At 38.0% G+C, this 576,716-nt stretch overlaps 2 protein-coding genes across 11 annotated transcripts; both read left to right on the top strand.

Moving 5' to 3' along the window:
* The first annotated feature begins 122,368 nt into the window (after positions 1 to 122,368).
* On the top strand, positions 122,369 to 561,816 carry TAFA5 (TAFA chemokine like family member 5). Of its 10 annotated transcripts, none has more exons than XM_060684146.2 (5): positions 122,369 to 123,849; positions 271,572 to 271,721; positions 382,466 to 382,593; positions 423,336 to 423,393; positions 460,485 to 462,868. In XM_060684146.2, exons 1-5 carry the CDS (start codon positions 123,729 to 123,731, stop codon positions 460,529 to 460,531), a joined length of 504 nt encoding a protein of 167 aa, XP_060540129.1. In that variant the 5' UTR covers positions 122,369 to 123,728; the 3' UTR covers positions 460,532 to 462,868. The 10 variants fall into 10 exon arrangements, with proteins under 10 accessions (XP_060540129.1, XP_060540130.1, XP_060540128.2 ...); XM_060684147.2 differs by lacking the exon at positions 423,336 to 423,393 and adding an exon at positions 430,290 to 430,336 and having other exon boundaries at positions 122,488 to 123,849; positions 460,485 to 462,174; XM_087874260.1 differs by lacking the exons at positions 122,369 to 123,849; positions 423,336 to 423,393 and adding exons at positions 218,090 to 220,012; positions 430,290 to 430,336.
* A 370-nt stretch (positions 561,817 to 562,186) lies between these two features.
* On the top strand, positions 562,187 to 565,836 carry LOC148112939 (uncharacterized). The gene is made up of 8 exons (XM_060684144.2): positions 562,187 to 562,438; positions 562,990 to 563,054; positions 563,230 to 563,335; positions 563,438 to 563,533; positions 563,661 to 563,741; positions 563,989 to 564,070; positions 564,561 to 564,871; positions 564,988 to 565,836. The coding sequence occupies exons 1-7, from the start codon at positions 562,187 to 562,189 to the stop codon at positions 564,584 to 564,586; spliced, it is 708 nt and encodes a 235-aa protein (XP_060540127.2). The 3' UTR covers positions 564,587 to 564,871; positions 564,988 to 565,836.
* Positions 565,837 to 576,716: the final 10,880 nt, after the last annotated feature.

Raw genomic sequence — 576,716 nt, 5'->3', positions numbered from 1 at the left:
CTTTTATTATTTTTACAAATAATTCAAGGTGGCAAATACCTAATACTTCATTCACCTATTTCACCTTTAGAAATGAAGTAATAAATAAATTTATTTATTTACATTCATTGGTTTTTTTTTTAATTTTTAAAAGGCTCATTTTTAAATATACTATGATAGGTTTAACTGGATCAGAGCAATCAGGAATGATAAAACTAGTGGATAACCTAAATTCTAATCTATACCTTAACAGAGCAGAAATAGAATAGCTTACTTTGTATACTAAGGTGTATACACAGATTTCTCAGACACTTCTGCTTTAGTTGGTTGTTCCTATTTGAAGTCCTGATAAACTTAAAGATGGGATCATTACACTATATAGAAGGAACACATTCAGGGAACAAAATCTGCAAACATTATTGACAAGCATGTGCAATACTTCACCAAATACTTCTTCCCTTGAAGAATGCATCACAATAATCCAAGTGAGAGATGATGAGAGCATGAGTGACTGACCTCACGATCTAGAAAAGGGTGCAATTGGTGCACTGCATAAAGTTGTGCAATTGGCTCTTGTAGCCGTGACTGCCACCTGCATGTGTTGCACAACTCATCCATATGCCCCTAAAGATGATTGTCTGAGCCCTCTTCCCGAGGAGAGACCATGTTGAACGGGGCCAGTTGGATGACATTCTGCAAATGCAATAAGTGTGGAGGAATACTTAACATTTCAGCACTTTTACTGCCACAAGGCAGACCTTAATTGGGGCTTTAACCTGTGTTCTGTCCAATTTTGGCTGCCATCAGCCAATCAATGTAGGCTGGTGACCCCCAGGGGGAGGGCCTTCTCTGTGGGGGCACCTACCCTCTGGAATCAGTTGCCCCCAGAGATAAGGAGAATCCAAGACCTTAGTGCCTTCCGCCGTGCCCTTAAAACCCACTTTTTCCAGCAAGCCGGGCTGGCTTAAGAAGAAATTTTAAATGTTTTTAATTGGTTTGTATTTTTAATTTTGGGCCAAATTTATATATATTTTAATTGTTTTTAATATTTGTATTTCATGTTTTTTAATTCTGGCTGTACACCGCCCTGAGTCCTCAGGGAGAAGGGCGGTATATAAATTTAATAAATAAATAAATAAATAAATAAATAAATAAATAAATAAATAAATAAATAAATAAATAAATATTCTTTGTTTTCCTCCAGTAGCACTCTAGTTATCTCTTGACCAGGGGTGAAATCCAGCAGGTTCTGACAGGTTCTGGAGAACCGTTAGTGGAAATTTTGAGCAATTCAGAGAACCGGTAACGGAAATTTTGAATAGTTTGGAGAACTGGCAAATACCACCTCTGGCTGGCCCCAGAGTGGGGTGGGAATGGAGATTTTGCAGTACCCTTCCCCTGCCATGTCCACCAAGCCATGCCCATCAAGCCACACCCTCAGAACCAGTAGTAAAACAAATTGGATTTCACCACTGCTCTTGACCCTCTTCAGCACCCTCAGTTCCTCCGTGAACCACAGGGCCGATGGGCTAGGAGAGAGCGCATAAGTACAGCACTATCCAGGATTTCAATCTCTCTCTGATTCAAGGTTGTGGCCAGTGACTCAGCATGTAGGAGTTCCAAACGTTTGAAAACCAAAATACTTATTTAGCCTTATCCACTATGGGGCTCACAAAAGAAATTCTGATGGACCCCATAACACTTCTGGTGACATTTTTTTTTTACTTCCTGTCACATAGGAGTTTCTCTACTATGAGTGAAGACATAAGGGGGATAACTGATGAAATGTGAATTCTGACAGAAAAACAAAAGGCAGACTTTGCATTATAATAATGATGCACATTTTAATAATTTGGTGACATTGCAGTTAGAAGTGAACAATGTTCGTCTTCATTTCTAAAGTCCAAAGTAATTATGTACAGAATTAAGGAGATAAAGAGAAAGTGGCCACCTTAGTTATCAAAATTAATTTGTTTAGGGCATGCTTCATTACTTCAAGTTATATAAAGAATTCTAAACCAAAGAATTGCCTTGCTGATTGCCTTATTTATTAACTGACCCCTTTTCCAACATTACCTGCAGGATTGCTACATTTGGTAGCACTCATTGTTTTGCAAAATAATGTTATAGTGTTTTATTATATAAATCCGTAAAATATTTGTGTTTTATTTTTACAATAACTCAGTTTTTGTCCATAACCTTTTTTATCAAGCATATGTTAGACATTGTTTGAAGTAGAAGTTATTTTAATTGCCTTTATCTCCTTATATAAAGAGACAAACAAACAGGCCTTTTTTGTGAATGTAACAACATGAGTATAAATTACATTGCCTAGTCCTCATTAGTGCTAAACACCAACAAAATTTACTTGAAATTTCCAAGTGATCAAAATACCATTGTCTTATTTCAAGGTGAACTGTGATTCCAAGAAGTGGCTTTGAAAAAATGATACGTATACTCCGATTATTCAAGGATATGGTTTATCAGACATAAGTACAAATACGTTTTAAAGTTAAGGATTAACTGAAGCAGTGTGTTGTAGCATCTGTAGAGTTGCTAGAGCTATTTGGAAATATCTGGTGAGCACCTCCCTGAGGGAGCTGGGACAAAATTAAGACAGATAATTTGTTGATCCAGACTGGAGAAATCTTTCTGGAAAAAGGAGAGATTGTAAAACAGCTCACATCGGGGGTGGGTTGACCCGGTTCGGACCGGTTCGCAAGAACCAGTAGTAAAACTGGCGGGAGGCTCCGTCCACCGACCCAGATGTCATCAGAAAGCTTCTGCGCATGTGCGTGGGTACTACTTACCTTTACTACTGGTTTGCAGTGGGGCCACGCGCACGCTCTCCCTTTGCTCGTGTGTACACGCGCTCTTCTATGCAAGCACAGAAGCGTTTTCATGACGTTGGGGTCGGTGGGCGGAGCCTCCCGCTGGTTTTACTACTGGTTCTATAGAACCGGTGCGAACCGGGGGCAACCCACCTCTGGTGCACATGCGAACGAAGCGAGAGAGTGCGGCCCTGTTGCAAACCGGTAGTAGAAGAAAGTAAGTAGAACCCACCCCTGGCTCACATGTACTTTTGTAGTCTCTCTTTGCAGGTAGACTACAGGAACTAATGTTTTTGATGTTAGTTGGGTGTGAGTGGCTGGGAGTTAAAGGATCCCATCTAAGCTCAAAATGATTATGTGACCTTTATGGAGAAAAATCTCACCTGAAGCTTACCTCTTAATCACCTTTGGAATTAATTTTTGCTAATTTTCAAACATTAAAAAGCTTTAGGAGGGCAAGTTTTATGCATTTTGCTGGGTCAGTTTCTGGCACTTGTTAGTGAAAGTAGTTATAAGTATGAATTTAAGGACTTAGAAATATTATTTTTGTGGAAATTATTTTTCAAGTGGGGAAATAAATGGCAAAAGGGTGATTAGAGTGCTGTTTTTAGAAAGTTATAAATGGTCTGAGGGTCCAAATGGATTTGAAGTGAGATTTTTAAACTTAATTATAAGAATCCTTCCCATGGGTAATGGCTGAGTTCTGGAGGGAAATGATTGGATGGTCCTTTGAAAGTTGGACAATAGAGGGAACTAGAAGGAATGAATGATTACAATTAAAAGAGAAGTACATTTAAATTTGACTCGCTAACAGAATGGAGCAAAATACACTAACACTGGATATATTGAAGGATATTTTTGAGCAATGGACTCAGAAGTTAATTTTAAGAATGTCTGCCATTATAAATAGATTGTATGTAAATTACATTATGCAAGAGAAATAAGTTCTGCCAGACAAGGCTGAAATTAATTTGAACATGGATTTAAAAATGACACAGTGCAATAATGATCTAGGAAAAGATGATATACTGAAAATGGAATGGAATGGAATGGAATGGAATGGAGTGGAGTGGAGTGGAATGGAGTGGAACAGAACGGAACGGAACGGAACGGAACGGAATGGAACAGAACAGATTAACCTCGGGGCTCTTCTACTTCAACTCCCTACCCAAGGCAGGAGAACCTATACCATCCCAGACAAATGGTTGTCCAATCTTTTCTTGAAAACCTCCAGCAATGGAGCACCCACAACTCTGGGAAGAAAGCCGTTCTATTGATTAATTGTGAAACCAGCTGATGCCTTAATAATTAAAAGAGATATACAAGTAGCTAATCAGAAGAATGACTTCGATAACTTTCCTATATTCTGGCTTATCGGCCAGACATTTGAGACCCATTTGAGACGTGGTGGGCTCCCATTCTTGCTCCAACTCTGCCAGCTTAGCAGTTCAAAAGCATGTAAATACAAGTAGATAAATAGGTACCACTTCAGTGGGAAGGTAAAAGTCACATGGCCATGGAAGTATCTTCAGACAATACTAGCTCCTTGTCTAGGAAACAGAGATGAGTACAATTCCTCTAGAGTCAGACACAGGAGAAATCTTTACACACATACACACACACACACACACACACACACACACACACACAATCATGTATGCTAATATAACAATGCAAGAATAACACACACAAACACACATCTATAGGATAGCTCCAACTGGCGCAGAGTGCGGCCGCGCAGGTGGTTATGGGAGCAACATGGAGCTCCCATGTAACACCTCTCCTGCGCGAGCTGCACTGGCTCCCGGTGGTCTTCCGAGTGCGCTTCAAGGTTTTGGTTACTACCTTTAAAGCGCTCCATGGCTTAGGACCTGGTTATCTACGGGACCGCCTGCTACCACCAATAGCCTCCCACCGGCCAGTACGCTCCCATAGAGAGGGGCTCCTCCAGGTGCCGTCGGCCAAACAATGTCGGCTGGCGGCCCCCAGGGGGAGAGCCTTCTCTGTGGGGGCACCTACGATCTGGAACGAGCTCCCCCTGGAGATACGGAGGATCCCGGATCTTCGTACCTTCCGTCGCACGCTTAAAACGTTTTTATTTCATCAAGCTGGCCTGGCCTAAATCATCTCCTCTTTTAAATTTAAATTTTAAACATAAATTTTTAATCTGTTTAATTATGGGGTATTTTAAAATTCAGCCTAAATTATTTAATTTGTTTTAATTTATTTTAGATTTTGTATTTCCTGTGTTTTATCTTCTGGCTGTTCACCGCCCTGAGTCCTTCGGGAGAAGGGCGGTATAGAAATTTAATAAAATAAATAAATAAATAAATAAATATAGCCCTCTTTTTAATATATTCTTATTTTTTCTTTTCTATTTATCTTTCTATTCTTTTTTATTTTCTTCACTTTCTAATACTTTTTGTTTCCTTTCTTTAGTTTCTATTAGCTTTATCTTTTTAACTATAATGTCCACTTTTCTTCTTCTTAAGACCTAGGTAAGCTTTGAATGGTGGGAAGAACAAATGTTGAAAACAGTTTAGTACCATCATGACACAACTTCTGCTTGTTTTACAAATCTCAAGTTACCCACATGCAATTTTAATAATCTAATAATGCATATGAGTAAGATCACTGGTGAAATTCAGCTGGTTCGCGCGATCTAGTGGTGGAAAGCTCCACCCACCCGCCCAGACGTCATCACGTCCCATTTTTGGCCCTCTGCGCATGCGTGGAAGAGGCGTGCACGCTCACATTTGCGAACCGATTGCAAAGGTAAGTGAATACCACCCCTGAGTAAGATGCAAAGAGTAAATCAACTTCAGTATCTAGTTCGGTGCATTTATTTAAGCCTTCAGAAAAGAGAGACCAGTATGAAATAAATGTTAAGATGTTTGGCATTTAAAGAGAAAGGATGAGTGAATTGCGAAATAAATATATGAAGGAAGAGTGAATGTGTTTAGAGAAAAGGAAAAATTTAACAAGTCAGAGTTGGTGTTGTTTCTAAGAGTCTCAGAATGAGAGAGGTGAAAGCAAAAATCAATACATAAAGTGATTTATATACACTATGAGAACAATAATGATTTGCAAGGATATAAAGATACAGAGAGGCACACTGAAAGCTCTCACTATAAAATTATTTTATCTCTATTTCCTTTCCTTGTGCAATGTCCTGATTTTGCTTTGCTTTGGTTTGGTTTACCAAAGAAAATAGCATGTTGGTTATGTTTTTTGTTTGTATGTATGTATGTATGTATCAGTGGTGTGTTGCTCCCAGTTCTATAGAACCGGTAGTAAAATCAGCGGGACGCTCCGCCCACCCGCCACGATGTCATCATGGGTGATCTGCGCAGTCCCGTTGCAAACCTATAGTAAAGGTAAGTAGAACCCACCCCTAGTATGTATGTATGTATGTATGTATGTATGTATGTATGTATGTATGTACTATACTTATATTTTTTAAGATACTTGCCTTGAATTGTGAGATAGGCAGCAAACACAATACATTCAGAAAGTATTCAGAACCCCTTCACTTTCATCAATTCTGTTATGCTGCAGTCTGATTTTACAGTTGTTGAAATTCATTTTTTTTCTCATAAATCTACACTCAGTACCCCATAATGACAAAGTGAAAACAGAACATTAGAAATGTGTTCTGCCCCAGCTACGTATCCCAAAGAACAGAGCACACACAAACTCAGAATAAAACTCAGTTTACTTCAAAACTGAAAACTTCATTGGCCCCCATGGAAAGGGCCTGCAACTTGGGCGTCCTCCTGGATGCATGGCTGTCTTTAGAAGAGCATATGATGGCCGTGGCCAGGGTGGCTTTCTATCAGGTTCACCTGATATGCCAACTGCACCCCTTTCTGGATCGGGACTCCCTACGCACGGTCACTCAAGCACTCGTCACTTCTCGTCTGGACTATTGTAACGCTCTCTACATGGGGCTCCCCTTGGGGTGCACCTGGAGGCTCCAACTGGTGCAGAATGCGGCCGTGCGGGGGATTATGGGAGCGACAGGGCGCATTGGCTTCCAGTGGACTTCCAGGTGCGCTTCAAGATGTTGGTGATCACCTTTAAAGCGCTTAGGGCCAGGGTACTTACGGGACCGCCTTCTGCCACCAATTGCCTCCCACCGGCCAGTTCGCTCCCACAGAGAGGGCTTCCTCAGGGTGCCATTGGCCAGACAATGTTGGCTGGCGACCCCCAGGGGGAGAGCCTTCTCTCCCTGGGAGAGCACTCACCCTCTGGAACAATCTACCCCCAAAGATACAAGTGATCCCAGACCTCCAGACTTTTCGTCAGGCCCTTAAAACCTATTTTTTTCAGTTAGCCGGGCTGTCCTGATTTTATGGTTGGTTTTAAAATTGATATTGATTTTAACTGAAATGTTTTAAATTATGGGCCAAATTTTATTTAATTATTTTAAATCTATTTTAACTTTGTGTATGAATGTTTTATATTTGGCTGTTCACCACCCTGAGTCCGAAAGGGGAAGGGCGGTATAGAAATCTAAAAAATAAATAAATAAATAAAACGCAGTCTTTTGCAAATGCAGGCTGTTAATAAAACGTTCTTAACAACCTGCCCGAAATTCCACAGATAAGATAAAGTCTTACAAGAGTTGGCAGATAGCCCAGAAGCAAAGTTTGCAGAGAAAATCCAAACTCAATGATCAGCGAACGAACGAACACACGTTGTTTCCTGCAGCTTTTTACAAGCTATGTGCAAATTTAAATAGGCTAAGGGAGTGACCAATTAGCCCCAAGCCTTACTCTCGAGGAGACCTCCTCCTGAGTAACCACTCCTGCCTTTTGGCAGTTCTGCGTGCTCGTGCATTGAGAAGAGGCTCCTCCACGTCATCCTCTTCACTTAAAGGAGCCTCTGGAGGTTCTGAAGGCCCTGGCTGAATCCCTGCCTCTGGCACCACATCTTCTTCAGCCTCCTCGTTGTCCGACTCGAGCGCCGGCTGCACAGGCTGTTGGCGCGACACCACACCAGCTTCCTCGTCGTCGGGATCAGCAACAATCTGCGCAGACTGCTGGCAGGCCATAACAAAATGTTTGTAAATTTATTAAAAAGAAAAAAACTGAAATATTACATTGGCGTAAGTATTCAGACCCTTCACTCAGTACTTTGTTGAAGCATCTTTGGCAGCAATTACACCCTCGAGTCTTTTCAGCATGACGTATACAAGCTTTGCACACCTGGATTGGGAGATTTTTCTGCCATTCTTCCTTGCAAATCCTCCCAAGATCAGGTAAGTTGGATGACCGTCAGTGGACAGCCATCTAAAAATACTTTTTGAATGCACTGTATATGCTGCCTATCTCACAGTTCAAGGCATATATCTTTAAATATATAGGTACATGCATTCATACAAATAAAAAACATAACCAACATGCTATTTTCTTTGGTAAGACAAAAGAAAACAAAGCAAAGTCAGGATATTGCACAAGAAAAGGAAATAGAGATAAAATAATTTTATACAGAGAGCTTTCAGTGTGCTTCTCTGTATCTTTATATGCTTGCAAATTGTTCTTGTTTTCCTAGTGTATATTCTTCTTCTTATGCCATATCCGTTATCGGACGTTGGCAATCATGTTGGCAATCCTATTTTTGTCAACAGCCGGATAAAAAAGTGCTGCTGAGTTTTGTCCAAACCAGTCCCTTAGGTTTTGAAGCCATGATGTTCTTCTTCTGCCTGGGCCTCATTTGCCTTCAATCTTTCCCTGGAGGATTAAGTGAAGGATGCCGTATTTTTCTGGGTGTCGCATCACATGTCCAAAATATTCTAACTTTCACTTTTTAATGGCTTTGATGATTTCCCTTTGCTTTCCCAGGCGGCTTATCTCCTCCTCATTTGTGATTTTGTTAACCCGGTTTATACATAACAGTAGTCTGTAAATCCACATTTCAAATGCTTCTAGTTTCTTCAAGTGGTTTTCTGTCAGAGACCAACTCTCTACTCCGTAGAGCAGGATAGAAAAGATGTAACATCGGACAAGCCTGATTTTCAGTTTTAGGCTTATGTCGTGACTGCAGAAGACCTTTAGTGTATATAAACCACTTTATGTATTGAGTTTTGTCTTTCTGAATACTTTCTGAATGCACTGTAAATGTAAACAATAATAATAATAATAACAATGCAATACCAGGTGATTTGAAGAGAAACAGCTAGAAAAGAATAACAAAATATTGTGATTTGCTAATTGAAGTTAAGTGACTATGGAGGAAGAAATTGTACCAATAGTAATAGGAGCCCTTGGAACAATACAGAAAGGACTGCCTAGGTACATGGAAATTTTGAATTTATGAGACCTGAATAGCGTGACTTTGCAAAAAAAACCCACCTTACTCGAACTGCCTATATACTCAGATTTAACAGCTCTTAATCCTTGGTTAGGACTTAAACTATTAAGTTTTTTACCAATACCAGACTGTGAATCGAATTGAAGATTCTGAAGATGTCTCTGTGGTCATGTGGCTGGCATGACTAAATGCCAAAGGCACATGGAATGCTGTTACCTTCCCACCAAAAGTGGTCCTATTTTTCTACTTGAATTTTTTACGTGCTTTCGAACTGCTAGGTTGGCAGAAGCTGGGACAAGTAACGGGAGTTCACCCCGTTACACAGTGCTAGGGATTCGAACCGCTGAACTGCCAACCTTCTGATTGACAAGTTCAGCGTCTTAGCCTCTTCCCATTTACAATAGTAACAGTTAATAATTTATGCAGGCAAGTGTTATTAACACAACAAAGGTCAACAGATATATTTGTGAAAGCTCAGTTTTATTTCTTGTAAAATATACCAGATGATGGTATTAGGCAATTAGTCATTTGGTCAATGAATACTTTCTTTATTGCAAAATGTGAACTTGATAATCAAGCATTCCCATTCCTGCTTGTTAAAAAGATGTAACAAATGCTTCTCTATTTCTCTCTGTGGCTATTCTGTACTATCAAAAGCTATTTAGCCTCTCAAAACAACCATAATACAACTCTTCAAGAAAGACCATTTGAGTAAAATCTATCATTTAAAGACATTGAACCTACAACTAGATACAGGAGGATTAAAGAGAAATAATATTGCTAGGCTTTTAAATGAGTCTCATATAATAGTTAATAAAGCTGGGGATATAATAAAAGGTAAAGGTTTCCTTGTCAGTCATGTCTGACTCTTGGGCACAGTTCTCATCTCTGTTTCTTTGCAGATCAAGCCAGCATTGTCTGAAGACGCTTCTGTGGTCATGTGGCCATCACGGTTGCCCGCCAACGTGCATGGAATGGTGTTGCCTTCCCACCAAAGTGGTACCTATTTATCTACTCATTATCCGCATGCTTTCGAACTGCTGGGTGGGCAGGTGCTGAGGCAAGAAATGGGAGCTCACCCCATCGCTCAAGTTCAGGTCTCGAACCAGGGCTGTCAGTTTTCTCGCTGACATGCTCAGCGTCTTTAATCACTGAGCCATCCTGCCCCCAGGGATTGTAGTAAGAGATTGTAATTTATGTTTGAGAGATACTGAGTGAAAGCTAAAACAAGGCTGTTCCTTGCATTGTCTGCAAGAAATTGTGGGTGGTCATATAAGATTCTGTATTCCCCCCCCCCATGTAATAAAACAATAAGCAATTCTTTTTCTGTTTTATTTTTTTCTCTTATGTTGCATCAGTATATCTTTGCAGAAGAGAAGTTAAAAATGGAGCAGTCAGTAGCATGTTCCAAATACTGGGCACAGATACAGTCTTTACACATATTACAGAAGACACATAGGTATACCCTATTGGGCTATATCCATATTTTTTTTAATTATACTGTCTACACCTCCCTCTTTACCATTCTAACTCTCTTCAGTGTTTATGATTTGTTCTTGTTGGATATTAACTTTATAGCATTTGCTTCAGCTCCACTCTTTAATGGGCCACTTTCTTCTATTGATTATGTGATGGATTGTGTGTCATCAAGTTGGTTTTGACTCCTGGAAACCACATGAATAGATTTTCTCCCTGGTGATCTGTGATCTGTCCCTAATCTGGTCTTTCAGATACCCCAATGGTGCATTCCTTCTCCTCCTCCTCCTCCTCCTCCTCCTCCTCCTCCTCCTCCTCCTCCTCCTCCTCCTCTCATTTCCAGCACTAGAACTATTTCCAAACAGCATCACCAAGTAAGATTTTGTTGTTGTTGTTGTTGTTGTTGGATCTTAGTCTATCAAAATGTTGTATATTTTCCTACAATTCATCCATAATTCTTCGATTAACAAAATTGACTAGAGAAACATGAAATCATCCCACCGATGTATAGAGTCTATGGTTGAATAGGCCATAACAAACTAATTTACATTAAGGGCTTTTTCCATCATTAAGAATATACCGCACACCTTCTCTGTTCATCAACTCCAATCAACAAGATCAGATGACATTTAAGCATATCTATTATTTCTATTTGTTATAATTTCCTAGACATCCAACATACTTTTAATTTTTTTTTATTTCATTTGTCAATTCTGTCTGTTTACAATTTACTTCTCTTGCTTTCCAAATCATTAAAGTCCATATAGGTATTATCCTCTACCATTCATCATAGTTTTGATTAATTGAGCTCATGCAATGGTTTTATGAAGATAAAATGATGTAGATTACTTCAATGGCCTTGTTTCATATGCAGCAATTCAGGGCAATAATAAGAAGAGTACTGATCAGCAAATAGGATTGCATTTAGGGCAATATGCCACAAGGACAACCAAAAGCCAAGTTTGCCCAAAATAGACTCACATTATTCTATGCAAATTAGAATCTGCAATCCAGAAATTATCAGACTGCCGTTCTATTTCTTGCAACTCACCAACTAAGAGTTATTTGTCGTATACCGACACAAACTCAAGCTGCAGCATCAGATAATGACTCTCATAAACTTATGACTCTCATAAACTTTCTATCCTGATATAGATATTGGCTTTGCAGCTCTTCTGGTTATTGAGAAGACAAAAGTCTTTACGTCCCCACCAGATGGAATTTGGATGATTTATTTCTTTCTAGAGCACCCAAGCACAAGTTTCAATTTTCATAAATTGTTCATATGATTCTTTTGGAAACAGACTCGTTTCTCATTAGACAGATACTCTTTCAAGATCCCTCCAATTTTTCTCTCTTTGAAAAAAAGTGATTTATTCATCTAGAGTTATGAATTAAAAAGGGAATTTTGATAAACTGACCAAAATGCTATTCTCACAATGCTGAAGCTATAAGCATGCTTTTACATGCTTAAAAGTTTTATGCCTGTGTGCAAAAACAATCATTTTCACATGTACAATGAGAAAAAAAGAATCTTAAATTGATTGTATATTATATACTTCTTTTGCAATTAGGAATGGTATTTGTCTGCACTTTTAAACCACATTAAGGGTAATTATAGTTGCAGTTCTATACCAAAGATTAAGTGCTATTTTCTTCAGTGAGGCTGATTTCTGAGAACAGAAATGCACTGAAAAATCTCTAAATTCCTAGCATATAGAATCACATTTATTTTGATACATATGTTACCAATTTATGTGCTCTATAATAGGGATGCCCAAAGAATTCAGCCATGTCTCAAGTCAAACATTTGTACAATTGGAACTGAAAAGATTTGGAAGCTATCTGAATCAAACCATGGAGCTTCTAATGCGGAGCAATTGTTAATTGTCCTTTGCGCAGTTGTGACTTACCGTGTTTCACCAAGCCATCACTGGGATGATGTAAAACCTTTCCTAATTATTGTTATTGTTGGCATCAGAACTGCTGGATGATTCTAGAACAGGGGTGTCAAACTTGCATCGTCATGGCAGCATCACGTGATATATTGCTACAGTTTTCCCCCTTCACTAAACTGGGCATGGGTGTGGCCAGCGAATGATACATCTGGCCCGTGGGCCATGAGTTTGACAGCCCTGTTCTAGAAGATGCTCTGAATTGCTAGTGTGGAAAAGACCACTGTGAATCTACCAAAAAAAATTGCTAGTAATTTAGAGAGACACTGAAATACAGATAAGATGTCTGCAGAAATTGTAAGTGTGAAAAATAGTCATAAGTCACTTTTTTCAGTGCCATTGTCCATAGGAGCCTGGATAGCTCAACAGACTAAGCACTGTAATTTAACACCAGCTATCTGCAATTAAAGTAAGATCGAATCTCACCAGGCTTAAGGTTGACTCAGCCTTCCATCCTTTCTAAGGTAGGTAAATTGAGGACCAGTTTGTGGGGGCAATAAGCTGACTTTGTATAAAGATATACAAAAGTATGAAGGCTATTGCTTAACGCACTGTAAGCCGCCCTGAGTCTCCGGAGAAGGGTGGTATATAAATCAAATTTTTAAAAAAAAAGTGTAACTTCAAACAGCGACTAAATGAATGGTTGTAAGTCAAGATCTACCTATATGTGTATATCAGTGATGCAGTTCAAGTAATTTAACAACTGGTTCTCCCTAATGACTGGCTGGGTAGGTGTGGCAGGGGGATCATGTGACTGAGTGGGTGTGGCCTACTCAATGTCACTCACAGCAAGGTGGGCTGGCGCAGGCAGGCTGAAGTGGTGGTGGTGTTGCTCGGAGTCTTAGTGCAGGAGCGAAGCACCCCTTTACTTCTCTTTGCACAGCAACAGCATTCTACCTTTGTTGCATATATTTGCACTCAAGGCAGCCCTCGCCTCCCTCCGCTTCGGGCTCGGAGCTGTAAGCCAGGAAGCACTGCGGTGGAGAAGTGTCTGGGTCTTATTCTCTGGCACTTTATCTCTTGCTGGGTCTCGCTGCCTGACAGTCAGGTTTTTAAAAAGATTTTTGTAGCAGGAAATGGTGGGTGGCTACTTCCAGCCTTTGTTGGTGTAGTTGGGCATGCCTTGGTTGCTCAGGGAGACATGCGACCTGCTCTCCACCCCGAGACACTGGCCTGCCATGTTCGCGGCTGCAGCCTCATGACCTGGCCACTGATCCAACGAGGAAATGGCTGATGCTGCTGCTGTTGCCAGGGTCATGTGGGGCAGGGTTGCATTGTGGCTCAGCATCATAATGGGCTCCAGGAGGAGGAGGGAACCCTGTCTCCCACATTGTGAAGCATGCTAAATTTCACTGTGCTGCGCAAGGTGCTGTGAGAGCAGCGGGCAGGCCACTTCAGCCATGAGGCTGAGCAATTTGTCAGGTCAATGGGCAGGCCATGAGTCCATGGTGGCAAATGCGTCAGGCCAGGGTCTCAGGAAAGAGAGCACCTCCCCAAGTGACCGAGGCATGCCCAACTGCACCAACAAAGGCTGGAAGTAGCCACCCGCCATTTCCTGCTGCAAAAACCTTTTTAAAAACCTAACTGATGGGCAGCGAGACCCAGCAAGAAATGAGGTGCCAGAAAATCAGACCCAGCTACTTCTCTCCGCTGCAATGCTTCCCGGACATGGCTTACAGCTCCAAGCTCCAAGTGGCAGGAGGCAAGGGCTGCCTTGAGAGCAAATGTACCGCGATGAAGGCAGAATACTGTTGTTGCGCAAAAGCAAGTACAGGGGCACTTCACTCCCGCACTAAGGCTCCGGCCATCACCACCACCACTTTGTCTGCCTGCACCGCCCCACCTTGCTGCAACAGCACCATTATCTCACTCAGCCAGCAAGGGCTGCGCTACTCCTAGCACCACTTCTTGTACCATCCTCTATGGCGGAGATTTCCAGCCCCACCCGGAAGAAGTTTCCCTTCCCCGCCATCACTCTTACCTTCTCAGGCCAGGCCAGGAGTGACTGAGAGGGGAGGGGCGAGGGGTGGGGCCAGCCAGTGGTGGGATCAGCCGGTTCGCTGAACTGCGTAAAAAGTTAACCAGTTTGGCCGAACTGGTGCGAACCGGCTGAATCCCCCCCGATGTATATATACATGAAGTACATATGAGAAACTTTTAAGTAAGAATTTGTCATTTTAAAAAGTATGTATTAGATATAGTTAGGCTGACTAATATTGGCAAAAATACATTATTATTATTTTGCTGTTGCATTGTCTATGACATTTGCTTCTTTCACACCACTTAAAATAGTTTAAAGATGTTTATGGATTCTTAATATTTTTTTTAAAAAAACGCATAAATAATTAAACATTGATTATAATTTTTGAAGTATTCTTCAGGGAAATTTACTTAGAAAAGGACATCAGGCAAACGCATCTAAAAAACCGATAAGAAAACACTGAGTTCAAAATCATCTATATTTCATATTAACGTTCTGTTGCCCAAGAGGTTTTGTTTATCAGAGAATGTACATATTCTTAAAGGGGTGTTGATTTTAAAAGCAAATGTTCAGAAATGAATTTGAATGTTGCCTTAATAAAATAGGCTAGAATTGTTCCACTCTGCCCATTTCAGACAACTGTTTGAGTTCACAGAACACTTTATGCATTTGCAATAAAAAAATATAGGCCATGAGTAGCTATGATGTTTACCTTGGTGGTCTCTATAGAATGCAGTGATGATTGTGAGAAATAATCTTCTGGGTTTGATTTGGGTTTCTATGATCCAAATCCATGAATTCCATTGCTTAAGATAGAAAATAGATTCTGAAGAACTGGCACTGAAATATTAAGGATGGTAGAATTGGTTTTTCTAAAAAAGATGCTGCTTTATTTGAAATATGAAATATGAGGGAACTATTTCCAAATAGGAAATAAAATGGAGATAAAATTCTATCCCACTACCATGCATGGATCTTAGAAACGGTTGCAGAGCTTTAAAACTAATGTTTGGAAGCTGAATGGTAATCCACACAAAACATAAATGTTGTGTATAAGAAAATTAGTCACTCCAGAGACTTATAACTGGTGTTAAATGGGTCTCTGTGCCTCTAAAGTGCGATGCAGACTCATCGCAATCTAAAATGGCTCAAATGGGAATAATGGGGATGGATTTTTTTTAAATACCTTTGTCTGGAATACCAGCCGCAGTCTGACTTGACTTGCAGTTAACTGATCCCTTTGCTAACTATCTTCTACTGAAATAGTCTATTCATGTCCAACTGGATTACTAAATTAAGGGGGTTCCCATTTAAAGATTATTTGGATACATCAGGTAGTGCAGAACTGAGTCCTAAAGCAATGTGTGTGTAGGCTTGTGTGTGCATGCCATTGGTCAGAAAGTTTCTGAGACCAAAGCACTGTTTTTGACCTTTAAACCAGTGATGGGATTCAGCCAGTTCGCATCACTTCGGGAGAACCGGTTGTTAACTTTCTGAGCAGTTTGGCATACTGGTTGTTGGAAGAAATCATTAGGGCAGAGAACCGGTTGTTAAATTAGCTAAATCCCACCACTGCTTTAAATCCTTTGGAAGCACCTAATTTTTTTGGGGGGGTGGGTGGGGGGGAAAGCCCAACAAGTCTGTGCCCTCCAGCTTTGTTCTTGCTGTTGTTGTTGTTTTCTTTATCGAAGAAATGTGGCTTTCTGATTCAAGGAGGGGATTGAGCAGGGGTGGGATTCAGAAATTTTAGCAAACGGCTCTCTGCCTGGTTGCTGGGTGGGCGTGGCGTGGCCTACTCAGCCTCCTGCACCACAGAGGGGGGGCATTTTCACTCTCCTCAAACTTTGGAGGCCCTTTGGAGGCTGGAAATGGGCCCATTTTCGGACTTCTGGTACTTACAGTAGGTCCATTTTTTGCCCTCCCCAGGCTCCAGAGGCTTTCTTCGAGCCTCCAGGAGGGCAAAAATGGCCTCCCCTGGTCTCCAGAGGCCTGAAATGGCCCCTTTTCCGGACTTCCAGAATTTCTGGTAGGCTCATTTTTTGCCCTCCCAGAGCCTCTGCGTGGGCCCTGCACTTACCTGGCATCCAAAAGGGGCTGTGTGGAGATTCCTGGGAGGGGAGGGGTGGGGTGGGTGGAGTCAGCCAGCCCTTGCAACAACCGGCTCGGTGAACCAGATTAAAATTAACATCCAGTTCGCCTGAACTGGTCTGAACCATCTGAATCCACTCCTGGGATTAAGCAAGGGAAAGCTTTTGGAAGCTTTTCCTCCAGCTGCCACCTTTGTATGCAGGCAGCTGACTTCCCCAATGCTAGCAAGAGCCAGCTGAGATTTGCAGTCCTGATGGCCAGCTGATTGGGGCAGAGGGCCAGCCCACAAACCTGGTTTCATCAGCCAAGCATGGACGCTTGTTTGGAAACCTCTTCAGCATTGGAATATGGTTCTGGGTCCCGATCTATCTGAGTTCTTCCTTCGGCTGGCTTTGCAAACCTTTTTGCTGTATGTCTTCTTTCTAGATCCAGCTGGGTGGAGGGCCTCCCAGAGCTTCCCCCATCCATGAGGTATCCCATGTTTATTTATTTTTATTTATTTTTTATTTTTGTCAAACATGTAAGATAACAGATATAAATATTAACATGATTACGAATACAGGGTAAGGATATGAATACATGGGGACAGTAGGGCAGGGATGGTAGGCACATTAGTGAGCTTATGCACACCCCTTACATACCTCTTAGGAATGGGGTGAGGTCAACAGTAGACAGTTTAAGGTTAATGTTTTGGGGGTTTGGGGAAGAAACTACAGAGTTAGATGGTGCATTCCAGGCATTGAACACTCTGTTGCTGAAGTCGTATTTTCTGCAATTGAGTTTGGAGCGGTTTACCTTAAGTTTGTATCTATTGTGTGCTCGTGTATTGTTGGGGTTGAAGCTGAAAAAGTCATTGACAGGTAGGATGTTGTAGAAGATAATTTTGTGTATCATGTTTAGGTCAGACCAAAGGCAGCATAGTTCTAAGTTGTCTAAGCCCAAAATTTCAAGCCTCGTGGTATAAGGTATTATGTTGTGAGCAGAGGAGTGGAGGACTCTTCTTGTGAAATATCTCTGGACTCGCTCAATTGTATTAATGTCCGATATGCAGTGCAGGTTCCAGACAGATGAGCTGTATTCGAGAATTGGTCTAGGAAAGGTTTCATATGCCCTAGTTTGTAGTACAATATTACTGGAGAAGAAGCTTTGTAAGATTAGGTTAACAACTCTTAATGCCTTTTTGGCAATGCTGTTACAGTGAGCTCTGGCGCTTATATCATTAGAGATGAGTATTCCAAGGTCCTTGACAGAGAGAGGTTCGTCTACGAGGTCGTATCCACCCTGCTTGTATTTTGTGTTCTGATTTTTTTTTGCCAATGTGTAAGACAGAGCATTTGTTGATTGAGATTTGGAGTTGCCAATTGTTTGACCATTCTGGTGCATAGTCAAGGTCTTTTTGTGGGATAGCAGCATTGTCGGTTAATAATTCACTTAACCACCTGTGTTTTGTTTAATGATGGTGTCAAGGAGAACACAGGGTAGAGGGTCATTAAGGAGACTGTCTTCACTTAATGATTGTCGCCACTTGTGACCGCAACAGGCAGAGTTCATTACAGTCATAGGTTGAGGATTACCTGTACAATATCTTAGCCCTTCAGGAAAAAGACCATCAGAAACTCCAGCTCACTCTATCCAATGCCTGAATGGCTTAATTTGATTTCCAAAAGTCTGTATATGAAACTTAGTTTCTTGAAAATAAACCAAACCAATAACACTCTTTGAAAAGCCTCTGCTCCCAGAGGTTTGATAGGACGATGGTTGTGAAAATAAAATGAAGATCTCAAAGTAAACTGAGTTGACCTCCTGGAAAAAATATGGAAAATAACTTATTTAATATTAATAAGTACATAAAATACAATGTGTAAAGTAGTAAAATATTTGTCAGAGTGTCACAAAAAGAGAGAGCTTGCTTTCTGCCTTACAATTTTATTGCTTGTTTGATTTATACAAAAAGAATATTCTTAAACAGTTTTGGATTATAAACAGGGAAATATGATTGGCTCAGAAGCTTTATGTGAGTCCAAATCTCCATGATAGAAATCCAATCTTCTGCATTATATCCAATCTTCTGCACTATAAACAGACTGGTATAGTCTGTTTCTTCTTCTTTTTTAATGGCATGTACTGAATAATAATTCCACGAATATGATTTAAGTCTCAGTTGGTTCAGCATTCTGTGTGAGCATGTGAATATTAGAGGATAAAACCTGAAATGAGTCAGCACTTCTCCATTCCCCTATCAGAGCCTTTAAACGTGATGCCTTTCTAAATATATATATTCAGAAAGCACTTTGCTAGGATTTATTACATACTTTTTTTCCCACGTGGTGATCATCTAAGAAAAAAAGTACCAGGAGAAGCCTATTATTCAAGTACTGCAGGATGCTGAGAAAATCTACAGAAAATTGAAGTGTATTTTTTCCTCCATTTTATAGCATCTTTTTTCAGTTGGTGGATTAAGAAGGGAGAAATAGAACTGACACTGAAAGATATGGTAGTTCTGAGAAGCGGGAAAGTGGCTCCGACCATTAATTCGTATGACTTCCATTTCTGTCACGATCAGATTCATAGAACCAATGTAAGTCTGTAGAGCACACATTCATTTCTGTCGCAAAGTCCATTTTTGTGGCTGCTCTTTCGCTTTGACTCATACTATGAAGCTCACATTTAACTTTTAATTAAATCTCCGGAATATGAGATGATATAAAATGTTACATTTATCAGTTTAATTTTGAAGCATTTACTGAGTACACAGCAATGCCCTATCATTCAAATGAATTTCATTTACTAGGAACCACGATTCATTCATTTATTTATTTTTTCTGACAGTGGCTTATATTTTCATACTCAGGTGGTCTGCTCAAGAAAAAGGTTAATGAATGAGGTCTAAAAGCAAATGTATTTTATCCTAGTTCTTGTGTGGTGCTAAACATTTCAAGTAGCTATTAAAAGTTTTGAAAAAGGGATCATTCACTCAAGAAATTGGCTTTTCCAGACACACTGCTATTCCCACTTTCAATATCTCTTATTAGAACAAGCATAATAAAAAATCTACCAGAGTCTTAGGTAAAGTTACTACAGTTGCATGTGCGATATTCATAATTGTGTTCAATTTATGGATCCCCGTTCTTCCCCCCAACAACCCCAAATCTTTAAACTAAGCAAGTAAAATGAAGGAAGTAAAATCAAGGAAGTAAAATCAAGGAAGTAAGCAAGTAAAATGCATCTCCGGATCCCCGCACAAATGGATAGCTGCGTTCCTGTCAAACAGGCAACAAGTAGTCAAAATAGGAAGTGCCCTATCAAACCCAGTAAACAGCGGTGTCCCCCAAGGCAGTGTTTTAGGACCCACACTCTTTATACTTTACATAAATAACCTTTGCGATCATATTATAAGCAACTGCATTCTCTTCACTGATGACGTAAAATTATTTAACACCATGAACAATGCTGCTGCCCTACAAAGCGACCTTGGCTGTGTCAGAATGATCGCACAATTGGCAACTCCAAATCTCAACCAACAAATGCTCTGTCTTACACATTGGCAACAAAAATCAGAGCACCAAATACAAGCTGGGCAGATACGACCACGTAGATGACCCCCACTCTGTCAAGGACCTAGGAGTGCTTATCTCAAATGATCTAAGCCCCAGAGCTCACTGTTACAGCATTGCCAAAAAGGCATTAAGAGTTGTTAACCTAATTTTGCGAAGTTTCTTCTCTGGTAACATCGAACTGCAAACTAGGGCATACAAAACATTTGCCAGACCAATTCTCAAATACAGCTCATCTGCCTGGAATCCACACTGTATATCAGATATTAATACAATTGAGTGGGTCCAGAAGTATTTCACGAGAAGAGTATTCCACTCCTCTGCTCACAATAGAATACCTTATGCCACCACGCTTGAAATTTTGGGCTTGGACAATCTGGAACTACACCGCCTATTATCTGACCTAAGTATAGTACACAAAATTGTCTGCTACAATGTCCTGCCAATCAATGACTACTTCAGCTTCAACCACAATAATACATGGGCAAACAATAGCTATAAACTCAAGGTAAGCCGCTCTAAACTCAATGGTAGAAAATACAACTTCAGCAACAGAGTGGTCAATGCCTGTGTTGTGGCCCCGCCCTCTGAGCCTGTCCCATCGGAGGAAGAAAGCTCCGAGCATGAGGAAGAGGAGTCAGCCAGGCCTCCCTCTCCAGGCCCCTCCCCTCTGGCATTGTTTCAAGTGCCGGCCGAGGGAGAGGAAACAGCTGCTTCGGATCAGAGTGATAATGACACATCATTCCTGGACGCACGCCTCCGAAGGCGTGATAAACGTTTGCAGCAGCTGGGGAGGCGTGCTAGGGATTAGAAGTGAGTCACTGGACCACACCCCAGAGACCACACCCCAGAGACTATATAATAGAGGGTGGTGGTCAAGGATCTTTTGTGACAAACAAAAGTAAACCTTGAATAGTCACTAAAGCCTCGTCCGGAGCTGCTGGGAGGAATATTATTCCTGTTTGGACTTTCTTGAACGTTCGTATCTTATCTGTCTGTTTGTGAAAATAAAGTCCCTTGGCAGACGGTGTGTCTATCGCTGCCAAGAGGGAGATAAGAACTGGGTGCGTTCCAAAGTGTTTCCTTAACCCTCGGCTGGCTGTGTGGTGTGTGTGTGGGGACGGGGACAGATCAGCCTGGGATGCTCTACCCGACTCCGTTGTTACATCCTCAAACCCCCAAAACTTTAACCTTAAACTGTCTACTGTGGACCTGACCCCATTCCTAAGAGGTCCATAAGGGGGAATGCATAAGCACACCAGCTTGCCTACCGTCCCTGTCTCTCTGTCCATTTATTTGTACTCATTACCTGTGCTTATGTCCATGTTTATACTTGTACCTGTTATCTCGTACATGTTTGACAAACTAACTAACTAATTAAATAAATAAATAAGTTTTCCAGGTGAAACAAATACCTATTGATAAGTGCTCAAATGATTGTAGACGAGCCAGCTCTTTGGAACAACTTCCTGATTAAGGTCAAGCTGGTCCTATTTATTCATTCAAATGATGCTGAATATGAACTTTTTGAAGGAGCTTTTATGGATAGAGTGGATGCTCCCTGGATCCTTTGTTATCGCTGTTGGGTTTAGGTTTATTTTTATTTATTTGTTGATATATTGTTTATATTTTAACCAGAAGAGTTTATGCTTCGTGCATTGCTTTGTTAAAGTCCTAGAAAGTTAAGCTATAACCAAATCCAATGAATTAATAAACAATTCATGGACAGTTTTAGAAAGCATTGCTCCAAAACACAGTTACAGAATCAAGTTAGAAATAGGGAGCAGGAATGAACAAGAAGTTGTTCCATTAGTTCTCTGGTCTAATTTCAAAAGCTTTCTTCAAGAGATCAGTTCAAACTTCTGACAAGAAATATCTGTATTTTCCCCCATAATCTGCTGCTTCAGTGACAGAATGTTCAGATGTAAAAGACTGACTGACAAACAGACAGACAGACAGTATCTGAAGCAAATAGATATTGTAAGGGCTATAAGACCACAGCACCACATAGCTCTGTTTATTTGGAATTTAACAGTATTATGACGCTGAAGAGGACTTGAATAAAGTATTTTGGGAGATAAAAATGTCAATGGATCTAACAAACAAATCACAGTGGTCTTTTAAAAAAAAATCAAGAAAGGATAAAACATTTTTGGAAGCACAAAGCATTGTAGGGTATCAGGAAGGTAAGTATAGAATAAAAGTGTAAAATACAGAATACAGCATAAACAATCCCAAAGCTGACAGATATTGGCAGTGATGCTTTGCATTTCTCTCCCACTTTAAGTAAATTACTTGATTATGTATTGACTGATGCCAGTTTATACTGTGCTATATGCATGATTTTATAGGAAACAATTCTGTGCCCGATTCCAGCCTAAATGAAAGTTTGGATACACATACTGAGTTTGCATCTAAGAAAGTTGTTGCTAGCAATCCTTCTCCATGAATTACACACTCCCAAAGATTTATTATTTATAAGCTCAGTAAAGTGTCCTCAGCTAGATCAATGAGACTCACTATGGTCAAAGGATGAGGGGATATGTGAGGATTCATTGTTTTCCAAAGACTGGACACACCACAGCATAGAAGATAACTGTACAAAATGCTTCATTGTAGTGCACATTTTTCATAGTAATAAATGGCTGTTGCCCTGAGTTGACTCCAATATCCCAGGTTTTGCAAGTTTATGTAGCCATGTAAATAAATCTTTAATGGTTAGTCCTTATAAGAAATAAAAATCTTAACGTTTGTAAAATGGCGGACAACATTTGTCTCTGTAATGTCCTGTGGGATTGACCTTGAGACAGCAAAGAGACGCAACTAGGGGAAACAGTCAGATTAAAGGCAGACGAAAGCCTGCAGCAGAAGAATTTAGTTTCTTGGGCTGTAAAGTGGATGTGGGAAGATGTTGGATGCTTATCCTACGGTTGGGTAGGTAATATATAGAAAACTATGTTCTGTAACTTTAACTGCTACAAGATGACTAATTGGCTGTGCTAAGCAGACATAAAAGAAGGCAGGAAGTTCATTCACTTCTGCTCCTGCTATTAGAAGGTTGAACTGCTGAAAGGAACTGTGTCTGTGTTACTGAAGAGAACTGGAATTGTAAGCAAACTATGTTTTTGTGTTGAGCCATGATTATTTGAAGAAGTGTTATCTTTGTTTTGAGAAGCCAAGTTTGTTTTTTTTTACTACAAGTAAAGATTGTTTATTTTTCTTTAAACGTTCAGAGTCTGTGAGTATCTGTGTGTTCTGCTTAGCAACGTATCTATTTGCTGTCTGGTCCGTTGCACCACTTTGCAGAGGGCAGTTTTACCCTCAACAGAAGAGATACACTTCCAGACTTGCATGATTGAGGTCAACCTGCTCACTGTAGGTTTTGGTTCTGGTAATTGACTCTTGCTTGCCTGTAATAGCTGTATGTTGTAGATCCCTGATGGCGAACCTATGGCAGCACCCTCTCTATGGGCCCGCAAGCTGTTGTCTTTCATATTAGCAAATATATGAAATCATCATTGCATGCTGTCATTGCAAACCATCATTATTAGTCAACATTTTTTTATACATAACATGAACTTACCACTTACTTACTATCCTTTATTTGATTACTTGTAGGGAATTAACAAATAGGACAGAGAGAGAGAGAGAGAGAGAGAGAGAGAGAGAGAGAGAGAGAGAGAGAGAGAGAGAGAGAGAGAGAAAGAAAGAAAGAAAGAAAGAAAGAAAGAAAGAAAGAAAGAAAGAAAGAAAGAAAGAAAGAAAGAAAGAAAGAAAGAAAATGGAAATACCCAGATTTTAGTCTTTCCATAGACATGGAAGCCAGCTGGGTAACTTAGCAGTACTCAGTCTAAACTGGGAAAAATATCTGTCCATCAACCTGCCCTTAACCAGGATTGTAGATGATAGTCTATAGCTTTCAATGACTTCAGTACTTTAACAGAGGGGTCCTTAGAGATGCAATCTTTGGTATATAGAGAGAAGAGCAATGGAGAGAGCACATTGTGTTAATTGTCTGGGTGCTCAATCTGATTTTCCCTAGCTTCATTTGCTGCTTCCTATCTGTCAAAAAGTTAATAACACACCTACAAGTATGGACAGATAATAGTTAACTGAATCAGTTTAGAGTGAAGAATTTCTGGAATGATGGTATTGAGTGCCAAGTCTACAAAAAAGGACCTATGCATAGGTCCTTGTGGATCCAAGATGTTGCAAGAAATAGTGCAGTGGCATGTTGGCAACATCATCTGCCAATCTATTTGCTCAGTAGGCAAACCTCAAGGGATCTAACAGTGGACGTGTGATGAGGTGGGCCAGCTTTTTCTTTGCTACAATTGTTTCTTTTTTATTTTAAATTTTTAAAATATGTTTTTAAAAATGTTAATAAAATTAAAATAGTAGATTAAAAAGGCACTAAAGCTTTCCATCAGGAATTAGGAAACTACTTACAAACTTGACAGAAAAAAATTCTTATATACACCTGTTCTCCTAGGACAACTGAACATGTAGTCTATTTGCAATGTTAAACATTGACTTTGCAATCAATGCTAAGCAATGTGCAAATATGAATAATGGTCTCAGAAGGCTTAGAGATGAGAGAATAGCCTTTTTGATGAAACCGCAGTCAGCACCTTAAGAAAGGACACTGAGTTTGTACATACTTCCTTTTGTAATTGCTTTTGGATATTTCTTTGTTAAACATTTTTTTAGCCTTAGGAACATTTGGATTTACAAGTTTTACAGCACCATGTGAGTTTCCTTTAACCTTTCGCAAAAGAAAATTAAATAGAAATGTACAGATTAAAAAAAATATTTTGGAATAAACAGTGATGAGGTTTTAAGGATTTGTTTATAGATAATAAATGGGATGTGGGAAGAAGAGGCCATTAGTTTCATTTTAAGAGAATGCAATGTCAGGATAGCCAAAGAATGACAAAATGTAAAATAATCCAGCCAAAGTTCAGTTCTTTATTTATATACACTGTATAGACAGAATCTTATGAAATGGAACCTATACTGCCCTAACCTAACATGCATCCTGGGAGATTCTAGGGACTGGCTATTTGAAATCTCTTCCTCTTCCCACTATCCAGCTCCAGACTGTGCTATCTTTTGCGTTGACCTCCTCTTTGGAATGTGCTCCTTCCTTCCTGGGAAACTGCTGCATTACTGTAGTGCAGGGCTGTCAAATTGGCGGTCCGTGGGCCGGAAGCGTCCTGCGCTGGCCACACCCACTCCGTGAACGGGAAAATCATTGCAAAATGTCACGTGACAGCAATGTGACGCACCGAGTCTGATACCCATGCTGTAGTCCATCATATTACCTTCCCCTTCATAGTCACAGTCCATCACATCATTGTGTTTTTCAACATTCTCTTTCTCCAAATTCTCAGGGAACTGATCAATCGGGGTAGAGATGAAAGTGCAGGTGTAGTGTCTCTGTCCATATCTGATAACTCCTCCAAGTCAGGTGGCTTGTCCTACAAAACAGCTACAGGATTAAAAAAAAAAATCCACCTCCCCACTCTCCCTTGGGAACTCAATGCTCAAAGTCAAAGGCTGAGAATCTCCTGCCTTGGCATTTTCCCACCTCTGGAGCCCACCGCAGTGAGAAAAGAGAGACCTCTGAAGGTCAATCTGTAGTCACCTCTGTCTCTGACACCCCAACTCTGCTTCAATTCCTTTAGTTACAATACAATACAAGTTACAGCTCATCCAATGTGATTGGGACTCCTTGCCTTACCAGCTCATCTCAAACTGATGAATAAAAGCCACGTCATTCCATCTGCCGTCTTCAGCTAACAACTGGAAATCCACAATGAACTATAGTTTGGATTTATGAATCTCTAAATCTCCCAAGGAAGATCTCATAGTTATTTAGTTATCAGATCATTGGCTGCTGTCATTAGAAGGGCCCATTTTGTGCCAATCTCTTTCGCTGGCTTAATAAAAAAATTATCCTGGTGTGGTCAGATGGGAACTCAGTGGGTCTTGTTCAGAAAGAGCCTGCAGTGAATAAGTTAATTGGTTCACATCTCCTTCAGCAAGTTGGCAGGGGAATGTATAAGCACTGCAGGGGTGGGCTTCAAAAATGTTAGCAAGGGGGTCTCTGCCTGGTTGCTGGGTGGGCGTGGCCATGGTGGACGTTGCCTTGTCAGCCTCCTGCACCATGGCCAAGGGGCATTTATACCCTCCCGGGCTCCAGAGACTTTCCTTGAGCCTCCGGGAGAGTGAAAACGGCCTCCCCAGGCTCCAGAGGCCCTCTGGAGGCCTCTGTAATTTCCCAAACTTCCTGTAGATCTATTTTTTGCCCTACCCAAGCCTCCTGGGAGGGGAGGGAAGGGGGGCAGCCAGGAATGGTATTTGGGGCTTCTCCAAACTGCACAGAATCTTAGCTAGAGGTTCTCCCGAACCCCTGCGAACCCCCAGCAGCCCACCTCTGAAGCACTGGCTGCAACATTGCCATCAGTATGGCTGCAGGCTGCTGGACCTGCTGTAAAACTACCTCCTTGTGGCTTATAAATTATCGATCTGTGCATCCACTTGTTGCTGGTGGTGCTCCAGTAAGGCTGCTGCTAGAAGGCTGTGGCCTTATTGCTGTTTCTTGAAGATCTGTGGCTGTGCTTGAATTTTCCTTCCTGTTTTGGGGATTAGGAGTCTGAGACAGGATTGATGTCAGGCCTAACCCAAGAACAATCCATCCAAAGTTCTGTTCTTTATTTGCATGCACCTTGTAGACAAAATCTTTTCTTTACTATGTTCTTATTTTTGTTTCTTTTATATTTTTCTCTTTTCTGCACCTTCTAGTTCTCTTTTTATTATTTTCTTTTTTTTGTTTTTATCTTTTTAATTGTAATTTTAATAAAATTACTATTAAAAAAAGGAATATTCTGTCTGCGTCTATTGTTAATAAATGTTCTGTCGCCGTTCCACTCACGCACCCCCACAGACGGCCCGGAGTTAATAAGCCACACGACAAAATTCTTTGAAAATAAAGCTGGCAGCAACCCAGTGGCTAGCTGCCAATTCAGACTTTACTCACACAAAACAAAGATTAGACTGCCAGCATTCCGATAAAACAGGCAGAGTTTTCAACAATACAAGGATTAATCCAAATGCAGTCTGATAAAGCAGGCAAAGTCCAGTAACGCAGAGATCATGGATTATTTCTAGTTTTTGCTCATCACAAACTGAACCGGCCACCACACCCACATTTATACCCTGTGGGGTGTGGTCCAGTGACTCAGCTAATCTCTGGCACGCCTTCCCCTCTGCTGCACATACTTCTCCCTGCGCCTCTGGCGAGGGTCCAGCCAGCACTTATCTCCTTTGTTGCTGCGTCCACCTGTGGCTGCGGGGACGTGCTTGGCTCTGAGCCTATCGTTTGGCCTTCGGTGTCCTCCAGAGGCATTGCCAGAGAGGAGGGTCCTGGAGAGGCAGGCCTTGCCAACTCCTCTTCCTCACTCTCAGAGTCTGCATCTGTCGATAGCCCAGGCTCAGGCAACGGAGCCACAACAATAAAAGGACCAGACAGTGTGTTTTTGCTAAAGTCAAATCATCTAATTGAACTACTGAATCCTTACAATAGTAACAGTAACAGAGTTGTAAGGGACCTTGGAGGTCATCTAGTCCAACCCCCTGGTCACGCAGGACACCTGTACTAGGGATTCGAACCGCTGAATTGCTGACCTTTCTGATCGACAAGCTCAATGTCTTAATCACTGAGCCACCTAGTCAGGCAATAGTAGTCACTTAAGACTGAAACTTTAGTCAGACTTCAAAATTTATGAACTTTTTCCTCTGATGTTAGAATTATGCATTCATCTTTAACAAGAACATAAAACAGACAGCGGAAATGGATAAGACTCAAATACAGTCAAGTGACAGCTTGTTTTTCTAAGAAACCCTTGATAATTGTAATTTTTCCCCTCAGTTGGCTAAGCAGACCATTCCTTTCTTGTCATGGGCTTTGACTGTGACTCGATTTAAATCAACTTGTTTATTTTCAGTATAAAACATGCAAAAACAGGGCTGATTTTTATATTTAGGTTTTCAAAAACATCCCATTGCTATTTCCAATGAATTTATAATAAAACTGCTTGTCACAAACAGGAGAAACCTGTTGACAATTCTGTTCTGAGAAAGTAATTCACACCTTTGAATGTTCAGATAATTTGCAAAAAGAATATTGAAAAAAGTAAAAGAAAGAAACCAAGAATACAAAGACCGTGTTGATAGATTAAAGCTTAAAGCAGAAGATGCAATTAATGCAAAAGTTATCTCTCTATAAAAATCAAACTGGAACGATGTTTTTGAATGCTTCTTCTTATTTAATGAACAATCTTTGGTTGTGTAACTTTAACAGGAGTTCAATATTCTGCATAAACTTATATATTATAAATGAAATCAAAGCACATAAATGTTAGTTGGTATAAATTATGTTGCTCTACAGCTCCATTGCAATAATATCTAAGTCAAAACTCAAAAGTTGTTCTGATTGTTGTTTATACTGATATGTTGTAACTCTAATTGTCAAACATCTAACTTATCAGAACTGCACAGTACATGATTTACTGGTAAATCATGTACCAATTCTACGCGGGAGAAAACCTGAATAACCAAAGAGATAGATAGATAGATAGATAGATAGATAGATAGATAGATAGATAGATAGATAGATATTCTCTTACTTTTCGTAGGTTTTATGTGTGTTTTTCTTTTAGCCAGGTTTTTCCTACGTAGCCAAGATTTTTCTACAGCCCTAGCTCAGTGGAGTCACATCCATTCAGTTCTGGGCTCTTTTTTCTTCTGGCAGCCAGCAGGCTCTAGACTTATATAGATCTAAATCTTGGCTACATAGGAAAAACCTGGATAAAAGAAAAACACATATAAAACCTACGAAAGAAAAAAGAAAATAGATATTGTACCTTTACAGGGAGGATACATGAGATGTGGGTGTGGCTTACTGATGATGGCTAACGAGCCAGAAATAGTCTCTCACTAGGCAGCATAGGGCAGCATAGGGCCTGCTGGCTGCCAGCAGAAAAAAGAGCCCAGAATCGAGTGGATGTGACTCCACTGAGCTAGGGCTGTAGAAAAATCTTGGCTACGTAGACACACACACACACACACACACACACACACACACACACACATACTGTATATACTGTATACAGTATACACAGTATATACAATATACATACATACTGTATATACAGTATGTACAGTATATACAATATACATACATACTGTATATATATATATACAGTAAATATATATATAAATTTTACTATTTAAATATAGTAAATATATATATATATATGATTATTGAAGCCTGAACTCATTATATATTGGCCTATGATATATATAATATGGGAGGCCAAAGCTAATCTCAAACTTATTCCACCAAGCAGAATTTTACTGAGAAGGATCCTTTTTTAAAAAAGTTTTTTTATTTTTATTTTTTTTACAAACATATCAAATCAACGTATGAACAGTGTGGCATCTGGGTGTCATACATTCTCATACAAGTAAAACTAGTAAAATTGATCATAGTTATTACATTCAATAACTTATATATTTCTAATAATGATACACAATTATAAATTGCAATCTGTCATTGTTCAATTATTCCATATTTTCTCTTATTGTTACTTTATTTTATTATATAAAAGTGTCTACACTAACATTCCCCTTTCTCTTATTTCTATCACTTATTCTAACTTTTAATCATTATCACCTTTAACTAAAAAAACATTTTCTTTCTATCCTACCTGGTTTCTATTTGTGTCACCTACCTGAAACAAGAAAAGAAAAGAAAAGAAAAGAAAAGAAAAGAAAAGAAAAGAAAAGAAAAGAAAAGAAAAGAGAGAGAGAAAAGGAAAAGCAAATCAGAACAACAAAAAAAAGAGAAATCATTTATCCATCATCTCTTGCCCATTTCAATACTTTTGTTGCTATGCTTTTTTTAAATTTGCCTCCCACCTTCCTCTCTAGGATCTTTATTTCTATTATCTCTATCTATAACTGCTTTTTGACTATTCAAAAAGGTGGTATTTCTCCCACCTGTACCCTCTTCCACTGACAAATTTCCCAAACTTCTGTCCAAGCCAGGGGTGGATTCTAAATTTTTTTACTACCGGTTCTGTGTGCGTGGCTTATTTTGTGGGTGTGGCTTGGAGGTCATGTGACTAGGTGGGCATGGCTAGCTGGTCAGAGTCATTTCTGGAAGGTCCTTGCACTTACGACCAGTCCTCACACTTACGACCTGACTCATTTGTTTGCTTTTAACATTGATCAGCTGTAGGACGGCCCTTTGAAGCCCCGCGGCAAGAGTTTAAACAGTTTTTTCCCCTCTAGTCATCAGCTGGGACTCAGGAGGCAGCAATAGATTGGGGGTGGGACCAAATAAAAGGTAAGAATAACGTGGGGGGTGGGGAGGTGGGAGGGCAGGGGGAGAACCGGTTCGGTGACGTCATATCGTCACCACTACCGGCTCGGCCGAACCGAACCGGGAGGAACCCACCACTGGTCCAAGCTCATATTTCCTTTCCAGACGTATCTTCCAAATCCCTTAATACGTTTGCCCCCTGGTTTAATTCATCAATCACTGTTATTTTATTATGGTCGCTTCCTTATCTTCTTCTTCATTTCTCTCTTCATTTCTTCTGTTGACTCACCCTTTTCTGGGCGTCTTGATCCTTACTCTTCATCCCACGTATGTCTTTTTCCATTTTTTCTGTGATCTCCTTAAATCCTTTCTCCATGATGTCCTTTGTGTTTTGAAAAAGTAATACCATCTCCTTTGAAGCTTCACTTATTTCTTCCTTAAAATGCATCTTATTTTATTTTTTTAAAAAAATCAACTTTTGTCTAACAATCCAAAAAAAACTATTTATTCAGTCCTTGAGTTGCCCTTCAAAAGTACACTAGTCCCAGTTCTTTATATCCCATAGGTTGACAATCAGTTTCATTTAGATAATCCCGGAGGTTATCAAAAGCCTCTTTGCATCTCCTTTACTAGTTCAATCTGAGAAGGAGCCTTTATATTTCGAGCCACAGCCAGAAAGATGCAATCTCTCTCGGTAAATAAACTGAGATGGTGGCTCTGTTATGAAATTATCTTCATAAATTTTCAAGTAAAAGGAGGTTCCAAGCATGTGATCAAGAAAAGGTCAGCATCTCCTGAGAAATCCGGGAGCTGCTAAAATGTCTGATGCAAGATGTGATTCATGGCCTCTTAAAAACGTGCTCACTTCCTTGCTTTTCCACTCTCTTTATCTACCTAGGCCAGGGGGCTGCAATCCGCAGCTGTGGAGCCACATGCGGCTCTTTGGGCCCTCTGCCATGGCTCCCTGACCCATCACTCATTGGCGCTGCCCCTCACCCCTCTTATTTCTTTTTTGGACTCCAGCCCAAAGCGGCAGGAAGCAAAGGCTGCCTTACACGCAAATGTGGCGTGAAGGCAGGTACAGGGCTGCTTCACTCCTGCACTCTCCTCCCCCTCCTCCTCTCGCGACCCTATGGCCAGCTGTGGCTGAGCCGGGAGCATGCGCACGCGCGGGGAGACCCTCTTTAAGTGAGCTGCTGCCTGCCCCGTGGGCGCCTTTCCTGAGCTTTGGCACTCACTTGAGGAGGGTCTCCCTGCGTGTGTGCGCACTCCTGGCTCAGCCATAGCCGGACAGGGTGTCATGAGAGGAGGGGAGAGGAGGAGGATGGTCACCCGAAGGGAGAGGGAGACACACACACACAGGGAAGGAGAGAGACATAGAAACACACACAGAGTGATACACAGAGACGGGGTAAGAGAGAGACACATACAGAGTGATACATAAGGGGGGCAGAGAGAGGAAGATAGGGAGAGGGGAAGAGATAGATAGATAATGGTTTTGTGACTGGGTAGGCATGGCTAGGGGGGGTCATGTGACTGGGTGGGATGAGTGACATCGAGTTGGCCACACCCACCCAGGTTTTGTGGCTCCCGGTGCGCCTTTTTTCTGTGGGAAATAGGTCCAAGTGGCTCTTTGAGTGTTTAAGGTTGCCGACCCCTGACCTAGGCTATCTAGCTCAAGGGCCCCTGAACCTTTTATCCTCCCAGCATTGTGCTTAGCTATGAACAGTTCTGGGCCCTATCATCAGCACAATGAGTTTCCATCATCCCCTTGTCTGTGTTGCTGTGCTGCTGATTCTGGAAAGGTATTTTGCCCCCTATTTCTTCCTCCAACCCAGTAAAGATTTGCTTCCCAGTAGAAACTTAATTCTAAATTGCACAACGCTGCCTCTTGAAGCATCGTGGCTAACTGCTTGAGTTTAAAATATTTAAGTATGTGACTCCCAACTGAATTCCACTTGAATAAGTTTGCTCTCCTTCCTGCTTGACCTCAATTAGTTGTAAATTGGTGTTAAAAGTATCATGTCAGTAATTTTGTAGTGGATGTATTTTCCCCCCCTTTTTTTTCTTTTTCGCTCCACACACCCATCCTATATCAAATAGCCTTAATATGTAGGTTCCGAGTATCAAGTGCTACTTTTGACTAGATAGATTTAGAACTACCTTAGAACAACTAAAATATCATGATCATATCAAGTCAATTAAAAACTGTTTTACCCTAAATGGATTGTGCCCACAATTGTCATCCAAGTTAAAAACAGATTTCAAATGACTTGCATTGAATTAAGAGCAGAGAATCCGTTCGTAGATCATTTTTATTTGATGTTTATTTACATCATACTGCAAAATCTCCATTTCTACCCCACTCCGTGGGAAGGATTCTGTAAAATCTCCATTCCCACCCCACTCCAGGGGAAAGGATACTGTAAAATCTCCATTTCCACCCCGCTCCAGGGGGAAGGATACTGTAAAATCTCCATTCCCACCCAACTCCAGGGGAAAGGATACTGTAAAATCTCCATTTCCACCCCGCTCCAGGGGGAAGGATACTGTAAAATCTCCATTCCTTCCCCACCACACTAACCTGCTTTCCAGTTCCTGTGCAGGTCAACAAAAGAAAACCCAGCCAATCAGCTGGGACTCGGGAGGCAGTGAATAGATCAGGGGCAGCCAGAGGTGGTATTTGCCGGTTCTCTGAACTACTCAAAATTTCTGCTGCCAGTTCACTAGAACTGGTCAGAACTGGCTGAATACCACCTCAGCCCCTATAGAGAAAAATATGCACATATGCTTATTACTTACGCAGTTAATTTTAATTTCCCATTTATCTACAAAGAAATAAAATACAAATGATAAAAGATATGCATTGGGTTGGAAGAAGTTTAAGACCTTTTAACAAGAATGCTAGATCATTTGATCAATGATTGAAAAATTAATGCAGGAGAGAAAACAGGGAAATTCCTAGAAACCAATTTCCAAAAATACATGTGATCAGATTGGATCCTGCCTCTGGCAATTGTGTGCACAATTAACCATCATTCCATCCTGTCCTTGGAAACAAATTGTACGTCTTCCACAATCCTTCCAGTGATCCTATCCATCCATCTTTTCAGTTCTCCTTGTGCATTTTACTTCCCTTATCTTTGTCAAGCATAGCTTTTTCCTAGTCAATCATCTGCCCCCGCCCCCAATATATCAAAAAATATGTGAATTTCAACTTGCTAAATAATAATAGAGTTAGTTTAGTGTAGTGTTCAAGCATCACACTAGAAACTAAGAGTCCATGGATTCTAGTCCTGTTTTAGGTACAAAGACATTTACGTGACCTTGGGCCAGTCACTCCCCTTCAGCCCCAGGCAATGACAAGCCATCCAAAATCTTTCCAACTGCAGGGACTAGCCCAGAAGTCAACACCGACTTGAAAACACAAATCATTATCATCACTTGAACCTAGAAATTGAAAATGGAAGGGAAGGGAAGGGAAGGGAAGGGAAGGGAAGGGAAGGGAAGGGAAGGGAAGGAAACGGAATGGAATGGAATGGAATGGAATGGAATGGAATGGAATGGAATGGAATGGAATGGAATGGAACAGTAAAGAAAGGAAAGGAATGTAATGGAACGGAACAGAATAGACCCGATACGATTTGAGAAAAGTGGCTGTCCAGTCTCTTCTTAAAAACCTCCAGTGATGAAGCATCCACAATTTCTGAAGGCAAGTTATTCCACTGGTTAATTGTTCTCACTGTTAGGAGGTTTCTCCTTAACTCCAGGTTGCTTCTCTCCTTGATTAGTTTCCATCCATTGTTTCTTGTCTTGCCTTCTGGTGCTTTGGAAAATAAGTTGACCCCCCCCTCTTCTTTGTGGCCGATTCTAATTTCAACCAAGAGCAAGCAACTGATTCATCTTGCATTCCATAGTTACTCTCCAAATTCACAGCATTATCTATCTTTTTTCCTCTTATTTATTCTCCAAGTCCAGTAAAAAAAAAAAACTCACTCTTTAGAAAAAGCATTACTTTAAATTATTTTCAACTTTGTTGTCTTAGAAATATCTCTATACTTCATTATCTTGTCTACTCCACATTGCCTTCCTCTCTAGCATTAATCTCTTCTTTACTTCTCCAGTACTCTGAGAAAAATTAATCCAGCATGTAAATTAATTACTATCCATCTCAAGTGAACGTCAAAGTCAAAACCTACATTTAAAATGAAGATATTAAAAAATAGTGCCAATCTGTCAGCATTAATGTAATCAGTACCCAAGCAGAGATTTCATAGCTCTTGAAAAAACAACACATATTTCAGATCTCCATATGGCTTCAGTTATCTACATTTATTGTATTACTAGGAAGTCTGTAGTGATGAGTTATTTTCCAAGGTGTAATATTGGTGTTCATTTAGGTGTTCGTTTAGTGACCATTCAAAGTTACAACCACACTGAAAAAAGTGACATGACTGTTTTACATACTTATGACCATTGCAGCGTCTCCATGGTCATGTGATCAACTTAGCAACTAACTCATATTTATGAAGGTTGCTGTTGTGGCCTGTCGGCCGCCGGCCCCTCCAGCACTCAAATCAGAGGAGGAGAAGGCATGGGAGTCAGGGTCAGCATCAGGGTCAACCTGAGAACTCCAAGGGGGAAGAGGTTGTGGAGCTGGCAGAGAGAGAGGGGGGGCGGAGCCTGGGCCATCTGTCAGCCCTCAGATGGAGAGTCAACAGCCCCCAGGTCTGGAAGTGGCTGATGAGGAAGAGGAGAAACAGCTGGGTCCAGTGTCTGATGCACAGATGCACAGAAGACAAAGGAGAGGAGAGCAGTGGAAATCCATGGGCCGATCCCTGGGAAGGAAGAGCCACCCCTGCTGGCAAAGCCGCACCCTAACTCTGGGGATAAAAGGCAGGGGGCAGAGCTAAATAGATGGCAGACAACTATTCATCTTCTGGCCGGATGGACTTGTTAGCCTGTGGTGAGAAAGAAACTTTGTGCTGGGGCTGCCGGCATTCCTAATTAAAGGAATCTTTGAGTTCACTTCAGAGGGCTTGTCATGTTTGGGGAGCTGGGTCAGAACAGATGCAGTGTCCCGGAGTCATGTGATCCCCTTTTGCAACCTTCTGACAAGCAACGTCAATGGGAAAGCCAGATTCACTTCATAACTGTTATTAAATTAACTGCAACGATTCACTTAACAACTTGTCAAGAAAGATCATAAAATGGGGCAAAACTCAACCAACAATTGTCTTGCTTAGCAATGGAAATTTGGGGCTCAATTGTGGTCATAAATTGAGGACTACCTGTATTTCAGGACTTGTGACTATATATATATATGTTTTCATAGATTTTCACGGGTAGAGGTATGCAAGTTTTGGTGTATTCGGGTCTTTTCCCATGTAAGATTGAGAGTATTTTACGAGTGGGACCTCATAGAAACGTCGCCAAGATACTTAAAGATGGATACAATTTTGCATGTATACTACTTTCACAAAAATGAAACTGATAGATATTAGTTCTACAGAATATTTTTACAATAAATATGACATTTATTTTCCAAAGAAAAATAAATGTCATATTGTGCCAATGTAATCAATATATTTCTTTATGTATTCCCTTTTATTTTCTTCAGTTAGCTGGACATCCATTATAATTATGTGACAGCTTGTTTGAATAATGTTACTGCTATTGAAGATTTTAAAAGCGACAAACTTAGCTTGGAAAGAGGGAAATATGTGGAGAGGTTGAGCTTTTTTTTTTTTTTTAATCAGCAATTTTATCTTATTTTATGTTTCAGAATCTTGTGTGTGCTTTTGAGCTTTTTACACCCATTATAAGAATTTAAACTGTAAGTTACCTCAGAGGCCGTTTCTGGTGGAAAGGTGATTTAGAAACACTTCACAAATAAGTATAAAAAACATACTCTTTGCTTTCCAAAGTAATTTATGATTCATTGAAATCTGAATCACAAAGGCATCACAATTTATTTTAGAATACTTGCTTTAAAAGGGTCTGCTCTCACATTAAAAGGACTATTGAAATAAAGAAGTCCATTGAGCTAAAATAGGGCAGAGTTTAAGCCTGCATAAACAAGATCAGCGCAACTGAATTAACAATGGAGATTAATATATTTTGGACTCCCATTTGCTAAAAGCCCCAGAGAGAGAAACATGTAGGCCTCACAAAAATAGTTTCTATTTTATGAACTTCTATATCAATTTTTTTAAAAAATGGGAATTATATGACAGTATAATGACAGTATAATTGTAGTTCTATTTTTACTAGTATATTAATATGGAAAATGATTCCAAACACTCATTATTGACTACTAATATAAAGCCTATCAAGCAATTCAAAAAGATCATGATCTTGACCTCTTTGGGGAGATTTTAAAAGGAGATCAATCACATTTTACAGATTTTGAATTTTTTTATTTTTAAATTCAATTGCTTATTTTCTGCATTGGCTCTTTTGCATCTTTTGGTGGGCAATTTTGAGGATGCTATGCTATCCTCTCCTTAACTTTGCTATCTTATCCTTATCAAAGATACTGGGGAAATAGTTAAAAATCTGTTGTAATGAGTTCCTTGAAAATGTCCACATAAATCTTTGCAGAGTAAATTCATCTTAACTTTCCCTCCTATTTTTGTCTCATTATGTCCAAGAGCCTTGGTAGTACAGTGGTTTAATGCACCCTGATATTAACACAGCTGCCTGCAATTTCTGCAGGTTCGAATCTTACCAGGCTCAAGGTTGACTCAGCCTTCCATCCTTTCTAAGGTAGGTTAAATGAGGACCCAGTTTGTGGGGGCAATAAGCTGACTTTGTATAAATATACAAAAGTATGAAGGCTATTGCTTAACGCGTTGTAAGCCGCCCTGAGTCTCCGGAGAAGGGCGGCATATAAATCAAATTTTAAAAAAAAAATGTGTTCATACTTCCCTTTACTGTATATCCTATGAGAAATGTGTGATTCTTTTGCATCTTGAAAAATTTCAACATTCAACTCCATAAAAGAATGTCATAAGGAAAATGGTGAGAAATTTCATAGGCATTCATTTTTTTCCTTTAGGACTAGAAGTTGCAACTAGTTAAATTTGCTTAACTATAAGGAAAAGCTTTGTATAAGACTTATACAATAATGGAACAGTCCACCAATGGTGATCACAGGTTGTCCTTCACTGATGTTGGCTAAATAGTTTTTTATAATTTTTGTGAATTATTTACACATAGGTTGAACTTCACAGTTGTATGGTTCTTTGGAATTTGAATCGTATCTGTTCCATCTTTGAAGTTTCGTATATAAAATTCAAATAGAATCTTGACTAATTTACTTCTAATATTTAGATCATAAAACATAAATAGTAATGTATTTCAAAAGTGACTTTATTTATCCATATGTATTCACATGTATGCAGTTGTGTGTAGGTATTTATCTGAATTCGAAGTATTGGACCCGAGCTAGGGCTTAGCATGATTACTTTTTCTAGTTTGTGTCAAAAGAGTAAATTGTATTTCATCCAATTTTGTATTAAACTGCATTATAAAGAAAGGAGATAAAGCATTCCATTACTGTCTATCTTCCTTCACTAAATATGTATAAAGTGTCTTTTACTCTAAGATATAATTTTTTTATTAAATTTAATCTAAAACACTCAGTTTAATATTTTTAAAAAAATTTTTTAATTTGATTTATATGCCGCCCTTCTCCAGAGACTCAGGGCAGCTTACAATGCGTTAAGCAATAGCCTTCATACTTTTGTATATTTATACAAAGTCAGCTTATTGCCCCCACAAACTGGGTCCTCAAGACCTTAGAAAGGATGGAAGGCTGAGTCAACCTTGAGCCTGGTGAGATTCGAATTTACAGTAATTGCAGACAGCTGGTGCTAATCACAATGCTATCAGTCTGTTTATTTTGATGCTTTCTTAGAGTAGACAACCTGCTGCAAAATTTGGACAATATATCGAAGTAAAATAGAATTATAACACAATTTATGTATTCATTTGGATTCAGTCTCCTTAAAAATTCAGACTGGTTGAAATCTCAAGCGTCCTATGATGGGAACATGGGAACTGTGGTGGACCACAAATTCTCTAATTCCTGCACTTAACTCTTCCTCAAACAAAAAATAAAATAAAAATGGCACTCAGATATATCAGGTGGGCCACAAATTCTCTAATTCCTGCACTTATCTCTTCCTCAAATAAAAAATAAAATAAAAATGATATTGCACTTGATGGTAGTTGAAGCAAGAGACAAAAGAAATATCTATTAGCAATACCAATCAGATTACTATGCATAGCTCTGTCTCTCCTTAGACACATCTCTAATTATAGCAAAACAAAAATTAAAGCTATTGACTACTTTACAGTGATGTGGTCTGAAACTATTTGATTTCAGTCATTCACTTTCTAGAGGCACTTATCCTAGACTATGAGAAATAGTTTGCAGATACAAATCCTGAAGAAATGTAATTATAAATTGGATGACCTGTGATTTATAACAAGCAGTAGTGGCAATAAAAGGCAACCTATATTCTCTGGATATTCTGGACTGCTTGAACTCCCATCAGTGGTGGGTTGCCCCCGGTTCGGATTGGTTCACAAGAACCGGTAGTAAAACTGGCGGGAGGCCCCGCCCACCACCCCGGATGTCATAATCAGCGATCTGAGCATGTGCAGAAGCAAGAAGCAGAAGCATGCGCAGAAATAAGGCGCGCGTGCAATCTCATTGTACATGCGCAGAGGTAAAGGTAAGTAGAATCCACCCCTGACTCCCTTCAAGTTTCAGCCAGCTCAGCTAATCAAAAGAGATAATAGAGGGTTTATTTTGAAATGTGTGGAGTGTACCAGCTTGCCTATTTCTGGTCTTGAAGAAAGGCCAAACAAGAGTCTTTTTAAAAAGTTCTTCCAGAATGAAAAGACCAATTAGGTGAAAAATTAAATGATGCAGGATATTATACATATATGACCCATGGCGGCACAGTGGTTAGAATGCCGTATTGCAGGTTAACTCTGTCTGCAGCCAGGAGTTCAATCCTGACCGGCTCAAGGTTGACTCAGTGTTCCATCCTTCCAAACTCAGTAAAATGAGAATCTACATTGTTGGGGGCAATATGCCAGCATTTTTAAACCACTCAGAGAGTGCTGTAAAATACTGTGGAGCAATATATAAATCTAAACACTATTGCTATATAGAAGAAATAATGATGGGAGAGAAATATTAAAGTTAGGAATATAACATGAGATAGTCCTTGAGGATGGTAGCTTCACAGAAGAAAGTAAAACTTTATTTACAAAATAACATGATAATAGAGAAACCTAACTTGCTTAAGTCTAACTGTAGTTAAGGATCTGCTGCAGGCTTTCCTTCTTTACAAAGAGAGCATAAATCAGAAGATCTGGTAGTGAGACAAGAAAGAGGACTGAAATGAGAGAGAAAGCAAGTAATGAAAGCCCTGAGAATACCAAACTGCCAAACCAATAGTAATGAAGAGTCATGGGGGGGAAATCAAAGTAAATCAAGTGGACAAACAAAAGTGATAAAAGTATAGATTTCCTCTCCTTCTACATCTATTGACCTCTTGGTCAATAGGTATATAAACACAGAAAGCCTATGCATGCAAAGATGAAGTCCAACAAATTATTCATTTTTCAGCAAGATACCTGAACATCCAGGAATTTAGTTTTAGATGAATGAGATTATTTAGTCTCAAGTTAGTCAAGTGTCAGACCTGACTTGGTTGCCTAATGGATAACCTCTTTTGGGAGAGATACTAGAAGATTGAGATTTTATTGCTCTTCTATTGCATAATCAGTTTTAGAAGGTTGTAGCATAACAGATTTCTATTCTAAGGAGACTCTCAAGACTGATGCTTCTTATGAAAAGCCATTGAGATCATCTAAAATATTGGTATGAATTATCTTCATGGTATTTTTTCCATGCTCTTTTACCTTGTAATCTAAGTCACCTGAGGCTAATGAGATGTCAATACTTAGATGCTGGAAATTCTTTGTATGGGCAGATTTCCAAAATGTGTCAGTTTCTTATTAAAACACAAGTCAAAATTTTCACTGAGTCTTAATTATGAGTTTTTAAATAACAAAGGTACTAAGACTGAGACTGTGAGTTTCATGTGCAGGAAAGAGGTATTACTTCAATTTCTGAATAGGTCTGAAGTTTACCCCAAATGGTAATATTACAGTTTAGAGATTTTCCACGATTCACCTTTATCACTAGAGTCATTTTGCTGGATTTCTATGGATTATTAGCTGTAATTACTTCTGAACAGGGACAGTTTTGCAATGAAGAACTACCTGAATTATTTTTACATGTTAGAAATAAAATGATATTGAAAATGATTTGGAAGCTTCAAAACAACTAGAATTCTGATACACACAATTCAAAATGAACCACATATTGTTTAGGAAGGGGCTCAGTTCAATGTGCTGTGCAAATTTGACCCTGATGTCTAGAGAATGACTCTTATTTGAAGCTGTTGATACACTGAGATGTACCTTGAAATTAAAGAGCAGCATAAACATATACAAGTATAAATAGAGCATGTATATCTGCTTTTCTTCTGTCTGTCCATATGATGCCAACTCACTGGCAGAGAAATTAGGCTCACAGAGTTGCGAAAGAGTTGGACTTGGTCTTGTTGACCATCTATTGGCAGAGATGCCTTGAGTATTATAATATTTATAGTTTAGAATATACTGTATTGAGTTCCTACACCCCCACATACAGGGTTTCTTTCTTTCTTTTTTGGAGGTGGGCAGCCTAGAATTTAGATAAATAAACAGCTCCATGTTTCTGACATGAACAACAAACACATGTATAATCTTCTCCCACACATTCTAAATTTAAGCTCAAAAAAGATGTAAGGGAAATAATAAATATTTATGATAAAATATAAGCAAGAAATGAAAGTTAAATTATAAAATATGTTTGACATCCCCTGTATAGAATGTATATATTAATTTTTGTACCATGCTATTGGCGACAGAATTAATAACATACACACATGCATACCTTAATTGTGTGAAATGCATTTTCTAAATGCCCTTCATGGACTTGCCATAACAGTCTTAGGTAAAGGTAAAGGTTCCCTTCGCACATATGTGCTAGTCATTCCTGACTCTAGGGGGTGGTGCTCATCTCCGTTTCAAAGCCAAAGAGCCAGCACTGTCCAAAGATGTCTCCGTAGTCATGTGTCCGGCATGACTAAATGCCAAAGGTGCAAGGAACGCTGTTACCTTCCCACCAAAAGTGGTCCCTATTTTTTTTTACTTGCATTTTTTACGTGCTTTCGAACTGCTAGGTTGGCAGAAGCTGGGACAAGTAACGGAGCTCACCCCATTACGCGGCACTAGGGATTTGAACCGCTGAACTGCTGACCTATCAATCGACAAACTCAGTGTCTTAGCCGCTGAGCCACCACATTCCTCTAATAGTCTTACATAGTCCTAAAAGGACAAGCCAGTGTTCAAATTAAATATGACTATTTCTCCAAAAAAAGTAAAGATTTCAGATAACCTGCATACATAATTTGAATGTAGACAATGTTCCATGTATATATAGATATATACATATGCATACATATGTGTGTATGTGCAGAATGAAAAATAAACTAAATCCTTCAACAAATTGAAAATGGCATTGGAAAACTCTTAATAGTGCATTATCCCTGACTAATATTCTTCCTTCTGTAAAAACATGCAGCCTGATATTATGAAATGCTACATTACTGCTGGTAATCACAGATGAGTGGGGAGATAAGGCTGATTTTCTATTATGCATGAAACCATATATTCCATTACTGAATCTTTGTAGATGTTTCTTTGTTCTTCTGAGCTTTGCTATCTCTTGCTATCTGTATAATAGCAACATTAACAGCAAACAACTTGTTTTTATTCAATCCAGCTAATGCAATATTTGGCAGTAGTCTTCAAAACACGGGCACATACTCAGAACCGTGCTTTTCCCATTCCTCCTCTTCTCCTCCTTCCCCATTGAGGTTGCATGATTATTTGTTGACGTAAGATAAAAGATAAAAGAGCTAATAAGTGAGTTTTTCAGATCTCTGAGTGGGGACATTTGTCATTTGAATAGGGAGTTCTGTGCCTGCAGCAGAATGTAATTTGAACTTCTCAAGATTTTTAAAAAATAATAATAATAACCAATTTGGCTAAATATGCAGTTGAGAATGTGCAGTACCTCTACAATTAAAAGGATATATACTCCTTAATTTATCCAAATACATCCTAAAAAACTGTATGGTATAATTTTTCATCTGGAAACCATCTTTATAATGCCAAGAAATTCCACATTAACATCCAGACCTTTTTCTCCTTAAAGTCAAAACAATATACAGGTAGTCTTCACCTTATGAGCACAATTGGGAACAGAATTTCTATTGTTAAGCAAGGTGGTTGATAAGCGACTTGTGTCCAAATATACAAGCTTTTTTGTTTGTTTAGTTAAGTAAATCGCTGCAGTTAAGTCAATCATGTGATCATTAAGCAAATCCAGCTTCCTCTATTGATTTTGCTTGCTGTAAATCAGCTGGGGAGGTCACAAATGGCAATCACATGATCCTGGGATGCTCCAACCATCGTAAAAACAATTCCTGTTTTAAATCCCTATTAAGATGGAGCATGGAAAAAATATTGTATAACTCAGTAGTGCAATAAATGTTGTAGGGTTGATATAAACAGGATGATGTTTGGTTGAAAAATCAGCCTGCCACTTATTTTTAGAGCAGACTAACCAACTGTTTGTTTCTCACAACTCGCCTTGAGTCTTAGTACTTCATTTTAATATCGCTCACTGAACAGTATTGAATTAAGTTATGGGGAAGAGGAGGATCTCTGTCTCCAAAAGTCTTCTGGGCCCCACATAGATTTCGCTGCCCAATTTTGAATTCAATGGATATCAGATCAGAAGTGGGTTTCAGCGGGTTCTGACCAGTTCTGGAGAACCAGTAGCAGAAATTTTGAGTAGTTCGGAGAACCGGTAAATACCACCTCTGACTGGCCCCACTTCCATCTATTCTCTGTCTCCTGAGTCTCAGGTGATCAGGAGGAAATGGGGATTTTACAGTATCCTTCCCCTGGAGTGGGGTGGGAATGGAGATTTTACAGTATCCTTCCCCTGGAGTGGGGTGGGAATGGAGATTTTACAGTATCCTTCCCTTGCCATACCCACCAAGTCACACCCACCAAGCCATGTTACGCCCACCAAGCCACACCCACAGAACCGGTAATAAAAAATTTTGAAACCCACCACTGTATCAGATACAAGGATGAGATGGTCATAAGCCACTTCTTTCAGGTGCTTTGAAAGAGAAGTGCACTATTACTTAATTACTTAATTTCTTATTTTTAATAGTGTATCGGTAGTGCCAGGCATTGAGGAAAGATACTTGCAGATCTTTTTTTTCATTATTATTTTTACTTATTATTGATACCACATATGGCTAACTAACTTGACCAGTCTTTGTTATTATGCACCATGATACTATAATATTTCAGTGTTGGAACATATCTTTTTGATGTTCAGGAAATACCAGACTGAGTCTGTAGAATCTCTAGGTTTAAAAAATGGATCTCACATGTAAGGTAATGGGAGGTAACATCAAGACAGAGGATTCATTTGTAAACATATATTCCTCTAATATTATTAGGAGCTTCTTCAGGCCTGTAGGATGCAGTGCTCACTGATAAGTCATTTTCTATCTGTATTACGTAATGCATTTGCTGTTTTATTGATTTTGTTGCTAATTTCTGGAAATTTTTGTTAATTATATTAAGCTAAGTAGAGCAGAATAAAGTGCAATGAAAAGGAAAGGGAAGGGAAGGGAAGGGAAGGGAAGGAAATAAGGGAAGGGAAGGGAAGGGAAGGGAAGGGTAGGGTAGGGTAGGGTAGGGTAGGGTAGGGTAGAATAGAATAGAATAGAATAGAATAGAATAGAATAGAATAGAATAGAATAGAATAGAATAGAATAGAATAGAATAGAATAGAATAGAATAGAATAGAATAGAATTCTTTATTAGCCAAGTGTGATTGGACACACAAGGAATTTGTCTTTGGTGCATATGCTCTCAGTGTACATGAAAAGAGAAGATACATTCATCAAGAATCATAAGGTACAACACTTAATGATAGTTATAGGGTATAAATAAGCAATCAAATCATACTAGGAAACAATCAATATAAATCGTAAGCAAAGGAAAGGAAAGGAAATAAGGGAAGGGAAGGAAAGGAAAGGAAAGGAAAGGAAAGGAAAGGAAAGGGGAAAAAAGAGGAAAGATACATGGTATTCAACTTTCTCCTGCTTCATGTAATAAACTAGAAACCTGTTTGTGCAATGAAGGTAGCATACAGAGGACAAGCGGGCAATTATATACACTCCCTCCTTCTTTCACTTTTTTAGTCTGGCTAAGATCTGTAGAGAGGATGCAAATATGTTCAGCTAAAATAAATTACAGAATATCAAAACACTACTTGAAACATTTTTACTTCTGTTGAGCATGTACCTGAATTCAAGATGAGGGTAATTATCCCAAGAATACTTCATTAAAACAAAAAAGAAAGGGAACACGTACTTCTTTCCTTCGAATCATAAATTCATAGGGCTGGAAGAGAGACTTTGGAGGACATCTAATCCAATCCCCTGACCAAGGCAGGAGACCTTATACCATTCTGGACAAATAATTATTCAATATATTTTTGAATACCTCCAGCAATGGAGCTTCAGGAGGCAACTCCTTCCTGTCACTTTCATGTCAGGGTTGCTAAAAAATGGCACTGAAAAATCTTAATGCTGGAAGCATGGGAAATTCTTGAAAATTGTAGCCCTGCCAAAATATGTGACAATATTTCACCCTCTGTGGTTAACCACAGTTCTTAACCACAGAAAAATTTATTGTCCCACTCTTAGATTTATTTGTAACTAAGTTGACCACATAGTTCAAAACTTCAGTCAACTTGACACATTTTTTGAACTGAGAACTGCAACACAATATCTGCAATAATATGGAATTATGCCTAAAAGATCTGAGATGCAGAAATCTAGATAACTGGTAAGGTAAAGGTAAAACTTCCCCTCGCACATACATGCTGGTCATTCCCGATTCTAGGGGGCAGTGCTCATCTCCATTTCAAAGCCAAAGAGCCAGCGCTGTCCAAAGACGTCTCCGTGGTCATGTGGCCGGCATGACTAAATGCTAAAAGCGCATGGAACACTGTTACCTTCCCACCAAAGGTGGTCCCTATTTTTCTAGTTGCATTTTTTACGTGCTTTCGAACTGCTAGGTTGGCAGAAGTTGGGACAAGTAACGAGAGCTCAGCCCATTACACGGCATGAGGGATTCGAACCGCTGAACTGCTGACCTTTAGATCGACAAGCTCAGTGTCTTAGCCACTGAGCCACCACGTCCCTAAATAAATGGTAGATAAGACAAAAACATTTTTCTATATTTCTCTAATGGTACATAGAGATTGCCTTGGAAATGTAATCAGGTATATAAAAGTCAAGTTCTCCTAAACATAAAGATTGAACTAAATTTTCTAGTAGTTTTATTTTTAGGTTATAGTTGGGAACTATTTCCCCTTGTTTTTCAAGAAGTGCCAATTGTGTGCTGACAAATGAATTTTTAAATTATAACCCAGTGATCTCAGAGCATCTTCCAAAACATCTTAGGTTTTCTTCACTGCCAGTACACCAACTAATTGTAGAAAACAGCCAAGCCACATATCTAATGTTAACAATAAGCTACAATATCTTTCAAGAAGCTTCTACATATGTCAGTTTCTGTTTGAGTGGATCCATTACATGAATGACAATAAAATATTATTGCACTCTTGGAAGATTCCCTTGCCTGCCAGTGTGTGGGATGAATAATGTGTCCTTGGTGCTAATTACTGACAAGTATTTATTATATTCACTGCATTTATTCAGGATGAATTACTTAGGTTAAGAACCAGCCTTTACTTTTCCATTGAACTTAATAAGAAAAAGAAGCTAACTCAAAGCAGGCTAGACAAATTCTCAGTCATAAGATTGTGGAATAATGAACTTTACTCCAAAGCAGAATGGTTTGTAAGCTACTATAATATATTCATGCAAATATATGTCTCACAGAAATAACTCAATGAAACACAGAGAAAAATACTGGATTATTAATAGGGTACTTTCTTTCAATTTTTCAATCTTTCAACCAGCCTAAGAATGAGTACATTTCATTGTCTAAAAGTCATCCAAGAAGTGAAGAGAATCTAAATTCTTATTTTTTTTATTGCAGAAAAAAAAGATGGCCTTAGAGATAGCATAGCCTTTTATTTTATTTTTTTCTCTTTGAGTCTAACTCTGCCACCAATTCTCACCTTGAAAATCAGGAGAGAGAACTCAAATTTTCATCTTGAAAGTAGAAGCAGCTGAAAACATCCTGAACACGTTTTAATGACTACATGCTTTTTGATTGAATCCAACTCACATGCTTAGTTTGAAGCCCCAAGTTTGTTTGGATTTTTGTTGTTGTTGTTGTTGTTGCCTTTGAGTCTGTTTTCATTCTTGGTGACTGCCTGGACAGATCCCTGCAGTTTTCTTGGCAAGATTTCAGATGTAGTTTGCTGTTGATTCTTCCTAGAGCTGAGAGAGAGGCTCAAGGTCACCCAGATAGATTTATGCTTAATAGCAATAGCACTTAGATTTATATACCGCTTCAACAGCATTTTTACAGCCCTCTCTAAGCAGTTTACAGAGTCAGCTCCCAATAATCTGGGTCCTCATTTTACTGACCTCAGAAGGATGGAAGGCTGAGACAACCTTGAGCCTAGTGAGATTCAATCTGCCAAATTGCAGGCAGCCAGCAGTCAGCAGAAGTAGCCTGCAGTACTGCATTCTAACCACTGCGCCACCGGGTGGGGCTAGAACTCATGGTCTTCTGGTTTCACCATCTCCCTCTCTTTTTTTGGCCCCACTTCCTTTTTTTCTTCTTCCGCATTTGCTATCTCTAGAAATACTACAACTAATCATCAAATAATCACAAGTAATATAGAAATGGATATGTCTGGCTAACATAAAACAATCTGTGTGTGTCAGTGGTGGGTTGCCCCTGGTTCGCACTGGTTCTATATAACCAGTAGTAAAACCAGCGGGAGGCTCTGCCCACTGTCCCTGACGTCATGAAAATGCTTCTGCGTTTGCGCAGAAGAGCATGCGCGCGTGCTTACTTTGCGCACATCCGCATGCAACCCTATTGCGAACTGGTAGTAAAGGTAAATAGAACCCACCCCTGGTGTGTGTGTGTGTGTGTGAGAGAGAGAGAGAGAGAGAGAGAGAGAGAGAGAGAAGAGGGGAGAGAGAGAGAGAGAAGAGGAAAGAGGGAGAGAGAGAGGAAGATAGAGAGACAGAGACAGATAACAAATGACTTATATAACATTTAATTGCTCCAAGCCATCTGGGACCTCAAACCAACTGAGGTAGTGCAAAAACTGTCAAGGAATACAAATTGCATTCATCTCTTCCCCAAGTTGAGTGTTTACTGATTAGTCAACTCAGTACCTTTCCTCAGCTCTGGTGAGCCACTATACTTCTTCTGTTTTGGTTTAAGGAAAGGGAAGAAGAAGAAAAATACTACACATTCTTCTACACATTCTTCTTCTGCCCAAAACAAATTAATAAATAGATCAGGGATGTCAAACTTGCATCATCATGGCATCATCATGTGATGTATTGTGACTTTTTTCACAATAAAACTGTGCTAAACTCGCTAAACTCTGCATGGGCGTGGTCAGCGTGTGACGCATCCGGCCCATGGGCCGTGAGTTTGACAGTCCTGAAATAGATAATTAGTTGGACATCTGAAATGGTGTGTCACAGCCTGAATTTTCTCCCATGGGCAAGAATGTGTGGCTGATGTATTACTCTGGGCATGTAGTGCCTTGATTATTCTGAGGTACTTCTAATAGAAATGGGTCACAGTTCAACACAGTGCACAGGCATCTTCAATACTTGTAATAAGCAAGTATCTATCTTTACTAATCTGTGGTTAATTGTAGGCAACAGCAGCACTTCCATCTTACTAATGTATTTGCATTTTCTCCTATATTTATCGGTATATATTACAATCAGCAGTAATATAAATGTATGCCATTTTTTCAGTAATTATTTTTATATAGTAATGCGCTGATTGCATTTTTTTTCCATGCTGCTTTCCTTCCTTCCTTTTGGAAAGGAGTAGAAAAAACAAAATCCCCTTTTCTTCCTGTTTGTCAGGCAGCTTGCTTTACAGTGCCCATAAACCACTGGTTTATCATTTGAAGACACTGAAGAATTTCCTCTCCAATCTAATTATACTTTTCTATTGTTCTTTCAACAGCATTCTTTTAACAGCCAGTTCTCCTTTTCATGCATGGATATATTTCGATCAAAAGTCTTTCTCAGAGGAATCATGACTGAAAAGAATTTAACTTTGGATCATAAATATTATTCTGAGTGGTAAATCCTCCTACATTATGTCAACCAAAGATTGGCTGAAAGAGAGCAAAGGAAGCTGATTGTGTAGGGGAAAAAAAATCAGCCAAGCTTCAAAAGTCACTGAAGAGTTTGGATGTTCTTCCTTCGGGTGAAATCATTCTAGTGCAATAAAGCAAAATAAAATCATTTGAAAAAAGCTACTGGTGTGTAATGAGGTTACAGACTGAGATGTCTGTAAACAGAAAGTATCACCAGTTAAGTACTTTTTGTTTAATTCAAAGAATATTATAAGCAAAGATCTTCTGTATTCTCTCTGAACAACTTAAAATTCAATGCTTGTTCATACTCAGTGCCACTCCACAACTACTAAATGAAATTGGCTTTGATAAAAAATGTTTAATAAAATATTAATGCTCTCATTAAACTCTGTGGAAGTGTTTCAGATTCCCCCCAAAGAAAAAAATAGGGTTAAAAGAGTATCTTAGATCTTTCCAGCGAACGCAATAGGTCTTCTCATTGCCTACAGGTATACAGGGATTATCACAAAAGTTCCAAGGAGCAGAGAGAAATGGTTCTTGGGTGATAAAACTTATATGCACACAGTATCTCAGGTTGTTAAACTGTACTACTAGGTGGTGAAACCTTTGCACAGCTAAAAAGCCATGGGTAATGTCAGGTCAATTGTTCTCTGTGATTCAAGGGGCCAAAAGACAGGATGGCTTATGCTCCACACAAGGGAGAATATATATTTTACCTTTAAAAAAAATACTTTAGCAAAAGAGAAGAACAACTAATGTGAATAGCATTACAATCCCCAAAAAAACTAATTACGGGGATTTTTTGAGAGGGTAGGAGGAATCTGTCTTGTGCTGCATTTTGAATGATGGAGCTCCAATAATTAGATAGTTAAACTTGAAGAAATAAAAGAACAATTAATTATGGAAGCAGAGCTGAGAGATATTTTGGAGCAGGATAACAATTAATTCCTAAGAAACGCTTTCATCTGTTTAGAGGTCTGGCACATTGGACCTGACCTCTGCAGTCTTCTCTCTCACTTTGCTCTCTAAATCTTCATGAAGTGATCTGGATGTATTCAAGTTTGTGTGAATATGGAAAAGGGCTCTATGTGACTAGAAGCTTAATAAAGCAAGGTTCCAAAATCACCTACAGAATCATAATCTCACCGAGACAACTCGGTGAGTATAGTTCTATTTCATATTAGCACAGTCAATTGATGAAGGGAGGAAAATCAAGGTTGGAATAAATAGGATGCATAAACATCGTAGGCAGGGTCATAATGTTTGACCTTGTCCTTTGTTTAAAACTTTTTTTATTCAATAATTGTTCCTACTGGAAAGCCAGCTTGTTAAAACAAACTTCTTCAAAAGTTGTTAGTGAAAGGGAAGTAAAATGAAGTATGGATTGTCCTTTTGTTAACTCAACCATATTGGAAGAAAATAGCTCAAGCAAAAGAGAATTTTATCCTGTATTTCACAAACATCTATACAATGTATGACGTTGATATTGTTTAGATTGCTAATAATGTAAAAAGATTATAATGACATCTTATGATTTTAAAAAAAACAGTTACAGCATTTTTAAAGAGGAAAATATCCTCTTTTGTACAGGGTTTTTATTTTACCGTTCCATCTTTATTTAGGGGTCATTAAGCAATTCATTCGATATCACAATTTCTTAAGCAGGAGACCCTATACTATTTCACATAAATGATTGCCCAGCCTCTTTTTGAAAGCTTCCAGTGATGAAGCATCCACATTGGAGATAGATGATGTCGTATCCCACCCCCTCTGTTGAGAGAGAGTTATTCAATTTTGACATATTGATCCCTCTTTTAAACCAATGGTCCTCTCTGTCCAAAATGTGGGCTTTGCTGTCTTCAAAAGAGTGGCCTTTGTCTTTTAAATGCAGATGGACTGCTGAATCTTGTCCTGGTGGGTTTGTTCTCCTACGTTCTGCATTTATGAAGTGGTTGTTTTGTTTCCCCAATGTACAGATCTGCATGTCTTGCTGCATTATATGGTATATACTATGTTGCTCAGTTTGTGTCTGGGTGTTTATCCTTAGGGTGAACAAACTTCTGCCTTAGTGTATTCTTAGGTTTAAAGTGTGCAGGTATGTTATATTGGCTGAATATCCTCCTGAGCTTTTCAGATATTCCTGCAACATGTGGAATGACAATATTTTTTTGTTTATTGTTCTTTGTCTGTAATGGAGGAGCTCCTGTAGGGTCTTTTTTGAGATTTGATGAAGGCCCACTTGGGATAGCCACATGTTCTGAGGGCTTCCTTGGTGTGTTTTAGTTCTTTTTCTTTCCCTTCTTTGCTAGTAAGCCTTCAGCTCAGTGGTGTAGGGTTTTGATAACTCCCATTTTGTGCTCCAGTGGGTGGTGAGAATCAAAATGTAAATTTTGATCTGTTTGGGGAGGGTTTTCTGTAAACTTCAATGTTAAGGTTTCTGTCTTCCTTAATGTGTACTGCACGCTCCAGGAAGGCTAGATTATTTTTCTTAACATTTTTCCATGTGAATTTGATTTATCTGTCCACAGAGTTGATATGTTTGGTGAATGATTCCATGCCCCGCTGCGAACCAGTAGTAAAGGTAAGTAGAACCCACCCCTGCACACACACACACACCCCGTCAACTATGATTATGTGACTAACCACAAGAATGATTAATAAATGGCTATCTTGGTCTGGGAGCACAAAATCAGGACGCATGGTCTGCAAGGTTGTGGAGAAAAAAAGGCAAGATAGTAGAAATGATTTTGTAATGCAAGCCCCTTGAAAAAATAATAGTGATTTATTAACTCGCTTTCCTTGAATCCAGCCTATAATAAATGAATGGTTTAAAAAGATAGAATTGTCTATTAAACCAATTAAAGGTGAATACATGCATTATTTTAATATAAACCCTATGCACAAATGCTATTTAATCTATGTACATATTTATTTGTTTACTTAGTATTTGAAGAACATGTTTTATAGAATAATCCTAAACCTGATAATTAGAAGCAAATGCACTGATTTCAATTCTTAGATTGTATTCCTAGAATCATTTGTTAGGAAGGAAACTGTATTAGAAAAAGTGGGTTTTGTATAGAAATAAGAATGTATATAGTTGTGCTGTAGGGATATATATTTTTAACTGACAGTTGGCTGCACATTACTTTTATTTCCATTCCTCTCATAGTTGCCTGTTGGGATGTAACATGCATTGTGATACCATGAAAAAACCCTTGCTTGCACATTTTGATGCAACATTGGCACTTAAATGCAAAAGGTTCTTGACATCACAATGTATGTTTTTACATTTTTAATGTTCTACTGTGTGATTTCAAAAATCTGAATTTTTGTTCCCATTTAAATACATAAAGGTCAAAGTTTTACTGTCCAGTCATGTCTGACTCTAGGGGGCAGTGCTCATTGCCATTTCTTGGCCAAGGGAGACAGCATTATCCGAAGACATTTCCATGGTCATCTGGCCAGCATGACTATATGAGAAGATGCATGGAATGTTGTTACCTTTTCACCAAAATGGTACCTATTTATCTACTCACATTTGCTTTTGAACTGCTAGGTAGGTAGGAGCTGGGACAAGTAATGGGGCTCAACTCATCATGCAGCCCTCGGGTCTCGAACATGGGCTGTCAGCTCCAAGAGACAAACTCAGCATCTTTAACCGCTGAAATATTGCATCCTTTATTTAAAGGTATGGTTATAGCTTAACCTTTTAATTCTATACGTTTGAAATACAGGAAAAGAAAAGTTTTATCAAAGTCAATTTGACAAGAACATGGGATGTTATGTAAAAAAAAGTTGCTATCATGTACATGCTATCATGTGGAAAGCTAAGCAACATAATTTGCTTCATGGCACTAACTCCACTTATAAATTGCATGAACATTGTCTGAATGAAATAAAGAAGTTATAATTTGGGCTTTATATTATGTGAAAAATCATGACACTGTCAATCTGCTAATTGCTAGCCTACCCTGTGCTTCTTTTAAAATCAATTTATTTTCCAGAGCCATTCTGTCAATAGTTAATTAATGGCTCTTGAAAATTTTTCATATTAACACCTGTTCTTCAATAAGAAAGATGAAACCTGAATATGTATAAGGAAACCCTATTTTGTTTTATCCTATTCACATATGATCATAATTTTAATTGTAATTTACATTACAATTAGAAATACAGAGGGAAAAAAAATAAAAATAGAACTATATATTTTTATTACTATTTAACATATATTCTTAGAGGGATTGCTCTCAATTCATGGTCTTCCCAAAGTACTTTTCAGTCTGAATTTAATCACTATGGTCACTTTTTTTTTTTTTTTACTGAACAGTGGAAGGTAATCAATTCATTCAACAGCTTTTTTTCTTTTTGCAAGCAGTTTTGCAAACAGTTATGCATAGCAACAGATGATAATCTATCGCAGATGTGATATAATTGTGATTTAAAATGGAAATGCAAATTAATAGCAGTGTATTTGTAACTATTCAAAATAAAAAAAGAACAAAAAATAAATATTGTACAAATTATTTTATTTCTCAATTTGCCATAATTTAGATTGATAATGAGAAGGAAGGACTCACTGGAGAAGAACCTAATGCTGGGAAAGATTGAGGGCAAAAGAAGGAGGGGATGACAGAGAAAGAGGTGGCTGGATGGAGTCACTGAAGCAGTCGGCGTGAGATTAAATGGGACTCCAGAAGATGATAGAGGACAGGAAGGCCTGGAGGAATGTTGCCCATGGGGTTGCGATGGGTCGGACCTGACTTCGCAACTAACAACAATAAGAAGAAGATTGATAAAATTTTAGTTTTCATTACATTTCCCAGAATTTCTTTCATCTGTATTTTAAAGCAAATTATACAATACATAACAGTTCATGTAGGTTTGTATTGACCACATTTGTTCTTTGCCATACTTTAACATCTTTATTATTTATTTATTATAATACAGATTATCATGATCACTGGCAAGTCATCAGCTGAAAGCGTCAGATCTATTCAATTAAACATACCGTACCTCAAAATTCCACAATTTTGCCAATTTGGCATAGTCAAATACTGTGCTGTTGTTCTGTTTGTATTTCTCTCTACAAAATATCAGTATAACATTAAATTTATCTTATTTTACATACAATATACTTTATCACCATATTGAATTAGCATAGAAAGCACAAAGGTATTTTCAGTATTTTTTTTAAAAAAAATATCTTTATTAAATATTTACAGTAAAATTAACACAATAATGATTGGAAAGCAATATAAGGAGTGAAATATAGAAACACATAAACACAAGACTAAAACGAAACAACAAACATGATTAACCGAGAGTTAAGCTCACTCTCCAATTAATATTAACTAATATCATCCTAGCCAAACATTTCAATGCAATCAAGTTCTTTTAACTATCTACAAAACAATTGGCCTGTTTTTATCAAAATTATAAAGAATTATAAAGCCTAGTAAATATCTAGTTAATCTAATGAGACGATCTTATCACCCTTCTCCTAGGTTTAACCTTCTTTTGAGCCAGACAAAGCATCTGTCCCAACTTCTATTATATACTGAATCTTTCTTGTCTTTTAAGATATACGTTAGCCTGTCCATCTCAGCACATCGGAGAATCTTGTTTATTATCAGATGGTAAGGAGGCGTATCTGCATCTTTCCACAGTTGAGCAAATGCCATTCTCGCAGCTGTTGAGACATGGACAAATATTTTCAGTAAATTTTTATTACAGGTATTTATCTGATTGCATCCTTGAAGGTGAAATGGGGCTGAAAACTGTCATTTAATTAAATCTCAATGGCTTTTGATTTATTAGATAAATACAGCCCTGGAATTTTGGGCTGTGTAACATGTTTATTTAAAGAAAAAAGTTTTATTTATTTTTTAAAAAAATCTTCACATAACATAATGCTAACATAAATAAATGCATAATTATACAATAATTGTATAATTTAAATGGTTGTTTATGACAAATGGACTTTTCAAAAAAGCTGACTTTTAAAAAAATAATGATGCACTGGAAAAAATGCCTTCATTTATCCAGCCTATTACTACAGAACCCACTGGAATTTATCCTAAGCAGAGGCTGAATCAGGACAGGTGTGATGAGTGGTTCCTATTTAAAATTAATTATACCTATAGCCCAGAAATCAAATATGACCCTTAGTTGTTTCAGAGAAAATATTTCATCCCAGAAGGAATAGATTCCCAAATGTGGAAGCAAAAAGAGCTTATGATAGTTTTTAAAATTTGCTCTGTGACAAAATTTAGCTCCTTTATTATGTAGAACTAGTTTTTTGCGATACAATTTATAATATTCACAATCCAATTACATTCTTTCACAGTGCCATTTTATGAGTGTCTATTCAAAATGTCCTACTGTGAGTTTCCTTCCAGGGACAGGATTTCTGCTGTTAACCCTCACTATTCCTATCACTGTGGTTACAATTCATACTGGCATCCCAGCATCTGCTATTTCTTTCACAACTGGAAGAAAAACTCTTCTATAGACAGAAAAAGTCCTTTTACTTCAATGAAATGACATAGAGCATATAATAAAATCAATATTATGAATAAGCTACTCCATATTTATTGAATATTTATTATACAGTACTGTTTTTCAATTGCTAATTATGAAATTGGTCTGGTGTGATTCTTCGTAAAATCCTAATAATAGTTTTAGAGAAGCAGAATAATGTTATTATTATTTCTGGGTACACTAACTATGTCAGTATGATGCATGCATTTATAGTTATAATTCAGGTAATAGTATGTTGACTTGCAAAATTTATTTGTTTGCTTGTTTTATTTATTTGTTTGTTTATTTATTTATTTATTTGTCAACAAATACAAGGAAACAAGTAACAGTACAGGCAGACATGGACACATGAAAAAAAATGGCACAAATAAAAGGAAATAAATAAGAAAAACATAGCCATAAACACATAAAATGATTACATATAAATGGGGACAGTAGGACAGGGACAGTAGGCACGCTGGTGCGCTTATGCACAGCCCCTTAGGGACCTCTTAAAAAACATGAAAGGTCCACAGTAGACAATTTAAGGTAGAAGGTATGGGAGTTAGAGACACTAACAATAGGATCAGGTAGAGTGTTCCAGACATTTACTATTCTACTGCAGAAGTCATATTTCCTACAATCAAGATTAGAGCAAATTACATTGAGTTTGAATCTATTGATAGCCCTTGTGTTATTGTGGTTGAAATTAAAACACTCATTTACAGGTAGGACATTTTGGTAAATAATCTTATGAACTAAACTTAGGTCGGAACGTAGACGGCGTAGTTCGAGGCTATCGAGGCCTAAAATTTCAAGCCTGGTGGTATACGGAATTTTATTTCGAGCAGAGGATTTGAGTACTCATCTAGTAAAATAACTCTGGACCCTCTCTAATGTATTGATGTCTGAAATACAGTGAGGGTTCCAGGCAGGTGAGCAGTATTCAAGGATAGGTCTGGCAAAGGTTTTGTATGCCCTAGTTTGAAGTATAGCATTACCAGAGAGAAAACTGGTATGACTGACCTCCTGAGAAATCACAACTCTGGATGGCTCTCAATAATAATTATTACTGATTATTAATTATATGAGTGCCTCTATTAGTTAAGCAATGGGGAGCATTCGAGATCAATATTCATGTGACCATCTGTTGATGACCAAGATATATGGAAGACTGTGACATGGAATGTCAAAGAGCATACAGTATGGATCATGAATTAATTAATAAAATTAAAGAAACATATATACTTGGGGAACAAAGAGAAATAGGAAGGATGTGAAGAACTGAATGAAGATAATCTGAATGTATAGAATAATGTTGAAGAATACATGCATGGATGTGTAGGTGCAGAAGTAACTATGAATGAAGGGGTAGAATTTATGGCATAAATTACTGTGTCATCTAAATTGTCATGGGAGCATATGAGAATAGGAATTCAAAAGTGATGCTAGTTGCATGCTATACACCAATGAATGATTATACTGAAAGGTTTAACAATGAGTCTGGGGAAACATTGTGCAATATTATGAATGAATGTGATCCAGTACAAAAAATATTCTGTTAAATATTGATCTCCTGTTAGAAGAACAATTGATTCAACAATACATGGACAGCTCATAAATACACAAACAGCTCATATTTTATGTTCTGTCTCTCTGATGAAACGTAATTGTAAAACCAAATCTTCCAATGTACTTTGTAATGCTGAAGAGACGATTTTTTTCCCAGTGTATCAACTCACCCATGTACACAATTTTCATGCCAAGAGATGGATGGAAGGGTGGATGAATAGACGATCAATACACATATCCTTGCTAAAGGTATACATAAAAACCAAGCTACATTTGGCTGTTTGTCTGTCTACATATATAATTACAGTGGTGGGATTCAGCAGATTCAGGCAAATAGATTGGTAAATTGCTGTATGGCCCCACCCCTTCCTGCCAGCACCTTCCAGGAGTCCCCACATGCCCCATTTTGGCACCCGGGTAAGCGCAGGGAGGCCTACTAAGCCCAAAATGGGGCACGGGGAATGCAGCACACACACCCCATGGCCCATTTTTGCTCCCAGGGGGGTGCAGGAAGCCGAGTGCTGCCTGTCATACCCCCTGGCCACACCCACCCAGTCGGTCATTAGGGCAGAGAACCGGTTGTTAAATTATTTGAATCCCTCCACTGTATAATTACCATGCAATTATGCTACATCATAAAGTAGAATACACTGACAGTTGGCTGGTAGGGAACTATCGTGTCAAGTTAGATTTCATGGACAAATGCTCATTATCACCGTCTCTCTATAATAATAAGCTACAGCACTCCCAAGGACATTGCAGTAACCTCTCAGATCCTTCCATCCATCTTATATATTGTCCTCCCTTCCTCCACTGCCCTCAACTTGCCAGCATAATCATTTTTTTTCAAGTTTGCAATACACATTGAGGGTATGTAAATTTTTTGCTTGCCGATCGTTGCCTCAGGAGAACAGTTGGGTTTCATGTGAACAAGGATGGATGGATTGGTCTTTCTTGCAATTCATGGTGGTTTTAGGAAGTTGCTATCTCCAAATCCATAATTCAAAGCCATCTATCTTTCTCCTTGTCTTACTTTTTTTTATATAACCACTGGAAGTCTGTTGCTTTAACTGTTGCTTTTGCTATTTTGAAATGTCCTTATCATGCACGAGCTTGTCAATATATAGGATTAATATCTTTTTTAGTAAGCACAATGTTCATCAATATCTTATTCTCATCTAAAGAACAAACATAAACTAATGCTCTTCCATTGCTTTTTCATCAGTTTTAAGTCTCTAAAACTTTCCCTAAAACTCTAAAAGTTTCTACATTGACCTAAGAACGTAGAACACAAAATCATGGGGCTTGAAGGGACCTCAGAGGTCTTCTAATCCAGCCCCCTTCTCAATGAAGGAGAATTTACTCTTTATTTTCTTAACGATTAACCCATTTATTTTCATTTCCTTCTGTGGATTTATAATAAGTTCTTTACTATTGAGTAGCAAAATTATTTGGGTCCATATCTCAGCTACTAGACTACTAGAAGACTATTAACACCAACTAGCAGTCAGAAGACATGATGAAAAGTCCTGAATTTGGTAACACATGGACAAACTTAACCATAATTTCAATTGGGAAATTGTGAGCATCCTAGACCAAGCCAAGACCAAAAATGCTAGAAAAATCCTAGAAGCCTGGCACTCCGGCAAGTCAGCTATGAACAGGCACACAGAGATAAACAACTTCTATACATTGTTGTTGTTGTTAGTTGCGAAGTCATGCCTGACCCATCGCACCCCATGGACAATGTTTCTCCAGGCCTTCCTGTCCTCTACCATCCTCTGGAGTCCATTTAAGCTCACGCCTACTGCTTCAGTGACTCCATCCAGCCACCTCATTCTCTGTTGTCCCCGTCTTCTTTTGCCCTCAATCTTTCCCAGCATTAGGCTCTTCTCCAATGAGTCCTTCCTTCTCATTAGGTGACCAAAGTACTTGAGTTTCATCTTCAGGATCTGCCCTTCTAAAGAGCAGTCAGGGTTGATCTCCTCTAGGACTGACCGGTTTGATTGCCTTGCAGTCCAAGGGACTCGCAGGAGTCTTCTCCAGCACCAACGTTCAATGGCCTCAATTCTTTGGCGCTCATCCTTTCTTATGGTCCAACTTTCACGTACCACTCAATAAAGAATTAAAAAGTCAAAACAGCTCCTCACCAGCAATCACAACCAGATGAGCAGAGAGCAACATCAAGATTAACATTAGATCAACAGTCAAGAAGCAAATAATACCCCTATCAAGGAACTACCAACTTAGACAAACAACCTAACAGTAAACAACAGTCCAATCAAGGAACCACTAAAACCACTCCCACCAACACTGACAGGGCAAGCTACTAGTACATAAAATGACAGCAAGCCCCACTCTCACCCAGCACTGATAATGTTATCTATATTGGTAATCAAACATATGCAAGAAAACAACCAAGAACATAGAGCAGCAAGGGATCCAGAGTTCAACCTGAGCTACAAATATTTTCTTCTATTTCTTACAGTAGCTTTTTGTTCATGTAAGGATTCCTCAGAAGAATAAGGTATTAGGCATTTCTCCCTCCAAATATGGCTTTATTCCTTTTTGCAAATCTGACCAAATTTCTACTTGGGTAACAAATTAGTGTAATGATTCATTAATATGCACATTGTCTTGTATTTCCCATCTTAAATATTGTTTTCTATAGCCCACCCAATCTGATCCAGAACTATTACCATTCTCATTTTGTTGTTGTTTTTAGTATTTCAGTGATGATAGATTTGTAGTGCTCTTCTACTTGAAGCTGTTGTGTTGCTCCATTTTCAGAGTTCGTATTTTAACAAAGTATTTCTGTATAACTTTAACGTAACATTTTTGAACAATTTTCTATTTTCCGTTAATTTTATTTGCCTCCATGAAATCTCCTCCATGATTATTCTTAACAGGAAAAAAATCCATAATTTTGATTTTCTTGAAAAAAAAAGTTCATTTTGCTTTTCTTGTTATATTCCTCCATTTGTTGACAGTCTTGACTGAGATATCCTTCTTTGTGTTTTCTTGCTTGATATTGAAAGTCAGAATTCAGCCACTGTATACTTTTCTTGTTGGCCAAGGCTTTCATTTCCCATATTTCTCTGGTTACAGTGAAAGTTTGTTTTGAAAGCCACTTTTTTTTTTCTTTTAATTTTTGGCAATTTTTTTCTGCTTTAAAGTAAATTGGCAAATATGTCTACAATTTGAGAAAACAAAGAAGATTCCTACAATTTGAACAAGGCAGATTCCAAGATAACATAGTGCAAGATAGACTCTGTGTATGTGGAACAGGTAAAGTAGTAAAGTCAAGAGTACTTGACGGCCGTGACCAGGAGGATTTTTCATCAGGTTCGCCTGATCTGCCAGTTGCGTCCCTTTCTAGATCGGGACTCCCTACGCACAGTCACTCATGCCCTCGTCACCTCCCGTCTGGACTATTGTAACGCTCTCTACATGGGACTCCCCTTGAGGAGCACTCGGAGGCTCCAACTGGCGCAGAGTGCGGCTGCGCGGGTGGTTATGGGAGCAACGTGGCATTCCCATGTAACACCTCTCCTGCGCGAGCTGCACTGGCTCCTGGTGGTCTTCCGGGTGCACTTCAAGGTTTTGGTTATCACCTTTAGAGCGCTCCATGGCTTAAGGCCTGGTTATCTACAGGACCGCCTGTTACCACCAATAGCCTCCCACTGGCCAGTACGCTCCCATAGAGAGGGGCTCCTCCGGGTGCCTTCGGCCAAACAATGTCGACTGGCAGCCCCTAGGGGGAGAGCCTTCTCTGTGGGGGCACCTATGATCTGGAACGAGCTCCCCCCGGAGATACAGAGGATCCCGGATCTGCGCACCTTCCGTCGCGTGCTTAGGACTTTCTTATTTCATCAAGCTGGCCTGGCCTAAATCTTTTCCCCTTTTAAATGTAAATTTTAATTTGTTTTTAAATTATTGGGTATTTTAAATTTGTCTCACCCAAATTATTTAATTCGTTTTTATTCTATTTTACATTTTTGTATTTATGTGTTTTATTCTGTGGCTGTTCACCGCCCTGAGTCCTTCCGGAGTAGGGTGGTATATAAATCCAATAAACTAAACTAAACTAAACTAAACTAAACTAAACTAAACTAAACTAAACTAAACTAAACTAAACTAGAGGATCTGGCATATTATATATTGGAATACTGGTGCTTTGTTAAGTATGTGGATCATTATTTATCTCTATTCCTCAATGACAGAAGGAACTAGAACGTTGAAAGGAAATTGAATTTCCTCCTACAAGGTACCAAACACATTATGACATGGTGACTTGCTATCTTTGCAATTAAGGCAGCCAAGATAAAGGGGGATGGGATATTGCAATCTGGCTGACATAAACCATCATATTATGACTATATTTTCTTAGGAATTTGACTAGGTCTACAACTTCTCTTTGTTAACCATTTTAAAGTATCATGTTCAATATTACCGACAGGATTATTACTGCTTAGATTTTAGATTTAAATTTTAATCTTTGTAAAGTATTGGTCTTAGATTTAAATAATATCTTTGTTTTAAGATGTACCGGAGTATAAGAGTATAAGATGTTTTCGGAGTATAAGAGGCTCCAGACTATAAGACGCACCTACCTTTTTTGCTGAGGAAAACAAGAAAAAGAAATCTGCCTCTGCCTCCCAGCAATTTTGCCTCATTGCATTAAACAGCAAAGAGCCTGCTTTACTTTCATTTTTGTTTTCAGCTTGATTAGCACAAGAAAAAAAAATCTGCTCCCAGCAATTTACCTCCTTGCAGCAAGCAGCAGAGGCCTGCACAGCAATAGGCAATGGCACTCCCTGCCTGAAACAGCTGAGAGTCAGGGACAATCAACTTGTGCTAATTAGGCTGTGCTGAAGCTGAAATAGGCTGTTTCTTCTTGCTGCTTGCTGCAAGGAGATAAATTGCTGGAAGGCAGAGGACAAAGGGTGGGGCCAGTGGGTGGGGGCCAATGGCAAACTCATCACTTTTTTCTGGGTTTGAGCTTCAAGTTCCTTCTAAACCGACTGATTTTTCTAATGCCATCTGCCCAGCTGCCTTAATCTACCATTCCCATCTGCTTTCATCTTTTATCTCCCCTTCTATCACAAAAATGACTGTAACAGAATCTTCTGCCAGCAACAGAAGTGACACTAGAACTAAAACCTTCCCTCATCCATGTGGCGTCCATGTTGAGAAGCGGCAAGTGTAATGGAATTAGTTTAACTTCCAAAACATGATATATGGCCTTAATATTGCCAGCCTAATGAATACAAAAAATATGGAAATTAAAAAAAATATTTAGGAAGGAGGTAAAATATAACAAACTTCTACATTAAGGTTTTTTATATCATAGCATATAAATAAGAATGGGCTATCTATATATCTATATCAACAGACAGACAGATAGACAGAGAGATAAACACATACCCTGTTTTCCCCAAAATAAGACAACCCCTGATAATAAACCCAATCGGGCTTTTGAGTGCATGGCAATAAGGCCAAGTGCTTATTTCAGGGTTCAAAAAAATATAAGACAGGGTCTTATTTTTGGGAAAACATGGTAGATAGATAGATAGATAGATAGATAGATAGATAGATAGATAGAGAGAGAGAGATAGATAGATAGTTAGATAGATAGACAGACAGATAGAGCTACAATCTTATAATATTAATTAGAATTACAATTAGAATGGGACTGGGACAGAATTTATTAAATGTAATACCACATGAATTTCAGGGAATGAATTTCAGAAAATTTGGAAGAGATTTTCAAGGTAAAGTTCTTTGGCTATATCCATCATTTATTAAGAGAGCTGTCCCAATAATCTCTAAACTCTCTGGAAATTTTATTCATTGCATTTATTTATTCTGTTCAACATTTATGTGAAGCCGCTGGGCGAGATCATCCGTGGCTTCGGGGTGGAAATACGCTGACGATACTCAACTGTACATCTCCACCCCAGGCCATCCCAATGATGCCCTTGAAGTGATGTCCTGGTGCTTGGAGGCTGTGCGGATCTGGATGGGGAGTAACAGGCTTTGACTCAACCCCTCCAAGACCGAGTGGCTGTGGCTTCCGGCGTCCCGATATAGCCAGCTGGCGCCATCGCTGGCTATTGGGGGCGAGTTATTGGCCCCCACGGAGAGGGCTCGCAACTTGGGTGTCCTCCTGGATGCACGGCTGTCTTTAGAAGAGCATATGACGACCGTGGCCAGAGGGGCTTTTCATCAGGTTCGCCTGATTCGCCAGTTGCGTCCCTTTCTGGATCGGGACTCCTTATGCACAGTCAGTCAGGCACTTGTCACTTCCCGCCTGGTCTACTGCAATGCTCTCTACATGGGGCTCCCCTTGAGGTGCACCTGGAGGCTCCAGCTGGTGCAGAATGCGGCTGCGCGGGGGATTATGGGAGCGAGAGGGCACTCCCATGTGACACCTCTCCTGCGCGAGCTGCATTGGCTCCCGATGGACTTCCGGGTGTGCTTCAAGGTACTGGTTACCACCTTTAAAGCGCTCCATGGCATCGGACCTGGGTATTTGCGGTACCGCCTTCTGCCGCCAATAGCCTCCCACCGGCCAGTACGCTCCCACAGAGAGGGACTCCTCAGGGTGCCGTCAGCTAGGCAATGTCGGCTGGCGACCCCCAGGGGGAGGGCCTTCTCTGTGGCAGCACCTGCCCTCTGGAACGATTTGCCCCCGGAGATACGGAGGATATCAGATCTCCGGGCTTTTCGCCGCGCCCTAAAAACTTTTTTCTTCCATCAAGCAGGGCTGGCATGAAAATCCGTCCCCCCATTTTTGAGATATTAGATTTTTTAATTGTTTAATGGGTTTTAGTCGTAAGGTTCTTAATTTTCGGCCAAAGGGTATAATTCTTTTAAATTTTTTAATTTTGTATTGGATGTTTTTTACTTGGCTGTGCACTGCCCTGAGTCCACCAGGAGAAGGGCGGTATACAAATTTAAATAAAATAAATAAAAAATAAATAAATAATTTTTCACACTCTTTTCACATTTTATATTGAAAACTAAACAACAAAATTAATTAAAACATTAAATATTTCAAAATATTTTTAATTGCTCATAGTTTTAATTTAGAAATGGTTGTATTGATTTTGTTTCCTAAAATCTTAATATTTTTTAGAATAATTTTATTTTATTCTAAATAATATTTATTTATTTTAAGCATGATACCCCAATTGGAATTTACTATATTTTTATTGATTGGCCTAAGGCTGAAAAAGACATGCATTCAAAGGTTTACTTCTAAAAACAAATCTGTTTTATTTTAATTGTCAGTTCAAGAGAACATTCCAGAAAGTAAGACAGACAGGTAAAGGTTAAAATGACTCAGCACCAGACAAGGCTGCCATACTTTTAATCAAAATTCCCCAGATTAACTCAGTGAGTGGATCAGAATATATTCTCTCTTGTAGCAAATTATAAAAGTAAAAGTGAAGACATTATTCCTCCAAGAAAGAATATTGAGAATTACTCTAATAAACAACTTCAACATAATAGGTTGCGTAAAGAAAGGAGGAAGTAATGGAAATAATGTATAATATAAATTGAACCACCATACAAATTAAAAAAATGGATCAAGAGCAAATGAGAATGATGAACTGAAAGAAAAATTCAGATGGTTTCATATAAGAAAGAACATAATGGTAGAATAATACTGAAAAAAAAAATCTGTGTGACAATGAGGTGAGCTTGTACCAATAATGAATATATTTTTATTTATTTATTTATTTTATTTTGTCAAGCATATATAAGATAACAGATAAAAGTAGAAACATGATTATGAATACATGAAATGGATAGAAATAAAAAGGGTACATTACGACAGGGACGGTAGGCGTGTTGGTGTGCTTATGCACACCCCTTTCAGACCTCTTAGGAATGGGGTGAGGTCAACAGTAGACAGTCTAAGGTTAAAGTTTTGGGGGTTTGGGGAAGAAACCACAGAGTCAGGTAGTGCATTCCAGGCATTGACCACTCTGTTACTGAAGTCTTATTTTCTGCAATCGAGTTTGGAGCGGTTTACCTTATGTTTGTATCTATTGTGTGCTTGTGTATTGTTGTGGTTGAAGCTGAAGAAGTCATTGTAGCAGATAATTTTATGTACTACGCTTAGGTCAGTCTGAAGGCAGTGTAGTTCTAAGTTGTCTAAGCCCAATATTTCAAGCCTGGTTGCATAAGGTATTCTATTGCAAGCAGAGGAGTAGAGGACTCTTCTCATGAAATATCTCTGGACTCGCTCAATTGTATTAATATCCGATATGCAGTGCAGGCTCCAGACAGATGAGTTGTATTCGAGAATTGGTCTAGCAAAGCTTTTGTATGCTTTAGTTAGTAGTACAATATTACCAGAGAAGAAGCTACGCAAGATTAGGTTAACAACTCTTAATGCCTTTTTGACAATGTTGTTACAGTGGGCTCTGGCACTTAGATAATTAGTGATGAGTACTCCAAGGTCTATATACATATACATATACATATACATATACATATACATACATACATCTATATACATAGATACATACACAGACAGACAGACAGATGATAGATAGATGATAGATGATAGATATAGATATAGATATATAGATATACATCTCTATCTCTGTGCCTCTTGCTACGAATTACGAAAATCACAGATGGCAAACAAAGAAAAGCTATTCAAATACCGTTTTCCCCAAAATAAGATATCCCCTGATAATAAGCCCAATCGGGCTTTTGAGCACATGGCAATAAGGGCAAGCGCTTATTTCAGGGTTCAAAAAATAAATAAATAAATAAGATAGGGTCTTATTTTCGGGGAAACACGGTAGGTAACTCCAACCTAAGGCCACAATCATAATCATAAGTTTATTTGTCAAGCATATATAAGATAACAGATAAAAATGTAAATGTAATTTGAATACATGAAAAGAGTAAGTAAAAAGGAATGTTAGGACATGGACAGTAGACACGATGGTGCACTTATGCATGCCCCTTACAGACCTCTTAGGAATGGGGTCAGGTCAATAGTAGACAGTTTAAGGTTAAAGTTTTGGGGGTTTGGGGAAGAAACTACAGAGTCAGGTAGTGCATTCCAGGCATTGACCACTTTGTTACTGAAGCCTGATATTTTCTGCAATCGAGTTTGGAGCGGTTTATCTTGAGTTTGTATCTATTATTTGCTCGTGTATTGTTGTGGTTGAAGCTGAAGTAGTCATTGACAGGAAGGACATTGTGGCAGATAATTTTATGTACTATGCTTAGGTCAGACTGAAGTCAGCATAGTTCTAAATTGTCTAAGCCCAAAATTTGGAGTCTGGTGGCATAAGGTATTTTATTGTGGTTAGAGGAATGGAGGACTCTTCTCGTAAAATATCTCTGGACTCTCTCCATTGCATTTATGTCCAATATTGCAGTGCAGGTTCCAGACAGATGAGCTGTATTCAAGAATTGGTCTAGCAAATGTTTTGTATGCTCTAGTTAGTAGTACAACATTATCAGAGAAGAATTTATTATTATTTAAACATAAATAATAATTTAATTTAATTATTTAATAATTAAATTAATTTAATAATTTAAACAATTATTGGTCCTTCAGTCTAATGCAACCACTTTCCTTCCTGAATCTCCCATTTCTGTTTCCTTCCTGCCAATTTTTTTTTTAAAGTAAGCACCCATGTTATTGCTTAATTAAAAATAATATCCTTTTCTTAGTATGCCTCTAGTGCACTGAACTCTTAGAGTGTATATCAAATGTGGCAAGGAGTTTAAATTGGAGATGGGTTGCATTAGACAATTCCAGACAATTTTGGTGAATTAAAAGCCATGGCAATAACCCTATTCCATATCAGCTTCATGTTACATGCCAAACGAGAGCAACAATCCTATCTTGGATTGAATCTTCTTTTAATAGGATCTCAAGTTAATGTGTGAAATAGTGCATTAAAGGATCTGGGGTTTTTTAATAAACGGAAAGCGATTTGACCTCACAGAAGTTCAGTGCATTATAATTCTTAGACAGCCATCATAGATAGATAGATAGATAGATAGATAGATAGATAGATAGATAGATAGATAGATAGATATAGATATAGATATAGATATAGATATAGATATAGATATAGATATAGATATAGATATAGATCAGTGGTGGGTTCCTCGAACTGGTAGCGGTGACGATATGACGTCACCGAACCGGTTCTCCGCCCCCTGCCCTCCCACCCCCCCACCCCCCCATGTTATTCTTACCTTTTATTTCATCCCACCCCCAATCTATTGCTGCCTCCTGAGTCCCAGCTGATGACTAGAGGGAAAAAAACTGTTTAAACTCTTGCCGCTTCAAAGGGCCGTCCTACAGCTGATCAGTGTTAAAAGCAAACAAATGAGTCGGGTTGTAAGTGCGAGGACTGGTCGTAAGTGCGAAGACCTTCCAGAAATGACTCTGACCAGCTAGCCACGCCCACCTAGTCACATGACCTCCAAGCCACACCCACAAAATAAGCCACGCCCACAGAATCAGTAGTAAAAAAAATTAGAACCCACCCCTGATATAGATAGATATAGATATAGATATAGATATAGATATAGATATAGATATAGATATAGATATAGATATAGATATAGATATAGATATGATATATTATATATAACCAATAACTGCATAGCAGTTAACAGAACGAAGATGTCTGGAAGGCATATAATATGCTCTCATAATAACCATGGTAATGAAACAAAGTACAACAAAACGAGCACTCCAAAGACTTGTGAAACCATTAACCTGCAAATGATAATTGAAAAACTAAATTCAAATCATAACCAGTTAAGTCATTTAATATAGTTTTTAGATTACATGTGTTAAAGTCTTCCATATTTATAATATCAAAGTAGCATTTTCCCCAATTAAATAGGAAACTTTCTTTTCTTTTTTAGAAATATGCTTAACGGGGTACTTCCCAGGGGAATCAGTTGTCAACTGAAAATGAATGAAAATGAATGTTGATTCATCATTTGTCAATTTTTTTTAATATATTCATATCAGCACATCTGCTGCCCTACATTCTTGCCTAAAAAGGGGGGGGGAAATACTCAAGTGTGAATTCTTGGGGAAAAAAAGAGATTTTTCTTACTAATGTAAGACTTTCCCAAAATCAGGACAAAACCAAAATCTAATTGTATGTTAAATATACAGCCAGCTTATTTAATAAACATTCAAGGGATGATTGTTTGACGATGTAGCAGAGACTGCTAATAAGTGCTGTAGAAAAGGCAAAAACACTGTAATGAGCATTGGACTGCAAATCCACAGAAATAAAGATCCAGAATTCCCTCCAAGGTTTGCTATTTTCAAAAACATTGTGAAAATGAAGCTGAATGCAATATTCAAAGGGGCAGGCAGTGATGTCAAAATGCCAGATGCAACTAGGTCACAAGCGCCCTACCCCCTTTTTTGTGTGTGCACATTAGGAATGCTACATCTGCCACCTTCAGCGCTTGTTAAAAAGCCAGGATACGACTTGCATTTCAAGTAGTCATTGTTAGGAAATGAAAGTATCATTGGCGTGGTTTTGATAATTAAGTTATTGAAGTATCATCTGCATCATATGTGTAATATTGTGTAATGGCCCATTTGAGAGAATGGGGCTTAAGACAGTCTGGATTCAAACTGATGATGGATAAGATAGATAGACAGACAGACAGACAGACAGACAGACAGACAGACAGATAGATGCTTGGATGGATGGATGGATGGATGGATGGATGGATGGATGGATGGATGGATAGATAGATAGATAGATAGATAGATAGATAGATAGATAGATAGATAGATAGATATGATGGATGATAGGGAGGGAGGGAGAGGGAGGGAGGGAAGGAGGGAGAGAGAGAGAGAAAGAGAGAGAGAGAGAGAGAGAGAGAGAGAGAGAGAGAGAGAGAGAGAGATGATGGATGATAGGATGATAATGGTGGGATTCAGCCAGTTCGCACCACTTCGGGAGAACCGGTTATTAACTTTCTGAGCAGTTTGGCAAACTGGTTGCTGGAAGAAATCATTAGGGCAGAGAACTGGTTGTTAAATTACTTGAAACCCACCACTGAGGGTAGGTATGTAGGGAGAGAGAGAGAGAGAGAGAGAAAGAAAGAAAGAGAGAGATGATGGATGGTAGATAGGTAGATAGGTAGATAGATGGATGGATGGATGGATGGATGGATGGATGGATGGATGGACGGACAGACAGATGGATGGACAGACAGACTTTTGAAGATTTTTTTAAAAATTGTGGTAAATTTAAAAATCAGTATTGAATATATCTAAATTTCATTAATATAAGGTAGTTAATTGAGATTTGATTCTGAAATATGATTTATTGCAGGTTCATTGTTTTTAAAAAAGTCAAATAAAAATCAGTCTTTTTATAATTAAATAGATGTTCAGATCAGTAAAAGACTCTAATAGAGTTACGTTTTAAGCGAAACATTTTAAAAGTACCATTAAAAATGATAGAGGAATTGGTTTAAACTGATTGTAGTTATTCACAAAGTTTGAACAAAGTATACATTCTGGGATAATACTGCTATTGTTAAATCTAATTAGGATGACAACCATTAATATATTTCATTAAGAATATTGTTTCTCTCTAGAAATATATTGCAATGATAATATTCTTGTATGCTAATTTATAATTTCAACTAACATTTCTAATTACTACGTGCTTCTTTTTTGCATTCCTGTTACCTGCTGCTTTCTTCAGAAATTAATATACAAAATAGGTATCTGTATTTTAATTATTGTTGCCAATTAAAATACAAAGTGAAATTTACCTGGAATTCCTTACTTGTTAGTTGGATAATCGCTTTACATATTTGTGAATATATAGGACAGAAATAGGACAGAAAATAAGTTATTTTCAACCTAAAAATGATGAGAAAAAAAATAATACTGTTCAAACAGTCCAGGAAATTTAAGTTTAAATCTTGTTAGAATCATTTGTATTTGTGGTGTTGAATTAAGATTTCCAGTACTTCTTTTTTCTTACAGAGCAATTAACTTTAACCCCTTGATGGCAGGGAGCTATAAAGTAAAGTTTCTGCCCAGGAGCAGGTTTCAAAACCTATCACTACCGGTTCGCTCATGGGCACTCGTGTGCTTGCACGCATGTGCCATGCTTCTGCGCATGCGCAGAAGCGTCCAGGCAGGTGGGTGGAGCCTCCTGCCGCCGCCGCTACCGATTTGCCCAATCCGGGGTGAACCTGTAGCAACCCACTACTGTTTCTGCCCTCTAAACCCCAAGCTCTACATGGGGCTACCCTTGAAAAGTTTTTGGAGATTACAGTTGGTCCAAAATGCAGCCATGCGAGCTGCCATGGGTGCACCTAGGTACACCCACATTATACCAATTCTCCGCGAGCTGCACTGGCTCCCTATTGGTCTCCGGTCACAATTCAAGGTGTTGGTTATTACCTTTAAAGCCCTACATGGCTCAAGGCCAGGGTATCTTCGAGACCGCCTTCTACCGCATAACTCCCAACGACCAGTAAGATCCCACAGAGTTGGTCTCCTCCGGGTCCCGTCAGCTAAACAATGACGGCTGGCGGGCCCGCGGGGGAGGGCCTTCTCTGTGGCTGCCCCAGCTCTCTGGAACCAGTTACCTCCTGAGGTCCAGACCACCCCCACCCTATTGGACTTCCAAAAAGCGGTGAAGACCTGGCTTTTCCGGCCAGCCTGGGGCCGTTGATCTCGCTCTTGTGATCTGGCAAGATCCGGCCATGAATGGTATGAATGAGTTTTAATGTTTTTAATTTTTAAATGTTTTTTATAATGATTTTAAATGCATTGTGAGCCACCCTGAGTCTTTGGAGAGGGGCAGCATACAAATTGAATTAATAAATAAATAAATAATAAATAAATTGCTGTAATTAAATAATAATAAATAATGTAATTAACTCAGCCTAAAAAGGAAGAACTTGCAGATGTATAATAGTGGTTAATGAAATTCAATACATTTAGGCAGCATTTCTGAGCTAGATAATATTTTGTAGTATAATCTTAGTGGATTTTAAATGAGATAAGATTATCAATACTGCTTTTATAAAATATTTATTTAGATATCTTAAATAGATATTTTGTATCAATGTGTTTTGTGTCATATATATTACACAATTACAATCTAATCGTGCATCTATTTCCATATTTCTCTAAATTATATTTAAAAGCATTCTAAGTCTTAAACAGGCTGGTTATATTACTTCTAGTTCTATTTTAAATATATGATATACACTGTGATTTAGGAATATTTCAGGGGTGAAATGCTCCCAGTTCGGACCGGATTGCCCGATCCGGTAGTGATGGAGGCAGGTGGTTTGGAGAACCAGTAGCAAAAATTCCTGCCCCTCCCCCGATTGCCCAGCTGAGCCATGCAATCATCAGAGGTTTATTTTTTTAATTTTTAAAAGCATTTTTTCTACAACCTCTTTGGCCGAAAAAAATGCTTTTAAAAGTTAAAACAAAAGCCTCTGATGATCGCACGGCTCAGCTGGGATCATCAGAATCTTTTAAAAGCATTTTTTCTACAACCTCGGCCGAAGAGGTTATAGAAAAAATGCTTTTAAAAGGAAAAAAAGCCTCTGCCGATCAGGCAAGTCAGCTGGGATCGTCAGAGGCTTTTCAGCCAAAGAGGTTGCAAAAAAAAAAAATAGTTTTAAAAGTTAAAAAAAAAAAGTTGGCCACGCCCACTCAGTCATATTACTCCCACACACCAAGCCACACCCACAGAACCGGTAGTAACAAATTTTACCTTTCACCACTGGAATATTTACTCTTTGTTTGATTGTCCAGCAATCCCTAAGTAATATTGAAACAACCATCATATATTTTGTATGTCCTTGAATTCCATATGATTAACATAATTCACGTTTATCCTGGTAAAAATGATCTAAAAGCCTAGGTTTTTAAAATAAAAAATCCCTATATTTAACTAGTATAGTCATATACTTTCCTATAAATGATGTGGGTGAAGAGAAATTCATTTTTACTGCATTTCCTTTCTGTCTAGTGAGAGTCCTATTCCTGCTTTATATATTTTCAGAAATTCTGCTGTTTCCTAAATTTATGGGCCAAAGAGAGTATCGCTCCCTGAATATATACATACAGATTTATCACTATCAAATTTTTTATATGACACCAGACAAAGAAAATACATAGTTCCTACACATTAGCAGTGATGCTCGAATTTCAGGAGGTGGTTGATGGAAAATAAACTTAATATGAATTACCAAACAATTCTTCCTGATTTATAGTCAATATTCCACTGTATTTTTTTCTACTTCTGAGCCAATGAGATTAATGCTATCCCACATTTGGTTGCCTGTCAAATTCAAACAATGAAATTACAAGCTTAGGTTTTTGGTTTTTTTTTTTACTGTTAATTGTATAAGCTACAATAATGAAGTAGAAGAATAACATCATTGGAAACAGTATGTTCGGAATCCTAAATGCAAATAAATCCATAATGAATTATGAATGGAGAATATTGGAAAAACTGTCCCCATCTCAATATCTTAGAAACTAATGGATCTGCTAAATCATTCAGAAATAAGAAACATATATAAACAGAAGTGTTGAAGAAAATGATCCAATCTTTCACTTGGAAAGCACATCTAAAGTCAATGCGTCGCCAGTTGCGTCCCTTTCTGGATCGGGACTCATTACGCATGGTCACTCATGCCCTTGTCACCTCACACCTGGACTACTGCAATGCTCTCTACATGGGGCTCCCCTTGAGGAGCACCCGGAGGCTCCAACTGGTCCAGAATGCGGCTGCACGGGTGGTGATGGGAGTGACGTGGCGCTCCCATGTGACCCCCCTCCTGCGCGAGCTGCACTGGCTTCCAGTGGTCTTCCGGGTATGCTTCAAGGTTTTGGTTACCACCTTTAGAGCGCTCCATGGCTCAGGACCAGGGTACTTACGAGACCACCTTCTGCCACCAGTAGCTTCTCACCGACCAGTTCGCTCCCATAGAGAGGGGCTCCTCAGGGTGCCGTCGGCCAAACAATGTCGACTGGCGGCCCCCAGGGGGAGAGCCTTCTCTGTGGGGGCACCTACCATCTGGAACGAGCTCCCCCCAGAGATACGGAGGATCCAAGACTTACACATCTTCCGCCGCGCCCTAAAAACGTTTTTATTCCAACAGGCTGGTCCGGCCTAACTCTCCCTTTTAAATTGGGTTTTAAATGTTTTACATAAATTGGATGTATTAAATTTGTTTTTTGAGCCTAAATTATTTAATCTATTTTTAATAGCTTTTAACTTTCGTATGTTATTTGTATTTTTATCTTGGCTGTTCACCGCCCTGAGTCCTCCGGGAGTAGGGCGGTATACAAATATGATAAAATAAATAAATAAAATAAAAAATGGGAGGTTTACTTTGGCTCCAAACTTGACTGCAGAAAATAGGACTTCAGCAACAGAGTGGTCAATGCCTGGAATGTACTACCTGATTCTGTGGTTTCTTCCCCAAACCCCCAAAACTTTAATCTTAAACTGTCTACCGTTGACCTCACCTCATTCCTAAGAGGTCTGTAAAGGGTGTGCATAAGAGCACCACTGTGCCTACCGTCCCTGTCCTAATGTTTCCTCTATTCGTATTTATTTTATGTATTCAATTCATGCTTATTTATATTACTGAATACATTCTTGACAAATAAAATAAATAAATAAAATAAAATCAGCAGAAACCCAAAGGTGCTTTTTCAAGAGGCAACTGGACTTATTGGTTTTTCTTTGAAGATGTTTCACTTCTCATCCCCAGGAAGCTTCTTCAGCTCTGAAGTTGAGCTCTGAAGCTTCTTGGATGAGAGGCGAAATGTCTTCAAAGAGAAACCAGAAAGTCCCATTGCCTCTTGAAAAAGCAACTTTGGGACAACCATGACCTGGATGACTGAGAATCTGAGCCCAGACCCTTTCAAGATCCTGTAATAGAACCTTTCTTCCTAAGTTCTTTACTGATACCAATCTCACCAACTGATTCCAACTTAGTACCTTCCCGATCTGTTGCATTGCATCCTCAGGCTTGTACGATCATCTACAGTGGCCATTCTTCCCACTTGCTGAGGTTCTGGTGCTGCCTTTGGGGCAAAGGAAGATACTACACCTATTTCTTTTCCCCTCATCATCCTAGTCACTAGCAGATTAGCCACTCCACATATCTGATGAAGTGAGCGGTTGTTGTCTAAATGTTATGACTTTCAATAAAATTTCTTTGCCTGAAAAAGTGCTCCCAGAATCCTTCTAACTCTTGGGTACATAGACTAATATAGCTGTCCTATATTGTCTTCAACCCCTAGGTACTAATAAGGAATAGATAAATGAGTAGCAGCAAGTTATCAGTGATTGGGACAGTAGTAGCTTGGTCTATTAACTGATCCATCTTTCCTCTGCATGTTGATGAGGAGCTTGTAAATGTCTCCTGAATAGGTGTTTCATTGAGTACCTCTTGCCTTAGCTTCACAAAGAGCTTTTAGAGAGAAGTATAAACAAGAACCATCAAAATAATGAAACAAAAATGCATTAGCTGTTTAGAATGCAGGTAAATAACTACCAAACAAGTGAAAACAGAACTCTCTCGAGATGCAGGAATAGAAAATACTGTTTATCTGGAGTACATTTGTCATCAAGCTAGTCCAGATGCTGATATGTATGATTGCACTCCGGGGAATCTTTTCAGAATGTAGAAGACCCATTTCCATCTATTCGCTAAACGTAATGCTTGTAGGACCGTAAATACAATTCTTCAGCAGGAATTTACATGGAGTCAGCCACAGCTCCCTCTCAAATTCCATGCAAAAAGTGGTACGCTTTTTTCGCTTTCCATCAAATGTTGCTTTGATTCAGAACTGGTACACAGGTATAAATATCCATTCCCAGCAGTGTTCCAGACAATTTAAAAATATCTCTACAAACTGATATTCAAATAACTACTTTGCTATAGCCTAACTAACTTATTCTTGGGAGCCTGTTTTCATTGGCAGAATGCTCAGACTGCCGGGGGCAGTCGAGCTGGCCATGCCCACCATGGCCACACCCATCCCACTCCACCCCAAGATCAAACACAACCCTGATGTGGCCCTCACTGAAATCGAGTTTGACATCCTGGTCTATGACTTCTTTTCAATGAGAGATAGCTTATTGCCTTCCATTGCTCTCCTCTCCTCTCTATGCATACACGTATCTGGAATGGGCCCAACTGTTCGTCCCCCTCACTCAGCTCAGGCTCCGAAGACAGCTGCCTCTCCACTTGGGGCAGACAGAAAGCCCTGGCTGTTGTGGCCCACCAGTGGCCTGCGTGGATTGTTGCTGATCCCAACGACGAGGAGGCTGGTGTGGTGCTGCGTCAGCAGCCTGTGCAGCCGGTGCTCGAGTCGGACAGTGAGGAGGCTGAAGAAGAATATGGTGCCAGAGGCAGTGATTCTGTCAGGGCCTTCAGAACTTCCAGAGGCTCCTTTAAGTGAAGAGGATGAAGAGGAGGAGCCTCTTCTCAATGCACGGACACGCAGAACTGCCAAAAGGTAGGAGTGGTTCCTCAGGAAGAGAACTCCTTGAGAGTAAGGCTAATTGGCCACTCTCTTAGCCTATTTAAGAAAGAACGCAGCTTGCAACAAGCTGCAGGAAACAACTTTAGTTCGCTAATCATTGCGTTGGGATTTCTCTGAAACATTGCTTCTGGGCTTTCTGCCAACTCTAGTAAGACTCTAACTATCTTATCTGTGGAATTCTGGCAGGCTGTTAAGAACGGTTATTAACAGCCGGCATTTGCTAAAACTGTGCTATTTGAGTAAACTAAGTTTTGTTCAGAGTTTGTGTGTGCTGTGTTCTTTGGGATCCGTAGCTGGGGTAGAACACTGGCTCTGCATCTGCCTCTGCATCTGCTTCCTCACCAGTGGCTTCCAAAGGCTCCGAAGCTGGCCCAGGCTCCCCCTCCCCCTCTCCTCATCTGACTCTGCTGCTAGCTCTGCTGGCAGCTGACTGGCCACAACATGTATGTAGCACACATTTACAAAAACAGCATCAAAGGACCAGAAACCAGGGGTGGGTAGTAAGAATACATGAAAGTGATTCATTGCATCCCAGAACTTGAATAAGAATGAAGGTGCCTGTGGTTTCATCTTATGGAAATTTGACAAGCCATAGGCATGTACTTCTCAAACAATGTTTAATAAGGTTTGCTATTAGAGATACTTCAGCAGTAAGTAATATGGTTTGGACTTACTCTCTTGCCATTATATTTGGGTCTAAAATCCTTAGAATTTTCTAAAATTACTACTTCTCAATGGGTGTACATGCTTTTTTCCCCTATTATATACAGCAGAGTGTCAAAACAGGTATCTTCCATAGGTTTTTGTTCAGACCTTCCAACAAAGCACATTGGTTTTTCTCTGTGCTAATTCAAAAGAAGGCTGTTTTAAACTTTGTTGTTAAAATAATCTGATCTTCTGAGTGCCATAATTAGCATGCCTTTCCCTACTTAGCTAGCACAGCGATACAAACCTATTCTGCTTTTAGTATTCCTACCGCTCTCTACTGCACTGGTAAGACCAAAGTTGGAATACTGCATCCAGTTTTGGTCACCTTGATCAACTGTGGTACACCTCTATAGAAAGAGTATAGATAAGAGCAACAAAGATAATTAGGGAACTGAAGCTAAACCATTCCAGGAACTTGGAATGTCTAATCCAGTGATGGTGAACCTTTTTTTCCTTGGGTGCTGAAAGCGTGCGTGCATGCGTGACAGTGCATGTGCACCAGAGGTGGGTTTCAGCAGGTACTGACCAGTTCTGGAAAACCAGTAGTGGAAATTTTGAGTAGTTGGGAGAATACCACCTCTGACTGGCCCCACCCCCATCTATTCTCTGCCTCCAGAGTCCCAGCTGATCAGGACGAAATGGGGATTTTGCAGTAACCATCCCCTGGAGTGGGGTGGGAATGGAGATTTTACAGTATCCTTTCCCTGCCACGCCCACCAAGCCATACCACGCCCACCAAGCCACATCCACAGAACCAGTAGTAACAAATTTTGAATCCCACCACTGGTGTGTGTGTGCCAACACCCATAATACATGTCTGCGAGTCCCTCCACACTCCCCCTGGCCATGTGTGCACAACCCCCATTTTGGTGCTAGCAAGCCCCCCTGAAGCCTCCTGGGACCAAAAATGGGGCACAGGGGGGGCACTGTACCCCCACCCCATGCATGCACATGCGACCCCCACAGATGCCTTCCAACAGAGAGTCTGGTCAGTGGGAGGCACGCGGGCATGCGCGGTGGAGCTGACCTGGGCGCTGGCTTGCGTGCCTGCAGAGATGGCTCTGCCTGCCACCTGTGGCATGCATGCCATAGGTTCACCATCATGGGTCTAGTCTAATGAAGAGATGGACTAGAGGTGACATGATAGCAGTCTTCCAACATCTGAGAAGCTATTACAGAGAAAAAAAAAGGGGGGGGGGTTTTGACATATTCTACAAAGCACCTGAGGATCAGAAAAGAATGGATGGAAGATCATTAAAGAGAGATCCAACCTAGAATTAAGAAGAAATTTCCTGACAGTGAGAACAATTAATCAGTGGAATAGCTTGCCTTCAAAAAGCTGTGGGTCACTGGAGATTTTTAAGACAGATTAGACAGCCATTTGTCCAGAATGGCATAAAGCCATGATTGAGCAAGGTATTGGACTAGAAGACTCCAAGGTTTGGGAAGACTCCAAGGCCGCGCGGGTGGTTATGGGTGCAACATGGCGCTCCCATGTGACACCTCTCCTGTGCGAGCTGCATTGGCTCCCGGTGGTCTTCCGGGTGCGCTTCAAGGTTTTGGTTACCACCTTTAGAGCGCTCCATGGCTTAGGACCCGGCTACTTATGGGACCGCCTACTACCACAAACAGCCTCCCACTGGCCGGTACGCTCTCATAGAGAGGGGCTCCTCCAGGTGCCGTCAGCCAAACAATGTCGACTGGCGGCCCCTAGCGGGAGGGCCTTCTCTGTGGGGGCACCTACTATCTGGAACGAGCTCTCCCCAGAGATACGGAGGATCCCGGATCTGCGCACTTTCCGCCGTGCTTTGAAGACACTCCTATTCCAGCAGGCCAGCCTGGCCTAATTTTCTCCCCTTCTTTTAAATATTTTTAAACTGAAATTTTAATTCATTTTAAATTATTGGGAGTTTTAAATTGTCTCGGGCAAAAAAATATTTAATTGGGTTTTAATCATGTTTTAACTTTTGTATTTATGTGTTTTATTTTGTGCCTGTTCACTGCCCTGAGTCCTTCGGGAGTAGGGCGGTATACAAATTTAATAAAATGACAAAAAAAAAAAAATGAAATGAAGGTTTCTTCCAAATCTTTTATTCTGTTTTTTTGGTTTTGCTACTATAAGCTGAGAGTGGATGAGATGGGAAGCCAACAGTTATCTGGGCACATGTTACTGCTGCTAAAAGACCCTAGTTATTAACTTGCCCAAATCAGGGGGTTGCATCTGCAATCAAAAACAATTGTAGATAGCCACTTGCAAACATGCAGTGATGGAAATGGTCTCACCACAGAACCTAATCTTAAAAAGAATATATCACACATCCTGTTGTGATCTATATAGTGTTCTGATCAAGAACTAGAAGATTGGTATTAAAATTAGAAATCCACCTTTCTTCTGTCACACCAATTGGACATTGTCATTACCTATATGAAAGGAGTGAAACAGATTACAAATAAGGCTGTTACTCTGGAAACAAAGCATTGGGCAAAGGTTACAGATGTAACTGCAAAAGACAATTAAAGGTAAAGGTTCCCCTCGCACATATGTGCTAGTCGTTCCTGACTCTAGGGGGCGGTGCTCATCTCTGTTTCAAAGCCGAAGAGCCAGCTACCAATTTATTTTCTAAGAATCCTTCTGGAATTTACATGGGACAATAACATTGCCAGAAATTTACATAATGCTTGAAATTAAAGTTTTGCTTTTCAATGTGGTAGCTTTCTTGGCTTTTTTCATTAAACAATAACAACAACTAATAAAGCCTAAAGCAGCAATGTAAATAATTTGGTTCAAATCAAGGGAAGTGATCACAAAATCAATGACATTTAGCCACAATAGGTTGGTAACCAATTACCAAAAACTGTAACCAGTCCATTTTTTTCATTTTCTTGATATTTTCTTGGGTTGCTATGTGTTCTTCCTTTTTGTTTTATTTTCAACATTGGTTCAGCTATTGGGGCACAGTCCTCAAACAAAGAAGGGCATTATTGGGGAATCACTGTTGAACAGCTCAAACTCATTACTGAGTTTTATTACACATCTATTATTATTTATTACGCATCTGTTACCTTCTGAAAATAGTAGCTAAAAGTACTTTTCTGTTCCAAAACAGAAAAGGACTTTTCCTTCTTTATAGTTGTCAAAGGTTTTATAGTTAGCTATTTATTTTTATTTTTAAAATGTACGGGTATAACATTTTCATTGCTGAAACAATCCCACTGCTGAGTTTTGATTCTCTTGGTCTCTTGTGGATATTCTCTACCAGAGCTGAAAAAACAAAACAGAAGAATGAGGCCAACTACTTTCTAGGTTATGCATATCACTTATATAGCTTTATTCTTATTCTGATCCATTTTATATTCCACGTTGCCTTCCAAATTTCAATGATTCCAGGGTGGCTGGAATATTATATTTCATTTTTAGCACCAAAAGTATTTATTTCTTTTTATTTTCCCCAAGCAAACACAGAAGAACTATGAATGAGGAATAACACTACATGCATGTAGTATGTTGAGCCTCGGTGGCGCAGTGGTTAGAGTGCAGTACTCCGGGCTACTTCTGCTGACCGCTGCCTGCCTGCAATTTGACAGTTCAAATCTCACCAGGCTCAAGGTTGACTCAGCCTTCCATTCTTCCGAGGTGGGTAAAATGAGGACCCAAATTGTTGGGGGCAATATGCTGATTCTGCTTAGAAAAGGCTGTAAAACATTGTAAAGCGGTATATAAGTCTAAGTGCTATTGCAATGTTATATATGAACCTTAATAGTCTTTTTAAAAAAAGTATTCCCAGATGGGTTCATTATTTTGGATCAAGCCAAACAATGTTTTGGAGGACAAAGATTGTACAGATGAAAGTACATGTTATATTAAATATGCAGCATGCAGCTGTCACTTTTCTCAAATGTAAGAATGAAAGCTCCTGATCCAGATTAGGACATGAAGCATGAAATGTAAATCTTCACTTCAGATACTTTCTAATTTTTTTTTTTTCTTTCATGGAGAAGAGGGTTGAAAGTTCTAAAAGCAAATCTCTGGACAAGGGATCTACTTTAACCATTTATTCTTCATTTATGGAGTTTCCATATAGATCAAAGCTCATTTGCATGCACCAACTTTGTATATCTGTACACAAAAGGCTTTCCACTTATAAGATTGATGCTTTCTATTTGACCTGTACAACTCAAGTTCTTACCTGACTCTTTCTCATAAAAGAGCAAGGCATATTTTTTTAAAAAAATGTTTTTATTATACATTTTCCTTTATAATACATCACATTTTCCATTTTACGACAGTCCATCTCTTTCCGTCTCTTTCCCTCTCCTTCCCTCCTTCCTTCTATTCTCTCCTCTCCTCCCCTCTCACCATTTCCTCTCCCCTTCCTATTCCCTCTCCTTTCCTCTCCTCCCTTTTCCTCTCCTTCTCTCCCCTCTCCCCTTCTCTACTTCCCTCTCCTTCCCTTTCTCCTACTCCTCCCCTCCACTTCCCTCTCTCCTTTCCCCTCTCTGCTTCCCTCTCCTGTCTCCTTCCTTCTCCTCTTCCCTCGGCCTTTCTCCACTCCTCTCCTCTCCTCTCCTCCCCTCCACTCCATTCCACTTTCCTCTCTCCCTTCATCTCTCCACTTCTCTTTCCTTCCATCTTTTTCTTTTCATTGTATATAAATTTCCATTTCCCTACAGTGTATTTTTCAGATACAAGGCATATTTTCTTAAAGACCAATTTGGTGAAACTGGTTGGAAATCAAAAGACATTGCCTTCTAGTCTTGCCTTAGGCACAATGCCAGATGGGTACCTTGAGCCATTCTCTCTTTCTCAGTCCTGGGAAGGGGGCAACAGCAAGCCAATTTCCAAAAGTTTGCCAAGAAAACTGCAGGGACTTACCTAGGCATTTGCCAGGAGTCAACACTGACAAGAACATACACAAAAATCTTCTTAGCTGTAGAGATACAATACTTACATAATTACATAATTTTTCTATTTGTTGAGTCAAGTTTAAGTTTATAATGTTTCATGCAAGCTATAGCCTCAATATTTTTTTTACAAAATTATATAACCAGATCTTTTGCATCCATTTCACCATTTACTTTATAACATTATTGGTTATATAGGGATCATAATCCCATATCTATAGGGATCATAATCCCATATCTTTACTTTAAAATAAATGCTCACATGCTTACAGACAAATACCAGCTACACATCTTATGTTGAATATAAGGTACAAATTAACCAGGAGAAACAATTTGGGGCATTACAAGCAAATGAATTGGGAGTAGCATTCAACATGCTGCAATGCTTTGGAGACTATAACATAGCTTTTAAAAATAAGAAACTACCAAAGTGATTCTTGTGGAATAATCCATGGTAGCCCATAAAAGAAGCATTAGTACCAACACTACTTTTATTGTAAATTTACAGCAACAGAATTTTGCAAGTCTGAAAACGTTTCGCCTCTCCTTTATTTTTACTTTCCCGAAAACTAGGGGGGAGGGGGTCCCTTCTGTGATGCTTCCCACATTTCTTTTCCTTCTATGGGCTAAGGTTCCTTTTTTATTATGGTTGTCTAGGCTGAGTCTCTTCTTCTTCCTCCTAACATCTTTCCCACGGACCATAACAATAACTCACCTGCTCCACTAAAGAAACTAAACATCCACAATGGATTCTTCTTTGTAAGTTGGTAGAGTATTAAGTAAGCTGTAAAGAAATTTGAGTTGGCCCTAAAGGTATCATGCTGAAATGTACTAAAGATGGCTTTTATTATTATGCTTTCCTCTTCACTATCAATGCCTTCATCATATTCCATCTACCAACATTTCTTCCATCCATTGCTATCTGTGTTTAGTTTCCCTCACCTAACTGAAAGGCACTTAGCACAAAGACCTCTTTTAGAGGAGATGGAAAAAGGCAAGGATTCATTTCTTATTCAGCATAGAAATGCTCATTGTGTTCCTTGCACTTCAAAAATGCATTAGTCTTTTCTACAGCAAACTGACTGTTATTTCTAGGAAGATCTTTCTTGCCTCAGGGCACTGGAAGCAAATCCTTTTTTTTTTTTCACTGTGGTCAGGATGGTTTAAGTGCTTTTATCAACAAACAACATTTCTCTTTTTGAAATCGGGGTCCTGCCCTTCTTTTTATCGTATAGTATCAGAATTGTAGTCTCAGTAACAACATATTTAAGGAATGTGGAATATGATATAGCAGTCTTCCAATATTTGAGGAGATGTCACAGAAAAGAGGGAGTCAAACCTATTTTCCAAAGCAACTGAGGGTAGGACAAGAAGTCATGGATGGAGGCTTCCAGAAATTATGAGTGTTCCATCGCTGAAGGTTTTTAAGAAGAAACTGGACAGCCATTTTTCCAAAATGGTATAGGATCATCTGCTTGAGCAGATGTTGGACTAGAACAGCGGTCTGCAACCTTAAACACTCAAAGAGCCATTTGGACCCATTTCCCACAGAAAAGAAAATACCGGTAGCCACAAAACCTGAGTGGGCATGGCCAATTCAACCTCACTCACTCTCATCCAGTCACATAACTCCCCCCCCCAGCCCGCCTCCCCAGATTTTGGGAAACAGGCATATATATATATATATATATATATATATATATATATATATATATGTAGATCTTTGGTTATTCGGGTCTTCTCCCACGTAAAATTGGAAGTGTCTTGGCGACGTTTCAACGAAGTCTCATTCGTCATCTTCAGGCTGGTGTTCTCGGCTTCGTGCTTCCAGGAGCAATGGAAGCACGAAGCCGAGAACACCAGCCTGAAGATGACGAATGAGACTTCGTCTACACAAACACACATACAGTATATATACAGTATATATATATATACAGTATATATATATATATGTAGGTCTTTGGTTATTCGGGTTTTCTCCCGCATAAAATTGGAGGTGTCTTGAAGATGACGAATGAGACTTCGTTGAAACGTTGCCAAGACACCTCCAATTTTACGCGGGAGAAAACCCGAATAACCAAAGACCTACATACAAACACCCGCGAAAACTTCAGAAAACATATATATATATATATATATATATATATATATATGTGTGTGTGTGTGTGTGTGTGTGTGTGTGTGTGTGTGTATGTATATGTGTGTGTGTGTATGTATATATATATATATATATATATATATATATATATATATATATATATATTGCATAACATCATAGCATAGCTTACGTAGGTAAAACCTGGCTAGAAAGAATATGCATATCTATCTATCTATCTATCTATCTATCTATCTATCTATCTATCTATCTATATCTATCTATCTATCTATCTATCTATCTATCTATATCTATATATATATATATATATATATCTTTGGTTATTCGGGTTTTCTCCCGCATAAAATTGGAAGTGTCTTGGCGACGTTTCGACAAAGTCTCATTTGTCATCTTCAGGCTGGTGTTTTCGGCTTCGTGCTTCTAGGAGCAATGGTTGTGCCTCATCATTGGTGTGGGTTTGAGTCTGCTTTCAGCGTGGATGTGTGGTGGTGACATCCTGTGCGGCCCTCGTGAGTGCGGATCTGGTGTCATTCCTCATGTTAGGGACTTGTTTGTCAATAAGGGCAGGTTTTCAAATGGCTGGTAGGCGGAAGGTATCATCTCGTTTATTCATGCTGTGTGGGTGTTTTTCTATCTCAATGGCTTCTCTGATTATTCTGTTGTTAAAGTGTTCAGTTTTGGCAATAGTTCTCTCCTCCTCTCTCTCTCTCTCTCTCTCTTTCTCACTCTCTGTCTCTCTGTCTCTGTGTCTCTCTCATTTCTCTCTTTCTCTGTCTGTCTCTCTCTCTTTCCCTCTCTTGTGTGTGTGTGTTCCCTCTTGAACCATTTCCAAACAGGCGAGTTTTTTGGGGGGGGCTGATGTTGTGCTTTTTTCTTCTTTGGGTGCTTTTTATCATATGATTTAAATCAAGAGTCATTTCAGGTTCCCACATAAATGAAGCTCTTTCATCCTTTTTAACTGTGCAATTTAGCATGTTTCACAATGTAGGAGATAGCGTCCCCTCCTCCTCCTGGAGCCCAGTATGATACGGATCATTGGCTGCAGCCGGTTGGGTCAGTGTCTCAGGGCAGAGAGCAAGTCACGCATCTCCCCAAGTGAGCTGTGTGCAGCACCAACAAGGGCCGGAAGAAGCACCCGTGAGATGAGGCAAGTACTGGGGCACTTCACTCCCGCTCTGGAATATGGAATGAATCTCGATCCCCCACCATCATCCTTACCTTCTCAGGCCAGGTGAGGCGTGACTGGGAGGGGAGGGTGACGGGCAGGGCCAGCCAGTGGTGGGTTCAGCCAACAGGGAGCCACAGCAGGGGGACAAAAGAGCCACATGCTGCTCCAGAGCCGCAGGTTGCCGACACCCGGACTAGAAGACCTCCAAAGTACCTTCCGACCCTGTTATTGTGTAATTCTGAATAAACATTTCAGAGGACAAGAACAGAAGAGAGATTTATTCTTTGGTTCAAAACTGAGTAACAATACATAGGACTCTGCAAAGACTTTAAAATCTACTGAACTTCTACTTTTATTCGTTTCATAGGAAACAATGTCTACCTTTTTCAAATTACATAATCATATTTTGATATGCCATTTATGAGCACAAATCTGTAAAATATTTTAGTCATGCCTTCTTTTAACAGAAAGTTTTTCCAATCCTAAGATAATTCTGATTTCTACTCTTTTCTTTTTGCCTCATTTAGTTGTCTTTATATCTGAGAGAATAATATATTAATTTAATTGCAATCATCTGAAGTGAAAAACTGTGCACCATTAATCTTTTAGCGACAGCGCCTCATGCAATTAAATTCCAAAGATATATAATTTCTTACTAAGTAAGATTCTTTTATTGCACAAATCACAAGTTAAATTTATCTGTTCTTAGAGGCACTTTATGGTAATAAATTGTATCTAATTTTGTTTGAGTATTTCAAATATGTGGATTTTCTGATTCATATTTGGGCCTGAAATTGCCATGACAAAGTTAATTAATCTTGCTAATAAATATATCAAATAGAAAGTATTGATTGTTTTATTTCTGAAAATGACACAATTAGAAATACTGATGGTAAGAAATAGAGGATGATATTTTTCTCTATACAATTCCATATATTAGAGATAGACAACAGTTAATGTTTTAAACACAAGTCATCAGAATGACATGTTTTAAAGAATCTAAAATATATGGGCATTACTTTCTGACTCAATTTACTTTACATTTTTTTAGTAAAATAATAAAAAAATACATGTATCCTTGATAGGAACATGTAAGGAATCATGATTTCCACTCCAAAACAATTGCAACTTTCTCTAATTATTATCTAATTAAAATGGGACTCTCTAAAAGCCAAATTGTGACCATACTTCAGAAATTGTGTTTAACAAAACTTGTGAAAATTCCCTTCAAGGAATCTTTGATTCTTCCCTTCAAAGGTTTTCTTTATGAATAAAAAGTGGAACAATTGTTTTCCAAATTGGCAGCTGCTTTAGAAGGTGCTTCTAGAAGCTTCCACGTGCCTTGTTACTTTCTTTACAGGGAAAAAAAAGTAAAGGAAACTACAGAAAACTCAACTTACAACCGCAGTTGGAACCAGAATTTCCATTGCTAAACAAGATGATTGTTAAGCGAGTCACAACCAATTTTGACTTTGCTTATTGGAAGTTGGCCTGGGAAGCTCACAAATGGTGATAACATGACCATAGGACACTACAACTGTCATAACTATACGCCAAGTGCCAAGCTTCCAAATTTTGATCGTGTAACCTTGGAAATGCTGCAACAGTCATAAGTGCAAGGACTTGGTTGTAAATCATTTTTTTCCAGTGCAGTTGTAACTTTGAATAGTTGCTAAATGAATGGTTGTAAGTTGAAGATTATTTGAACCTGTCTGTGAGAACATATGTGGAGATTATCTGGAATCACCCTAGAAAACAGCTATATGAGCATGAAAAAAGACACAGTTGCTTTAATTATTCAGAGTGACTCCAATGTATCATAAAGCATCTCTTTCAAAGCATTTCTCCAGTCGTAATGTTTATTCACCTATGGAATTATTTTACTATGTACCACCACCACTATGTATAAAGTTTACCGTATTTTTCGGAGTATAAGACACACCTACCTTTTTTTGGTGAGGAAAACAAGAAAAAGAAATCTGCCTCTGCCTCCCAGCAATTTTGCCTCGTTGCAGCAAACAGCAAACAGCCTGCTTTACTTTCAGTTTCATTTTCAGCATAGCTTGATTAGCACAAGAAAAAAAAAATCTGCTCCCAGCAATTTATCTCTTTGCAGCAAGCAGCAGAGGCCTGCGCAAAACAGCTGAGAGCAAAACAGCTGAGAGTTGGGAGGCCAATCCAATCAACCTGCGCTAATTAGGCTGTGCTGAAGCTGAAACGAGCTGTTTCCTCTTGCTGCTTGCTACAAGGAGGTAACTGCTGGGAGGCAGAGACCAAAGGGTGGGGGCCAGTGGGTAGGTGGGGCTACATTTGGTGTATAAGACGCACCTAAATTTTCACCCCCTTTTAGTGGGGAAAAAGGTGTGTCTTATACTCTGAAAAATATGGTAATTTTAATATATAATAAATGAAACAGCTCTAATGTTTGTTCAACAGTAATTCTTCTCAAAGTGGTGGGTGCAAGTCCTTCATGCACTACAGTCTAAATTGGGAGAATAAATTCAAATGCTTATGTTATAAATTTGAGGAACTAGTGCTTTATTTACTTCTTCATGCTTTAACATGTATAAAAATTGCTATTATATACAAATATTTTCAGCCATTCCATTATCGCATTGTATCAATGTAAGAAAATGAAAGAGATATGGAATAATGAACCAAAGATAAATAATGTAAAGGCAATTCAGGTAGTACTTACGACCAGTTGCATAGGGACTCTTCAATTGTTACGATGACAGCCACTCCGCCTGCTGTCACACCAAGTGCTTGACAAATGGGCTGTAGTTATGGCAATTAGCAGCCTCCCACAGACACATGACTGTGTTTTATGACAGTTCTGCCAAAAACTGGCATTTGCTTCTGGTTTCTGGCAATACTGCATCCATAGCAAAACATTGATTTTCTTAAAGACTATGGCATTCATTTTATGATCAGGGCAAAAAAGATAATAAAATCAGGTCTGTGAAGGGGGTGACCTGATTTATTGTTGTGAGTTATGACTATGATGAGCATGTCCATTAGAGTGATAACAACGCTATAGAGCACTGCACACCAGAACAACTAGACACAAGAACAGTTTTTTCCTGAATGCCATCACCTTGCTAAACAAATAATTTCCTCAACACTGTCAAACTATTCACTAAGTCTGCATTACTATTACTATTAATCTTCTCATCATTCCTATCACCCATCTCCTCCCATTTATGACTGTATGACTGTAACTTGTTGCTGTATCCTTATGATTTATATTGATTGTTTCCTAGTATGATTTGATTACTTATTTGTTCCCTATGACTATCATTAAGTGTTGTACCTTATGATTCTTGATGAATGTATCTCTTCTTTTTATGTACACTGAGAGCTTATGCACCAAAGACAAATTCCTTGTGTGTCCAATCACACTTGGCCAATATCTATCTATCTATCTATCTATCTATCTATCTATCTATCTATCTATCTATCTATCTATCTATCTATCTATCTCTATCTATCATCTATCTATCTATCTATCTATCTATCTATCTATCTATCTATCTATCTATCTTAAGAACTGCCTGTATTTATTTTTTCAGGGTTATCACGATTGTCAGATGACTTGATTTTGTACAACACAAAAAAAGAGAAAAGGAAAGTAATGGCAACTCAGAATTGTTTGGGTTATAAAGTTAGTTGAAGTTCTCAATGTGGGAGAAAACAGATTACTGTATCTATAATCCCAGTAATTAAGATGGAACTATTGTTGTAGACTCCAGACATGCCAATTCAAAGTCATGGTTATCCACCTTTAAGTCTGGTTTTAGTAAATTCAGGGAACTATATATCCTGGGGATTGTATATGGAAGTGCAGTTTTATATTTTAGACTTCTCAGGGTCTTTTAATATCACCATCCTAGAAGTCTTCTGGATTATCTATCTGGTTTTGATTTCACAGACATGATTTTATGAAAACTCAGGTGGTGATAGGGAGGAATTTTATTTTATTGCTATATTAATATTGTTTTGTTTTATTGCTAAATTAATATTAATATATTAATATTAATATTGAACTGCATGCTTCCTATCATGGAAAGCCTACATTTTAAAAGACATGACAAATGCTATGAAAAAAAAATAGAAATAAATCATGTTGACAGGCAATGTAGAATATTTAGGGGGAATATATCATTATGTTAAGATGAAAATTCATATTTTTCTGCCTTCTAGGGTTTTCATAGAATAACTATTATAAGCCGCATAAAAAGCTACTAGTATGAAGATATCCCTTGAATAAGGGTTGAATGAAAGTTTTTCATTTTCTTAACGTGGAAAGCTTCATAAACCACTTTTTTTTCAGGAATGTGATAATCCTGATGAAATTACTTGACATGTTAGATTACTTATTTTGGCAGCCATCATTAAAAACCCAAAGGTACTTTACACAACCAGATAAGAATATCTTGCTTGAATAAACTTGTTGATTACCCACATATTGAACTGCTCATGCTAATAAAAACCACCACACTTTCTGTTGATCTCTGGAGTGCTCAGTGTTTCTTTTTCATTTAAAATAATATTACTAAACATTCTGTACACCATTCTCATATTTCCCAGCCTACTGCCACAGCATATGTTCCCAATAACACAAACTCCCTACAACATAAAACAAGAACTGCTTATTATTTTTTCCCCAACGTCCTCAGTTAGCTATTTTCTTGGAAAGCTTCAGTCTCCTACAACATTGTAAAAATAGACAAGGTGACAAAGAAATTACATATTCATAACTAAAAGTAATGTGCCAAATTTATATCAATTAAGATGAACTAGTGTAAATAAAATCTTTGCACATCCAGCAGTGGGAAAGAATCTCCAGCCTCATCCAATGCAGTCCAACGTATTCTCAATAAAAATGGATAAGACTATATATTGCACATATGTCTGTAGAATATGCTGTTCTGTAAACATATTTTAATCACATTAAACCTTGAGGTACTCACTTTGAGTTAAACTCCCCAGTTCTATATCTGATACTGACAATCTGTTGAATATTTCTAGAAATGTGAAGCATATTATTTTTAAATAATGCATAATGTTAATCTATTACACGCACACATACAATGTATAGAATGAGTTATTACAAGACCATGTTTTCCAGGTATACAGTACTTGAATGACCAGTCCATGCAAAAAATGCTTTGTGATATTACCAATCTATTGAGAGATGCAACAGGAATGGCACAACAACAGAGATTGTGTCTGTGGAGACTTTCCTACTTTAGAACCTCTTGCCTTTGATTAAGGCTTCTTTCAAAGGCATTCAGATGATGATTTAGGTTTTCTGACACATATGGATGATTAAATATTTATCCTATGATTAAATATATATATATATATATATATATTAAATGGTTTGTCATGAATGCAACTGCTTGAGGACTCCTGGATTGGAGCTGAAAGGCGAAAGGAATGCAGTATGCTCCCTCCCACATGTTGGGTAAACCAGGTGCCTCGATAGAAAAACACTTAATCTCTCCCCTGGCTCAAGATGATGAAGAGAGGAGAACTTGTGGCTCAGAGGTTAATACAACTGCCTAACATGCAGGCAGCCCAAGTTTGAATCCAAGTAAGAGTATGGCTAGCTGATGAGAGTTAAATAGCTTGAAATAGATCTATACTATTTCTATTTCTATCTATCTATCTTTCTTTATTTCTATCTATCTATCTATTTTGCTAGCTTATTTATGGTTGATTTTTTTTTTTAATTTGATTTATATGCCGCCCTTCTCCGGAGATTCAGGGCGGCTTACAATGCACTAAGCAATAGCCTTCATTCTTTTGTATATTTATACAAAGTCAGCTTATTGTCCCCACAACTGGGTCCTCAATTTACCTACCTTAGAAAGGATGGAAGGCTGAGTCAACCTTGAGCCTTGGCGAGATTCGAACCTGCAGTAATTGCAGGCAGCTGGTCTTAATAACCAGCTTAATAACAGGGTGCCTTAGACCACTGTATTACCAAGGCTCTTTATTTGTGTAATTTGTGTTGCATTAGTCTTGCTCATATATACATGCCTTAGAGTTTTTAACAGTCTATACATTTTATAAATAAAATGGTAACATTGAAAAAGACATTATCGGAGGTGCAAATGTAGAACTGATTGTTATAAAACCGAAACTCAAAATCTTCAGTCTCAATTCATAAAGACACTTCAGTAGGTGACATAAAAATTAACACTTACTGCCTCTGAGCAGCAATAACTGGAATTGCAGTCACCACTATGATGTGGATTTAATCTAAATTTGACTCCAAGTCAAAGCTTTAATCATTACATTATTACATAAAGATATATATTACCTTTTCTTCCATCTATAAATTTAAAAGAGAGATTCCTTGTGTTTAAAACCAAATATTTTGACAATGCACTGATAATTTGTATCTTTCTTTTTCCTTATTTGCTCAAATCTTCCTGTTTTGAAAAACAATTTAAGCAATACTTTCCCCATGATTTAAACAATTTTGTATTATTTGTTAAACAATACAAGATTTTTATTTTCTTTTACAAATGTATTTTTTTCCCTAGATTTCCTCTATCTTTAATCATTTATCTTTATTGGTATGGTGGTTAAGGTGCTTGTCCAGAACATGAGTTCTTGTCCCATTTTAGGAATACATATACATATGTATATGTATATGTATATGTATATATGTATATATGTATATGTATGTATATATGTATATCAGTACATCAGTACCCCTATTGTACAACTTAAAAATTAATCCTCTGTAAAAAGTTATACTGAATATTTTGAGTTCATGCAAAATGGTCCCTCCATATCCATTGCAAAGATGCTTCCAAAAGAAAGAGGATGGAAATTATTTCCAAATGTGATAAATATATGGGCACTGTTTTTTAAAAGTAGGTGGTTTTGCAGGAAAATAGCTTGGAAATCTTGCACTAATTTCATACATCGTTAAGCCTCAAGCTGTCATCAGGTTCTACCATTATAATTTCATTCTATCCTACCTATGGAATAGGATCACACATAATACACATAAGCACACACTCCAATGGCAGCTGGTGAATTTAAAGACAACAACTTAGATTTGTCATACCACTAGAGCACACATATCCCAAAGGTGCTTTTTCAGGAGGCAACTGAACTTTCTTATTTTTTTCTTTAAAGACGTTTTGCTTCTCATCCAAGAAGCTTCTTCAGCTCTGACAGGACAGTGGGGAATGGAAGGATTTATATTCCTTGCAGACAGCTGGTCATTTGCATCCTTTTAGAGAATCATTGAAGGACTTGGAGTTTTATCTGTGGCCTCAGGGTCACCTGAGTAGTGCTCCTGGTTCCTGTACTCTGCAATTTTTCTTTTGGAAATCCAATCCTATTCTCACACCATTCCAAGAGTGTTCATCCCAAATTGCTAAAAGTCTGTACAGTTTCTCAGTCATCCAAGTCACAGTTATACCAAAGGTGCTTTTTCAGGAGGCAACTGTTCACTTTCGTCTTCAAAGAAAAAAACAAGAAAGTCCAGTTGCCTCATGAAAAAGCACCTTTGGGACAACCATGACCTGCATGACTAAGAATCTCTACAGCACACATATTTTGTGTTGAAGGGGGAAAACTTCTGAATAATCATTAAATTTATATTTCAACTAGAAGTCCTTAAAGATTTGAGTCCTTAAAGATAATCATATAGTATTTTTCTTTTCTTTTCTTTTCTTTTCTTTTCTTTTCTTTTCTTTTCTTTTCTTTTCTTTTCTTTTCTTTTCTTTTCTCTTTTCTTTTCTTTTCTTTTCTCTTTTCTTTTCTTTCCTTTCCTTTCCTTTCCTTTCCTCTTCTTTCCTTTCCTTTCCTTTTCTTTCTCTCTTTCTTTTTTCTTTCCTGACTTTATTATTTAAATCAGCTTATTGCCCCCACAATCCGGGTCCTCATTTTACCTACCTCGAAAGGATGAAAGGCTGAGTCAACCTTGAGCCTGGTGAGATTTGAACTTGCAGTAATTGCAGGCAGCTGGTGTTACTTAACAGTGCTTTAGTCTGCTGCGCCACCAAGGCTCTTTTTTACTCCAGTTTCCATATTTCTCCAACATTTTTATTATGCACAAATATAAAAATATAGCCAATGCATTTAATGAACTTTTACCTTTTTTGCTACCTTATGTTGAAGATACGCAGCCTTTAGCATCTCATCACATTCTTTATTATAAAGATGATTTGGATAGAGAGATGGGTGGCATACTGGCATATAAGTTTAATAAATAAAATACTGTAGATGGCAGTGTTTATTGCAGAAATTTTTCCTTTACATTTATTTATTTTTCAAAAACTTACTTTGTCCTTTATTTTGGTCATTTCACTTTTAGCATATAAATGGTTCTATATAATGAACAATTTTCAGAGTCATATGAAAAATAGGGGAAGTGATCTTATATTTTCATCAGAAAATGCATTTTTATACACTATTTTCTTGGTTTTGCTCTTGAATTTTCCTTTATAAAGCAAAGTTCTAAGCAGAAGCTTTTTTTTTTTAATCCTTGTGAACATCTTTCATATTTGCCCCTTTTTTGGATTTTATTTTTCCCATCCCAGCTGATGTTAAACGTCAAGCAAGACCATCTTCACTGATAAAGTAATTTCTTCCAGCGTTGCTTTTTTTTTTTATAACAAACTTTATTAAATTATCAAACAATTATAAAAACAATTAAAACCATAATAAGATATTCATATACATAGATCATATCATATATTTGACTTTTCATTTCTATTTTTTTTACATATCTATATATATTCTTCTTATCTACCTATTATATATTTCTTAACCTAGTCCCAGATTCATTTTTCTGACGGTGAAGTCATTGTTGGTATTTATATAAAGTAAGCATGGAAATACACTCTCAATTATCAATTCTCAATTTAAAATTCAGTATTAAAGAAAAGTAAAATTTAGTACTCATTAATATTATCTGTATGCTTTGCTACATATATCCTTATCCACTTTCTTTTCGCTTAATCCAATCGTACCACTTGTCCCATACCTTAAAATACTTTGAGCTTTCCTTATCCTTTAATTTCAGTGTTAGTTGATCTGATTCCGCACATGCATATCGGCTTTGCTTTTGATGTGCAAATTTTTCTATTGTGTTTTTATTAAAACCATCTACTGTATCTGCTGTAGCTTTTGTTTTTATAATGACAAAGTCACTAAGTCATTAACTCTGTCTTGGCTCACTGTGCTTCTTAGAAGAAAGATAGTTTCCCTCTTCTTCAAAGTGCAGAAACATCTTTCGGAATTTCAGTAAGGAGACGTTATTGAACTCCTGTTCAATGTTCTCTTTCTACCAAATTCTGAAAGGCATGCCACTCAAAGTTTGCATTTTGCTCGTGTCTTTGCAACTCTTCCCTTCAGATCCTTCAAATCACTAACGCCTATCTTTGAGAAGGTTCGTTTCCAAAAAGAAAACAAAAATAATGTTGTGACTGCTGGTATGAATGGGCAGCCACATAGCTGTTTTGAGAATCTATGGGTGCATCCAGTATCTTTTTGTATGAACTGTAGATCAGAATGGTAAACTCCAAATGACATGTAGCTTTGCTTTTTTCTTTTTTTTTCCTTCAGTGCCTTGGTTTTGCAAATGAATTTATCCAGACGTGCTGCACGGTATTCACAGCATTTCCTCCTCTAAAGAAAACACACCTGGTTTCAGTCCATTATTAGCTAGCCTATCACAAGCATGTGGCTCTGGAAGTAAATGTATTTGGAGGTCTGGATTGGTCTTAGAAGATCGGGGGGAGGCACTTCCCCTGGACTAATACATAAAATCATGTCTGATCATGTGATGTTTCAATTAACAACCGTATTGCTTAGCAATCAAACTTCCTGTCTCAATTGGGGTTGTAAATTGAGGTCTATCTATAAGGGAAGTCATTTTATGATCAGTTGGCAATCTGGAAATTGGCATGCTTAATGCCATTATCCTTTCGAGTGATAGTTCAATAATAAATTCTGTGTTTAAAAATTGATTTGATGAGAAAAGAGATGTTTGTCATCTCTTTTGAGAGGTAATACATATCGCATCACTCTCTCTCTCTCCCTCTCTGTCTAGGCAGGTGAAGAAACAGAAGGAAATACTATGACAAAGAAATTAAGGCATGCAATAAGAAAAGGAAATATAGCTAAATCTAATTCATTCCATCCCAATTGGCATACCATTCCCTGCTTTCACTATATCCATACACTTCCTTTGGTTCTTTATTCTGTTACCTTATATTTGTGAGATTTTACAAAACCTACAGAGATGTGAAATTCTTTTTGCTGTGACTTTAGAGGATACCACTAAAAGTTAAATAAGGTCTGAAGGTAAGCTAGACAATATAAGAATCCAGTTTCTGAAAAGAATTATTGTGAAAAACTCAACTATAGTTTTTACAGAAGGTGAAATAGAAATGAATGCAAACTGAAGATCAAATTATGGGCAAATGCTAGTTTTAAAAAAATCTGATAATTGACTGATAAGGATGAAATATATTCTCAAATACATTTGGAAAGCTTTTTTGAATGTTTCTGAACTCTTTTTGGAAAATTTTTGGAAAGCATTGTTTGGCTGATATTTTATTCATGTTTTGTTAAAAAGCCCTCACAAATTTGATGCAACAAGATGGTATATCCTACCATCTTTCATTTTTAAAAGATACAATATAAAAAAAACCATTAGGTCACACATTTCATTTCATTTTCATTTTATTAAATTTGTATACCGCCCTACTCCCGAAGGACTCAGGGCGGTGAACAGCCATAGAATAAAACATATAAATACAAAATTTAAAATAGAATAAAACAAATTAAATAATTTGGCAGAATTTTAAAACCCCAATAATTTAAAACCAAATTTAAAATTTCCATTTAAAAAGGGGAAAAAAAACTTAGGTCATCTTATTGATGAAATAAGAACATCTTGAGCACGCGACGGAAGGTGCGCAGATCTGGGATCCTCCGTATCTCTGGGGGGAGCTCATTCCAGATAGTAGGTGCCCCCACAGAGAAGGCTCTCCCCCTAGGGGCCACCAGTTGACATTGTTTGGCCGACGGCACCCAGAGGAGCCCCTCTCTATGGGAGCGTACTGGTCGGTGGGAGGCTATTGGTGGTAGCAGGCAGTCACGTAAATAACCAGGTCCTAAGCCATGGAGCGCTCTAAAGGTGATAACCAAAACCTTGAAGTGCACTCAGAAGACCACCAGGAGCCAGTGCAGGAGGGGTGTTACATGGGAGCGCCACGTCGCTCCCATCACCACCCGCGCGGCCGCACTCTGCGCCAGTTGGAGCCTCCGAGTGCTCCTCAAGGGGAGCCCCATGTAGAGAGCATTACAATAGTCCAGACGGGAGGTGACAAGGGCATGAGTGACCATGCGTAAGGAGTCCCGATTTAGAAAGGGACGCAACTGGCGGATCAGGTGAACCTGATGAAAAATCCTCCCGGTCACATTGTTTTTAGTGAGATTGGCAGGATGAATACAAGATGACTTTTGCATTGGGGAGTGAAAATGATGGAAATGACTGTAGTCCCTAATAGTTTCAAGAGCAGACAAGAAATAAAAATCTACTCTGGAATCAGTTCACAAATCCACCTATTGTGACATTAGATATCTTTTAGTGCAATGCTGGGAAACCTTTTCGGCACTGAGTGCTGAAACGGGAGCGAGCGCACACACATGCGTGCTGGAAACCGGAAGAGCAGCCGCATGCGTGCGCCAGGTGGCTGCTCTTCCAGTTTCCAGCACGTGCATTCTCATCTGCCACCTGGTCTTCTGATTTCTGGTGTGCATGCATGCACGAAGACCAGCGGCCAGCATGCATGCGCATGCCGGAAACCTGAAGAGCATCTGCCCAGGGTGCATGTTTGATTCTGGTTTCCAGGCGGCTGCTCTTCCGGTTTCCAGCTCTCCCACGTGCATGAAGACCAGCTGGCCGGTGCGCCGGAACCCGGAAAAGTAACGGGCAACTGCTTGCATGCCTGGGGAGTGATCTGTCCCCGTCTACACACACACACAAACACAGCCAGCCGAGGGTTAAGAAAGTACTTGGCACGCACATAGGTCGTTATCTCAAACTTGGCAACAATATAAGCACCGTCTGCCAAGAGCTTTTACTGCAACAGATAACATAAAATTACATACGCATTGCAAATAGTCCAGCAAAACAATATCCCTTTGGCAGCTTCAGACATTGTTCAAGTGACTAGCCAGAATTAGTTTTTGTTCGTCACGGAGTTTTACCAGCCACCACCCTCTCTTATATAGTCTCTGGGGTGTGGTCCAGTGACTCAGTTCTAATCCCTAGCACGCCTCCTTAATGCTGCAACCGTTTATCACACCTTCGTTGGTGTGCATCCAGGAACGACGGCTCTTCTTCTTCGTTCTCATCAGAGACACCTGGCTCCTGGCTAATCTCCTCTCCCTCGGCCGGCACCTGAGACAGTGCCAGAGGGGAGGGGCCTGGAGAGGGAGGCCTGGCTGACTCCTCTCCCTCATGTTCGGAGCTTTCTTCCTCCGATGAGATAGGCTCAGAGGGCGGGGCCACAACAGGGAGATGGCTCTGCATGCCACTTCTGGCATAGATTTGCCATCACGGTTTTAGTGCCATAGAACTTTGTTTTCTACTTGTGTTCTTATTGAAATCCTGCCCAGCCTTCAAATGTGTTCCAAAGGTTTTGAGCATATTTTGAGAATATATATCTGAGGAAAGAGGAAAATGTACAATTACAGTATAGAAGAGGATAGGAAAAGGAAAAAAAACTCATCGGGGAATAAAAATATCAGAGTAAATGCCTTCCAACTTGGTATTCCTGACTAAATAATTATATGGCGCCTGGAAGCAGTATATGACTGCAATGATTTTCTAATGTATTTTCTAGCCGCCAAGGTATAAACAGACATCCTGCCTTTAAAACTGGGGTGGTTTGTAGGCAACATGACTAATAGGCATTGATAGTCTTATTCTCCATTGATTTGTTTGGTTCCTTTTTAGAACCGATGCTTTCATCTCTGTATACAGCTTAATTTGTTCTTAGAAAATAATGTGTTGTTGATCAAATAAAGCATGCAAAGGAAACATTGTTCAAAGGGGCATAAGATGCCCTCTAGTACCTTTAGTATCCTTCTAGTAAAATCTAGTCCTATCACAGACACATAAACTCAAAGAGGCAGACTAATAGCCCAAAGTTAGATATTTCAATTATCCTAATAGAAGCAGTCTTTTTATTGTAGCCCATTGGTAACCAGCACATTGTGACAGATGTTCAGTGGGTGACTTTGGGACAAACATCATCTATGGCCTTATTGTACTACCTAGGTAAGATTTAGTGGGGGAAAATAGAGGAGATAGTATTATGTATACTACCTTGAATTCTCAGAGAAAATGTGAGATATCTGTCTAATGAATAAATAAACACTTTATGTTATAAATCTCACTATAAGCTACAAGTTTCTTCCTAACCTCAATTTTATCTCTTAGAGGTATGTACTGCTTTATTGTAGTTGTATGGCCAATTCTTTAAGAGAACTATTCTTTTACACCTTAGTTAATATTAAAATAATTCAACCACATCAGAGGTAAAATCCAGCAGGTTCTAACAGGTTCTGGAGAACCGGTAGCGGAAATTTTGAGTAGTTCGGAGAACGGGCAAATACCACCTCTGGCTGGCCACAGAGTGAGGTGGGAATGGAGATTTTGCAATATCCTTCCCCTGGAGTGGGGTGGGAATGGAGATTTTGCAGTATCCTTCCCCTGCCATGCCTACCAAGCCACGCCCACAAAGCCAGTAGGGAAAATTTTGGATTTCACCCCTGAATCACATGATTAGGGGTCAGATACAAAGTTTTGATTATAGAATTAGTATCTATAATAGGTAAACACTGATGTTGTAAGAAATATCCTTGCAATAAGACCCTGCCATATGACAAGAGAATCTTATTTTTTAAATGAGAGAAAACCACAACTAAATGTGTTCATCCTTTAGCAAAATAATCCAATGAGGACAATAAAATAATATTATGAGAATGAAGTTAAAAATCACAAATCTGTGAAATAGCTTTTAACTCTTACAGATATCATTAAGTTCTATATTAAAGAAAAAGGGAACAAATATACCCGGGGACTATACTCCTTATTGGCAACACTATTACACTCTTATCATCTTAAATTGTTCCATATAAATAGTTTATGCTTCCAATTGTGAAGAGAAGCTTCATAGTCCTTACAGGACTACAAATTGTTGTGCAAAGATTCCATACAGTCCTCAACTTACAACCACAATTGAGCCGAAAATTTCTGTTGCTAAGTGAGGTTTTTGTTAAGTGAGTTTTGCCCCATTTTACAACCTTTTTTTGCCACCGTGGTTAAGGGAATCACTTTAGTTGTTAAATTATTAGCACAGTTGTGAAGTTAATCTGGCTTTCCCATTGACTTTGCTTCTCAGAATGGTACAAAAGGTGATCACATGACCCAGTGGTGAAATCCAAATTTTTTTTACTACTGGTTCTGTGGGTGTGGCTTGGTGGGCATGGCTTGGCGAGTGTGGCAGGGAAAAGATACTGCAAAATCTCCATTCCCACCCACTCCTGGGGGAAGGAGATTGCAAAATCTCCATTCCCACTCCACTCTGGAGCCAGCCAGAGTTGGCATTTGCCGGTTCTCTGAACTGCTCAAAATTTCTGCTACCGGTTCTCCAGAACCTGCTGGATTGCACTCCTGACATGACCTCTGGACACTGCAACTGTCAAGAGTCTGAATTCTGATCACATGACCATGGGAATGCCTGCAATTGTCATAAATCACATTTTTCAGTGCTGCTGCAATTTTGAACAGTCACTAAATGAACTGTTGTAACTTGAGGACTACCTGCATGTGTTTTCTTGAAAAGATATGTAACATGAAATATTACATGATATTCCAGATAACAACTCTCAAAATTGGTCAACATCTGACAGAAATTGAAGTCCATAATGTTTATTATTCATTATATTCGTTAAATTCATTATAATTTAACCCCACCAAATGAAATATAATTTATTTCCTAGAAAGAGTTCATAAATTGATGAAGTGGATTTTCTTCTCCACTTTATATAGCCATAAGACAATGAATGGTTGCTATTCTAAGCTAATACTACTGTGGAAAAATTCAGTTAGAGCTCAAAGAAAAAAAATTGAAGCACAAAAGTGCCTCTAAACAAACTATTGGTAACAAGGAATTCAGACGATTAATTGTTACCAGGCAAAGAAATGATTAAAAGAGGAAAATAACATATAGAAAAATGACTAGGCAAATTCAAAACAAGATGACTATTTCCATGAGCCACGTATACATATTGTTTTACAATTTTTCTCATTAAGATACATGGAAACTTTGATAATTTTTATATTATATTTATTATATTATGTTATCAGAGGTGGGTTCTACTTACCTCTACTAGCTGTTCGCAACGGGAGCATGCACGTTTCTGTACATGTGCAGATCGTCCATTATGATGTCTGGGTCAGTGGGCGGAGCCTCCCGCCGCTTTTACTACAGAACCGGGAGCAACCCACCACTGTATGTTACATTACGTTACATTACGCTATTATTGTATTGTATTGTATTGTATTGTATTGTATTGTATTGTATTGTATTGGATTGTATTGGATTGGATTGGATTGGATTGGATTGGATTGGATTGGATTGGATTATATTATATTATATTATATTATATTATATTATATTATATTATATTATATTATATTATATTATATTATATTATAATCAAGAGCCTCGGTGGTGCAGCGGACTAAGTGCTGTTAAGCGCTAGCACTTAGCTGCCAGCTGTCTGCAATTAGTGCGAGTTCAGATCTCACCAGGCTCAAGGTTGACTCAGCCTTCCATCCTTTCAAAGTAGGTAAATTGAGGACCCAGATTGTGGGGGCAATAAGCCAGCTTTGTATAGAACAACACTGCTTGGGGGGGGGGGGGCGAAAGCCCTAATAAGCAGGTATATACATAAAAGTATGCAGACTATTGCTATAATGCATTGTAAGCCGCCCTGAGTCTACGGAGAAGGGCGGCATATAAATTGGACTAATAATATTGCATATATTAAGAGGAAAAATAGAATTCAGTCTACACACTATTCATTTAGTATAGCATCAGGATCACTCCATTGATTGGTTTGATAAATTCCCTAAAGAACTTTGCATTTCTACAGTATTGTCAAGTATATGCCCTGGGGATTTGAAATCAATAAAACTGACTACATACCACAAAGGAATAAACATTTTATAAATAGTTATTTTCTGCTGACTAACTCTGATTTATAAATATAGCAGGAAATGCCAAAATAGTGTTCCATGTACATTTGCTCCAAGCTAAAGAAGTTCTGATCCTTTGTTTGAGATGGTCTCCATTACATTTGTAGGTATCTGAATTTATGATTGGAAGGATGTGATTTTCAGCCTCTGGCTTCTACTATAATAGTATTGGCAAAGATATTCCAGGTGATTACTAAGAAATTCAGCAAACATCACTTATAATCTGGCTTGATGGTTGAATGCATAGCAGTTGCTAGATTGAGCGTGAAATTGTACAACTTAAAATATTATGGTTTGTTTTAACTCCTTTTTTGGTTAAAAATATCTTCATATACCTCTCTTATGCATGTATTCAAGATATGAACTATTTTATTAAGTTTATAAAAGTAAAGGTTTCCCCTGCACATGCATGCTAGTCGTTTCTGGCTCTAGGGGGCGGTGCTCATCTCTGTTTCAAAGCTGAAGAGCTAGCGCTGTCCAAAGATGTCTCCGTGGTCATGTGGCCAGCATGACTAACCATCGAAGGAACACGGAACGCTGTTACCTTCCCACCAAAGGTGGTTTCTATTTTTCTACTTGCATTTTTTACATGCTTTCGAACTGCTAGGTTGGCAGAAGCTGAGACAAGAAACAGGAGCTCACTCCGTTACGCGACGCTAGGGTTCGAACCACTGAACTGCCAATCTTCTGATCGACAAGCTCAGCGTCTTAGCCACTAAGTCACCACATCCCTTAATTAAGTTTATAGATACAGTTTTATATTTTCATATTAGCAACTGACTAAACAGAATAAGAATTATAATGTCAGAATTAGGAAGAATTGAATCTTGTTCAGTGCTACTATGTTAGGAGTGCACGGTACAAGAAGGGAGTTTTTCAGTTTGCATCATATGGATGCTTCAAGTGTTGGATCTGAATTGTAAAGCAGGCACGAGGCAGAAAAAATAAGTCATATAGAATACAAATGAGTTTTTAAGTATATATTATTCAAAATATAATTCAAAGGACACAGCTTTACCCATCTGCAGGGGGAACAAGTGACAAAATGGATCACAAATTCCTCCCCTTATATACCTGCACACAATGTTAAAATGTAAATACAAAAGGCAGAGCTTCTTGTATTATTATATTACAATACACTTCCCATTGTTTTGGTTTCATTGTGATTAGGAATGGACTTTTATGCACATAACAAACTGGAAGTGAGCGCAGCCCTTTTTCGTTCCCATTTTAAAGTTTGTATGAGTTTGTATTTGTCAGACTGCCTTTCAATTACGTCAGCTGAGTTAATGGCAGAGTTGTTAGCTTTGGTCTGGATTAAGGAAATACAATTTGAAATAGTGCTAATACATCTGATTCTTTGTCAGAGTTTATGGTTGCCCATAATGCAAGAAATAAGAATGATCATAGATTGGTGGGGGGGGTTTTTTTCCCTATTTACTGCTGCTGTAACCAAGAACAAGTGGATATTTGGGGGAATGATTAAGTGGTTCCTGAAGCTGTGGAAAATGTCCTGCTTATGGTTTCAATTATATACTCTCACACACAGTTGCTATAGAAATTAGCAATTTAATCAAGGCTGATAAGATAACAGTAGACAAGCAATGCAACCCAAAACAATGTCTCTGAAAGAAACTTGCCTGAATGATTTTATTTTTAATAGGAATCTGCGGAATCTTGTTGGGTCTTTGGACATTAAAAGATAACCTCTCCAGAATTGGAACTGGACTATATGATGTTTGTAGAGTACAACCAACAATCAAGCACAGCTTTGAAGTTGCTTACATTATGATAATCTAATGTTAAGATCTATTGTTGCAGGAAATCTCCATTTGGATAGACGTAGTATAGAATTATTTAAAAAGCTGCTCTTCAAGCTATTTTGCGGGGATTTATGTTTATTGTGACTAATTGAATATGTACATTCTTTGGGTTCTAATAATGAGTAGGATCTGTTTATTCTTGCATGATTCTTATCTTCAAGAAGAAGAAGATGAGAGAAATTTCAGACATGCAGATTTTCTAACAGACTTTAATATTCTTAATAAACATTATTTTCTCTTTGGATCTTAAGTATATTCTTAGTAGACTTGAGTGTAATTTCATGTCTATGTTCTTTTAAATATATCAAGATTAGCATATGAGTTGCAAAAGCTCAGACTGCCACTAATGCCAGAGAAAAGATAAGAAAAAAATGTAGCTAGTGGAATTTTTCAACCCAAACCTAGTAACTCTACATCTGCTTCCAAGCTGAAGGAGCTATAATGAGTTGGAAATAGTATTCTGGAAACTTTCATCCTCAAAAATTAGCCCCAGAACATTATGCCAATGATACAATAATTCTGACATTAACCTCCGTTGTCTTAAAACAGTCCTTAAAATTTCACCCAAGAGGAATTAATAATAAATTATATTAAGACTAAAAACCTTATTTTCTCTAAATGTCCAAAACAAGAAGATGGAACTTAGGTGGACAATCCATTGAGCAGGTTAAGATTTTTAGATATCTGGGAATGACTTTTCAAGCTTCAGAAAGCAGAAATGGACTATGTACCCCATAACACACAAAGATCTGCATCAGCTATACAAACTTATTATTTTTCCAGAGGAACACTGTTTATTCCCGCTGCAGTTAAATTCCTTGCAGCTAAATTCCAACCACAATTGCTCTACATGACTCAGTTAGGACCATCTAACAGCATGATCACCTTAGAAAGGATTCAAACAAAATGTCTAAGAAGTATCTCCCAGGCCACAAGCTGTTTTTCAAATGAAGTACTTTGACAGGAAGCAGTAAAATTGAATTTAATCTTTACCTACTGGTTGAAACTACACCACAACTCTAGCAGACTGGCCCAGGGGTGGGTTCTAATTTTTTTTACTACCGGTTCTGTGGGCGTGGCTTATTTTGTGGGTGTGGTTTGATGGTCATGTGACAAACAATTCTTTAGGATTTAGCAGGAGTACTGGTCTACCAGGCTTTTAATTGCTTGCAGAGCCGTACCAGTCTACCCGTTTTTAGAGCATACCGGTTTACCCATTTGTTTTTGGAGCGTTCCGGTCTATCTATTTCTTTTTGGAGTGCACCGGTCTACCCATTTGTTTTTGGAGCACACTGGTCTACCACTATACTGCCTTTTACTGCTGATCAGTGGTAGGGCGGCCCTTTGAAGCGCCACGGCAAGAGTTTAAACAGTTTTTTGCCGCTCTGCCACCACTGAGAGTATCGGAAACCACTTTCAAGCAGCTTGGCCTCAATTGCCAATGTAGCACCACCGAGCGATTTACAAGGAGCGGATTGGTTCTAGCTGATCAGTTGGGAGGCTTCTTGGCTTCTCAATTTAAAGCTGCGGTGTCTTGTTTTTTTTTTCTTTCTCTTCTTTGTCAAGTGAGCCCTGATTTTTTCCTTCTAGCCGATCAGCTGGCACTCGAGAGGTAGCGAATAGATTGGGGGGGGAGGCAGAGGTGGTATTTACCGGTTCTCTAAAGTATTCAAAATTTGTACTACCGGTTCGCAAGAACTGGGAAGAACCAGTAGCAACTCACCACTGGACTGGCCCATCTAATATTGGCAGACAACTAAAATTCTTCCTGGTAAACAGCAATCCAAAAGACTCTGAGTGTCTATGTTTTCTCCAATGCTGCCGTCTTAATCTTAGAGTTATGGTATTTTTTTGAGTATAAGACACACTTTTTTCCCTCCTAAAAGAGACTGAAAATTTGGGTGTGTCTTATACTCCGAATGTAGCTTTTTTGAAGCTTTTTTCAGCCCTAAGGGAGTGCTAGCTTTTTTCAGTGAAGCAAACTTCCCCCCCTCACTCCGATTGTCAGCTGTAAAACTTTTTTTCAGGCCTAACGAGGTACTAGTGCATGAAGCAATCTCTGTGGTTTGCCTGCTTTTCTCATTGCTTCTCTCCAAAGATCAGTTGTGCTTTAGAAGCTGTTTTTTTATCCCCAAGCAGGGGGTAAAAACCAGCAAACTAATGTGCTGAAGCTGACCAGACTAAGGACGCTAGCCAGATGAATACCTGGTAGGCAGATTCCCCCACCCCCTATTTTCCTCTCCAAAAACTGAGCTGTGTCTTATACTCCGGTGCGTCCTATACTCCAAAAAATACGGTAGATCAGGACAGAACAATACTAAGGCAAAGCGTCTTAGATATAGAAAGTAATTGTAAATAAACAAATGTTAGTATCTAACCAGACTCATATTTATATTATAAAACAGCCACCAAATTTAGGAGAATTTTATCTTTAGCTTGATTAAATGTTTCCCCAAAGCTGTGACGGAAGAGAAATATAAGGAAGCCCAATACTACCCCGTGATGTGGATGCCCTAGAAATCACAACTCATGTTCTTTTGTGTTGCCAGTTCCACAGAGAAATTCACTATGGGTTGATTATCCCTTGTTTATTTAAATTTCCAGTTCACTATGACAACTTTTATCCAATGGTGGGATTCAGCCAGTTTGGGTCGGTTCAGGTGAACCGATTGTTAAATTGCTGGCTAGCCCCTCCCCACCCTGCCCCTTCCAGGAGTCCCCATGCACCCCATTTTGGTAAATGCAGGGAAGTCTACTGGGCCCACAATGGGGCACGGGGGTGCAGCACAGCCTCCAGTGGCCCGTTTTTCCTCCCAGGAGGCTTCAGGGAGGCCTACTAGGCCCAAAATGGGGCATGGGGCTCATTTTTGCTCCCAGGGGGATGCAGGAGGCCAAGTGCTTCCTGTCACACACCCTGGCCATGCCCACCATGGCCTCACCCACCCATCTCGTCATTAAATTATTTGAATCCCACCACTGCTTTTATCTGCAGTAGTTGTTAAATAATAAAGATTTTTCTCTCTCTCTAAAGTAACAAAATTTTGCTATGTTATATGTAAGCCTCACCATAAATGGTTGCTAATAGTTCTTCTTGTTAGGGGATAGTTTTGTATTATTTGATGGTATTTTTATTGATCAATGACCAAAATAAAGTTTTGTCTGGGTAATAACATCTCTATACTGGGCATCTCTCTACAGATAACAAAGAAAACTTCCTACTTTGAAATCCCCTGGAATACTGTATACAGATCTCATAACAGTGCTTAACAGGACTTCATGAAGGTCACGAAAGTTCTTATCTTACCATTGTCATTTTTTTCACTTAGCCCTTCCATACAAGGGAGAGAAATCATTGCTGTTCTTTTCTACCAAGACATAAGATTGTAGATATTGTTGGATGTCTCTAAATTGGTATTCATCAGATCAGTGGTGGGATTCTGCCAGTTCTAGGCAGTTCGGCTGAACCTTTTGTTAAATTGCTGGCTTGCCCCACCCCTTGCCCCGCCCTTCCGCACCACTGGGTGAGGGGTGGGCGAGCCAGCAATTTAACAAACGGTTTGGTGTTTTTTTTATAATTTTATTGGCCTCGCAAGCTGCCGCGGGGCTTCAAAGGGCCGCCCTACAGCTGATCAGTGTTAAAAGAAAACAAATGAGTAGACCTACGCCTGCAAAAATAAATGGGTAGACCCAGTGGTGGGATTCTACTTTGGTAGAACTGGTTGTTCAGTAGTTAAGTAGTTAAGCCAGTGATTGCCAAAGTGGGTGGTACCGCCCCCTGGGGGGTGGTGGAATGCCTTAAGGGGTGGTAAGAGGCAAGGGGGGCAGCAGGGGGGGCTAAGTGGCAAGGAGGGTGGCCCCCATCCTTTGGCCTGTGCCTCGCAGCACTTACCTCCTTGCAAGCAAACAGCAAGAAAAAACAGCCCCTTCAGCTTAAGCATCGGTTAATTAGCACAAGTTGATTAGATCGGCCTCCCGACTCTCAGCTGATTTGCTCTCAGCTGTTTTGCCAGGGCTCTGTTGCTATCTGCAAAGAGTGCTGGAGCAGATTTTTTTCCCCCTAGCTATGCTGAAAAAGCCAAACTGAAAATAAAGCAGGGTCTTTGCTGCAACGTGACAAAATGAGGCAGAGAGAGATTTCTTTTTCTTTTTCCTCACCAAAAAGGTAGGTGCAAAACTACAAACAATGGGAAATTTAGGGCAAAAGAGGAGGTTCAAGATTTTAAAACACAAAAGAAAAAAAGCTCTATTTAACTAGGGAATTGTAATAATTGAGATACTATTAATTGTATATTGTGTTGAAAGCAAAAATGGTTAAGTTGTGGTTCAGAGGAATATATGGGGGAAATTATTTGGTTTATTATTATTGGTAAATATAATTAATGGATTTGTAAGAAATTGGATTGCATGGAAATAATTGGAATATTCATGTTTATATTGATTAATATACAAAAAAGATAGTTATATAACTAATTGATTTATATTAAAATGTTGAATTTGTATTAAACAACTGTAATATTACATAATTTACCAATGTGAGGATGGATATAAAAATAGATGACAATGGGAAGGGGTATAATATAGAATAGAAGGGAAAAATTGAATTTGATTAAGATTAGAGATGAGGATGAAGGGTAATATTGGTTTTTTTAAAAAAATAGATGAGGAATAAATATGGCAAAAAGGAAATATAGAAATTGTAAATTTAATTGAAATGACTTAACACTGTTTAAATTTGTGAACTGGCCAAATACTCTGTTCAAAGAAAATACATTGTATGTTTGTATGTGTGTTTCTACTTATTGCTATTTATTCATATTTGTTCTCTTTTATTCTTTAAAGTTTAACAATTCATTCTTTATCTTAATATCTTTATATTTGTTTGGGGTTGGCTTTCTTCCCTTTCATCTTTTTTATTGTACAGCAATCTTTCTCCTCAAACCTACCACCTCTCTCTTTTCTTTCTTTCCTTCTTACTTTCTCTTCCCCTCACCCTCTTCTTCTCCTCCCTACTTCCTCTTCCTTTCTCCTTCTCCTCTTCCCTTCGTCCCTCTCTTACCCTCACTCCTACTCTAATTTCCCTTCCCTTCCTTCATCCTTCTCTATTGCTGTATCCTTTTATGCATATGGACTACTCAGAGGGCTGAAAAAGTTATTTTTGACTGGTCCTCGCACTTTTGACCAGTTCTCAAACTTACGACTATCCTCACATTTTATGTTTTTGCCCTATCTTGTCACCATGGTGAAGAGAAGCAGTTGTGAAATGAGTGACACGATTGTTAAGAATGCCGCAACGGGCATAAATGATGACCAGTCATAAGTGCGAAGACTGGTCAAAAGTGTGAGGACCAGTCAGAAATGACTTTTTTCAGCCCTCTGAGTAGTCCCTATACAGCTAGCCATGCCTACTCAGTCACATGACCAGTTAGCCACGCCTACCCGGTCACATGACCAGCCAGCCATGCCCACCTGGTCACATGACCGGCTAGCCATGCCCACCCAGTCACATGACCAGCTAGTCACACCCCCAACTAAGCCACGCCCACAGAACCGGTTGTTAAAAAAATTGAATCCCACCACTGCATCAGATCCTGAAGAGTCAGAAAAGTTGTGAAAAAAATTGAATAATAACAAAATTGTTTAGGTTTTATGGAAAAACTGTATTTCATCAGGATGGGAGCATGGGTTGTGTTCGTTAGCATTCTTGCCTGTCAATCTGGAATAAATCCAGCTATCTGAGTAAATCTGACTTATCCAAAGCATGTACCATATTTTTCGGAGTATAAGATGCACCGGAGTACAAGACGCACCTTAGTTTTGGGGGAGGAAAATAAGAAAAAAGCTGATTGGCGGGTGGATCAGCCTCCTCAAATACCCCCAATCAGCTGTTCCCAGAGGTGAATTTTAGAAACAGGTTCGTTGGTTATGAACTCTGTGACTTGCTTTTTTTCTGCCTCTGAAACTTTTGAAACTTTGTTTCAGAAAAAACTTTTTTTTCTGCCTCTAAAAGCCTCTGAAATGAAGTTTCAGAGGCTTTTTTTTCTGAAGCTCTGTTTCGGAGGCTTTTTTTTCTGAAGCTTCTTTTAGATGCTTTTTTTCTGAAACTCTGTTTCGGAAGCTTTTTTTCTGAAGCTTCTTTCAGAGGCTTTTTTCAGCCTCTGAAATCCACGTTTGAGAGGCTGGACGGGGCTACATTTGGAGTATAAGACGCACACAGATTTTCACCCTCTTTTTTTGGGGGGAAAGGTGTGTCTTATACTCCAAAAAATGTGGTACTTTTCCTTTGTTTCTGTTCCTGACTACACACACAAACCTGGCTATGTGCAGTTTTTTTTCTAGTTGATGGCAAGTTAAGTGAAATACAGCTGAGCTCTGTGTGACTAATAATGAAATTGAAAGCCATAACAGTGAATTAAGAACACAACTAAACATATAATGAAATATCATTAAAACCACATCAGTAAAACATATTGTATCAGACCAATTAAAATTCTAGAGGCTTGCCTAAATAAACTCAAACCATTACCAGTACATAGACATGCATGATGTTTTTAATAATTTCAACCTAAAAGCAGAGAAATAAAAGGATTGGAAAGTAAGTGTTTGACAAATAAGGAGCAGAAGAAAGCATTAAAAATAGCATTTTAACAGTTGCTAAGAAAAATGTTCAAGTGCTGATTAAAACATAGACATTGGAAGGTAATAACTAGGATCAAAAGGATGGGAAGAAAGGAGAATTAGTGGTTTTTTTAAAAAACCACTTCCATAGTGGTTATATTGCATATTCTTATCAAACCAACCCTTCTCGTTATTTGACAAAGTCATATAAAGCTATTCAGGTGAATTATCTTTTATAGAAAGGATTACAAATTTAGATAGGATTCCAACACAATAAAGATTTGTAAGACAGCATTGAACAGACTAAAGAGTGCCTTCACCATTGTTACGGACCTTTATTTTAGCCACAAAAATTGAGTTTTTGTAACTGAAGACCTTTGATTTCCCAAACTATTCTAAACTGACTATTTGACCATCGTTATCCTCAGAATTAGCAACTCATATATAAGATATGTATGGGTTCCTACTAAGCCTCAAAAAAGGACATTAATTAAATGAAATCAGTCTTTGTACTAGAAAGAAGTGGAGGACTTTTGTCGGTGAAAATCAATAGGCCAAACTCTTGTCTCCTATTCTGTAATTAAACTCTATGTCATCTTTAGATGTTGGGATAGTTGGCTTAGTTCTTGCAGAATTTAAAAAAAAAAAAGATCAAAGGTACAATTTTTGAACAAGACAATTCCAGAGCACTCTTGTGACACAATCTTCAGAGTTTTCATCTTGGTATTTCCATTACAAGAAATACAGAAGCCTCATGTCACCATCGCTAACATTTCATTGAGGAAGCTTTTAAATCACTTACAGACCCTGCTCACTGCACATCTTGAAGGGAAATTTTATAAATATCCAGTGCATCAATGGAACAGCAGTTCTGGCTTTGCAGTGTTGGTTAAATGGACGACTTCATCCATGACATCAGCCACTCTCCTAACTATTATGAAATTAGGGAGAAACACTGATCATAAACAGACTTAAAGGACTGGATACCAAAAAAAAAAAAAAAAGAATTATCATTTTGCTGATGCGATTGCAATTGTTAGTAGCCAGATTGCTACCTTTGTCATGTTTTCTTTTAAACTTAAACAATAACATTATAGTCCTAATTTCAGTATTAGTTGTATTAAGTTAGATGCCTAGCATGTCTTGTTGTTTTCTGTTCTCTCTTTTCCCTTTTCTCCTTTAATTCTATGTAACGTTAATAGGGTAGTCACAACAATAAACATAGCGACTGAATGAGTATTATTGAAATAAGTTATCTAAGACTATGAAACCTTGCATAATCTTTATAAAGGTAAACTTTGAAAACCTGTCAAACCATGAAGGTGGTACACATTTGTAGCTTATTAGCAAAAGCCTGCAACAAGGGAAGCCAGAGCTTAGCTATAAAATGGCATAAAAAAGGTAAAGGTTCCCCTCGCACATATGTGCTAGTAGTTCCCGACTCTAGGGGGCGGTGCTCATCTCCATTTCAAAGCTGAAGAGCCAGCACTGTCTGAATACATCTCCGTGGTCATGTGGACGGAATGACTCAATGCCAAAAGCGCACAGAATGCTGTTACCTTCCCACCAAAGGTGGTCCCTATTTTTCTACTTGCATTTTTTACGAGCTTTCTAACTGCTAGGTTGGCAGAAGCTGGGACAAATAATGGGAGCTAACCCTGTTATGCAGAACTAGGGATTCGAACCGCTGAACTGCCAACCTTTCAAACAACAAGCTCAGAGTCTTAGCCACTGAGCCACCGTGTACCTAATAATCTTTATAGTTCACCTAAAACATTCAGGATTGTTGGGTAGGCAGCAGGTAAAAAAGGGTCTATATATCTCCCGGTGCCTGGAGGCCGTACAGATCTGGATGGGGAGGAACAAACTCAGACTCAACCCATCCAAGACCGAGTGGCTGTGGTTTCCGTCATCCCAATATAGTCAGTTGGCGCCATCTCTGACTATTGGGGGCGAGTCGTTGGCCCCCACAGATGGGGTTCGCAACTTGGGCATCCTCCTGGACTCAAGGCTGTCTTTTGAAGAGCATATGACGGCCGTAGCCAGGAGGAGTTTTTATCAGGTTCGCCTGATTCGCCCGTTGCATCCCTTTCTGGATCAGGACTCGTTACGCACGGTCACTCATGCCCTTGTCACCTCACGCCTGGATTATTGTAATGCTCTCTACATGGGGCTCCCCTTGAGAAGCACCCGAAGGCTCCAACTGGTCCAGAATGCGGCCGCACAGGTGGTGATGGGAGCAATGTGGCGCTCTCATGTAACCCCCCTCCTGCACGAGCTGCACTGGCTCCCAGTGGTCTTCCGGGTGCGCTTCAAGGTTTTGGTTACTATCTTTAGAGCGCTCCATGGCTCAGGACCAGGTACTTACGAGACCGCCTCCTGCCACCAATAGCCTCTCACCGACCAGTTCGCTCCCATAGAGAGGGACTCCTCAGGGTGCCGTCGGCCAAACAATGTCGACTGACGGCCCCCAGGGGGAGAGCCTTTTCTGTGGGGGCACCTACCATCTGGAACAGGCTTCCCTCGGAGTTACGAAACATCCAAGACTTACGCATATTCCGCCATGCCCTGAAAACATTTCTATTCCAACAAGCTGGTCTGGCCTAACTCTCCCTTTTTAATTGGCTTTTAAACTGGCTTTTAAATTGGGTTTTAAACCTCTTTAGATAAATTTGGATGTTTTTAATCTTTGAGCCTAAATTACTTAATCTGTTTCTTAATAGTTTTTAACTTCTATATGTATTTGTATTTATTATGGCTGTTCACCGCCCTGAGTCCTTTGGGAGTAGGGCGGTATACAAATATGAAAAATAAATAAATAAATAAATATTAATAACCCCTAATTATACATGCCATCCTTTTTTTTTTATTATTGACAAATATTTATATGATGGATGCTAGAGAAAATGGCAAAGTAGTTATGTGGGACTGATCTAACTTATTGAATGTTTTCTTAAGTAGAATTTCTCTATGTTTTATTTGATTAAAAAAACCAACCAAAACTTAACCAAAGTATTTCTTCACTGCTTTAATTTAGTCATAGGACTTGCAACAATATTAGTAGTGATATTTGCTTCAGTACTAAGCACAGGACAAGTTGTTATGGAAGAAATGGAAGATGATCAATAAATTTTATTTGACAAGACAGAGATGGCATCGAAAGTGGATCTACAGATGACAAGCTATGTGAATGACATAGAAAAGGATGTCTCAGTGAATATAGAAAGAAACAAGTTGACGTTTCAAAAATCAAAAGACTTATAATAGATAAGTAAAATAATAAACCAAGAGAGTTTACTGAATTTTTTAATGATAGATTTATAAAAGAAGTTTTGAAGGATCTCTTATGAAAAGGGACAAAGAATAATAATTTAAAAAAAGAAATCAAATTCTATAACATTATCTAAATAAATTAAGACTTTTAGAAATAAAGGAAGGGATTTAACTGATCAAGGTTAAAATAAGATGTTGTTATGTCTAATGAAACTTAATGGATTTTCTGCTGAAAGATAATACTTTATGTATTTATCTATAGATAAGAGATAGGATATAGGATAAATATATATATTAAGTACAAGTTACTAAAATTGTTTATTCTTGTAATGAAGGTTGGAAATCACTTCTTTATATATTTATTTTCTCTTTCTTTAATATATTCCAATTTTTTTCTTTCTATTTGCTACTTTTTCCCTTTTCCTTTGCACTTTTTCCTTTGCACCTTTCCTTTGTGTTTTATATTGTTAATTTTTTCTCAGTAATTTTTATTTTTTATTGAAAAAATACTGAATTTTATTATGATGTTTTAAATCTATATAGTCATTACAGAGTGGGGAAAATGTTTATAAAAGTGTTTTTTTTTTTAAAAAGAGGTGAAAATTACCTGTGTGAAACAATATCACTTAGACTTATAAGCCATCCCATGGTGCTATACAGCACTCTCTAATAAGTTTACAAATGTAAGCATATTTATTTATTTATTTGAATTTGTCAAACAAAAACGAGAACAAGAATAAAAGAAAAAAATACAATGTCAGGGACAATAGGCACATTAGTGCATTTATGCACGCCACCTCTATTGACCACTTAAGTATGAAGTAAGGTCCAGAGAAGTCAATTGCCGCCAACAATCTGGGCCCTCATTTTACCAACTTCAGAAGGATGGAAGGCTAAATCAACCTCGAGCCCGTCAGGATTGAACTCAAGGCTACGGACAGAGTAAGCCTGCAATACTGCATTCTAACCATTTGGCCACCAGAGCTCCTTTGAAATCCATGATTGGACTGTTTTAACCAAACATTTTGAACCAGCTAAGAAATAATGTGAATCTGACCATGTAATGCCATTTAAAAAAAAGTTAGTTGCTGTAAAACTTGCCTTACAGTGCAGTTGCTACTGCTAATTCTGCAGGAACAATTGCAAATAATATAGATGACTTCAGAAGCTTTGTCGCACTTTAACTGGCCATTGTGTTCAGGATTAGATTAGAATTTTTTAAAAAGCCATAATAGCAGCAGCATGAAGGCATTTGATTCATCATGGGGGGAAAAGAAAATGATAAAGCAGTATGTGAAAGATGAAACACTATTTACACAATTGTAAAACACTGGAAAATTGAAACTGGGACTTTCATTTAGCAAAAATCTTTATTTAAAAAAGAGAACATTATTGGTATAATGTGAAGATAACCTTAAAAAGTACAATTTGAATTGTTTGGAATTTATCTTTTGGCTGCAATAATAATTCAACAGGGTACAACAGCTGAATGATACTTTTCTTAAAACACCTTCTTTTTAAATATTATTAGAGTGTTGTAGTGGAATGAATTTGTAGTACATTATGCAGAATCAGAGAAAAGAAAACCTTTGTTATAAACCATATTGAAGTTATCTTTGATTTTCTACTAATTAGTTTTCATTTCTTTCCATAGCCATTGATAGTGGAAAGTAACCAATTCTTACTGGGCTGTATATCCTTTATAAAATATTACAAATAAGCAAAAAGATGCTTCTGTAATTCTTATGTTAATTTTATGGATTTTTTTCTTTAAAGCAGCAAATCTTTTTCAGGCTCACATAGGGTTTGGACTGCTCAAACAAAATCTCAAACACAACTTTCAAATTATTTTTGAAGTGTATGCAGTCCTACCCCATAATAATAATAATAATATATACTAGTATAGAGTATATGACAACTGTGTTTTCCTCTTTTTATCATAAGATGATGAAATGCAATGCTTTGAAAATTAATAAAGCAAATTATTTCTCATGTTTTTAAAACTAGTACATGCATCTTTGATTAGTGTCAGTCGTAATGTAGTTATTGTTAGTCAGATTTATATCTCACGTTTCCTTAAAGAACTTAGGATGGCTTATGTGAATACAGTATCTCCTGCAAAGAACCTCTTGAAACAGATTGGAATAAATGAAAAAGTGACTGACAAAATCACAGTTTCCATGACTGAGAGGGATTTGAGCAGGGGTGGGTTCTAAATTTTTTTACTACCGGTTCTGTGGGCGTGGCTTATTCTGTGGGCGTGGCTTGATGGTCATGTGACAATTCTTTAGGATTTAGCAGAGGTACTGGTCTACCAGGCTTTTAATTGCTTGTAGAGCTGTACCGGTCTACCCATTTATTTTTGCAGGCACTGGTCTACTCATGTATTTTTGCAGGCACCGGTCTACTCATATATTTTTGCAGGCACTGGTCTACCCATTTATTTTTGCAGGCACCAGTCTACTCATTTGTTTTTGAAGGCACCGGTCTACCACCAAACTGCCTTTTACCACTGATCAGCTGTAGGGTGGCCCTTTGAAGTCCCATGGCAAGAGTTTAAACAGTTTTTCCTTATAGCCCATCAGCTGGGAGTCAGAAGGCAGCAATAGATTGAGGGTGGGGCCAAATAAAAGGTAATAAGAATAATGCAGGGTGATCGGGGGGGCCCAGAACTGGTTCGGTGACGTCATATCGTCACCGCTACCGGCTTGGTGGAACCGGGCCGAACCGAGAGGAACCCACCACTGGATTTGAGTCTAGGTTTCTCGATCCCAATTGAACGTGTTAACCAATGGCTTCTTAAATTGTGAGTCATTGCCCTTCCAAGTTTCACAAACAACTTTAAGGTATGTGTGTATCAGGAGGGTGCAGGCAATATATCCAGGACTTTAATGTCCCAAGTCCTTCTTTGGTCCTTGGTCTATGGGCAACTTCTATCTCTACAACCACAAAGAGGGTGCTGGAATACTTCAGTTACTGCAATCCTCTCTCTTTCTTCTTTGACTAAACTGGATTAAAAATAGCCCAAGTAACATCATCCAGAAAAGGTTGGTAGGACTTTTCTGTCCTCCTCACTTCACAGTTCAAGGATAAGACTGTACACGTTTGTGACTATGTATCCAGGTTACTGAATATGCACCTGTCCAGCCATACCCATGTCCGAATGGAGAAAAATGGATATATATAAAAAAGTGTTTTACACTTGTTTTTTCTTCATTGCACTAATTTTGCTAATGCTTATTCCAGCATGTGTCTGAAAGAATAGCGATGACTAGACAACCTGTGATGTATTGGGTCATCATTTCAGAGGTATTTCAAGATATTTAGAATAAAGTAACAAAACCCTCTGTTAACAAACTATTATTTTATTCAACTCAAATAAAGTTTACCATGGCTTCTTATCTGTCCCAAATCTTCTCAGTAGTTAACTCTGCTTTATCCTGGATCAAATATCCATGATTGTTTCTTAATACCATCTCTTATCAATCGTTATCTAATTGAATATAATAAATCCATTCTCCAAAGTCAATCTATCTTCCCCAAAAAGTCCAGCTGGATTTTTTTTTTCAAATTGAGTATAATAAATTCATTCCCCAATCTTCTTCTATCTTCTTAGGAAAAACCAATCAATCACTTATCCATTCTGTCAGTTTTCTGCTGTTCTAATGGAATGCAGGTCTGAACTTCGGGAAGGTTTAGAACTAAATCTGTAATATCTGTATCTCTTTCAGTTTCCTTCACCAAATCTACGACTTTCAAATCAAATTCCTTTTGTGAACATGATTTAACTCCAGTTACTTGCATTTGGACATTTTTTGCAACCATTATTGTTTTGTCAAACTGTTTAAAAAAGTTTTTGACTTGGGTTTGCATATAACCAAATGGTCTTTTTTTCCAGCTGCCAGCCATGTTTCCTTGTCTATAATCTGATACATTATTGCTCTGGAGTAACTTAGCAATGGAGAGATAAAACTCTTCAGAGAGAGGGAGGATATTCCTCAGAGTGAAAAGATAAGTAGAGAGGCAGGGAGAATATTTTGGGATGTTTCAATTTAGGATAAAAAAAATTATATTTAAAAAATAATCTCCAAATATTTCGCAAGTTAACAAAATGCAAAATCCCTGTAGTGAAAGTCCAAAATAGATGTAAATCAAGTCCAAATGCTTCCACTAGTCAAAGACATGCCACGATTTCCTTAAGGAAGACAAAAGTTATTCAATAGAGCCAAAAAGATCAAAGGGAAAGAACAAGAAAAAACAGATAAAATCCAGCAAGTGGTTAAAATAAATTAGCATTCAACCAGCCAATCAACTTTTAGAGATAAAAAGCAAAACAACATAGAAACTTCAGAAAGTGTAACTACAACCCAGGCATGCTTAAGAGAACGATCTGTCAAGAGAAGGAGATGGATGACCTCCCACAATAGAAACTGTAATCTTCAAGATTCCTTATCTTGGGTGGGTCCAGGGTTGTATGAAAACTGTCTTGGGTCATTCCAAAGTGCTCCCATTCAAACCCAGGGACCAGCACTGCCAGCTTCGGCAGCAAAACCAAAATATCGTCAGTAGAAGAGAAAAATCTCTGTACTGTTCAGTAGCCATCTTGAGGAGGAATTCTATGACTATAATACAATATTAATCTGGATAAATATAATAGGGAATTTTTCTCCAATTGCAAATAAATGGTAGAAAGTGCAAGATGAGAGTAAAGGACAAATAAGAATCAACTGCCTGGAATGATAGTATGATTCAGCACTTTATTTAATTTATGCAAATCATATTAAGATTGAAGATAATAATAACAATGTCAAGTATACTTTGGTTGTAAATGAAATTACACATTGTGCTGAACAATTATTTCCTTCTGAGAGAAACATCCAATCCATATTATCTGTCTATCTGCCTGCCTGCCACCTACCCATCCATCTATCCATCTATCCATCCATCCATCCATCCCTGAAATTCATGTGGTATTACATTCTAATAAATTCTGTCCCAGTCCCATTCTAATTAATTCTAATTAATATTATAATATTGTAGCTATATCTATCTATCTATCTATCTATCTATCTATCTATCTATCTATCATAATATATATGTGAAATCTTTAAAATACAGAGATGTATTTACCTATTAGATTTCTTTCAAAGCCCAAATGTTCATTGAACGAACAGGTGAAAAGCAGAAAATAGTCTTATCATACATAACCTGGTAACAATCCTAGTCAAGGCATCATGTTAAGGGAGGCAATATAACTGCTTTTGTACATACATTTTTCTATATTGTGAACTTTCAGAGCAATTTTGCATAGGTATGGGAAAAGTTAATTAGGTAAATGATGAGTAAAGGCTTTAATTATGTATCTATGGTATCTATCTATCTATCTATCTATCTATCTGTCTATTTATCTATCTATCTATCTATCTATTTATCTATCACCTACCTACCTATACACACACACAAACACACATGCACAAACATTGCACTGCACTGCACTGTAGTTTCATTCTGTGAAGAGCTTTACAAATATCTGTCTCAGACAACACATTTATGCATTTATTATTTTAAAATGTGATTTTTCCCCATACTTGTTGAACACTTATTTCCTTAAGATGAAGATTATTTCAGTCCATTAATCAAATATTTATCAGACAGTATCCAACATAAGACTGTTCCAAAAACATGCACAAATTGCCTGGGAAGAGGATTTCTTAATATTCAGTAAGCCATCTGAACACCTACTGTTGTATTAATGGATCTCTATTTCCATAATTTTCTCTGGCTGAGTAAAATATAGAAAACCCAAATGTCCTCAATACAATTTTTCTGCCAGCTTTCATGCTTCTGGTTTTATCATTTATTTTATTTTATTATTATTATTTTTGTCTATGAGGACAATCTCCATTTTTTTGTACCTAGAACTAACCTGCTTTTTATAGTAAGCTTAAAACAAAGCATAGACAAATATTTACTAGATGCACTATAAAATATAGAATAGCCACCACCCAAAGTAAAATCCCTATGACTTTTGGGGCCAACAATGTCCGATACAAATACCCTCCTTTTAGCTTCTGTAAGGCAGCCATTTAATTTTCAACCTTGTCAAAAGAATAAACTACTTACATAGAATAACCTACTGTTTATTATCATGAACCATAAAGAGATCATGATCTGCTCCAGTAAAAATAAATTAAGCTGATTTTTTTTTCAGGTGCTTCCTATTTCCTGTACTATATAGGATTAAATCATGACCAGTAAGGTTAAAAGTCAATTCCCATATCTAACCGCTGCAATAGGATTGAACGGAGCTTAACATTAATTGTATGTGCTTGAATACTTCTGAGTATACCAAGCTTTGTAGTTTACTGTAATTATTGTTTTTTCTATACATTGCTATTTTTACCAATGTTGTTGAATTTTGTTTTATTTTAGCTCAATGGAATTACATTTTGTAATGTTTTAAACTGACTTTGTTTGGCATGTTCTTTCTGTGTCTTTTGTGAAAGGAAATCTTTTTAAACTGTTAAAATATAATAAGCAAACATTGATTATGCCAAGTTTCTAATTAATCAAAGTTCATCGAGGTTACTTCTGTGGATATTAGTGAAAACAAATACACAAGCAATTCAACTGCTTTATTATCCAAATCTTGGATTATCCACATAATTTGCATATCTATGTTAACTGATGAAAATGTAAAACTAATATTCATCTATGGAGTGGGGCCACAGTAAGACAAGAGTTCAGAATATGTTTAGAATGATTGCAACGGTAGTAATATACTGCTGATATGATTGACAAGTTTTTAATGCCCAAATACGATTTTTTTAACTTCAAATATTCCACGTATTACTATATACAAAATATTCATTCTAATGACTGTGGCACCAAAGCATATGAATAAAAGAGGGACAATTCTAAGTGGCCAAAATAACCCTAGCATTAGGGTACATACTTGAGTTAAATTAAGATTTATGAGCTTTGTGGAATTTATTTCTAAGAATATAGGTTTAGAGATGAATTTGACTGGATTAAAACTGCCATGATATTATGTTAATACTTTCTTGTTGCAGATTTTCTTTTCCAAGTAACAGAACATGGAATTGTTGCTCCTTCTCCCTTCTCTGTTAGATTATTTCATCTGACCTATAAAATATATTTTAAAAATTGTTTATCAACAAGAATGGAAAGTCAAACTTGGAACAAAATCCATTGCCCTTTTACACATTTATTAGACCATGACTAGAAGTAATCTTATTAAATCAATAGTGCAGACATAGAGCAACTTTTCAGATTTAGAAAATGTGGAACAGCTAATGTCCTTAATAAAAGGCAGGCACATTAAGGTCATGATCTGCCTATCACTGAACACAATGGGTTATGACTGAAATACAGATAAAGGTAAAGGTTCCCCTCGCACATATGTGCTAGTTGTTCCCAACTCTAGGAGGCGGTGCTCATCTCCATTTCAAAGCCGAAGAGCCAGCGCGGTCCGAAGACATCTCGGTGGTCATGTGGCTGGCATGACTAAACACCAAAGGTGCACGGAACACTGTTATCTTCCCACCAAAGGTGGTCCCTATTTTTCTACTTGCATTTTTTACATGCTTTGGAACTGCTAGGTTGGCAAAAGCTCGGACAAGTAACAGGAGTTCACTCATTACGCGCCACTAGGGATTCAAACCGCTGAACTGCTGACCTTTCAATTGACAAGATCAGCGTCTTAGCCACTGAGCTACCATGTCCCTTGAAATACAGATCTGAACCCTTAATTCCCAAGATTAACATTTCCTCTACAGATGATGCAGAGTGCAGCCCTATGCATGGGTGTTAGAAGTCAGCTTGACTATGTTCACTGAGATGAGTTTGAGCCCAGCAAATTTGCAAAGAATTGTATTCTTAATCTTAGCTGTTCCCTAATAATGATTTAGGTTGACAATCTTTCTTTTTTTTAGATAATGCCTTATCTGCTCCTTAAATGTGTATATGGGAATGCAAGCTACAAAAGTACTACATTGCTTAATATTACAGAATTAACAGAGTTGGAAGGGACCTTGTAGGTCATTTAGTGCAACCCCACCCCGCCCAAGCAGGAGACCCTACACCATTTCTGATAGGTGGCAGTCCAGTCTCTTCTTGAAAGCTTCCAGTGATGAAGCTCCCACAACTTCTGAGGGCATTGCTTGAGTTCCATCGGTTGATCGTTCTCACTGTCAAAAAATTTCTTATTTCTAGGTTGAATCTCTCCTTGATCAATTTCTATCCATTATTCCTTCTCTGGCCTTCAGGTGGAAAATAGGTTGACCCTCCCTCCTCTCTGTGACAGCCCCTCAATATCTTTAATTCTTATGGACACCATAATAGAGAAGAGCGAATAAATGGTACTACTAAGAAATTATGAGTAGTTACTTCTGCCCTCGTGAACCCCCTGCAGTATATTGAATTAATTGTGGAAGGTGAGATATGGTTTTCTTCTTTTGACTGCTTATGGTTTTGGAGTCAACACAGTGCAGCAAACTTCTCCACTTCAAAGCATCCAAGCAAAAGGAAGCAAGGACTGCTCCTTCTTTCTCTCAGTAGCAAAGACTGAGTAATTGAAGCTTGTTGATGAAGGGAATGTCAGGACATACTCAATTTCGTTGAGTTTCTTTGGAAATGGGCTGAATGGAGCCCTCAGGAGTGCAAAGGAAAAAAAAATATCAGAAGTCTTTCTTACTCAAATCTTTTGTGAATGGGAAAGATTGAAGGGGGAAGAACTGGGGTGGCTGGTCAGATCCCCACTGCCAGCCCAGTGGGAAGATAGGTGATAAGTGATGAAGCAAAGCTGCCTGACTAGGTGGCTCAGTGGCTAAGACACTGAGCTTGTCGATCAGAAAGATCGGCAGTTCAGCAGTTCAAATCCCTAGTACAGGTCTCCTGTGTGAGCAGGGGGTTGGACCTCCAAGGTCCCTTCCAACTCTGTTACTGTTAAAGTAGCAGTTTAACAGTAATTCTTCTCTCTGAACCATGGAGGGCAGATATAAGTGAACGACCCCTGCTACAGTCGCTCTTTTCTGGCTACGATGCCCAGGAAATGCACCAATAACGGCGGGTGCCTCCAATCTGCTGCCCCAAGCCCCCACATCCTGGAAAAAACGGCTCAGGTGAGGAGATACGACGGCCGCATTTGTTCACTGCAAATGGGCGGGAAAAAGATTCTTAAAAAGTCCAAGGTAAGGAGAAGGGAAGAGAGTTTTAGCAACGCAACTCTTGATTCGTAAATCGCCTCTTCAAGATGTCGCCTCCGCGACCAACGCGGGGAGCGATTTCTCCCTCAAAAGCAAAGCGGGCGAACAAGCTTTTTTTAAAAAAACAAAAAACAAAACAAACAAACAAACAAAAAAAAAACAGGGCGCCCTTCGCGCGTGTCCTTTGGGAGAAAAAGTGGCGGCTCTTTAGCAGAACATTGTCACTAAACGTCTTTTTTTCCCCCATTGACTATCGTTGGATTTATGTCACGCTGTGGAGTTTTGCCTTCAAGGGAGGAGAAGCTGGTGCAGCACCGGCTTCTCTGTGAGGAGGAGCGCCTCTTTCTCTTCACTTTTGCCGGATTTTTTTGAGTGTGTGTGTGTGTGTGTATCGGACTGCTCACTCCACCCCACTCCCGCCACTAAAGACCGCAGCAGAGGAGGGGGGGCGGCATGAAGAGCCTGCCAACAGCCGCTTGTGCCAAGTTCCGCGAAGCTGTGGGAAGCGCGCGCGCGCGCACCCGCCTGGCCTCCGCGTGCCAGCCTCGGTGAAGGAGCGCGCGCGAGGCGGGCCGGGGGCGGCGTTAAGGGTGGAGAAGGTGGGGGGGGTAGGTGGGTCCGTCAGCTGGAGCCCCCAACGAACGCGCCCTCGGCAAAAGGGGTGGGGAGTTGAGTGCGCTCCGCGCCGACGGGACTGCCGGACAGAAAGCCAAAAAAAAAAAAAAAAAAGGAGCCGCCGCTCTGCGGACGGGGAAAGCGCGGGGGTTTCTGCTGCGGATCGCTACGGAGCCCGAGGAATCGAGCCGGCTGGAGGACTAGCAGCAGCAGAGTCGGCGGCGGTCGGCCAGCCAGCCAAGCCCGCCCGCCCGTCCGGCTAAGGTGGCCAAGCTGGGTGTCTTTGCCTTGCTCGCCCCGAGGGGAAACCGAGGCGTCGTCGGAGGCTGCGGAGAGCGAGGCGGCACCAGTGGGCGGGCTTGGCTAACCCCTGCCCTCAAAAGGGGGCTCCCTCTGCCGCGCCGGCGAGGCTCCCTCTGGACGGAGCTACAAGTGCTGAGGGGAGCGGCGCGAGAAGTTTGCCGTCCGTGGGGAAGGAAGGCGGTCGAGCGGCGCAACCTTTCCGGGGACCCCCGGCAGCTGGTCGCCGCGGTTCGGGCTCTTCCTCGCCTTCCCCTCGCGCCCTCAGAGGCATGCCCCTGCCTGCCGTGCCCTCCCGGAGTCCTCCCTCCAGGCCAGCCTTCTGCGCCTCCGGGTAGCGACCTTCCCTTCCTTCTTTCTTTCCTTCGGCCGGGTCAGCCGCTTGGTGGGACGCGCGTGGATGCGCACGCGCGGCGCCCCCCTCGCTCGGGACTCGCGGGTGGGTTCGCCACTAGGCACCAGCCGCCTCTCCGCCTGGCTTCTGCCGCCGCGCCCCGTCTGGGATCTTTCCCCGAGGAAAGCGAAGAACCAAACGCCACTTGGCACCGACGGGCTGCTTGAAGTCGTGGAAGGCAGCCTTGCTTCGCCGCTCTTAGAAGGGAAAGTTGGAGGTCGTCGCCGATGAATCTCCATCCTCGAAGGGGAGGAGGAGGAGGAGAAGGAGGAGAAACCGGGCTGTAAAGAGGTCGTCGCCCGCTGAAACAAAATGTCTTCTGGCTTGGCTGGGCTGAAGAGACCCCGCTGGACACCCCAGGATGATTGCTGACAGCCAAATCCTGTGGTCCTTCTCTAAAATGCTTCTATTTGGGATTAAGTGTGTCGAAGGGCGAGGGAGACCTGGCTTGTGAAACTTATCTTGAGTCCCCCTCCCCCTCTTTTTTTTTTGGCTTTGGGGGACTTATGGCTTCAATGGCTCCATCTCTTAAGCGAAGCAGTAGGAAAGATGCCAACGTCCTGCCGAGCGCATCCTCAACTTTCTGGGCAATCATGATCTTGGTTGGCCTTTTAATTGCTTATTGCAGTAAGTATAGATTCAGCAGATGACAAATCCGTGTATTGCTTTGCATTTGGCTTGCTTGCTTGCTTGACTTAAATGGACCAGGTTAATTTTTATAGGCCAGGCTGTTTCCAAAGAGTTCAACTAGGATAAAAGCAATGTTTTGTATTAAACTTGGTTCAAAACAGTGCTTGCTTGCAAATGTTTTGGAAATATTTTGTATTTCCTACCGCTGTTGAAAACCTAACAAAATATGCCAACACCAGTGCAATCCAGATGTTCTATATTTATTACAACTTACATATTCTCTTACTGGTGCATATATCTGTCTTTATTCTTCTCCATGTCCAAGTCTCCTCTTCTCATACATTTAGGATTCTTGAAAAAACATGCTTATGATGATATTCCTTAGTGATAGAACTTGATCCTATTGCAAATGTTATGGTATCACAAAGCATCCTTAGTTAAATTTATCATATGTTTTGTTATAGCTTATAACCATTTTTTTCTGGGATAGAGTCAGAAGAATTAAGTATCAGAGGATGGAGTTCAAAAGACTGTAAAATTATTTATTTATTATAAATAAATTTTGTTTAGAAGGTTTTGGCTATTATCAGAGTGTGGAAACATGTTCTTTTAAAGTATAATCCAAATGTGATTTAATATAATGAAATATGCTTCTTAGCAAGCATGAATTTGACAGAATTTATTATTGACAGCTGTAATACACATTTGTCAATGGGGGAAAAAGATCTCATGTTGACTTTTATTGAAGCAAAATAGATTTGAAACGCAATTTCTTTACTGTAACTGAAGTTGGATGGTTAGTGAATTCTAAATCTCTTTAAAACTAATAGCAGTTTATTAAGCGTTCTCTATTTGTGATGGTTACGAAACTTTCTGAGCAATGCTGCATCAGTGGAATTTTCTCTTTAAGGTAAGGACAGGATTCTTAATACTGAGTTTGGGTTTCATTGTACTTTTAAAGTTTAGTGTATATTTCTATAATATAAAAATTTACAATTATCAAATTCTGCATGAAAGATCACATGCACTACTTTGGGTAAGATAACATTTTAGTGTTCATGCTCTTGTATTTAATAAAATATATGTTAAAATACTGTGTTAAATTGCGTCATATATAAATCTTGCATGTGAGTGCACTATGTGTAATGTAATGATAAGATGTCACCATTTGACAAATACTTTTCAATAACTTTAAAATATATTAGGGTATTGATACTTTTAACATTTGTATTTAGGAAGGACAGCGCTGTTGTGTTTTTTTCAAAACCTTCAGTATTATAATTCTTATTTTCATAGATTTTTGTCCACTTGCCTATCTCTCTTATTAGCCCAAAATGCAATCTCATAATTTCTAAATAATGAGTTTTTAAATTACAACTGAACACTTTTCTTGCAGATCCCAGGTTAATCTTTGCTAAGCACGATGAATATATATTCTGCACAACTATGAGCAGAGCATTCCCTAGCCTAAAATATTCAGTGTTGAGACAGTTCACTACTTCCATTATTTCAGTATCTTAATAACTGAATGTGCAACTTCGAATATGATGATATAATTCACATGTAATCTGACTGCCATACTGCTTAAAGACCTTTATATTAAATGGCTTTTAAATTCAGAAAAATATTAGGAATGAAATATTGACAAAATATATGTCAATATAATTTCTATAGAATCCTATTACCTTTAACAGGATACTTCAAACATGTTTTATTACAAAATTAAAATCAATCATTGATTAACATCTCTGCATTTTTTATAATTCAAATGGAAAGATAATGAACACTTCCATGCCTATACCTGTGTTCATTTTTTAAAAAATGCACTTAGGTGTTATGGATATGACAGCTGTATTCCAAACACAGCTAAAATGACAGCAAAGACAGGTTTAAAATATAACTGAATATAATGGATCAGTGAATATTTTAAAGTTTGAAGTAAATTTCAACATGACTTGAAATAATGTTTTTCTTCCTTTCCCTTCTTTCCCTATTAAATATATATTCTTATAGAGGGAAATATTTTGTTTTGATTAACAAATTTAGCATACAAAAAGGGCTCTCCTATAGGGTGTTTTTGCTTTTTAATTATCAGAAAACGCATTGTTTATTTTCTTTGTTTCTTGTAACATGAAAGATGAGGAAAGGATTATTTTCTTTCCTTAACTCTTTGGTTTATACTTAGGGATAGTAGCTCCACCCGATGGATGGTTGAAGGAGATACCTGTAGGAAACCAATTAGGTTAGTTGCTATAGCGATAAAGCTTTATGGGGCAGCTGTTTTGGGAAGAAAAAGATTCCAAGTTCTTCTTTTAAAGTGGTGATCAAAATAAGAAAGGAATAACTGCGGTGAAATGCTATAAACTGGATCCATATATAAGTTATAACAAAATACTGCCTTGGAATTTTATTGTAATAAATTATTTATAGTCTGTCCAGCCTCTAGAATTATCTGGTATGGCTGCTGTAAAACATAAAGCTAGACTAGCTTGGCTACCTTAGTTCAGTAAGTTTTGTACTGAACCATCTTTCAGAAATTTTTAATCAAAAGCCATGTTAGTGGCAGTCATTAATAGACTGAACGCTATTCTACTTTTCTACCAATTAATTTCCATGGATTTTATAGAAAAGAGGATTTCTTGCAACACTGTATTTGAAATACATCGACAGTCTTGGAAGAAAGGTTTTTTTGTGGCTGTAGTTTGGAAATTTCCATAGGAAGGTCACTTTGATTTCTACTTAACACTAATTATCTTTATATCATGAAGCAACCTTAAAGATACATGTTAAAAAGGGGAACAGAAACATACTTTTTTTCTGAATTCCATCCTGAAAGTTTTGTTCCCATGCTTTTAATGCTTAAAATATGGACTTTGAAATATTTTGGATGTTCTATTTGCCAGCGGTGCAAAACCTGAAATATTTGGAGAGTTTTGACCTAGAGACCAATAGGAACACAAAGCAAGATTCTTCTCTTCCTGTTTTAGTTCTCATCCTAGCTTTATAGATGTTAATTGGGTGGTATCCCATTTAGAGTTTTATTTACTGATCAATTTATACAAAGTCAGCCAAGAGAATAATTTTTTTAAAAAATAATCACTTTTTAAAAAATCTCCTAACATACAATGAAAGCAAAAATAGGAATGCTTTTATATAGAAGCACAAACAGGCATAAAACTGATGCCAGCAATGGATTAAATTTTGCAAACAGTCCACAAATGATTTAATAGGAATAATATACTTTTTTAGCTATTGACTTGAGGATTGACTTCTGCATATGTTCATTACACTTGTCAATTTGCCTGCAAAAAGCAGCTTTCAACAAATTGCCAAAGCATAGTTTTGTATTTGGAAGCATGCATGAACACAAAATACAGAACACAAGAAAGATTACATTACAATCCACGAAGACTAAATTTCCTATTGGAGTGTATCATTGTAAAAAACAGAGCAACCATCTTTATAGGTGGAGCAGAAATTAATTTGTACCTCTTTCCATGAAAGAGTTGTGCTTTGGAATTATTGAAAAAAGTTACGAATCTGCTTGATATAATCAATCAATTGGTGTTCATCTGTAACTATTTTACCCTGGTCTTCAAGGTTCTTTGCTTAGTTTCTCCAAGGAAACAGTAAAAGGTAGCTACTGTTACATATTTGTGTTTCTTTTCAACCTGTTCCAGGCAGTTCTGCAATAATAGGACCTGAGTTTCCATTAGTAGCTTGTGCTTCACAAGCATCTATCATTTGGAGAGGAGAAAGGCCAATTGTGGGGCAGAAAACATCAGAACATGACGAATAGCATCATGTCTTGTCCTGAATTTGGAGGACGTGGGTTGTTTTGTTTTGAGTTTCAAAATGTAAGATTAGCCATTTCATCTTAGAATATTGTGCAAGCACATCTTAATTTATCGTTGTTTTAAAATTTATATGTTGCTACTTTAGTTTCTTTTTAATATTTATCTGGATATGTGTTTTTTTATTTGGCCTTTTAATTGTTTTTATCATCCTGTATAGAAAACAGATAATAATAAATATATATTTTGCAGTTAGCGGAGCAGAATGGAAGAATTTATGGTTTCCAAATTGTAGGAACAAGTGGTTAATGTGGGACTTTGAAACTAAAGGAGAGGTGTTAATTGTGCAGTGAATTAAATGTTTACAAACAAATCAAAGAATGGTACAAATAATTTTGCATCTTATATTAGATTCATGATGCTTACCTAAATAATTTTTTGATGACACTTATGCTCCTATACTAAGACTAATGTTTTAAAAAAAATATTGTTAGTTTAACTGAAGTAATGTTTTAGGAATACGTGCTACGTGTAGTTATATAACACACTGACACTTTATTCACAACACAGTTGTTGGATAAGATACTTTTATCCATCTGAACAATTGAAAAAGAAACAGTTTATCCAATTAGTAAAAACTTTAACCCATTCTCACAACTTCTTTGTTGTAGAACAGGCAATTTTCAGAATTCTAGATACTGGTTTTAGTATTCATAAATTCATTTATAAAAATTAAAACAGCCTGTAGATATTCATTATTTACACACTAAGGAAGGTGGGTAAATGCTGAAGACAATTCTCCATTAAAATTTATAGGCTTTGAATTTTGTGTTATAGAAATTATTTTGCATGGTTTTGCATTGAGTCATATTAAAATAGTAGCTTAAATACAGTATGTAAGAGAATGTTGTAATACAAATTTTAAACCTGTCATCTATCTCAGACTATATAAGCACCTGCTCTTTACAACAATCTTATTCTCTTCTTCTCCACCCTCCACCCCTCCCCCCAAAAAAAATACCCTTTCTAATTTTCCAGAAAGCTTTTAAAAATGGGACTTTTCCTCTAAGGAACAATAGATGTTTTCTGGGAGGTAGTGTGTGTGAGAGTTTAACCTTAGCAGAATGTTGTATTATATGTTGATTATGGATTCCATTTCTTCAGTTTATTTTTTTTTTAACTTTCATTTATTATTCTTTTCCAGATTTTACTTGACATATGCCATCCGGAATTGCAATTATGTAGATATATATATATTTAAAATATTTAAATGAATAAGCACGAAAAGGATGTATATTTCTTCTTCCCATGTTTTGCACACAACTTTATGTTTTGATTTTATAAATGCTGAAACCGTTCCCAAGCATCCTGCTTTAAAGAGAGGTTTCATGCAATTGTTACTCCAGGAGTACAACATTGCTGCTGAAATGATGGCTACCATTGGAATTTTGGATGAACTGTAATGCATCGGAATAAGAATGAGCCTAGTTAAATCCCAGGCTAGTGTCTCTTTTCTCATCTTTCCTTATCACACGGTTACAATGAAGAGTTCAGAAGCTTTCATTTCTATTTTCTTTGATCTACAACATGCCATTTCATGCAGATCTTACAAAGTGCAGATAATTTTGATTATAGTTTATTTGAACCAGACAAATTTCTTTGTATTGGATACAAACCTGGCTGGTTTTAGAATGGTTTGTGTCATGATATAGAGATTACTAAAGTGCAGCTAATGTGAAAATAGAAGAGAATGTTTCTAACATTCTTGTGTCCTCATTGGAGAAGAAGCAAAAATGTCCCTCCCAGGATTTATTTCAGTTAATTCCAACTAGATAAATCTATGGATTATGTTTATAACCAAAATATGCAACCAATATCGGAAGGAAGTTTGTAAAACAAATACAGTTGATTATATTTCTGCAAGAGTTCATGTTGCTAATGGAAATAATGAGGAAGAGGCTAGACTTTTTGTTATTGACACAGCATGTAGCTGGATACAATATACAGTATAAATGTTTCCTTCTGAAAAATTACCACCATTATCCTTTAATAAAATTTGCATTATATATCATCATGTCCTTTTGCACAATTACAGTGTTGCTGTTGTGTATATATTACTTTTCAGATTCAGATAGATTTTCCTTCTCGAATCTATTTTGAATATGATTTATTGTATATAATTAAAAATATAGTATCAGTTTATAATAATAGAAAAGAACAGCATTAGGAAGCATACATATTTTTGACATGTTCTATTTTTTAGTGTTTTTAAAGAAAATATATTTTAATTAAAAACATTATTTGAAAATAATGATCTTAACAAAAAACATGTATCAGTCAAACTAATACTGAAATCTGAAAAAACGAAATAGTTGATTATAGGGCAATATATAATCTACTATCCAAGCATAAACATAAACAAAAATACAACAGAAACCGAATATCTACATATCCATTGAAACATATTTCTGAAAAAGTATTGTGAATATATGCAGATATTGTTTTGTTTTGCTTTGCCATTGAATTGCAAAAACAATTCTTGTTTGCTTTTGGATTGGGCTAATAAAAAGAAAATCCTCTAGGTCAGAGGTTAACATTTCTAGAAAAATTTGCATCCTAACATGATTTTTTTCTTCAAATACAATGGACGTTGCCATTTACCTGGTTTTTATTTTGGAATACAATTCACCATTAAATCTAATAAATAAGTAGTAAGTAAAAGTGTTAAAGATTGCAATTCCAGAACCAAATTTCAGAGTATAAGCCTGTTAAATTCAGTGGAGTTTATATTTGCATTGATACATAAATATTAGCAATGCAATTTATCATATTTTTATTCTGCCAAATGTTGTGACTCATAGCAGTTTACAATGCTTCCTGGTAGCAAGCATCATGAAAATCATGCCCGTCTTTATTAACTAAACAGTGTTAAATCATATAAATTGTGTAGCCTTCAATGGAACTACATCTACATGGAAAAAAGTATGCAATGTGGTAACTCAAGGTTCTGTCTTGGGCCCAGTGTTCCTCAGTAGCTTCATAAATGTCCTAGATGAGGTGATAGAAGGGGAGCTTACCCAATCTGCAGAAAACACAAAGCTGAGGGGAAGTGCTAACAATTTGGAAGTTAGACTCAAGATGCAGAAGGATTTTGACAGATTAGTGAAATAGGCCCTATCCAACATGATGCAGAAAAGTAAGGTCTTGCACTTAGACAAGCAAAACCAAAAGCACAGGAATAGAATATATAGTACCTGGGTTCTACGTGTCCTAGTAGACTACACTTAATTGTGAGTCAGCAGGATGCTGCAACTGCTAAGAAGGCCAATTCGGTCTTAGGCTGCATCAACAGAGGGAGAGTATCAAGATCACGTGAAGTGATAATATGCTCTATGCAGTGTTACTAATGAAGCCACACCTGGAGTACTGCATCAGGTTCTGGTCAGTTTCTGGTCACCACGATACAAAAAAGATGCTGAGACCATAGAGTGCAGAGAAGATCAGCAAAGTTGATCATGGTTCTGAAGACTAAATCATATGATGAACGGTTAGGGCAACTTGGTATGTCTAGTCTTAAGAAGGATTAGAGATGACATGACAGTTAACTTTGAGTACTTGAGAGACAGTCACAGAGATATGGGAGTCAACTTATTCTCCAAAGTATCAGAGGACTGGATAAGAAGAATGAGTGGAAGCTTGTTAAAGAGAAATCCTATCTGGAACCGAGAAGACATTTCCTGAAAGTGATAGCAATGAACCAATGGAACAGGTTGCCTTCTGGAGTTGTGTATGCTCCACTACTAAAGGTTTTCAAGAAAAGATTGGACAATCATTTCTCTAGGGTGGAGCTTGAACGAGAATTATTCCAACATCCCTTCCAGCCCTATGATTCAATGTATAATTGGGTGACAGAGGTATAAATATTCTGTACTTATAAGAACAAACCCGTCCTATAAAAAGTAATCACTGGATTGTTTTTTTCAGCCTGCAATTCAAACATTTTGCCTATAGTGACTGATGTAATAAGTTTTCCCCCCTATATCTCTCAAGATTATTTTAGCCCTAAATTATACAAATGAATCATACTCAAAGATCAGTTTCTCTATTATTAACTTGAAAATTCCTTATTTAAGGAACTGTAAGTGAATTTCTAAATAAATTGAGAATGTAAGTGAAATAATTATGGATATACTGTATTAAGATACTTTGTAAACGATCATTGCTAAATTAGCTCAGAGATAAATATCTATCTTTATTAAAATATTTATCTATCTTTATTAAAATAACAATTTATCTATCTTTATTAAAATAACAATTAATTGAGAAGGCAAGGATATCTATTTCTTGCAGATGTCCCTCTTCCTTTTTTAAAAAAATCAACCTTGAGTGCATTTCAAATTTTAATAAGCAGATAGTACTCAGATTGGTTTTGGAGAGGAATGCAATTGATTTTATTTTTATTTTAAAAGCCCATATATATTGCAACATAGCTGACAGATGCTCACCAAGAGTCTCCGTTGCCAACTATATCAAGAATTCAGCTCACTTAAAATTGACTGACAAGTGTTCTTGGAACATTTAAGTTCCATGAGAGGTTCATTAACATCTGTCTTCTAAACAAATATGTGCATAAGTAAAGCACATGAACTTTAGTTAAATTCTTTTCACATAACATAGATAGGTACTTATCTTTGCTCAGGTGAGAGACTGATGGGAAGGATTAATCCTTGTAAAACATTCCTGTAGTTACGCTACTTTACACACTTAGCTTAAGATGTCAAGTTAAAGTCAAGATGCTTTTTCGTTGTCATTTGCATTTCATAGATAATGCAGTTTAGAGCATAGGAATGGATTAGACTTTTTGCTATTTTAATTGAAATGATTATTTTATATACATGAGCTGTATAGGTTTCATTTACAAATGTTATCTCCCTTTTCATCTTAAAGTAAATAAATACTTAAACTTGAAAATATTTCCTTCAACTTCTTATTTGTTCTGTTTAGCTTCCATTTTCATTTTATGAAATAATACCTGCCTTATAAACAAATTTAGATATCAAATATCATCCTGTAATTTATCTCTATGTAGTCATTTAATAATTTATTTTTTCCAGAAAGCTATTAGAAAGAAATTGATTAGCGATGTGGTTTTGACTTTTATGATTTGAAAGACTAAAATGGCTTGTGAAATATCTCTTTAGAATGTCTGCATATATAAGTTAGGCCTTGTGAAAAGGAAATGCTTGCAAAAGAATTATTTTTACACTTTTTTTGCTTTCAAGAATTTTATAATCTTCAGAGCAACAGAATAGTTATAGAATAGTTGAAGCTTTATTTCTTCTTATTCCATTATGGGTGTAATCAGTGTGACATATTCAGAAACAAAGCAATAATTTCCTATTATCACTATTCGGTTTTATAGGTGTAAAAATGTGTCAGCCCTTTCGGTCCTATTTCAGTGACTGAAGGCTGCTGAAATCTGGATGAGGAAGAACAGATTTAAACGCATCCCTGAGAAGAGAGAGGGGCTGTGCAGGGGTGAAATCCAGCAGGTTCTGACAGGTTCTGGAGAACCAGTAGCGGAAATTTTGAGTAGTTTAGAGAACCGGAAAATACCACCTCTGGCTGGGCCCAGAGTGGGGAGGGGAGATTTTGCAGTATCCTCCTCCTGTCACACCCACCAGGCCACGTCCACAGAACCAGTAATAAAAAAAATTGAATTTCACCACTGGGGTTGTGTATTTGTGGAAGTTGCATTATGGATTTTTCTCATTTAGTTCTGAATGGGGTTACAGTCCATCATTTTGGAGTCCCCCTGATTCTCAGCTCCACTCCAAAGGGAAGATGGGGGTTGTGGCCTGTATGACTTTTATCCTGACTCATACACCAATTTTGCTCTTTCCTGGACAAGGAAAAGAGTCTTGGTGGCGCAGTGGACTAAACTACTGCTGTTAAAGTAGTACTTAGCTGCCAGCTGCCTGCAATTACTGCGAGTTCAATTCTCACCAGGCTCAAGGTTGACTCAGCCTTCCATCCTTTCGAGGTAGGTAAAATGAGGACCCGGTTTATGGGGGCAATAAGATGACTTTGTATAAAATAGAACACTGCTCAGAGGGGCCCAAAAAACCCTACTAAGCAGGTATATACGAAAGTATGAAGGCTATTGCTTAACGCATTGTAAGCCGCCCTGAGTCTCCGGAAAAGGGCGGCATATATAAATCAAACTAATAAATAAATAAATAAAATAAATACTTTAGTCACCTTGCTCATGGACTAGTGCTTTGCATTAGAAGCTGCACTTAATTGAGAATTCAGTGTGAGCTATTATGGGTGGACCACAGTACTTCTATATCAATTGCACTGCTTACCCATAACCTTAGCAAGGTGCTACTTGTGTCATGGTACCTGCCTTCTAGAATAATATTCTCCAGAGGCTTGAATTGCCTTCTGTTCTCCAAATAGACCTTGAAGACTTGACACTTTGCTTGAATGCAAGGTTAAGTGAGTACAAACCTTCTGAGGAAATTGTGTTAATCTGCTGGTTAATTTAGCCCCAGGTTATTGCCTTTTAAAATGTTATTTTCTAAAATAATGCATTGGATGTGTTTTTAATAAAAATGGGAATGAGGTGATGGTAATGATGTTAGACTAGCATTGGGAAAACTAACTTTCAAGTCTATCTTCGGCCACAGAAATTAGCTGGGTCACTTGGGGCCAGTCATTCCCTCTTATCCCAGCTAACCTTACATAGTAGTAGTTGTGAGAAATAAAATAAATGAGAGACTGCTCTACAGCAGGGGTGTCAAATTTCATTGAGGGCCACATCAGGGTTGTGTTTGACCTCAGTGGGCCAGGGTGGGTATGGCCAGGGGGCGTGGCTTGATGTCACTCCTGTCAGGGCAACTGGGGTGGCCCAAGAGTTCTGCCAGTGAAAACGGGCTTCCGAGCTCCGTTTTAGGCTGCGATAGTCTCCTGCAACCCTCTTCCAGTGCGCGGCCCTCCCGAGCTCCGTTTTCACTGGCAGAGGGTTGCAGGAGGCCTTGGCAGCCGAAAACTGAGCTCGGGAGTCCATTTCCACTGGCAGAAGCATGGGACAGTTCTTTGCTGTTTCCAAGGTGGCCCTGTAGGCCAGATCTAAGTACCCCACGAGCCGCATCCGGCCCCCAGGCCTTGAGTTTGACACCCTGCGCTCTACAATATACACTGCCTTGAGCAACTGAAGGAAAGTCAGGATAGACAACTAACAAATATATAAATGTATTCCAGATTCCTAAGATATTTCAAAATAGGAAACATATCATATACATAATGTATTTATTTATGAATATATAATGCAGTTATTTATGATGACTGTAAGGAAATCTAGATGTCAGCTTTGGAAGCCATATTAGGCCGGAAGCTTCTATGCTGCCACCTTCTCATGTGTGGGAAAGTAGGAGGGGGGATTAAGGAGAGGGGTTGTTAGTAGACATAATAGCATTCTTCCTGTCGGTCAAGGTCAGGCCAATCCAGCATCTGAAGAAGGAGTGGTCAGGGGGCTGGGTAGTGATGGAACGGACGTTGATTGGAGCATGTGATCGACTGGGGAGTGAGGGGATGGTTTTGGGGGTTTTGATTTACTGAGGGAAAAACCAGGTTTTTCAGATTTGGGTTTTCCCAGATGTGCCGGTTTACCTATTCTTGTAAAGAGAACTTTGGAAAATGCTTGCTTCCGTGTCTTTACTCGGAGTTGGGGTTTTCTGGAACGCTGACACTAGATTGTTTCAACAAGATTCAACTTGATTCTTTTTGTGAAGTAAGGAAGCAATTGGAATTATTTCAGAGAAACACTGTCGTGCCTTGAAGCTTCCTCCTCTCTCTCTCTCTCACTTAACACTGCCTTTGGGTTTGGTAAAGGCATGTGGGGAAAAAATGAAGATAGGTTTCTGACATACCGGTAGTTTGCAAGCTTGTGTGTCCTCCACAGATGTTACCAGAGCCATTGGTAGAGCAATCTCTGTAGGAGATGCAATGCAGCCTTCATAGGCTTTGTCAAAAGCGTTGTGAATCAAAACAAAGTGTAACACTGCAGATATTTTGCTTTGATCGTAGAAACCACGTAGCCACCTTGCTTTGTGAAACAGCTTCACATCAGGCTTCAGTCAAACTTTGATCAAAGCAAAATATTTCTTTGAATATTTGCACAGCCCTACTGTTTGCCCTCAGAGTTCATGGCAGATGGCAGTACCAAGCTGACATTGGCTGCTTGAAACAAAAACAAACAAACAAATTAAACACTAAGCTTTATTAACGCTTGGATGGGAAACGAGAGCTATTGGATATATGATACATTAATTTGGATAACCACAAGATGGTAGCAGAGAGAACTAGAAGTATTATATCTATCATTGTTTAAAAGAGAAATAAAACACAAAACTCAAGTTAAAAAAAGAAAAAATGTAAAAGAAAAAGAAAAGACAATATATTAAAAGTATATTAAAACTCTATGTCCATGTGTGTAAATATATTTAATATATATTTTTATATATTTAAAATATATAAAAATGGCTTCGAATCTTCTTTACAAGCAGTTATAAGTTCAATTGTAATTTTACTTCTTTCTCTAAAATTACATCATGATCTCTTCTTGAATTCTCCAGTGATGAAGCTCCCACAACTTCTGAAGGCAAGCTGTTCCATTGGTTGATTGCTCTCACTGTCAGAAAATTTCTCCTTATTTCTAGGTTGAATCTCTCCTTGATCAGTTTCCATCCATTATTCCTTGTCTGGCCTTCAGGTGCTTTGGAAAATAGCTTGACCCCTTCCTCTCTGGCAGCCCCTCAAATATTGGAACACTAGTATATTATACCACTAGTATGGTATATTATACTAGAGTATTACTAGTATATAAATTTTCCTTGAGAAAATTCTAGTATTTCATAGTATGTGGGCCATTTTTGTTTTTCTTATTATTTCTTGCTTTTTGTACTGAAATGTTTTCCGCAATACATTTATTCCCTATTCTCAATATGGCATGTCTAACATAGTTATTTTTAAAATATATATTAACCTCGACTTTATTATACCACAAATATCCATCTCATCTGAATATTAGGTCTAAGGTTTTTTAACTCCATTTCTCAGCAACACCCACTCTTTTATCCAAAATAATTAGCAAGCTGTAAAATATAATTTCAAATCAGGTAAACTCAATTCTCCTTTTTCCTTTGCATCTTTTAACATCTTATGTTTAACTACTGTTTTTTCCCCTCACCATACAATCTTAGATGTTTCCTTTTGCCACTGTTTAAATGATGCATCGTAAGAACCAGTATAGTGTGGAACAAAAAACATCACTCTAGACAAAATCATTTTATCACATTCTTCCCAACAATTTGACACAGTACCATAGTGTACCAAAATGGGTATTTAAAAACAATGTTTCTAATCCCAATAGGAGCTGTTTTATGAGACAGAATTAATCTCTTCCACATTTATGTGTTAGCCAAGGTGTTTTTTTCTATTCCCATATTATTTTCAGAGCACATGTACACAAACTAGGGAAAGAATTGGTTTTTTAAATGAATAGATTGATTTTCCTCTTACTGCCATATAAATGTAGAACAGATTTCTTTCTCATGAGCTTATTTTTGCTATTCCAAGGATCAAGTTCAAAGTCTTCTTTTGCTGCTGTAACAATCATTTTATTTTCTGGTGAAAGGTCATTTGGAATCCTGTTAGTATAGTGGAAAAGAGATGTTTCATTGATCTTTCTTTGATTGCTCAAAAATAAAACCTACTGAGTTCAGTAGTATTTACTACTAGGGCTGAAAGAAACCTTGGAGGTCTTCTAGATTCCTAGCTAATCAAGCTATGCTGAAAACGAAAATGAAAGTAAAGCAGGCTGTTTGCTGCAATGAGGCAAAATTGCTGGGAGGCAGAGGCAGATTTCTTTTTCTTGTTTTCCTCACCAAAAAAGGTAGGTGCGTCTTACAGTCCGGAGCATCTTATACTCCAAAAAATACGGTAACTGGTGTTAAGTAGGACTCCTCTCTCACAGTTACTACTGTTGAACTAGGTATCACCTATTCTATACCTGTGCATTTGGTTTTTCCTGTCTTAAGTGCAGGATCTTACGTTTCTCACCATTGAACTGCATCCAATTGGATAGTAGCATTTAGAATAAATCAACTGCCAGCCTCCTTATGGAAATTTTAAAATCCTGTTACAAAGAGCAAAATATAAAGATAGATTAGCCAGGAGAGCTGTGTGATAGTTGCAAAATTCTGAGTATCCACTTGATGCGAACAAGGATTATAATTTCCTGCTTCTATTCACATTCATCTGAACATTTCTAGCCTTTCTTTCATGATAGTGGGAAGAATTAGAAAAACTCATGTAGATTTTTTTTTTTTTGAATGAGCTTCAGATCTTTTGCAAAATTTATGTTCTCCCTGCACTTCTACGGGTATAGTGCAAATGACTAAATAAAGTTGGTCAGAAATAACAGAGGAGAGCTCATTGGATGATTTTTGCCAGCAGTCCTGTTTACTGAAAAATAACCCATACTGAGTTCAATTAGCTTATTTCTCTGTAAGTGTGAAATGGATAGTGGCTTCAAATAGCTGTGTGTCTAATTGATTCTTTATATTTCTCAGCCTATTTTGCAGACTTAAAAGAAACAACATTTCAAGTTACAAGGAGCTTTGTAAGTGGTATTTCAAAGTGGTGTTTTTGGTTCTAGAAAATGTTAACTTCTGCTAAACAGACTCGCTTGATGAAAAGCATATAAATTTCTTACGACTGATGAACAAATAAATAAAACTGCAACATTATACATGCCTTCTCAAAAGTAGGCCCTATTTTTCATGGAGGAATAAGGAAAGAAAACACTGTTTGTGGCTTCCTTTGCAAGTGGATAATGAGGAAGGATAAAGGAAGGGCAAAGGTAATCCTCTGTAAAGCAACTGAGAGAAATATATACTGTATTAATCCATAAGAGATCACAGAGGACAATTGTGCTGAGACTCTCTATCTAATATATGTAAAATGTCAGTGCTTCCATTCCTATTTATTACCGACTGTACATTCACAGGTTTTAATTTAGTAACTTAAAATAATCATTGCTATTAATCTGACAAGAGAAAATGTTTTAAGTAATATGTTTTTAGCAAAATATGGTAATAAAGAAATGACTTAGAAAGGAAAAGACAAAAAAACTTGAACCTGATCAAGCCTGATGGTCCATTTTGCAATGAACCCAAAACAAATAGAGAAAGTTCATGTAAAAAGAAATATATTTCCACCTGAAATAATAAAGAACTTAGCCTTTATCGATTAACAGAAAAACTCACTGATTTCCCCTTTATCTGGTATTTAACATGTTTGTGCAGATGATGACACTATGTCTTCCAACTGACACATTCTTTCAGAGAATGAAGGAAAGGCCCCGACAAGCTATAATCCCCAGATTCATTTACGTTATGTAAATGAAGAATGTCTTTCATAGGATAGCCTGTAATTTAAAACCAATGTAGAAAAGGGCAGATTGATTAAGTGTAAAGTAGTGTATGAAAAAAAAAGGGACATGGTGGCTCAGTGTCTAAGACACTGAGCTTGTTAATCGAAAGATTGGCAGTTCAGCAGTTCAAATCCCTAATGCCGCGTAATGGGTTGAGCTCCCATTACTTGTCCCAGCTTCTGCCAACCTAGCAGTTCGAAAGCACGTAAAAAATGCAAGTAGAAAAATAGGGACCACCTTTGGTAGGAAGGTAACAACATTCTGTGTGCCTTTGGTGTTTAGTCATGCTGGCCACATGACCATGGAGACGTCTTCGGACAGCGCTGGCTCTTCGGCTTTGAAATGGAGATGAGCACCGTCCCCTAGAGTCGGGAACGACTAGCACATATGTGCGAGGGGAACCTTTACCTTTACCTTTTAGTGTATGAAAAAAAGAGAAAGCTTCCTGTAAGTCAAGCATGACTTCTGGTGACTCTATGCACAGATCCTTGACATTTTCTTGACAACGGTATAAAAGGTTAGTATGTTTCTTTTTTCTTTTTCTTTTTCTTTTAATTTATAGACACCTCTAAGATTTTCTTATGATCCCTTACCAAATGTAAACAGACCCAGTTTAGCTTTTCTAGTTGACCAGGAAACAATAGGTGTTGTTGTCTATTTCCTAAATAGAATCGTATGAAGCAATATAATGGAATACTCCTCAAAATGCCTTTTAAAATTAAAAAAATGAGTGTGTCCCCCAATGTGCTCTGCCATTATCGACTTCTGCCAAGAATCCCCTTGTGGTGAGATGGGCGGCAAATGAATTTTATAAATAAATAAAATAAACCCTTGCATCTTTTACAGCACAATAGAAAAATGTTGTCCTTTTTGTTATTTATTTATTTATTGAGAAATGTATAAGCCGCCCATCTTACCTCAAAGTAATTCTTGGCGGTTTGTGAATGTTATGTGAAGCTACTGATCTGTAAACAGGTTGCCTCATGTATGTGCCCAGTGGAATTAATGAATAATAATAAAAAAAGATTTATTTTGCAGTAGGAAGAAAGTTGAGAAGAAGTAGTAAGATAATAAGTGGCATATATGACATTTTATTTTGTAAAAGTGAATTCTGATGGTTCAGTAGATAGTGGGTTGGTGACATTAGTTTTATTTACCTCAGACTTAGTAAGTTGGAATTGTCACCCTGAGGGCCTCCATGAACATCCTGTGTTTTTTTTTTATTATTCAAGTCTCAAGACATGTAGAAACAAATTTATTTACTAAACAAATTTATATAACTGCCCTAACTGCCCATAGTGACTATGTGCAGAGATATACTTATTGCTGCTCATCTTCTGAATTAAAAGCTCTACTTGCTGACATTGTCACATACCTGGGCGTATCAATCTAACCTTAAATTACGCTAGGTTTTCGTTCCGGAAGAATTGATGCAAGATGACCACTATGCATGGTCCTTGTTCTGTGTATTGGCTCTAAAAGTCTATAGTTTGCAGACATTTTTACTCTTTCCAACAAGCCTTGACCAGTCCATCAAGGTTCAGCCACTCCCATTTTACACTTTTCTCTATTTTCTGACTTCCATCTGAATCTATTACATAACCCAGTCCACACATAGGGACTATATATTGTTCAGAAAATCCATTTGTTGTTGTGCATAATATATTTTCTTGCTTCCTCTTTTGTCGTTTTTGAAGGTTATCATTTTCTATAGGCTGTATGAGTTGAATTTGATGAGCAAACTTTTTGCCTTCTCTGATTCTGATAATATTCTCCATCTTTGATACATCTCCATCCATACAATCATACTGGCATGAAATTACATATAGTTAGTGAAAATATACTGATTCGTGGTTGTTATTCAGTATTCTATATTCTCCCAGTGGGTGGTGGACTTCTAGGTGAGAAGATTGAGTAAACTTACCATTTCCTTCAGAGCAACGCATATTTCAAGTGACTGGTTTATGGTATATTTTGGAATGTGAGGACGGGGGGGAAAATCTTACTGCTCAGGATAAAGAATTTGATGTGAAAATCTCCCCCCCCCATTTCTTTACTCTTTGGTGAGCCTTCTTGATCCAGCTGTATGCAGTATAAACTTGTAAATCATTGTTAGGCTCTTGGAGGAAAAAATACTATGATTATTTTTATTTTTATTTTGTAAAAAAAATAGAGATAAGATGTGTTTTTAAGAGATGCATTGTCCCTTTTTTGAAAAAAACAACAACCCTTTCCTATGTCAATTATGAGACTTATAAGTTACTACTGACACAATAGAAAATTATATAGACAACATAGTATTTTCCCCTTATTTAAGGGTGTAATGAGAAGCTAAGCAGTCATACCAGATGGCATTAATGTTGTGTGTGCATGAATGACACATATATGAATTAATCATATCCACCCCCATTTATAAAAAAGCAAACACTTTAGACTGATATTGGTTCATTATGCAATCATTCTTGCTTCCATGGAAACTGTTCTAAGATCTATAAATCCCTCTTTTGATACTTTAACTTATTCCTTTCTTCTTTTTCTCTTTGCTAGTTTGATGGTACACTTAATAAGTATTATCTCTGACACAAACACATAGAGTAATTGACATAATTAAAACTAAACAACAGCCTGATTACTTAACTTATTTTAAAATTTGTTGGCAGTATAATGAGTGAGAGAACTGATACAGATTCAAGAAAAATAGGGACACTCTCGACTCTGTAATTTTTTTTTAATCTGTGAGAATTTATTTTGAAAGTTTTCCCTAAAGTAATTGTTATTTGATAGGCATATAATAGAACACCATAACATATTATTTCTGTGGTTAGAAAGTAAATAGAAGATAAAATTTCAGAATACACAAGAGTAAAATCTAAGAACACATAACTTGTCAACAACTGCTTCAAACAAACGTAGACAATAGACAGGGATATCATTGGACAGACAGCTTCAGAATTTATTTTAAAAAATACATGATTGGGAAAAAAAAGATGGAAAAGTACAATTTGGTCAGGCTGGACACTTGCAGATTGAGTTTGTGGAAGACTTAATAAATAATGGGTATCAAACATGCATGCTAAACTAAAGAGAAAGGATATACCAGCAAGATTTAACCTCAGGAATCTATAGTCAGAATATGTGATCAACATAAAGAACAGATTCATTATGCTTAATGTTGTGCAAAAGGAAGCCTCAGTAGGGGGTAAGAAGATGTAAGACACTGAAAATTAAATGGAGTAAAGGTATATCCAAGTTTCCAAATAGGAAAAGATCCAAGGTTTTTTTGGGAATAAATTGGAAAAACGGAGAATAACAGCCTTGGGCAACTATATGAAAGATATATTATAATTGAACTAGATTTTGAACATCAAGCAAGAAATTACAAGGAAATGTATTTCAATGAAGTAAATTCAGAAATAACTAGAAAAGGCAAATGAGAGCTATTTTGAGAAAAGGGAAATCACAGGAAATTTACTGCTAAAGGAAGACTACATAAAAGCAATAGAATTAAGCTATCTTAAGTCAAGACTCTACTAAAAACTTTTTTTCAAATGGGATTTCAGAATGATAGAAACACTTATAAAGAATATATTTGGAGCCTGACTCCCTTGGAAGGCAAGTTATGAACAGGTGTCAGAAAAGCATCATGCATGGGTAAAATATCCATTTAACTATGTAAAGCTGTGGGAGAAGAAATAGAAAGATTGGATGCCTATAAACACAAACATAAAAAGTTAGTGTATATACCTGTACTAAAGAACAGAGGGACAGGAAAATAAACAAATTACTGAGTGATTACATTGCATTGTTTAAGAAAAGCTAAGTATATATGCATGCATGCATACAGAGATAACGTTCTATTCAGGGTGAAATCCAGCAGGTTCTGACAGGTTCTGGAGAACCAGTAGTGGAAATTTTGAGCAGTTCGGACAACCGGTAGCAGAAATTTTGAGCAGTTCGGACAACCGGTAGCAGAAATTTTGAGTAGTTCGGAGAACCGGCAAATATCACCTCTGGCTGGCCCCAGAGGTTTTTTGTTTTTTGTTTTTTTTTTAATTTGATTTATATGCCGCCCTTCTCCGGAGACTCAGGGTGGCTTACAGCATGTTAAGCAATAGCCTTCATACTTTTGTATATTTTATACAAATTCAGCTTATTGCCCCCACAAACTGGGTCCTCAATTTACCTACCTTAGAAAGGATGGAAGGCTGAGTCAACCTTGAGCCTGGCAAGATTCGAACTTACTTTAATTGCAGACAGCTGGTGTTAAATTACAGTGCTTTAGTCTGCAGAGCTATCCAGGCTCCTGGATAGCTCTGGAGTGGAGTAGGAATGGAGATTTTGCAGTATCCTTCCCCTGGAGTGGGATGGGAATGGAGATTTTGCAGTATCCTTCCCCTGCCACACCCACCAAGCCACTCTCACAGAACCAGTAGTAAAAAAAATTGGATTTCACCACGGTTCTATTGTATATCAGCTAGAGATGCCTAGCATCACTAAACTGGCCTAAACTATTTTACAAATATGATAAACTAAAATTCTCAAAGAATTTAGGAAAAATTAAACCATTTAAAGGCAAAACTTAAGTTACTAGACTGCAGCTCCCTTGCTCTACTGATTTTTATCTTAACATCCAGTATGGTACATAGTGACTTGTTCAGAGACAACATCTGCTATCTAGTAGCAGTAATGCAACCCAAGCAGAAAATGATTGCTCTGACCTCACAGTCATCGGGTATGAAACAAATATCTTCAGTCAAATATTGTAATGGAGGCATTCATTCTGATGGCTTAGCAACATTATTGCTATTAACTTTACAGCATTGTACCTAACGGAGTAATTAAACCATATGGTGCACTAAACTGACTTGCAAGCATATAAGCATTTTTATGTTTAAGTTGATCAAAATTAAGTAAAATAGCATATGTTTTGTGTGTGTGTGTAAAGTTTAAGTACTTTAATATTCTGAAAAATGCTGTAAGTAATTATTTTCTGATAATGTGTAACCAATTCCATATTTATTGAACAGTTCAGAATCTTGAAGATAACTGGAGATTCAGGAAATAATTTGGAATGTTTAGAATAATCTATTTTGAATAGCAGAGTTTTAATACAGAATGGATTTGCACTGAGAATAATGCTTAATTGAATCATAGGATGTATAGTGTGAATAACTGAGCAAATTATGTTTTCTGCAACAGATGTTTAGAAGAGAACAACAAACGCCTATTTCCTGTTATTGGTACTGATTTGCCACTATTTCTTTTTGTGGCATAAAACACAATAATGCCATACTGCCTTGCTAATTATATTTTGAGTCTTCCAGATTGGAAAAGAGATTCAGTTTGCATGCAATCCGTATGTTTCCCATGAAATGGAAAGAGAGGCCCTTTTTCCACCTGTTTTCAAGATAAACTAAAAGTTTGATCGGAATGAGGGTGATCGCCTGGCATTAAAGGAATGGAAAAGAAATAAAAGCTACAGAAAGATCTGTAACTTGCATAGCAGTGATTTTCAGTTCTTTGTAGCTGAGGATGCTTTAGTGCTTGGGTTTCCATTCTGGGGTACCAATTTGCTTGCAGGCATTTCACCATTCTGTCTGCTTGACTTGATCCTCACCTGATCCTTTTGTTACCTATTTTGATTCTTGTAATTAAAAAAAAATGAAATAGAAAACTTGTAAACTGAAAAGCAAAGTACCAGCCTCAACAATAATCTCCACTTCCAGGATTGCTTTGGGGTGCTGTACATTTTCTACAAGCATTCTTAGGAAGTAAAAATGATAGTATTGAGGGTGCATACATGTCTATTTCTGTATTTTATAAAGTGTCTGAAAAAAAAGAAGAAGTAAACCATGGAGTTAACAGGCATGAGCAATTCCATTAGTTTGCTTTTTGATAGATTTATTCTTTGTGAATGGACATAACTATTATGATAACTGTTTTGTGAGCATGCCCATGAAAAAGCTTTAAAAATTCCAAATGTGCTGATTATCATAAAAGTAAGATTATAATAAAACCTAACATCACCCCATGTATTTTTATAACTTACATGCTGTCATTAAAAGTAAACCACGTGTTTCAAAATCTAATTGCAAAACTATGACTCCATTATACAAATCTAAGTGTAATAGACCAATTGCAAATGTCCTGTGCCTGTCCAGAAAGATATGCCTGTAATGCAAATGTTCAATTCCTATCTAATAATGGTACTAAGACTAATTCTTGGCCAAAAGGTGGTGTGCAATAGAGAAAAAAAATTTGTACACTTAATAGTCAGGGATATTTCAATGTTTGGAACAGAGTACTTTAAAACAGGAATGAAGTAGATGATGTGAGAACTTCAAAAAATAATAATATAAATACATACATGCATTGCACACATACTTACATACATACATACATACATACATATATATTCAATTATTCTTGCTTGCTTCCTTATGTCCACATCTTACAATAAATATATTCTTAAGGTATAAAATTCACTATGATTTATTATGTCTAAAATGCCACCGACTGTGTGTTGTGTATAAATTTAAAATGCATGTAATGGAATTTACAGCAAAGGAAGCATCATTTGTCATTGTTAGACTCTATAAAAATTTAAGATTGAGAATTTAAAATGACCAAAATATATTCATGTAATAAGATAGCTTCATGTTTTGACTAGATGCATAAAATGAGATACACTTGATTGGAATACTCTATTCAAAAACTAAATAATTTTGAATAGTCTTTGACCATCTGGAATAAATGCCAGTCTAAGTGAATTACAATATATCATTTAGTGGCATTGAATGGGTTATGTGAATTGATAATCAATCTGGTAGAATGTATGTAGAATGGAGGGTAATGTGAAAATCTGAAAAGTTAATAATTTGCCTGTTTCTTTATTATTTCTGTATCCTACACAATCTTTAATTGACTTTCAGTCTTTTCAATGAGGAACAAAAATAAAACAAAGGTCTTTGTTTAAGTATGAGCCATGGTGGTATAGTGGTTAGAGTATGGTATTATAGGCTACTTTTGCTGACTGCCAGCTGACTGCAATTTGGCAGTTCAAATCTCACCAGATTCAAGGTTGACTCAGCCTTCCATCCTTCCAAGGTGGGTAAAATGAGGACCCAGATTGTTGGGGGCAATATGCTGACTCTATAAACTGCTTAGAGAGGGCTGTAAAGCACTGTAAAGTGGTATATAAGTCTAAGTGCTATTGCTAATATAGATAGGTTCATATGTCATCACAAACAATAGTTTTGTTGTAGTTTGTTTGGTTTTGGTTTAGCCTGATGTATGTACATGTTTACAATCATGATTCATGATTTAGGGTTGTCTGTGGACAAGACTACTATAGCTTATTCAACAAATACATTGTGGTATTGTAATAAAAAGTCTTCAGATGAAACTAGTTGAATAATTTGGTATGGTATGAATAAGCAGCCCTAGAAATGGAATAAATGAATAAATGGCTTATGATATGGATGTTTCTCTTGGTAGAATTAACAGAAAATAATATTGTCATCATCATCATCATCATCATTTTAGCCTTTGTCTATCCACAGCAGGATGAAGGCCTCTTCCACATGTCTCCAACCAATATAGTCCTGAGCTTCCTTTTGCCAATTGGGCCCACAATACTTGCTGTTGTCATCGATCCATCTTGTTTTAGGTCTCTTTTGTGGATGCTTTTTATCAAGTGAGATCCATTCTATGACTGCCTTGTTCCACCTGCCATCAGTTCTTCTTGCTATGTGACCAGCCCATTTCCATTTCAAGTCTTTTACTCTCTTGGTGATATTGTATACTTTTGTTTGTTCTCTAATCCATGTGCAGCTCTTTCTGTAGATAGATAGATGGAAAATAATGTATCAGGATGGATCTTTGAGAATAATATCTGTTTCTTTTGCCTTGTTTTGCCTTGTGATACTTTACTTTCATAATAACTTTTAATAGAACAAACTGGAAAGGGAAAAAAAGATTAGAACAGTTATATAATCTATAATGCAATGCTTCAAATCAATAAAACATGCCATTTCTGTGGCATATCTCATTATATATATATATATATTTACGTTATTGTGCCATAAAGCAAACTGAAAGGACATGAATATGGGCTGTAAGTGTATGTAAGCGCATTGTAAGCCGCCCTGAGTCTCCGGAGAAGGGCGGCATATAAATCAAATATAAATCAAATTTTAAAAAAATTAAATCAAATTTAATCAAATAAAAAAAAATAAAAAAAATAAAAAATTTTTTTTAAAAAAGTCATACAGGAATTTTAGCTCATATTAGGCAGGGAACAATTTCATTAGTTCTTGCTTGCAAATAGTAGACCAATTTTATCATTAGCATTTCCACACAATATTCATTCAACTCTAATAACTTGTCTGACAAGATACATTTTTCAAAATACTCCCTGGTATTTGATACATTTTGTCATCAAAACCTATAAGTTGCTTTTCCTAGTATTTCTTGTTATGTGTCTCCAGAAACTGTTCAAGGCAATATACATTTTAGGATTGAATTATCACATTTCTTTGTCATGCCTTCACTTTTGGAGGGTGGTTAGAAGCTATTACAATAATCATGCTACTGAGTAAATAGCAGTCCGTTGACTCAAGCTGTAGTCCTATACACTCAAGATTTTGGTCTCCTACTTGTTAGGCTCACTGAGACTTCTTTTTGAATAAATGTGCATAGGATTGCATGCAAGTGGCTACAGAACTGTGTTTGGCTAATCAGTAATTCATATTCTCTCTACAAGTGAGACATATTTTTTTTAAAAAAAAATAACACCCATCACCAATGAAAATAATTAAAATAATAGATTGGAGATTTCAAAAGAACAGAACAGCAGAAGAAAAGGATTTAGGTGTACTCAAAGCAGATTAAAGTATTGCAAAATGGGTAAACAGTGTGGCCAGACAGCTGTGAAGGCAAACAAAATAGAGAGATCACCATCAGAAAAAAGAAGGTCTTAATCCTGCTACATAGGGCTTGCCCATCATCCTACAAAAATTAAAATAATAATAATAATTACAAAATCTCAAAAGGTAGACTCAAAGGACCATCAAGTCTTTTTTCTGCCATCAGTTTTCTATGTTACTATTAACAATCTACTTAGGACAAGCAATCATTTACTTTTTTTGTAATGAAACTAGGAGCAAAAAAGGTTGTGTTTTTAACTGATGGACGAACAAATGTTAGATGAAGATATTAGAAGGCTTAACACATCCTATTACCTTGATAGTGTACTTTTGATACAGTGAGACATTATTTGGAACTTACTGTAAACACTTATATTTTTAAATTGGCTAATCTAGTATATAGAGATGTAGATGTTATTTTATGTATGTTTTAATTATTATCCTTCTGAGTCAACTATAAGCTTCTAAAGACTTTTAAATCAAAATTCTGTTCTGGCTATTTAAAAACCATGCATATGTGTGAATTATGTATTCAGATCAGCTTTGGCCTCCAACCAGGTCACATAAGCCAAGCAATAAAATTTGTTACTTCTTTAGATATTTTAGCAGGGAGGAAAAAGCAATTTACTTTCTGTTAAAGTTTGTCCCTTGTATGCCAGGCCCAAACAGAGAATTAGGAAGACTGTACTTTTAAAAAAATATTTGTAGATCTGTTTAAACCTACAAATTAAATCAAAGTGAAATAAGTCTTTAGCACCAGACATTTAACAGAAAGGAAAGTGCTAATGGTGGGAGGCAAGAAACAGGGTGGTAGAAGAAGTTCCTTACAGTAGGAAAAAAACAACAACAATATTAAGAAGGATTTTGAGACCATTGACCAGGGTTGTCAAACTCAAGGCCTGCGGACCAAATGCAGCCCGTGGGGTGCTTAGATCTGGTCCACAGGGCCGTCCTGGAAACAGCAAAGGAGTGGCTCTCAGTGCCTCTACCAGTAAAAATGGAGCTCACAAGAGCTGTGCTCAACTCTCCCGAGCTCCATTTTTTCTTACAGAGTGTTGCAGGAAGCCATCACAGCCAAAAATGGAGTTCAGGAGCCTGTTTTCGCTGGCAGAGCGCTCAGGCCTCCACAGGCACACCCGACACGAGTGACATCGAGCAGAACATACCCACCCTGGCCATGCCCACCCCGGCCCCCAAGGTCAAACACAACCCTAATGCGGCCCTCAATGAAATCGAGTTTGACACCCCTGCCATTGACTGTTCTAGCATCAAAACTATAATGGTACAGTTTTTGTAATATTAAAATGAGTTTACTAATGGGGATTTTAATTCCAATAAGAGATGCATGCCTTTAGCAAAAAGAAGTAAAAAGAAGGCAAAACAAAGCAAATCCCTTTCAAGATCATAATGTCTTCTTATCTACTTTGGAATGCTTTGAAATGGCTTAACATGCCCCAAAGACAACACACGGCTTTTGAATTTCCCAGAGCAGAAACCTTTAGAGAACATTTCAAAATGCAACAAAAGTAAATGGACCCACAGTATGTTGCCTGGTTGTATATTGACTTTAAAAAGAAGCATAAAGGAATAAATACATCCTAAAATGGTATATGTGGTATGAATATAAAGATTGATAGGTTGATAGCCAAAAGTTTAAAGTACTTGTAACAAAGCCAGAATTGTTTTAGATTGGTGCAAAGGTGATAAAGAAAATAATTAGTCATGATTAAAACAAGGATGCACTAATGATTCGCATCATAGAGGAGTCTTAAAGAATCTAAGGAATTTTACCATCCCAAAATAAGTTCATAATTTTTGGCTGGTATCACTTTATTTTCTTTTTTATTCTAATGAGAGATCGCCTCAGAACCAAATAAAAATAAAGAGGGCTTTTTATATATGGAGATATGTCACTATGAGATAATTAATACTTTATTTTACAGGACTACATTGACACTGTAATGTTTTAGTTTATAGATTTTTTTTAAAAATATGATAAATTGCCAAGAGTTATGAATGCAAATGATTCATTACATTGGCTGCTGAGTTTTTCTGAGAGGGAAGCTGCACCTTCTAGGCTCAATAATACAGCGGTATCAATTATATTATGTATTAATATTCATCTTTATAAAAGTCTTGTAATTTGTGTTCCATTGTATTGATGAGCAAAGTATTATATTCTAATATTTTTGAAACTGACTGAAAGAGAATTTTTTCTTTTTCCAAAATATCTATTTTGAGCATAGTGAGAGAAATGTGAAACTGCTTTGTGTGTATGTGTGTGTGTGTGTGTGTGTGTGTCTGTCTGCCTATCTATCTATCTATCTATCTATCTGTCTGTCTGTCTGTCTGTCTGTCTGTCTGTCTGTCTGTCTGTCTGTCTTCTTAAGTTTTCGCGGGTGTGTATATGTAAAAAGTTAAAATCTCAGGTGTTATTCCGCGTCATTATAAGTTTGTTAGTTAAAATGTTTAAAATGTTTAGTTACATTTTAACTAACAAACTTATAATGACGCAGGAAAACACCCGAGATTTTAACTTTTTACATACATACATACATACATACATACATACATACATACACATACACATACACATATACATACATACATATACATATACATAAGGTAAATGTAAAGGTTCCCCCGCACATGCATGCTAGTCGTTTCCGACTAGCTCTAGGGGCGGTGCTCATCTCTGTTTCTAAGCCGAAGAGCCAGCGCTGTCCGAAGACGTCTCCATGGTCATGTGACCGGCATGACTAAATGCCAAAGATGGACAGAGCGCTGTTACTTTCCCACCAAAGTGGTCCATATTTTTGTACTTTCGAACTGCTTGGTTGGCAGAAGCTGGGACAAATAATGGGGGCTCACTCTTTTACATGGTGCTAGGGATTCAAACCGCTGAACTGCCGACCTTCTGATCGACAAGCTCAACGTCTTAGCCACTGAGCCACCACATCCCATTAAATGACTACGATGCAAGATGATGAACTGGGAAAATGGATTTATATGATCAAGAATAAAAAGAATGACTTGTAACAGCAACCAATGTCATGAGAAAGATTGCTGAATTGATTAAGAATACGGCAAAATGCTGTGGACATAGTATATTTAGACTTCAGCAAAGCATTCGACAAACTGGACCACAACCTACTTCTTGAGCTAGAAAAACGTGGGTTAGACAGCATCACCACCAGATGTACTACATCTACATGGAGAGAAGTAAAACAATGAAGTACCACAGGGTTCCGTGTTAGGCTCAGTACTCTCAATGTCTTCATAAATGACTTGATGAGGGAATAGAAGAGGAACTCATCAACTTTTCAGATGACACTAAACTGGAATAGCCAACACTCCTGAAGACAAGCTCAGGATCCAAAGAGATCTTGACAGACTTGAACAATCCAACAACATGAAATTTAATGTGGAGAAAAGCAAGGTTTTATACTTAGGCAGGAAAAAACAATGGTACAACTACAGATTAGGTGAAACCTGACAGTAACTGTGAGAGAGACCTTGGAGTCCTAGTGTATGATCACTTAAATATGAGCCAGCAGCAGCAGCTAAAAAAGCTAATACAATCGTTGGCTGTGTAAACAGTCCTCCAAGCAGTGGTGGGATTCAGCCAGTTCGCACCTATTCAGGAGAACCAGTTGTTAACTTTCTAAGCAGTTCGGAGAACCAGTTGTTGGAAGAAATCTTATTTTATTTTTTTCCACTTTACAGGACTAATCCTTTAAGGAAGGCAGGAAGGAAAAATGCTGGTGTTGTTTCTAGCCTAATCTTTATTGCCCTGCTTACAGAAACTGCCTCTCTGGTTAACCCTTATTATATTGTAACAGCTAAGGTGAAGTGCCCATCGATGTGAGTAACATTGAGTTGGCCACGCCCACACAGTCACATGACCACCGAGCCACTCCTACCCAGCTGGTCATTAGGGCAGAGAACCGGTTGTTAAATTATTTGAATCCCACCACTGCCTCCAAGGTCCCTTCCAGCTCTATTCTGATTGATTGATCAAATTAAAAGAAAATGACTCCCAAGTTCCACAGGTAGCCCTCGACTTACAACCATTCATTTGGTGACCGTTCGAAGTTACAGCAGCATTGAAAAAAGTGAGTTATGACTATTTTTTTACACCTACAACTGTTGCAGCATCCCCATGGTCACGTGATCATGAAATTTGCATGCTTGGCAACTAGCTGATATTTACGACGGTTGCAGAGTTCCGGGGTCATGTGATCACTTTTTGCCACCTTCTGACAAGTGAAGTCAATGGGGAAGCCGGATTTACTTAACAGCCGTATTATGATCTTAACAATGGCAGTGATTCATTTAACAAGAGTGGCAATAAAGGTTGTAAAATAGAGTAAAACTTACTTAACAAATGTTTCACTTAGCCTGGGTTCAATTTTGGTCATAAGGACTACCTCTGCTTACATTCTTTAATATTTGAAGGTTTGTGTAAACTCTGCTTCTTGCATGCAGACAGCTGAGATGAAAGTTTCAAGAATTGAAACCTGTCAGCAGATGCCTGTGAGAATTAAGTCAAATATTTCTTTACAGTATTATGATAGCTAGTGAAACATAGACTCATCTTTATGACTCAGAAATGAAGCAGCGGTCCGTGGAATATTATTACAAAGCCACCTGCAATGAAAAAAGCCCTCAAAACCCTTCAAAACCTTGGCTTGGACTATAATTACAGTTTTTTGGAAAGCAGTTCATGGATTTCCCTGTACCTGGCACATCTGTCAACTCAAGTACTACTTTTCAAAACTCAAAACCTTGAAATAATGATTTAATAAAGTTCAGAAACAGAAGGAAATTTTGCTGTAACAGGACAACACTAGATCTTACATCTCACCAGCCGTCCAAAAGGCAATTTTGAAGTTGGATCTTACTGTCTTATTCTATCCACTATATAGTATAGCTCTGGCATGGGACTTCTGATTTTTCAAAACATTGAAGGAAAATCTTTATCTCTTTGATCAAATGAATAGGTGGAAACAATTGTCAGAATAGTGTGGAGTTCTTAACAAGCTTGATCATTGTTGAAAGAAGTGTGTAGCAAATGGCAGTGATTATATTAAAAAAAGTCAATTCAGGTAACAAATGACATCAAATCAGCTATGAAATCTACTTACCTTCGCTACCAGATTCTTAATAGGAGCATGTGTGCCTCTTTTGCGCATGCACAGAGGGTCAAAAACAGGACGTAATGACGTCCCAGTGGATGGGCGGAGCCTCCTGCCGCCATGCTACTGGTTCGTGCGAGCCAGATAGATCCGGCTGGATTTCACCACTGCATCAAATCAAGGATAGTTTTTCTGTTTCATTTATTAAAATTCCCTCTTTTAATTAAATTATAAAGATTGTAGGCATTAATTTTCAGTCAACCAATGCATGTGTAATTGCACATCTGACTAGGAACATATTGAAAACCATATTATAAAGCCATCAGAATATCTTCTAGTTTGGAGTAGAAGAGGAAAGGAAGTAAGGTAAAAGATGAAATCTGGTACCTATTTAGGTAACTACCTACACACAGAGAGACAAACATACAGAGTGAGAAAGAGACTTATTTCAATACATTCTTTTATCTCAAATCATATTCACAAATTCTTGGCTAGTAGGTGAAATTATTTTGATACAAGTGTTTCTGTTAGATGTGCAAGCATGCACAGAAATTCCACTAGTCTATTTATGAAATTGGTTATGTGTGTAATGTTTAATAGTTACTATTGTTTATTATTTGGAATCCTGTGTGTTAATCTGTAACAGAGCTGGTATAGTTTTCTCTTCATAGTTCCAATTTAATGGAAATGACATTTAATTTTGCAGTGCTTGCTATATAAAATATCATCTTGCAACTAGAAAGGACTGTACTGGTTATTGGAAATAAACTTTAAAAAATGAATTATATGCTTTTAAAATTTTTCTTGTGGAAGATCTGCAGAAGCAATTTAAAAGCTGACAAAATAAAATTTCACAGTATACAGATTAACTGAAACTTTCAAGTTTAATTAAGATAGAGTTCATGTTGTTCTCTTAATGTTGTTTGAAGACATGATAGAGATTATCACATAATCATATGTTTCAGATATTGTATCTTCAATTTAAAATGTAAACATTATTACCTAATTAGTTCAATGACATTTACTATAGTGATTTATTCAATGAACACTGATAAGTTACTTAAAATGTATTTAGTTGAACAGATAATTATGGCTCAATCCAACTCCTGAGTAAGCCAATTTACCAAAATTATCTTATATAGCATGGGTTTTTCCACCCAGTATTTATTCTCAACTGCCTCCTAGACAAAGGAAAATTTTAAAGCAAGAGTATTATATTTCAGTGTCCAAATACACATAGAGTTATTGACAAAAATAGATCTTTCATTAGGCACAAATAATCAGGATCTTTTGTTGAGTTCAAAACACAGAAGAGTTTATTAGTGTTACTTATACACAAGAATCTAGTCCATTAAACAGTAGCAAGCTAAACTGGTGCTAGATAAAGTTCAACAGAATTCATGGGCAAGAATTTGGTTCTCTTGTGGCAACACAATGACTTCAAACTGATGACATGTTTAACTCCATCTTCCAGGTCAGCCTGTTCTTTTACATCTTTAAACTGATTGGCTAAAAATAATACCTGATTTTCCAAACTGAAAAAATACATGTCAATGAGGGATGCAATTTCTAGGAAGAACCTATTCTAGAACAAGATTTGGGTTGCTGGATTCTATGAATGCTTCCATTACCTGTCATATCGTGAGAGGACATGTATATGCAGTGCGCCAGCCATTGAAGATATGTTTTACTATCACTCCTATGTCCCTTTTAGGCTTAGATATTTAGTATTCCCAGTTGAAAGAACAGGCCATTGGGATCTGAATCTAATTTATATATTGTGAGCAGAACTGCTAAGTTTATAGATAGGGCAGTTAAGCTGAGAACCCATAATATTGAATAGATCAGGGTATAATGTAAAGGTGATTATTTATTTGAATGCTCTTTCTTTGTATTTACCAAGTATGTACAGTATTTCATTATTCTATCTTTCTTTGACACATTTTACCCCGGAATTAGATCCTGTATTTTACTTTTATTTTGCTTATTTTATTTTATTTGATATAGTTGTAAGATGATCAGTTAATATACTACTATATAGTGATCTAAATAAAATGGCCATAGATTTCTTCTGTTAAAAAAAGAACACTGAAAATTAGCATTCAGTCAAAAGAGACAGAGTAATTCTTTATTCAGTTTAAGAGGTTATCTGTATTCTGAGCTGATGGACAGTATGCTTCTGCACAATAGTAAGAGGTAAATGATTCTGAATAAGATTGAATTTAAATTTTGTTACATATTTGTTGGAGACAAGAGACTTCAGTATTCTTCTCATCTTTTAATGTCACTAGTAACAATTTTATGCATAAATGCTATAAGTATTTATTGCACTATGATTTAAAGTAAGCAAGGCTGTTTCTATTCAAAAATAACCAGATTTGATATGTCTGTGAAATAGACTTATGTACAATGGAAAGTGTTTTAGCAGTTCTGGAAAACTCTGAGGTTTTTCATTGCTTATGAAATAATGCAAGTGGATTTTGCATTTGTATGTCTTCAGGCTCAAGCTTATTCAGTTACTCTAAGGTTCTTTAAATTAATATCTAATCTTCTTATGGAATTGCTTCCCCTGTTACAATGATGTAGCTAATAACAGGTTGAGCAACCAGATGGCCTTTTGTGAACATTTGAATAGAAGCTAGGAGTAATATAACTTCAACAATATCTAATAACATTTCTCCATATGGTTAGCATTTTTACGTGCAAAATGGCACAACATGATACTGGAAGTTTTACAAATGTCCATCTTGCTTTATTAAACTTTTCTTTAAGTATGCTGGTGGAGTATAAGAATATTACTCCGAAATATTTCGATTTTTACTTACACGACAAGGTTGGAAGAATAATATGAAAGCAGACTTTTCTATAGTATCAAGCAAATCTTATGCTTGATTAGTAGCCGTGGTGGTGCAGTGGTTAGAGTTCAGTACTGCAGGCTACTTCTGCTGATCACTGGCTGCAGGCAGTTTGGCAGATCGAATCTCACCAGGCTGAAGGTTGACTCAGCCTTCCATCCTTCCGAGGTCAGTAAAATGAGGACCCAAATTGTTGGGGGCAATATGCTGACTCTGTAAACCACTTACAGAGGGCTGTAAAGCACTATGAAATGGTATATAAGTCTAAGTGCTATTGCTATTAGTTTATTCAGTTAATTTATTAAAATTTCAATTGCATGCCACACTCCAATTGTGTCTGTGAGTTTTTCTCTTTCTCTCCCTCTGCATCTTTTTCCTCCAACCCAATGCAATGAAATGTCAAAAAAAAATTCCTGAAAAAAATTGTGGACTCTGATTTTCTGCCTATCCATCATCAGAATAACTGAAAACTGAATAGAAAAGGACCAAATTTAGGGTACGGGGACAAACAGCAAAAGGATAGAATGAGGTTGAAAGTATAATCCAGTTTTCCCTCTTAGGAACCTGGAGAGAAAATGTTAATCCAAAGAAGATGTTAGATAAGAATTCTAGAAGATACATCAATTTATTTTCTTACCTTGGTTGTTGTAGAATGTTTTAAAGAACACAATTGGGATTAGAATTCCGTCCATTAGCAGAATAGTTAGTTAGTTAGTTAGTTAGTTTAGTTAGTTAGTTAGTTAGTTATTTTAATCAGACTTCTTAACCACACATTTCCCTCCTTCTAGGCCAGGGATCCCCAAACTTGGCAGCTTTAAAACTTGTGGATTTCAACCCCCACAATTCTGGGAGTTGAAGTCCAGAAGTCTTAAAGCTGCCAAGTTTGAAGACCTCTGTTCTAGGGGCTCTATTTTTTGAAAGCACAACAGGTTGTTTGGTGGGAGTAAAAAGACAAAGAAAGATCACATTAACAAATGGGCCTGATCAATCCAGAGGCTGTGGAGAAAAAAAATGATCTCCCAAATCCAGTGGTGGGTTGTTCCTGATTCGATCCAGTTCTATAGAACCAGTAGTAAAAGCGGGAGGAGGCTCCACCCACCCGCCATGACATCATTATGAGTGATCTGTGCATGCGGTCCTGTTGAGAACCGGTAGTAAATGTAAGTAGAACCCACCCCTGCCCAAATCCCCCTGGTGTCTTCTCTCCCATTCTAAGCTCACCACCTTCCTGCCCAGGTGTTCAATAGTGGAGCTATTTTTAAGAACTAGGAAAAAGAATGCAGCTTTGTTTTCCTAACTTGTTTACTTATCTCATTGAACCTTCTGTACCTTAGGATGAATCTGAAATGTGCTAGAGTTAATATAAATTTTATTGTTTCTTGAGTGTCTTCATATTTGCATCTTACTCCTTGTTATACAGGTGCATTATGGATTTATTTTATCATTTTATTTATTTTATCATGACAGCACAGGGTAATTGACATGTTATATGAGCCGAGGTGGCACAGTGGTTAGAGTGCAGTACTGCAGCTACTTCAGCTGACTGCTAGTTCAGCAGATCAGCGGATCAAATCTCACCAGCTCAAGGTTGACTCAGCCTTCCATCCTTCCGAGGTGGGTAAAATGAGGACCCAGATTGTTGGGGGCAATATGCTATTTAGTATACTGTCTTTGGTGTAAGCCGCCCAGAGTCCTCGGAGAGTGGGCGGCATAGAAATATGACTAATAAATAAATAAATAAAATGTCATTAAACTATACTTTAAAAATTGCAGTACTCTTAACATTAATAATTGCTTAATTGCAAAACTTTGCTAACATGTATAACAAAAAGATGCTTTAAAATCTGGTAACATTCTGTTAAAACAGGAATGGATCAGATGGCCATCTATAAGTTAGTGAACTACAACTACAACTCCTAACACTCCTAACACCCCTCCTAACATCATAACAGCGGTGGTGTTGCAATGGTTATAAATGCAGTATTGTAGGCTAACACGCAAGCAGTTCAATCCTGACCAGCAAAGTTGACTCAGTCTTCCATCCTTCCAAGGTCAGTAAAATGAGGGCTCAGATTGTTGGGGGCAATATGTTGACACTGTAAACCACTCAGAGAGGGCTGTAAAACACTATGGAGCAGTATATAAGTGATATTGTAGTGCTATTCGTAATCAGCAAATGGCAAGGTATTTTGAAAATTGTTCACACTAAGAATCATTGGCAGCAATGATTTAAGATTGGGAAACATTATACACACACACACACACACACATATATATGTATGTATATATATGTATATATATTCTTACTTTTTTCTTTCGTAGGTTTTATATGAGTTTTTCTTTTAGCCAGGTTTCTCCTACGTAACCAAGATTTTTCTTTCTACAGCCCTAGCTCAGTGGAGTCACATCCACTCGATTCTGGGCTTTTTTTTCTTTCTGGCAGCCAGCAGGTCCTATGCTGCCTAGTGAGAGACTTATATAGATCTATTTCTGGCTCGTTAGCCATCATCAGTAAGCCACACCCACATCTCATGTATCCTCCCTGTAAAGGTACAATATCTATTTTCTTACTTTTTTCTTTCGTAGGTTTTATATGTGTTTTTCTTTTAGCTTACTGTGGCTTACTGATGATGGCTAACGAACCAGAAATAGATCTAGATAAGTCTCTCACTAGGCAGCATAGGGCAGCATAGGGCCTGCTGGCTGCCAGAAAGAAAAAAAGCCCAGAATTGAGTGGCTGTGACTCCACTGAGCTAGGGCTGTAGAAAGAAAAATCTTGGTTACGTAGGAGAAACCTGGCTAAAAGAAAAACACACACACACACACACACACACACACACTCATATATATATATGTGTGTGTGTGTGTGTATATATTGTTATATAATATTATATATAATACCAAATATATAATAATATATATAATATCAAATTTATATTTTGCTGATAAAGAAATAAAGGGAGACTAGTATAGATCTATTTCAAGCTATTTAGCTTTCATCAGCTAGCCATACCCTTACTTGGATTCAAACTTGGGCTGCCTGCATGTTAGGCAGTTGTATTAATCTCTGAGCTACAGGTTCTCCTCCCTTCATCAGCTTGAGCCAGGGGAGAGATTGTTTTTCTATCGAGGCACCTGATCTACCCCAGCATGTGGGAGGGAGCATACTGCATCCCTTTCGCCTTTCAGCTCCAATCCAGGAGCCCTCAAGCAGTCGCATTCACCACAAACCATTTTATACCAAATTTATATTTTGCTGATAAAGAAATAAAGGGAGACTAGTATAGATCTATTTCAAGCTATTTAGCTCTCATCAGCTAGCCATACCCTTACTTGGATTAAAATTTGGGCTGCCTGCATGTCAGGCAGTTGTATTAACCTCTGAGCCACAAGTTCTCCTCCCTTCATTAGCTTGAGCCGCTCATCTCACATTGCAGAAAGTTAGTCTGGATAGTAAAAGGAAATGATTCCTATTATTTCTGGAGTTTTGTGGTATTTGTGTTCTCTAAAATTCCTGCTTAGCCACATAGTATGACTTCTACTGAGTCTGGATTAAATATATTCATATTTTTGTGACACTACTGTATTCATTTATTCCCTTGTGTATTCATTTATTTACCACCAAAATTATAAGCTCCTAGTTGTATTAAAGCACAACATATCAAAATTAAAAAGCTGCAGTACAAATTAAATATAAAAACAAAGAGTAATATATCTTACAGTATGATGATACCAACTCATATTGGGCAATATCAACTTTCACATTCCCTGATGAAAATTTCTATCTTGGCATAGAGATAGAGATGGCTTATCAAAGAGCCAGTGAAGTCTGACCTCCAGAGGGATTTGGTTCCATTAAAGAAGGACTATCATAGAAATCACTGTTTTTGCCCCGTTTCCAAGATCTTAGCCCAGGAACTGTAAACATTCCCAAATAAGGTGAACAAATTGTATGGGATAGTTCTATTGCAAATAAGTCACTTCCATTGCCATCTGAGGCTGCCACTCATTTTACAATTAAATTCATTTTACAATTAAAAATGAGCCACAGAGAATATTTCATTTCAATTGAGTTGTTAAAGACAAATGTTGATTCATTTTTGAGAGAAATTTTATGTTGCTTTGGTTCATGTTCTGAAACAAATTCTGGGAGAAATTTCCTGCTAAAGTGATGTTTCCTTATACTAATCATGAAAATAAATCTGTATAGATTTGTTGTGAGACTTGAGAGTATCTTCTCTTTCCTGTTCAATGTTTATTCAAAAATGATACAAAATAGGGAGATATCTTGGAACCTTTACAACTTTTCCATAGGGTAAACATTGCCAAATCTAGAATTTCACCCCCATTATACTGATTAATAGACTGGTAACACTCATTTTGTGCAGATAATGCAGCAAACCTGATTGTATCTCAAGTGATGTTAAGAATGTGTCTGCTGGAAATTGATGTTTATTTAGAGAGGAAAAGCATCCAAGCAGGATTATCTCATGAAACTTTAACAGATTTTTAGAACCTCTTGTAACTGATAACATGTATATGTATAAAGCATGATTCTGACTCTGTTGGGATGATGTAGATTTTCATAGAATAAATAAATCACATCAGGGAATTTTACCATATAAAAATGTCTGAGATGTCTTGGTTGATGCAGTTGCTTAAGAGCCATGGTAGCACATGGGTTAGAATGCAGTATTGCAGGCAGTGGTGGGATTTAAATTTTTTTACTACCCGTTCTGTGGGCGTGGCTTGGTGGGTGTGGCATGGCATGGCTTGGTGGGCATGGCAGGGGAAGGATACTATAAAATCTCCATCCCACCCCACTCCAGGGGAAGGTTACTGCAAAATCCCCAATCCGCTAGGACTCGGGAGGCAGAGAATAGATGGGGGCAGGGCCAGTCAGAGGTGGTATTTACTAGTTATCTGAACTACTCAAAATTTACGCTACCGGTTCTCCAGAACTGGTCAGAACCTGCTGAATACCACCTCTGATTACAGGCTAACTCTGCTTACAGCCAGGAGGTTTTTTTTTTTAATTTGATTTATATGCCGCCCTTCTCCGGAGACTCAGGGCGGCTTACAATGCGTTAAGCAATAGCCTTCATCCTTTTGTATATTTATACAAAGTCATCTTATTGCCCCCACAAACTGGGTCCTCAATTTACCTACCTTAGAAAGGATGGAAGGCTGAGTCAACCTTGAGCCTGGCGAGATTCGAACCTGCAGTAATTGCAGGCATCTGGTCTTAATAACAGGGTGCCTTAGACCACTGTACTACCAAGTTTGATCCTACTGCTTAAGGTTGACTCCATCCTTTTGAGGTTGGTAAAATGAGAACCCAGATTGTTGTGGGCAATATGCTGACGAACTTTTCAAACTGCTCAGGGAGTGCTGTAAAGCACTATGGAGCGGTATATATGTCTAAATGCTATTTCTATTGTTATTAAATTGGCTTGGCACTGTCATGAAAATTCAGAAATATTTCTGTTGTCTATTCAAAACAGAATATATTGAGATATATTCAATTAAATAACATGAACCAGAAGCAGACTAATTTAGTTCTTACTGGTTTGACTTTTTTCCATTTTTTTCTGTATGTATATCAATTTGTCTTAGATCAGTAGCATTATAGAGCCTGAGGTTTCATGCTTACAATATTCATGAGCACAATCAGTTAAATCTAAATATGTCATACAGAAATGAAAGATAGCTAACTGCAGAACTGAGATACCAAAGATAAAAATAAGTTCTTGACTAATGATTTTCTAGGGGCACTAAATTATGCAGGTTCAAATTAATAAAATGTTAATTATATTTAGATACTTGCACATCTTTTTAAAAATTTACATTTATTCACATTTTTTTCATAGACAACGAAAGATAAATTATAAAAGGAAAGAAATAAAGTAACTCAAGTCATTAGGCCCTAGTCAACAAAATGCACCTCAGTAGTGATAAAAGCCAGATCTTACTCTAGGCAGTGAAACATGGTATAAGCTTGCTCCACCCACACTGGCAGAAGGAGTATGCTTTGTACCCCATCTGCCAAGGAATTCTGGCAGGCGGTATCCAGAAGAACAGCCTTTTCTGACATGGTTTCTGCCAGTAGTGGTATTCACTTACCTTCGCTACCGGTTCGCAATGCGCATGAATGCATGTGCCACCTCTGTGCATGCACAGAGCCTTCTGCACATGTGCAGAGTGTCTGTGATGACATTCAGGTGGGTGGGCGGAGCCTCCCATCACTGCCGCTACCAGTTCGCCCGAACTGGGTAGAACTGGCAGAATCCCATCACTGGTTCCTGCCCTCTGGAACCCCAGGTAAGATTTGCATGGTTTTGTGGCACTAGATATGGTTAATGGGATCGATAACATTCCATCTCCTCTTTGTGGGCACTTTGTTCCCTTCTTCTTTCCATCCTGGTTAGTTTTATTGTTTTAATGTTTATAGAGCATTTTCGTTGAATGTCAGTAAACCACTTAGAGTTGTCTCCGGTGGGATGGGTGGCATACAAGTTTAACTTTATTTAGTCTTCTAAACATATCAAACATTTTATAAAGTTTATTAATCTTAATATAACAGCAATTTAAACAAGGCAGAAAATTTGATAGGTTTCTATAGACAAAATCAAGGGTTCTTTCCATAAAGGATACAAGGGATGTTACTTGGTTTTTGTAAAAAAAAAAAAAAGTATATGATTCCATGCAAAGAATGACTTTTAAAATACATACATACAGGGGTGGGCTTCAAAAATGTTAGCAAGGGGTTCTCTTCCCGGTTGCTGGGTGGGCATGGCCATGGTGGGCGTGGCTTAGTCAGTCTCCTGCACCACAGCAGGGGGGATGTTTTTACCCTCCCCAAGCCTCCGCGCACACCCTGCACTTACCTGCATCCAAAATGGGCCGTGTGGGGACTCCTGGGAGGGGAGGGGTGGGCGGGGCCAGCCAGGAATAGAATTTGGCGGTTCTCCAAACTGCACAGAATCTTAGCTAGAGGTTCTCCCGAACCCCCGCAAACCCCCAGCAGCCCAGCCCTGCATACATACTGTAGATACATGTAAGGAACAGTATATATATAAGCTATAACATTGCTTGTTTTTTAATTCAAGTTCTTGACATCAGTATTCAGTATTACTGAGACATATTTTCCCATGTGTTTTAACATATTTTCCCATGTGTTTTCCATGTATTGTATGTAGCCCACAAAATCTTCTCAGACCAGCAGCTATGTCAGAAAGGAGAACTGTAGCACCTGCATATAGCAGGAAGAGGGACAAACCAGGGGAAATGATAAGACACAAAAAGTTCAAAAGTTATTCTTCCCAAGTTAAAAAAAAAAGTATGCAGCAGAATCTGAAAATTCAAACTACAACTGTACGTATAATACAATACAATAGTATGAACCACTGTACAAATGTACAACACTGTTGAATGAGTAATAGCAGGGACCAATTTATGAAAGATTGCTCCAATTTTCTCCATATCCAGTTTGTAAATATGAATGCAAAAGTATGTTAAAGTCAATAATACGTAGTTTGAAAGGCACATTTTTTTCTCTTTCTTTCTTTCTTTCTTTCTTTCCTTTCTTTTTCTTTTTTTTTTTCTTTTCTTTTTTCTTTTCTTCCATCCATCCTTCCTTCCTTCCTTCTTTCTCTTTCTTTCTTTCTTTCTTTCTTTCTTTCTTTCTTTCTTTCTTTCTTTTTCTTTTCTTTTTTCTTTTCTTTTCTTCCATCCTTCCTTCATTCTCTTTCTTTCTTTCTTCATTTCCAAATTCATTCTATCAAGTCATTCTAATTTTTAATAAGGATGTCAAAGTCTAGCATTCAGTTTTGCTAGTAATACTTAGCTTAGGATTTGTAAAATATATTTTATGACATAACTTTCTTCTCTTGCTGTTTCCTGTGAAAACCTGTCAAAATGGAGCAAAAATAGTTGAGATCCCCTTCCTCCTGAACCCAGGGCACTTGAAACAAAACTATGTCCAAGTTGAGGATACAATGGGAAAATCTGTCAGATTTTAAAGCACAACAATCAGTAATGTTTTAGAATACTAAAGTTGCTGTATCCCAGCAAAACATATCCATCAAGATGTTCGTGCACTTGGATCAGATCAATTTATAGATATATCGTCATCTACTTTACTAAAAGTATCAAAAACACTTACCAAGATAACTGATGGAGTTAGCACAGATGGCTAAATTGACTGTTTTGGTTAAAGAAAAAAATACAAATACTTTTATTTCTACTTGGAAATCACGTCTCGACTTTGTGCTAGAGGTGGAAAAAAAACTAAACTTTGATTTTGGTTTTATCGATTAGATAGATTTGTTGTTATAGAAATGGATAGTTTATACTATTATGTAAAAGTAAAAAGTTGAGGTTTGATGTTGATGCTTTATTCTACTGCACCCAAGGGAATCAGAATTCAATTCCTTTTTTTTCTTTCCCCCCATTGCTTTCCCCCACTTTTCCCTTTCCTTTTCCCTTCCCTAACTTCCCTACCATTTACTTTGTATTTTCTTTGTATGCTATATTATAAACTAATAAAAATGTTTTAAAAACACTTATCAAGACACTCTTATTGTTGATAAGCAACAGCTAAGTGATGCAGTAATAGCACAGATAACAGTTAATGTGGAATTGAGCCAAATAGGCCTCAAAACAATTATATGGGTGTCCCCCTCCCCCTTTTTTTTATTAAAAAAAGCAGAAGGTTGATGAACTTTAAAAAAATAATATTAGCCCCCTCCAAGCTTTCTTGATTGTTTGCATCATTTTACTAATCTGGAAATAATCATGACATTTTGGAAATAATGCAGTTTGGAGGTAATGCTGATGTTTTACTCAGATTATGTGCTAATAGAGTATCTCTTGCAGTTATCAACAGCTAGCAAGTGAATCCTTAACAATCACATAGGTCATTTTCCCCAACCCCATTATGGAAAATTTGCTTAGATAAAACTGGAATTATAAAGATAATTATTTTCACTTGGAGTAACATAATTGGGTATTTTGTTTGAAAGAGAAAAGGAAACACATTCTGAGAGGACAATTTGTTGACCACTTGTTAGCAATAGCATTAGCATTTTGACTTATATGCTGCTTCACAGTGCTTTACAGCCCTCTCCAAGTGGTTTACAGAGTCAGCCTATTGCCCCCCCCCCCAAATCTGGGTCCTCATTTTACTGACCTCGGAAGGATGGAAGGCTGAGTCAACCTTGAGCCGGTAAGAATTGAACTGCTGGTAGCTGGCAGTCAGCGGAACGAGCCTGCAATACTGCATTCTAACCACTGTGCCACCGTGGCTCTTTCTGATTGTTATCTCACCAATCAGTTTGTCTAAGTTCACAATGGGGTAACTGGCTCAAATAATAGGTACTTCTGCTTTCTATGAAGATCATCATATTCCATTAGCTTTATTAAAAATTATGGGGAGCAAAAGTTGATCTAATTGGAGTTTTTTGTGATTTTTTTTTTATATCTATCAGATTGACATTTAATTTGCTTAAAAGTTGAGTGTCTTTTTTATTACACAAATAACTTAAGCAACTCTCTCCAAAAGCTAACCTCTGTTTATTATTCATTTGCAATAACACTCTGTTACTGAACAGAGTTAAAAGAAGACTTTTAAGCTTGCTTACTTTATTATTTCTGATTGCTGTTAGTTGTTCAAAGGTGGCAATCAATAGCTGGGCTATAAGAAGATGCTGGTTGACAACCATTTCAAAGTTAGTTGCTTCCTCACTATTGATTTGCCTTACTGTTCCTTTCTCTCATCCTTTACTCACTGGAATTTTCCTGTGGAGGAGTTCATTTACCAGCCTGTGATAAATCAGTACTTTCACTTGACCATTCAAGAGGAGAATGAAGCTTCTTGCAAAGGATATTCCTCTTGCTTTGGTACTAAAAGTTAATTAGAGGTATGAAAGTAATGTAGATAACTTTTTACACAAGGTAAATATTTAATGTTCAATTACTTAACAGATTTAATTGGATTTAAGGATTCAATCTGTATCTTTTTCTCTTTTGTTTTCCATTCTAGGCACTTACTGCAGCACACATTCCTCTGACAATTCAGAATGAAATAGAAGAAATATGGTTTGCTACCGATAGTAAAAATAAGGCATTTGAAATTAGGGTAGGGTAGGGTAGGGTAGGGTAGGGTAGGGTAGGGTAGGGTAGGGTAGGGTAAGGTAGAGTAGAGTAGAGTAGAGTAGAATAGAATAGAATAGAATAGAATAGAATAGAATAGAATAGAATAGAATAGAAGGGACCATGGAGGTTTTATAGTCCAAACCCCTGTTCTAGCAGGACACCTTATTCCATTTCAGACAAGTGGCTATCCAATGTCTCCTTAAAAATCTCCATTGATGGAGCATCCACAACTTCTCTTTATTGATTGGATCTCTCCTTGATTATTTTTCATCCATTACTTCTTATCCTGCCTTCAGGTGCTTTGGAGTATAGGTTGATCTTCTCTTCTTTATGGCAGTCCATATTGGAAGACTGCTACCATGTCACTCCTAGTCCTTTTGTTTCATTAGACTAGCCATACACAGTTCATGCAAACATTCTTCAGAGGTTTTAGCCTCCAGTCCCATAATCATTGTTGTTGTTCTTATTCTGTACTCTTTCTAGAGTCTCACCATCTTTTTTCTATCATGCTGACCAAAAGTGGATGCAATATTCCAAGTGTAGTCTTACCACACTTAGAATACCTGGTCATAAGGAAAAAAGCTCATGTCAGAATTCTGTAAAACATTAAATCTTCCAGCATGAGAAAAACAAACTTTTCTAATCAGGAAAGGATGATAAATTATATTATAAACTGGTCAGATTTTTTAAACCTTGTGCTCTGGCTTCATCTTACTTCCTTTCCAATCTAAATTGATTTTTCATTGAGGGAGATGTAAGCTATGTTCTTATTGTTCTGTTTCAAATTCTTTTTAAATGTTTTAAAAACCAGTACCTTTGTCTACTTTTTCTGCATTGTGGTGGCAGATAGTAGTCAATTTTGCCTACCACCCTGTCTAGTCCTATGGCCCTGAAGTGAAAATAAGAATGTTCATTATGACCAGAGCATGAAAATGCTTTAAATTTTATTGTATTAGAATAAAAACATTCATTCCATTTTGAGTTTCATTGGAACATTGCTGAAAATCCTTCAACAAAACTCAGCTGTTTTGTTTTTAGCTCAGAATAAAGCATTTTTTATTGTTGGATAATTGTTGGATGTTTATGGAATAGGTGGAGTGTATAGAAGATGTAAGGCATACATTGTATCAGTGGTGGGTTGCTACTGGTTTGCCCCAGATTGGGCGAACCGGTGGCAGTGGGAGGCTCCACCCACCCGCCCCGACGCTTCTGCATGCAAGCGTGTGTGCGCCCACGAGCAAACCAGCAGCAACGGGTTTTGAAATCCGCCTCTGCATTGTATGTACATATGTATGCATGATTCTTTTACTTTGAGTAGTTATATGAACAGATGTGAATGTTATAGATTGTATTACAGATCAGATAGTGAATGGAGTTTGAGCTAGAATCTGTGGACACAGAACACATTGTAAGTAAGATAAGGTGGATTGGGGCAGATATTCGGTAGAGTAAATGGAGGCATGGATATTTCTGGGCCAATCCTCCTTTTGTTCCTTAGTCCATTTTGTAAATAGTGAGTTGTTTTACAACCAAGTCTTCTTAACATTCTGTTGCTGGAGTTAATACAAGATTTGTTCACAATAAGACTGATTTTATATGTGATTTGAATAAGAGCATGAACTACTAACACTGGATAGCTGAGTAGGTATAACTCACCTTTGCACATACCCAGGTGGCATTTGTTTTTTGTTTTTTTTAAAGATGAAAAGAAGTAGAGGAATAAATAACATTTTTAAAAGATGAAATTTGTATGAAACTGTCCCTTCAATTTGTATAATCTAACTTCTTAATATAAATTATACAAAATAGTTCTAGGTTGTTGGGTATAAATATAATATATATAAATGTAAATTGTTAATATAAGTTGTTCTAGGTTGCTGGATCCTAAAAGAGGAGTGAAATAGTACTTACTAACTTATCAACTACAATGATTCACTTATCAACTGTGGCAAGAAAGGTCGTAAAATGGGGCAATTTAACAAATGTCTCACTTAACAACAGGCATTTTGGGCGCAATTGTGGCCGTAAGTAAAGGAATACCTGTACACTGGTATTCCCATTCTTATAAGCTTGGAGAATGTGTTTCGATGTTGGTTTCAGAGCCCAGACTTAGAGATAAAATAAGACAGTTTTATAAAGTTAGTTCTTAGGCCCAAGAACTAATCCCTAATCATCGGCTAAATGGGCTTCTAGAAGTGTCTGCCTCAGAAAAAAAGAAGATATATTCTACTTTGCTGAAAATATTTAAGCTACAACCAACTAGCCACTTGTACTGGGTGCTGAACTTTTATTCTAGATTCTTCACTGCGTGAGAGTTTAGATGTTATTATTTCTAAAGGCCTTTCAAAAGCTATGATTCTATGTTCACTAAATAAATGTCTGTGTGGTTTTTGCAGACCTATAATTGTCATAATAATAGAAGGGAGTAAAAATGTCATTGTACAAAAGATATTAAGTGCAATCTCTAAAATTATTCAGTCAAACTACTGATTATATCAGTCAAGTATATACATATAAAGTTCATCGTTTACATCTTTGTAAGACAATAACATGAAAACAAACCTATTTGGCTTTCAGTATCTTAGATGAATGCATTGTTATGTTGCATATATATTTTGAACCTGAGAATTATTCTATTACCTTAGAATAAATATTACTTTAAAGCCATGCAGAATTTCTGTGCTGGGGATAATTCTACATTAATTAGTATTAGTACTTTCGTGGATAGCATTTAGAAACTTATTGGTAAGACTTTTTAATATATCTATTAGTAGCTAAATCTACTGTCTTACTTAACTTTTAATTAACATATAAAGCAGTAGATAAGCTTATTATATGACAATTAATTTAACAGTTGATGATATATTTAGTGCAATTTAAATAGTTGTAATTGGGAAGGAGGAGACACTAAATGAAATCTGATAACATTATGCAAGGTCTGTAGATATGTACTTACAGTATAACTACATACAGGTAGCCCTCAACTAACAACAATTTGCTTAGTGACCAGTCGAAGTTACAATGGAAAAAAATGACTTATGACCATTTTTCACATTTACGACCACTGCAGCATTCCCACGTTCACATGATTTACATTTAGATGCTTGACAACTGACTGACATTTATGATGGTGTTCCAGGGTCATGTGATCACTTTTTGCAACCTTCTAAGAAGCAAAGCCAATAGGGAAGCCAGATTCACTTAACAACCGTGTTACTAATTTAACAACTGCAGTGATTCACTTAACAAATGTGGCAAGAAAAATCATAAAATGGGGCAAGACTCACTTAACAAATTTCTCACTTCACAAATTTTGGGCTCAATTGTGGTCGTAAGATGTGGTCGTAAGGCTACCTATATATCAATCCTGCTACTAATCTGTATTACCTGTCCCCCCCCCTTGCTGAAAAGCTATTTAGTGAATAATTTCACATCTTTTAAAGCTGCAGAATTTTAAAGCCAAGCTGTCTCAGGAATTCTGGAAGTTGAAGTCCACAGGTTGTAAAAGAGCCACAATTGCCTACCCCTGGCTACGGTAGGCTGGCGCCGCGCGGGTGGGAGGCGAGGGGCGGGCGAGCCAGCAATTTAACAAATGGTTCGGGGGCCAATAAATTACAAAAAACCACCGAACCGTTTGTTAAATTGCTGGCTTGCCCGCCCCATTTATTGGAAATAAATAATAGTGCGGAGGGGCGGGGCAAGGGGCGGGGCGAGCCAGCAATTTAACAAAGGGTTCGGCCGAACCCCCTAGAACCCCCAGAATCCCACCACTGTGTAGGCCCCTCTTGATCTTGAGGCCCTAGGCTGAAGCCTAGTTAGCCTATAGGAAAATCCGGCCCTGACTGTAGAAGCTGTATTTTTTTTTTTTTATCATAATTGAAATTACTGCCTTCTGATTCAGAAGGATTCAGGACTTGTGTAGGGAAGTTCTTAAAATCAGCTATGTTAATATTTTCATGTCACTTCACCCTCCTCATGCCCCATGGTTTCCTGAAATGATAACTAGCTGTCTTAATGCATTTGTTTAGAATTTGTATGGTTAGACACCTTTTACTGCTGAATTCAGCAATGCTTGCCTGTGTAAACTTCTCCTGTGAAATAGATGTTGACAGAGGTGTGGAAGTGATGATGTCCAGCTGTTTTTCTTCCTTCCTTCCTTTTTTCTTTACATTGTAGTTGAAACGTATATTTAACAACCCTTATTTTGTATATTCTCTTCATAGGTAGTCACATCACGTTAATCCTTGCACTTTGGCTTTGCTGACCAAACAATGAAATCTGTGAATTAATTTTAAGAATGAAGTTAATCTAAAGAATGAAGCAAAGGGATTTAATTAATTAATTATTTTTTAATCTGTTCATGTAATCAATTTGTATAGCCATCCATCTCAATAAGTTACTCTGTGCAGCGAACAATATTAAAATAAAAACAGAAACAGTTTAAATTAAAATGCCAAGGAAAGTATCATAACCCTTAGCTGCTAAAACAATTAGGACAGCGGTGTCAAACTCGCGGCCTGCGGGCTGGATGCGTTACGTGCTGGCTCTGCCCCCACCCAGTTGAGCAAAGGGGAAAAAAGTCCCTATACGTCATGTGACATTGCCATGACGACATGAGTTTGACACCCCTGAGTTAGGAAATGGATCCCTTCCCCCATTGGGGGGGGGCAGATTTAGGCCGAAGCATAGAATTAGATCTTTAGGCCTTATGAAAAGCCACATCCATCCTGTCTCTGGAGGCAGAAGGCTTGTCACTTTGAAGATTTGTCAATATAAGTTTGTTTTTAATATAGCTGGTTAGAGAGTATAACAAATTTATTTACCTGTGTCAGACTTTGGGATAAGGATACATAGGGTTGGGATTTACTGTGTGACAACACTCCAGTATTTTGCTATTTTTCTGTCATCATGATTACCTATAGTTGTCTGCATTTATGTCACCTTCAACTGTCAGTGGAATTGGAGGCACACGAGAGAAATAAAACATAATATTTATTACATACGTACATACATACATACATACATACATACATACATACATACATACATATATATATATATATATATATATATATATATATATATATATATATATATGTTTTCTCAGGTTTTCGCGGGTGTTTGTATGTAGGTCTTTGGTTATTCGGGTCTTCTCCCACGTAAAATTGGAAGTGTCTTGGCGACGTTTCGACATTTGTTCATGCTGTGTGGGCATCGAGATAGAAAAACGCCCACACAGCATGAACAAACGAGACGATACCTCCCGCCTACCAGCCATTTGGAAACCCGCCCTTATTGACAAACGAGTCCCTAACACGACGAATGACACCAGACCCACACTCACGAGAGCCACACAGGATGTCACCACCACACATCCACGCAGAAAGCAGACTCAAACCCACACTGATAATGAGCCACGACCAAGGACCAGAAGCCAGACCGCAGCCGCATCATTAGCCACTTTAAACCCCTCTGAAGAGCTCGCACGGCCACAAACACGAAGCCAAACAACAACAACGCAGCTCACCAGCTCAAATCCCCCTGCAACTCAGACTAAGCTGAGCACAACCAAGCCCCCACCCAAACAGAACACACCCCCAGCCAATCAGAGCACAACCAACCCCCCATCCAATCAGAGCACAGCCAAGCCCCTAACCAATCAGAACACACCTCCACCCAATCAGAACACAGCCAAGTCCCCACCCAATCAGCTCACACCCCCACTAGCAGTTAAAAGGAAGAGACAGCTGCGATCTCACATTGCTCCTGGAAGCACGAAGCCGAGAACACCAGCCTGAAGATGACGAATGAGACTTCGTCGAAACGTCGCCAAGACACTTCCAATTTTACGTGGGAGAAGACCCGAATAACCAAAGACCTATATATATATATATATATATATATATATATATATATATATATATATATATATATATATATATATATTCTGAGGTTTTCGCAGGTATTTGTATGTAGGTCTTTGGTTATTCGGGTTTTCTCCCACGTAAAATTGGAAGTGTCTTGGCGACGTTTCGACAAAGTCTCATTCGTCATCTTCAGGCTGGTGTTTTTGGCTTCGTGCTTCGTACTTCCAATTTTACGCGGGAGAAAACCTGAATAACCAAAGAGACACACACACACACACACACACACACACACACACACACACACACACACACACACATATATATATATATATATATATATATATATATATATATATATATATATATGGCTTCCCTTTTTTGCAAATGCAGCTGTGGGTGACTAACCACACATTAAAATATTGGAAAAAATGATATCAACAAAACATAAAAAAAAAAAACCCTTACAGTGATCACGTTTATCTGAACACATCACAGGCCTTCTAGCATCCTGATCCTCCATAGATTGAAGCACATCCAGCTCTCAATGCTTTGTGAAAGGCCAGCAAGATCAAGACTAATTTAATCTCAAGGTATGGTGTTCTAGAGAGCAGGCATAGCAATAGAAAAGGCCTGTTTCCTAAGTCCCATTCTTCAGTTAAGGGGACCTGGAGTATGCCTCTCCTGTCTGACTTCATCGTGGAGACAACCAGGGTAGAGGTAGTCCAGAAGATAACATGGCTCGATGCCATGAAGGGTTTTAGGTGACAACTAGCAATGTGAATTCCATTTGAAAGCATATTGGGAGCCATTCAGCTCACAGATCAGATATGTAACATCTGCATAGATACAGTCATAACTGTGTTCTGCTATATTAGGGACTATTTGCAACTTCTGGATAGTCTTCAATGAAGTAGAGTTTATTGCAGTAATCCACCAGAGAGATTACTAAAGAACAAGGGAAGCAAAATGCCTGTGCATTGTAAATTTAAAAAACAAACAAACCTCCAGCCTAACTCTAAATCAGATTCATGTCTAATCAGTGTCATTTTATGGTTCTAGGTAAAAAGTTACATTATGGAAGCCATTCCAGTTATATAGCATCACATCCAACTCTTAGATGAGATGAAACTGCTGAATCAAAGATAATCACTCTTCCAGCTATTTTTTCATCACATGGCTTTGAGCAAACAGATGTCTTCAGCATTGCATCAGAGTGCTACCATTGGTAACCTGCCTATGAGCCTCTTTCAGCCACCTCTGATATCTGCTTAATAAATTCAAGCAGCTAAATCAATATGTTCATAACTAATAAAAAGGGTAGGTTGTCATTCAGTGATATAGTGAGAAAGAGAGATGGCCTGAGAGATTTAATATCTCTTTGATTAGTTTTCTTTGATTAGGATACTTTCTAAGATTGATTCAGATAGTTTCTAACATTATTGAAAAGAAACCAAAACAACCCCTTTCTGATCCAAAAAATGTAATGACATTTTAATGTTTATCTTCTTTCTTTTTTTGCATTCAGTTGCCATATGTTGACAAAGATCAGACTAAACTTAGTCATTTTAGTTTGACTAAATAGTTTTGACATACAATAATGGACAGTAGATTAATGGATTAAAGAATCCTGCAACTATCAGCATTAAAATTAGATGACCTAATCAAAGATCAATTTGAATAAAAATATGTTTTATCCTGGGAACTGACTTTCTAGGAGTGCATAAACTCAGAAAGATGTCACTTGTTGTAACGACCAGTAAATTTATTCCATTCAAAAGAAAGTTATGAATTTAACATTTAATTCTGAAGAATATATTTTCATACATAATTTCCCTTATAATTTTCATAAGGGAAGTAAGTGTTGGATTTTGTTGACAATTTTCCATCTATTTATAATTGAAATGCATGTTCTATGATCATAGTTCACCAATACTCAATTTTAAATTCTGCTTGAGCAGAATTTAGTTTTATATTTATAGTCACTTCCCCTTTGATTAGTTACATCGGAATTATTCTAAAATATACTTATGTATGCTTATCTTTCTTTAACATCTGTGTTGGGATTGGAAGGTGCATTTATTTAGACAGCAAGCAGATAAATGAAGTAATTCATTACTAAATTTATACTTAATTCTTAATTCTGTGACTTAAGTGACTTAATTCTGTTTTTCAAGATAAGATCAGATATATTGGCTAGATTAATGAATATTGAATGTCTTTAATATTACATGAATTTGAGGGTCTAGTATTGTCACACCATAACTGTGTGCATGAATGTGTTCCTTTTGATGTTTCTAGTTCTACTTTCTTTGAACATGGAGTGAAATCCTTATCTTTGTACAGAATCTCAAGAGGTGATTGTATTTCATTCTTTCCATTGTATTAGATTTATGATGTGTTCTTCAACGAAGTATACTCTAATCCCATTATCTCAGGTTAGAAACTTCTATTAATAGCAAAGACTTAACTGTGTGTTGAGTTTTCTCTAAAGCGCTCATTAATTCCTAGGAGCCTCAGGAATTTCTAAAATGTTTTATTAGTTGTTCAAACCTCCTACTAGTTAGATATATTTGTCGCAATTTACTTTACACTATATTCTTTGCTGTTTAAGTTCTAAACTTTATGTTCTTTTAACTAATTTATTATGACAATAGTTGTATTTTAATAGTTTAATAATTAATTGTATGCTCTTCTGTCAGAGGTGGGTTTCAGCAGGTTCTGACCAGTTCTGGAGAACCAGTAGTGGAAATTTTGAGTAGTTCAGAGAACCGGTAAATGCCACCTCTGACTGGCCCCACACCCGTCTATTCTCTGCCTACTGAGTCCCAGCTGATCGGGAGGAAATGGGGATTTTGCAGTAACCTTCCCCTGGAGTGGGGAGGGAATGGAGATTTTATAGTATCCTTCCCCTGCCATGCCCACCATGCCATGCCCACCAAGCCATGCCATGCCCACCAAGCCATGCCACGCCCACCAAGCCATGCCCACAGAACCGGTAGTAAAAAAATTTGAAACCCACCACTGTCTTCTGTGAACTTCTTTTGGGGGACTTTATGGGAATATTCCCCCTTTCCTTTTTCTTGTTATATTTCTTGTCATTGATTGAGGTTCCTCTTCAATTATTGATGGGAAACTTTCAGCATCCCTATCCTGCTAGCTACTACCGTTTCCCTAGACAGAACTTTAAGTTGTTGATGAATCCTGTCAATACTATAACAAAAGAAGTAAGTACTGGATATTGTTTATAAAGTCTGTGCAGCATTTCAGGTGATTCAGTCTCTGCAAGTTCTTATTTGGAAGGTGTGCAGCATGAGTGTATTACCTGTGCACAATACCTTAAGGCAAAGATGCCTTAAGATATGGCAGATTGGATATACATTCACACTTCTCCACACTTGAAAACCTCTTTGAGAGATTGGATTTAAAGAATTGTTCAGCCTTGCTACCAATGCTGCATGTTATCTAATTGTAATCATGAACAGTTTGAATAAATTGCACATTTATGACATAATGGCATTAAAAAAAAAATTCCCAACAGCACAGACTTCATTTAGATTTGAATTTATAACTTTTCTGATAAATCCATCTGAGTAAATTTAAGTTTTAGGTTTGAAAGGATTATAACTGGAAAGCCATAAAAAAGTAAAGTAGTTGAATAAAAGGAGTTAAGGAGTTAATTTGCTAACAAATTACAATATCGTATATTGTATATTACAGTATCGTAAATATTGTAACGAATTACAATATCTACGAAGAGCTGAGGTGGCGCAGTGGTTAGAGTGCAGTACTGCAGGCTACTTCAGCTGATTGCTAGCTGCAGTTCAGCAGATCGAATCTCACCGGCTCAAGGTTGATTCAGCCTTCCATCCTTCCGAGGTGGGTAAAATGAGGACCCAGATTGTTGGGGACAATATGCTGACTCTGTAAACTGCTTAGAGAGGGCTGTAAAAGCACTACGAAGCAGTATATAAATCTAAGTGCTAGTGCTATTGCTATATAGCCTTCAAAGAATTCTTAACGTTGATGGACTCTGTTGCATAAGTTGTACTATATAGGTGATTTTATTTTTCAGTTTGTTCCAATGAGTTAAGATATCTAGGGGACGGAATACTAATTTTTAAAAATACTGTATATAGCAGCTTCCTAAACATTCATACTGTAGTGATTATTTATTTTCTATACCTAATATGAACTCACTATTAATTATGCTTTATGGTTATAACTATTTATTTATCACTATTTTTTAAAATAAAAATCTTTTTCTTATGACTAATATGAATTAGCAATACAAAGTCTAAGGACGATGTCTTACTTACATACTCTCCCACTGTACATATATGACATAGCTCAGCTGTTGAAGATTATCTGTTGTCAAAAATTCATGCCAGCACTTATTTGCCAGATACTTTATTAAGAAGCAAACATTTGAATATCTGGACAATGCAGGAAGTTAGGTTTTTTTCCCCAACACTTAACTTTTTTTTTTCTTTTTGAGAATCTGCTCCTGTTTAGAATTTCTTATCTTCTTCTTCTTTTTTTTTTTTTTTGTATGTTCACCAGAATATTGATGGTTGCATGATAGATACTGCTCATTAAATCTAATATAGAAACTTTGTAGTCAAAAGTAGTGGCCTCAATTAATTGTATTGGACATAAACTGTAAATATGCATGTGCTGACTGGAGTGTATATTTTGACATAATCAGCATGGTTAATATTAGAATCAAGTTTTACTTATACTCTGCTGGGTCAACAATAAATCAGTTAAGATTAATGCTTCTGATTAAGAGTCAGTATTATCAATCAATTACATTTTATTTATGTTATGTAGAGTTTGCATATTTTTGACTTTCAGCATGTTGTATTCATTTAGAGTGTTCACAAATATTTAAGAGCAATTTACCAGCTGTCTAATAATTTACAGTATAGTCTTTTTCAGTGTATTGCTTTTCAAATGCATGATTTCCGAGAAAGTGCAATAAGCATCTGGTTGGAAAATCTTACTTTAATGCCCAATATTTTTGGGCGCATGAGGTTAGCCACACATTCCAGTTTTAGTACAATCTTCATTGAAAGTGGGGCAATTTATTATTTTAATTGCTAAAATCAAATAGATAATACATTTCTTATTTTCAAGCTTGAGATTCCAGTAAATAAATTCAGTAAACTTATCTATGGGAAGCTTTCTTTCTTTCTTTTTTTTAAAGTAGAACATAGAATTACAGATTTGGAAGGGACCTTAGAGGTATTCTAGTCCCAACCTCCTACTTGAGCAGAAGGTCCTATACCATTTTGGACAATGGTTTTCCAGTCTTTTCTTGAAAACCTCAAGTGATGGAGCACCCACAATTTCCGGAGGTAAGCCATTCTACTGATTGATCATTCTCACTGTCAGGAAGTTTATTCTTAATTCTAGGTTGTATCCCTCTTTAATAATCTTCCACAGGTTACTCTTTGTCCTGTCCTCAGGTGCTTTGGAGAATAGATCACAATATATTGTTTCTTGTCTGGTCTATGTGGTAAAGCTAAAAACAATCTTGCAAGTGTGAAAGTATAGTTCTATCATCTTCTTTACATCCTGACAAATGAAGAAGGGTGCCTTCTAAGGCTCTTGCCCTGCTATTCAGCTGTGAACTATATTGTCTCTTACCTGACAATTTCCTAATCTGTATCTCTATGTCCCATCTCCTAAGATATTTCCCCAAATAATTACATCCAGAGGTGATATTCAGCAAATTCTGACCAGTTCTGGAGAACGGGTAGCAGAAATTTTGAGTAGTTTGGAGAACTGGTAAATACTGCCTCTGACTGGCCCCACCCCCATCTATTCTCTGCCTCCCGTGTCCCAGCTGATTGGGAGGAAATAGGGATTTTGCAGTAACCTTCCCCTGCCATGCCCACCAAGCCACGCCCACCAAGCCATGCCACGTCCACCAAGCCACGTCCACAGAACCGTGGCAGTAAAAAAATTTGAATCCCACCACTGATTACATCCCCTCCCCAGTCAATAAACCCTCAATTTTTATAGTTCTTTAGCCATGGTTTAACCTAGATTATTATTATTTTTCTTCTTCCTATAAATCAAATGTTCAAAAGGAGTTAATACAGTCAACATAATTTATTTTACTTTGCTTCTCAGTGCAGCATTCTTATCTTCAGCTTGTGGTTGAGGCTATTTTCTACAGTTCCAAGGACAAGTTGGAAATGGTTTCCTTGTTAGAGGGCAATGCCAGAAAGCTGTGCATTTCAGTCAAAGTTGAAATAACTTTTCGTCCTTGTGATATAAAAACAATTAATTGAAGGAAAATCCCCACTTATAACAAATCTCATCCAGCATAAGTTTTTGTATCTGTGGTTTAAATTCCCTTTTTTCCTGCAGTGTAGCGATCCTGATTTCTTGGAAGAAGAATATTCTCTCACTGCCCTATTTAATCTACTTCAGTTCACATTATTTTCTTATAATTTTGTCTCTTATATTTGATTTAACAAATCTGACCAAGATATCTCTAAATTTCTGTATGTTCCTAGGAGAGTAAACCCAGTGAACATGTTCAATATCTTTATCTGTTAATTTAAATCAGATCTTAAGTCTTTAATCTTAGAGATAAGTAATTAAATTGGTCATTCCAGTTATTCTCTAACACTCTTTTAATCTGTAAATTATTTTTCCTATTACAATCCTGTACATATGCTAATTCAAGTCTTACTTTCAGAAATATTCTTTTGAACCTTCTTTATTTCTAGGGAACTGTTTCTTAACCTTGGCAAGATGTATGGACCAGGGGTGGGTTCTACTTACCTTTACTATCAGTTCGCAAAGGAACTGCTCGTGCAGATCATCCATGATGACATTGTGGCAGGTGGGCGGAGCCTCCCGCCAGTTTTACTACCGGTTCTATAGGACTGGACCGAACCGGGAGCAACTCACCCCTGGTATGAGTTCAACTCTCATGCTGGCTAGGGAATTCTAGGAATTGAAGTCCACACAAACTTCTTGCCAAAGTTGAGAACAGCTCTCGAATATTATTTATAGCCATATTACATTTTAGCTATACACTATCTGCTATTTGCTGTGACACCTATCTAAAATTGTTTTGCTTGCTCAGACATACCTGCTAAGTCTTTAGTTACTCCCACAATATCTTTATTCCATTCTGCCTTCAGCTTTTTTAAAAAAAGTTGTTTTACTAATTGTCCAATTACATCCATATTGGATGTTTGAATATATCTGTGGGTAGTACTTTCTTTCTCTATTGTCACTTTGTCATTGCTGGGGAGGGATGCCTCTTCAACCTCCTTGACATCTTCCAAATAAGATTTGATCTTCTTTCCCTTGCATAGATTATCCTTCCTTAGCATTCTGCTTGAATTATCTTACTGTCTAATTAAAGTATTTAGTGAAGTAAACTGGCTAAATTAGAAATAATAGCTGGGTCGAAGGAAGAGTGAGTAGCTCAGCACACCAAGCAAAACTTCAGATAATGTAAGATTTAGGATTAAGATTTAGATTAACAATATTGCTTTAATTGCCATATTAGTAAACAGAATCACAGATTTAAAATAGCGAGACATCAGAAGCAGGAAGCACAATTCTAGTAAATCTGAAAGGATTTAATGGTTTACCTTACTAGCAGTAGACCAGTGGCGGGTTGCCCCTCGTTCGGACCGGTTCATAAGAACCAGTAGTAAAACCGGTAGGAGGCTCCGCCCACCGACCCCAACGTCATCAGGAAGCTTCTATGCAGAAGCGTGCACACGTGGCCCCATTAAAAACCAGTAGTAAAGGTAAGTACAACTCACCCCTGCAGTAGACCATAATATGATAATACTTTATGTACAGTATATGGTAAATTTGTACATGTTCTTTATGTACTTTTTAATGATTTGTTTGTACTTTTGTATCTTTTTCTCTATACTCTTGGATTTACGTTAAATTAATTATCTCATAATGTTTGTAAATCATAGTTGAATAAAATAAAAAAATACAGTTCATATGGAACACAATCGTGGTATCATTTCTTTGATTACAATATTATTGTAATCAAAGAAATACATGAAGAAAATTTGTGAAGTTGACAGCAGTCAGGTGTACCTGATCAGCTAGTAATAATGTTTTAAATAAAGTAATTGTTTTTACTAGTTCTGAGTTACACATGTGGCCTAGAAATGGAATCCAATCTGAGTCGGTCACCGGACCAGAGATTTTGTCTTCTGAACGGTCAGATGAGGAGACCCAAACTCATTGGTAGCCTCACACTACAGTGAACAAGGACATACATTCAATTTTGCAGCTAAGATTGTTTGGACGCTGTGGCTCAAGTTCGGCAGTTCAGCGGTTCGAATCCCTAGTGCTGCGTAATGGGGTGAGCTCCCGTTACTTGTTCCAGCTTCTGCCAACCTAGCAGTTCGAAAGCATGTAAAAAATGCAAGTAGAAAAATAGGGACCACCTTTGGTGAGCAGGTAACAGCGTTCTGTGCTCCTTTGATGTTTAGTTATGCTGGCCACGTGACCACAGAGACATCTTCGGACAGCACTGGCTCTTCAGCTTTGAAACGGAGATGAGCACCGGGCCCTAGAGATGGGAACGACTAGCACATATGTGTGAGAGGAACCTTTACCTTTACCTATAAGATTGTTGGACGAGCAGTCACAAAAACAGCCAGGGAAGTGATTGAAGGCTGGAGAATAGACCTAGTCAACAGGAGGATGGATTTACCACTAGCCTATCAAGGACTTAGAAGGCAAGGCCTAGGCAGCACAAGCAAATTGCAGCTAATGATTTAAAAGCCAGCCATCAAACACATCAACATCTAAAAAGCCACTTATAACCGGCACTATAAATATCACACACAGAACAGCACAGACTCTGCTTGAGAGAGGTTCCCTAAAGATGAGCTCCAGCATGAGTCCGGAAGCTCAGAAGACAAAACCTCTGGTCCCAGTGATCGACCCAGATTGGATTCTGCAACATTATCCTGGGACACATGTATTCGTCTTCATTTGTTAGAAATAGAATGTTTAAGGGAGAAAAAATTCAGGGACCTTAAAATTATTTTTAAATGTTAATAAAATCTTCAGATTTTTTTAAAAATAATATCTACAGAAAAAGAAAGAAAAATGTAGTCCAGATAATTAATTTTAAACTGTTTTAAACATTTTTCACATGATTGAATAATAATAGAAACAAATGCTGAGTATGGAAGGGATAAAACATGAAACTGTGCAATAATGTTGTAAACTGACCAGAGTCACCTTATGACAGCAAACAAATTTAATAAATAATAATTAAAATAATAGTAAAATATTAAGAGCATGATATGTTTCTTAGATAACTAATAAGTTCTAAAATCAAAACAGTAAATTATATATAAAATTAGACCACCAACCAGTGGTGGGATTCAGCCGGTTCGCACCACTTTGGGAGAACCGGTTGTTAACTTTCTGAGCAGTTTGGCAAACTGGTTGTTGGAAGAAATCATTAGGGCAGAGAACCGGTTGTTAAATTACTTGAATCCCACCACTGCCACCAACCCAAATGTACTAGTTGATTCTGCGACCAATAAAGGTTCAAGAATATGTATAAATCGAACCACAAACTTCCCCTTTATTTTTGAAATAAATGGCCTGCTTACTAGATCACAGAAAGACAGCTTGTTGCAAAGAAAAACATAAAGTCCCTATCCTTTCATGCATGAGAGATATTATTTGTAAATTGGAAATAATTAACAAATGAAAGCAAAATAAAATAATAATTAAAATAATTAAAATTAAAATAATTCAGTTGAAATTCTTGAAACCCATCCCATTCCCTTAAGATTTATTAGGAGGCGAAAGGAACCTTGTGGGAATTATGCTAGCTAAGCATCAGGTTTTGTTATAGGGAGCTGCCAAAGAGCCTGACACCAGTTTTCTGAACTGATTGAATTCAAAAAAAAGGAATAATTTTAACTCTGGCTCTTTCTCATATTAAATATCTATGCCATATCATTCTCCCTGCATTCATTGCCAACTAAACAACTCCAATTTGTAGCAAACATCAGTAGAGCTATTTAATTTTCTGGTAACATAGATTACCAGTTTGACGAGTGGAGTCCAACATGTCAGAGAAATAAAGTCCTCCTAGAGGTCGTATTTCATCAATTGATTAATTGGTTGGTTGATGCGAAGTAACACTCAAGAATAAAATCATTGCATCTTAAAACAAACAAAACCTAAACATTATGAATATTAAAAGCAAAACAAAATAACATAATGCCCTAAATTCAGTTAGAAGTTCAAGTGAGCATTTATGTTGTTAGACTATGGTGAACCTCAACAGCAACTGCATAAGCTAAGGAATTCCACAAGACCCCAGGCACTTGAATATCCTTCTATGGAGGCTACATAGCAAATTGCTGGAAAGAGGAATCCTTATTTAAGGACAGTCAGGTTCAAACACCAAATTTGGGCTGCAAAAATCCAGGCAAGCAATAAGAAGATATAGAAAACAGTACTGTTTGCTGCTATGTGCTGGTCATCTGGATTTTTTGAGCCTTGTCTCTGGTAGCTCCACAGTAATAAAGGACATTATTGATCATCAACAATCTATGCAAATCCAAATACAAGCCTCTTGAATTTAGCAAATTAACTAACAATATTAGCAAACAATATAACTTCTTCAGAATAGGTGCAGTTTGTTTGTAATAGATGTTCACTTAAATTTCTCGGTCAAGGCATTCTGACTAATTGAAGCTCCTAAATCAAGCTTAAACGCAATCTTTTTTTAAAAAAAGACTGTATTTTTGAGATTACTACTCAGATCACTGTAGATAACCTATATCTAGAAATCTAGCCATTGCTTGAAAAAGCATCTCTAGCTATTGGATATTGAACTGATATCCAAGACCCATCAGGGAAGGTTAAATTAAGAAATAGAAATCTATCTATCTATCTATCTATCTATCTATCTATCTATCTATCTATCTATCTATCTATCTCAGAATGCAGCACTGGCCACATTGTTCATTTTGTCTCTTCATTTAGTTGATATCTGTTGAGAAGTACTATGGGTCCATAAAACAATTTAAAATGTATTTATGCATTACCCAATCTCATGCTTTCTAGATGTGATATACAACACCAAATTGGAAAGGTTTTTATGAAACCTTTTTTATGAATTATTTTAAACTATATATCTGTACCAAAAAAAAGTCAGAAGTCATTCTTTTCTTTTCTAATTATCTTACCTTTCTTTTTCTTTTCTTTTTGCACTTCCGATTTACTTTTTACTTTTTCTAAAACCTTTTTTTCTTGTCCATCTTTTTAATTTTCTGCTTTTGAAAGTTAGTTATTTAAAAAAGAGACTTGTGAAAAATGAAACCAAGAATATTAACATTTTTGGATGTAAGTAGAGTAACAGCAAATATATTTAAATGTCCATTTAATTTCAGAAACATGCATATGAAAAAATAAGTCTTATATCTAAATAAGAAATGTAAGAATGAGTAACTTAAGACTTGAATGGGAAAATATCTTTTTTTTCAAAATGCTTATTTTAAACCATAAATTACTCATGAAATTCAGAGCTAATAATTCAAAAGATAGTGTTGCTTATTAAATATAAATGTTGAATGTATTCCACTTCTGAATGTTCATCAATCATTATCAGAGCCTTGATAGTACAGTGGTTACGCACCCTGTTATTAACACAGCTGCCTGCAATTTACTGCTGGTTCGAATCTCTCCAAGGCTCAAGGTTGACTCAGCCTTCCATCCTTTCTAAGATAGGTGAAATGAGGACCCAGTTTGTGGGGGCAATAAGCTGACTTTGTATAAATGTACAAAAGTATGAAGGCTATTGCTTAACGCATTGTAAGCTGCCCTGAGTCTCCGGAGAAGGGCAGCATATAAATCAAATTAAAAAAAAAAAATCATCCACTTTAAAAGACAGATGGAAAGATTCAGGTATCCTATTCTGTATTTTTAGCTAAACCAGGCCTGTCAAACTAGTGGCCCATGGGCCAGATGTGTCACACACAGGCTACGCCCACCTCGGCTCTGCAAAGGCAAAAAACGTCATGATACATCACGTGACATGATCGAGTTTGACACCTGTGAGCTAAACAATTGATAGTATTTTTTTATTGAAAGGTATTGTGAGCCATTTTTATTTAATATACTTGTTTTAGGAAGAAAAAAAATGGACGAAATTGATCTAAACAGAAGAAAATAATAATCTGGATCCCCATGAATCCTTAAAAACATAACTGGGAAGCGCACTTTTGGAGACTGTTTTTTAGAATTGGAGGATGAGATGGTCTTGAAAATCAGTAGGATGAAGATAAAGTTGCAGTTATTCCATCTACCCTTTTTTCAGTCCCAGATTTGCTTAATGAGAACAATGGAAACAGTTGCTGGAGCAGAATATGAAAGTAGAAATAGAAATAGAATAAGAGTTGCAAGGGACCTTGGAGGTCTTCTAGTCCAATCCCCTGCTTAGGCAAGAAACCCTACACCACTTCAGACAAATGGTTATCCAACATCTTCTTAAAAACTTCCAGTATTGGCACATTCACAACTTCTGGAGGCAAGTTGTTCCACTGATTAATTGTTCTAACTGTCAGGAAATTTCTCCTTAGTTCTAAGTTGCTTCTCTCCTTGATTAGTTTCCACCCATTGTTTCTTGTCCTGTCCTCAGGTGCTTTGGAGAATAGATTGACTCCCTCTTCTTCATGGCAGCCCCTGAGATATTGGAATACTGCTATCATGTCTCCCCTAGTCCTTCTTTTCATTAAACTAGACATACCCAGTTCCTGCAACTGTTCTTCATATGTTTTAGCCCCAGCCCCCCTAATCATCTTTGTTGCTCTTCTTGGCACTCTTTCTAGAGTCTCCACGTTTTTGTTTTTTTTACATCTGATCATTTATCATTAATATATGATGCCTAATCAGAGAGTCAATTAGATAAAACCATTCAAGCCAGAATGACAATGCAGTGGGTAAGCTCCTGGATTTTCATTTCCCTACAAGTACTTATCAATTAAATTTGGATAATTTGGGAAGCTTGCTCAATGGACGGCACATAATTGGCAACTGATTTCCATCAGGAGGATGGCTTGTCAAAGCGTGTCCTCTAATCCCGTCGACAGTAGTGCAGTCCTGACAAAAACATGTTCTTCTTGGCAGTGCTTTCCATAAAGTGGGATGGCAATGTTTCCTGCCCTCAACTTGTAAACTAGGTGACAACTGACACATTGTTAGCTGAGATGCCAATCATGGAGCACCATCATTCTTCTCCTTTTCAAATTAGATTTTCCAGGAGGAGAAAGCATGGTGGGGATTGAAGCATAGTTACTGGCAGATGACTGAGTTTTAAAAGCACAGAATTGGACTCCTCGTTTCTGTTTATCCTTTGTGTGTGCCATCACTGTCAGATAACATGGGACGTCACTAAGTTTCTATAGATCAGAACACTGGAAGTCGAATGGCTAGGTTCACTTTTTTGAATTTCTTAATGTTAATACTAGAATAAAAACTGCAGTCATTCATGCTGGGACATTTCAAACAATGCAAAAAATAGCAAGATCTTTGGTAGACTAAAAAAAATTCAGTTCACAGTTATTTTTCAGCTAATAAAGGCATGATACTTCCATTATTTTAGAATTCGAATAGATTCATATTCGAATAGATTTATAAATAATGGTCCTCAGAAATCTGACATAAATCCTGTTTTTCTCCTGCAGAGGGGAGATCTTTTTCTAAATTTATTATTAACTAGCTGTACCCGGCCACGCGTTGCTGTGGCCCAGTCTGGTGCTTCCGCTGGGCTAAAAGAGCGAGGCTGAAGTTCCAAACTCTCCACGGACATTTGGTGGGCGTGGCCAACTTGACGTCACTCACTTTCATCAGTCACATGACAGCCCCCGAGCCACGCCTACTCAGCTGGTGATTAGGGCAGAGAATCGGTTGCTAAAAAACATGTAGTTACCATCTTTAAAGCGCTCCATGTCTTAGGACCTGGCTATATACAAGACCGCATTCTGCCACCGATTGCCTCCCACCGACCGGTACGTTCACACAGAGAGGGCCTCCTCAGGGTGCTGTCAGCCAAACAATGTAGACTGGTGACCCCCAGGAGGAGAGCCTTCTCTGTGGGGGCCCCTGCCTTCTGGAATGAATTACCCCCGGACATACGAAGGATCCCCGAACTCCGCGCCTTCCGTCGTGCAGTGAAGACCCTGTTATTCCAGCAAGCCGCTCTGATGGGATAAATGATTTTAATTTGGTTTTAATGGGGTTTTAAAATTGGTTTTAAAATGAGAGTTTTAAATTCGGCCTATGATTTAATTATTTTAATCTGCTTTTAAATTCTAATTTGTACATTGTTTTTATTATGGCTGTTCACTGCCCTGAGTCCTTCGGGAGAAGGGTGGTATATAAATAAAATAAAATAAATAAATAAATAAATAAATGGGATCACCTTTCACGACTTTCTGGCAAGCAAAGTCAATTTAACAACTGCAGTGACTCACTTACCAAATGTGGCAAGAAAAGTGATAAAATGGGGCAAAACTCGCTTCACAAATTTATCACTTAGCAACATGAATTTTGGGCTCAATTGTGGTCGTAAGTTGAGGATTACCTATGTTGGTTAACAATATGGCCTTAGGTAAACTACTTCTCAATGAGATGGGATTGTACTACATTGTTCACAAATGAAATAAAATGAAGTAACTTTCATAAACAATACATTACTTGTGATATTTACATCTTTTCCTTTGGGATATCAAGTAAATGGGTAGAATGTTAGGCATCTTTTATGGAAAAAACAGACTCTACTGTTTCTCCACCATTTTTAAAGCATGCACAACAATGTCAGTAACATAGGTGTCAATTTATTTTCCTTATTTTGGCTCAGAGGAACATATTTTTTTGTTTATGTGCATTTTGGTGCATTCTGGTTGCTTGACCTTATCTATAAAGTTGATTCAAACTTAACTTTTGTTTGCACTTTTGTTCTAAACAGATCGACTCTGTTGAAAGAAACTGGTGATTACTGTTGCTTGTAAACCTCATGGACAACTTGAATAACAGAAAGAAAGTCACTTGCCATATCAATAAAGATACATAGAAAACTTTGGAATGAAATTAACCCAACTAGAGCCCTAATAGAGAAATTGGAACAGAGTAATTGCAATAACCACTTTGTGGATTAGGAAGCTGCCTAGTCTTCAACAGACACATAAGTCATTTGATACCTGGGTTTCTTTTCACTGGTCAGAACAATCTTTTTATCTGTCCTGGGAACAATGGTAAATTATAAAAATGTATAATTGCCATTGAGTCCTTTTATACCTGTGCCTCATACTTCTTATTGCCTTGCTACTTTACTCTGAATTTTACATTTTGATTTTGGTCCAGAGTAGGCAGCAAGTTCTCTGGCTTGCTAACGAACCTAAATAGCAGTATTTCTACCTTATTTTGGAGTGTAACTCTAATTTCAAAGGCTAGAAACGTAACTTCTTTTTTCCCCTCTTCTTTTCTTCACTCCTTGATCTCTGTGGTTGTCCGGCTGCTGAGAGAAATCCTGTTCTTATTTATTCTAGTCTCAAAAATTCTATGTCCTCTCCTAAAGCATCTACAAAATTCAATACTTACAAAATATCTTGGCTATCCGTTTTCTTAATATTTGCTTGATGTCTGGAAAATGATGAAAAATTAAAGGGACTATGTGCAGCCCCTATTGAAGAGAAGGATTAGGGGGACATGATAGCTGTCTTCTGATAGTTGAGGGGCTGTCACAGAGAGGAGGGGGGTTGACTCATTCTGCAAATCACCTGAGGGCAGGAGAAAAAGCAGTGGGTGAAATATCATTAAAGAGAGATCCAATCTGGAACTAAGGGGAAATTTACTGACACTAAGAACAATTCATCAATGGAACAGGTTGCGTGTTCATCAATGGAACAGAGTTGTGGGTGGTCCATCACTGGAGGTCTTCAGGAAAAGATTGCACAGTCAGGATGCAATAAGGTCTCCTGTCTTGGGGAGAGGGATCAGACTAGAAGACCTCCAAGGTCCCTTCCAACCTTATGATTCTATGACCGTGATGGAGAACCTGTGGCACGTGTGCCAGAGGTGGCATGCAGAGCCCTCTCTGTTGGCACGCGCGCCATCACTCCAGGTCATATCTCCGTGCCACTTCTTTCATGAGCTTCTGTTTCCCTGATAACAATGAAACAGAAGCTCACGAATGAAAAAGATCCCACCTCTTGGTGGGCTGCTGGTGTTGGGATGCCCCGCCTGCCACCGGCCAGCTGGTCTTCGGGTCTTTGCTGCACATGTGCGCATGTCCATGGCATGTTCACACATGCACATGCTCATCCACATGCATACATGTTTCAGTTTGGGCATGTGCATGCATGCAGTTTGAGCACTTGGTGTCTAAAAGGTTCACCATCACTATGATCTTTGATTCTATGTTTTACTTTTTATGTCACTTAGCACAGAATTGCCAGTCCCAATTATAGTAAGTGAGGTCTATTCTAAAGGAATTGTTTCTAGATCACTTTTCCCCTCTAGTACCATGTTTCCCCGAAAATAAGACTCTGTCTTATATTTTTTTGAATCCCGAAATAAGTGCTTGGCTTTATTTTTGGGGAGCTCTTATTATCTTGGGGCGCATGGAGCAAAATGGGTCTCCACTTGCCATCTTGATTTCTAGTTCTGCATTTAAATATTTTTGGGGAGGGTTTATTTTTTTGGGGGGAGGCTTATTTTAGTGCATGAGCTCAAAACCCTGATTGGGTTTATTATCAGGGGATGTCTTATTTTCGGGGAAACAGGGTAAGTTATGTCTCTTTCTATACTTGCAGTAGTAAATGGGAATGACCTTGAAAGTCAGGAGGAAGATTTGCAGCCTAGGCAACAGTCTGTCTGATGAAGAAAATCTGAGTCTGAAGGAGGGGCAGGGATGGAGAAAGTGTCTCAGAATGTGACCTTGCCTAGTTTTTAGGAGAGAAAAGTAAAGAAAGGGAGAGATTCTTCCAGACTTGCGAGATTCTGTTACTGCAACCTTACAATAAAGGTAGAATTAGTACTCATAGTTGGTGTTTCTGGTCTGGTCTAGCTGGAAGGACTGACAGTATTCCACCTTCTCTCTGTATAGCTTGTGGGCATAATCTGCATCTTTAGCAGTGGTGCGATGCTGCCGGTTTAACAACTGGTTCAGTGATCATGTGCTTCGCACATGCTGTGTGCATATGCACAGTTTTACAAATACTAACCTTCTGTGTTATCACTTGGGAGTAACACACCTGAGGCACAGCAATCCGCTCTGCCACGCTGAGAAGTTAATGGTAAGTAAAGCACAGGGGGGTGGGCCCACCTGATCATCAGAGCGAAGCGGTTCAGTCCCAGCTGATCGTCGGAGATACCGGTTCGCCCAAACCTGTCCGAACCGGTAGAATCCCACCCCTGATCTTTAGCCTGTGGATTTGGAGTCAAATTACGAAACAACCGACAGGAATATTTGGAAGAGTGTGGGGTTAATTTGTTTTTTTATTTTTAATGAAACCAGATAATTTCCCTGAAAGGAGAAAGTTTTGATTTAAAAGTCCCATGTTACTGACAAAAACTATCCTGATCCTATCCTCTTCTATGCTGTCACTCCTAAAAAGAAAATTATTATTTTATGCCAAAAGAACTCTCTTCCTTCTGCCTCTCTTTCTTCCTGGAACTAGCAAGTATGACGGGGGAAAGGGAGAAGAGGAAATTGTGTTTGTCAGGATTATGATTTATAGGAAAATGATGTAAAGTAACAACAGCTAGCCTTATTTGTTATTCATAGATGATGCTTATGTTTCTTTGGTTTAAATCACCTGATTAATACTTCTAAGTATTTCCTGAACTTTGTGTGATTAGAAGGTCAGAAGGAGAAAATGATGCAATATTCCAGTTGTGCTTTTAAAAGATGACATGCCCTTTTCTCTTTTAGGTATTGTTGTTTTGACATTGGTTTTGGAGACCGCCTGTTGTAAGCATCCTTGTTGTTGTTATGTCTGACCCATCGTGACCCCATGCACAACTTTCCTCTAGGCCTTCCTGTCCTCTACCATCCTCTGGAGTCCACTTAAGCTCACGCCTACTGCTTCAGTGACTCCATCCAGCTGCCTCATTCTCTGTCATCCCCTTCTTCTTTTGCCCTCAGTCTTTCCCAGCATTGGGCTCTTCTCCAGTGAGTCCTTCCTTCTCATTAGGTGGCCAAAGTATTTGAGTTTCATCTTCAGGATCTGGTCTTCTAAAGAGCAGTTAGGGTTGATCTCTTCTAGAACTGGCTGGTTTGATCGCCTTGCAGTCCAAGGGACTCGCAGGAGTCTTCTCCAGCACCATAGTTCAAAGGTTTCCATTCTCTGAGTAAGCATCCTAAAGAATGTTAAAAACCATTTATACATACATATATCTATTATATATAAACAGACTAAAACCCCAAATGTAGAAAATAAAATTATACTTGTGTTCAGTGCTTGCTGAAGAAAATATTATCAAGCTAGTTCATGTCGTCCACCTCCATAATGATGCAGTATTGCTGCGGCTCTATTCTGCAGGATATTAAGGTTAAAAAATATTTCAAAAGCTTCCATGGCTGTAGATCACAATAAAAAGCTTCCTTGGTGTTCAGACCAATAAATAAATTAGAAGAAGGGCTTTAAGCTCTGCATGATAAAAGGAACTGAAAGTAGGGCAGAGAAAGAACAACCTTTGTAAAGAGTCTTGCCTGAGGCTAAGAAGAACCAGAAGTTCATTGTGTATTTCAGCATATGATACAACAGTGTTGTAAAAAGCTGGCGACTTAGGCTTGGCAGAGCCCTTTTTAGATATATGTAATGACAATAATTGACAGGGTTTACTAAGTAAATCTTGTTGTGTGCAGCTCACATTCTTAACTTGCAACTTAAAATGTGGATGGTCAATTTTCCACGAAGCATTGTCGTATGGTGTTTTGTTACCTTTGATGACATATTGTTATTGATTTAAAATAATTTTAGGGCTATTAAGGTAAAGGCTTCATTATGGATGTCTCCCGCTTAAAAAAATAAAACATTTTTAAGGCCATATTAAAATTCATAGTAAACAAAATGGACAAATAGCTGAAAAAAATATTATTGAGTACCATAAAATGTGATCATATATCCAGCACAGGGGTGAAATGTGTCTGCTACTTGTTCGCTTCGCACGCAGGCACACTGCAGGCGCTAAGAAGCCTTTTCTGAGTCTGCAAAGGTAAGTAGAACAGCGAGGGGGGGGGAAACAGCTGTGCTGCATGAATTAGGTTCACTAGAAAGCAGGATTTCCTGCTTTCTAGTGAATGTAAATCGTGCAACACAGCTGATTGTCGCACAGCTGATCCTTGGAACTTTTTTTTTTTTTTACTTTTTTAAAGCATTTTTTTACCGGCGAACCGGTAGTAAAAAAATGCTTAAAAAGTTTTTTTAAAAAAAGTTCTGAGGATCAGCTGTGCAATAATCAGCTGTGCCACGCAATCTCTGAACTTTTTTAAAACATTTTTTAGCATTTTTTTACTACTGGTTCGCTGGAACCAGTAGTAAAAAAATGCTTTAAAAAGTAAAAAAAAAGTTCCGAGTTCACATGGCCCAGCTGATTGTCATATAGCTGATACTCAGAACTTTTTTTAAAAAAACTTTTAAAGCATTTTTTTTTTACTACCAGTTCAGGCGAACCGGTAGCATTTCACCCCAATCCAGCAACCCCAATTCATTAACACGAAAGAGAAAAGAGAAATGAATGATATTTTTTTCTGATTGTCTTTAAAAATCTAATGTTGTGGTGCTAATGCCTTATATATGCAATCAACAGAGAGATAGCATCAAGCATACAAGAAGTGACAGTACCACTCTATACTACACTAGTGAGACCACACTTGGAATACAGTGTCCAGTTCTGGTTAACATGATACAAGAAGATGCTGAGGCCAAAAAAAGAGAGCAGAGAAGAACAATAAAGATGATATGCTCAACCATACAATGAACAGCTAAGAGAACTAGCTATGTTTAGCTTAATGAAGAGAACGCTTAGGGGTGAAATGATAGCCATCTTCCAACACTTGAAGGACTGTCACAGAGAGTACAAGGTTGGCTTATTCTCCAAAGCACCTGAGAAAAGGACAAGAAAGAATGAGTGAAGCTAGTGTGTGTAAGAGAGAGATCCAATCTGGAACTATGGAGAAATTTCCTGACAGTGAGAACAATTAGTCAATAGAACAACTTTCCTCCCAGAGTTGTGAGTGATCCATCACTGGAGGTTTTGAAGAAAATATTAGACAACCATTTGTATGGGGTGGAACTATGATTCCTTTCTACAGCAGGAGGCTGGATTAGAAGACAATCCAAGGTCTCTTCCAGCCCTATGATTCTCACATTCCATAAACAAAAGCAGATGCTCGCTACATGAGAGCACATTTAAAGAATTTAAGCTTGTATTAAGACGATACCATGTAATTACATTAACTCTATTGATTCTTGAGTTAATTCTAACTTACAATAATTGATACTATTCTGTATGTTTGAGCAAAGCAAATGTTTGCAATAATTTCTGTCCTTTTGTTTTTTAAAAATTTCTATGCTTTATTAGATGATCTTTTTGAGTCTTTGTAAGGATATGTGGATAAAATAGGCTATTATTTATTAAAATTTAAATGTATTTAGATGGCTGCCCATGATACCATAACAATTTTGGGAGGCTAATAACATATGCTTTGTCAAGTGAAAAATGGGACAAATTCAATCTTCCTCTGGTTTATCCTCTAATTCCAAATATGTCTTCCTAATTCCAAATATCCTTGCAGTCATGTGACCAAGATTTGGGTGCATTGCAACCGATAGTTGTTTATGACCATCGTAACCTACAACAGTTACCTGATTACCATTTGTGTTCTTCACAGCCGGCTTCTGACAAGCAGACACTAGTCCTGCCCAATAGAAGTGAGCAATCAATTTCATATCCTCTGGATGAAAACATGCAGACACCTGTAGAAGTGTGCATCAAGTGCACCAATGACAGGAAGAAAAATAATGAGACTTTCCCAAGGGGAAAAATAGTCATGTGTTGGTGAGAGAAGACTCACTTCTGAGAGGAATGGAATCAGCAATTTGTACACCAGACAATCAATCTAGGAAGGTATATTGTCTCCCAGAAGCAAAAAATCAAAGAGGTGACTGAGTGCCTATTAAAATAACCAAACCTACATATTATTAAATCTTTCTCTTCTTTCATATTTGGATAAATGATACAACAAAGAGCCTGAAAACAATATCAAGGGACTTGCAGCTAGGCAGGAGAACTAAAGAGTTAGGAGTACAGGTAGTGTTCTCATCTGTATTTCCAATGGAAGGTCAATATCCAGTGAGTGAATGGAGGATTCTAGAAGTAAACTGCTGCCTTAAGGGATGGCACTGTCAAGAGATATTTGGATTCCTAGACCCTGGTTTAAATTACCAACAGAAAGGGCTTCTGGAATGTTTCATCTCACAAGAACCAGGAAGAATATATTACTAGATGAGGGTAGGTCCAATATTGTTACTATTACTGAAAATTGGTGGAGTGGAACCCATGTTTGGAACATACCACTAGAAGGACATAAATTTAGGCAGATGTTTGTCCTCCAAGCTTGCTGCTTGACTCCCAGATGTTTCTTTATCAAACTAAATAACATCTTCAGTGGGGTTTTGGGTGAAGAGTCTTATTTGTTTAATAAGGAGCTTGGATAGCTCAGCAGACTAATGCATTGTAATTTAACTCCAGCTGTCTGCAATTAGTAAGTTCGAATCTCTCCAAGGCTCAAGGTTGACTCAGCCTTCCATTCTTTCTAAGGTAGGTAAATTGAGGATCCAGTTTGTGGGGGCAATAAGCTGACTTTGTAAAAATATACAAAAGTATGAAGGCTATTGCTTAACGCATTGTAAGCCGCCCTGAGTCTCCGGAGAAGGGCGGCATATAAATCAAATTAAAAAAAAATACATTGTTCAAAAAACAAAAAACAAAAAACAAAAACCAGACCCAACAAAAGAGTGGGGGGAGTTGTATTGTATGTAATGAATCATTACACCGCTACAAAAATATACAACACCAAGGATTGAAAGCCTTCTTGAATGCATTTGGGTGAAAATTAGAGCAAAAAGAAATGACATTGCTAAAGGCATCCACTACAGGCCACCCAGCCAAGCAGAGGAAAAAAGATGAACTTTTTGATAATCAGTTAACTAACTAAGGTATACTGGAGACACACCACTGTAATTATGGAAGATTTTAACCACTCTGACATCAACTGGAAGACAATCTCTGCAGCAAGTGGGAGATTTAACAGCTGATATGCCTCACTGACATCTTTGACAACTGGAAGGTAGAAGAGGAAATTGGAGGGTCAGCTACATTGGTCTTAATTCTTACTAATAGGGATGAAATGACAGAAAGGGTAAAAGTTGTAGGAACTTTGTGGAAGAGTGACTGTGTCATAGTAGAATTCAACATAAGACAGGCAGAGGTAATTGAACAAAGGTCAAGCTAGTGTGTTAGACTCTAAGAGACTTGACTTCAACAAACTGAGAGTTTAGAAAGGTTTCCATGAATGGAAATCCTAAAGGGAAAAAACAATTCAAGATGCTTGGGAAACTCTAAAAAGTAAGATTATTAAAGCAAAATCAAACACAATACCACAAAGAAAAACAAGAGAACCCAGACAAAATCAGCAAAATCAGGACTCTGACAAATTGAGGAACAAAAAAGATTAAAAAATGGAAATGGGCATATAACTAGAACAGAACAGCAGCGAATAACCCAAATCTGCAAGAATGGATTTGGGAAAGATAAGGCTCAAACACCCAAAAAGTTTTTTTTTTCTTCAATATGAGAGGGGCAAGAAGAAAGTCAAAGAAATGATTGATCTACTAATGGAAGAAGATGGCAAGAAAGTAATGGGTATCAGGGAGAAAGCAGAACTGCTTAATTCCTTCTTTGGATCTGTCTTCACACAGAAGGAATAATTTGTCTGTGCTTTGCTTCTACAAAAAGCAGCACCATAAAGAATAGGTAAGAGAACACCTACTCTACAGCAGTTCAAATCACCAGCATCAAACAATTTATACCCCAGAGTTATGAAGAAGCTGAAGACATGATTTCAGAACCTCTGAACAGAACCATTAAACAGAACTGGGCTCCTGGAGCACCAGGGAACTACCAGGAAAAAAGCTGATATGGTCCCATTTTTCAAAAAGGGGGAAAAGCTGGATCTAGGAAATTATACACCAATCATCTTGACTTCAGTAACCAGGAAAATCCTGGAAAAGATAACCAGACAGCAGATTTGTGAGCACCTAACAATGAACAAGGTGATTACTAGAAACCTGCATTTGTTAAAAACAGGTCCTGCCAGAAAAAACTGTATTGCCTTCTTTGATAAAATGACTATTAGAGCTAGGGGTGACATGATAACTGTCTTCCGGTATTTGAAGGGCTATGTCAGAGAAGAGAGGATCAACCTATTCTCCAAAGCACTCGAGGGTAGGACAAGAATTTGTCTGAACTAAGATATTTTTAATCAGTAAATTGTTATTTCAAATGCTGATTTCATATAAGGTTCATTGGGCCATTTTTAGTGAGTTTCAGTGTACAGAATGAAGAATCGGGGGGGGGGGGAAATAAAGAAATAATAGGGTTTGGCCTTCCTTAAAATGCACAGTTCCCTGTGATGGAAGCAAAAGTTGGACTTTGAAGAAGCAGGATAAGGAAGAATATTGGTGTTTTTGAACTTTGGTGGTGGAGCAGACTTCTGAGAAAAACTATATGTAGTTGTTTGAAGTTGACAATGATGGCATATAATTAATCAAAATGTACATGAGCCAATTAACATTTATAATATGCAGCACATATTTTCCAACAATTATAGAATATATTGTATTTTTTTATATAAAGTCCTACTTCCAACTGCTCCCTTTATTATTCAGGCACTTGTAATTCAGTTCATTCATACATATTTTTTTTTAATTTGATTTATATTTAATTTGATTTTACATCTATCCTATGTATACTCATAATTATTTACCGTATTTTGGGAGGAAAATGTAGAGAGATACACTGGAGTTTTTTGCTTTGTTTTTCAAGATCTGAGGAGGTTTCAAATGAAAGTAATTTCTTTCAGAATCTTAGGTAGAATAACTATTTGTTTTAACATTTAATTTTTGTTAGTGGTGTAGTCATGTGACTAAATTAGTAGGCAGTTCCACGTGATGTTCTTTAATTGAAGTGTGATCATATAATAAACCCTGCATTCAATAAATATTGGCTCTGAATAAGCTTTGGGAAAGCATTTTTTTCTTTTTTTTTTACTGTGAAATGATTAAATGTTGCAAGCCTGGATGAAAAGTAAATTGTTGCTACAGTGTAGCTAGAATAACTGGCTAGCCTAGATTTCATATATACCCAACTCATTCCCTTTCCATTCTTTGTGGATGACAGCTGATTGTTATTCATTTTATGTACCACGGCAGGTCTGCCAGGTTTTCAGGAAACCGGAAAGCAAGCTGGCTGACAAATATAACTTTTCAGTCTTCACAGTTATTTTAATATCCTGCATTAGAGTTCTTGATGTGATCTATAAAAAGTTCTTTTTTAGAAGTAGAATTTCCCATCCTCTTCTATTACAACTTAACATTTTGATTTCTCTCTCTGGTCTAAAGGCTATGCACTACATGTGTGCATGTGTGTTTTCATGTCTGTATGTGTTTGTCTGTGGACCTTTGTGTATCTGTGACTGTAGAAGGCTGGATGCATAGTTTTGGTTCTCAGTTTTGGTTTATGATGCAGTATATTGTGTTCTTCAGTAAAATAATGTATAAATGTCTTTGAAGTATCAGATTAAACATAAATGTTTTAAATATTACTATAGTGACTACTAGCAAGTATGAAATGATGTAACGATTTCATTAGTATTTCTGAAAGGGAGACATTTAATGTTTGATGGAAGCAACATTAGGAAGTAATTTAACTTTAATTTTTAAAGAGAGTCAATAATAATTCTTAGAAAACTGAATGTTTACACTTATTTGATATAGCAGTATACTTTTCAGGCTAACATAAGAGCTAAAGAGAGCAACAAGAAAGCAGTAAAAACCTATGTAAAACAGTTTTGTGAGTTAGAAAGAATATATACAGTATGACTGCACTGGAAGCCCTACTAATCAAACCATACAAGATCAACAGCAGAATTTTCTCTCTTGGCTTTCCATATGGTTAAAATTATAAATTCAACTATAGAAATATGTTGCTTTCTCAGATCTTTGGATCAGAACAACATAGAATTCTTATAAACAGTTCAATATACCCAATTTATGTCCATAGTAAACACATTGTATCCTTACGATTTATATTGATATTGATTGTCCCTAATATGATTTGATTGCTTATTTGTACCCTATGACTATCATTAAGTGTTGTACCTGTGATTCTATTCTATTCTATTCTATTCTATTCTATTCTATTCTATTCTATTCTATTCTATTCTATTCTATTCTATTCTATTCTATTCTATTCTGCCTGAAGTATTTATAGATTCTTTTCTTTTTTCCCCCTTAGAAGTCTGTGACTCTTGTAATTTTTTCAAATGTATATGTAAGGGGCACCATACAATGGCATTCCCAAGGGAAGCGAAGAGATATATATCCTCTTTCATTTCCATTTGAACAGAAATTACCAGCAGTGTCAAAACTGATTATTGTGTTCAGTAAAATTCTGTCATTTTCTTCAGTTATAGTATAATTGCTATTGGTATATAGTAATGGAGAGCTAGTATGGTGTAGTGCTGCTGCAACAGTGTTTAGCTGATACGAGGATGGAAGACTATCAATGAATTTTAGTGCTACAGGCAAGATTTGAAATTTAAAAAATGAAATAAAATTCCAGAAGGCATTGGTGCTGAATTTAACTTGAAGCATTTCTACCTTACTTTTGATCCTCATTTAGCCATGGAAATAATTAAGAAACTCTGTGTTAGTTACTATAGTATCCTATTCTATTCACTGGGTGAAATAGTAAGAAGAAAATAATAGGAGGTCCTTTAAGAAATAAAAAAAAAGTATAATGAATAAATACAGGGTCTAGAAATGCATTACAAAGTACTGTATATTTTACAATTCTGTGATATGCAGTTTTCCAAACACATCTAATCAAATTTGTTCAGTTAATTTTGTCAGAGGAAAATAAAACAGATTCCTGGGGAATATTTAAATATGCATTTTTATTAATTGGCTGTGGATTAAGGAATTAGATTATTCTGAATGTGTATCTCTTTGAAAGCAACAGACAGCATTTGTTTTAGATGTTCATTGCATTGTATTAGTACTTCTAAAAACAAGAAGTTTTGGTGATGTATTAACTGAAGATCATTTTTATCATGCTCATAGATGGCGCTATATATTTCAGGATTTTTTCTAAACCAAGAACACACGATGTAACAGTTCTACATTTAGGATTTCATGGAGAGATGTATTCATTTCTTTTAGATTAAAGCAGTTGGCTATATTATCATGGAAGTGGAGCCTACAGAGATATTCAACTCTTTCCTCATACCCACCATAGAGCTATGGTGGGTCAGTGGTTAAAGTGTGGTATTGTAGGCTACTTCTGCTGCCTGCTGGCTGCCTGCAGTTTTGCAGTTCAAATCTCACCAGGCTCAAGGTTTATTCAGCCTTCCATCTTTCTGAGGTCAGTAAAATAAGGACCCAGATTGTTAGGGGTAATATGCTGACTCTGTAAACCACTTAGAGAGGGCTGTATAGCACTGTGAAGCCATATAGAAGTTTAAGTGCTATTGCTATACCTTGTAGAAGAGGAGTCAGATGCAGTAATTAGATAAAAACAGTGGTCAGTGAAATAGTGTCTATGATTGTTTATGAGTTTTGGAATGCCTGCCCTATGTAAGTTCTCTGCAAAGCTAATTAATTCAAATAAAATTTTAGAGCTGTCTGTTCTGTTTGTTTTAAGGATGCTGATATTTTAATTGTGGAAGATGGTTTCTTCATTTCAGGATAATAAACATCCATTTTCTTGTGTTTCTAATTATTAGGATCCCTGAATCAGAAAGATTTGTTGAAATGTAGTAATAAATGGTTGGAAATTAGAGGAGGAAAAAAAGTGCAGAATGAAGTTAATGATGCAACATAAAAATAAGGTAACCTGTGACCCCTGAACAAATTGGGAATCTTATTTTGATCGGTGTGGTGTGAAGGAATGATGAAGGCGATAACCTTGTGAATGTGGTGCAGGGTGAGAATAAGTATCTCCTGAAGTACCAAAAGTGATCCAAGATCCAAGGCAAGAGACCCTGCAAGAAGAACAGATTGGGGAAGATGCAAAATCATATCAATAACTGACAGCATTCACTGCTAATCCATTTAAAGGGACTACCTATGTGAAGCTCTATCCTTCGTTCGCTCTTCAGGTCTCCCTCACTAATCCTTACTAGATTTTTCTAATGCACACACTTTTGTATAAAACACCATGATCAGGGGTGGGCTTCAAAAATTTTAGCACAGAGTTCTCTGCCTGGTCGCTGGGTGGGTGTGGCCATGGTGGGTGTGGCCTATTCAGCCTCCTGCACCATGGTGGGGGGTATTTTTGCCCTCCGGGGGAGGGCAAAAATACCTTTCATCCTCCCTTCGAGGGATCCATCTTCGAGGGATGAAATACCTTTCATCCTCCCTTCAAGCCTCCGGGAGGATGAAAATGGCCTCCCCAGGCTCTGGAGGCCCTCTGGAGGCTGATCTTCTCGTAGGCCTATTTTTTGCTCTCCCCGAGCCTCCACGCCTACCCTGCACTTACCTGCATCCAAAATGGGCCACGTGAGGACTCCTGGGAGGGGAGGGGATGGGTGGGCGGGGCCAGCCAGGAGTGGGATTCGGGGGTTCTCCAAACTGCACAGAATCTTAGCTAGAGGTTCTCCGAAACCCCTGCAAACCCCCAGCAGCCCATCCTTGACCATGATTACAACTTTGATAATTGGGAAAGTGGGCTGAATCTCCAATAGTAGTAAGCAGGTACAGAAAGCTTAAATACTGGAGGGAAGGTAGAGAGAAGATACTACTTAAGTACTATATCAGGGTGCAGAAGACTGTATGGCCCAGAGTTTTCTCTGAATCATTGATGGCAGGTAAGTATGTAACAGTCTTTCTTTGGAGCATATAAAAGGCCTCTGGTCTTTATCTATTTGTCAGCAAGACAACTCCCTAGAAGAGAACAAAATAATAATGCAAAGAAATTGGTGCAGAAGAAATTATAGTTTATTATAATATATTATGCTACTATAACTGTGATGGTGAACCTATGGCACGCAGACCTCTCTGCGGGTATGCGAGCTGTTGTCCAGCTCAGTTTAACCATGCATGTGCACGCGCCTCCCGCCGGCCAGCTGATTTTTGGGATGTGTGGGGGGCGCAGGGGGGTCATGTGCATGCATAGAAGGTGGGGTTGCACTCCCCCACACCCCGTTTTTGGGCCCAGGAGGCTGCAGGGAGGACTGCTAGGCCCAAAACGGAGCGTGTGGGGGGGTGCATGCACATGCGCAGGGAGGACAATGAGGTCATGCTTGCATGTGCAAGGGGTGAGCGCACTGCATTATGAGTGCCGGCACGCACGTGCTGTTGCACACGCTTTCGGCACGCGATGAGAAAAAGGTTAGCCATCACTGCACTATAGCATATTTAATGTTGGTTAAATTGAAATATATTTCAGCATTTACTAAAAGGGATGTACTTGGTGTTATATCTGACATGCACATTTTAAAATCTTACTGTTTGATGCAAGATTCATTTGGACTACAATTCCAAATTTACTAGTCAGCATGGTGAATACAAGTAGGGAAGTTTGAATACTTTCTTGTCCCCCAGGCTAGGAAGTCTATTTTATGAGTATGCTTTTTTCTTTTGCCATAGAAATCTAGAAAAATGTCAGTATCTTTTTATACATTTCCCATAAGATTCTTTAATATTTAGAAAGAGAATTTACCTTCAGGCTTTTTCTCACCATAGGTTTCACTTCAGCCATCAATGACTGATTAACCGGACCATTTGATATTCCAGGCTTTTTTATTAGTTCCAGGAATTAAGATGATTTATTTATTTTAACGGTTTAGATTCTTGGCACATAAATTCATGGTGCTTTTAAAATGTCCTGCACCTTACTTAGATTTTGTTCTGATATATAACCACCCACTTTATTTGATGCGGTGGCTCAGTGGCTAAGATGCTGAGCTTGTCAATCAAAAGGTTGGCAGCACAGACGTTAGAATCTCTAGTGCCGCATAATGGGGTGAGGTCCTGTTACTTCTCCCAGCTTCTGCCAACCTAGCAGTTCGAAAGCACGTAAGAAAAAAAATACAAGTAGAAAAATAGGGACCACCTTTGGTGGGAAGGTAACAGCGTTCCGTGCGCCTTTGGTATTTAGTCATGCCGGCCACATGACCATGGAAACGTCTTCGGACAGCGCTGGTTCTTTGGCTTTGAAATGGAGATGAGCACCGCCCCCTAGAGTCGGGAACGACTAACACATATGTGTGAGAGGAACCTTTACCTTATTTGAAGTATTCTCTAAATTGGTCTCCTGTTGGTTCTATACATTTCTTTTTTTATCATTAGCAAATATAACATTCTGATTACTGAGATAATATATCTTAGAAATATAGGGATGGAAGAGACCTTGGAGATCTTCTAGTCCAACCCAAGGCAAGAGTCTTTATACCATTCCAGACAAATGAATGTCCAGTCTTTTTTTGGAAACCTCCAGCAATGGATCACCCACAACTCTGGGAAGCAAGCAGTTTCATTGGTTAATTGTTCTTCTTGTCAGGAAACTTCTTAATTCCAAGTATGATTTCTCTTTAATAAGTTTCCACCCATTGCTTCTTGTCGTACCCTCAAGGGTCCTTTGGAGAATTAAGTCCTCTGTGGCTGCCCCTCAAGTACTGGATGACTGCTATTATGTCACCCCTTAATTGTTCATCATACAAGTTAGCCTCCAGATGCCTTTGTTGCTCTTCCCTGCATTCTTTCTAGAGTCTCAGATTATTATTATTATTATTTATTGAATTTCTATACCGCCCTTATCCCGAAGGACTCAGGGCGGTGAACAGAATAAGATTTCATATACATATAATAATTTTTTATATATATATAAACAGTAAATAATAAATTGAGTCAACTTAGTGTATCTGCTAAGACCTTGGCATAGAATTTAGATGTTTATGCTAGCCCTGCTTGTTGAAACAGAAAGGTCTTCAGGGCACGTCGGAAAGTGCGAAGATCTGGGATTATTCGTATTCCAGGGGGTATTTTGTTCCAAAGAGTAGGTGCCCCCACAGAGAAGGCTCTCTCCCTTGGAACTACTAGACAACATTGTTTTAATAATGGTACTATGAGTAGGCCTACTCTGTGAGAGCGTATTGGTTGGTGGGAGGTTATCGGTTGCAGAAGGTGGTCTCATAAGTACTCAGGTCCTAAGATCTTTTTTGTATCATGGTAACCAGAACTGGAAGCAGTATTCCAACCTTAAATTGAAATATCATTACTATTATCTTCAATATAGTTTAGAAGTTTTGAGTAATCCATGTCAAAGTTTCAAATAAAAAATGAATATATAAATTTTAGCATTGTGCTGTCATTGCAATCTTTCTTTTAACTTTTCAAATATGCCTTTTATTCCTAATCCTCAAAAGACCATTTTTAGATATGTGGAAATATTGGCTTTTAAAATGCATCTTTATTTATGAACATAGTTTCAGGTCTCATGTTTCCATATTACTTTTTATAGCAGCTCATCTTCTCCTTGAAAGGCTAACTTTGCTTTGTAGATTGAAATACCAAATAAAATTCCTGTTAAATGTGTGAAGGGTCAAAATAACAGAAAAGTAGTTGCAACGTTCCTACAAATATGTCTGTCTGATGTGTTGAAATGATAGCATTGTTACTGCAATAAAGGTGCTTGCAGTAGTATATAGGCTTTTTTGTTGTTTACTGTTTTTGCTTCTTTTGCTTTTATTTGGTCTGGAAGAATATATGGCTTTTTCATTTTGCTAAAGCAGCGGTGAAAATAATATATCCATTTTCCACATCACGTATGATTCAAGTTACCAAATATTTCAATTTTAGAGAATCATCTTGATTTTATACTTCATTAATAGTTGCATGAATGGAAGTTCAGCATATCTGAGCTGCATGAGTTTGGAAACACTAATTACTGAAATTTCAGTTTCCACATTAAGCGAGTACTTGAGAATGTACCTGCAAAGAGCTGAAATATTTTTGATGTTTCAGATTTCGTTAACTTCTTAAATGAAGTTTGAAGGAATAATTAAATGAATGAATACATTCCGTGACATTCATAAGCACATCTACAAAAAACATTTTGAAGTGTCCACAATCTTGTAACAAATATTTTCCTTAGTAGTTTCATATTATTTCTTTCATTGGGCAAGTGATTTTGGTGTTGGAATATCTAGAAATAAATACATACATCCTACTATAACTGATCAAATTGCCTTGCGTGAGGTTTTGCAATGGACATTATTCCATAGCAATGTGTTTTGTGCTCAAATAAATTTGTCCATGATAGGATGCAGTTACATTTATTTTTAGAGTGTTGTTTTGTGTTTCTTCACAGAATGATGTAGAATAGTGTTTCCAAATCAATTTGAAATGGATTTTCACAGTTTCACGTGTTGGAATAAGAAAGGCCACCTGGGTAATTTTTAGTCCAAATGTTTTCATGGGAATTTTTTTACTTCTTTATTTAAGAAATTTACAGAACAATCCTAGCATACATGGGGGAGGAAGAGAAAAATGCTGCTACTATGGTAGCAAAACTGTCTCTGTATGCTATATATGCTTGGTGGAATAGAAAACCCATAGGGGGAAAAATAGTTCATATGGTATAATCCAATGCAGTATAGTGTCTTGTAAAATATAGAAATGTAAAACAGTTTATGTTTATATTTACTAAGGCCAATAGGCTGGAGACAACTAAGGCACTGAAAGAGCAGCAATCGAGATTCTTAAATAATTAACTGAGAGAGAAACTATAAAGGTCAAATTGCAATAAACTATATTTGTTGTAATTGTCCTGCTTTAATTAAACTGAGAGTAAGGACAGAAGTAGACTCACTCAGATAAGAACTGCTATATGTGCAATAGGAGTAGACTAGTACTTCTGATAGCCACTTCATCCTAGAAAAGATCTTTGATCCATATAAATGTGCACCAGGATGTTCCTGATTCTTTTTTCCTGCTTTCCCATATAGGGACACAGCAAATTGGTGAGCTGAATGCATTGGATACTGTTTTGTGGTTTGTTTTTTCAACTCTCAACCATTTCCATCACCTCAAGGGAATTTATTTATATTTATATTTGTTTATCAACACATTTTCAATTCAGATAGGAAAGGCTGGTTTATATTTGATTTTCAAGCCACAGGTTTTACAGGGAACTTTGCCATTCAGTGGTAAGAAAATAACAATAACAAAAACAATAACAAGAGTGGACACTCTTGGCCAGAGTTTTCTGAAATCTAGCAATTAGAGTATTGATCATCAAATTCCAACTACCTTAATGGTTTAAACTTTTTAATTACTCCGTTGAGAGAATATCAACCAACTATTATTTGGTTGGAAACTATCATTTCTGTTGGGTTTCAGCCAACATTCAATCTATGTCAAGACTTCCAAGTTTTGCTGGTTCTCTTGGGTCTGTGAGCATCATTTGATACCATCAACCAACAAATTATTCGGTATTTGGCAGTAAAAAGAGTCCCTGAGGATTTTACTCTGCCAGTTGTTGCCAACTATAAGGGGCAGTAGTCTTCTTCATTTCAAGGCCATTGAGCCAGACATATCTAAAGACATTTTGTCATGCCCCTGTCGGAGACTGAATCTGTGGGGGAAGATGAACTGGAACTGGAGATGACAGAGAGCGAGGGGGCAGCTCTGTTGGCTTCAGAGGAAAACAGGGACGGGCAGAACCAGGATTTTTCAGGATTAGAACAGCTTGAAGGCAGGGAAGAACAGGGGCAGAAGGACCAAGAGAGGCTAAACAGTGAGCAGGAGAGACAGAGCTCAGATGAGGAGCAAGGACCACCCCCTCCTGATCCTTGAGTATGGAGAGACGAGAGAAGGCGAGAACAGTGCAGACTGAGCCGGCTACTCGGGAGGAGAGTGCCACGCCCTTCTTCACAAGGCACACCTGGGGACTGAGACTTAAGGAGAGGCTGTGGGAAGGGGCATTTGTCAGGAACAAATGTTGAATCTGTGGAGCCTCATGTGCACTTGCTGATGTCTGGAGATTACTGTGCTCTGTCTTGTGTGCCTTGCCCCATTTGCCTATTGAGCTGGACTTCTGGCCTTGGTTACTGCTTTGTTAACCTTGCTTACTGGACTTCTGACCTTGGTTACTGCTTTGCTCACCTTGCTTACTGGACTACTCTCATCCAGAGGCTGTTGAAGGTGCATGTGAGAGCTTGGCTTCAGGACTTGTAGTTAATGTGGGGACGTTTGGGGGCAAAATTGGAGCAATAAAGGGGAGTTAGACATGTTCTCTGGCTGTGTTGCTTCCATGCCATGCCCTGGATCATCACACATTTCCACAGTCATATAACCAGCATGACATCACAAAGCATTGTTATGAAATGGTACCTATTTATCTACTCACATTTGCATGATTTCTAACTGCTTGGTTGGCAAGAGCAGAGGCAAGGATGGGAGCTCACATTATCGTATGGCAGCCGGGTCTTGAACCTTGGCTACTAGATTTCCAGCTGACCCTAGTGTCTTAATCACCGCACTGCCCCCTCCCAAGTCCCCATGGACTTGGCAGTACTGTTAGAATAATTCTGGCTCTTTATTAGGATAATTCTTAAACATGATTCTGAAAATTACAGTGCGTAATTTTATTCCATATAATCCTGCAGAAGACTAGAAGTTTTCTAGAGCTTTGCATATTATTTGTATATGAAAGAGTCAGGTGGCCACAAAATTAATGAAAAAAATAAAATAAATGTTCATCTTTCAGGGGTGGTATAGCAGTACCGTGTTTCCCCAAAAATAAGACCCTGTCTTATATTTTTTTGAACCCTGAAATAAGTGCTTAGCTTTATTGCCATGCTCTCAAAAGCCCAATTGGACTTATTATCAGGGAATGTCTTATTTTGGGGAAAACAGGGTACATTATTACACTAGGTAAGGTACTAGATTAGCTGATTTCCAAAGGCCATTTTAATCCTTACATTTTATGAATTTTGTAAATCAAGAAAAAAAAGTAAACTTTCATATAACTTGAATGAATGAAAGATAACTGTGTGCCATATTATCTGCTTAGTAAATGTATTCCACTGCAAAATTGATCGATAGTGAAATAATTTAAATCCATCTACATTTCTCTTTCAGTTTCTCTTTTGCCTAGCATTTTTGAAGACTACCTTAAAAAATAGGTCTTATACTGATAGGTCTTTTTTAAATTCCAGTGGAGTCAAAATCAGAATAGGTTTATTATATACAGCTCAATAATCAGTTTTAAAAGAGGGTATATCACAGGAACAGAAGTAAATAAAAGGTCTCATATCTACATGGTTGATTTCAGTGAGATGTTTAAATTGCATTCCTCTATATTTGCAACCTATCCATATGCATGAATTATTTATATTCATGGTAAGCTGTCCCAAATATGGAATATGGATAGGGCAGAAGTGTAATTCTATCGATACAATTGTCTTTCCTTTTCACTGTGCACAGAAATCATCAGAATAAATATTGGTTTTCAATCAGTATGGAATTCAAGAAAACGTGGGAAGAACTCCTTAAGCATAATAGTATAATACATTTTAACTATGAATACACAATTTCACATACAGTACTATTCCATTACATCCTCCCTTACATAATCACAGCACTAATCTCAGAGTCTTCCTAGAGAGTAATAATTATAATTTCAAGATAGAATGTTTCTGATATCTAACAATTGCTTTTGCTATATTTTGCAGCTTGTTTCAAATTCACATATATTGATTTGCATTGGTGCATCTGTAGACACATTCTTTAAAAGTCATTACTTTACATATTTATATAGTTCTTAATTAGTGCAGTACTATTTCTTTTATTATGTTTGGGGAGTATTTTAATATGTGCATGCATGTATGCCTGGTGGCTCAGCAGACTGATAGCATTGTGATTAACACCAGCTGTCTGCAATTACTGTAAGTTCGAATCTCACCAGGCTCAAGGTTGACTCAGCCTTCCATCCTTTCTAAGGTGGGTAAATTGAGGACCCAGTTTGTGGGGGCAATAAGCTGAAATATACAAAAGTAAATATACAAAAGTATGAAGGCTATTGCTTAACACATTGTAAGCCGCCCTGAGTCTCCGGAGAAGGGCGGCATATAAATCAAATTAAAAAAAATAAAAATAAAAATGTATGCATGTGTGTGTATGTATATGTATATAGGTATATATACATATAGGTATATGTATATATCAGTGGTGGGTTGCCCCCGGTTCTGACCGGTTCTACAGAACCGGTAGTAAAACCGGAGGGAGGCTCTGTCCACCGACCCCGAGGTCATCAGAACACTTCTGCGGATGTGCAGAAGAGTGTGTGCGTGGCCCCATTGCGAACCGGTAGTAAAGGTGAGTAGAACCCACCCCGTGTTTGTGTGTGTGTGTGTGTGTGTGTGTGTGTGTGAGTGTGTGTGTGTGTGTGTGTCTGTCTGTCTGTCTGTCTGTCTGTCTCTCTTTGTGTGTGTCTCTCTCTCTGTGTGTGAAGAATATACCATTCTAATACCGGTAATATTAAGCTGGTTTCTAAGATATTGTCAGTCTGGTTGACTGCAGTATTCTACATCAGTCTTGCACTGTAGTATGGAGTTAAAGCATTCTCGATGTTTATATCCTTTGATTTCTTAAATTATATTAAATCTGCATGCATCAGAAGCAGACCTCATTTCAAGGGTAAAAACAATGTATACAGGGATAATTTTTGTACTATGAATAAAATGATACAAAACAGATATGCAAAGAGGGAAAATATCTTCTGGGATATTGCTTATGTTCAAATAAAGAAATCATTTGACATTTTAGATCAAGCAAATCCTCATTTCATGTCCAATATTCACTCATAAAGCAATAGATGGCAATATAAACAGAATATGAATAAATTTTGAACAAGCCATCTTCAAATTTCGGTGCCTCGATTCTCAAAAAAGCTCTTTAACTAGGATATTGAGCAGAATTTATGTAAACGATGCAGCTATAACATTTTTGTATCAGAAATAGTTTTAGCATAAATTTATCTGTTTGAAAATAAGAAATAGGAAAAAAGGGGAAAAGCAAGTGATTCCATGGAAATCTTGTCCTGGAGAGCAAATGAATTAAGCTCAACTTTAACAAGATTAAATGGCTTTGATTTGTGGTTCTACCAATACTGTGGATTTTCTTCTGTAGTTCTGAATGGATAGCAGTTTCCCACACAGAACTTAAGTGCAAATTTGATCATTATTCTTGATAATACAGTAATAAAGGGGTTTGAATTTTTTAAACGTCTGTGCATTTTCAGTGAAACCTTGGCGATCTCTTTCTTTTATAATCTGCTTGTTAATTGGTTTCTTTTAAAATTAAGTGATAATTTTGTCACATTGTTACTATTTTATGTATTTCATCTTTTTCTATCAGCTTTCTTTCTCTGTTTTTCTCTTTTGCTCTCTAATCTATATCTATCTGTCTGTCTGTCTGTCATGATTTTAACATTCCTCTGTAAGATACCTGGGAAACTTTATATACAATACATTTTACACTACATATAAAATGAAGCACTAGTTGTAATTGTGGTTGTTTCGCAAAATATTAATATATTTAAAAAATTACCAATTGTTGATAAACTTACAGTGGTACTGTTGGTTAGATTAGGGCAATTTGCACTGCTAATACAGCTCAGAATTTATTAAATGGATTATCCATTAGAACAACGCTTAGCAAAATGTACAGTATGTTGTTACAAAACCTGTTAAGGTTTAAAATAGTTTGCTTATATATTTTATTTTTAATATTTAATTGATGCACAATTTAAATATCCTAATACAGCAATAGGAATGAAAGAAATACCGAAATGAGAAAAAACATACTTATAATATGTTTAAAAACATATTTATAACATATTTAAAATAGAGGATATTTCTCTCTATAGATACGTTGTTATGAAATGAATCCCAAGGGAGTTTCATATTTTAAATGAAAGTGATCTGTTCTGTGCTGCTACTTAATTTATGCTTATTTAGCTTTGATTATACTGTGTAATTTTATACATACTGTCTCCATTATATGTTTGTTTTTCAAATATTCTAGTCCTAAATGACTGCTTAATTAACCTATTAAATATCTTTGTATGCAAGTAATATAGAAAGCTTAGAAAATGCAAATGCCACTACATTTTTCCTTAATTTAGGCTTCAGAGGGATAAATGTATATATTAAGATGATCCCTTATCAAACAATAATGAAAATAATATATGTGGGGGTCTGGAGAATGTAACTGAGTTGTCTCAAATAACAATGTGCTAGCTGGATTTCTTATTGTTAAGTGTTGTATATAATTTCATGATGGTAACTCAAAATCACTTGTATTATAGAGAGGGGGAAACTGATATTGAAGGTCACAGTGGAGAAAGTTACGATCCCTGTTCTTATTTCGCAAGAGTATTTTACTTACAGTAACAGCCTTCAGATGGAAACTATCTCGAGATTATTTGTTGGCAATTTATTTATTTATTTGTTTGTTTGTTTATTTATAGAATTTATATTGCCGCCTGTTCGCACATGGGGGACTCAAGGCGGCTTAAATAATATATTGTATCGTATCCTGATGCCAATAAGCTATGTTGCGCATTAATACCTAGTTGGTGAGATTAAGGTTTTTAAGCTATGTTCTATGTTAAGGTATGCTGATAAACATGGTATTAATTCAGAATTGCATAGGCATTCTAGTTTCTAATGTAACTGAAAAGGCATTTCTCCTGTTATCATGTTAATTGCAGGACCATCTCTCCCTGGTTGTACGTACTTGCCCTATTAGATCTGGCAGGGAAGGCATGCTCCAATTCCCCTCTATTAGGGATCATCATCTGGTGAGACCCAGAAAGTCTCTTTTTGTCATGGCACCATTCCCTTGAAGATTAGCTTGCTTGGACCTTATTGGATTATTTTAGAGTTATAAAGACCTGTTTCTGTTACCAAGTCCCGTACCCTGGGTGCATGATTATACCGTAATCATATTGTCTTGGTTTTCTCTTTCTTCTTCTTCTTCTTCTTCTTCTTCTTCTTCTTCTTCTTCTTCTTCTTCTTCTTCTTCTTCTTCTTCTTCTTCTTCTTCTTCTTCTTCTTCTTCTTCTTCTTCTTCTTCTTCTCCTCCTCCTCCTCCTCCTCCTCCTCCTCCTCCTCCTCCTCCTCCTCCTCCTCCTCCTCCTTCTCCTTTTCCTTCTTCCTCATCCTCTTCTTCTTCTTCTTCTCCTTCCATATCCATCATCCTATTTTTATCAACAGCCACATGAAAAAGTGCTGCTGAGTTTTGTCCAAACCAGTCCCTTAGATTTTGAAACCATTGAGTTCATTTGCCTTCAATCTTTCCCTGGAGGATTAAGTGAAGTATGCTGTATTTTTCCGGGTGTTGCATCACATGTCCAAAATATTCTAACTTTCACTTTTTAATGGTTTTAATTATTTCCCTTGCTTTCCCAGGCGGCTTATCACCTACTCGTTTCTAATTTTGTCAACCCAGTTTATATGTAACAGCCATCTTGTAAATCCACATTTCAAATGCTTGGTTCTTGGACAGTGTGTTATTGTTCGATTATGATTTTTTAAAATCTTGTTTTTATTCATTGTTGACTGCCCAGACTAATATAGGCAGCTGTATCAATTTAATGCACAAATAAATAAATAATAAATGAATACTTTCCCAAATATCCATTTCGTTAAGCAATTTTATGACAATATGCATGACTTTTTTCTCCTTCCTGTTTATGAGAAACAGATACAATGTGGGAAAAGTACTGTAATTGCCAATGGACAATGTACTTATTTCCTTTGATTCCAAATTGGTTTTCTTCTTATATATTATCAGTACATAATTGGAATCTTGATACATAATAAAATCTGTCTTCTAGAAACTCCAGTTCATTAATATTCTATAATATATTTTTATTTATTAAAGAATAATCAATTTCCTGTATTACTATGTGATACTTTATTTTGTCTCATGTTTACATTATTTTATTCTGAAGATAGAATAGTCTATATATTAGTATTTGGGCTTAGAACCTCTTACACTGTTCTGTTTCATTTCATTTTAATGTTTTAATTTTTAATTCTGGTTTGTGACTCAAACAAAAAATTGAAAAATTACACTGAAAGATAATACACATTTGTTTGGGTATATAAATATATCTACTTTGTTGATCTAGATGCATATTATTTGTGCTTTGAAGACCCAAGTAAGTGCAGGTTCTCAATGTTTTCTAATGTGAAGACATTTATATATGGAGAATATTAACAATGGTATAAATATGGGAATAGTACACATAAATATTTCTCTTCTAATTGTTTTCCATCATGATATTGTACCCAATAATGGCATCTGTTCTTTAGATTTTGCCATCACAAGGAACCTTAGACATGGTTACATTGAAGTAGTGTTGCTTATGTGTAGCTTTTTCCAGGGACTCTTGTCTTCAGTTATGAGATTGTTTTTTAAGAAGGGGATGAAAGTGATTAATGACTAATGTTTCTGCACTATTGCTATTATTACTCAACTCTGCTCTATTTAAAGGGATGTTGGCATGTTAGACAGATACATCTAGATCAAGCGATATTGGAAAATACATACACTGCAAATTTATTCTTCTTGATAGTAAAATAGATTATACACTAGATGGATATATGATTATTAATGAGCAGATATATTTCTGGTGACATAATGGTACTTCAAATCATAATAGCAATATTGCGGACAAGCATGCAGGTCCTCAATTTAGAACAGTAAAGACATTCATTCTATGAAAACTTTTTTATTCTTAAACATTAAGAATCTGTAAAAGAAATGGCCAGATGAAATACATAGTATATGAAATGCTGGAAGACTATAGAATTTGTTGATGGAAAGAAAACACTGAATGAATGAGAACTGGAGAAGATATCACTGATGGAATTAACTGTAGTTGTAAACAAATGTGCATGGCGAACACATTTTGAGATCGTTGTTGCTCTGCTCGGTATCAAGGAAGATTCTTTTTCTGGACTTTTCAGAGATAACAACCACAAAAGGGGCTCAAAGTCATTGCGTTAAGCATTTAAACAATGTGGCTACCCCAGTGCTCTGAGCAATGGGTTCCTTTCTAAAGTATCCTTCCAATTTTTTTTAAACTGTCGTAATATTTACATGGGGACGTGGTAGCTCAGTGGGTAAGACGCTGAGCTTGTTGATCAGAAGGTTGGCGGTTCAGCGGTTTGAATCCCTAGTGCCACATAACGGGGTGAGCTCCTGTTACTTGTCTCAGCTTCTCCCAATTTAACAGTTCGAAAGCACGTAAAAAATGCAAGTAGAAAAATAGGGACCACCTTTGGTGGGAAGGTAACAGTGTTCTCTGCGCCTTTGGCATTTAGTCATGCCGGCCACATGACCACAGAGAGGTCTTCGGACAGTGCTGGCTTTTCGGCTTTGAAACGGAGATGAGCACCGCCCCCTAGAGTCGGGAATGACTAGCACATATGTGCGACGGAAACCTTTACCTTTAATATTTATATGACTGTGTATGCAGGGGTGAAATTTACTTACCTTCCCTACCGGTTTGCCAATGTGTGCGCGCCATCGTCTGTGCATGCGCAGAGGCTTAAAATGTCTCAAAAAAAATGACGTCCCGACATCCGCATGTGTGGGCGGAGCCTCCCGCAGCCACCGCTACTGGTTCTGTAGTACCGCTACAGAACCGGCTGGATTTCACCCCTAGTGTATGCCCTTTGCTTTTCAGCTTTAGCAATTTTTTAAAATGCTATTTCATTGGAGAAATCGAGAAAATTAGCTAAGTCCATTGTTTGGGTCTAAGGATTGATTCCAAGTGTTATAGGGGAATAGAATGTTAGTAGAACTCATTGCAGTTTTTTTGACCCACAAACTAAGGATTGCATAGAATTTGTTCGGCATAAGCTGCACCCTGATTTTAAAAGCAACAAATACCTTTCTCTTTCTTTCAATACCTTTGGTGCAAGCTTACTTTCCCTAAATTCCAAATCTGGGGATATCAAGTGATGCTGATGCTTCATCTCCATCCCAGGCAATTACAAGAACTGGCTGGTGTAGGTTCCTATGTAATCCTTCCCAGATGCTACAATTCGATATTGCTGTGAATCATATAGACTGTGATTTCATCCACATTCAAATGGGTCCCTAACACTATGTATTTTTTCTTTCTAAACACTAACAATTAAGTTTAGCTTTATACAACCAAAGAAATAATAAACAGTAATTAGGAGTGACTGCCCATTTTCCTCCCAGCAGACTAGTTTCAAGAGTTTTAACCATCATTCAGTTCCATTGCTTGCTACTCTTTCCTGAACCGTATTAACCAATGCCATCATAAGAAGGATGTCCAACCTTAATGAAGCTGTCTTCTCAGTTATCATTGGCTGATCTGGGAAGTTGGCATGGCTCGCTTCCCAACCATTTACTTACAGTATCTAAGCCAGGGGTCTCCAACCTTGGCAACTTTAAGCCTGGAGGACTTCAACTCTCAGAATTCCCCAGCCAGCAAAGTTTTCTGGGGAATTCTGAGAGTTGAAGTCCACCAGGCTTAAAGTTGCTAAGGTTGGAGACCCCTGATCCGGAATCTGGATTGGAGACTCCCCAGTAGAGATGGACCTCCTTTGATACCACCATAATTTGATCTCTGGAAGATCTCTTCCAATCTGGAAGAGACAATTACCCAATTCTAACTTTCTCCCATCAGTGATAAATATTGGAATTAGGATACCAGTTAGCCAATTGTCCCAAAGGCATTTTTCAAAAGGTAACTGGAATTCTTTTTCTTGAAAACATTTTGCTTCTTATCCAAGGAGCTTCTTCAGTTCCAAGAATAATTGACACTCAATTATACTCTTTAATTCTTATTTTCTCATATATGTGGCTTCTTTTATTTTAGGAAAATGTATTCTTCTGATCCATCCCTGCAGTAAATAATAGGGGTTCTATGTTTATCATTTTGATTTTAATGCTTAAGCTTAACGTATTAGCTGTTTTAGCAATTCTGAATGTCCAGAGTTTGCAGTGGGACAACCATATTGATTTGATTCAGAAAAAAAAAAAAGAATCTCTGGGCATGTCAAAGAGTAACACATTTATTACATGCTGAATCAAGATTAAAGCAGAATACAACAGAATAAATACAGGTAGTCCTTGATTTACAACATTTTGCTTAGTGACTGTTCGAAGTTACAACGGTACTGAAAAATGTGACAGGATCATTTTCACACTTATGACTGTTGCAGCATCCCCATGGTCACGATTGACATTTAGATGTTTGACAACTGACTCACATTTATGACGGTTGCAGTGTCCCGGGGTCACGTGATCCCCTTTTGTGACCTTTTGTCAAGCAAAGTCAATGGGGAAGCCAGATTCATTTAACAACCGTGTGACCAATTTAACAACTGCAGTGATCCACTTAACAAATGTGGGGGGAAAAGTTGTAAAATGGGGCAAAACTCACTTAACAAATTTTTCATTTAGCCACAAAAATTTTGGGCTCAATTGTGGTCGTAAGTTGAAGACTATCTGTATTTTCTATTCTAGTGCTAGCTAGATATTACAAGTATGCCTGATGTGGGTGGGAAAATATTGTGAACTGAGAATAGTTGGAATATTTTTGGCATTTTCATTTCACCATTCTGGTGAAAATCTTGCAACATTTCAACCTTAATCAGGTTGAATGTCATTAAGTTGAAGGTCCCATGAAATTTAGGTTTTGAAAACAAGTTATTTGAGTGCCACGTAGCGAAGAAGGATGAAGGGCACCATTTTGAAACTGTTGTAAAAATGAGAAAAAATAATGTAATGCTAATAAATTTAATCAATGCTTTCACCTCTAGTGTCTTAGAACTCCTTCCTATTCATAACAAAAAGGCTGGTAGATTACTAATATAATAAAAAACAGTATTTATAATTCAGGAAAGAAGAATAATTTTGCACCAATAAACAATTATCATTGGAAAAGATCAGAACTTTGTATTTAGATATTCTTGCAGTATTTTAAATTCTATTTAACAAATGCCAAAATTATTATTATTTTTAAACATAAAACTTAAGTATCCCTCTGGATGTTTATTTAAATCATTTGTATATTTAAAAAGCAGTTTCTGACAAAATCTTCTTTTCTAGAATGTATGGTCATTATTCTGAACAAAGATATAATGCAACATGGAAAAATGCATGTTTTCATGAATACAATTATTCATTTTACACATGTGGAAACATATATTTTTTCTGTCTTTCCCCTAATGTTATACTAAGAATATTTCTAGTACTTATTATGTTGAATATTAGCATTTATATTTTTTAGGAATATTTTATCATTACTTCAAAATTCCTAAGTAAATAACTATAATTATGAAATTGAACTAATAATGCTCCTATTTCAATATAGATATTGGATTTCCCTTCCTTGTGGATGAGAAAGAGCTATTTAAAATAATAATAGTAGTAATAGTAATAATAATTACAACAACAATTTTTATTACTTTACCTCATGAATAGCCTGTTCTAATATAATAGAATATATTAACATTTTAATTATAGTAGGCTAGTTTTGTAAATTTTCCTAGTTCATTGCTTTATATATTGCAAAAAGGTATCTTTTCTGTTAATTAGTTACATTGCAAGATTTTCTAGTATTCTTAAATAACTTTTCTATCTTTTCTAAAAAAAAAAATCCTGTAATAATTTCATATATAACAATGTATGCTTTTCCTTGCTATAATTGATCAACAGGTTACTGAAACTATAAATTTTCCTTTATATTGCGCATTGTACCAATAATTCATGTTACAAATGATATATTTGCCTTTACCTGCATGCCATTTACTTCCTCTTAACAGTTTCTTCATAACTAAAAAAAAGCTCTTGATTTTCACACGTAGATTCATGTGAAAATTCATTAAAATTAAAAACTGAACAAGTCAATACCCCACCTCAAAAGGCTGTTGTGTGGAAAATAGAAAGACGAAGGAGTATTAGCTATCTTCATCTGCTTGAGGTATTTATAAAACTAATAAAGGTGGGATAAAAGAAATCTGAAATCAATAACATTCTACTACTTTCCACCTATTCCACCCTGTTGTCAGACCTGCATGATCATCTTATTGTTTTAATATTGGCATGGTTCCCAAAGACTAAATATTAGTTGTCCCAACTTCTTTTATACCACCAAGATATTAACTTTTAAACTCTTCAGTTTATATTTGAAGAGAACATTCTGGCCAAGAATAAGCCTAATAAACTATTCCCACATATTTTACTTATTAATATTTAACTTCCAAAGTGTGTATAGAATTTCAGCCTTAGTTTGACTTAAGTATCCATATGTGATCAGCACATACAGAATAAGGATTGCATTGCATAAGAGATAAATCTCCAAAACTAGATATGGTATCAAAACAGGGTATTTGTCCTCCACGTGGTTCTGCAAACTCATCCTTATATAATTTTGGACTCTATAAAACCATAAAAAGACAATTCAAAATGAACTCTTTTGGTCTGTTCTGCAGACTAGTGAGATACAACAGTGATTGCTGAAATAAAATCTAAACCATATCCCACTCTGTACAAAATATATCCTCTCTCGTCTTTTGTACTGATAATCCCAAAGGATAAGCAACCACTCTTTTTTTTGGATGTGAACTCGAGAGTTCATAACACCTTAATGGTTTTTGGTTCACGGTGTTATACGCATAACAATGGTTCTTACAATCTTATTGCTTAGGCAATAAGATTGATGGAAAAATGGTTAAGTAAGTCTTATTAATTTCAATGAAGTAAGCCCTATTGATTTTAGTGACACTCACTGAGAAGTAGATAACTTGCAGTGTTAAGAAATTATGATAAGAAGATGAAATGCCAATAATAATAAAAAAAAACTCCTCTTGGGAGCTGCTGGGATGTCAGTGGGTAGTTTTGAGTAGCAAGTGGTGAGCAGGAAGCCAGCAATAAACTGCAGGTGGCACAAGGGCAACATTGGTAGAAAGAAACTAATGAAAATTGGGAAAACCAAACCACGTTAAATAGCAAAAAGGGGATGAAGACCTTGCATACTAGACGTCAGGACTATTTTTCTTCTCTTTATCTTATTAGCTATCTCTTTGGTGTTTGTTTGTTTCCCAATGGCTGTACTCCAAATATTATCTGCCTCACTACTATATACATATTTCTGATCTGTTTTACCTTTTGTAAGCTAGGAATACTTTTATCTCCCTGCTTTGGAAAGTAGGTTGCTTTGTTGCCTTTTTCCAAAACTCCTTCTTGGGCCAGTCGGTTGGTTGACAGAACAAAAAGCTTATTTTTTTATTTTTTTTTATTTTTTTTTTTGGATGCCTCTCATCAAAGTCGAACAGGAATGATAGACGTGGCTTCGGAGATCACACAGCTTCCTGACCTATTTTTGACACCATGGCTAGGTTTTCTCCTGTGGGTCTGAAACAACCGCCTCCTCCACCCCTCAGAGAGAACCTCGAAGCTGGGTCAGACCACCCAAGACCTGCCCGCCTCAGCTTCCCTTGTTTACACCCGGAGAGCTGACTGCAGGGAGCGAGAGCGGCATCCGCGCAGCAGCCCTTAAGTTTCCTTGCGCCTAGCGCGCAGGCTCGCCTCTTGGGCATGCTCATTAATAGCGAAGGAGCCCCGCGCCGCGCGCCGAGGCTGTGGGAAAGTTACTCGATGGCGTTAAGCAGCCTTTAAGCGAGAAGCTGGGATCGAGCGCGTCGAGAGGATCCACTTGGCGGGCAGGCGGCACCAGAGCAGCCGCCTTCTCCAGAAGAGGAAAGCGAAGTGGCGGATCCCCCACTTCCCTCCCTTCCAAAAAAAAAAAAAGACACGATCGGATCCTCTCTCTGCTTGCTTGCTTCCTTCCTACCAGAGAGGGGTACTCGGATCTGCCGCTTGGCAGAGACGGTCCTTGGAAGCTGCGGGCATTGATAAGGGTCTACCTCGGCCAGCTTGCCAGCCGTCCACGGAGCTTTTGGCACCCCGCGCAACCACGGGAGATTACAGCCGGCAATCCAGCTACAGGAGAAGGAAGCTCGGGGGAAAAAAAACCGAGCCGCCTGCAGTTCTCTCGCCCTTCCCCTGTGCCCATCGAGGCAGACCGGGAAAGCCTCTGGCTGGCTGGCTGAAGAAGCCGAAGAGCCTTTTGCGAAGGGGAGGCTTCTTCAGACGCTGCTTCCCTGCCGGGGGTCTTCCGTCGTCGCCTTGCTCGGCTTTCGAATTGCACGGATTTCTGGGGTGACGGATGACGACGAAATAATAAACCAGGAAAAAGGGGGGGGGTTTGAAACCGGCTGGTCTTATCTAATCGGGAAGCCAAGCCAGCCCCAAAGCGGCGCACCTGCTTATTACTATTACTATTATTATTATTATTATTATTATTTGCAAAAGGCGACTGGCGAGGGAGGCGCACCGGGTGCCAAGGAAAGGAAGAAGCCACCAAAGCCGCTTCTCCGGACGAGGCTGGGGGGAGACTGAAAGGTGGCAGCGGGGGTGGAAGGAAGAAGGCAGGAGAGAAGGAAACTCCCGCATCCTTTCCCGGCGAGAAACTGCCCTGCTTTGGCCAGCTGGCACCTGCGCTTAAAAAAAAGGATTAATTGAATTGCTTCGAATTGGGGAGGAAGAGCGAGCGAGCTCGCGGGGGCGAAGCACGGACCGCGGGCGTCGGAGGGAAGTTGCACGAAATTAGCGAGCCGTTTCTCTCTCTCTCTCTCTCTCTCTCTCTCTCCCCCCCTCCCCGCCTTCCACTTCCAACGCAGGAAAACCCTTCCCGCAGCCGCACTTTTTCTTCCTCGCCTTAACTGGACTGTGCCAGCCAAGCCAAGCCCTGGGTGAACAGTGGCAGCGAGCAGCAGACCCCTTTGCCATCGGCTTCCCGAGGGGGGAAAAGATCGGCTCGCCTCCCGCATTCTGCTAGCTGCATAAACTGAAGCGATCGGCGGAGGAGAAGAAGAAACAGCAGCGGGGGTGGGGGTGGGGGGAGTACCCCCCCAAAAAAAAAGAGAGAAAAAAAAAGAAGCCCTCATCCGAGTAAGGGGGAAGCGATTGCGCAATTCTGCCCAGATCGTCTGTCTCTCTCTCCCCCTTTCTTCTCGACCTCTTTCCCTCCTCCTCCCCCCAAATGCTGCTCAACTCGCAAGGAAACAGAAAGCTGATTCATGGAGCCCCGAACCATTCTTCTCCGGGTTCCTCTCTTTGGGGAGATCATGTTGCTGCTACCGCTGCCGATTGAGACTTTGTGTTAAAAACCCCCCATCACCCGCCCCCCCCCCTTCTTCCCCTCTCCCAGCCTTGGAAGGGAGGGGGAAAAAAATTCCGCTATCTCCTCCGATCGTTCGCCTTTTTTCTCTCTCTCTATTTCGGAAGTGTGCTTTACTGGCTGGCTCAAACCCGAGAAGCCTTGATGCCTCGCTCTGGAAATTCATTGTGTGACTTTCTTGGTATTTGCTGAGTTCCAACCCGAGATGCAGTTCTTGAAAGCTTTATGGGCATTAGCAGGAACAGCTATCTGCTGTTTTCTTATATTTGTAATCCACTCCCAGTTCCTTAAAGAAGGTAATTATATCTGCATGCCTGCATAGACTGGGTTTTGTCCTCCTTTTTTTTAATTTTTCCTCCTCTCTCTCCAAATTCTGACTCCGAGGTTAATATTTTGGAGTGCATCTTTCATAATGTCCAATCTATTCTCATTCTATAATTCTCTCTCTGTATTGATGACAAGCAGGGTTTTTTTTTTTTTTAAAGAAAATTACAACTTTATTTTACTGGCAAAGCTGTCATGGGAAGCTAACATGCATTTTATGGTTTATTTTGAGTAATGCTGGAATTTGGTAGCAGTTCATGGATGCATTAGCTGTATTTCTTTCTTGGTGGGCGATGGAGTGGGCAGTTACTCAGTAAACAGGAGTTCTCATATAAGAGTAATAATACATTACTCAGAAAAGTAAATAATATGTATATGAATATGTGTGTGTGTGAGAGAGTGTGTGTGTGTGTTTCTCTGTGTACATGCATAATAATCCCTCTTTAAAAAGCCAATTCAGTCCATTTTCAATAGATGGCACTCATGTTCTATGGTCAGGGCAAGGAGGAGCTCTTGGGTTGAAGGCTTCTTCCCCCTCCTTCCCTTCTAAAATTGGAAAAGGCCTTTCTGCCTAATTTTAGGATTTCTCAGTTGCATGTGAAATTATGATACAAGGAAAGGAAAGGTAGTGACTTAAAAGCAACATAAATGATTTCCAAATAATTTGGAGCATGCATTATTTGCACACAGACTTTCATTAATTGAAAACTTCATTAATTGATCAAGATCATTTTCTTCATTCATAATTTTAGTTTCTTTTAGAAATATTGTGCTATTTCATAATTAATGAGCATATTGCAGGTGTAGAATAAGATGATGCTGTGTATTATAGAATGTATGTGTTTGTATCTCTCTTTATCTCATTGTTGTAGCCAGTGTTTGTTTATAGAAACACACATACAAAATAAAGTTCACACCCATCTTTATAAACGATAAATAGAGTCAGATGACTCATAAGTACTTTCAATGCATCTTAGAAAAAAAACAAACATCCAACTTGCCACTGTAATACCTTCATTCTTATTCTACACATCCTGCTCATTATATTATTGTTGTTTTAAAATTATGTAGCTGTGATTGGGATGGAATATAATTTATTATTTGAATTAAAGACTTTTTAGTTACAATTTTATTTTTAGGTTCAGATGTTTTCAATGCCTTGCTTTATCTCCCAGAAGCTAATTCATTTTAAAAATAACAATATTAATGCAATAATATGAGAAATATTCATCATTTATTTTGGTAAAAATTCCCTTGTGTCTATATCAATAGGAGAAATACAGTATTTAAATCTAATTTAAATATTCATGTTGTCTTTTAAAAGATAGCCCACTATTTGAAATTTATAAAACTTAAGTCTATAAATTTCAAATAGTGGACTATCTTTTAAAAGTAAAATCTTTTAACTGACCAGGCATATACATTAAACACTACATGGTACATCAAATTAGTTTTACAAGAAGATAAATTAAGTTTCAGACTTTGGAAGCAAATAATATTTACCTCACTGATATTGTTTTATATTTTGCATCATATGCAGTAAGGAAAATTTTTATGTAAACTGCAGTGTTGATTCTAGGTTTTCTGATGCTGCTAACTTTTTGTTTGTAAATCTAACAATTCTGTTAAGGCCATGATTTAAAATGATTGATGGGCTGTAGTAACATTACAGAGTTGAGTAAGTCTGGAAGTAATTTCATGTTGAAAGCAAATTTTACTTGCCTGCATGTTTGGAACATAGTTCCTTTCATGGCTTATCCTAAAGGGAGAGTCTTCATAAAGGGAAATATTGAGGAATCATTTTTGCCCAATTAGAATTCAGACTCTACCTTCTTCTTTAGATCAATGCAAATGGAGATAGAGGACATGACATGGCGAAAAGCTTGATTTTTTTTAATACTATGCTATGTTTAGGTCTAAAGTCAATGGTTACTAAAAAGCTTCAACTTTCGCCAACCAAAGACAAATATATAATTAAATGCAGATATTATGGATTAATACCTGTATATGTTTCAAAAAAGAAACAAGTCTGATTTTACTATCTTCTGAGATTTAAGTGTACAATATCTCAGTACAGTAGCTTGCTATACAATGAGATTGAGTTGCTCAAACTTTATGAAGACATTCAGAAATCTTTGCAGAGGATTCTAAACTATATGATTTCTAAAAATAAACCCTGTATACAAAATATGTGTGCAGTTACTGATGAAGTCCTAAGATCTAAGACTTCATCAGTAACTGCTGTAAAATTGCTGTAAAACTGCTGTAAAGTAGGCTAGTGTGTTAACTGTTGCTTAAAAATTGTTTTAGGTAGAGGTAGATCAACTGATTATGAAGAATCAAGTTCATGTTGACTCTTAGAAGAAATCACATAGATTTTTCCAGGAGGATCTATCCCCATCCCGGACCTTCGGTTATTCCAAAGGTGCACCATCATTGTTGCTGATTGTCCTCTTCTCCTCTTTCTTACCAATTTTCCCAGCATTATAGATTTTCTCCAAAGATCTGGGTCTTTGCATAATGTGTCTGCAATATGTTAATTGAGCCTGGTCATTTCTGCCTTGACCCTCTCAGTTGATATTATTATCAATGATCCTTTTGTTCCTTTCCTTAGCTGCCCATAGTATTCTCAGGAGTCTTCCCCATCACCTAGGTTCAAAAGTTGATGCCCTATCTTGTGTCTTTATAGTCTAACTTTTGCTCCCATAAACTATAATAGCGAAAACTGTTGCTTGCACGGTTCTGAATTTTGTAAGTATACATTCCGTCATCCGATTTAGATAGAGAATACATTTTAATGGAATACAATAACTGGTTAATTTACTTATAAAATAAATGTTCAATCAGATCTTATAGAACTGTAGCAAAAATATAATAATATGGATTCAAACTAAATTGTCTTTGCAGTAAAGGTAAAATAATTGCTTCCGTTGAACTTGCTTGGTGACTACATGGAAAAGTTCCGTGTAGATTCTTAGCAACGCTATAGAAGCTGTACGCCACTGCCTTCTTTCAGGATTTGCTTAGAGCATGTTCATAAATTCAGCGAAACTTTAGTTAATTAGTTAGTTTTACAGATTTGTTCCATGGATTTCACTGAATGTGCTTATTAAGATGGCTAATCTAAGAACCAACTCAACCTGTGCATATTCTCAATAAAGTAAGATTTTGATTTAATTACCATTAATACCTAAAAATGTCAGTATATGTTTTCCTGGAAAGAGACCCTGAAGGAAATACAATGGTATTTACCATATTACTTTTGTATATAATAAATTTTCTGCATTGGCTTCCTATGCAAAAACTACATGGTTAATTTCAACATATTTGTTTTCTTTGTTGTAGCATTATACTTAGCAGAAGTACAAATCAATTCACATTAACAAAAGATGACGCTATGCATATTATACTGGAGGTGGTAAAAAAAAAAACAGATTAGATTTGTCCTGAAATGAGTGGGAAAGTACTGTTTCGACTGTTTCCATGAATATGGTTTTTTTTTTTTTCCTTCCCCAAAATGAAAGAAGATGCTAACAGGGTGCCATTTTTCCACACTTAGCCTTTTGTGTGAAAATGCAGGTCATCCTGTGGCTAATCCATTTCCTTATGTCCAATCTGCCTTTCACTGTTTCAAAAAAGATGAATAGAGCTCTGAACCAAGAAAAGGCTATTGTGATATATAATTGCAGTCCCATGCCTGTCTGATCTTCATACAAAGCACTTTAACATATTCAGTTGGTTCCTTTCAGTTTCAAAAGGAGTTAAAAATTAAAACATTTAGCAATTGCTATAGAAAATTAAAAATGGACATGGTATATTGATTAGCTTTTTCTAGTTCAAAGCCTTGTATCATTTCTCTGACATTATCTTCAGTAGAAAAGAGAACTAAATAAACATTGTAAGGAGTAATTCTTGCTCTGGCAAAATAGTAACACCCTTTCCCCCATGCCCCATAGCATATATTTGATAACATGATACCAATGACAATGAAAAGCAGTGAAAGAGCAGGAGATAATTTTTGTATGGCTTCTGTGTTGAACATTTTAATTAGAGACTAAGATGAATTATACTGATCCATCCAAAGCACATTTCACTGTATGGCTTATTTATTTCTTTATTTTTGAACTCTTTGATTTTAATAGAATATTTACTTTATCATCTATGCTTCTGATGTTTTATTATGTTATTGGGTTCTCATTTAATAGTGGAATATTGTGCTGTGCTACAATGAAATGGTTGTATAAAAGTTAAACATTACAAAACAGCTGCTTTGAAGGCAAGCCATACTGTACCAAACCTTTGAAATTGTAGGCATTTATCTACTTGCAAGTTGAACTGTAGACAATTGTCTCATTGCAAGTAGGTAACATGTATTTTTATTTATTGCATTTGCAACTTGAGATAGTATTTTGATGCATTTTGGTGAATTAGCTCATATACTTTTAACATGCTTGTTAAAATAGCTAAACCATATAAGATTTTAAAGAGAATGATCAGTCCATTGATGATAAATCTATTGCTGTTTACAATCTTAACAGTTTATATTAGTTCTCTCTCTCCTTCTCTCCCTCTTTATAGATAGATAGATAGATATAGATATAGATATAGATATAGATATAGATATAGATATAGATATAGATAGATATACGTACCGTATAGGATAGTCTGGGCAGAACCTCAAGAAAGCCTTATATGGCATAATTGTATAATATATAATAAAATAATTATGTAATAATATAAAAATATGTAAGAAGGTAAGAAAAGCAAGCAGATTATGGTTTCTGGAACTCTTTCCAACCTCTTTCTATAAAGTTCAGTCCAGATTGTTAAGAGAGGATACTTGATTCAATCCCTTTTTTAATTTACTATTTTTTCTTTTTTTTTGCACAATTCTTCTCCAGATCAAATTTAATCCCATTGTGCTAAATTTTCAGAGAGTTATGTTTAGAAATGCTTTACCTATTTTCTTTCCAACACTTCATTAGGTTGGAAAGAATGAAGATCTTTTTTTTTTAAAAGCAGTGTTGTTGATTGTGTCATTTATTACCGTGTTTTCCCGAAAATAAGACCCTGTCTTATATTTTTTTGAACCCTGAAATAAGTGCTTGGCCTTATTGCCATGCGCTCAAAAGCCCGATTGGGTTTATTATCAGGGAATGTCTGATTTTGGGGAAAACAGGGTAGTTAGCATATAGCAGTACCAACCAAGCACAGATCCATGCTAGAAGAATAGAAGAGCATGAGGACTGTATGTCATTTTGAATGCCTTGATATGAAATAGTTTCAAAGCCTCTTCTGTTCTGTCAATGGATAGGCTCACCTGTCGGTCTTTGAGGCATATCAGCCATTGCACATAGATCAGGGGTGTCAAACTGGTGGCCTGCGGACCGGATGCATCACGCACAGGCCTCGCCCACCCCAGCTCCGCGAAGGGGAAAAAACACCACGAAACATCACATGACGGCAACGTGACACTGCGAGTTTGACATAGAGATAGAGTGTGGTATCCTGCAAGCAGATTGTGTATCACACTGAATTATTATTATTCATTATTACAGGATTTTTTTTAAGCTAGATGATTTTTTTTCAAGGCCCGTAAAACTGCATATACTCATTATTGTCAAACAGCTAATCTATGCTAATTATTAAGAGTTCCATGCCTTCTTTCTTAACTGAATGAAAACCAATGGGTAGATTTTCAGTAATTCTACAGAAGCTCAAGGGCAAATGTTAATTAAGGGAAAACTCTTTATCCTGTACCATGCAAAAATAGTATTTTCTAAGATGACAAGCTTTTCTGGGTTTTTTTTTTTTTTAAGTTTCTATGAATTTCAGTAAGTAGTCATGAACGTTTCAAAGAAACCACTCATTCCTCCTACATCCCTCCTACCCCAAATGAAGAGGCTATTCCAGAAACTCTGGGGAAGGAAGATGATAATAATACCAAGGTTAAAAAAAAAAAGGCAAAGATTTAAACAAGCCTTCTTGCTTTTGAAAAATTGCTAAATAAATTTAGAATGGATTTATTGAGCTGGATATAGACATTCTTTCTGTGCACGTCAGTGGAAGGAGTGACAGGGAAAAAGAAATGCCTAACTCCTCTGATTTTCTATATGATATGTAGGAGTGATAGTATATAGCTGATCCTTCCCAGCTGTGTCATGATGCATGAACACCTGAATAAGAAAACTAAAATGTAAAAATCAAACTTAATTCTATTTTGTTATTTCCCATGTAAGTCTTGGATGAATGCGTATTGCTAAATATAATTTATGGAATCAAGGTTTTAAAATTGGACGCTAGAACTTAATTCATGCTGTTTAAAAACAATTAGAAATGTATTACAGTTTATTTCAACATCCTCCACAGTATAATTTGGTAGATTTATCGATTATGTAGCATGCTTAAATGCTTGTTAAAATGCTGTTTATTTTGGAAAGTTTATATAAAATATACTTTTCATATTTGGAACAAACTTTTATTTTGCCAAGTAATTTACCTTTAAAGTAAGTTAACAAAGAGTTGCAGGAACATAATAGTTACAGTCAAGGAAGCAGGATCTGAAGAGCTAGGTTTAGATGAAAAGAATAGTGAACAGGAATTATTTTTATTGGTTATTTTTAGAAAATAAATAGAATGAGTGAAGGCTATATATACACACAGCATCTTATTCCAGACAAGTTATAATTTTATTGGCTGAAATTATAGTCCATCTGGAAATTGACCAGAACATTTTCCCTTAAGATAAAGCTTTAGTTTGGAAGTGCTTTAAATCTTGTCTAGGTAGTGAATAACTATATATAGAGGGACCTTCTATTATTTTTGGATTATATGCCAGGTAGTTTTTCTTCTGTAGGTTTGCGTCCCTTGCTTCCTACAAGTTAGGATTGATTTAAAATAGAGTAGCTAGATTACTTCCCAAAGACAATTTTTCTAAATAAAATATACCTTCTATTCATTTCTGTCAGTGGTTTATAACAAATTTATATTCAAGTCCAGCTGGTATTATTAGGTCATTAAAGTGCAATTCTGAAGGAATTTGGGATACTGACAGAATCTCTCCATGCAGAAATTGTTTTTCAATAATAATACCCTGTTTTCCCCAAAATTAGACATCCCCTGATAATAAGCCCAATTGGGCTTTTGAGCGCATGGCAATAAGGCCAAGTGCTTATTTCTGGGTTCAAAAAAAATATAAGACAGGGTCTTATTTTCGGGGAAACACGGTAATAATAATAATTGTTGGAATGACTTAAGTCTGTTAAAGATGTAGTTATTGACTTTTCAATAATGGGTTTTTTAATGAAAAGTTCACTAGTTTTCTATTTATACCTTTGTGGATTACAGTTTGAACCTTTGGTTTTCACATTTACTGATAGATGGATGGATGGATGGATGGATAGATAGATAGATAGATAGATAGATAGATAGATAGAATTCTTTATTGGCCAAGTGTGATTGGACACACAAGGAATTTGTCTTTGCTGCATATGCTCTCAATGTACATAAAAAGACAAGATACATTCGTCAAAAATCACAAGGCACAACACCCAGTGACAGTCATACGGTACAATAAGCAATCAACTCATGCTAGGAAATAATATCAATATAAATCGCAAGAATATAAGCAACAAAGTTACAGTTATGCAGTCACAAGTGGGAGGAGATGGGTGACAGGAGCAATGAGAAGATTAATAGTAATAATAATGCAGCCTTAGTGAATAGTTTGACAGTGTTTATTATTTGTTCAGCAGAGTGATGGTGTTCGGTAAAAAAAATATTCTTGCATCTAGTTGTCTTGGTGTGCAGTGCTCTATAGCATCGTTTTGAGGGTAGGAGTTGAAAAAAAATTTGTCCAGGATGCGAGGGATCTGTAGATATTTTCACAGCCCTCTTTTTGACTCGTGCAGTATACAGGTCCTCAAAGGAAGGCAGGTTGGTAGTAATTGTTTTTTCTGCAGTTCTAATTAACCTCTGAAGTCTGTGTCTGTCTTGTTGGGTTGCAATTACTCTGGTTGTTACCATTTTGGCAAGGGAATTTTTATTTGATTCATTAGCTTTTTAATGTTCTTTCCAGGTTATAAATTGTACATGATTTTAACGCAGACTTTATAGTATATCTGACAGATAAGTTAAAATTTAAAATTAAATTTAAGAAATTTAACTGTAATTATGAATTTTCTGAAGACCTTAACATTTTGGGTAATGACATCAGGTGTATGAGATTCTGTACTTCTGTATTTTTCCATGAAGGCGATGTAAAATTTGACACTAAAAAGTGTTTTTTAAAAAAAATATTCTCCATTATTCTGTCATGACCAAAAAAATTAAACCCCACTATTTTTTTTTTTTATAAAACAGGAAATAAGAAATGAATTATTTCAGTTTAGATTTGAATTTTTACTGGAAATAATTTTGTCTTCAATTTCTCATGCAGTTTTAAATTTTCCTATTGTTTTTATTAGTGATACCTATTATAATGCAGGTAGTGTTAATGACGTTTTTGAAATTGTGGCAGTGCTGAATGACAGCTACCAATACAGGTAATCCTCCACTTACAACAGGTCATTTAGTGACCGTTCAAAATTACAATGGCACTGAAAAAAGTGACTTATGATTGTTTTTCACACCTACGACCTTTGCAACATCCCCATGGTCACGTGGTCAAAATTCAGACGCTTGGCAACTGACTGATGACTGTTGCTGTGTCCCAAAGTCATGTGATTTTGCAACCTTTTGACAAGCAAAATCGATGGGGAAGCCAGATTCACTTAACAACCGTGTTACCAACTGATCATCTGCAGTGAGTCACTTAACAACCGTGGCAAGAAAGGTCGTAAAACTCACTTAACAAATGTCTCGCTTAACAACAGAAATTTTGGGCTCAATTGTGGTTGTAAGTTGAGGACTGTAATCAGTCCTTGAGGTTCCAGTTATTGCATGCTCCAGGGTCATGTGATTGCAAGCTGAATGCTTGGCAATTAGCTCACCCTTAGGATGGTTGCATCATCCTGTGGTTTTGTGGTCGCCGTTTCTAACTTTTTTCCAAGGACCTCTGTTGCAGAATGCAAGAAAATCTCAGGGACTCACAGGAGTGTGCTTATTGCACAGCACCCCATCCATAGCCTGCATGCACTCACGTGACATTGCAGCACCCTTCTGCAATCCTCATGCACTTGTGCAGTGCTGCAGCAATCCTTACCAGCTGCAGCCAGTTATCTGAATCCCACACATACACTGTATGGCATCAGAGCAACCAGGGGTGGGATTCAGCTGTTTCGGACAGGTTCAGGTGAACCGGTAGTTACGGCCAGCGGCTGGGCCCACCCATCCGCCCCGGCGCTATCCCATCTTATACAATCACTGTTTTTTTGATGGAGCACGCATGTGCGCAAGGCGCGTGCATGATCAAGCTATCCCATCCTATTCAATTGCCGTGTTTTTGATTCAGCGCACATGTGCGCAAAGTGCACATGAAAGCGAAGCTATTGTTGTGACCTATGCTTCTTGAGTCATTAAAACACACAAGTAGTCCCAAAAACCTCTTTTATTGCAACAACTGTGAATTACGTTCATTCACAGCTGAGTCCCAATTAGTTGCAAAAAGTCCTTCGAGAGAAGTCCTTCGGGATAACCTTTATCTCCCTTGACACTCTGCCAAAGACCTACTTGGCAAAGCCACATGGAGTCCAGAATCAAACAGAGATGCCGCCTGGGAACGTTGCTTTCCTGCAAAGGCCCCATAATGCCTTTGCTCCTCTTTTAAGCCTTATGGGAGAGGCCAATCCTCTCCAGGCCTTACTCCCAAGTCGTCCCTTTAGTTTTAATTGTTCTTGCATTCTGGCAGCTCTGCGCATGCGCACACTAGGAACAGGCTCCTCCTCTTCCTCCTCTGCTTCTCTGATATCCGACTCTGGAGGCTGCGGAGGCTGCGCATCACTTCCAGATGGCCCTGGCCCCATCTCTGCCTCTGACGCAGAGCCTTCATCCAAGCCTTCCCCAGACTCCAGGACTGGCCCATGTTCCTTCCCAGCCTCCTCACTGTCCAACTCTGCTGCCAGCTCCGCAGGCTGCTGGTGGACCACAACAGCTATCCCTATACAATCGCCGTATTTTTGACACAGCGTGCATGTGCGTGTACGCGTGCTCACATTTTCGATTCTGGGCGAGCCGGTTGTTAAATTATGTGAAGCCCACCTCTGACAGCAACCTCTCCCCAGGCCACATAGCTGCCTCATTTCATGTTTCCTCCGACCTCCTTGTGAGGTGCCTGGGACTTTGCAACTTCCTGCTAGCTTCCCCACTGACTTTCCTTGTGGGAGGCTGACAAGAAGTCACAAATTGCAATCATACGAAGCTCTTGCTTAATGACCCAGGATTTTCACTTAACGCTGGCACTGGGACTACTGGGATTGCTGTTGTTAAGCAAATTGGTCACATGATGTCAATCCGGGGTGAAATCCAGCAGGATCTGACAGGTTCTGGAGAACCGGTAGTGGAAATTTTGAGTAGTTTGGAGAACTGGCAAATACCATCTGCAGCTGGCCCCAGAGTGGGGTGGGAATGGAGATTTTGCAATATCCTTCTCCCAGGAACGGGGAGGGAATGAGGATTTTGCAGTATCTTTCCCTGGAGTGGGTGGGAATGGAGATTTTGCAGTATCCTTCCCCTGTCATGCCCACCAAGCCACACCCACAGAACCAGTAATAAAAAAAAATTGGTGTTCACCACTGTGTCATACTGTATGACCTCATTGCTTAACAATGGAAATTCCAAGCCCCATTACCCTTGTTAAGAAAGGACTACCTGTAGACCCTTCAAAAATCATAGTACTTTAGTAGCTTTGTGTTTGATTAAAAAGAAAAAAAATAAGTGTTCTTTCTTGTTCCTCTTTTAGGACGAACAGAGTTCTTCCTTTTGCTACTTTAAGTCATCTTGTTTTTCTATATGGAACTGATTGGATAGCCTATTTTTATGATTAGGAGTTTCTATTGCCTTGTTAAACTGTCTTATTTAAGAAAAAAAAACACCCCATTTTACTGAATGTAATTCATAATACAAATTATACTGCCTCAGATCTATTTGTAATTTGAACGTGATGTTTATAGTAATAAAGAAATCACTACTCGATAGAGTTGCACTAACAAGTAATTTGAAAAATGAATTTTGTTTCACGCATAGATGAAATTTATAAGCTAGTAGTTAGATGACGAAGATCAAATTAAAAATGTTATTTCTCCAAGATTATTTTTAACACCATTACTTAGTGCAGTCCTGCCTAATATGCTTATTCCGCCGCTTCCATTTTGACTTAATGTCCGTTAAGTATAATAGGAGTTGTAAATATGTACAGATGGTATAGCTATAGCCCTTTTACCATATTGTATTATCTCATAAGAGCTTACTTTGCTACTTGAAAAGTACTATCTATATATTTTTTTCCTCTGGAGCGATTAACTTGGGAGAATAAGTTGCAGCAAGGTTAAAATAATATTTAATATGCTAAAGGATCTTTTACTTAATTGTGAACAGATTTTTGAACAATTAGTATTCTGCTATGCAGAGGATATATGAAGATAATATTATATTTAATATATCAAGAGTACAACTTTCAGCCATAGGGATATGTAGAAATTACTTCTTGATCATATCCAATCCTTCCATAGCATAGTGTTATGGGGTTAGTTTGTATGGTTTCACTTTAATAATTCTTGTCATACTAATAATATTTATTTGAAGTAATGTTCAGATACACGATTTTTACATGACAATCCCAAAAGGAACAAGCCTTTGGAGAGATGAACAAACAGAAGAAAGGTTTCCAAGCTAAGCAGATGGATAGGGAAAAAAATGTTTCACATTGTTTTTTTGGCAAACTAGATCGCAGTACCTTTTGACTACGGACTTTTTTTGCCTTCTCCATCTGCTTTGGAATTGGAGTACCCAAAACCCTTAAAACCCACTTTTGAAGAAATACTCCTGGAAATCTTTAAATGGCTCTGGAGCAGCATAGTGCAGAGAAGGTTCAGCATGATCCGGAGGGAAAGTAGGGCATTCAAATATTCTTGGAATAATGCATTCCTAAATCAATGAGTCTTGTACATCAGTAATAAGTACTATTGATTCTTTTCTTATTTTTTCCTCCTCTCCTCTCCTCTCCTCTCCTCTCCTCTCCTCTCTCCCCCCTCCCTCCTCCCCCTCCCCTTCCCCCTTTTTAAGCGTTTGGTCATACGTTTAGGTTCTGTGTCTGCCCCAGACTTAATCAGAATCAAGAGAAGAGGTCTGTGGGTAGAGGAAACTAAAAAAAAAAAAAAAAGTTGTATTTAGTCACTCATTCAAATAACCCTGTTGATTAAATTTAGTTCTAAAACAGATGTAGCTTTTCTAATATTAAAGTCTGCATTGCAGTATTGTAGGAAATTCACACACCCAAACCAGTTGTCCCAGTTTGCCTATCTACCCTGTTTCCCCTAAAATAAGACATCCCCTGATAATAAGCCCAATCGGGCTTTTGAACGCATGGCAATAAGGCCAAGCGCTTATTTAAGGGTTCAAAAAAATATATAAGACAGGGTCTTATTTTCGGGGAAACACGGTAATCCACCAAGAAAAAAAAGATCTGAAGGGAAAGGACAGTTTTAAAAAATGTCATTTTAAAAATTCTGTTGTCATGGTAACTTCTAAATATGCATTCCTAAGTGCCTATTGGTTGATTCTGGGATTTGTTTTCTTCTTGGTACTTTACCAAAAGGAAAGTGATGTCAAATTAGAGAAGAAAAATAAAATAAAGACATTTAAACTGAAAAATTCATATATACGCTCAGATGCTCTGAAATATGAAAAAAAAACAACAACACTTTTTGCAGTTGTGTATACTTTATCTCAGGGGTCTCCAACCTTGGCAACTTTAAGACTTATGGACTTCAACTCCCAGAATTTCTCAGCCAGCTTGCCAAGGTTGGAGACCCCTGTTTTATGTAAAGGAGGGGAAAGGGAAGTTCTGGGTCTATTGCACTGTTTTTTTGGAGCTTTTGATTTTTGCCTGTGTGTTCTGGATGTCAGGAATGTGCTCTGAGTTACCTGTGTTTGTTTTCCTTTCTCTCCATCTAAGGTTGCCTTATTCCTCTGAGCTTGGTTGTGCTTAGATGATTGCATTCTTCTTTTAAGGAATGTGAGCACTTTCTAATAAGCTGGCTTTGAAGGATAGATCTGAGAATTTAGATGGTGAGGGACAGGGAGTCTAAAGGATAAAGTCACAAGTTGCTGAATTAATGAATTATTTTTAGAGGTGTTTTTTTTTTCTAAAAACTAGATCCTCAGGACCATCAACATTAAAACCACTCTCCTGAACAGTAATTCCAAGAACAAAGGTCTAAGAAATGTAAGGAAAATCCTGTAAATATCTTCTGACTCTCAAATTCCACACCATGATCAGAATTTATACCATCTCTGATTCAGTTGAAGGTGGTGTATGGCCTGCTAGACTTTGGCATTTTCTTTATCATTTGTTGCACTATGTTAAGATAATTAGCTTTTTTCTGGACTTGCATGCATAGAGATCTTGAGAAACCCATCACAAAATGTCACTTGCAAGTGATAATATTGGAGTGCCAATTCTGCTCTTTAGATATTAGTGGTCAATTTTGCAATGCAAAATTCAGAAGGGAGAAGCATTTTGATATCATTGTTTTGACATTGTACTTAGGAAAGACATCTATGGTTATGTGGGAACTGGCATTGTGTTAGTGTTGTTTTCCATCGATCCCTTATACCTGTGATGGTGAACCTATGGCATGTGTGCCACAGGTGGCACACAGAGTCCTTTCTGCGGACATGCGAGCTGTTGCCTCAGCTCACATGCCTCCCACCAGCAAACTGGTTTCTGGATCTCTGCTGCACATGCGCGGGAGGTGGGGAGCATGTGGGAGATGCACGCATGCTTAGGGTCATGCATACATGCTCATGGGGCACATGGGTGTGGGTTTGCAAGCGCATTACATTATGGATATGCGCATGCGCGTGCTTTCAGCACTTGTTGCCGAAAAGGTTAGCCATCACTGTCTTATACTATGCTGGTTTAATTTAGTTAGTTTATTTGATTTGTATACCGCCATACTCCCGAAGGACTCAGGGCGGTGAACAGCCAAGCAATAAAATACATAAATACACAAAATTTAAAAACCAGATAAAATCAAATTAAATCATTTTGGCCCAGACAGATTAAAACACCCCAATAATTTAAAAACAGATTAAAATTTACATATTAAAAGAGGGAGGAGATTAGGCCAAGCCCGCTTGATGGAATAAAAAGGTCTTCACAGCACGGCAGAAGGTGCGCAGATCCGGGATCCTCCGTATCTGTGAAGTAATATCTAGTTTCATTCCTTATTTAGGGTTCAGGATCTTTTTTGTTAGTTTGTCTTTTATCTTATATAACTTCCTAGAGTACTGAAGTTTTCAGCTCAAGTTCAAGAGAAGCTTAAAAGGAAGGTTGTCTTGAATGTTGATTACTAAGGAAATGTCTTCCACTTTTGCTGTTCCATTCATCCCTGCAAAAATCAAACAAACAATAATATATAAGGAGTTAATAACAAGTTCCTAAATTTTCATGTGAACAATCTATAAAAATATTAAATTACTTTAGATAATACTAGATAAAATACTAGATAAGGTTTGTTCTGAATCCCTCCTAGATGTATTAGTATATTAGTTTCATATATGTTGTTAGATATTAATGACTGAAATAATTTGAAAGTACATGAATATTTATCTATTAATGTATTTTAAACTCCTAATTACGCTTTAAAATAACTGGATAAAGAAAGATACTTTTTAAAATTCTAGGCATTGTTATAACATAAGGACAGATGGAACTTGATCTTATATTAGAATTAAATCTTAAATGAGCATCTGTCAGTTATGAAAAGTGGGATTAACAACAAGTTTAGTTACTGATTACAATGTGCATCAAAAGAGAAATTTTACATATCTATTTACAAATACACGTCTTCTGTATACCGCTGAATACCTGCATATTCTCACTGATGAATTATCTTAATTTTGAATTATCCTATTTACAATTTCTTAAAAAGAGGGCATCTTTTTTAATGTGTACAATATGCAGATGTGCATCCATATGTATTTATAATCCACAGTTTATCTGAGAACACAAGTTTTAATATGAGTGTCTGTCCTTTATTTTCTGTGTGAGATAGGTGGGGCTGACAGAGTGATTACTCCAGGAACACTCCTAGTCAAAGCTATAGCAATAGCACTTAGATTTATATACCACTTCACAATGCTTTACAGCCCTCTCTAAGCGGTTTACAGAGTCAGCATATTGATGCCAACAATCTGGGTCCTCATTTTACCCACCTCGGAACAATGGAAGGCTGAGTCAATCTTGAGCCAGTGAGAATCAAACCGCTAAACTGCCGGCAGTCAGCAAAAGTAGCCTGCAGGACTGCATTCTAACCACTGCGCCATCACGGCTCTTACCCATTCAGAAATGCAGTTAAACCCATATACCTCTTTTAGTGCCGTCACTAAACTCTAAAGCACGTATTTGTAATCAACCACTCACATTTATATTCCCTACTGCAATCACTTTTACTTTCATTGCTACCTCCACCACCTGAGGCAGCAGTAACGCAGCAGCAGAAAGCTGAATCCTGACTCGAGAAAAACTATATCTCTGATGGCGAACCTATGGCACACGTACCCGAGGTGGCACGCAGAGCCACCTTTCTGGGCACATGAGCTGTCACCCAACTCACCTGCAGCTGTGCATGCACGCGCACCCCAGCTGGTGTTCGGGCCTCCGATGTGCATGCGTACAATTCAGGGGTCCCAAATGCACACATATGCGCATGCACGTGAGAGTACTTGTGTGCAGTGCACACATGCGTAGATGGTGTTCACACATATGCATTGCACGCATGAAAACTACATGCATGCGCAGATGGTGCGATTGCATGCACAGCACATGGGAGCCGCACAAAAACCATGCACATGCACAGATGGTGTGGTAGCGCATGGAGAGGAGCATGCATTAGTGCAGATAGCACACGTGTGCACAAAGTACATACCTGTTCGGCACTCGGTGAGTAAAAGGTTCGCCATCACTGAACTATATCATGGTCTACAGAGCAAAAAAATGGGAAGAAGTATCAGTGGTAAGAAAAAAGGAGGAAGGCTGGATTCTGAATGAAGAGTCAGGACTAGTGAGAGAGAGAGAGAAAGAGGTAGCAAAGTCGCCAGAGTTGGGAATTAGGCTGGTTATAGAAGAGGGGATAATTATGAATCGGAAGGGAAAATGTGTCTGTAGGTGCGTATGCGTTTGTAAATATTACAGAGCCCCAAGAGTTTATTGAGTGACACAGTTTAGATTATGAACATTAAAAAAATGAATAAGAGTCACATGAAATGAGAAGGAAAAAGAAAAATAAAAAAGTGGAAAAGCTTTTAAAGGCTCTGCTAACATGATGTATTATGTTGGTATCTAGTCAGAGAGAAAAAGGGATGTGGTGGCCCAGTGGCTAAGACACTGAGCTTGTCAATCGAAAGGTCGGCAGTTCAGCGGTTTGAATCCCTAGTGCTGCATAACGGGGTGAGCTCCTGTTACTTGTCTCAGCTTCTCCCAATTTAGCAGTTCGAAAGCACATAAAAAATGCAAGTAGAAAAATAGGAACCACCTTTGGTGGGAAGGTAACAGCGTTCCGTGCACCTTTGGCGTTTAGTCATGCCGGCCACATGACCATGGAGACGTCTTCAGACAGCGCTGGCTCTTTGGCTTTGGAATGGAGATGAGCACCGCCCCCTAAAGTCAGGAATGACTAGCACATATGTGCAAGGGGAACCTTTACCTTTTAGTTGGAGAAAGGGAAAAATGGCTTCTTTGTGCTTTCTTTTCATATCAAGCCTAATATGTTTAAAACTTTTGTAAGGTATTATCACACAAGTAATTGGACAGTTAGTTCTTAGTTGTACTACAATGGGTTGGCTGATTTTGATGCTATAAATCTCAGGACAAGTTTCACAGCCATATAATAGGTTGGATACTATCTTAATTGGGACTAGGGAACACACATTGAAATCAATGACAACTTACCTGACTTAGTGACTTAACTTAGTCACAATTGTATTAAGTCTTCACTGATTTTGTGTGCCTGTATTAAAAGCATTTTGCTTTTAATACAGGCCACCACAGGAAACAGACAAAAATCTCTTTTCTTTTGTAAGAATAGTTGGCATGGCAGTCCAGGACGAGTTCTACATACCACTTCAGCTGCAGAAAAATGATCAAATTGAATTATATTTTCTGGAGCAAGCAGAGGGGAGAAGAGTAGGATATAAGTCTAATGAATACATAACATATATACATGTATGCATACATACATGTATATATGTATATGTTGTGCATTAAATGCACATACTTAGTAAAAATAGCTAAGTTTGCTTTTTACAGCATGCAGAAACAGAAACAACCTCAAACAAGCCCAGAAGTAAAGTAGTAACAACAATGAATTTACTACTGTCCTTGAACATATAATAACAGCAAAAATACACTTTTAGGCGTTAATTGGATTGATGTTTCTTCTTCATGCTTAGCGCAGTACACATTTCTGCAGGTAGTAATCTGTCTGCCATGTTCATCAAAGAACCAAAGCAATATAGTTTTGTATTTGGCAAGTAAAAACCATAGCAAAACCTATTAATGTATGTGTGTAGTCAAATTTGCAGCTCCCTAAAAATGAATCCATAACATAAACTGAATGTACCCTCTAATTCTAATCTTCCCTCACCAAAGCAAAATAAAGCAGCAATAAATTTGCAGACCAAGTCGTCAAGGAATGGTTGTTCGTTTACTATTCAAGCAATTTCTCCATCTCTGAACTTCTGTTTAATTTGACTGTCTTTCATACTCTGGTATTCTCCCCTCGACTATTTCAACCAATGGGAGTAGAGGTGAAAATTTTGCCTTCTGTTTCTACACCAATATTCTCTGTAGCTCTTCAAGGCCAATTAGAGGACATGGGAACATTTTTGAAACAAAATGGAACGGAAGACATCATTTTTATCTTCAAGTTGAAAAACAACCTAGAAAACATGATATGTTTTATTTTGTGGTTAAGGCACAACTCTGAAGTGACTTTCAATGTAACATGAGTCTCAGTGCTGCAGTGATTATAGTGCAGTACAGCAGGCTATTTCTGCTGATTGCTGGCTGCCTGAAATTTGGCAGTTCAAATCCCACCAGGCTCAAGGTTGACTCAGCCTTCCATCCTTCCGAGGTGGGTAAAATGAGGATCCAAATTGTTGGGGGCAATAGGCTGATTCCGTAAACCGTTTAGAGAGAAGGCTGTAAAGCATTGTAAAGCGGTATATGATATAGGTTACAATTTAGAATAGCATGTAGCAACGTATATGAAGGAATTTGAGTACACCAAAATACTTCAAAATACTTTATAAATGATAAACTCTTGAAGCTTTCTCTATTGCTATTGGAAGAATTATAGTAAAAATGATTTTAGTAGTCAGAGCATTGTTCAATTATTTGTTTCCTTATTCAATTTTTTCTGAGAAGAGAAGTGATATGTTATACATTATTTTTAACCCGCTGGCAGAGAAGTATTACCCAAAGACGGAGAACAGCCCACAGATTGCTTTGCTGAATTATATAAAATTATATAAAATTTACAGTTAAGCTTCTTGTCAGACTGTCAAAAGAAAACTTCTTAGACCATGCAAACTATTGTAGCATATTCTTAATTTTACATGCTAGTCAAATAATGCATAAGATCACCCAATGCAAATGAGAACTCCTATGTGGGAAAAAATGCTGGATGTTCAAACTGGCTTTAGAAAAGGCTGAGGGACATGAGACATTACTAATGCAATACTGGATAACTGAGAAAGCCAAAGTAAATAAATAATTAAAAAAGTTAGTAAATGGTTCATTGATTATAGAAAGGCATTTGATTGTATTGATTATATCAAACCGAAATGTGCTCAGGAAAACGGGAATCCCAGAATATTTCAGAATAAAGCACCTGAGATCAGGACAAAAAGTAAAGGATGGAATATTACCAAAGAGAGATCCAACCTAAAATTAAGGAGAAATTTCGTTATAGTGAGATCAGTTAATCAGTGGAATAGCTTGCATGTCTAAAAAGAGCTGTGGTGCAGTGGTTAGAATGCAGTATTGCAGGCTAACTCTGCTGACTGTCAGCAGTTCGATCCTGACCGACTCAAGGTTAATTCAGTCTTCCATCTTTCCAAGGTTAGTACAATGAGGACCCAGATTGTTGGGGTCAATATGCTGACTCTAAACTGCTTAGAGAGGGCTATAAAGAACTGTGAAGTCATATATAAGTCTAAGTGCTATTGCTATTGCCTCCAGAGGTTATGGGTTTTCAAGATTGGACAGAGCTTTGTCTGGAATAGTGTAGGCAGGTCTCTTGTTTGAGCAAGGGGGTTGAACTAGAAGACCATGAAGTTCCTTCCAACTCCCATTATTCTGTTATTTTGTTATCATCGCATTATTCTCATGAGAAACTTATATACAGATCAGAAAATCACAGTATGGATAGAACATGATGAGACACTGGCTCCAGATTGCCGAACTAGTGCAACAAGTATGTATATTCTCTCCTTATTCAACCTTTATGTTGAATATATATGCAGGGAAGCTGGATTGATTTTAAAATTGGAGGAAGAAGTATAAATAACTTTTGCTATTCTGATGACAGCACCCTGGTAGCTGAAAATGAAAAGGCTATGCAAGCTCTAGTAATAAAAGTTAAGGAGCAAAGTGAAAAAGTTGGATTAAAATTAAATATAAAGAAGGTAGAACAACCAGAATTGGGAATGAAGATATCATTATGGGGATAGTTTCTGCCTTTTTGGATCTACGATCAACAGTAAAAGAACAAGCAGTCAAAAAAAATACACTGTCAACTAGTACTTGTTTGAGGAGCCCTGAAGGCCTTGGAAAAGACATTCAGATGCTGTGATGTGTCTATGACTATAAAGATCATACAGATGCAAGCGGTGTTATTCCCTGTGTCACACTAGGGAAGCAAAAGTTGGAAGCAGGATAGGATAAGTATTGCTACTTTGGAGTGTGACCAGGTTCAAATTTCCTTCTTCCTATATTATATAAAAACTTAGCTTTCTAGAGAAGGGTCTAATGCCGAAAAAGGTAGAAAGAAAGAGAAGATGACCAGCAGCAAGGTGGATGGATAGCAGGAATGGATGCACTATTAGAAGTGCATAAGTGCACTAGCACACCTACCGTCCCTGTCCTAATATTCCTTTTTTCTTTTTTCATGTATTCAAATTATGTTTATACTTTTACCTGTTATCTTATATATGCTTGACAAATAAACTTATGATTATGATTAGAAGACCTGAATGACCAAGTTGGACACAAAGCATCATGGAAAAAATCTTATCTGCTGTCAATATTGACCTGTCCTGATTTTATGGTGGGTTTTTAAAATTTGAAATTGGTTTTGAATTGAAATGTTTTAAATTATGGGCCAAACTTTATTTAATTATTTTAAATCTATTTTAACTTTTGTGTACAAATGTTTTACTTTGGCTGTTCTCCGCCCTGAGTCCGAAAGGAGAAGGGCGGTATAGAAATCTGAATGAAATAAATAAATAAATAAATAAATAAATAAATAAATAAATAAATAAATAAATAGTTGACACCAACTTGATGGCAGATAACCCTTCAAATCTTGGTAGTAATCAGGTTCCTCAGACACTTAATTCAAGTGATATTATACTTAAATATGCACTGGCTAGGTGGCTCAGTGGCTCAGACACTGAGCTTGTCGATCAGTAAGGTCGGCAGTTCAGCGGTTCGAATCCCTAGTATAGGTCTCCTGTGTGAGCAGAGAGTTGGATTAAATTTATTTATTTATTTATTTATTATATTTCTATACCACCTTTCTCCCTCAGGACTCAAGGTGGTGTACAGTCAAGAAAAATATAGACACACAAACATCATAAAATTGCTAATTAAAATTATTACTTAGTTTGGTCAATTAAATAAAACCCAGAATTAGATAACATTTAAAAAAATCAAAAAATGACCTCCAAAGTCCCTTCCGACTCTGTTACTGTTACAATATGTGATAATGTATTAAGATGTCCTGTATGGTATGAAAATATAACTTTATGCAAGTATAGAAAGCTAATACCAGAATTGGACTTTTAAAAATGTCATTAACTGAATCCCATGGTCATCAGATGAAACTACTTCCTGCCAGTTTTCCACAATCAAAGTCAATAGGAAACTGGCAGGAAGTTTGAAATCTCAAGACTGGCAGACAGATCAATGACTGATGCTGGGTGAGGGGGCGTGTAGTAGGTGCAGTGTGGTTTAGGGAGTGTGTGATTGTAAGAGGGTGCACAGGAGGCATGACGGTCAAAGGTGAGGAGTTACAGAAGAGCAGGTCAGGAAAAGCGCAAGGGTATGAGGAAAGCACAGGAGGGCACAAGGGTATGGGAGAGATCTCAGTGACTTCTGACCTTCCCTGATGACTTCCCTTTTGATTTTCTTGGAAGCTGGCAGGGAAAGTAACAAATAGCAATCATGTGATCACAGGGTGTGTCAACCAGTGGTAACTCCAAACTGTCCAAATTGCAAGTCCAAACTGAATAAACAAACATATTGTAACTTCTTAACATGCTTCACATTTATCTTTCCTATCAATCAGCTCTTTGGGTTCTAATCAAATTAATAATAGGGACCATTAGTAATGTTTAAGATAATCATTGTTATCTTTTAACACTGATAACTAGGACCTAAAGAATGAGCCTACAATGACTAATCTGGATTCAGCACAAATGTTTCTGCTACTTACTGGCTGTAACTTAAATTTGTTTACAAAATAAATTTTAGTTATATGCTGAATGTATTTATGCATAATTAATACTCTATTTTTAATTATGAGGCTTAAATTATGTCTAATGCCAGACTATAGCTAAGGTAATTAATTATGACTTGATAGGATTATTGAATTAACAAAGCATGGTATTTGTTGGAGATCTCAACTCTTACAAAAACAGTATTTGAAGGAAAGGTCAGAGTTATTAAATGAGAAAATTAATTTGAGTTAGAAATCATTTCTAGATGAGAAAATTCAGAGTTCTTGCCTTTTGTATGAAATCTTTTTCAATACTTTTTAAAATAAGTATTATCATGCAAAGCAATAGCACTTAGACTTACTGCTTCACAGTGCTTTTACAGCCCTCTCTAAGCAGTTTACAGAGTCAGCATATTGCTCCCAACAATCTAGGTCCTCATTTTTCCGACCTCGGAATGATGGAAGGCTGAGTCAACCTTGAGCTGGTGGGAATCGAACTGCCAAAATGCTGGCAGTCAGCAGAATTAGCCTGCAATATTTCATTCTAACCACTGTGCCACCACAGCTCAGGGTTTGTTGTATGTGTCTTACGTATACAGTAAATGCAACATCGTTTATACATTTTTTCAATATTTTTTTCTGTCCTGCATTATTAACAGCTCTATACAATGTACAAATTTCGAAAGTTCTTGCTTTTAATTAAATATTTGGAAAAAATGCCTGAATTTAGATTTCTGGTAGACGGTTACAGTTTGAGTTTTGACAATACAGTTTGTTTCTGCAAGACAGTAAGAACAAGATTTTTCATTGAAATGAATACTGGATTGGGGCCAGTAGAAAGACAAAATATGCTTTTTATGCTTAAGCTCGCCCCACTAGCAACATTAAAAGTGGACTATAGCTCTGTCACGAAGTGAAAAAAATGTATTTTTATTAGAGCTCTGTCACAAAGATAGGAAAATCTCTCACCCTCCTCAGGCAAAGTAAGTCCTCAAATATATAAAATGTCTTTATTTTTAAAAGAAAGGGGAAACATAACAGCATCTCCTTTCTAGGAAGCAAATCTATAAAATTAAGAGGCAACATGAAGCACAACATCAGTTTTTCTTATCACTCTTATGCTCTGAATGTGAGCAAGTTACATGTTCTGAATTACTGTATTCCAGATATTGAGAGAAAATCAGACTGTCCAAATCACACTTAGCGATAAGAAATAAGGGCGTAAAATACTTATGTATAGCCTTTAGTTAATCCAGATAGTAGAGCTGGAGGGAAAAGTTTTGTTATGGAATTAATATCCAATTGTTAAATAAAATTTTTTTGATGGCATGAGTATTCGTTGCACATGTTGTAATGAAGTAGCAGAGGAATTGGACCAAAGATAATATCTAATTATTAATGCTAATGTAAAGGTTTTTGTTTTCACAGAGTGTTATCTTGAGAAAAAAACATAAACATAAAATACAGATCAATATGGTACTGCAGAGAATATGAGTCATCAGGAAAATGCCAAAGTCTATTCTTAATTAGATTTTTTTTATGGTTAGCATAGAAACTATGCTACATTTTCTGTGCATTCTCCCATTTATATTTTTAGAAATACATTTTCTTACGTAAAGAATAAGGCAGCACAGTGGAAAAAAATGTATTTTTATTAGAGCTGTGCAGCACTTTGGAAATAATTTGAAAAAGGTAGTTTGCAGATACTACATGCTCTGGATATGAAGTAGCTCCATTGAAGGATTGGAGACAATTGCTACCTTTTCATCCCTGAATGCTGTGGAACTTATTTTAGGAAGCTAATCTGAGGGTAGATAATGTATTTTTCAATTTCAGTTGCAATTAAGTGCTCATGGAATAAAGTATTCTATTCTATACAGTACATACCTATAGAGAGAGAAGCAGAATTATTCAAAGTGGTAGGAATGTAACCATAGACCCAGCTAGAAGAATTAGGTATTCAACAGTGGGAAAGGTTTCTATCAGCTTATTGTAGAATTTTAATATCAAGTTTCCTCTCTAGGAAAAAAAATGCTTTGAAACTTATTCTGATTTTTTTAAAAAATTCCTTCCAAATTTGATTTTTAAATTTTTTTTTCTGAAAATGAAAATTTATTTTGTTAGTTGGGAAGGATTGTTACATTATGCACTTTATGCTGCAATACAGTTGAATTCTCAGTGATTTTGAAAATATTCATTTGAGTTTGAGTAAATTTGTTTTACAACTGAAGTCACATTTAGGAATTACAAACTATCTAACTTCCTAATTGAAAAACCATAACTCTGAATTGATTTGAATTGCACTCATGTATGATCCTAAAATACCTCTTAAGATTCATACAGCTCAAAATGTTAGTTTATGTTTGAAAGTCACCTGTTTTCTATAATTGGAAATAATTTCATAAGTTTTCAGTTGAACATAAAGAATAATTAAGCTAATTTGGTTAATATAAGAATATTAGAGAGCTAGTAGAGATATTTGTTCTAAATGTTGAAAAATTGTGTTTTCAGTTTCATCTACTATAAATACATATAAATATCATATACAATAATGGAATGGAAAGATTTCAAACAGTATTTTGAATGAATTTAGTAGTTAGTCTGAATTGAGGATTGCTTAGCATCTTCCGCCTATCACTTGTTTTTGTTGCTAAAGCTATTTATGCATACTGATTTCATACATTTGATATCTATAATTTGTAAGAATGATTCAGATATTAAGGTTTATTTTTTGACAGTTTCAAACATTCAAACTTGTATAATCACATCAGGAAGTAATGTAGCATATTTTTTCAGGTCATATGATTCCATTTAAGAAGATAAATCTTGATATATGTGAAAACCTATCTATATATTAGAATAATTTAGTATTTCTGTTTATAACCATAAGTAAAGTCTGTCTTGTCACTTTTCATTACTTTGAGCTAAAAAAATTGGAATGAAATAGGAATACTTGAATTATCCTATAATACAGAAAACAGTATTATTTTGAGGTATGATTTTTTAATGTTAAACTATGCTACATATTTTCTAGATTTGTTCTAGGGTTTTGGTCTTGGGGAGATATAGATAGTTGAAGATACAGAAGTTTTATTTTTGAAATATGATTTCTAGATTTGTTTTTTATTCAAGCAATGAGCATTTGAGTATTAATTGGTAAAACATTTTATCTTTAATTTTATTTATGTTGGGCATAACATCTTTGTGACTCAATGGTCACAAAATTAAACATGAGTTATTTCAAGTAATAACTTCATTATTTTAGATACAAATTTTATTGCAGTTTTATATTTAACTGAACACTTTCTGGTCGGATCATTCTGAGAGTGATTCTTATATTCAACATATAGTAATTACATATTTTAAGTAACAAAACAAGCAGCAGTTTTAAAAAGAAATTGCATTGTTAGCCTAACAATTACACAAATGTTTCTGTTGAGCTGCCAAACTAAATGAATGAATCATTATGCTGTTTTCTGCTTCCAAGCTGAAATAACTCTCTTGTCAGAGCAAATAAAGGCAATCCGTAAACACACACGTATATGCATATACATGTACACCAGTGGTGGGTTTCAAAAATTTTTACTACTGGTTCTGTGGGGGTGGCTTGGTGGATATGGCATGGCTTGGTGGGTGTGGCTTGGTGGGCACGGCAGGGGAAGGATACTGTAAAATTTCCATTCCGACCCCACTCCAGGGGAAGGTTACTGCAAAATCCCCATTTCCTCCTGATCAGCTGGGACTTGGGAAGCAGAGAATAGATGGGGGCGGGGCCAGTCAGAATTTTTATGACCAGTTCTCTGAAGTACTCAAAATTTCTGCTACCGGTTCTCCAGAACTAGTCAGAACCTGCTGAAACCCACCTCTGATGTACATACATATGTACCCACATACCACATGGATGGAGACACACTGTCCTAACAATTTGCTGGTTATAGCTTAATATTGTATATAGAAGAAACGAGTTTATTTATTGTAAGAACCAGTCATACGGAAAGAAACAGTGAAAAAGAAAGCTGGTTTTGACTTATTTAAGGATGTTCTTATTCTTCCCATAGCAACCTACTTCCTGAATATCACACATTCAGACGTGTAGCTGTGTATTCAGAACATATTTTTCACACATTTGTTACCTTGAGTTCTATACAATCTATACATTTATAACTATTGTGTCATATAAAAAGCAGGATGAAATATCTTTTTCCGAATGGAAATATTCAAATAAAATGGAAACATAAGGGTACAATGTTTCCTCTTCTAAAGATTTTTTAAAAACATTTTTAAAAATATTTTTTTCTTTTTTTTGAGAAGTTTTTGTTTTTATTTCTCATAAACATGTTTAAATGTAGTCTCTTATCCATCATTAATCATTCATCTAGTCTTTCAACTATTTTTTAAAAATAATTTTTATTAAACAGTTTTTTAAAAAAACAAACAAAAACAGATATTTACATCTTTCTCTTTTCAACATCTTCGCATCAGTAATCCATATTTATACATTTTCTCTTTCTTAATATATGTTTTATACATATATTTCTAGTATATCATATATATAATGTTATAATACATTCTATTAATCTAAATATTTTATTTACATTTAACATAAACAGGTACCTAATTTCCTTTCCACAATTTTTATATCTTCCCATTTATTACCATATTCCTCCACCTAATTTAACCATTGTTTAGTTTTCCTTTGTCTCCCTTTTCCCCCTTCTCCTTAAATATTTTTTAAAACAATACTTTTTAAAAAAACGATCAGTAATCACATTCTACTTTTCAAGTCCAATATCTACAATATCCAAAAGTATTATTTAATAATATTACTACTACAGCTGGTCCTTGAGTTATTACCACAATTGAGCCCCAAATTTATGTTGTTCAGTGAAACATTTGTTCAGTGAGTTTGTCCCATTTTACGACTTTTCTTGCCACATTTGTTAAGTGAATCACTGCCGTTGTTAAATTAGTAACACGGTTGTTAAGTGAATCTTAATTTCCCCATTGACTTTGCTTGTCAGAAAGTCACAAAAGGTGATCACATGACCCTGGGACACTGCAATTTTTGCAAATGTGAATCAGTTGTCAAGCATCCAAATGTAAATCATGTGACCATGGGGATGCTGCAACGGTCATAGGTGTGAAAAATGGTCATAAGTCACTTTTTTCAGTGCTGTTGTAACTTTGAATGGTCACTAAGTGAACTGTTGTAAGTCGAGGACTACCTGTACTATGTTTCTGCAATGAATTATAAAGAAGCAGTCATTATGAGGATTGCTATTCTGAATGATAGAAGTTGATATGTCTGCAATAACAGAATAACAGAGTTGGAAGGGAGCTTGGAGGTCTTCTAGCCCAACCCCCTGCTCAAGCAGGAGACTTTATACCATGGGTGTCAAACTCACGGTGTCACGTTGCCGTCATGTGACATTTTGCAATATTTTTCTCCTTCGCGGAGCTGGGGTGGGCGTGGCCTGCATGTGACGCATCCGGTCCCCAGGCCGCCAGTTTGACACCCCTGCTCCATTCCATTTCAGGGAAATGGCTGACTAATCTCTTTTTATAAACCTCCAGTGACAGAGCACCCACAACTTGTGAAGGCAAACTATTTCACTAGTTAATTGTTCTCACCATTAGGAAATTTCTTCTTATTGTAAAGAATCCTTCTGATCCTATTTCTTTACATCTGTTCAGTGGTGGCTAGTCACATGAAGAATGGCTGCTTATGAGGCACCATGTTCAACATGTTCTAGTGTTTGACTCTTTTTGATTTTACCGGAGACTACTTTCAGGCAAAAAATAAATAAATAAATAAGGGACGCGGTTGCTCAGTGGCTAAAATACTGAGCTTGTCGATCAGAAAGTCGGCAGTTCAGTGGTTCGAATCCCTAGTGCTGCGTAACGGGGTGAGCTCCCATTACTTGTCCCAGCTTCTCCCAACCTAGCAGTTCGAAAGCACGTAAAAAATGCAAATAGAAAAATAGGGACCACTTTTGGTGGGAAGATAACAGCGTTCCGTGCGCCTCTGCTGTTTAGTCATGTCGGCCACATGATCACGGAGACATCTTCAGACAGCGCTGGCTCTTTGGCTTTGAAACGGAGATGAGCACCGCTCCCTAGAGTCGGGGATGTCTAGCACATATGTGCGAGGGGAACCTTTACCTTTACTTTCAGGCCTTCATGTTACTCTCTTGCCTCCTTCCCTTATGTTCCATCTTTGGTGCTAACATTTTGCTTAGTTTAAACTACAATTCCCCACTGCATTGTAAATAGGAACTCTAATGTCAGTTAACTAACAAGAAGTCACTTTGTTTATCAGCCTCTGCACAGTTATTGACTCACCATGAGATGTTCTTGGTTGAAGTTCAATCTAGTAACCTGACATTAATTTGATGTTTTCTATTTCTGGCTTAAAGGGCAGCTTTTGTTTAAAGAGGCCAGAATTATGAGGCTGAACTGGTATCAAGGGGAGCAGAAGTGCATGCAAATGATGTTGATCCCTGACTTGTTAAAACAATTAAATATTTGTATTTGCAAGAGTCTGTGGAAATGTAGCTTAAAAGGGAGTTTGAATAGTTTGAAATGAGGGAGAAGCTGTAAACTAGACATTTTTTTAATTATTTTTTTTTATTTGATTTAAGAAACACATAGGAAAGTGTTATAGTTTTAAGCACAATCCTTCCTTCCTTCCTTCCTTCCTTCCTTCCTTCCTTCCTTCCTTCCTTCCTTCCTTCCTTCCTTCCTCCCTCCCTCCCTCCCTCCCTCCCTTCCTTTCTTTCCTCCTGCCTTTATATATTTTTACAAATAACTGAAAGCAGAGAATACACACAATCTTTGTTCTTCTCCTATTTTCTCCACGACAACAATCCTGTGAGGTGGATTGGACTGAAAGAGATTGAGTGGCCCGAAGTTACTCAGCTGGCTTTCAAGGCTGGAATTGAACTCTCGGTTTCCCGCTTTCTAACCTGGTGCCACAAGACCAAACTGGTTGTCTCTATATGCATATATTGCATATATACATTTATGCTAATAAACAGCTGACCCTCACTTGACATTTTTATCTACTTTCCTAAACTAATCATTATTCTGTGCTGGATGGATATTATATAAGTCTATTTTGCAATGCACATTTTTTTCAAATTAAAATTGTTATTGTCTGAATTAATAACGTGTTTATAGGGAATACTACTTGGGTTAGGGGTTTGTTTTTTTCCCATCAAATACATACCGTATTTTTCGGAGTATAAGACACACTGGAGTATAAGATGCACCTTAGTTTTTGGGGAGGAAAATAAGAAAAAAGCTGATTGGCAGGTGGATCGGCCTCCCGGAATACCCCCAATCAGCTGTTCCCAGAGGCGAATTTTAGCAACAGGTTCCTTGGTTGTGAGCTCTATGCCTTGCTTTTTTTTTTTTTTTGCTTTTTTTCCTGCCTCTGAAAGCTTCCAAAACAGAGCTTCACAAAAAAAGCCTCTGAAGCTCTGTTTGGGGGCTTCTTTTCTGAAGCTTCGTTTCTGATGCTTTTTTCAGCCTCTGAAACCTCCGTTTGAGAAGCTGGGTGGGGCTACATTAGGAGTATAATGTAGGAGTATAAGACGCACCCAGATTTTCACCCTCTTTTTTTGGGGGAAAGGTGTGTCTTATACTCCGAAAAATATGGTATATGTATAAGTTTTCAGAAATAAAAAAAAATCCTTGTTCATTACGGTAAACAAAAAAGCTTGAAGTTGTTACAACTCGTAATTTCTTTCTTGGTTTAGATTCACATATTATGATAAGCCAAAAAGAAACAAAACTTATTTGTTTTATCATTAGGTTTGAATTAGGTATTGTAGTTGAACATTACATTGTAAATTTGAAAAAAAAAATGACAATATACTATTGCCTGAAGAACCTTTCATTACTTCTGTTTCTGGGCACTGCTTACATCAAGCATCTGTTTTGTGGTCTTATCTTAAATATGTTAAACAAGTTTAGTCTGGTTGCCTGTAGACAACTATTAATCATCAAATATGGTAACTAAATCATTCCTGATTGGCATTTTTTGTATTTCCTGTTCAACACTGTTAGACTGAGAGTCCTTTTCTCAGACATGCCTGGTAGTCTCATCTTTGGTTGGAAAATGTAATTTTTCCCCTTTAACCAGTATTTTTTATCTCTGAGCTTGGCCATAATATTAAATTTTCCTCTGGCTTCTAATGATATACAGTTTATTACCAACATTATTACAGATTAATGCTGTTAATATGATTAAATAACCTGCATTTTTGAGGAATATGGCAGCCAGGAGATGTCGTGGCAACAGGACAATTGGCAGTTAGAGAAGACCAGACTGCAGCTGAAGACAAAATATGTTGTGGTGAACAATCTGGGCAGCAAGAATAGACAAAGTTGCTACTACTAGATTTACCTGAATTTTATGGCTAACTGGGCATAGATGGGTTCCTGCTTACCAGTATATCATTCTGGAGAACAAATTTCCAAAGGTTGTTTATTGGATTTATCTATTGGACCATCTATTGCAGGGGTATCAAACTCGATTTCATTGTGGGCTGCATCAGGTTACGTTTGACCTCGGGGGGTTGGAGTGAGCATAGCTGGGTTAGGTATGGCCAGCTCGAGGTCACTCGTGTTGGGGGCACCTATGGTAGCCAAGTGCTAAGGCAGGACTTCCTTCAGACCTTCCCTCATTCATTATAACCTACCTTCCTTCCTTTTCTTTTTCCTTCCCTCTTCATTCTCCTTTCTTCTTCCTTGCCCTCTTTCCTTATTTTTCCTTTCTTGCTCTCTTCCCATCTTCCCATCTTTTTCTTTTTTCCCCCTCTTTCCCTTTCTCCTTTCCTGCCTCTTCTTCTTGCATGCTCAAATGCAAAAGGGGAAACATTTCTCCTATTATTTTGTTTTTAGTTTGTTTTGCTAGGCCTCTGCCAGTGAAAATGTGCACCCCCCTCCCCGAGCTCCATTTTCGCTGGCAGAGAGGCCATCACAGCCAAAAATGGAGCCCAGGAAGGCCATGGGCCAGATCTAAGCACCCAGCGGGCTGGTTTCGGCCCACGGGCCTTGAGTTTGACACACCTGATCTATTACATTGTGTTTTTGCTTATATCTTAGACTGGCTATAGAGACTATGTGCATAGAACAGTATTGCACTTTATGTTAGCCCCACTGGGATTAGGGTTTAATAAGGGGCATAAATAATGGTGACAGTGAGCATGGCTGGGTGGTTTGTAACAGCCAGGCATCCCCTGCAGCTGATAGTATGATTTGACAGAAGCAGTTTGGGGAAAATAATGGACTTTCAGTAAGCTGAGGATAGTCAGTTGATTGTTGTTGTGTAATGGTAGTTATGTTAGATCAGGGGTGTCAAACTCAAGGCCCGAGGGCCATATCTGGCCCATGGGGTGCTTAGATCTGGCCCGCAAAGCCGCCCTGGAAATACCAAAGGACCAGCCTGTGGTGCCTCTGCCAGCAAAAATGGAGCTTGGGAGGGCTGCCTGTTGCCCTCCCAAGCTCTGTTTTCACTGGCAGAGTGTTGCAGGACGCTGCCACAGCCAAAAATGTAGATTGGGAGCCTGTTTTCGCTGGCAGAATGCTTGGGCCAGCATAGGCACCCCCAACACAAGTGACATCAAGATGACCACGCCCACCCCTGGCCGCCCCAAGATCAAAAACAACCTTGATGAAGCCCTCAATGAAATCGAGTTTGACATCCCTGTGTTAGATGATGCCTAGGATTTAAAGGAGGAATGAGAGGGGGATCTGAAGGTACAGATACTACAGATGCTAGTATCTACTGATGACAACTAGAGAGACATACTGTATGGTGAGAACCTAGGAATGGACCTCATTCTGGGAAGGTAGAGTAGATGTCTAATATTACCCTCTGGCACTCAATATTAATGAAAATTCTATCTAAAGTGTCTTAATAATTAGTGACATTTTACTGCTTTGCTAATTATAAATGCCCTTGTAAGTACTTATTGTAGTTATATGTAGCAGTTGCTCACAGGTGAGCAATTAAAGGCTTTTGTTAAATAAGAATTTCAAAACTGTTTTCCATGGAACTTTGGGCTTTCTTAAAATTTATTGATGATTCATAATTGACTTTATGTTCAAGTTTATAAAATGGAATGTAGAATGTTTATTTTACGGTAGTCTCCTTGCTAGTAATGAATGCTAATATAAAGACGAAGTGTTTATAATAGTGTGCCAATGAAGTACTCATCTTGTGTTAAAAAGTGACACTGGAGTCTGCAGTTTGTAATGGATATCAAGATCTTCATTAATATGCACATTAACTGAATGTAATTGACTGTAAGCCAGATGGACAGTGGTAAAATATTTAATAATGAACCTCTTCGATGCAGTATTTGCTGCCTCAAGGACAATAATAAAAGCACCCAGACTTCCTTTTATGTCTCTCAATAAAATGTTGGTATATTAACAGGCAAAATGATGGCGTCATGCAAAGCCTTTAAAGATTTAGAGAAATAAAATATGTTAAACCATAAATTGCTTCACTGCAAGAGTTTACCAAGAGAACAAATAAGATTACCAATGCCTCAAGATTGCTGCAGGTGTATCTGGAGTTTTGCTGATCAGTAGTGTACATTGTGGTGAAGGTTATGAATATAATTGATCTTATTTGGAAAATAATAAATCTTGAGTATCTCAGAGTTACAGCCCACATTCTAATCTATTTAGCAAATAATAGTAAATACCTAAGAATCTACAACATGGAAAAGTGAACAATAATATTAAAAGTTTGGCAGTAGGACTAGTAGTCTTTTTAAAATTTGAAATTTCTACCATTAAAGAATCCAAGGACATAACGTTTCTGTTTGGTTAGTGTATGACAACATACACCTTTGTCAGTGGTGGGCTTCAAAAATTTTTATTACCGGTTCTCTGGATGTGGCTTGGTGGGCGTGGCAGGAGAAGAATACTGTAAAATCTCCATTCCCTCCCCACTCCAGGGGAATGATACTATAAAATCTCCATTCCCTCCCCACTCCAGGGGAATGATACTATAAAATCTCCATTCCCTCCCCACTCCAGGGGAAGGTTACTGCAAAATCCCCATTTCCTCCTGATCAACTGGGACTCTGGAGGCAGAGAATAGATGGGGCCGGGGCCAGTCAGAGGTGGTATTTACTGGTTCTCCGAACTACTCAAAATTTCCGCTACCGGTTCTCCAAACTACTCAAAATTTCCACTACTGGTTCTCCAGACCTGGTCAGAACCTGCTGGAACCCACCTCTGATCTTTGTTAAAGTGACTTTTTCTGATTCCCAAGCATTGTTTGAAATACATTTTAAAAATTCAATCAAACATTTTGAGAAGCATCTTTCAGGTTACCCACTGTATCCCAAATGTAATACTTTGATGGGAAGCAGGAGTCAGTACACTTGAATCCTATTTCTGGATAAATATCTTTACCTACTGACTAAAACTACACCACAGTCTACACCTCTGACCATCTAATATTCACATTGTCTGAGAAACAGCTATCCAAAAGAAACGGAGGCACTGGTGTTTCTCCTGTGAGACCATCTTAACTTTACAGCTAGAGCAGGGGTGTCAAACACAATGCATGGGGGCCGGATTCGGTCCGTGGGGTGCTTAGATCTGGCCCACAGGGCCGCCCTGTAAACAACAAAGGACCAGCCAGCCTCTGCCAGCAAAAACCCTCTCGAGCTCCGTTTTTGCTGGCAGAGGGTTGCAGGAAGCCATCGCAGCCAAAAACAGAGCTCGCGAGCCTTGTTGGCAGAGCGCTCAGACCACCACAGGTGCCCCTGACAGGAGTGATGTCAAGCTGGCCACACCCACCCTGGCCCCCCCAAGGTCAAACATAATCCTGATGCGGCCCTCAATGAAATTGAGTTTGACATTAATATTAATGCAAAGGATCTCAGACAGAAGGCCTGACAGAAATTTCTGCTTTGTTTTACAAGTTTTATAAAATACCCAAATTTAGCTTCTACATCAGCTTCATATTTATGTCACATTACAATTTCCAAATTAAAGTGATTTAGTTCGATTTTTAATGCTTTTCTTCCACAGCTATTTTGGAAGGGAAATACAGGGGGAAAGCTCAGCACTACCTCTGTGATAGAAAACAAACCCATGTTCCTTTGGGCAGCCAATTCTACAAGGATGTTTGCCACCTACTATTTAACCCTTTTTATCTAAATTTCCAGGTCACTCGAATAATTTTTATTTGTATTATTTGTTAAAGGAACAGGGTTAATTTATATCTCTAAAAATAGCAAAAAGCCTGGAGTGGACCTTCCCTAAGTTCATATATATCAAGTCATCATATAAAATAATATAAGATATTCCCCATCAAGCAGCATAGCTGTAATTCACCCACCTGTGGCTTTTTTGACATTGGTACTTTGTCCACATATTGTGCGACACCATGGTTTGCTTGAAAGCTTTTTGGCTTGTTTCTGCAGGAAAATACTATCATGCTATGAGCAATGTCAACCTCAAAGAATGTATAGATATTTATAGCTGCATTCCTCAAACGAAAAAGGACAATTTATTGATGTTAAGCTATGTTATTTCACATGAATGCATCTTTTACATTGTGATATCATATCATTGCTTTTCACACTAGCCTGGGTTTTAAAAGCTAAGTGAAGTAGTGACTGTTTTAAAAGAAAAGCCCAATGTTCTTTCAGCATGTAAAACAAATTGCTTGATTCCATGAATGTCCATGGAGATTCTCAGTCATCCAGATCATGGTTGTCCCAAAGGTGCTTTTTCCAGAGGCAACTGGACTTTCTGGATTTTCTTGGAAGATGTTTTGCTTCTCATCCAAGAAGCTTCTTCAGCTCTGAGTGGATGGTGGGGAATGGAAGGATTTATACTCCTTGCAGATATGGTCATTTGCATTTTTTTAGTGAATCGTTAAGGTCACCTGGAGGATTATCTGTGTTATCGGGGTCACCTGAGTGACACAAATGGGTGTGGAGCCTTCTTGGAACTGTTGAAAGAACTGTGTTGTAGACTGGAGAGAGATGATGTTGTATCCCTCTCCCTCTGTTAAGAGAAGGCTATTCAGTTTTGACATAGATGGCCTTTTTGACCCCTCTTTCAAATCAGAGGTCCTCTCTGTCCAAAATGTGGACTTTGCTGTCTTCAAAAGAGTGGCCTGTGTCTTTTAAATGCAGGTGGACTGCTGAATCTAGTCCTGATGCATTTGTTCTCCTATGTTGTGCCATGCGCTTATGAATTCTATGACTCCAACCCATACAATTTAATGAGAGGAATAATAATGCAATGGAAGGAGAATATTTGCTTTTAGAAATGCTTTTAGAAATTTAGTAATGCTTTTACTTATCTCCTGCTCTCTCAAGTTTAGAATAGCTCTTGTAGTGCTATTCTGTCTGCTTAGCACCTGGATCCCAAACCATGAAAAGAAACTGATCTGCATTGCATTGGCCAAGCAATAATTTTTTTCTGATTTATTGCCTTTTTGGAAGATAAATTGGGATAAATAAGAGCCGCTGTTACAATAACTGAAGAATCTTCATGTACTTTATCATATAATTTTACACATTTTGTTTCAATTTCTCATATATTAAGACTACACAGATTTAGAAAAATTCACACAGATTTCAAGTGTTTAGTAGATGCTTATAAGTAACTACATGCAAGTTATATATGTAAAATTGCAAATAACATATTCAAGGAAGAAACTTTGTAGATGGTAACATTTCCCCCTTTTCTTGACTGTCTATTATATTCTAAAACTCTTAAAATTTTTCATTTGTAAATTAAAACCAGCCCTGTTTTATGCTTGCCTCTAATTTGTCCTGTTTATTTCCTATATTAGACATAATGCAAAATAGTGAAACTAAAATAAGTATCCAGTTTTCTATTGTATTGTACACATTGTAAATACAGGTAGTCTTTGACATACAGTTATTCATTTACTTTCCGCTCAAAGTTACAAGGGCACTGAAGAAAGTGACTTAAGAACAATTTTCATGCTTACAACTGTTGTAGCGTCCTGATGGTCAATTGGGAATTGACTCATATTTACGATGGTTGCAAAGTCCCAGGGTCAGGGGTGAAATCCAGCAGGTTCTGACAGGTTCTGGAGAACCGGTAGTGGAAATATTGAGCAGTTCAGAGAACTGGCAAACAGCACCTCTGGCTGGTCCCAGAGTGGGGTGGGAATGGAGATTTTGCAATATCCTTCCCCCAGGAGTGGGGAGGGAATGGGGATTTTGCAGTATTCTTCCCCTGAAGTGGGGTGGGAATGGGGATTTTGCAGTGTCCTTCTGGAGTGGGGTGGAAATGGAGATTTTGCAGTATCCTTCCCCTGCCACGCCCACCAAGCCACACCACAGACACCAAGCCACACCCACAGAACTGGTAGTAAAAATTTTTGGATTTCACCACTGCCCAGGGTCACATGATCCCCTTTGTAACTTTCTGAGAAACAAAGTCAATGAGGAAGCCAGATTCACTTAACAACAGTTGGACTAATTTAAGAACAATAATGATTCACTTAACAACTGTGGCAAAAAAAGGTCGTAAAATGGGGCAAACTCACTTAACAAATGTTTCACTTAGCAACAGAAATTCTGGTCTCAATTGTGGTCGAAAGCCGAGGACTACCTGTATTGTTAAACTACCACGGTTAACTTTTTAAAATATTTAATTAAAACAGATGCATACAAAGGAGAGAAACATTGTACATTGGCAGAACATGAATTCAAAGATACTAGGGGAAAAAAAAGTTTATATTTTGAAACAAGAGTTTTCTATCATGTCTGCTTAATTTTTTTGATTGCTTAATGCTGTTGGATTAAATTACTGATGTACAAAGTTTACAGCTGCTGATTATTTGGATAAGTTAGTATTCTGTCCTTACTGTTACTTTGCTTTATGTAGGATATTGTCAATTTGGATTGCTAGAAAAGGATGCATGGATAATTCAGAGTTGATTTACAATACATTCCTAGCATGGCAGAAAAACATGGTGGGAAAATAGTATTGTAAATACGTGTAGTCTTATACTTTAGATAAATTTCCAACTACCAGGAATACATCTGATGGCATTAGATTAATAAATTGAGCAATTCTGAAAACTGGATTAGCAGTTGGGATATAATTGGTTAGCAGTTTTTCCTTCCTCCCTAGGCTCTAGTTCAAGGGTGTCAAACCCAAGGCCTGTGGGCTGGATCCGGCCCATGGGGTCTTTAGATCTGGCCCATGGGGCCACCCTGGAAAAATCCAAGGACTTGCCCACGGTGCCTTTGCCAGCAAAAATGGAGCTCGGGAGGATCTGTTTTTGACTGTGACGGCCTCCTGCAGCCCTCTGCCAGTGAAAACAGAGCTCGAGAGGGCTGCGTGGGGACTCCAGAGCTCCGTTTTCACTGGCAGAGGGCTGCAGGAGGCCATTGCAGCCGAAAATGGATGTTGAGCTGGCCAGGCCCCCTTGGCCACGCCTCCTGGGCAGGCCCCCCCATCCCCCAAGGTCAAACACAACCCTGATGGGCCCTCAATGAAATCGAGTTTGACACCCCTGCTCTAGTTCCACTCAATCATTTCCCCCCCCAATTGTAACGGAATTAAGGAAAATGTCAGCATATTTAACTATGTCAGAGTGAGCAGTTTGCAGATACCTTTCTGGAGCTATTCTCAATGAGGTAGCCGCTCTCTGAGGCAAACGTCTTGCTACTCACACAACACTCTTCTGCGAAATCTTGCTGCCCAATCTTAGCTTGTTTGAACTGACACTTTGTGCGGAGTGTTTTATCAGCTGGGTCATTGTCATTGTGTCACTTCTTTGTAAGTTTCAGCTGGTGGGGATTCTTTCATAGACCACAGAATCCTGATCTTGTTGGGCATTTTTTGGGGAGGGAGTGGGTGTCTCAGTTGTTGTATAACTTATTGCTACATGTGTCTCTCTTTTTCTTTTTTTGAAGGGGAATCTCAATTGTTGCGCAACTTATTGTAAATATGTGCTACGAGGGTCTCTTAAATGGCTTCTCCTGCCAAGGTGCTTTTGGCTTTTTCCATAGTTTTGCTCGTGATGTTTGGATGCCTGTTCCTGCTGTGTCATCCAGGATTTGCTCTTCACTGCCATTGGTCTGTTTTCTCCATCACTTCTTCTTTTTCTTCTTCTGTAGCTGCAGGCAAGGTCTGAGGGGCTGCTCTATTTCTTGTCCCTCACTCCAGCTCATTGTGAATGCACTTCTTGAATGAAGTGACCACCATGACACTTCAGTTCCAAATAAGATGGGGGGGGGGGGAACTCTCTTCTTAATCTCCTTTCTGCTTGTGCTGTGATAGCTCTTGCTGATGCTGTCAGTATCAACAACTGAGGGTCCTTTAAAACAGGGGTGTCAAACTTGCGGCCCGCAGGCCAGATGCATCACATGTTGGCCCCGCCCCCTGCCCAGTTTAGCGAAGGGGAAAAAAGTTCTGATACGTCACATGACGACACGAGTTTGACACCCCTGCTTTAAAAGGAATGGGAAAGGATGAGGTCACAGGACCGTACTTTATCCATACTGCATGGACTGATCCTTCCAGAGTTACCTTTTGGTTATAATTAATCATAGCTATTGTCATTTTGTCTTTCCTCCAGTGCCTTATTCTGCCGTATTTAGGTTCAAACTGAATTTCAGCAACATTCATAAACAAATTACACAGGTGCCATTGTAATTTTTGGAAGGTGCCATGTTATTTTAACAGATATATTTTCATTCATTGTAGTTCATTGGCATCAGGGTGGATAAAAATCAATGATTCTTTTAAAGAAATCAAAAAAATTGGATTTTTTTGATTTAAATCGGATTTTTTTGATTTAAATCGGATTTTTTTGATTTTTATCGAATTTATTTTAATAAAATACTTTTGGGGTAAAAATCTATCGTAAGATAGTTTTCTATTTAATATACATAAATAATTTCGTTTATTCAGCATGAAATGGAGCTTAGTTATGTAGCATGAGGCTGTATATTTTGCAACACTGGGACTATCGGTGAGTCAACAGTGGGTCAAAGGAGTAGCAGAGATGACAGTTGCTCTTTAAAAATTAGGATTTAAATCGAGTTGATTTAAATCAAGCCTTTTTACTAGTGATTTAAATCATGATTTAAATTGTGATTTAAATCAACTCGATTTAAATCAAATCCACCCTGATTGGCATGTAGTGTTTTTGATTAATCCATTGGTTTTATTAACATTTTAAATCGTGTTAAAGATCAGTTTCAAAATCTCATAATTTGATTATCTTGTGGTAAGGAGAAAAAAAAATAAAATTTACGATGTTTTCTTTCCTCTCATTCTGCCTTCTAAGGTCTTCAGCTTCTCTTGGATTTGTTAAAGCAAAGCATGTCAAGACTATCCAGATTAACAGAACACTACACAAATCAAGGCTATACCATAGTTCACATCCAACCTATTTATCTCTACCCTTGGCTCAGCCTTACCTATATATGACAGGCAATTTATAACATAAAGAGCTTATGTTGAAACGTACTCATTCTTAGAATTTACCATTGCCCCAAATACTGTCTTTTATTAATCTCTATGTATATAGTTTAATTTGTTCTTTGAATTGTAATTATTAGTTTGAATTGTAAATTGCTTTGAGATCAGTTTAAATGAGAAAAATCATAGAAATGTTCAAAATAAATAAATAACGCAGCTCCCTAGGCAATGACCAAGAATCTCTCTGTACCACTTTAGGAAAAAGAAAACCATTTTGGTGTAGTACTTAAGGTTGAAAACCTCCTCAGGGTTACCTTGGGCCAGTCAGGCTTGGGAAGAAGGCAGTGTCAACCGGCTTCTGAAATATTGTCAAGAAAATTGCAGGAACTTGTGTGGGGAATTGCCAGAAGTCAAGCCTTATTCAAAGGCACCCCGTTCCTCCCCCAAAAACACCTTAGGGCAATATCCTGAAAATACAGGCCAAAAATTATTTTAAAAGAAAATGAAACAAAATTTAAAACAATAAAAACTAAAAAACATTACTAGTTAATTAAAGTTGCAAAAAGATGGGTAACTGTTTTATTGTTCCTTGTTGAAATATCATACTGTCCAACTTATGCAAGGAAAGAGACATGTTGATTTTTTTTAAAAAAAAGTCTTGTGAAAGAAATATTCCATCAGCTGTTCCATGCTAGTGGAGTGATAAAAGTAAAAAAATGGCAGAGGCAGCTGTAAATTTACTACTTTTTAAAAAATGGCGGGTTACACAAGGTTGCTTGGCAGGTCAAATATAGGCTGTGGGCCATGAATTGATCAGGCCTGCTATAAAGTAAAAAGTTCCCCTCACACATATGTGCTAATCGTTTCCCGACTCTAGGGGGGGCGGTACTCATGTCCATTTCAAAGCCAAAGAGCCAGCGCTGTCCGAAGACGTCTCCGTGGTCATGTGGCCGGCATGAATAAATGCCAAAGGCCCATGGAACGCTGTTATCTTCCCACCAAAGGTGGTCCCTATTTTTCTACTTCCATTTTTTACATGCTTTCAAACTGCTAGGTTGGCAGAAGCTGGGACAAGTAACGGGAGCTCACCCCGTTACGAGGCACTAGGGATTTGAACCACTAAACTGCCGACCTTTCGATCGACAAGCTCAGCATCTTAGCCACTGAGCCACCATGTCCCTTTGGCCTGCTATAGATTGTATTATATTTTTGTTCAAAATATCCTTCTCTGTTTCTCTGGATGGTAATACATCATTTCAATAGACCAATACAACGTAGTGACCTAGAAGGAAGAAATATTTCTATTAGAATTTTACTTGTTGATTTCTTGAAATCTTTAATAATTTCAGTGATTGCTGAAAAATAACTATTGATAACTTTATGAACATAAAATTGTTCTTAAAATACATCTCATTAAAGCTGCAATATAGCCCACTGAATGCAGAATTACTTCTAAACAGATATAAATAGGACTGTATCAATGACACATTGGCTTTGTACTATGTGATATGCATAATTTCACAGTCCATTTATCTCCTGTAAGTTTTAACACTTCCACCTATTTTCATAAATCTTTGTGAAAATATAGAATTATACCTTTCCCTTAAAAATATTTACATCTCATTAGTTGTGCCATAATAACATGGATAGTAAGTGCCCATCCAAGCCGTGTAGTACCTATAAAAGTGAAGTTTAGTTAGACTGCAGAGGAAGTTATTTCCGACAATTTCCAGCAAATTGTCTCTCTGTCTATAATCTTCAACCATTTTTTTTTCTTTTACTGGCGAAGTTTGTTCTCTATAATACATTCCAACTGCTAATGAAATTAATTATACATAGAGCAGTTGTCTGTAAAAGCTCTGCTGGATCAGGCTGCGTATCACAATCTAACATTCGTTGAGATAATCTTTTCATGTAGCACTCGAGTAGAAATGAATTCCCATCTTTAAATTTGCACTATATTGTCAGTTTTCCAAAAGAACAGCATGATTGACTTGGCGGCCTAGCCTTTGCATCTAGAGATTTTTTTTTGCATGTAAAATTGTGCATGTGAAAACGTCCATGTAATCCTAAATACTCTCGTGGTTCCAACTCATATGGAAGCTGTGTGTTTAAAATTCTGCACTGAAACTTTATAAGTTGCTAACAGACAAATTTTAGTTGTGGAAGTCAGTTAATGCTACGTGACGGAATTAGGTTGTTCAATTCACCTCGTGTGCATCTGTATGTATTTGCCTGAACAGAGCTTGCACTATCTGGTGGCAATCACATGTATTTATGAAACTCACAAATATACTGTATATGTAGAAAAGTGATAATCCTTTACCACTCTTGTTTATTATAATTTTAGTTGCCTCAATTATATCTCTGTTGTGCTTGGTCTCTTTTGTTTTAAGCTAAAGGACCCAAACATTGCAATCTTGTTCTTTGCAAATAGGCTAGAAATCCCTAATTATTCTAGTTGCCTTTCAGTTTATTTTCCATTTATTTTTTTACCCCAGATCTGCAAACTCTATTTTTTTTTAACTACAGCATTCAGTACAATGCTTACAAAAAGTGCTACCACATCATCGATTTATATAAGGCATTTCTATATTTATAGTTTATTTTCAGTTATCTTCCTTGCATGGAATGAATGTGCTTTTTTTAAAATAGTTTGGTACATAGTCTTTAAACTGTTAATCATAATTGCGAAAGACTTTTTCGAAATTAAATATTATCAAGCCACAGTCCATGGATGCATATCTAAAATTTGGCGTTTCAGAGCCAGTAAAGTTCATTTTGCAGTTACTTAGATTGCCTTGCATCTGTCTTGTAGGGTCCTTTTTTCTAGTCTGGAAACATCTTTTTGGAGTTTTTCACATTCCCCCCCCCCTAATTTTCAATTCTGAACAATTTGTTATGTGAGTAAACCTAACTACCTATTTCTTAGTCCTAACTCCAGATGATTTATAAAAAAATTAAAATGCACCAGGCACTCATCTCTAGAGAATTCCCATAGGTAGCTCCCAAGGTGGCTCAACGTCTTAGCCGCTGAGCTTGTCGATCAGAAAGGTCGGTGGTTCGAATCCCTAGTATAGGTCTCCTGTGTGAGCAGGGGGTTGGACTAGATGACCTCCAAGGTCCCTTCCAACTCTGTTACTGTTATTGTGTGCATCAATTCAGTGTAACGTACATATCTTCTATTTTTGCCTTTCCTATTCTTTAATAAGCATATTTAAAAACCAGCAAAGTTTTAGTAGTGCGAAACTCACAAATTCAGATATGGAATGCTCTGGAGAACTCTGAATTGTTTTGCTTTTATTTCAGATCACGGCAAACCACCTCTGGATCCTTTCTCATCTGGGGTTCGTTTGTCAATTTCAGGAAATAAATCTTCTGAATGGAAGCAGTTTGAAATATCCGAGCAGTGGTTTGGCCCTAAACAAGGCCAACACGGGGCTCAATAGGATCATTTTGTTGAAAACACTGAACTACACCCCCACAATGATGTGGTTTAGAGGAATTCGTTTTGTTCATGGGCTTGTTTTGCAAAATGCTAAAATTGAAACAGATGCAACCAAGGAAGTAAATATTGGATAATTGTAAAACCTAATGAAATAATTATAGAAGAATTTCACCAACTGCTGTTTCTTAAATGCAAGTCTAATTTGTAATAAAATCGAGATTCAAATTATTACACCTTTTTTTCTACTCATTTTGTGCAACAGACTTGACCTTCCTTCCTTCCTTCCTTCCTTCCTTCCTTCCTTCCTTCCTTCCTTCCTTCCTTCCTTCCTCACATTAGAACAGCATTTCCTAATGCCATTCATTACTGTATCCTGATATCGAAAAAGACTTCCACATGAAAAGGGAAATCAAAATGGTGACTGTGACCACCTTTAAAGCGCTCCATGGCTTAGGGCCGGGGTACTTACAGGACCACCTTCTGCCACCAATTGCCTCCCACCGGCCGGTTCGCTCCCACAGAAAGGGCCTCCTCAGGGTGCCGTCAGCCAGACGATGTTGGCTGGCGACCCCCAGGGGGAGAGCCTTCTCTGTGGTAGCACCTACCCTCTGGAACGATCTACCCCCAGAGATATGAGTGATCCCAGACCTCCGGACTTTTCGTCGGGCCCTAAAAACCTACTTTTTCTAGTTAGCAGGGCTGGGCTGATTCCATGTTGGTTTTAACATTTGATACTGATTTTTAATTGAAATGTTTTAAATTATGGGCCAAATTTCATTTCATTATTTTTAAAAATTATTTTAACTTTTGTGTACAAATGTTTTTATTTTGGCTGTTCACCGCCCTGAGTCCAAAAGGAGAAGGGCAGTATACAAATCTAATTAAAGATAAAGATAAAGATAAAGTAGTAGTATGATCAGAATCTTGTCCATTTCTTATTTTCTTTTGGTCCTATGAGATTTGGATGCAATACATCTTATGGTAATTAATGATAAATTGAAAGAGAAATGTATTTTTAACAGTTCTAATATTCAGATCTATAATAATTTTTAATTACAACATGCATTAAAGTGTACTTAAAGAAATTTAACTGTAAAAGGAAAGTAAAATCATACATTGGGTAACTTTCATTCTGATTTTGAATATTTTAGATAAACAGTTAAATCAGATTGGGGAAAAAACCCAGGTTAGTCAAACTTAAAACTGTTACGACACATACAATGCAAAATGCAGATTTTTTTTCTTGATAGTTCTGTTTAGTAGGAAAGTATCTGTTTTGCATGCATATCTCGACGTCTCACGTTACAGAGACTCAAACACACAGAATTTCAGAAAATTGAGAGCTTTGAATTATCTTGGGCATACTGTATTTTATGGATGGATGGTAATACTAGAGTTGCGATGGTGCAGTGATTAGAATGCAGTACTGCAGGCTACTTCTGCTGCCTGCCGGCTGCCTGCAATTTGGCAGATCGAATCTCACCAGGTTCAAAGTTGACTCAGCCTTCCATCCTTCCGACGTCAGTAAAATGAGGACCCAGATTGTTGGGGGCAAGCTCTGTAAACGGCTTAGAGAGAGCTGTAAAAAGCACTGTGAAGCGGTATATAAGTCTAAGTGCTATTGCTTTTGCTACTAAGTATGAGTCACCATAAAATAAATTACCCAGAGTTCTTCATTGGGCAGGTGTGATGATTCCCAGGGATGCTTCCCCAGATACTCCTCTAGAAGTCAGCTCAGGGGAGGACGAACCAGTTCTTGGCACGTCAGAAGCTGAGTTGATTGATGGCTCTGAGCAGCCATCTGTGATGGATTTGGCTGAGGCTCCAGGTATGGAAAGCATGCAGCTGCAGCCAGTCAGTGAGACAGAAGAGGAACTGCCTTGTACACCTGATCCAAGAACATGTAGAGCAGAGATAAGGCAGGAGCAGAGAAGGTCAGCCAGACTACTCGCGAGGAGAAAACCTCACCCTTCTTGATGGGCTGCACCGGAAGCTGGTTATTTAGCACAGCAGACAGATGCAGGAGATGCTGGGAACAACATGTTTGTTTCCTAGCAATGTGTTTTCTGCTCGTTGTAATTCCTGTCTCGCTTTGGATTGTGCCTTGACTTGGATCTTGCCTTGGAAATTCTGGACTTTTTTTGCCTTGTGAACTCTTTCGTTGTGGATTTAAGTTTGCCTGGTGGATTTATTTTGATTGAGAAACTTTCAAGTGTTTTGTGGACTCTTTGGTCTGTGGACTAGTGGTGGGTTTTTACCAGTTTGCCCTGGTTCAGGCACACCAGTAGTGGCGGCGGCGGGAGGCTCCACCTATCTGCCGGACGTCATCATGGATGCTTTGCGCATGCACGGAAGATTCTGCGCATGTGCAGAAGCGCCATGCATGAGCGAAGCAAGCACGCACGCACACACACTCCCAATTCTGAACCGGTAGTGAAGGTAAGTGGAACCCACTACTGCTGTGTTCTAGCATTGGTCTGCTCATGCTGGACTTAATTGGGACAGTTCTGGGGTTTTTGGTGAATGGAATTGCTGGAGAATATTAATAAACTCACTAAACCACAGTTATGTGTGTGTGTGTGTGAGAGAGTGGGACAGCACAGTAGGGCAGAAAAGCAATTATTTCTCTACTATGTAATTTATTATGAATGCACTGTTTTTTCTTGCTTGATTTATGACCACAATTGAGCCCAAAATTGTCCATACACCTATTTCGACTTCAGATAATCTAAATCAATTTTATACTTTTATAGAATCACAGAAAATTTGCCAAGAATTTTCAAAGTAGGTATCATCTAGTGCAACCCCCTGTTTGGTGTGCAGACCCTGCTAAAAAATTTCCACAAGGATGAATTATTTTGGTCTTTGACCTCAAATAAATAAATTCAATCATGCAGATGTATATCTAACGTCTGCTTAAGGATTTCCAGGAAAGAAGTACATACTACGAAGCATAGAGTTGAAAGCTCCTACAATCAGGCCCTTCCTCCTAATATCTAATCTGAATCTACTTTTTTAGAGTTTGAACCAGGGTGAAATCCAGCAGGTTCTGACAGGTTCTGAAGAACCGGTAGCAGAAATTTTGAGTAGTTCAGAGAACCGGTAGCGGAAATTTTGAATAGTTTGAAGAACCGGCAAATACCACCTCTGGCTTGCCCCAGAGTGGGGTGGGAATGGAGATTTTATAATATCCTTCCCCTGGAGTGGAGTGGGAATGGAGATTTTGCAATATCCTTCCCCTGCCACACCCACCAAGCCATGCTCACTAAACCACGCCCACAGAACCGGTAGTAAAAAAATTTGGATTTCACTACTGGTTTGAACCCATTGGGTCGAATCTTGCCCTCCAGGCCACACAGAACAAATAAGCTGCACTCTCTCTAAAGTAAATCTTTCAGATATTTAAAGATTGATATTCCCCATCAACAACCTCTTCTGCAGGCTAAACATCCCTCACCGATTTCTGTGTTAATATTTCTTATCAATATGCCACCATTTTACTTAACTTGCTATATATGTGTATATGTACATGTATATCAGTGGTGAAATCTGAATCGGTTTGCCACCGGTTCGCTGGCCGCGCATGCGTGCTGTGCTCCAAATGTGCGCTGCTTGCATGCATGTGCAGTGCACGCCAAACAAGTGCTTTGCATGGAAAAAGGAGGCTTGGGAAGATAAGTAGAACAGCGAGGGGAGGGAACAGCTGTGCCGCGTGATTTAGATTAGCTAGAAAGCAGGAAATCCTACTTTCTAGCGATTTTAAATCGCGCCGCACAGCTGATCGTCGGAAATACTGGTTCAGAGGAACCAGTAGCTTTTTTTTACTACTGCTTTGCCCGAACTGGTAGTTTTTATCACTATGGGTTTACTCGAACCGGTGCGAACCGGTAGCATTTCACCACTGATATATATGCATATTAATATATGGCTGATTTCATTTTTCTCCTTTCTCTTAAGAATTTGTATGAATACAAAGTACGTATGAGTTGTACATTCCTTTTACTGTTTTGCTGCCCCACCCATTACTACATGTAATGTATTTTTAAATATATTAAGCCTGCATTATTGCTTGTTCACCCTCTTAAGGAATCCCACAACTGCAGTGTGTAAGAATGTTTATCATACAGCTGTGCCAAAAGTAAAGGCTGAATGAATGAGATGGAAGATTAAAGCCAGTAGACTGAACCTGTATTCAGTGATTGCAGTTGTGCGGTTTGCCTCCTGAATGCTGATGAACTTTCATGAATGGTCCCATATACTTTTCAGTCCAGTATATTTTGGGCAATAGTGATTATTGCTTGTGCTCAGCTAAAGCTTGAGATAAATAGCAAAGCTTTTCTTAGCAATCCAAAGCTTCATCTTATCTCTCATAGGACTTCACACTCAAGAATGTGACATACCGTATAGCAAAACTAGAAAAGGCAATATGTACCTTGGTTTCTCTGAAGATCTGAAAACAGCCAGGAGTAGCATGAAACCAGACAATTCAACAAACTGAGAATTTGTTTAAATAAGTCACTGTTTTCTATAGCAATGCCACCAGCTCAAATATTCTTTTATCATTCAACAAGCAGGTATAATTGATTATGCTTAAATTCAGACGGTGCTCCTGTTTTGTGTAGGTATCCGAATCTTAAAATGATATTGTGAAACCATTTTATTATCTTGGGTCAATGAGGTATGTTTGCATATTTATTTAAATCTAAGAGTTTTAGAGTTTCATTTCTTAAATTATTTGCCTGATGATTGTTTTAGCTTAAGGACTATATTTCCTGCAGTTATGACATTAAAGAAACAAATGAGTGCAACAGTGCAAAGAAGGCAACTGAAAAATCACAGGGAATTGTAATTTCTAAATTTCATTGAATACTTCCCTCCCCCCCCCCCGAAAATGTAATTTTAGTGGTATGTCAGACATTTCTTTCTTAGTTCTTGCTTTTGGTCTCCAGAAGTTGCTTTCAGTAATAATATATTCTATATTTTTCTTTAATCAAAACAGAGCCAAAGTATTTTTGGAGAGAGAACGATAGATAGATAAATAGATAGGTATCTATCTATCTATCTATCTTGCTAAATACTTGGGTAAGGCTAGTAGAATGATAGTCATTCAATGTTAAGTAACAATTTTTATCTTTGCTAAGAGCCTCATCATTAAAATCAGATATGTGAAGAATGTGATAGGAATTCAGTGTGGAAAGAAATGGAATGTTTTGTCAAATATATTGCATTTTGCTTGAAGTGGGCTTAGAATTTTGAACATTTATTATGATGAACAAGCAAGAGCAGTAATGTTTGTTATATGATTATTCTTATTTGCATTTACCAAACAACGCCAGTGGCATTCTTGAGCTCTTCAGCGTAATTTTGTTTTCATTTTTGTTTAGCTGCTTTCACTGTCAAAAAGAAACAGCCATACACAGGTTTATGGAATAATAAGTTGTTACTTCTACAACAAAATATTGTTATTGTTTGTAATACAAAATTTATGTTTGTAATTTTGCTTCCTATTTTAAACTGGAGGCATAATTTTATTTTTATTTTTTTACTTTTCAAATTATAAAACGTTTCCAAGCTATTTATTATATAACATTTCTAAGGGATTATTGAATTCAGAGAATCAAGCATTCATGAAAGAAGACATGCAAGTTGCCAACTATAGTATTTTACTGTAACTGCATTTTGATACTGAATTGGCTTGAAAGTCAGGTCACAAAAGTATTTTGAATGAATTGTGTCATATAAAATACAATACTTCTGCAAAATTGTCACTTCCATGGACAGAGATTTCCTTGATAGCAGAAATACTGCTTTGACTTCCTTGAGCGATCTTCCCATGTGCCACCAATTATGCATTTAGACTCCCTGCAGATGCTGCTGTTCACAAGAACATATGACTTAACCCTGGTTTTCATTAGAAAGTCATTATATGCTAGAGTGATTCACCTTATTAGTAATGTAATGGTCATACACAGCAGTCTTTCTTTAATTGAAGAGAGCTAAATATATCAGAAACAGCTTTATTTTTTTTTAAAAAAAAGACTTTGAGGCTTAATCCAACCTTTTATCTGTTATATTGTTTGAAAAATTCAGTGTGCAATATCTTTACAATCAAAAATGTTCAGAATACTACATAAATGTATCTAGGTTTAATGTGTGTGTGTATTACATAACATCTTTTATATATATATACACACATACACACACACATGCGTGTATATATGTATGAAAATGTTACATAATATATATATATATACACATATGTGTGCAAGTTTTGGTGTATTCGGGTCTTTTCCCATGTAAGATTGAGAGTATCTTGGTGACGTTTCGACGAGGTCCCACTCGTCATCTTCAGGCTGGTGTCTTCGGCTTTGTGCTTTCCTCACACAAGCACGAAGCCGAAGACACCAGACTGAAGATGATGAGTGCGACCTCGTCGAAACGTCGCCAAGATATTCTCAATCTTACACGGGAAAAGACCCGAATACACCAAAACTTGCATACCCTACCCGTGAAAATCTACAAATACATATGTGTGTGTATACATACATATATATGTAAAAGATGTTACATAATATATATACACACACACACATATGCAAATGTATATGTACATGAGTGGCGCAGTAGTTAGAGTGCAGCACTGCAGGCTACTTCTGCTGACTGCTGGCTGACTGCAATTTGGCAGTTCAAATCTCACCAGGCTCAAGGTTGACTCAGCCTTCCATCCTTCTGAGGTGGATAAAATAAGGACCCAGATTGTTGGGGCCAATATGCTGACACTGTAAACAGATGAGCCGCGGTGGCGCAGTGGTTAGAGTGCAGTACTGCAGGCTGCTTCTGCTGATCACCGGGTGCCAGCAGTTTGGCAGATCGAATCACCACGCTCAAGGTTGACTCAGCCTTCCATCCTTCCGAGGACCCAGATTGTTGGGGGCAATATGCTGATTCTGTAAAACCACTTAGAGACAGCTGTAAAGCACTATGAAGCGGTATATAAGTCTAAGTGCTGTTGCTGTTAGAGAGGGTTGTAAAGCACTGTAAAGCAGTATATAAATGCTACTATTGCTATTGCTATATGCATATGTGTCCCTTATAGCTTAAACAGTGATCATTAAACGTACGTAACAACTTTTCTGATTATTAAAACTGTACAACGTATCTTATAAATGTTTTTATTAATTTATTATAAAAAACCAGGGTTTGGATTAACAGCCACAATGGAAACAAAAATTTATATGGTATATAATCACATTATCTGAGCTAAAACAAGTTTATCTTTAAGGCTTTTGTTTACAGTAACAAAAAAGTAGAGCTGGGTTACATAAAAAGTAGGATATGTTACACAAAAAATTAAATGTTTCTTTTAGACTGAAAAACCAGGGTCTCAAATGCTGTTAAGAGTCAGACAGATTTGTACAGAATGAGATGGAACTTCTTAATCACCAGAGATAAATTCTAGCTGGGTGTTTTAAATGGGGCATAAAAAATGAATTGTTGCCAATGGGGCGAGATGAATTTGGTCTTTGATGCTGGTGATTTCTTTAAAAGGTTCACATAAATTAAATGTTTCTTGTATATCTTTTTAGAATGCTTGTATTATTCATAAAAGGTTAGCTTGTTTATTATCTTTTTATTGCAACCTGAGTGTAGAATGATGGATTTCCTTAGACCACCTAAGTTTTATGACTGGAATAGATTTAGACTAGGAGTACACTGATTTATGCCTCAGTTCTTGAACCAGTCTGTTATGCTAGTTTTATAGCCTTGTTTACATTGATATCTTACGTCTGTCCTATGTGTGTACCATAATATGGCTTCCCACTTAGTTTCATTGAACTTATCCACAGCTTGCCACCAGGATTTGGGGGATATTCAAGATATTTGTCATATCCAGTTAAAGGAACTGCTTTTTTCTTGTTCCTGCTCTTTAATATTTCTGAGAACTAATCCCCAGAACAGAGACACTGCTGGACTATACTATAAATTTTCACAATAAAACGATAAATATAACATAGATCCTTATGTCCTGTACAGTTCAAGGTTGACCAATAACTACTGTACTTTTCGGAGTATAAGACACACTTCCCCCCCCAAAAAAAGTGGGTGGAAATGTCTGTGCGTTTTATACAGCGAATGTTGCCAAAAGCCTAGCCCACCCGCTGGCTCCCACCTTTCGGCCTCTGCCTCTCAGCAATTTACCCATCGGTGTTGTCGCCCCCCCATTGCCTCTGTCACCTATCGCTGCCTCCGCGTGTCCTATTTTCGGCCTCTGCGCATCCCGTTTTCAGTCTCCCATTTTTGGCCTGTTCCAGGTGGTGGGGATAGTCGGCGGCAGCGATCCCCACAGCCCGGAACAGCTGATAGGAGGTATTCCGGGAGGCAGATCCAACCGCTAATCAGCTACTCGTGCTAAATCAGGCTTTGCTGAAGCTGACCATACTGTTTGCTGTTTGCTGCAAGGAGGCAAATTGCTGGGAAGCAGAGGCAGATTTTTTTTTCTTCTTTTCCTCCCCAAAACCTAGGTGTGTCTTATACTCCCCAAAAGCTAGGTGCGTTTTATAGTCCAAAAAATATGGTAGTTTACATTTCCTTTCCTCAACATATGGATGATAGAGTTCTTCCCTCCCCACAATCAATTTACTCTTCCTCCTTGTCTGTTGCAACATTGGGTCAAAATGACTCTTTTGGATTACGATAGTTATTGACTATGATACCTGTTGCTGGTTTGTTTGTTTTTTCCAGGTCAGTTGGCTGCAGGTACGTGTGAAATTGTTACTTTGGACAGAGATAGCAGTCAGCCTCGAAGAACTATAGCCCGACAAACAGCTCGTTGTGCATGTAAAAAAGGACAGATTGCCGGCACTACAAGGGCAAGACCAGCATGTGTAGATGGTAAGAACTGAAGTATAACTTAACTTAGAACCCATCTAAAATGGAATCAAGTGGTTTATTTGATCATATTGTAAGGAGTTATTTAAAACTGCTCATTGAGTGCTTTAATGCAGAGACGATGTCTTGCTGATTCTTGCTGCTGCCTACATTTGACAACTCTTTTGTTTGTTTTCCGATATAAAGGCTTTAACCTGGTATAAAGCCTGTAGCTTGTTCTGTCAATGTGATGAAATTGAGAAATGTTAGGTCATTTTCTCAGCGCAACCACATTGACAAATTGGTTGTAGGTCGGCGTTTTTAATCATTGTGCGCAATGATCACCAGACGGCGGGGTAGAATACCACTGCCTTTTTCTGTTTGTTTGGTTTTTGTGCCAGAATATATATATATATATATATATATATATATATATATATATATATATATATATATATATATATATATATAAAATCAAATTGGTTTGTGTCACAAGGTAGAAAATGGTCATCCCGCGCTGCAGCATTTTTGAAGTGCTACACCTAAAGTTTGTTAGGTGGGTTTTCTCTCATTTTGTTTAAGGGTTAAGCGTTTGCATGTAGTCATCAGCATTGCTGAACCAAAGCTGCTTTTTCAGGAGGCAAATGCACTTTCTTGTTTTTTTGTTTTTTCTTTTGAAGACATTTCATCCAAGAAGTTTCTTCAGCCCTGACAGGATAGTGGGGAATGGAAGGATTTATATTCCTTGCAGACAGCTGGTCATTTGCATCCTTTCAGAGGGCCGTTGAAGCACTTGGAGGTTTATCTGTGTCCTCAGGGTCACCTGTGTAGGGCTCCTGGTTCGTGTAATCTGCAATTATTTTTCCTCTGAAAATCCATTCCTACTCTCACATCATTCAAAGGGTGTTGGTTTTATAGCTGTATAGCTAAAAGTCTGTAGAAACTCTACAGACTTTCAGCATTGCTGAAGTACAATGCTCTTCAGTCTTTATGTTAATGTTAATCATATGATGAGCATTCCTGCCTGAAAGTTAATGTGTTGGTGGAGAGAAGCTATAACAGTACTAATGATATTAGAATGGAACTGTTATGTCATACCTTTTATTTCTGCTATCCTTTCCTTCGTTAAAGATGTCCTTCTGTATGACTCACTGCAGATGCAGTGTGTTGCCTGCAGCTTCAAAAATGATGATGTGGAGGGAGGAGGATGATATTTTATTTTAATTTAATTTTATTTTTTTGTCGTCTCAAGTGAGCAGCTCTGTTCCTTCCAATATAGCAGTGGAGCAGAATAATGCAGGCTTGCTAATGAAAATGTATTAACGAATATTCCAGTTACAATTAAAAGAAAACAAAACAAGATTTTTTGTTAAAATATGTGACATTAAAAATAGCATGTTTGAAATACGATTCAGAGGGGGGGGAAGGATCATTCTATAAGAAAGTAATTTTTGATTTCCTTGAAATGACTCATGTTTGAACTATCTTTTTATGAAAAGTGCTGAGCTTTCATAAATAATTCATAAAAATTTGAAAACCCCCCCACCATCAAAAAGCAATATAAAGGGTACTTCATTGGTAAATATGAAATATTATTTAATCTATTTGTGTTTTGCTTTCAATCTTGTTGATTTTCTGGTTGCTATTTGAATTCTCCGTCACATATTACTATGGTATGTTTAATCATTCTCCTTTCCATATGACACCCCACATTCAATGAAAATAATTTTCTGAGCTGAATAATTTATCTCCAGCTTTCCTCTAACTGAATAGATTAGTTTTGAAAATCTTGCAAATCTTTACTCTGGAAAAGCAGATATAGGTATGGGGAACATAGTTCATCATATATTTATAATTTTGGAACTACTTAAGTTGAATAAGTGGCATGGGGCCAGGTTATCTGAGGATAGTTACCACCCAATTACCTCTGCTCATCCTAGTGGAAGAGGTGGGCTGTGGGTCCGTTTCTAAAGAGTTTGATCTGCAGGACCCCGGAAATAGGCCTTTTCTGCTGTAGCACCTGCCCTATCGACACTGGCAATTACATCTGTAACATTTGAGGCACTTATGATCATTGCAAAGAGCATTTAGGTGCTATTATGAAAACAATATTCAATAAAATGTAAGTATTAATTATTAGTATAAGGGTTGTTGACAAATATGAACAATTACTCACCGAATGTATTGAATAGTCCTTTAGAATTATTTTTCATGAAGTTCAAGCCCAAGAAATATTACAGTAGGTGGAAGATAGGTAGATAGATAGATAGATAGATAGATAGATAGATAGATAGATAGATAGATGATAGATAGATAGATAGCCTGTTTCCCCCAAAATAAGACATCCACTGATAATAAGCCCAATCGGGCTTTTGAGCCCATGGCAATAAGGCCAAGCACTTTTTTCAGGGTTCAAAAAATATAAGACAGGGTCTTATTTTCGGGGAAACACAGTAGATAGATAGATAGATAGATAGATAGATAGATAGATAGATAGATACGGTAGATACGGTAGATAGATATATACGGTAGATAGAGAGATGAGAGAGAGATGATAGATAGATGATAGATAGATAGATAGATAGATAGATAGATAGATAGATAGATAGATAGATAGATAGATAGATATGGTAGGTAGGTAGAGAGAGAGAGAGATGGTAGGTAGGTAGATAGGTAGGTAGGTAGGTAGGTAGGTAGGTAGGAGAGAGAGAGAGAGAGAGAGATGATAGATATAGACAGACAGACAGACAGACAGACAGACAGTGTCAGCCATTTTCCCCATTTTGAAGTCCCATTTTGGCACTTCAGGGCTGCCACCCTGAAGTGGGAACAGGAGAGGGGAGGAAGAGAAAACTAGAGGATTGTAGCCATAATAATAGTCTTTCTCTTGAGAACCAAGAGTTTTCCCACCTGATGCAAGGAGGTGGGGGTCTAAGACTGAGTGAGCCTTGGTCTGTGACCTGATTGGATCATGTGATGGACTGCAGGGGAGGGGAGGGAAAAAACTCTACTTTTAATTAGGGGGAAACACGAGGGGGGCTTCCCCTGATGTGCCAATATGACATGCCTAATAAATCTATACTTTGCCTGCCTTGGAGTTTTGATTCCATTGGGTTTGTTACTTAGAACCCTGACAGATAGAGAGGGGGGGGAGGGAGGGAGGGAGGGAGGGAGAGGGAGAGTGGGAGGAGAGGGAGAGGGGGAGGAGAGGGAGAGGGAGAGAAACATCTCCCAGGGATTACAATGTCTCTTAGTGTTTGGCCATGTACCTGCACTTGGGGGATCTGAGTATATGCTGGAACCTGTGAATACGTTTTATTGAAATACTTGTATTATATTTAAAGTATTTGAATTGATGGCTTTCTTGTTCTTGGTTATTTATTTTTTTTATCTTGGCTGCCAGTTGTCAAATTCATTGCATTATAAAAAGCTGGGGAGATGTAGCACAGATTCTGTATTTGTCTTCCCGTTGAGTTGATTTCCTGGTCTGGTTTACCTAGGGAGGCTGAGAATGTCATACCTTCATCCAGCATTCGTTTTTATTTAATTTATAAACATAAGACCAGAGTACTGTAGAGACAACATTAGTTCCATTCAATAGGTTTATTTATTTCTTGCTGTGTTAGTTTTGAAAACCTACAAGGAACTATAAGTCAAAACTGATTGTTAATTGAATTGTGATTTATGAGTCTGTTACAAAAAACAAACAGCCTGGTTTACTTTTCAGCTTTTTAAAATTTGTCTTTGTAAGAAGCAATATAAAATATGGTGCACTATAAATAAAAAACAGGAGTAATACATAATTAAATTAATGCGCTATGACTCTGACCCATGAAATAGTTATGGCTGCAGTTGGACTTTAGGTCTCTAATTGCACTAACTCCAATAGTTGCTTTAAATAAAATAGTTGCATCTTAAATGTAAATATTCAGTAAAATAAAATGCAATAATAATAAAATATCTCACCTTACTGTCTTCATGAACTGAGCTGACTTGACAAGTATATTTCACATGGCTAAAATAGTTTTATGGGTTGTTGTCCATTATTTTTTAAAGAAATACTCCAAATATACCGAAGAAGACCTATTGACCTATTGGAGGTATTTCACTGAAGATTTAAGACTTCATAAGGTTAGAGAGCTACCTTTATTTATTCATTTTGTCACCAGCCACTAAAAAAGTAACTACTTTTTTAAAAATACTGGGTTACAAAAGGCTGCTTGGCAGGTCAAATGTAGGCCGTGGGCCATAAATTGATCAGGCCTGCTATAAAGTTAAAGGTAAAGGTACCCCTCACACATATGTGCTAGTCGTTCCCGACTCTAGGGGGCGGTGCTCATCTCCGTTTCAAAGTCAAAGAACCAGCACTGTCTGAAGACGTCTCCGTGGACATGGGGCCGGCATGACTAAACACCAAAGGCACACGGAACGCTGTTATCTTCCCACCAAAGGTGGTCCCTATTTTTCTACTTGCATTTTTTACATACTTTCGAACTGCTAGGTTGGCAGAAGCTGGGACAAGTAATGGGAGCTCACCCCGTTACGGGGCACTAGGGATTCGAACTGCTGAACTGCCGACCTTTCGATCTACAAGCTCAGCATCTTAGCCACTTTACCTTTATTTATTTTACTTTATTTTTATAAAGCCACTTTTTACCTTTATTTATTTAGATTTATACAATTGCTAAATCAACATTTGATTGGTGGCAAAGAAGAATGAAAATTAGCAATATTTTTTTTTAACAATTAAACAATAAAAGAAATCAGGTTCTACCATCCAAGGCTTAACATTAAACTGAACAATGGCCAAAAAAGACCCAGGTTTAAGTGACTTCCAAAAATCCATTGAGATCAGAGACATCCAAATTTCAGGAAATACGCCATTCCAAAGGACAGACACAGTAACAGGAAATATGCTTCCTAACTTCCATTAGATAGCATTGTTTAATTTGAGGAGGGCAGATCATGTCTTCTCTATTGGATATTGTGGTGGATATAATTGGAGGCAGAAGGTTCTGCAGATAATCCAGCATAATCCAGTAGAATCCAGAATATTCTACTTTATTCTTATTGTATAATGGTCAATTGAGGGACTACAGGTAGTCCTCAACTTAACAACAGTTCATTTAGTGACCGTTCAAAGTTATGACAGCACTGAAAAATGTGACTTATGACTGTTTTTTCAGTTATGATTTTTGCAGCATCAAAATTCAGATGCTTGGCAACTGACTCATATTTATGACTGTTGCTGAGTCCGAAGGTCATGTGATCATCTTTTGTGACCTTCTGATAAGCAAAGTCAATGGGGAAGTCAGATTCACTTAACAGCCAGGCTACTAACATACCAAATGCAGTGATTCACTTAACAACTATGGCAAGAAAGGTTATAAAATGGGGCAAAATTCACTTAACAAATGTCTCATTTAACAACAGTAATTTTGGGCTCAATTGTGGTCATAAGTTGAGGACTACCTGTATTTAGTGATTAACAATGCTAAAACAAAACAAAACAAAAATATTTGGGGGGGAAGAAAAAAGATTTAGAATTACCATTATTATACAGTTGGTGTGTTCTTGGCCAGCTCATACACAATAAGCTATTATTTGTTTTCATCTAACTTGAATTTAGATAAAGTAAAATTAATCTATACTAATTTCTTAGGTTTCCTTCCAATTTGGCGAAGATCGTATGATCAGCAGTACATCTTCATTACACAGGGAGATTGTAATATTACCAAGTAATGTGGAAATTAATGCAATTTATCAATTTGTCATTGGTGAAGATGTAGTCTAGCTAAGTACTAGGCTGTTATTTGGATATCAAAGTTATTTAATATTCCTAATAAAATAATTCCAATTATCTTTAAACATACTAAACATTTTCACTCTTAAGTGAAGTAAGTAATATTAATGTAATACAGGGTTTCAGGATTTGTAATTGTTTTTTATAGATATTGTATTATTAATTTGTAAATATTTACTGCAAGAGCAGTAACATTTTTGTAGTTCCACTAAATAATAAAGCTTGTTATGTCAAAAAAACTCTTGTTATACTACCAATAAATGTTAAATTTCACATACTACATTTAGATGCATATATACATTCCTGAGCAGAGGGCATGCCCTCTACATGCCAGGGGAATGAATATCATTTCAAAATTGTCCCATTTCATCTTGTTAACTAGGCTTTCGGTGAATCTGATGCATTCCTCTACTAATAAGTTTTGAAAAATACATATATAGTCTACAACCTTACCTAAAGGTTATGCTATTTTACCTAAATAGCACACTGGAATCCAGTAGATCATTAGAGTTTCTGGAAAAGCATTGCTGAAATGAGGGAGGCAAATATTTGCAGCAAAAAGAGAATTTACTCAAACATTTCCATGGTTTATGTTATACTTAGCTGTGTTGTATGGAACATTTAACCAGTAATATAGGTGAATTATCATGTAATTTATATATTTTACCTAAAATAAGCATTTTGTCTTTGCTCTATAGAATTTTTCTATACTGGCCCATTTTCCTGATTTTCTGAATACATTTGACTCTCAAAATAGAGTTGCAAAATACCTGTCTGTCTATCTGTCTGTCTGCTTCTTCATCTCTTTCTCATCTCTATCTCTCTCCATCTCTATCTGTCTGTCTATCATCTACCGTGTCTGTCTGTCCGTCCTCTATCTATCTATCTATCTATCTATCTATCTATCTATCTATCTTTCTTTCTTTCTTTCTTTCTTTCTTTCTTTCTTTCTTTCTTTCTTTCTTTCTTTCTTTCTTTCTTTCCTATTTTTAACCACCCATTTCCCTCAGAGAGGGACTCTGTGCAGTGTACAATATTATCAATAAAATTAATATTAAAATCAGAAATAATTAAAGATTTGAAAGTTTTAAATGTATTCATTTATAAAAATTTCAAAAGGTAAAAAATCCAAAATGGGGCCTTAGCAATTGTTAGTATAGATAGAGGGGGATTCTCATGAAGCCAGCCAAACCCACAGTTGTGTGGGCCTCTGTATCAGGGTTACAAGTAACACCCCAACGAAAGAGAACTCCAAAGCTTGGATTTCCTCAAAATTACTTTTTATTAAAGATGTCATATTGGCAAATCTGGAAAAACCCGAATCTGAGTTTTCGAGGTTTTCCTCATCCAAGTGAAAGTTCAAGTCCCTGCCCAGCACCCTCATGTCCATCACATGGTCCAATCATCCACTGTCCAAACTGAAGACACCTCCCAGTCATCCCACTCCAGGTGCCAGGGCACTGCATCCTTGACTCTCTGAGAAAGGAATGTTATTTTGACTACATATCATCTACACTCTATGCAATCCCCCCTCCCATTTTCCCACAAAAGAAGATGTGGCAGGCCTGAAGGCCCAAACGTAAAGAATTGCTTTCAGGTCTGACACTGTGTCCCCCATAGAAGTCTGCACAGTCAGTTTTGACCCCTTTGTGGAAGGCCAAGAGGCTTTACTCATCTTTGGGGGAGGTGTTCCACAATGTAGGGGCAGCACAGAGAATATCCTTTTCCTAGACCCCACCACTTGAAAGTCTTTGGCTGATGGGGTCTACAGCATACCTTTCCTGCCTAAACAAGTGGGATGTGTTACAGTGGCGGAATGGGACTGTTCGTCTTGTACGTTTGGCCGCCCCGAATTCTCCGCCAGCATTCTTCCCTTGGGTGATTCTCCGCTGGCTATTCTCGGCTAACACATCTCCACCCATTTGCCGTGGGAAATGGGCCATGGTCACTCTGTCCCACATGCTTTGGAGTGGCCGATACACAGAAGGAGGGTTTGTCCTGGGTTTTTCGACACCCGGGACAGTTAGCACCCAACAAATCGGCCAGAGGGGGTGGAAGTAAGGAATTCTTTAGAGTTAATAGAATTCCAGCGAAAGGAGGGAGGCGTACAAGAGTTTGCCAAAATGCCTTCCTCCCTCCCCCCCTCTCTCTCCCCCCCCTTGGGAGTACGGATAAAGTACTCCCTTCTACCCGTCTCCTCCTCCTCATCTTCAGAATCCTGATGATCAATCATGATGAGGAATCACCAGGATTTATCATCAGGAATCAAATCGCAGAATTCCATGCTTTAGGGCAACTCTTTATCCGTACTCTTTATCCTTTTGCTGGATTTCTATTAACTCTAAAGAATTCCTTACTTCCACCCCCTCTAGCCGATTTATTGCGTGCTAACTGTACTGGGTGTCGAAAAACCCAGGACAAACCCTCCTTCTGTGTATCGGCTGCTCCGAAGCTCGTAGGACAGAGTGTCCGTGACCCATTTCCCACGGCGAATCGGTGGAGGCGTGTCAGCCGAGGATAATAGCTAGCGGAGAATCACCCGAGGGAGGTACACTGGCGGAAAACTAGGGATGGCCAAGGGTATGAGACGAACAGTCCTAGACCCTACAGTGGTTATGTCTGCAGTCTTGGCAGGATTAGTTTGAGATGTATTCCCTGACTCTCAAGGGGCTGCCTTCAGATGCTCCTGTGAAGTATTTCCGGTTCCTGTTTTATGTAGATATATACCTGTAATGGCGGCTTGTTGTGTGTCTTTCTAGGATTAAAACTACTTGAATCAGGATGGGCTGATATAATGAGGTGAAGCCAGCTCCATAGGTAACCTGCAATATGTATTTCTGTTATAGTTGTTAGTGGTATAATAAAGAAAATTAATTGTAAAGTAAGCTTGATTTCTTGTATTACAAAAAAAAAATATGTAAGTTTTTTGTAAGTAAAACACAAGTTACTTCATCTTTCATTTGAATATAGTCTCCTTTAGGCTTTAATCCGGCAGTAACATAGCAATTGAAGATAGGAAGTGAAATTTTAAATTGCTGGGAAATTTTTAATATTTAATTGTTTAAACTGGATTCAGGATATATCTCCTTCATGCATACAAATACTGCTATGAGATCTTTCCTTTTATATGTTTTACTTTTACATGTTACTTTTACATGTTTTATTTTATTGGGAAAAATAATACATTAAAAATACATCTGTCAGTAGAGAACATTTGACTGTTTTTATTTCTCTCTTCAAAACCTTGAATGTCTTTTGGAAAACTAAAATGTGTTTTGAATATTCTTGCTTTTTGATGTTTTATACATGGATGTAGACTTCCTCTCAATATCATCTCCTATGCCCCCAAAAGAAGCATCACATGATGAGCAATTACTCAGTTGCAATGACAAAAAATCATGTCTATATATATCTTTAGTTTGGCGTCCTGCTTAGATTCCTGAGCAATTCAAGAAAATGGAAGCAATAGCATTACAGATATTGATACAATAACAAAAGCATACTACAAGTCTATAAAAATCACTTTAGATAGCTAGTGTGGTGCATGTGAATGTGGGTATATATGCGGTGGTGGGATTCAGCCAGTTCGCACCACTTCGGAGAACCGGTTGTTAACTTTCTGAGCAGTTAGTGAACTGATTGTTGGCAGAAATCATTAAGGCAGAGAACCGGTTGTTAAATTATTTGAATCCCACCACAGTATATATGTATGCTTGTGTGTGTGTAAAGTTTATTTATATTTCTATGTGACCAATTGTGAATTATAAATTTCAGTGATATTGAAATGTATCTCACACAGAGAATGAGGAAGTATTAAGAAGCATACTTTCGATACAAATTTGTCCTGCCTTTTCTTCTTTATTTACTTCATGCTGGAGTGTTTATGTGCCAAACTGACTCATGGGGCTACAGTTGTAGCAATAAAATTATAGCAATAAAATTCAAGGAAAAATTACTATATACATCATCTTCAACTCTTGGAAGAAAGAAGTATGTAAATGAAAAGACTGTTTCTCTTCCAAGTGCAGTGGTGCTCAGCTTATAACATGGATATACTTACATAACATGTGTGTGTATGTGTGTATACACTCACATACATATATGTATGCATTAATTTAGATCAGGAAGTGGACATTATTTGAACTGGAGAGTGTATGTGTACATGTGTGCATTTATTGTGTGCACGTACAAACATGTATATACATGTATATACATGTATATAAATCTATATCTCTCTGTGTTTTATCAATAGCCATAACATTGGAAAATGGGTAGAGAGAATTGATAGAGCATAATGATGAGTGAGGATCTGTTATAAATTTAGTATATAATATTTTCATACTTTGGATCCATGCACACAAATGCACATACACATACATACATACATACATACATGCACACACACACACTGGTATATATAATTATGCATTGCAGTTTGCTCTACTAAGGCTATTTTTGGAAGACGTATTCAGAAACTTACATAAATATATTCTGCATACTGTGGAAAGACTGCATTCATTGCCAAGTTTTTTTCTGAATTAATTCAAATTGCCAGTTGCTTCATGAAAACATATGAATTAATACCTCTGTACCAGTGAGGCAGATGGAGGTTTCCTTTATGTCCAAACTGATACAGGTTATTTAATTGAGACAAGAAAAATGAGGGGCAACCACACCTAGGAGTTACGTAAAATTCTGCCTTAAGTTGTCAGCTTCTTATTTTCTTTTTGACTTGAGACTTTCTTGTTTAGGTAGGCCTTGCTTCTATTAACCAAGTATAATTTTGCTGATGTGGTTGCTACATCGGGTATAGCTGTCTCTTTTTATAACACTTTATAAATTATCTGATTAGATTTGATTTTTGGTCCACTTGTGTGGTACAGAAGAAGAATAAGGGTAGGATGAAACCAAAAAGTTGATATCAATCAGTCACTTAATTGTAGTTATCCCGACTGCAGTGGGCATATTCCCTGGCATATGTTATGTGTTTATTTCTATACTCTATTTATATGCCTCTTTTACCTTAAAGCAATATTCAATTAGAAGAAAAACAGCATATTAAAATGCTGAACATCTGTAGCAGCTTCATAAATGACATACTGTAACAAATGCATAAAGCACTTAATAAACACTAAAGCAAAATTACAGAAAAGGGGGTCAATAATGGAGATATTACTGTTTATAGTATGGAGTCATGGAAAGATTAAACTAAATACATTTGTGATGATATTTCTGAAACTTACTGGGATTTTCAGGAAATCTTTTTGGATTCTATCACATCTAGTATATCTCTAGTATAAGGGGGAATTTATCAAAGCTCAATCCTTCTTTGCTCAACCATTCTAAATTAGTATGGAGGGAGAGAGAGAAAGTGATAGAACTGTTAGAAATACTGTAGATATCTGAACGAAGGCAGTGGTGGGCTTCTACCAGTTCACCCTGGTTCGGGCAAACCGGTAGTGGTGGTGGTGGGAGGCTCCGCCCAGACGCCCAGTCATCACAGATGCTCTGCACATGCCCAGAAAGTTCTGCGCATGCGCAAAAGCACCATACACACTCCTGATTCCGAACTAGTAGCAAAGGTAAGCGGAACCCACTACTGGACAAAGGTGGAGATTTGTTCTAGCTAGCAAAATTTAGCAGTATATTCCACTCGATATTATATTAAATGAATGGTCACGACTATCCACATACATATGTCCATCCAATTATTTTGATAAGTACAGTAATGTAATACAATATCACAGCATAGAATAACAGAGTTGGAAGGGACATCAGAGGTCTTCTATTCCAACCCACTGCTCAAACAGGAGACCTTATACTATTTCAAATAAAGGGTGTCCAATATCTTTTTAAAAACCTCCAGTGATGGAGCACCCAAAACAGCATGTTGTCCCGCAGATTAAATTGCTTTCACTGTTAGAACATTTCTCTTCATTTCTAGGTTCTTGATTAGTTTCCATCAATTGCTTCTTGTTCTGCCTTCAGGTGCTTTGGAGAATAGGTTGACCCCAGAGGTAGGTTTTAGCAGATTCTGACCAGTTCTGGAGAACCGGTAGCGGAAATTTTGAGTAGTTCGGAGAACCGGTAGTGAAATTTCTGACTGACCCTGCCCCCATCTATTCTCTGCCTCCCAAGTCCCAGCTGATTGGGAGGAAATGGGGATTTTGCAGTAACCTTCCCCTGGAGTGGGGTGGGAATGGGGATTTTGCAGTAACCTTCCCGTGGAGTAGGGTGGGAATGGAGATTTTACAGTATCCTTTCCCTGCCATGCCCACCAAGCCATGCCATGCCCACCAAACCACACCCACAGAACCAGTAGAAAAAAAATGAAACCCACCACTGGTTGATCCCCCCCCTTCTCTGTGGCAACCCCTCAAATATTGGAACACTGCTATCATGCCCCCCAGTCCTTCTTGTCTTTAAACTAGACATACCTAGTTTTTGCAACCATTCTGTGTACAGTTTACCTCCAGCCCCTAATTATCTTTGTTGCTCTTCTCTGCACTCTTTCTAGACTTTTTTTATATTGTGGTGACCAAAACTGGATGCCATATTCCCAGTGTGGTCTTACCAAAGCATTATAAAATGGTACTGACACTTCACGTGATCTTGATTCCATCCCGTTGTTAATGCTATCTAGGACTGTGTTAGCTTTTTTGGCAGCTGCAGCACACTGCTGACTCATAGTTAAGTTCTATTCCTCTCACAATTTCTACTATTAAGCCAGGTACCGACTATTCCATACCTGTGCATTTGGTTTTCCTTGCCTAAATGTAGCATCTTACTTTTCTCACTATAGAATTTCTTTTTCTTTGATAGGGTCCAGTGTTCAAGTCTGTCAAGATCTTTCTGTATCTTGAGACTAATCTTGTTGAGCAGGGGTGTCAAACTCAAGGCCCGTGGGGCAGATGCAGGCCGGGGGTGCTTAAATCTGGCCTATGGGGCCGGCCTGGAAATATCAAAGGACCAGCCTGCAGTGCTTCTGTCGGCCAAAATGGACCACATGCGCCCCCCCCCCGGCCCATTTTCAGCCTCCATGGCCTCCTGTAGTACTCTGCCGGCTAAAAAAACCTTTTTGTTTTTGTCCAGCAGGGTGCTGCAAGAGATGTCCGTCCCGTCTCTCCCCCACTCCCCTGTGGAGGAGAACTACAATGTTGCTCCAGCCCTCGAAGAAATCCAGTTTAACACACCTGTTCTTGAGTATAGGCTTGATGTTTGATGTTATTTGCAAATCAGATGATTTTCTCTTCTATCTCCTCATCTAAAAATCATTGATGAAGATATTGAAGAATATTGGGCCTAAGACAGTTTCTGCCATCAATAGCCCTTCATTGTCAAAGAAATATGGCAACAAATTTCTATGGCTGTCTTACCTTTTATTACTATTTATTACTTACTATTTAGAGCATATTAATCTCAGTTAACACTCCCGCAGTACAGTTTTTTTTATTTTTATTTTATTTTGATTTATATGCCGCCCTTCTCCGGAGACTCAGGGCGGCTTACAATGTGCTAAGCAATAGCCTTCATACTTTTTGTATATTTATACAAAGTCAGCTTATTGCTCCCACAACTGGGTCCTCAATTTACCTACCTTAGAAAGGATGGAAGGCTGAGTCAACCTTGAGCCTGGCGAGATTCGAACCTGCAGTAATTGCAGGCAGCTGGTCTTAATAACAGGGTGCTTTAAACCACTGTACTACCAAGGCTCCTGTTATTTTCCCCCAAGTTGTTTTGGAACGCTATTGGCCTTATGTGACTTTCTTCACTGTGCAATTTGCAACTTGAATTCCGGATTACTGATTGTGAGAGTCAGTAATAAGGTCAAAATTCAATTTATGTTCTGTTAACAAAGTGACACATTTTGCCACTACTACTTCCCACTTCTCCTGAAATATAAAACGCTGACTATGCACATAATGCTTGTTTGCTGTCACATTGAGCAAAACGTTCAGCTTAAGGACACTTAGCTTTGAAAGATTTTTAACTCTACTAAGTTACTATTTTATGTGGTTTTCCACATAACATATGGTGGTGAACATTTATATGATGATTTGTTAACCAATACACCAATCACATTTTAAAAATTTCCAGCTGATGCTTAAATCCTATATTGTGTTTATACCTTGATCGTAATATTGATTTTGAGCAGCCTAGAGTTACCTTCTAGATGAGATGGGAGGCATATAAATTTAATAAATGAAAATATCTATTGAAAATTGGATATTTAATTAGTACTTTTCAATCAGACTTCTAATTTCTTTCTTATTAATACATAGTAATTCCAGTGTTGTTTTTTCTGCTGTGGCATTCTAGTTTGCTGTAGTTGCAGCTTGTATCGTTTGTTCTGTCCCAAAGGAACTTTTTCAAGAGGCAACTGGACTTTCCGTTTTTTTCTTTGAGGACGTTTCGCTTCTCATCCAAGAAGCTTCTTCAGCGATCTTCTTCAAAGCTGAAGAAGCTTCTTGGATGAAAAGCGAAACGTCCTCAAAGAAAAACCAGAAAGTCCAGTTGCCTCTCGAAAAAGCACCTTTGGGACAACTATGACCTGGATGACTGAGAATCTCCATAGATACCATTTGTTCTAGTTAATACAAACCATTTTCTAGCATTCAGAAAATAATAATATCTTAAATTGGAGAGTGCTAGCAGGGTTAGGGTATGGACCATTCAAACTGCCATTTACTGTTTTGTCATTAAATACTCTGTGGTCCCTTAATCCTCTGTCTTTCTCATATAAGCTACTAATATTTTTCCATATTTTTCTGAACACCTAAATAAGCAAGCAAGCAAGCATATAAAAAATGAAGCATGGGAGAAAAAATTCAAAAGGCTTGTGTCCTTTCTCCAATCGTAGCTTTTCACTATTCAGATGACTAGACTGGTATACATTCAGACCTTGCCCTATGATTGTTGTTGTGGGGAAAATAGGAGGTAGAGGTTTTGTTTGGATATGTTTGCCATCTTGAGTTATTTGTAAAAATAATAAAGGCAGGATATAAATTATAAATAAACAAATGGTGTATCTTGTCCATTGTCTAAATTGTTTTGTGTCTTCAGCAAGAAACCTTTAGTGGTATTAGAAATAAAATGTACATTCAACTTGTAGGAAGTTAGCACCCACCCCTCTCCTAGAAAAATGAAATATTTTAGGAAATATTAAAAGGGCAGAATATTTCCCCTAAAAGGAAGGCAGAAACTCAGCCCCCCAACCTTTGTCAATGGGCCATTAAGGCCTGGGCTAGTCTATTCTACATAACAAAGATCTACCTCCTTCAGGCAGAGCCATAGTAGGAATCCCAAAGTCCTTTCATTACATCATCACCCAGCAAGGCTCAACCAAGCTTGGGACTCAAAAACACAACCTACAAAGTTACCCCTGCATGGCCCCATGGGAGTCTGACAACCAATCAGAATACAAGCTCAAATTCAAAAGCCCAGAGAGGGCATAAAACCCAGGCACTCTCAGTATCTCTTCCCTTTTTTTCTTCGCCCAAGATCTTCAAGGCATGTGATCCTGTCCACCATTAAAACTAGTTTTCCAAGCAGCCACCGTGTTTCCATTGTATTTCTCCCCACTTGGAACTGAACCCAGAAGGATATTACTTCCAACAAACTCAAATGTGGATTACCTTCAGATAAGAAATGCGTTGCCTGTGCTTAACTCCATTAATTTCCTGTTGGTTCCTGGTAGAGATTCTTAATACTTTCCCCTAGCTTTGGAATCTAGATACAGTACATAAAGTGTCATTTATATTGAAAGTTCATCACAACTCTCATTGCAAATATTCTTGTTATTGCAGATATGGTCAGTGGCAGTCAGAGACTGCAAATTCTGAGCAGCGGCATCTCATTTAGAGAATGATGTTACAGTACTGGAGATTCTGTCCCAACACATACATATTATCATTTGAAGTGGAAAGCAAGTATGATCTATATTGCCAGATATTTGAAATACGAGTACAATGGGTGATACTGGCTTGTGCTAATTGATATTGTAAGCCTACTTTTTATAGGTTGTAAAACTGTTTTGTTCTATTTAAAGGAGAATATATATTATTTAAAATAAGAAACAAGTAAATACATACTTGCAATGCCAGAACCATAGAAATTACACAAGCTTTCCTGTTTACTGCTTGAAGGCTAAGTAATCATTTAATGCTGAACCATTTTAAATTCAGCTTTCTGTGTTAGACCTATGCAGAAACATTATATGGAGCCATCAATAGAATTGACTAATGTCTACTTTATTTATAATAGAGCAATTAATTCAAGTGTTTATTTATTTTCATATGTTCGTTTGATGAATAATTCATCAAAATAATTCATCAATAACATTTCCTAAGTGATGATAGATGTTTCTTAGTTCAACAATGTTGGTATAACATAACAGTGTTATTTATGAGTGAATGACTCATTGAATTACTTTGTCCTGCAGATAGAAAAGAAAAAGCTCTAAAATGACCCTGAATTGAAGGCATGCAAGTCTTGAGATATTTTTTTAAAAATATGGAATTTACACATTCTCATCAGGCATAACTTTTTCAGGGGCATACTGATAGGGCATCCTGGATGTTTACCTGGAAAAAAAACACTTTCCAGTCAAGATATATACAAAATACTAACAATAAATATGATTTCAATGAATGACTCATATTTCAATGAAGCTGAACAACCATTTTACAGATGAGGTGCGCATAAATGACATATTATTTTATACTTTGCTACGATGTTTTTGAATCATATTTAAAAATAGAAAATTGTACTTAGTCATTTTATTTTATAGTGTTTTCTCATAATAGGGTTTTATTCATTTCTATTTATTTATTTATTATTACTCTGACATATATTCCATCTTTTGTCAAGGCAGTTTATGGTGGAATCTCCTTTCATTTTCTTCCCACAACAACAACAACAACCCTGTGAGGTTAATATACTTAAAAGAATTGACCCAGTGAGTATGCAATGAGTTAGTGTAACTGAGTTGGACTTATACAAGTACAGGTAGTCCTTGACTTATGACCACAATTGAGCCCAAAATTTCTGTTGTTAAGTGAGACATTTGTTAAGTGAGTTTTGCCTATTTTATGACCTTTTTTGGCTCAGTTGTTAAGTGAATCACTGCGGTTGATATGTTAGTAACCTGGTTGTTAAGTGAATCTGGCTTCCCTATTGACTTTGCTTGTCAGAGGGTTCCAAAAAGTGATCACATGACCTTGGGGCGCAGCAATGATCATAAATATGAACCAGTTGCCAAGCAGATAAACTTTGATCACATGCTGCAAAGGTTGTGACTGAAAAATGGTCATAAGTCATTTTTTCAGTGCCATTATAACTTTGAACAGTCACTAAACGAATTGTTGTAAGTCTGGGAACTACCTAATTTGTATGGGTTGAAGTGTAACTTTCCCAATCACTCTTCCCAACTTTTTCTTATGAAGTCAGAACAGACAAAGAAAACTAATGTAGGTACAGTGTCTGCAACCATCTTCAGTGTAAGACATTAGGTGCAGAGAGATATCTGCTTCATTTATTTTCTACAGATCTTCATGCACACTGAAAAAACACATAGTTGTGCTTTTCAACAATGCCGCTTTCCTGAGATTCCCCATTCACTTTTGCCTGTCCTAATTTCTTCACACTGCATTATCCTCAGTTGACACGATATTCTTTTCAAAATTATACTGTTGAATTGGCTCTCTGTTAAGGGGGAAAGTGTTTGAGCCAGACAAGAAAGGACAAGAATTCATGTTCATTGATACCGTATTTTTCAGACTATAAGATGCACTTTTCTTCCCCCCAAAAATTGGGTGGAAATATCTGTGTGTTTTATAGAACGACTATTGCGGTGGGGGAGAGGGGGGTTGGTGTGCCAATCAGCTGTTCTAGATGGTGGAGATCACCACTGCCACCTATCGCCGCTGCCCACCATTCACCGTGGCCTGTTCGCCGTGGCACATTCACCACGCCGCCAAATGCCGCCGCGCATTCACCATGGCCCATTCATCGCCAATCGTGGCCAGTTCACTGTGGCAAACAGGCTGCGGCAGCGATCCCCACTGCCTAAAACAGCTGATCAGCAGTATTCCGGGAGCCAAATCCAATCGCCAATCAGCTGCTTGGCAGCGAAGCCTCCAGTGTTCCCCAACAAAAGCATTTGCTCAGCTCAGTTGACCGGTGGTGGGTGCAATGGAGAGTAGCCCTGATGAGCCACGTGCTGGGGCTGCAATAACGTGCTGAAGCTGACCAGGCTGTTTTCTGTTTGCTGCAAGGACGCTAGCCAGATGAATACCGGATGGATGCTGGGAGGCAGAGGCAGATTTTTTTTTCTTGTTTTCCTCCTCTAAAGCTAATGTGTGTCTTATAGTCTGGAGCATCTTATAGTCCAAAAAATACAGTAATTCTTTTATTAAGTTTAATTTTCCTAGATCCAATGAGCAGAATAGCAAATAATTTTATGATCGGAACAAGTAGTAGCTCAACAACATGTCAAATTTTATTATTTGATATAGAAAACTTTTTTCAGCAGTTCTTAAAAATCAATATTCCCTCACTACAAAGTGCACCAAAAGAACAAATAAAAAAACCACTAGTATACAAGCATTAGGATGATGCCGTATCCCATTCCCCACTCTAGCTACTGTGATATGGTTGCCTTTTATCTGAAAGCTTTTTTTTCCCTATTGAAAGTTTCCCAGTGATGCTATTGTATTTGAGTAGATGTTTAGTTTTGCAGTAACAAAACAGTGACTTCCCTTTATTGAATGAGGTTAAAATGAATGATAACATCACTTTTAATTTGAATGCAGAAAATGAAATAAAAATTTAGCTAACTCATTTTAAAACTTTTAAAAATGAACGTAACATCGGATTTCACTCTGAATGTGACACTTTTCAAAGAACGTGTTGCCAATAATATGTGACAGAGCTGACTTTTGTTAAGATATATTATGCCTCTGCCTTAAGGGAATGCCTGGGGAAGAAACATTTTTTAGGAAACCTACTGTTGTAAATAAAAATAATTTTAAACGGCAATGGTAAAAACTACACTGTCAGGGTTTCTTTAACTGGAAATATTCAGTTATCTATCTGTAGTGCTACTGTGTTCTGTCTTTCTAGAGGTTTGTGTTTTGCTTGTTCCAGTTAGAAGCTAAATACATTTAATAACAAAAGGTACTATAGAAGTAGAATTCCATATAATTGAACAGTGTATGTAAAGAATTATATCCAGGAATGGAGCAAGAAGACAATAATTAATATTAATAAAGGTAAGAAAAACAGGCCGTTTGCCAAAATATTTACATCTGTAAAGTTTTGCTTTCAGTGGCATCCAGTGTGCCAAAACATTATGAAATAAATGATGTGAATTATGCCAATTTTGGTGATGCATGACAATGCAAGTGTATAATTTGTGCAATTACATTGTTACACATTGTGGCTTCCAGAACCTGTGATTTTCATGATACTAAGAGAGGATAATTGAGAAGCAGTTTAATTTTCATGATAATGATTTATTTAACTACTCATTTCTTTCTGTCCATGTGCTGAATTGACAGCTCTTTTTTCCCCTTCCTTTTTTTTCCTGGTTTTAATGTCAAAGGAATGGAGATAAATACTACAATCTGTCATTAGTCATTCAGTGGGCAATAGTCAACTCTTAGGAGAAAACATAAAAGAAGAATGTCCTAGTTTTGTGATACATTTACGGTGATAACTCACACTTCTGTATTGCTTTTTTAAATATAAGGATTATGTCGGGTGAAATGTACTTACCTTTCCTACCGGCTCACTGATGTGCATGCGCCGTGTGCCATCGTCTGTGCGCGCACCATCATCTGCGCAAAGCCTATGCATGCGCAGATGGTCAAACCCGGGATGTAACGATGTCCCGGTTTGGGGGGGCGGAGCCTCCTGCCACCAGCGCTACTTGCTCTCCAAACTACCCACCACCGGTGCTACCGGCTCCCGCGAGCCGGATAGAGCTGGCAGCGTTTCACCCCTGGATTACGTGTTCTAAATAAGTAATTGGCTGGATGAAATGTTATCAGGTATATCAGGAAACATATTTTAGTTCGTGTTAGATGTGGTGATATACAGATAATTTCTGTATTAAGAAATATTTTCTTAATTATTTCTTAAAAAATTCTTAAAAATTACAGAAATAATTTCTGTATTTCTGTATTGAAGGTACAAGATAATTTCATAATTGTGATGTGGTCTTAACTGTAAATGTCCAGTTTTAGAGGCAGTGAGGATGCCCAGTAAAGATTCATAACTACCTTTCCACCTGTTCATGGACATTTCAATGCATGCCTCAATATAATCTTGTTTGGAATATTATAAAGCAAACTTTCAAAAACATTAGCTCAAATGTCCTGCTGCTACAGGACTAATAACATGCATATATTGCAATCCCGTCTCATTTGGCAGAACATCAAACGCAGCAGTTAAAATACTAGCTAAAAAAAAACAAACAAGCCAGAATAGACTGGAACACTGATTTGATCAGAAACATAAAAGTGCAAAGATGGCACTGGAGTATAAAAGAAAAAAGCTTTTGAATATTCCTTACCTGGAGATACTCCAACAGAAAAGGTTGAGTGTCCTCTACAAGAAGTTAAATTGGGAAATATCTTTTAAACTAGAATGCTACTTTGAACAAATGATTACAGCAGAGAAATCATATCTCTGGAACTTGCTGGAGACTATCTGGAGCTGATTTCTCAGTCCTTATAAACAAAACACCACACATCGTGACAGTTTAGGTGGGAGAACATGGTCATTCCTTCTACTGTGATGTTGCATAAACCTTATTTACCTACCTGGTCTCTTCTCTTACTAAGGAGACATCCAAATTGATAATTTAGTTGAAGTCTGAAAATGTACATATCTAGCTGTGATACCTTTTCTCCTGTATTGATAAAGAATAATGCATATTGATAAAGACCAGTACTAGCTTCAACATTTTTTTTCTTGAACTAATATCTCTATTCACATCACTGGGCAAGTCATTTGTAATCATAATTCTTATGTTAGGAATTTATGGCTGAAACTACAACATTGATTAGACTTTTTTTTAAAAAAATATTTTCTTTTAATACAAAACATTCCATCATTCATTAAACAGTGTGTCATCTGGGTACAATTTTTTTGTGTCATAACAGTTAAAGCTTACCACCATATTCGTTATTTATATCTATCTTATTTTAATACTAATACTTAATACTTAACATTTCTATTGTTGTAACATTTTCTTCTTAACTTATTTAACTTTATTATACATTATTTTCATATTTATTATCTAACCGTTGATAAAATAAATCCCACATGTTGTAATAATCAGATTCTTCCTTTCCTTTAATTGCAAGTGTTAATCTATTCATTTCTGCACATTCCAATATTTTCTTAATCACGTTTTCATCTGCTGGAATCTCTTCACCTTTCTAATTCTGTGCAAATACAATTATAGCCGCAGTTATTACATGAATAATCAGGTATACTGTACTTTACTATAGTATAGTACTTTCTAAATCTTTACTATAATTCCCTGGTAAAAATCCCCAACAGGAATATCTCAGGTGTTAAATCAATATGCTGCTGAGTCATCTTCTACAACCACATATGAATTCTTGCCCAGTATTTTTTTGCTTCTACACACGTGTAATACTCTGGTGGAGTGACTGTCTTTAAGGCTGAATGTTCCATATTGTATGCATATTTGATTGAAACAACTTTGTGCAGAAATATAATTGCAATCAGACTTATTTGAAAAATTTATATACTGTACTTCAAGCAAACTTTTTATTCTATTATAGTTAAATATTTGGTACTTCATCTTTGGTAGATTATCATCTCCTTATTCTCATATATTAATTATAATACCAGCAGTCTTGGCTTATAACCACAACTGGGATCAGAATTTTAGTTGTCAAGCAATGAGTCATTGACTCATCAGGTGGCCATCCCAATTTTGCAATCATTTTTATGCTGTCATTAAGCAAATCACGGTTGTGGTTAAACAAATCACATGGACATTAAATGAATCATGGGGTTGGTTGTTGGAAGCCAGATGTATGGGAATATCACAAATAGCAGTCATGTAACTGCATGACACCACAACCATCATAAATGTCAGCTGGTTGTCCCAAATTGTGGCATCATATGACCGCGGGGATGGTACGAAGGTCATAACTTTGAGATTAAGTTGTAAATTAAATTAAAGCCAAGGTGGCCCAGTGGTTAGAGTGCAGCACTGCAGGGCTACTTCAGCTGACTGTAAGATGCAGTTTGGCAGTTCAAATCCCATCGGCTCAAGGTTGACTCAGCCTTCCATCCTTCTGAGGTGGGTAAAATGAGGATCCAGATTGTTGGGGGCAATAAACCGTTTAAAGAAGGCTGTCAAAGCACTGTGAAGCAGTATATAAATCTCAGTGTTATTGCTATTTTTTTTTTTAATTTGATTTATATGCCGCCCTTCTCCGGAGACTCAGGGCGGCTTACAATGCGTTAAGCAATAGCCTTCATACTTTTGTATATTTATACAAAATCAGCTTATTGCCCCCACAAACTGGGTCCTCAATTCACCTACCTTAGAAAGGATGGAAGGCTGAGTCAACCTTGAGCCTTGGTGAGATTCGAACCTGCAGTAATTGCAGGCAGCTGTGTTAATAACAGGCTATTAGTCTGCTGGACCACCAGGCCCCTTCTATTGCTAAGTCACTGCTATTTTATCACCTTTGAAACTACAAACCCTCATTAAATAATGGTTTAAATTGAGGACTATTTGTAGTTACATTAACTTATACTACAAGAACTTTTCTGAAGTGATACTGACTAGGAGGAAATAAACAATTGGTTATCCTCCAATATCTTTTAATTTCTGTGTCAATTTCTGTGGTAGGGTATGTCAGCCTCAGCTTTGCCTGCTTCAGCTGCCATAAGAAACGGGGGAGGGATTAGTTATGGGGGCGAAATGAAATGAAGTATCTCCCAAAGTTAAAAGAGAAATTCTTGGTTTCTTTGTTATATACATTTGATATTGCAGTTGCTTCAAAATCACCAATAATGCAATTTTGAGAGAACTGAAGAGAGTTAAAACCATTGGTCCACTTTTGCAAAGATCATTCATTTCAAATGAAAGTTAGTAATCTAAAATCAGTTAATTGATGTAATAAAAAATTACTTTATGGCTATTTATGGCTTGAAAGATATTATATATTTGCTAATTCTTTTTACCGAATCTCCCATTGCCTTCACATTTAAAGTTGCTAGTTTATGAACAAATTGTTCACAAATAACTGAAAAAAATGTAACTTACCGTATTTTTCAGAGTATAAGATGCATCTTTTTTCCCCCTAAAAGGAGGTGAAAATTTAGATGTGTCTTGTACACCAAATGTAGCCCCGCCCACCCACTGGCCCCCACCCTTTGGCTTCTGCCTCGCAGCAGTTACCTCCTTGCAAGCAGCAAGAAAAAAAGCTCCTTTCAGCTTCAGCACAGCCTAATTAGCACAAGTTGATTGGATCAGCCTCCCGACTCTCAGCTGATTTGCTCTCAGCTGTTTTGTACAGGGCTTTGCTGCTTGCTGCAAAGAGGTAAATTGCTGGAGCAGATTTTTTTCCCCCTTGTGCTAATCAAGCTATACTGAAAACGAAAATGAAAGTAAAGCAGGCTGTTTGCTGTTTGCTGCAACGAGGCAAAATTGTGCAGAGGCAGTGGGAGATTTCTTTTTCTTCTTTTCCTCACCAGAAAAGGTAGGTGCGTCTTATACTCCGGTGCGTCTTATACTCTGAAAAATACAGTAATCTTCCCTTTTATCTGCACCCAGTCGGCTGGGTGACTATGGGCCAGTCATTTTCTCATAGTCCATCTCACCACACGTATTGTTGTTGGCGGGCAAAGAAGAGGATTAGATATGTTTGCCACCTAATTTATAAAAATAAAAAGGTGAGATATAAATTAATCCTTTCCCTTAAAATTCTCTGTGTATCCAAGGCTGCCTTTTAACAATTTCTCATACTGCTTTTTTTTTTAACTCTGCCAAAGTTCAGAGACAATAGAAATAATCACCTTTACTTGAGATTCGAAAATAATTAGTTTAAGTAGAAACCCTCACTTATGTCTTATTCCTTGTTTTGTAAATTCTTCAGTAAGACGTTAAATCTCTTCTTTGTATTATTCGACTTATATCCTGGAAAAAGATATATTATCTTCCCCCCTTTTATTTCCTCTAGCTCATGAGCTTAATACACAATCATATCTCTTACCCAAGCACTGACAAATATTATAATTAAAACTTGTGATCTCTGCATTCTTATGAGCCTTAGAATATACTAAGATTAGTATATTCTATAGATACGCTCCATATCTTTCTCAGTGAGTTGCATTTCTGAAACCACTTCATTAATTTTTGGAATAAGATATCTTAATAAGTCATTCTTTCTATATTCACCTGAATGCCTCTGGGCCTTAAGTTATTCCTTCTGTTTCTACCCTGAACATTACCCAAGTTCGTGTTTCATGTTTATAATATCTTCCAAGATCACTCTCATTTTTTATAGCAGTGTCATAAGCACACTTAGCTGACTGAGCAGTTTCTGAAATCTGTTTCGTTTACAGAAATGCAGAAAAACAAGAATGAAAGCCTTCTTGAAAGCATTTTGGTTAATATAAAAATAAAAAAAGAATGACATTGACATAGCTATATACGCAGCCAAGCAGAGGAAACAAACTAACTTTTTGCTAATCAGTTAATTATGGTGTGCGGGAAACTTACCACAGTAGTTATGGGAGACTATAACTATCCTGACATCAACTGGGAGACAAACTCTACAGTAAGTGGGAGATCAAACAAGTTCCTGATGAGCCTAGCTTTGTCATCCAAAAAATAGAGGTCAGAACTACAGGGTAAGCGATACTAGATTTAAATCTTGTTAATTAAGATGAAATAATAGAGACGGTTTTAAATTACAAGGGCCTTCTCTGTGGGAGCCCCAGCCCTGTGGAATGAACTGCCCCCGGAAATACGTAAGATCTCCGACCTCCGGGTGTTTCGCTGCGCACTGAAGACCCTGTTGTTCCGCCAGGCAGGGCTATCAACATAATAATTTTAAATTGGGGTATTTTAAATTTTTGGGGTTTTAAATCGGCCAAATCTATTTAATTATTTTAATTTTTAATTATTGTTGTGTCCTGTGTTTTTAAATTGGCTGTACACCTCCCTGAGTCCTTCGGGAGAAGGGCGGTATAGAAATAAAATTATTATTATTATTATTATTATTATTATTAAGAACTTTGGGGCAGAGTAACTATGTCATACTGTAATTCGACATAATGCAGGCACAAGATTCCTTGCATTTGTCGTCAGGCAAAAGGAACAAGTAATCCAACCTACCAAAAGCAGCACCATAGGAGACAGAACAGGAATGCTATCCAGTTGTGGACACCATAATACAGAAAAGATGTTCTGACCCTAGAAAGAGTATAGAGAAGCGAAACAAAGATGATAAGGTGTCTGGAAGCTAAACTGTCCGATGAACTGTTGGGAGAACTAGGTATGTCTACTCTAACGAAGAGAAGGACTGGGTATGACATGACATCGGTTTTCCAGTACTTGAGGGGTCTCACAGGGAAAAGAGATTTGATCTGTTTCCCAAAGCACCTGAGGGCAGGGTGAAATAACAGGTGGAAAATCATTAAAGAGTGATCCAACTTCGAACTAAGGAAAAATTTCCCAACAATGAGAATAATTAGTCGGTGGAAAGACTTGCCTCCAGAAATTGTGTGTGTTATCACTGGAGATAACACAAGAAGAGATTGGATAATCATTTGTCCGGAATGATATAAGGTCTCTTGCTCGAGCAAGGGCTTGGACTAGAAGACCTCGTTTTTCTATGTTTTATGTTCTTTATCCTTGACTTGCTTTTTAGTATGGTCCAGCATACCTTTAAAGTCTTTACAAAATATGCTATTTATTACATTTCAATGTTAAATCCTGTTCGTGTTTTTCCATCAACTATTAAATTTGTGGAATTAGATCAACATCCTTATTTCATCCAGAACAGTGTTCAGTTTTTAGCAGGCTGGATTTGATTTAAATCAACTCGATTTAAATCATAATTTTTAAAGAACAACTGTCATCTCTGCTACTCCTTTGACCCACTGTTGACTCACCGATAGTCCCAGTGTTGCAGAATATACAGCCTCATGCTACATAACTAAGATCCATTTCATGCTGAATAAACTAAATTATTTATGTATCTTAAATAGAAAACTTACAATAGATTTTTACCCCAAAAGTTTTTTATTAAAATAAATTCAATAAAAATAAAAAAAATCTGATTTAAATAAAAAAAAAATCTGATTTTTTTTTATTTTTTTAAAAAAATCATTGATTTTTATCCACCCTGGTTTTTAGTTATGTATTCTGGAATTCTATTTCCTCTTCCATTTCTTCTTCATTCCTAGAGAGAAATTCTATTGTCACACTTTCTGACTCTTCCAGCTATGACTATATTCCTTTGCCTCTTTGTGAATGTACAGCATTGAATATCTCTAGCAATTATTCTTGCCAGCCAGTTGAAATTTTTAATGCAGAATTCAAGTCCTAAGATTTTAATGAAAGTAGTTCAGGAGGAGAGCAATTGGCACAGTGTGCCACTCCCAGCAAATTAGCATTTCTGAGATCCTTGATCTGTCTGAGTTTTGATTTGGCTTACCATAAAGGGCTGAGTGTAGGAGGACAATTCAGTTATTGAGTTTCATTGATCTATGTAGGAGTAGGAAATGTATCTTGCTCCAGAGGCCAAATTCCCCTGGGCAAAGATGTCAGAGATGGATGAATGAATGAATGAGAGAGGGAGGGAGAGAGAGAGAGGGAGGAACAGAGAGAGAGAGAGAGAGAAATTTCTATTCTGAAAATTCTTCTTGATCAACAACCAAAGAAACAAACATTTTTCACCAAAGGGAAACTTTGACTGAAATTAAGTTTATTAAGATCTCCGGTTTATGGCATAACCTCCTTCTGAATTTTCTATAAACATGGATATTCTCCAAATTATTGATCCGATTCTCTTTTTACAGTATTGCTAATCAAATGTAGGAATGATGACTTTCAGAAGAAGAGAAGACTGAGAAAAGAAAAGTTTAAATCCGGTACAATCTTGCTTGGGCCCAGTTGAACAGGTCCTGGAGGTGCTCAACTTTTCATTGCAATGGTTTATTATACTTTAAAGAACTGCAATGCAAATGTAGCTCGCTGGGCCTTTGCAACCATTTAATCAAATCTTTGTCACATTTAGCCTTTGCCAGAGGCTGTATTGTGAGGAAGTAGCAAATCTCATATAAATTATGTATTTTCGAGGCTTGCTGGAATAATAATCATAGAGTTATATTGATGGTGTTTGCCATAAAGTGTGAATGTTAAAATACTGCAGGTATTGTTCACCGTCTTTAAGGTCTGAAATATGAAATGCAAGGATGAGAAAGTAATATATTAGACCCGGGGAAAATGTTTTTATTCATTTAGTTACAGATTTGAACTTACTTCAATGCAAATGTCTCACTTCCATACTGCGTGATCATAAACAAGCCTTATTTGCATAAATTTTCACATTAAAATGTTATGCTGGTTTCCATCTCTATAAAGTGAAAATACAAGATCTTGTGATTAAGTTTTAAAATGCCGTAACATCAAGAATGGAATTTGAAGTGGCAATTTTCATTTTGTGTTGAGCTGTAAATCAGATGGTATGATTTGCTTTATTCCATGTATATTTTGTATGTGTATTTAATTATGCTCTGTTATCTGAGCTATGGTAATAGAGTTTGCCATTGGAATCATTTGCAGTAAGCATCACAAACAAGAATAATATTTACATTCAGAAAACGTCTTTTCTGAATTACTCATATCACCATATTAAAAATATTGCATTTGCCTGAAATCTAGGCTATGATTTCTTCTTGAAATGTGTGACCTTTTCAAAAATGTCATCTTGAATTTACTGGAAAAACAGTAATGAGCCACATAAGTATGTTTATGTTTCTGTATGCATGTGTTTGATCTTTTGTTTTATTGGGATATCTTCTTAACTTTATGCTCCTTTTGCTACTCATTATAAACTTACATTAGTGGTTTTTTAACATTTCATTTCTCATGTGTTAGAGGAGTAAGGAGGAGTAAAAACCAGTAAAAAACCAGTAGGATGGTATTTAGCCGTGATGGCGAACCTATGGCATGTGTGCCCAAAGTGGCCCACAGAGCCCTCTCTGCTGGCACGTGCCCTGTCACCCCAGGTCAGATTTCCGTGGCATTCTTTTGTGAGCTTCTGTTTCCCTGCAAATGACAAAACAGAAGCTCATGAAAGAAAAAAATCTTACCTCTTGCCAGGCTACAGGTGTTGGGATGCCTCGCCTTCCACCGGCCAGCTGGTCTTTGGGTCTCTGCTGCGCATGGATGCATGTCCACACATGTGTGCATGCATGTCCACGCATGTGTGTGCGCATGTCCACAAATGCACACACGCACCTTTCAGATTGGGCATGTGCACGCACACAGTTTGGGCACTCATTGTCTAAGAGGTTCGCCATCGCTGGTAAATAGAGCATTCTGATGCAAGCTCCAATTCTTTTCATCACCCACTGAAGTTACAGGCACATTAAAAAAAAACAGAGCTTGGACTACAACCTTCTTTCCATATTATGCTGGTTTTTAGCATCCCTATGGATCCCAATACTGTCCACAAATTTGTAGCTAGTTTCTCTTTCTTTGGGAATATATTCCACATGGAAATTAGTAAATTGTGGATAAATGTTAGGAAGGGCAAACAACCATGTGCCACTTTTGAGATTGTTATTGTATTCAATGTATGGAGGACTTCCTTCTAATTCAGAAAAGGGACAATTTTAATAGCAGATAATTCTGATAAATCCTATCCCAAATCAATTTGTTGTACTTGATTCCTATTAAAATCAATAGAGCATATCCAATGATTACATTTCCATGTTTCACTTATCCATAAATATCAAATTTATAAAGGTTACACAGAATTGTGTAAAATTAGAATCTATTATGGTGAAGATAGAATAGAGTAGAATAGAATAGAATAGAATAGAATAGAATAGAATAGAATAGAATAGAATAGAATAGAATAGAATTTTTTATTGGTCAAGTGTGATTGGACACACAAGGAATTATAAGATTATAAATCATTTCCAGATGATGTCAAAGTTGGAAGCAATTTCATAAATCCAGATATTTTTGCATATTCCACATGCAGGCTGGAAATCTTATTTATTTTCTCTTAAATAACCCAGAAACAATCTCCAGCATGAGTCTGGCTTGCTAAGAGAACAAAAGGCAATGCAAACCAATTTGAATATAAAAACATACAAAAACTAGAAAAAAAAATTCTTGATGTATTTAGCTAAACCTACTGGCAATCCAGAAGAAGTAACAAATTATCTCAGCACGATAATTTAGAATTCTGTTTGATTCTTACATGTAGAATTCTAAATGGCTCCTTAGGAAATTGGTAATTTTTGCTAATTTTCTCTTGGTTTTCAGACCTCTATTACAAAATTGAAGCCTCATTCATAAAGATTTGTCAACCACCAACACTGTAGACATTGTATAAGAAAGTGCAAGGCCTGGAGGCTATGTGAGAGGTTGTGGGAAATGTTGTCTTTAATGAGCTCACTGTAAATGAGGCAGGGAAATTCCTTTTATAATTTAAAAGATTTTTTAAAATATTTATCCCAAACTAGCATTAATGAATGCTTGGCAAAATCTGTATGGTTCTTGCTTCTTTGAGCTGGCCCATCTGCGTGAGGCTTGACAAGATTTAGGGGGAGAAAATCCATTTTTAAACAAATAATATCAGAGTATTGATTTTATACCTTTTTAAAAATACTCATTATACATTCTAATTGATTAATGCAAAAACAAAAAAACAAACAGTAAAATAGAACAAAAGGTTTTAAATAAAAACTCCCACTTAAATTCATGTGGAATATTTATTATTATTATTATGAGACCACCTATGCCTGTGATGGCGAACCTATGGCACGCGTCCAGAGATGGCACACAGCGCTCTCTGATGGCACGCAAGCTGTCGCCCTAGATCAGCTCTGCTGCGCATGCGCACATGCCTCCTGCCGGCCAGCTGTCGGGTCTCTGCCATGCATGCACGGGGACGGGGTGCGTGTGGGAGCTGCTCGTGCATGCGCGGGGGAAGGGAGGTGTGTGAGGGGTATGCACACATGTGCGGGGGCATGGCGGATGCAGGGAGCACACATGCAGTACATTTTGGGGGGTTGGGTGCGCATGCTTTGGGCACTCGGGCGCGCATACTTTGGGCATTCGGTCTGGAAAAGGTTAGCCATCACTGATCTATGCTTTGCTTGATCATCATTTCGGAGATATTTCCTTACTTAAACAGAAACAGAATGATTTCAGGTGGACAAAAAAGCAGTAGCAGCTACTTCCAAATTCCTGCCAGTTTCCCCATTGACTTTTCCTATGGGAATATGGCAGACAGTATCCAAAATCTTCCTTCCTTCCTTCCTTCTTTCCTTCCTTCCTTCCTTCCTTCCTTCCTTCCTTCCTTCCTTCCTTCCTTCCTTCCTTCCTTCCTTCCTTCCTTCCTTCCAAACCACCTCCTTATTCTTTCAACGTAGTGTGCCATTATCTTGGTTCAGTTTCAGTGTTATTTGATATAATAGTGACTACTTCATTGGCAATTGGTATATTAAATCTCTCATGTTCAAATGCTGGTCTCCAGTCAGCATCAATGACAATTCCGGCATGTCTCAAATTTATTATTTTGTAAATTGGGACACAATTTACAAATTTTGTTATCATAGTAGTTTCTCCAATAATCCAATAGTATCATGTTAAATTACATTATTGTGGAGTATATCCATTATCAATTCTACCGTGTCTTGAGGATCCATGAAATAGAGTTGAATAAATTAGACTTGTCAGTTGGGATCTATCATTAAATATCTGCTGAAATGATGGCTTTACTCTTGAATAATCGCAGAATAATCTGTTCCTTGTTGGAAGGACTTCTTTGGTGCCAAAAGATGTCATTTGGAAGAGGTAGTTGCATTGTTTGGTATTCTTCCTGAACCTGTTTGCAGTAGATTATGATTGCTATATAAATTGAGGACTTTATTACCTATCCTGACCTTTCCTGTTCATATTACAGAGATTGTCCCCCCCCCACTCCCCCCAGAAAATTGGAACACATGACATTGAGAGCAGACTTTGGTCAGGGCACTAATTTCAGCAGAAATATTTTATTTTACAAGTCATGCACAGTGCCTCACTATCAGTCTTGAGGTCTCGTTGTTGAAAGCAGGTATTGTTGGGTTAGTGAATTCTCACAGCAATTTGTGTTGCCACATATTCTCAAGATGATCTTCCTTTATCTCCATCTTTTTCTTGTATCTTCATTCTGTATCTCTCCTTGTGATTTTGGAGACGAGCAGCTTTTACATCCTTTGTTTCTTCATCTCCCGTCCTCCTTGCCAAATTCCAATGATGTTTGGTGTCATCTCTTGACCATGACATTCTCCTTCTCTTTCGCAGCATAATTATGCTGACAATATTTTACTTTATTTTTTATTAATTGATATATAATTTAGCACAAAGTTGTATGTTGCTATTCTCAGAACAGTTGAACATTATGGGAAATGTTCAGAAAACTCTCAGAAAAAAGTTTTAAAATAGGATTAGATGATTCTAAGGGCTTGGGTGGAACCTGTCTACCTGATCTCCTGTAGCCAAAGGAGAGACAGTCTATACTCAGTTTCAGAGTAGGAAGCAGTTGAAAAAGAAACAGGATGGGCAAGAATTGAGATGTAGTGGCTAATATATTTGATTGACACCAGAGAGATCCAAATGCAGCTATGGCTGCTCACTTGAGAACTTTCATCCTAATTTACCTCACAACTTTGCTGGGTAGAAATGTAGGAGAATGAAGTACTATACTTGTGGCTTGACTTCCTGAAGAGAGATGGGATATAGATACATGTTTATGTTTACGTGCCAGAGAAAGGCCACATAAAGCAATAAAAATATTCGGGCCTTTTTGTTTCATGTATATATTTATTATATTTTATCAGTAGGAATAAAATACAAAACAGAAATATATATATATATATACATCCAACAGTAACAACAACAAAAGAAAAAAAATGTGTACATAAAAGGAAAAAAAGAAAGGAAAATAAAAAACGACCCAAACATCCAATATTAAGCATATATTTAAAAAATTACCCTGGCTGGATGCTGAAAAGAAAAATAAAAAAAAAACTGATAAATTCTCCTCTCCTTACATAATGGGTCTATAAATAGCTATAAACCTTCTCATCCCTATTTAACAAGAAGAATATATTATATAAACAAATATTTCAGATGAAGAGGTCTCTATCTATTAATCAAATCGACCCAACATCTAATACGTATAAAAAAGAAAATTAAAAAAAGTCAACAGGTTAGCCCAAATATACACTAGTCTTCAAATCCCTCTGTTGAGTATCTGTTATTGTATTTAACACATAGAAAGTCCACAAACAGCTTCCAGTCTCTTATAAAGCTATCTAGTCCATTATGTCTAATCAAGGCAGTTGATTGTGCCATCTCTGCTAATTCAGTTAATTTTAAAATCTATTCTTCAATAGTTGACATCTCCTTTCCTTTCCAGAGCTTAGCAAGTACAATCCTCACAGCAGTCAGCATGTAAAAGAACTAACGTCCCAAATAGTTTTTCGATTGATTTATCCATAAATTAAAAGAAAAGCTGCAGGTTTTATCAATATTTGTATCTTAAGTATTTTCTGAATCATCATTATAATGTTTATCCAGAATGTTTTCACATACTTGCAAGACCATCACATATGATAAAGTGTATGTGAATTCTGATTACATTTCCAACACTTGTTAGAAGTCCCTCTATACATTTTTGCTAATCAATTTGGAGTCAAATACCATCATTTTATAAATTTTTTCTTTCAAACTGTAATTCAAAGTAAATTGTAGTCCTTTAGTCCATACATTAACCCAACTTAGGCGTCCTCCTGGATTCACGGTTGACTTTTGAAGATCATGTTACGACCATGATCAGGGGGGCATTTGTCCAGATTTGTCTGGTGCACCAGTTGCATCCCTACCTGGATCGTGATGCCCTACGCACAGTCACCCATACACTCGTCACCTCCCGGATCGACTACTGCAATGCTCTCGACATGGGGCTGCCTGTGAAGACCACTCGGAGGCTTCAGCTGGTGCAGAATGCGGCCGCGCGGGTAGTAATGGGAGTGTCCCGACACTCTCATGTTACACCTCTCCTGCGGGACCTGCATTGGCTACCGGTTGTCCTCCGGGTGAGATTCAAGGTGCTGGTAATTACCTATAAAGCCCTACATGGCTTAGGCCCGAGGTATCTGGCGGACCATCTGTGGCCAGAGACAGCTCCCCATCGCCTGGTGTGTTCCCACAGGGAGGGCCTCCTTGGGGTGCCGTCGGCCAGACAACGTCGGCTGGCGACCCCTAGGGAACGGGCCTTCTCTGTGGGCGCACCTACCCTGTGGAATCAGCTCCCCCTGGACCTCCAGGTGGCCCCTAACCTTCGCTCTTTCCGACGTGACCTTAAAACATAGTTATTTCACCTGGCTGGTGAAGGGGTTTTAAAGGGGATTTTAATGGTCTTTTTATAATATTATTGGGTATTTTTAACATTGATTTTGCTTGTTTTTATTGTTGTGAGCCGCCCTGAGTCCTTTTGGAGATAGGGCGGCATACAAGTTTAAATAATAAATAAATAAAATAAATTTATCTAGCATTTTATTTGTCTTCCAGGTTTATTTTGAGTAACATTTATATACTTTAGTAACCAAGTGGTCATCTCCAGAACATAAATTTATATCCAATTCAGTTTTAACTCCTGTGAAAACAAAACAAAACAAAAAAATTAAAGTTTAAATCTTTCAAAAATTCTATAATAATTAAACCAGTCACAAACAAAACTTTCATTTGCTATCAATTTAAAAAATATACTAAATTATAACTTACAAAAAAACCTGTTAATGGGATATTAAAAATGATGTATTGTAACATTAAGCACATAAACAAAAGATGAATGTCTTCATATACATTTTACCAGCCTTTTCTGTTCTGCTCATCTTCCTGTTGTATCACTAAAAGAATTATAAAATAAGTGCTATCACATTGAAGGGTATTGCTATTACTAGCTATTCTAACAATGGAAAATATAAAGCAGAACAATTGGGTTATAATTCTGAAATCTATTTAACTTTAACTTTGGCTCACATTTTTAGTTTAATTTAATTTAGGAGTTTGACAGCCCTGTTCTAGATCTTTGTTTCCAGTTCTGAATTGTAATCTTACCTTTTTAAGAAAGCAAAAATATAAACTCTGTCATGTCATAAAATTTGCACTCAGAGTAGATGTAGTAGTAGAGGTTATTTATACTGGAAATAATATTTTTAGGAAAGTCATATACCGTTTTTCCCTGAAAATAAGACCCTGTCTTATATTTTTTTGAACCCTGAAATAAACGCTTGGCCTTATTTTCAGGGAGATCTTATTATTTAGGGATGCGTGGAGCAAGACAGGGCTCCTCTTGCAGTCTTATCTGATTTCCAGCTCTGTCTCCCTAACCCTAACCAGAGAAAATGGCGGGGACCGGCTGTGCATGCTTTTATATATTTTTGGGGAGGGCTATTTTCGGGGAGGACTTATTTTGGGGGGGATTTATTTTAGTGCATGCGCTCAAAAGCCCGATTTGGCTTACTATCAGGGATGTCTTATTTTTAGGGAAACGGGGTATGTTAACTTATTTCATGGTTATTTTTTTTTTTAATTTGATTTATATGCCGCCCTTCTCCGGAGACTCAGGGCGGCTTACAATGCGCTAAGCAATAGCCTTCATACTTTTGTATATTTATACACAGTCAGCTTATTGCCCCCACAAACTGGGTCCTCATTTAACCTACCTTAGAAAGGATGGAAGGCTGAGTCAACCTTGAGCCTGGTAAGATTCGAACCTGCAGAAATTGCAGGCAGCTGTGTTAATTACAGGGTGCATTAAACCACTGTACTACCAAGGCTCTTAATTGCAATGTTGCCCTTCTTCTACTGCAGAATATGTGTCCATATGATTAGCTAAATAGATTGTATAAAATAGGCAATGAAGTAATGATTATTGTACTGATAGATCAGTATTTCTTCCTGCCTCTTCTTTTTTATAATACATACAATATAAATTGGTTACCTTACAAATATTGATCTGCATTGCTTAAATAATATTTTGGTAGGTTTTGTTGAGGGCTATAACACATTTATGTAGTGATTCTCTGTTAAACTATATAGTGATATTAATTAGTAAAGAGAAATGCAACTATTGATATTCTGCAACTGAGGCATCACTTTTTAAAAATCAAAATTGTTCTTCTTATACTATTTTTAATACAATTTTTCCATCAATGGAAGATTCTTGAATCAATTAGGAAAGCAATACAGAACCCAACCATAAGAAAGTTATCATAACTTTAGGCAATCTAATTGCTAATCTTTCTATAATGATGATAGGAAAAAAGGGCTGCGAACAGCAGATAAAATAAGTGTTAATGCAAATTCCAACCCTCTTGTATTGCACTTAACACAAGTATGTAAGAGTGAATCTTCTATCATGAAGTCACAATAAACTTTTAATCATTGTGATTAGGAGAACATATGCTTTGCTTGAAAACCACCAGGAGATTCCTAAGATTTTGGTTTCTAAAATGCCCCCTATTCAAGAGTAGTTGGAAAATTTGCAGTTTCTGGTTTTGATTGAAGGTCTGGAAAGGAATTCCAGGGAAATGTTTTTAATTGTGAAAGCTACACGATTTGAGAGTTATATATTATGCACAGTTAAAGCTGTCAAATCAAATCATATCAAATCATTACTATGGTTGTAGACCAACATAATCAGAGCTGTCATTTTACTCCTTTCCTCCTTCTGCTTTGATCAGATCCTGAACCCTATTCTTTATCTCCTTCATTCCTTCTTCCTTCATACAGATGTAGTTCTCTCTCTCTCCGTCTCCCTCTCCCTCTCTCTCTCTCTCTCTCTCTCTCTCTCTCTCTCTCTCTCTCTCTCTCTCTCTCTCTCTCTCTCTCTCTCTCTCTCTCTCACATACACACACACACACACACACATAAGTTTTGTCTTCCTGATTCATATGAACCATATGAATGGGACATGTACAAACTTGATTGGAAAGAGACAGGCAGGAAAAGTCACAAATAAGTAAACGGGCAGAATGATAATTATAGGGAGGAAACATGGGAGCGATCTCCTACCATTCCAGCCTTCTAAACATTTGAGAGATTGTGGCTGAATAATGTCCGAACCGGCTGAATACCACCTCTGATAAGGGCCCATGTGGTCCGTTGGGACATCTGGAAATGCTGTTGTTAAGCTGTGAATTTTTGACTTAGTACCATGTTGCTTAACAATTTTTGACCCCAGTTAAACATCATTAAGTAAGGACTGCCAGTATGACAATCCTGTAAAAAAGATACTGCTAGAAATGAAAACATCTGCTCACAATTTTTATTACATTTACTATTTGTTTCTATGTCAAGGTTACTCTTCTTCTAGGTTACAATATTAGAAGAAGAACCCACCACCATTAGTGTGCTTTCTAATAAAAAAATAAGGTTTTCCAGGAAAAAATAAATCATTTAGTGACCAGTTAATAATATTTTATGTATACAATTTGATTAACACGTTAACACACTATTATTATTTAGCACAGAACACTCTACATTGAAGTTCTTTACAAAACAGTAATAATTTTAAATGTGTCATTTCAAAGCAGGTATGCAACTAATTTATTTGCTGACTCTGGTTTCTTTTGATGGATTACTAGCTCATTTGTAACTAACTTCTCCTCACTTAATTCAGCTTTTTTATGATGATCTGTTTTATCTTTTTCCTTTACAGTTTGTTTCATCTTAGGGAACGAAAGTATTTACATGAAAAAAAATTAACTGTAGCTGGGAAATACAGAAAGATATAAACGTGTAGATAGTATGTTTGAGTCGGGGTGAAATGTAAAATTTGTTACTACCAGTTCTGTGGGCGTGGCTTGGGGGTAATGTGACTGGGAGGGCGTGGCCAACTATTTAAAAAAATTTTTTTTCAAAGCATTTTTTCTAAGGCAACTCAGCTGGGATCGTCAGAGAGGCTTTTTAAAAAATGCTTTGAAAAGCCTCTCTGACAATCAGGCAACTCAGCTGGGATCGTCAGAGACTTTTCAAAGCATTTTTTTAACCACATCTTTGGCCAAGAGGTTGCAGAAAAAAATGCTTTGAAAAGCCCAGCTGAGCCGCACGATCATCAGAGGCTTTTTTTTTACTTTTAAAAGCATTTTTTCATCGGAAGAGGTTGTAGAAAAAATGCTTTTAAAAGTTTTTAAAAAAGCCTCTGATGATAGTGCGGCTCAGCTGGGCATGGTGGTGGTGGTGGGGGGGGTTTGCAGGATTTTTGCTACCAGTTCTCCGAACCATCCGCCGCCATCGCTACCGGATCAGCCAATCTGGTCCGAACCGGGAGCATTTCACCCCTGGTTTGAGTATATGTGCATATGAAAAAGGTTTAGCCATCATATTTTTTTTCTAAAGAAAAAGTGTGACTGTAAGAGAAATGTAATCACTTTTCCTATATCTGCATTTGCTTCAGTGTTGTTAATGTGTATTAATATATATTAATGAATTAATCCAGCTACAACTGTAATTAAGTTCAAATAAAGGAAGGAATGAAATATCTGTAAACTTATCTTAATGTATTTCCCAGTTTCTAAGAACCATATAACCATTTTCATACTTGCAAAATTTAAAATAATATAGATAAAGAACAAATCATGATATGTTCTGTAGGTATTTATGCTATTATTTCCAGCAACCAGGCCTAATTCTGCTTTTAAAAATTGTTAATTTTTAAATGGACTAACTAATTTATGGGAAATCAAATGGGAATTAAATACCGGAAAATATTAAACATTTACTTTTGCTCTGAAGTTCCTGAACAAACAGACTGTTGTATGTAGAAGTAGCTAATTGAAAATAACACAATATCTCTAGCAAATTCTAATTAAAAGTCAGAAAAACAAATACTAAGGCTTCTTAACTTTAAACATTTATCCCCTTGCAAACATAAATTAAGTTACCATATAGAAATAGTCATTATGTCTATGAAAACCTAAGAATACTCCTAAACCATTTTTAGCGGGAAAAAGCTTGAAGAAAGAGAAAAGAGAATTCCAAAGACATTTACTCAATATTTCAGTGCTGAATACTCCCCCGCCCCCCCGAAGCCAATGTTTTAAGATAGGTTTTATTTAGAAAAGGCTCACTACTGGGATCTTGTACAAAGATAATCTCCAGAATACAGTCAGGTATTTAACCATGGAAGAAGTGCAGGTAGTCCTTGCCTTACGACCACAATTGAGCCTGCAATTTGGGTTTTAAGTCATTGTGGTCATTAAGCAAGTCACCCACATGACCATGTCACTCAACAACTGCAATTTCAGTTTCCCCATTGTGGTTGTGCCTCAGGGCAAAGGAGGCCCTGGGTGATGCTTGAAGATCTGCTGCAAAACAGGATTCTTCAGCCAACCAGGTATACTGACCTTCCTCCACCCCACTGCTAAAAAACTTGGGCCTTCCCCCTTTCCACCACTCTCAGGATGCTTGGCCCTTCTCCTTGCCCCTGAACTCCAGGAAGTTTTGGACCATCTCACCTCCCCACCACTATCAGAAGGCTTAGGCCTTCTCCCCATCTCCCCACTCTCCCAGAAGGTTCTGGGTCTACGTTCTGACCTAAATTAGTACACAAGATTATTTACCAAAACGTCCTACCTGTTAACTTCAACCATAATAACAAGGGCTATCAATAGATTCAAACTCAATGTAATTCGCTCTAATCTTGATTGTAGGAAATATGACTTCTGCAATAGACAATAGTAAATGTCTGGAACACTCTATCTGATCCTGTTGTTAGTCCCTCTAACCCCCATACCTTTTACCTTAAACTGTCTACCGTGGACTTTTCATGTTTCTTAAGAGGTCCCTACGGGGGTGTGCATAAGCGCACTAGTGTGCCTACCGTCCCTGTCCTACTGTCCCCCATTTATATGTACTCATTTTATGTGTTTATGGCTATGTTTTACTTATTTATATCCTTTTATTTGTGCCATTTTTTTTTCATGTGTCCATATCTATGTCTAGATTGTTACTTCTTTCTTTGTACTTGTTGACAAATAAATAAATAATAAAATAATAAATAATAATAATAAGGTGTGGGCCTTCTACCCCCCTCCCCCCGTTGCCCAGGTCCATTTCCTTTCTCTTTCTTCACAGCTGTAATCATGCCCAGCCAATGCAAGGTGCTGTTACTGTATGAAGCTAACCAATACTGCATGTCCAAAGTTAGAAAGAGCCACAGAACATCGTAAGTGCTGGTACTCATCTGGTGATATTTCTAAGGCTCTTTCCATGGGAGACGTCTAAGAGAGCTCTCTTTCCATGAGAGGTGGAGCAGGGAGAAGACGTGTTGGTGGGCTTAGCTGATCAAGGCCTCCCAACTCAGGTTTTGCCAGGTGACCTAATTGGCAAAGGTATAAATGGTCACAGTATAGGGACTTCCAATGCTCCTGTAGTCATAAGGGTGGTATGTTCACTGCCAAATGCCAAATATTTGTGCCCTGCAAAAGTTGGAATTTCAGGAGAGGCACATATGACCCTTTGTTAAGTGCCATTGTAATTTCAGATGGTCATTCAATGAACAGTCATAAGTCAAGAACTACCTGTAGATACGATAGAGATTCCATTCCCATTCATGTTGGAGACATTTAAGGTTGAAAGGATTAGCAGGTGATATTACCAGTGCCCAAGGGACGCCCATAGAGGCTCTTTTCATGTCCCCATCATATGATCACCTTGTGCTGTCTTCTGACAAGCAGTTAACCGAGAAGCCAAATTCACTGAACAACCATATTGCTAACTTAACATCTGCAGTGATTTTCTTAAGTGTGGTAAGAAAGGTCATAAAATGGGGCAAAATTTACTTACCGGTAATAACCGGTAAGAGCCTGGTGGCTCAGCAGACTGATAGCATTGTGATTAACACCAACTGTCTGCAATTACTGTAAGTTCGAATCTCACCAGGCTCAAGGTTGACTCAGCCTTCCATCCTTTCTAAGGTAGGTAAATTGAGGACCAAGTTTGTGGGGGCAATAAGCTGATTTTGTGTAAATATACAAAAGTATGAAGGCTATTGCTTAATGCATTGTAAGCCGCCCTGAGTCTCTGGAGAAGAGCGGCATATAAATTAAATTTTTAAAAAACCCAAACTGTTTTGCTTGGCAACAGAAATTTTGGGCTCAATTGTGATAATAAGTTGAGGATTATCTGTACCACGTCTTGCAGGACTTGAACCTGTTCCTCTAGTTTGGTTATGGAAATTGGGTTTTCTGAAAATTTTCTCCCACCCCCTTATTAGTTACATGGATCATGGAGCACATAACAATCCTTCTCGCTGGCAGCCCTTATTTATGGATAACTCTTCCCTCCCTCCAGAAATATGTGTAGATCCATACCTTACTTTTTGTAAAGAATTTTGTCATCAAAGAAAGTCTGACAATAAGTTCCCCACACCAATCATATCTGCTTATTTGACTGTTGTATTTTTCCCCTGCCAAATGGGATAGGATTAGGCTTACTGATTGATGGTTAACAGATACTTCTTCAAATAGTATGAGTCTTCGGAGAGGGGCAGCATATAAATTTAATTAATTAAATTAAATTAAATTAAAATATATATACTCACGCTATAATCAGAGGTGGTATTCAGCCAGTTTGGACCGGTTTACCTGAACCGGTAGTGGAAATAACGGGTGGGCCTGTCCACCCGCCCTTCTGCCCTAACTCTATTCCATCCTATTTTGAGGCCGGTTGCATGCACAGAAGGCGCATGTATCAGGAAAGTGCATGCACGGAAGGCCGGTGCGTGCATGAACTAGGTGCACACACACGGGGGGAAACCAGGGGTGAAATGCTCCCAGTTCGGACCAGATCGCCCGATCTGGTAGCTATGGCGGCAGGTGGTTCGGAGAACCGGTAGCAAAAATCCCTGCGCACCCGCCCCCCGCATGCCCAGGTGAGTCACGTGATCATCAGAAGCTGTTTTTTTTTTTACTTTTAAAAGCAATTTTTCTACAACCTCTTCGGCCGAAAAAATGCTTTTAAAAGTAAAAAAAAAAAAGCCTCTGATGATCGCGCGGCTCAGCTGGGATCGTCAGAGACTTTTAAAAGCATTTTTTGGCCAAAGAAATTGTAGGAAAAAAAATGATTTTAAAAGTAAAAAGAAAAAAGAAAAGTTGGCCACGCCCACCCAATTACATTAACCCCCACCACCAAGCCACAGACCAGGTAGTAACAAATTTTACATTTCACCACTGGGGCGAACTGGTAGTAACATAATGTGAAACCCACCTCTGACCATAATGGTCACAAGACCATTACAACAACCAATTAGGGTAAATCTGTGATGGGCGAAACCTTTTGGACATGAGTTTTTAACATTCGTAGTGGGCAAAAAAGGAACAAATGACTTTTTAAAGTAAATTAAAGCATATACATTTAATTATATAAGCTTTCAGTTCTTAATTCATTTGAATGCCTGTGATTATCAATTCATATCAATTTCATATAATGAAATTGGCTTTGCTGCTCCTTAGCCAGAGGCCTTTATGTGGGCTATAAATATTGTTCAGTAAAACAAACAAATAACAGATGAGGGATTTCTTCTTATCTTGGTATTAATTTGTCTAGAAGCTTTAGTAACAATTCAAAGTCTGTTAAGTACAGAGGAGCAGTTAATGCAGTATTTCTCAACCATGCCAACTTTAAGATATGAGGTCTGCAACTCTCAAAATTCTCAACCATGCGGGGTTCAAGAATTCTGGCAGTCTACACATTATAATGTTCCTTTAAGTATTGTATTAAAAAGGTAAAGGTAAAGGTTTCCCTCGCACATATATGCTAGTCGTTCCTAATTCTAGGGGGTGGTGCTCATCTCCATTTCAAAGCCGAAGAGCCAGCGCTGTCTGAAGACGTCTCCGTGGTCATGTGGCCGGCATGACTAAACACCAAAGGCACACGAAATGCTGTTACCTTCCCACCAAAGGTGGTCCCTATTTTTCTACTCCCATTTTTTATGTGCTTTCAAACGGCTAGGTTGGCAGAAGTATAGAAGCATTGTATTAGATCCCTGCTATTCCTGCTTTTAGGAAGTTGGCCAAGACCATTGTCTTTACCTACAGTGTTTAAGTTTGATTTTAATGTGATTTTAACTGCCTTTATAAGTCTTCTTTTTTAATTGACTATTATGTTGTGTTTTCTTGGCAGTAAGAAGGGTGTTGTTGTTACTACCGTTTGCAGTGACTTTTCTTGTTTTTTTCCCTTCTGTATTAATCCCATTCCTCCTCTTAGCAATATGTCATGACAAAAATAACTCAACAAAAAATAACCTACAGCTGGATAATGTCCAAATGATCATTTATTTGTCCAAAGCTAGTAATTTACAGTGAGTAATTGGTCTTTTGCATTCTGGCAAAAAACAAGAGACCCAAGTTACGTAGTTGCTATTATTCTCGTAATTATATTTTTATTCTGCCTTTTTTATATATAACTCATGGGAGCAAGCATATTTAATACTCTTTCCCTCCTCTTTTCTCCACAAGTAATGACACCCGGGCGGCGATTGCTACCGGATCGCCAAACCACAGGGAAAAATCACTACCAGATCAGGCGATCTGGTCCAATCCGGGAGCATTTCACCCCTGGTTTAAAGAGTCTTGTATAATATGTTGACCAAGCACGTACTGTATAAGTAAGACTGAAAATGTAGAAAGACATGTTTGCAGCAGATAGGGATATAGATACCTAACAAGGCAAATATAGGGATCCTTCATAATATAAAAACACATTCCTGGAAATGAAACATCACAGTTTTGATGTAGAACTTACACCAAGATTCCATATAATGCTCTTCTTGTTTAGACACTCTACTTTATTCTATAAGGAAAAGAGATAATGAAATTGTTGTTGCTGTTATTTCCATTTTTGGCCTCAATTTTTTTGTAGTGAATCCAGGCAGCTACAGTCTTCATGCCATGAACCAACTCTCAAAAGTGCAAATCCTGCAAGCAATTAGTAAATTGTTTACTAACATTAATATCAATTTGATTCTTAATTCGATTATATGATCAATAAAGCAAGAACATACTAATATGCACCTAGAAAAATATAACAACAAAAAAGATAATAATTTAATTATTTTATTTTCTGGATTTTATTTTCTGTTTTTTCTTTGTCTCAACATATGATAATGTAGGAGTCATAAACCCTACATAGGAATTGATAGTTATTTAATTAAAGATGTGCAATATGGTAACTAATCAGCTTGCAACTCAAAATAATCCTCTGTTCTTGAAAATACATACATTTTTCTTTGTAATTACTCTGTACGAAAAATGAATTTGTCGGTAGATTATTTAAAAGCAAATATTTTGAAAATAAAGAAATTTCTGGAAGTACAAAAGACTATTTTAAATAGCTGTTTCCATGGAGCTATTGCATTCTTCTGGTTAATTAAGGTATTTTTGTATGTGGGCCTCTAACTACGGGTAATCCTGTCATGTATCTTTGGCAGCTTTTATAGGATATTAACATTAACAAAGACCATATTGTAAGAAATTATAACAGATTTGGATTGTTCATATTTATCAAATAATATACTTCTTTGATATAATCCTGGAGTAGATACTTGAAATGTGGAGTTGCTTTTGCCAAAAATATTCCTCACAGTCAGTTCCTTTTTCCCACGGCACATTTCTAATAAGAGGGAATATGAGCAGGTTTTTTACATTAAAAAATATAAAAAGGCATCTTTTTAAAAATAATTGTTTTGGCACACATTATTTCAGTTTGTGTTTTGTTCTCTCTCTCTTTTTTAACCGTCTTGAAAATCTTTAAGTCATTTTTCTGCTGCAGATTTCCAAGTCGCTGTCTCTGAAAGGTTGTATACTTCCAAATCAATCAAAATGTATTTGTGGTCCAAGACCAAGCACAAAACAACAGTTTTTCATATGAGGGATTATCATTAAAGATACAGGGTACCCAGTACTATGGCTGTGTTGCACTGTTTGTCAAACAAAGACTTTGAAATGGGGTTAGATCAATATAAAAAGGAGGCTAGTTGAGCAGTAAGTAGTTTTTAGCAAGGCAAATGATTTTCGGATAGGTTGAGATTATTTCAAGGACATCTCTGGTTGTACATATAAAGGTAAAGGTTACCTTTGCATATATGTGCTAGTCATTCTCGACTCTAGGGGGTGGTGCTCATTTCCATTTCAAAGCCGAAGAGCCAGCCCTGTCCGAAGACATCTCCGTGGTCATGTGGCTGGCATGACTAAACGCCAAAGGTGCACGGAACGCTGTTACCTTCCCACCAAAGGTGGTCCCTATTTTTCTACTTGAATTTTTTTTACGTGTTTTCGAACTGCTAGGTTGGCAGAAGCTGGGACAAGTAATGGGAGCTCATTCTGTTACACGGCACTAGAGATTCGAACCACTGAACTGTTGACTCTTCGATCTACAAGCTCAGTATCTTAGCCACTGAGTCACCATGTCCCTGTGGTTGTACATATAGACTGTCTCAAACAGCCAAAGGGATGACAACAACAACAGCAACCATAAAATTGAGATGACATCATAGCCACTCTGTTTATCCAGACAAATCTTTGTCAGCACAGGTAGTCCTGCAGTTATAACAGTTTGTTTAGTGATTGTTCAAAGTTACGACGACACTGAAAGTTGACTTTTTCAGTTGTGGACTACCTGTACAAATCACTGTGTTTTTAAGCAATCCTATGACACATATTGTAGGAATTTCTCTTTAGGTAGTCATCCTTAAATAAATTGTTTTATAAACAGAAATAGTTTATAATTAAAGTGTATTTTTAGAAATTTTCAAATTTATTTTGGCATAAAGAAGATTGGATTAGGAATTAATTAGTATAGCCAAAATCCCCAGCTAATATGGAAGTTTAATAAAAATGAAGGTCTTTGGCATTTATCCATAAAATGTATTTTTAATGGATAAATGCCAGCAGTATTTAATTTCCAGCAGTATTTTATTATTTTATTATAAGAGCCATGGTGGTGCAGTGGTTAGAGTGCAGTACTACCATATTTCTGCTGACTGCCAGCTGACTGCAATTTGGCAGTTCGAATCTCACCAGGCTCAAGGTTGACTCAGCCTTCCATCCTTCTGAGGTCAGTAAAATGAGGACCCACATTATTGGGGGGTAATATGCTGACTCTGTAAACTGCTTAGAGAGGATTGTAAAAGCACTTTAAAGCGGTATATAAGTCTAAGTGCTATTGCTATAATTGTTGGTCTTCTCTGAAACTGTTCCATTCTCTATGGAAAAGTGTAGTGTCAGAACTGGACATAGTCTTTGAGATGTAATTGTAGAGTACCATGATGCTATTATTTCCCATGATTTGGACATTGTAAACCTTAAGCCTAAAATTGTATTTGCCTTTCTTGCAGCTGCATAACACACAAAAAAATTCAGTAAACCAGGTATTACCCATTCCCTATCTAAACATTATTTTTGTTTCTTTGTTTTCTAAGTAAAATAATACAATCAATTCGGTGTAAATGCACCAGGCTAGGTATTCTTGGTATTGCTGTTGCTATTATAGAACAATAAATATGACATTCCAGTAATACAGGTAGTCCTTGATTTATGACAGGTCATTAGCAACCATTCAAAGTTAGCACAGATTCCCAAAAGCTACTTGCGACCCTGTTTCAAAATTACAATGGCTGCAAAACCCCCAGAGTCATTTGCTCTTATGACTAACTGTAGGAATACTGCAGCACTCACCCACTCAACAGCCTACTCTGCTGGGTCCCTGTAGCCACTTATCCAGCCAATGGATATCAGGTGGCTGAAGTGGGCTAGGAATCATCTGGAGCTTATAAGCCTCCAGCTTCCTTTCTACTGAACCACTGAGTAAGTTGGGGATTCCTGGGCCCTGGAACAGGCTTGAGTCCTGCAAGTACTTGGGTGAGATCTCCCCTTTTTTGCTGGTGTTTCCAGACTCCATGTGCTCTTATTCCTCCCTTGCTTACTGAGTGGGAAGGAAGCTTGAAGGACTGCAGGGACAAGAAATGGAGCACAGAGTGGGGATAACCTTGGGAGGCCTGTGACAGGCAACCATGGAAGACCTGTGTAGGCCTCTGAGGACTCCCCCACCCCTGTGCTACTTTTAATGACTCTCCCATTCATTTAACATTTGCATCAGGGAGACTAAGGAATATGGTCATTTAGGGAGGATGTTCTGCTTAACGACTGTCGTGACATGCAACTGTAATAGGCAAGTTCAGGGCTGTCAAACTCGCATTGTCACAGTGGCGTCGTGATGTATCAGGACTTTTTTCCTCTTTGCTAAACCAGGCGTGGGTGTGGCCAGCACGTTACGCATCCGGGCCGCGAGTTTGACAGCCCTGGGCAAATTCTGTTACAGTCTATCTGAAATGTTCATTTAAAATGGGTTGTTTTTCTTTTCTTTTTGTGTGTGTGTGTCATAATAGTCTTTTTTAATATAGATTTTCATTCATAAACATTTTTGAAAAATAGTGCATTATCAGAGTATCATTTACAAATAGAACAAAACCAAAGAAAGTTGGTAGTAAATATTAGCACACAAACAAATAGCGATAGTAATAATATAATGGCAGTAATAATAATATAACCAAAAAGTTTTAACTAAGTTTCTTCTTACATTAGTTTATTTACATTTTTATCAATTACTGTTTATAGTTATATACCTCTTTATTTTCAATATTAACAATATTAACATTCACAATCTTACTTTCTCTAATTTCTACCTCTTTTCTCTATCCATTCATAAAATTTATTCCATGTCCGATAATATTCCGAATCGTCTTTATCTTTAATTTTTAAGTTAGTCTGTCCATTTCAGCACAGTCCCAAATTTTTCTAATTACAACCTCATCCGGTGGGATGTTCATATATTTCCAGTATTTAGCATATGTGATCCTTGCTGCCGTCAGTATATGAGTTGCTTTTCAATCATTTTTAGATACCTAGTTACTTTTAGTTAAGCAATGTGACCTAATTACTATAGATCTAATTTTAACACTAGTAAAAGAACTAATTTCTTCGCTGTAACATCTTCCATACATATTAGTTAGTACTTAAGAGCAGTTTCTTAATAATAAGAGTTATGCTGTTGCATACTGTTATTATTACACTATGAGTTTCAGTAGCTAGTCACACTTAGAATCCATGTTCCCTTCCTGCTGATCTAATCTTATAAGTACTGTTTAATCATGTAAAGATTTATTATAACAGCCTCCCTATTGTATCAAAAAAGGTATTAAGTCTTTTACTTTTAATTAATGCACTTAATTACTCACTAACTTTGGACACATTGGGTGAAAGCCCAGCTCTCTGGAAAAAGCTCTAATCCTAGGAATGGCGGAAGGAAAAAGAAGAGCAGAAGCAAAGTTGATGGACTCAATTAGTGACGATGAAAGCACCATTGGGAGATGTGGAAGAACAGATTTAGGATAAATTGTCATGGAGAAAATCTATGTGATCAGTAGGAGTCAAAAACAACTTGATGGCATATAATCCATTAATCAATTCACTAAATTAAAAGCAAAATTGAATATCTGCTTTCATTATTTACAATTCCCCCCCACCCCTCAGTTACAGATAACTGATATAACCCTTTTGTATTTTGGACTGTAACTTGCACAGTTCCTTAACATTGGCTATGAACAGGGGTGGGCTTCAAAAATTTCAGCAATCAGTTCTCTGCCTGATTGCTGGGTGGGTGTGGCCATGGTGAGCGTGGCCTAGTTGGCCTCCTGCACCACGGTGTGTGTGTGTGTGTGTGTTTTCAGCTTCCCTGGGTTCCAGAGGCTTTCCTCAAGCCTCTGGGAGGGCGAAAACTGCCTCCCCCGGGCTCCGGAGGCCCTCCAGAACAGCCTGTTTCCGGCCTTCCGGAACTTCCGGAAGGCCTGTTTTTCGCCCTCCTTCTGCACAGGCCCTGCATTTACCTCACATCCAAACGGGCTGCATGGAGACTACGGGGAGGGGTGGGGTGGGAGGGGCCAACCAGGGGTGGGATTTGGAGGTTCTCCAAACCGGCCATAACGTTTGCTACAGGTTTCCCGAACCTGGGCGAACCCGTAGCAGCCCACCCCTGGCTATGACTGTTGGTGTGACAGGTGTTGAAGCAGTGGCATCTGTAGAGGGTAAAGAAGATAAGATGGAGAGTGTAACAATATAGTCAAAGTACTACTTTTTTATGCCTGCATTCCTTTTGAATGCTTATAAAATTTAAAAGAGCAAAACTTTGATTGTAAGATTTTGGCTGCCCTCTTACTTTTATAACATTCCTGCAGGTGCTGATATCTTGAACTGCCAAGCCAAGCTTTCTATTCTTGATCTTAAATGTGATCAGTAGGCTCCGTTTTATATCTTACAGAAAGCCTTCCAGAAAGGAACAGGAATTGCTTCCAAACTTTTTCAAACATTCAAAATCAGTTGCAACATGGTCATTTATTGGAAATTCTGTTTCTTTAAAAACTATGTAATTAGAATAAGATGAAAAATTCAAGCTGCTTGTGTTCCTTGGATATCTGATTGTTTATTCATGTCCTGGAGACAAGCACAAGAGATGGTTGCAAAATGGATGAAAAATACACAGGAACCCAATATTTCTATTACAACTCTTATGCAGAAAACCAGCCAGAGATTTACTGCTGGTAAAATGTTTTAGTTTCAATCACGTTAAAATTGATTAAATGGATTCTATATTGCATAGAAATATGCTTATTTTTATGCAAGATGTTTCAGCTCATCCACATTGTTACTTCTTCACAGTGGAATACTAAATAGTTTACAATTAATGTAACCATTTAGAATCCAATTATACCTACTTATCTTCTAGAAATTCTGTTTAGCAAGCTTGGTTTGCAATTACAATGTTGCTTCCTAAATTTTTATCTATCAAATTGCTGTTTGGGATTCCAACAAAAGGTTCTTTTCTCCTCAGCCTGATATATCAAGTTTATATTTGCACACTGGAACTAATCCTGCCTTGTCTTTTTTTGAAATTAAAAAGTCTTGTAATTCAATACACAGCTTTATATTTAGTTCATCAATGCTGGGTTTCTTACAATAGTAGGAGACTGGTCAGATATGAAAGACTTAAAAAATAAAACCATCAGGTGAATCAATATCTCAGTTGCTTTAAAGTACTTGTTTGCTTTGATCCTACTACTTTGATTAACCAGGAAGTCTTTAGTTGCGTCAAGACTTTTTTTGAAAAGAGAAGGAAAAAAAGCTATCAATTCAAGGACACATTTATTGAACTCAGCGAATCCAAGTTTATTAACAAGCAAAACCCAGGAGACCTAGTTGGAAATATTCAAACTAAGTTTTTAAACAACTTTACATTAGAATAGAATAGAATAGAATAGAATAGAATAGAATAGAATAGAATGGAATGGAATGGAATGGAATGGAATGGAATGGAATGGAATGGAATGGAATGGAATGGAATGGACTGGACTTTTTTATTGGCCAAGTGTGATTGGACACACAAGGAATTTGTCTTGGTGCATATGCTCTCAGTGTACATAAAAGAAGAGATACGTTCATCAAGAATCATAAGGTACAACACTTAATGATAGTCATAGGGTACAAATAAGCAATCGGGAAACTATATCAATATAAATCGTAAGGATACAAGCAACAAAGTTACAGTCATACAGTCATAAGTGGAAGGAGATGGGTGATGGGAACGAAGAGAAGATTAATAGTAGTGCAGACTTAGTAAATAGTTTGACAGTGTTGAGGGAATTAGTGGCATTTGTATCAGTAATTTTTAGTTCATTTGTCATAAAAAGCCAGTCAAAAAAAGGAAAGAAATTTTAGTTAAGCCTACATTTGAAACTCATTATGAAAGTTGTTTTCGGTTGCTGACTGATGATTTCATTTCTCATTCCTGTTATTTTAGAAATTAGTTTTGTATTACGATAATGAATTTAATGCTACAATGGAGATATTAACTGTGTTAATGAAGGGAGCCTGTTTTATTGTATAAGCACTGTTTCTGGGTTAAGATGTTTTACTTGTAAAAAAAAAAAGAGCTTTCATTCTACTAGAATGATAAACATTCATGTTATCCACAGCTGCTTATGTTTTACTGCTCAGAGTATTCTATTGGTGTTTGTTTTTTAATCATGATTTCAGGATAGCCTACAACCATTTGAATTATGTAGAAGAGCAAATGTATTTTATATCATGGAAGCATTCTTCTAATACTGAATATTTTAGGTTTTGGAATAATAAGATCTATCTGTCTGACAATTACTTATTTTGCTTTTCAAGTCTTAGGATTCACTAGCACTCTAGATTAGTAATGAAGTTTTCCTCTTTACTGTTTTTGAATGCTGCTACTACTCAGGGTGGATTTGATTTAAATCGAGTTGATTTAAATCACAATTTAAATCATGATTTAAATCACTAGTAAAAAGGCTTGATTTAAATCAACTCGATTTAAATCATAATTTTTAAAGAGCAACTGTCATCTCTGCTACTCCTTTGACCCACTGTTGACTCACCGATAGTCCCAGTGTTGCAGAATCTACAGCCTCATGCTACATAACTAAGCTCCATTTCATGCTGAATAAACTAAATTATTTATGTATCTTAAATAGAAAACTATCTTAAGATAGATTTTTACCCCAAAAGTTTTTTATTAAAATAAATTCGATAAAAATAAAAAAAAATCCGATTTAAATTAAAAAAAAAATCCGATTTAAATCAAAAAAATCTGATTTTTTTGATTTTTTTAAAAAAAATCATTTATTTTTATCCACCCTGCTACTACTACAACATGCACCAATTTAGAACAAATTATGGTGTATACCAGTTTGTTAAAAGGTTTTTCAGGCCATAGGACCTCTTAGTTAAAATCAAATTTCCCAGAATTCCTGCTCAAGAAGCAAAGCTGTAGTGCACGGGTGTCAAACCCGTGGGCTGGATGTGTCATGTGCTAGTGGCCTACCCCCATATTAGTGAAGGGCAAAAGAGCCACAATACATCACGTGACGACACAAGTTTGACACCCCTGCTCCAGTGGTAGAAAAGCAGGATGTATTTGGGACCTTTAATTTGTCCTTAGTCACTTACAGAATCCTGTCAAACAGGCTGTATTTCTTTTCAGGGGATCCTACTGTTTAATAGAATAAATTTGGGTGCCCCTGAATTACACTGCATACTGCATGCAGAAACCTAATAATTTAGGGTTTTCTGAAATAATTAGAAAGTGTTTAGTCACAGGAAGAAACTTACTATAACTGCCTATTTATTGATTGATTGATTGATTGATTGATTGGTTGGTTCGATTTATATGCCACCCTTCTCCGGAGACTCAGGGCGGCTTACAATGCGTTAAGCAATAGCCTTCATACTTTTGTATATACCTGCTTAGTAGGGCTTTTGGGCCACCCTAAGCGGTGTTCTTTTTTATACAAAGTCAGCCTATCGCTCCCACAAACCGGGTCCTCATTTTACCTACCTAGGAAGGGTGGAAGGCTGAGTCAACCTTGAGCCTGGTGAGATTTGAACTTGCAGTAATTGCAGGCAGCTGGCAGCTAAGTGCTAATTAACAGCACTGTAGTCTGCTGCGCCACCAAGGCTCTTGATTAATTAATTGATGGCCTAGAGATAGTCCTTGCTTATTGACTGCCGTTAGTGACTGTTCAAAGTTAAAACAGTTGGGGAATTATTATTTTTTTGCAAAGTTAGGTGATCTCTGTTTGGGTGCTTCCTATGAGCAGAATTAATGGTTGTAGGAGTGAACTTGTAAATTGTGGTGCCATGTCTTATTTAACCACGGTGGTTCAGTTAACAATAGAAATGGAAGTGACCTTGTGGGTACAGTGCAGTCATATGATTTGTTACTAGTCAGTAAACAAGGACTGCCTATATTTGATGAATTAATCCTATCATGAAAAAGTATAGTCTATTAGCACTAGACATTCACAAAGCCATTGTTGGAATTAAGAGAGATATTATTGCATTAATAGGGTGATATATGGAATCATACATCATATGTTATGACTTGAATTAGAATCTTGCTTAATTCATTTATATTTTAAGTAGTTAGCAAAAATTTCAAATTCCTTCAAGAATGGGATAAAAAGAAGTACAGGATTTTTTTTTTTAGTTAACTAGAATGTAACAACCTTAACTATGCTGAGGATTGCTTAAACATTTTGGATTTCAGATTTTATATAATCAGCTATCTTGTGGTAAAATACAAAGTATCTCAAACTACCCAATCCTGTCAGTAATACGTTAAAAACACGTTAAATACCTTAGGGATGGTATGATGTCACTCCCAGTTGGGTTTTACTTTGCTTAGTCCTGACTCCTAGGCAGATGTCAGCAGAATTTTGATCTTTAACTGATCTACAGACCCCTCACATGCTGGATATAAATTGTTTCAACTTCTACCTTCAAAATGATGCTATAGGGCACTGCACGCAAGAACAACTAGACACAAGGACAGTTATTTCCCAAATGCCATCACTGTGCTAAACAACTAATTCCCACAACACTGTAAAATTAACTACTAAGACTGTATTACTATTCTTCTCATCCTTACTAGTACCTATCAATTCCCAGTTACGGCTACATCCATGTTGCTTGTATCTTTCAATTTATATTTTTTTTATTGTTTCTTAGTATGATTCAATTGCTTATTAGTATCCTGTGACTATCACTAAATGTTGTATCTTACGATTCTTGATGAATATATTTTATTTTTTCTTGTATGTACACTGTGAGCATATGCACCGAAGACAAATTCCTAGTGTGTCCAGTCACACTTGGTCAATAAAGAATTCTATTATATCAGTGGTGAAATCCAATTTTTTTTACTATCAGTTCTGAGGGTGTGGCTTGGTGGGCGTGGTGTGGCTTGGTGGGTGTGGCTTGGTGGGCGTGGCAGGGGAAGGATACTGCAAAATCTCCATTCCCACCCCACTCTGGGGCCAGCCAGAGGTGGTATTCGCTGGTTCTCCGAACTACTCAAAATTTCCACTACCAGTTTTCCAAACTGCTCAAAATTTCTGCTACCGGTTCTCCAGAACCTGCTGGATTTCACCCCTGTATTCTATTCTATTCTATTCTATTCTATTCTATTCTATTCTATTCTATTCTATTCTATTCTATTCTATTCTATTCTATTCTATTCTATTCTATTCTATTCTACTCTACTCTACTCTACTCTACTCTACTCTACTCTACTCTACTTGAAACTGAACAATTCACAGAACTATCTGTCTGCCCCTTCCTTGCTGTTTGATCCTGGTAAAAATGTAAACTGAGTAGCATTAGCAAAAGAAAGACACGGAATACAATACAGTCATGCATACTCCACATGTATAGACATACTGTGCATACATTCCATGATCCATGTTTTTATTTGCTGTTAACACAAACCATTTCCATTCAGTTTAGCTGGTTGAGATGGGAGAGGAGAAGCTAAGTATTTGTAGCTAATTGAAGGCTAGAAGTGGCTAAAGACTTGCAAAGCTGGGCAGGAAGTCAAATAGCTCAGGACAGAAAGTACTCATTATCTAACAGGCCTTACCTAACAAAAATGCTCAAGCAGAAAGAAAGAAGCCTTTGGGAATGTTACGATCTTTGAAGGATCTTGCAACTGGGTCACTTTACTAGAGGAAAATTGTGTTTTCCAGGTGCAAAAAAATTGCAATAGAAAAAAAAATCATGAATTAGGCATGACTTGAGAGTTACATCATATAATTGACATGCAAATTAAGGTGGGTTTTTAAAGAAAAATAGGATAAATGTGAGATTAAGCAAACGTGGCAATCTTCTATGTTAAAAAAAAGAGATACATTCAAGATTAAGTAGGAAATTGTTTTTAAGATTCAGAATGGTCTTTTGCTGAATATTATAATAGGAAAAAAAACAGTTCTAATGCAAATAGATTAGTGACAATGGAATAACACAGAAGATAGAAAATCATTTTGCTCTTCAGCCTCAATTATTTGTCTTGGTATTTTCTGTATATATTAGTGTATCTGGGTACACACATGTGTACTGGGCAGGGGTGAAATGCTCCCGGTTGGGACCGGATCGCCCGATCCGGTAGCGATGGTGGCGGGTGGTTCGGACAACCGGTAGCAAAAATCCCTGCCCCCCGCATGCCCAGCTGAGCCGTGCGATCATCAGAGGCTTTTTTTTTTTTAAATGGCTCTGACGATCCAAGCTGAGTTGCCTGATCGTCAGAGGCTTTTTAAAAAACCCTCTGCCGATCAGGCAACTCAGCTTGGATCGTCAGAGCCGTTTAAAAGAAAAAAACTTTTTTCTTTTAAATGCCTCTGACGATCCAAGCTCTGACGATCCAAGCTGAGTTGCCTGATCAGCAGAGGGTTTTTTTAAAAGCCTCTGACGATCAGGCAACTCAGCTGGGATCATCAGAGCCTTTTGAAAGCATTTTGGTTTTAAAAGTTTTTTAAAAATTGGCCACGCCCACCCAGTCATATTACCCCCCCCACCAAACCACACCCACAGAACCGGGTGTGTAGTAACAAATTTTAGATTTCACCACTGGTACTGGGTACATGTAGATATATCTACATGTATCTACACTGTCTAAAAATCTTACATCTTCTATGCCTCTTCAGTTGACTCTAAGGCAGGGCTGTCAAACTCCTGGCCCATGGGCCAGATGTGTTACACGCTGGCCACGCCCACACCTGGTTTAGCAAAAGGAAAAAAATCCCGATATGTCAGGTGATGCTGCCATGACAACATGAGTTTGACACCCCTGCTCCAAGGCAATTTAGAAACACAAGGTATACAAAGCATGTGTTGCACTTCCCCAATTGAGATTTGTGTGAATCTGGGGATCCTTTTGGACTCCCATCTACTACTTAAAGAGCAGGCATCAGCTGTGGCCAAGAGAATCTTTGTGGAAGTACATACAATACACCTTTTGCAATCCTTCCTGCACTGAGAGACCCTTCAGACAGTTGTTTATGCTTTGATCATCTCATAATTGGACTACAATGCACCATATATGGAGTATTTCTTGAGGATCATCTAGAGGATCATCTAGAACAGAGGTGTCAAACTCAAGGCCCAGGTGAAGTCCGTGAAGTGCTGAGATCTGGAAACAGTGAAGGACCGGCCCGTGGTGCCTCTGCCAGCGAAAACAGAGCTTGTGAGGGCTGCGTGTGGCCCTCCTGAGCTCTGTTTTTGCTTGCAGAGGGTTGCAGGAAGCCATCGCAGCCAAAAACAGAGCTCGGGAACCCGCTTTTGCTGGCAGAGTGCTCAGGCCACTACAGGCATCCCTGACACAAGTGATATTGAGCTAGCCATGCCCACCCTGGCCTTATCCACCCCAGCCCCCGAGGTCAAACACAACCCTGATGCGGCCCTCAAGTGAAATCGAGTTTGACATCCCGATCTAGAATTTACAGCAGTTTCAGTGGCAACCAGGTGGCTTCATGGCACTGGTTATCACCTTTGAAGCCCTAGAGTAGAGCATGGCTGTCTGCATATATCTCCAGTTATTTCTGCCCACACAGTAAGGGCAATAAGGGTTGGTGGACCATGAGTCCCATCATGTAAGGAATGCTCTCTTTTAGGACCGAGGTGGCATGTCAATTTGTGTGGCTTCCACCTTTATTCTTTCAGAAATAATTAAAGATCTGTAACAGCCATTTTTGTTATAGCTGGTTTATAGTTAATGTTCAGCTCTTATGGTCAGATTATTTTTTTATTATATGTATTGTTTTCATTTGTAAGCTTTCCAAAGTTGTCAAGGAATTAGCCTCAACATTCCATTAAATACATAAATATTAAATAAATGTTACTATGTAAGTTATTTATTAATCATGAAAATTCATTGATAAATTCAAAATTTTAAATCCCGTGGACCATTAATATGATCTGCCTAATCTGCCTAACTGGCTGGGTGGGTGTGGCACTAATATGATCCACCTAATGACTGGGTGGGTGGTCATGTGACTAGGTGGGCATGGCCAACTCAATGTCACTCACATCGAGGGGCACCTCACCGGCCTCTTCTCGCCCCTCCCCTCCCAGCCACTCCACCCGGACCATTAGGGCCCCAATAGGAAGCAGTTGTTGAAGCTAAGCAGCCACCACAAGAAAGAGTTGGCAAAACAGCTGACTCAGTTCAAATTGGATCTGACCGAGAAGGAGGCTCAGCAGAAGGACTGAGGACTAGGAGCATAGGCTTTCCAAGCAGAGGGAAGACCTGCTAGAGTTCAAGGCCAGGTATCGGCGCCTGGAGGCTCAGTAGGCTGAGATGGTCAACCAATTCCAGGCCATGATGCAGTCCCACTGGAACGAGGCCCTCCGACTCTTTGCCACCAGTGACACTTCCCTCCAGCCTTCACCCAAAGCCCTGCACAAGGAGGCTGAAGCAGACCCCAAGTCAGAATTTCTCTCCCCCCCTCCAACCCACACAAAAAGACCCTGAAGGGGGAGAGTCTCTGCAGCAACACAAACATTCATTGCACGTATCCGGCCCAGGGGCCGTAGTTTGAGGACCCCGATTTATTGCAATATAAAAAATGCAAATAATTTTTCTGTGGACCACCAACATTTTCTCGTGGACCACCACGATCTGTGCCATTTGCTTGATGGACTTTTTTTTTTCTTTTTAAGGGTAAATGTGGAATGATATTCTGGGAGCTTGTTGTGACCATCTTGTAAATATTCTTTTCGTGTATGTATCCTGATGTTATTCTAGCTGCAGTACTTTAAATTGTTTTTTGCAATTTAGGTGGTTGCAGAGGAAGGTAATTGATGGGTGTAAAAGAGGCTTCTTTCTCTTCTACATGTGGTAGCCACAAAAGTGATTATTCAGCTTCTGACCTGGGTTCTTTGTTCCAATCCAGCTTGCTCACCATTTTTCCTCTTTTTTTGAATGCTTTCTGAATAAATTTCTTATTTGCAGAGAAGCGACACATTCTTTTGCTTTGCTTGATAAATATTCATGCCGAGAAAAGCAAAAATCTCTCTCTCTCTTTTTTGGAAACTTTCCCATTTTTATTCTCCTTTTTGGGGGGGCTGGTCTGATCTTTCTATTTAGAAAACATTATGTATACCCACGTTTTCCGAACTCAAATTCTGATTGTGAGGGTCTTCTCCCACGTAAAATTGGAAGTGTCTTGGCGACGTTTCGACGAAGTCTCATTCGTCATCTTCAGGCTGGTGTTCTCGGCTTCGTGCTTCCAGGAGCATTGCCAAAGACCTACATATATAACCAAAGACCTACAAAATGCATCTGATATTCACTATTTATTTAAATAATCATTTTCCCCATGTTTGGAAAACAAATCAGAATGAATGTTCATGCAGCATACTATTTGGATGGTGATAAATGGGAAAGCAAGCAAAGGCTATCCCTCCTTTTTTGGGGGAACTGATTCAACCCCAGGAAATTATATTTATGTTTTTGGGCTGAAGAGATTGGTGACTCTGAAGAGTGTCTAAGTCAGGGATGTCAAACTCAAGGCCCGCAGGCCAAATCTGGCCCATGGAGTGCTTAGATCTGGCCCAAGGGACTGCCTGGAAACAGCGAAGGACCAGCCCATGGCGCCTCTGCTAACAAAAACGGAGCTCAGGAGGACCACATGCGGCCATCCTGAGCTCTGTTTTCACCGGCAGAGGGTTGCAGGAGACCATCGCAGCCGAAAACGGAGCTTGGAAACCTGTTTTCACTGTCAGAGCACTGAGGCCACCACAGGCACCCCTGACACGAGTGACGTCAAGCTGGCCATGCTCACCCTGGCTCTCCGAAGTCAAACACAAGCCTGATGCAGCCCTCAAATGAAATCGAGTTTGACACCCCTATACTGGGACTGTATGTTTAACATGGGAAAACATAGTGTGATCCTTAATAATGATAGCTGCTGTTCTGCTAAAGTAGCCATGCTGCGTTCATAAATGAATGTGTTGCTTAAAAAGAAAAAAAGAAATAGAAAAGAAAGAAATTCATGGAAATTCATGTCCTGACACTTTTTTAAAAGTGAAAAAATAAGCAGTTCAATTTAAAATAAAAGCACAGAACTGGTGCTGAAAAGATGTTTTTTTCATTACTTCGTCAAACAAAATATTGCCTCTGCCATCTGAGTTTTTGATGCAAATTGTTTCGGTGAGCAGATGGATGGTGGTTGTGTGCAGTAACATTTTTAGCAGTTTCCCACAAAAGCCGCCATTTTGTAGGCTTCAAAATGTCTATGTGCTTTTGGATCCTGACAATACTCGTTTGAACCCCAAATTTCTTTTCTGCTGTGTGAAAAATGAAAAGGCAAAAATAATGCAAGTTTAGAAATAAAATGATGGATTAAAAAGAGTAGCGTAGTCATTCTTCAATTCTTCTATATGTTTTTAATATAAAGTTCAGTTGAATCTCTAAGTATCAGAGAAAAAAAATACAATCACAACATGTAAATTGCATGTTATTTTGACCAGTTCCTTTAATCATCTTAATACTCATGTATGGTATTTTAAACATAAACATTATTTTATATGGCAGTTTGATCTAAAAGTATACTGTATTAATGCTGGACCAATTCTTCACTTTGTATATATAGAGACCTATAATAACAGATACCTATTTCCACTAATTATGGTGACATTTGAATATCCACAAGCTCTAATATTTTTCAGCTGCACCTGTAGCACTGCAAATTTCCACTTTCAAAATACAGAAGTACTAGCAATGATTTCCAGGACACCACATACAGTATAATCTGATATAGTAGGAGTTGGCTACCGGTAGCTCCTATATAGCAAAACGTGACTTTTACCAATTACAATTTGAATATTAGGCATTATCATGTTTCTATAGGTTTCCAGGGATGGGCTGCTGGAGGTTTACAGATGTTTGGGAGAACCTCTACCTAAGATTCTTTGCAGTTTGGAGAACCTCCATATCCCACTCCTGGCTGGCCCCGTCCATCCTGCTCCTCCCATGAGTCCCCATGCAGCCCATTTTAGATGCAGGTAAGTGCAGGGTGTGTGCGGTGGCTAGGGAAGGGCAAAAAGCAGGCATACCGGAAGTTCAGGAAGGCCGGAAACGGACCCGTTTCTGGCCTCCAGAGGGCCTCTGGAGCCTGCATAGGGTAAAAGCGCTCCCCCCCAACTGTGGTGCAGGAGGCTGACCAGGCCACGCCCACCATGGCGACGCCGACCCAGCAATTTTTGAAGCCCACCCCTGTCTGTTTCTATTTTCACCTCACAATAGCGCCACCAATGGCAGCCTCAGTGAAATGCTCTCTTGTAATTTTGATATTTTATGCTTTCTGTGACTCTCTGAGAATTTCATCCTCGAGAATTGAACTTTTGAATATCAAAAAATGGACTTTAAATCTGGGGATATTCCTTCCTTCTTTTCAAATGTGGAGGAAATTCTCACTCAGGGAATGGCAATTATCTCTTTCGGCCTGGCAGAAACAAGGAAGCAGAAGCAGAACAAAAGAAGAAAGAAGAGGGGCAAGAGAGGAGGATATTACAAAGGCTCAGGAAGCATGGGGTAAACAAATCTCCCCTCCCATCTCTGCATTTAACTAATCTTTGCTCACTCGTAAATAAAATAGATAAACTACTTTTAAATAGGAACAACTCAAGACTTTTTAAACTCGGCAGCCCTCTGCTTCATTGAAACATGGCTGAATGGTTCGATTAATGATAGCTGCTTGCAAATCCCAGGATTTCAGATTCAAAGATCAGATAGAATTGCAAAAACATCATGTAAAAAGAAGGGAGGTGTCTCTGTTTTTATATTAACAACCGATGGTGTAAAAATATAGCTACACTGAAGAAATTTTGTGATGTGGACTTCACATTATTTATCAACTGCAAGCCATTTTATTATCCATGAGAGTTTTTCTTATTAATTCTGGCTACTATATACATTCCAGCCCAAGCCTGCATAAACAATGCATGATGAACTCTAGCTGACCAGATTCTGTGGGCTGAACAGAGATATTCAGACTCCCTTCTCATTGTGTTAGAAAACTTCAATCGTGCTAACTTAAGCCAGGAACTGCCAAATTACATACAGTATGTCAACTGTCTTAGTAGAGGAAAGAATATTTTAGACCACTGCTACACATTAAAAGATGCTTATCAGTCAGGAGCAGCTGTGGGATACTCTGATCACTGTGTGATTCACCTTGTACCTGTTTATAGACAAAGACTTAAAACCATAAAACCAACAATAAAGCCAGTGAAGTTTTGGATTAAGGAGGCAAAGTTAAAGCTATAGGTTTGCCTTGGCTGCACAGATTGAAACGTTTTTGAAGCTACATCTGACTTGGATGAACTCACAGATGCTGTGACATCATATGTTAGTTTTGGTGAAGATAGGAGGCAGCAGATGAAGCTAGGCAAAATCACATTGGATACCTGTACAATTAGCACAGGTGCTCCCCAGTGCTGTGTGCTCTCTCCATTACTCTTTTCTCTATATACAACTGATTGCATCTCAAACGATCCTTCTGTTAAAGTACTGAAGTTTGCAGATGATGCAATAGTGATTGGTCTCATTCGGGATGATGACGAATCTGCATACAGATGGGAAGTTGAAGAACTGGCTCTGTGGTGCAGCTGGAACAGTCTTGAATTGAACACACTCAAAATTGTAGATAGTAGATTTTAGGAGAAGCCCTCTTAAACTATCACCTCTTACAATACTAGACAACACAGTATCAACAGTAGAGACCTTCAGGTTTCTAGGTTCTATAATATCTCAGGACTTAAAATGGACACCCAACCCCAAAAAACAACATCAAAAAAGCACAACAAAGAATGTTCTTTTTGCGCCAACTCGGAAAGCTCTGGCTGCCCAAGGAGCTGCTGATACAGTTCTACAGAGAAATTATTGACTCTGTCATTTGCACCTCTATAACTGTCTGATTTGGCACAGCAACCAAACGAGACAGACACAGGCTTTAATGGATAGTTAGGACTGCAGAGAAAATAATTGCAACTAGCCTGCCTTCCAGTGAGGACCTGTATACTGCATGACCCAGAAAGAGGGTTGTGAAAATATCTATAGACCACTCATATCCTGGAATAAACTGTTTCAGCTTCTTCCTCAAGACAATGCTATAGGGCAGTGATGGCTAACCTTTTTGCCATCGTGTGCCAGGAGAGGGGGGGCGGGGAGGGTCACGCGCACACGTGCCCACGTGCATGTGTGCGCACCCCCCTCCCCCCCGCTCCTGGCACATGATGGCCTGGTAGGCCTGTTTTTCTTTCTTATCTGGTTCCAGATCCTCTCTGTGTATCTGGGAATGGCGAAAACAGCCTTTCCCACTCCCTTGGAGGCCCTATGGAGGCTGAAAAGGCCCATTTCCCAACTCCCGGTGGGACAGGAAGTGACATTTTTTGCTGTCCCCAGCCTCCAGAACCTCTCTAGGAGTCTCTAGGAGCCTCTCTAGGAGTCTCTAGGAGCCTCTCTAGGAGTCTCTGGAGGCTGGGGACAGGAAAAAATGGGCCCTTTGAGCCTCCGTAGGGCCTCCAAGGGAGTGGGAAAGGCTGTTTTCGCCATTCCCAGATACACAGAGAGGATCTGGAGCCAGGTAAGAAAGAAAAACAGGCCTTCCCCACCCCCCCAGGCCCTCCAGAGGCAGGAAACAGCCTGTTTCCCTACTTCTGGTGGGCCCAGAAGGTCCGAAAATCAGCTGGCCGGCACACACATGCGCCCCAGAGCTGAGCTGGCATGCCCACTAATATGGCTCCGCGTGCCACCTGTGGCACGCATGCCATAGGTTCGCCATCACGGCTATAGGGTATTGCATGCCAAAACAACCAGACACAAAGATAAGACAGCCCACCCCCATGCTATCACTCTGCTAAACAACTAATTCCCACAACACTGTCTTATGCCTTGGGATGTCAAACTACCTAATAGGACTGTATTACTACTATTATTATCCTTCTCATCTTTCCTATTACCTATTTCCTTAGTTTCTTATGACTATAGCTTTGTTGTTTTTATTTCATGATTTATGTTGATTGATTATTTCATATTCTATCACTATCACTAAGTATTGTAGCATATGATTTATGATTGTATATATGATATGCTTCAATTTATTAATTATCCTGAAGATTATGGTATAAATGCAAAACTTACCTTCACAATAGCTTTGATTCTTTTCCTTCTTCCCTGCCAGCCCTCAGTGGGTTGCATTACTACCCTGAAAAAAAGAGAATTATAGATGCCGCTTACACACTATCTTGCATATTTTCATAGATTTAAATGTTACCCAACTTTCCATTTTATAGGAACAAGATTATGGATGTAGCTTTAGAACAATAACAATCAATGTTTTTTTCCAATTTAGTCATGGTAAGTCACACACCAGAATCTGTGAAAAAGTAAACACCATCTGCTAATAACCAAGAAATAAAAGTATCTTGTTTGAAATGAAATGTGCAAAAACACACACATATACATATACATTCATATATACAGTATGTCTGTGTTATATGTACATGCACATATAAGTAGATAGGTAGGTAGATAGATGAGAGAGAGAGAGAGAGAGAGAGAGAGAGAAATAAAAGTGCATATAGTTATATGTGTATGTACATCCTGTACTTCTGTCAGATAGATGATGGATGATAGATGATAGATAGATAGATAGATAGACAGATAGATAGATAGACAGACAGACAGACAGACAGATAGACAGATAGAAATAGATGAGAGAGAGAGAGAGAGAGAGAGAAATAAAAGTGCATATAGTTCTTTGTGTATGTCAGGAATGGGTTCTACTTACCTTTACTACTGGTTTGCAATGGGATCATGTATGCGCACTCACTTCGCTCGCATGTGTGCCTTGCTTTTGCGCGTGCGCAAATCGCTGATGACGACATCCGGGGCAGTGGGCAAGGCCTCCCGCCGGTTTTACGACCGGTTCTTGCGTACTGGTCTGAACTGGGGGCAACCCACCACTGGTGTATGTACATCCTGAGTCTGTACATCCTGTGCTTCTACTCTAAGCTTTTTTTTAAACCCTGCACATTTGCAGGACCCCCTTATTTTCTCAATAAAAGAGGAAAAAATAAAATGGGAATAGCTTCAGTTAATGAAACAGAATTTTCAAGGGCCTGTACATTAGTGGCACAATGGGCATCAGGTTTTATAAGGCTGAAATATATGTAAGCTAATTGTATACGTTATGTGCATTATCGACTAAAACATGGTATGCTGATAATTTATGCAGTATATTATCCTTGTTTGGTTTTGTGTAATACAATTACTCAGTAAAAACATACAGAATAAATGAAGGTGTTCAATGCACTCCCAGTCGTTTAATCTGTTCAATCATAAAATGTCTGATGACTTAGCAATGTGTGAATTCATCTGCAGTGGCTGTCAAATTCGGCCTTTGGGTTCTAGACTGGGCAATGAAAATTTTTTTAGGAATTTTGATTAATGATATTTATTAGAAAAAAGGTCCAATTACAGCCACAATAATTCTAGCAGATTCCTTACTTCTAAATGAGACGCTTCTGTATTGACCAGTTTTGGTGGCAACGTTCTTGTTTTCTTTCTCCTGATATTTAGACATCAAGATGTCGAGATTTGCTTCATTAGGTTTTCAGTTATCTGTTGTTTTGGTAACCGTCGGTCTTTTTATTAATGTTAGAAGTAACTCACATTTGGACATTCAGACTTGCAGAACAAGAGGAATTCGTTATACACGTATAACATTGAAACTGTATAAAGAGCAGTTTTTAATTAGTATCGCAATATGTCTGTTTCTACTAAAATAATTTTAGTTGCAGTTTTCTGTAATTGGGCTAAGAACTTAACGTGATATTTCTCTGCTCTTGTTTGGAAATTACTAGAAGCTTTTCAAATCCAAAGACCATGAACTTTGAACACCAAGTATAATTTATAGAATATAATAGAATAACAGAGTTGGAAGGGACCTTTGGAGGTCTTCTAGTCCAACCCCCTGCCCAGGCAGGAAACCCTATACCACTTCAGACAAATGGTTATCCAACATCTTCTTAAAAATTTCCAGCGTTGGAGCATTCACAATTTCTGCAGGCAAGTTGTTCCACTGATTAATTGTTCTAACTGTCAGGAAATTTCTCCTTAGTTCTAAGTTGCTTCTCTCCTTGATTAGTTTCCAACCATTGCTTCTTGTCCTACCGTCAGGTGCTTTGGAGAATAGTTTGACTCCCTCTTCTTTGTGGCAGCCCCTGAGATATTGAAACACTGCTATCATGTCTCCCCTAGTCCTTCTTTTCATTAAACTAGACATACCTAGTTCCTGCAACCATTCTTCATATGTTTTAGCCTCCAGTCCCCTAATCATCTTTGCTGCTCTTCTTATGATACAACTCTGTTTATTCTTATTCTTTATTGGCCAAGTATGACTGAACACAGAAGGAATTTGTCTCCGGAGCATAAGCTCTCATTATACATACAAACAGCCAAGTGGTAGGTTGTAGATCATAACCATAGTTACAATCCTTAGTCATAAGGTTGTTATCACAATGAAAAAGTGATAAATCATAAGATACGAATAGAAGATAGTAGGAAAGATGAGAAGATGAGAAAAGCTGAGAAATGAGAAGATGAAAAGGACAATAGCAATATAGCCTACTACATGTCAATGGGGGAGCCAGATTTACTTAACAGTTATGCTACTAACTTAACAATTGCAGTGATTCACTCAACAACTATGGCAAGAAAATTTGTAAAATGTAGCAAAAATCACTTAACAACTGTCTGGCTTAGCAATAGAAATTCTGGGCTCAATTGTAGTTGTTAGTCAAGGACTACCTGTAATGGGGATTTCCTTTCCCTAAAAGATACTCATTTCCAGTGTTGTTGGCATGATTTTCACATAATTACATTGAGTAAAAATTCTACGTAGGATAAAATTACATTTGATTTTGCTAGCTACATCTAACTATAGCTGCATAAGAATAGTGTATTCATTAGGTATATTTATTTATGCATTAGATTTAAACTGTAGTTCATAATTATACAAGGTAAACCCTGCATGAGGTTGGTGAAGAATATTCTGTACACCTTTTCCCTTTTGCAAATATATTGGCATTTCAGAATTGGATAGTATCTATTTACTTTGGTTCATTTAAAAGTGAAAGGGAGTGTTAGCAAAGCTGTTTGAGCAATAGCTATAGAAAAACTCCTGGGGGGGCCTCTGCTGAAGTCAACCAAGCTAATTCTACATTACATAAAGCTGTATTTAATCAAATAATATAGCTCAAATGTCTTAGCACTGTTAGTGTTAACTTTTCCTTCTGCTTCTCCACCCCAATCTATTGATAATGCTAAATGAGCATCGATTTGTGTAGCCTCTGTTAGAATTTATGCTTGAAAAACAGGGTTTCAGGACTGAAAACACCGAAGAGTCATCTGCTAGATTTCCTCATTTATATTTAACTGTTAGCAGCTTTGAAGAGGGTTTCTAATTTTAAACATTCCTGTTCTCCTGCAGCTCACTCTTCTTTTCTTTGTAGAAAAGCTTTAATTTGCTTGGGTGCATCTTTAATTTAGCCGCCAACACAGTTCAGCTTGGAATAGCCCTTGACTATGGCAACTGCTGCCCGCCTTTCGGAGTACACAGTTTTCTTACATCATTATTTATTTATTTATTTATTTATTTATTTATTTATTTATTTATTTATTTATTATTTGAATTTCTATACTGCCCTTCTCCTTTCGGACTCAGGGCGGTGAACAGCCAAAATAAAAGCATTTATACATATGTACGATTAAAAATAGATTTAAAATAATTAAATTTGGCCCATAGTTTAAAATTTATCAATTTAAAATCCATGTCAAAATTTAAAACCAATCATAAAATCAAGAGAGACCAGCTAACTGAAAGAGATGAGTTTTTAGGGCCCGACAAAATGTCCGGAGGTCGGAGATCACTCGTATCTCTGGGGGTAGATTGTTCCAAAGGGTAGGTGCCACCACAGAGAAGGCTCTCCTCCTGGGGGTCGCCAGCCGGCATTGTCTAGCCGACGGCACCCTGAGAAGGCCCTCTCTGTGGGAGTGAACTGGCCGGTGGGAGGCTATTGGTGGCAGAAGGCGGTCCCGTAAGTACCCTGGCCCTAAGCCATGTAGTCCTTGTAACTAAAAACCATGTCTGAGGATCACATTTTTCTGAATTCTTCTTTCCACATAACATTTGACCGACTACCTCTTGAAGGGGAGCTCAAGTTGTCGCTTCTGAACTGAAAAGAAGGAATGAGATCAGTGCAGGCTTCTACCATAAGGGATTTATACATAATTTGTACTTTGTTTTCTGTTTTAATCTAAGTTACAGAGGTCGGAATTAAATACTGTTCTGAGGCATTTCTGATTTTTATAAGGTTTTAAAATAATAAATGTGTATATACATATAGATGTATTGTTTGTTAGAGACAGAAACTCCTTTTGTATTTAAGAACGGGGAAAATGGTAATAATCATGTACAGCTTGTTTCTAAAGATATGAGCTTGGTTTGCAATTTTCTCTTTAGGAATTCAGTTTTATCCATCCATCACCTGTCAAGCTTCACTTCCTCCCTCCCCCAAGATTATTTTCTTTTGTATTCTAAAATAAAATTCTGCAGATGAACATTAGTTCATAGCTAAATAAAAAGAATATAAATTCAAATAACTGAAATAATATTTCCTCCTAGCACACAATTCTCACACAAATATTTAGCAAAACTGTTTCATTTTTTAACATATGTAAAATTGAACATCAATGATAATGCATGCCCTCATTATTATTTTTTTATTACACAGTACCATTATTGTGCATGGCATTTACAAATTTTATATGTATATTCTATCCCTTTTCCAATTTTGTATTGGGATTAGGAATTGATTTCTTTTTTTCCCATGAAGCCTTGGGAAGAAGGATTTAAAGTAAGCAAGACAGGTGAGCATAGGGAACATTCTCTAACAACAGCTTCAGTCGGTCTGCTGGAATCAATGACACTATATTTGTTTGTTTGTTTGTTTCCTTTTTTCTTTATATAAACAACCCAAGAAGGTGAACATATCTAATACTCTGCCATCTATTTTCGCCATAATACCAACCTTGTGAGACAAGTGTGGGTTCTAAAATTTTTTACTACTGGTTCTGTGGGCGTGGCTTATTTTATGGGTGTGGCTTGATGGTCATGTGACAATTCTTTAGGATTTAGCAGAGGTACTGGTCTACCAGGCTTTTAACTGCTTGCAGAGCTGTACTGGTCTACCCATTTATTTTTACAGGCACCGGTCTACTCATTTGTTTTCTTTTAACACTGATCAGCTGTAGGGCGGCCCTTTGAAGCCCCGCGGCAAGAGTTTAAACAGTTTTTTCCCCTCTAGCCGATCAGCTGGAACTCAGGAGGCAGCAATTGATTGGGGATGGGGCCAAATAAAAGAAAAATGCGGGGGGGCAGGAGGGTGGGGGGGGGCAGAACCGGTTCAGTGATGTCATATTGTCACCGCTACCGGCTCGGCGGAACCGGGAGGAACCCACCACTGCTGTGAGGAGAATTAGACTGAGAGTGAATGATTGGCCCAAGTCAGCTAGCTGGCTTTCATTCCTAACAAGGGATTCGAACTCACATCTTCAGTTTCTAGCCTGCTGTCTTAACCTTAACTATGTGAGCAAAAGTTCCAGGAAGGAACATGTCTGAAAATAAAAGAAAATAGCTTCAAATGTATACAAGTAATTTTCAATTTATGACTACAATTGAACCCAAAATTTCGGTTATTAAGCAAGATAGTTGTCAAGCGAGTTTTGCCCCATTTTACAACCTTTCTTGCCACAATTGTTAAGTGAATCATGACAGTTGTTAAACTACTAAATGAATGGTAGCTAAATGAATTTAATTTCCCTTTGACTTTGCTCGTAAGAAGGTCACAAAAGGTGACACCAGGACATTGCAACCGTCATGAATATGAGTCAGTTGCTGAGTGTCTGAATTTTGATTGTGTGACCGTAGAGACGTTGCAATGGTCATAAGTGTGAAATACGGTCGTAAGTTACTTTCTTCAGTGCTGTTTTAACTTCAAACAGTCACTAAATGAATGGTTGTAATCCGATATAGAATCATAAATTTAGAAGAGACTTTAATGGTCTTTTAACCCAACTTGTCAGCCTATTCCAGATAAATAGCTATCCATTCTTTGCTTGAAAGCTTCAAGTGATAGAGAACACACAGTTCCGGAGCAGTATTTAATATCCTCACAGTCAGGAAATTCTTCTTTATTTTGAATTTGAATCTCTCTCACTGAAAGTCTCTAATATTGATTCTTATTCTTAGGAATTACACCAAATAAACACCCTCTTCTTTTTGATATCCCTTCATGTATTGGAAGACATGTCTCCTCTTAGCCTTCTCTTCTTTAGATTAAACATACCCAGTTCATTAAAACATTTTTCATAATGTAAAGCCTCTAAACCCTTCACCATCTTTTTGAACCTCACGTCTGTCTCCTGAGATTTTCTTTTTGAACCTTGACTCCGTGTTTTGAGATATTAGAAACCCCCAACCCCAGTTTTCTGTCATCTGAAAACTTATTACATTCCTTTATTTAACTCAGTTATAAAAAAAAAAAATTACATAGGCCAAGACAGAATAACAAAGTTGGAAGAGACTTTGGAGATATTCTAGTCCAACCACCTGCTCAAGCAGGAGACCGTCTACCATTCCAGACAAGTGGCTGTCTAGTCTCTTCTTGAAAACCTCCAGTGATGGAGCACCAGAACTGAGGCACCTCCATCCCTGTAGATACTCCATCTCCATCTGTTTAGGGTTACATGCTAGATGTGGTTTTCAACCAACAGTGCATTGGTGTGATAGTAGGATTATCCATCCCATTATGACTGTACGACTGTAATCTTGTTGCTGGTATCCTTAAGATTTATATTGACTGTTTCCCTATGACTATCATTAAGTGTTGTACCTTATGATTCTTGACGAATGTATCTTTTCTTTTATGTACACCGAGAGCATATGCACCAAGACAAATTCCTTGTGTGTCCATTCACACTTGGCCAATAAAGAATTATATTCTATTTATTTCATTTCACTTTCTGAAAAAGAAAGCTATGATCCTTTTGTCAAACTTCTTAGGGCCAGGGACAATGCTTCCATAATGTTGCCTTGGTCTATTAATCTACTGGCTTTGTAAAAAAATAAATAAACAAAACCTTTAAGGCATGATCTATTTTAACAAATCCCATGTTGGCTTCTAATCATCACATTATTCCTTTTTAATGACTTGCAACCTCATTGGGTTTTTCTAGGTATTGATGTCAAGAATATTGACTTTTAGATCATTAGCCTCTTATTTATTTCTTTATTTATTTATTGGTTCGATTTATATGCCACCCTTTTCTGGAGACTCAGGGCGGCTTACAATGCATTAAGCAATAGCCTTCATACTTTTGTATATACCTGCTTAGTAGGGCTTTCGGGGCCCCTCTAAGCGGTGTTCTTTTTTATACAAAGTCAACTTATTGCCTCCACAATCCGGGTCCTCATTTTACCTACCGCGAAAGGATGGAAGGCTGCGTCAACCTTGAGCCTGGTGAGATTTGAACTTTTAGTAATTGCAGGCAGCTGGTGTTACTTAATAGTACTTTAGTCTGCTGCACCACCAAGGCTCTTATTTCCCTTTTTAAAAATTGTAATGAGGATAGTTTTTCTCCAGTCTTCTGGGACTTCTCCTATAATCCAGGAGTCCAGGAGATTGCAGCCAATGGTTCTGAGATCACTTTCAGCATCTGCTTCTCCAGTGGAAGAAGGCTATTGAAGATTTTAAAAGGGATTTATATGACATAAAACCCTTTTCTTCTCAGCCTAGCATAAAACTTCTATCTATAAAGTTCAGTCGGAATGTTTTCTGTGTCCCATGATTTCAACATAAGAGCACTCAAAATAAGTTGTTCATGTTGCGAAAGAACAAAATGAGAAACATTTTTATGTTATACTACAGGGGCAAATGAAAATTTGAAACAAGTTCCTTGTTCTTTAAAAACATAAATAAGTATATAAATAAAAACCAATTAAACTATCATAAAACTAAATAATAACAACTCAGAGATAAAACTACTGAGTATTAAAAAGGAGAGATGATGTAATAGAATTTGTAGCTGGGGAAGGTGTGGGAGGAATGTTGACAATAGCACCACAGCTTCTCAGGGCGAAGTTAGCTTATTTCAGAAAAGGGCAGAAACAAGAGACTGTGAAGTCCTGAATTTTATGGGGGAGAGAGGAAAAGGTTCAAAGTAGCCACACTTTGACAGGGGTCAGCAACCTGTGGCTCTGGAGCGGCATGTGGCTCTTTCACCCCTCTGCTGCGGCTCCCTGTCACTCAAAATATGCCTCACAACTGCCAATGTGCGACACCCACCGGCATGCAATTTATTGAGCTTTTCAATCCCCGGTAGGCCAAACATGAATAAATCCAAGAAAAGAAAAGTTTCAGAAGAAAACAGAACATTTAATTCAACTACATATGCTAGTTTTGTGGCCGCTCAAGAAATAGGCAGGCACGGGAAGGGTTTTGTGGCTCCTGGTGTTTTCTTTTCTGTGGGAAATGGGTCCAAATGGCTCTTTGAGTGCTTAAGGTTGCAGACCCCTGCTATAGAATCAAGGTAGCATCTATTATATTACAAGGTTATTGTTTTAATTTGGCAAGAATTGGGTATAAACAAATAAAGAACTGGACTCTAATAGCTTCTTAGGTCTGACAGGTGACAATCTGTCTAGAACTCTCTTTGGAACTGAGTTCTGCTTTCAGCATTTTGCTTAAATTTTTCTACTTGTAAAGCTCAACAAACAATTAAAGCATATGTTTTTTTTCCATTTGACAACTATAAATCTCAAGAACGCAGTAGCTCTTGGTTAATACAGATATGCAGAATTGGCAGCTTGACTAAAACAGAAAACATAATCATGAAACAAAAGGGAAAGCAATAGCAAACAAACAACAACAACAAAATATTCTTAAAGTTAGAATATGCACTCTTGACTTAACCAATAGGGATGGAAAGAGCGGGGGGGGGGGTTGCCTATATACTCTTCAAATCTCTATAGGTATAGTATAAAAAACTCATTGCATAACATTGAAAAGAATTGAGATTGAAAAAGAATGTTTTGCACATGGGACAAAATTTTGGGACACTTTTTGTTCTTTGCTTTTAAGTCTATAATATCTGTAATGTTCATTCTTGCCACAGAATATTCTGAGTTTTCCAACTTCCCTTAGTTTTGAGCAGAGGTGAAATCCAGCAGGTTCTGACAGGTTCTGGAGAATTGGTAGCAGAAATTTTGAGTAGTTCGGAGAACCGGCAAATACCACCTCTGGCTGGCCCCAGAGTGGGATGGGAATGGAGATTTTGCAATATCCTTTCCCCAGGAGTGGGGAAGGAATGGGGATTTTGCAGTATCCTTCCCTTGGAATGGGGTGGGAATGGAGATTTTGCAGTATCCTTCCCCTGCCACACCCACCAAGCCATGCCTACCAAGCCACACCACACCACACCCACCAAGCCACGCCCACAGAACCAGTAGTAAAAAAAATTGGATTTCACCACTGGTTTTGAGATTAGGAAGATTCTCTTCTATTAAATCCAAGAGGGAACAAAGAGATCTGGCACTAAATACTTTGAGGAATGCAAGAGGTTAATTTGATTTATGATGTTAAGTGCCAATAAAAAGGATACTAATCTACAACAGCTACTCATTTTGTCTATTAACATTGGGCTCAATTTAATTATTAGAAAATAAATTTGGAAGGCAAAGGAGTTTAGACCTTTAACCTAAACAATTCTGTTAGAGCACTTAGGGAAATAGAGACAGTCAATGGTTGTTGTTGTTTTTTTTAGTTTTTAAAGAAAGAAGCAAAGTAGTAGATTTTCATAAAATGATTGCACCCAGATTACAACTTCCATAATTTCTAGGAAGCATGTTAACTGATTAACTAGACATTTTAGAACACGACTAAAATGCACTAGCATGAAAAAAGAATGGAACAGATTATATTATATTTTTCAAAGTTATTTTCAAGTAATATAAGCCTGCCACATCATTTTGACATGGGCAGAATATGATATATAAATGAATATAAAGTTGCTAACATCTGATTTCTAGTTTTTCAAGGTATTTTTCCTTTTGGGATGTGGGCTGCTAATGGTTGTTTTTATTGTTATTTCCCCCGAATATCTGTTAATAACTCTGCAACCCTCCTTTCCATCTTCTTTCAGCTGAAAAAATCCCCATGTGAGGAATTTATTCATAATGTCTTCTCTTGAGAAATTCAGCTATGAGAAGTGGGAGAGACAACAATTTCTTGGAGGTATTATTGTGCAGTTAATGCAATATACACTCACTGATTCCTGGCTGCTTTGTAATGAGGATGGCTGCAAAAATCCCACTTCTTATTCATAAACAATTTGCTGAAATTTTCATTTTCACTGGGGAGAAAAGCGAAAGCAATAAATGTTTACAGCCATTTATGTTTTAGTACTTTTAAATTTCAAAAGTGGTTTTTCAAATGGCTTAGAAATTTAAAGTATTTGGGTGTGTAGAATTGATTGCCTACAGTTTGGATATTGGCCCATGCACATTTCACCATAAATATTTCAGCCGAATTTATTTATTTATTTATTTATTTATTTATTTATTTATTTATTTATTTATTTATTTATTTATTTATTTAGCCACCTATTCGCCCTTGGCGACTCAAGGCGGCTTACAGAATATAAAACCACATTTAAAACAATAAAAATTAACAAAAAGAATCAAATAAATTAATATAGTACAATATAACAAAATCACCTCCCACCCCCCCATCCCGGCGACAGCAGATCACACAAGCCATTTAATGGGCTCCATCCCGCTCTGGGTTCCCCAGGCACACTGGCAAAACCAGGTCTTCAGCGCCTTCCAAAAGAGTATTAGAGTGGGGGCCATTCTAATCTCTGGGAGAATGCAGCTCCAGAGTAAGGGAGTCACCACGGAGAAGGCCCTTCTTCTGGGTCCCACCAGGTGTATCTCCCTCAGGGATGGGACCTGCAACATTATCCAACTGGGTGGAGTCCAGCGATGGCTTCTTAAGAAGAGGGTGGACCACAGTCTCCTTAAAGTGCTGGGGCACCTCCTCCTCCTGTAGAGAAGCATTAATAAATTGCTCTGTAATTCAATCCAGTAACAAAGAGAGGAGGGGAAAAAGTATAAACCTTAGGCAGTATTGAATGGTAAATTTGCCAAAATACAAATGATTTTCATTCTCCTTCATATATGGACAGCTGTTTGTCTGGAATAGTAAAAGGCAGTGGTCCCCAAACTATCCAGCTTGGCAGCCTGACTAGTGCATGGGGGGGGCATGTGAATGGCAGGCACACATGCGCTTGCACAATTCCATTTGCACAAGTGCATGCACACCCTCCTCTTACACAAGTGGAGCTTCGCACATGAGCGAAGGCTGCTTGCGCTCACTTGCGAAGCTCCACTAAGACGAGGAGATGGTGCTCGCACATGAAGCTCTGTTCACACGAATTGAGCTTCATGTGTAAGGGCAAGTGCCCTCCATTCACATGAGTGGAGCTTCACGGGGATGTGCATGCCTGACCGCCGCTTGCATGAGTGGAGCTTCACACGTGCGCTTGCCCATTTTTTCCACAGCCCGGTTTTGAACAGGCCTCAGCCTGGTAGGGGGCTGTGGCCCAGGGGTTTTGGTACCCCTGGTATCGGGTCTCCTACTTGAGCAGAGGGTTAAATTAGAAAACCTATAACGTCCCTTCCAACTCAGTTAGTTTGTATTCTATTTCCTCCATAATTTGAGTCACTATTTATAATAATTAAGTAACTAACACAAATTGTGGTGTTGCAGGTGAGAGAATTAAACCTGTGCTGTGATTTTTGTAAGAATAAAAATGTAACAGTTCCGTTTTCCTCTCTATTATCAAATTATTCACACTGTGCTTGTTAGATTTAACACAAAACAATACTTTTTTTTTTTCTACAGAAAGTGTGGAGTGACTAAAATGTGAGCATTCCTATGTTATTTATTTGAAAGTAAGCTCCAGTGAACTCAGTGGATCTTGGTTTTGTCTATATTCAATTGTGTGCATGTTTTCTTAATTGCCTTCCTGAAGGTCTCAGAATTACCTCTTAATACCTAGCAAGTGAAATCACCTTATCTTCTTGTCTCCCAAAAAATAATTGGTCTAATAAATCAAATTTTTTGGGGGGGAAATATTGTTTTGCATTTTGCAAAGGTCTTATATCAGGAAAATTTAATTCAGGCTTGTGCTATCTAATTTCATTGTTTATCAGTAAGAGGTATACACACTCTTCTTTTCCCTTTCTCTTTCCCAAGCAATCCTGTCTTCCATTTAATCCAGGGCCCCTCACTGAGGGAGATGGACGGTTTAGAAATAGGAGATTATCTAGCTAGCTAGCTATTATTTTTTATTAATACTATTTACTATTATAATTATTGAGTCTGTCATCTGCACCACTATAACTGTCTGGTTTGGTTCTGCAACCTATCAAGACACAGACTTCAGAGGATAATGAGAACTGCAGAAAAAGCAATTACCGGTAATACCAACCTGCCTTCCATTGAGGACCTGTATACTGCACTAGTCAAAAAGAGGGCTGTGAAAATATTTACAGACCCCTCACATCCTGGACATAAATTGTTTCAACTCTTACCCTCAAAATGACGCTATAGAGCATTGCATACCAGAACAACTAGACACAGGAACAGTTTTTTCCCAAATGCCATCACTCTGCTAAACAAATATTTCCTTCAACCCTGTCAAACTATTCATGTCTGCATTAGTATTACTATTAATCTTCTTATCGTTCCTATCACCCACCTCCTCCCACTTATGACTGTATGACTGTAACTTGTTGCTGTATCCTTACGACTTATATTGATTGTTTCCTAGTATGATTTGACTACTTATTTGTATCCTATGACTATCATTAAGTGTTGTACCTTATGATTCTTAACTAATGTACCTTTTCTTTTTATTTACACTGAGACCATATTCACCAAAGACAAATTCCTTGTGTGTCCAATCACACTTGGCCAATTAAGAATTCTGCCTGCCTGCCTGCCTGCCTGCCTGCCTGCCTGCCTGCCTGCCTGCCTGCCTGCCTGCCTGCCTGCCTGCCTGCCTGCCTACCTACCTACCTACCTACCTACCTACCTACCTACCTACCTACCTATCTATCTATCTATCTATCTATCTATCTATCTATCTATGTAAAATGTTTTACCTGGCAATCATTGATAGAAATGCCAAACATTTGAGTTTGGTTTTCCTATTTATACTCAACATATTCCTATAGATTTTTCAGCCCACCTTTCATTTTCTGAAAGGGCTGATTATTTAAAAAAAAAAGAAGTTTTCAAAGGAACTGAGAGTTCTGGTGTGATCTACAGCAATAGAACATTTCCTGTTACAGTGCTGAGAAAATTATGCTAATGAATCATTTTGAAAACAAGAATAAAATGTATCCATGCAGAGAGAGTAGCACTAAATGACTGTGGCAAGTATCCTTCAGGTCTTTTCAGTAATCAAAAGTACAGCTTGGGTGTGTTAGTAGGAAGAACTCGCCCTATCCCTCATTAACCTTCATCATCTGACTAACCACAGAACTCATTTCAGCATGCAGGCAGCTTGCTGTTAAGGAGAGCAATTTTTATTAGGTTCTTTCACAAGAAACCCAAATGCCTGACAAATTTTGCCATCAAGCAGCATGCGTAAGTAGTATTTTCCTACAAAGATTATTGCAAATGGACAATAAAGTTGTGCTTTCTGCAAAGAAGAAATTTAATTGAAATGGGATTAAAGTTATATGTTGCTTTTGTTCTGTAACAATGCTTCACTCAATTGTTAAATAATGGATTATTTGACCTAAATAAGGGGATTGATTTTGCCCACTATCATTTTTGACAGGTTAAAGATGGGAGGGAATCTTGTCTTGATCATTTCAGGATAAATGGTTTTTTTTTTGTTGTTGTTGTTTGCATTATTTGGTTTCTTAAGACCTAATCTGATATAAATTAAAATGTGATATGGATGCAAACAACCAATTCTTTCCAGGAAAGTTTTTTATTAATTTTTATTTTCCATTTTTCCAATTTACATAACAATAAGCATTTTTTAACAGTACTGTGTCATGTGTCTCTAACAGTTATCTACATTTATTTCTATACATTTTTGTTTCTCTGTTCTAACCACTTATACCACTTATCCCAAACTCATAAAATTCTGTTTCTTCCTTGCCTTTTATTTCTAACGTGAGCTTATACATCTCGGCACAATCTAATATCTTATGAATAATCCTCTCATTGGCTGATATATTTTCAAGTTTCCAACATTGGGCATAAACAATTCATGCTGCTGTTACTATATGTAAAATGATATGTTGGAGTTGCTTCTTTATCCTTTGATTAATTATTCCTAATAAAAATAATTCAGGTTTAAATTCAATTTGTTCTCCTGTTATCTCCTGTAACCATCTCCTTATCTGTTCCCAATATTTCTTTGCTTTGGGGCATTGCCACCACATGTGGTAAAATGTTCCGTCCTTATATTTACACTTCCAGCAGTTCGGTTTCATATTTGCGTACATTTTAGCCAATCTCGCTGGTGTTAAATGCCACCTATAAAACATTTTGTACTGATTTTCTTTATATGTGGTCGGCAATGTTAATTTACAGTTTTTGTTCCATAATTTTTCCTATTCTTCTTTCCATGAAAGTTTTGCACAACTACAATTCTTTTGTATTTAATTGGTTTAATGAATTCAATTGGAAATGAAAGCAAAATGTTCACAGTATTCCGTAAATAGTGGTGCAGATATCTGCCCAAGAAAGAAGCAGATTTATATGCTAATAAATTGGAAGATTAAATGTTTTGAAACCAGGACAAAGAATAACAAGTGGCAAAGAATCTCAGTTGGCTAATAATACATATTTAAAGATTAATACTAACAAAATTTAAAGAAACTCAATAATGTTCTTTAATAATGTTCTTTTGAGCTACTTTTTCAGGGTTGTTTGAAAAAGAGTTTTCCCAATGTCCATCCATTTTTCCTGTCAATTGACTCATTTTTGTTATAACAACACACAACATCAAATGACTTGATCGGTAAACTAGCAGCTTAAAAAAAAACTTATTCTACCAGCCCCTAAGAAGATTATAACAGTAGTACTTGGACATATGTGGTGGCAATGCCCCAAAGCAAAGAAATATTGGGAACAGATAAGGAGATGGTTACAGGAGATAACAGGAGAACAAATTGAATTTAAACCTGAATTATTTTTATTAGGAATAATTAATCAAAGGATAAAGAAGCAACTCCAACATATCATTTTACATATAGTAACAGCAGCATGAATTGTTTATGCCCAATGTTGGAAACTTGAAAATATATCAGCCAATGAGAGGATTATTCATAAGATATTAGATTGTGCCGAGATGTATAAGCTCACGTTAGAAATAAAAGGCAAGGGAGAAACAGAATTTTATGAGTTTGGGATAAGTGGTATAAGGGCCAGGGTACTTACAGGACCGCCTTCTGCCACCAATAGCCTCCCACCGGCCAGTTCGCTCCCACAGAGAGGGCCTCCTCAGGGTGCCGTCGGCTAGACAATGCCGGCTGGCGACCCCCAGGAGGAGAGCCTTCTCTGTGGTGGCACCTACCCTTTGGAACAATCTACCCCCAGAGATACGAGTGATCTCCGACCTCCGGACCTTTCGTCGGGCCCTAAAAACTCATCTCTTTCAGTTAGCCGGTCTCTCTTGATTTTATGATTTTATGGTTGGTTTTAAATTTTGATATGGATTTTAAATTGATAAATTTTAAACTATGGGCCAAATTTAATTATTTTAAATCTATTTTTAATCATATTTATGTATAAATGTTTTTATTTTGGCTGTTCACCGCCCTGAGTCCGAAAGGAGAAGGGCGGTATAGAAATTCGAATAATAAATAAATAAATATATATATATATATATATACTGCTCCATAGTGCTTTACAACATTCTCTGAGCAGTTTACAAATGTCAGCATTTGCCAACAATCTGGGTGCTCATTTCATACAACTTCAGAAGGATGAAAGACTGAGTCAACCTTGAGCTGGTCAGGATCAAACTCCTAGCTGTGGGCAAAGCTAACCTGCAATACCGCATTCTAACCACTGTGCCACCATAGCTCATAGATTAATTATATTACTACCACCACTAATTTGCCTCCCCTTGAAATGTTTGGCTACAACTAATATCTGTTTGGAGTTGAATAAGCATTCTCACGATGATGCAGTAAAGCACGTTGTGCAAATAAAGCCAACATATTTTTCTTAAACAAAAAATAGGACCTCAGAGCAAGTACAAATCATTTGAAAAAATAAAAGTGTGTACAAAAATATTTTCAAATATATGTGCATGTAATATCATAAATACAATACCAAATGTATATGCATATAAGGTAAAGGTAAAGGTTCCCCTCGCACATATGTGCTAGTCATTCCCGACTCTAGGGGGCGGTGCTCATCTCCATTTCAAAGTCCAAGAGCCAGCGCTGTTCGAAGAAGTCTCCATGGTCATGTGGCTGGCATGACTAAATGCCAAAGGCGCACGGAACGCTGTTACCTTCCCACCAAAGATGGTCCCTATTTTTCTACTTGCATTTTTTACATGCTTTCAAACTCCTAGGTTGGCAGAAGCTGGGACAAGTAATGGCACTAGGGATTCGAACCACTGAACTGCCTACCTTTCGATTGACAACCTCAGCGTCTTAGCCACTGAGTCACCACGTCCCTGGCTGTATATGCATATAATTACATATTATAAATGCATATTCTTAAGCGAATAAGTATATTTCGATAAAACCTTTATTGTAATCTGCTTAGAGTTCTTATTTATTGAGAGACTTGATTTGATGAATTAAACAGGAAGGACAATTGTGTGATCTGAGGTTTTCCAGGGAGACTCTGCCTACCCTGAACATTCCTCTCACTTATTTGTGAGAGGAATTTATTTTTATTTTCCTCTCAGACTATTTGTTGGAGGACATTTTAATCTTACTTGCAAACTTTAGAGATTTTCGTTAAACATTTTTTCCTGCTTTCACCTTACAGTACATCATAGGTATAAATAAAATCTAAAATTAACTTTAGAGTTCAGGCTATAATGTCAGTCAGTGAAGAGGATTCAGACAGCATGCTTTCTCCACTTTTTTTTTTTTTGTTTTGTTTTGTGAAATGTAGTAATTCAAACCTAGGCTTCATGGAAACAGTGAATAAAAGCCCACTCAAAATGCACAACCTAATGTTTGTTTACCTGAGGGGTATATTGATTCAACTCAACCTGCTGAAAGGATTTTTGGAGAGCAGCATCTTATCATTCTATTTCTTTCTTGACCTAATGAACTCCGTACCATTTCTGCTGCCACTCCATTGCCCTGGTTCTGCCAGAAACATCTGAGAACTACATGTTCTTTCAATACAGAAGAGGCTTTGTACCTTTTTAAACAAAAAGCATCTTGAAAGTTAATTCCCTTTTGCAACCGGCTAGGAATTGTTTTCTATTATTATTGTTTCTATCCCAAACACTGGCTCAAAATTGATGAGCATACAACTCTGGGGGTTTAAATCAATCACACTGAGAGGTTTAGGAAGTCATTTATTATTATTATTTTTTACAAAGAGAAAAACCAACAGAGGGATCCAATAGAATTAACATTACAGGTAGGTCAGAACTGGTCTTTCAAAACACAAAGTTCCCAAATCTATCTGCTGATATTACGGCTTTTTCTTTTTACAAAGCTACATGCTCTACTGCAGGGGTATCAAATTCAAGGCCCAGGGGCGAGATCTGACCCACAGGGTGCTTAGATCTGGCCCATGGGGCCGCCCTGAAAACAGCAAAGGACCGGCCTGCGGTGCATCTGCCAGCAAAAACAGAGCTCGGGAGGGCTGCAGAGGCCATCACTGTGAGGCCATCGCTGGCAGAGGGTTGCAGGGGGCCATCACAGCTGAAAACGGAGCCTGGGAGACCATTTTCACTGGCAGAGCACTCAGGCCACCACAGGCACCCCCAACATGAGTGACGTCAAGCAGGCCACGGTCACCATGTCCATGTCCAGGCCCACCCCAGCCCCCCGAGGTCAAACAACCCTGATGCGGCCCTCAATAAAATCTAGTTTGACACCCCTTCTCTACTGAATTATTTATCAGAGCCTCATTGGAGAACATTTTTAGGCAATATATATATGCTAACCCAGGGGTGGGATTCTACCGGTTCGGACCGGTTCAGGCGAACCGGTAGCTCCGACGATCAGCTGGGAGCGAACCGGTTCACTCCGACCATCAGGTCGGCCCGCCCACCCGCCCCTGCGCTTCACTGACTTATATCTTCTCCACTGATTCGCCCGGCAGAGCAGATTGCCCCGCCTCAGCTGTGTTACTCCCCACCAGTAATGCAGAAGGTAAGTTTTCATAAAACCACGCAGCGAAGTGTGCGATCACCGAACCGGTTGTTAAACCAGCAGGATCTCACCACTGTGCTAACCCCCCCCCACCCCCAATCTGTATGTTTTCTTTGCTGTAAGTGTTTATAAAGTCGACTTCTCTAAGGACCCCTATGGCTATAGAATTTATTTTTTCCCTATTGTAAGTTATTGTAAGGATGGTAACCCATAGGGAGAATGTTTAACTAACCTAACAAATAAGAGGTGCCATTTCTTTTATAGATAGAACTTCCCCCTGACTTTTAAAATCCCCACTTTGTTTGACCAGTTTGAACTTAAACCATACTTAATAACTAACTGTGAAAAAGCCCATAACCTTTGTCCTTATGTCTCTTGAGTTTCAACCGCTGAAGAGTTAATAGCATATGAAGACAGCTATTCTGGCAGAATTCAAAGAAAGCTGTTACTTTGTATTACGAAACTTTAAAAAAAATATATAGCAGCTATTTCCTGTAAGGCCCTTAAAAGAAAATTGGTCTTTTGTGTTAAAGAATCAAACAGTAAAGCAGTTGTTTGTGTTTACAAATTTAAGGAGAAAGCGTCCCTGATGTTTGAAGTACCTTCTTGGAGTCTAGCACAACTGAGATCGTTTTCTTAACACTGATTTTTAATTACTTATTCCACCTTGATTTTGTGGGTGGTTTGTGAGTGCCCCTTCACAATACCACAATTCATAGCACTGATGTTCCCTTGCCTACCATTCTAGCATTACAAGTTTAGAAGATTTTTCTTACGTTTCGTTGAAAAGATCCACTTGAAGTGTAATGCATATATTTTTTTTTTCATCCTCAGTTCTTGGGCTCTGCTCAGGGTGTACAGCTTTGGTGTCCTCACAGATGGAGTTTGCCTTCAGCTTCAGTTGCCACAGCTGCCATTGTTCTTATGCTTCTCAACTTCCTACTGTCAACTTGCAAAGCTTTCAAGTTGCCATGAGTAGGAGGGAGGGAGAGCTGAAGTGAATTCCATACATTTTTTCTGACCTCAATCAGAAGGAGGGTATTGGGTTTCACAGCCAGCCAAAGTGGTTAATTGGAGAATGTGATTTATGACATGGCCGGGGGGGAGGGGAGAGACAGGGTCATAGGGGAACGTAAATCTAAACGTAAATAGAGCCTTGATAGTACAGTGGTTTAGTGCACCCTGTTATTAACACAGCTGCCTGCAATTTCTGCTGGTTCGAATCTCTCCAAGGCTCAAGGTTGACTCAGCCTTCCATCCTTTCTAAGGTAGGTGAAATGAGGACCCGGATTGTGGGAGCAATAAGCTGACTTTGTATAAAATATACAACAGAATGAAGGCTATTGCTTAACGCATTGTAAGCCGCCCTGAGTCTCCGGAGAAGGGCAGCATATAAATCAAATTTAAAAAAAAAATCTACGTGGGATCAGTCCTAACTACATCCGAGTATTGCCGGAATGTTGCTCCTAATAAATGACTATATTTCCTTTGAAGTTTGGATCATGGCTCATGAATTAATTAGGGCATCTTTCGGAAACTTGACACCTACATGCCTTTTTTCTGGTGCATTACCTAATGTTGCTTGGTTTCTTTTCAGCCTTTGTATACAGATTCTCTGGTAGAGCAGCACAGTAGCACTTAGACTTATATGCCACTTCATAGAGCTTTTCAGCCCTCTCTAAGTGGTTTACAGAGTCAGCATATTACCCCCCAACAATCTGGGTCCTCATTTTACCGACTATGGAAGGCTGAGTCAACCTTGAAGAAGAGAGTGGCCATTAAAGGGAGAGTTAGTATCATACATAGGGACATGGTGGTTCAGTGGCTAAGAAGCTGAGCTTGTCGATTGAAAGGTCGGCGGTTCAAATCCCTAGTGCTACGTAAAGGAGTGAACACCCCCCCTTACTACTCCCAGCTTCTGCCAACCTAGCAGTTCGAAAGCATGTAAAAATGCAAGTAGAAAAATAGGGGCCACCTTTGGTGGGAAGGTAACAGTGTTCCATGTGCCTTTGGCATTTAGTCATGCCGGCCACATGACCACGGAGACTTCTTCAGACAGCACTGGCTCTTCGGCTTTGAAACGGAGATGAGCACCGCCCCCTAGAGTCGGGAACGACTAGCACATATGTGCAAGGGGAACCTTTACCTTTACCTAGTATCATACATTCCATTCAGAATCCTGGGACCAGAAAGGGCCTCATTGGTTGAATTTTCCCTCCACCCCCTTTTGCTATTCATTTTTTTCTTTTGTCAATACCTTTTTAAAGGATACTACTTGCTAGCATATCTTTCCACATGCTTGACTGATTGGGGAAAGACAGCTGGGCAAATTTTCCAGAGGGTTGCAAGAGTTCAGAGTAGGAATGGGAGTGGAAATCCCCGTGAGGAACGCATTCCTATCCTCCCCTTAAATCCTCTAAACAATTATTTTACATAATTTTATGCAGGTGGAGGAAAAATATTAAGAGGCCTCCTCAAAAATTTTCAAAACAAAGTAAATGAATGAATTAAAAATTAATTCCAAAGCGTGGAAATGTTTAAATTTAGTAATAGACTTCCCATGCTAGGAAACCATAATGTTGTACTTTTTTGCCTGTGTTGTATAGTTGATAAGTATTTCTGAGTAGTTATATGGCATTTTTCTTGTTATTATGGTGCTGTAAATCCCATTAGTTAGACAAGATCAAGAAGTCAACTCCATAGCCTCCAGTGGAAGGCTAAAACTATTCTTTTTATTGAGATTGGCTAAAATTGGCTAGAATCTTACAAGTCCAATTGTGCTCCACTATTTCCTTCATGCAGTTCAGTGAATTAAGGAAGCATCTGTATGAAATGATTGAGAATGATATCCTGGTGTGGTTCAAGGATGCTACAACCACTTTTGCCAAGGTGGCAATTACCACATATCTCCATCAAGATCCTGTTCTCTACTGTACTGTGTTGTTTAGTTAAGAGCTTGGTTGTTTGGTTGGTTGGTTGATTGATTGGTTGATTATGTGCCATCAAGTTGGTGTAAACTCTTAGAAACTACATAGAAAAATTGTCTATGTGATCCTTCAGGTCTTCCAAGCATGCATCCGATGCTAATGTAATACTACCGTACCATAGTTTTTCCTCCCATCTTTCTTAGTACTATATATGCTTGTTAATAGAGCTTGTGTTTTCACAACTATGTGAAATTTTCACAACTATGTGAAAATTTGAGTCTGGTTATTTGTGCTTTGAGTGAAAACACTGGATTTATTTGTTTTAGAGCCATTTGTTTGTTTTATCCCTATCCTCGGGACTTCTGCAACAGTGAAGTTCAAAAATTGCAATACTCTTTCTATCTGGTGTCATCAATATTCATCTATCACTTTTGTATAGTATTGCAGGAAAAACTATTATGTGCATATACTGTTTTTTGTAGATAAAGTCACATCCTGGTATCTGAGTATCTTTTTTTAAGGCCTTCATGTCAGAGTGTGCACAGTGTGACTACTATTTTGAGATAACCCAGGAGCAAAATACAGGACACAGAGGTTTGTCTTACAACCAGTGGTTTATATACAAGACTTCTATATATATACATACATACATACATACATAGATACATACATACATACATACATACATACATACATACATATATGTGGTAGGCACATACCAGGCACTCAATCAATCTCGAACTCTACACGGAAGCACACATGGAGAGATAATACACAGAGAGATTATACACGGAGAACTACAATGCATATAGAATACAATGAGGAGAGAGATACACAAGGGGAGAGAGAGACGCCCTCTCATGGCCTCCCTTATATAGACAGCTTCTTAAAGTGGCAATAACCTTGTTGACTCATCCTCAGTTCATCATCTTGATTTACAGCCTTACAACGGCTGGTCAGCTTTAAATCTTCATTACCCTGACACTTCATTACTACTCTACTGATATCAGGGCCCAAACCAAGAATAATCTTCCAAGCTGAGTTCTTTATTGTTTCACACCTATAGCAAAATCTGCCAGATTGAAGATTCTATTATCTGTATCTACAATATACTCTCTGAATTATTAGGAAAGGGCTGTCTTCACCCTCTTTCTCTTACATTCTGGGCTGAGTTGCCTCTTACTCCTCTCCCTCCTGCTAATCTGAGCCATAGTCCCTCACAACCAAATGCTGATCTTGACTGCTGATTCCTTTATAGTGATAGTTATTATGATTAGCTGAACAGCCTAATCCAGGGGTGTCAAACTCGATTTCATTGAGGGCCGCATCAGAGTTGTGCTTGACCTTCGGGGGCCAGAGTGGGTGTGGCCATCTTGATGTCACTTATGTTGGGGGCACCTGTGGTGGCCCAAGTATTCTGCCAGCGAAAACGGGCTCCCGAGCTCCGTTTTCAGCCGTGACAGCCTCCTGCAATCGTCTGCCAGCAAAAACAGAACTCGCGAGGAATGCACGGAGCCCTCCCAAACTCCATTTTCGCTGGCAGAGGCATTGCAGGGTGGTCCTCCGCTGTTTCCAGGGTAGACCCTCGGGCCAGATCTAAGCACCCCGTGGGTCAGATCTGGGCCCCAGGCCTTGAGTTTGACACCCCTGGCCTAATCTATATATTATTTCAGTACCCTCATTGTCAATTCTCTTGCTGTTCCTGTTGTAATCAGTTTGGGTTTTATATTTAATCTTAGTCCCATTCTTTTCATTACTTGCCTTACCTTTCATTACTAAGACCTTCAGGTCATTTTTCTCCATTTTTTTCATTTTTTTTTTTAAATTCTGCTGTAAGTTTTTAAAAGCTACTAGCATGGAGTTTTACTTCCAAAAGGGTACAATTTTAATAATTGTTTGGCCCAATCTTTTGTTGTCCTACTTGTTTCACTTCACACTGATCAGTAATAAATATAGTAATTAGTCTAATAATGCATCACTGTGAATAGCAGCTGGAAAACAAAAGAAGCCAGAACACATAGTTTTAATCAACAAGACAAATTCTATTGTCAAGCAGTTTAGAGTTAAAAGTATTGAAAAGTCACAAATTAACGGCAAAGGAAAAGATAAAATGAATGTTGCTATCTGTTATATAGTATATGAAGTATTGTATTTGAAACTTACCGTATATGATCATCATTACAGCTATGATGATAACTGGAAAAGTGGAATATGTAAGTCCATTTCTCTGAATTTATTCTTCAACCAATATTATCATACCATTGCCTTCCCAAGAAGAAGTGAATGATGTCTTTCCAGTGTAAATTTCCTGTCTTTCAAAGAGATGTGTAATCTTAAAAGACTAATGAATTCAACATTTGTTGTGAAAAAATTCTGCCAAGCTGTTCCCTCTGAGAAATTCTGAAGTATCTTACAAATTTCTCCTTCATAGGCTGGAAGAAGCCATAAGAGGATCAGGGATGACTTTAAACTAATGCCTAGAAAAGTTTTAGTTGGACAAATAGAGGAAGCAGGAACATGAGGAAATGTGATTATGCAGTGCTTTGATTTTAAAGGAAATTAAAAATCGAACATAATATAAATGTCCTAGACTTGAAAGATATGGATTTTAATAAACACAGGGAAATGATTAAAAATATTCCTTGTCCAAAAAAGAATGTTAATGGGAAAAAGAAGTAAAATGTAAGGGGGGGTTCCTAATAAAGAATATTATTAAACACAATTCCAGCAATTAGAATGAGGAGGAAAACAGACAGCAATACTGACTAATGTGACAACACAAAAAAAAAACTTAACAAACACACACAAAAAAATCCTCATATGGACAAATAGAAGGAGGACCAGGACAAAGAAAGTACAAGTAGATCAAGAGTGGGTTCTATTTACCTTTACTACTGGTTCGCAACGGGAGCGCATACATGCGCAGATCATCAATTATGATGTCTGGGTGGGTGGGGGGAGCCTCCTGCCACTTTTACTACCGGTTCTAAGTAGATAGATCAGAACTGTGAGTGGAAGATGAAAAACTTAGAATCAGGGTCATTTACACTGTAAATGCCATTTACATTTGTGTAAATATAAATGCCATTTACATTTATGACACTGAAATAATAATATGTACACTAAGATGTAATCATGTAAAAGTTGTGATAATTAGGTCAGGACATAAGATACAAGGACTATTGCATGGGAAAACTTAGATTGGTCAGATTGTATGTTTACTCCCTAAGTAAACAGTAGTTGACCTGACTTTTACATGGGTCTAAGTTAAATAGATATTTTCTATTATGTGCTATTATTAATATATTCCAAATAAGAAAACAATTGTTTACCAAACTAGACTAAAGTCAACAAGAGACTGATAGAAAAGCACGATCAATTTCTAGCATTTTTATTCTCAGTTAAAGGCTATGTCTTTTCTTGTGGGAATAAGTGAATGGTATTTACATTCATGCTAAGTTCTAAGTCATTGAATTGTATCTCTTCTTGCCTGGATTTTCAAAACCATATATGTTTATTAGTATGAGCTGTAGCAAAAAGTGAAAATGAAATTCTTAGATTATTCCATGGCAAAAAGTAGCTGACTTGTCAGATCCTGCAGAATATGTTAATCAAAGACAAGGAGTTTGTATCATTTTTATTGTAGTTGATATTCAGCGTTGGTTTTGGAAAACATAAGGATCCATTTAACTGGATGTGTTGTCATGTTCATGAAGACAAAGTTCTGCAAATTATAAAATAAGAACTGTGTACATACATACATACATACATACATACATACATAAATACATACATACATACGTAAATATCTAGGTTGTAGGCACTTTGAAAATGATTCCAAGAAAATAGTTCAGACTTCATGAAAGCACAATACCATTATCTAAAATGGAAAAGTGGCTTTAAACAATCATCAATATTATTCTGCTTTTATTATTTGTACAAATGACTCAAGATGCCGACCCTATTGCAACACAACTTCCTATTAAAATTAATTCAATATTTAAAGCAGATTATCTTTTTATTGCCTGAAAACAAACATTGAGCTACTCTTATGAATAACCCAAAGATTCTGTGCACTATATTCATGTTTGTACAAAGTCTAAAAATGCTTCTAAATAAATTTTTGAGGTATACATGCAGCTTTAAGGGCAAGAGGTTTCAGTGCCAAGAAATGTAGCTTAACCTTTTCCTCATATTCTTTTAGACAGTTTGAAATGATAAAAATCTAAGTAACAGCAAATGGGGATAATTTCTTAATTGCAAAGGCAAAAAGGATTTTGGCTTTTTACAGAAATGTAAATTTTATGATGAACAGTTATTTTTCTGTAGTCTTCATTTGGAAACTTTAACCATGTTTTTTAAAAAGCAAAATTCAGTTTAAGTGCCAATTTTGTCCTGATTGTGTAACATTAGATTCAACTCATTGATATTTATGTATGTACACTTTTCTTTTTATTATTTAAGTAATGTGCGTTTTTCCTCATTATTTCGCTTTCTTTCATTTTAGAGAGCCAATTGAGTACTGATTATATATCCTTGATTATTACTCTGGATAGCAGTTACTGGGGAACAATGTGGTATACTTAGTCTAGTTTAAAGGATCAGAAATAGATCTTAAATTGAGATTAACCACTTCTATCTTTTCTTAGATGCAGATTTCAATCCCTTTTTTAACATATAATATTATTTAGTATATTGCACATACTACAACCTATTATTGTTCAACATTGTATGTGACTGATTGATGTTTATATGTATATTTTGCAGTTGTCTCAGAAAGACTGAGGCTCTTGTGGGTTAGCTGGTGACATCACCGTTGCCCTGGGAGTGCCCAGTTGTGGGCTCCTTTCACATCCCCAGCAGAAGCTGGAGTGAAGGATGAGAGCTCAAACCTGCCGCACAGCAACTTTGGGTCTCAAACACTGGTTTGCTAACCTGTCCAGCATCCCAGCCATTCAAGCCACTGTGCTCCTACATGTATATGAAATATACATATCAGGTATATTTACTATATAGTATGATGCCTAGAAAAGAATCAGGGGTGCGTTAGCTTAGTGGTTAAAGAAAGCTGACAGCCCAGGTTCAAAACTTGAGCACTCTGCTCAATTAGGTGAGTTCTCGTTATTTGCCCCAGCTCCTTCCTACTTTAACGGTTTGAAAGCAGGCAAATGTGAGTAGATAAATAGATACCACGCAGGGGTGAAATCCACTTACCTTTACAACTGGTTCGCAAATGTGAGTGTGCCTCCTCCATGCATGCACAGAGCCTTCTGCACATGCGCAGAGGGTAAAAACAGACTTGATGATGTCCGGGCGGGTGGCCGGAACCTCCCACTGCTGGCACTACCAGTTCGCCCGAGCTGGATAGAACCGGATGCATTTCACCACTGGTACCACGCCATTCGGAATGTAACAGTGTTCTGAGCATCTCGGCATATAGTCAGGATGGCTTCATGACAAAGGAAGATCTTTGAACATCACTGGCTCCCTCACCTAAGAAACGGAGATGAGCATCATCCCCTAGAGTCAGACATGACTGGACAGGGGAAACATTTATCTTTACCTTTAGAAAACAATGAGATAAGAAGAGATGGAGCCTACAGTCGGAGAAAGAAAGTTAGGAACCGCCTGCTCTAATGGGTTAAGCAGCTAAAAGTGGGGGTGAAAATCTTGTACTTTCAAGATTCTATTAATGTCACGTTACGCTCAGTGGTGGGTTGTCCCTGGTTCTCACCGGTTCTATAGAACCAGTAGTAAAACCGGCGAGAGGCTCCGCCCACCAATGTCATAAAAACGCTTCTGCAAAAGAGCGTGTGCAAGAGCTTTGCTCGCGCACATGCGCGGCCCCATTGTGAACCGGTAGTAAAGGTAAGTAGAAACTACCCCTGGTTATGCTAAAGTAGAATTAGTTAAACTAGCTGTGTTTCCTGTCGAGTTTATCCTGTCTAGAGGACTGATAGCAGTGAATCTTTTGGGGATTCTTATGCTGCAGAATGTTGTCATTACCTTTTCAGTCAAGGTAGCTGGCTCAGGGTATTGTATCCACCACAACAACCATTTGTTTAAGGACTGTTTAAGTTACAATGGCACTGAAAAAAGTTGACTTATGACCATTTTTCATATATTTATGATGGTTGTGGTATCTTTTATGACTGTCTGATAATGTCAATAAGTAAGCCAGATTCACTTAACCACTGTATTACTACCTTAACAACTGCAGTGATTCCTTTAACAACTGTGGCAAGAAAAGTCATAAAATATGTCAAAAGTTATTTAACAACTGTTTTGCTTAGCAACAGAAATTTTGGTCCCAGTGTAATCGCAAGTTGAGGAATACCATTATAGAGCTGTCTGAATTCATGTCTTGGACTATTTAGAAATACATTTTCAATTTTGAGATCCAAAAGTTTTAATATTAAAATTTTAAATAGTCTGCAATGAAGAATGGGCTAAATCTAAATTATTTCCTGAATTTTTTCCATCTCATTTGACAGTATTATTGTAAAGCCTGCACTAATTTATGGAATAGAAAGAGATTTTGGATAATTGAAATTATCACTGTTAAATAACAGAGAGTTGGGGCAAAGTAGGAAGAGGGATAATAGTTTAAATGAAAGATCATTCATGATGAATCACTCCAAACACCTACTAATGACAGAGATTTACTGTTTTGGTGAGAGAACAATAAAAGATCTCTTTTTTTTCCTGTCATCTTTGCATAGAACACGCCAACAAGCCATCACCTTCTCCTTTCTCCTGTTATATAAGGGTTTCTTATCAGGATATTTAATAGATCTACTTAGCTAAGTATATCATACATTCATTGTGAACACTCTTTAACACTGGTTATTTTGTTCCCGATTTGAATCCCAGTTAGGATTCAAATCATCCTTAACAGATTAAGGCACTATTGTTAACAACTTCTCCAATTGTTTTGTATGTTTTGCACTTTGATGAACTTAACTGGAGAAGCAAAGGCTGTCATTTTACTAGTTCTTGCTCTTTCTGGCTGCTAAATTACTTGTGTGAAATTGATTAGAGAATGTTATTAATTGTCCTTGGAAAGGGTTATATACTCCTGGCCCCTTAAAGGAAAAGTTCCTATATCTTTAATGTACAACCTACTTTGGATCAAACAGTATTAAATAATTCTAGGTCAGTGTCCATTAACTATTCTTTACTATTGTGACTGAGAAGATAGTGAGTTTATAAATTCAAGGGATCCTAATTATCTAGACCAGGGGTGTCAAACTTCCAGCCCGCAGGCCCAATGCGTCATGCACTGGCCACACCCACGCCCGGTTTTGCAAAGGGAAAAAAATTGTGACACGTCACATGACAATCTGAGTTTAACACCCCTGATCTAGACCATTCTAATCAGGTTTAAGGTATGATAGGAGATATGAGACAAAGTCTTATGTGGATGCTTGATGCCAGAAAGTGGATAGAAAGGGAATACAGTCCTTTAAGTTTTGTCATCTGTGGATGACAAGACTGGAAATTGGAAGCATTATAATACAGTGATTTTTTTTTCCCCTGTCAATTGTTCTATTGAGAATGTGGTATTAAGGAACTGCATCTATGCTGTGGGACTCTCCCATCTTCTTTGTTGTTTGTGGGAAAGATTATCCAGTTGAGATGAAGTATCAATATGCTAATATTACTCAGTTCAATTGTTCTTGACCCAATGAAATTATTTAATGATTTAAATACTTTACATTTTGTCTAAATTGGCTGCATGGAAGTAGATTTTGAATACATTGCAACTGGGATTATTATTAATGCTTTACATGTTTGTTTAATAATATCTTGTATTTGCTACCATGAGACTTAAGAGACTGTAAATGTCCCATCATTAGAAAATGCAATCAACCAGTTCCCTACCCCCAGAAAAAAATGAAATGCATCTCCCACTGAAGTCTGGTCCAACCATAATAGAAAATTAACAAATAGCAACTCAATTGCAATTAAAATTATATAAAAATAATAATATAAATACATATTCTAATATATTTACAGTTAGAGTGAAAATAATGTTTATGTAATTTTAAAAACCTACACCTATTTATCATCTAATTTTGTTAATCAGATTTACAGTAAAACAGCCCTAGTGCCATTCTCTGCATCTGCTCATAATTACTTTCATTAGTCAGTTTGCTTTATTGAATAAATAGATTTTCAGATCTTACTTAAATAATTTCAAATATGGGTGCAGCTGGGTTGGTGGAGAGGGGAGAATTATACAAGCTCTAGTTTGACTTAAGTAAGCAATATGATATATCCGCATTTGCATATAAAGAAGACCATCAGGATGTGTTTTGTATTCTTTAATATGCAGCGTAAGTAACAAATCAGTTATTAACAAATCTGTGGACATTTATTTTGCATAGATATAATTTTGTATACATACAGAGGTGATATTCAGCAGGATCTGACTAGTTCTGGAGAACTGGTAGTGGAAATTTTGAGTAGTTCAGAGAACCGGCAAATACCACCTCTGACCGGCCCTGCCCCCATCTATTCTCTGCCTCCCGAGTCCCAGCTGATTGGGAGGAAATTGGGATTTTGCAGTAACCTTCCCCTGGAGTGGGGTGGGAATGGAGATTTTAGAGTAGTCTTCTCCTGTCATGCCCAGCAAGCCACGCCCACAGAATCATAGTAAAAAAAAAAATTGAATCCCACCACTGTGTACATATATGTGTGAATTAAGTTAATAGAAAACATAACAAAAGGTTAATTGCCATGTCAATATATTTAAAACTTTTGTGCCTTCCTCTGTAGCGATCCAGGGATCTCTTGAGTTCTAGCTAACAATAACTTAAGGGCTGACATTGTTCTTGGTTTTCAGGATGCCCTTAATCCACAGCATGGTAGAACAAATTATAAACTAGTTATTGAATCAGAGCTATCCCTTGAGCTATTTTACACAATCGCTTGCACAATAGGACAGTCCCATTATTGACATCAGATGATTTTGTTTTTGCAATGAAAAGGAATATAAACTGAAATATGCTCAACATGCTTGACATTTATATGCCATCAGCTCAGTGTCAATTCAGAGCAACCATATAAATAAATATTTTCCAGGATGAAGTGTCCTCTGCCTGGTCCTTTCATGTCTTCCTAAAGGTAAAGGTAAAGGTTCCCCTCGTACATATGTGCTAGTTGTTCCCGACTCTAGGGGCCGGTGCTCATCTGTGTTTCAAAGCCAAAGAGCCAGCGCTGTCAGAAGACGTCTCCGTGGTCATGTGGCCGGCATGACTAAATGCCAAAGGCGCATGGAACGCTGTTACCTTCCCACCAAATAGTGGTCCCTATATTTCTACTTGCATTTTTTACGTGTTTTCGAACTGCTAAGTTGGCAGAAACTGGGACAGATAACGGAAGCTCACCCCATTACACAGCACTAGGGATTTGAACAGCTGAACTGCTGACCTTTTGATCAACAAGCTCAGCGTCTTATCCACTGAGCCACCACTTCCCCTACATGTCTTCCTAACAGGTGCCAATAGCCACTATAATTGAGTTTACCCACTTTGCTGCTGATTGTCCTCCTTTTTCCCTTTTGCAGCATTATCATTTTCTCAAGAGAGCAAGGTTTTTGTATAACTTGTCCCAGGTAGGATTATTCTGAGCCTGTATATTTGTATCTCAGGAGAGAACTCTAGATTCATTTGTTTTATAATGCATTTGTTTGTTTTCTTTGCTCTCTGTAGTATTCTCTGGAGTCTTCTCCAACACCACAAAGTTCAAAAGCTCAACTCAACTGCTTCCGTGGAGTTTCACTGGGAACACTATTGCCTGTGAGATTCTGAACTTTGTAGCTTCAGCCAATCAAGGCATCTAAATATCTTTTCTAATGCCTTCATTGTTAGTCTACCAAGCAATACACAATTTCACCAGGACTGAAATCTTCAATTTGATTCCATAAAAATGTAGACAAATGCATAATGCCCAAGTAATATTTAGAATGGTGAATTAAACGTAGGCACAGTAATTCAAGGTTTCTAATGCCATGTATTTTTAGAATTTATCCTTTATAAAGTTTCTAGTGGATAAAAAGAGCACGAAGAGCAATTAATCATTATTATTACTATTTGAAGAGATGCACCTTTTTATATAAAGTATAAAATCTTTTATATTCAAACTCTTATGAGAATGAAATAGGCATGTAACAGACTTCATGGCAAACAAAGACAGGGTTAAAGAGAAATACACATTATCCTGTTTTTAATTGTATTCTACAAAAATGTATTTTCCAACCTATCAAATAACAATAGCACTTAGACTTATATACTGCTGCATAGTTGCTTTACAGCACTCTCTGAGTGGTTTACAGAGTCAGCATATTGACCCTAACAATCTGGGTCTACATTTTATTGACCCCGGAAGAATGGAAGGCTGAGTCAACTTTGAGCCAGTCATTATCAAATTCCTGGCAGGGATCAGTTAGCCTTCAATACTGCATTCTAACCACTGCATCACCAGGGCGCAAAATATGTTCAATAATAGATAAGATCTTTGCTGATAGGCTAAGTATCTGAGAAGATAAATTTTGCCAGTCACAGCTACTTGAGGCGGGAGGAGATGCATTTATGAACAATTGATTTTTTTTTTTTACAAAAAAATTCTGGCAGTACAAGAACAACATAATCTTGTGTGGTAGTGCAAAAGTAGAATCTACTAGTATTGCAGAAAATGGTCTACAGAAGGAAACAATGTGTGATAGGTAGTTGGGTATATCTGGTTTATATTTTAAAGGGCAAAAGAAAATACATGTTTGTATCTGTAACGTAAAGGCCTTAGTTTATAATGTACATATTCAGTGAAGTTAGAATTCCAGGGAAATCCATGGCCTAACCATACCCTCAGAATTGGGATGGAAACTAGTCATCATTTCCATTTCTCTAAATGTTTTGATACCATTCTGAGCCTCGGGGACTGGATTTTTGTGATATTGATATGCCATAAAGTACCCTTGAGAAACGAAACCACAAACTTTTAAAGGAGTGCTATTTTTCACAGTCATACCACTGCTGGCAAGTAATTGCCAAAGGAGAAACATCACTTTAGAGATGAAAGACCAGACACATAATATGATGAGGTTTTGTTCTCTCTTTCAGAAGCTTTGCAGGTATTTTCATGATTTGGTAAGCATCCAAATGCAGTTTTGATGGTTTTTTTACACTTGAGTTTTGATTTACAGTTTATGGTTATTGACAACTAGTGACATTTTCTTATACTTTTAGGAAATTTGGTTAATTATTTCCAACTTGTCCACTGACTGATTTCAGTGCATGTGCTTCAGCTAAATTCAATGATAAATGAGCCTTGGTACTACAGTGGTTTAAAGCACCCTGTTATTAACACAGCTGCCTGCAATTTACTGCTGGTTCGAATCTCTCCAAGGCTCAAGGTTGACTCAGCCTTCCATCCTTTCTAAGGTAGGTTAAATGAGGACCCAGTTTGTGGGGGCAATAAGCTGACTTTGTATAAAATATACAAAAGTATGAAGGCTATTGCTTAGCGCACTGTAAGCCACCCTGAGTCTCCGGAGAAGGGCGGCATATAAATCAAAATTAAAAAAAAAAAAAATGAATGGAATTCTGTTTGAAGAGTAGATGTTTCCTCTACCTCTTGAATTACGAACATTCTTAGATACTTTTTGGGCTGCTTATGGTTTTAATTTTAAAAAAGGAATCTATTGCATGATCAAAATTCAGGCAAAAAAAGTGAAAATATTGTGAATAGTTTTTCATCATATAGTTGGAAGCTCAACCCTCTTCTCTAAGCTTTTCTGCCAGAGAAATTCTGGCAATGTGAATACAAAGGTATCAGAATGATAAACGGTTCTATTTATTTCTTGAATTATGTTTCTTCTCTTAATATGTTTACTTTATAGATTTTATAGCATGTTATTTTTGGAATGCATACACTCATAGATATGTGCTATTTGTGTGTGTGTGTGTGTGTGTTGCAAGCATTTAAGTTGAATTTGGTAATCACATTTTTATCCATAAGACTCCCTTATACAATATATAACTATATTGTCAAATTTTGGCTGTTTGGTTGCCCAATCTGGTAACAATTTATTGTAGAAAATACATGGTTACTGAAGCACAGAAGCTGTAAAATGAGCTTAACATTGTTTAAAAATCAAATAAATTTGGCTTCCTTCAAATTCTCCCCCAAAATTATTATATTTGTGTGATCAGTTGAATTCTGATCACAGCAAGTCTCAAGCACATGGTATGGATTATTTCAAGCTCCAATTTTTTTGTTTCCTATCCATACTTCTTTTTCACACCAAGACAGCATGTGCAGTACTGCCAAAATAAATATCAAAAAGACAGAGAAGTGCCAAAACATTCATATGCAAAAGAGAATACCTTGGGTATAAAACTCAAGAATAGTCTGGATGACTTTGAAGCTAAATTAGATTTAGCTGCAAAGTTGCTGCACTTCTGTTTTTAAAGTATTTGTTTAGGAGATCTATAACTTCCATATTTCATAAGCAAAAATCCAGATATCCACTAGTTGGAAGCAAAATATACAATTTTATTTATGTTTTATTTGTAATTTTCCTTTAACAACCAACATATTTTGTGGACAGTGTATTGACTCTCAATATATTTTTTTCTCAGTGCTAACAATAATAATACGATTAAATATACATAATCTTTGTCTTCCAACTTCTAACCTTAATATGCTCATTGTAATTATAATATTCTTTTATATATCAATATATCTAATACAATTTTCCCAATTTGTACTTATTCTTTTTCCCCATTTGTTGGGGTTCTTCTATATTCACATCTTTGCCTTTAAGCAATACCATTCTCTCTTTATGATTCTTTATCACTTTCTCCATAAATATATTTAAGCATCAATAACATTTCTTCATACAATGTGTTTGTTGATCCCTGCTGAATCACTAATATTTAAATATTTTAAATATTACTCAATGTTCCACCATAATTCCAATATCTCAATTTTCTATAAACACCAATAAAACTAATTATTAATAAAGTGTAATCAGTTCCCAGATTATTTCTCTAAATCCCCTGAATTTATAGTCCTTGAAAGCTATAAATTTCAATATATATTTTTACACACTGTTAATAATAATACATTTAAATATACCTAATCATAGTCTTCCACCTCCTATCCTTAGTATATTTGTGATTATAATAAATTCTATTATATATCCATATGTGTACTACTATTTTTCCAATTTATACTCTCTACTTTTTTCTATTAGTTTTTAATACAATCACCATATTGCATGATATTTTATCTCTATCCATCATCTCTTAGCCCTTTTAGAATTTTATCATGTATTGACTTTTTGGTAACTTTTTTATATTTCTCTCTTGGGATCCTATATTTCTTTCTACATTTTTGTACAAAGTGAATGTTCCTCTGCCTTACCCCTTGTCTCCTTCTGCTGCATCATTCGGATACCTATCCATAACCCTTTCATTATTTTTGGAATGTCTTCCTTTTTTCTCTCTCTGTTATATTGTAAGCTTTTAAGGAATTATCTATTTGATTCTTAGTACTTATTGTTACTGTCTCTTTAGTGTTTTTGTCTTCTTGTAACTTATTTTGATTTGTCTCCTTCACCACTCCTTCAAAGTTTTCATCTGTCTTCTGAATATTATGTTCATCTTTTCCCACCATTTGTTGAGGATCTTCTACACTCACATCTTTATCTTTGAACAATCCCATCATGTCCGATTCTTTGTCACATTTTCATAAATAATTTTAAGCATCACTAACATTTCTTCATAGAACTTTATTGTCTCCTGTTGGGTCATTTTGTACCAGTCCAATTTTGTACCAGTATATTAAAAATTACTCAATGTACCTCTAATATTCCAGTATTCCAATATCTAAAAACTCCAAAGAAGTCAATTATTAATAAAAATTTAGTCAATCCCAGAATTATTCCTCCAAGTCCCCTAAATTTCTATTCCTTAAAGGCTATAAATTGATAATTTACAAGCTTTTTCCAGTTTACACCTTCCCAATTGTCCAAATTTTGAAGGCTTTTTTATCTTTTCTTCTTTCTTTTTTTTCTTCTATCACCTTTCTTCTTTTGCCTCGTAGAATGTTCTGTCAAGTAGCATTAGTAATCCAAATCCAAATTGGCCAATCAAGTTCCCTAAAGTCTTTCAAATCCTCCTTCCAGTAAACAATTTCAATAGTGTTTTAGTTATTTGCAATTCAATTTGTTTTAAAGATCTTCAGAAAAGCTCACAAGATATTTCCAAACATCCAAGTCGCCTACTGAAATAGAATCAAGGTCAAGTGGCCTTCAGGTGTTATTTACTTTCACTCCTTTTCTTTGTGTATTTTAAACAATTATCACTTTCATTTGATTTCCCACGCTGCAGTAATCTTTTTCCTCCAATAGATGGCTCTCCTGCTCCAAATCATTAAACAGCGTGCAAAAAAAAACAACAGCTGATTGTCAAACGATGGGGGTGGTGGTATTTAGAAATAAAAATTTTAAAAAGCAGTTTCTCCCAATAATCACTTTTCAAAGTATTATTAAATCTTTTCCAGGCTTTCTATATTTTAAAGTTTCTATTAGATATTTCTTTCACATTTGGGTCTTTAATCTTTCTCTTTCTCCATGTATCCAATCACCACTTTCTTAATGTTTGGAGATTATTTTTTAAAATTCTTTTACTTGGGTTAGGTCTCTAGAATAAAAGTTGGAAGTTGTCTCACCCAGTTTTAATGCTCTGTCCAGCACAGATCTTATTGTCCTGGTTGTCACAGCTTATGACTTGCCAAAATTGGCCATAGTCCCTGCTGCTACTGCTGAAAAGCGTTCTTCAGACCTAATGAGCAAATTGCAGTTTTCTCATGGTCAATGAAGCACCTCTCCTTCCTTTACTACCAGGGCAGCTTTGACCCCATAGGGTCTCCCACCAGGCAGATACCGGCTGGTTTTCATGGAGCTCAACGGAGCTCCAGTATTTTCCAGCTATTCTCACCATGACACCAACCAGTCTCCTCCATTTTCTGTATAATTTTGATTTATCTGGTAATTATGGTAATGATTATAATAAGCTAGCTTGGTGTAGGGCTGACCCAACTATTTCAAATAAATTTCATAGACTGTCTCTTAGGTAAAGGTAAAGGTTCCCCTCGCACATATGTGCTAGTTGTTCCTGACTCTAGGGGGTGGTGCTCATCTCCATTTCAAAGCCAAAGAGTAAGTGCTGTCCAAACATGTCTCCATGGTCATGTGGCCGGCATGACTAAATGCCAAAGGTGCACAGAGCGCTGTTACCTTCCCACCAAAGGTGGTCCCTATTTTTCTACTTGCATTTTTTACGTGCTTTCGAACTTCTAGGTTGGCAGAAGAGACTATCTCTTAAATAGTTGCAACTATTTCATGTTTCTTGTATAAGTTATTTTTAATGTATTTCAAATAATTTTGTTTTCGTTGGTGAAAATTGCAAAAAATGACAGGAATTTTTGAGAAATTACTATTAGTGACATTTTGTTCTTCAAGGCATTAATATATTCTTATGGAAAAATGTGTGCCTACTATTATTTTCAGTGCTTTGTACATAGGTTAAGCAATACAATATTTTTTTCTTTTATGAAAAGAAGTCTGTTTGTTGCTTGGTAGCATGAATTTATGTGAATTGAATGCTTTGTTTACGTCAATCAGGAACAAAGTTATTATTGTACGATAGACTCATTCTCCCCAGTTCCAAATATTAAGTTCTTAGAGTTCAGTAATTTCATCTATGGAATAGTAACTGTGAACGAATTGTAAGAAAAAAACAAATAAAATAGCTATTATTCAAATGTTAAACTTCATTGAGTTAACGCATATTACATATTTGAAGCCTATAAATTCTTAGACCCTGCCGTTCACTGAAACAAAATGTAATAAAAATGTCACAGTTCTGCTAAGTTAAATGGAATTCAAACCAAAATGATTTTTTTTAAAAAAATGACAGTCTAAATGTCAATAATGTAGTGTATATCTGTTTCATTGTTCATCCTTTAATCATATCAGTTGTGATGATGAATTAATATAATGCCCTTATCCTACGCTTTACATTTCATATTTTGTTTGAGTTGTCAGATTTTTCTGACAATTAAAACATTCTTAATTATTATATGCATTTTAAAGCAACATTCCCAAGTTCAGCTTTATACATAGATTTCCCTAATATATTATTATTTTGCATGCATTCAGAAAACACAGTTTTCTGGCACCACATTTTCTAAATATGTCACTGATGGTTTCTATGCACCGTAGTTTATATTGGTGGATCAGCTGTTTTGTTCTGGGAGAGATCTATAGCAAATTTATTTTACATCTATAAGTATGAATATTTAATTCTTCTACAAGCTGTTTTATCCAAGATAATAGACTTAGACATTCAACACAACTTTTTAAAAAATTAATTATCTGATTTTAAGATAACTTTAATTGTGTTGCATTATTTGAAATAGTACCATTCTAAAAAATTTCTTAATTCATGAAGGCATAGTTTTAATAACAGAAGTCCCTGGTGATGTTTATATATTACAATAGTCTTAAATAAAGGAATTATATTTCTTGATCTCCGTATTAATTTATGAAATGCTGTCTTTACAGAAGATAGCATTTCATAACAGAAGTCCCTGGTGATGTTTATATACTACAACAGTCTTAAATAAAGGAATTATATTTCTTGATCTCCGTATTAATTTATGAAATGTTGTCTTTACAGAAGATAGCATTTCACAACAGAAGTCCCTGGTGATGTTTATATACTACAACAGTCTTAAATAAAGGAATTATATTTCTTGATCTCAGTATTAATTTATGAAATGCTATCTTTTTTATATCACTGTGTATATTAATATTTAGTTGCTAATAGGGAACCAGAGAAAACTGGACCGTTAACACGCATTCAGGCTGCAGCTAGTATAATGAAGCATGACCCACAGCTTCTAAACTGATAATAAAGGCCCGAAGATGACAAGGTAGAGAGCTTGTCGAAATGTTGCCTAACCTTTAAAGTGTTGGTTAGGATTTCAGCCAGAGTTTTTGAAAGACCTTACAAAGGGTTTTTGTTTGGGAATTTAGAGGATTCTGAGCTAGGATCTTAGCCAGGATTTTAAACATTTTAACTAACAAACTTATAATGACACGGGAAAACACCCGAGATTTCAACTTTTTACATACATACATGCATACATACATACATACATACATATATATATATTTGTTTATGTAAGTTTTCACGGGTATGTATGTGTGTATAGTTAATATTTCGGGTTTCTTCCCGTGTAATTGTGGATATATCCCTAAAAGGGTAGAAGCGACGTTTCGGCAGAATCCCATCTGCCATCATCAGGCTTATGCCAGTAGTCATTTTGCACTAACTGATGTTGGAATTTCAAATCTGGTGCTGGTATTCTGGGATGGCTCCATCATCAATGGTGGAGCCATCCCAGAATACCAGCACCAGATTTGAAATTCCAACGTCAGTTAGTGCAAAATGACTACTGGCATAAGCCTGATGATGGCAGATGGGATTCTGCCGAAACGTCGCTTCTATCCTTTTAGGATATATATATATATCCTAATATATATATATATATATATATATATGGTGCATGTTTGTTGTTTAAAGCATGTTTTCATTGCTTTAAACTTTGGAAGCTCTTGTAGTCACAAATACAATTGCATAATATATTTCAATTTATACAATGACTTCTCTCTCCATGTAGAGAAAATATATTGCAAGAAAATTCAAGATGAAACCAGTATGAAACAGACTTAGTATTATTCTTTACCATAAATTCTAGTGCAATAGCAAAGGTGTTTGTAAAGATAGGGATGCTTATTGACTGAGTTACTATCCTGGGCACTATCCTTGGTACTTGTTTGGACTTATCTGCCTGGAGTGCCTGCTGTTTCAAAAGTGAACTTTCTTTCTTTTTTCTGTTTTTGCTTAGCAGCCTGAAAATCTATGGAGTCATGCCTACCGGTGCAGCAAGTTGCTTTTCTGTCATTGAATAACTATTGCTAAGGCAACCCTGAAAAAAGCAGTTTGGTAACTAATTTTGGAAGGGAAAAAAATTGCTAACTATTGAGCATCTGATATCATTAAAGCAGACATTTAAATATGAATAAATATAAAATATGGCTTTGTATAATATAGCGATCAGCTGCCCATCGTAAACAAATCGGTTGTGAGTTGTTGTGGTTTTTCTTTGCAAGTAAATAAATCTAGGTTAAATACAAGATACATATTTATGTATTCAGGAATTCATAAAGATTGTTTGTAGATTAACGTATGTTGCTTAAATAGAACTCAGAATTTATTTTATTAAAAATAGGAATTAAAAATAGGAATTGCAGTTCAGTGCTAACTATTGAGAATATAATATGATTAAGGCAGGCATTAAAATATGAATTCATATAAAATATAGCTTTGTATAACATAGCAATCAACTGCTCAGCATGAACAAATGGGTTGTGACTTTTTGTTTTTGTTTGCAAGTAAATAAATCTAGGTTAATTAAGAGATACACATTTATGTATTCAGAAATCCATAAAGATTATTTGTGGATTAACATATGAAGTTTAATTACAATTTAGAATTGCGTTTAAAATAGAATTATGAATAGAATAAAAAATAGAATTATGAGGAGAAACTCTGCTAATAGTTTACATTCATATGTATCACTAAATTATGATTCAGTAGCCAGTTTTATTAAATAGATATTGTATTTCACTTTAAAATATTAATGTTTGAGTGTTTAGCATGTAATATTGCTGCAGAATGGGCAATCATCAGCATCTCTTTCAAGAAAGGGCCTCTTTTCCTGGGCTCATTCAGTATCCACATAAGCCTAAGAAAGTACATGTTTGCATTAAGGGGGTACTGATAGCACAGTATATCATCTTCAAAGCAGCTAACTGTACTCTCTCAGTGCCTCTTTAACTGAAATGTCCTTTTTTTTCACCCTGGGATTATGTGGTCTTTTTAAGACCTTAGCTGACAGGTTGAACACAGAATAATACGGTTGGAAACAGTGGTGGGTTGTCCCCGGTTTGGACCGGTTCGCAAGAACCGGTAGTAAAACCGGCAGGAGGCTTCGCCCACTGATCCGGATGTCATCATAGGTGATCTGCGCATGCGCAGAAGAGCACGCGCACGATGTGAACCGATAGTAAAGGTAAGTAGAACCCACCCCTGGTTGGAAACGATCTTGGAGATCTTCTGGTCCTACCCCTTGCTCAAGCAGGAAACCCTATACCAGTGATGGCTAACCTTTTCCAGACCGAGTGCCCAAAGCGCGTGTGCAAACCTCCAAAATGCAATCCACGCGTGCCCCCCTCATGTGCCCTCTGTGCATGCACCCCATCCCCTTGCACATGCACATGCACCCCGCATGCATGCACACCCCACGCATGCATGGTAGAGACCTGAAGACCAGTTGGCTGTTGGGAGGTGTGCACGCATGCGCGGTGGAGCTGAGTTGGGGTGACAGCTCACATGCCCACAGAGAGGGCGCTGCGTGCCACCTTGGGCACACATGATATAAATTTGCCATCACAGCCCTATACCATTCTGGACAAAGATGTAGTTGGTATGCCCATACCTTTTGGTTTTGAATCCATACAAAAACACATTCCTGTTTAGAAAGTGGTATAGTTTTGCTTTCATGCTTAGGAATCAAGGCCTTCATAATACTTGCAGTTGTGAGGAAAGGGAATTGATCATACATCGAGAATGGAAGTGTTAGTTCTGTGCCATTTGATAAATAAACAAGTTTATGAAAGCCGTATTTCCCTCACATAGTTTACCTACCAACATAGGAAAGTACTCATTCTCCAATTGAACTCTGTCCTCCAACTTTGGTATTCATCTGAGCTGGTCTTTCAATGGAAGCAAACATTGCTGATCAACATATTGTAACATACTATTATATTTCCAATCTGACTACTATCTTTTCAGCAAACCAAGCTGAGGGGGGAAAATCCAATTATATATATTTTTTCTTAAGAGTCTTTCATTGATTCAACAACATTTATAATGCATCCTAATTCTGTATTTTTCGGAATATAAGACGCACCTACCTTTTTTGGTGAGGAAAAGAAGAAAAAGAAATCTCCCTCTGCGTCTGAGCAATTTTGCCTTGTTGGAGCAAACAGCCTGCTTTACTTTCATTTGCGTTTTCAGCTTAGCTTGATTAGCACAAGGAAAAAAAAATCTGCTCCAGCAATTTACTTCTTTGAGGCAAGCAGCAGAGCCCTGCGCAAAACAACTGAGAGCAAATCAGCTGAGAGTCGGGAGGCCAATCCAATCAACTTGTGCTAATTAGGTTGTGCTGAAGCTGAAAGGAGCTATTTTTTCTTGCTGTTTGCTTGCAAGGAGGTAACTGCTGGGAGCAGAGGCCAAAGGGTGGGGGCCAGTGGGTGGGCGGGGCTACATTCGGTGTATAAGACGCACCTAAATTTTCACCCCCTTTTAGGGGGGGAAAGGTGCATCTTATATTCCGAAAAATACAGTATGTAGGTGGCAAATAACACGGAAAATAAAATTACGTGAAGCAAAATAGGTAAGAAAAAACTAAAGCCCCTTGGCACATGATTTAAATAATTTTTAGAGTAACTTTCTCAAAATTAAGCCAATTTTGTCTGGTCCAGTAAGTGCCTCGCTTAGTACTGTTTAGGACTTTTATCTTAATTTCTTTTGTGAAGCAGTTGAGATGGAAATACAGTACATAAGCTGATTGTTGCTTGCTTGATTGGTAAGTAAGAACACCAGCAATTGAAGGTGATGTCAAAAGCATTTGCTAAATGTCCACCGAGAGCACAAGAACAAATGGCAGGCTGTTGAAGACTTTAGACAAAGAATAAGTAGAACTGAAGGCTTAACGAAATAACAGCCAGAGCTGTCATGACAGGATGAGTTCCAAACACAGGCAATTGAAGCTATTCCTGAAGGTTAACAAATAGTGGAAGGAGAATGGTAAATAACTGACTGCCAGTTTTGAACATACTACTAACTAATCAAGATTTCTATCCATTTCCTTCCCAAATGCCAGTGACAAATACGTTGGAAGAACAACAGAACCTTTGTTCGGGAGCACAAGGTGGCTGAATCTCTATGTGTAGCTTATTTTATCACTGAACTGTGCTCCCCTAGATTGTGCTGTGACATAAACAGTGTTGTAAGAATCAAAGTTAGAAGTTGAGCTCGTAAGGGTGCCGGGGAGGGGGGGGGAACCCTACCCTTGTTTTCTCTTTTTAAAGCAAGGCTGCTCAGAATCCATCGGTCAGGATTCTGTTGTTATGGAGATGGCAGTAAATCATGGAGCTCCTCAGAATCCCTTGTTCTTGATTCACAAACTTCATACCGCACAATATATATTAAGAAAGCTTCACCACAGAAAACGTATTAGTGATATTAGCACCACATTTATTAGAGAAAGTTGTGACTGTGTTTATTCAGAAAGGTTGCCCAAGTTAATAGAAATGTTTTTTTTCTCTTGAAAAATAAAAATTGATAGAACTGAATATTAAACTAGTGTGTGTATGTGTGTATATATATATGTATGTATGTATGTTATGTGTGTGTATATATGTATATGTACTGTATGTATATACTCTGTGTATGTGTGCATACATATACTCACACACATGCATATATACATGCAGTGGTGGGATTCAAATAATTTAACAACCGGTTCTCTGCCCTAATGACCGGCTGGGTGGGCGTGGCCATGGTGGGCATGGTCAGGGGGTATGACAGTGCAGCACTCAGCCTCCTGTCCCCTCCGGGAGCAAAAATAGGCTGCGGGGGGGGGCATGCCACACCCCTGCACCCCGTTTTGGGCCTATTAGACCTCCCTCCAACGTCCTGGGAGCAAAAACAGGCCGCGGGGGGGTGCGTTGCACCCCTCTCCCCACGCCCCGTTTTGGGCCTCGTAGACCTCCCTGCACTTACGTGGGAGCCAAAACGGGGCACGTAGGGACTCCTGGAAGGGAAGGGGAGGGGCAGGGCCAGCCATCAGTTTAACAACCAGCTCACCCGAACTGGCTGAATCCCACCACTGCATACAGGAAAGAATTATTTTTTATACTATCTTAGCCTTCATTTGTGTTTCTATAGTTTGCACTTTGCCATTTATGTCCTCTTAAACTTGTATAATGCCTCCACTGTTTATTTCTTCCTGCTCCCATTAACTCTTGACATGTTCAGCATACTGGCGACAAAGTGAAATGTCCTAAAAACCTGATCTCTGTAGTGGTTTCTGCTGGCATGCCAGAGATCACTTTAAATTTTATTTTGCTTCCAATACACTAATTGAATACAGCAGAGCGGAACAGCAGGAGATAGAAACAGAGCACAGTGAGTCCTGACAAAGATTTTTCTCTAGAGGCAAGCATTCAATTAACATCCCTTGTTAGACAGCAAAAACTAAGTACCCTGAAGCTATCTGTCACTTATTTGTTATTTCCCTGAAAACTAGAATTTCTACAGTTTTGGGGCTGTACAGTTTCAAAATCCCATTGACTTGATGTTTGTCACCTAGCTAGATGGTCAGTTGATGTTTGATTGAATTGGTACTTCAAAGCAAAGTGGTGGAATGGCAATTATTCCTCATTCAGGAATTTTGTACAGATGCATTTTTGCATTTATAATCTCACTGCAAAAATTGGTAGTATGCACTGTCAGTATATGTACATGTACATGTATTAATACACACACACACAAATACATACATACATACATATATACATACATAAGAACATTGGAGCATAATATTTTTCTCCTCATTAGAAGTCTTAAGCAGAAGCTAGGCACATATTAGAAACAAGTATTTGCAAGACTTGGACTAGTCCATTTAGGTCCCTTCAAGCTTTAAGGTACTTTGTTTTTAAATATTCTTATAAAATAATAATTTATTTCCTAAAACTTTAAAAAAAAACTTTGGAAAGCAATATCTGGAAAATTTATTCACTAAAGTTTATGTGTAACGAAATACCATAAGATTTATGGGGAATCTCTTCCATTAAAGAAAATATTTTGTAGCTGAAAATATGTTTGATCTCAAATTTTCCAAATCATGTTGTATTGCATAATAGCATATTTGGAGACGTGGAACATCTCAGGATAGGACTATAAATCCGAGTGGATTTTTTTCTACGATGGGAAGGCCCTAGTAATTTTTTGTATTTTTCATTACTCTTCTTTAAAATTCATAGGTAACATATATTAATTGACAAATAACAGAGTTACTGATATTTATATAGACCTTTTCCTACAGTGCGTCCTTCTGATTTACTCAGCAAATCTATATCCACTTAACTGGGATTTAACCCCTATTGATCTCATGACAAGGTTTTTAATATGTTTTCTTTTTCTTCCTGGAGAATCCTGGCCATGTGAATAAGCTTCATGCTAACACTCTACTTCCATCTAGCCCCATCCATATGAATTAACACTGTTATTTAAAAAAGATTATCTGGGGGGATTATTACTGAAATATGAGTCCATTGTTTTCTAGAGACTGGACACTAAAGCATGCTGAATAGTTATGAGAACTGGGTATATCCAGTCTAACAAAGAGAAGGACTAGGGGTGTTATGATAGCAATCCTCAAATATTTGAGGGGTTATCGCAGAGAAGAAGGGGGTCAATCTGTTCTTCAAAGTAGCTAAGGGCAGGATAAGAAGTAACAGATGGAAACTTATCAAAGAGAGATCCAATTTTGACTTAAGGAGACATTTCCAGTCAGTGGACTAGAAATTAACAGTCAATTCATCAGTGTAACAACTTGCCTCCAGAAGTTGTGGATCCTCCATCACTGAAGGATCCATCAAGTCCACTGGGGTTGGACTAGAAGACCTCCAAGGTGCCTTCCAACTCTGTTATTCTATTATTCTATTCTTCTGTTATTTGAAACAACACATTGAGCATAAGAGAAGTAAAGTGAACTTATTGAAATAAAATAACCACTGAGGCTTTGTAATTCTGATTGCATTTTGAAAGCCATTTTTAGTTTTTAGTTTTAACAGTGTTTTAAAATGACTTAGTTTCTAATTTGACTTTTGGATTATCTGAACTTCAAATAACTGCTTTTAATAGCTAAGACTTTTTGAACTCACGAGACTTCCTTGAAATATCTGTCTCTTTCAGAGCCCCAAGTCTTTTTAAGTTAGACCCATTACAATTTTCTATACTACAGATAATCTCCTATAATGTCAGAACAAAAAATTAACATTTTGTTTCTTAGTCAAAAAAAATAAGCTAAAAACCTGCTGGGTACATTTTCTCTTGTTGCTGCTCTTGTTTGTTTTGTTATTATTAGATTGTACAACTTTTGCTCTCCGTGAAAACAATAAGTCTTCTTGTTTTGAAAGCTTTAGGAGTTATGAAAATTTAACATAGGTTACCATATACTTTATTCTCTTGTTACAATCCAACAGGTCCTCTGAAATCTAGACTCTTGAAAACAGATTTGAGAGGGAAGCCCTGCCATTAAGTCTCAATCATATGACTGTGTTAATATTTTCAAGTACAGTCTACTCAGTTACAGTCCTTCTCTTGTAAGTGATACAGGTCCCATGCAGTGATAATACTAATATAAACATACTCAATGGAAAGAGCAGGAAAAGGGGATTTGTTTTAAAAAAGAAGAAGGAAAGCAATATATTCAGTAGTTGATAAAAGATCAGGATAGGGAGAGAAATCCAGTTTTATCTGTTGAAAAGTAAAAGATGAATGCACATAGGAATCAAATATATACCTGCAATGAGGGGTCCTTGATGCTCTCTTAGCTTGCTTGTTTTCTTGCAGATAACATCATCAGTGCTAGTAGGAGTGCTGTTTGCTGTCAGTTTATATTCTGGTACTTGCCTGTCTGTGTGGGTGGGGGTGGTCTTAGAGATTCTCTGGTTGGTCTGTTTACTCATGGCTCCTTGGCAGTTCCTTGACTGGGATATTGCTTACTTCATTGTTGGTCTGAAGTTAACCTTGGAGTTAATCTATGCTGATCTGGGTGCTGATTCCTGGTGGAGAAGCACTGGAGTCTTTTTCTGGGCTGGGGCTGGTTGATTATCACTTTTGCAGTCTGTAGATGTTGTTAATGTCTATGTGTCTATCGATGGCTGATTTGTCAGACTTCTAGAAATTCCCTGGCATTTTTGGACTTGGCTTGGTCTAGGATGGTCACATTTTCCCAATTGAAACTATGGTTAAATCTGTCTATATGTAGTGAAATTGAAGAATTCCCATCATGTCTTCTGACTGCCAGTTGGTGTTCATGAATGCGTTCTGCCAGTCTTCTGCCTGCTTGTCCTCGCAGTGGTTCTTGCAGTTCCTACATTGTATGTTGTATGACTCCTGGGTTTTTTTCCCCTGTGGTTGCTAGGTCTTTTGGTTTGCTTAAGATGTTTTGAATATACCTGCAAAAATCAAATTGCTAAAGCTCTTCATTACTGGCACATATGCCGTATTTTTCAGAGTATAAGATGTTCTGGAGTATAAGACTCACTTTAGTTTTTGGGGAGGAAAATAAGAAAAAAAAATCTGTCTTTGCCTACCAGCATCTATCGATATTCATCTGACTAGCGTCCTGTTAGAGTGTGAGAAAGTTGTGGGCTGTTTGGAAACTGAAACAATATTTGCTGTGTGAGCAAAAAGGAGACAGCAAGGAGCCTGGGCATGACTTAGCTCAACTGTTCTGTACTAAAGCTGCATGCTGCTCTGAAACTAAAACTGAAACTGAAACTCCTCTCCTCTGCTTGTGTTTTGCTTGTATTTACTACCATGTAGGAAAACCTGCTTTTGGTATTGTATATTTACTTCATGTGTTATATTATATATAAAGAGAAGTTATTGAATCCTGCTGAATCAGTTACTTGTGTGTGCTTTCTGGATGTGATTGCTGCTGCAAACTCTGACATGTCCTTGCAGCGAACAACCAGGTCAGCTTCAGCACATTATTGCAGCCTGATTCAGCAGGAGCAGCTGATTGGCGGGTGGATCAGCCTCCTGGAATAGCCCCAATCAACTGTTCCAGGCTGCAAGGATTGCACAGACCATTGCCACCTCCATGCCTCGCGTTTTTGGCCTTGTGGGCAGGGCTACATTCGGTGTATAAGACGCTCCCAAATTTTCACTCTCTTTTGGGCAGGGGGTGGGGGGAGTGTGTTTTATACTCCGAAAAATATGTTTTCTTATCTTTGCATTAAGGTAAAACATCAACATTTATATATGTTATTTCCCAGCACAATTGCTTATCCAGCAGCATCAAATGTGTCTGTGTGTATGTCAAAATAGTCAGGATGGCAATTGTGGTACAATCAAAGCTCTCCCCTTTTCTATTTATATAACAACATTTGTACACGAGGCAGAGGGATCTGATTATATGATCACAAGATTCCTATGATCTTATTCCAAAGATTGGCATTGAGTATTTTTAATTTTTTTCCCCCTACTTAAAAGAATAGTCATAAAGAGCACTTTCCATGCAGCATGTGGAACTCATGTATGTCAGAGTGCTTACAGTGTGACTACTATTTTGAGACAATCCAGGAGCAAAATACATCACACAGCGGTTTGTCTTACAAACAGTGGTTTATCTACAAGTTATCTACAGTATATATACACGTGCTAAGCAAATCCAGGCAATCAATCAGTCTTCTTCAACTCTACATGGAGAACTACAATGCAGATACATGCGATGAGGAAAGTGATACACGAAGAGAGAAAGAGAGAGAGACGCCCTCTAATGGCCTCCCTTATATAGGCAGCTTCTTAAAGGGCAATAACCCTGCTGACTCATCCTCGATTTTAGAGGGCTGGTCAGCTTTAAATCATCATTACTCTGACAATGTATTTCTTGCCTATCCATCTCTGGACAAGAGGAAATTAGAAACTTCTGTGTTTGAGTTACTTGATGCTTGCCTGGCTTCCAATCTCAGTGTTGTATGACTTACTGAAAAACAAAAACAACTTCAAATCATAATGCACAATTTCAACATTATAATTAAAATTAGCCATTTTACCATTTGGTCACAGTGTCTAAGTATGGTTCTTCTTTCTCCGTAGAGACATGATAGTGAAGAAGAGGGAGGGCAAAGAATCACACATGCAATTACTGAATCGTCATCAAAATGTATGCTGGAGAGAGGGAAAAAATGCATGAAATGCAAACTGATCTTTGTCTCTCTTTTTTTTTCTTCTCTTTCCTCCTGAACAGCACGCATTATTAAAACAAAACAATGGTGTGAAATGCTTCCATGTTTAGAAGGAGAAGGCTGTGATTTGCTAATCAATAGATCAGGCTGGACCTGTACACAACCCGGTGGGAGAATAAAGACAACCACGGTGAGTTTTCTTGCTTCTTGCAATCCTTTGGGTAGAAAAAGTGATCCATTGGGTATGAAAAAGCAACAAAAAGTAAAAGATTAAGCTGCTTCAGAATAAAATATCATTAATACTATAATAAAATCATAGCCATAATTCTCTTATTTAGATATCCTTGATTGCAATCTGACTCATTAGGCATGGTGGAGAAACTTCTTTATTTGATACTGTAAGTGCTCGTAATCAGGACCACAGCTCAAAATTACAGAAAATTCAAATTGTGGCAGCGGGAAATCTGTACAACTTAAAACCTTGGGAGCAAATGACACCAAATTTACATGAACAGTTGCTCATTGATTGTGCCCAGAGGCTGTCTTCTCTGTAAAGTGAATTGTTTCTTAAGATAGCACCAGTGATTTATTTGACACTATTTGTTATCAGTTTATTTTTTTATGAGAAACTAGAGATCAAAAAAAATTATTTCAATAAGACTGTTTCTCAAAACTCTCAACATTTAGCAAAGACAAATTTGTTCTGCTGGTTTCTGCTCTTTTAATTGTTGACATATTTAATTAAATGTTTAACAAGCTTTCATGATGGTTTTGATATTTTTATTTTTATTGCAAATTGCTTGGAGTGCCATCTGATAGATAATATAAAAACAAATATAAATATAAAAAGGAAATGTACACGAATAAGTATTAGATCAAGAAAGACATTTTGGGGAAATAAATATTGTAGTATCAAAGGTAGATAGCAGAAATCGTGTTCTGAGTGATAGAACTGACAGTCATTTAACTGTCTTTATACTTTTTCCAACATGAATGTGTCTGTTAGTCAGATGGTTATTCAGTCTAAGTAACTTACAAAATTTAGCATTTCAAAAACAGAACAATTTTCATTATCAAACTGGGAAATCTATTTGGCATGTACATTCTTTGATTCTAATTGTCTGTATTTCTGGTCCAATTGATTTCCAAGTCACATTTTGCCATAAAACTAGTCAATCTCCTAGTATCTCAATTATGTGAAGACAAATCAAAACTCCAGTTTTTTAAACAATTTTTTGTACTTCGCCTATTATTTGCAACAGACAACTTAAACACAATAAAAGTATCCAGGAATCAACTCTGCATGTTCCATTCAGAATTTGGGAGCAATTCTTCTCCTTTCCTAGGTACGTTGGTGAAAGGCCATCTCCATGTTCACAGTAATGATTCTACAGAGGAACTTATTTTTTCATGCGATGGAACTGGAATCCTGTGGTTAGGAAGGGAGAAAGCTTGTTCACCGCTTTTCTCATATTGGAGTACACACATGAAGAACAGACTATTATTATTTAGTAATGTATTATTATTTTTTAACAAATAACCAACTTTGTTTGAATCAGTTGGGAGAGGTTTGTACTGTGTAAATAAAAGTTGGTAATGACAAACTATCCATTGCATTTGGTATATTTGTTGATAAGGATGATCAAATTTGCAAATTGTCATTATAAACTATATGAAAGAAATGTGGGATTTAAAAAAACAACAGTGTGGCAGGAAGTAAAATAGGCTTATCTGTTTGATGAAGCTTATATCTGAATTACAGTGCAATACTTACCTTAATTTTTTTATAGTTTAGTGTTACTATAATTTTTTTTTAAAAAATAACATCTGGTTATAAATGTCATTGCAAAAGACATGACATTTTTTAAAATATTGTGATTAAGTTTTGTACCCCTTCTGTAGAGCTGAAAAAGCTCTGTACAACATTTTATATAGGAATGGTAAAAATACATCCGTGCTTTACTGAGCTTAGAGGTTCAACTATGGCTGTGGAAAGCTTTTTCAAGAAGTAGGCACATAATCCATCAGGGCCAATAGATAGAGATGGCTTTAGGTTGTGTAGTGCTGCTTCAACGTTATCTTCTGTAAAATCAATATGTAGCAGATCGTTGCAATTAGTTGTGGTACGACTAGGAAATGTGGGGTACCAGCAGGGGTGAAATCCAGCAGGTTCTGGAGAACTGGTAGCGGAAATTTTGAGTAGTTCGGAGAACCAGCAAATACCACCTCTGGCTGGCCCCAGAGTGGGGTGGGAATGGAGATTTTGCAGTAAACTTCCCCTGGAGTGGGGTGGGAATGGAGATTTTGCAGTATCCTTCCCCTGGAGTGGGGTGGAAATGGAGATTTTGCAGTATCCTGCCCCTGGAGTAGGGTGGAAATGGAGATTTTGCAGTATCCTTCCCCTGCCACACCCACCAAGCCACACCCACCAAGCCACACCACACCCAACAAGCCACGCCCACAGAACCAATAGTAAAAAAACTTGAATTTGACCACTGGGCAGCAGCCATTGCTGTTGACAAAGACTGATCTGAAGAACATGTTGAAGAGGTTGGCCTTAACGGTTTCATCATTACAGTCTTCCCCATTAGGCCCTTTTAGGGGTGGGATAGTTTTCGAGTCTTTAAGTTTGGCGTTTACGAAATTATAGAAGGCTCGAGTGTATTTCGAGTGTAACAGCTCTTCCTCCTGTTTGCAATGGTAATTGGTGCATTCTGCCTTTATTATAACTGTGACTTACATGAGCCAAAAGAAAATAGAGGAGAACGACAAGGAAAATCCAGACACCTGTTCTTAAAATTATAGCAATAGCATTTCTTATAATAACTATCTGGAACAGAAAAGGTTCAAGGACTGGAGATGCCAATAGTGACTGGCTTCCCTGTTCTCAAGAGCTGTTGAAGTTAATATAGCTGCTGTGGCCTACAGGTGGACCTCTTGTCTCACAATCAGGAGGTTGTGAGTTTGATCCTAGGTAGAAGCAGATGTAGGGTCTCCTGCTTGGGCAGGGGGTTGGACTAGATGACCTGCAAGGTCCCTTCCAACTCTGTTAATCTGTTAAGTAACACTTGTTTTCCATCTCCTCTGCATCTCGGAATGGGCTCTAGAAGGTAGAGTCTCAAGGAAATTAGCTTTGCTTCTCATCTCTGCAACCGTATGGCCCAACATTGAAGTGCCATTATTCAAGACTGAATTTAATTGGTTATTTATGTGTATTCTTCTTCAGAGCAAATGTTAATTTCTTATAAACGCTGTGGAAATTAACAATGTACACAACTTCTATATATCTAGGGTGGTTTTTTTTACTTAATTTCACACATAATTTTAAAGAACTATTAAAATCATGTTCATGCTCATTATTTTATATGTAACATGTGAAAGAGAATTAGAAATAACTCCATCCAATGTCAGGTTTTCATTCTCAGGAACAACAATTGAACTGCAAACATTTTTATACCTCTCATTGAAGTAAGAGCCAGTTATCATTTTTGATTTTTGGATTAAAAGATAGCTGTCTAAACTACCCCTTCTGTCAAAATGTTTGGGTGATCTCAGGGTGGATTTGATTTAAATCGAGTTGATTTAAATCACAATTTAAATCATGATTTAAATCACTAGTAAAAAAGGCTTGATTTAAATCAACTCGATTTAAATCATAATTTTTAAAGAGCAACTGTCATCTCTGCTACTCCTTTGACTCACTTTGACTCACCGATAGTCCGTGTTGCAGAATATACAGCCTCATGCTACATAACTAAGCTCCATTTCATGCTGAATAAACTAAATTATTTATGTATCTTAAATAGAAAACTATCTTACGATATATTTTTACCCCAAAAGTTTTTTTATTAAAATAAATTTGATAAAAATCAAAAAAATCCGATTTAAATTAAAAAAAATCTGATTTTTTTGATTTTTTAAAAAAAATCATTGATTTTTATCCACCCTGGTCTGTATGTATATTGCTGATGGGAACCAACATGATATTTGTCCATATTATTTACACAGCTGCCAGTTTTCCATCCCACACCAAAATGTATACAATTGATTATCAATTCCATTAATAATGCTGTTCTTTGTCAATTCTTGGTACACCATGTAAGTATATTCTGTTTCAAAGAATTTAGCATTTTATTTGAGATTGAAATGATCTAGATTTGTACTTAGGCACATTATTTCATTGGTGATTGAAGTTTGAAACAAGAAGTCTTACCTGACTCAAATAATACATTCTTCTGAGATAAAATAAACTTCTTCTCCAAATCTCTGTTAAAAGAGACTGATATATATTTACTTTCAAGAAATACTAAATATAGAAAATGTAATCTCTAGAATACCAAAATATATACTGCTCAAAAAATTAAAGGGAACACAAGCAGAAGACATCTGAGATCTGAATTAATGAAATAGCCTTATTAAATACTTTGTTCTTTACATACAGTAGTTCATATACTGCTCAAACAACTAAAGGGAACACAAAACTACTGTATGTAACGAACAAAGTATTTAATAAGGCTATTTCATTCATTCAGATCTCGGATGTCTTCTGCTTGTGTTCCCTTTAGTTTTTTGAGCAGTGTATATTGTTATTGTACAATGGCGTATCCATCTGCATAACTGTGGAACCTCACACATTCAAGTATAAATGACTGTAATCCCAAAAGATTCTAGTCAAAAGGTTTTGATTTACAGCTGGTTCTTTAGCCCTTTAAATCAACTTTAAAGGACTGAGGCAGCTTTCATTGCACATGTCTACAGAACTGAGCCAATTTATGGTCCCAATGCAACATTTTTGTTCCCAATCTGCCATTAAATTCTTGCTATTGTGAAACCTAAATTCTTGCCCTGAAGCTAAGTCACTGAACGATCAGTGTAAATAAGATTAATAATTAGTTGTTAATTAAGTAGTAGTTAGTATACGGAAAAACTATCCATGCTTGATTAATTCATTAATGAAAGAACCTAGAAATGGAAGGCGATCCTGGAGATGGGTAGGAAGGTATTTTTATTTTTATTGCATCAAACCAAGGTCTGGAATTAGGGACAGAGGAAAAGGAAGATTTTCATCTATTTGCAAATTGTTACGGAACACAAAGCGATGCTGTCGTTTAGACAGAAATGAGACCATTATTTTGGTTTGCTTATTTTGCATTGGGTCACTTCATAAAATCATGATAGAATGGCATGTAATGTATTAAGCTTGGCCATGATTTTCTTACCGCTTTTTGTTGTTAGAGCAATGTTATTCCTTTAATCCAAGATATGTAAGTGCTAATTAAATAGGCAGAACAGAAGAAGATCACCTATTTTTATATCTTGAAACAGAAGGATATATCCTTTGTTTTTACACAACAGAAAATGGAAAACAGATTCTGATATTTCCCTTTACCTCTTGTTTTGCCCAAAAATATATGTATCTTAAGCATTAAAAACCTAACAAGATTGGAAAATGGAATACGTAAGTAAATTGAGGAATATTCCTAAATTAGTACAATTAGTATATTTATACAGCTATTGATATGATCTGCCTTCATTACGGACATCTGGTAGGGGAGATGGGCAACATAGAAAATTAATAAACAGACAGACAGACAGATAGTCAGACAGATAATTCCAGGACGTAATGTGGATCTATCCAATCGATTCAAAACCATTCTTAGTAATTTACAACAAATTTAAAAGCCAAGGTAGAAATATTAACCTCAAAACAGACGCTTAGCAACAAGGACTAAAGTATACAGCCCCAAATGGTCTTTTAAAATATATCTCAGAATCAAGACTGCTAAATTTAACATTTAAATATAACTGTTTAAAACAAGAATGAGTCAGTTGCACAACGTAACGATAGCCATATCCTATGAATTAATCCATTATATTGTTCAGATGTTATCCCTTAGTTGCCAAAGAATAAGAGTTTCTATTTCATGTTCAATGTTTCAAGGGTTACAACTTTGGGAAGTTCATCTCATTACTTCAAAGTTAAAAACATTAAAGATTTTGCTGTTAATATTCGCAGGGAATAAATACAATATAAACCAAAACCATTTTAAATATCCAAAGGAATATTGCGCAGTTTAAAAAGAGTGTTTACTTTTTTAAAAAGAAAATATTCATTCATATTAATTTGTTGTAGACAATCCATTCTTATTCTAATAAAGACCAAATGATTTATTAGCTTATTCTAAACAGACTTTATTTTGAAACTGGCCTCATTAAACACCATGATTTCTTACAATTAGGTGTGCGCTGATATGGCTCACTGTATGTATCTATATTGTGCTATGTATGTTTTGCACAAGTATATTGTACATGGAATATGTGTTAATATGGTCAGCTACTCATTTAAATAATTTAATAATTATTGAAATAACCAGATGAAGAGATATAGCTCCCTCAGATTTAGGAAGTAATCACAATCACTTGAGTATTCATTTTCATAAATTTCTGCAATTTCAGGCAATGAGGTTTTTTTAATTATATAACTTTGGAGAAATTTAGTTGTATAGGTTTTCAAACTATACAAACTATTCAAAAATATGATGTAATAATTTTGTGTTAATGAACAAAATTTATTGAAACAAATGTTTCTTATTTAGTGCTCTGTTCACTAAGGGATGCTATCTCCTCCTCAAAATACAAAACTTATAATGTAGCTAAAAACATCCCAGAAAAATGACTGAATTCATTAATTCATTCTTCTAAGAAATAATAATTCCTCAGTGGTGTTTAATTAAAGTGCTCAACCTAATCTGCTCACAGTTTAATTATATAAATGGGCTAGAATCAATTGCTGATGTTCAAACTGATTTCTATGGAAGTGGGGGGTGGGAAACTTTTGATAACAGTAGCTTGATAAAAATGTAAGTTCATGAGGTCTTAAGGACAATGAAATAAATTCTATACAATTCAAAGGTGTGTATCACATTCAAGGAACATTTTTTTCCAGTTCTTTCATAAAATAATAGAGTTGGTAGGGTCCTTTGGCAGTCTTACAGTCCAAACTCCTGCTGAATGCAAGGATCTCACACCATCCTGGATAAATGTCTGTCCATTATTTTCTTGTATACTTCCACTGATGGAGCACCTACAACCCAGAAGGCAAACGATTTCATTGCTTAACGGCTTGGGGCAGGGGCAAGATTGAAAAATTTTAGCAACCGGTTCTCTGCCCAGTTTTGGGTGAGCATGGTCATGGGATGAGGCCTACTTGGCCTCCTGCACCATGGAGGGACGTTTTCACCCTCCCCAGGCTCTGGAAGTTCTCCTCGAGCCTTGAGAGGATGAAAACAGCTCCCCTGGGCTCTGGAGGCCGGAAACGGGCCTGTTTCTGGACTTCTGGTACTTCCAGGAAGTCCGTTTTTCACCGTCCCAGAGCCTCCGCACGGGCCCTGCACTTATGTCAAATCTAAAACAGGCCATGTGGAAACTCCTGGGAGGGGCAGGGTGGGGTAGGCATTGTCAGCAAGTCCTTGCAACTACCGATTTGGTGAGCCAGATGTAAAATTAGTATCTGGTTCACCCGAACTTGTCCGAACCGGCTGAATTCTACCCCTGGCTTGGAGTTAGGAAATTTGTCAATATTTCAAATTTGAAACTTCCACTGTAAAGTTCCTTGTGTTATATAGTATAAGGTTGATTCAGCCTTCCATCCTTCCGAGGTAGGTAAATTGAGGACCCGGATTGTGGGGGCAATAAGCTGACTTTGTAGAAAAACCGCTTATGGGGGGGGGGCAAAAGCCCTAATAAGCAGGTATATACAAAAGAATAAAGGCTATTGCTATAAGTGCATTGTAAGCCGCCCTGAGTCTTTGAAAGAGGGCGGCATATAAATTGAATAAATAAATAATATATATATATATATATATATATATATATATATATATGTTTTCTCAGGTTTTCGCGGGTGTTTGTATGTAGGTCTTTGGTTATTCGGGTCTTCTCCCACGTAAAATTGGAAGTGTCTTGGCGACGTTTCGACGAAGTCTCATTCGTCATCTTCAGGCTGGTGTTCTCGGCTTCGTGCTTCCAGGAGCAATGTGAGATCGCAGCTGTCTCTTCCTTTTAACTGCTAGTGGGGGTGTGAGCTGATTGGGTGGGAACTTGGCTGTGTTCTGATTGGGTGGAGGTGTGTTCTGATTGGTTAGAGGCTTGGCTGTGCTCTGATTGGATGGGGGGTTGGTTGTGCTCTGATTGGCTGGGTGTGTGTTCTGTTTGGGTGGGGGCTTGGTTGTGCTCAGCTTAGTCTGAGTTGTAGGGGGATTTGAGCTGGTGAGCTGCGTTGTTGTTGTTTGGCTTCGTGTTTGTGGCCGTGCAAGCTCTTCATGGTATATATATATATAGCTTTTAATTCCAACTAAGGACATTTTGAGTGTTTCCTCTTTTTTAAACCATCTATGTTAAAATATTCTGTTATGATATATCTCCATTAAGGGGCAAACTATTAAAACAGGCTGGGATATAGGAATGTCAATACAACTTATTGTTTTTATCATATATTAGTAATCTTGCCAGAATTCATTGTTAAACTACATTTTGACTATTAAGAAACTGTGTAAGAAAAAGAAACGTTAACCATTACAGACATTTATCTTTTAATACTTCTATTCTTGAGCAAACTGAAGCCAAGTTCAGAGCTATTTTGAATTCATGGATCTGCATTATACTACAAACATAACCTCAACACTATTTCATTGCAAAGTTATTCTAGATAAGCCAACGACTAATTCTTAGTGCAACAATATGATATGTTATAGATTTGAAAACATTAACAAATGGATTGTACCTGACTTTTCTAAAAGTATGGGAACATAGATTTCAGAGAGATTTAAATTGATATTTAATTTAGTAGGTTAAGTTAAGTTATGAAGTAAAGATGAGCGGAAGCTGATTTTTCTGCTTTATTTCAACTGGAAAAGACATTTTGAAATGTTTATCTGAAGAAATCTTGCAGAGTTAGATGAGCTACGCAACTTAAAAATATCATTTGGGAACATGAGATGAGATAACAACAAGGATAAAATAGAATGGAAAACTATACTTCTGACTTCCAGTGAAAAGTTGGCCAACTGACTACACGCTCAGGGACAGATCCCTGAGGGGTTTTTCACTGGAATGTAGCTTCTTCAACTATCAACAGAAGGAATCATCCATTCCTTTAGCTTATATGCCTCTTCTGGGTTAGGGAAAGTCCTAGAATCATCCCACAAGATCCTCCAATACAACAAAAGATCTGCAAGTTTGTGCGCTGAAAGTGGACAGGGGGAGAGGGCCTACAATCAATTTGTGGTTGAAGAATGAAGCCATTTTGGAATTTATTTTTCAAATGGACAATAAGTTGTGCCCTTCATTTCTTAATCATTTTAAGGACTATTAATATTTATTAAGCTAAAAGAAACTCTGTTTAGCTACAGCCTATATTCCTTTTTGAAGATCTGCAGCATTTTTAGGATTTCTTCTTGCTAAACAAGGAAAAAGGCTGCTGAGGCAAGCTAAAATAAGGAAGTGTGGACTATCTTTTTTAAAGAAATTGATGAAGAAATATAAGGGAAGAAAGTTGTGGTTCTAGTTTATTATTTTTAGTAATTTGTAGCTTGATCTTCTTTGCTGTGGGTGGCTAAAACTAAAATTTAAACTTTCCGATTTTTATGATTCCTGATTGGTCAGCAATTTTTAAGTGACTTATAAAAAAAGCTACTCTTTGACCAAAGAGGGAGTTAAGAAGTTAAGAAGATCAAAGAGCAAATTATTAGAGATTTATTTGAAAAATCTTTAATAAAATTCATCAGTTTGTAGAACAGCTATGCTCCAAGGGTGACAAAAAGACTATTCAAACTACTTCAGAGATGTAAATATATATAGAAAGTTAGCAAACCACTGAGGCAATTTCACAAGTAATTGACAACACAGAGGAGTGAGCTATAATTTTGGAATATAAACCTGACACCAATTTTATTATGATGGTTTAAATAGAAGCCTCCCAACACAATTGAAAGAATTGCAAGAAAATTTGCAACTTTTAAAAGGACGAGTTTGGATATTAACATTGGATATTAATATTAATGCATTGTAAGCCGCCCTGAGTCTCCGGAGAAGGGCGGCATATAAATCGAACCAATAAATAAATGAATGAATGAATGAATAAATAAATAATAAATTTGATAAATCCTTGAGAAAAAGAGAAGCTTATAACTAGTTGACAAACATTCCAGGGAAGAAAAAATTTTTTTCCATGAAGACAAGCTGGAAGGAGTAAATTAAACTTAATGAGTCAGATGGAATTAGGATGGATTTTCATCGGTTTGATATTTGTAATTGAAAGAAAGTTTTAATCTAAAGTTTGAAAATATATTATTCCTTTAAAATATAATGCTTAAGTAATTTTTAAAGTTTGTAAAATATTATTGAAAGTGTACTTGAAAATATCTATGTTAAGAGAAATTTAAAGAAAAAGATGTATTAGCCTAAAGAAAAATCTAGAGTTTTAAAAAGAACATATATAAGAAAGGGGAAAAAAATTCTATGAAGAGCCATGGTGGCGCAGTAGTTAGAATGCAGTACTGCGGACTACTTCTGCTGATTGCCGGCTGCCTGTATTCAAGGTTGACTAAGCCTTCCATCCTTCTGAGGTCGGTAAAATGAGGATCCAGATTGTTGGGGGCAATGTGCTGACTCTGTAAACCGCTTAGAGAGGGATGTAAAGCACTGTGAAGCGGTATATAAATCCAAATGCTGTTGCTGCTGTTGCTGTAACTTGGATGCAGTGATCTAACTTTAAAGAGTTAATTGGAATTGTTGGAATTGTATTGGTCTGAAAGTGAACTTTAAACTATGTATGTTAAGAGGAAGTTAAGAAAAAGATGCATTAAAATGTTTTAGTTTTAGAAATGTATTTAAAGAAAAGCTTAGTGCTTTAAAAATATTTTTCCCTTTAAGATTAAAGTATCGGAAAGAATATAGTGAATTTTGTTAATATAAAGGGTGATAGTTTGTAAAGATTATTAAGTGCAAGCAGAAATACATATTATTTCAACAACAAGGAAGATAAAGCAGTATTCGTTCAACTGATTGTTCAAAGAGGAGAATATATTTTTGTTTTTTATTTGGATATCACTTCTGGATGTTGTGCTTCTGATGGGAAAAAAATGAAGCTTTGACTTTGGTTTTGCTGATTATGTAGATTTGTTGTTACCGAAATGGCTAGTTATATACTAATGTGTAAAAGTAAAAAGTTGAGGTTGTAATGTTGTTATCTTGTACTGTGCTAAAAGTAGTCGGTAGTCAATGCCTTTTTCTTTCTTTCACATGTATTCATAAGGAAATATTTTATTGTTAGGACAATTACTATCTGTAAAATAATTTATTATGCAGTATTGGTATAATGAACAAACATTTACCTGACAACCTGAAAACATACATTTAAATTAATTTATTTCATAGTAACATTTTACAACAGATTTAATTTCTTAAAGTATTTATAAATAATTATTAATAAAAAAGCAAAACAAAATCATCACAATTTAGTTAAGCAGCTTAAAATGTGATAAATATAGCTAAAATATTTTTGTTGGTAAAATAGCTGCGATAACAAAATTAGCTACACTAATAAATGATTACTCGCAATCTTTAGATGTTCACTCTAATCCTATATTTTTAGATATACAATAATTATGCCTGCTATGAGGCTAATCATGTTTAAAGATGATCTCTAATCCTATATAACTTGTTCAAAAAGGAAGAAGTTTATATTCATTAATTTCACCTTTCAGTGTTCCTTTCAACATTACTTCTTTCTTCTAACGTTATGAGAATTTATTAATTGTCCAACTCCAATGAACTTTTAGTGTTAACAGACAACCTGTTGTAAGCAGGTACTGTATGTTTCCTTCAGGATTTACAACAGCGATGATGAATTTTTTGGGCAATTTTTACCCAATTTTTTGCGTAAACAATTTGGAAAATGCCTCACTTAAATCTGCTTCTCTCTCTCTCTCTCTCTCTCTCTCTCTCTCTCTCTCTCTCTCTCTCTCTCTCTCACACACACACACACACACACACACAAACACACACACACACACACACACTGAAACCAAAGAGAAACAATTTGTATATACTCATTTATTTAGAAAAATACAGACCAATCATGTCTACTGCTATGTATTATATGAAAATAACAAATAATTGCAAAATGAAATACAAGTAAAACAACCTCATTTTTGGTGGGTCTCAAAACCATGAAACCATGGCCCTCTTGCATGATCTCTGGTGCAAAAGCACACTCCATTCTCACATGGTCTTCACAGCAGATGTGATATTCAGCAGGTTCTGACCAGTTCTGGAGAACCGGTAGTGGAAATTTTGAGCAGTTCGGAGAACCGGTAAATACCACCTCTGACGGGCCCCGTCCCCATCTAGTCTTTGCCTCCCGAGTCCTAGCTGATCAGGAGGAAATGGAGATTTTACAGTATCCTTCCCCTGCCATGCCCACCAAGTCACGCCCACAGAACCGGTAGTAATTTTTTTAAATTCCACCATTGCTTCACAGCCTGCAAAAATTGCACAAGGGGTATGTCACTTTTGTGCACAAGGGGTATGTCACTTTTGACACATTTGTCATTGGTTTACTGATTTTGAATCTTTGAAGGCAGAATAAGAAACCATATTGTTCATGCCCAGCGCCTTAGCTCAGGAAACACTCCTTTATTTAGGAATATTATTAGGCTTATGAGAAGTTGTTCTTCCTACTTCAAGGAATCTCCTCCATATGAACTGAAGCATTCAAGGCAACGCCTGGAAACTCAAATGAAGTTGTCAGAGTGGACTGATTAAATCTGCCTGGCAGTATCAAATTTCCATAACAATGTTCATTATAAGTGTATTAATTATCACAATTATTAGAATATCAGAATAATCCACTTAAGTAAAGGCAATAATCTTCACTCCCAAACAACTCATTCTTCTAGAATAATAACAGTATAATGACAGCATTAAGTATCAAGTCACAGTTCATTTATCCAAACTACTAGCAAGCATGCTGTAATTAGTACAATTAAAGTACTATTGTAAAAACTATCACCAAGCTCAACACATATAAAACTGTGACTTTAGGAAACATCAAGGCACTAGCCCAATATTCATTAAGGAGCTTCTTTGTATCTTCTTTGCTACAAAATTAACCCAATTATGTCCCCTTTTTGTGCAAAATAATCCTGGGTGTTCTGGGAATCTGTGTCCTTCTGTTCCATTTCAAGAGCCCATTTTTTAATTTTTCCAGCTACCAACTAGGTAAAATTCAATTGAATGTAAACCAGGGGTGCTATTCAGCAAGTTCTGACAGGTTCTGGAGAGCCAGTAGCGGAAATTTTGAGTAGTTCGGAGAACAGGCAAATACCACCTCTGGCTGGCCCCAGACTGGGGTGGGAATGGAGATTTTGCAATATCCTTCTCCCAGGAGTAGGTAGGGAATGGGGATTTTGCAGTATCCTTCCCCCTGCCATGCCCACCAAGCCACGCCCACCAAGCTACACTTACCAAGCCATGCCCACAGAACCGGTAGTAAAAAGAATTCCACCACTGATGTAAACTATTATTTCAAAACATTTTTCACCAGCACTGTTCCCATAGTTGTGCATTTAATATATTTCCAGATTGAGAATTGTATGTTTACCTCTGTTAAATTCAACCTTCAGTATGTTTCTCAAATTATCCCTTGAAATTTTGTTTTGGTTTCAAGAATATTAGTGATCCCATCTATTTTGTGACATCTGCAAACTTGGTCAAGATGATCACTATTTGTGAAGATGCTTAACAAATTTGCAGATGTCACAAAATTGGACGAGATTATTAATATCCTCAAAAATAAAAATAAAATTCCACAGGATAGTTTTATCCCTTTATCATTCTACTTTTAATCTAATTCATTAATATTTTTTTTGAAAAATTGAAAGGGCCAGTATTTCTGGAAATCTCCATTCAATCCTTCTTTCTTGCTTTTTTTATTTTTTTATTCTTTGTGTATACCTTTTAAACCAGTAATGTATCCAGGTAGTGGCCATGTCATCTAGTCATCTAGTCCACATTCCTGATGTATACTGATAATAGACTTGCTCCTGGAAATTTCACTCAGTCAATATTTTTGATGGCCTTCTACCAGTATTGTTAATGCAATAATGGAATTGAAATATTTTACGTATTTTCTTTTTCTTTTTTTAATAATTTTATTTCTTTAAAAAAGTACAAACAGAAGATTTATCGACAAACAGATCACGGCGAGAACATTTCACAATACATAACATTCAATCTAAATAAACAGATAAAAAATAAAAGTTTAAACTAGCATTGTCCACTTTTTATTCTATTATCTAACCAAAGGTACCATAGGTCCCAGCATTGGAAATATGCAGAATCTTTTTGGTCTCTTAAAAGTTTAGTTAGCCTATCGGCTTCTGCACATTCCATGATTTTCCCTTTAATCATATCTTCAGATGGTAGATCTTTACCCTTCCAGTTTTGGGCGAGGCATATTCTAGCCACAGTTGTGATATAAACTATCAAATACCATTTGCTAGTGCCTATTTTATCTGGCCTGATATTTAATAAGTAAAATTCAGGTTTCAGTTGTAGTTTGTAACCAGTAATTTCTAACAACCACCTCTGAATGAATTTCCAAAATTCAATTACTCTAGGACAAGTCCACCATACATGGAAATAGGTACCTAACTCCCCACACTTCTAGCAGTTTGGGGAGAGTCCAGGAAACATTTTGGATAGTCGGGCGGGAGGGAGGTGCCACCTGTATACCATCTTGTCCAAGTTTTCCTTATAAGTAGTTGCCATCAAGAATTTCAATTGTCTAAACCAAATTTCTTACCATTTCGCCAAATCGATTGTGTGGCCAATATTCCTCCCCCAGGCAATCATCGAGTCTTTGACGATCTCGTCGCCTATCCAACGGGTTATTAAAAAGGTGTAAATCGTAGCTAACATTTTTTCCTCCTTCCCTAATATAATCTTATCTAGCTCCTGCAGAGTCCTATCAATACCTCTTTGCTCCTTATCTTTTTTATATTTGGAATTTATTTGAGCTAAGCCCACCAGTCCACTTCCGTTCCCTGCAGAGCTAGTTCGGTTCTTGTTTTTAAACAGCCTTGACTATCAAGCAGCTCACAATAAGGTAGATGTTTTTCTTTATTGTATAGCGGGGTGTATGTCATGGCTTCTAGCGGGATCAGCCATGAGGGGGTCAAAGAATAAAATTTGTCTTTAATTTTCCTCCACGTTTCGATTAAAGTATTCTTCAAATAATGACCTGCAAAGTACGTGTGTTTTTTTGCCCTCTCTTGCCAAAGGAAATAATGCTAACCCTGCTGCAGCAACCTTCCAGAACCAACAGCCGTCTCCTTCTCAACAAGATCCAGTCCCTCACCCAAACTAAATTTGCGGCCTGGTAATATTACTCCCATTTAGGCAAACCGAATCCCCCTCTACCCTTCACCTTTTGCAGAATTTTAAGTTTAATTCTAGGTTTTTTTATTTTGCCAAATATATTTGAGAACACATTGATTTAATTGTTTAAAAAATTTATTGTCCAATCTGGCTGGGGCTGTGTAAAATAAGTAAATCAATTTTGGGAGAATATAAGATTTTATGACCGCAATCCTACCTAACAGAGAGACCTGCATAAATATTTTACGTATTTTACATATTTTCATTCTTGTTCTTTTCATTAATTTTGTGGCTGGTTCTGGTGTTTTTTTTCCTTCATTCAAGTGTATCACTTTTCTGCAAATTGACAGTCAATATAAAGAAGAAGAATTTATCTTGCTGATACTCCCATGTTATTTCTATGGCAACTAAACAGAGACAATACTGGAAAAAAATGTTGCAAATGTTTTTTTTTTCCCCAGTATTTTGGCAAAATAATTAGAGCCAATAGCACTAATAAGTTGACAAGTATATTATCAATAATAACAATCCCAATACTGATACAAATAGATATTCAACTAGCATATAGAGCCCTGAGATAGACCTAATCTGTTTAAGACAAGTCCTTTGAATTGCAATACTGAACAAAATAGTATATTTTCCTTTGATCATTACTACTTTTGAGTTCCTTTTCTTAGATATATAAATAAAGCAGAGATTACTATGCAGAAGTCTAAAATCAACAACTCAAAATTTGAATAAGAACATGTTTCCAGTGGCAAACATACAACATCAACTAAGTTATAGTGCACATTTTATGATACCTTTCTCCAGGAATAGTTTCATACATTTTTGTCAAAGAAAAAATTGCTGAACACAATAACAAACCATCTCTCACTTTCTATAAAGGCCCATTTATTTGTTACATTATACAGTATGAATTCAATCCAATATAGTGGCCTTTTCCTTCTTTCTCTTCCCTCTCTAGCAATAGCAATAGCACTTAAACTTATCATGTTTCCCCGAAAATAAGACCCCGTCTTACATTTTTTTGAACCCTAGAATAAGTGCTTGGCCTTATGGCCATGCGCTCAAAAGCCCGATTGGGCTTATTATCAGGGGATGTCTTATTTTGGGGAAAACAGGGTATATACCGCTTCATAGTACTTTACAGCTCTCTCTAAGCAGTTTACAGAGTCAGCATATTGCTCCCAACAACCTGGGTTCTCATTTTACCCACCTGGGAAGGATGGAAGGCTGAGTCAACCTGGAACCTGGTGGGATTCGATCTGCCAAACTGCTGGCAGCCGGTGATCAGCAGAAGTAGCCTGCAGTACTGCACTCTAACCACTGCGCCACCACGGCTCTAACTGAAAAGCTCTAAGTAAAAGTCTAGCGCTGAAAATAGAACAACTTCACATTACCCCAGCAAAGGAAAGAATGAGATTTTTACAAGGAAGGCTTTTTCAAATCTGACTATTGCTGGGTAAAAAAAACGCATTTGTCATATCCCATAGATCCCTATCGTGATGCTGCCATTCTTATGGGGAGGGGTCCTGGGTGCATGCTTTAGTTTATAGCCTTTTTCTTGATGCCTATGTATCCTGTACTTTGATTTACCTTCTGAGGAATGTAAGGTGGGGGGAGGAAGGCCACCTGTTTTGTCTCAGTTTTCATTTCTCAGTAGAGGAATGGTTTGCCAGTGTCACCTTCAAGGATGTTTCTATCTAATTTTAGTCAACTGTCCTGATTTTCCTAGATAGGGTTTCATCATCAATGTAACCCAAATATAAAATAGAATAACAGAATTGGAAGGGACCTTGGAGGTCTTCTAGTCCAACCCCCTACTTAGGCAGGAAACCCTACACCACTTCAGACAAATGGTTTCCAATATCTTCTTAAAAACCTCCCGTGTTTTTCTTAAAAACTTCTAGAGACCCATCATGCTTTACTCCTGAGATCAGTCAAGATGTTTGTTTGTGTAAATTCAAGGCAATTTTTTAAGCTGCATTTTTGGCAGCACAGCATAGACACAACTTGGGAAGTTTAAGTGGACATGATTTGCCTTGATTTAAAATGGGAGTTACAAAATAAGAACTCAATAATAGAAAGAGAATGGGAAAGAAATTTGCCATCACTTCAAGTCTTAGTTGTAAATTGACATATTAAGCAATTTTAATCTACATGAAGGAAAATTTTGGTAGAAAAATTAAAAATTTCAGACATATAGCAGGTCATTTGCTTTGCTTTCCAAAGAAATACAGGAATAACCAAACTACATAATGTATTATGGGTTTATCCCAGGGGTGAAATGCTCCCGGTTCGGACCGGATCTCCCGGTTCGGACTGGATCACCTGATCCAGTAGCAATGGAGGCGGGTGGCTCAGAGAACCGGTAGCAAAAATCCCTGCCCCCCCCCATACCCAAGTGAGCCGCACAATCATCAGAGGCTTATTTTTACTTTTAAAAGCATTTTTTTCTACAACCTCTTTGGCCGAAAAAATGCTTTTAAAAGAAAAAAAAAAGCCTCTGATGATCGTGCGGCTCAGCTGGGATCGTCAAAGGCTTTTAAAAGCATTTTTTTCTACAACGTCTTCAGAGGTTGTAGAAATAATGCTTTCAAAAGGCTCTGATGATCCCAGCTGAGTTGCCTGATCTGCAGATGCTTTTTTTCTTTTAAATGCCTCTGACGATCAGGCAAGATCAGCTTGGATTGTCAGAGGCATTTAAAAGAAAAAAAGCCTCTGCTGATCAGGCAACTCAGCTGGGATCGTCAGAGCCTTTTGAAAGCATTTTTTTTACAACCTCTTCGCCGAAAAGGTTGTAGAAAAAATGGTTTTAAAAGTAAAAAAAAAAAAAATGGCCACGCCCACCCAGTCACATTAACCCCCCCCAGCCACGCCCACAGAACCGGTAGTAACAAATTTTAGATTTCACCACTGGTTTATCCTGTTTTGTAAAATAATCTAGGGAATCTAAAATGAAAGCTTAAACTGACACACAAACAACCCTTCTCTGAGTGGTGCACTTTTATGTGTGTGAAGTAGGAACTTTCAACTCAGTTCAATATTTCCTGGGTTTCTTTGTGTTGAATTCCTGAATGCTGTAGTAAGCAATTTTTTCCACCACTTTATTGTAAACTGATGGGCCACGGAGGAAATCAAACTGTTAAGTTTTTTCCATTAAAACAATGTCAGTGCTGAGACTGTTTTGACACATGAATTGTTTTATTGTAAGGGTATTCTTACAATTGAGGTCCTTGAAGCTGTTTGGTTCTGATTTTGTACATCCCTTTCAATAATTTCTGTTGTAATTTTTAATGTCACAAAAAGAGCTATATTCTTCTCTATGAGGTATATGCTGATACTACTTACCTACCTGTTTGAAGTACTACTACCTCAAATAAAACAACCCCACTAAACCTGTTTTATGAAACAATTTAGCCTTCCTTCCTTTAATCTGCCATCTAATGAATCTAGGAAGCCTGCCCCTTTCCATGATAGCAGCTGCCTTCTAGAACATTTAGCCTTTCCTAAGGCTTTGAAGATCTGACTTTCCCTCAAACACTGGGAGAAGATAAGATAGTCACACATTCAAACATTGATTTGGCACCAGGTTTTTGTTGTTTTTAATGTTTTAATTGGTTTAGTTTTATAGTTTCTATATGATTGTATATGTCTTTTAATCTTTGATTGGGTGAGTGAGTTGAAAGAAGTGTGGATGGAGGATGGATGGATGAACGGAATGAATGAAGAATGAATGAATGAATGAGAACCAGATCCAGGCTTCCGTTTGTCAGCCCAGGTCCTCAACACTTGAAATAATTGGAAGAGGATTCTAGTAAAAAACATAACTATCTCCCTTGGCAATTGCTTCAACCTTTGAACTAGAATAGAATAACAGAGTTGGAAGGGATCTTGGAGGTCTTCTAGTCCAACCCCCTGCTTAGGGAGGAAACCTACACCACTTCAGACAAATGGTTATCCAACATCTTCTTTAAAATGTCCAGTGTTGGAGCATTGACAACTTCTGGAGGCAAGTTGTTCCACTGATTAATTGTTCTAATTGTCAGGAAATTTCTCCTTAGTTCTAAATTGCTTCTCTCCTTGATTAGTTTCCACCCATTTCTCCTTGTCCTACCCTCAGGTGCTTTGGAGAATAGCTTGACTCCCTCTTCTTTGTGGCAGCCCCTGAGATATTGGAACACTGCTATCATGTCTCCCCTAGTCCTTCTTTTCATTAAAGTAGACATACCCAGTTCCTGCAACTGTTCTTCATATGTTTTAGCCTCCAGTCCCCTAATCAACTTTGTTGCTCTTCTCTGCACTCTTTCTAGAATCTCCACATCTTTTTTACATTGTGCTGACCAAAACTGAATGCAGTATTCCAAGTGTGGTTTTACCAAGGCATTATAAAGTGGTATTAATACTTCACATGATATTGATTCTATCCCTCTGTTTATGCAGCCTAGAACTGTGCTGGCTATTTTGGCAGCTGCTGCACACTGCTGGCTCTTATTTAAATGGTTGTCCACTAGGACTGAATTCTGCACTGAAACTTCTTTGGAGACTTAAGGATCAGCTTAAGCATTAGAGGAGACTGAGCCTGGCAGAAGTCAGCATATATACACACCAGGGGTGAAATCTACTTACCTTCCTTACCTGTTCGGAAGCGCCCGCGTGCACAGACCTTCTGCGTATGCACAAAACGTTCTGTGCATGCGAAGAAGGTAAAAAACACATTATTTCTTGGTTAAAACCAGGAAGTAATGACACCTGGGCAGATGGGTGGAGCTTTGCTCCACCACCGCTACCAGATCACTGAACCACTGGCCAAGATCCCTACCGGATTGGGCAAACTGGTCCGATCCGGGAGCATTTCACCCCAATACACACACATAAATATATTTTTTAAATGCAAATTTCTCTGCTATCATTCTTTGTTCCTGAAATGTCTACTTTTGACATTTTGGGGTGGGTTTTTTTTTTTGAGTCATGCCTCAAAAATAAATCTCTTGGTTTTATATTTGTTTGCATTTTTGAACAGAAAGGATCAGTAGTTGTTGTAGAATACCACACAAATCTGTGGCAGATTTATTTTATATGCCTAATTCTGACAAGTACATGGGACATCAGAAATACATTTTTTCCCCTGCAACAATAGATTCAGCCTCCTTTTAGTTATGCCAGTTAGGTTTTGTCCCAGCTCCGTTAAGTTTGTATCCAAAATATAACAAGTTCTATTCCCTGCTCTTCATATATCAGGACACATCTCTTGTTTGTGTGCAAATCAAAGGGAATCCTTTTATAATCCAAAATTTCTTAGTACAGTTATATAGGCAAAATGGTAGCTGTAATTCTTACAGGGCTTTCTGTGAAAATGCAGCATATTATATCTATCTATCTATCTATCTATCTATCTATCTATCTATCTATCTATCTATCATGATTTTTGAATATCTGTTTACAATTCAGTGATATACTTCAGTATAATATTATGCTGATTAGTATTACATTTCTGCACCTATTTCTTGACAGGCGTGAGGAGAGGGGGTTTCAGCCGGTACATTGTCCCAGGACCCATGGAGCTCAAAGGGGGCCCATGAAGGGTAATCTTTTTAAAAAAATTTACAAAACCACATTTTTAAAAAGAAAAACAATAGTAGAATCATTGAAAGAACACGATATAACACTGTCGGATTGTCGTGCACAGGGCTATGACAATGAAGCCAACATGGCAAGAAAATATAAAGGTGCACTTGATCAATGTGAAACAGCTTTATTTTCACCATGTGACTGTCACACACTTAATTTGTGTGGAAATAGTCTTTGGGTCTCTGCTGCGTGTGCGCGATGGGGCATGGCACGTACAGGGTGACCGCATGTGCATGCGTGGGGTGTGGGGGGGCGCACATGCATGCACAGAGGGGCGAGAGGCCATATTAGTCTTGTTCCAGCACTTAATACTTCTCTTGGTGACCCTGTTTCTTGACACAGATATGGTTTACACAAAAAGTAACCGGAGAAGAAAGAGATTCAATTTGTATTGGGGATTTTATCTTCCAAGTTACATTTTCCCCAGCCCAATTTTGCAAGTTGCAGCTTGTTCTTTAAAAAAAATGATATTCCTCCATTCTGAATAATTTACATTAGCAATAGAAACTATATAAAATATAAAATATCCCTTTCTCCTAATAATTGCTTTAGAAGGAGTCCCTTTTCAGGAAGATATATTTTGGAATTTCCTTTAACTTTGAAAGGTACTCTAAAAAATAAGCCAAGGTACGTGCTCATTGAAATTTTAGCTTAAAATGTTTTTTTGCATTGGTGATTTATATTGATTTCTTTTTTACACCTTCATCTGATCAAACTAATCAAAGAAAGAAGCAACCTGGAATTAAGAAGAAACTTCCTAACAGTGCGGACAATTAACCCGTGGAACAGCTTGCCTCCAGAAATCATGGGTGCTCCATCACTGGATGTTTTTAAGAAGAGGCTGGACATTCACTTATCTGAAATGGTATAGGTTCTCCTGCTTGAGCAGGGGGCTGGACTAGAAGACCTCCAAGGTCCCTTCCAGTTCATTCATTCTAGTCATCTATTGTTGTTTAGTCGTTCAGTTGTTTTCAATTTATTATGTACTGATTGACATCATTTCAACAGGAACGTCAAGCAAACTGATCTACTGTATGCTACATCACCTTTAAAATTTTGTACAATCTTGTTTAAGTTCCTGTTTCACTTGAATTTTAAGTGACCTAATCCAAGTCAGGATTGTTGTATGCAGAATGAGGAAAATTTGATATTTTCCTCAAGGAGGAGTATATGCAATAGGGAGAATAAAAACCAAGATGCCAGGTACAGCTGTGAAATTTAAACCTCACTTCTTCATGCATGCATCATAACAGAGGAAAGAACTTGGATGCTGCCTTGACCTATGGCCTTCTTCCTGTTCTGAACACGTTTATTTGCACACTAACACTGTGCCGATTTTTTTTCAAAATGTCTTTATATGTGGGGAGTGAGGAAAAACTCATGAAAGGATTAAGCTTCCCAAAACTCAGTGCTGATAGTTCCAAATGCATGTGTTTGGAACAAAGTGGAACAAATTGTGTGAATCATCTGGTTTGTCCTTGTTGTTGTGCCATGGTGGCTCAACAGTTAGAGTGCAGTAGTGCAGGCTGTTACTGTTGCCTGCCGGCTGCCTGCAATTTGACAATTCAAATCTCACCAGGCTCAAGGTTGACTCAGCCTTCCATCCTTCCGAGGTGGGTAAAATGAGGAGCCAGATTTTGGGGGCAATATGCTGACTCTGTAAACCACTTAGAGAGGGCTGGAAAGCACTGTAAAGCGGTATATACCCTGTTTCCTCAAAAATAAGACATCCCCTGATAATAAGCCCAATCGAGCTTTTGAGCGCAGGTGCTAAAATAAGCCCCTCCCCCCAAAATAAGCCCTCCCCGAAAATATTTAACCATATGCGCAGCCGTCCCTGCCATCTCCTCTGGTTAGGGTTAGAGAGAGAGCTGGAAATCAGGTAAGACAGCAAGAGGAGCCTTGGTGGTGCAGCAGACTAAAGTGCTGTTAAATAGCACTTAGCTGCCAGCTGCCTGCAATTACTGCGAGTTCAAATCTCACCAGGCTCAAGGTTGACTCAGCCTTCCATCCTTCCGAGGTAGGTAAAATGAGTACCCGGATTGTGGGGCAATAACTTTGTGACTTTGTATAAAAAAGAACACCGCTTAGGGTGGCCCAAAAGCCCTACTAAGCAGGTATATACAAAAGTATGAAGGCTATTGCTTAACGCATTGTAAGCCGCCCTGAGTCTCCGGAGAAGGGCAGCATATAAATTGAACCAATAAATAACCAATAAGAGGAGTCCCGTCTTGCTCTACGCGCCCCAAAATAATAAGACCTCCCCAAAAATAAGGCCAAGCGCTTATTTCAGGGTTCAAAAAAATATAAGACAGGGTCTTATTTTCAGGAAAACATGGTAAGATCTAAGTACTATTGCTATTGCTATATGCTGTCCATCTCACTATCACGTAATTCTGGGCAGTTTGTTACTTTTGTAACTTGTATAAATATAATTTGTAAGATCTCTAAACTGTTTTTTCTTCAAACTTTTTAAGTCAAATGAAAAAAAAGAGAAGAATTAAAGAGATGATAAATGGCAAACTTTTAATATATTGTTTCAAATGTCTGTTTTACCTCCACAAAGAAGGAAAGTATTATATTAGTGTTATATGCAGGCTTTAACCCTGTTGATTTGTTACTTGTAAGGAGGTCAAGACATACGTAGAAAGTTACAATATGGTCACTGGGCTAGTCCTACATTTCAGATCATACTTTTTCCTCTCTCCTGATGTCTACATATTAAACCTGTGTATCAGCTTTATATAACTTTATACATATATGCATTTTCAGAGGAGCCTAGAGCTTGATCACATCTTGATCATCCTACACAAAATTTCTACACAAAATTTCCATGTCAGATAGCAAATCAGGGTGGAGACTTTTACCTATTTTTTATACATTCAGCCAAATAAAAGAAGGTAGGTTAATATTTCACATTTTGTATTACCTTTAATGAAATCCTCTGAATAAATAGGACTTATTTCTATACAACATTACATTCAAGCATATAGAAATAATAATGTTTTAGAAACCTAATCAGTAACCTGCCTGATTCTGACAGATTTGAAGTGAAAAAAAGTATCACATAATTAGAGCATTTTTGCACCACATACTGTGCATTTTACTTTCAGTTCATTCCCAAATGATTTAAAATGCTGATTTAGCTGAATATAACATGCATATCTGGCAGAAATTTGACCAAACTTGCCAATTTTTGTGTGTGGCAATGTACCGATTCAGATATCATTATTTAGTACTTCGCTATTTTATATCTTCAGAGCCCTGCATCTGCAGAGAACTTATCATTTTCATCTCATGGACTTATTGTAAGCAGTTAACTTTGCCACACCGAGAAATAAATCAATCTGTCAATACATGGTAATAGTGGCTGATTGTTAAATTTCTTTGGGACTCTATTTTAGCATTTACGCAGCTCTTCCCATAGGATTTTTAACAGTCAGATGATGAACCCTCACATAAAAGGGGAACTGAGCCTGCTAAGTTGCAATGCAGCAAAATTCTAATGCATTTGCTTAGGCAGGCTGGAATTGATTGAAGTTGAACAAGTTGAACAATTAGCCTACAGCTTCCATGGGGAATAGTAATGGCTTTTGTTCCCAAACTCTTCAGACAACTACCAGGACTGCTTAATAATTGAAATTAATACCTGCCAAAGGCATAAGCACTTTTTTTCCCTTTGATTTATCTTTCTCATGCAGTCTCAAAAATGTTTTCCCAAAAAGATAAATAGTACTACTGTCTTTAAGCAATTATGCACTTGTGTGTATCAATAAGTAACAAGGAAATAATAAGTTATCTACTTAATAGGAACCTTCAGCCCTGGTTTTTACAAACTATAGCTCTAAATCATAGAATTTTACTCAACCAAAGTTTCATGCTTCAGATATTCTAGTATAAAATTAAGTTTCTATGATAGCTACCTTTGATTTTCTCTGCAACAATTTAATTCACTCTTTCTTCCAGAACAAAAAAAGGAGTCCTCTGATAAGAAAAAGGTGAAACAATAAATGCATATAAATGGATTGTTGCATGCATCATTTTTTTTTGTTCTTGTCATATACTAGCACCAGCTAGCATTTAGACTTCTATACCAGTGCTTTACAGCCCTCTCTAAGCGGTTTTACAGAGTCAGCCTATTGCCCCCAACAATCTGGATCCTCGTTTTACCGACCTCGAAAGATTGGAAGGCTGTGTCAACCTTGAGCCTGGTGAGATTCGATCTACCAAACTGCTGGTAGCCAGTGATCAGCAGAAGTAGCCTGCAGTACTGCACTCTAACCACTGTGTCACTGCGGCTCTTTACAAAATTTACAGTTTGTATATTTACAAAATATCCAAAATTTAGATGAAAAATGTAGATGAAACACGGGCTTCTATAATATTTTTTTTCTGATCGAAGTATATTTCACCAATAATAGTTTTAAAATTGGATCCTTAATCTTTTAAGAATACAGATACGAATTGAAAAAGATTTTTTTTTAATCAATGGTAAAACTATGGTAGAGCTGCAGATTTATAGTTTGCCAGCATCTCAGGCAATATTCTGCACCACACATGCACATATGCACACAGAAACACAAATGAAGTATATACAGTATGTGACTAAACAACAGCCGGAAAGACTAAATGTAAGTTTAATTTCAATTGTGCAATTTATCTCCTTTTGAAGTGTGCAATTGTTTAAAGTTCATAATTATCTCTGCTTTAAATAGTTTGTTCACCAAAGCTTTAATTAATTTGTAGATAGTAATAGCTTACATAGGGCTGCATAAAATGTTGCATCTGTTTATTTTCAGATCAAATATACTAGAGATATTACAACAAAATAATAGAAATTACTGTTCTTGCTACTGGTTCCTTCAGTAAATTATTGTATTTTTAGCATACCTTTTAGAGCAAACCCTCAGAAAGCAGATTATCATAAAAATAACTAATTCTCAGAGGAGAAAGATTTAAAGTTAAAAAGCTTTTTCTCCAGAACTTGTCATTCTATTTGACCTTAATTTCAAGCAAAAAAGCAGGTCTCCATAATCAATCTTAGGGGCAAATTTTATCTGTATTTATAATAGTCTATAGATGATCCTTCAAATAATCGGAAAGTAAGGTCTTATAATGTGTGTAACTAAAAGAATGGCAGCAAGAGAAATAGCAGTTTCTAATCATTATATTATCATTTATTTCACTAGCATATTATTTCTAGCAAAGTTATTGTGAAAGTAGGTAATTACAATTTTGACATGGTTATCTTATATCAAGTAAACTGATCTCCAATTCCTGTGTACAGTTCTTACTTCTCTGTGTATTTATCTCTACAAGATCATCAATAAGGTTTTCTTCAAAGGCCGTTTTTCTAAGGTCTTGAAATGTCCTTCCTAACTGGTGGCTTCTTAAAGGAAGTCTATTTATTTCTCATATTTTTATGTAAATATCTGCAAAATGGGTTAGATTCACTCTGGTGAAGAAACTTAGTACCTCTAAGATTAGTTTTGGTGCTTGGTAAAACCATTTCTGTTCTCCCTTAAAGTATTACTCTGTATTTTTTAAATTACATAAGGGTTAGTACAAGGGTGAAATCCAGCAGGTTCTGACAGGTTCTGGAGAACCGGTAGCGGAAATTTTGAGTAGTTTGGAGAAGCGGCAAATACCACCTCTAGTGGCCTCAGAGTGGGGTGGGAATGGAGATTTTGCAATATCCTTCCCCCAGGAGTGGGGAGGGAATGGAGATTTTGCAGTATCCTTCCCCTGGAGTGGGGTGGGAATGGAGATTTTGCAGTATCCTTTCCCTGCCACGCCCACCAAGCCACACCATGCCCACCAAGCCACTCCCACAGAATCGGTAGTAAAAAAATTTGGATTTCACCACTGGATTGGTATCATTATGTTGATTTGGTGTTTTTAGCTTGATAGTATCAAAAAAATAATAGCAATTTTAATTAATCTTGCTCAATACAGGATCTATAGTCCAGGTTGCTGCTACAGCATTTCTGACAAATGGCTATTCAACGTTTAGTTAAGTATCACATCTATATACAATCTGCCAAACAACTATAATTACTTAAAAGAAGTTCTGTCCTTTAAAGAACCTATAGGTAGGTATCCATGTTATCATTACCCTCTGACAGGAAATACCACACCAATTCAGAAAGTTTTCATACTAGATAAAATTACCAAATACTTCAGGCTGATCTAATAATGTTCATGAGTCTCCTTAATGGGATGCAGTGGCTAAGACGCTGAGCTTGTCGATCAAAAGGTCGGCAGTTCAGCGGTTCGAATCCCTAATGCCACGTAATGGGGTGAGCTCTCATTACTTGTCCCAGCTTCTGCCAACCTAGCAGTTTGAAAGCATGTAAAAAATGCAAATAGAAAAATAGGAGCCACCTTTGATGGGAAGGTAACAACGTTCCGTGCGTCTTTGGCATTTAGTCATGCCAGTCACATGACCACGGAGACATCTTCGGACAGCGCTGGCTCTTTGGCTTTGAAACAGATGAGCACTGCCCCCTAGAGTCAGGAATGACTAGCACATATGTGCAAGGGGAACCTTTACCTTTACCTTTAGTCTCTTTAATACCTGCTACTCCATGTCTTATGTATTTGTGGATATGTACATTCATTTCCTTATTTTGTTTATTATTTTGTGTGGTTTTGGTTTTGGTTCCCCCCCTCCCAATGGGGTGACTTAATTTAATCAGGATAAATAAAATGGTGGCTATTGAGATGTATGTGAATGTGTGTCTCAGTTGCTTTTTTAAAAATGAGCTTGTTTACCATTTTTGTTCTTTGGTATTGCACATGAATGGGTGTTGAATGACAGTGGATTGAATGGGAAAGTAAGTTATCAGTAAAAAAGACCTACATCGAGATAGTTGATCATGAATGAGAAAGAGAATGAATGGGTCTCAAACTGTAAACAAATACAATAAATAGTCAAGATGAATAGGAAAGCTAAAAACATTGCACTTCAATGAAATCAGTAAAATTTCATACTCTCTTGTTTCAGTTTTCATAACATTAGTTACTTTGAAAAGAAATAAGTTGTATATTATACAGTATATTCATGGTGGTTTGGTTTGAGTGCATTTTATTTTGTTTTAGTGCCTTCAGGACACTAATGTCCATGCAGTTTTCTTGGCAAGATTTTCAGACATTCTTTGCCGGTGCTTTGTGGTTACATTTAAGATCAGGAAGATGTTGGTTCCTCCAAAATGTTAATAATAAATGTTTTTCTTTCTTTTTCCCTCAAGCTGGCCTTTTCTTTTTCTTTCCTTTCCTACTTACTGGAATAGTTGCTTCTTTTCTTCATAATATTTGCCAGACATTTTAGTCTCACTTTTTAATGAATTGATATTTTATTGTTTTACCCTGGTGTTATGTAGAATAGTTTTATTTTGATCTTGATTTTATTTGTTTTATCAGATTTATTAGATTGCTTGTTACATATTCCGGATCAGTTTGTCTATTGTATAGTTTTACAGCTCTGACTTGTTATTTTTTGGTAATCAGTGTCCTACTGTAGTTTTGGTTATAGTGAGATTGATTTTGTGAATTTCTTTATACTGTGATTTTTAAAAACTTTTTATACTGTATTGTTTTATGGTAGCCTTTGGCCATAATAAAGTTTAAATTGCAAGTTTCGTTTTTGTATCATATGTTGTAATCCTGCTGTATCATTCTTTAAGTTTAGAAGGTGGTGAATCACAGTTGTTAATCTTGTAGGAGGGAGGTGCCACCTATAGAACATCTTATAGAGGTTTTCCTTGTAGGAAGTTGCTAGTGTGATTTTTAAAATTTTTCCCCATAAACTGACAATTGTCCAAATCGATATTGTGCCCAAATTATTTACACCAAATTATCATAGCTTCTTTCACCTGTTCTTCAATCATATCTTGTTCTAATAAATATCGATATAATTACTTATGGTCTTGTTTTCTGGTTTTATTAACATCTATGATTATTTTTTTTCTTGGATGCTACATATATTTTTTGAACTATGGTGCTGGAGAAGACTCCTGCGAGTCCCTTGGACTGCAAGGAGATCAAACCTGTCAGTCCTAGAGGAGATCAACCCTGACTGCTCTTTAGAAGGCCAGATCCTGAAGATGAAATTCAAATACTTTGGCCACCTAAAGAGAAGGAAAGACTCACTGGAGAAGAGCCTAATGCTGGGAAAGATTGAGGGCAAAGGAAGAAGGAGATGGCAGAGAACGAGGTGTCTGAATGAAATCACCGAAGCAGTAGGGGTGAGCTTAAATGGACTCCAGAGGATGGTAGAGGACAGGAAGGCCTGGAGGAACGTTGTCCATGGTGTCACGATGGGTCAGACACGACTTCGCAACTAACAACAACAAAACATATTTATTATTTATACTGTGTTTGTACATTGTTTTCATTGATTTTATGATTGTTCATTAGATGGATTTGTTTGAGATGGACAGGCATAGAACATTAATTTATCTCACAATAGTTAAAGGGTTTAATTAATTAATTAATTAATTAATTAATTAATTAATTAAACCCTTTAACTATTGTGAGATAAAGATTAGGAAGGGCCACTGCAATCTTGATGACAATTAAATCATTTTAAGTTGTACTTAAAACCTAGTGACTGATTCTTTGGAAAAAGTACCAGCCTATATAAGGTTGCTTTTGATGGCCAGAAATGGGGGTGGGGAGGAATTCAAGTCAAGACCACAGTCCTGGAATTTTTTTATGACCTTCTACCCAAGTAGTAATCAATCCTGCTTATCTTTTTTTTTTTTTTTTAAAGATCAGACTAAGTATAAGAGCCAGTTTGGTCTAAAGGAGACAGAATTCTAGTCATGCCTTAAGAATGGAAGATGGCTGGGTCAGCCATTCTCTTTCAGCCCAATGCACCTTATATGATTGTTATTGTTGTGCGCGAGGGGTTTTGGGACTAGAATTCCCATTGCTAAGCCAGGCAGTTGTTACAGCAGTAACAGTAGCACTTAGACTTATATACCGCTTCATAGTGCTTTACAGCCCTCTGTAAGCAGTTTACAGAGTCAGCATATGAGCCTTGGTGGCGCAGCACACTAAAGTGCTGTTAAGTAACACCAGCTGCCTGCAATTACTGCAAGTTCAAATCTCACCAGGCTCAAGGTTGACTCAACCTTCCATCCTTTCGAGGTAGGTAAAATGAGGACCCGGATTGTGGGGGCAATAAGCTGACTTTGTATAAAAAAGAACACCACTTAGGGGGGCCCGAAAGCCCTACTAAGCAGGTATATACAAAAGTATGAAGGCTATTGCTTAACGCATTGTAAGCTGCCCTGAGTCTCCGGAGAAGGGTGGCATATAAATCGAACCAAATAAATAAACAAACAAACAAACAAATAAATAAATAAATAAATAAATAAATAAACAAATAATATATATATTGCTCAAAAAAATAAAGGGAACACAAGCAGCAGACATCTGAGATCTGAATGAATGAAATAGCTTTATTAAATACTTTGTTCTTTACATACAGTAGTTTATACATTGCTCAAACAACTAAAGGGAACACAAAACTACTGTATGTAACGAACAAAGTATTTAATAAGGCTATTTCGTTCATTCAGATCTCGGATATCTTCTGCTTGCGTTCCCTTTAGTTTTTTGAGCAGTATATATATATGCTGCCCATATATCTGGGTCCTCATTTTATCCACCTTGGAAGGATGGAAGGCTGAGTCAACCTTGAGCCTGGTGAGATTTGAACTGCCAAACTGCTGGCAGCCGGTGTTCAGCAGAAGTAGCCTGCAGTACTGCATTCTAACCACTGCGCTACCGCGGTTATGTGAATCATGTCTCATTTTATGAGCTTTTTTTTTTTTTTGCCATGTTCTTAAGCCAATCATTGCAGTTGTGAAGTGAATCCCACGGTTGTTAAGCCAACCCAGATTCCCCCATTGACTGTGCTTGTCAACCAGGAAAGCCAACCAGGAAAGTCACAAAAGGTGATCACAGGGCCCCAGAATACTACAACTATCATAACTACATACCAGTTGTAACTGCCCAAATTTTAATGACTGAGGAGACAGTGTGGCGATCATAAATGCAAGGACTGGTCATAAATGATTTTTTTTTTGAGCGGGTGTAACTTTGAATGGTCACTAAACAAATGATTGTAAATCAAGAACTACCTGTAATCTGCATTAAAAAAAACAAGATTTTGGCTATCTATACTTATATATTATGATTATATATATTACAGGTCTTGAAAAGCCACTTGCTGCGCTCTTAGCTTTTTAAAAAGACCATAATGCCAGCTTTTCACTTATTTTGTGCTGACAAGTATTCTCCGAAAGACATTTTAGGGAAGAAGATTGGTGTTCATATTTTATCCCTGACATTTCCAGCCCAACACAGACTACTTATAAGATATTTGAAGACTCTTTAGAGATCTTAACTCTCGACTGAACCTTTTTGGCAGGGATGGCTAATGTACGTTATTCGACATATAGCACTTGATTTCTGGGATGTGCTGCAATCACTTTATTTATTTACACTGCAATCCTATATGTGTTAGGGCTCTGCACACTTTGAAAATGATAAAGAAATACTTCATCTTTCTGCTATTCATTAAACTAGCCCGATTTTTTATGCTTCTGCACCAGCTTGAAAAATATATGTTGTTTTGGAAAATCCACTTACTAAATTAATGTGACTCTTAAAAGCCTTGATGTCTTTATTTTTTTTTTCCAAGCTCATGTGGAGGCTTTTTAAAAAATGTGATGCTATATAATACAGCGGTATTGGGCTTGTATGAGATCCAAAGCACTTCTTCCAAATTATTTTTATACACAAAAGATATGAAGATATGAAAAGATGTAATGTACTACTCAGATGGGTAAATTTACTTTCAATCTAACTAAGTCTACAATTTTATCCCACCACTCTTCCCATTAGTACTGCAGAAATGAGTAACATAACTGAATGTTATGGCAACCTTCTTGTAAAGCAGCTTTTAGCAAATGTTTTCTGGCATAAAGTTTACTTTAGCAAAAACAGTTTCCTCTTCCGCATTTTGTTTGATCAGTTGCTCTTCCCATGATCTATCCTAATTTTTGCTTTCCTCTGAGCTACCTGACTTTGTCCTTAAGATAATACTATTATTGGAAGAATAGAAAGTATTGCCTCTCTGATTAATTTAAAAGATCTTCCCTCATATGCACGCACATGTCCAAACACACAGAGAGACATAAATTAAATATAGTAATATTGAGAAATGGCAATAGAATTTATTTTTTCCCCCTTCAGTACTTATTCTAGGAGTTTAGATTTTTTTTTATCTCTTTCTTAACGCTGTTAGATCTGGATTTGTCAAAACAAAACTTCAGCCTGAGAAATGTAGTCAAGGAAGGAAGAACGTTTTAAGAGCTGACAAGCATTTGGTGTCATAGAATACTCATATTTAATAGATTGTACGATTTGGTAGAAAAAAGGGGAAAATTGCACAATTTATATTAACGGTGACCAGGGATGGGCTTCAAAAATTTTAGCAAGGGGTTCTCTGCCCGGTTGCTGGGTGGGCGTGGCCATGGTGGGCATGGCCTAGTCGGCCTCCTTCACCACAGCAGGGGGGGGATTTTTGCCCTCCCCGGGCTCTGGAGGCTTTCCTTGAGTCTTCGGGAGGACAAAAACAGCCTCCCCAGGCTCTGGAGGCTGGAAACAGGCCTGTTTCCGGCCTTCCCAAACTTCCAGTAGGCCCATTTTTCATCCTCCCCAAGCCTCCGTGCATGCCCTGGACTTACCTGCATCCAAAACAGGCCGCGTAGGGACTCAGGGGAGAGGAGGGGTGGGCAAGGCAGGGCCAGCCGAGTGGGATTTGGGGGTTCTCCGAACTGCACAGAATCTTAGCTAGAGGTTCTCCCAAACCCCTGCAAACCCCCAGCAGCCCACCCGTAACCGTGACCCATTTGGTAATCATTTCAGAGATTTTTCCTTACTACTTTGCTTGTGAGAAGCTTGCAGGTGGAAAGTCAGCGGGGAAGCTGGCAGCAATTTGGAAGTCCAAGACCAGAAGGTAGGTAAGTGGCTGTTGTCAGATGGGGGAGAGAGAGCAATGGGTATGTCTAGCCTAACAAAGAGAAAAATTAGGGGTGACATGATAGCTCCCTTCTGGTACATGAAGTGGGGGTTGACTTATTTTCCAAAGCCTTTGAGGGCAGGATAAGAAGCAATGGTTGGAAGATCATTAAAGAAAGTTCCAACCTGGAACCAAGGAGAAACTTCATGACAGTGAGACCAATTGACCAATGGAACAGCTTACCTCCCAGAGTTGTGGGTGCTGTATCACTTAAAGTTTTCAAGAAAGGATTTTGATTCTAGGGAGGGGGGAAGACCCTTTAGAAAGGATTGGACAATCATTTGTCCAGGGTGATGTAAGATCTCATTCCATGGGCAGGAGGTTTGACTAGAACAGCAGTCCCCAACCTTTCTCACTTTGCAGACAGGTAGGGAGGAGGAGTGTTTCTCTGAGAGTGGCAGGTGCGTTAGCTTGCATGAGCAGCTCTATTTGCATTAGCAGCAGGCAAGCACACCCTGTGCATACAAATGGAGCTTCGTACACTCGTGCATGCACCAGGGGTGGTATTCACTTACCTTCGCTACCAGTTTGCAAATGTGAGTGTGTGCACACACTTCACTTGCATGCGCCACCTCCGTGCATGCGCAGGGCCTTCCGCGCATGTGCAGAGCATCAAAAATATGGATAAATGGGATGTGATCGCATCCGGGCGGGTGGGTGGAGCCACCCACAGCCACCGCTACCAGTTCGCCCGAACCGGATAGAACCGGCTGAATACCACCACTGGCATGCACCCACCACTTGTGTGATTGGAGTCGTGCACTTGCGGTCACCTGCCACTTGTGTGGCCCGGTTCTGAACGAGCTGCAACACAGTACCTTGCCACGGCCCAGGGAGTTAGGGACCCCTGGAGTAGAAGTCCTCCAAGATTCCTTCTTGCTCTATGATTCTATGTTTTGAGTTCGCAACTAAAAAAAAATAAGAGGTTAGAAGCAGGATATTTAGTCATTACTTACTTTTTAGACGTCAGAAAAAGAGCGACTCAAATCTGCAAAATACATCTTACATTAGTATTATAATGATGTACATCCGTTCTCCTGGGAAGTTTAATTTAGGAAACCTGGACATATTTTATTTTATATGTGCAATAACTCTATGACATGGGTGTCAAACTCGCGGCATCACCTTGCCATCACGTGATGTTTCATGACATTTTCCCCATTCGCGGAGCTGGGGTGGGCATAGCCTGCACATGACACACCCAGCCCGTGGCCCACCAGTTTTATACCCCTGCTTTATGATGTAGATTTGACTAAGTTTAGTGATTTGCCCAAGATGAACTCATGTGTTTAGTGAATAGTAAGGTTTTTTTGTAACCCAGAGGAATATCACTGGTATAACTTCCACAAGTGTGAAAGAGAGTTCTTTGCGATCTATAAAACATTGGATTTTAGAATGCCTCCGTACATTTGTCTGATGGCGATGTCCCTTCTTAGTTGTTGCTTACATCATTTTATTGGTGTCTGCCAATGGCTGATGTGCTTTAACATGCAAAGTAGCAATTGTAGCCTCAGGGTATTGATCCATAATAAAAGTGTGAAGACACATTTGACGCTCTTTGAAAAGAGGGTCAGAGCAGTTCATTTTGACTGGAGGAGATGTGATGTGCTGTGGCTTTTTTTCCCCCTCATCAAAGGATCGCTTCAGTAGTAAATGTCAAGGGCCTTTCTTCCATTGGAGATTTAATTTGTATTACTTGTGAAGATATAGAAAGTGAACAGGATGACATTAAAATGCATACACTGTTACTGTGAAGCCGATATAAGTAAAGTGTACAAGACTATGCCTTGTTCTCAGAGGAGCAGTGCTGAATGTCTGACCCTATGAAGAAGCCAAGACACTGTTTTTGAGAAAGAAAGTCTGTGTTTTAAGAAATCATTTCTTTTTTAAAAAAGCATAAAAATCAGACTTGAGTTGAGAAGTATGTACAATAAAATATTTCCGATTCAATTTTTTTTCTCCTATTCATTGTTGCTAGACTTGCCTCCATGGTATCTATCTCACAGAAATGAGGAATTACCAATAGTTTCTCCTGGGACAAATAAATCAGAAAGGTCAATTCCAGCAACAGAAGGCAATTCACATATTTCAGTGGCGAACTATACAGGGGTTGTAAAAATAACAACCAGATACTTGAAATGCCGTTAGGAAATAATTGAGGCCAGTGGAGGTCTTCAAGGACATGTGTAACATGATCATAGTGATGAGTGCTGTACAATAACCGGACTACTGCATTCTGGACTAATTGAAGGTTGATGGTAGTCTTCGAGAGCAGCTCCATGAAGGGATAATTTACTGTTATGAAAATTTCCTATCTAAGTAAGGTAACAACGGATGCACCAGGATGTAGTGGAACTCACTGATTAAAAGAGAAGAGGACCTGATAACATGAATAAGAAGACATTCCAGGTTAGAATCTGTTTGTGGGAGAAAACATTTGAGATCAAGTCCTTAGGGGTATATTTGCCTTTTTACCCAAGGAAAGGACAATAGCCATGGCAAAAGCATTTGGATTGATATACTGCTTCATGGTGCTTTTACAGCCCTCTCTAAGCGATTTATAGAGTCAGCATATTGCCCCCAACAATCTGGGTCCTCATTTTACTGACCTCAGAAAGATGGAACGCTGAGTCAACCTTGAGCCTAGTGAGATTCCAACTGCCAAATTGCAGGCAGCTGGCAGTCAGCAGAAGTAGCCTGCAGTACTGCATTCTAACCACTGTGCCACTATGGCTCTTAGAATCTTGCTCTGGCAAGATTCTTATAAACTGGTGATCAACAATAAACTTTGACTCATTCTCAGAAATGTTCTGGTTGTTTGCACCCAACACAGTCAGAAATAGGCAAAGACCCCCTTAACTATAGCTTCTACCTGTTTGTGTAGCTCAAGAAGATCCCTGATTTTTTTTTTCAAACCTTTTGAGAATTATCCATCTCTTCAAGAAACATTCCCCAGACTATAGAATTCTTTATTGGCCAAGTATGATTGGACACACAAGGAATTTGTCTTTGGTGCATATGCTCTTAGTGTACATAAAAAGAAAAGATACATTCATTAAGAATCATAAGGTACAACACTTAATGATAGTCATAGGATACAAATCAGCAATCGAATCATACTAGGAAACAATCAATATAAATCGTAAGGATACAGCAACAAGTTACAGTCATACAGTCATAAATGGGAGGAGACAGGTGATAGGAACAATGAGAAGATTAATAGTAATAGTAAAACAGACTTAGTGAATAGTTTGACAGTGTTGAGGGAATTATTTGTTTAGCAGAGTGATGGCATTCAAGAAAAAATGTTCTTGTGTCTAGTTGTTCTGGTGTGCAGTGCTCTATAGCATCATTTTGAGGGTAGAAGTTGAAACAATTTATGTCCAGGATACGAGGGGTCTGTAAATATTTTCACAGTCCTCTTTTTGACTCATGCAGTATACAGGTCCTCAATAGAAGGCAGGTTGATAGCAATTGTTTTTTCTGCAGTTCTAATTATCCTCTGAAATCTGTGTCTGTCTTGTTGGGTTGCAGAACCAAACCAGACAGTTATAGAGGTGCAGATGACCTCTATACACCTCCTCAATAAACAAACAGCAACTTCATATTGCTTTGAGTCAACTGGAGTCTGTTTTTTCCTATTCCTATCTTAAGGGTCTCCAGGTCCTGGGACGACATATTCTCAGCACCTCCTGCCTGGCCTGGGGTAACAATATAAAATTGGTTATCTGTTGTGGTCCACCAGCAGCCCACAGAGCTAGCAGTGGAGTCGGACACTGAGGAGGCATGGGCCAGTTCTGGAGGCTGGGGAAGGCCCAGAGGCACCCCCATCTGGGAGTGATGTGTGGACTCCGGAGCCTCCAGAGTCAGACACTAGAGAGGCAGAGGAACAGGAGGAGCCTGTTCCTAGTGCATGCATGCGCAGAGCTGCCAAAAGGGAAGAGCAGCTAAAGCAAAAAGGACAACTCAGGAGTAAGGCCAGGAGATGATTGGCCCCTCCCATAAGGCTTAAAAGAGCAGCAAAGTCTCTTGGGCTCTTTGTAGGAAAGCAACGTTGCTAAATCTGTTTTCCAGTCGGCATCTCTTGTTTCTGAACTTCGTGGGGCTTTGTCAAGAAAGGCCTTTGGCAGGGTGCCAAAGAAGATAAAGGTTTGTGATAAGCCCAAAGGACTTTTTCTGAAGGACTTGTTTCAGAATTAATTTGGACTAAGCTGTCCAAAGTCTAAGTAATTCTCAGCTGTTATAATAAAATAGTTTTGTTTGAGACTAATAATGTCCTGTAATGACTAAGTGAGCTGAGGTCACAACATTATCATTAGCATAATAGTGATTTCATACCTCCCTTAATGTTAGGCAAAAAAACCCAAGAACGGTCCTTTCATTTCCCAGATGTATTAAAAATCTTGCTCCACACTGAGAAATGGGCTTAGATGCTAGTCCTTGAAACTATCTTAGTTACCTTTGGCTAAAGTTAACTTTTATCCCAGTGGTCTGGACCTATTCATTCTTAGAAACCTTTTAAAAGATGTTGGCCCACTTCACTCCCTAGGACTCTTTTTGGAGAAGCTCTACCTGTTAGGCTTTGCAAGCATTAGATGTATTTTTAATAAACATATATATGGCATTGATTTTCAAATCTGATTTGCAGCCTCACAGTATGTGAAATTTTTTCACATACTTCATAGTTCTGCATCATCATAGTTCTAAAATTTTCACTGGCTCTTAGCTTCAGAGCATAAGGCGGGATGTATTGCAGTTTTTTGGGGGTATTCTAAAAACATCTCACTATAGCAATGCACATGCTTATGTAGCGATTGCTCCTAAATCACATGCTCCCCTGTTGCTCTCTATACAGGGAATCGGGGATGACATTCATCTATTCCAGGGGTCTCCAACCTTGGCAACTTTAAGACTTGTGGATTTCAACTCCCAGAGTTGATCCTAAATTCAAGAATATAGTGTTTATTTCTTACTTTTTCTCTGACCTCGACTTTGACATATCTTTCCTTATTGCTCAACTTGATGCTTTTATTTATTCTATTTGTCTCAGCTTCATCTGAGGGTTAGTGCTAATCTTGTGGATGATATCATTTTTGTTATTATTATACGAATATTAGTACTACCGTATTGTATGCCTAGCTTTTACTCAAATCTCTATATCTATATCTATCTATCTATCTATCTATCTATCTATCTATCTATCTATCTATCTATCTATCTATTAAAAATATGTATTCTATATAATGCTTTCTATTGTAAAGGCCATAATAACGAATTGTGAATTCGAACCTATGTTCTGTTATGTTACTGGCATTAAAATTAGTTTGTTAAGTGGAAATTCTTAGGAACATAAATTAAAGGGGAAAATGCAAAGTGTTGAAATACTTTTCAGAAGTTAAAACAGCACTACAATCTTTTTTTTAATGGCTTTTTTTTTTTTTACAAAATACTTATTGTTATACTATCCTGTGTTTCAGTACTGTATGTTGCTTGAATCAAGTATTTTATAGCTGCATTCAAAAATTGGTTTAAAAAGCTGAAGTAACACCAGATCCTGGGCTTGCATGCTTTTCCTATCATCATTCCATTGATCTGTTTGGTAACATTATAAAGCCAGATCTAGATGATCCTTGGTCCAAAATAAAGTATGGGTTATGATGAACTTGTTTCACATTCTGTGGTTAAGATTGACTATAATTTAGGATTTGGATAGATCATTACAGTAAGGTTAATTTAAAATTCAACATAAAAGCTTCTGCTTTCATGAGAGTGTTGAAGGTGAAAATTCACCATTAGATTAGAATAGAATAACAGAGTTGGAAGGGACCTTGGAGATCTTCTAGTCCAACCCCCTGCCCAGGCAGAAAACCCTACACCACTTCAGACAAATAGTTATCCAATATCTTTAAAATTTCCAGTGTTGGAGCATTCACAATTTCTGGAGACAACTTGTTCCACTGATTAATTGTTCTCATTGTCAGAAAATTTCTCCTTAGTTCTAGGCTGCTTCTCTCCTTGATTAGTTTCCACCCATTGCTTCTTGTCCTACCCTCAGGTGCTTTGGAGAATAGTTTGACTCCTTCTTCTTTGTGGCAACCCCTGAGATATTGGAACACTGCTATCATGTCTCCCCTAGTCCTTCTTTTCATTAAACTAGACATACACAGTTCCTGCAACCGTTCTTCATATGTTTTAGCCTCCAGTCCCCTAATCATCTTTGTTGCTCTTCTCTGCACTCTTTCTAGAGTCTCCACATCTTTTTTACATCGTGGCGACCAAAACTGAATGCAATATTCCAAGTGTGGCCTTACCAAGGCATTATAAAGTGGTATTAACACTTCACGTGATCTTGATTCTATCCCTCTGTTTATGCAGCCCAGAAATTAATTCAAAGGTCTTCTCCATCCCACTTTGTTGGGCTGCCCAAAATTTAGACAAACACATGATGACAACAAAGAGTTAACATAACTCAAATTCTTTGTCTCTAGCAGTATTCTGAATTTCTACAACTCATAATATGATACCCCTATTGTCCCCAAACCATAGCTATCAAGGTATTTTCAGAAATCAGTTCATGAGTTATCATCTCTTTTAAGGAAATCTGAAAAACAGCCCATGGTGTTTAATTTCTTTACCATTATTAAAATTTGGGCATAGAGGAGCAGTGAAAGCCATAATTGAGTCAGCTGTTGTGGGCCTCTTGTAAAGAATTTTTTTAAAGACAGCTTCTGCTTTTATAGTTATACTACTTTGCAATTCCTGTGCCTACTGAGAGAATTTATTTAGCCAAGCTTAGGTTGCACATCAGTAATCTGCTGACATAGGGTTGTGTGCAGGTGCAAAACAGTAGCATAAATGTAAAACTAGGATAGATATCCAGCATCATTGCAAACAGAATCTAATGAAAACTGAATCTTGACAAATAGAAAAGGAAATGTATTTCAAAATATCTCATAAATCATTGCAGACGGGAGAAAACTATTAACATGTAATTTAAAATATGATTAAACTGTACAATGCTGCAATTTATGATATTCAAATTGAGTAATTTGAATATAGAAATAAGGGGAGGCTGAGTATGTGTGTGAGAGAGTTTTTTCCAGTCAAAATTAAGAACAATTTTATATCAATTCATAACAAGTTAACTAGATATAGAATATCCAAAGGCAGCTAACATTACATCCATAAAAACAAAGGATCCAAGGTAATTAAATTTGAGCTTTGTTATTAATTGAAATATGTTGTTTTTAGAGAAAGTATATTTTAATTTTATTATTTTTATTGAAAACCTGGTATTGATTCTTTATTTTTTGTTAAAATTAAGAAATATTTTTCTATGTAATTAATATTTAAAAGCAGGTATCTCTGTCATGGGACATTTTACAGTGTAAAGAAAGATAGCAGCTGAAGTGGACAGTTTATTTTCTGGACCAATGGTAGCAAACAATGTTAGCTCTACTATCACCTTGGCCTCTAGAAAATGGCCCAGCTTGCATAGTATTACATTTCACAGATTTACTTCTTCTTTCATGAGTTAAATGAGATTCTCTTATAAACCATCGTTTCCTCTTTTGTTACATAACAAATCATGATTGGAAGGTTCAAACAAAGCAGGATCTTAAAAATCACACAGTTGAGTTATTTTAAGATCACGATTTCTTCCAAAGCTGGTAACTGCATTGTTGATTTGGAACAAAACAGCTAATTGATAATTACTGGTTTGTTAATTACTGGTTTGCTAATTACTGGTTTCATTACAGCTGGGACAAAGCCAGAGTATACATGGAAGCTATGTTCATCCAAACTTTGGCCTGTTAAGTAAGTAGACCATTGAAGTGGACTACAAAAAATTGATATTCTAAAAGAATATATTGATGAAAGTGATAAATTATAGCCATACCTCATTTCCATTAACAGCCCATTAAACCATAACTTATACATTGGCAAGATTGATCATGGTTAATTTTAAAACATTTCTTTGTGATGAACATCAATGCTATGTTACAATATATGAAGAATTGTCTTTGAAGATCTGTTCATTCAGAGGGTGATTAAATAATTTTGGCATGGCTCCCAGATCCTTCACAATTGGGTACTGTATGAAACGTTTTTCTATTGGAAGAATAAGAACGGCTGAATCACCACATTTTAACTCTTAAAAGAATATTCTTGCATGGTCAAAAGGACACATGGTTCTTATTTATTACTTAATGTTATAGTCATTGGCAAAAAGCCTGCTTTCATTAATCATCAATAAGCAATGCTCTTAAGTTTTTTTCTTTAACCCAGCACTAATTTAACCAAAGTCTCATATTGCAAGAATCCATGATTTGTAATCATAAGTTTGTTGAACAAACCAACATTTGACACCACAAACATAAGCTACATTTTTTTTACACAAAAGAAGCTTACTTTAACATTTAAGATGAATAATAAATTCAGTCAATAGGTACTGTGTATACTGTGAATTGCAAAGAGATTTACCCCGTGCTATCATAAATTTAAAAATATTATTGCCATCAAATGCTTCCTATCTGTATTTGTTACAAAAATGTAATTGATTAATAAAGGAACATTTAAATGTACATTTAATTTGGGCTCTCAATTAAATTTAAACAATGCTGTCTTTAAAATTAATGGAAAGTAGAGGACATAGATATCAATTATGCCACATATATTTATAAAAGAAAAGCATGGACCAGTGAGTTAGTGTTTCAGACATCTGTGTTTTTATCCCATATCTTACTGACGATAGGATTAGGTATCAAAGAAGCTCTGTCTCCTTTTGCTTATCGGAATAAATAATAAGTAGGAAATTAATTTTAACTTAGCAAGAATTTAGAACGAAATAACAGGGTCTCTGTAGGTCATCTAGTCCAACTTCCTGCCCAAACAAGAAACTCTGCACCGTTTAGAGTGCTGTCTTATTTTAAAGATGTCAAAGAATGCCATCTAACTCTATAGTTCCCATCTTTGATGCTATTAAAAGGCATTGTTGTCACACAAAGAATTTGAAAGCACCTTTACCGCTCCTTTTTTGGCCTTATAGATGCAGGATGTGTAGAAACAAATGCAGGCTTGCAATATTATTTCTTTACTTTCTGAACTAAAATCTTCATTCAGGATGCTTTTGTGGCTTGGTGGCGTGGCAGGGGAAGGAAATAGGAAAATCTCTATTCCCTCCCCACTCCAGGGAAAGGATACTGCAAAATCTGCATTCCCACCCCACTCTGGGGCCAGCCAGAGGTTGTATTTGCCAGTTCTTGAACTACTCAAAATTTCCGCTACTGGTTCTCCAGAACCTGTCAGAACCTGCTGGATTTCACCCCTTCATTAAGAATAAGAATAAGAATAATTTTATTTCTATACCGCCCTTCTCCCGAAGGACTCAGGGCAGTGTACAGCCTATTAAAAGCACAAGACAAACATCAATTAAAAATATTTAAAATTATTAAATAATTTGGCTCAGTTTAAAACCCCAGAAATTTAAAACACCCAATTTAAAATTATTATGTTGATAGCCCGGCCTGGCTGAACAACAGGGTCTTGAGTGCACAGCGAAATACCCGGAGGTCGGAGATCTTATGCACTTCCGGGGGCAGTTCATTCCACAGGGCTGGGGCTCCCACAGAGAAGGCCCTCCCCCCGGGTGTCGCCAGCCGACATAACTTGGCCGATGGCACCCTGAGGAGACCCTCTCTGTGGGAGCGAACTGGCCGGTGGGAGGCTATTGGTGGCAGAAGTCTGTCTCGAAGGTACCCGGGTCCTATGCCATGGAGCGCTTTAAAGGTGGTGACCAACACCTTGAATCACACCCGGAAGACCACTGAGAGCCAGTGCAGCTCGCGCAGGAGGGGTGTCACATGGGCACGAGTTGTGCCCATAACCACCCGCGCGGCCGCATTCTGGACCAGTTGGAGCCTCCGAGTGCTCTTCAAGAGGAGCCCCATGTAGAGAGCATTACAATAGTCCAGCCGGGAGGTGACAAGGGTGTGAGTGACCGTGCACAAAGCGTCCCGGTCCAGAAAGGGCTACAACTGGCGAATCAGGCGAACCTGATAAAAGCCCCCCCTGGCCACGGCCATCATATGCTCTTCAAAAGACAGCCGTGCGTCCAGGAGGACACCCAGATTGCGAGCCCTCTCTGTGGGGGGCAAAGATTCATCCCAATAGTCAGCGATGGCACCTGCTGACTATATTGGGATGCCAGAAGCCACAGCCACTCGGTCTTGGAAAGGTTGAGTCTGAGCCTGTTCCTCCCCATCCAGACCTGCACGGCCTCCAGGCAGCGAGACATCACATCAAGGGCATCGTTGGGGTGGTCTGGGGTGGAGATGTACAGCTGAGTATCATCAGCGTACAGATGACACTTCACCCCAAAACCACGGATGATCTCACCCAGCGGCTTCACATAAATGTTGAACAGGAGGGGCGAGAGGACCGACCCTTGTGGCACTCCCCATGCGAGGCGCCTCGAGGTCAACCTCTGCCCCCCTGCAACACAAACTGCAAGCGGACAGAGAGGTAGGAGGAGAACCACCGCAGAACGGTGCCCCCTATTCCTAACCCCCTCAACCGCTGCAGCATGATACCATGATCGATGGTATCAAAAGCTGCTGAGAGATCTAATAGGACTAGGACAGAGGAGCAACTCCTGTCCCGAGCCCTCCAGAGATCATCCACCAACGCGACCAATGCCGTTTCTGTGCTGTACCCCTGCCTGAAGCCCGACTGGTACGGGTCCAGATAGATAGCTTCATCCAGGTGCCGGGGAAGCTGTCATGCCACCACGCTCTCAACAACCTTCACCACAAAACGAAGGTTGGAGCCCGGACGGTAGTTGGCTAATTCAGCCGGGTCCAGGGAGGGCTTCTTGAGGAGGTGCCTCACTACCGCCTCTTTCAAGGCGGTAAACTCAGTGAATGTAGATACATCGACATTAAAAGCTCATCCTAGGGTTCAAGGTTCTTCACTATTTTTACTTTATGTGTAAATTATGTTATTTGCACTTTACTTTATTGATTAGAGGCCTTGGGCCATATCAAAGGGCAGAGTTCCAGACACAAAATTATTACTAAAATCTGATAAAAACAATTTAAAATGAAATCAGAATAAAATACGATTTAAAATGAAATTGGAATAAAATACAGTTTAAAATAATAGCTTTGATTAGCCTATAGACCATATCAAAGCAAAAGGTGCAAACACATATCGCCAATAAAATCTTATACAAACAATTTTGGGTAGGCTAAAATACAAGTTATAGGATAAGATACAATATAATTTAATACATAAATGTATAAAGTAGAATAAAATGACATAAAATTATATTTCGGTGTCACCCTTACAATCTACCCCAATCAGTCCCACGTATGCAGATCTTAACCGAACCATTTTGTTTAAGTACTGTGCTGTGTTAAATTGTTATTTTCAGGTTCTGGCTGCCCATAAAGTAAGTTGTTTTGATATGGGGATCCCAATGGGTCATTTGGTATATGGACCAAGATACTTGTCTCTCACCCATTTATATTAAGCAATAGTCAAATAGGATGTGAGCCATAGTTATATTTACATAATGCATCCAACTTGGTTTCTAGTGTTAGGTCTTTTGCCTTTCCATTTTGGATATCCGGGTCAGCCAAGAGGTTGTGGGGTATTTTGATACGATAATAACAATATTATGCAAGTATGGAAGCAAGGAATGGGAGACTGGAAGCACAACTAGAACAACTATGAAAGACAGTGATCAAGGTCTGAAAGAAGAGAAAATGATTTTGGCGCGAAAATTTTTAAGCAGTTTTGACAGGAAGAGGTCTTGGCACATTTCCAAATCTTTGGGCCCACTTTGACAATGCTGACACAAATTCCATAATGATGTGGGTTTTTTTTTTGTTTTTGTTTTTTTGGGAGAGAGGACATAAAACAGATTTTAGGCGAAAGTGATCAGTTGCATTAAAGTAAATTTGCATAAAGTAAATTGCATAACATGAGGAAAACTTGCAGTTTGGCAAGGATCAAGATTAGCTTCTCTTGGGCATATACACATCCTTTTTGTTTTCCAGTTATTATGCCTACATGCATGTATATGCTTATTTTCAGTTCATGTTTCTTTTTAACCTTATTAATCTAAGATTATTAAGTATTCACAAAATCCGTCTTTATTTTTAGGAAAATGCCCAATATTTCAAAAAGTACGGTACATCCTTAATAAAACTAGTGATTTTTGCCTTGTTTTTGTCTTTGCAAATGCATACTGACTTAGAATGGCTGTTAAAATGCTTCATTATAACATTTCTACCACTGTGATAACATATAAATTGTCTAAAGAAAAAAAAATGATAAGAAATATTTGATTCACTTAAGTGAAATTTCTAAAACTCTCAATAATTAAAACCCATTGTCACATTCAAATATGGGATTGTGAAACGTATCTCATTTTATCTATACTTTTATTAAGAAACAAATCATTTCATGTATTCTCAAATATAAGTAACTATAAATTGTATTGTTAAAATTACCCAATGCCAGTAGGATATTCCCTAAACATTCACTTTAAAGGGATAGCACCAATTTCCAAGTACCAGAACATAACTAATAATCACATGCTAATTGATAAGAAGTATCCTAAGTGACATTTTGCTTGTCAAATAGCAAGTAGGACACTAAGGGAATTAACTAATTAAATTAGCATAATAAAATATGCATTGATTAATTATTATTATTATTATTATTATTATTATTATTATTATTATTATTACTATTTTCAGTAACAGTAATGTTTAAAAGGGCCTAGCAAGTACAGGAGGATAAGTGAATGTCTTCATATGTATTAGTTCTTATGTGTGAACGAATGCTTAATCAAAATTAGAGCTTTCTCCAAGCTCTCTGATTAATTCTGAACCTTGTTGATGAAGGTTGACAGAAAGTATGGTGTTTCTTGTGGACTTTGGGGTTGTATCTGTGCATGTAAAAATGTTTGCTTTGCCAAGCAGGAAAATATCTCAGCCTGTCTGCAAGTACTAATTTATATTAGAAGCAGTAAATATTACAGTTGGTTTTATCATTCCAATAAGTGGAATTTCCCCCCACATCAGGGGCATGTAAGACTGCTAGGAAGGAGAAAAGAAGGAAGACATAAATAGCTGATAGAAGCTCTATACCAGAGCTGTCAAACTGGCAGCCCGTGGGCCAGATATGTCACACACAGGCCATACCCAACCCAGCTCCCTGAAGGGGAAAAATGTCACAAAATGTCATGTGACAGCAACGTGATGCCGCATGTTTAACACCTGTGCTCTATACTGACTTTGCTCTGTCGTCTGTCTCTGGCAAGGCCATCATATAATCCAGGGGTGCCAACCTCAAGGATCCTGCCCATGGGGTGCTTAGATCTGGAGCTTGGGAGGTCTGCGCGCAGCCACCCCCAGGCTCCGTTTTTGGCCACGACAGTCTCCTGCCGCCCTCCGCCAGTGAAAATGAAGCTCGGGGAGGGTGCACGGCCAAAAACATAGCCTGGGTGGCCCATGCATGGCCTCCCAGGGCTCCATTTTCATTGGCAGAGGATTGCAGGAGGCTGTTGCAGCCGAAAATGGAACCTCAACGAGTGACGTCGAGCTGGCCAGCTACCTCCCCGGTCCCCTGAGGTCAAATACAACTCAGTGAAATCAAGTTTGACACTACTGATATAATCGTTCTCTGTGATGTAGAAATCAATTTTTTTTTCTTTACTGGGAAAAATAAGTGAGACCGTAGGGGAGACTTGGGAAAACTGCAGGTCAAAGTAGTCTCTTATGAGACCAGCAACCGACAGAGGAGAAAGGTGCATGACCCATTTTCTTTGGTCTGTGGTGCTTGGGTTGCAATATTCTGGTTCCAGTAGGTGAATTACAAGAAATTCAGGCCTCTGAAGAGAAGCTTTCAATCTTATTTTGCCGATTGCACTTCTGTTTTTAAACATTGATTTCCCCCTTCCCTTTCTACCACATGGGACGGGGTAAGCCTCGGTTGAGATTCATGAATCTTTTCAATTGTCAGCCTAAACATCTCACTTAAAGGGGAGTTTAAGGCAGGAACCGAGAAGGGAGCTCCACATCTTGTTATATTATATGAACAGAAAGTAGAATTCCATCCCACAAATTCTAGCTGGATCATTCTCTTTTCTCCCTGAGCATTTGTCAATACACAGGACAACAGAACAGGAGAAACTAAATAAATAAGTGTGACATGAGGTTTAGCACAATAACAGCCTGGGAGAAGGCAGGGCACTTCGATTAATAATGGAGCACAGAGTTCCTGATAGAGCCATTCTTTAATAATGTTTAAAAAAGCTACAAGGAGCCCTGGGAGAGGTTTTACAGATAACTGCAATGGGCATTTTTCCCAGCTCAGCCCAAGAGGCTCAGCTGCTCCAGCAGAATAAGTTCAGAAAAGAAATGGAAATTACATTCTTTCAGAAGAATGAGCATTTTTGAAGAAGGTTTCAGTCAACCTAGTTACTTGAAAAAAGCATCCATGAATATTGAGAAAAGAAGCAGGCAAATGTCTGCTTTAGAATCATTCAGCAGTTCTATCAGTCAGGGAGAACTTGTGCCTTTTGGTGCTGTGATAGAAATTTAGGCTGTTTCAATAATTCACCTGAAGACTTAATTCAAATCGCACACAATCAAAAGTAGTTTCTTCCACTGTACACTTGCGATGTTTCTCTTTTTTTCCAGCATGACAGTGGTGACAAAAACTCCTCTGAATATAATTGCACTTGGAGGTAAGCAAAAATAATTTTCAACAGTTGCAATGCACAGTATATCTGAAAAGTAACGGCTCTCTAATGAAAACACTTGTATTTGCAATTTTCCACAAAGAAGATTTCACCAAAAGCTTTAAAACGTTTCCTTATGTAAAAAAATCAAAACTTGTAGAAATGTTGGCATTCCAAATATTGAAAGGAGAGATTTCTTACAAGGGAAAGAGTAAGAGGCAAAGACAACCCCTGAAAATCAAAGCAATAATTTTAGTAGCGCTCTGAACTTAAAATTTTAGGTTTTAAGATTTTTTTTTTTTAAATTAGATAACAAAGCTGATGCCTATTTAAAACAAGGCCAAATGGTACAAGTTTTTGATGGTACAAGTTACTAGATGCTTGCTTGCTTGCTTGCTTGCTTGCTTGCTTGCTTGCTTGCTTGCTTATTTATTTATTTATTTATTTATTTATTTATTTATTTATTGTATGTAGCTACCCATCTCAAATGTGTTAAGTGGCTCAGTTAAAACAAAAAGCAATGCCCAACAAAAGAAAAAAGAACTTTTCAAACAAATTAAATAATTAATTAAATAATTAAAACCATGATGACCGCCTTCTGCCGCCGACAGCCTCCCACCGACCAGTACGCTCCCACAGAGAGGGACTCCTCAGGGTGCCGTCAGCCAGGCAATGTCAGCTGGCAACCCCTAGGGGAAGGGCCTTCTCTGTGGCAGCTCCTGCCCTCTGGAACGATTTTCCCCCAGAGATACGAAGGATATAGGATCTCCGTGTTTTTCGCCGTGCCCTAAAATCTTTTCTTTTCCATCAAGCAGGGCTGGCGTGAACCCCCCCCCCTTTTTTTTTTAAAAGCCTTTTTAGCCTTTTAAATTGTCAAATGGGTTTTAGTTTCAAATGTTTTAAATTTTGGGCCACAGTTATATAATTCTTTTAAAATTTAAAATTTTGTATTGGTATGTGTTTTAGTTCTGGCTGTCCACCGCCCTGAGTCCACTAGGAGAAGGGCGGGATACAAATTGAATAAAATAAATAAAATAAATAAATGTGTAAAATGGAGGACATCATAGTCTATGTATTACAAATAATGCAATCATTTTGAAAGCTCCCCAGGTATGACTCAAAACCATCTCTTGGGGGCCTTCTAGGCCAGTAGGATTAATGGCATGACCCATTCCCTGCTTCTTTTGCTGTACCTGTTTGAACAGATATATGTAACAAGGGATAGATGGTCCCACAAATAACCCAGCCCAATGCCACATATCAAATTATTGTTCATTGCCAGCAGCTTTAATTGAACCTGAATGCAAACTGGCAACTATTGCACCTCACAAAGCGGAGGTGTAATGTGCTGATCTAAAAGCACATGTTTTGCACAACATGCAGATTCTCTAGGTCTGTGATATTTCAGCTAACACTCTGGGCCACATAAACCTTAGAGAGCCTTTCCATCCTGAGCCACTCTTGCCCTCCCCACTCCCATAAACATTATGGTTTAGGGCAGGGGTGCTTAGATTTGGCCCACAGGGCTGCCCTGGAAACAGTGAAGGACTGACCCACAGTGCCTCTGCCAGTGAAAACAAGCTCCTGAGCTCCATTTTTGGCTGTGACAACCTCCTGCAACCCTCTGCCGTGAAAAAAGAGCTCAGGAGGGCCACAAGCTCTATTTTCACTGACAGAGGGTTGCAGGAGGCCGTTGCAGCCAAAAACAGACCTCAGAAGCCCGTTTCCACTGGCAGAGCGTTTGGGCTACCACAAGCGTCCCGACATGAGTGATGTTGAGCTTGCCACGCCCACCCCAGCCATGCCACGCCCACCCCGAGGTCAAACACAATCCTGATGCAGCCCTCAATGAAATAGAGTTTGAGTCCCCTACTTTAGGGGGGAGATTTCAAAATTACTTAGGGAAGTTTCAGTAGTTAACGCCCTTACAAAACAGAAAACTTTTATCATTTATTAATTAGCAAAAATTCCTTGCTATTTCTTACTGCAGCTGTAGTTTACACAAACTGGGTACAGATAAATGTTACGAGAGAGAGTGATCCAGCTACTCTGAAAAATAGGGTCGTGGATATTTTTCCTGATAACACGGCTAGACAGGAGAGCTCTAAGTGACTATTGGTCTTGGTAGCCATGTCATTACTGTATTCTGAGTTACTTAAGAAACATTCTTGGATAGTACCATATGTATATGTCTGTGTGTATTTGTGTGTGTATATATGTATGCATAGAAACATTGTTTCTATTGTTTCAGTTTGTCTTAAGCACAGGCATAGAAAAAAAAATCCCTACCATTAATGATGTTTGATAGAAGAGAATATTTGCAGCTCAGGATTGAACTGTAGGGTCCTTGCGATTATGCAGTGCATAATTACTGCACTGCAGCACTAGTCAATACTACTGATGATGTTATCTAGTTTGGTAATGAAATGTCTCTGAGAAAATCACCCAGCACAGAGAGCACTAAGTCCTTTACTAGACATGAATAAAGAGATATCACTAAAAATTAAGGTGGCCTCTACCTCTGAAATGCCCCCAAAATGTGTCATGATTCATTCTTGTGACAGATTTCAGAAGGCAGTAGAAGGAACTTTCTGGCCTTACTACACTGATATCTATAGATAGCATTCAGTCTTATTTTCTATATTACTTCACATAAATTTACAGGAGTTATATTGGGATACTGTATAGAATAAGCATTTATCTCTCTTATGTTGACACCAACTATATCTATCTCTCTCTTTTTTATTTCAATCATTTGTAACAATTGATATCTTATACAGTTATTTAGTAACAATAATTGAATTAAAACTAATGAAGTGAAGTGAGAAAAGCAATCCCCAACCTCTAAGATCTTTTCCTGCACTGATTTTGATTTTATACCGCATACCTTTCCCTATACATAAAAGAGGGTGTTTTTTTTCTTTGTGATGTATCATACAATATTGTTCATATTTATCTTCATTCATAATAGAATATTAAAAACAGATATCTAGTCATTAGTGATGATGGAATGTGAATGCTTGTATTTATAAACAAGATTTGAATTGTATCTCTGTGATAAAGGATTCCACAGAAATTCCACTATTCATGTTAGAGTGCTAAAATATCATAAGCAGATGCTCCATATTAGCATTAGACCAATATTATATATATTTATCTTGCTTGCAGATGCCATCAACATACACAAGTCATCTTGAGTTTGGGCTTCAACCCAGCTATACATTCTTGATTTTATTTGTTCCTTTTTTCAAATACTGCAGTTCTGAAGAACAAGCAGTATGTAGATACACAATCATATCAAGCATAGATACAGAGAGAGAGAGATCAGTTTGATTGGCTAATATTAACCTAGAAAGTTGGAGTAATTTAGTTATTGGACTAATCTAGTAGGGTTTTTATTTCTTATGCTCCGTTCAGATCATCTGCTTTTTCCAAACAAACAAAATTTCAACTAAAAAGCTTATGAGAAGTACTATATGATAGGAAAATGGCATTGATCAGCAACATAATCAAGCTTCATTACTTGGACAACATATATTATATCAGCAACACAAAAGATATGCATACTCCATTGACTAATTGATTGACTTTATATCATCTTCCTCTGTGAGATCCAGATGGTATATGCAGCATTCCTCCAATATTTCCCAGAAATAATGTAACTGATATAATTGAGAAAGAATAAGCAGTATGCTTATATGACTGAGGGCAAACTCACTTTTTTGAATCATAACCAGCACCATAACCTTTGTAGCAGTTACCTTGCAGACTTTAATTCAAAGTTGGTGGTGTTACATCAGAGAAATCACTTCAGGGGTGAAATGCTCCCGGTTCAGGCCGGATTGCCTGATCCGGTAGCGATGGCGGCGGGTGGTTCGGAGAACCGGTAGCAAAAATCCCTGTCCCCCCCCCATGCCCAGCTGAGCCACGTGATCATCAGACACTTTTTTTTTATTTTTAAAAGCATTTTTTCTTCGGCCGAAAAAAATGCTTTTAAAAGTAAAAAAAAAAAAGCCTCTGATGATTGTGCGGCTCAGCTGGGATCATCAGAGCCTTTTAAAAGAAAAAAAAAGCCTCTGGTGGTCAGGCAACTCAGCTGGGATCGTCAGAGGCTTTTAAAAGCATCTTCGGCCGAAGAGGTTGTAGAAAAAATGGTTTTAAAAGTAAAAAAAAACACCTCAGCCCACTCAGTCACATTACTCCCCCCCCCCCGCCAAGCCATGCCCATAGAACCGGTAGTAATAAATTTTACATTTCACCACTGGGTCACTTAACTATTTTGCCTAGAATCCTCACCTGAATTTGTTGTTTCAGGGATTTTGAGATGTACATAGTTCACTTTGGGTGGAAAAAAAGTCCTCTTTATACTCTTCTCCAATTTTCTTCCTTCTTTCCCATCATAAACCACACCATTCTCTCCTTCTCCTCCCAAATTCCCAACTACCTTTTCTACTGCCTGTTTTGCAAATAAAGATAAATTCTATAGGGCTGTTGAAAGGCATGTTTCCTTTTGACAAAGCTTTGGACAAAGGATCTTTGCATGGTCAGAAGCTTCCAGTGGAATGCCTTGCCTTCAGAAGTTGTTGGTACCTCCTCACTGAAGGATTTTAAAAAGAGATTGGACAGCCATTTGTCTGAAATGGTATATGGAGCTTGACCACGGGGTTGGACTAGAAGACTTCCAAGGTCCTTTCCAACTCTGTTATTTTTTAAAAACTACTCTGCAAGCCGATAGTGGTAGATTCATGATGAACCAGTGTATGAAAAGAGTGTACGCATTATTTGGTTTACTAGATGAAATAGACAAGTGGCATAGAAAAACATTCATGTTGTTGGAATTTTTCAATCACTCTCTAGTACAGTGTTTCTCAACCTTGGAAGCTTGAAGATGGGTGGACTTCAACTCCCAGAATCCCCCAGCCAGCGCTGCTGGCTGGGGGATTCTGGGAGTTGAAGTCCACCCATCTTCAAGCTTCCAAGGTTGAGAAACACTGCTCTAGTACTATAGACCAGTAATTGAGAGAGGCCAGCAGAGGCATAGGACATAACTTGACAGGACACCTTCTTGAAGAGGCTCAGAAGAACGATCTCATGCAGTGCCATTTCCGGCCTCCAGAGGGCCTCCGGGGGAGAGGCCATTTTTGCCCTCCCCAGACTCCTAGAAAGGCTCTGGAGGCTGGGGAGAGAGAAAAATGGGCCTTCCCCACCACCACCACTCCGAAGTCCTCCGGAGGCAGGAAACAGCCTGTTTCCCTACTTCTGGAGGGCCCAGAAGGCTGCCGGAGCTGAGCTCGCATGCCCACTCTTCTGGCTACACGTGTGCCATAGGTTCACTATCACGGTTATAGGGCACTGCACACCAGAGAAACTAGACACAAGGACAGTTTTTTCCCGAATGCCATCACTCTGCTTAACAACTAATTCCCACAACACTGTCAAATAATTTACTAAGACTGTATTACTATTATTCTTCTCTTCCTTCCTAGTATCTATCTCTTCCCCCTTACTACTATAACCATGTTGCTTGTATCTTTCAATTTATATTGTTTTTATTTGTTCCTAGTACAATTTGATAGCTTATTAGTAACCTTGATTATCACTAAGTGTTGTATCTTTTTATTCTTGATGAATGTATTTTATTCTCCTTATGTACACTGAGAGCATAGACACCAAAGACAAATTCCTTGTGTGTCCAATCACACTTGGCCAATAAAGAATTCTATTCTAGTCTATAAAGAATTCTATTCTATTCTTCAGAGCCAAAGAAGTTTCTATGATGATAAATGAAATGTTTTCAAGGAAACAAAAAACAACAACAAGAAAGTCCAGTTGCCTTTTGGAAAAACACCTTTGGGATGTAGAAGAAAATGGTGGAGGGATATAGCCTCTTTTTACCTAAATGTTTCATTATGAAGTTTTGAAAAGCTGGCCCTAGTCAGCTGAACTAGACAAACTCCCAAGTCCAGCAATATATTGCAAATTAAGAGGAGAAGAACCAAGGAAATCAAGCTCTCTACCTGAAGGGAAACAGCATGACTTAGCCAATTAATCAAGTTAGCAATCAGGGCTAGATAAATGAGATGGCTTTTGTAACTGACTCCTTGGGACAACCAGTGTTCAGATTTACTACCTGACAGTCCATCTTTATGCTGCTGTTGGGTGATCTGGACTGGAAATGGACTATTTTTGAATGTTGAGATTTGTGTCTCTGAACCAGGACTTCTTAACCTTTTTGTATCATGGATCCCTTTGAAAGTCTAATGACATTTACACCAGTGATGAAATCCAATTTTTTTTACTACCGGTTCTGTGGGCGTAGCTTGGTTGGTGTGGTGTGGCTTGGTGGGCGTGGTTTGGTGGGCGTGGCAGGGAAAGGATACTGCAAAATCTCCATTCCCACCCCTCTCTGGGGCCAGCCAGAGGTGGCATTTGCCGGTTCTCTGAACTACTCAAAATTTCCGCTACCTACCGGTTCTCCAGAACCTGTCAGAACCTGCTGGATTTCACCCCTGATTTACAGACATCTTGTCCAAAAATGTATTTAAATACATAAAATTGAAATAGACATTAATCATATCACAGTGGAAACCAGTTTAAAGAGAGCTGACATACATTTATCAAAATATTTTTAAATCAATTATAATTAATACAATAATGAATTTATTGATTCATTAACTTCATAACAAGACAATACCCTTTTCAAGGTATAATAATTTTGGGCAATGAGATTTATTAAACCAGCAAACATTTTTGGAGTCTACATACATTATTGAACAAAAATTCAGTTAGAAGTTAATGAATATAAAGTTGTGTTTGTAGCGTGCTTTATTAATAGCTTGTTACTAATTTTGATAAAAGACTTGTGGACACAACAAATGCTTTTAGTTTATTATCAGAAGCTTATTATATACACACAGTAGCCAAGACATAACCCAAACTTTGGACTCAGAACTGCTGCTAGTTGAGTGAAGATGAGCCTTGGTAGTACAGTGGTCTAAGGCACCCTGTTATTAAGCTGGTTATTAAGACCAGCTGCCTGCAATTACTGCAGGTTCGAATCTCGCCAAGGCTCAAGGTTGACTCAGCCTTCCATCCTTTCTAAGGTAGGTAAATTGAGGACCCAGTTGTGGGGGCAATAAGCTGACTTTGTATAAATATACAAAAGAATGAAGGCTATTGCTTAGTGCATTGTAAGCTGCCCTGAGTCTCCAGAGAAGGGCGGCATATAAATCAAATTTAAAAAAAAAATGTTTCAAGATCAAACCAGCCATGTCTAGCAATAAGTGTACTCTAAGAGGTCTGTTCCAGAGGTGGGTTTCAGCAGGTTCTGACAGTTCTAGAGAACCAGTAGCGGAAATTTTGAGTAGTTTGGACAACTGGTAAATACCACCTCTGACTGGCCCTGCCCCTATCTATTCTCTGCCTTCCGAGTCCGAGCTGACCAGGAGGAAATGGAGATTTTTCAGTAACCTTCCCCTGGAGTGGGGTGAGAATGGAGATTTTACAGTATCCTTCTCCTGGAGTGGGGTGGGAATGGGGATTTTACAGTATCCTTTCCATGCCACGCCCACCGAGCCACACCCACAGAACCAATAATAAAAAAAATTGAAACCCACCACTGGTCTGTTCCAATCATGGAACCTAACATTTATGATACTTATTTCTAACCCATACCACTATAGCTATCACTGTTTTTTACCTATGTGGCTATATAAATGCTGTGTATCTTAATTTCAAGAATTTTTACTTATAGCCATTATGAATTTTCATATATTATTTTTTGTCTTTTACTCCTTCTCTTTTACAGACAGGTTTAACCTGTGTGTGAAGTGACAGCCTCTGTTAGACATCTTTGGCTGTTTGCTTTTCTGTCGACTGTGGAGAAAATTTCAGCCAAAATTATAGCCATTTGTTAGCTAACCTTTTAGCCACCTTAGGTCTGACTGATTTTGTTGCTGCTAGCATTTCTGAATTTTCAGCTAAGTACCAATTGACGCGGGACGCAGTGGCTCAGTGGCTAAGACGCTGAGCTTGTCAATCGAAAGGTCAGCAGTTCAATAGTTCGAATCCCTAGCGCCGTGCAATGGGTGAGCTCCCATTACTTGTCCCAGGTTCTGCCAACCTAGCAGTTCGAAAGCACATAAAAAATGCAAGTAGAAAAATAGGGACCACCTTTGGTGGGAAGGTAACAGCATTCCATGTGCCTTTGGCATTCAGTCATGCCGGCTACATGACCATGGAGATGTCTTCAGACAGCGCTGGCTCTTTGGCTTTGAAACAGAGATGAGCACCGCCCAGGGGTGAAATGTTCCTGGTTCGGACCGGCTCAGGCGAGAAGGTAGCGGAGATTGAGGCTAATTCGCCGAACCAGGAGCAATGGCTGGCTGGCCACACCCCCGAACCGGTCCACGGCCCGCAGTCCTGCCATGCTTGCCTGCCTTCTATGCTGCCTTCCTGGCGTCCCGGTGGCCAGCTTGTGAAGGCAGGCAAGCAGAAGCCCATGTGGAAGGCAGGCAAGCATGGCAGGGCTGTGGGGAAGGAGCTAGCAGCTTACTTGCCTCCCACCACCACCACTCAAGCAACGTCTTCCCTGCTCAGCCCTGACAAGCTATGCATCCATAGCAATGGGGTTGTTTTGTTCGCCGCTGTGGTGCTTCAGGAGGGCAGGTGGACATGTTCATTATAGTTGTCAGCTGCAGACATCCGCCTGCCCACCCGAAGTACCACCTCGGTGAACAAAACACCCCCATTGCGCTGCACCTCCTTCTGCAGCCAAACGCGCCCAGCCGTGCATGCCCTTTTCTCAAATGGGCTGTGCATGGGGCACTTGGAGAGAGAGAGAGAGCTCGAGAGAGAGAGCTCTCCAACCTCTGTTTAGTGTGTGTGTGGGGTCGGGGGGGAGAGAGGAAGGGCGGGAGGGAACGATCTGAAGCCGAGGCACCCAAACTTCTGGCAGCGGCGCGGGCGGCTTCTGAGCAGCCCTGAGTCAGCCAGCTCCACTTGACCTACTACCTGAGTCTCGCCATTCTCCTCACCCCCAGCTCACCCCACTCAAGCAGTGGCAGGCTCTGCAGGACAACAGGACCTCTCATTTTTCCCACAGCACGGCATACGCTTGCTACCTCTGCTTGTCTGCTTGCAAGTGATGATCTTCTGTGCTTCTCTTGGGATGCTGGTGCGGGCACCATGGATGCATAGCTTGTTGGGGCTGGCCAGGGAAGCCGCTGCTTGAGCGGGGTGAGGGTGGGGGCGAGAAGAACGGTGAGATTCAGGGAGTAAGTCAGGTGGAGCTGGCTGCTCAGAAGCTGCCCCCGCCACTGCCAGAAGTTTGGGTGCCTCAGCTTCAGATCGCTTCCTTCCTTCCCTCCCTCCCACACACACACACACACACACACTGAGAGAAATAATTATTCCTGTAAAAAGCATAACTCGAGTAACGCCATTTTAAATGCCATGTTTTACCTGATATAATCTGATTATATAATTTGGTAGTGAGGACATGAGAAAGGAAACTGTTGTTCCTGAGATGCTTATTTTGCAGGATATGTGATGCATATTTTTGAGGAAATGGATGTTCTGGTAACATTCCGAAATGGGCCTGAGGAAAAGCCTACAATTGACTACTATTATTATTATTATTATTATTATTATTATTATTATTATTATTATTATTATTTTATTTCTATACCACCCTTCTCCCGAAGGACTCAGGGCGGTGTACAGCCTATTAAAAGCACAAGACAAACATCAATTAAAATAATTTAAAATTATTAAATAATTCGGCTCAATTTAAAATCCCAGAAATTTAAAACACCCAATTTAAAATTATTATGTTGATAGCCCAGCCTGGTGGAACAACATTTAGCATGGAAACATCTGTGTAGGATATTTTCGTACGATACTGTTGGAAGAGAATTTCCAGGGCAGAACATGTGCCAAATATGTTATATAAGATCTGAAACTGATACTCTAGGGAATCGTGTGTATCATGTTGTATTGGGCTTCTGTATCCTGAAAACTGTATTTAACTTGTGTAACCGAAGTGGTCAGTGTTCCTTCCACCCAGGAAGGAATCCTTTTGCAAAAGTTCATAATAAATCTGCTGATGTTTCTTGTTCCTGCTCTCTGTTTCACTTATTAAATGGTAATGCTTAATTCCACATCTGACACACACACACACATACACACAAACAGAGGTTGGAAAGCTGTCTTGCTCGCTCTCTCTCCAAGCGCCCCATACACAGCCCATTTTAGGAAAGGGCAAGCAAGGCTGGGTACATTTGGCTGCAGGAGGAGGCCCAGGTGGAAGGTGGCTTTTTCAGCAGCATCCCCCTCCCCTCTTTGGATCGCCCTGCAAGGGGGAGGCTCTGCCTTTGCAGAAACGGGGTGGGCGGTTTGTACGGAGGATTGGTAGGGGGGGATGCGCGGCCTTCCAGAATGAAGAGCAGGGCAAGAGAAGGCTCCGAGGTTTGCCTGGGCAGTCAAGCCAGAGGGAAACTCAAAGCGTTGGGGGCTTCAGAAAGGCAGAATGTGCTTTTGTGCAGCTCCTGGCTTCTGTGACATTCTGTGAAAGACAGAATGTGCTGCTGTTCTGTGTCAGAATGTGGAGCTCCTGGCTCTAATGGTGAGTGACGTAAATGATGTCAAACTGGCCACGCCCACCCAGTCACATGACCACCAAGCCACGCCACACCAAGCCACGCCCACAGAACCGGTAATAAAAAAAAATAGATTTCACCCCTGGCACCGCCCCCTAGGGTCGGGAACGACTAGCACATATGTGCGAGGGGAGCCTTTACCTTTACCAATTGCTGCCATCCTGAATTGCCATAGGAGCTTCAGCATCTCATGGTATTTTAGCCTTTGGCTGGGAGGAGAAAGTTTCATTATCGGCTGCTAGCTGGCTACAGGCTTTCAACATTTCTATGGCTGTTGGGCTCAGCCAATAACTGAGCTTCCGGCTGCAGAAGTTTTCATTAATTAATTCCATTCCTATTTTACTATTCTGGGTTGGTTGAAAAATTACAATTCTGGTTTTTATTGATTGATTGATTGATTTGATTTGTATCCCACCTTTATTACTTTATAAGTCATTCAAGGCAGCGAACATACATAATTCTCCTTCCTCTTCCTATTTTCCCCACAACAGAAACTCTGTTAGGTGAGTTTAGCCAAGAGAGAGTGATTGGCTCAAAGCCACCCAGTCAGCTTTCATGCCTAAGGTGCAACTAGAACTCACAGTCTCCTGATTTCTGGGTCAGCACCTTAACAAAACCGGCTCTCCAAAACACATATAGCAAAAACATGTGTAAAGCTTGGTTTCTCATGTAACATTTGAACTATTTTGAGTTTTGTTCCATTAAATCACAGCCATGGCAAAATATTTGAATGGAAAGTTTTGTCCTGACTGTGAATCAAATCACATTTCCTATTTTTTGTAACCTTGATTAGCATTTCGCTCACATTTCTTTGTTACATTTTTTTAAACCTTTTTTTTAAAATTAGTAGTGAAGAGTCTAACAACAAAAATATGATAATAATACAGTGATAATGCAATAGAGTACATTGTTATAGAGATTAAAATGTACTAAATTAAACTGAAGGAAACCTAAAGATTCATACCATATGGATTCACAAGTGACTCAACTTTTAGATTGTTTAAATCTTTCACTCCTTTGTATTTAGACCATATAGAAACATATGGCTCTATTTTCTCATTTTTACGATGTAAAGATGGATTGTACATCAACACTGATGTAAAGTAGGCATCAAAGCAGCCACATTATTCATTCAGATCAGGATGTTTCAATACAAGAGCTAACTTCTTTTCCCCTAATGTTTGTTCCAATTATAATAAGCGCAAACACTACAATTTCTCATTGGAATACAAGATATTCATTGAAAACTTACTGAGTTGGAAGTAACTTGAGAAGGAATATTCAAAATTAATTTTCAAATATATTATTTTAGTAGCAGAAAAAAATGGTTTTCTAAGGTTACAGCTATGCAACCTTGAATTTCAGAGGGAATTAATAGGGAACAACGCATTTTTCGCAAAACTTGAGTAACTTCAAATTTACTTGATCTATGTGGTCCTTTATGTATTCTCTATAACATAGTTTTCATTGCAACAGATAGTTTGAAGTTTATTGTTAAATCTTGCTTTTAATATTCATTCTTATTTTTCTCAATGTATTCATGGTAGTGTTAAAGTTCATTACTTAAAGGAATTGTGTAGCTTTTTAAACCATTCTAAAAAAAAAACTGCTCAGTTGTCTTTCAGAATGTTAGAATTTACTATTGCATTAAATAGGACTGAATCTTAAGTTCAAAACTCATCTCTTAAATTTCTCAAATACTTTTTTGAACATCCATTGGACAACATATTTAGAGTTATTCTACTCTCAGATGAATCTTTTATTGATCTCATATCCTGGAAAGTGAAAGCAAAATGAATTATTTGTTAAAATAGAAGACATGGTAAATGAAATGAAATTATTTCCTGCAAGGAGAATAGTTAATATTTATATCCTTAAAGTAAAATGGATAATTAATTCATTTAAATCTGAATGACGCACAGATGAATTCAGTCAGAAGTAGAGCAATTTTATAAATATCTGGCAGTTCTTGGCATACATTAGATTACATCTTTCAGTAATATTTGCTTTCAATATTCAATACTTGGCTTTCAATAATTTTTGGAATTTGTCAATATTTAATAGAAACAGTTGATTACCACATTTTAATTTACTGTTATATTCTTTGAAAGGTCTCTTAGAAGTCAGGTGTAAGAATGAAAATACATGGATGAAGCCATCTTTGATTAAAAACTGTATAGTGAAAACAACTCAGGATTTTTTCCCTTCAAAATATTAATCATAATCTTGAATATATAATATATATATTATATATATATATATATATATATATATATATATATATATATATATATATATATATATATATATGGACAGGTGAAAGAAGCACACTACAGGTGTATACATATAATATTTGTCACTTGAGTGCTTTGGCTTTTGTAACTGGATTTCTTCTCCCTTCTCCAAACAGAGGAAAGAGGTGGAAAAAAGAGAGTGGGTAAAAGATACCATCTAAATAAAATGAAAAATAAATTGCTAAATATTCAGATTTGGGGGAAGTCATCTGCCTGTGTCAGTATATTGGGTATACCACTTAGCTGGTGATGTAGCTGTTAGGTATTAGAGATCTGATCCAGCATAGAATAACTTGAATACTCTTAGAACCAAATAAGAGCTTTGGTTGGACTTCTTTTTTTCCAATCAAAATATGCTAAAGGTACTATTTCACTGTTATTGAATGCTGCACATGGCTTAAGTATGACTAAGGGTTGTAGGCTATATCTTTTGTATATTAATAAAATGCATTGTGTGAAATTATATTTGACCAAAGTCATGGGGGATGATGGAAGTCCGTATCTGTTGGAATTCACTATCTATTTTAATGATTATGGCACATGGAATATTGAAATTTAAAGTGTGAGAGAATTTGAGTTCTTAGAGTGTAATAAGGAACTTGAATTCAATGAAATCAGAAAAAGTGAAATAGTAAGTCTGTGTTTTGTTTGGTTGTGTGTGTGTGTGTGTGTGTAAAACCAAGAAAAAAAGACGAAATAGATCATCCACATCACTTGTGGAGTGATGTTGCTCAGATTCGGGAATGAAAATTATGAATATTTCATAATTATGAATATATATATAATCAGAAACTGTGAATTGGACTTATTTAGCTTGCTAGAGGTGCATTTGAAAATAGGAATGAATAGATAAATGATAATTATACTCCTGTTAATGATGATCTTAGAAAAACCAGATATGATTTTTTTTAAAAAAAAAAAATTACCTTGCTTTTATTGTTTGTTTGTAAGTAGCTCAAGGCAATGAACATATATACTATTCCTTCTTCCTCCCGTTTATTTTGGGAAATAATACAGTCACTTCCAGGATCTGAAAATGTTTAATTTTCATGTTTAATCCCAGTCAAGTAGATTTGTTGATCCAGGAAGTCATCTCATTTCAAGATTATTCCATAATTAACTCTGGATGCAGGTCTGAGCATGGAACAGAAGCTACAATTGTTGCATTTGTGGATGACATACAGCAGAACTTAAATGCAAAGGAGTAAATTTAAGTCCTTGTTGTCTTGGATTTCCAAGACACTGCTGGCCTGAAGCCTGTTGGCATTTCACCTTGTACATTGTAATCTAACTGGTTACCTTCTATACTATTCCATACATATAGAATTCCCTATTTCATGGCATAAATCTTATAAATACTTTACACATATTTTTTCTTGTTTTGAACCAATAAGAAAATAAATCCAGGCAACTCTACCTTGATGACTGAGAATTTTCATCAACATATTTTACACAAACTTTAGAAGGGGGTATATTTAGATATAAAAAATCTTTAAAAAGTAATGTGGTTTACATTATTTTGAAGAAAATTACTTTAAATTTTCCATTATTATTTCATAAACATATAAGAATATAAAAATGAAGTTATTCATTTTCTTCTGACATAAAATTATGTTAGTATAGTGGGAGAAGATTAGGTCTTTTACATCAAAGACAAGTTGCGGGTTTACTTTTCCCATATTCACCATAAAATATGCATCTGATAATTCAAATAGTCAAATCTAAGACTAGAAGTTCGATTAAAACTGGATGTCAGAAAATATTTTGATTATGAACAAGTTTGATGCAACTTAGCAACCACTGATACTCTCTTCTTCAAAGGTTAATTGGTGGTTTTATTTTATTTTACTGAGCAGAATTCTACTGAAATGCTGCAACACCAATCATTGGTCTCATTACTAGAAAATTGCGTACTACTTTTGGAAATCTCAAATGAAGGGATATTTATTTAGGGGTGTGTTTTTTTTTTAACAAAAACACTTTTTAACAAAAGTGACAATGATTGGCAAGTAGTACTTTAATATCTAAAGGCAAAGACAACATTTATAATTCTACCTTAGTTATAATAATAAATATGACAAAACTATTTACAACATCATGGATACTAGATTTTGTATTCAATGAGGGTGGGATGAGGAGAAAGAAAGTTACATTAGAACCCCAGTGATATGTCTTTTTCTGAAGAGGGTTTAAATTCCATTAGAGAACTCTGAGTACAGGAGTTATAGTAAAGCAAGAGTCTTATGTATGAAAAAATATGGACTTTGCATTTTTTGGAAGAGTCATAGGCTGCTTCTAAGATTCTCCTCAGGTATATGGGTCTACACAGAACTTCTTCCTTCACTGGAGTCCCAGCAGAAATGACCTGTGGCATTTCTTTTCTTACCTCTGTTAATTTGTGAACTAAATTAACTTCTTAGCTGTTTAAAAGATAACCAATGATTAATTTATATCAGTAGTAGGTTTCACTTACCTTTACTTACCTATCTTCGCTTGCGCAGAGCGTCTGTGATGACGTCTGGGCAGGTGGGCGCAGCCTCCTTCTGCTGCTACCGATTCACCCAAACCAGGGGGAACCGGTAGAAACCCACCACTGATTTATACCAACAATTCTCTCTTATGCACACAAAAACCTCACCAGTACATTTACACAGACATATTCCATAACTTTCTTTGTCCTCCTTCCAAGAGATGGCATGCAGCAAAGAGGGGGCTGAGGGGTTTTTTAGCTAAATTTTTAAGGAAAATTTTAAGGGGACCCGGGAGGACGGGTGGGGGTTGTAAAAGTGGACCTGGGGGGGTCCAGATAGCGACTGTGCGGGATGATGGGTTGGTTAGCTGCAGCAGAGGGGTCGCGAAAGGAAATTTAATTGGGGGGCAGGGGGACAATAGAAAGGGCTGTGTAATTGAAATCATGAGTGGGAGGGGCAGGTATGACGGGCGCAGGGGGTCATATCAAGTGTCGGGGGTGCGCACGCGCTGTCTCCGAGCGATTGCGCACTCCGGCCCCCAATGTGTGACTCGTGTCCTGGGTTGTGTAGAGCCTCAGGCCCAGGGTCCGCGGCTGATGTTATGTAATGCCAGGTCGGTGGTTAATAAGGCCCCCCTCATCTGTAATCTTATTTTGGAGGGGGGTGCAGACCTGGCAGGTATTACGGAGACCTGGTTGGGCCAAGAGGGGGGGTCCCCCTCGTAAAGATGTGCCCGCCAGGTTTCCGTGCATTTCATCAGCCAAGGGCCATGGGGAGGGGTGGGGGAGTGGCGGTGATCATTAGGGAGAGACTTTGTCCGAGGGAGACCACTGTTCCTCAGATAGCCGGATGTGAGTCCCTTTGTGTGAAGTGGGGCCGTGCGGTGCAGATGGGTTTGCTGACTACGTACCTGGCTCCCTGCCACGTGGCAGCGACCCTGCCCGAGCTACTCGAAGTCATTGCCGGGGTGGCGGTCGATACCCCCAGACTTATTGTCATGGGGGATTTCAACCTCCCATCCGCAGGTGAGGCGTCAGAGGTGGCTCGGGAGTTCATGGCTTCCATGACGGCCTTGGACCTGACCCAGTTAGTTCAAGGCCCCACTCACATAGGGGGACACACTCTGGACCTGATTTTTATCTCTGGTCAGTGGTTGAATGATCTTGGTAGAGGGGACCTAGATATTAAACCCTTGTCATAGACAGATCATTCACTCCTTCAACTAGACTTTCCTACCGCCTGCCCCCACCGCAGGGAGACGGAACCGACCAGATGGTTCCGTCCCAGGCGCCTGATGGATCCCGAAAGGTTCCTGACGGAGCTTGGGCCGTTTCCTGAGACTCTAACACACGACTCGACTGAAGAGCTGGTGGCCGCCTGGGAAAGGGCGGCCGCTGGAGCTTTGGACCGCGTCATGCCTTTGCGGCCTCTGACCCGATGCCGATCTCAATTAGCTCCTTGGTTCTCTGAGGAGCTGAGAGAGATGAAGCATCGGAAAAGATGCCTAGAGAGCATTTGGAGGACTAGTCAATCCGATTCCGACCGGACACAGGTGAGGTCTTATATCAAGACCTACCTAGTGGCGATAAAAGCGGCAAAATCTAACCATTTTTCCGCTCTTATCGCATCTGCAGAGAACCGCCCAGCCGCCCTGTTTAGGGTGACCCACTCCCTTCTTTGGGGGGGAGTGCGGGAAGATCCCTTGCAGGGTCGTGCTGAGGATTTTGTGCAATTCCTGCACGATAAAGTCGCTCGGATTCGGGATGGCTTGGACTCCGATTGGATGAGTCCACGGGAGGAGACCAGGGCAGGTCTTGAGAATGTTATCTGGGAGGAGTTTGATCCTGTGACTCCCGAGGATGTGGACAGGGTTCTGGGTAAGATTAGTGCCGCCACATGTTTATTGGACCCGTGTCCCTCCTGGTTGGTACTGGCCTCCCGGGAGGTTACACGAGGCTGGCTCCAGGGGATTATAGGTGCTTCTCTGGGTGAGGGTGCCTTTCCTGCTGCCTTGAAAGAGGCAGTAGTGAGGCCCCTCCTCAAGAAGCCTTCCCTGGACCCGGCTGAATTAGCCAACTATCGTCCAGTCTCCAACCTTCGTTTTGTGGCGAAGGTTGTTGAGAGCGTGGTGGCACGACAACTTCCCCGGCACCTGGATGAAGCTATCTATCTAGACCCGTACCAGTCGGGCTTCAAGCGGGGGTACAGCACAGAAACGGCATTGGTCGCGTTGGTGGATGATCTCTGGAGGGCTCGGGACAGGGGTTGTTCCTCTGTCTTAGTCCTATTAGATCTCTCAGCGGCTTTTGATACCATCGACCATGGTATCATGCTGCACCGGTTGAGGGGGTTAGGAATAGGGGGCACCGTTTTGCGGTGATTCTCCTCCTTCCTCTCCGACCGCTCGCAGTTTGTGTTGGCAGGGGGGCAGAGGTCGATCTCGAGGCGTCTCGCATGGGGAGTGCCGCAAGGGTCGGTCCTCTCGCCCCTCCTGTTCAACATTTATGTGAAGCCGCTGGGTGAGATCATCCGTGGTTTTGGGGTGAAGTGCCATCTGTACGCTGATGATACTCAGCTGTACATCTCCACCCCAGACCACCCCAACGATGCCCTTGATGTGATGTCCCGCTGCCTGGAGGCCGTGCGGGTCTGGATGGGGAGGAACAGGCTCAGACTCAACCCCTCCAAGACCGAGTGGCTGTGGCTTCCAGCGCCCCGATATAGTCAGCAGGTGCCATCGCTGACTATTGGGGGTGAATCTTTGCCCCCCACAGAGAGGGCTCGCAATCTGGGTGTCCTCCTGGACGCACGGCTGTCTTTAGAAGAGCACATGACAGCCGTGGCCAGGGGGGCCTTTTATCAGGTTCGCCTGATTCGCCAGTTGCAGCCCTTTCTGGACCGGGACGCCTTGCGCACGGTCACTCATGCCCTTGTCACCTCCCGGTTGGACTATTGTAATGCTCTCTACATGGGGCTCCCCTTGAAGAGCACTCGGAGGCTCCAGCTGGTCCAGAATGCGGCCGCGCGGGTGGTTATGGGCGCAACCCATTATGCCCATGTGACACCCCTCCTGCGCGAGCTGCACTGGCTCCCGGTGGTCTTCCGGGTGCGATTCAAGGTGTTGGTTACCACCTTTAAAGCGCTCCATGGCATAGGACCCGGGTACCTCCGAGACCGTCTTCTGCCACCAATAGCCTCCCACCGACCAGTTCGTTCCCACAGAGAGGGCCTCCTCAGGGTGCCATCAGCCAAGTTATGTCGGCTGGCGACACCCAGGGGGAGGGTCTTCTCTGTGGGAGCCCCAGCCCTGTGGAATGAACTGCCCCCGGAAATTCGTAAGATCTCCGACCTCCGGGTGTTTCGCTGCGCATTGAAGACCCTGTTGTTCCGCCAGGCCGGACTATCAACACAATAGTTTTAAATTGGGGTATTTAAATTTATCGGGGTTTTAAATTTGAGCCACTTATTTAATTATTTTAAATTTTATATCATTGTTTTGTCTGTGTTTTTAAATAGGCTGTACACCGCCCTGAGTCCTTCGGGAGAAAGGCGGTATAGAAATAAAATTATTATTATTATTATTATTAATAGAAGAAAGAAAACAGGCAGCAGGGCAAGGGAAGAAAATGTAATTATTTATATTTAATTTTTGCTTGCTTGTTTTCACCAGATTTTTCCTGTGTCATGAGTAAATATACCACACTTCACAGACTGGTGTTTCTGTCCAGTAAATACAATAATTACAAGTCTGATTAACTAATTTCCTAAAACATCTTAAGAATATTAAGGATATTTAACCAGTATGGAAGAACTGGATACTGTGTCCAATACATACCGTACATGTTAACATTCCTTTATATTTATTGCTATCTCCAACATATAAAGGTATATAATGAAAGATTTGTACACCTGCTGAGGTAACTCTAGAGCTAAAAATAGTTTGTTTAATTAGCCTTATGTTAAGGTCATAAAAGACATACAAGAACAAAGATCAGACTTAAATATTTTTCCCAGCATCATCCAATTTATGTCTTGCTGTCTTTATACTTAAATTCTGGCTAAAATTAGCATAAAGCACCTGCCAAGATTTCAAAGAAACCAAATGATAGCTCTGTAGTTGCATGCATGATGGTAAAAATGCATTTATTTGTGTTCTAAAACAACTCCAGAAACTAGTATGTCTAATTTTATATTAGAATTACAATTTGGAAAGGCAGAACTGTGGTCTGATCTCTTATAAAAAAATATCAATTATTTTACCAATATGTCTAATATACCTGTAAAATCCTTGAATATAGATATTACATTTTTATGAAAGTTTTAATTAAAATATTTGTCACAAATTCCTTAGTTTTCTCCTCACTGCTATTAAAATATATCCATTTAAAATGTTTAATTAATACTGAATTTTGGAATCATATAAATAAGTTCTACTTTGCCAGATCTAAAAGAATAATATAGTACTAGCATAGGATTTCTTCGTAAATTTTCAAAATTTCCTCAGCTTTTCTTTCCAAACTTGAATGATAAAATCCATTTTTCTTTTTTCTCCTATGAAACATAGGAATGATAATCTGGTCACTTATAAAAGCTTTAGAAGCACCTCACACAATTCTTATTTCATGATTTGTTGATCATTTATTTGAAAAAAAATAAACAAATTTATTTTGATCAATAAATTTTGGATTTGTTGATGGTATAGTAAAATATATTATACTAGCTGAACATTTAACAATTTTTGCAAAGGAATATTAATGTTACTGGAGTATGGTTTGATAAAAGGGTGCCTAGATTACCATTATCTAAAGAATTAGCTAAGAACTGGGATATTTAAAGGTAAGCAAGAATATGTACTGCAAGGTATTGTGTATTATACATAATATTCTCATTGGGTCATGTCTAACTGATGCTAAATATCAGCTAAATTACATTTGCAATATCTGTACTATGTAAACATCTCTACCTGGGTGATTGGTATTTGATAGCAATTTTATTGTCAATTAAAGAACCAAAATTGCATTAAAATCCCCAGGCACCATTATATGTTCAAATTTTAAATTAGAAAACTTTAGTGTAATACCTAAATATTTGTGAGGAAATTTGGAGTTAATATTATATACTGTAGTAGTTAAGATATTAGACTAGGAGCAGGACTACGTTCAGCCACAAAAACTTCCTGGATGACTGACTCTCAACTGGCGTACTTTGCAGGCAGTTAATTTGAAGAGAAATAAGTAGCTTTTTGATTAAATGGAAAAGAAAATATAAAATCAAATAATAAAAGCAATAATAACAAAATTTCAAGCAAGCAAAATTTGAAAACATTTATAATATTTGTAAACTTAATTAAAATAGTATCTTCCCTGGCCAATTTGGAGGTGCCACAAATGCACATTTAATCAATCCAATTCTTTTCCAATAAATACTTTCTCTCAGAGACTATATAGGTCTCTTGGGGTGGGGGGGCTTCAAATTTTGGCTTACTAAGCTTGGGGGGGGGGAAAATCTGCCTCGGATAGCCATCTCAGTCCTTGAAAGTTGCCTGAAACAATTAAGTGAAGTGAATGGGGGGGGGGATCAGATTAATAGAGTAGAGTAGAATAGAATAGAATAGAATAGAATAGAATAGAATAGAATAGAATAGAATAGAATAGAATAGAATAGAATAGAATAGAATAGAATAGAATAGAATTCTTCATTGGCCAAGTGTGATTGGACACACAAGGAATTTGTCTTTGGTGCATACGCTCTCGGTGTACATAAAAGAAGGTACAACACTTACTGATAGTCATAGGGAAACAGTCAATATAAATCGTAACGATACTAACATAAGTAAATCGTAAGGTTACAGTCATACAGTCATAAGTGGGAGGAGATGGGTGACAGGAACGATGAGAAGATTAATAGTAATGCAGACTTAGTGAATAGTTTGACAGTGTTGAGGGAATTATTTGTGTAGCAGAGTGATGGCATTCGGGAGAAAAACTGTTCTTGTGTGTGCAGTGCTCTATAGTGTTGTTTTGAGGGTAGGAGTTGAAACAGTTTATGTCCAGGATGTGAGGGGTCTGTTTATGATGATCATATTATGTTTATGATGGAGAAGCTGAACCCAAGTTAAAAGGAAAAGGAAAAAAAATTGATGGGCAAAAAACGGTTACAAGTTATAAAAACTAAAAATTCACAGAGACCACAAAACAAAAATTTTGAAAATGGTAACCCATAGCAATAGAAGAGACACAAAGGGGGAAACTGCTTAGAAAAATCATTGTTTGTGTGTGGAGGAAAAATATTCAGTAGCCAACGCAGAGCTGAAATATGCTTCCAGCAAGGGAATACAAAAGACCATTGCATTATAGTCCAATTCCAGCTTTTGAGAAATCTTTAAAGGCAGGCACAGGTGTAGCTACAACTAGCTAACCAATCAAAGCTGGGGAAAAATACTTTCCAGCTATAGCTTCCATTTACTGCTCTTATGTTCCCAGTTGCAATTTTCTGCATGAGGTGATTTTCTCCAAACGGGCCTTTAGTCTCCCATGACTGCTTTCATCAATCAAGGTTTTCACATAAGATTTTCACTAGGATTATGAAGCAGTAAACCTTTGTAGCACCCACACCATGTGCAGTAATCCCTGGTAATAACGATAATACCGGATAATGTTATTTTCATCTGTCTTGAATCTTCCATTATTCATCCTCTCTAAATGACCCTGAATTCTCACATTGTAATGGCAAGAGAACTTTGTCACCTATATTCCACCATACCATGCTTATTTATATCTTCAACTTCACCTCTGGTGGACTGGGTTTTTTTTTTCTACATAAGGTAAACATTCCAAATATAACTTTAAAATATGGACTTATTTCAGCTGTTTGATTTTTATTTTTTTTTTGTCTATTTTAACATCTTCTCCAGCTTTACTGAATCCTTTTTGATAAGCGATGACCTAAACTTTGTAGATTATGCTATATATTTAAACAGATGCAGGATCATAGAATGGAATGGAATGGAATGGAATGGAATGGAATGGAATGGAATGGAATGGAATAGAATAGAATAGAATAGAATAGAATAGAATAGAATAGAATAGAATAGAATAGAATAGAATAGAATAGAATAGAATAGAATAGAATAGAATAGAATAGAATTCTTTATTGGTCAAGTGTGATTGGACACACAAGGAATTTGTCTTTGGTGCATGTGCTCTCAATGTACATAAGGAGAATAAAATACATCAATCAAGAATAAAAAAATACAACACATTGACTGTTTCATTGTCATTCCTAAGGAGATTTAACATAGTTGTTGCCCTTTCTTTAAGTGCACTCGTCTCTAGAAGCCTAAGATCACTTAGTTTTGTGTTATGAGATCTTTAGAATAATTGTAGATATTTTGTAAGTACTGTGTGCTTAGTTTTATTTGACATGTATTATTTTTGTTGATTGATCCTTAACCATCTTACAGGCCCAAAGAGCAGTGGTATAAAAGCTTTTTAAAAGACAAGTACCTGTTTATCACAGAAAGATAAATCCAAGATTACTTTTCTCACAGAATAAGAATAATAGGTCTTTTATCATGGGATGACAATATTAGACAAGATAACTTCTATTTCTAAATCTTATTTGCGAACAATAAAAACACTTTATTTATTCATAATATTTCTCTGTAGAATATTCTGAGATTTCCTCAAAGAAAAAATATTATTGTCAAGTGGATGGAGATGTTGGAATTGTAAATTACTTGTGTCATTGGGATAGCAATTAATTTTTCACACTGTAGTTATTTAATTCAGTAGTGGTTATTATAAGTCCAATACCAAGGGCTTAATTTTATCCCCCATGCCCACAGTGTCAAAGAGACAGAGAAATTGTGTAAAGACAGAGAAAAGTCTTTAACAGTGTGAAACATGAAACTCATTACTATTTTTATATAATTTCATTTAGGTTATTGAGCAAGAAAAAAACAGCCCCTTAGTAGTATTCAAAACAGGAATTCAGAAGTATAGCTAGCTTTAATAATTAGTGCCTTTTAAATCCTCAAATTCACTAAATTTTTGCCCTTCCCATAAACACAGATCTTGCTGCACAAATCACACTATTGAATGTTGGGTTAAAGTTTCTTTCTTCCATAGGTCAAACATATGGGCAGACCAGTGGTGAAATGTAAAATTTGTTACTACCAGTTCTGTAGGCGTGGCTTGGTGGTGGTGGGGTAATGTGACTGGGTGGGCATGGCCAACTTTTTTAAAAAAAAAACTTTTAAAAACATTTTTTCTACAACCTCTTCGGCCAAAAATGCTTTTAAAAGGCTCTGACGATCCCAGCTGAGCCGTGTGGTCATCAGAAGCTTTTTTTTTTAACGTTTAAAAGCATTTTTTCGGCTGAAGAAAAAATGCTTTTAAAAGTAAAAAAAAAAAAGCCTCTGATGATTGCTTGGCTTAGCTAGGCATGGGGGGTGGGCAGGGATTTTTGCTACCAGTTCTCCAAACCACCCACCGTCATCGCTACTGGATCGGGCGTTCCGGTTTGAACCGGGAGCATTTCACCCCTGGGGCAGACCATCTCCAGTGCAAGTATGATTTGAAGAGTAGCCTTGACCATATCTTCCCAAAAAGTGTTGTAATTGTTTAAAATTCTGGTAAGTGCAATCTCAACACATTTGGAGCTTTTCCCTCTATCTTTCCACACCTCTGAGGACAGAGGTGATAAGTATTTTGACATTCTAGCTTTTAAGATAGAACGTTATCCTACTCCAAAGAAAAATGAAACACTTACTTAAAATATGCACTCCATCCACAAGCAAATTCAGCTATGTTCTGTTGTCAGATAATCAAGGCTTTCTCAATACCCTTATCTCTCCAGAAGCAAAGTTCTCAAATGAGGACAAATTTAATCTCAATGGGCTGTTATTGAACTTTTGCATCTGCTTATCAATTCAGAAACAGTACAATGACAGGTAGTATATCTCACTTGATTTGAGTAATGACATTGCCCCTTCATCCTCCTGATTTCTGCCTTCAAGCTCTTTTGTTTTTCCAGTTCAATACATTTCATCTATGTACGAAGTTATGACTCACTAAGGTCAACAATATACCTGCTATTAAAACAGGCAAGGATCAGAATACAAACTATAGTCTTAATTAACTTCAAAGTGAATTTCAAGTGTCTTAGTAGTTTTGATGGTGGTTACTCTTCCATTAAAAGAAGTCCGCACTACTTCTATGTAAACCACTCTACAGCAGTATAGAAATATATCAATATATTTATGTAAATAAATTCAACTACCACTACACTCCTCAGACTCCAAATTCACTTCTCTCTTAGGCCCCAAATGTCTACTCATCCCAGCTACAGACTGTGGAATCTGTGTCCTGTTGGGAGGAATAGAGAGATAATTGACTGCCGGCCACAACTATTAGTTGTCTAGGCAATAGGAGAGAAAAAGGAGAAATATTGATGGATACAAACAATGAAGTAGTTTTGTTCTGAATCATTCTGTGCAATTGTGTGATAATTTAGTGACCTTCACACCCAAACCTGTGTTAATCCTGTTCAGGAAATTAGTAGTCAGCTTTGGGGGAAAAAATTGCTGTATAACAATAACCTGTGACATGGTTTACTTCAAATTATACTGTGCAAAAGAGTATAAAGCCACCTACAGTTGTTCTAGGAACCCTGGGAAAAATCTTTCAATTATATACTTTCATTTTAATAAAAAAGTTTATTGTAAATTAAAACAATAGCATTGCCATCCTTAGTGGCTCAAAAATCTATTTGTACAATGCTGGTTTTAAAAACTTTTTCTTTCCTTTTCATTATATTGTTGTAAATTACAATATATTGTTTTGATATAATGATTTTTGTACAGTACTAATTAATATTATTGTCATTCTATTGTTTAGATAACTTGAAGTATTAGAAATAAGAATAGAGAAAAATATAGGTATTAATAAACAGGATATGGATGTTAGAAGCAAAAAATTATTTGATCTTTTCATACAAAATTGAATACTATATTAGAAAAAAGAGACAGTGCTACAAATTACATCAAAATTTCTGTATACATACAAATATTATCCCCTCTAATTCAATACTGATTATACATTAGTTCCCATCTTGCGCAACAGGCCCTCCCAAAAAATTTTAACTTACTAAATCTGCAAATTATTGACCTGTCTTCTATGTTTTATATTAGTAACAAAGTAGTTAACAGGAATAATAATAAAAATAAAACAAAATAAAATAAAATTTTCAAAACTCTTTATTAACAAACAATTATAATCCACTTGTAGAAAATTTAGCATTGGTATCTGATCTATCCCAAATCATCCCAAAAGTTATAGATAGTTCAACCTGAATCAAATATCCATCTTTGTTTCTTGATGCCATCTCTTACCGTTGTTTAATTAAATGTAATAGATTCAAATCTCCAGAATACGTCTATCTTCTGATCAAAATCCAAATAGAAGTGGTTACCTGTAACTGTAATAAATTCATCCAGTCTCCCTCAATCTTCATAGATGAAAGGAGTTTGGCACTTTCCCTTTCAGAGACCTGATATTGTAGAAATATGCAGACTTGGACTTCGGAGCAACAGATGAAATCCACTTTGTTAGTTCTCCAACCGTGAAAATACAGTGGGGCAAAAAAGTATTTAGTCAGCCACTAATTGTGCAAGTTCTCCCACTTAAAAAGATGAGAGAGGCCTGTAATTGTCATCATAGGTAGACCTCAACTATGTGAGACAAAAAGAAATTCAGCTAAAGGCTGAATATTCTCACCACCCTCCTTTCTTAGGTTTCAACCACTGTTTAGCCATTTTGATCTCTGAAACTTGATCAGAGAACAAGAACAAAAAAAAGTATATTTCCCTCTATATTTCAATCTAAGGTTGTAAAACAATGCAATAGAAATAAGTTCCAAATATTTTGCAAATTCCAAAAATATAGAATCTGGTGGTGAGAGTTTCTAACATCCACTTTTTATGGATCTGCTAATTTACTAGAGAAAATATTTATTAGAGAAAATAAATAGGAGTGTGATGGCTCACATGGTGAGGATGCTGATTTAACAATGTGTAGGGCAGCATTCAAAGTTCAAGTGCTGCTGTGTGTTGGGTTGAGCTCCCATCATTCGCTCAGTTCCTGCCAACCCACCAATTCAAAAGTATGTAATGCAAATAGAGAAATAGGCAGTGGTAAAATCCAGCAGGTTCTGACAGATTCTGGAGAACCGGTAGCGGAAATTTTGAGTAGTTTGGAGAACCAAACCTGGTGGCTCAGCAGACTGATAGCATTGTGATCAACACCAGCTGTCTGCAATTACTGTAAGTTCGAATCTCACCAGGCTCAAGGTTGACTCAGCCTTCCATCCTTTCTAAGGTAGGTAAATTGAGGACCCAGTTTGTGGGGGCAATAAGCTGACTTTGTATAAATATACAAAAGTATGAAGGCTATTGCTTAACGCATTGTAAGCCGCCCTGAGTCTCTGGAGAAGGGCGGCATATAAATCAAATTAAAAAAAAAAAAACCAGCAAATACTACTTCTGGCTGTCCCAGAGTGGGTGAGAATGAGATGTTGCAATATCCTTCCCCTGGAGTGGGGAAGGAATGGGGATTTTGCAGTATCCTTCCCCTGCCATGCCCACCAAGCCACACCACGCCCACCAAGCCACACCACAGAAATGGTAGTAAAAAAAAATTGAATTTCATCACTGGAAATAGGTACCACTTCAATTGGATTATTAATGGGGACATGAAAGGAACCCCCATCTGGGAATCCTCCAAGCAATGGTGATGTCACCGGCAAAACCATGGAAGCGCTTTGGTGCTTCCAACATGGAAATAGATTAGTGATAGAAAAACAAATGTCTTTCTTTAAACACCATTTTGTAGAATCAGTGCTCTCTTTTACATGTTGGAATCTATTGAATGTATGCATCTTTGTACATATTAATTTATTGTTTGAAACAATATTGTTGATCACTTAGATATGATTTTCCTTATTCTTAATTCAAAAATATAAATATGCCAGGCCATTGGATAAGCAAATAAAAATTATTTCTATCAAATATTAAATGCAAAATTATACAATACAATTGAAGTTTAACCTGCTTTGTCTATTTCACATTTAAAGTCTGGAGATGTTCTGTCCCCGTCTCACACACGCACACAAACAGATATCCAGGGGTTAAATAAAACTGGCAGACAACAAATTCTTTCAATAAGAGGATTGGCAGCAACCCAGTAGCTGCTTGCCAAGAAGTTTATCCATAAAAGGAGGAGTTGTTCCTCCGACAGATTAAGCCAAACAAGATACACACAGTTCAAGAATTGTCAAGTCCAGTCCGTATTAATTCCAAGGCAGATATCGTTGTTGCAAAGATACAATGTGACTTGCTAGTAGTTAGTTTTGTCCATCACAGAGTCTGAATGGCCACCTTACCCCCTTATATCCCCTGTGGGGTGTGGTCCAGTGACTCAGCTTAATCTCTGGCACGCCTCCTTTTCTGCTGCGTGCACTTGTCTCTCCGACAAGTGCACGCAGGATCCAGCCAAGACTTATATCCGTCACAGTCCGACTGTGAGGAGATACCTGGCTCCTGGCCAATCTCTCCTCCCTCGGGAGACACCTGAGGCATTGCCAGAGAGGAGGGTCCTGGAGAGGGAGGCCTGGCCAACTCCTCTCCTTCATGTTCGGAGCCTTCTCCCTCCGATAAATCGGCCTTGGGGGTTGGAGTCACAACAGGAAAGTATAATTTTTAGGAAGAATTTAGAGAAAAGTTTGGTCTAATGGTTAAAGCAAATGCTGGTAATCTGGAGACTATGATTCTAGTCCCACTTTAGGCATGAAAATAGGCTGGGTACTTTCGGCCAGTCCCTCTCATCGCAGCCTATCAGGCTCAACATCAGGCATGAGCAACAAACCGAATGGTCAATTCCTGTAGCAAATTTCCAAAAGAGTGGAAAACGCTTGCAGAAAAGCACCAGGAAGGGGGGGGGAAGTACTATTTGATATAAAAGTAGTCTTGCTAACTAAACAGATTTCACAAAGTTATTCATAAAATATGTGATAATTATTCATGGATATTATTCCTATAAAATGGACAGAAGGGAGAGAAATGGTGGAACATTGCGATTGTTCACAACCACAAATTCTTCATCAACAGTATCTTGAGCTCTAAGTGTACAACTTTTATTTAAAGTTCCGTTTATTTAAATCATAGCATTTTTATTTTCTTTTTTCCTTTTTTTTAAATTTAAAATTTAAACATAAAAATAATTATTTTTTAGAAAAATAGTCACTTGTTCTTTAATAGAATTATTATTTGAGTATTAACATGTTTCTCTACAAGCAAGTTTAAAAAGAAAAATCCTAATTTTTCCTAAATATATAAACAAGAAATATCAAAGCATGTCTCAAATGTCATAAGTCATATTTGGAGGAGATACAAGAAATATTATGGTATGGGTCCGTTCATAGTAAAAATGTTATTTTTTCATAAACATTTTGAAACTAAGAACTATCTTTTCTCGTAATGTTGATTTCATAACCTAATAACCCTTGATATGGGCTAATGTTGTACTATTAAAAGTTTAGAGATATAGACAGGGAAAGATCACTAGCCAAGAGGGGATTGCATATATTTGCTTGCAAAATGTCTATACATAAAATACAAAATTTGCAACCTGGTTTTTTTTTTTTTTTTTGTTGTTGTTGTTGTTTTCCTTTCATCCTGTCTGAGGCCAAGTGGTTTGGAGTCTGACTCTTAGTCTGAGAAGGAAAAAGCTGTTCAAAGGTTCTGGGGTATTTTTTTTGTTTGTTTGTTTGTTTCTAGAAAAAAAAAAGAACTCTCAAATAAACCTTACGGCTCATATTGGAAAACATAAGTGCATATGCTCATATACAGCTGTTGGAGGAGGATGTTTTTTTCAAGTAAGCAGGTTAAAAAAAATGAATTAATATTTTGCTGCAATTGAGCAATTAAACATTGCTCTTCATTTTCCTTCCTAGTAGTTCTTTTTCTTACTTTCTAGTCCATCAAAGCAAAATATGCTAAATGTTGAGAAAATAAGAAAATGTAAAGAAAAGAAACATTGGTTTAATATTTACAACATAGGTTTGCATGGCATATGTATAATTTTATTTTGTTTCCCCAAATCTTCATTTCTTTGACTTTTTAAATCTTTAAATCGTGTGTGTATGTGTATGGGAGTGCCATTATTTTCCTACTATCACCCAGATTTTCCCTTTTCATCTCTCTTTAGAAAATGTTGTGTTTTAGTTTAGCTTACAAGTTTATAGCTACTTTTTTCCCTCGTTACTTTTTTCTAGATATCAATGTTTAACAATATAGCAATATTGATAGTGGCTATCTTATTTAGTAGCAATATCACTAGAGGGCAGCATTGATTAAATTAGCCTCTTGAATAATGAAAACATAAACTTACATTTTGAAAACAGAAGGAAAAATATCTGATATAAATCCAGGTACTTATCTATTGTACATGGATCAAAGAATTCTGCAGTTTACAATATCCCTAAATTATGTATAAAATAGGTAGCCTGTGTCTCATCTTTTTAAACCGTGCTGTTATACTTTCTTAAAACCCGTTTAAGGTCAGAGAAGGTAAAGCTGCAGTAAAAGTTATAAGGATGGGAATCAGTAAGTACTTAATTTATTCATAAAATTTAAAATTAAGATATTAACCCAGTTGTTCTTATTGAATTGCAGGTCTCCTGACAAATGCAGCAACGAAGAAATCTTGTAGGCATTTTTAGGCTCGGTGTGAGCCACATTCCCTAATCAAGTTTCATTGCTGTGGATCATCATCCATTTTATGTCATCAATTCAACTGTCTATTTCTCTGTATTTCATCGAAGAAGGCATAATTCTACATTATGAGCTAAAAGTCTGTTCTACCCTATTAAAGAAAGTTGGACTAAGGAATCAAGATCTAAGAGAAAGGCTTGGGCGTTAGCAATACAACAATCAAAACCACAAGTTCACGGTTAATATTGCATCTGAGTTACGTTCCTGCTGGACTTGATCTGTGGTTACAATAATCTGAAAAGTCAACTAAACTGAAGAGTACTCATCCCAACCAGCCTTAGAGAAGACTGTTTTGTCTACAGAAGGACACTAAGGTATAGAAGACAATTTTTCTTGTGCCCTAGACTGCCTGAATTGCTTTTATTTTCTTATGTTTCAGTATATACAATAGACCAAAGAGCAAAATCTATTTTAAAGTGGACACGATGTTACTGTTAACAAGATTGTTTAGATTCAACAGTATGAAAACCACCCTGTACAAATTCAGTTCACTCTGTGAGGAAACGTTACTTTCCAGCAAAAGCCTTTATGGGACACTGCGGAAGAAGCTGGAGCTCCTCTTGGAAAAAAGTACCCTAAAAATCACAAGGGAACATGGAGAGATTATGACCAATCTTAAAGAAGAAAACAGAACTTTTGATTCAAAACAAGACAAACTGTCTACGCACCACTTTATTCTGTGCTTAGATTGACTTATCGTACTAAAATCATTCTAAGTTTAACCAGTTCAACATGCCTCTTCTATGGTTCCATTCTTTGGTCGTTAAAAGTTGGATAATACAGTATTTGCAAAGAGCATGTTTGGTCATCTGTGGCCTATGTCTCATCCGATACATTTAGCGCCAGAAAGCAAATCCAGGGGGAAGATGGGGGAGGGAGGGGAAAGTAACACTTGTTTGAAAGAGATCATTAAATGTATTTTGAAAAGCCTAAAGTTATATATTTAACAGTTTTTATATGTTGTATATTTGTAGAAAATCCTATTTAACAATTAACGTGGACGGTCATGACAAAAAGGTTCAGAGTTGAGTTGTTGTTTTTATTACTTCAGTTGTCTCTGAAGTGACTGATGTAGTTTGCTTTCTTCCATTGGGACATTCTGGATGTAAAGCATGACCAGAGAGGAATCTGTAGAAAAGCAAAGAATAATGGTGTTTATATTACATAAATGCATTCAACCATTGCACTGTTGAAAGGCTTCCTTTCTCTCTTCTCTTCCTCTTCCTCTTTTCTTTGTTTCTTTTCTTTTTGTTTTCTTTCCTTCTTCTTTTTCCTTTTCCTTTTTCCCCTCGGAAGGGAGTGATAGTCTTTTAAATGCCAGTAAAACAGTGTAAAATAGTTGAATAGTCATTACTTTCCATACTCAGTTGCATTCTTTCTATCTCCCTACCATGCCACCTCCCCCCTCCTTCCTAATTTAGTATAAAGGCCTTGTTCCTTGATCAAGATATACATTTTTTTTTTACATCACATTTTTGAAAACTCCCTTATTCAATATTACAGTAGAAAAAAAAAGTTAAAGGAAAGTGGTATTTCAAAAAGGAAAAAAAAACGGAAAAGCATTGATACCTTCAAATATAGTATCTCCTTTGTCTATAAGTCTGGCTCATAGTGATATGATTAGGTCAGGAAACGGGCTTACTTCTTCCCCTCCAAAATATTTGTCAATATTAAAGTTATTCCCAATGTCCACTGTAGTATACTACCTAAATACTCCAATTAACTTTTAGTATTATGCTAGTTCTATGCTACTAAAGAAAAATGTATAGGGATTGTTCAAACAATCATAGATTCCCCCATAGATGGGGGAAAATAGTTCATTTAATCAAGACCTCTCCCAGTTTTCAATATTATTTTATTGCACAAGTTGAGTAAATCATGAATTATAGGTGACAGTGTCTATGAATAAAACATATGTGATGATGGTCTTACTTCACTGTAAAAGTTCTGATCAGTGTCCAGATAGCAATTAAAGCCCAGCCACTTGAAAAGAATTATGAACTGACTGCACTATAAATGACCAATGTCTGATATAAAATGTCATGCAATAAATGATGGTAGATACTTCACCTGTATAATAAGAATTGGAGTGCCAGATCCCTCACTCTACTGTTATTCTTCTTTTCTTTTTTCCTTTTTTCCTTTTTTTGGAGGGAGCGTAGTAGCCTTATTTAGTCAATACTGAACAAAACTTAAAATGTTTCAACTTTTTTTGTTGCTTTACAGTATTCAGTTTTGTGTTGGTTCAGCTAAATTATGAAAAAAAAATAAAATCATTTTATAAGTGAGATTTCTGGTCACTGCTGATGAAATGAGGCAATAATTCAGAGGAGGGCGGGAAAGGTAAGAAAAGGATCCTGTGAGATGAAAGGAATAATTTATTTGGGGATGAAAGAACTAGATTTTTCAGGATGATTCCTGTATTGTGCTGAATATGATTATAAATATAAAGTGACGGCAATTTTCTACCATTTAAAATGTTGAACCGCAATAAGTTATAAAGTTGTCAGCAAATATGTTCATTTCAATGATTGCAGTATTTGGGCCTTGTAAAAGCTATTTTGAAAGTTACTGAAAGAATCTTTCTCCATCGGCTCCTAATAGGGGGACCCTTCCTGAACAATTCTAACATTTGAGTTGTGCATTTAGTTTCCATAGCATAAGTGCAGACTTTTCCTAGGCTTACCTATGACAAGGACATGCTCTTGATTTAAAGATAAATCTGGTAAACAACGTGCTTTCTAATGGATGGAGAATGGATGGATGGACTCAAAACTATGATTTCAAAATTGCACCATTTGACAAGTTCATATTCCATTTCTGCAAAAAAAAAAAAAAAAACTTCTCCTTTCCTTACTACCATGAAAGGTAATGAATGATAGGTCAGTAGGATTTTGGTTTTCTTTAAGTTTACTGTATTGTTAGCATAGAAGAGAATGACATTGGAAGCTTTCTAATTTTTTTAGCAGATTTTTTTTTTAATCATTCTGAATCAGAGGTGGGATTCACTTACCTTCCCTACCAGTTCGCAAATGTGAGCACTTCACTTGCATGCACTACCTCTGCGCATGCACGCTGCCTTCTGAACATGTGCAGCAGTTGTGCATTGCAGGTGGGCGGAGCCTCCCGCCATCGCCGCTGCCGGTTCGCACGAATCGGAGAGAACCGGCTGAATCCCACCACTGTTCTGAATCCTCCGTGGCTGCTCACATACGCCACACACTGAAATAGCCCAATGGGAAAGTAGCTTCATGGTGTTTTCCTTTGGTATTTAACTAAAATTTGGAAGCCACAGAAGCCAGCTGACCATTGGTGAGATGTTACTGTATTACCATAAGTTGCTATGACAGAACATTCACACGTACTCTTTGGCCATCTCAACATTGCAGTGCATTGTTTGATCAGACAAACTCTTATAGTTTGAACCTGTGAGGAACATACACTGCATGCAAATAAACTTTATTTATTTATTTGCAGTAATAAAATATTTGGATTCATTTAAGAGAGGTTAAATAGAAATCTTACACTACCTGTGATAGTTGCTGTGGAAATTCAGTGTCGGTATTCCTCTGTCAATGCACTCATCTGGGAGTCTGGATTTAACAGGATGGCTTCTGTTTTTGGAGAACTTCCTCCAGTATTATTCTGGATACTCGTTTATAATCTTATGAAAATTATTCTTCCTGGCGGGACTGCCTTTGTTCAGATGGGCCAAGAAAAACAGTGCTAAATACCTGACAGGAAAGATCTCTTAAAATAAGGTAAGTGTTTGAGGGAGAAGAACAACCACAAGTACATGATCAGCTGCCTTCCAAACACACAAGTGAGTAATAGAGGTGCAGTAAACTAAGATACTTTTAGCTGGTTATACTTTTAGGGAGGCGGTTTGATTCAGCTAATTTATTCTCTTCTCTTTCAGGGTCTTCTACTGTGGCCAACTTTCCTTCCAGCACTGTAACTAAAATACCCAATAATGATATTGCCTTACTTTCCTGCTTTGAAAGAAATTTCAAAATCATTTTTAATGTAAAAACTAATCCAGCATGTTTATTCTGTATAGGGTAAGCGTTAAGGATTTTTTAAAAAAATATGAGGATTCAGACTTCCATTATGTAATTGTATCAAATGGCATTAATTATTATTCTTGTAAATCTGGATTTTAGAACCAAGTATATCCAGAAAAATCAAACAAAGAGCAATATACCATGTTCAGTTTACAACTTTTACCCTTGCTTTAAATGACAAAAGCGACCAACAAGCATCAAAATGTCCAAATGTTATTTGCAAAACGTACCTAGTTTGCTTGGCTATATACATTTAAAGCAAGAGTTAGTTTGGCTTTAAGGCATTAAACTAGAAATTGGGAGACTGTTGAGTTTTAAATTCTCCATAGGCAGAAAGCCAGCTGGGTGGCCTTCGGCTGGTCATCTTCTCTCAACCATTGAAAGGAGGCAATGACAAAGCACTTCTCAAATCTTGCCACAAAACTGTACGGACTTTTTCTGGCTAACTTCAAGAATCAAACACAATTGAAGGGGAAAAAATGTATTCTACCTCTACAATATTTTAATGAAAAGGGCGGGGGGGGGGTTTCCTATAGGCATTAAAAATTACTTGGATGGGAAGTTGAAGGGGTCAAAAACTTATTTTATTTTTATTTATTTAATTATATTTATAAGGTGGTCCAACTCTATAAAGACTGGACAGCAAAGCTTTTTAACAGCATTATCTTTCATGATTTGGCTGTCACAGCCAAAGGCCTTTTAAAAAACCATCACATTCCTTCATGTGACAAGCAAATTAATGTCTAAGCTGCTGTGATGCAGTTGTAATGCTTGAATATTTTTAACAAGAGACTATGAATAAATCATAATAAAAAATGAGTGCAAATCAATTGAGCATCCTGTCATTCAAATATTAAGGACGCATGAATTGCCTTGTAGCCAAAGATGAGGATCAATCCAATTTTGTATTGCATTTCAAGAATTTCCAACAGGATCTTTCTGATAATTCAGTCAGAACACTTTCTAAATAAATTGATTGAGAGGGAGTTAACCATTTTTCAAGTATTAATATAGTCATTTTAATAAAATTCCTTTGGTCTTAAATAGGAAAGCCCAATTCAAGTTACTCAGTGTTCATTCATTCAATTTAGCAGAGTTTAGTAGGATACAGTAACTATTTTTATTTATACACACAGGTGGAAGTCCAGTATGTTACCAGTTATTCAAAAGATGCATTCATAAAAGCCGATAAATATAAAGTAAAAGATTTTTCTACCAATTGTGTTGATGTTTTGTTTTTTTTAATTGCTCTGAGGTAAAATAATAGGAAACTCGATTCAAATGGTTTGTAAATCCTCAAGCCCCAAATATGAAGTTACACATAGTCCTTGCTTAACCACGATTGAGACCGAAATCTTGGTCAATGAGCAAAGCAGTCATTAACTGATAAGTTTCCCATTGATTTTCTGGGGATACTGGTAAAGAAGATTGCAAAATGGTGATGACATGATTACAGGGCAGTTTAGAATTGGCTGTAAGAGTGAACAGGTTGCCAAGCATTCAGATCAATGATGGATTTTTACTGGTTCACTCTGGTTCAGGCGAACCGGTAGCGGCGGTGGTGGGAGGCTCCACCCATCCACCTAGACGTCATCACAGATGCTCTGCACATGCACAGAAGCGCCCCGCGTGAGTGAAGCAAGCATGCGCACCAGTGGTGGGTTGCCCCCGGTTCACACTGGTTCTATAGAACCGGTAGTAAAACTGGCAGGAGGCTCCGCCCACTGACCCTGATGTCATAAAAACGCTTCTGCGCATGTGCAAAAGCTGTGCTTGTGCAGAAGAATGCGCGTGCGGCCCCATTATGAACCGGTAGTAAAGGTAAGTAGAACCCACCTCTAGTGCGCACGCGCGTGCTCACAGTTCCAAAACAGTAGCAAAGATAAGTGAAAACCATTACTGATCCAGATGAGTATCATGTGATCGCAGTGGGAGAAATTATATTTTGCAACAGTTGAAAGTGCTTTAAAGGTCATAAATGCCCTTTGCAAGCCTGGCATTAATTTGAACCTCTGTTAAGCAACCAATTCTCTCCACAATCTATTATCCTTGCCTTCTTGCTACATGAAGAACATAAGGAACAACATGCTATATCATATGAAAGGCTATGATTTTTTGTTCCCTAAGTAATCTACTAAAAGCCGACCGCACAAATTCAGTACAGGTAGTCCTAATGGAACAACCACAACTGGGGGCAGCAACTTGGTGTGGTTAAGCAAACTGGTCACAACATGAAACTGCAGCTGTACCTATTATCTTAGTTCAGCTTTCCTTTGATTTACTGTTTGTAAGGTTATTTCTTCATCATCATAACTGGAAAGGGTCACTAATCAATGCAAGTCATTAAACTAGGACTGTCTGTAGCACAGTTTCTCTACAAATTGGTCTTTTAATACCTCTGATATTAAAGATAATATATAGTCATGTTGACTAGTCCCCATTCATAGCTTTATCCTCTAAATCTCCACTTACTGTACCCTATTTTTTGGAGTATAAGACACACCTTTTTCCCCTCTAAAAGTGGTTGAAAATTTGGGTGCGTCTTATACTCCAAATATAGCTTTTTCGAAGCTTTTTTTCAGCCCTTACAAGGCGCTAACGAGGCACTAGTGAGCGATCTTCCCAGCTTTGCCTGCTCCCTCGACTTTCCGTTGTGCTTTAACGAGGCGCTAGCGAGTGAAGCGATCTCCATGCTTTACTCCGACTCTCAGCTGTTCTTTAGAAGCTTTTTTTCAGCCTGAAATAGGCACTAGCCGAGTGAAGCGATTTCCACCCCCCTGCTTTGCCTACTTTTCTCATTGCTGCTTCCTCTCAGCTGTGCCTTAGAAGCTGTTTTTTATCCCCAAGAAGGGGATAAAAAACCATCAAATTAATGTGCTGAAGCTGACCAGACTAAGGACACTAGCCAGATAAATACCTGGTAGGCAGATTTTTCCCCCCCTATTTTCCTCCCCAAAAACTAAGGTGCGTCTTATACTCCGGTGCGTCTTATACTCCGAAAAATATGGTAATTCTCTTTAAATACCATCATTACATCATTTGGTAACAGCTTAATAATGCCCATTATTGAGAATCTGAGCAGTTGAGGTCCATACAACTGGAAAGCACCCAAGGAGGAAAAAGCTGAAATGCTCTCACATAATTATAACACCAAAAATGTTGTCATCACTCTGGTCTTGTGAGCAACAGTTTCTTTCCTGTATAAATATGTCAAGCTAATCTCATTACACAAATCAGGTCACAACACAAAAATAAGATTACTGGGGCAGCAGTGTCTGAAGGAGTAAATGAGGTGGGAAGTCAGAAGATGAACCAAATATCACAGATGTTCTTCTAGCTAAAATCTGTCAGAATGGAGTTATGGTATCTTCATGGATTGGTGCTATTCCTGTAGATTTTGTTATGCCCAGCAGCTTTTGATCCTATCTCGGCATTACAGGATCTGATCAGGCCAAGTTTCCTTCAGCAGGTTTTTCTCAAGGAGCCTTAATTCAACTATTTTTCCCTTCATTCACTTTCAGATGGCGGTGTTCAAAATGACTGGATGGAGAATTCTTCTAGTCCAGTTCAGAGTCTACTATCTAGAGCAGTGATAGTCAGATCTCTTTCTCATAATTCTTAGGGTCTGGCAATATAAAGTTTGGCTCTTTATTCTCCTCTTTGAGTTCCAGAATTTTTGTCATCTCTATCCTTGATTATTGCTATGTAATAATAATTTGTATTCCATCAGTCTGCTAAGAACAGACATGTAGATTAAGTGATTGTTAAATTCTCTTTGTAAAAAGTAGCCGCCTATTTTCACGTTTTCCTGTCCATTGAGACAGGACCTTGCCTTGGATAAGTTAGATATTTTTGTTGGAAAATTGGCTATCTCAAGTACTAGTCAGATATTCTTGAACACTTTTCAGACCAAATTGTTTTGTTGTTGTTTCAATTCATCTATAATATCTGGAACATTGGCTTCCATCACAACTATTTACATCAGCTACCAGGTTTTCTGGATAATAAAAATTATGCTTCATTAACAGTGAAGAGAAATGCTATCTATTTATCTGGCTGGCTGGCTGGCTGGCTGGCTGGCTCTCTTTCTCTATATCCATCTCCATCACTATAAAAAGGCCATCTATAGTGTGTATCAGTGGTGAAATCCAAATTTTTTTACTACTGGTTCTGTGGGCATGGTTTGGTGGGCGTGGTAGGGGAAGGATACTGCAAAATCCCCATTCCCTCCCCACTCCTGGGGGAAGGATATTGCAAAATCTCCGTTCCCACCCTACTCTGGGGCCAGCCAGGGGTGGTATTTGCTGGTTCTCCGAACAACTCAAAATTTCCGCTATCCATTCTCCAGAACCTGTCAGAACCTGCTGGATTTCATCCCGGTGTGTATAGTACATACACACACATCTTTAGTTCCTTTGCATCTCCATATCTTCTTTTAACATTTCTCTTATTCTTGATTATTCAATGATCCATTTCTTCTAAGCACATCATTGATGTGGATAAAATATGTATTTTTATTATTAGTGTTTCTCTTTTTTGAATTAATCCCTTTTTGGTTCTCTTGTAATTTTTAGAGAAAAATTGTGTTCGTTTCTGTTCTGTTTATATGAATAAGATTTTAATTTCAGAACAAGTTTCCTTTTTTTCTTACAGCTTCTTTTTATATACTTGCTAATATCTTTCCTGACTTGCTGTATACATTTTAGCTGATTATTTATTATTGTGATTTGAGCAAAGGGTTCAGAAGAGAAATTCGGCCCATGCCACTTTTTTAGCCAATCACTTCTTTAAAAAGGTCTCTCTTCTGAGGTCCAATATAATAGTGTTGCCTTCCTTAACAATTGTCTGCTTAGATATAAATTATATGATCCTTGGTTGTCATCTATCTATTCAAGGATGATAGATAGATGGTCAATTATAGTAGCAATGGGTACACTATTGTCTTGGTAAACTAGAAAAAATATGGAATAGCCAGCTTCACAACCAGATGGATTTGTAACTGGCTGAGAAACTGCACTCAAAGTGCAGTCCTTAATGGAACTGCATCTACATGGAGTGAAATAAGTAGAATAGAATAGAATAACAGAGTTGGAAGGGACTTTTGGAGGTCTTCTAGTCCAACCCCCTGCCCAGGCAGGAAATCCTACAACACTTCAGACAAATGGTTATCCAACATCTTCTTAAACATTTCTAGTGTTGGAGCATTCACAACTTCTGCAGGCAAGTTGTTCCATTTATTAATTGTTCTAACTTTCAGGAAATTTCTCCTTAGTTTTAAGTTGCTTCTCTCCTTGATTAGTTTCCACCCATTGCTTCTTGTCCTATCCTCAGGTGCTTTGAAGAATAGCTTGACTCCCTCTTCTTTGTGGCAACCCCTGAGATATTGGAACACTGCTATCAGTAGTGGGATACTCCAAGGTTCTGTGTTAAGCCTAGTACTCTTCAACATCTTCATAAATGATTTAGATGAAGGAATAGAAAGGGAGCTCATCAAAACTGCAGATGGCATCAATGTGGTAGGAATAGCCAACATCTCAAAATATAGTCTTGTCAAGATCCAGAATCTTGACAGACTTCAACAATGGGCCCTATCTAACAAAATGAAATTCAATGTAGAGAAAAGTAAGATTTTACAGGCAATAAAAACCAAATGTCGAGATTAGATTAAATTTGGCTCAATAGCAGTAATTGTGAAAGGGATCTTGTATCCTAATGGAAAGTCACTTAAATATGAGGCAACAGTATGCTGCAGCCACCAAAAAAGCCAATGCAATCCCAGGTTGTATTAATAAAGGGATAGAATCAAGATCACATGAAGTGCTAATACCACTTTATACGGCCTTGGTAAGACCACACTTGGAATACTGTATCCGGTTTTGCTCATCACAATATAAAAAAAGATGTTGAGACTCTGGAAAAAGTGCAGAGGAGAGCAACTATTCTATTCTAGAATAGAATGGAATAGAATAAATTTTTTTTATTGGCCAAGTGTGATTGGACACACAAGGAATTTGTCTTGGTGCATATGCTCTCAGTGTACATAAAAAGAAAAGATACATTCATCAAGAATCATAAAGTACAACACTTAATGATAGCCATAGAGTACAAATAGCAATCAGGAAACAATATCAATATAAACCGTAAGGATACAAGCAACAAAATTTGATTTGGGGGCTAGGGGCTAAAACATATGAAGAATGGTTGCAGCAATAGGGTATGTTTAGTGTAGTGAAGTATTAGGGGAAACATGATAGCAGTGTTCCAATATTTGAGGGGCTACCACAAAGAAGATTGGGTCAACCTATTTACCAAATCACCAGAAGGCAGGACAAGAAGCAATGAATGGAAACTAATCAAGGAGAGAAGCAGCCTGGAACTAAAGAGAAATTTTCCAATAGCGAGAACAATAAATCAGTTGAACAGCTTGCCTTCAGAAGTTGTGAGCACTCCATCACTGAAATCTTTTAGAAAGAAACTGAAGAGCCATAATATTATACAGAGCAGGAGATGCTAGAGCAGGAGATTGGACTAAAAGACCTCCAAGGTCTTTTCCAACTCTGTTACTGTATTCTGCTACTAGTGAAAGAGCTGAATGATCATTATGGACAAAATTTAGGCAATCATTAATAATCAATACCAATGTGATAACATCTAATCAATTAATCAAATGCACTCCTGAAATCTTTTGATGGTTTAAATCATAAGTAGAGCATACATTTATCCAATCTATAGTGATCCACATAAGAAAACTCTATTTATATATTGACTATATCCCTGATTTCATTTTTCATCTCAAAGTCAACTTGAATGGTTTGGTCATGAAGATGTTAGCCTATAGTTAAATACTATATTTCTTTAGGTACCTAAAACTGTCACCCAAAGCAACTCCATGTGATAATATGTGTCCTTAATTTACACTGATTAAAAGCAGTACGCTGAATTTGAGGCTAACAATTCCCACAATAGGTGGCATGCTCTTCCATTTTTGCTTCCATTAAACAAATTAACACGATTAACTATTATATTCAAATACTTATTAGAGTTCATATGTGGCTTTACTGAGTGCTTAGGGCTAATATTGCTGGCTTAAATTAAGCATTCACCAGATTCTTATTAAAAATGGAAGAGTATAACACTCTAATAAGTAGTTGAAAACATCTTGTTGCTACATTCTGAACAGAAGTGTAAGAACTTGGGAACAAATTCTATGATAGGTTCATTGGAATAAACAGGAAAATAATGATTATGTTACCTTGTAACATACCTTGTAACATAGTATACTTGAGTATACTGTGTATACATATATAATGACAATAAAGTAGTAGTAGTAGTAGTAGTAGTAGTAGTAGTTATTGTTGTTGTTGTTGTTGTTGTTGTTGTTAATCTTTGGTGAGATTCACAGCCTTTGAGGCTGGTTAATAGCTTAACAGCTCGAGTCCTAACCAAGGACCTAGGAACTATTAAGTTATCGTCGGAGGATATAAGCTGTTCCGAGTAGGGTGTTTTTTTTGTAGACTCAAAATATTCAAGTCTGGTAAATTTAGAATTTCTAAATAGCGAGGTAGCCTTTTGGGTATTGCTTCAAGGGCTCCAATTACAATCGGGACAACACACGATTTATTTTTCAAGTCGCTCAACTTCAATTTGCAAGTCCCGGTACTTTGTGATTTTTTCTTGCTGCTTATCTTCAATCCGTGCATCACCAGGTATTGCAATGTCAATGAACCATACTTTTTTCTTTTCAACTATTGTTATGTCAGGTGTGTTGTGGACTAAGTGCCTGTCAGTCTGAATCCTGAAGTCCCACAAGATCTTAAGTTTCTCATTCTCTAGAACTTTTTCAACCTGATGTTCCCAGTGGTTTTTGCTGTACTCAAATCCAAACTTCTGGCACAATTTCCAGTGAATGATCTTAGCAACGCGGTCATGGCATTGTAGGTAGTCAGTTTGTGAAATTTTGCTGCCTCCACTGATCAGGTGGTCGACTGTCTCATCTTTCTCATTACAGAGGCGGTATTATTATTATTATTATTTAATCTTTAGTGAGATTCACAGCCTTTGAGGCTGGTTAATAGCTCAGCAGCTCGAGTCCTAACTAGGAACTGTTAAGGTATTGTCGGAGGATGTAAGCTGTTCCGAGTAAGGTGGTTTTTTGTAGAGTCAAAATGTTCAAGTCTGGCAAATTTAGAATTTCTAAATAGCGGGGTAGCCCTTTGGGTATTGCTCCAAGGGCTCCAATTACAATCGGGACAACACACGATTTCTTTTTCCACAGTCGCTCAACTTCAATTTGCAAATCCCGGTACTTTGTGATTTTTTCTTGTACCGGGACTTGCAAATTGAAGTTGAGCGACTGTGGAAAAAGAAATTGTGTGTTGTTGTTGTTGTTGTTGTTGTTGTTGTTGTTGTTATTTACTTCATTCATTAAAATGAAATTGAGTCAACTGAACATTCAAAAATGCATCACAAATATCATTGACTGGTGCTAATGATTGATACGGGTTGCTGCCAGCTTCCTAGGTATCAACCAAGTACCTTCTTAAGATGTACGATGTTCCAAGTAGTGCAGTTTTTTGCAGTTCCGCTGGTGTTATTGCAGGAAGCTGCAATTTGTTGATGTAGCTTATAAAATTCTTGGATATGGTATCAAGTGCCCCAATGACAATGGGTATCACTGTTACATGTTTCATCCATAGCCATGTAGTTTTGATGGCCAGGTCACAATATTTCATAATGATGATGATGATGATGATGATGATGATGATGATGATGATGATTGAGCAGCCCAAGCTTAAATATTGTCCCCTACCCTCTCATCAAGAGGAAGACAATGGAGGCATTTACTTTTAGTGAGCAATAGTTTATTTTTGCCCAAATTAGAGATTATACTTTAAGTAGGACCACGGACTTTAGACTTACCCCCACAGTGCCAAAATAAAACCAAATCATAATATGTTCAAGGAAATGTACACTCTCATATCTGATCAATAGATCATCTATTAATTAGACTACTAGCCAATGTCAGGCATAGGCAGTGGTGAAATCCTCCGCGGACTGCCACCAGTTTGCTGCCCGAGAATGCGCAGTGCACGCCAAATATGCGCTGTGCATGCGCATGCACAGTGCACCACCAAATGCACACTGCGTATGCACATACACAGTGCGCACCAAACACACACTTTGCGTGGAAAAAGAAGGCTTAACAAGGTAAGGGCAAGGGCGGGAACAGCTGTGCCGCGCAATTTAGATTCGCTAGAAAGCAGGATTTTGTGCAGCATAGCTGATTTGTCAGAAATACTGGTTCAAATGAACCAGTAGCTTTTTTTTACTAGCTTTTATCACTACAGGTTTACCCGAACCGGTGTGAACCGGTAGCATTTCAGCCCTAGGCATAGGGTTTGTAAATCTAGGTAGGTATGTGTATGTATGTTTGTCCATATATATCTGCAACAAGCTACCTCATATCATATACCCCAATGCTTAAAACAAGACGATGCAATTTTTATAGGCTGAATACAGAATATACTTTTGTATAGTGTACCAAAGGTCCATTCCCATAAGTGCCAGTCCAGAATAATAATAATACTAATACTACTACTACTACTACTACTACTACTAATAATAATAATAATAATAATAATAATAATAATAAACAGGACTTGGAAAAGAATAATCAATCAAAATGTAAATCAAATAATAAATCAAAACTAAATTTGATTTAATTTAAGTTGAATTCACTTATTATTGTGTTGTATTTAAAAATGCAATATTAAAAATATAACTTGTTGGCTTTGATAACTTTGCAGAGAGGTTCCTTAGGTTACCCATAAGGTCTGGAAGATCACTTGTAGCCAATAGGCAATAAATGGCCAATGAGGAATCTGCATTCCATACAAACATACATACACTTCAAATCATTTATCCAAATTTTTAAAACAGCCGTATATAGCATGTGGCATAATATCCCATCTGTTCCAAAATTCTCATGGGTACATGACACTTTAAATCAAAATACTTTCAACCCATTCAAATAATTTCTTATTTGTTTCACAAACTTTGGAACATTCTTATTTTTTCTCAAAAGAGCAATTCCTAATACACACAGATATAAATATGGAATAATAGTAACTGGATTTAACTTAAATTCAGTTCACAATCCAGTATGTCTTCTGTGAAAGGATGTAATAAGTCATCTCTTCCTCTGGACACAACAGTTTCCAAAATAAGACCACTGAATGTAACTTTGTCCCTTTCTGATAAAACTAAACAGCTCAGAATGTTTATCATAACTAATTTTTCTAATACTGGAAGAAGCTCTTTTCCAAAATTCCATAAACAAAGAAAATGAAGATAGGAATGTTTCAATAGACTTGGATAAACAGGCTTTCAAAAAGGTTTTCATAGCAGCATATATTGTTCAGTTTTTCTTCTTCCCTCATATTCTTAATTCTAAGCCATGTATTGTGGGAGATTCAAGTCCAATAAAGACAGCATTTTTTTTCACAACACATAGTTTAAAATAGCAATAGCACTTAGATTTATGTACCGCTTCACAGTGCTTTACAACCCCCTCTTAAGTTTACAGAGTTAGCATATTGCCCCCAACAATCTGGGTCTTTATTTTACCAATCTTGGAAGAATGAAAGGATGGAAGCAGAGGTGGTATTCAGCCGGTTCGGACCAGTTTGCCTGAACCGGTAGCGGAAATTGTGGGTGGGCCCACCCGGGTGGGCCCACCCACCTGCCCACTCACCTGCCCAACCCCCTGCCCACCCATCCACCTGCCCACCCACCTGCCCACTCACCCTGGCTCTATCCCATCCTCTTTAGGCACATTTTTGAGGCTGGGTACATGCGTGGAAGGCAGGCACATGCATGAGCCAGGTGTGTGCACATATGAAGTGAGTGTGAGTGTGCGTGTGCAGGACAAACCAGTAGTAACATAATGTGAAACCCACTGTTGGATGGAAGACGGAGTCAACCTTGAGCTGCTCAGAATCGAACTCCTGGAGTGAGCAGTGAGTTAGCCTGCAGGAATGCATTCTAACCACTGTGCCACCACAGCTCTAAAAACAGAATCCACTGTCATCATATATCCTGATGGGATCCAATTTATATCATTTTCAAAGGGAATTGGAAGATTAAGCTATCAGTGACTCTTAGTCATAGGTGATTAGTTGTCAACGTATAATACACACAAGCTATCACAGAGTATATTGTTTGGGAAAGTTATTTCTAAAAGATTCAAGCTCATCAAATTCAGAAGACAGACTGGAAATTGATGGAGGGATTTCATGGAGAAGAACAGAGAACTTTTAAATAAGCTACAGCCTTTAAAAAGGATTGTACAAGTACTACACTACGATACTTAATTGGACTGCTCTTTGTCTTTATGAAAGAATCTGCACTTGTAAATAATGTAATTTAAATAAAAGTATCATCAATATAATCAATATTATATACTTCACAGTATAATGTTAGGTTAATATAATCTTACACAAGATAAACATCTAACTGTCAGTAGGGATTTATCCATAACACAGGTGCAGAATCATAATATGACAACAATATTTTTTTAGAAATCAATTTGTATACGTAACTGAGTCTTACATATTTTATTTTGGTTTATAATCAGATTATAGAGGAGTATAACTCAATATTTGTAGGTATTGGTTTTTTTTTAAATTATTTACATTTGCAAAGAAACCACTTGTGTAACATTTTCTTCAAAAAATGTTTTATATAATGTCATGGGGTGTTGTTGTTTTTTTGAGTTGGCATGCATGTTTTCTGGTTCGTTACACATACATTCTATTCAGGTGTTATACAATTTACAGATATTTATTTACAAACAAAACAAAACTCATTAATATTAAAACTAATGTGTTTCAGATCAGACATAAATGTGAAGTGATAACAATTGAATGAAATAGTTAGGCGTTTAGTTTTCATCACCATGACAAATTTGCTTAACCTTTACATTCATTATAGAACCAGAACACAACCAGAACACAACTTCCTGGAGACATGCAACAATAAAAGAAGCAGAGTTAAGAAATAGGTTTACATTTTGGACAAAGCATGTGAAAACCATGCTTTTAATAGACGGCTCTAATGCAAGGCTGTCAAACTCGTGGCCCAGGGGTCAGATGCATCACACGCTGGCCATGTCTATGACCGATTTAGGAAGGGGAAAAAGTCACAATACGTCATGTGAGGATGCCATGACAATGCGAATTTGACACCCCTGCTCTAATGCTAGGAAAGATGGAAGGAAACAGAAGAAGAAAATGATCAGCAGCAAGGTGAATGGACTCAATTACAGCACCAACTGTAAAGCACATATGCAAAACAAACAGATTTTTATGATGGACTCAAGCTGATGGCTGGATAGATGGTAGATAATAGATAGCTAGATGACAGCAAAATAGATATTTATTTATTTATTGGTTCGATTTATATACCGCCCTTCTCCAAAGACTCAGGGCGGCTTACAATGCGTTAAGCAATAGCCCTCATACTTTTGTGTATACCTGCTTAGTAGGGCTTTCGCCCCCACCCAAGCGGTGTTCTTTTTTATACAAAGTCAGCTTATTGCCCCCACAATCCGGGTCCTCATTTTACCTACTTCGAAAGGATGGAAGGCTGAGTCAACCTTGAGCCTGGTGAGATTTGAACTTGCAGTAATTGCAGGCAGCAGATGTAAGTGGATGTTAATTAGTCTGCTGAGCCACCAGAGCACTAGATCTATCTATCTATCATCTACCTACCTACAACCATACACACAGAGAGACAGGCGCACACACACACAAATACTTAAGGTTGTGAAAAATTGAACAGTTTTGTAAACTGAACTATGTTACCCTTTTTAGTAATTGTAATGCAAGAACAAACTCCAACAAGTATTAGATATATGTGTATTGGAAGCCCAAAGAATACAATTGGCAGCAGACCTTCCTCTCTTATTGAAGGAATCGTCAACTGGCAGATGACCTGAATGTATTCTACTGTATTCTCTTCTATCGCTACCTCCCCCACATCAGATACACCAACAGCAGCCCAATCTCTTCCTGGTGATCTTTAGAAAAAAATATGCAGTATCCATTTCATACACAAACGTTCAAAAAAGCACCAGGCCCAGATGGAATAACTCTTTCTTGTTTAAAAACCTGGCAACACAACTGGCCTCCATCTTCAACTGTATCTTTAATAAATCACTGGAGATGTGTTATGTCCCTTCTTGCTTCAAACATTCTATTATCATCTTGGTTCCCAAGAAACCATCCATCAGGTAGCTGAATCACTTCAGACTGGTCCCTCTAACATCTATAATTATGAATACCTTTGACATCTATAATTATGAAGACCTTTGAGAGGTTAATGCTGGCCCATGTGAAAATCATCACAGATCTATGGTTAAGACACCTTGCAGTTTGCCTACGGAACAAATAGATCAGCAGATGATTCTGTAAATATGGCACTGCTCTATATCTTGCAACATCTTGACCATGGACCTATGCATAGGTTCTTTTTGTTTTCAGCTCGGCATTCAATACTATCATTCCAGGAACTCTTCACTCTAAACTGATACAGCTAGCTGTGCCTATCCAGACTTGTAGGAGGATTACTAGGTTTTTGATATATAGGAAGCAACAAGTGAATAAGGAAAATCACATCAAGCACTTTGGACAATCAGCACAGGTGTCCCTCGGGGCTGTGTGCTCTCCATTGCTCTTCTCTATATACACCAATGACTGCATCTCTAAGGATCTTTCTGCTAAAGTAGTGAAGTTTGCAGACAATATAACAGTCATTGGTCTCATTCAAGATAGTGATGAGCCTGCATATAGAGAGGAGGTTGAACAACTGGCACTTTGGTGCAGCTGGAACAATCTGGAGTTGAACAAGCTTAAAACTGTAGAGTAGAATAGAAGTCCTTCTATTCTACCACCTTTTACTACTGTATATTCAACAGCACAGTATCAATAGTAAGAGTTCTTCAAGTTTTGGGGTTCTAAATCATCAAAAAGAATGTTCTTCCTGTGTCAACTTAAGATATTCAGACTGCCCCAGGAGGAGTTGTTACAGTTTTACAAAAGAAATACTGAGTCTGTCATTTGTACTTCTATAATTTTCCGGTTTGGTACAGCAACTAAACAAGATAGGTACTGTTTAGTACCTGACACCAACAGACAGGACTTTGGCTGGAAAAAATGGTGGCAACTAGGCTGCCTTCTATAGAAGCCCAGTATATTCTGTGGGTCAAAAGGAGGCTGAGAAAATAACCAGTAGCATTATTATACTTCTTATCTTTTCTACTACCCCCTCTTATTGGTATTATTATTATTATGATTATTATTACTCTGTTGCTTTGTATGTACACTGAGAGCTTCTGTACTAGAGATACATTCCTTGTGTGTCTAATCACACTTGGCCAAATAAAATATTCCACTCCACCCCACCCCATCCCATCCCATCCTATTCTAAATAGAAATAGGTTTTTTTAAAAAAAAATATTCATGAATGTTTAAATTAAAGTGTTAATTTTCTGACCAAAGCTAACCTGGCATTCTTTTAGGGCAGGAGAACTTTGCAGTATCATGAGTCCACAAATACTATCCAAAAGCCACCAATAAATCCTAGTTATTTTTTATTTCAAAGACAGTATCCTTTCTCTGAACAAAACAGCATGTTATCTGATCCTTCGGCCATTCAGAAGTCTGAGGCTTTGAAAAATATCTATGGGATCTTTAAGAAACATCAGTCATCAGCCAAGATGATCTTTGAAACTATCCATCCCAACTAGCTTCCTTTAGACTTGGGTTGTCTAGTTGCTAGAGTACAGTAACAGACAGTAAATTGTGCATTAAGCTCTCTGAGATTCTGAAAATTCTTTGTCTTGCCTTTATGAGTATTAACAACGTTCCTCCAGGGCTAATTAATGAAGACTTCTTAAGATTTAGGCCTTGGAATCAGTTCTCTCTTGTGCCTTAGTTAGCTTACATCTTACAACAATTTCTACAACACACTTAAAAAACAAGGCAATTCCATTAGTAGTGCAGCATCCTTTTTCCTGATGGATCAACAAAATAATATCATGTAAGAAGGTCTTTTGAAATAAAGAAAACTCCCCAGGGAGCTATTTGTAAGGAAACTATTGTGCATTTAGCTGAGAAATTTGTTGTTGGAGCACTGGAGAATGGGAGGAAAATAAGAATGTAAACTGCCTACTTTTAATTACTACAAATTGTGGCTGACTTCACATCACAGTGATAAATAGGATTTAGCCTGAGAGTCTGAGTAACCACTGCACTAATAACAAAGAATTACATTTTTAGTAAAGGAATATCATGCCACAAAGAATGTATATTAACTTAAATGTTATACTACAGGTTCTCGCTGTAAGGTATTGTTATTTTGTGGGGATCAAAAGAAAAGAAAAGAAAAGGCCCTCCACAGCTGGGCGTGTCCTATGGAACAGCCTCTCCGCTGAGGTGTGTCGGACCCCAACTTTTGGGAGCTTTCCAGGGGTGGGCTGCTGGGGATTCGCAGGGGTTTGGGAGAACTTCTAACTAAGATTCTGTGCAGTTTGGAGAACCCCCAATTCCCACTCCTGACTGGCCCTGCCCAACCCACCCCTCCCCCCCAGGAATTCCCACGCGGTCTGTTTTGGATGCAGGTAACTGCAGGGCGTGTACGGAGGCTCAGTGGAGTCTCAGTGAAAAGTGGGCCTACCAGAAGTTCAGAAAGGCTGGAAACGGGTGCATTTCCGGCTTCCAGAGAGCCTCCGGAGCCTACCGAGGCCGTTTTCGCCCTCCCGGAGGCTCGAGGAAAACCTCAAAAGCCCAGGAAGGACAAAAACTAGCCCCCCCCTGCTGTGGTGCAGGAGGCTGACTAGGCCACGCCCACCATGGCCATGCCACCCAGGAACCGGGCAGAGAACCCCTTGCTAAAATGTTTGAAGCCCATCCCTGGAGCTTTCCTCCAGTTGTAGAAATGTGTCTCTTTTTACCAGCACGTGGATAGCACAAAGTGATTTGATGGTGTTCTGATTCTTTTATTTTAACCAGACATGACTAAAAGCATTACAACGATGGTACTGAAATTGAAAATAACTTTTGGGAAACTGCTGATACAATTATATTACATTCATTTTTAATGGCCCTCCACTTCAAATGTTTTAACAATTTGATTGTATTTACCCCAAAGAGAGCAAATTTGATGTGTTGCACCTGCTCCAGATAGGCCTTCTGATGCTCAGGCATAGATGATGAAGAAAGCTATTTTAATGAACAGCAGAGAGGTGCTAGGCTCACACTTTTGCAAGATCCAAAGCACGTACCTCAAATAATAATTGACATATGCCCACCCCTAGTCAGTGAAGATTGTGGCTTGAAGCTTTCCTTGGTTAACTCGTTTCTGAGGTGATGGGTGGAGGGAGACAGAAAATTGAATGAGAAGAGAATATAATGGAGAATTTTGGCAAGGGCTTGGACTGGAATTCTTCTCATTGCAACATTTCATTGCTGCTCTGTGGTAAAGAGCTAATAAATCTAAATACGGAGGGCAGATCTTACTAACCATAACTGAAATAGAACTTTGATTAAAGTCTCTGGTAACTACTTATAAAGGAATGGATGAGTCAAATGTTGATGCTGGACTTGTTTCTTTTGAATGATTTAAGATGTTTAAAACATCAAATTGCCATTTAGAAAATCGCTTGTGGCCGACACTATTTGTATTCATATATTGTGGGGGTCTTGTGTCTTCTAATGCCAATTTCCTACTTTTATTGGAAACTAATTGAAATTCTACAAGAATCGGAAAGAGAATGTATGTCTTCAAAAATCTGAAAACTAGTTATTAGCAGAGTTTAAAAGCATGAGAATTGGAGGGAATGTAGCAACTGTTTATAATTTGCAATAGCTTTTAGGCATAGTTTTAAAGGGAATGTAAGCAGTGGTGGGATTCAAAATTTTTTACTACTGGTTCTGCGGGCATGGCTTGGTGGGCGTGGACAAGGGTGTGTGACAGACAACACTCCTGCACCCCCTTTGGAACAAAAATGGGCTTTGGGGAGGGAATGTGCCGCCCCTGCCCCCCGTTTTAGGCCTAGGAGGCCTCCCTGAAGCCTCCTGGGAGCGAAAATGGGCTGCAGGGGAGGGGCGTGCCCCATTTTGGGCCTAGGAGGCCTCCCTGCACTTACCTGGGAGCCAAAATGGGGTGCGTGGAGACTCCTGGACGGGATGGGGCAGGAAGAGGTGGGGCCATCCAGCAATTTAACTACCGGTTTGCTTGAACCGGCCTGGCTGAACCGGCTGAATCAGGCTGAACCGGCTGAACTGGCTGGGCTGAACCGGCCCGGCTGAACCGGCTGAATCCCACCACTAGAATGTAAGGAGGGATGAGAAAATGGTATATTCTTTTTCTTTCTTTCTTTTGTTTGCATATGGCAAATTAAGGTGTTGATTGAGAGAGAAAGCTTTCATTCTATCACTACAAATGTCTTTCTTTCCTTCCTTCTTTCCTCTGCTACATTTCTACAGCCACCCACCATCTTACATGATGCAAATGTTTCAGGAACAATAAAAGGTCAACATCCGTTCACATTTGTACTTTGTTATTTTTCATTTGTACCAAGAACCTGCCTTTAGTGAGAAGCAAATTTTAATCCCCATCTTTTGCTCCACTTACAGATATCTCTAAGAACACATCAGTTTTGACCTGTGTCTGTTCCGAATATTGTCGATCTGGATCTTGTGGACACATCATCTCATAGATGTATCATTTTTCAAATTCTTCAAGACAAGACAAAATATTTTATTAGAGCCATAGAGCCAACTCAAAAACAAAAAGAATACCAAGAGAGAGAGAGAGAAAGAAAAAAAAGAGAGAGAGACCAAATAAAAACTACAGCAAAAACCAATTATTGCTGCTGTGGTTAGGGTGAGATGTCTATAAAATTTTACAAAACCTAGGCAAGTTACGAGAAATAAGATCACCTTCACTGGACAATAGCAATTGTAAATAAAACAGATTCAAGTGGTCTGGGCATCAAATTCCACATTATATTATGCCTTTTGAGATTATAAAAGATATACTTAGTTGTCTGAAAATGATGTTCCCGAGATTATAAAAACATTCTTTTCAATTATTTTTTGGTTTTAAATGTAATAACACTATAGTGGAATTTCTTTAGGGTCTGCTTAAACTTTGTGAGAAACATTTCTCCCTCTTTTTGGTATTATCTTTCAAGTATCTAGAATTTTAATGTGTTGAACAAGGAATTACAAATAAAAACTGGTGACAATGAAGTTTCCTCTGCCCAGGGCTTTTCTTCCGTTGCCTAAAATTTATTATGGCAAAGCTTGCTTCTTGAAGAATAATTACTCCATAGAATAATAGAGGTGGCCAGTTTTATATCTTCTGTTCATATTTGTTTATTTTTTTGTTTTTGTTTTGACACACCACACACATATATACATATTCATCATGCAGTTCTCTTTAGAAGTGAGCAAAAGGGATATAGAAGTTTAAAAAAAAAATCGACATAAGAAAAAAAAGCAAACACAGCCAAAACAATTTACACTTACATCTATTAATGTATAGCTTTCTGTTTTTAAAATCTGTCATTGCTTTCCCAATGTTTGTTTACATTCATTCAGCACCCATTCATTTCTGGCTCTATCTCTTCTTATTTTAACGCATACGTTTCTTCAGTACCCCATTATCACTGCATTTAACTTGCAGGTCCCTAACATCCCAAATTCTCATTTCCATATAGCAAAGTAGGCAGAGCCACTGTGTTAGATCATAGAATAATAGACTTGGAAGTGACCTTGGGGGTCTTTTAGTTCAACCCCCTGCTTGAGCAGGAGACCCTATAGTGGTGGGATTCAAGTAATTTAACAACCGGTTCTCTGCCCTAATGATTTCTTCCAACAAGCAGTTTGCCAAACTGCTCAGAAAGTTAACAACCGGTTCTCCCGAATTGGTGCGAACTGGCTGAATCCCACCACTGACCCTATACCATTTTAGATAAATGATTGTCTTTTTGAAAGCCTCCAATGACGGAGCACACAAAATTTCTGAAGGCAACCTGTTCCATTGGTTGATTGCTCTCACTGTTAGGAAATTTCTGTTTAGTTCTAGCCTGCTGATCTCTTTGACCCCCTTGTCTTTGTAGGAGCCCCTCAAATATTGGAACACTGCTCTCATGTTTCCCCTTGTCCTTTTTTTTATTAGACTAAACATAACCAATTCCTGTAACCGTTCTTTGTATAACCTCCAGCTGCTCTAATCATTCTTATTGCTCTTCTCTGCACTCTTTCCAGAGTCTCAACTGTAACTACATTGCCAAAAAAGCATTAAGAGTTGTTAACCTAATCTTGCATAGCTTCTTCTCTGGTAATATTGTACTGCTAACTAAAGCATACAAAACATCTGCTAGACCAATTCTTGAATACAGCTCATCTGTCTGGAACCTGCACTGCATATTGGACATTAGTACAATTGAGTGAGTCCAGAGATATTTCACGAGAAAAGTCCTTCACTCCTCTGTTCACAACAGAATACCTTAACCGGGGTGAAATCCAGCAGGTTCTGACAGGTTCTGGAGAACCGGTAGCGGAAATTTTGAGTAGTTTGGAGAACCGGCAAATACTACCTCTGGCTGGTCCCAGAGTGGGGTGGGAATGGAGATTTTGCAGTATCCTTCCCCTGTCACGCCCACCAAGCCATGCCCACCAAGCCACACCACACCCACCAAGCCATGGTCACAGAACCGGTAGTAAAACAATTTGAATTTCACCACTGCCTTATACCACCAGATTTGAAATTTTTGGCTTAGAAAGCTTAGAACTATGCCATCTTCGGTCTGACCTAAGCATAGTACATAAAATTATCTGCTACAATGTCCTACCTGTCAGTGACTACTTCAGCTTCAACCACAACAATACACGAGCATACAATAGATACAAACTTAAGGTAAACCACTCCAAACTGTGATAGCTCTACATTATCCTTTGCAAAGGCCCATTTTTACAAAGGAAATATTGGGAAAAATATTTTCATCTGTGAGTCATTGTTTTACCCCAAACACTACTCCATGCAGCTTGGTAACGTGTAGTGCACATTTAGTTCTAATATTAAAGGAAGTAGAGTCAGCTATAACCTCTAATGGTTGCCAGTGGCCAAGGAGGGAATGTCCTTATTTACTCCCTTTCCTTGTAATCTCTGATGGTAGAGAATAGCTGAGGGCATTTAATGCCTCAGGTTTGTTCAAGGCAAGCGTTAACTTGCAGTTTTGGTCCATGTACTGGAGCAGAGCACAGGCAAAGAACTTGAAACCAATCCACTATCTATTTGGTGGTGTCCATCACATGTCCATGCTATGACTCATTTGCTCGTTTAAGAACCAACATGCATCTTGTGAAATCCTGGTTTGACTCACACTTTCTGTAGGCTGGGCTACCATTGCTTACGGTCTAAATCTAATTACATTGTTTTTGAGAATGAGTAGGCAAATCAATAAGCAGTATTTATTTCCCTGCAGTTTTCTTCATTTGCTGCTAACATTGGGGAGAAAATGCCAATATTTTGAATTCATACCTGTTCCTTTGTTGCATTTCCAATGGCTGAGACAAGGTCAATCATGATAGAGCAAAATGGCAAACCCCCAGGGTGTTGTACGGTTAATAGCTGGTTATCAAACAGCAAAGTCAAGATCTGTAAGCAAAAGTCAATGAATGCCAAATAATAAATGCAAAGTCTTTTTCAACATAAATGACACCTTTAATTTTAACAGGGAGCAATCAACTAGTTATCTGTAAATGTTTGACAGTCCCTAGGAATCAACCACCCCTTATTTTGCTTTCCTTATGACAAATTAACTAAGAATTGTCAGCTTTCTAAATAATTCTCAGTTAATCTGAAATAGCAGTAGATCAACAGTTCTTGGGGATGGCAGAGAACAAATGGTTCTGAACATGATTTCTTCTTCTAGTGGCAAATCCCAGAACTGCAACCAATGCTTAACCAATGTCTATGGAGATTATCAATCATCCAGGTCATGATTGTCCCAATGGTGTTTTTTTTCAAAAGGCAACTTGACTTTCTTGGGTTTTTTCCCCCTGAAAACATTTCACTTCTCATCCAAGAAACTTCTTCACATCTTCTGTCCCTGTGTCTAGTTGTTTTGGCATGCAATGCTCTATAGCAGTGATGGCGAACCTTTTCGGCACCAAGTGTCCAAACCGGAACATTTGCGTGTGTGCGTGCACGCACTGGAGCGCTGGAAACCCAAAGACCAGCTGGCGTGTGCGTGCCTGGTTTTTGGCCATTTTTCAGGCCCTTTTTGGCCATTTTCAGGCCATTTTTGGGTCATTTTCTGGCTGTTTTTCTGGCTGTTTTTATTTATTTATTTATTTATTTATTTATTTATTTATTTATTTATTTATTTATCAAATTTCTATACCGCCCTACTCCCGGAGGACTCAGGGCGGTGAACAGCCAAGATAAAATACAGATAATACAAATATTAAAAGTCCCTTAAAATTATTAAATATTTTGGCCGAAACACAGATTAAAACACCCAATTTATAAAATCAAACGAATTAAAAATTTAAAAGAGGAGAGTTAGGCCAGGCCAGCCTGCTGAAATAAAAAAGTTTTGAGAGCACGACGAAACGTGCGCAGATCCGGGATCCTCCGTATCTCTGGGGGGAGCTCATTCCAGATGGTAGTTGCCCCACAGAGAAGGCTCTTCCCCTGGGGGCCACCAGTCGACACTGTTTGGCCAACGGCACCCTGAGAAGCCCCTCTCTATGGGAGCATACTGGTCGGTGAGAGGCTATTGGTAGCAGAAGGCGGTCTCGTAAATACCCCGGTCTGATGCCATGGAGCGCTCTAATGACAGCACCTGTCATTTTATCCAAAAATGTCCTGAAAATGGCCCCCAAAATGGCCTGTTTTTTGCCTATTTTGGGGAGCGGTTTTTGGGGGCATTTTCAGGCTGTTTTCCAGTGCTCTGGCACCTACAAAGACCAGCTGGCTGGCGCACATGTGCATGCCGGAAACCAGAAGGGCTGCTGGCGATGACGCACATGCCCACAGAGAGGGCTCTGCGTGCCACCTCTGACACATGTGCCATAGGTTTGCCATCCCAGCCCTATAGCGATGTCCCAAGGGGAGGCATTGAAACAGTTTGTGTCCAGGATGTGAGGGGGTCTGTCGATATTTTCTCAGCCCTCTTTCTGACCCGCACAATATACAGGTCTTCTATGGAAGGTGGGCTGGTTGCAATCCTAACTATTCATTCAAGTCTTGTTACTGTACCAAGCCAGACAGTTAAAGAAATACAAATGACAGACTCAATAATTCCTCTATAGAACTGTATCAAGGTGTCCATTTCAAATCCTGGGAGATTATGGAAGCCAAAAACTTGAAGCACTCTATTGTTGATTGTGAGGGATCTCACGAAGAACGATGGTTCGTTGAGAGCGCTTCCAAGAAAAGGTCAGCACGCAAGGATGCAATCAAATTAAGTCTTTATTTAGAAGTAAAAGTAGAGTAAAATAAGGTCCCAGGCATGGAGGCATCCATGCCTGGATTGAGCCCATGGGTCAGTCCCATAGGAGACTAGAACAAGAGCAGGGAAAAAAGGGAAAAGGGAAAAAGCAAAAGGCAGGGAGCAGCCCTGTGCAGGGGTTCTTATAGGGGCCCCTGGCCCCTCCCTTACCCATGTGTGTGAGGGGGCTGGAGGGCCATTAACTCTCCCCAATGGAGCTGCAGGGGCTGGAGCCCCTTGACCCACCAGTGGGATCAAAGGTGCCTCTTTGCCCCCATCTGGTGGCCTTTGAAGAGACTGTCATGGCTGGCACAAAACACCTAACATTGATACTGTGTTGTCTAATAAAGTAAAAGTGGTAGAATAGAATGTTGTTGTTTTTGTTGTTATGCTTGGCTTTTTTCTTCTGAGAGACTATGATCTCTTTCTCTAAGCTGCCTGATCTTGTTTGGAGTCAGGCGGCTCTAAATTATAAATACATACACACATATTTATACACATGCGCATATTAGATCTTACCCCAAAGACCAAGAAGCCCAAAGGCTGAAAAGCTGAGGAGAATGAACTCTAAAATCCCTGTGTGTACACAAACACTTTATATAATCTCTTTCAGGTCGATCCATGAATCCCTTGCAGCCTGATTTTTTTTTCCCCAAACAAGGATACTATTAAAAAAAACCAGAAGCTTATAACAAATCTTTATGTTTAGGGCACTCCAACATAGGAGACAATCTGAAAAGGCTAAGAATTGGGGAAGAAAATGGTTTCCTAAATAGTTAAATGTAACCTTAATTATAGCTGTGCTTTTGGACTATCCCAACTGAAACCCAATTATTCTTTGAAAGTTATACTTTTCAGAATTCTGAAGAGTTGTTTTCCAATTTTTAATTAAGCAGAAAAATAAATGCACATGCTCATACATACATGACACAAAATATATTGGGAGTGGTTTGATTAAAATATACCTGAATGTTCATGTGAAATAGTTAAAGGGTTACTGTATTTTTCAGAGTTTAAGAAAAAGTTTTGGGGGAGGAAAAAATTCTGCCTATCAGGTATTCATCTGGCTAGCGTCCTTAGCCTGGTCAGCTTCAGCACATTAGTTCACTCGTTGGTTTTGAGGTTGGGGCTGGTTGGGGCTAAAAAACAGCTTCTAAAGCACAGCTGATTTTCAGAGGGAGCAGCAATTAGCAAAGCAGGCAAAGCACGGAAGATCACTTCGCTCATGTTGGGTCTGAAAAACAGCTTCAAAAGCACAGCTGATCATTGGAGGGTGCTCCAGTGACTAATGCAAGCGAAGCACGGAAGGAGTAAGAGAAGGCAGCAATTGTTCTGGATAGCCATTTTGGACACATTTTAAGCCTCCAAATGCATCACATTTTTAGGTGGTGATTGGCGGCAATGTGCTTTGGTGATCCCCGCAGCATTGAAGGGCTTTCAAACGGAGCATTTGGAGGCTGAAAACGCAACTCACGGAGCCCAAAAACACAAGCCATTGTCAGTAGTAATCTCTGCAGCCAGGAAGAGGATGCGCGGAGGCTGAAGGGTAGGGGCCAGCGGGTGGGCGGGGTTACATTCGGAGTATAAGACTCACCCAAATTTTCAGCCTCTTTTAGGAGGGAAAAAAATGTGTCTTACACTCCGAAAAATACGGTATTTTATAATAATAAAATTCCTGAAACTAAGTAGAAATGACTTGAATCAAATTTAAAATGTGAAAAGTGAAAACACCTTTTTATGGCCTTGTGGCCCCCATTTTCTTTTGACATTTGCCTCTAAGTCTACCATATACCTTGCAGATGATGGAGGTTGAAGTTCAGCATATAAGAAAGGCATCAGTTTACTTATCCCTGAGCAATTCTTTCCTTCTCTTTTGAGACTTTTGGAGACAATGGATCTTGAATTGTCGTAATCATTCGTCAGTTTGTCTTTCCTCTGAATGAGCTGCTGCAGAAGTCCAAAAATTATATCAAAATGAATCCAGGCAGGTTCTTAGACTGTGTGCAAATTTTGGGTGCACTTTTTTGCTGCTCTATAAAAAGTAAAGACTTGGAATTGCATCCTATTTTTAAGTTGTTTTTTTTATTGGAGGGGGAGTTATGACTGACAGACTTAATGAATATTGGCAGGTAATAATAATAGCAATATCATTTTCTTGATTTATAATTATATATTAAAACCTTACCAAGGAAGCAGGCTTCATGTGTTCAATAGAATCTGATTTGTGTTTTATAAGATGCACATACAAACACAACACACAAATATATACATATGTGTGTGCGTATAAACACATGAACATATGTACATAAACACTCACACATATACAGACAATTCTTTCAGAATATGGTTGTTGCAGAGTTCTAGGGAATACTTTAAAAATGATTTAGCCTTGGTGGCACAGTCGTTAGAGTACTGCAAGCTACTTCTGCTGACTGCCAACTGCCTGCAATTTGGCAGTTCAAATCTCATCAGGCTCAAGGTTGACTCAGCCATCCATCCTTCCGAGGTGGGTAAAATGATGATCCAAATTGTTGGGGGCAATATGCTGACTCTGTAAACCGCTTAGAGAAGGCTGTAAAGCACTGTAAAGCAATATATAAGTCTAAGTGCTATTGCTATTTCTAAAAATGTGATATTATTTTACAATATTGCCATTAACAATATTATTATTATTATACTTGGTCACACTGTCAGCGAGATGCTTAGACAGGATTTGGCATTTTTATCTACCTACGGCATCGAGTGCTTCCCAAGGACCTGGGATAAGCAGATGCTGTTTATTAATAACTTTAAAGATATCATCACAGATATAAGCTGTTCCAAGTAAAGCTGCCTTTTGCAATTGATTGGTGGTAATTCTGTCAATGCCAATGGTGTTCAAATGGTTATTTATTTATTTATTTATTTATTTATTTATTTATTTATTTAGTTGTTGTTAGTTGCAAAGTCGTGTCCGACCTATCGCGACCCCATGGAAAACGTTCCTCCAGGCCTTCCTGTCCTCTACCATCCTCTGGAGTCCATTTAGCTTCAGTGACTCCATCCAGACACCTCGTTCTCTGTCGTCCCCTTCTTCTTTTGCCCTCAATCTTTCCCAGGATTGGGCTCTTCTCCAGTGAGTCCTTCCGTCTCATTAGGTGGCCAAAGTATTTGAGTTTATTTATTTGTATCCCACCTTTATTATTTTTAGAAGTAACTCAAGACAGCAAACATACCCAACACACCTTCATCCTCCAGACAACCACCACCTTGCCAGGTGACTTAGGCTGAGAAAGAGTTACTAGCCAAGATATCTATAGAGATTCTCAGTCATCCAAGTCATGGTTGTCCCAAAGGTGCTTTTTTCAAGAGGCAAGTGGACTTTCTGGTTTTTCTTTGAAGACATTTCACTTCTCATCGAAGAAGCTTCTTCAACCCCACCATCCAATCAGAGCTGAAGAAGCTTCTTGGATGAGAAGTGAAAGGTCTTCAAAGAAAACCCAGAAAGTCCAGTTGCCTCTTGAACAAAGCACCTTTGGGACTAGCCAAGATTGGTTTTCATGGCTATGACATAACTAGAATTCAGGGTCTCCCACTTTCTATCCTGGTGACTTAACCACTAGACAAACTGGCTATCTTTCCTTCCTTTTGCCTCAGTAGTACTACTTTTATTCGCATATAAGTATTTTGTGATACTTCTTTGCATTTTGTGGATTTTCTCCAGTTCTTTCTTTTTTATTCTGTCTCCAGATACTATAACATCCACTACTGAGGCGTTTTTCTCTTTCTTATCAGCAGTTGTTAAGCCTGGAGCATTGTGTAGTGGATGCTTGTCGGTTTGAATTCTAAAATCCCAGAGTACTTTAGCGTTTCCATTTTCCATTACTTTGCTGTGTTGAGGTCCCGCCAGTTCTTGCTTGCAGGCAAGTGGTATTTCTTGCAATTCCAATGCACCACTGTTGCTACTTTGTCGTGCTACTTTGTTAGCAGTGTGAGCAATGTTCCTGAAGCAGCTAAGTAGGTGAACTACTGTTTCTTCACTTTCTTTGCAGAGACGGTTTTGCTGTCTGTTGCTGTCTTTTGAATTGTGGCTTTATGCACATTTTTAAAAACAAGTCTTGGTTTTATGCAGCTAGAATTACATGTACTTACCCACTTGCCAGTCTTCTTCTTATTTGTTTTGCTTGACTTTTTTTTTTTTTTAACTGACCGAGTAATACTTTGCCTTGCCATGTCTCCTTTCTATACTTCATTTGGGTTTATTTAATAGGCTGTTTTGGTTTTCCAGTGCTCAGTAAATCTTCATTATATACTACCATGTTTTTGGCCCCAAAATAAGCACCAGGTCTTATTTTCATGGGATGTCTTACCCACTTACCTTAGGACAACCATAGCCACACCTCCCATGCCCCAATACCTGTCACGCCATTGCCTGACTTCTTCTGCAGCCACTCTCAGCCAGATTCTTCTTCTTCTTCTTCTTCTTTTTTTTTTTTTTTTTTAATTTGATTTATATGCCGCCCTTCTCCGAAGACTCAGGGCGGCTTACAATGTGCTCAGCAACATTCTTCTTCTTCTTCTTCTTCTTCTTCTTCTTCTTCTTCTTCTTCTTCTTCTTCTTCTTCTTCTTCTTCTTCTTCTTCTTCTTCTTCTTCTTCTTCTTCTCCTCCTTCTCCTTCTCCTTCTTCTTCTTCTCCTCCTCCTCCTCCTCCTCCTCCTCCTCCTCCTCCTCCTCCTCCTCCTCTTTCTCCTTCTTCCTCTTCCTCTTCCTCTTCCTCTTCTTCATTTATTTTTTTATCAACAAGTAGAAGTAAACAAGTAACAGTATAGACATAGACATGGACACATGAAAAAAAATTGGCACAAATAAAAGGAAATAAATAAGTAAAACATAGCCATAAAGACATAAAATGAGTACATATAAATGGGACCAGTAGGACAGAGACGGTAGGCATGCTGGTGAGCTTATGCACATCCCCTTAGGGACCTCTTAAAAAACATGAAAGGTCCATGGTAGACAGTTTAAGGTAAAAGGTATGGGGATTAGAGAGACTAACAACAGGATCAGATAGAGTGTTCCAGACATTTACTACTCTATTGCAGGTCATATTTCATACAATCAAGATTAGAGCGAATTACATTGAGTTTGAATCTATTGATAGTCCTTGTGTTATTGCGGTTGAAATTAAACTACTCATTTACAGGTAGGACATTTTGCTAAATAATCTTATGAACTAAGCTTAGGTTGGAACATAGACGGCGTAGTTCAAGGCTATCGAGGCCTAAAATTTCAAGCCTGGTGCTATAGGGAATTTTATTTCGAGCAGAGGATTTGAGGACTCTTCTAGTAAAATAACTCTGGACCCTCTCTAATGTATTGATGTCTGAAATGCAGTGAGGATTCCAGGCAGGTGAGCAGTATTCAAGGATAGGTCTGGCAAAGGTTTTGTATGCCCTAGGTTGAAGTATAGCATTACCAGAGAGAAAACTTCGTAAAATAAGATTGACAACTCTTAATGCCTTTTTTGCAATGATGTTACAGTGAGCTCTGGGGCTTAGATCTTTTGAAATGAGTACTCCTAGGTCCTTGATGCCACGTGGCTTGTCATGCCTGTGCCACCACTCACGGCAAGATGCCACATGGTTCGTTGCTCATCAGCACAATGCGCCATGTGGCATCTGGCTGCAAGCGGCCCCAAGTGGCTGCAGAAGGAGTTGGACAGCGGCACTACAGGTGTTGGGGCATGGGAGGCTTGTTTGCGGTCAGAGATGGGATTCACTTACCTTCCCTACCGGTTTGCAAATGTGAACCTGCCATTTCCATCACTTTTACTAATCACTCTTCCATTGTAGTATCATAGAATTTTCTAACATTGAGCAAATAGAAGTTTTGCTGCTGTTATCATGTCTAAAAATAATTTACCATGTAATTATAATTTTCTGAAGAAACCATGAAAACTGCAGGGACTGTGCAGGAGGCCTTAAAAAGAAAGTCCTTAAATCTATTAAAGCACACTGTTTTTCCATTAACTCTCCCAGAATAGCAAATGTTACTTTATGTTCCAGAGATAACTAATCCATGAAAGGCACAAGAAATAAACTAAGAAGAAAGAAAGGTGACTATGTAGAAAGTGGTATATTTCCATATTAAGGTTATCTGTAGCCCATGGAATTGTGACTGAGATAAAATAATAAAATGAGCACTTATTTTCTTTTAATCTTGAGTTTCTTTTGGCTATTTATATGAAACCTTCTGTGACACTCATTAAGGCCTCTGTAAGTTAATTTCTAGGAATTTCTTTTTCTAGAAATTTCTCTGAATTAGGAAAAGATGGGGAAAAAAGATCAAAGAAAACCCATGCTTTTTCTTCATGGGTTTGTCATATCAAAATCCAGATTGTACCATTATGCAAATAACTGATTCAAAGCTGGAATTAGTCCAGGGTAAATGGGATAAGGTAAAGGTAAAGGTTCCCCTCACACATACTGTATGTACTAGTCATTCCCAACTCTAGGGGGAAGTGCTCATCTCCATTTCAAAGCCGAAGAGCCAGCGCTGTCTGAAGATGTCTCCATGGTCATGTGGCCGGCATGACTCAACGTCAAAGGCGCACGGAACACTGTTACCTTCCCACCAAAGGTGGTCCCTATTTTTCTACTTGCATTTTTTATGTGCTTCTGAACTACTAGGTTGGCAGAAGCTGGGACAAGTAACGGGAGCTCACCCCATTACTTAGCACTAGGGATTCAAACCACTGCACTGCCGACCTTTTGATTGAGAAGCTCAGTGTCTTAGCCACTGAACCACCACATCCCATGGGATAAATAGGGGATTAATAAACTAAAGTAGGGGTATCAATCTCGCAGCCCACAGGCCGGATGCGTCACGTGTTGGCCATACCCGCACCCGATTTAGCAAAGGGGAACAAAGTTGCGATATATCATGTGACAACGACATGACGACACGAGTTTGACACCCCTGAACTAAAGCATTCAGGAAAATCAGATGACCTTTTGGTCTGGAAATCTACCAACCTTCCCTTAGAAAGGATTGTAATCCCTCATTTCTTGATCCATTTCCTGATCCTCATTAGTTGAAAAGAGTGCTTGTGATCAACTGGCTACATATGATGCTTCCTGACAATGGGATCCATTTCTTCAGATATGGGTTTATTGTACATTGCACATGGAATGAAGAAACCCCTGGCCGATGGGCCTTGTCTTCAGCTTGGCAAAGGAGGCCTCTGTGAAATGTAACTCACCTCTGTATGTCCTTCTCCCTTCCTCAATAGGTAGATGGGTTAATTTCTTCTTTCCTGGGTGAGAAAAACAGTCCTTTTCTCCATGGGCAGATTCCTCAGCAATAGTAACCAGTTTTCTTCCATCACCAAATCATTTGTCTATAGACTAAGATTTGGCCTAAACCATTGTGAATGCCAGGAGTCATTTCAGCATGAGTCCGTCCTTATTACCTCTGTGTCACTGTCACAGTATTTTTCCTTCGAACAAACTGGGCACATAGCAGTTGATTTAAATGTCCACTAGTGGCTTTTTGCCACTGCTGAGCTAAAGTGCTATCCACCTACCTTTAATTGGTTGAAAAGTATATCCGCGTGGAATTGGCTGTCCTCATCTTCATCTCTATTGCTATTACTTCAATTCTCACTCACATCAATCATCTGACTTCCCTCTCAAGCAGTGGGTGATACGGCTGACTAGATGGCGCGCATCTTGATTCTGCCCTTGGGCAGAAATGGGATTAGATGGAAATCTATACAGCTAAGGACAACTTTTCTCACCCATGTCCTTAGTACGAACTGAAGGCAAGAACATGGAAACCAGGCACAAATACACACACAAACACACACAAAGTCTACCAGGGAATTTTGTACTGTGGTTCTTGGCAAGTAAGGAAAGGTCCTGGATTTACTGGAAACAATTGTGAACTTCCAGAAGTCATATGTATAAGAACCTCTCTACTTGTAAATCTACTTCCAAATGGAGATTGGAAACTGAGGGAGCTAGAGATACTAAGTGAACAAGTCCGATTAATTGTTAATGCCAATCAGCTTCAAGGTAGAAGCATGAATTAAATCACTCGTGCCAGAGTAAAATAGATTGCTATAGTCTTGCCTCAAGTTTATTTCTTTGAGTAATTAACTTGTTGACAGACCATATCCCTACATTAAAAAAAAAAAAGTTTAATTACAAGAACAGAGCTAACCTGCAGGAGGCAGACATATAATGGAATGGGAGCATACTATTTTAAGACTGATAATTTGTGCTTTCTTAGCAAGGTTTTTTTTTTTAGATTTTTAAAAATCACATATTTATTATTTCATAACAGGGGTGAAATCCAGCAGGTTCTAACAGGTTCTGGAGAACCGGTAGCGGAAATTTTGAATAGTTCGGAGAACCGGTAACGGAAATTTTGAATAGTTCGGAGAACCGGCAAATACCACCTCTGACTGGCCCAGTGGTGGGTTGTCCCCGGTTTGGACTGGTTCACAAGAACTGGTAGTGAAACCAGCAGGAGACCCCATCCATCGCCCCAGATGTTGTCATTGGCGATCTGCGCATGCGCAGAAGCAAGGCGCTTGCGCAAGCAAAGCAAGACACACGTGCGATCCTGTTGTGAACCGATAGTAAAGGTAAGTAGAACCCACCCCTGGACTGGCCCCAGAGTGAGGTGGGAATGGAGATTTTGCAATATCCTTCCCCTGCCATGCCCACCAAGCCACGCCCTCAGAATCAGTAGGGAAAAGTTTTGAATTTCACCCCTGCTTTATAAGTAACTCAAGGTAGGGAACATACACAGTACTTCTTCCTTCTCCTATTTCCCCCATAACAGCAATCTTGTAAGATATGTTGGGGTGAGGAGAGTGGCTGGCTCAAAATCACGCAGCCAGTTTTCATGCCTATGACAGACCTAGAACTCACAGTCTCCTGATTTCTAGGCTGGCACCATGGCACTAAACTGCCTCTTTGCACATTTGATGTTGGTTTGCTTTTTCAGGCAGTTATACTTGTTATTTGCTAAATCTATGAAAAACACTCTTCAGAAGGAAGGGGAAAGATTATGCCCCTGTAAATCATACATGATGAAAAGAAACTGTAGCTGCCATCCAACAGGGCAGCCAAACCTTATATGAAAAACAAGTATTAGCTTCTATCCCAAATGTGCTTTTTCAAGAGGCAACTGGACTTTCTGGTTTTTCTTTGAAGAAGTTTCACTTCTCCTCCAAGAAATTTCTTCAGCTCTGAAGGGTGTTCACCGCAAAGTGTATTGCTAAATGTTTATGGAGATTCTTAGTTATCCAGATCATGGTTGTCCCAAAGGTGCTTTTTCAAGAGGCAACTGGACTCTCTGTTTTTTCTTTGAAGATGTCAAATTTTCAGCTCTCTTCTCTGAAGAAGCTTCTTGGATGAGAAGCAAAACATCTTCAAAGAAAGAATCTCGATTGTACCGGCTAGCTATGATTGATGAAAGAATCTAATTTGGCAGATAATATTTTTGTTGGGAAACAATCTATACTACATTTTCCAACATCCTCAATTAGAATATGCTGTTTCTGTCATTGCGTTTTTGTATTTACCAGATGAGCTCTTATTTTTGAACTTTCACACTTACCGTAGCTTGCCAAGTTCTTATCTCTAAGCTAAGTGCGCATGTCCACATTCCTTCACTTTCTTCTATCTTTCTTTGTTCTCCGGCCAGGAGAGGTGGCCGGGAAAGCCTTGCCAAGATGTAATTAATTAGCTAGTAAGATGTTTTATTTTCTTTATAACAAATAAATGAGTTTTTCTTAGAAAACATATCTTCGGGTTTATTTTCTTAAAGTATACTTCAAGGAAATGGTCAGGATCCATTCTCTAATCAAGGTGCAATTACCCAAAAGCAGAATGGAATTAATTGCCACCCTGACAGTTTCAAAGGCTATTGGTTTGTTTGTTTGTTTGTTTATTGGTTCAATTTATATGCTGCCCTTCTCTGGAGACTCAGAGTGGCTTAGAATTCATTAAGCAATAGCCTTCATACTTTTGTATATACCTGCTTAGTAGGGCTTTTGCCCCCCCCCCAAGCGGTGTTCTTTTTTATACAAAGTCAGCTTATTGCCTCCACAATCCGGGTCCTCATTTTGCCTACCTTGAAAGGATGGAAGGCTGAGTCAACCTTGAGCCTGGTGAGATTTGAACTTGCAGTAATTGCAGGCAGCTGGTGTTACTTAACAGTGCTTTAGTCTGCTGCGCTACCAAGGCTTTTGGTTATTACTAATGGAGTAAGGCTACAAGGCTATTCAGTGGTTATTACTAATGGAAATGCCCACAGTAGTAATGACTCTGAAGTCTATTTTTCAAGATATATGGTCCTTATTTAGCAGCTACAATGAGCAACTTAGTGGCTAAACAAACTGGTCACTAAATGAAATTGCAACTGTGCTAACAATCTTACTTCAGGTTTCCTTTGCTTTACAGACCTTCAAATGTTGTCAGTGTGAGCACAGGTCACAATGTTACTTTTCATTACTGTTGTAACTTCAAAAAGTCACTAAACGAGGTTGTGCTTATGGCTGAGTGAACTCACTAGGTGATTAGATTGAACCTACATGGACCTATTCTTCCAATGATTCAAATTCTATTTATATGTCATGAATGGGATTGTCTTACAAATTAATCAAACATCTATAATTCCTACAGACAGAACAACGGTGATAACTCAGAGTTATAGATGGGGAAAAGCCACATTTTAAAAATGAAGGAAGATTTTTCATTTCATCTTGCTTAGTTCTCAGCAACATAAGTTTAGAAGAGCATCTCAGAGCTACAAATATAATGGATATAGATTTGGCTGGATTTTACACCATCATGTCCTGCTAACATCTGATTACTGAATGGCCTAACCCAATTAAAAGCTCTGGAAAACAAATTTATCCACAGTCCTCTTGGATAACTAAAGGAGAAGTGTAAATGATCAGCACAGTTTTTCAGTAAAATGTAAATTATGACTCAGGAAGGGTTTAGGTCAAACCACATTAATTATGCAGTTGCCTTATTTCTTTGAAAAAAAGAAGAAGAAAGCTGTGGAATGCTTCCCTCAAAATCATTTAGAAGCAACTTGATAGATATTAAACACCTCTGAGATGGAAAAATGCTGGAGGCAGTTTTCTTAATAAGTCTGGTTCAGTTAATTATTGCCTAGAGCAGTTCTGAACTAATTACTTACTCCCCAAAGGGTGGGGTGGGGGAGCCTACATTTTTGGCATAAAAATGCCAGAGATTGATTTTCCTTAATTGACAACATACAGTGCCAGGCAGACTACATGGAGCTGAAGGTTAAATCATATATGGAAAGCAATGGCCACCCTTCCATCCCAGAATATCAGGCAATGCATCAACATAGATGGGAGATCCCAGACCCAATTCGCAGCACTTTTAGGGAACAGTCTTATTTGTCTCTGTCATCTGGACTTTCTGGTTCATTTAACATCTTAAATAGCCTGAATAGATTAAGTAGAACTTTGTCGTTACACATCTTCTCCACATCAAAGAATTGCTTTTCTGTTCACTAGAGGATCCGGCGAAGGATTGAATAACTTTCCCAGCACAATTCAACATTTGCTGTTCTCTGCGTTGGGATTGCTGATATTCACTGGCAAAGATTCCTTACAAAATTGCTCTTCGCTGAAAAAGTGTGTAGGTATATGAGTATCTCTCTGTGTGTTTGGAAAATATGAGCCTGAGCAAACTGAAGTTTGAGTTATGAGCAAAGATATTTTCAATCCAAGGAACACTTATCAATAACATTCACAAATATCATACTGCATGTTTTAGATACGATAGACAAAAACTAGTAATTCCTTAGTAGTTCTCAGTTCCTGAGAACTGGGAAATGATCATTGTCGCTCTGCCTTAAACTAACAATGCCGTGATGAGAACTAAGATATAAAAATTACATCAATTTTCTACAAAGTTTCAGGATGACCATGGATCTCTTGATGCAGATTTGGAATAGTGGGAATATTAGTATTCAACCAAACTGGAGGTCTATCAAGCTTGTTCTTTTGGGCATTTTAATGGGAAAGTTATTCTCTCTTGAATCAAGTTAAAATTCCATATGATAAAGGAAGAAACCATTTAGATAAACTCAAGTTCTAGATTCTAATATCCATATCAGGCTACAATAACAATTTGATCTGGAGATTGGAAACATCAAGTACAATGTCCAAGCTTTATGTTGCAACAATATAGCTCAGAAATAACAATAGCAAAAGGAAAAGAATAAATGGAATAGGAATGTATTGGGAATGTATAAAAAAAATCTTTTTTTATATAAAGTTTTTTATTATTTTTTAAAAAACAAACAAACATTTAAAACATCAATCAGCCCTCCCCTGTGACATCTCGGTGTTGAATTCTTCAGTTCCTTTTATTCTTCTTGTTCCAACAGTTTCTTCTGTCTTAGTCGTCTTCAAAACCACCGAACCAATTTATTACTATAATCGTATTCTTACTATCAGGTTTTTTTAAACATATTTATAAAATTAATCATTTATATCTCTTTTGCAAGCAAGAATAAAAATAATTCCATATTTTAAAGTATTCTGATTCTTTCCTATTTTTAATCAATAAAGTTAATCAATTCATTTCAACACAATCTAAGATCTTTCTCTCTTTTGCAAGCAAGAATAAAAATAATTCCATATTTTAAAGTATTCTGATTCTTTCCTATTTTTAATCAATAAAGTTAATCAATTCATTTCAACGCAATCTAAGATCTTTCTTATTACTTCATCTTCCTAAGGTATTTTCTCTAATTTCCAATTTTGAGCATAGACAATTCTTGCTTTTGAGCATAGACAATTCCTGCCGGGTGGCAGAAACAATCTGAATGGTTTGAAATTTTGTGATTGTTGTTCTTATTCTCTCAATGGAATTCACCCAGTATTTGGGTCTGATTATCAAACTAAAATTAATTTGGAAACCATCTAACATTACACAGAATTTGTGGCATCCAACATATTGTTTAATTCCGTAAACTATAGTCTATTCTGGATTGGAACACCAGCCATAGACAGAGGAACCAAATCCTTCCCAACATCCCTTTCTTAAGACAAAAAAGAAAACTCATCCTCGTGCATCTAAAGAATATATGGATTTTTCTAAAACAGGGGAAAAGTGAACAATAAGTTCCCTCTAATCTTGTTCAGAGGTTTTGATCCAGATCTATGCAACATTTGCTTTTACCACAATCTAAATAAATGAAATGTGGATGTAGGGTAAGACACAATGCACATTTTACAGTGTTTGCTCTTGAGGTTCCAAAGATCACATTGACTGCAACTATTACTACTGACAGATTCCAACAATCTGAATCCAGTGAAGTTTATGGTTAGGAGTGAACGGGAAATGAACTGGCAAAGCCTGATGGCTACAAAATCACCACGTTTGAAAATACAGGTGGCAACAACCTTGAATATTGAGCTCCTGCTTTGTAGAAATGGTAGGCAGTATTTACAGAAGCATTCATTTTTTTTTGTCTGTGTTAACTATGTTTTTGCATGATGTAATTTGTGTATTTCAGTGGCGAAGAGGCCTGAATGCACATGTTGGAATGATAGAAATAAATCTATAAGAAACCTTCCTCTGCCAGAATTCAGGCACTTCTGGCTTTGGAAAATGCAGGACTAAAAGCGGAACGCTTTTATTGATAGGCGCAGGAGTCTTGGAGATTTGCTACACTATTCCTTGAAGACTAAATTAGAAACAATAAAATGACTGTGTAGAAAATCCTTATATGTTTACTGCTTTGGGAGAATTTGCAGTACTTTAAGAAGGCCATTGGTGTCACAACAAAGACCTTACAGACTCTGATTTACTTTCTAAGCAGTATAAATTTCTTTTTAAGCTTCAGCAATTCAGTGGAAGTTCAAGGTTTCTACATTTATTCAAGCCTGTTGATTGCCTTTCTTGTTGCAATATTTCCAGGATCAGACTCAATAAAGATAATAGAAGTTAAAGCTTTAAATATATTTCTTTTTAATTATGATAGGCATTCTATATTCACTGAATATTCAAGGTAGAAGCAACGAGAATGGTGAGGGTGGCTCCTTATATATACAAGGGGTGGAGCTAGGAATGGGAGTGGTAAGTTATGAATACATTAAAGTCCAAAGAATAAGTTAACCTCTGATGTTCCATATATACATTATTTACACATTGGAGAATAAGGCATTTACATCTGACAAATCCCCCTCTAAATGCCGGTTCGTTACACAACACCAATTACATTCTGATTCAGGACAATATAATACATATAATTTAGAAGTTAAATATTTGTGTTGTTTAGAAGGTAAGGGTTTTGTTAATATGTCAGCTAATTGTTCAGAAGTATCGCAATGTATTGCTTTAATGAATCCGTCTTGAGACAGTTGTCTCACATGCTTAAACTTTATATCAATATGCCTGGACCTTTGTCCAATTGCATCGGATCTGGATATTTCAATGGCCGCTTTATTGTCTTCATGCATAATAAATGGTAAGGTGGGTTTCTTCCAAACATCAGTGATCAGATCATTGAACCATACAAGGTTATTTGCAGCTTTGGACAAACAAACATATTCCGCTTCTGTAGTAGAAGTGGCTACTAGTTCTTGTTTACCAGTATACCAGTAAACTGGACAATCATTCAATAGAAAAACATAACCAGAAGTACTCTTTCTGCATGATGTATCACCAGCCCAATCTGCATCAGCATAACAAGTAATTTTTGGTTCTCTGTCATTATTGGGTTCCAACATTAAACAAAAATCTAATGTACCCTTCAGATATCTTAGAATTCTTTTGACAGCTTCCCAATGATACAAGGTTGGTTTACTAACATATCTTGACAATAGATTGAGAGGTAATGCAATATCTGGCCTAGTCCAATTAGATATATAAAGGAGTGAACCTATAACTGATCTGTAAAATGTGTTGTCTTTAAACTCAGGGGAAGATTCATCAGTGTTTCTAAGAAAATCAGTTTGCATAGGGGTGTCACAGGTTTTAGCATTATTTAAGTTACATTTGTTTAGGAGTTCGATGATTTTATCTTTCTGTGTAAGTTTGAATCCCCTTTTAGTTTTGTTAATTTGCACACCAAGGTATTTATTCACTTTACCCAGAGATTTCAGTGAGAAGTGTTCATTTAACTTATTTACAAAGATTTTCCTGCTCTCTTTATGCTTTCCAATGTATAAAATATCGTCCACGTAAATTAATACAAATTCAATATGATCATTACTCTTTTTTACAAAGAAACAGTTATCAGCAGTGGTGGCGTTGAAATCCATGGTCTTAAGTACTTTTACCAAGCAATCGTACCATCTTTTGCCGGATTGCTTTAATCCGTACAGACTCTTATTTAATAACCAAATTTCGTTCTTATTAGTGTATTGACTGTGTGGTGCTCTTACATATATTTCCTTATCTAATTTTGCATGTAAGTATGCGGTCTGTATGTCATATTGGAATACGTCCAGATTGAGTGCAGATGCTACTACAAGGGCTGTTTTGACACTCTCTGTTCTCACTGTGGGTGAATATGTATCAGTATAGTCTTCTGGATATTTTTGTGCATAGCCTTGTGCAACTAGTCTAGCCTTGTATAAGGTATTGCCTCCTTCTAAGTTCTTAATTTTATAAATCCACCTGGTACCTATAATTGTTTTATCCTTAGGTGCGATCGCAGGTGTGAATACATTTAATCCTTGTAAACTTTCCATCTCTTTTTCCATAGCTAGTTCCCATTTTTCTCTTTCTTCATGTGGAAGTTTCAATACTTCTTCATATGTATTAGGTGTTATTTGTTCTCCATTCATATGCATTATGTAATCTTTGTATTTATTTGGTATTTGGTTTCTATTGTTTCTAATAGTTCTTTCAGGCTTGCTATGGTTATCATGCAAATATCTAGCTTCCTTTTTTGTTAATGTGTCTGTCTTTATTTTATGCTGACTATTAGTCCAAGTTTTGGTTTTGTTCTTACTTTTGTTAATATTTTGATTTTCTGTTGTTCCTTCCTCGCAAGATATCGTATCTTTACATTTATTAGGAAATATTTCATTAAGGTGCAATTTTGACCAATTGGCCTGTTCATGGAACACAGCTGTTCTGGATACTATAAATTTGTTATTACTATCAATAAATCTGTACCCTTTGGTTCCAGTTTCGTATCCCATGAATCTTAATCTCCTGGATACGTTTTCTCCCTTTCTCCTCAATTGTTTAGGTATGTGTACGTCTGCAGTGACTCCAAATATGTGCATGTGTGATAATTTGGGTTTTCTATTGTACATCATCTCATATGGTGTCTTATTCACAATACTGGACCAGGTTCTATTTTGAGTGTAATTCGAATAATGTAATGCCTCTGACCAAAATTGTTTGCCTAAACCAGCATCCTCTAATGTGCACCTAATCATGGTTTGTAGTGTGGAATTTTTCCTCTCTGCAACTCCATTTTGAAATGCAGAAAAAGGATTGGACGTGAAATGTAACATTCCTCTATCCTTCAACCATTGGGAGAATTCTTTAGACATGAACTCACATCCCCTATCTGTCATAATTTGCTTTATTCTGATATTATGTTGTGTTTCTATACGTTTGTAGAATTCCTTAAATTTCTGAAATGTTTCATCCTTGTGCTTTAATGTGTAAACAAAACCATATCGGCTGTAGTCATCCACTATTGTTAGGAAGTAACGTTTTCTATAGGTAATTGAGGGACTTAATGGACCAACTAAGTCCATATGTACCAAATCAAAAATATTGTTAGTTGATCTGTTAGATTTTTTTGGTCTGGGACTGGTTTTTAGTTTGGTGGACTTACATACTGAGCATTCCAAATAATTTTCACAATTTTTTATTTTGACACCTTCTGCGTGTTCAGTCATTTTTTGTACTACAGGAAAGCTTGCATGTCCTAACTTCCTGTGTAAGATGTGAGCACACTCATCATGAATTGGTTTACCTATTTTTGGTTTCTTTTCTTTGTATGTGATTTTGTGATCATGAGTTATTCTACACTCATCATTGTCACTGTTACTGACATTTTCATCATCTGCTTCAATACAATCTTCCATATTTGAATCAATGTTATGTAAACATCTTTCTTTAGTTATCAGATAGGGTAGACCTCCTTTTATCATTACAGTACCTACATTTGTTTTGTTCTTTTCTATAGTTGCTTTCCCCTTTGAGAAAACTATATTGATATCAGATTCTCTGCTTAATTTTATGGCACTTAGTATGTTGTGAGGTATTTCTGGGATTAATAATACCCCCTCTATTTTCCCTAGACCAGGCAAGGTCACATTTCCTTTGCCTAGTACTTGAACCTTTTCTTGATTAGCTACCTTTATCACAAACTTATCTTCTATAAATGAAGATAATATACTTTTGTTGTTGGTGGTGTGATTTGTTGCACCAGAATCAATAAGCCAATTGTTATTCTCATCCTGCTGTGTTCTGGTGCTGTCTTGCTTATTTAGCCCATTCAGTGACCCAGATTTCCTCTCTTTTGAATTTTCTCTACCCCCTCTACCTTCTTTGTAATTTGGTGGGCTTCTATATTTGTGTCTATCTGTGGAAGATTGTCTGTAATTATATTTGCTCCTATATTCTGGTCTATGTCTCTCTCTTGAGACTTTGGGGCAGTCTCTTCTACTATGTTCCCTGGATCCACAATTGTAGCATCTAAAGGCCTCATTATGTTTATCTTGAAAGACTACTTTCCTAAAAGGTTTGTGGTCTGTTTGGTTACTGGATCGATTTTTTCTTGAATTGTCTTCTGCTATCAATTTGTTAGATAGACTTTCTATGGATAAATATCCCAAATTAATGGTATCTAAGTGTGACATAAAGCTATCCCATGATGGATCAAGTGAATTGATAATAACGCTTTTCATTGTTTGATCTGAAATCACTTCCCCCCTCAATTGTAGCTCAGCTCTTATTTTGTTTAGATTTATCAAATGCTCACTTATAGAAACCCCTGGTTTTACTCTAGAGGAAAAGAAATCCTTAGACATTCTTGTGGTTGTAGCTACGCTATCGCTGTGAAATAGATTAAACATGCATTGAATTATTTCTGATACAGTTAGGTTTGGTTTGATGCTATGATACATTGCAGGAGACACGCTAGATATTATTATGAAAAATGCTCTATGATGTAAACAATCTATTTTTAAAGTCCAAGGTCTTCTTGGAGGGCTAGTTATAAAGAATAGTAAATTTTCTTTCATGAAAATAACCTGAAGCTGTTGATACCACTCTTGTAAATTAATGCCATCAATTCTAAGTTTTGGGAAGTCACTGGGTAAGTTACCTACATTATTCTGTCCATTACTTACAACCTGGGGCAGTCCGTGATCTCTCAAGTGCAGGAAATTACAGAACGGCATTGGGATGCTTGCAATGAGTCTGCGCGGTTCTCTGGCCAGTTCAAGTCCTTCTGGGTCGTCTACGTAGTTTCGCACATGCGCGTTGTTCATTTCTTCTTTGGTGGCGTCGTGGAAGGTTCTCTCCCTTTCAGCTCTCTCGATCCGCTCCTCCTCAGATGAGTCGGTCTCTGGCTCGGTTTTTGGGGTTCTGGTGGTGGTGACGGTTCTTTTCTTCTTTTTGTGTGCGTTGGTATTCGATTTTGTCTGTGGTGTAGGGCGAAATCGGCATGGCTCTCTGGGCTCGGGCGTCGTCGCTTTCGAAGTCAGGATGGGAGCGTGCAGGTCTTGAGTCGCCGGTTTGATTTCTTGCTTCTTCGTAGATGTCTTGGTAATTTTCAGTCTTGGCCCAAAAGCAGCAAAAAGCGTTTTCATTGCTGATTTTACTTGAGATTTTGTTAAATCGTCTTCACTTTCTGATTTTGGATCATCTGAAGAGTTTGAGACTTCTTTCTCACTTTCTTCGTCTGATAGTGTTTTTCGCGCCAGAAATTTTGAACTGAGCGTTTTGATTGGCTCTGCTCCATTCTCTTTTGAAGTTCGTTGAAACCAAGATGGCTGCCATTCAAAATTTCGCGCGGGATCACATCTTTTCTTTTTAACAACTATTTTCTCAGTAGTCATCTCACTTACGATTTTTTGATCTTTGGGTTTTTCTTTAATGACGTTTTTCTCTCTCGCTGCTCCGCTGTTCTTTAGCATCTCCTGGAGGTCCGCGATGAGACTTTCATCATTCTTTTGGCTTTTTAGTATCTTTAATATCTCTGACCTGAGTTCGTTATTTTCTATTTCGATTTCTTTCTGGTCATTATTTTCACTCATTAGTTCTTCTTCTTCAGTGGTGTATTCTTCGGATTCTCTCGAAATCGCATTGGTGGATTCGTTGATCATCTCTTGATCAGTTTCTATTTCTTTGCTGTAGGCCCTGGTGTTGGGCCTATCTTTCTTGGACATTTTTAATTACTTATTGAGTCAATTAACCATCCTCTGCTACCAGCTTGTTGCAATATTTCCAGGATCAGACTCAATAAAGATAATAGAAGTTAAAGCTTTAAATATATTTCTTTTTAATTATGATAGGCATTCTATATTCACTGAATATTCAAGGTAGAAGCAACGAGAATGGTGAGGGTGGCTCCTTATATATACAAGGGGTGGAGCTAGGAATGGGAGTGGTAAGTTATGAATACATTAAAGTCCAAAGAATAAGTTAACCTCTGATGTTCCATATATACATTATTTACACATTGGAGAATAAGGCATTTACATCTGACATTTCTTTTTTCAATGAGGTGCCCACATTATTCACAACAATAGTCGGATTAAGAATTTGATATGGTCTATTAATAAGTAGCCATATAATTGCAAAAGGATTATTCGCTGAACAAAGGATTATTCATATAACTCTGCAGTGAAGGTGTTTAATATATTTCTCAATTAATAATAATTTTTTAAAAAAACTTTCAAGAAGCTTGGCAAACACTGGAGAGAGAGAGAGAGAGAGAGAGAGAGAGAGAGAGAGAGAGAGAGAGAGAGAGAGAGAGAGAGAGAGAGAGAGAGAGAGAGCCATGAAGCTTATTTATTCCTTATTCCTTATTTTAAAAAAGGAAGAATGCATTTAAAAAAAAGAAACAAAGGCAGAATTGGACAGTGTAATGCTGCATAGTCAGTACTATCTACACATGTTATTCATGTTATTCAATATTTGTTTGGGAAGAAACAAAAGCTTTTCAGTGGCACATATAGAGACTGTTCTTCCTGCGCCAATTTAGAAAGCTCAGGCTGCCCAAGGAGCTGCTGATACAGTTCTATAGAACTGTACCATCTGCACCTCTGTAACTGTCTGGTTTGACTCTGTGACCAAACAAGACAGACACAGACTTCAACGGAGAATTAGAAGTGAGCAAAAACAATTGCTATCAGGCTGCCTTCCATTGAGCACCTGTATACTGCACGAGTCAAAAAGAGGACTGTGAAAATATCTACAGACCCCTCACATCCTGGGCATAAACTGTTTCAACTTCTACCCTCAAAACGATGCTATAGGGCACTGCAGGTCAAACAACTAGACACAAGGACACTTCCCCCCCCCATGCCATCACTCTCCTAAACAGCTAATTCCCACGACACTGTAAAGAAAGGCAGAATTGCCATCATTATTCTCATCTTCTCCTTATCTTCTTATGATTATAACGTTGTTTGTATTGCAACTTATATTGTTTACTTAGTATACTAGTATGATTTATGTTGATTACTTATTTAGTACCCATGGCTATTCCACCAAATGTTGCATATTAATGTTTTATGATAAATGTATTTTACAATGACTATGATAATGACATATCACTATTGTTGCATGTACACTGAGAGTTTATGCACCGGAGACAAATTCCTTGCATGTCTATCACACTTGGCCTAAAAAGAATTCTTCTTCCAATATAGGTAGTACAGCATCTGTAGCTTGAGAACAAGCTGTGATTTATATTCAATTCATATACACTATGCAAATATTTTAAGGAACCATAAGTCCGCAATCTTGATATTGTAGTAGATAAGTATTGGAACCAGGGGTGGGTTCTAAATTTTTTTACTACTGGTTCTGTGGGCGTGGCTTATTTTGTGGGCATGGCTTGATGGTCAGGTGACAATTCTTTAGGATTTAGCAGAGGTGCTGGTCTACCAGGCTTTTAACTGCTTGCAGAGCTGTACCAATCTATCCATTTGTTCTTGGAGTGATCCGGTCTACCCATTTGTTTTTGGAGGCACTGATCTACCCATTTGTTTTTTGAGCACACTGGTCTACCACCACACTGCCTTTTAACACTAATCAGCTGTAGGACGGCCCTTTGAAGCCCCGTGGCAAGAGTTTAAACTTTTCCTTATAGCCAATCAGCTGGGACTCGGGAGGCAGCAAATAGATTGGGGGCGGGGCCAAATAAAAGGTAAGAATAACACGGGGGCAGGCAGCTCCCGAACAAAGAGAACCGGTTCAGTGACGTCATATCATCACCGCTACTGGCTCGGCTGAACCGGGCTAAACCGGGAGGAACCCACCACTGATTGGAGCAACTCATTGTCCATCATTTTCATCCAGATACGTCTAGCATCTCTGGTTGCAATTGGAATTCATCCAATCCAAAATCGCTCAAACAACAGGAACCTTCCTCATATTTTACCTCACTTTTAAGACCTTAGCTAGAGCATCAATAGTTAAAATTACTTCTTTGTTTGCAGTAATTGTCATTTCAGCTACAATAGACTTTGGTACTTGTCAGATTGGTGGAAAAAGGCAAAATTAGAATTAGCTGGCTTTAATATTTCATTATTAGTGCGGGGGGGCAAGGGCTTGTATATATGTACAGAAAAATGAAAGAAGGGGGAATGTATTATTGCAGTTTGGCTGACTTCTCTATGTGAAGTATGTGTTTGTGTTGTGAGGCATTGATGAAAAGTAATTCGAAGATTTATCTACGGCATTCTATAAAGTCAGCAAAAAGACCAAGTAAGGTCCCAGAAGATCCCACCCCCTCCTGCTTTTTTCAGATGTTGACTAAATTGTCACTTTTCCCTTTTCTCCCTTGAATTTCATTTAAGAAGAAATGCTCAGAATCTTATTTGAAAACAATATTTTTGATTAACCTAGTTGGGAGAAGTGTTGCGATGCTGGGGTTTGATAAATGTATCTGCTCACATTCTGCAGGCTTTATAGAGCTTTAATCAGAATTTCAGGAGCATCTGGGGAAAATGGATGCCGTCTAGGCCGACGTGTTCATGCCCCATTCTGTTTTTTATATGTATAAAAAGCAGGAAAATGTCAAAAAATGGAGCTCCTTTACAAACTCAACTTCTACGCAGCCAAATTTCTCCTTATTTCTAGGTTGAATCTCTCCTTGATCAGTTCCCATCCATTATTCCTTGTCAAAGCCATCAGGTGCTTTGTAAAATAGCTTGACCCACTCCTCTCTGTGGCAGCAGCACCTCAAATATTGGAACACTGCTATCGTGTCTCCCCTGATCCTTCTCTTCACTAGACTAGCCATGCTGACTACTTGTAACCATTCATTGTATGTTTAATCCAGGGGTGAAATCCAGCAGGTTCTGACAGGTTCTGGAGAACTGGTAGCGGAAATGTTAAGTAGTTCAGAGTACCGGCAAATACCACATCTGGCTGGCCAGAGTGGGGTGGGAATGGAGATTTTGCAGTATCTTTCCCTTGCCACGCCCACCAAGCCATGCCCACCAAGCCACACGACGCCCACCAAGCCACACCCAAAGAACCAATAGTAAAAGAAATTGGATTTCACCTCTGGTTTAATCTCCAATCCCCTAATCATCCTGGTTGCTCTCCTCTGCACTTTTTCTAGAGCCTCAACATCTTTTTTTATAGTGTGGTGACCAAAACTGGATACAGTATTCTAGGTGTGGTCTTACTAAAGCTTTATAGAGTGGTATTAGCTACCTAATGTAGCTACCTAATTCACCCTGGCCGACTGGCAGGAAGGAAAACAGAAAGCCAGGTACATTCATACATTCATTCAACACACTATTGCTGCCAACAGTCATAATTAAATCTGGTCAACCAAAACCCAGCTACTGTATCACAAAACACTTCAGAAAAGTAAGTCTTTGGATAAGACTAGGAACAGATTTACTTAAATCCGAATACATACTGAAGCCCATATCTACAAGTTACAAGTTGTATGCCAATAATATAAGCGATGCATTAAACTTTGTGTTCTTATTTTTGTACTATTTCTATCCACCCACCCTTTTTATTATGTTAAGCACATAACAAAGAACATGCAATTCAGTTTTGTTGAAAAATCTATGGAAGAGCTTGTTAATTAAAGCTGAGCCATATAATTAATGCCCTTTAAAAATAATTAGAATATATGCACCCGAATGGTATATTTATTGTTCATTATGCCAATAATTTGAGGGCACTTTTTTGGTCCTTTCCCACTAGATTAAATCACTGTAAGCTCTTTGATATATTTTGCAACCCAATAACACCATTCATCCTGATTTGTTTACACATTTATAAACTTAAAATCCTTTCAGATATGGAAAACAGAAGATTTACAAATGTCTGCCTGTAAACGCAGGAATGTATATTCATTTGGTACATGAGCCCATCTCAACTGAATATTAATTAGAACCCTACTGCGGCTAGAAGCAGAGGGAGGTTAATTCAAATAAATATGAAGGTGCTGGCTGTTAAAAGTAGGAAAGAAATTACTTTGTTCACCAACTTTTATTGAACAGCATCTCTGTCTCTATTTCTATTATTTCTGTATATCTATAATTGGATTAAGGCAGGGGTCAGCAACCTGCAGCTTTGGAGCCACATGTGGCTCTTTCACCCCTCTGCTGCGGCTCCCTGTCACTCAAAATATGTGTCACAACTGTCAATGTGTGACACCCGCCGGCACACGATTTATTGAGCTTTTCAACCCCAGGTAGTCCAACCATGAATAAATCCAAGAAAAGAAAAGTTTCAGAAGAAAACAGAATGTTTAATTCAGTGGTGGAATTCTACCGGTTCGCACCGGTTCAGTAGAACCAGTTGTTAAGTAGTTAAGTAGTTAAGCAGTTCGGAGAACCTGTTGTTAAAAGAAATCTCTTTTTGTTTTTTTCCACTATACAGGGTTAATCCTGTAAGGAATTACAACATTCGGTGTTGTTTCCTAGCCTAATCTTTATTGCTCTGCTTACAGAAATTGCTTCTCCGGCAGTATGCCTAGTCTTACTGTCACTTCCAATTCCGGAGGTTCTCTGAGGTTTTTTTTTTTTTTGCTTGACTTTCTTAAAGGGGAAGGGTTGTTTTAAGCTTTTTACACCGCTGTTGGGAGGAAATACTCCCCTGTTGGAGTTCTTCCAGCCAGGGTGCAATGATCAGCACTTTGAAGAAATAATTGAATAACAAAGCAGAAGCTTTTAATGACAAGGAACCAAGATGAGTGACATTCAGCAAGGCTTATTGGCTAGCTAGAAAGATTGACATTCAAGCGTGAGTTTACATACCCTTTCTGACTTTTGGTCTAAAACTGGTTTTTGGTGAAGTTTAATTCTGTGCTTGGTGATGTTTAATCCTGTGTTTAGTGAGGGGATAATTTTCCCTATTCAGCTTTGTTTGGAAGGAAAAAAGTTAATCTCTGTTCCTGAAAAGAAGCAGCTTTGGAAATCTGACTAGTTCTGTGTCTATTTTTTTTTTTTAAATTTGATTTATATGCCGCCCTTCTCCGGAGACTCAGGGCGGTTTACAATGCGTTAAGCAATAGCCTTCATACTTTTGTATATTTATACAAAGTCAGCTTATTGCCCCCACAAACTGAGTCCTCAATTTACCCACCTTAGAAAGGATGGAAGGCTGAGTCAACCTTGAGCCTGGTGAGATTTGAACCAGCAGTAATTGCAGGCAGCTGTGTTAATAACAGGGTGCTTTAGACCACTGTACTACCATTTGTACTATTTGTTCTGGTAATTGGTTTAACAAGCAACAGATACTCTGTTTGCTCCTTTGCTTCATTCTGGAGAGCTTAAATGACCTCTCTACTAAAGGGTTTCACTTTATGAGCAAGAGTCGGCTGCTGATATTTATCATTGCATTTTAACTATTTTAATTCCTCAAGGTGCTCTGGCACCCTCCCTGATTTGTAATTCCACTTTGCAGGTATTTCTAATCTAATGACTGGTATTTAGGGCAGCTTTTTGCAAGCAAAGAAGCTTTTTGTATTTTTGTACAGGTAATCCTTGATTCACAACAGTTACAATGGCACGGGAAAAAGTGACTTATGACCGTTTTTCACACTTATGACCATTGCAGCAAACTGTCATTAGGGCAAAGAAGCGATGCCACATGACCACCTGGCCACGCCCACCCGATCACATGAAGCACTGCAGTTGTGAAATGAGTGACACAGTTGTTAAGAATGCTGTAATGGGGATAAATGATGACCAGTCATAAGTGTGAGGACCAGTCAAAAGTGTGAGGACCTGTCAGAAATCACTTTTTTCAGCCCTCTGGTTAGTCCTTTTGTGCATATGGACTACTCAGAGGGCTGAAAAAGTTATTTTTGACTGGTCCTCGCACTTTTGACCAGTCCTTGCACTTACGACTGTCCTCACATTTTACGTTTGTTGCCCTATCTTGTCACCATGTTGAAGAGAAGCAGTTGTGAAATGAGCGACACAGTTGTTAACAATGCTGAAATGGGCATAAATGTGAGGATGGTCATAAGTGTGAGGACCAATCAAAAGTGCGAGGACCTGTCAGAAATGACTTTTTCAGCCCTCTGAGTAGTCCCTATACACATAGCCACGGTCACCCAGTCACATGACCAGCTAGCCACGGCCACCCAGTCACATGACCTCCAAGCCACGCCCACCCAAATAAGCCATGCCCACAGAACCGGTTGTTTAAAAAATTGAATCCCACCACTGGTTTAATTCAACTACATATGCTAGTTTTATGGCCGCTCAAGAAATAGTCAGGCACAGGAAGGGTTTTGTGGCTCCCGGTGTTTCCTTTTCTGTGGGAAACGGGTCCAAATGGCTCTTTGAGTGTTTAAGGTTGCAGATCCCTGGCTTAAGGGGATATGGTGGTTTAGTGGCTAAGACGCTGAGCTTGTTGATCGAAAAGTCGGCAGTTCAGCGGTTCGAATCCCTAGTGTCGCGTAACAGGGTGAGCTTCCGTTATTTGTCCCAGCTTCTGCCAACCTAGCAGTTCAAAAGCATGTAAAAAATGCAAGTAGAAAAACAGGGACCGCCTTTGGTGGGAAGGTAACAGCATTCTGTGCGCCTTTGGCATTTAGTCATGCTGGCCATATGACCATGGAGACAGTGCTGGCTCTTCGGCTTTGAAATGGAGGTGAGCACTGCCCCCCCCAGAGTTGGGAACGAATAGCACATATGTGCGAGGGGAACCTTTACCTTTATAATTGGCTTTAGATGGGGCTTCAATCCTGCCTCAAATCATACATTTGAAACAGATTTCAAAATTCTTTCGACAATTCTTATTCATAGAACATAATTTTCCATAATGAATCACCATTAGAATATTTAGATTCAAGGGGTGGTTTTTATAAGGAAATCATTTTATAAGGAAGTCATTTATGATCAAGTCAGAACAGGTTCACGGATCAAGATGGTGAAGGAACGAAGATCGGGATATCTATATTAATATATCAAAGAGAGTTATTCTTAAATTAGTGAGTTGTAGGGCTATTTCATTTTACCCATCTCTCTTTGTATGGTTTCTATGTTCAACACTGATAATGTCAGCCCCTGAGATATAGTAAATGCTTCTGTATTAGTTAGACATGTTTTTGTTTGATTTAGGGCATGAGGGGGCAACCAATAAACTGAATGCATGTATACCTCACCCTAAAATGGCCTCATCCCCTACAATGTCCTTTGCTGTTAGTTCCACCACGTTCCAACCAAACTATGAAATTAACTCCACAGGATTCCTACCAATATTTTATTGAGATGGATTGTAATAATAAAAGCTTGCATGTCTTATTCCACTGCCCCTCTTTTTCTTTCCTATACTTCAGTGAATTAAGGCATTATCTGAGCAACTTCAGACCTGTTATCTTGACTTTTTTAAAAATAAATCCTTTTGTCCCCATTGCCCAAGCAAAGGGATCTCTATTTATTTATTTATTTATTTATTTGTTTCAATTTCTATACCGCCCTTCTCCAATTAGGACTCAGGGCGGTGAACAGCCAAAGTAAAAAACAGGACATACAAAATTTAAAAACAGTTTAAAATAATTAAATATTTTGGCCGTAAATTAAAACAACCCAATTTAAAATCAATTTAAAATTTAACTCAAGCCAGCCCAGCTAGTTGAAATAAATAGGTTTTTAGGCCCCGACGAAAAATCCGGAGGTCTGTTATTATACATATCTCTGGGGGGAGGTTGTTCCAGAGGGTGGGCACCGCCACAGAGAAGGCTCTCCCCCTGGGGGTCGCCAGCCGACATTGTCTGGCGGACGGCACCCTGAGGAGGCCCACTCTGTGCGAGCGTTCTGGCTGGTGGGAGGCTATTGGTGGCAGAAGGCGGTCTCATAGGTACCCCGGCCCTAAGCCATGGAGTGCTTTAAAGGTGGTCACCAACACCTTGAAGCCCACCCGGAAGACCATTTGTTCATCAAGGTCTTCTTCTTAACTCTTAACACCTGCATCTCTGCTTTTAGCTACACATGGCCTGATAATGCTTTTTTGAAAAAAGGAAATGTGGACCCCCCCCCCCAATTTAACATAAAATGCTCACGATATAAATGATTATTTATCATCACATCATTTCCTTTTCCCGAAACAGCTGTTGTGGCCCGCTGACACCCAGCGGAGCTGGCAGCAGAGTCAGACAGTGAGGAGGTTGGGGGATGAACATGGGCCAGTCCTGGTGGTAGGGAAAGCTCGGACGAGATCTCTGTATTGGACGCAGAGAGGGAACTAGACAGCAGTGAGGCAGACAAACAGCTGGAGCCCATTCCCAGTGTGCACATGGGCAGAGCTGCCAGAAGACAAGAGCAACTAAGAAAGCAGGGTCGATTTGGGACTAAAGCCATACCTTGGAGATGATTGGCCCCTCCCATAGGAAACAAAAGAGCAGTGAATGGGGAGGGAGCTTTTGCAGGAATCAATTCATTCATTTGGTCGAGTTCTGTTCGTGACTCTAAGAGACTCTGTGCCACGTTTTGCCTTGTACTGCATTTGGAAACAAGTTATGTGGCAGCTTGCCAAGCGAGATAAGGTCTGTGTTGATAAATATTCCTTTGAAAAACTGTTGGACAAGCCTTGCTGACTGTGAATGAAAGTAATTCACAGTCGTGTAAATAAAAGAGGTTGTGCCGGGACCAAGACTCTGCTTCCTACTTTTTAAGGGAGCCTAGGTCAGAACAACAGCCAAGCAAGTCAAAGCTGATCAGCTTTCTTTTTGCTGACCTCAAAATGCTAAAGATATGCAAAAATTGCCATGGGCCATTGGTGCTCCCTCCAACTGTTCAACAGAAAGAATTCAAAGAACTTATTTCAATCACTGCTCCAGCCCTCAAATCACCAGAATGAATAATATACTCTCTTCATCTTCAAAACAAAAAGCAAGTGTCCCCTCTTCTCAACTGAAACTATGCAGGAGAAGGTCATTTGTATGAGAAGGTCATTTGTCATTTGTAAAAAAAAAATTAAAAAAATGTTTACAATCATTAGTAAATTACTGTTTGTCCACTGTATTCAAAAGGCAGATATTAGCAGGAGGAAGGGGAAAGAGGTCAGAAGTTGTGAGATAGATTACATCACAGTCCTAATTGCCAGCAGGGAAAGGAGTGTAAGTTGTACAAAAGCTGCAGCTGTCTTAAACCAGCTGATACAAAACAAAAAGACAGGCAATTACAACTCTGAAGGAGCTTATTGCTGAGTTGTAAATTTCTGGGTAACAGCAGGAACTTGGATGAGTCAGAGAATGCTTGACTGGGAGCTTGAACCATGAGAAGGAGAGAGAGGAGATTCAAAGCCACAAGAGTTGTCTATACCAATCTGTGGTTTGGGTACCAAGGTCCAAATGTTGAGGCTAGGATCTGAATGCAGAGCAAGGAGCAAGGCTGACAGGAATACAAGTATAGAGTTGGAGAGATTTTTTTTATAATTGAGGGGCAAGACATGATGGCAATGGTGGGATCCTGCCGGTTTAACAACCAGTTCGGTGATCGTGCGCTTCACGCATGCGCCCATGTGCACAGTTTTATGAAAACTTACCTTCCACATTACAGCTGAGGTGCAGCCATCTGCTCTGCCGCATGAATCAGCTGGGAAGATATAGGTCAGTAAAGTACAGGGGCGGGCGGGCGGGCCTACCTGATCATTGGAGCAAACCGGTTCGCTCCCAGCTGATCGTCGGAGCTACCGGTTCGCCCGAACCAGTCCAAACCGACAGAATCCCACCCCTGCCTGATGGTCTGTTTTTTGTGGCCTCAGTCATTGATACAGCTTGCTGCTCTCTCCAATTAAGGAGCTACATTGTTTGCCTTTGTGGTGCCCTTTCAACCGTTGACATGTTCCTGGGCTGACAAAATCTGATCTGCTTTACCTGAATTGGGTCTCTCTGAATGTCAAGGCTGGTGGACTATTCAATCTGCATCTTCATCACCCGATTCACAAGATTCAGATGCAACTCCAATAGCAACGTGGGATGAAAATATCAAATTTGTTCTGATGTCTACTAAACTAAGGGGAACCAGAAACAAACAAACCTGATTATCCCATGTATTTCCACAGGTCTAAAGCTGCTTTTGAATCATTACAATGCTGTTAGATGGAAATGCCCTTAGATTTAACAATTGCCTGGCATTAATAGTCCCCGTCATACTGAATAAGTAAGTTCTTGCAGACTGTATAGTTTAGTACACATATTAAAGCTTCTGTCTAGGTGTGTGTGTGTGTGGGGGGGTTTTCTTGGTAATGAAAATCACTGATAAATATCTTGATTCTCTGTGACTTGGGTGGAAAAAAACCCCCCAGAAAATCTTCTCTAGAGTGACTCACTATATCTTTGTTTCATTCCATGTTGGTAATTTGTACTCCCAATAAGCGGAGCTTTTTTTAAAAAAAAAAAATCTAGTTAGGCATGTTTATCATACAAACAGGCTTAATGAATGCAATTTATTCTTCCTGTCTGACTTCAACCCTGAAGTACTGAAAGTGGGAGTCAATTGGATACCAATGTACATTCTGGTGTTCCTTATTTATTCAGCGCTGATTGTGTGAAATTTCAGCATATGAGATTTGGGAATGAGTCATGATTGGATTCATCAGCCCAGCTCTTAGGTTTTCTGTAGATAATACATTTGTGCCGACTGATGCTATAAACACAACACAGCTTTTCAATCAAAACAATCCATTTTGAATACAAAAGGAGCTCTCGTAAGCATCTGTACTAATGGCGTGGTAGCTTTGGTAGTAACTCTAAAAGTACACAGCAGAACAGGGTAAGAACTTTATTAGAAGGGCAAGGAAAAGGTGATATATACTCCCCAAGTTATAATAATCTCACTGTGTTTTATTTGGCAATTCATAATATTTTGGTTATTACCTTCTGTCAGTAGGGAAAAGCTTTTAAAGGTAATAGAAGCATCCTTATTTCTATGTGTTTTATAGGGTGCTTAAGTTGCACTATGGTCTTGATCTCTCCAGTTTTCCATGTCCCATCTCTCCTTTTAATTTATCATATGGACAAGGTTGTCCCTTTCTGAGATTTGTTTCCTTAGAGGAACATTGCAAAGATGGCAGAGCTGGCACTCTCCTGGTTGAGTGGATCTAAGGTTAATTTGAACCAGAGATTCTCATGCCTTAATCCTAGAACCTGTCTTAATTGCAAGGACAAACATGGACAATAATAATAAAATCAAAAGGTAAAGATAAAGGTTTCCCCTGGCCAGTCGTATCCTCTCTGTTTCTTAGTTGAGGGAACCAATATTGTCCGATGAGATTTCCATAGCCATATGGAATTGTATGCAGAAGTGCATGGAATGCTGCTACTTTCCCACTGAAGTGGTACCTATTTATCTAATCACATTTTGCATACTAGTTGAGCTGAGGCAAGAACAGGAGCTCACCCTGTCATGCAGCGCTCAGGTCTCAAACCCAGGCTGTTGGATTTCCATCTGACAAGCTCAGCATCTTTAGCTGCTGAGCCATCTCACACACACCCCATTAAAATCAATAAAATTAAGGGAAAGCTCTAAATAACTGAGAAACTAGAGTCTTCTCATATAAAACATATGCAAAAATCTACATTCAGAAATTAAGCTTATGCACTCAATTTGTAGTGAAATGGAATTTAAATATGCCAATTGATTGACTGTGGTCAAGAATTAATGTACAAACCAATTCATGCTTGACAGATATGTTCTTGTGAGAAGAAGATCTGATGATTAGCATGCAAAGTACAGAACGGATGGGCTTTATGTCCTAATCTTTCCAACGCTACTTCAAAACAGAAGAAGACCGAAGAGTGGTGAATGGAAAGAGTGCTGAATGTTTAACATCATGTGATTGTTCAAAGAATCTATCCCAAAGCAGATACCCTTTTACAGCATGGAACTAACAGTTTTTTTTGTTTTTTTTAAACAGTTTAAACAAGGAATAAAGATACATATTGGCATGAGTAATGCATCAGTCACTAGACACCAGACAGAAAGTTTATAGCTCTTATCACTGTTTCTGCGTACATGACTTAAATATGAATGCTGCTGCTACTGTATCCCAAGAAAATATATGAATACAAGAGGGAAGTGTTAATACAGGATTTCAGAAATGTGGGGGAACAATGAGAGAAAGAAAGCCATTCAGGAGGAATGTCCAAAAGAGAATAGCAATGAAGTATTCTTCTCAATTAATATGGGATGCCAATTGTTTATTGGAGAGCCCAAAAGTTAAGTAGAAAAGGAAATCCGATGGATTCTCGTGCTAAAATCCATGGTTGACTGTAATAGCGAACAGAGGCGCTCTAATGTATATTTGGCTTTAGCTGCCCTTGCTTGAGAAAGAGCCAGTTTGGTATAGGTATCAAATTAGAAACTGTGAGATTGAATTATAGTCCCAGCTGGGTGACCTTGGGACAATCACTATTTCCTAGCCCTAGGAAGCAGAATAAGAGCCAACCATGTTTGAAAAACCTTGCCAAGAAAACTGCAAGGACTAGTTCAGGCAATTTGATGAACCCTAGTCTGATGAAAAGAAGGACCAGGAGTGACGTGATAGCAGTGTTCCAATATCTCAGGGGCTGCCACAAAGAAGAGGGAGTCAAGCTATTCTCAAAAGCACCTGAGGGCAGGACAAGAAGCAATGTGTGGAAACTAATCAAGGAGAGAAGCAACCTAGAACTAAGGAGAAATTTCCTGACAGTTAAACAATTTATAATCTGTAAGACGCCTTGAGTCACCATGAGCAAATAGGCGGCAATATAAACTTAATAATTAATAAATAATAAAATAAAATAAAATAAAATAATAAAATAAAATCAAATCAAATCAAATCAAATCAAATCAAATCAAATCAAATCAGTGGAACAACTTGCCTCCAGAAATTGTAAATGCTCCAACACTGGAAGTTTTTAAGAAGAGATTGGATAACCATTTGTCTCAAGTGGTGTAGGGTTTCCTGCCTAAGCAGGGGGTCGGACTAGAAGACCTCCAAGATATCTTCCAACTCTGCTGTTCTGTTCCGTTCCGTTCCGTTCCGTTCCGTTCCGTTCCGTTCCGTTCCATTCCATTCCATTCCATTCCATTCCATTCCATTCCATTCTATTCTATTCTATTCTATTCTATTCTATTCTATTCTATTTTCTATTCTATTATTTGCCAGGGTCAAAAACTGACTCAAAATTATATGGGTGTACCCACATGCACATACTCTTTCTTGAAGGAAACTACATTTATTAAGCCATCTTTAGCATGGTTTGTTCAAAAGCTAACATAATTGCATTAAGAACAACAGCAGATGGGCTGGATGGTGCACTGCCAAAAGATGCCATCAAAATAATTTTTGTTTGGTGTCTTACAAACTTGCCAAAATACATGTAACAGTTGGTACAACACTACACCAAAATAAGCCTTAATGCAAACATCATGAACAGAATAGAGAAGTTTTGTATCAGATGCTGATCATTTAAATACCGATCAAAATAGACACAGGTGTAAGGAAAAGCACATTATTTTTGAAACTGAAAAGTCAATCTTCATTTCTCGAACGATTAGAATTCAAGGAATTGCACATCCAACAACTTCATACCTTCATCAAAGCAAAATCAAACTTGTTGCAATGCTGGCAAGCTTCTAAACAGGTTTTCCTGTGATTGAGCATATGCTTTTGATAAATGAACTCATTACATTCATTTGCCCTTGGGGTGTGTGGAACAAGCTTCAGTCCCTGCTCGGAATCTATGTTCACCCTTGTTTTGGGGCATTGATGTTTCTTTTTAAAGTGTTACTACACTATAAGCCAAAGGAGTCAAATTAAAACATTGAATATGTCATGGCAGCCTTATGGCTGCCAGTGAATTTAGCTTCCCAGCTAGATAAATCCAAACTGCCAGATGGGTTTCAATGCCACAACCATCAGTATCACTAGGAAGAAAAGCAGCACTGCAATGATCAGATCTTTTACAAAATTAATTACATGGGAATGTTACTTTTTCTGGGCCAAGGGCAATACCTGTGCTTTGAGTGGCATGCTGGAGACCTCACTCCCCTACCGATAGAAATACGACTATATTTCAAACTAAATGTATATCAAGGCAGTGGTGAAATCCAATTTTTTTTTACTACCAGTTCTGTGGGCATGGCTTGGTGGGCGTGGTGTGGTTTGGTGGGCATGGCAGGGGAAGGATACTGTAAAATCTCCATTCCGATCCCACTCCTGGGGGAAGGATATTGAAAAATCTCCATTCCCACCTCACTCTGGGGCCAGCCAGAGGTGGTATTTGCCAGTTCTCTGAACTACTCAAAATTTCCACTACCGGTTCTCCAGAACCTGTCAGAACCTGTTGGATTTCACCCCTGCATCAAGGGTGACAGATTTGGGCTGCAAAATCTGAGATCACTACTAGATAGCAACAAAGAGGTACAGAAAAAAATCCATTTGCTGCCCCCTAGTGGCTCCCCAGGGCTCTTCAACTCATTGAATACGGACTTCTTTCTTTACTAATAAGAGGGAGTTCAATTCATTTACCCCCTCATTTTGCTAGAAGACTTTTCTTTCAAGAGATTATTTATGATAGCCTATTGCACTGCCTTTTGAGCTTGTCTGCTCCTGGGGTGATGCTAAGGGAGGACAAGGTGCTGGCATTGATCATCTGAAAAAACCAAAACTCAAAATGTAGCTCACATTTTACTGTAATATTTTACTATTGAGGAAAGCTATCGCTTTGGAGCAGTGCTTCTCAACCTTGGCAAGGGTCAACTGGGAGTTGAAGTCTACACATCTTAAAGTTGTCAAGGTTGAGAAACACTGCTTTAGAGTATGTGTCCTGTATATTTTAACATTGAAAGGGAGTGGCGTCTTTCTACTTCTGTTGGAAATGAATTATGATTTGACCTTTAAAAATGTCCTGAATGTGCACCTTGGCGTTCATTCTGATATTTCAGTTTCCAAAGGGAATTTGAGCATTGCAATAGATTTTGCATCTTCCCCCACAATACGTCAAAAGTGGATGTGGGAACTGACAGTTCGATATGGGTTTATTTGTATTTCATTCAAATGCTCTGGAACAATTTTCAAGAGGATTTTCAAAGCATACATACCGTATTTTTCAGAGTATAAGACACACCGGAGTATAAGATACACCTTAGGTTTTGGGGAGGAAAATAAGAAAAAAACTGATTGGCGGGTGGATCAGCCTCCCGAAATACCCCCAATCAGCTGTTCCCAGAGGTGAATTTTAGCAACAGTTTCCTTGGTTGTGAGCTCTGTGCCTTGCTTTTTTTTTTTTTTTTTTTTGCGTTTTTTCCTGCCTCTGAAAGCCTCCAAAACACCTTCAGAAAAAAAGCCTGTGAAGCTCTGTTTGGGGGCTTCTTTTCTGAAGCTTCATTTCTGATGCTTTTTTCAGCCTCTAGAAATCTCAGTTTGAGAAGCTGGGCGGGGCTACACTCGGAGTATAAGACACACCCAGATTTTCACCCTCTTTTTTTGGGGAAAAAGGTACGTCTTATACTCTGATAAATATGGTACTCCAGTATAAACAAAAGTGGACTTCTCATTATTCCAACAAAGAACTATTAGTTTGCATTATGGTTTATTGCAGCACCCAGGACTCAGAAAATTGCAATTTAATTTGACTTGTTTTAATGAATAGTAAGCCATCATTTTAAAATTAAATTCTGTTTCGAGTGGTTCATGTTTAGTGGATAGAATCTTGTTTTCAAAAAAAGAGAAACAGTTCTGCCTAATTCTGAGACTTCAACAAAAGTTTTTTTTTTATACCCTATTTCCCTGAAAATAAGACCCAACTGGAAAATAAGTCCTAGCATGATTTTTCAGGATGCTCGTAATATAAGCCCTACCCCCAAAATAAGCCCCATTTAAGATTATCAGACAGATGTATGCATTTAGTACTGTATTTCCCCAAAAATAAGACCTAATCATAAAATAAGCCCTAATGTGTCTTTTGGATCAAAAATCAATATAAGACCCAGTCTTATTTTTGGGGAAACACGGCATTAAACATCACAGAGCAAACCATGATGCTAAAATGCTGCCATAGTGTACTTACATCCCAACATCTAAAGCATGTATCCAATGGTAGGGTTCTCCTGATGAAGTTATCTGCATGTTTTGACCTGTCATCCGCAACCCCAGACATGATATTAAACCCTGGCATAGGAAAGCTTTGGTCCACCTAATATTTCTGAACTACAATTCCCAATTCTTTGTCATTGATCAGATTGAAACTGCTGGAAGTTGTAAGGCTACAATGCCTGGACAAGCTCCCATACGAAACTCTGATAGTAAGACTGTCCTGTCTTTTTTTTTTTTTAATCTAATCTGCCTAGGAAGCTACACTGCCTAAATTTCTCTGAGTGATTTTCTTTAAAAAGAGGTTCCAACCTTTAACCCTTCTCATCTTTCTTTCTGTGCTTTGCAATAAACAGCTGAACAATTTAGCTTGCTAGGAATGAGTCATCACTGTACAATCAAGGGCAAACAAATGACACAGAACAGATTTGTTTGATGGGAAGGTGGAGACAATCAAAGCATAATGCAAACACAGAATGGAAAGATATGTTGTGGGCTGAAAACCAGCTCCTTCGTGGAAATGGACTTGTCCTTGCCCTTGCATTTAAAAAAAAGACAAACATGAAATTGGGTTCTCAAATAATGCAGCCAAAGGCAAGCTCTAAAGAAGATCTATTCGCAGGCCACCTAGGAAAACTATAAAACAGATTTCTCTCTCGGAAATTAAATGACTCTTACCTATTTTCTGGTGCTAAAAATAATCCTTTAATGGTAGAGAGAAAATATAGCTGAAAATTGACTGTACTTTTGAAGAAGAAAGTCTTTGTCATAACTAGTCTGAAAGCAAGAGAGGTTGAAATTACTACATAAACTAGCTTCCAGCAGTTAGACACTATTAAAGGATGAATTTGTCCAATTTGTACTAGATCAAATTGTGAATTCCAACATCTCTGATCATGAGCCTTTTGAAGTATAATCGGTAAATCTATAAACACCAAAATGTCTTTATAGCTAAAGTCATGCAAGGGTCGAATGAATATCCAACTGTAGGCAACTAGCTGACCTTAATCGAACAATAACAACAGCAAAACTCAAACAAACAAATGATACAACTCAAATAGAATAGTAATGATAATAATAAAACAAAAGCTCCATTTTAAGACCAAGACCGTTCCATCATTTTGGCCTCTTTTGAACTAAGATGAACCAAACAGAGCATCTTTTAGAATGAAACTTATTTTGTTAGTCTCCATAAGCATACAGTTAAAATGTGTATGTTGAATTTAATTAATTTCTATAAAGAATACAAAGGGTTTTGGGAAAGAAGGGAGAAATGGGTGCCTTTTTATGTATTGCTGGGAAATGTAGAAATATACTAGGTCTGTGATGATGAACCTGGAGTGCATGCACAAGCCAGCCAGCTGATTTTCGGGCGTTCTGGGCCCACCGGAAGTTGGGGAATGGGCTGTTTCCTGCCTCTGTAGGGCCTCCGGGGGGTGGGGAAGGCTGTTTTTGGCCTCCCCAGGCTCCAAGAAGGTCTCTGGACCCTGGGGAGGGCAAAAAACAAGCCCAACATGCCATCAAGTGCCAAAAGCGGGGGGAGCGCAGGGGGGGGTCACACGCGCATGTGTGGGGGGCAGGGGGCATTGAATTATGGGTGTGGGCACACACATATGTGATGCCCTCATGCTCCCCCCACTTTTGGCACGCAATGGCAAAAAGGTTAGCCATCACTGTACTAGGTTTAAATCACACTGAGATCTATTCCATATAGTTAGTTTTAGGTAAACTTCTCATTGTTTACCTTCAATTTTCTTTATTCCAGGAGTGTCAAACTATCATCATCATCACATGATATATCACGACTTTTTCCCCGCTAAACTGGGGGTAGGCGTGGCCAGCATGTGACTCATTCGGGCCGTGGGCCTCGAGTTTGACACCCCTGTTTTATGCTATGATATCACTCTCCTTCTCTAGCTTTAAGATAAACTTTTTCAGTTCAGCATAACTAGCAAAGTATATTTCACATTACCTGAACAGAAAAAGGGGGCATGGCTTAAATTGCACAGCTACATCTGCTTATCTTGACTTTTTTGACAATCCCATTGTGGCTGCCCATGTTGCAATTGAATAAAATTGTAAGAATTGAGGAAAAGAAACATTGAACTACCAGATACAAGGAGCCATGAAATATGCAAATTCCGTATTTGCTTGCTGATGAGGTTGAAGACATGATTTACTAATTATCTTCCCAGGGTAAACTATAGGTCCCTCCACCAATGAGATAATGGTTAAAGTTTGAATTAGGAGCAGGAGCATGTTCTACAGTACTTCTTCATCGATCATGGAAGCTGAGTGATTCTGTGTTAGTCCTCTCTCTCAGTCCAACCTTTATCTCAGAGTTGTTGATGTGGGAACAAATAGAAGAAGTGAGTGCTGCATATCAAGAAATGTTGATTATGAGAAGGAATATTTTTGCATGTAAGTTTTCCCTATGTAGGGAAAACTCCATGTTGTATGTGGATGTCAAGAATAAGTACCGACTGCCATTCCTCAAATTATGTAAATTGACTCCCAGTAGGTAATTTGCATACTGACATCATTATGCAGAAGGTGTCACATTATGCCAGGTATATCAAACCCACGTTGTCATGGTGGCATCACGTGACGCATTGAAAGTTTTGTCCCCTTCACTAAACTGGGCATGGGTGTGGCCAGCGCATGATACCTCTGGCCCGTGGGCCATTAGTTTGACAGCCCTGCATTATGCACTTGAGAAAAACATGGTTTCACATTGTCACTTGTGAAAAAGATGCCATCATGATACATTTTTGCAGATCATGTAACAAGGATTTTATCCATTGCATGTAAGATCAGAAAAATCAACATTTGGAAAGGTGAGGTTATCATCCTTTTCATTTCTTAAAACCCTTTGGCTCCCTGTGGAATGAAATATTTCTGGAGTGAAGCAATCATTATTATATCTTGCAACTGACTTATTGCAGTGAATTGCAGCCCAAATGCTGATTACTATTAAGTAACTAGAGATGAATCTCCCATTACATGGGGGTGGGGGGGGTGGGGGGGTGAGTGGTTTACTGGGGCTTTTACTGTCACCAAAATGTGTGAAGGACTGAGGGGCAAGTTCCTTACAGATGTCCTATCAGTTACAGATATTGTTTTATTAAAGTTCTAATTGACTTTCAAGTGAGGATTTATGGGCAAAAATCAAAGGAGAAGTTTAAGTATTAAGTAGTTTAAGTAACTACACAAGTAGATTACCTTGCAGTCTGCCATTTCTTTAATATAGATTTTTTTCTCCTCCTTTATTGAGCCAACCTGCATGTAATAGTGATTTTTGCTCAGAGTTTCCCAAAAGCCTCACTCAAACCAATAATCATGTGTTGATAGGTGAAATTAGTTTCAGAATTCTAATGAAGCTCAGCATCTGGGAGACAGACAGCTCATCTGAACATTAAATGAGAAAAATTGCCACTTTTGCTGGTTCCTTTAGAAACTCATTTACATTCTGTCAGCTTCCATTAGGAATGGAAACTGCAAATATCAAAGGAAATATGCATGAATTCAGCATTTGGAGGGCCAAATCAGTTCCTCTTTATTTACAAAGAAGCGCAAAGATTCCGGGATATTGTGTAGATGTCTCTCTTTGGATTCTGGTATATGATACTGATGCCATCTCTGAAATGGTCCAGAAAGAGCATAAATTCTACATCTAATAAAGCATTACTGAGAGATATAACCTGCTGTCGTTTCCTACCGGTGTAGCCTAGCTTTCTGCAAGATGCAAGAAAACCTTAGGCTTGTCTTGAGCTTATGTTCCCTTTGAGTTTTCTGCTGCTGTTTCTTCCTCTTTCAAAGCTTCTGATAACACACTATTTTCTTTCCTCCTTCTGTAAACACAGCTATGATCCTTTCCTTAGCCTGCTGCACTTAACCGTTTTTCTGCATTAAGCCCCGAAAATCCAGTTTTCATATTTAAATTGATCTCCAACTGGGCACTGAGCATTGCAGCTACCCACACAAAATTCATCCATTGTGCATTATTTGTGAATGACGCTTGCGCATTTCAAAAGTATGTTCCATTTCTCCTGCACCCCCAGTATATAAGTAGGTAAAAAAATATAATCTTTTCCCAAACAATGTTTATGTGTAGGTATGCATATTTAATTTCACATGTATGGCTGGCAGTTGGTAAGAATTATTATTATTATTTTTTTCAGAGGAAGCCATTCTGGAGCACAGAAAAGAAATGTAAATAACTAATGGTTGTATTTCTGTGGAAGTAGAGCCCTTCATACATTTGCATTTTATTCAGGCAGACATCTGTCTATTACAACCCACCACTGAAAATTGTATCATGCTAAACTGAAATATTGGCTTGCCTTTTTTCCCCAGACAGAAATGCTTTCAGATAAATATTTTCCCTTGTGTGACTGGCAGATATTTCAAATGTACATTTGTGCTATATTTGGATCCCTTTTGAAAACAGAATTAGAACAGCTCTTGCAACATACAAGAGACACCTTCTTCTTCTTGTGCCATATCCATCATCGGACATAGGCGATCATATTGGCAATCCTATTTTTATCAGCAGCCGCACGAAAAAGTGCGGCTGAGTTTTGTCCATACCATTCCCTTAGATTTTGAAGCCAAGATGTTCTTCTTCTGCCTGGACTTCATTTGCCTTCAATCTTTCCTTGGAGGATTACGTGAAGGATGCCGTATTTTTTCGGGTGTCGCATCACATGTCCGAAATATTCTAACTTTAGCTTTTTAATGGTTTTGATAATTTCCCTTGGCTTTCCCAGATGGCTTATCTGCTCCTCGTTCCTGATTTTGTCAACCCAGCTTATACGTAACAGCTGTCTGTAAATCCACATTTCAAATGCTTCTAGTCTCTTCAAGTGGCTTTCTGTTAGAGACCAACTCTCTACTCCATAGAGCAGGATAGAAAAGATGTAACATCTGACAAGCCTCAACAGACACCTGGGCACATAGAATCAACACCTACAGTTTTCCCGAAAATAAGACCCAACCGGAAAATAAGTCCTAGCATGATTTTTCAGGATGCTCGTAATATAAGCCCTACCCACAAAATAAGCCCAAGTTAAGATTGTCACCCAGATGGATGCATTTAGTATCGTATTTCCCCAAAAATAAGTCCTAATCAGAAAATAAGCCCTGTGTCTTTTGGAGCAAAAAATTAATATAAAACCAGGTCTTATTTTCGGGGAAACACAGTATCTGTCCATCCCTGAGTCCATGTTGCTTCTTTTTATTTAAAGACTGTAAATTACTTGGGCAGCAACAATGTGACTTTTGCATTGCCGCACAAACATAACATCGCGTATATAATGGTGTAATGATGCTGCAGTGAAATAGTAACACATTCATAATTTAGCACAAATGACCAGCAGTCATTGGAGGGCAGATTATATTTGATTTTGATACAGAGAAACTATATTTCTGATTATTATATCAATTGTAAAACTATTCTATGCAAAAATGCGTGTAAATAAACACACACATTACATCAAAATGCAATCATTATATTGGCACACTTGCCTTAGTGTGTCATTTTGAGTCAAGGCAGGATAAACCTCCTTCTGACTGCTTAAAGAGCCACAATGGAACAAGGATGATGTTCCTGGAAAGGCTGAGACTATTTTCAGTTCATTGTCCTTGAGTGAGGGGTATTAAGAGAGGGGTCAAGGAAAGCACAAACTGTTCCCATTACAATTGTTTTTTTTTAATAGAATAAAACAAAATGCCCCCAAAACTTTATATGACAGATTCAGATGTCAAACATTGGTAGTATTATTTCTGGCCATTTGCCAGAGGATGGAGTTGAAGGCTGGAAATGTGAGTGAAATCTCCTGCTCTCTTTCTTACTCTTATTTTTCCAAGGGGAGAAAAGAAAACTTGAATCATGGGAAATCAGCCACATACCTAACTATGATTTCAGAAATCTGATTTCGGAATGCTGGGGTTTGTAACTGGGAGCAGCAAATGGCCATGAGTTGGCCAACCAATGGTGTAGTCATATCAAGGAAACAGGGTTGTCTATCTATTCCAGTGTTGGTGAACTTTTCTGGCACTGAGTGCCAAAAAGGGCTAACCCTAACGCTAATGCTAACGCTAATGCTAACACTAACGCTAACGCTAACCCTAACCCTAACCCTAACCCTAACCCTAACCCTAACCCTAACCCTAACTTTAACCCTAACCCTAACCCTAACTTTAACCCTAACCCTAACCCTAACAAGTCATCTCTCTGGGCATGCAAGACATCACCTGTTGCTCTTCTGGGTTCCAGCGTGCTGGCCAGCTGGTCTTCACATGCGCGGGAGCACCGGAAACTGGAAGAGCAGCCGTCTAGTGCATATATGTGTGCCGGGAAGATGATCTTACAGTTTTTGGTCTGCGCATGCGCACCAGCCACCTGGTCTTCCAGTTTCTGGTGTGCATGAACATGCAAGGACCACCTGGCCAGCATGCATGTGCATGCCGGAAACTGGAATATCATCTTCCCAGCACGTGCATGCACACTGGGGGCTGCTCTTCTGGTTTCTGGCGCTGCTACGTGCATGAAGACCAACTGGGCAGTGCACTAGAACCTGGAAGAGCCATGGGTAATGGCTCGCATGCCCGGAGAGATGGCTCTGCATGCCACTTCCGGCAGGCATGCCATAGGTTTGCCATGACAGATCTATTCAGTCTTTTACACAAAGAGTGTAGATGAAATAAAAAAATAAATGTTGTTAACTTTAACAAACATTGTTAAACTTTAACTTTAACCAAGAGCCTTGGTAGTACAGTGGTCTAAAGCACCCTGTTATTAAGACCAGCTGCCTGCAATTACTGCAGGTTCGAATCTCGCCAGGCTCAAGGTTGACTCAGCCTTCCATCCTTTCTAAGGTAGGTAAATTGAGGATCCAGTTGTGGGGGCAATAAGCTGACTTTGTATAAAATATACAAAAGGATGAAGGCTATTGCTGAGCACATTGTAAGCCGCCCTGAGTCTCCGGAGAAGGGCGGCATATAAATCAAATTAAAAAAAAAAAACATGTAGCATGCTCCCTTTTAATTCATAAGAAGCAGTAGCTGAAAGTTCTTGAACTCACATTATTCACTTTTAGCACTTTAACCAATCTTTTTAAATGGGAAACTGAAGCAAGTTTTAAACATTTTGTGTATCAAGCAAAGGTTTGGGCCCATCGTCTCCAACCTCAACTGTAACATTCATAATCCCTGAGCACATTTTTTCTGCATTCTACCGGCAAACCAAAGTATTTGAAATGCTATTGCTTTTAAGGAGAACAAGATGTTCTGTCTCATGAAGGGGTAGGAAATTCTCCATGCCCCCAAGAGGAGATTTTCAAATAGCCACGTTTTAGAAATGGCTTTTATTCCAACCATATCACTGCTAGAGCTACATTATCCCATTACAGTATATTTCTCCGTGTTCTATTTCACATATATATGCCTGTGGATATTAATGGCCCCCAGGGGGAGAGCGTTCTCTGTGGGAGCGCCGACCCTCTGGAATGGGCTGCCCGCCGGCCTCAGGGCAGCCCCTGACCTCCTCTCCTTCCGCCGCGAATTGAAGACGTAGCTATTTCACCAAATGGGCTGAATTTATAGGGGTGATTTTTTTAAAAAATTGAATTTGAATTTATTTTAATCAATTTTAAACTGATTTTAATGTTTATGTAATTTTTTATGTTCCATTTGTAAGCCGCCCTGATTCCTTCGGGAGAAGGGCGGCATATAAATTACATAAATAAATAAAATAAATGAACAGCAACTTGATATTATTGGCTATGAATGTAATGGGTAGTAGGTGTCAAGGTTGAGCAACTCTGGCAACTTGGATATCACATCTCCTCCTCCTCCTCCTCCTTCTCCTCCTCCTGACTCATATTTGATGGAAAAGAAATGAGAAGAAAAAAATCCCTATATAAATGCACATCTTAGTCATCCAGGTCATGGTTGTCTCCAAAGGTGCTGTTTTTTCTTTCTTAAGAGGCAACTGGACTTTTTGCTTTTTTTTCCTTTGAAGATGTTTCACTTCTCACCCAAGAAACTTTTTTGGCTCTGACTGGATGGTGGAGAATGTAAGGATTTATACTCCTTACAGGCAGCTGGTCATTTGCATTCTTTTTTAGAGAGTTGTTGAGGGCACTTGGAGGTTTCTCTGTGTCCTCAGGTTCACCTGAGTGGTGCAAATGAGTGTGGAGCCTTTTTGGAAGTCTGGAAAGGACTGTGTTGTACACTGGAATTGGAAGCTTCTTGGATGAGAAGTGAAACGTATTCAAAGAAAAACCAGAAATCCAGTTGCCTCTTGGGGAAAACAAAGCATCTTTGGGGATGATAAGGAAAGAGAAGTTAGTTAGCAAAGGGGAACAGAGATTTTCTCTCCTGAAAGCTTCAAATGTTTGTTTATGTTTATGTTTATTTGGATTTATATACCACCCTTCTCCCGAAGGACTCAGGGCGGTGAACAGCCAAAGATAAAACACATACAATATAAAATTTAAAAACAATTTAAAACCTATTAAACAAATTTGGACCATACTAATTAAAACACCCCTTTTTTAAAAAGCAAATTAAAATTAAGCAATTAAAAAGAGTTCGGCCAGCCCAGCTTGTTGGAATAAAAAAGTCTTGAAGGCATGGCAGAAAGTGAGTAAATCCGGGATCCTCCATATCTCCGGGGGGAGCTCGTTCCAAAGGGCAGGTGCCCCCATAGAGAAGGCTCTCCCCCTGGGGGCTGCCAGTCGACATTGTTTGACCGATGGCACCCTGAGGAGCTCCTCTCTTTGGGAGAGTACTGGCCGGTGAGAGGCTACCGGTGGCAGAAGGCGTTCTCGTAGGTACCCAGGTCCTAAGCCATGGAGCGCTCTAAAGGTGGTAACCAATATCTTGAAGCGCACCCAGAAGACCACCGGGAGCCAGTGCAGCTCACACAGGAGAATCCCACGTGCTCATCCACAGTTAGGGCATCCAGTTTATTTTGACCACTGTTTATTCCTTTTCCAAGCACCATTGTAAAAGCAGAGCTTTTTACTACTTGCATAGATTTACCTTGAAAGAAAATGACTCTGATTTTTCTCACATACTCATAATGTCAACTCGCGAAGCAATCCTGACCTGCTCTCGAGTTGCCATAGGCAGGGGGATGGGGAATCGAGCCTCGCAGCTGCAGCAAGGGAATCTCACTTCAGTCAAAACAAAAGCACATTCTAGCCATCTCTATGTCAAGGCCATCTCCACAGATGCCCACAGTGGCCAGAGGGAGGGATTCTACAACCTGCAAAATTGCTTCGTTGGGGAATGTGACTGATGACACACTTTGTGGGGGAAGAGGAAACAGGGTGAGAGCCGGGGTGTGAATTAAGTGAGGTCAGAGTTGGGTTAACTTGGAACGTGCCGACATGAAGCTCCTAATAAGTAACATCGATTTCTTTTGAAGCTTAGCTCGAGGCTCATGATTAATTAGGGCATCGGTCAGAACCCTGACACATAATTGTTGCAGGTATTGAAAAAAAAAAAAACCCTGAAAAAGCAGAATATGTCTATTAAGAGTCAGAACTGCTTTTTGCATTTATTTTAGTTAAAACAACCAAAGGGGATTATAAAGTGTTAATTTTGCCCCACACGCACTGGCAATGCTGCTGCAGTGATTGTGAAGATAATATAATTGGGGGAAAGTAATCGTGAAAGCCCTTAACTGGCATTGTTTCGGAAGTGAATGTAGTAACCCAAAAATATTCCCCAACGAAAGTTTCTTACTTGAAATGCCTCTCCAGAGAATTAGAGAGCTACATTGAACAATACATTTCGCTTTCTTTCTCAATTTCTGCAGTGTAATCTTGAAATGTTTCAGGTATAGGCCTTTGAGTCTTGTTAAACTACTGCAATATAATTAAATTCTAAATCACTGAGTCCAAAATGGCCCTGATGCCTAGCACCCTGAGAAATGGGACTTTTCAAAAATATAGTTCATAAATCTTGGCCCAAGGAAATGTACACAGCATAATAATTTTAAAAAGCCAATTGCTTATTTGACTAGTCCTGTCCAGCTGTTGTCTTTCTGTTTCTATCCAATAAGGGATAAGTAGGGAGAAATATTTCTTGTCAGCTCTTTGTTCGAGTGAAATTAAGTGAAGAAATGGTTCCATGTTAAAGAAAAACTCACAAGCGTGGAAACCATCATTTCGGTCAATATAAGCAGTACATTAGCAGTACATTAGAGCTGTATGCAACCTAATTTCATTTTAATTTATGCCAATTAGTGTACATTCAAAGTGACAATAAAACATTCTATTCTATTCTATTCTATTCTATTCTATTCTATTCTATTCTATTCTATTCTATTCTATTCTATTCTATTCCATTCCATTCCATTCCATTCCATTCCATTCCATTCCATTCTACCTTACCTTACCTTACCTTACCTTACCTTACCTTACCTTACCTTACCTTACCTTACCCTACCCTACCCTACCTTACCTTACCTTACCTTACCCTACCCTACCCTACCCTACCCTACCCTACCCTACTCTACTCTAGTCTACTCTACTCTATATCACAAAGAAGGTATGGGGAGATGCTCATTGCTCCTTTTATACTGGACTAAAGATGCTAACTTTATCCCAGAATGGGATTATTTAGTTTGCGATTCTCTAGAAATCATTAGGTAATAGAAATGGATCTATCTTCCTTTTAGATTTTAAATTAAATTATGTATGATAGTTACACTGACAAGTATAAATAAAAACTAGTTGAGTTTTATCTAATGGTTTAGACACCAGATTAGAAGCTGGGAGACTGTGAGTTCTAGTTCCACCCTAGACATAAAAGTGACTGGGTGCCTTTGGGCCTATCACTCTCAGCCCACAATATCAATCAATTCCTGTTTGTTTGTTTGTTTGTTTGTTCAATTTGTTTGTTCCCTATCTCACCATGGGACTACTCTGGGCAGGATAAAAAAAATGTAAACATAACAATAACAAAGGAATAAAACAATAAAAACAAACAGTGGAAGTACAATAATGTGAAAGTAAAGAAGATAAGTGGAGGGAGCAGGAAGTGTAGGAGGAAGGTGGGGTCTCCTAATTAGTCCAATTGCCACCTCCTGATGTATTCCTGTATTGGGTCCCCAAGCCAACCAGCAGAGCTAGGTGTTCGGCTCTTGCAGAAAGATAGGAGAGTGGGGGAAAATCTCACCCCAGAGTAGGGCAGGATGTTCCAAAGGGCTGTTGCTACAGCAGAGAAGGCTCTTCTTCTTCATCTTGTCAGGTGGAGGCCCTTAACTGATGGGATCCTCAACAGCTGGCACAAGTAGGGTTGGATTATCTGAAGCAGTCTGTGTGAGCTTAAATGGCCTCCAGGGGATGGTAGAGGACAGGAAGTCCTGGAGGAAAGTTGTCCATGGGGTCGCGATGGGTCAGACTCGACTTCACAACTAACCACAACATCTTAGTGGGACAACCAATGGATCAAAACATGATTGTTCCTCAAAAAGATTGGACCCTGCAGTATGAGAAAAACACTAGGAAGAAAAAAAAAACATTGATAAATATAACTAATTGCCATCGATAATACATCTTGCTCTTGTCTAGCCCTCTTCATAAATATGTACATTGGTCAGTACTCAAAATAAGAACTCAGCTTTGTAAGCACTTCGACACTTTATAATCTGCATTACGTATGAGGAATATAATCTCTGCATAGCAAGCGACCATTTAATGAATAGTTGAGCAAAGGAAATGCCTGTTTAAAAAAACGAATAAACTTTTCAGAAGGAAATTAAACCGAATGTAAGTATTTCCTTTGTATTTCCCCCGTGAAATTTGCATTAGAAAAAAGGCTTAGGAAAAAGGCTTTTAAAGACAGATGATTACTGTGGAGCTAAGTAGAGTTTTGCTGCTGAACATTCCTCCACCCTCCCCAACCTTAAGTTATTCTTACTATGCTGATGAATAATTTGTTTGGAATGCTTCAGCACATTTTGACAAATACACATTTATAAATACATTATCCTTCTATGCAAAATCAGGTTGGAAGAATGGGAATATATTTAGTGAGTTGCCTTCTGTGCAAGGAAAGCATATCAGCCTTTTGACACTTTAAAGATAGCAAGATTTTTGTTCAAACAATATATTTGAATGGCAAAGAGCCTATTCTGGATGAAGGAATGGATTAGGTCATAATCCATTAAGTGGCAGGCCCATTTTCCAGTGTCATGGCTTCCAGATGTCTTTAGAGGACAATTACTCTCAGAATTCTAAGCCTGGCAGGCACCAGGTTGCAGAAGGCTGGTTTAGAGTCATGCCCATAGGAGTGGCCCCAATTGATGGGTAAACATGTTTTTGTAAGATTATAATTTAAACTAATATACTTTTTTCATACCTAGAGTGGAACATATTCAATAGCATGTTTTATTGGCCAAGTGTGATTGGACACACAAGGAATTTGTCTTGGTGCATATGCTCTCAGTGTACATAAAAGAAAAGATAAGTTCATCAAGAATCATAAGGTACAACACTTAATGATAGTCATAGGGTACAAATAAGCAATCAGGAAACAATATCAATATAAATCGTAAGGATGCAAGTAACAAAATTACAGTCATACAGTCATAAGTGGAAGGAGATGGGTGGTGAGAACGACGAGAAGATTAATAGTAGTGCAGATTTAGTAAATAGTTTGACAGTGTTGCGGGAATTATTCGTTTAGCAGAGTGATGGCGTTCGGGAAAAAACTGTTCTTGTGTCTAGTTGTTCTGATGTGCAGTGCTCTATAGCGTCGTTTTGAGGGTATGAGTTGAAACAGTTTATGTCCAGGATGCGAGGAGTCTATAAATATTTTCACAGCCCTCTTTTTGACTCGTGCGGTATACAGGTCCTCAATGGAAGGCAGGTTGGTAGCAATTGTTTTTTCTGCAGTTCTAATTATCCTCTGAAGTCTGTGTCTGTCTTGTTGGGTTGTTATTGGTTGTCCAATATGTTAACATTGGACTGTGGGAGCAGTGGTGGGGTTCCAAATCTTTTCCTACCGGTTCTATGAGAAAGCGCTTCATGTGCGTGCCTAACACATGCTTTGTGCGCGTGCGCAGCACTCAAAGACCACCCTCAGTGTAAGCGCTGGTGAGCTGAGCTGTTGTTTAGCTCAGCTGAGGCACGGCAATCTGCTCTACCGCACAAATCAGCTGAGCTAAAAAACAAGGGGATATAGGACAGGGAACTGCGGGAGTGGGAGGGCGGGGCCAGCCAGAGGTGGTACTTGCCAGTTCTCTGAACTACTCAAAATTTCCGCTACCGGTTCACCTGAACTGGCTGAATACCCACCTCTGTGGGAGGGAAGCAAAATAGAAGCATCTATCCAGGCAGAGATCTTTTGGCACTCAGCTGAATTTCTATGTATTAAGATACATTTGTCCTGCAGAATAAGTTTTCACTGCATTTTCCCCATGACACTCACTTCATTTTTTAACACCTACATACACATTATTGTACCATTTAATTTTTTTTTCTATTGTCTCTTTTATTCATTAAACATGAAACTCAGTGAACTGGACATTTAAAAATGTGTCACAAATACCATTGACTGGTCCTCATGGCTGATACGGGTTGCTGCCAGCGTCCTAGGAATCAACCAAGTATCTTCTTAAAATATATGATGTTCCGAGTAGCACAGTTTTTTGCAGTTCTGCTGGTGTTATTGCAGGAAGCTGCAATTTCTTGAAGTGTTTTGTAAAATTCTTGGGCATGGTACCAAGTGCCCCAATGGCAATGGGTATCACAATGGGTATGTTTCATCCATAGCCATGTAGTTTCGATGGCCAGGTCACGATATTTTGTGATTTTTTTCCAGTTCTTCTTCTTTAACTCTGGTGTCTCCTGGTACAGCGATGTCAATAAATTGTACATTTCGGTTTTGACAACTGTGATATCTGGCATGTTGTGTTCCAAATGACAATCCATCTGTATTCAAAAGTTCCATAAGATCTTCACCTTCTTATTTTCAACAACTTTTTCCACTTTATGTTCCCATGCTTTTTTGGATATGGGTAAGTCATATTTTTTATATGATGACCAGTGGATTAATTTAGCAACTCAGTCATGTCTAGCTTTGTAATCAGTTTGTGCGATTTTGCTGCACTCACATATTAAATGTGAAACAGTTTCAACTTTGTCGTTGCAAAGTCAGCAATTTGGATTGTCAGTGGATTATTGTTGTTGTTGTTGATGTTATAGTAGAAATAAATTTAGCTGATGAGAATTTAAGAATGGTGACAGTCTATAAGGCTTTGGCTTCATCATTTCACTGGTTTAGTTTTCATAGAGTTTAACACAACATGTATTTCTCCATAAGTAGAATGCAAATCTGGAAATCAATTTAAGACGTTAAAATAAAATGATTATGGAAGACGTGTGAAATTGACAGATTAATTACAGGAACACAGAAAGCTGTCTTATTTCAAGCTCCTTAGACTTACTTAGTTGATCGCTACTAGAATTGATTGGCTCGCTACTAGAATAGATGGCTTATCCAAAATTTCAGGCAAGACTTTTTCCACCTTTCCATCTTGACCTGGCTATAATAGGAATCAAACATGAGATCTTCAGAACGGAAAAGAAGAGCTCTATTGCAGGCTGACTCTGCCCACTGCCAGGAGTTCGATCCTGATTGGCTAAAGGTTGACATCCTTCCAAGGTCAGTAAAATGAGGATCCAGATTGTTGGGGGCCATATGCTGATTCTGTAAACTGCTTGGAGATGGCTGTTAAGCACCGCGAAGCAGTATATAAGTCTAAGTGCTATTGCTGTAATGGTTTCTCTTCACAAGACTAACTTGTAGGACATAAGCGCAGAACTGACTGAATGGCAGAATTAGAAAATTTATTTCCGTACCAACCTTCCAAATAGACTTGACAGTTTAATTTTATATTCATGGATGTCTGAAAAAAAACCTGTGTTTTCCTATTCCTCGATACTGGGTTAGAGTTAAGATTTTAAGAAGTGGTTAGACAGCTACATGGATGATTTAATTGGGTTTTCTATGCATTACAGAATCCTTAGGATTCCTTCCAAATCTATAATTCTATTACATAGATTCTGCCAGTCACAATGAAATAAAGCCTGAAACTAAAGTTGGTACAAAATGGGAGAATTATATTTGGAGAATATCCAAAATGGTAAGCACACAACTATTTAACTGCAACAACATTGCACTATTATGTGATTCCTTTGGAATAATAGCCATAATACATATTTATTCATGTATGTGTACACACATATATACTGTATGTATGCATGCATGTATGTATGTATGTATTTGTATGTGTATGCATGTGTATCTATAGCTACATCCATATCTACATCTACATCATCTACATCTATATTATTTAAACACGCATACATACAAACACACACACACACACACACACACACACACACACAGTATGTGGGTGTGTGGGTGTGTGGATAGATAGATAGATGATATATAGATATATAGATATATAGAGAGATGACCCTGTCCCTCTTCAGAAGCTTTACATGAAGAAGAAATATGACAAAGGACAGGGACTGACAATGGACAAGGTGAAGAGCAACACTTCTTAAAAAGTTCTGTGTCATATCATGCCTGTGGATGCTGATTGATATATCTTTTTTTGTTTCACTGGAAAAGGCAGTCACTGGAGGGGAGGAGGTGGCTTGAAGAGATGGCTTGGTATAGAATATGACTACAAACTTATCAAATTACTGGGAAGGACCTATAACTCATTCCTTTGACATCCAAGACAACCCCAAGGCCAAGGAGATTTAGATGTTCTGTATTCAAAGAACAACTAAACATCTAGGCCCGGGGAAGATGGCAGGTTTAAGATAGTCAAGGACGCATAGACTTCAGTGAATGCATTTCACAGGAGAAGTTATTTGAAATTATTGCGAAATTCAAATTCATATGTTGAATTTGGGATCTCTCTCTCTCTCTCTCTCTCTCTCTCTCTCTCTCTCTCTCTCTCTCTCTCTCTCTCTCTCTCTCTCTCTCTCTCTCTCTCTTTCTCTCTCTCTCCTGTATCTATCTATCATCTATTTATCTATTCAGTGGTGGGATTCAAATAATTTAACAACCAGTTCTCTGCCCTAAGATTTCTTCCAACAACAAGTTTGCCAAACTGCTCAGAAAGTTAACAACCGGTTCTCCCGAAGTGGTGCGAACTGGATGAATCCCACTACTCTATCTATCTATCTATCTATCTATCTATCTATCTATCTATCTATACACACACACACACACACACACACACACAGAGAGAGAGAGAGACAGACAGACAGACACATATGCACATACATACATACATACACCAGAGATAAGGAAGAACAAAAAGTTATTTTTTCTTACTTTTCTGACATTACTCTCTATATTAAAGGTAACATGAAGACAGGTTATAATTGACCCAGCTATTGCAACATTTTGCAGCCTTTCAAATACATTTAACAGAAAATCCTTGTGACCTCTTGCACCCTTTTGGAAGACTGGGCTTAGAGACCCAAATACGTGATTCTTAACAATACAGTCTTGGCAACCAGGGCTGAGACTATACAAAATGAGGAGCCTGTTAACATAATGGACCACATTAGTGTGGTGCACGTGGAATGATGTTTCCCTTTCTTCTGTTGTGCTGGCTGGATTATAGTTATCCAACTATTGCCCCATTCTGCCTTTAATTAGATTCTCAGTGGGTTTTCTGAAACCTGAGATACGGCTCACAACTGTGTAATGAGGCATTCTGCCTTGAAGGTTTAGCTGAAAAGTATAGATAAAAGCCCTTTGATAAGGGTATAATAAATTGGAACTGGCTAGATATGGTTACTCAGTTCATATTGACTTTCTCTGGTTTACTTTGTTTAGATGGTAAGGTTGGAATACTCTGGCAGATACCAAGCGGAGAGGCTAATAGGAAATATGTTAAATATTGAAGTGGTACAGAAGCAAAGACAGTTAATGGAATAGCAATTAAAATCACAATTCACTAGAGAGACTTGAAACTTTCTCCCTTCGCCTATGTACTCCATCACGAGTACAAGAGGTTATCTTCTCCAAAACATCTGAGGGTAGGACAAGAAGCAATGGATGGAAACCAATCAAGGAGAGAAGCAACCTAGAACTAAGAAGAAATTTCCTGACAGTTAGAACAATTAATCAGTGGGATAACTTGCCTCCAGAAGTTGTGAATGCTCCAACACTGGAGGAAGAGATTGGACAACCATTTATCTAAAACAGTATAGATTTTCCTGTCTGAGCAGCAGGTTTGACTAGAAGATCTCCAAAGTCCCTCCCAACTCTCTTATTCTATTATAATTTTTATATCTTTTAAGTAAGGGAAAATTCTGTCTCAGTTCTGTTTCCAAATACTATTAAATTAGAAATCTCAGGCTAGAGGGTAAAAAATTGGCATCAATAATGATTTGTGCATTTTTTTTTTAAATGCAAACTTGTTGTTCATCTACAGTATTTTCTTAATGTATCTGCCACTTTTGGGACTGATCTTTAACATATAACTCACAATAATCCTCATGTATTACATTGCCGGTAAGCTTGAAATAGGTAAAAGGCAAGTAAACAATTAATAAAGGATTATTTCCAGCTGAAGGAAGTGGAAGCTGGGAGTGACCTCGATTTTGAACTCGGGAGCCAATGCACTCACACTATTAATATCTGATATGGCACTGTGTGGGTATGAACTGGCCAATAGTATTATAAAAGCAAAGTACTTTTAGGACAATGCTAGGCTGAAAACTTCCAATGCTTCGCAGGATAAACTTAAAGCATTAAATTGTCAATAAAGATGTGGGGTTACATTTATGGGTCAATTTACTTATGTAGCACTCTCTCTGTGCAACATCTTAGTCTCTTAACCTGAATTCATTGCCCATTATTGTGGGTGTGTAATCAATGCCCAAGTGTCAGTCTTGTCCTGACTTGGACATTTAGGAAAGTAAGACCCTCGACTTCATTGTGGGAATGAAAGGTTCTTTTATTAAAGTCAAGTGATTACAGCAAAGGTTAGCTGGATCTAAGAATTCCTGTGCAAAGCTTGCAACTTTCCCCCTTGACCAATCTGTCAGTATTCAATAGCCTTTCTTTTTCATGTTTTGGGAATGGCTTTGAGGTTTGGCACCTCTTTGATATAGTTTCACATTCCATTCTCAGACTCCATCCTTGGCCAGCTGGTTTATTCCTGTTTGAAACCTCGGGTTCCTGTCAGCCTGACATCCCTTCTCCTTTTTATGATCCAGTCCCTTGCCCATTCCTTACTTCCCCAATTGTCTCCCCCCCTCCCTTGCATTTTGGGCAGGATGCCAGCGAAGCAAAGTATGCTGAAAATGGCAGCCTTGACACCAAATATCTTTTCTCTTTTTATTTACCCAGTAAAAATGGTATCAGTCACCTTCTATTTTTTTTTTCACTACACTAAGGCAACAATCTTATGGATCTGTTCCATAAATGGCCCATTTTGCTTTTGACATCCTTAAGGGTGTTAATGTGGTGTTAACCGGGGTGAAATGCTACCGGTTCGCACCTGTTTGGGTGAACCGACAGTGATAAAAACTACTGGTTCAGTTTAACCACTAGTTAAAAAAAAGCTACCAGTTTGTCTGAACTGGTATTTCCAATGATCAGCTGTGCCATGGGGTTTATATTCGCTTCCTAGCTTTCTAGCAAAGCTAAATCATGGGGCACAGCTGTTCCCCCCTCACTGTTCTACTTATCTTCCCAAGGTTCCTTTTTCAGCGCAAAGCACGCATCTGGCGTGCAGTGTGCATGCACGTGAAGCATGCTTTTGGCGCACACTGCGCATGAATGGGCAGTGATGGCACTCCGCGGAGGATTTCACAACTGATGTTAACAAAGATTGATGAAATTTAAAACTATGAATGTGGTTTTGAATTACATACTCAGAATAGGAAGAATTGTAGATTTATTGCGGTTGATTTTGAAGGCAAAATAAATTACTCATCCTTATTGGAAAGATAACCTAATCCTAGATTGTTACTCTGGATCACTGATCTGTGCTTGCTTTCTGGAGCGCTTGCATTTTAGTGGATATACTGGAAAGTCAGGTTAATATTAGTCTATTAATAAAGGGGGAGATAATAGAAGTGAAGATGGCATTCACACAGGTGAAATTGAAGCAGTTGTTGTTGTTATAGCCATATTGCCTTCCCTCTGATCCATTGATATATATGGTACCCCATATTGTGGTATTCTGCTTTGTAGATGTGACCGTTCTGGGCCTCCTCTTTGTGGTTCCCAACACACCTTTCAGTTATGCCGCTGAATTTCTACAAACACCCATTTCCAATGGTGCAACTTGCTTGTTTTTTCCCCTCCTTTTTGGCAAAGATGCCACATTGACATACTAAACCAGTGGATACTTCGTGCATTTAATCATTCAATCTACTCTCTTTTAAAAAAAATAACTGAGCTGAAACATATAGAGCTACCCTCTAAGGTCATAATAGCATTACCCCTGCAACCTTCACAAGCTGAAAAACGAGAGAGAATAATCTTTTTTATTTTATCCATGTAATTCTACTTAACAAGAACAAAAGTCTATGTTGGATCTATACTGAAGAGGCAGTCAATATGCTCACAGCTGCCTCTTTGCATTCAACAGCTTTGAAAGGGAAAAAAAGGGTTTTTTAGTCTGTGGCTGATTCCAAAAAGAGAGAGAAAAGCAGATTCTCAGCAGAGTAACAGCTACTTATTGTACTGAATTGGATTTTGTCCCCTTGAAGCACAAAGACCTTGCTCATTTTTCAGTATTATCTGGAAATTGAAGAGCAGTCATTGTGCAACTAGGTATGGCTGAGTGAGAAATCAGGTTGGCTTACTTCTCCTCTTCCAACTTCCATTGACTTTCTCTCCTCTATATTTTCACATGGTATTCCCTGTTTTACTTAAAAACACCCAAATAGTAAGAAGCCTTTTTTTTTCCTTCAGGGGAAGCCTCATTGCCCATGGATTTGCTATCAATATCAACTGGCTAACAAAGAACATAAAAGGAGAAGGTTTCAGAATGCATATGGGTCAGTGAAGCAGCTCAAGGCATTTAAAATATCTGAATCAGGAGTGGGTTCTACTTATCTTTACTACTAGTTTGCAATTGCGCAGATCACCCATGATGACATCGTAGTGGGTGGGCAGAGCCTCCCACCGGTTTTACTATCGGTTCTATAGAACCGGATCAGACCAGGAGCAACTGACCACTGATCTGAATCCTCTTGGGGGGGAGGTTGGCACAACTCCTTCATTTCTCCTCACTATCTATTTGTGTAAAGGCTACACGTGTGCAAAGAGAACATTTCTTCTTGAAGCATTAGTGGTGTCAAACCTGGAAGCCATCTTTTGCCTTTGAGCCTTTAGGGCTGCCACAAATTCTACTGTGGGAAAATGGGAAGGGGTGATGATGATATGTAGTCAACATAACATTCTTTCCAGAAAGTCAAGGTCGTTGTGCCCTGCAGCTGTGCTGAGAAGAATGAGGAGGTATCTTATGTTCCGGAGGGTACCTGATTGGTTCATGTGAGGGACATGTAGGTGATGGGCAAGGACTTAAACTTTTTTTGGGTGAGGAAAACCCGGAAGCTCTCAGATTGCCAATATGGCATCTCTAATAAAAATTAGCTTTGAGGAAATTCAAGCCTCAGAGTTTGATTTCATTGGAAGTGTTACTTGGAACTCTAACAGGTGGAGTCAAACACACTAGGAGAAACACTTTCAATATGCTTTGTGAAGTGGCTTTCTCAAGTATTTTTTTCTGATATTGATGCCATAGAATCGTAGTGCGGTGAATGAGAATTTCCTCATCAATCTCATACCCCCCCCAACAATTTACAGAAAGTATTTTGGTATGAAACGTTTCCCAAATTGTACATTTCTTAAACAAGCTATTCTTTTAATAACAGACATTTTTTTTGCACTGAATTGGGGAGTGTGACGTTAACTCCTTCTCATCTATGGAGATTCTCTCTCTCTCTCTCTCTCTCTCTCTCTAGTACATGTACTTTTTTAATATTTAAAAAATAGGGAATCACATTTTAAAAAATGGTGAAATCCAGCCCTGAAAAATGTATTAAATTTGAATTTACAGACTGTTTGAAAGTGTGAAAATTGACAATATCTTCCCAATATCTAGATTGAAAATAATTACAATCCAGGACATTATGACTGAAATCTACCACCTGCATTTTATTTTATTTGTTTGATTTCTATAGCTGCTAATCTCAACAAGCGATTCTGGGTGATATACATCATAAAACATAAACACAATTTTAACAAAAATATATATCGCACCAAGTAAAATGGTTACTATGGATGTTAATGCAGCCATGGAATTGGGCCCTTAACATGCTTGATTACTCAGTTCTTTCTCAGAAAAGAGAAGATAAGAATTTTTAAGGTGATGATGGTGCTACTCCTGTACAACACATGTACAAAAGGGGTGGGGATAATGGCACATTGGCACAATGCTGCTTTTATAATATGCCCCCTTTAACCCCTGCAGATGCGACTGATCTTAGGTGCCTTCTCTTTGCATGTATATATATATATATATCAGTGGTGGGTTGCTACTGGTTTGCCCTGGATCGGGTGAACTGGTAGTGGCAGTGGCGGGAGACTGTGTCCACCCAACCAGACATCTGTACACATGCAAAGAAGCATCATGTGCATGCGCATGAGGACCCATGAGCGAACCGGTAGCGATGGGATTTGAAACACTAGATAGATAGATAGATAGATAGATAGATAGATAGATAGAGAGAGAGAGAGAGAGAGAGAGAGATAGTTGTATCTGTATAGATAGATAGATAGATAGATAGAGATAGAGATAGAGATAGAGATAGATAGATAGGTAGGTAGGTAGGTAGATTTAGATAGAAAGTTCTACCTGGAGAGAGAGAGAGAGAGAGAGAGAGAGAGAGAGATCTGTAGAGATAGATAGAGATAGATAGATAGACCTGGATAGATAGATAGATAGATAGATAGATAGATAGAGAGATAGAGATAGAGATAGAGATAGAGATAGAGATAGAGATAGATAGATAGATAGGTAGGTAGATTTAGATAGAAAGTTCTACCTGGAGAGAGAGAGAGAGAGAGAGAGAGAGAGAGAGAGAGAGAGAGAGAGAGATAGTTGTATCTGTATAGATAGATAGATAGATAGATAGAGATAGAGATAGAGATAGAGATAGAGATAGAGATAGAGATAGATAGATAGGTAGGTAGGTAGGTAGATTTAGATAGAAAGTTCTACCTGGAGAGAGAGAGAGAGAGAGAGAGAGAGAGATCTGTATAGATAGATAGAGATAGATAGATAGACCAGGATAGATAGATAGATAGATAGATAGATAGATAGATAGAGAGATAGAGATAGAGATAGAGATAGAGATAGAGATAGAGATAGAGATAGAGATAGATAGATAGATAGGTAGGTAGATTTAGATAGAAAGTTCTACCTGGAGAGAGAGAGAGAGAGAGAGAGAGAGAGAGAGAGAGAGAGAGAGAGAGAGAGAGAGAGATCTGTATAGATAGATAGACCTGGATAGATAGATAGATAGATAGATAGATAGATAGATAGATAGATAGAGATAGAGATAGAGATAGAGATAGAGATAGAGATAGAGATAGAGATGAGATAGAGATAGATAGATAGGTAGGTAGGTAGATTGAGATGAAAGTTCTACCTGGAGAGAGAGAGAGAGAGAGAGAGAGAGAGAGAGAGAGAGAGAGAGAGAGAGAGAGAGAGAGAGAGAGAGATCTGTATAGATAGATAGAGATAGATAGATAGATCTGGATGGATAGATAGATAGATAGATAGATAGATAGATAGATAGAGATAGAGATAGAGATAGAGATAGAGATAGAGATAGAGATAGAGATAGAGATAGAGATAGAGATAGAGATAGATAGATAGGTAGGTAGGTAGATTGAGATGAAAGTTCTACCTGGAGAGAGAGAGAGAGAGAGAGAGAGAGAGAGAGAGAGAGAGAGAGAGAGAGATCTGTATAGATAGATAGAGATAGATAGATAGATCTGGATGGATAGATAGATAGATAGTTAGATAGATAGATAGATAGATAGATAGATAGATAGATAGATAGATAGATAGATCTGGATAGATAGATAGATAGATAGATAGATAGATAGATAGATAGATAGATAGATATAAGTAGAGATCCTTCAATCATCTGGGATGGAAGAAACAAATGCACAGTCATCACTATATTTTATTTTAAAAAATCACATCAGGATAAAGTGTATAAAGTTATTAACTCATTGTGAAGAAATGAATTTTGTAAAAAAAGCAGCATTTTTTAAAGTTTTACTCCTGTAATAATATGGATGATTTCATAGAAACCAGTGCAGGGTTTTACTTCACATGGGCTTTTGTGACGGTAATTAGATATTTCTGTGCTATTCCCAGTAATCCTTTGCTGGCTCAATTTAGCAGTACTGTCCTCAATCTCCAGAAGTATCTGTATCTCAAATTCATCCATACTCATTTAGCAACCTCACTATATATATATTTCTGCCTCACACTTGAAGGTTATAGCTCTCATAGGGATTTGCTAATGGCAGTCAGTTTCAACAGAAGAAAGATTTCAACTAATATTAGTGTCTAACATGTCAATTTGCAAATTATGTCTGTAGATTAAACCAGTTACATTACAAGGTCACCCTTTTAATTATAAATCAAGGAAAACATGAAGATATATTATTATCCAATCAATTGCTACAATGGAATTATCACAAATAGAAGGTGAATACATTCTGTAGCATCATCAAATATTCAGTGATCAAAGAGTAAGCAAATAGGACAAGAATCCATGCTGGAAATATGGGAGACGTTGTCCTTTTCACAAAGCATGAACAGAGCACCTCTCTGCAGTTCTTTAAAACAGCGGCATCTATTCCAGGGCTCACATGCCTGCCCTCTAGTTGCCATACAATCCGAGGAATAGACATGGCTGCTTCAAAGGGCTACAGACATTCATGATCCAGACTGAAGAGGACAGCTTTTCAAATTAAATCTGATGAAATGTCCCATTTGATTATTAAATTTAAGCAAATTTGGAGACTACATATCTGGAATAAAGTTTATAAGTGTTTCATACAGAATCAATATTAGATAGGGTGTAATAGTTTTTATTATTTTATATAATAAGGGACGGGGTGGTTCAGTGGCTAAGATGCTGAGCTTGTCGTTCGAAAGGTCGGCAGTTCAGTGGTTCGAATCCCTAATGCTGCGTAACGGGGTGAGCTCCCGTTACTTGTCCCAGTTTCTACCAACCTAGCAGTTTGAAAGCATGTAAAAAATGCAAGTAGAAAAAAATAGGGACCACCTTTGGTGGGAAGGTAACAGAGTTTCATGTGCCTTTGGCGTTGAATCATGCTGCCCACGTGACCACAGAGACGTCTTCGGACAGGACTGGCTCTTCGGCTTTGAAACGGAGATGAGTACCGCCCCCTAGAGTCGGGAACGACTAGCACATATGTGCGAGGGGAGACTTTACCTTTACCTTTTTAATAATTTTTTACATTATTGAAGCAAATGACTATTAAGTATGTTACCTGTGCTACAAGTTGGAGCTAAAACCAAGATACTAAAAGTGGAGGTAGGATTTCTTTCTTTCTAAATCAGAAATTGGCAAACTTTTTTTTCTGCACCAGAAAAAATATATATGCCCTCGTCACAGAATATGGACTGCCATGCACATTATCCAAGTGTCTGTTCATGAATTGATTCAGCATGAACATCTATATCTTAAGTCTTAGTTCTTATTTTGTTTCCTAACCCTTGGAAGCTGGGTTTCTTGTCTTGATCTTAAACCAAGTTTATACTAAACTTGGTTAAAAGTTTAACCTTTTTTGCAGAACTGTTACCACTCTTAAGCTGGGATGGGTAGACTTGTAGAAAGTTGGTTTTCTGAAAGCTTAACTGTAAATGCTCTTGAGCAAAATTCCAGCTGTTCTGTGAAAAAGCATCCATTTATCTATTGCCAGCAACAAAATGTTAGTAAAGAAAGATAGAGAAAATCAGAATGAAACAGTAATGGGGAAGCTGAAGAAGCTTTTAAAAAGCACTTAGAATTCTTAGCCTTCATTCATCCTTTTTCTGTTTTGTACTTTTCACGTCTTTGTTTAAAAGGCAATTACCCACTTACCGCTCCTAGCTAATTTTTATATTGCTGCTTGTATTGGGTTACACATTTCCCAGTTCTCTTCCTTCACTATAATTTCTTTGTTCATTAAGCGATCATCCTTTTTAAATGTAATTATCTGCATTCTCTGGATTTTCAGTGAGTCTGTAGCATGTACTTGACTTAATAGACTGTTTTATTATGTCGCCTTTTCTAACACATTATGTTTTCCTTTACCTAAACTGATTGGTTATATACTGTACAGCTCTATAGAAAATCCAAAGCCTTTCAGTGGATTTTTTATATTTGTCTTGCCGACTTCCTTCAGTCTCTATTGCATGTGATATTGAGTGTGGCAAGAGTTGTCTTCTGCAGGCAGCTCAGGCACCAGCCAGTAATTGATACCCTCACCCCAACTTCTGCCACCCTCTCCACTTCTCCATTTCTGTCCTCCCTTGCGCTATATGTTTTATGCAAATAAATCATCCTTTTAATTCAGTTTTCCTTTAAAAACTAGCTTAAATGTTGATACCATAATACTTATTGGAATTATTTAATTATTATATTTATATTATATAATAATATAATTATTATTATATAATATTATATAATAATAATTATAATTATTACTATATAGTTAATCAACTAGAAGCAAGGCAATAACCAAAAGGGGAGAAGAAGAAAAAGAAGAGGAGGAGGAGGAGGAGGAGAAGGAGAAGGAGAAGGAGAAGGAGAAATTTGCAACTCTTTTAAGTGAATAATCATACTGATCCTAGGCAGCCTGTTTAATCATTGCAGGTCACATTAACTTTAGAAATTGCTTGTTCTTTGAACTAAATTGCAGCAAAATACAATTTTCATTAATTGCTGTTTCATAAATGATTGCTAGAATTCAGTATTCTATAGGAAGTGAATCCATCTGATCATGTTGACAGTAAGGTAAAAAAGCCTGATATTCTGAACTGTGTTTTCCACCAAACATAGAAATTAGCTGAACATGGTGAACTCTCAATTAATCTTATGAATCACTTGCAACACTGGTGTACTGAATCATTTTTAGTGGCAGTGGAGGCGGATAATTGTTTATGGTTTTACTTTTAAAAAATCAAATACAACTTTTATCAATATATATTAGAGCTGGTGGGAAACAATGATTCAGTCACAACTTCAGTAAATCTACCCACTAATTGGGAAAGAACTGTTTGATAAGTTTCAAGTGTTCCACAAATGCAAAAAAAAAAAAAGTTTTCTTTCATTATATAACAAGGAAGAGAAAAAAAAAGAGAAAATGATCAGTCCACTAATGGGAAAAGATGGCAAACAGGGAGAAAACAGATCTTTGTAATTCATTCTTTGTATCTGTCTTCATGCAAAAGGAAAAAAATAGTCCAGCCTATCAAAAGCATTACCTTAGGAGACAGAACAGGAATACAAGACAAAATAGGCAAGGAAATGGTTACACCTATCCATTTTAGATGAGTTCATATCAGATGGATTGCATCTCAGGGTTCCAGAGAGAATGGTATACATGATCTTGGAACCACTGAATAAAATATTTTGAAATTCCTCGGGCACAGGAGAACTACCAGAGGACTGGAAAAGATCTGATGTGGTTTCAATTTACAAAAAGGGAAAAAAAGTGAATGCTAATGAAGACTAATCAGTTTGAAATAAATACTTGGGAAAATCCTAGAAAAAAATGATCAAATGGTAGATTTGTGGGTATCTAGAAATGAACAAAGTAATTACCAGGATAGGATTGTTCAAAACCGATCATACTAGACAAAACGTATTGCCTTCTTTTTTTTTTTTTTTAATTGAAAAAGTTTTCAAATACAAATTTTTCCGCCCTTTTTCCCCCCCCCTCCCCCTCCCCCTCCCTAACCCCCCCTCCCCACCCATCCCCCCGTGACTTCTTCGTAACAAAAAAAACCCTAATTCATAACAGATTACTTACTCCCTCCTCAAAATACTGACCTTTACTTACTAAAAATATTATAAATATTATAACATCCCCCTTTATCCATACTTTTCAGAAAAGAAGAAGAAAAAAAAAACATTATACTATAACTATTGTAAAATAACTTCTAATTTAACATAATAATGTTTTATATCTATATATTATTACAACAATTCAAAACCACCTTCCACTTTAAAACTATACGATAAGTCCTACTTTAATATTTAATCTTCTATATATATTACTATAACATTTCAAAGCGGCCTCCCCATAAAATCTAATTTAACATTTATTCCACTCTATCCATTTCCTCCACTCCCCTAAATGTATCACTTAAAAATCCCTTTTCTTAAACTAATCAGTCTGTAGCTAGCTTATTCACCCACTGTCCTGCAAATTTACCATACACAACAATTCTTAATATCTTTAATTCACTGCCCACACTACTTAAAAATATATATATATATATTCCATTATATCTAATTAAAAAAAAAAAAAGACAATAACTTTAATTTTATAGTCCATATAATATCTTCTTTGAGGTCTTTCCACTGGATTGTTAAAACCAACATCCATAATAGGGTAATATAGCTTGCTGATGCAACAGTTTATTCAAGATCTTCAATCATATCTGCCCCCATCAGTAGTAAATATCTTCTTATATGTATAAAAGTAAAAACAACCACCCGAGTGACATTATAATTATATTCCATATAATAATAATTGTGGGTTTCATCAGGATTATTGATTTCCATCATCGTAGTGGGTAACAACCGGATCTTCTGCATGCCCCAGCATGATTCTCTTGCCTTATGATTCAAGATAATTATAATATATTTATCAACACAAAAAGAAATTTCAAAGTAGATAATTCAAATCCATCAGTTTGAGGCTCTTTCCACATCCCAAAATTACGGCAATGCAGAGATCTGCTATTATCCTCAGGATAATATTGACCAATATGTCGCCTCCTCTATGTTTTCACATAATCATTCATATTTTAAAGTCACTGGCTTCACTGTTGCTTGGGTTAAAAATTTCTATTTTTGTACAACCTATTTCTTTTTTTGTTTTCTTTTTGTGGGTTTGACTTCCATCCTGGTTTCCTTTCTACAGATTGTATGTCAACTGGTCGGTTTTCATTCTGCTTTGTAGATTGGTCTTGTTGATTTTGTTTTTGTGTCTCATGTTTCTTTTTTATCCCTTGTATATCCTCTAATTGGTTTCCATGCTTATCCTTGCCTTGATAAGTCATCACATTAAAATCAGATGGCACTTCTCTCAAATTTATAGATAATCCAGCTGGGGTATCCGATAAATCCAAAGGCAATTTATCTGGTACAGTCTCTGTAATTTGATATTTTCCCTTTATTTCCAGCTCTTTCTGCTTATCCTGTATTATACCTGAAGATGTTAAATTCATGTTCAACCTATTTTGATAAAATTCTTCCGCTCTTTCAATAGTATTTAACTGATATCTTTCTCCTTGATGTCTCAGTATAATACCAACTGGGGCGTTCCACCTATATGGAATATTTCTCTTTTTTAACTCAGACACCAGAAAACCAAATTTCTTCCTTTCTGTTAATATCTTAGGTGGGAGTTCCTTGTAGATCCATATCTTTCTTCCATACAATTGCAAATTAGAATTGAAGGAATTTTGCACAATATTATTCCTAATTTCCTTGTCCGTAAAATAAATCACCACATCTCTAGGCAGTTGCCTTTGCTTAGCAATCCAGGAATTTATTCTGAAAACTCTGTCAATCCTACTAAACACTTCATCAGGTTGAACCTTTAGAATCCCAGCTAGAAATTCAGAAGATATTTTCCTTAAATCATCTCTATTATTTTCCTGCAAACCTCGCAGTCTTATCGCATATTCTGTAAAATTATATTGTACCATTAGAACCTCTTGTTCAATCCTCTGTTGCAGATTTTCTACATTACCAGACTTTTGGTCAGCATCCATTTTAGGTTTTTCTTCTGAGCTATTATCCTGAGTGTTTATCAAATCATTTTCAATTTTTTGAATTCTATTGTCCAATTTATCTTGAATTTCATCCATTTTAGACTCTAGTAAATTAGTATTTGTATCCAACCGTATCATAAATTCTGAAAATCCATTAACCACTTTTAAAATTTTTCGCTCCAAAAAATCAAACTTAGATTTTACCAATTCTTTAATTTCCTGCTTAAATTTTTCAAGATGCTGATTCACAATCTCATCCCTTCTTTCAATCTCCTCTAAGAGAAATTCTATTATATTAAGATCAGGTTTCTGAGACTGAAGAGTTAAAACTTGTTCCTTTAAATTGTTGGTGGAATCCCCCCCCTTACTTGTTTATCTGACTTTGTAAATCTCAGTGCCATGTTTCCGCCCAGGTAGGCTTTGTTAAAAAGAAAAGAAAAGAAAAAACAAGAGAAAAAACTTCTTTCCAATCAACAACAATATCAAGTCTTCAGGAAAAAAAAGAAAAGAAAAACACAGGAGCGAAGTTTTGTCTACAAATGTAACCAGTGGTATTTATTCCGCTACATTGTAATAATAGAAAACGGAAGGACTTTTCCTTTCTGCCTTTTCTCCAGCTGCTGCAAGCGCCATTTTAAAAGGCTTTTTCCCCCCCTTTCCTTTCGTCTTTTCTCTTAAGTAATTTTTTTAAAAGATAAGTAAAATACTTGCGGTTCAGTATTACAGATCCAGCTCACATTTTCTTTGAGTAATCTGTTAAATTCACAGGCTTGCTCTTGACGCCTGGCTCTGCATTAGCAGAGGTCTCCCAAAGCCCGGAGCAACGGCTGGGGATATGGGGCATCTCATCCGCTCCATCCCAAAAGAAAAAGAAAAACTTTTGGGACTCTGCAGAGAGTTCTACCCACCCCTGCCGGCTCTATCTCCGTTTCCTCATGGAAACGGAGTTTTTTCGAGCCGCCGTTCCGTTGTGAAGGCGGCTCTGACAGGCAGTGGAAGCTGACGATCCCAAAGGAACGTCTGGCGGCGGCCAGCAGCAAACAGGAAGTCTTGCCTTCTTTGATAAAGTGACTAAATTAGGGGATCTGGGAAACACTGTAGATAGAGTATACTTAGATTTCAGTAAGGTATTTTACAAAGTAGACCACAATCTACTTCTTAATAAGACGTGGAATAGACAGTACTACAGACAGATGCATTCATAATTGGCTGACTAACCACACTCAGCATGGAGACCACAATGGAACTACGTTTCAATTGAGAGAAGTTTGCAGTGGGATTCCTCAAGGTTTTGTTTTGGGGTCTGTGCTCTTCAACATCTTCATAAATGATTTAGATGTGGGGATTGAAGGAGAATTCATTAACTTTGGGTGATTTAGAAGTCTTCTAATCTAACCCAGTGCTCAAACAGGAGATCTTATGCATTGGACAAATGGTGTCCAATCTTTTATTGAAAAACTCAAGGGATGGAGCACCCACAGTTTTGGCGTGCAAGCTGCTCCATTGACTAATTGTTCTCACTATCAGGAAAGTTCTCCTTACTTCCAGGCTGGATCTTCTTTAACGAGCTTCCACTCACTGTTTGTTGTCCTGCCCCTCAGGAGCTTTGGAGAATAAGTCAACGCCTTCTTTCCTGTGACAAACTCTTAAATATTGAAAATATGGCTAGCATGTCAACTCTAATTCTTCCATTCTTTTTTTTTAAAAAAATAAATTTTATTAATTTTTTCAAATTATAATCAACATAAGACAAAAACATTGTTTATACATACAAACAAAAACCATACATTCCCCTCCCTTCCTCCCCCATTCATAACACTAAACATAAAAAAACATGTCTATCCTGGCAGATATTGTTCCTGCCCTCATTAGTAAATAATTATGCCCACAACACAGAATAAGGTAAGTAATCCCCAAATGTGATTTTCATACAATTATCTTTCAATCTAAATACGTATATTTCTCTTCATATTAGCATAGGCCCTCACTTCACTAATTCTTCCATTCTTTAAGCAAGACAAATCTAGTTCCCTTAATGTCCTTCCTACATTTCAGTAAGGTTTCTTATTAAACAGACCCAACTATTGGATCTCTGTGTATGAGTAAACACATACTTTTATTTTATATCATTTTATTTTATTTTATTTTATTTTATTTTATTTTATTTTATTTTATTTTATTTTATTTTATTTTATTTTATTTTATTTTATTTTATTTTATTTTATTTTATTTTATTTTATTATTTTATTTTATTTTATTATTATTTTCCTTCTGAAGAGTCAGCAGAAGATACCCAAGACCATATTTGCTTACTGATTTTGTTTTGCTCTATTTATTATTTTATTTTATTTTATTTTATTATTTTATTTTTATCAAGCATATATAAGATAACAGATAAAAGTATAAACATAATTTGAATACATGAAAACGATACAAGTAAAAAGGGACCTTAGGATAGGGATGGAAGGCATGCTGGTGCACTTATGCATGCCCCTTACAGATACCTAAAATGCCTCCCCTTTCTCAGCTCATCGTGATGGTCAGTGGTGGGTTTCAAAAATTTTTACTACCGGTTCTGTGGCTGTGGCTTGGTGGGTGTGGCAGGGGAAGGATACTTCCCCATTTCCTCCCAATCAGCTGGGACTTGGGAGGCAGAGAATAGATGGGGGCTGGGCCAAGCAGAATTTTTACTACCAGTTCTCCAAACTACTCAAAATTTCCATTACTGGTTCTCCAGAACTGGTCAGAACCTGCCGAAACCCACCTCTGGTGGTGGTTCATTTATCTAAAAAGATTTTTTCATCCCTTTCCCTTGAGCACTTAGAAAGCATTCCCAGATAAAACATGACTAAGCCTAGAACATAGGCCTGTATAGGCACGATGTTAGACAGGAGCTGGTAATAGAGGAGCTATGCCTTTGGTGCGATCTTTGAAAACAATCACTGTGATAGCCAGAGAATATTGAACTCATTGGCAATAGTTCTTTAGGATCTCAGTCCCATGTAACATTGAGTCCTTTTTAATTCTATATTTAAATCTAATTGTTCAGTCTCCCCAATACTGCTTTCACACTAGAAGGGCTCTTGACCCTTTCTGTACTTGATTATCCTAAAGGAAGCTTGAGCTACTTCTTAAATCTTTTTTAAAATGTTTGTTTTAATATATGACATTTCAGGGCAGTCTATGTTTAATATATCTTTTAATTCTGAGATCGGGGTTTTATTTTATTTTTTTGGATGGGAAGCATTTCTCTCTTCCTCTTTCTCTGGAACAGGTTATTATAAAATGTAAAACATGTCCTCTTTTCACTCTGTTCCTTACCAAATTGATCCATTTGGCCTCATCCCGTACTTTCACTTTTTATTTTTCAAAGGCAATTCAAGTATTAAGCTCATGTAGTAAGGCATACTTCTACTTTGGTATGGGTTAAAATAAATGTAGGTGCCTAGTGAGCTGGGGTGCTTGTCAGAACTAATTGTATCCCGGTGTTTATTAGCATCTCAAGGAGCTAATCTGTATTTAAAAGTTTACAGTTCTTATTCCTTGAATCTGTGAGATCACAGTGCAAATCTCTGAGAAAAAGATAGGTGAGTGTGTTGTTTTATTTGCGCACCAGGATGATTTTGTTGCTCTTTTGAATGGGAAGATACCTTTCTCCATCTCCTCTGGAAAATTATACCACAGAACTTACCTTAAAATTTTGAGCCTTCTCTGACATACCGCCTACAGTTTTTGTCATGTTGCTGAAAAACATCCAAATAAGCATAAAAATAATCAACAGAAGTACAATTTACAGAAGTAAAATTATATCAAGAAAGTATATCTGTCCATCTTTACTTGTGTGTCAATTAAACGTACTTTCCAGGTAATACTGAAGATGCTACAGTCAGTGAAGGGTTCCAACTAGTGGTGCAATCCATTTTTTTTTACTACCGGTTCTGTGGGCGTGGCTTGGTGGGCGTGGCAGGGGAAGGATACTGCAAAATCTCCATTCCCACCCTACTCCAGGGGAAGGATACTGCAAAATCTCCATTCCCTCCCCACTCCTGGGGGAAGGATATTGCAAAATCTCCATTCCCACTCTGGGGCCAGCCAGAGGTGGCATTTGCCAGTTCACTGATCTACTCAAAATCTCCGCTACCGGTTCTCCAGAACCTGTCAGAACCTGCTGGATTTCATCCCTGGATCCAACTATATTATCTTTTTCTGGAAATACCTTTTGAAATACTTTCCTAGACCATGCCTGATGAAAACACACATGTAAGTTTATCATGAACTAACTAGAGATATCAAAATACCTATTGCATATTATTTTCCGGGCACCTTATGGGGCAGCAGGTGTTTAAAAAAAGTCAAGTATGGTAGTTATCTAGATGAATCACATCAAGATGGATCAAGACTATGTTCCATTTTTTTAATGTTAAAAATGAGTAGGGCTGAAAGTGTGTGGTTGAGACTGCTATTGTTTTACACCCTTCTATAGCCACTGGAAGGCATGTTGTGAAATATTAGATGTTATAATAAATGAAAAGAGAGAGTAGTGGTTGAGGCATTGCGCTAGAGCAGGGGTGTCAAACAGGGGTGGGTTCTACTTACCTTTACTACTGGTTTGCAACGGGGCTGCACATTTTTAATTTTTAAAAAACTGACTTTATAAGCACCTAAAAAGGTAAAGGTAAAGGTTCCCCTCGCACATCTGTGGTAGTCACTCCACTCTAGGGGACGATGCTCATCTCCATTTCAAAACCCAAGAGCCAGCACTGTTCGAAGACATCTCCGTGGTCATGTGGCCGGCATGACTAAATGCCAAAGGCATACTGAACACTGTTACCTTCCCACCAAAGGTGGTCCCTATTTTTCTACTTGCATTTTTTACAACTGCTAGGTTGGCTGGGACAAGTTACAGGAGCTCACCCCGTTACGCGGCACTAGGGATTCGAACTGCTGAACTGCCGACCTTTCGATCGACAAGCTCAGTGTCTTAGCCACTGAGCCACTGCATTCTACACCTTCCTTTTTCTCCTTGTTTCCAAAGAGCCCTCTGTTAAACAGAGTAAATCATTATAAGGTTACATGCCAAAATATATACCTGAACTATACACAGCATATAAATATACCTCTAACCATGCATAGCACTTAACAACCTACAACAAAACAGGGACATTTTTAATGTACTGAGAAAGCACAACACAAATTTATTTAGCTTCATCTAGGGCTCCTAAATAGATAAGCACCTTGGAAAAAACTGCTATTATACATTTAAATTGTGGTTATAAGATCAACACTGTTATTAACTTTTGGCATTCCAAAAGTTAGAATGATTATCTTTAAAGGCATAATTTGTTAAATTCACTTACAAGCAGAAATGAAGAACAGTACGTAGAAGAACTCAATAATATAAATAAGGATATGGACAAGTTGTAAAATTAGCTGAGCATGTCAGTCAATCGGCTGCAGATTTTGCATATGATGTAGTGGAATTTAGCTCCACTTAGAATAAATGGGAGTTGTGAATATCTGACAGTAAAATGTGTAAGCCAAATTGATCAGAATGACTGAGAAACTTACTTGAATGTGAGGTTATCAACAATGACTTTGTGCCAGCATAAACTGGGAATGAAATAGAATGAAAAGTGGTTAATAGTTTCTATAGTCCCTTTCTTGCATGGAGAAAATCTTAGCCCAAATGAATACCTTTCTTTCTCCCATCTAAAATTGTAATAAGAAAGGGTATCAAATCAAGTCAAAGAGAAAGTCTGCCTAAATTTAGGCACTGTAATTTGACTTTGTTATCTGGTAGGTCTATGTAGGAGGTTAGCCCACATCCCTTTCCTAGGAGAATGAAATATTTTGGGAAATATTAAAAAGGCAGAATATTATGTTTCCCTGTATGAGAAATGGAGAAGCATATTTTTAAAGACAAAGCAGCTCCCACCTTCCTGCCCCCACCCTTTTGTTAATGGGCCAGAGGCAGAAACTCAATCTTTGTCAATGGACCTCATCTGCAAGACAATGGGACCCATCTAGGACAAAACTCACCACATGGCACCTGGGAAGATTACATCAGCCAGCAAGGCTAGTTAAAACCCCCCACCCCCTGGAAGTCTGACAACCAATCAGGATACTCTTTCTGGGCCCCAGGAAGTTCAAAGCCAGAGAGAGCATAAAACCTGAAAACTCACTGTATCTGCCCTTTTTCTGTTCAGGAACTCAAGCCATGTGATCCTGTCTCCCATTAAACCATCTTTCCAAGCAGTCTCCATGTTTCCAGTGTCTTTTTCCCCACTTGGAGCAGAACCCAGAAGGATGAGCTACTTAGATGTACTGTATATACTTGGGATGAAATTCCAGATCTAAATAGATATCAGATCTTTAACCTGCTGCTTCAGTTATACTATTGCTTGCTTGTACATGAATGTATAATGTTGTATTATTCAAAATGCAAGGAACACCTGTTTTTTTCTTTGCTATTGCCTTGGACCAGGAAGTCACAACGTTGTCCCAATATATGAAAATATTTAACCAGGGGGTGGTCTCAATCCTGCTAAACTAACTTGATGGTGGACAACCATATTTGAGACACAGCAGGGAAAAGAAGTTTCTAAGACATTTGACTTTCAAAACTATAATAGCCCTGAAAGTGATTACTTTTCCAACCTCTTAAAAATGCAAGTGCTTAAAATTTTATATTTAGAGCACTGCAGCAAGATTATTATACACTCAAAAGTGGAAAGGTTCAACAGTAACAGATTAGGGGACTGGAGGCTAAAACATATGAAGAACGGTTGCAGGAACTGGGTATGTCTAGTTTAATGAAAAGAAGGAGTAGGGGAGACCTGATAGCAGTGTTCCAATATCTCAGGGGCTGCCACAAACAAGAGGGAGCAAAGCTATTCTCCAAAGCACCTGAGGGTACTTTTCTCCTTGATTAGTTTCCACCCATTGCTTCTTGTCCTACCTGAGGGTAGGACAAGAAGCAATGGGTGGAAACTAATCAAGGAGAGAAGCAACTTAGAACTAAGGAGAAATTTCCTGACAGAACAATTAATCAGTGGAACAATTTGCCTCCAGAAGTTGTGAATGCTCCAACACTGGAAGTTTTTAAGAAGATGTTGGATAACCATTTGTCTGAAGTGGTGTAGGGTTTTCTGCCTAAGTAGGGTCCAACTCTGTTATGTTATTATATTATATTATATTATATTATATTATATTATATTATATTATTATATTACATTATATTATTATATTATATTTATATTATATTATATTATATTTATATTTATATTTATATTATGTTATGTTATGTTATGTTATGTTATGTTATGTTATGTTATGTTATTTTATATTATATTATATTATATTATATTATATTATATTATATTATATTATATTATATTATATTATATTATATTATATAGTATCCACAATGGAGGAATGGCTGGTGAAGATGATGGAACTTGCAGAGGCTAAATTAATTTTTTTGGATTAGAGAAAAGACAGTATTTACATTTGTGGCTTCTTGCAGGAGTGAAATCCAACAGGTTCTGACAGGTTCTGGAGAAAATGGTTACACCTATCCATTTTAGATGAGTTCATATCACCAGAACCAGATTGATTGCATCTCAGGGTTCTGGAGAGAATGGTATACATCAGAGGTTCTGGCAGGTTCTGGAGAACTGGTAGCGGAAATTTTGAGCAGTTCGGAGAACTGGCAAATGCCACCTCTGGCTGACCCCAGAGTGGGGTGGGAATGGGGCTTTTGCAACATCCTTCCCCTAGGAGTGGGGAGGGAATGGAGATTTTGCAGTATCCTTCCCCTGCCATGCCCACCAAGCCACGCCCACAGAACCAATAGTAAAAAATTTGGATTTCATCACTGGCTTATACAGGTTTTGCATGAAATAGGAAAAAAATGCACTTATGACTTGTAGTTTTAATGATTAGGAAAAAAAGAATAATAGAAAAAGTGAGGGTTTTTTTGTGTGTAATCATCATGTAAGTGATAATTTTGTAAGCATGCATGTAATTGCTGCAAAGCGAATTGGAACCATCTTTCTATTTCTGGCAATCCTTTTTCTGCACTTTTTTTCTTTCTTTGTTCTCTTTATTCTGTATTCATGTTCATTTTTAATATTCTCTTTAAACCCTTTAATAAAATTTATATAAGAGAAAATATATATTTAGAGCCAAGCAACATTATCTTATTTAACAATCAGTTAAATGTAAAATATCTTTTAGTCAAATGGCTAAATTTCTATATATTCCCTTATATTTGGGGGAGGTATTTGGTTGGGGAGGGGTATTTTCTTTCTCTTTCTCTCTTGGACTTGAACTTTGTTGTGCAAAAGAAAAATGAGGGTATCTTCATACAAACAGAAAAAATTGAGACGGTGGAGCTGGGATGTGCACCAAAGGACAAAAAATACTGGCAGAGAGCTATCATAATGAGTCTTCCTCAAGTGGGTGGTTTAATAGAACTTCCATACTAAGGGGCAGTCTATCGGCCTGTTGGATAAAAAGGAAAAACCTGCTCCTTTGGCTTTCTTAAGAGCCGGATCCCTCAATATTGGAACTAGTCTAAAAGAGAGTCATGTGCTTTGGGGCCCAGCATCATTAAGGTAGGCAATATTTTCTTTGGGTAGAATCTTTTCTATAAATACTTTTTTCTTTGTTTGGTGGCCTGAATTGCTGTATAAGAAATGATGTCTGAGGTTAAAAACCTCAGGAGAGAATTTCTCTGCTCTCTTTCTATGTCCTTAAACTCAGCACCATCTAAGAATAGCTTGGCATGCAGAAAAAGGTATCTGCACCTAAGCAGATAGAAGAGAGGGAGCTGACTCTAGACCCAGCAAGGTTGATACACACACACACACACACACACACACACACACACACACACACACACACAGAGAGAGATCTTGCAACACAACTGATTTTGACTGGAAGTTGACCAGAAGCTGCATTGGTGAGCCTTGCTTAGTCAGAGAGCTTAATGGAGCTCCTGTAGAAAAAGGCAGGCTACATACAAAGAGCTTTGGCTTCTGTAGCAAAAGGTGAGAAAGAGGCAGCTTGAGAGATTTGTTAGTAGGTTCCTAGAGATCTTTGGCTGCCAACAGTGTATGCAGAAAAGGTGGAGCAGATCCTTTGGTAGATCCCAAAGGAGGCCTTCAGCCCTCTGGGAATTCTAGTGGCTGTAGGAGGTCATCCATCCAGGGTCAAAGGTCACCAACTGCCAGTTGTCACTGAGCAGAGCCAAGATGTTTTCGAAGACGTAAGTAGGTCTTCAGAAGGGCTGCTCTAAAGAGCCTCTCCATGTCTTTTCTTGTTTAGGAGGTGGAAGGTTTGTCCATGAGCCTTTGCCCTGGGATGGGGAAATGGAGAGGGGGAAGGTAGAGGAGGGAAGGGAGGCCCTCAGGACTGGGCTCCTTCCCAGAGATTTACACAGAAGGAGCTTCTCTCTTTGTCCAGATGCTCCCTCTGTCCCAGACACAGAGCAGGTAGAGCAGGTGGAGTCTGGAAAAGGGGTTTTACTCCCTTCCATTCCTTTTCTTAGGTTCCTGAGATTTCGAAAATGTTGCAGAGAAATCTTCCAATGCTGTTGGGGGAGAATGAGAAGGAATGCCAGGCCAGCCAGTCCTTCAATCTCCACCTTGGAAGACGCAACAAATCTGTCTGGCCGAAGAAAAACAAAAATCACGATAGACATTGAGCTCCATAAAGTGGAGCAGCACGGTGAGTACACACTTTGGGTTGAAGGGGATGGAGAGGGAAAGGGAAGGAGATCCTTTAGGAGTGGACTCCTCTCTGTAGGCATCTAGAGAAGCCAATTCTGCCTCTTCCTATACTTGAGGTTGCACTTAGGGGCTGGGCAGAACCAAATTGCTCCTGCTCCTCATGCAGCTTCTGAATCCACATTAACTTTCCATAAGTTGTTTTGCTTCCATGAGACTCTTCTGGGAAACTTCACATTTGCTGAGTGGAGCCTATCTCTATCCTGGGAACTGGGGAGGGAGGATATAAAGAATGCAATAGGACTTTCCCCTAAAATAGACATAGCCAGCAACCACAAAAGCCTTTGAATTGGGTCTCCAAGGGAAGGATGCTGCAAAGGGCTGATTTTAGTGTCTTTCCTTCATCTGGAGGAGATCTAAATTTTGCTCTGATTCCACCCTCTGTGTCTCCTTTCCCAAGTTTCCCTCCAAAGGACAGCCAAGGGAAAGAGAAGGTCCTCTTCGAGAGGAAGGACATTTTCCAAGCAGCGCAATCAGAGCTGGCCTGTATAAGAAGAGACCAGGAAATAAGCCAATATTTGCGCCAAGTGGTCTCTGAGAGGAGGAGAGAGACGCAAATAGTAGGTACCCCTTGGAAGTAGAGGTTTCTTTCGCTGGGCTTCGCCTCCGGGTTTCAAACCCACTCTTTTTTGGCCCAATCTCAGTGTGGGGCAAAAGATTCCTTAGGATGGACAGAGTCTCAGAAGGGTTCAAGCTTTCCTTGTAAAAGGAAGCGGACTGGGGATTCTGGGAAAGTCCGTTGCCCTGACTGACAGCCGAACTCCTTTCAGTTGCACAGGAGCATCGCCTAATCCAGGTCCTCAGTGTGATCACTGCACTGTTTCACCTTAAGAAAAATGTGCAAATGAGGGTCCCAGTGCCCAGAAATAAAAATGTGATGGGGAGGGGGTGAGTTAAGGATGATGGGGAGATATGAGAGGGAAAGGGAGAGGAGGAAAGCTACTGTGAATTCTCAGAAAGTTTACCAAAAGCTCAAAAGGACCCTTTGGACTGAAAGGTGAGCTGTTGCAGCAACATATCAGGTTAAAACAGGCTGGGACAAAGAAGATGTTCTGGAGCAACTTAGTTGAGCTTGACTTTTCCGATTCTCTCCTCTTTTGTTTCCTGGCAGGCTCTGTTGCAGGAGCACAGCTTTGTCAATGGATTAGCTGCATTGCTGGAAATGTATGATCTCAGGTCAGTCTATTGTTTCTTTTATAGTGGGTGAGAAAAGTCTGTTTGGGGTACTCAGTCATTAAGAAGGGGGAGGGCTTTCAGTTGAGCCAGCTTATCCTATTCTTGTGGGAAAAATGGAACGGAGGCTTGCTCATTAATATGGGCACTAATGTCTCTTCTTCTTTTAATCCCACAGCAAGATAACACCAGAAAGGGATGAACCAATAGAATCCATGCTGATGGACATTTCCAGTTTTTATTGGACGGCTACCCTGGATGCAGAGGAGGAAGATCTTTCTGAGGTACCACTTTAACCAACATTTTTGGGATTTCCTTCCTAGTGTTGCTTGGATGGGAAAATGTTCTTCAAAAGAAAGAGCACCATCTCTTATGTTTCCTTTCAGGTGGAGAAGAAGTTGCTGGAGGAGGCCTTTGGCCTAACAATGAGGAACCTACTCCGACAATCTCCCACGACAGAACAGTTTGTTTTCATTCTGAAGGTAAGGGTCCAGAAGTTCCATGGTAGTTCGAAGGAACACTACCATAGATTGCACAAGTGTGTTTCGGCAGCAAGATTCTTGATTCTCAGAAATGAGAAAACATCTCTTTTCTTTGTCAATTCCACAGAACTTGGACCCACGTGGGAAACTGTTTTTGCCGGCGATAAACCAGCTCCTCTCCTGTGGAAACCATCATCCCAGGATCGATGTATGTAGCAAAACTAAATTAACATAAATTGTAGCCTTTGAGTCCCCCACACCTCTTGGGACCGCACCCTCAAATAATCTCCCTCTTGGTGCCAGAGAGAGTGCAGGGGGGTCTTTTTCCTCTCATTCCACCTGAGGAAATTCTGGGAAGGATATCTTGCTAGTAATATGTGAGTGATGGGCCAAGGGAAGGAGAATTACTCTCCAAGAACCTTGGTAACACGGTGAGGCATTTCTTTTTCTTACAGCTCGATCAAGTCCAGCAGGCTTTCCCTGATGTTCCCAGGGAAATCTGGCAGGCTGGAACCACCTACGAAAACATCAATGAAGGTAACTTTCTTGAGAACACTAAGGGGAGGGGGGAGGGTTACTTATGACCTGTCCTCTTAGTTACGACAGTCACATCAACCGTACACTAATTTCATCACATTTCGAGTAGTTGGCAAGAAGTTCAAATTTACAATCCTTTGCAGCATCCAATGGTTACGTGATTGCAGTTTGAGATATTTTCATTGTTTTAAGGCAAAAAAAAAAAAGGGGGGGGGGAACCAGCCACTGGATAATCTGCATTTGGATTTACCACCATATGATTCACTTAACAATTGTTGTAAAAATGATTGTAAAATAGAATCCGGTCATATGGCAACTTGATTTAAAACTGTAATGACTGATCATGCAGAGTTTGAGCTCCCTTGTTGTCATAAGTTGACGACAACTGCCATAGATCGAAAACCTGTATATGTTTTCCACCTGTGTAGCAAACAGATCAAATTTCAATATCTGTTTATTTCAATTTTCCTCACCTTTTATTTCCATGCAGGAGACCTAGAAATAGAGGAGTTGTGACCTCCACCCTTCGCCGTTGAGCCACCTATGAAGAAAAGCTACCATCTCAGGAAATGGCCCTTTGGTTCTTCCTTCTATAAATTGCATAAATTATGTATAATAGTTGAATTTGATCTGTTAAAACTTCTGACTGTATAATAATTGTTGGTATCTGTGTTTGTAGATCACTGGAAGATCAGAACTCCCTCCTGCTGAAGTTTCCCTTGGGGTTTGGAAGATGGCACTGGGGCTGAAGATGCTGTGGAGCAGACGCCGACCATTATCGTTTTTAATATGCTGCAGCAGGTTGGTAGTATGCAGGGTTGGACTAAGAGATGGTTCCGTTTCTGCAAATGTGGGGTTTTGTTCTCTCAAGCCTATGGTTGATTCTGCTTTCTGCCCTGTGATTTGTCTCTTCTTAGGCTGTGTAGCAGCTTGGACAGAATTCCATGCAGTGCCTGTAACTGACCTGCTTGCTTGGACCATCACCCAGCTGGATCAACATCTCCCCAGGATAGAAGAACAACGAAACACAGATGGATGGACTTGAATTTTTAATGACAGTGTTTTTTTCTTGTATCTATGGGACACTTATATGTCTCCAGCTATATGCCACCATTGAAGGCAAACACAAGGCAAAGAAGACAGAAGTTTAGTCAAAGGTGCTACCTTCAGACTCTCAAGATTCCGTTAATGTAGCCTTACAATAAGGTCGAATTAGCCCATTTAGTCATATTTCCTGTCTCGTTTCCCTTGGAGGACTGACACAATGTCTGCAGGTTGTTGGAATTGTGTGTGTGTGTGCGTGCGTGTGTGTGTGTGTGTGTGTGTGTGTGAAGCCTCCCAGGTAAACAGACAGGAAACGTGCCTAAAAGTGCTAATTCGACCTTATTTTAAGGCTACATTAACAGAACCTTGAAAGTCTGAAAGTAGTCCTTTTGACTGAATTTCTATCTTCTTTATCTTATGTTTCCTTAAATGGGTGGCATATAAATGTCCCATAGATAGAATGTATGTATATGTTTATGTATTTATTTTGGTTGTCATATTCTGTTGTTAATTGTATCATTGATTTGATGGTTGTTTGCTACCCATTGTCCCTTGTTTGACATGGGCCCCTCTACAAATTGGATAAATAAATAAGTGTACTTTGAATATTTTTCCTTCACTTGTTTTCCTTGCTCTTTTTTTAAATTTCATTATTTTTTTAAATCTGTATTTGTATTTTGGTTATTTCATTTCCAAATATAAATAAAGGTACAATATAAGTCTGTCTTTTGTGGAAAATTCTTTATTGCATACATCTAGGGGACCTTCTGTCCATCAAAACTTTGAGTATAACTGAACTGAAGTTTTAAACATTCAGGAAAATTAAGTCCATGGACTCATTGGGAACTCATTGGGATGGTGATAAACCTATTCTCTCACTCTCTCTTTTTTTAAAATACGGTCTTAATAAACCCAAATAATGTTTTGTAAGAATCTTTAAAGTCCAAAACAACAAACACTTTTTTGTTTGTTTGAAAAGCTTCATAGAGTATATCTTTAGGAGAAGATCAGGGTTCCCATTCAAGTGAACTGTATGGGGAAGTCAGATTCATTTAACAACCGTGTGACCAACTTAACAACTGCAGTGATTCATTTAACAATGGTGGCAAGAAAGGTCATAAAATGGGGCAAAACTCGCTTAAATTTTTGGATCAGTTGTGGTCATAATTCCAGGATCACCTGTATTAACAGTCAATCACCAAGTGATGGATCAGGAATGATATGCCCCATTGTAACATTATGTTTTTAGAGACACCCCTCCCCACGACTTAATTAAAAGAACTGAATTCCATTCAGAATATGAAAGATGATCCTCGTAATACTGATATAGTTTGTAATAAACATCTTGATGTTTCTACAATTGTGATGATTCCAGAATTTTATTTACATAGTTCCACAAAATTACTTGTGCATTTTCAGCACACAGAAATACAATATTTTGTCATTAGAACTTCCAAATCAAGACCGGCAAAATCTGGATGATCATTAAATGGAAGCAAAATGGGACATTAATTGTCTTTCTCAGCAAAATACGAGTTGATAGGGTTTTTATTATATATGTTATATTAGAATAGAATAGAATAACAGAGTTGGAAGGGACCTTGGAGATCTTCTATTCCAACCCCCTGCTTAGGCAGGAAACCCTACACCACTTCAGACAAATGGTTATCCAACTTCTTCTTAAAAACTTCCAGTGTTGGAGCATTCGCAACTTCTGGAGGCAAGTTGTTCCATTGATTAATTGTTCTAACTGTCAGGAAATTTCTCCTTAGTTCTAGGTTGCTTCTCTCTTTGATTAATTTCCACCCATTGCTTCTTGTCCTACCCTCAGGTGCTTTGGAGAATAGCTTGACTCCCTCTTCTTTGTGGCAGCCCGTGAGATATTGGAACACTGCTATCATGTCTCCCCTAGTCCTTCTTTTCATTAAACTAGACATACCTAGTTCCTGCAACAGTTCTTCATATGTTTTAGACTCCAGTCCCCTAATAATCTTTGTTGTTCTTCTCGGCACTCTTTCTAGAGTCTCCACATCTTTTTTACATCGTGATGACAAAAACTGAATGCAGTATTCCAAGTGTGGCCTTACCAAGGCATTATAGTGATATTAACACTTCATGTGATCTTGATTCTATCCCTCTGTTTATGCAACCTAGAACTGTGTTGGCTTTTTTGGCAGCTGCTGCACACTGCTGCAGAGGTGGGTTTCAGCAGGGTCTGACTAGTTCTGGAGAACCGGTAGTGGAAATTTTGAGTAGTTTGGAGAACCAGTAAATGCCACCTCTGACTGGCCCTGCCCCGATTTATTCTCTGCCTCCTGAGTTCCAGCTGATCAAGATGATCCAATACGGCTTATCTGTCTGGAACCCGAACTGCATATCGGACATAAATACACTTGAGAGAGTCCAGAGATATTTTACAATAAGAGTCCTCCATTCCTCTACCTGCAATAAAATACCTTATGCCACTAGACTCCAAATTTTGGGCTTAGACAACTTAGCACTTTGCTGACTTTAGTCTGACCTAAGCATAGTACATAAAATTATCTGCCACAATGTCCTACCAGTCAATGAATACTTCAGTTTCAACCAAAACAATACAAGAGCACACAATAGATACAAACTCATGGTAAACCGCTCCAAACTCGATTGCAGAAAATACGACTTCAGTAACAGAGTGGTCAAGGCCTGGAATGCACTACCTGACTCTGTGGTTTCTTCCCCAAACCCCCCAAAATTTAACCTTAAACTGTCTACTGTTGACCTCATCTCATTCCTAAGAGGTCTGTAAGGGGCATGCATAAGTGCACCAGCGTGCCTACCGTCCCTGTCCTAATATTCCTTTTTACTTACTCTTTTCATTTATTCAAATTATTTTTATACTTTTACCGATTATCTTATATATGCTTGACAAACAAACAAACAAACAAACTGAAATGGGGATTTTGCAGTAACCTTCTCCTGGAGTGGGGTGGGAATGGAGAATTTACAGTATCCTTCCCCTGTCACGCCAACCAACCCATGCCATGCACACCAAGCCACACCCACAGAACCGGTAGTAAAAAAATTTGAAACCCACCATTGCACTGCTGGCTCATATTTAAATAGTTGTCCGCTAAGACTCCAAGATCCCTCTCATAGTTACTACTATTCAGCAAGGTACCACATATACTGTACCTGTGCATTTTGTTTTTCTTGCCTAAATGTAGAACCTTACTTTTTTCACCATTGAATTTCATTTTGTTAAATAGCGCCCATTGTTCAAGTCTGTCAAGATCCTTCTGTATCTTAAGCCTATCTTCTGGAGTGTTAGCTATTCCTGCCAGCTTGGTGTCATCTGCAAATTTGATGAGTTCCCCATCTATCCCTTTGTCCAAGTCATTGATGAAAATGTTGAAGAGTTCTGGGCCTAAAACAGAGCCTTTGGGGAGCCCACTGCATACTTCCCTCCATGTAGATGCAGTTCCATTGAGGACTACATGTTGAGTGTGGTTGATCAGTCAGTTATGAATCCATCTGGTGGTGATGCTGTTTAATCCACATTTTTCTACTTTATCTAGTAGTAGGTTATGATCTACTTTATCAAATGCCTTACTGAAGTTCAAGTAAATTATATCGACAGTATCCCTTTGGTCCACTAATTTTATCACTTTGTCAAAGACTGCAATAAGATTAGTCTGGCGTGATCTGTTTTTGACAAATCCATTTTGGCTTTTGGTTATTATTTTGTTTGCTTCTAGATGTTTGCTGATTCGTTGCTTGATTATCTTTTCCAGAATCTTCCCTGCTATTTAGGTCAGGCTGATAGGTCTGTAGTTTCCTGGATCTATTTTTTTTTTTCCTTTTTTGAAGATGAGAACTACATCAGCTCTTTTCCAGTCCTCTGACAGTTCCCTGGTGCTCCAGGATCTTTGAAAGATATAGTTCAGTGATTCTGTGATTAGAACTATGATTATAATTATAACTATGATTATGATTAGATTCTTTGTTCATTTCAATAATAAACAAAGTGATACATTTTCATTTAAATTATCTCCCTCTCTTCCCTCCCTCCCTCCCTCCCTCCCTTCCTCATGCCAATTGAAACTACAAAATTCAGTTTGAACTGCGAGTTGACAAAAGGGCAGTAGAACTTAGAAATGATCAGATTGGTCTTAATTGGGGCTAATTTAAACCTCATTTCAGAAATAGTCCTTAAATAAAATACTAAATAAATAAATAAATAAATAAATAAATAAACAAATAAATAAAATACTAATTTTAATCAGCTTTGGTCCATCCATTATCTTTTTCTTCTCCATTGGATTGGACAAAATTGTCAAGAAAATTACATTTTAGAATCAGGACATCCACTGCTTCCAAATTTAGTCAAATGTGTTGTAGGATTAATGTACTCAAGATGGATATTATGTAATTTAATTGTACACCAGTTTTACCACAATATGCAAATTAATTTTTTCCAAATAAATTGATACTGAGCCAAATACAGATAGATGGTAGAAATGGGTGATACTACCCTGTTATTTTAAAATCATTTTATTTTAAGGACATTCATTTTCATATGAGGTTGCATAGTAGGAAGGAATATTCTGACATTCTTGGGCTGTGCATTTTGTTAATAAAGCTGAAATTTATTGAGCCTGGTTTAGCTCAACAGACAGAAGCACTGTAATTTAACACCAGCTGTCTGCAATTAAAGTAAGATTGAATCTCCCCAGGCTCAAGGTTGACTCAGCCTTCCATCCTTTCTAAGGTAGGTAAATTGAGGACCCAGTTTGTGGGGGCAATAAGCTGACTTTGTATAAATATACAAAAGTATGAAGGCTATTGCTTAACGCACTGTAAACCGCCCTGAGTCTCCAGAGAAGGGCGGCATATAAATCAAATTAAAAAAAAAATCCACTTCCAAACCTAGAGTAAAGCCCATAAAACAGTGAATTAAGGATAACACAAATGCAAGGAAAGACAAAATAAAGTAGTGTAGTTGCTCTACCATGTATACTTGAGGATCTTGTGGTCCACCAGCAGCCTGTGGAGCTGGCAGTGGAGTCGGACAGCGATGAGGCTGAGGAAGAACATGGGCCAGTCCTGGAGGCTGGGGAAGGCCCAGATGAGGGCTCTGCATCGGAGGCAGAGATGGGGCCAGGGCCATCGGGCAGTGATGTGCGGACTCCGGAGCCTCCAGAGGCTGCCAGTAGAGAGGCAGAGGAACAGGAGGAGCCTGTTCTTAGTGCACGTATGAGAAGAGCTGCCAGAAGGCAGAAGAAGATAAAGGAGAGAGGACAACTCGGGAGTAGGGCCAAGAGATTATAAGGCTTAAAAGACCAGCAACCGCTCTTGGCCTCTTTGCCGGAAAACAACGTTGAGAGAATTGCTTCTTGTTTTGCTGTATTTAGTTCTTGTCGGCATCTTCTGCTTCTGAACTTTTGCCAAGAAAAGCCTTTGGCAGTTTGCCTAATTATACCAAGGTCGGTGATAAACTTTGGAATGGTGTTTTGAAGAATTTGCTTTAATTTAGTTTGGACTACACTGAGAATGAGTTAATTCTCAGCTGTTCTAATAAAGTCTGTTTGTTTTCAAACTGTTTGCATTTAATACTAACTACTTGGGCCTGGTCACAACAGTGGGTCATCAGAATGAAATGCTTCTATTTTTGACAGAGTGACTTTTATCAATCCAAACACCTTCTAAGATAACCTATTTTAGTCCAGTTCTTAAGATATAATGTTGCAGTGCTAGAAAACACTGCCTCTTAATATTCATTTCGTGTTGCTTGGATACTTACAGTATGAGGGCTCCAAACAATTGTATAATTTGATTCGAACAAGTGAAAGTATCAACTTTCAAAAAAATGTGTATTTCCTCTCTCTCAGTACTTTCTGCGTTCCTTTTCCAGAAACACTATATATGGAACATCTTCTAAAATCTATGTTTACAACTTCTGTTAGCACAAGACTCCAGGGCAATCAGGTAATATGACAGGTTTGAATGTTCACTCTTTTATCTTTGCACATTTTCTGATAAGATGAAATAAAATGCCTTGAAATGTGCCCAACATTTCATCGTTGCGGCTAATTCAATCAAACTCCCTAAACTATTTCAATCATAGACCAGCATCAGGTAGCATAAAACTGTAAAATTCACAACCAGTAATTTGTGAAATCTAGATCAGGGGTGTCACACTCGATTTCATTGAGGGCCGCATATGGGTTGTGTTTGAACTCAGGGGGCCAAATGTGGGCGTGGCTAGGGTGGGCATGGTCAGCTCAATGTCACTTGTGTCAGCCCTCTGCCAGTAGGCTCCATTTTCAGCCACAATGGCCTTCTGCAGTCCTGTGCCAGTGAAAATGGAACTCGGGGAACTGTGGTTTCCCCCCACCCCCCAAGCTCTTTTTTCAATGGCAGAGGGCTGCAGGAGGCCATTGCAGCTGAAAATGGAGCCTTGGAGGGCTGCGTGTGGCCTTCCTGAGCTCCATTTTTGCTGGCAGAGGCACCATGGGGTGGTTCTTTGCTGTTTTCAGGGTGATCCCATGGGCCAGATCTAAGGACCCCGTGGGCCAGATGAGAGTCACAGGCCTTGAGTTTGACACCACTGATCTAGATGGTAAAATATAGCAAAAGAAAAACACACAGCACACACACACACACACACACACACACACACACACACACACACACAGAGAGGGGGGGAGGGAGAGAGAGAGAGAGAGAGAGAGAACTAAAGAATTAGTACTACTATCGCTAATATCAGCAATTACTAAATATTAATACTAAAACTATATGGAAGAAAGATGATTCAACATAGTATATAAAATGGTGTAAACATGAATAAATGCATGAAATAACTGAAAAAAGAAGAAAGCTAAGATTATAATAAGCAATCTGAGCTGTAAAAAACATAAAACTTAGCATTATGAGCACAGAACTATGCAAATTATAGCTGAGCTTAGCTTAAAGAAATATTAACTATATATCATAGATGGAATGGAAAGCAAACTCAGCAGTTCTGCTTTCAGCCAGTTTCCTGCTTTAATATTACTACTTCTTCAGCTTTTCTCTGCATTGCATCTACCAGTTTAAATGTCTGTTTACACCATTGATAAGTGCATAATGGGAGAATAAGGACTGCAGCCATACAACTAATGTTTTGTTGTTTCATTGTCAGATTTATAACCCAGGTCTCCAGTTTAAACTATCCATCATAGCATCTCCACCTCTACCTTTCCCCATTAGAGCAACCCTATGAGATAGTTTGGGAGGAGAAATAGTGACTGGCTTATTTTTATGAACTTTTATGGTTGTGCCTGAACCGCTCAGGTCCTGCTTAGTTCAAAACCTTATTTCACAAGATGTACTTAGGGTTTATGTATAACCAATCTGTTTTTCTTACTCTTCAGGCAAACAAGTGGTTTGGGCAATAAAATCCAGGGAATCTTATTGTTGTATATTTATTATATTCTGCCTATTCTGTTTAGAACTACTGCAGGAATTGGGTTGATCTAGTCTAGCGAAAAGAAGAACTAGGGGTAACATGATAGCACTGTTCCAATATTTGAGGGGCTGCCACCAAGAAGGGGGGAGTCGTCAACCTGTTTTCCAAAGAACCAGAAAGCAAGACAAGAAGCAATGGATGGAAACTGAACAAAGAGAGAAGCAACCTAGAATGCAGGGAGTTGGACTAGAAGGCCTCCAAGGTCCCTTCCCACTCTGTTATTTTGTTTGTTCTGTTCTGTTCTGTTCTGTTCTGTTCTGTTCTGTTGTGATGTAAGCATAAAACTGTTGTTGGTGTCATTCTCCAATCCTATCGCATACTGGTTAGTTATACTGGATTCCACTTGCAAAAAACTGAGATACTGGTGTTTTCTCCTTGAATGATTCTGCCACTTCATTTTTATATCCATATTAAAAGTATTATAAAATCTGTATTGTACTAAATGCTAGTATAATATGAAATATATTCCCAAATGGGCGCAATATTTCTGTTTTTAAACAGTTGACATTCAAGCTGCCTCTCACCAATGGTCTCAAAGTATGTAGCAGCACTATACTTTTCGAGATTTGGCTTTTTCTTCTTTTGCCTAAATGGATTATTGATGAGCTGTTGACTATAGGATGACTACATTACATGACTACATTACATGACTACATTACATGACTACTAACAAGAGCCTTGGTAGTACAGTGGTTTAATGCTCCCTGTTATTAACACAGCTGCCTGCAATTTCTGCAGGTTCGAATCTCACCAGGCTCAAGGTTGACTCAGCCTTCCATCCTTTCTAAGGTAGGTTAAATGAGGACCCAGTTTGGGGGGCAATAAGCTGACTTTGTATAAAATATACAAAAGTATGAAGGCTATTGCTTAACACATTGTAAGCCACCCTGAGTCTCCGGAGAAGGGCGGCATATAAATCAAATTAAAAAAAAAAAAAAACATTATTTGGAGGCTTCATAGAATTGCTGTAATGAACCATGTACATTGCATATTAGACCTTGTAATGTCCGATGTCTATGGTTCATTAGAAAAAATTTGTGTGGACATAGCCCTTCATGCCTGTGTGATGCAAATTTACCTTACTTAGTGTCTTTTTCAAAAAGTACTGGTCTTTCTCAACATCAGCAGTTTTAAAATGTGTGGATTTCAACTCCCAGAATTCCAAGCTGGCATGTCTGGGAGTTGAAGTTCGTACATCTTAAGGTTGCTGAAGTTGAGAACTGTTCTATATAAAGCAGGAGTTTAATGTCTGCTTAAGAGAAGTCTGCTTGCAAATATTTATTTCTAAATCATCCTTGCATAACTGAAATTAGAATGGTTAATAATCCACATTTCTGAGGGCAAATACCTATAGCTGTATAGGCTACAGTGCCTCTGAAACATCATGTTAGTTTGGTTTCTGGCTGATTAGATCATTCATACTGGACTTTATGGGATCTTTGAAGCAGCAAGGATATAAATATGAAGGTAGTATAGGATGATATATTATAATATGGCAGAATGGAAACTAAATCATTTGAACGTGCCAGCTACAGAACTAATTTATCTTCTTGCTTAAATAATCTTAGCAGGCTTAGCAGAGTTTCAGACTCCTGAAGAAACATATTCTAACAATATTATAAATAGGAACTTGCAGTTAACATGTTCTGCAAGAGATACAATCTAGAACTAAGCGGAAATTTCCTAACAGTGAGAATAATTCACCAGTGGGACGGCTTGCCTTCAGGAGTTGTGGATGCTCCATCATTGGATGCTTTTAAGAAGAGACTGGACATCCATTTATCTGAAATGATATAGAGTCTCCCACTCAAGCAGGGGGCTGGGCTAGAAGACTTCCAATGTTCCTTCCAACTATGATGATGATGATGATATGCATCTCAGGGGAGTAGTCAGTAATGACAGACAGACAGGCAGACAGACAGACAGACAGACTGTATTTATTTATTTATTTATTTATTTATTTATTTATTTATTTATTTATTTATTTAGGTTTTCCCAACTCCAGTGGGCTCTTGGGAATTCAGTGATAGATTAACAGATGATAGACTGATAGACGGTAGATGATAGAGAGAAAAGTTCTGAGGTTCTCATTTTGGGTGGGGGGAAATAATACAATGCCTTTTATAAAAGTGCCAAAAATATATCTAATTTTATATTACCCCCTCCTTACAAAATCTCCTCCTTTCTAGAACTTTGTATTCTAGTCCTTCAAAAAAGTTACAAATGACTCCTACTATCTGCTACAGAAAATAAAATACTACAATGATTGTGTTACAGGTTTTGAAGTCAATTTGCATGCTGTCCTTGTTAAAAAAAAAACATATTGGGGATTTGGGATCTAACCAGCTAATCCACTTAAGACTTATTTAATTATCTCGGTGCTCTGTTTTATAAATCTCCATGAACTACTTATACAAAACTGATACCTTCTCATTGCCCAGCACAGTATAACACCTGCATACAATTTAATCAAGAGGAAAATTAATGCAAAACATAGCAAGAAAAATTACACTGCCTATATGGTAGCAATTTTCTCCATTCACAGTTAATAATGTGATATAGATGAATGGCATCTTACATAATAAAATTCTAGTTCCATTATGTTTCTAGGGGAAACATGTGGAAGAAAAGTTTTAAGACTGTCTGTATCATTTCATCTGAAAAGTCCACCTGCCTCAAGCATGATTGCGCTATAGAAACTTGTTAACTGGCTCACTATTTTATAAAACATTTGAAGTCTCTGGAACAAATGCAAGAATTTTTGGGATGAATGGATGCATCAGCCTTTAATTAGAATGGTAATTCATAAATGTCAAATACTTTCCATTAAGAAAACAAGTTGATATCCACCTAAGCAACACAATACTAAATGTATCCAAGTTTCATTTGAATGAATGGACTGAAAACATTCATAATTTTCGCTATTTAATTTAAATCTATGATTGTAGTCTGTGATGTGCAGGATCTCCTGCTTTCTATGCTTCTTTAGCTGTCCAAGTCCAAGATACTGTATGGTCCTCTCTTAGGTAGGAATTTTCTCATCATCATCATTTTCCTTAGCACAGGAAACAGGAAAAGACATAAAACTGCAGGCTATTCCTGAAAAAGCACATGGGTTTTTAATGTTTTGAGGCCTTTTCATCATATTGGTGGGAAAAAGTGTAACTTGTAATAAAATGTAATGAGTAACTAAATAATTATTTTGATGTTGTCTGTCTTTCAATACTATTCTGAACACCTTTCTAACTTTAGCCCTACTAACATAGTGCTCTCTTCAACTGTAATAGATCTATTGCCTGTACTCAAAACAATGCTATAGGGCATTGCACGCCAGAAAAACTAGACATAAGGACAGTTTTTTCCCGAATGCCATCACTCTGCTTAACAACTAATTCCCACAACCCTGTCAAATAATTTACTAAGACTTCCTTACTAATATCTATCTCTTCCCACTTATTACTATAACCATGTTGCTTATATCTTTCAATTTATATTGTTTTTATTTGTTTCCTAGTACAATTTGATAGCTTATTAGTAACCTTGAATATCACTAAGTGTTGTAACTATTTATTCTTGATGAATGTATTTTATTCTCCTTATGTACTCTGAAAGCATATACACCAAAGACAAATTCCTTGTGTGTTCAATCACACTTGGCCAATAAAGAATTCTATTCTATTCTGTTCTGTTCTGTTCTGTTCTGTTCTGTTCTGTTCTGTTCTGTTCTGTTCGGTTCGGTTCGGTTCCGTTCCGTTCCATTCCATTCCAGTGTTGTGAGTTTGAATTTGCAAATATAAACTTGGAAAGTTTTTAAAAGCCACCCAAAACCTTTTTAGCACCAATAAAGAGTCAAAAGACATATTATAGTCCACCTAAACATCAAGGTAAGTCTTTGCAAGTAAGATCTTGATAAAAACAGTATAGTAGTGAATATATCAGCACCTCTCCTTAAATGACTTCTATTCCCCATTAAACAAGTCATCATTTATTCCTTTCTTGTCTGCCATGGTCTCTTTTCCCAAGATTTTCTTCTCCTCATGCTTCATGAACTGCTGCTTCTCACTGACATACACAAGTGTGGAAAAGACTGATCACTTGGTAGTGAACATTCAT

This window comes from Pantherophis guttatus, chromosome 7, assembly GCF_059756535.1.
Source record: "Pantherophis guttatus breed Tessera chromosome 7, ASM5975653v1, whole genome shotgun sequence".
Taxonomy (NCBI): Eukaryota; Metazoa; Chordata; class Lepidosauria; order Squamata; family Colubridae; genus Pantherophis; species Pantherophis guttatus.
The sequence above is the reverse complement of the archived record's forward strand: the minus strand, read 5'-3'. Positions and strand labels throughout refer to the sequence as shown.

What these genes read in the sequence shown, in the direction of transcription:
- TAFA5 (XM_060684145.2), top strand. Translation starts at nt 123,729, where the DNA reads ATGGCTTCAATGGCTCCATCTCTTAAGCGAAGCAGTAGGAAAGATGCC. An exon ending in AAGACCAGCATGTGTAGATG is followed by an intron (nt 271,722 to 382,465) that starts GTAAGAACTGAA and finishes CCTCCTGAACAG; the next exon opens with CACGCATTATTAAAACAAAA. An exon ending in GGAGAATAAAGACAACCACG is followed by an intron (nt 382,594 to 561,640) that starts GTGAGTTTTCTT and finishes TCCTTTTCTTAG; the next exon opens with GTTCCTGAGATTTCGAAAAT.
- LOC148112939 (XM_060684144.2), top strand. Translation starts at nt 562,187, where the DNA reads ATGCTGCAAAGGGCTGATTTTAGTGTCTTTCCTTCATCTGGAGGAGAT. An exon ending in AGTTTGTTTTCATTCTGAAG is followed by an intron (nt 563,534 to 563,660) that starts GTAAGGGTCCAG and finishes TCAATTCCACAG; the next exon opens with AACTTGGACCCACGTGGGAA. An exon ending in CTACGAAAACATCAATGAAG is followed by an intron (nt 564,071 to 564,560) that starts GTAACTTTCTTG and finishes ATTTCCATGCAG; the next exon opens with GAGACCTAGAAATAGAGGAG.